This window comes from Papio anubis, chromosome 12 (assembly GCF_008728515.1).
Source record: "Papio anubis isolate 15944 chromosome 12, Panubis1.0, whole genome shotgun sequence".
Lineage (NCBI taxonomy): Eukaryota > Metazoa > Chordata > Mammalia > Primates > Cercopithecidae > Papio > Papio anubis.
Genome location: NC_044987.1, coordinates 18,952,056 through 19,528,771, shown reverse-complemented (window position 1 = coordinate 19,528,771; position 576,716 = coordinate 18,952,056). Strand labels below are relative to the sequence as shown.

Sequence of the window (576,716 nt, the reverse complement as noted above, 5' to 3'; positions counted from 1 at the left end):
GGAGTTTGAGGAGGGGTGAGGACAGGGGCTGCCAAGTGGGTCTCATGTGAAAGGCTACTGAACAAGGCAATCTGTGAATGCTACCAGAACAGGGAGGCAGAATCATCCTCTGGAGACCATGGGTTGGAACTGGAAGAGATGAAAGATGTGAGGCTTAAGGGGCAGGGCAGTGGATGGTGCATGGCAGGGCATCTTCCCTAGGGTTCCAGGCACTCTGTTGCTGTGCTCTTTCATACGTACATAAATGGCTATCTGAAGGGCCACCCTGAGATAAATACTCAGAAAGTTCTAAGTCTTAAAATGGTCATCCATTAACACAAACCAGTCTTACAAAAACCAACTTGTGTAGGAGAGTTATTGCTTTGCCTCCCAGCACACCCTCTGTTCTAGAAAGGGTACCTTTCTTTCTTCTGGTCAACTGCATGGCATGCCCCTCCTTCTACAACCCAGGGCTTTAATGGGGGTGGGCATGTTCTTCCATGAGCCCATGGAGTGGACACTAGGCCTATCTAAGTTGCTGGGCTAGCCCCTTGTCCACTGCAACTCATCAGGAGGTAGACACATGGTCTGAGCCAGGCCAATCAGAACTCTTCCTTGGAATTTTGCTTTTACACAAGAGCTGGGGTAAGACTTCTTTCCTCTGTGGTGGTAAATCTAGGACAATGGAAGCCTGGAAACTGCTGGTAGCAATGTCCTCAAGGATAAAGGTTTTTTTTTTATGATGGATGCCAAAACTAATTCAAGCTGGTTTCTCTCATCTACCTTAAAAGAAGAGCTGAGGAAGACACTGTACTTTCCTATATCTGTTCTCTGGAATAAGAGAGAATACATTTATTTGTTGTTCCCATGACACTCCTTTAGATACAGCTTGAGTATCCCGAATTTGAAAATCCAAAATTCTAATGCTCCAAAACCCAAAACTTCTTGAGCACTGATATGATGCTCAAAGGAAATGCTCACTGGACATTTCAGATTTCAGACTTTAGATTAGGAATGCTGAACCAGTAAGTTAATGCAAATATTTCAAAATTCAAAAAAAAAAAGTCAAAATCTGAAACACTTCTTGTCTCAAGCATTTTCAATAAGAAATATTCAACCTGTATTTTAAAATCGATATTATGTCTTTCCTAAGCTTCATCTACTCTTTTCCAGGAAAAACACTCAGTTCTTTCAACTATTCCTCATGGGCCATGGCTTCCAGGCCCCCAGTCACTTTACCAGGGTGTTCTCTAGTTGTCTGCGACTTTCCTTAAATATGTAGACCCAATATGCAAGTTACTCCCAACTTGGTCTTATTTATTAGTGCCTGGACATACTCTGGGCACAAATTCTTATATTTCTACAAGCCAAAATAAGGTCAATATTTTAGGCAGCTGCATTATTCTTGGGTAATTTGAGATGGTGATTATTCTAAATCTCCTGGTTCTGCATAAATTACTGCAAAGCCAGATATCCCCACCCCTATAGTTTATGATTAACTATTTGAATGAAAGACTTCACATTTTTTCATGTTCAGTTTCATCTCACTTTCTTAATCCCATGCCCCATCCTGTTATGATAATTTAAAATGATTCTTTCATCTGTATGTAATATTGGTTGGCAGTCTTAAACATGAAACAGTCAGGCTTTCTTCGTGGCCGGGACCATAAACAGAACTTTTGGGGACCTGTGGACATACTCGCTGTTTGACCATACGAGCCCTTAAAAGGTAAATCTCTCTGTCAGGTGGGCATGGGTGACTGGTGTCTTCTTACCATTCCAACTGATGAAAACCAGAGCTGCCTGATCTTGTATTTAATCCTATCCACTATCTATTAAAATTCACTAAAGCTTGCTAAGCTTCATTTCCTTGAAAGCCTATCAGGTTTCAGTTTCATCAAAGTCAAGTGTATTTAATTAACACAATCCAATTCATCCTGGAAGTGGTCAGGTTCTCCAAAAGGTATTCAATAGAGCTACTGGTGTTTTTATAGGAATTAAACATATGATACAATAGACAAAAATAAGCATGCTTTATACATGCCATTACCACTACCTCTTTTGCATACAATTGAATAAATTACCTTTTGTTATGAAACATTAATCTTCTTTGCTAAGCAGAGTAATTCCCATCTCAGATTTAGCCTGCTAAGGAGTGCCTTGGGAACTAAACTTTAGCAATCTTGTACTGGCAGAATGAAGAGAAGAAACCATCCTTTGGAGAGGAGAGCTCATTTTGTGATGTCAAATTTTGCCTTTCTGGCCTAATCGGAGGTATTTAAAGCCCTCATTAGGTTGCCTTCCCTGGTACTCTGGAGTACAAGAAAAGATCAAACATGTAGGCACAAGATTGCACATAGGAAGCCTAATAGTTACAGTCAAACTAACCCAGCAGGACACACCAGCAGAAATTTTTAAGGAATTGGTATGAATACCTCAGTCTTCATGCTTCAAGAGGCTTCTCTGTAATCAGTTACATAGTTACCCCCCAAAACACATGTTTGTGTCCTTATGGGAACCTACCTTATTACTTTACATGTCAAAAGATTGAGTGTTATGATACTTGGAAAATTAGGGTCTTTGCAGATGTAATTAAGTTAAGGATCTTATGATGAAAAGATCATCCTGGATTATCTAAGTGGGCCCTAATTCCAAGACAGATGTCCTTATAAGAGAAAGATGGAGGAATGACACACAGAAAAGAGGAGAAGGTGAGGGAAGATGAAGGTAGAGATTGAAGTGATGTGGCCACAAGCCAAGGAATGCCAGCAACCAGCAAAAACTGGAAGAGACAAGGAAGGATTCTCTCCTAATGCCTCCACAGGGAGTGCAGCCCTGTCAACACTTGATTGCCATCTTCTGGCCTCTGGAACTATGAGACAATACATTTCTCTGGTTTTAACTACCAAGTCTATAATAATTTGCTACCATAGTTGTGAGAAACAAATGCACTCTCTATAGGCAGCTAATATTTGGGGGAGTGTCAACAGGGAAAATGTGACAGTACCCCCAATATGTGTACCAAAAAGTGCAGATCTCACAATCAGCCTATATTTGTCCTTCCTCTTACCAGCTGGGTCATAAAGTTAGCCTGCCCCTACCCTTTTCCTGAGACTTCAGAGATTGCCCACTGTCATCCTATGACTTTAGTCTGCTTAAGCCTGTTTGCTATTGCTATTACTTTAACCTGATTTTATATGGATACACATCTTGGAAGGGTATGACAGTGAAGAGATTATTGACTGGGTTGTCTTAATTCAACAGGCTCCGGGAATGAAAAAAATTGGAGCAGTATCCAATAAGGGTTGGGCCAGCCAAGCCACCAGCTGCTCAGCACTGTAATCTTTAAGGTGCCTGAAAACATAAGATGAATAGATTGGAACTGCAGGGTCATTTAACTCAGATTTTTCACACTAAACTTCTAAGATAAACATCAAAATGTAAATTTGTTTCTTTCTCACCAGAGTAGACAGAATTATCAAGAAAAAAATAAAGCAAATGACTTATTTCCACCCATCTCTGTTGAGTTTCTTTTAGTGCACACAATTAAATATAGGCGAAGCCAGTCCTTCATTACCATTTCTTTCATCTCAGTGCTCACTTTTTAAATTTCAAAAATTCCTTCCTATTTTCTGAATCATTCCTTTCTTGTAGCACCCAATTCTTTATATTATCTTGAATTTCCCTGAGAGATACTAATGAAAGTTTTTAAGATTTGTGTGATTAGCCTGAGATGACCATGCTGTGAGAAGACCAAACCACAAAGAGAGAGAGAAAGGCTAAGGAGAAGCAGAACACCAGGCTGGGAGAAAGAAGCCACATTGGGCATCCATCCCAAATGAGCTTCATATGACTCCACCCCCATGCCATCTGACTATAGCTACATGAGAGACCCCAAGTGAGAACCAGGTAATCCCAGACAACCTACAGAGCCATGAGAGATAATGATAAATTATTATTTTAAGCCACTCAGTTTGGAAGTCATTTATTCGACAATAATAAATAGGTCACCTGGATATCCCAATTACTTTGATTCAATCTTTACACATTATATGAAAGTATCCAAATATCATATGTACCAAGAAAATATGTACAACTATTAGGTATCTCATAATCTAAGCTTCATCTACTCTTTTCCAGGAGAAATGCCCAGTTCTTTCAACTATTCCTCATGGACCATGGCTTCCAGGCCCCCGGTTACTTTAAAACTAAAGTTTAAAGTGTTTGAAGTTTAAAAACTAGCCTAAAAATAAATAAATAGATCACCAGAACACATGGTTTTTCCATTCATATTTAAAATGTGGCATTTGGGCTGGGTGCAGTGCCTCATACCTGTAATCCCAGCACTTTGGGAGACCAAGGCAGGTGGATTGCTTGAGCCCAGAACTTCGAGACCAGCCTGGGCAACATGGCAAAACCCCATCTCTATCAAAAATACAAAAGTTAGCCAGTCTCAAAATCCATTCTCAAAAAAAAAATTTAATTTTAATTTTAAAATATAAACTATAAAAATAAAAAAATATATAAAATATACAAAATGTGGTAATTGGAAGCATCTTGGCCAGGCATATTGAGATGGTAACCTTTATGCAAAGGAGACTGAACAGCGAGCCAGCCATTATCATTGCGACCTTAAATATTACAATGTGGAAGGTTTTCCTTCAGAGCATACACACCTACACAAGTCACCCTAGGTCTCTTTGATAGTTTTTTAGGGGGGGGGAAAAAAAAACTTATGATTTTTTTTTTCTTGGCCTGAGTTTAAGAAAATGCTGCAATCTTCTTCTCTTTGGGGTGGCTGAAGGCAAAGAAAGGATGGGGTAGAACGTGTCAAATACTCCATAGACTCACCTTAACTCTGTTTCCACTGTAATTCTTGCTATCTGATTCATCTTCCTCTGAAGACTGTCTGGGGCACTGAATGGGAGACATGTTCCCTTCCTAACTGTAGTCACTTGAATGGGTTTTCTCAACTCCAGCCTTTCCCCTCCAAGGCTTCTCAGTCATGACTTCTTAGGCTTTCCATCTTCCAGAAATTTATTGAGATCTTTCTCTGGCTAATGGAACTCTTCCAATTCTCTGTTTTATTCTTTTGTGTGTGTGTGTGTGTGTGTGTGTGTGTGTGTGTGTGTGTCTGGGTAGGGGTAATGCCTCATTTTATTTCTTTAAAATCATTTAAAATTTTGTTGTAAATTATTTTAAATTTAAATAAAGATGTGTTCACTCTACATTCTGGAATCTATGTTTTATCTACATTTAAAACACATTAATATGTCTCTTAAGTAGTTTTTCAGATTGAATAATTTTAAATAATTTTTTTAAAACTAGTAATCTAAAAATACCAAAAAAATATCATTTCTACTTTCAGTCTGGATATAAAATTTTGCAAGCACGTCACTCTCGGCCTAATCATCAGAACAGGCCAGATAAGCTATAAAATCATAGATTTTTTAAAACTCATTACAGAAGGAGAATACAAAAAAAAAAATGAAACAAATTCCAGAAAATCAGGATCCCTTTATGGGAGAGGAGATTTATTGCTACTCTTATTCCTAGTGAAATGGCAGAAAGAGGTAAAATCCCTGAAAATGTAGTAGAACTTCCAAGAAAATTCTGAAGAACTTGTGAAGGCTATATGTATACTGACATGGGAGATAAGAATCCAAAGGAGCTGCAGCCACAGAGTAAGTGTCCACCCACCCACCAATCCCATAAGTCTTCACACACTTTTGAGGAATTGCATCGTATGCCAAGAAGAAAGGGTAAGAGCTGAGAGAAATCTCCTATGCAACAAATGAGACCACTACCAAATGCAAGAGCATATGCCAGTTGAAATCAGGGGGAGGGATATAATAAAAGAACTGAGAGAAACACAACAGAAACACTCTAGGCTCTCAGGCTGAAGGCAAAGAGAAGAGTTGAAACAACTAGCACCTCAGGCATTCCAGACTGTAACCAAAGGGAGATTGGAGTGGAGAGGAAAAGCTGAATAAAGATCTTAAGGAACTCTACTCTAGGCTTTCAACTACCAAAGACTGGGCATGAGGCAGAAGATCTGAAAGAAACCTCTCTATTCCTACCAGTCATTCACAGAGGTTGGGAATGCAGCCCTAAGAGTACCCAAAGGTGGAGCACCAGAACTGAAAATAATATACCCAGGATCAGAAAGATGAGAACTGGACTCATGAGAAAAGAGAACTCCTGAGAGACCCAAAGGATAAGCAGTTGAACTATAAATCAAGGAGAGATATCCCACAGCTCAGAAAATGTATATCTGTTCTCCAAGCTCAAACACCATTGAAAGAAATGTCCTTATTCCATCCTTAAAATACTTGAAGTCACTGATTAATTGAATCAAACTAAAACCGTGACAAAGACCAGACTCAATTCAATTACAGATCGGTGACCTGACATAAGAAAGTGTATGGCCTTCTCTGAAAACAAATGTTGTTTACTTAAGTTCCTCCTTTTCTTGTATTAAAAAAATCCAGAAAATAATCAAAACTCACACACACAAAATAAAAAAGAATGAAAAGATACACATGGTCAAGAGAGAAAATAGTCAATAGAAACAGATACAGAGATGACCTAGAGGATAGAAAAGAACTTTAAAATAACTATAGTAAAAATGCTAACAAAACTGATGTAAAATATACATAAAATCAATGAAGTGAGTGAATGTGTCAGCAGAAACATAAAAACTATAAACCAGAACTAAGTAAAATGCTAGAAATAAAAATATAATATCAAATTTGAAGAAAATACTAGATGAGCTTAATAGCAGAAGGGACACAAACAAGGAAAGAATTAGTGAACTGGAAGACAAGTATAAAAGAAAGTATACAAACTGAAATACAAAGACAAGACAAAGTGGGATAAAAAACAAGAAGAGAACATTCAAGATGGGTGAAGCAATGTCAACAGTCTAATTAATACGTGTAAGTGGACTACCAAAAAGAGAGAAAAGAAAAATGAAGCAGAAATATTTGAAGAAATAATGTCTAAGAGCATATACCTGGGAAATTGACCTAGCACAATCAATAGACAAATGCTATTAATAGTATTAGAAAACTTACATTAAGCCTACAAAAAATCAAGGAATACTGTATTTCTAAGCCTTGTGAGGAGTCTACTAGAGGACAAGCTTCATCCAGTAAATAGATAACTGAAGAATCTTGGGCAAAAGGCTGATGGTAAACATTGTATGTATTTAAATGTAGAACTAAAGCTAAAATAATGGTGAACACAAGAGTGGACAAATAGTTTGTAAATATTACAAAGTAAAAATAAAACAACTAAAATGAATGGAGAAGGAAAAGAAAATGGGGAAAACAAAAATCTCATTGACTGACATATATAAAGTAAGTAGGAGGTAAAGGATATCCGTTAAGTCTTACAAACTCAATAGTAATAGCCTATGTAAGAACAGAGGGGACTACAGACGCTAATAATTATTAGTATAAAGATGAATACTGGAACAAAGCAAAACTTCCTACATATCAAAATAATTGCCAAAAAAGATCCAAAAATTCACTTGAAGAAAAACATTAAGTTAACAAGAAGAGAACAACATGTTTTTTTCTAATGGGCAACTAAATCAACAGGTAAATCATAAAACAGGATTACCAAATAATCAATAAACATATGAAGAAAAAGGCACTACCTGTATACAGTCAGCCCTCTGTATCCATGAGTTCTACATGGATTGATTCAATCAATTACAGATTGAAAATATTTTTAAAAATTATATTTGTACTAAACAGTTGCAGACATTTTTTGTGGTCATTATTCTCTAAACAAGAATATGACAACTATTTACATAGCATTTATATTGTATTAGGTATTATAAGTAATCTAGAGTTGATTTAAAGTGTATGGGAGGATGTACATATGTTTATGTTATATGCAAATACTATACCATTTTATATCAGGAACTTGAACACATATGGATTTTGGCATTGGAGGGAGATCTGAAACCAATTCCCCATGGGTTCCCAGGGACAGCTGTGTGTACTTTGGAGTGACTAAAAATTAAAAACTAACAATACAAACTGTTGGAGTAGATGAGGAGTAAACTAAAGTCATGTGCCGTGAGGGTAGGTATAGAAATTGGTACAACCACTTTGGAAAACCATGTAAGCAGTATTTACTAAACCTGAATATTTGCATACTCCATGATCTAGAAATTGTCTCCTAGCTATGTATGTATTATCCAACAGAAATGTATTCATATGTTCACATGTGAAAATGAATAAGCACATTCACAGCAGTCTATTATCTATAATAGACTAAAACTGAAAGGAACACAAACATCTATGGAACACTAAAGGAAAAACTGTTCTGTTACAACACTTCTAGCACCAAATGGGTGGGTTTTCCACACAAAGCAATTCTCCAGTTACTTGTGGACATCAACTGGGTGCCCTACAATTTAATTTAAATTGGCATTGTCCAAAGTTAGAGCAGACTCCACTCGTTAAGGGTTCAGTTCCACAAGACTGCTCCTCATTTCAGATGCCAATCACAAGTAGTAGGTTCCCAGATTACCTACACTTCTGTTCAACTTCTACAAATTGGGGGTCCTCACAACTCTTTCTCAGGTTTGATAATTTGCTATAATAGCTCCTAGAACTCAGGAAAACACTTTTTACCTTTATTTACCAGTTTATTATAAAGGATACAAATGAAGAGATATAGAGAGCAAGATCAAGAAGGATTCCAAGCACAGAAGCTTTTGCCTTAAGGAGTTAGGGTGAACCACTCTCCCAGGAGATAGATGCATTCAGCAACCTAGGAGGTCTCTGAACTCCATGGTTGAGGGAAGCTTCCTCATGTAGGCATGATTATTAGTTCAATATCTGGCCCCTCACCCCTCTCCAGATCTTTGGTGAGTGGAGCTGAGAGTTCCAACGTTTTGATTATGGCTTGGTCTTTCTGTTAACCAGCTTCCATCCTGAAGCTATCCAGGAGCCCAAGAGTCACCTCATTAAAACAAAAGATGCTCCTATAACTCAAGAAATTCCTGTCTATTTAGAAGCTGTATATCAGACATCCCAATTACCCCCATCATTCAGGAAATTACAAGGGCTTTAAAGGGTCTGTGTCAGGAACTGAAGGCAAATAACAAATACATATTTCTTATTATGTTACAAATACCTAAAGTACAGTATATTCATAAAGAAGAATACAATACAGACACAACACATAGCTAAGTGAAATCATCTCCTAGGCATAAATTTTGAGCAAAAAGGCCAGATACAAAAGAGTACATACTATAGCAGTCCATTTATATAAAATTTAAAAGTAGACAAACCTAATTTAGAGTAATAGAAGCAGAACTGGAAGAGGATATTGAATAAATGATGACATGTAGGATGCTTCTGAGTGCTAGTACTAATCTAGACCATGATCAGATGGTGGTTACCAGGGTTTGTCCATTTTCAAAATTCACTTACATAATATTTGTCTACTTTATGTATGTCTTACTTCAATTTCAAGATGTTTTTTAAACTAAGCCTGAAAATAAATGAATGAAATTTCCAAAAGTCCAGAAAAAGAACAACAAATTAAACAAAAAGAAGGCAGAAAGAATAAAAATCGTAAACCAGAAGTTATTAAGATAGAAAACAGAAAACAGTAGAAGTAATAAATAAATGAAAATTCTATTTGCTTGAAAAAAAATCAGTGTAATAGACAAGCCACTACCTAATCTAATCAATAAAAAGAAATAAAGCACAGGAAGATGGTAGGGTAGGAAGCATCAGGAATCTGTCTCCCCATCTAGACAACAATTGCACTGGCAGAATCTGTTTGTTTTAACTATTTTGTAACTGAGGTCGATTTAAGGTTTGTTTATAACTTCCAAGGAAGACTTAGAGGGTAAATTGTGGTTAATTTCAGTCAATTTTAGCTCTTAGCACAATAGCAGCTACCCATTCTCTGTTCCTAGCCCCATGGCAAAGAGCTAAGCACATGTTCCTGGAGCACTCTTCACACAGTCTGTGGGAGCCAGAGTCGGCAACAATGGCCCTGTTATCCAAATAGCAAGGATCTGTGTTCTGATCAATGACTGCTGCTTTAATCACAGAGGTGCAAAGAAGAAGAAGGCCATTGTTGCACTTCCTCCCACTGCTTCAGGCCTCTCCACCTCTGGCTAAAGTGACTTCCTAGGGGATTTAAAGGACTGGTGCCCCTACCTCTTCTTTCTCTCTCTTTCTTTCCCTTCCCCTTCCCCTTCCCCTTCCCCTCCCCTTCTCTTCCCTTTCTTTCATCTCACTCTGGTTCCCTACATTGGAGTGCAGTGGTGCAATCTCAGCTCACCACAGCCTTGGCCTCCCGGGCTCAGGTGATTCTTCCATCTTAGCCTCCCAAGTAGCTGGAATTACAGGTAGGCACCACCATGCCTGGCTAATTTTTTTTTTTTTTTCAGTAGAGACAGGGTTTCGATATGTTGTCCTGGCTGGTCTCAAACTCAAGCGATCTGCCTACCTCAGCCTCCCAGAGTGCTGGGATTACAGGTACAAGCCACTGCACCCAGACTACTTCTTCTTTTTTTTTTTTTTTTTTTTTTTTTTTTGAGAGCCAGGCATAAAAGATTATAACATAAAAGATAATAACATTTGAAAACAACTATATATACAGAAAAAGTTAGAAAGTGACTACATGTCCAGGGAAAGGTGCAGGCTCAGAACATACCTGAGAATACCTCAAGTTTATACTTCAAGCTGATTCTTGACAAAACAACAGATAACAAGTATCAAAAATATAAAAGAAACAATTTCTAAAACCAGCAAACCTTAGAGAAAGGCATGAATCTGATTTTCAGAGTTACCACATTATTATATTAAAATGCCCAGTTATCAACAAAAAATCACAAGGCAAACAAAAAAATAAAAATCTATGGCCCATTCAAAGGAAAAAATAAGTCAACAGAAACTGCCGCTGAAAAAGAACTGATGGCAAATCTACTAGACAAAGACTTTAAGACAACTATCTTAAAGATGCTCAAAGAACTAATGAATGATATGTAGAAAATCAAGAAAAGAGTGTATGGGGAAAGTGGAAATATTGTTTAAATCACAGAAAATCTAAAAAGAAACCAAACAGAAATTCTGGAGCTGAAAAATACAATAGACTAATAAAAAATTCTCTAGAAGTATTCAAAGACAGATTTGAGCAGGCAGAAGAAAGAATTGGTGAACTTTAAGATAGAACAATGGAAATCATTGTTTCTGAGAAAGAGAAGAAAAAAGATTAAAGATAATTAAACAGAGCCTGGGAGGACTTGTGGGACACCATCAATTAGATCAACATGTACATTGTGAAAGTCCCAGAAGAAGAAAAGAGAAAGAGGCAAAGTGAATAATTGAAGAAATTGTTGCTAAAAACTTCCTAAGTTTGATAAAACATGAATATAAACTTTCAAAAAGCTCAAAGAACCCCAAGTAAGATAACTTAAAACAACCTTCAATGGAAAAAAAAGACCCCACACTGAGACACATTATAATCAAGCTTTCAAAAAGCAAAGAGAGAATCTTGAAAGCAGGCAAAAGAGAAATGACTCACCACATATAAGAAATCCTCAATAAGATTATAAGCATATTTTTCATTACAAACTGGAAGCCAGAAGGTGATGGGCTGTTATATTCAAAGTGTTAAAAGAAAAAAAGCTGTCAATTAATATTGTTGGATCCAGCAAAACTGCTTCAAAAGTGAGAGAGAAACTGGTACATTCCCAGACAAACAAAACCCAAGGGAGTTAGTTACCAGTAGGTCTGTCCTGCAAGGAATACTCAAAGAAGTCCTTCATTATAAAATGAAAGGACACTGGATAGTAACTTGACATCACATAAAAAAATCAGAATCTCAGTAAAGATAAATACATGGGCATTTATAAAAGTATTATAATTATATAAATAGTTTGTAACTCTGCTTTTTGTTTTCTACATGATTTAAGAAACTAGTATATTACAAAAGTATTACTCTAAAAGCTAGTATTATTGTAACTTTGGTTTATAACTCCACACTTTGTTTTCTGCATAATTTAAGACACTAATGTATTTAAAAGAATTGTTAGTTAATGTTTTGCGGCATACAATGTGTAAAGATATAATTTTGTGACATCAGCCACCAAAAGGGGTAGGGAGGGAGCTGCAAAGTTTTTTGTATATTATTGAAGTTAACCTGTTACAAATTCAAATTAGAGTATTATAAGTTTAGAATATTAAGTATAATCACCATGGTAACCACAAAGAAAATAGCCATGGAATACATAAAAGGAAATTAGAAAGCAATTTAAATATTTCACTTCAAAAAATTAACTAAACACACAAAAAAGACAGTAATCTAAAAAATTCAGAACAAAAAATGCTGTAAGGTACTAAGAAAACAAATAGTAAAATGACAGAAGTAAGTCCCTCTTTATCAGTAATTACTTTAAATGTAAATGAATTAAACTCTCCATTCAAAAGACAAAGATTGACAGATGGATTAAAAAAAAAAAACAAAAACAAAAACAAAAAAACACCCTGATCCAAATATATGCTGTTTACAAGAGACTTACCTTAGATTCAGAGACACAGATTGAAAGTGAAAGGATGGACAAAGAAATTCTATGTACATAGTAACCAAAAGAGAGCAGCAATGGCTGTACTAATATTAGACAAAATGGACTTTAAATCAAAAGATTACAAGAGACAAAAAAAGACATTGTGTATTAATAAAACCTTAAATACAGCAAGAAGATATAACTATTATAAATATTTACATACTCAATAAAACGCCATAAAAATATAGGAAGTGAAAAGCAACAGAATTAAAGAGAGAAATAGACAGTTATGTAACAATAGTTGGAGACTTTAATATTCCATTCTCAATAACAGAAAAACCAGACAGAAGATAAGTATGGAAATAGAGGACTTAAGCACAATAAATCAACTAAATCTTATAGACATACAAAACAACAACACACATTCTTCTCAAGGGCACAAGGGACACTTCCAGGATAGACCACATATTATGCCACAAATTGTCTCTATAAATTTTAAAAGATAGATATACAAAATATTTTTTCTGATCACAAGATAAAGTTAGAAATCAAAAACAGATATAAAATTGAAAACCTCACAAATTTGTCCATTAAAGAGAGCACTCTCAACCAAGCAATGGAATAAAGAAGAAATCACAAGGTAAATTAGGAAATACACAGAGATTAATCAAAACAAAAGCAGTACATGTTAAAACTTATGGAAGACAGTGAAAGCAGTGCTAAGAGAATAATTGATGGCTATGAATGCTTACATTAAAAAGCAAAAAACTCAAAGGAAAAAAGTCCTTATATGAAAAAGACACATGCACACACGTTTATAGCAGCATAATTCACAATTGCAAAGATATGGAACCAACCTAAGTGTCCATTAAACAATGAGTGGATAAAGAAAATGTGGCATATATATACCATGGAATACTATTTAAGCCATAAAAAGGAATGAAATAAATGTCTTTTGCAGCAACTTGGATGGAGCTGGACATCATTATTCTAAGTGAAATAACTCAGGAAGGGAAACCAAATATTGCATGTTCTCACTTATAAGTGAGAGCTGAGCTATGAGGATGCAGGGGCATAAGAACTACACAATGAACTTTGAGGACTCAGGGGGAACATTGGGAGGAGAGTGAGAGATAAAAGACACATATTGGGTACCGTGTACACTGCTCGGGTGACAGGTGCACTAAAATCTCATAAATCTCCACTAATGAACAACAAAGCAAGAAAGATCCAAAATTAACAACCTAACTTTATAACTTAAGGAACTAGAAAAAGGAGTACAAACTAAACCCAAAGCTAGCAGAAGGAAGTAAATAATGAATATTAAAGCAGAGATAAATGATATAAATAATAGAAAAGTATATTAGTCTGTTCTCATGCTGCTAATAAAGACATACCCAAGACTGAGTGATTCACAAGGAAAAAGAAGTTTAATAGACTCACAGTTCCACATGGCTGGGGAGACCTCACAATCATGGCAGAAGGTGAAGGAGGAGCAAGGCATGTCTTAGATGGCAGCAGGGAAGAGAGTGTGTGCAGGGGAACTACTCATTATGAAACCATCAGATGTCATGAAACTTATTTATCATTATGAGAACAGCACGTGAAAAACCAGCCCCCATGATTCAATTACTTCACACCGGGTCCCTCCCCCTCAACATATGGGGATTATGGCAGCCATAACTCAAGATGAGATTTGGGTAGGGACACAGCTAAACCATATCAAAAAGCAATAGAGGAAATCAATAAAACCAAAAATATTTTTTAAAAAAACTCAACAAAATTGACAAGACTTAGCTAGATGGACTAATAAAAAAGAGATGACTTAAATTATTAAAATCAGGGATGAAAGTGACAATTTTTCTACTGATTCTATAGAAATAAAAAGGATTATAAGAGAGTACTATGAGAAATTGTATGACAACAAATTAAATAACTTAGACAAAATGAACAAATTCCTGGAAACACAAAACCTACCAAGACTAAATCATGAAGAAATAGAAAATCTGAGTGGACATATTAACTAGAAAGGGGATTTAATCAGTAATAAAAAAGCTCCCAATGACAAAAAGTCCTGGACCTGTGGCTTCACTGGTAAATTCCACCAAACATTTAAAGAAAAACTAATATCTATTTTTCTCAAACTTTTCTGAAAAATTGAATAGGAGAGAACACTTCCTGACTCATTCTATGAGGACAGCATTACCTTGATGCCAAAGTCAGACAATGACACTACGAGAAAATAAAATTACAGATCAATATTCCTTATTGACATTGATGCAAAAATCATCAAAAAAACATTGGCAAACATGACACCGAATAGTGAAAGACTGAAAACTTTTCCTCTAAGATTAGGAATAAGGCAAGGATGCTTGCTTTTACCACTTCTTTTCAACATAGTACTAGAAGTTCTAGCCAGAACAATTATGCCAAAAAAAAAAAAAAAAAAAAAAGAAAAGAAATAAAAAGCATCCAAACTGGAAAAGAATAAATGAACTTACTTCTTGCTCTTTTTGCAGAGGATATTATGTAGAAAGCCCTAAGGATTCAAAAAAATATATCTGTTAGAACTAATAAATGCACTCACAGCAAAGTAGCAAAATACAAAGTTACCACTAAAAACTCAGTTTAACAATCTGAAAAAATTTACAAAAACAATTACATTTACAATAGCATCAAAAATAATAAAATGCTTTGAAATTAATGAAGGACATGAAAGACATACAATGAAAACTACAAAATATTGCTGAAAAAAATTAAAGACATAAATAATTGGAAATATCTTGTGTTCATGAATTGGAAGGCTTATTGTTAAGATGTCAATACCACCCGAAGTAATCTACAGATTTGATGCAATCTCTATCAAAATCCCAAAAACAATTGTTGCAGAAACAGTAAAACTTGTTCTATGTAATTCATGCGGAATCTCAAGGGACCCTGAATAGCCACCGATATCTTGAAAAACAGCAAAGGCACATCTCACATGGCAGCAGACAAAAGAAGAGGGCTTGTGCAGGAAAATTCCCTCTTATAATAACCATCAGATCTCAGGAGACTACTCACTATCACAAGATCAGCATGGGAAAACCTGCCCCCATGATTCAATTACCTCCCACTGGGTCCCTCCCACAACATGTGGGAATTCCAGATGAGATTTGGATGGGGACACAGCCAAACCATATCATCATGCTATCTGATAAGGGATTAATATTCAGAATATGTACAGAACTCTTAAAACTCAACAGAAACGGAATCTGATTCAAAAATAGGCAAAGGACTGGAATAGAAATTTATCTAGTAAACACATGAAGTGATGCACATCATCATTAATCATTAGGGAAATACAAATCAAAACTACAAGCCATAACACCTCACACCCATTAGAATGGCTACTTAAAAACAAACAAAAAAAAACCCATAAAATAACAAGTATTGGTGATGATGTGGAGAAATTGGGACCCTTGTGCACTGTTAGTAGGAATGTAAAATGGTACAGTTATCGTAGAAAACAGCATGACAGTTTCTCAAAAAAATTAAAAATAGAATTATCTATATGACTCCTGGTAGTTTTACTTCTGAATATATATATGTATGTATATGTGTGTGTGTGTGTGTGTGTGTGTGTGTGTGTATACACCCAGAAGAATTGAAAGCAAGATCTCAAAGAGATATTTGTATACCCATATTCATAGCAGCATAATTCACAATAGCTAAAATATGGAAGCAAGTGCCCATTGACAGATGAAATAATCAGCAAAATGTAGCATATATACACAATGAAATATTATTCAGCCCTAAAAAGGAAGGAAATTCTGACATATGCTACAACATGAACGTATCTTGAGGATAAAATGCTAAGTGAAATAAGCCAGTCACGAAAAGACAAATACTGTATGATTCCACTTAAATGAGGTAGAGTGCTCAAAATCATAGAGACGGAAAATAGAATGGTGCTTGCCAGGTACTGAGGGGAAATGGGGCATCATTGTTTAATGGGTGTAGAGTTTCATTTTTACAAGATGAAGAGGTATGGAGACGGATGGTGGTGATGGTTGCACAACATTATGAATACATTTAATATGCTAAATTATACATTTAAAATGGTTAAGATGGTAAAATAAAAAAGTAAAGATAAATGTTACCAAAAAATAAAGCAAAGATGTAGAAATCAATAATAAATCTGTGTAAATAACTATTGAAACAGTGGAGATTAAAAATAACAGACTACTTAGCATAATATAAAAATAAACTAAAAATCTAAATAAAATGGATAAACTCACAGGATAATGCAATTTATCAAATTTGACCTCCGTAGAAATCAAAAGCTTCAAGAAACCAATTTCCATAGAAAAAAACCAGAAAGTCATAATAGAACTATTCCACAAAAGAAACATCAGGCTTGAATGATTTCACAGGTAAATTCTACTAAATGTCCAAAGATCAGAAAAATCTTAATACCACTTAAATTGTTTCGAGGCACAGAAAAAGAAAAAAATTCTAAAAAATTTAATGAAGCAAATATAACATTTCTACCAAAATTTGGTAAAAATAGCAGCTTCCCAAAATTGTAAACAAATGTCCTTTTCAAATATTGACGTAAAAACTACTGAATTAAATATTAGCAAACAGATTGAAAGATCATATTAAAAAGAGAATTATCATAACTAACTAGGATTTATTCCAGGCATGAAAGAATAGATCAATATTTAAAAATCTATTAATATAATTTACCATATTAATAGAGGCAACTAGGAAATGAATATAATTTTCTCCAAAGATCCTAAATATAAAATAAAATTCCAAACTTTAATAAATTTCCAAACACAATCCAGGTAAGGGTTGATGGATATTGCTGAATAAGATTTTCAAAATGCGTATCTCAGTCCTGAAGCTAGACTCTTACTCAGAGGGGAGACACTAGAGGCATTCCCTTAAAGTCCTAAACAAGGTAAGTTTTCCCACTATGTATTAAAGGTATTAACTAATGCAATCAGACAAAAGAAAAATTTTAGATATGAGAATTAGAAAAGAAATATTAACAAATCTATCTTTATTTATTTATTTATTTTATTATTATTATTTGAGACGGAGTCTCACTCTGTCACCCAGGCTGGAGTGCAATGGCGCGATCTCAGCTCCCTGCAACCTCTGCCTCCTGGGTTCTCGCCATTCTTCTGCCTTGGCCTCCCGAGTAGCTGGGACTACAGGTGCCCGCCACTACGCCCAGTTAATTTTTTTGTATTTTTAGTAGAGACGGGGTTTCACCGTGTTAGCCAGGATGGTCTTGATCTCCTGACCTCATGATCCACCCACCTCGGCCTTCCAAAGTGCTGGGATTACAGGTGTGAGCCACTGCACCAGGCCACAGATCTATCTTTATTAATGTGATAATATACCTAAAGGTATATGTCAAGGGATAATCAACACCAACAATAAAATACTTCAATAAGATACCAGAATATTGAATTAATACAAATCAATAGCTTTTATGCATGAATAACCAGTTTAATATAATGAGGAAGAATATTTCATTTACAAAACATTGAAAAAATCAGGAATTAGGCTTAACAAGAAATGTGCAAAACATGTTGGAAAAAAAATTTGAAAACAGTCATGAAACCACAAAAATAAAATTGAACATGGAAAGATCACATTTTCTTAGATAGTGTTGTAGACAGAATAATAGCTACCCCTCTGCAAAGATGCCCAGGTCCGAACTGCCAGAGCTTGTGAATATGCAACCTTGTGTGGCAAAATGGACTTTGCAGAAGTGATTGCATTAATGATATAGAGAAGCGGAGATTGTCCTGAATGACCTGAGTGGGTCCACTATAATCACAAGGATCCTTGTAGGAGAAAGTCGAGAAGGTCAAAGTCAGAGAAGGCACCATGAGAGCAGAGGTGAGAGAGATTTGAAAATGCTGTGCTCCTGCCTTTAAGGATGGAGGAAGGACCCACAAGCCAAGGAAGATGGAGAAAACAAGGAAACTGATTCTCCCCTAAGTCTCCAGAAGCAGTACAGCCCTCTGACTTCTTGATTTTATGAAACTGTTTTTGGACTTTTGACCTCCAGAATTGTAAGATAATAAACGTATGTGGTTTTAAGCCACATTGGTGATAATTTGTTACGGTAACAGGAAACTAATACAGATTTAATGACTCAACAGCATTAAAAATGTCAGTTCTCCAAAGTTAAAATACATTTAATGTGATTCCAAAAACAATATTTTTAAGTTTTATTTTCTAGATTTAGACAAGTTGCCTCTAAAATATATTTATGTAAAAATAGCTAGGAGAAATAAAAAACCCTAGAAAAAAGAGCAGTGAGGGCAGACTAGCTATACCAGAAATTAAAACATACCACAAAGCCACTGTAATTAAAATATTATGGAAATAGGTCATGAGTACAGAGACCAATGGAAATGAATAGAAGATCAAGAACTAAACCCAAGTACATTTAAAAGTTTAGCATATGAAAAAGATTGCATCTCAAATGACTGGAGTAAGAAAATTTTTAATAAATTATAATGAGAAAATAATATATTGCCAACTATGACTCAGAATCCAGATAAAAATAAACTACATATATACAAAAAATTTTGCAAAGTCAAAATGAAAAAGAAAAATCGAGAAACAAATTATAAACTAGTAAAGAAACAATTACAAAGTACATCACACTTACAGGACTGATCTGCCTAATATATAATATATTCTTGAATTCTGATGGAAAATACCAAAACCCTATTTTTTAAAAGGTGGAGGATGGAGCAAAAGGTATAAACAGAGTCCACAACAAAATACATGTAAATGCCCTTTAAACATTAAAAAATCCACAACTTCACTCACAATAAGATAAATTAAAAATAAAACTATATTGAGACACTAATTCTCACCATCAGATTGCCAAGAATTCAAAAGCTTAACAACATTCTGTTAGAACAACATTCTTACACATTGCTGGTAGAAATGCAAAATAGCACAGCCCAGTGGAGGAGGATTCAGCAGTATGGAACAAAATAGCATATATCTTACTTCTTGACTCTGTAATACCACTTCTAGGATTTTATCTTTAAGGTGCACCTCCAGAATTTATATAAACTTCCGGTTTCCAGTCCAATATGTAAAACACTTAGAAAAAAAGAAAAAAAACTGCTGAACAAACTGAAAACCAACACTTTTCTTAGGTCCACCAGAGAATTAAGGTTAGAGCAAGCCACTGCCCTGAACATTGGAGAAGAAAATGCAGAGAATCATAGCCTCCAGATAACAGAAACCGCCACTGGAGCCAGCAACTTGTAGGAAATTGATAAGAAAACAAAGGTAATTGACTAATTGTTGGAGGTAGTGTGTTCTAGCTTGAGAAAAAAATATCTTGGGAGGCATCCATAAGAGGTCCCACACTTTTATGAGTTTTCATCTTCAGAATCCCTGTTTCTCAGGGTGAAGTTTTGAAAAAAAAAAATCCTTTTTGATTCCTGAATGGGGAGAAGGAAAGTAATCATTTTGAAATACACCTACAGTTTTCTCTTTTTTTAAACAAAGGTCTGCCCTCAAGGACAAATATTTTACCACGGCTTAACTTACATGGGAGAAGGGAAGTACTCCGTTTCAGCCCCCTATAGACTTCCTGTCTCACCTCAAAAAAAGGAAAACAAGCTGAGAAGAACTTATGAAGGCCACAGCCCAGGGGCACAGGCTCACTAAAAGACTGAGACCTAATCTTAGTGGTATAGAACACTTTTCTCCCCTACTCCTCACCACCACATCAATGGAGCCCCTATATAATAATTGGAGAACACAATTGAAAGAACTGCAAGTCCTGAGACCTTATTGTAGAAGTCTCTAGGGAAACCCAAAGATAACAGGGCAGAGAAAAACAAGAACACCACAGGACATTTTAGCTTCTGACACCGGCAACAAACAATAAACATAGCCCAATTCCCATCCAGATAAACATAAAAGCTGAAGACCTCTGTACCTCAGTTCTTTTACCTGATATGTTCAGTTTTCAACAAAAAATTGTAGAGTATGCTAAAAGGCAAACAAACAAACAAACAAAAACCCACAATCTGAAGAGACAGAACACACATCCAAACAAGACTCAGGTGTGCCAGAGATTTTAGAATTACCAGACCAGAAATTTAAAATAGCTATTATTAATATACTAAGGGCTCTAAAGGAAAAAGTAGAAAACATGCAAGAACAAATAAGCAATGCAAGCAGAGACATGAAAAGTCTAAGAATGAATCAAAAAGATTTTAGGATGCTTTTTGCTAGCATCAAAAGGATGCTAGAAATAAAAAACACAATGACAGAAATAAGGAAAGCCTTTGATCAATAGACTGGACATGGCTGAGGACAGAATCAATGACCTTGAAGGTATGTCAACAGAAACTTCCCAAACTGGAAGACAAAAGGGAAAAAAAGTTGTTATTTTTAAAGTGGAACAAAATATCTAAGAACTGTGGGACAATTATAAAAATATGAAACATATGCATAGTGGGAATACCAGAAGGAGAAGGAAGAGAGAAAGGAACGGAAGATATACCTCTACAAATACAAAACAACATATGCATGAACTGAAGCATTATTTTTAATGGCAAAATTTTAGAAGCAATTTAAATGTATATCCATAAAAGACATAGATACATTATTATAGAACCAAACTGGAGTCCACTCACCCAGCACAACAAAGCCAAACACTGACAACGGGTTGGCAGCAAGAGGAAGTGAGGTATTTATTTGCAGGGCATCAAACAAGGAGGATCAGGCAGCTAATGCTTAAATTCTGACCTCTCCAGTATCTTGCAGGTGAGGATTTTTAGAGGCAGGGGTAAATTTCAGGAAAGTAGAAGTTATAGGCAAAATCATAAATCAATACATGGAGATTACATATTGGTTTTGGCCTAAAAGGAATTATCTTGAGGTATGTGGGGCTTACAGATCATATGTAGATTCAAAGATTTTCTGATTTGTAACTGGTTAAGGAAAATAAGCTTTGTTTAAAAATTTGGGGTCAGCAGAAAAGAATGTTAGCTCTTGCTTGTGGGTGTGACTTTCTCTAGGCCACTCAGAAAGAAATTTAGAACAAAGAAAAATTGTCAGAATACAGTGTCTAGTTCTCCCTCATCTGAGTTTTATGTGCTGGTGAATCTGTTTGGTGGCAATCTGGGTTTCTGAAAAACAACTCAGAGACATATGTTAAGGTGTTACCTTAAGTTTCTATAGGTAACCAAATATTCCATTGTTCTAGTTTCCTTGGCTATTGTTTTAGACTACTATTATCTTCTTGCTTATCACTCTGTTTCTTGGGACTAGGCAGGTGTATGGAACTTCCCTTGAAGGACCTCAAGTTTTCCCTTTATTTCCATGCTCCATCTCAAAATAAGCTATAATTTGTCCACTTACATTTTAACACTATATGGCAGTATCAGTGACTTTCTGATCAGAGAGACTCCAACTTAAATAGTGGCTGGGTAAAATAAGGCTGAGACCTACTAGGCTGCATTCCTAGAAGGTTAAGGCATTCTTAGTCACAGGATGAGACAGGAGGTTGACACAAGGTACAGGTCATAAAGACCTTGCTGATAAAACAGCATGCAGTAAAGAAGCTGGCCAAAACCCACCAAAATCAAGATGGTGACCGAAGTGACCGCTGGTCGTCCTCACTGCTCATTACGCACTAATTATAATTTCTAAGCATGCTAAAAGACACTCCCACCGGTGCTATGACAGTTTACAAATGCCATGGGAACATCAGGAAGTTACTTTACAGGGTCTCAAGAGTGGAGGAACCCTCAGTTCCAAAAATTGCCCACCCCTTTTGCAGAAAACTCATGAATAATTTACCCCTGGTTTAGCATATAATCAAGAAATAGCCAGAAAAATGGCCAACCAGCAGCTTATGCCGTTGTCCTGCCTGTGGAGTAGCCATTCTTTACCCCTTTACCTTCCTAATAAACTTACTTTCACTGTATGGATTCACCTTAAATTATTTCTTCCGCAAGATCCAAGAACTTTCTCTTGGGTCTGGATCAGGATCCCTTTCCGGTAACAACAGAAGCAAAGAATAAAGATCTCTAATAACTGATATGGAATGATTTCTAGGATATAGTGTTAAATTTAAAAGTTTAATTTTTAAGTGCAAAATTTTATATAGTACATATTGTTTTATATATTACATTGCACATGTTAAAATACTGTTTTTATGAAATAAGGGGCTTAATTTTAGAAAAACAAATCCAAGCAAGACAAACTAGAAACAAATACAATTATTTACAGTGGATATATGTGAATAGAGTGGAAGAGATGGGGATAGAAATGAGACTTCTCTAATTATATAACTTTCTTACGTGGTTCTCATTGTTGAGCCATGTAACTCTTTTACATAATCAAAAATAAAATCACACTGCTATAAAGAACTGCCCGAGGCTGGGTAATTTATTAAGGAAAGACGCTTAATTGACTCACAGTTCCGCATTGCTAGGGAGGCCTCAGGAAACTTACAATTATGCTGGAAGAGGAAGCAAATACGTCCTTCTTCATATGATTGCAGGAAGTAGAAGTGCCAGGCAAAGAAGGAAAAGCCCCATATAAACTATCAGATCTCTTGAGAACTTACTATCATGAGAACAGCAGCATGGGAGTAACCACCCCTATGATTCAATTACCTCCCACTGGTTCCCTCCCATGACTTGTGGGAACTACAGTTCAAGATGAGATTTGGGTGGGGACACAGCCAAAACATATCGCTAAGATTTTTTTTTAAATAGCAAAGAAATCTTAAACTTTTTCATATATTTGTTAGTAGAGGCAGTATTGGCATAATTCTGAAACTATTTGTTGAATATAGTAAATATTTAAACAAATAAATATAGTGATGTTTAAGGGCACAGGTTCTCACTGTGGAGTAAGGAGAATCTAATATGAAATGGTGAAAATGAGTGGTACTGGGTTTTGATTATAGATATCCATATAAACTCAGAATTTTATGTTTCCTAACTCTGTCCACTGTAAGCACAGCGTATTAAATTATATACTCAGAGAAGCTTCATTTCAATTGTTATTCCTCCACCTCACTCCCACTTACGTCCCATAGGTAACCATTCCCATTGTTTACTGATCTATTGTTACCAAGTTTCATTCTACAAAATAAGCAAACATACACATATATACATGAAACATTTATATTTCTCCTTTCTTACACAAAAACTGGCATGTACTAAAATTTAATGCCCAGTACTTGATTTCTAAACACCAGTCTTCAGTGAAACAAACTAGGATTCCTTAAAGAAAGGACTGATTCCAAATCAAAGGCAGAGAAATTACAAACTAAGCTTAGAACATTTTCTGTGCTAGACAACAAGGGAGGCACAAAGACTGAAGGGGATATATCCAGATGACACAGGAGCCAGCTTGAAAGAACTCTGATTAGAAAAATGTCAGACAATTTGAGCATCAAAATAACTAATGAAGGTAATGGACTATAATATTGAATTTTAAAATCCTTAAATTCATAGTGATACTGAAAGAGAAAAAAAAGTGTGGTGGTGGGAGGAGGAAGTTCTTTATTACAGGAGAAAGCTATCTAACAAGGGCAGAAAGGATGATAGAATTAGAATATAATCATTGCTTCCGGCAAGAATCATCAATGGAAGCTAAAACCATTGGGTTAATGATTGTTATACATTCACCTGTCTTCAAAGTAACACCTATCCCTCACCACCAGTTTACTTCCTAAGTATAAAGATAATGAGGTACCTTTAAAATAGATCTGGAAGACAACACCTTATCCAACTGATCCAATTTATCATCACCACAATGATGGAACAATCTGATATTATAGGCCTCCTGATGTGACACATGAGAAGTACGCAGCATCAACTATGTATAACCCTTGCTAAATATGTATATAGATAGATAGATAGATATTGACTGCGAATCTAATCATGAAGAAATAATTATACAAATGCAAATTATGAGATAGTCTACCAAGAAGCTAGCCTAGATTCCTCAAACAGTAATGTCATAATATACACAGAATTCACACACAGATGGGGCAATGTTCTCGATGAAAAGAGACTAAAGATGAATAATTACCAAACGTAGTGCTTGATCCATGACTGGATTTGGGATGGTGAGGCGGGTGGGGAGGGGACAAACGGCTTTTAAAGAAATGTTTGGATCAATTAGAAAAACTTGAAAATGGGCTATAAATTAAATAGCATTATTGAATTAATGTGAAATCTCTTGGGTGTAATAATGGTGAGGTTATGCAGGAAAATCTTATTCTTATAAGAATTATGATGACAATTTAGGGATGAAGTGTCATGATGTCTGCACCTTACTTTCAAATGATTGAGAAATAAAAAATATATGCACATATAGTGACAGACACAGACAGCAAAAGCAAGAGAAAGAAAAAGAGAGAAAGAGAGTGCAAATATGGCAGAATATTAACAACTGATAAACTTAACTCAAGTGTAGGGCATACTGATATTTATTTTATTATTGCAATTTTTCTATGAGGTTTGATTTTTCTCGAAATAAAAACTTGAAAAAAATACAAAAATTAGAAATAGTTTATAGGTTTGTAAATGAGTGAAGATGAAAAATATAAATATATGTTAACATGATTTGTAACTACAGCCATGTAAATTACTTCTATTATAAATGACTGAGTAGCTGATGCTACACTTAGGAACAATACCAAAACTGTAAAATCAGAAAAAAGGTTTAAAAATGTTGTTTTGAGCACTAAGAAAAAGTATATGATTTTAATAAACAAAACTCAATTTATTCACATCTCCACTAAATAAATATTGAAAAATTTAAAGGCTATCATTTAGAGTTTCCAGATCAAGATAAAGGATTTAACACACACATTTAGTTCTGCTGTCTCCCAGGTTACAGACTTATTTTATTCTAGTTTTTGGAATAAATCTGTGAGGATAAAGAGTACTGAAGAAAAACCTACAATAATATTTCAGTATTAAAATCAGATGTACAGGTTGATAGTACCTCACCCAACAGTTGGGAGAGTGCCGAATCTTAAACTGTGACGAGAAAAGCCAAGAAGCAATTCAATTTACACTGCAGATTCTTCAAAGGCTCAGGAATTGGCAACATAAGTGGGGGCTGAAAGAGGGGAACTTGCAGGGAAGTTTGTTAAAAAAGCAGAATCTCTTTTCCACTCTTCATAGCCATAAATCTGACTCTTCTCCATAAACTGGAAGTTTCTTCTCTGGAAAGCTTAAAACAAGCATGTTAAAGGTAAGAGTGCCATACTGAAAACAGAGAGATTAAATAAAAATTTACATCAGAGTATTGACAGCCAACCTCCAACTTACTTTCTTCACTGAACTTACAGTAAGCCGGCAGTAACATATTTACCCACCAGACAGGGAATTGGAAGAAAGCGCACTAATGTGACCAGCCCAAAGAAGTGTTAAATCAAGTTTAGCCTAAAGCTGCCTCCTTACATACTTAAAATTTGGCCTAAAAATAAAGGTTTCTCTGTATATTGTAAACTATATCTCAAATCGAGTTGAATACAGACTGTAGCCTCCTCTTGTGCCAATCATTGAGTTTTGGCCAATCAAATGTGGCCAACTGTTCAAACTGTGCTCAAATAAGGCGAATGCAGAACTATGACCAATTCAGCTGTTTCTGTACCTCATTTCTGTTGTCTGCATGTCCCTTTCCTTTTTCTGTCTATAAATCTTCTTCCGCCACACAACTGCACTGGAGTCTCTGAGCCTACTCTGGCTCAGGAGGCTGCCCGATTCATCAATCGTTCATTGCTCAATTAAACTCTTTTGAATTTATTTCAGACAATTTTTTCTTTTAACAGAAGAAACTTAAGGAAAGTGAAACAGGGGATTCCCTCAACCAGGATGACAGCCTAGACAGATCACACTAACAGAAAAGCCACAGTTGAGAAGTTTCACCACATAAGCTAAGTGTTCCAGACTTAAATGAGAGGAGATGAACAATGATTATGAGCCATTTGAGACAGGATGTAATGTGAAAGACATGGATTAAAAGAAGAGAGAAAGAAAAGTAACTGAGGAAACAGACACAACTCAAGAGAACAAACATTAATTTTAAATGATCATTAATATCCTCAGAGAAATGTGACTACATTATATTCATAAAACAAGAAGAGAATGCTATAAGAAAGGAGCATAGAGAAAATGTTAAAACTTAATAGGAGAAAACAGTAACAGAAATTAGAGCGAAAAGGCAAATAGGTAGAAAACAGAGGAGAAAAATATGAACAAACTAGAGAATCTGACATCAGATATTAGAGTTTCAAAAGGAAAAAGCAAAGACCATGAAGGGAAGGTAATCATTAAGATAAAAATAACAACATAAGAAAATTATACAGAACTGAAGGGATGAGTTTGCTACCAGTCTGCAAACCTCCTATTATTCCTTCAAATTAAAAATAAATAAATAAGCTTAACCCCACCTCACTTGTCATCACCATCTCATTTCTCTTTAGTTATTTATAGTTAAAACACGTTGAAAGAGTTAATTCAACTGGCTATAATTTCTCCCACTCATTTTCTCCTGGATGCACCCATCAGGGCTGTTGCTCCCACAACTCCACTGAAACTACTCTTCTCTAAGGACACCTATGACTTTCAGGTTGCTAACTCCAATGGCCAATTTTCTGTTCTCTACCACCTGCCTCCAGACATGCAACTCCTGAAATACTATCCAACTCATTCAATAACATCTTCCTCTTTCCAGTTGCCCAGGCAAAAACAAATTAATTAATTATAATCAATTATCTTTTCTCTCTTATACATTCCTACATCTATAACACCAAGAAAAAAAAAAAATGCTGGTCCCAACCTCAAAGAGAACCAAAATTTGGCTTAATGTTTCCTTGATCACTTTAAGTTAAAAAAAGCAGAATCTGTTCAATAGCATACAAGGTTGTACATAATTGGATGCCTCTTACCTCTCATACCTCATCCCTTCTACTGACCCCTTTGCTCACTCTGCTCCAGTGACATAGGTCTCCTGTCATCCCTGAACACATTGGACATCTGTCCTGCAGGTCTTTATGTATGTGCTTGGAACATGCTTTGTCCAGGAATCAGCATCACTTGCTTCCTTAGCTCCTTCAGGTCTTAACTCAAATGTTACCTTCTTGGTGTAGTATTCCTTGAGCACCTTATTTAAAACTGCAACCACCCCAACTCTCCCCCATTGGAATTTCCTACCCATCTTCCCCATTTTATTTTTCTCTGTAGCATTTATCACCATTTAACACGCTAACTGTTTACTTATTTTGTTTGTGGTCTTTCCCTTTGATAGGAGTGTAAGCTCCTTGAAGGCTGGTATTTTCCTGTTTTGTTCTTTGTTGCATCATCAGCATATAAAATAGTGTGTGGCACATAATGACACTCAATAAATATTTGTGGAATGAATGACTGAATAAATGAATGCTGAGTGCATAGCACAATGGATGAAAGTAGGTTCACACCAAGAATATAATCAGGAGGAAGGCAAAGAAAAGACCTTATACATTTCTGCAGAGAAAAAAAATAGGTCACTTACAAAGAGCCAAAAATGAGAATATCATTAATTTTTCAACATCCATAATACAAGGTAGATGCAATGGAACAATTTATTCAAAATTCTGAAAAAAATCCTTCCTAGAATCCTACACACAAAGTATTAATTAAATGTCAATTTTTTGCGAAAGACACTTATAAACATACCTTGAAGTTATTCTCTATGAAATGTTCTTTCCCAAAGTAACATTATAAGTAACTATTGCCCCTTCTTTAAGTCTTTTCTAACATGTCACTTTTTCACCAAGGCCTACCCTGACTTCCTCCAATTCTACATTAAAGCTCCTGATCCCAGTACCCCACGAATATCCAGGCATGAGGGCCTCTAACCTGGGCCCTAGGTTTTGTAGTACTTGACGTACAATGAATACACATTGTTAAAGAATATCTGGACACTTCTGTCAGTTGGAATCTGGCCCTCCAGGCTGGCCCAGCACTACCTATAACTATAAACCTCCATTCTCATGATTAACACCATTCAGGCACCAGGCAAATGCTTTTCTCCATCTCTTTCCAGATGTCCTGGAAATAAAAGGAAACTGTGTGTGGATGCCACAAAGGTGTGCAGATTGGGGCATGGCCAACTTCAAAGAGGAATACTATTTTGGAGTACAAGTAGGATTTGAGCAGCAAGAACACTTAAGTAAGAGACAATTTAACTCTTCAAATTCTTTCTCGCAGATAGCCTGAATACAATAGATTCTCACAGAAGAAAGTAACAATTTTTAGTGTTGTGATGGATCCATTTCCTTGCTTCTCTTTGAATTCCAGTTTGCATTTCCAAGGTACACACAAATTCAATAGATATTCACAGCAGTCACAAATGTCAGCTGAGGAATGTTTTGTAATGTGAAATGATCCATGTTGCTCTTAAATTTGTATAGCTGAAGGTCCAGGCATAACATGGGGCAAGAGTGATGCCAGTTAAATGGGTCCTCACCTGAACTCTTTCTCCAAGGTTCCACAGATGCTAGAGGTAAATCTGTCTGATCCCCTCGCCTTTCTCTACTTCTTCTTTCTCCTTGGCACTTACCACTTCCAAATATACTATGTAATTTATTTCTCCATTATGTTTGTTTTTATTATTGGACTTTCTCTGCTAGAATATAAGGTTCTCAAAGGCAGAGATCTTGGATTGTGCTCACTACTATAACTCAAGACCCTAGAATATGTACAGTTTTTCCTAGAATTCTTAATAAGTGTTGAATGAAATTTAATGAATGAGTGGCTTAATTCTATGTATGTTCTTTCAGGAGGCATCTGAAGTATGTACACTCCCAAAATAAGAGACAAATCAAATAATAGAAATACATGGGGTTCAAGAAACATGAAGTCCCACAGGATCACATGTGAGAGAGAAGCAATGGGCATGCGTAGGATGATGGGGAAAGAAAAACCCACGATGACAGCTGTGCCCCATGCCTGGAAGTCACCAGTGCACAAAGGAGAAGGTTGAAAGGCCCCAGAGATATTTCGTCAAGATGATGACACTGTCTTAGTCTCTGGGCTGCTATAACCAAGTCCCATAGACCGGATGGCATATAAGAACAGAAATTTATTTCTCACCGTTCTGAAGGCTGAAAGTCTGAAACCAGGGCACTAGCATGCCTGGGTTCTTCAGGGCCCTCTTCTGGATGGCAGATTGTTGACATCTCACTGTGTTCTCGTGTGGGGAAAAAAGGGTGAGAAAGCTCGCTGAGTTTCCCCTTTTTAATAATAGCACTAAATCCATGTTTGAGGGCTCCATCCTCATTCCACTCACTTTCCACAGGCCCCATCTCCCAACACCATCGCCTTGGAGGTTAGGATTTCAACATGAATTTGAGTGGAGTCGGGTAGACACACATACAATCCATAGCAGATACTGACTAAACAATTGTATGTTTAAACACAGAAAGGAAATCCATGCAACTGAGGAAGTATGTGAGGTTGAGTTATTGATGAGAGGGAAAAATAGACAAACATGGCAATTATTAATTCCAGGACACAACATGTTCTACAGAAGAGGGAGAGTGGATATAGTGTATCTCATGGTTGCTAACCATCACAGTAAAGTAAACACAAAACATCAATATAGGTGTTAGATGGGGAACCCTGGCCGAAGATAACCAAATCATCATTTTACACGTGGGGAATCAAGAGATTATGCCTGAAACAAAAAATTCAAGTAGCAATATGAGAAATGTGCTTAGCAACAGGGAGGTAAATGCCAGAAGAATCAGCCAAGAGACTTGAGTGTGGCTGTTTCAGGAGAGAGAGAAGTACAGTGGAGAAGAGCAGGGAGGACTTCAGTTTTTCATAATAAGCTTGGAGTTGCTGATTCTCTAAACTATGTGCATATAAAACACTGATAAAAAAAATAAGACTCTATAAACACAAACCTCGCACACACACAAAATGCATTTGCTTGTGTAGACATATGGATGTAAATGGATAGAGGGAGGTTTGAATGCTGCACCGAGGACAGTGGTTAACTCTGTTAACTGCAGGGCCTCTGGAGACCAGAGTGAGATGGCAGGTGAGGAGGAACTCGGCGACTCTCATGTTTGCTTTATTTACTCTTATATTGTTTTCATCTTAATGAAAATGCACTCATGGATGATTTGAGGCAAAAAGACACAATACGGAGAAGGGGAAATGACATTTTGAAGAAGTTAGCATTATCTGGGGCAGCTCCTTTTCTAACTGTGGATTGGAATGGGAGGCAGAGAAGGGAAAAGAAACAGGAAGGCTGCATGTAGATAGGAAAATGAGAGGAAAATGAGAGTCAGAGTCCTCCAGAGATGAAAGCCTGAAAGAGAAATTTCAACCCTGAACAAATACATGAAACTTCTGGGCTTTATAGAGGCATGTTATTTCTGAAGAAAGATTGATCCTCAGACTATGTCTTCGATAGAACCTAGACTCATTCCCTTACAATTGAATGCAACAGCTAAAGCCCACTGGCAAAGTGTGGCCTCCACATACCTTATACCCAGAATTTAGATTTGCATCCACCTATGGAATGAGATTTTTTAAAGCAAAGAAAGTGTCTTCCTAGGAATGGGCTGCATGATGCCAGTCTCCTGCCCTCTGGCCAGTCTCACAGATGGGCCACTCTGGCCAGCAGCCACCCAGCACTGCCCTGGAGCATTTACAGCCTACTCAGTCCTGGCAGGCACCCTCTGCCAGAGGCCCCTGGGAGTCATCATGTTGTAGGCCTTTACAGTAGAACATTGCTCTGCTGCAGGGGCAGCTGGCTGGTCCCAGGAGATCACCGGCAGATGTTACACCTCCCTCCCCACACTCACCAAGAGCAAGGGGAGGGAAGAGGCAAGGGAGTGTGTCTCCTATGGGATAGATGGTGGCCAAGCAGCAGGCCAACGGGTGACCAGAGAGGCAATGCCTTTAACAAAAAAATAAATAAATAAAAAATAAAAACAAAAAACCCACTTCTTGCACAGTGGTAGGTCAGAAAAGAATATACTTGTTTTTTCGCTTGGTGTGGGTTGTCTGAAGAAAGAAAGGCGCTGTGAAATCACAATACGTTGTTACCTATCTATGCATACATTAAGCCTTGCCTATTTCATTTATAGGCTCAATCAACACCAACTGAGACATAGTGTAATAATAGCTAACATTCACTGAATACTGAATTATATGTAATTGCCACACTTGTGCCCCACTCCATGCTAAGACTTCATATCTATTATCTCAGTTAATCAACACAAACTTATGTAGTAGGTACTATGATCATTTTAATTTTGTCAATGAGAAGATGGAACTTGGATTAAATAAGTAGCCCAAGATGACAACGAAATCTGAGCACTAGGATTGAACCATTTGTTACCAGCTCTTAAGCATCACGCTCTACTACCTCCCACAACATTAGAAGCAGATTTTGAGCTGGATGATCTATGACAATCAGGAAAAAGCTTAAATTTACTTTAGGCTGGGGTCTTTTCAAATGATTTTGGGGTTAGGACAATGAAGTTAAGGACAATGAAGGCTGTTGTAGGGGTAGAAAGGCAGCAGTTTGGTGATGACCCAGGCCCTCTGAACTTATATAAAAGGACTAATCCAGACTGTGCTCACTGGTGGAAAAGCAAATCCATTAGCTGCAGTGTGCCTCTCATTGGTTTAAAGCCCACACCAGCAAGAGCATGCAAGAAGCTTGTCTTCAGTCTCTGCTGCTGGGTGAGGTAGGGGCAGGCAGAAGCAATGTGTGGGAGAGATTGGAATGATGAGGACAGTGGGGTAGAACGGGGACTAGAGGGTCAGTCAGAGAAGGCTAACTCAACTGCCATAACCACTGAGGAGTTTTGAGCAGGGGAGATCATGATTAAAAAAATAATTATATAGCCACTGTAGGCAAAGTGGACTGGAACAAGGAAAGATGAGAATTAAGAAAGCAGTTCAAATGTCCAGGAAGACATTCTTCTAAACCCTAAAGGCCTCATGGCTATAAAAATCATGGAAATGATATTTCAAATGATCAAAACAACCTTGCAAACGAAAGAGACACTCAGCTTCCACCGCCTTCTAAGAGGTGCCCTCTGAACTGCCTCCCTGCTGGCCTCCTTCTCCATTCCTTCTGTCCTCCTACAGGAGAATTATCTGCTGACAGTGACCATGGTGGGGGCAAGAGGCCAAGCATGATTTCTTTTCCACAAGGACTGCTTTGCAATTGCCCAGTTCCAGCAATACATATTGCAGTGCTGTGTGAAGAGGAGTTTGCATTGAATCTGTTAGAAAGGGAACTCCAAAAACCTCTGTTGGAAATGACAGCTCTTGACAAGATGAAAGGAGGTGTCTTGCTCAGATCTTCACTTAAAACAATCTGGAGTTCCATTAGTATTCATTGAGGAGCCGCAGCACAGAACAAGTACAAGCTCCATGAATAAAATTAAAACTGCTATTGACTCTCAGCACAGTGGAGGGTGGGAGGGGAGCTGGCCAGACTTCCACAGCCTTGATTCTCAGTGGCCAGACATGATCCATCGAAAGCATTGTGTATACATTTTAAGCTGGTATCAACAACTGCCCCACCACTGTGCCTTTAAGCCTGTCCACACCCACTTTCCAATTTCCAGGGATGAAGTCAGACAGAGGCACCCCCTTCATTATTCCTAACAAGCATCCCAGATGGACACCATCCTGGTTCTGCCTTAATCTGGCTCCTGACCTTGGCTCCATGCCATGCTATAATTCTTACCTTGACCTTTGGGCTTTCTGTCTCACTAATTCTGATACTTATCTCTTCTTCAGGGTGTTTGATTTATAAATTTCCCCCATCTGAACTCTGAAATTGGGAGTTTGAATCTACTCCAGACCACAGAATACCCTGACCTGGTCTTCCCATTGATGTGCAAACCTCAGCTCTGATCCACTCTGCTTGGACTACCTTAAACTGAGGATTTATGCAAGTGGGGAGTAGGGGTAGAGCCACCTTGCAAAATTGCCTCTTGCAAAACCTACCAGGCTAGTTCTGATCGTAGTCCTCATTTCCCTGCCCCAGCCACAGGTATACAACATCCACCTAAGAGGGACAAGGAAGAAAGAGGAAAAGTCTCCTAGAAGGTGAAATGATCTCAGGAAAAAGAGTTGAAAAAATCCCACTTGCCTTTTCTTGGCTCCTTTTTGTCATTCCTCCAGGGTTAGTGTGACCTGGCTCTTTGGAGGTCTGATATGTCCTCAGCACTTATTTGCAAGGTCATGTTAGCCCCTAATTGTGCTTGCAGCTGCAGCTAAAGGCTCCAGAAGGTCCTCTGTTCCAGAAAGCATCTCCGTCTGTCACTGCTGTCCGTATGTTTTCCATTTTCTGGAACCGCCCGAGCAGCTGTCTTCAATGAGCCACATACAGGATTCCTGCTGCAGAGAATCAGAGCCAAGCAGGGCATCTCTGAGCGCAGTGTCCAGCACCACGACAGGGCCTATGTCCTGTGAGGGTCAGGGCATGGGAGAAAGTAAGCTGGCATCTTACCAGATGGCCCTCATCAAAGGCACCATATTTCCAGTCCCTCTTTATACAGTTTTTCAAGTTCATTTTATGACAAAGAACACAAATTACTCTCTCAGCAATGTTTGAGACTCCAGAAAATGCTATTTTAGGCCCACTTCCCCTGATAAACTCCTTCTCCTCCTACATCCACATCCTGGTTTTTGTCCCCATCCTCTGCTTCATGCCCACCCTGAGCTTAGCACTCCTTTCTCCCCTTCTTTGTCCGTTTAAGGTCCTGCTTTACGATACAGTCTTCTCTGACTTTGAACAAAATAACCGGTTAGACTTTGACAATGGCTGTGCCTTTTGGATGGATATATCTGTGACTTCTGGTCACCCTGAGGCTGAAGCCCTTTGCAATGGAATGATGGGAACCCTCTCACATTTAAGGCCTGGAAGTATTGGGACTGGGACTTAGGAGCTCTGGATAGCTACTGTCTGTACACAGTGAGTCTCACTGTGAATTTTTCCATTGTCTGTAGTTTAGGCATGAAAAGGAGGGAACTGGAGCTGGTTTCAAAGGAGAAACTAACTCTTTTCCTTATCATTGCTGGGTTACCTTCAGATGCCACTAAACTCCTGCAAAATGATTCGGATCTAATATGGTGCCTCCCTTACTTAGCTGCATTTAACAAGATCACTTCAATATCCCATCACCTTCCAGAAGATGCTACCAGAAGACCCAGCTAGAAAAGTTGGGTAACTATCACTTTGGTGATACAGGTGAAGACTTTGGTGATATCAAACCAGTCATAAGGGCCAGGAGGATGTCCATATCTACACTTAGAGAGGCTCTGGAGCTAGTTCAAATCTTTCCACTGCCACGAAGCTTTTCTGAACAACTCACAGTGAACGGATCTCTCTCTCTCTCCTCTGATGAGTGGCATAAGTACTTTCTTAACCTGTGTTTATCCCTACAATTCCAAATAACCATAGCAGGCCAGGTACCTCATGCCTGTAATCCCAGCACTTTGGGAGACTGATGCAGGTAGACTGCTTGAACCCAGGAGTTTGGGACCAGCCGGGACAACATGGCAAAACGCTGTTTGTACAAAAAATACAAAAATCAGCAGGGCATGGTGACATGTGCCTGTGGCCCCAGCTCTTGGGAGACTGAGGTTGGTGAATCGCTTGAGACGGGCAGGAGGAGGCTGCAGTGAGCTGAGATTTTGCCACTGCACTCCAACCTGGGTGACAGAGCCAGACCCTGTCTCAAAAATAAAATAAAATAACCGTAGCAAATACTTCTATGGTGCTTACTATGTGCCATGCATGGCAATAAGCACTTTATAGATACTATTAACCCATTTAATCCTACAACAACTCTTTGAAGTAGGGTCTATTAATATTATCCTTATTTTTTTAGATAAAGAAACTGGGCACAGAGAGGTAAAGTAACTTACCTTGAGAAACAGCACTAGTAAGTGGTGGTGCCTGAATTTGAAGCTGGAAGTCTGGCTCTAAAACTCAGGTCTCATAAGCCCCAGAATCAAATTATTTCTGTGACAACCTGCCTTAGTCCATTTTTCATGTGGCTGCTTCATTGTTGGTCATTTTTGGTCCCTGCACTTTATCTTTAAATTATGTCCTGTGATACTTAAAGGCCAATACCATGTTTAATACATCTTTGGATTTATCACAATATTAGCACAGTTATATATAGACTTGCATATATAATTGCTTAATAAGTGACTACTGACTAACATGGTGAACAAAAAAAAGAGATTAACCAATTTCAATCTTTTCTATAACTTATTTTGCCTCCTAAGAATCCCTCCAAGAATATACTTTACTCCCCCGGGAGAGGTTATTTTAAAAACTAAATAACTAAGCACTTAAGAAAAATTCATCCCTCCTGATGAACTGATGTTCATGCTGTTTGCCTTTTTATTTATGCTGCCAAGAAGCTCAAGGCTATGTTTTTTTTTCTGTAGAAGACTTGCTATACTTAGTTTAAATATTCTGGTACAATTATAGTCCCTCTTTATTATTCGACCCCCAATAAATAAATCCTTATATGAATAGCTTTAAGAATCTTTTATCTATGTATTTTATTGTAAGCGACCTCACTTTCTTTTTGGAGGTCTGATGGTAGACAAGAGTAGGTATGCCTCAGTGTCCTCATCTATAAAATGGAATAACAACAGTCCTTCCATAGCAAGATTAGTGTCAGGATTAAACAAACTGAAGCATGCAAAAAACCTTGAGAAAGAGCCTGATATACAATAAACATTCAAATGTTGAGGAAGACGAGGAGGAAGAGGAAGAATCAGAATATTCTTCTAGGTTTCTATAGAACATTTATGCGCATGTGTATTGAAAATAACTTATATTTCTAGGGCAGGACTCTTCCCTGAATTCCAGACTTGTATATCCAAATACCTACTTATTGCCTCCGTTTTTATATCTGATAGACCCCTCAAACATGTCAAAAACAAAGCTGTTTATGTTACTATCCTAAATCTTTCCCTCCTGTAATCTTTCCCATTTCAGGCAACTTCCAGTTAGTTACACCAAGAAACTTAAAATCATCTTTAATTCTTCGTTCTCTCATACCTCAAATCCAATCTATCGGGAAATTATTTGGCTCTACCTTTGAAACAGACCAAAAATCCAACCACCTCTGCCTTGTCCTCCTGTCACCCAGTTCAAAGACACCTGCATTATTGCAGTGGCTTCCTGGTGGGCCCTGCCTCTCCACCCTCAGCACTCTTCCAGTCCATTTTCAAAGCAGCACCCAGACTGGTCTTGTCCAAATATAACTCATCTTCGCATTTCACTTTCAAAAGCCAAAAATCTTTGCCATGACCTCCAAGGCCCTAACTGACTTGGCCCACAGGTTTCCTCAGGACCCTGAATCCTAACACCCACCCCACCCTGACTCCTTCCCTGACACCCACCCCACCACCCTTTCTGGGAAAAGTTAGGCATCTGTTCACCTAACAGTCTTTCTCGCATCCCCTCTCCCCAGAGTCCTCAAGGCTCTCCCTTGCCTTCTTCATGTCTCAAATGTCACCTTGTCTGCCAGCCTATCCAAAATTGCAGCCTCACACGCCCACCTGTACCCCATCAGCTCCCCTACTTTGATTATTTTCTGAATAGCACTTAGCGCCATCTAACATGCTCTATGGAGATGACACTCTTACAGATCAAGAGCATAGCCTCTAGAGCCAGATTCCCTAGGCTGGGTCCCAACTCCATGATCACTGTGTGATGCTGTGCAACTTCTCCTTTCTGTGCCTCGGTTTTCTCATGTTTAAAGCGGGGTTGTCGTGACAATTAAATGAGTTGGTATATGTGTATAACCTAGAACAATGCCTGGCATAAAGTAAGCACTCTATAAGTGTTAGCTACAGGTTATTTTGCTTATTATATTATCTCCCACTAGGATACAAATTTCCCTATGGAAGGAAGTGTGTGTGTTTTGTTCACTGGGTCTATTACCAGTACCAGGGAAGATGCCTGGCACTTCTTAGGTGCTCAATACATGTTTGTCAAATTCATAAACCTAGAGCCTGGGAGAAAGGTCAAATACAGAGTCAGCAGTCCTGTTCTTAGACATGCTGCTTGAAGCTTTAAAAGTGACCAAACAGGATATAGAGGAAGAAGCCAGACTGCAAAGAGAAATTGATTTCAGAATTTCTTCTCAGTATCAATAGTTATAAGACAAGTAGAGGAAGAATCAACAAATAAGGCCAAGAAATGCCCAGATGGCGAGCCTGGGGAAGAACCAAGATAGTGTTTTATTATAAAACTCCAGGGAAAGCCAGGCATGGTGACTTATGCCTGTAATCCCAGCACTTTGGGAGGTGGAGGTGGAAGGGTCACTGGAGCCCAGGAGTTTGAGACCAGCTTGGGTAACATAGTGAGATTCTGTCTCTGCAAAAAAATTTTTAAAAATTTAGTTGGGCATGGTGGCATGTGCCTGTAGTCCTAGCTACTCAAGAGGCTGATGCGGGAGGATTGCTTGAACCTGGAAGGTTGAGACTGCAGTAAGCTGTGGTCATACCACTGCACTCCAGCCTGGGTAACAGAGAAAGATCTTATCTCACAAAATAAAAAGAAAAGAAAAGAAAAAATCCAGGGAAAAGAAAACTTTAAGACACATGAGTGGGCAGTACCAAGAAATGGAGTGGGTTGAGGCTCTGGTAGGACCACTATATTGGGCAAATGAAAGAGCACTGGTCACTTTCAAAAGAGCAAATTTAGTAGCAAGGTAGGAAGTGAGCCAAGACCAATGGCCAATTAAGAAGTGGAAGCAGCAACTATTGATTTCTCTTGAAGTTAAGCATTAAAAACAAATGGAAACAAACAGAAAAAGAAAAGACAGGAATCAAAACATAACTCTTCTAATTTCACTCATAACAGAAGCCAAAGTCTTTACTATGACTCTTCAAACTAAATATTGTTATACTTACTATTTATATATAATAACATACTTATTGATTGCTACTTACGTATTGTGTTTTTATGTGTAGAAATTCCCCCATCACCAGCCCTGGTCTCTCATTTTATATTGTGAGATTTTTTTTTTTTTTTTTAGAACGAGTGCAATTTGGGTATCTGTATGCATAACTGGTTCCCAAAAAAGATTAGGGCACTACGTTAGTAAGCTCTCATTTCTTTTTCCCCCTCATAGAACTCAAATCCTCTTTGTGGACTGAACCCATTCAATGAATGTGTCCAGATGGAAAAAAATTTAAGTGATGCGTCCTAAATTAGAGTCTTGAGAGAGGCCTCCCCACCCAACCTCCACAGGAACGAAATGATTTTCTAAATTCTTTCAAGGCAACCAAAACAAGTAGGACTATAGCTATAGTTCACCTTTTTTTCATTTTCTGCCTGGTGCTGTTATAGTAGCAACAGGGTTAAGAAGCAAATGTCTCTTACCAACAAGCACTAAGCGGCCCTGCGAAGCAGAGGCCTCTTGGGCTACCTTTAATGGGCTCCAGACACATGGGGGAATACAGAAGCCAAACCCTGGAGGGCTCTGGCCCGCACAGAGGCCAGAGGAGTGTGCCAGCTCCCCAGAGTTGTGCTCCGGAGTTAAATCCATAACACTCACGGCCAGGTTGTAAATTTCAGGCCATAGTTCATTAACTCCAGAAATTCAAAACAATACCCCCTGCTCGCCCAGTCAATGCAGCTGAGAGTTTTCCCGGCATGTGATGATCCATCAACAATTGGATTCCAATATCTTTTGCTTCATTAATAGAGTCACACAAGCCCCTCCTATGGCGCTGGGTAAGATTTCTGCCTACACGTCTGCTTGGCAGAGCTGCATTTATGCTGGGCTGCGTTTTGAGCCGCAAACTACAGGCAGACCCAGGTGCCCCTGTTTCTGACCTCTCCCAGTCCAACATCTCCAGTTTGACCAAAGTTAGCATCAAAATGCCTTCCACATGCTTGTTTAACTTTAATGAGATGGCTCCAGTGCCGATGGAAGGCAGTGCATAGCTTAGAAAACCTTAGGCAGTTTTGAGAATCCATATTTTCCCTTAAAATTCATACCTGTAGCTTAGTTCACTTTTAATTCAACTGTTTTCTATAGTCTAAGACGCAAGTCTCTCCCGACTTACTGGGCCCCTCAGAAGTCACCTCCCCTCCACATGTGGACCAAGCATTTGTCACCCCCCATAAAAGGGCTAGGACAAATTAGCCCTATGCCAAAGGTTGATCACAGGAGCCACAGCCAAGACACAGTCCTGGACTTAGAGTTGTTAGGTTAGGCGGCTCCTGAGCAGCCCAAAGCATGATGAGCCAGAAGTATGGGCATAATCCACCTTCCAGGAAACAGTGGTGACTGCCAGAACTAAAAACCGAAATCTAGCACTAAGTCCAAGGACAAGGTTGGAGTTGGAAAGAAGGCAAAACCAAAGTCAGGAGCCAGAGTGTCCAAGGCAGAGAAGAGCGAGGGCAGCAGTGAAGGCAGTGGACTCTAGGATATTTGCTATAAACATTGCTCGGGGCACAGGTCAGTCCAGCTATGGGCACAGGGTGGAGGCAGGCAGAATCAGGAAGCTGCCACCTTCCCTCACTCTAAAACCTCCTTCTTCCACCACCTGAACGCAGTTGAAACAATAAAGGTCTGCAATACAAACAGGAGGGCACCACTGTCACCATTTTCAAAAGCTTTGTGAAATTCAAACGAGGCTTTTTTTCCTTAGCAACTCTCCCCACTGGGAATTCTTTTTTGTTGTTCTTGCAGCTCCCAAAGTCTCTTGCTTTCTAAGCCACTGAAACAACATATATCGTAGACTCCATAAACCTCCATTGCTCATAAGCAGTAGTAACATTGTCTGCCTCCTGTTAATAAATTGTTCCTCTCTTTGCACAGCAGAGAAAAGATGAAGATGAAATTGGGGGGAATTATTTCCCAAGTATTGTTTTGCTAACAATAGCAATCCCTGCTCCTGAGTACTCTATTTTGCTTAATATGTTCTTTCTGCAAAGTGGTAAAATGTGACAGAGTAATAACCCAAAAAGCAGCATGAAGGGCCTGATTCCCCAAAGTGTCCACTGAGAAAACATACAAGTGTTTCCATCAAGAAGAAATTGTGTGTATTGAGAGAAGGTAAGTGCACAAAATAAGGGTCTACATTAAGTGGGGTCCAGGCATCAAGGATTAAATGTTTGGATTCTTTGCTTCACAATAGAAGCATTTGCAGGAAGAATGGGTCTCCATTTCTTTCCTTAATGGGGATATCATGCACACTTGGCGAGTGCATGTCTTCTTCAGGATAAAAGAAAAATTGGCTGGTTTAAACATAAAAAAGCACCTGGCCAACAAAAACAGCAATAATGCTGAGCAAAATTAGAATAGATTTCAAAGACAGTGGGCCTTGGAGTGAGGTATTAGGGAGAACTTTCAGATATCATATGTATGAACTTCTGAGACACACGGCCGATGGGAATTTTGGAGATGGACTTAGAAAAGTGACCTTTCCAAGGTAGCTCAAATATGTGCTTGCATCAGACTGGAAAAATGCACTAAATCTTCAAATCTATGTACTCTGAAAAGTGCTTTCTTCTCTCAACTCCTTGTTGTTCCTCATTTTCTAGTTCCTGCTTCTCCTACACATACCTTTGTACCACATCGTGTCCTGGCATCACTTTAGCTAGGTGGGGGAAATGTTGGTAGAGGCGGGATTCAGAGAGGTGCAGCTGCACACTAAAGTGGTCAGAGGATGATCTGCCAGGGGACAAGGTCAGGAAACCAGTCTGAAGAGGCAAAAATCACAAGCAGAAAGACGGAAGTATGCTCACATTATAAGTGATGAAGGCTGCAGGTTTGAGGCAGACACAGAATGGAATGCAAAGGTTCAGATTGGGTCAGGAAGTCAGGGCTCAGAAAGAACCTCTGTGCCAGGCAGGGCTGCAACATATGGTCATGCTGTGTCCTCTACACAGGGGCCTTCATGCACTAATAGCCCCGATTCTTCACCTCTTCACCTGTGACTCTGCAGTTCTTCTCACCAAAGAGGCAAATCCTATTTCCCTGCTCACTGACTTTGTGTTTGGCCATGCGGTACGCTCCAGCCAGAGGGATGTTAGCCAACATAATGTCTACAGGCTCCCAAAGCACCTGGGCTTGCTCTCTGCACCTCAGCCATTGTCTTGAATAGAATAGGCACAGACTAGTCCCATAGGACTAGTCCACAGAAAGGAAATGAAAGACATATGGAACAGAGGTGAACTGCCCCAGCTGCATCTTGCTAAATCACCCAAACCCCAACTACCCCAGTCATGCCAGTGAGCCACGTGCAATCAGCAGAACTGCCAGATGAGCTCAGCCAACCCTCAGCTAGCCATCAGATCAGCAAGAAGAGAAGGTTTCGCTGGGCGCGGTGGCTCAGGCCTGGAATCCTAGCACTTTGGGAGGCTGAGGCAGGCGGATCACCTGAGGTCAGGAGTTCACCACCATGGTGAAACTCCGTCTGTATTAAAAATACAAAAATTAGCCAGGTGTGGTGGTGCACACCTGTAATTCCAGTTACTCAAGAGGCTGAGGTAGGAGAATCGCTTGAACCTGGGAGGCAGAGGTTGCAGTGAGCAGAGATTGTGTTCCTGCACTCCAGTCTGGGTGACAGAGTGAGGCTCTGTTTCAGGGAAAAAGAAAAAAGAATAGAAGGTTTCTGTTTTATGCCAGTGACTTTTGGGGCAGTCTGTTACACAACATTTTGTGGCAATAGCGAACTAATAATGGGTAACCGGCAAAGGAGAGTGAAGGGGTTGAAATCCAGCCTGCGTTGTGCTGTACCACCTGACCTGGAGTTGTGTCCCACTGAGTAAAGGATTCTATTTTCTAATTCCTACAAAGGCACCATGTGGGCTAGTGTAAACCCTTTAAAATCAGAGGTATCCATTCCCCTATCTCTCTCTCTCATCCATTTAGGAAGTCTAAATGTCTCTTCCTAGTTTACCTTGGCCTGCTCAATTGACCTGAAATCCATACTGCACCTTCCCAGCCCCATGTTTGTTCGTACTCTAGATTCTTTTATAGCCTCCTCCTTTGAAAGCTTTTTCTGTGTCAGTCTCCAGCCCTGACCAGCCCCACCCTTCACCTTCTATTCCTGTCTCTATGCTCAAGACCAGTGGCACAGTCAGATAAAGCATCATGTTGAATGAGTCCCCAATCAATCACACTCCCCAAGCTCACCAAGGCCATCACAGGGCTGAGCAAACTTTGCGCCTATCCTGGGTTGATTCCCTGCTGCATTGCTCAGGTTCCTTTACCAATAGGCATGGACCAATCACCTTCTATGGGCAAAACGGGGTGCAGATACCAGGCAGGTGAAATGCCTTCAAAGCTCCTCTTACCACCTGGGAAGAGAGGTAAGACAACTATGTGGAATACTGACCAGAAAGTGGTTAGTATCTATAGCAGTCAAGGTTCTCCAGAGAAACAGAACCAGGGATGGATGGATGGATGGATGGATGGATGGATGGAGAGAGATGGATGGATGGATGATGGATGGATGGATGGATGGAGAGATGGATGGATGGAGGATGGATGGATGGATGGATGGATGGAGATGGGAGGGATGGATGGATGGATGGATGGAGGGATGGATGGAGATGGATGGATGGATGGATGGATGGATGGATGGATGGATGGATGGATGGATGGATGGATGGAGAGATGGATGGATGGATGGATGGATGGATGGATGGATGGATGGATGGATTCTAACTTAATTTAATCTTAATCTTTAATTTAATCTTACACACTTTAATTCTAACTTTAATTTAACTTAATTTTATTACAATTCTAATCTTAATCACTAATTCTAATCTTTATGACCCTCCTAATCTTAATCTTACACTTAATTCACCTTTAATCTTTAATCTTACGACCCCATTATTACCTTAATCTTTAATTTAATTAATCTTTAATTTGATCTTAATTTATCTAATCTTAATACACTTCTAATCTTAATTTAATCTCTAATCTTATTACACTCCTTAATCTTGCACTTTTAATCTTAATTTAATCTTTCAATCTCTAATTCTAATCTCTATTTTAATCTTTAATCTTTAATTCTTAATTTTAATCTTTTTAGTTGGCTATCTTTAATTCTACTTTAATCTTAACTTACATAATTTTAATCTTTAATTTTAATCTTATTAATCTTTGACTCCTAGGGACCTTATTACTATTTACACTTTAATTTAATTTAATTAATATTAACTTTAATGACCGCATCTTTAATTCTATTTTAATCTTATCTTAATCTTTAATCTTATTACACTTTAATCTTTAATCTTTAATTTTACTTTATCTGATGGGACGGGGACGGCGGAGGATGGATGGATGGAGACGGAGAGCATTTGATGGATGATGGATGGGAGAGATGGATGGATGGATGACGGACACGGATGGATGGATGGGATGGAGAGATGGATGGATGGATGGATGGAGAGATGGATGGATGGAGGGATGGAGATGGATGGATGGATGGATGGATGGATGGAGGGATGGATGGATGGATGGAGATGATGGATGGATGGATGGAGAGATGGATGGATGGATGGATGGAGATGGATGGATGGATGGATGGATGGATGGATGGATGGATGGAATGGAAATGGAAGCCAAAGAAAGCCACATGGAAGGAGAGCCAGGAAAGGACCGGACTTCCGAAGGCTCGAGAAATCCAGGGTAGCCACCGGTGTGGGTCCTGAGTCCAGTTCCAATGACTGAGGGCAGGAGAAGATGAGTGTTCCAGGTAAAAGAAGAGATGCGGAATTCGCCATCTCCGCCTTTGTAATCTGTCAGTTCCCTCAATACATTGGATGGCGCCCAGCCACACTGGGGAGGGTGACTTTTCTTCATGCTACCAATTTAAATGTGAATCTCTTCTGGAGACACCCTCACAGACACACCCAAAAATCATGCTTTACCCGCTGCCTGGTCATGCCTTCACCCAGTCAAGTTGACACATGAAATTAACCATCACGGTGTCATCACTGAGCTACAGATAAAGTGCTGTCAGTGTTCAGGGGAGTTTACTTTTAGCTGAGGATCTCAGGGGAGGTTTCAAGGAAGAGGTGACTTTGAATTCACTCTTGGTGCAGGGAAAGAGAGAATGGGGAGGGAGAAGTTCTTCGGGCAGAAGCAGCAGCAGGAGAAAAGACAGGGAAGCCTCCCTGAAAGCTATGAAATCACCTTACAACCACGGGAACTATTTGGCATGGGTCCATATGCAATGTTGGCACGTGGGGATGGGGAATCTCCTTCCGAACACCTAATTTGTCAACACCCTGGGCTCAAAGGAGAAAAACAGAAGCCAGAGAAGCCCGAGTCTCTTGCAGCCGAGTGGCTGCTGCGACTCAGGCACGGCCTGTGTAAATAGCGCTGGATGGGGTTGCAGCTAATAGGGTTATTAATACCTGTCACATCCCAGGATGGCAGAATAATGTGGAGGTTTTCTACTACAGATTAAAACCAACCAACAGGGAATTTTCTGAGTCTAGCAGTCACAGCTTTCTCTTCAGACAACTTTTCCTCCAGCCATGCAGACGGGGGTAAGTAATTGTCCCAGGGAAAGGTTTGTCACCATGGTAAATGCAAAAGCAGGAACAAACCTGCCTCACTTAGCCTCAGGCAAGAACATGGGTATTTGAAATTCACAGATAATCCCCAAACCTCCCTTCCGCCTGCAGCTTTGACCTCTTTCCTTGCCCAGTCAGTCACCCCAAGATAAGCTACCTTTATTTGGGCTTTGTGCCTCCCGCTCCTGGGTGGGAGGAAGAAGAAGGCAGAAAGCTGAAGAGATGTGAAGAGAGAAGGGGGTGGGAGGGAGGGGTCTAGATGTTCTGTGGGTTGCTGGGCCCTGGGGCTGGAGCTCAGGCAGGGCAGCTCTGGAGCAGAAACATACAACCCAAGCTGATAACGCTCTGTCCTTTCTGGGCCCCCAGCCAGTGGCTGGAGTGTGAGCCGACCTCTTCCCTTTCACAGAATGTGTCCAGAACCCCTGAAGAAAGCAACAGGTCAAGGGGGTGAAGCCCTGCTGGAGAGGAGGCTCCTTCTCATGTGAGACACATCATCCCCACCTTACCTAGAAGAACGTCCATGGGAAAACACACAAGGTGAGGGCTCAAGCTCCCCTTCATTTTTGTGCCCTTAACCAAAAGGGTCAAAAAGTATCTCAGAAGAGACTGCACGTAGCTTTATGTTGCTTCCACTTCCAGCCCTATTCCACCTCTCTTCCCCAAAGGAAAATTCTGGTCGTTGGTGGAAGGTATAAGTGCCTACATGGGGCTTTAGCCAGTGCCAAGGAACACACACCACCTCTTCAAAGCCCTCTGTTGTGTATTTATTCTGCCAGGATTGAGCTGTCAAGGGCCCCAGGTGAGGCCTGGCATAAATCACAGACACCAAATAGGGCAAGAGAAATAGAGAATGAAATGTGGAGCTCACACTGCCCTCTTTGAATGGCACTCTGCACCACAGTTGCTCTGGCCCCAGCTCCCTGGAGGAACTAGGTTTGCTGAACAAGACCTGGCTCTATGATACCCTGATGTCTGTTTCCTTTGGAAATGGATGCTTGGTTCTACCTTTTTTGGAGGGTGTCCTTCTTTCCTGTTTGCATGTGCAACTACCCCTGGGAATCAAATCTTCACCCTCCTAGATCTCTACCATTATAGACTGAATTGGCCTCCAAAATTCATACATTGACGCCTTGACTATCAATGTGAATGTATTTGGAGATAGAATCTTTAAGGGGGTAAGTAAGGTTAAATGAAGTCATAAGGGTAGGCCTTTAATCCAACAGAACTGGTATCCTTATGAGAATAAGAGATACCAGGGATGTGTGCTTGCATGAACAGAGGAAAGGCCATGAGATGACACAATGAGAAAGCAGCACTATGGTCTGAATGTTTGTGTTCCTCCAAAATTCGTGTCAAAACCTAATCCCCGACATTGTGGGAAGTATAAAGAGGTGGAGTTTTGGGAGCTGATTAAGTCATGAGGGATCCACCATCGTAAATGGGATTAGTGCCCTTAAAAAGAGGCTTAGCAAGCTCCCTTGCTCCACTTCTGCCACGTGAGAATAATGAGAAGGTGCTATCTTTGAGGCAAAGGGTAAGCCCTCACCGGAGACCAAATATGCTGGTGCCTTGATCTTTGACTTCCCAGCCTCCAAAACTGTGAGCAATAATTTTTTATTGTTTATAAATTACCCAGCCTAAGGTATTTGCTATAACTGCCCAAATGGACTAAGACAGAAATTGGTACCAAGAGTGGGGTGTTGCTATAACAGACAACTAAAAATGTGGAAGCAGCTTTGGAACTGGATCATGGGTTGAGGTTGAAAGAGTTTTGAGGTACATTGCCATGAAAGAAACCTTAAGGGAAATTCTGGTGAAAGCTCAGAAAAAGAGGAGAGCTGAAGAGCTGGAGAACAAGCCTTAATCTCCTTAGAGATTACCTAAGTGGTAGTGCACAAAATATCCATAGAAACGTGGATGGTAAAAGCCATTCCAATGAGATCTCAGAGGGAAATGAGGAACATATTATTGGAAACAACTGAAGGATGGACAACCCTTGTTATAAAGTGGCAAAGAACTTGGCTGAATTGTGTTCATCTCCTAATGTTTTATGAGAGGTAGAATTTATGAATCAAGAAATTGGATATTTGGTGGAAAAAACACCTCTAAGCAAAGTATTGAGGATGCAGTATGGCTTCTCTTAAATGCTTATAGTAAAATGTGAGAAGAGATTAATGAATTAAAAATGACATTTATAATGAAAAGAGAAGCAGACCCTAAAGATTTGGAAACTTCTCATGTAAAGAATGAAACAGTGTGTTTGATAGAGAACACTAAGTGTGTGGCCAAGTGAATGTTTGATAAGGAGATTAGTACAGGTGGTTAGAAGCCAGGTGCTGTTTATCAAGACAATGGAAAAATGACCCTGGAGGCACTTCAGAGATTGGCAGGGCTACCTGTCCTGACAGTGGCTCAGAGTACCAAGGCCTGGGGGACAGAACGATATCAAAAGAAGTTCCTCGGGCACCTGAGGGAACTCTGTGGTTGCTGCCCTGACCTGCCTCGAGTCTCTGCCCCCTGCATATTGGCACAGCATTCCTCAGCTACCCAAGATGTGGCTCAAGCAAACCCTGCCCCACTGAAGGGCACAGGTGGTAAACCTTGGTGGCATCTGTGCAGTACCGTATTCATGGGTGTGCAGAGTACACAAGCTGTGGGGGCATGATTACTTCCATCTAGATTTCCAAGGATGTCCCAGAAAGCCTCAGGGCTCAGGCAGAAAACCATCACAGGGATGCAGTCTCCACAGAGAGCCTCCACTATGGCAATTACTAGTGCAGTCACGGGAGCAATGCTGCCCCTGAGACCCCAGAACAGTGGAGCCACCAGCAAACATCCCCAGCTTGGGAGAGATGCAGGCACATGACTTCAAACCAAGAATGCTTTGGCCTGGGCTGCACCAACCAAACACAACCATGGGAATAGGGCCACTCCAATCCTTGGGGGACAAACCCCTACCCCATGTGTCTGAAAGACAGGACATCAATCAAAGAAGATTGTTCTAGAGCCTTAAGATTAAATGTTGTTTGCCCTGTCAGGTTTTGGATATACCTGGGACCTGTTACCCCTTTCCTGATTTCTATTTCTTCCTTTTGAAATGGAAACATCCACCCTGTGCCTGTCCCACCACTGTATTTTGGAAGCACATTATTACCTGTTTAATTTTTCACGATCATAACTAGAAAGAAATTTACTCAGAATGAATCCTGCCTTGATTCTCATCCATATCTGATTTTGATGATATTTAGATGAAACTTTGGAGTTTGGACTTTTCAGTTGATGCTGGGACTAAGTTAAGATTTAACTAGCATTAAGACTTTTAGGACTATTGGGGTTGTATAAATGTATTTTTTCTATGAAATGAAAATTTTAGGGGGTCATGGGTGAAATGCTATGGACTGAATGTTTGTGTTCCTCCAAAATTCATATTGAAAATGAATCCCCATTGTGGTGGCATTAAGAAGAGGAGCCTTGGTCAGGCAAAATGGCTCACACCTGCAACCCCAACACTTTGGGAGGCCAATGGGGGATCACTTGAGGCCAGGAGTTTGAGACCAGCCTGGGCAACAAAGTGAGACCCCATCTCTACAAAAAAAAAAATGTAAAAAAATTAACTGGGCATGGTAGAGTACCTGAAGCCCCAGGCACCCTGAAAGGCTATGGCAGGAGGATCTCTTGAGCCCAGGAGTTCTAGGCTGCAGTGAGCTATGATTGCACCATTGCATGCCAGCCTGCAACAGAGCCTTTAGGAAGAGGTTAAGTTTTGAGGGCTCCACCATCATGAATGGAATCAGTGCCCTTGTAAAGAGGCTCAAGTGAGCTCCCTTGCCCCCTTCTGCAATGTGAGGACACGGCAATAAGATGTCATCTTTGAAGCAGAAAACTAGTCTTCACCAGATGCTAAACCTGCTGGTACCTTGACCTTCGATTCCTCAGACTCCAAAACTGTGAGCAATAAATTTCTATTGTTTACAAAGTACCTAGTATAAGGTATTTTGTTATAGTAGCCAAAACAGACTGAGACAGCAGCCATCTGTAAGCCAACAAGAGAGGCCCCACCAGAAACCAGCCTTGCCAGCATCTTGATCTTGAACTTCCAGCTTCCAGACTATGAGAAAATTAATTTCTGTTGTTTAAGCCACCCAGTCTGTAGTATTCTATTACGACAGCCAGAACAGATTAATACACCTGTCTTACTCTTCTTGTCCCTGGGTACCCTGGTGTCTTAGAGGAGAAGAGGATGAGTCATTCTGACTCTAGTGATCACCACAAATTAGTGTGGAAGGCAGAAATCCTGACCATTGGTTTGCAGGGCAGTGTTGCCTGGTGGTTAAGACATGAGCTGGGCTTGTGGGAAGATTGATTTTCCTCTCCATGCCCAAGGATCCTTCTCTGTTAAATGGGAAGATAATTATGCCATTGCTGTAGGACTGTAGTAAAGATAAAATTAAATAACCACACAGAGTCAACACTCAACACAATAATAATCTGTCGTGATTATTATTACTTTATTGGCCCTACGATGGATGTACAGTATGACCTTGGGCCTCGTTTCTCCATGTGTAAATAATGAAGATAGACACTTCCCATCTTCCCAGCATAGTGAGAGTTTGAAAAGAAGCAAAGATAAGAAAGAGACAAGGAAGAACAATGCCTCGGACACCCAGGTTTGCTTCTATTATTACTAAGATTACCATGATCATTTGTTTGGCTCTTGTGTATAGCTGAGTCCTGCCCTGAGAGTTCACCCTGTACTCTGGCCCTTGATCCTGCAGCAGGCTCTCAGGTATAATTGGGGAAGGTCAGATGGAGCCTGCTGCCTGCTTCTGCAGCCCTTAGCACTCACAGAAACCCAGGCTTACCTGCACCGCCCAGCCTTCAGCACCACAAATAGTAGTGGAGGGGAGGCCAAGAAAGTGAGTTGCTCTTATACTTTCCTACCCCCATCTCTGCCTGGCCCTGGTCCCCTAACAATGGAGAGGGAGCACTTTTATCTCTCTGATAATGTGAGATAAATAAGATGGGCCAGGGATGATGGAGAGGGTACCAGGCACCCACAGAGCACAGTCACCATCCAAATGCAAGCTGCTTTGTTGGAAACTGAGTGATAAGTCTACCCTCTGCCTCCCCCGACCCCTCACGTAGTACATGAGGCCCTTCCTCAGCAGGGCTTGCAGAGAAGATGCTGGCCAGCAGCTGGCAGCCCTGAGAACCCTCCTGGGAACTTAGCCACTTGTGGCCCAGCCCTAGTCTCCTTTCCTGAAATCCCTCTGCCCATCCCAGCAGCTGAGGCACTATGCCAGCCCCACACCCAGCAGGATAGGGCTTCTCAGACATTTCCAGATGATTCATCAGCTGGAGGAACAGCCCAGAAGATGAGGCCTTTTGGGGTCTCATGTGTCCCTGAACCAGGATTGAGATCTGGGCTGGCTTTGTCTCCAGCAGCCACTGACTTTCTCTCCTCATTCCTCCAGAATCTCTCATGCCCAGAGGAAAAAGAGCATGCTCGCATTCACTGAAGCCAGGCCTGCTCACCATCAAAGGCCTTTGCAAATCTCTCCTCCTCTTTCCCCTCCTCTTAAAAAAAAAAAATGGTGAGAGGACAATAAAGTCAACAGATGACATGAGTATTACTCCCAGGACTCTCACACGTGGAACCATTTAAAAAGCTGGTAAAGAAGCACACACAAGAAATGTTATTTCTGAATGGGGACAAAGCACTCAAGTAGCCCTGTCCCCCCACAGTCCTCTGCCCTCGTGGCTGTTTACGGTAAAACTTCATCACAAGATGCTATTAAGCTTGGCAGTTACTGTAAATGCTACTGTTGCTGTTGACTTCCACAGCCCTAGGACATTTTATCCAAGACAGAGTGGCTTCCACAGAGAGACCCAAACTGCCACTTGTTTCTCTTCAGAAAGTAGAAGGTGCCCTAGAGAGAGATGTGAGCCATTCTTAGGCTGGGGAATGTCGGCTCCCTCCCTTCATTTTGTGGGCTGTAAGGACAGTAATGAAGTCAGCGGGGCTGGTGGGAAAGATTCCAGGGCAGAAGGAAAAGCAGTTTGGCCATTATGAGAAAGGCCGGAGAGCCTTGTCCAACCACTTCCATCTGTCTTCCCAGCCACCTTGATGAAGGGAGAGAAATAGCCTATTCTGGAATCTATAAATGAAAACTGGACTCAGGGCCAGTTTGAATCATTTGGGGTAGGGAGGTTACAGGACCTGTGCTTGCCTGAATAATTGCAACAAGACACAAGGACACACCTGAATTTGTCAGCCACTCCACCACTTTCTCCTTCCCTTCCCTAAAGCAGCTACAACCTCTAGATATAAGCCACCGAGGGACTTGTTTAAAATTCTCTGTGATTAATTCATGGCATTTATCTTACTTTTATCTGAATTTGAGAGGGGAGAAAAGCTTTGGTGCCTTGCCCAACATCCCGAAGCAAAGCCTTTTTCATTGCCACATCTCTGGTGTCTGATGCCGTGCCCGACACACAGACGTGTTCACTGACCACTGGTTGCCTGGATGCTATCGTTGCAAGTGACAGTCAGTTGCAGAAAGTGCATTGGGTTTTTCACGAGGAAACCCCGGGGTCAGATCTCGGCTCCATCATTTGCCAGCTATGTAACTTGGAAGCATTTCATTTCTCTGAGACCCAATTTCCTCTTCTGTAATTTGGGGATAATAATACCTATATTATGAGGCCATTGGTCAGATTAAGTGAAATAAAGATGTTAAAGTGCTTATCTCAGGGTCTGACACATCAATAAATCTTGCTGAATTTGAGTCTAAGAGATCCAGATCCAGTTCTGACCTCACCCAGCCCCATAGAGAAAGGCCCATACCTCTGAACTGGGTGCAGTCAGCAACAGGGGTTTTCTGCTGTACTGCCAGGGTCAGCTGCCTCTTCCTCCCAGCATCTCTCAGCCACTGCATTGTATTTCCTTCCTCCCACTCCCCAGCTGATGTATGCTCAGGGAAAGCTTACGAATTTTAATTTCATCCTAAGTCAAACATCATTATGAAAGTAAACCTGCTGGAAAAAATCATATAATGCATCCCAAGGCCAAATGTAAATGGTTTTTAGATTTTCCATTATTTTAGGTTACCTGTGCCCAGGAGAGACTGGGAAGATAACCTACATTCATGCAGATAATCAAGAACTGATTATACTTCTGGATGGCCTGCTTGTTCTAGATTCTAAAGCAAAGATCTCCAACTTGACCTCAAAGAGAATCTACCGCTCATATCCCAAGGAGCTTAGGGTCACTCAAGTTAGGGATGGTAGGTGTCCAAACAGTCCAGATCCCTTCATGTGGTGAAAACTGTGGCTGCTACTGTTACTCTTGAGCAGTGGAGAGGTCTTGTATTCTGGGGGGTTCCAAGGAAATAATTTGCCTAACTCTTTAAATTTGCTTAATCCCATTTTGGAGACTCCACTCTGCTCCCATCTCGGAAGATCAATCCTAACTGTAAACAAGGTAATATTAACATACATACGTCTCAGTACTGAGTTAGTCTCTTCCTATCTTGTATCAGCTATTTGTACTGCAGATGTCAAATCACTGAGCTATTGTCCTATCTACTGCAGAGTTACTCCAGAAGCCAAGGTTTCCCCTTGATACAGCAACAGTGATGGTGTTGTCATTAACTGAGCCTGGATCCCAACAGCATTCCCCTGCATGTTGGTGCCCTGCTACCTCCAATTCTGCCCTGGGAAGCTTTGCACATTTAAATAAACATCCTGGACCTAACGCGTGGCTTTGCTCTTTGATAATGCTACTCAATAGATTAGAAGCTCAATAAGGGCAGAGATTTGCATCCAGTTCACTCACTGATACATGTCATGTGATTAGAACACTAGAATATTTCCTGTCACAAAGTAGGTGCTCAGTAAATATTTACTGACTAATGTCTTGCATTTTCCCCTAATCTCCTGGTTTTGTTCTACCTTTGAACACGGGTTCTTGTGCTCCCATCTCTGCAACACTCAGTGTCTGGCTATTTCCTGAAAGAGGGTGTATGGTAGAGTGGAAAGAACTTAATAGTCAGACAGATCTAGAGTCAAATCTCAACTATACCACTTCAAAAAAAAATTTAAGTTCCAGGGTACATATGCGGAACGTGCAGGTTTGTTACGTAGGTAAACGTGTGCCATGATGGTTTGCTGCACCTATCAACCCATCACCTAGTATTAAGCCCAGCATGCATTAGCTATTCTTCCTGATGCTCTCCCTCCTCCTGCCTCCCCAACAGGCCCCAGTGTGTGTTGTTCCCCTCCCTGTGTCCATGTGCTCTCATTGTTCAACTCCCACATATGAGTGAGAACATGTGGTGTTTGGTTTTCTATTCCTGCCTTAGGATACCACTTTTAAGTGATGTTTATCTGAGCAACTTGCTTAGTTTTTCTTCTTCTTCTTTTTTTAAATCAGTGCTTCCTTATCCCTATCTCTGAAATGGGTATAATAACACCTATCCCACAAAGTTGTTCAAAGGATTAAATTATGTACATAAAGTTCCTGGAAGAATTCCTCACACACAGATCAGGCTCAGCAAATCAAATATTATTTCCTTCTCCACTTTCCCACAAATAGGGATGCTGTCAAGCGTCAATGGAAAAGTTTAGTAATGCTCCTTATATATTTATGTTGTCTAATAAATGCTAGCTCCCTTTACTGTCTCTATGTTCATTTAGTCATGAAAAAAATATATATTGAGCCCCACGATGTGCTGGGGATACAAAGATGAACAGGCAAAGGCACTGCCCTCAAAGGCAGTCTGGACCAGGCACAGTGACTCAAGCCTCTAAACCCAGCACTTTGGGAGGCCGAGGCGGGTGGATCACAAGGTCAGGAGTTTGAGACCAGCCTGGCCAACATGATGAAACCCCATCTCTACTAAAAATACAAAAATCAGCTGGGTGTGGTGGCGTGCACCGGTAATCCCAGCTATTTGAGAGGCTGAGACAGGAGAATCACTTGAACCTAGGAGCTGGAGGTTGCAGTGAGCCGAGATAACACCACTGCACTCCAGCCTGGGCAACAGAGCAAGGGTCCATCTCAGGAAAAAAAAAAAAGAACTCATGGTCTGGGGTTGTGGGAAGACAATTCTGCAGAGAACTGAACACTAGAAAGTGGCAACAATAAAGAAACGCACAGGGTGCTGTGGGGGCACTGAGGAGGATACTCACCTTTACTGACCATCTGACCCCACTTGTGCATGAATTCTTGATCTCACTCAGCCAGCCAGTGCCCTGCCCTGACTATTGCAATGGTGCCAGTGTCAACAACAATTGGCTATTTTGAGGTTTCAGATTCACAGGTCATAGAACTATAAAATAAATATTAGATATGGAATTTTCCGAAACCCACTGATAGACCCTTCTAGTACATGGCTACCCCTTTCTTCCCACTGTCTTCCCCGGTCCTTCTGCTGGTGTTGCTGCCAACTGTTCTCTGTCCTCATCTACTCCTGGGATAGACAGGAGATTTAATTTCTTCTAAAAAGTCTCCAGTGGTATTCAGTGTGGAAAGGGAAAAGAAACTAATACTTGCTGTACTTTGTGCCAGAGCCCCTGCTGGGCATCTTACTCCTTCAATTCTCACAGCAGCTCTGCCGGATACATACGTATTGCACTACCCATTCTTCAGATATGGAAACTGAGAGTATACAATTCCTGTTTAAAGTTGGTTACGGAGTTACAAAGCAAGTCTGGTCTGAACAGAAGCAGTTCATTACAGTTGTACAGGTCCAGTGGCCAAAGGCACTCAACTGAGAGGTATATTAGGGGCTGAAATCCAATCTGTGCTCTGCTTACCAAGATGGGCACCTGGTAAGGGGCCACACCCCCCATTTCTAATTATACCAGGGCACAGTCTGTTTGTGGTGCCATCATCCATCAGGATGCATCTGCCATTCTCTTCTTCAGACAAGGGTGCCATATGGGCTAGCAGCAGCCTCAGTTAGGAACCAGATTCACCCAACTCCAGAGTCCAAGCACTTCCCACGAGGCCCTGCAGGCTCCCAACACTCCAGCATTTCACTTTACAGATGAGGAAACTGGGGATTCCACTCACTAAACATTACCATGTGCCAATTCTTTTTATAATAACACTTCAAGAGAGAATATTCTTCACACTTACCACATAAGAAGACAAAGACTGGAAAGGGCTAAATGGATTGCCCTAGTTTCAGAACAAGAATTTGAACTTAGATTTTTTTGGCCCTGAAGCATGAGCTCTTTCTATCATGCCGAGCTACCTCAAGAGGACAACTGCTGGCTCAGAGCCACAGAGATACCTGGCAGCATAGCTGGGACTAGAACCTGGTCTCTGTCCAAATTCAGTGAGCAACTGTCATTGGCTGTTTGGGGACAGTTCCAGTTATCTACTGGTATGCTTTAAAAAGCCATCGCCAAACATAGTGACTTAAAACAAAAACAATTAGTGATTTTGTTCAAATGCCTGCAATTCGGGCAGGGTTTGGTGACAACGGCTGCTGGTCTCTAATCCATGTGTCTTCAGCAGAGCTGGGGGATCCACTTCGAAGATGGCTGTCACCTAGGAGCTCAACAACTACCACCATCTAGGGACCTGGAGTCCTCTCTACGTGGACCTCTCCATTGAAGTGGCTTGGGTTTCCTCACAACATGGCAACCGGGTTCCAAGAACGAGTGTTCTAAAAAGACCTGCAAGGTTTCTTTTGACCTAGTCTTGGACATTCTAGGATGTCACTTCTGCTGCATTCTATTGGTTAAGAAAGTCACTAAGGCCAGCCAGGACTCAAGAGGAAGGGAATTAGACTCTACCTCTCACTAGGATGAATTGTAAATAATTTGCTGCAATCTTTAATTCACCATAGGGACCTTGGCTCTAGAGAAAGTTATCGACATTTTCCTAAAATAGACTTCATTTAACTGTTGTGGTATCCAACTGCCCTCCTGTACAGATCATTCAATGCCCAAGGGTACGGGTTGGGGTGACAGGTACACCTCCCCCTGACCAGTAGTGAATGTGATAGCTATAAGGAGCTGAGCTGATTCTGAGCCCGGAGCTGTAGGGCACATCACAGTCCTGGCTGCCCCTCACTAACCGAAAAAAATTACCGTAGCAAAATCAGTCAGCACAGCATCTGGTCTGCATGCACTTGCTGACTCCAGCCAGACCCTCGGCACCTCACTGTCACAGGTACTAAATTCCCCTGGACATGCATGCCAGAGAAAGCCAGGGTTGAAAAATACTAATAAATCCATCTGAACACTGTGCTCTCTTGGGGCTTATCAGTATTTCAGTTCTAGTCACAAAAATAACATACTGTAAAAGACTGATTAGTCATCGGATAATTGAGTTCTTAAATGTCAAAAACAATATCGTATGAATATTCAACAGATCATGCTACTGAAACTTACCTGTTCCATCAACAATGACTAACATTTTTCCCCCATTGTTCTTTCCCAGAAATTATGTTAATATGACTTTTCTGAGGTGATGAATGTGGTTCTCTTTAAAACATATTGTCTTACAGGTTAATGCATAATGAGCTGGTTACAGGAAAACTGCTTGGGAGTCGTGCTGGATTTCATCTCTCTACATTAGCTTCACCTCCCGGTTCAGATAGAGGGGGCATCGGAGTAGAATTCCTTCCAGCAACAGATAGACTTCAGAGCTCTACTCTTTGTGAATTCTATTTATTTCATTTATTTATTTGTTGCTGGAGACCCGGAGGGATGTATTGTTTTCATGCAGCTTAAGTTGAAGCAGAGACCAAGGTTCAGCTTTTCTTGGAGGCTGGTGTATAACTTAATTCCACTGGAAATTTGGGTTGGGTAGGCTAAATGGTATCTGTAGAAATATATCTATGTTTTTTTGAACTCACATGGTCACACACACACCTCTCTTATCAAGTGGGGATATGGGGTATGCAGTCGTGGTTAGAAGAAATTTGATGAGCCTGGAGTTCAGAAAGGAGGGATCTCCCCCAAGCAGATCCTGGTTTTTGTTAGTCTGGCCTCAGCAGATGCTGCAACAGCTGGAGCCAGGAGCAGCTGTGTGGGGTGGGAGCTGATGTTAGGGTCAGCTCACAAGCCCTGCAGTGTGTCAGGAGCCTTGCTTTTAGTGGAAGCATCAGGATATGCCAGGCACCCACTGCTCCTCCAGTCGGACACTGTCAACTACTGAGGGTGTTCTACCTCTTTCTGATCAGAAGCATGAGAACTTCTGACTGGCCGATCCCAGCCCCAGCCAAGCCCAATACGACTCAAACGTGCAGGGACAAAGATGCCTGTGACCCCTCACTGGTTCACTGATTCAAGGATTTACAGCATGTCCAGCATCCTGCATCTAACCCTGCTTCCTCCCCAGCCCTGTTCTAACCTTGTCACGCCATCATCTACCTAAGCATCCTTCAAGAACTTCATCCTGTTTCTGGCCTTTCACTGGCTGTTTCTTTGGCAGTAGATCCTTTATGTCTCTCCCAGCCTTGCTGGCAGTCACCCAAACTTGCACAGATGCAGAAAATATTTTTGTTTTACAATAGTTCCTGACTCCAACCATGTCTCCCCATCCCTGTCCAACTCCACATTTTCCCATGCTTCCATCCTGTAGATCCCAGGCCCCCTGAAGACAGCAACACAAACATCTGCTCCCAGAAAACAATCGAGAGCCCCTCCTTTCCCCTCCTGAGATTCCAGGAACTCAGAGCACCAAAAGAAGACACTAAAATATTTCCTGCATCCCAGAGTTTCCTTCTGCCTGCTGCCTGGTTTTGCAGGCCCAGGCCCCACTTTCTGCATGGCTGGGCTCACCCATCAATGGCTGATAATAAACAGGCAGGTGGACCACGATGGTAGAGTGCTGACCTGGGCAGAGCTCTCAGACCTGGCATGGGGAGGAGATGGAAAAGCAACTCCACAGAGACCGTTCCTGCCCTGGAGAGGCTTAACAGATCATTTTCAGGAAAAAAAAAAAGAAAAAGAAAAAAAAAGGCTACTGAGCAACCTAACAAGCAGACAGCGTCCTCCCATCCCAGGGAAGAGTTAGGGCTCAGCTGCAACCCACAGGGCTGAAACAGACTGGAAACAGGCTGGGCAGCCACACTTGCCTGCCAAGTGCCAGCAACAGAGGGGCTGAATCTTCTTAAGCATGTTTTTAATTACTGCAAGAATGTGTCATCCTAAACGGCAGCGTGGTTCTCAGTTACCCGCGTGCAGATTGATGCTCTCTGTATGAAGTGGTTAGCGCAGACATTTAAAAACAATTAGGATCATGGTGAGGCAGCTCAGAAAGAGCTCGTTATGTAGGGGGATGGGGAAAGTCAGGCCTTTATGCTCCCCAGATAACTAAGTTATTTGTACTTTTGATGAGGAGGAGGGAGATGATTGGTTTCTTTAATATTTCCCTTTTGATGTCAGACAGGAGCTGTGGACACACACATGCGCGCGCACACAGACAGCATTGCCAGATAACGTGACAGATGCAACTTTACTGCTTTTGGGAGGCACTGGCAATGAGTGGGGCTAGAGAAAGGCAGCTAACTCTTTGGCAAAGCCTCTGACGCCTGTCGTGCCCAGCAGGCTGAGGGGGACATGAAAGGGAGTCTGGTCCCAAAAACAATTGGGTAGGGGCATGGATGAGCCCAGGACACTGAAGGAGCCCTCCTGGGCAGAACCCACAGCAGGGGCCAGGAAACCTGCCTCCGGGAAGTGGCCCTAGAGTCTGGAAAAGGCCTGGAGGAAGGCCTCTTGGCAAACCAGGTGACACGGGCTGCGTCTCCCTGTCTCATGCAAACCAGGTGACACGGGCTGCGTCTCCCTGTCTCATGTCCTGGCTGGTGCCGGATGTGAGGCTGAGCCCGGAGCATCTCTGATGGATGCCAGGTAGAGGAAGGGAAGGGAGCAGGGAGTGGGGCTTCTGGCCAGTCTCCATAGGAAGCTCCTCTGTTCCTACGAGTATCATCACAGGAAGCCCCTGAAACCTCGTTGGATCTCTCCTCAGTTTCCAGGGGGCAGCACTTCAAATACCCTGCCTGCCATGGGTTGAATTATGTTTGCTAAAGACATGTTGAGGTCCTCATCCTCAGTACCTGAGAATATGAACTTAATTGGAAATAGGGTCTTTGCAGATGTAATCAAGTTAAAACAAGGTCTTTTGGGTAAGTCCCCTCATCCAGTATGCCGGTGTCCTTATGAGAAGCAGAGAATGCCGTGCACTGACAGAGACCCCAGGTGAGGACAGAGGCAGAGATGGGGGCCATGAAGCTGCCAGCCAAGAAGCGTCATGGCGAGGACTGCCAGCGACAGCCAGAAGCTGGAAGAGGCAGGGAAGGATCCACCCAGAGTCTCAGAAGGAGCATGGCCCTGCCGGCAACTTCATTCCTGACTTCTACCTCCAGAATGTGTGGAGGGAAAACATCCTGTTGTATTCAAGCCGCCCAGTTTGTAGCCCAGTTTGTAGAACTTTGTTAGAGCCATGAGAAACGAATAGACTGCCTACCACCAATCCTTACTGTCATCTGCCCATGGAGAGGCCTCTAAAGATAGGGTTTCTATGCATTCCTCTACTTTGTTCCTACACAGATTCACTTATGTGAGCATGTTTAGGGAGAGCATGCCAGGAGATGCAGTTGGAAAGGCCTGGGAAGCAGTGAGGAGCCTTAGGGACCAGGCTGTGGCTGGGTCTGACTGGGAAGTCACAAAAGCCACTGCCCCAGTCGGCTCCCCTCCCAGCCTTCTCATGCTTTCTCCCTCACGCGGTTCCCTGAGGCTTCATCATATCATGGGAAGAACATGGGCCTTGGGGTTGGTCCCATCTAAATTTAAAATCTGGTTTCATTAGTCTTACTAGCTGTGTAACCTTACTCAGCCTCTCGGAGACTTTTTTCTCACCTGCAGATTGGGGGCTGTTGGGAAAATTAAATATTACATAATATGCAGCAATTGTACTGGCAATTATACTAGGATGAGTAGTAATCACGTGATGTGAGTCTGCGGCACCAATGTTTTCTTCGCAGATGAGAACTTACTCATCTCTTACAAAGATCTTCTGAGTTACACCTTTCCTAGGGTCTGTGCATAGGCCAATGGCTGGCAAATTCTTTCTGATCATGGCTTGGTGACACCTCTTAGCCAATCTTCCCATTTGCTGGTAAAGTTTAAAATGGTGCCCCCAAATTTCAGGTGCTTTAGGAACATGAAAGAATTGTTCTCTAATAATGCCAAAAATATTATTGCAGTTAATGGGAAGAATGACACTATTTTAAATAAACATTAGTAAAAATGTGCATTTTCGACTCAGCTCTTGGTGTATAAATGAGTTGTGTACGGTGGTTCTAGATTTACTGCCAGGACTCCCTTAAAGCCCCAGGCCGGAGCAGAGAAGCCACAGAGAAGGCACTCAGCTAACCTATGGGTAGAGACTGGAGCAAGACAGCTCCTGCTCCATCCCCATGGATAGGTCCACACCTCAGATATCCCCAGTGGTCAGCCCAGCTATTTTCAGGCAACCAAGAAGTTGGGACTATTTTTGACCGCTGATGATTTCATAATTTGCAGAGATGCTGATATCTCCATATGTCGCCTCCGAGTGGAATTGTCTCACAACAAGCATGAGAGAATCGCACCTCGGCAAGGAGTTCAGTAAATTCATCTGTGAAACATATTTCAATTCCAAAGGCAATTTTCTAATTAGAAACGACGCACAAAGCCTTCGCAATCTGTGGGCAGTTCTCTCAGTGGAGCTGGGTCCTGGGCTAAACCAAGCCTGAATGTGAGTCACCAACTGCCTTGCTAGTCCAAGACATGGGCTCCCCAAAACCCCAGGACCTTGGTTTGGAGTGGAGTGGGGACTCAAGGTCAGTCAGGCACCAGGACCTCCCCCGCTACCAAGACCGTGTCCTTACAGACTGGCCTGGAAGCTACATGGACTTAGTAGGCAGGAGCGTGTCTTCACCCATCCAGCATTTATTTACTGACGATGTGCCAAGGGTATGACCAAGAAAGACATGATTCTTGCCATTCTGGGGCATACAGAGGCACAGGGGCCCAGCCAAGAGAGCTGGGCCCTATTTCTAAAGGGAATTTGCAGAATTTGACAGAACAGGCAAACAGGGTACAGAGGAAGGCACCTCATGATGTAGCTCACCTTAGTAGGAGCCTGCCAGTAAATCAAATCCCACCTGGCGTCCCAGCTTGGCACTGAGGTCATTGAAGGTGGTCATTGTGAGGAGGAAGAGCCGATACACGGAGAGGACACAAATGCGGAAGCAGCAGCCTCCCCATTTGTAAGCAGTGAGCTGGGAGCCTCAGTCTGTCTTTCTTGATAGACTTGACTTTCAATCTCAAGTTTACCCCTAACTCAATAGTCTTTACCATCTCCCCTTCCTGGTTCTCAGCTTCCCCCTCTCTGAACTAAGAAGAATCCTTCCCCAGGCTTTCCAATGATCCATCAAGATTGTAAAAGCCAGTGAGATTCTGAGTGGACATGTGTTCAAACTCTAAAGAAGAAATCCCAAGAAGCATCACCTGCAACCAATCAATCATTTAAAAAAAAAAAAAAATCTCCACAGAAAGCAGCACAGAGGTCCCCGGCGTTCCTGAGTTGCTTCCCTGGCTCTATTGAATAGGGGTTTGCACCTCCAGCACCTTCGGAGCACCCTTCCTCTCTCTCCTTTACATCTCATTTCATTCCGGTCTCCTGTCCCCCAGGCCACACTCTCACTCACTGATCCCAGAGCCCTGTGCCCCTCTCCAGCTCCGGTCGCCATCATCGGAAGCGTTGGGCATTTGTTTTTTCGCTGCACGGGGCTGCACACTGATGCATTTGTACCACAGGAAGCAGAAAACTAGTTTAACATCTCATTTATTTCATAGATGAGAAAGTAATTCCCTGCTGAATGATTGTCCCGAACCAACAATTCAGAGAGGAGGAATTTACAGTGCTGCCAAGGACCGGGGTGCATTACTGTAGCGCGGTTATATCACGGAGCTGGAACCTTTTTTTTCTCTCTCCTGTTAGCCTGAAGAGAAAAGCCATTAAATATGATTAAGGTTAAGAGATTGCTAAAATTACAAACAGCCGCCATTCAATTATTTTGCTCTATAAAATGCAACACAGATTGGAGTTATTTCTCTGAAATGTGTTTTTAGAAAATAACATAACACAACTAATGTGGTTTGATCTAGCAAATCAGGTTTCAGATACCACTTCTAATGCAAAGCTAAAAGGTTCATAATTTAACTTAAAAGTTTGTAACTTAAAGTTGTCAGGTGCTTTCTTTATAGAAAAGCTTTATAAAGAGAAAAAAATCAATACCATCCCAACTAATATTCTGAAGTCATCTACAGCCAGAGATTCAATCAATTTTATCACCCATTAAAGGGATAGACAGAAAAAAATTTTTTAATTTAAAAAATAAAAAGAACCAGCAATAACTTGGCCTAAAAGGTCCGTATTTTTTTCTTTTTGGGAAAGTAAATCTCTTGGATATTTTCTGTCAGTTTTCATAGGGCCAAAGGATGTAAATTTCACAGGAAAGGTGGCAAGAAAATGGGAAAGTAACTCCTCCAAGTCTATTCAATCCACATGGCTCCAGAGACCACTTCTGGCGCCAGAGAGAAGCCCATGTACTTACTCTTACAGCCCCTGGACTTACGGTTCACATCGCAGATGACTTAATCTCAGCTTAGAATGAATAAAAAGCTCAACTGCATTGAAATGAATTTTCTGTCCAGTTTGTATTGAAAGTTAAAATAATTGGAAATTCAGGAAAAACCTCTATGCAGATATATTAGTGGCTAGAGACTTCTGGTTATTATGGTTAATAAAACATCAGAATTATATTATACTCTGCTCACAGACTCTAGCCCAGGACTTGCTGTCCCTCTAGACAGAATATAAGCCATTTATGAGAGTAAACTTTGTACACAAGCTAAACACATAAAGCCATGTATTAGAATTGAGCAAAACATTGCAAGGCAAATAAAAGCTAGCTAAATACCAAATTCCCAAGGGCAGCCGAGGTGAGCTCCCCCTTTTCATGAACTATACACAGATTCTTCCTTTGGTCATTCCAGAAACTAAGAAACAGTAGCTTACCCCACTGGCGGCCGATAAGAAACCTGACAGGTTCTGCACTCTGGTCATATTTTCAAGCCTAGACTCACTCATTCCCCAAATCCCAATATTCTGGATACACACAGGCCTTTGCAACGTGGAACGGAGGCTAAGAGTGTCCAAAGTTTATGGAAGGGAAGGCCTCAGGGAGAAGGAAGGGAGCCATTCTGTACAGGCTCAAACCACCTATTGATTACTGTGATGATGTTACCTAAAGCAGAAATAGAAACACACGGTCAGACAAAGGATTTTATCCAACTTGTGAATGTATGTACATGAAAAGAAAACAGGACTAAATAGTTCACATTGGGAGCGTTCCTGAAAATCAGTAACAGCCACTGGGGACACAAAACCTGCTCTCTCTGTCTCCTCTCAGAACCCCCTACTAGCCCTTACCCACAAACCCTCCCTTCTCATCTTGCAAATGTCTTACATTCATTCAATAACATTAATCAAGCACCTATGGTCTATACGTTGTACTAGGAGTTTCGTTCCTACACTCAAGGAACTCTTTATGTAGTGGGGGAGAACTGCACATGTACAAATAGTTATAAATCAATAAGATGGATGATTAGGAGGCAAACAATGTGCTAGAGGAGCCCGGAGAAGAATACTCCCTTGGGCAATCAGGAGGGGCTTCACGGAGGAGGTGGCAATTCAACCTGGTCTCAAGAAAGGGGAGTTAGCCAGGTAGGGATGACAGGAGGAGGCAAGGGACGGCATTCCAGGCAGAGGATAGAGTGGATCTGTACTTTTAAGGGGCCTTACTTGTAAGTTCATTAAAATAGCACCTTGACTCAGTGTACCTGAGTCAAGGCACAAATATGTAAGTGCAAATAGCATGTCAAGGAATGAAATGTTGTTCAGCATGGCTAGAGTATAAGACTGAAGAGAGAGAACGTCAGATGATGAGTCCAGACAGACAGACTGAAGCCACGTTGTGAGGGTCCTTGTATGTCACATTAAAGACGATGGAGACCTGTTGAAAGTCTTTCCATGGGGCAGTGGCACAATCAGGTGTATGTCTGGGAAAGATAGCAATGTGCAGGGGGTTGAAGGTAGATGAGGATGAAGACAGGGAGAGCAGGTAGGAGGAGAAGAGGTGATAATCTCAGGGAAAACCAGAACAAGTTGAGCTAAAGCTATGGCTATAGACGATCAGGCAGTGATTGATTTAAGAGGTATTTAGACAGGCGAATCCGTAGCACTTCATGTTGATTGAATGTGAGCAATAAGGAAAGGGAGAATTCGAGAATGCATCTATGGCAGATATATCCAGCAGGCATTTGGAATTAAGGGTCTGGGACTCAGAAGGGACTGTGGGGCCTCACAGACACTGCGACCTCTGCCCAAGGTCACAAAGAGACAGTACTATCATATTTCCCGGAGGAAGACAATGATGGATCCTAGATTCATGGGTGTGAAGGGCCCTTTGCTGTGGGTCAAAAGCCCCTAACTCCAAGTGAAAACAGAGATTGCTATGAAACAAAAGAGAAAAAGGAGAGGGAAAACACCCACTAAGGGTGTCACCTGCCCTTTCTGAGCCTCAGTTTCATTTATAGGACACAGAGGAGGTACACTGAGTCAAGGTGCTATTTTAATGAACTTACAAGTAAGGCCCCTTAAAAGTACAGATCCAGACCAGATCCTGAGGCCAGAAGGAAGACCAGAATTAGGATGATACGGCTAGAGGTACCCAGATTCCTCACATCATAACAGGATGCTGTTTTGCCAGATGAATTAGAAGCCATCAGCTAGAAAAGGTACCAAATCAGAAATAGGTAGGAGAACGGGTCATCGGGTATTGAGTTCCCTGGCCCAAGGAGATATACTGGGCTCTCCTGTGCCTGTTTCTGGACTTATCCAGGAGTTCTGCCCACTTGTTGCCATCCTCAATTACCTAACCAGGACCATACACTGACTCCTCATTAATTTCTGCTGCGTTCTGCCAGCTCAGGGGCAGCTGGACCTGGGAAAGAGATCCCAGTTCCTGGGCCCTGCTTTACACCAGAGATGCTCAGACTTCCCAGCAGCATGCATCCTGCCTGGGCCCCTGAGAAGAGCTTGTCCCTATCTCCACTTCCTACTGAGCAAGGACCAGCTGATGGTGTGAGGCAGACATCATATGATCAGTCCCAAAAGTGTTGCAGGAGTAGGTGGCCTTTCAGGAGAAACATAGAAGAAAATAGCATCCTCCTGTGGAGTCTGCGAAGGAGATAAATCGAAGAGGTAGCTTGGCCAGAGGGTGCTATGGCAACTACAGCTGACCCCAGTGCTCTTTTGGGAGCACGAAATATGGAAATGGGGTAGGGTTGGGGAAGGGACAAACAAGGGAGTGGTGCAGCCATGGGTCCCTCTGAAATGTAGTCAGCCTTGAGAAATACTGCTATAAGAAAGCTTTTATTATGCCTGTATGGCTAACCAGGAGTGCCCATTCCTAAGCCAATGTGAGCCAAGGATCCAGTAACAGGGCCCACGTAGTGAGAGGAGGGTCTCAGGGTTCCCCAGGAAGGAAAGCGAGAAAGAAAAGATGCTCTCACATTGCCAAGGCTTCTGTTGTGTAATGTTGTGGCAGGCGAGGCTGGAGCTCCTTTATATACTTAATCATGTTCCATTTCCAGCTGACACAACTCAACAGTTTATGACACAGCACCACTTAATAAGACTCACTATCAACTTAGGAAGGGGGATGATGAAGCCGGGGGAGGGAGAGATGAGGGAAGAAGCTGAGCGGAGAGGATGAAAATGATAGGACTTGTTTTTAAAACAGAAAGTCTGTTGTCAGTTTAGATTATAGCCTAAGCAACCAGGGCAGGTCCTTAGAGGGTGGGAACATCCTAAATGAGCAGAATCTTCTGTACAGAGGCACTGAGCTGGAAGAAGCCAAAACCTCTCTTAAGTAAAGGGGGTAGCAGTGGTATAGGGTCAAGATGGCATTTATCTTGGCTTCTGAGAGCAAAAGAGCCCAGTGAAAGCAGGGGTTCCTTTCCACCATTCCTGACCTGGGCAGCTTCCAGAACTTAGCTCACCAACCCAACAGTAATTTCACTGAAGGCAAAGAGCACACTCTCTCTTTATTATTATAAATCTCTACACCACATGACAGTGGATGGCCTCACACTGGGCAACCAGTGACGACTTGTTGATCTGGCAGAAAACATATTTTCTACCCAAGAGATGATCTTATTTCCCTTGATGAGACAGAAGATAAATAGAAATTTAGAGCGTGAAAGAGCATTAGAAGTCAAACCATCAAATTTTCTCATTTTGCCCATTGGAAAACTGAGCACAAAGAGGTAAAGAAAATTGCAAACAGTGACACAACTCAATGACTCACCCAGACCCCAAACCCAGCTCTTCTGAGTCCTTGTTCCACTGCTTCTTCAATGACACTTTGCTGCCTCTGTGAACTGTGTGTCTGCAATGACGTCACAGGCATCTGTCCATCCATCCATCCATCCATCCATCCCTCCTTTCTACATATACAAGGCTAAGTGTGTGCATGCGGTAGCAAGGGGCAAGTCCATAAAAAGATGAATTAAATCACATTCTGTCCAGTTCCCTGCTTCCCTCACTCCTAAGAGGGAAAGGCACATACACATGAAAAATATCAGCCTAATATGCTGATAGAGTGTGTTCATAATGCAATTTAGCATAGAGTAGATCAGGTAGAATGGGTTAGAGGGATTTGAGAAGACTTCACCAAAATAAAAATGTCCAATGTGAGTTTTCTAATAAAGAATAGATGGTGGCCAATCATGGGAGAGAAGAAAGATGTTCGAGGCAGAGAGAGCCCAAAGATGCCCTTCCTCAAACTCTCTCACCCTTTAGTTTCAGGTACATCATTCCCTTGAGCTCTTCTGCTGACCCTCAGAGCACTCCTTGAAGTCTTTTTAAAGGGAAATATCATCATCAAATCTTGACTGTAAAGCATCCATTGGACTTGTCAATGAGAAGACCAATGGACACTGTCCCCGGCTCTAGAACTAGATCATGTCTATCTGTTACTGGGTTTTTAGCACCCCATCTCATGGTTTCTTAACACTTACCACCATTATCATCCAGCATTTATTTGTGTTCTTTGTATTAATATCTGTCTGTCCCACTAGATGGAAGTAAGCTCCTAAAGACAGGAACTGCTTAGTCGTGTCCTCAACACCTGGTGTGCATGTGGCACATAGTAGATGCTCAATGAGTATTGGCCAACTGAGGCATGCATGAACCATGAGAGAGAGGCTAATTTCATGAACTGGAGAGCAAATCGAATAAGGAAAAACAGGGACAACAAAATTTGATCATTTTTTAAAGAAAATGTATGGTGGAAGGAAAGGAATACAGTGAGAAAAGAGAATACAGAATATTGAAGGGGTTTAGGAGGGGAAAGATTTGTCTATAGATTACGGGATCAAAACAGTGCCAGGTCAAGATCAAAGCTACAAGGTGGCACCAGGTCGGGGTGATAATATTGGACCAGCTTTCCAGAGGAATAAAATCATGTACCCAGGTGAAGATCTTAGCCTACAACAAGAGAAGAACCTACTTTTTCCTAAACAAGGAGAAGAGGCTACTCCACATAAAAAATTAAGTCTCCACAACATCCCATACTGGTGTCTTATCTGCCCATCTGTCCTAACTGTTGTGGGTTTGTTTTTATTTTTCAATTTGAATTCATGAATGAGGGGTTATTTGTGTATTTTTTCAATTTTTCTCCCGGAGGAGAACAATAAAGAGTGTCCTCCTAGATGGCTTTGGTCCTCTATCCACTGTCTCATGGGACCCAGGCTACACCCTCCTCTTCCCTCCAGAAAACACCTGCCCTAAGGTTCTTGCTCCCTCTCTACTCTAGGATACTCTACCCTTGACCTCCCCACAATTCTCTTCATAGAACCACTGAAGTCTGACCCTCTCTGTGTCAGCTCATCTCTGATGTTTTTCCATGCTGCCCTTTAGACTAATCTCCTTGGACAGGGTGTTCCAGCACTAGATGTTTCAAATCTCCTCGGTATGAGTCTCTGATCTTAGTCACTTGAAAGCAAAGCTCAGGGCTCCCAGAGGCCAGAGGTTTCTGGGCACTGAAAGCATCTGTCTTGACGTCTCAGAATTGGGTGGTGTCCTTGACCTATCCTCCTCCACTTTCACTACCACAGACAGCTGCATGAATCTGGGGCTAGATCTGCATTGCTCGGCTTGGCGTCTCTAACAGAAAACCACTTCTCTGCTTGACCAGGGGTTGTTCTTCAGCCTACACATCCAGCACCTTTTCCTTACTCCTGACAAGAAGAGAAGATGGATTCTCTGCTCAAGAGACTGGTAACCATGCTATAAGGCAAGGAAAGAGGGGAGCTGGTGAAGACCCTTAGGTAAAGAAAGCACAGGATAGAGCATTAGTTCTTTCTGTCTGGCAGCTCCACCAGCAGAGTCTAACAGTCTCCTCTCTATTCTTGAAGACAGGACCACCACTGTGGCAAACCCCAGTGACCTCGTGCATACTGAAAGGGAAATTCACAGGTTCTTTTTCTTTGCTAAATTATTGGTTTGAGAGTGTGGTTGTCAGTGTTCATAGAGGGCTGCTGTGATCCTGGAAGTGGGCACGGAGTAAAGGAAGGAGCACAGCCTTCAGAGTCAGACAGTTCCAGATGCAAATTCATACTCTGTTAGTAGTTGTGTGACTTTGAGCGAGTTGCTTAATCTCTCAGCCCCCAGATTCCTCATATGCATCACGAAGGTAATTATGTCAACCTTGCAGAGTGGTTGGGAGGATTGGAGCTAGCCTAGGGGAAGCCCCCCACACAGTGCCTGGCACATGGCAGGTCTTCCACGCGGAGGAACTTGTAACTGTGACTGGGCGTGCGTGAGAGTCCAGAAGCACAGGCTTCAGGACCAACACGATTTGTCACTGCTCCCCCTCTCCCCCACTGCCTCCCACCTCTCTTCCCAATTTGGCTTCATGTTTAGGACGGATGATGCTTACAGACAGCCGGGGGGTCAGGAAGAGGACCAGTGGCCGAGGATGGCGGAGGAGGGAGGGCATAGCTCCCCAGCTCACTCTTCTCTCACTAGCAGGAGCAGTAGCAATCAGTGTCTCCTCTTCCCTAACCTGTTTCCATGGTTCCCACCCAGGCTGCTTCTAAAATCTGTCACACTTTTAGCATAATGTGCAGTGAGCGCTACGGCAAATAGCTTTGTGTCACCTGCAGGGTCCAGGCCGGGCCCTTCCTCCTGTTCCCTGGGGAGGCTTCTGGCCTAGGGGGTCAGGCTGGGCACCTGCAGCATGGATCTCCTTTGAGTGCTCCACTCTGTCCAAATTACCTGTGCTCGCCAGGTCCCTCTCGCAGGTGGACCCATTAATGGCATTGCATGTACAGCCTGTCAGCTCTCTAATTACACCCTTCAGTGGAAAGCTGCCTGGTAGATTTCCACACTTTCTTGTTGGGGACCTTGATCCATGCTGTTGTCAGAAAAGTTACGGTGCAGCCTGCCTGTCTGAGGGTAGCTGCCTGCCTCTGTTTTAGCTGGTGTTTTATTTGTTTGGGGGTTTTACAAAAAAATAGATAAACTGGCTTTTGAAGAGAAGACTGAAAAATGGCAAGTAGACCACTGAACTCGAAGTCAGAATGTAAAGCTCACTTTCATCATCTACTTGCTGAGGAATCAGAAGCATGTCTTTTAGCCTCTCTAGGTCTGCAGAATGGGATGATCCTAATCCCCACCCCTCCAGAGTTGTTGTGACAATCAGATGAGACGGTGTGTGAGAAAGTCTTTCTTCATTGCAAAGCGATAAATAAATGCTCATTATTCCTGCTGAAACGGGAATAGAGACGTGAATTTACTTGCTGAATGACTTAGGAAAATCACTTAACCTCTCTGAGTCTCTGTTTTCTTGTTAATCTATGAAGCAAGATTAACACCATATACCTTATCTCATAGGATTGCTGTGAGGCCAAACAAAGATAAAAGATATGAAATGACCTTGAAAAAATATGAAGAGCTGCATGCCTGTAAAGCACTGGGATCACTGAAAGGGGGCTTGCACTTAAGAACGGGAGAGCCACAGGCTCTGAGTGTCTCACCAGCCCCATCCTCTTAGACATGTACCATTGTGTTTGGGAGGTGATGCCAGAAGGCAGTAGAGATATGAGACTTAGAGACAGTCTGTGCAGCCCCCACTTGTATCACAAATCAAATTAGTTGAGCACTTGCCCTGTTCCAGACATTGTATCACATACTTCATGTATGTTAACTCACTTAATCCCACTCATTGCACAAGGCAGTACTATTAGCATTCTCACGCAACAGATGAGAAGCTGAAGCTTAGGGAGATTAAGCAACTGCCCGGAGTACCACATCTAATTAGTGGCAGAGCTGTGACTCCAAACTTAGGTCTATCTGATGTCAAAACCAAATGATAGATAGATAGATAGATAGATTAGATAGATAGATAGATAGATAGATAGATAGATAGATAGATAGATAGATGGATGATAGATAAAATGAAATGAATCTGCTAACATTTCTTGAGTGCCTATTATGAACAAGGAGTGTCCCATGCTTCATGTGTGTTAACCCATGCTATGGGTTCCACCTATTGTTATAGGTAGTTCATTGTCTTATTTTACAGATGAGAAAACTCAGGCACAGAGAGTTTAGGTAATTCTCCTAAGGCTTCACAGCTAGCAAAACCAGCATACCCTTGAATTTGGGGTCATCCCTAATATCTAAGAAGCTCAATCAGGGAGGAAAGAAGCAAAGATTCTGGCTGCTCAGATCCTTCTCCCCAGCGTGGAAACCACTCTCCGCTCAGGACCTAACATTAAACTCTGCTGTGCCCTCACCCTGCAAGGATAAGGGTTTGTGACTAACAAAGATCCATCATCTATGGAAAGAGTTTTGTTTTGCACTAACTACTACTACTACCAAGTTGAGTGATTATTTAGAGTTAACATCTTTACTTACCCATTACATCATTTTGTTTGAAAATGGCCAGCCAGACCCTTTGTTGAGAGGGCTACAGGTGAATATAGAATTAGCTTAGGTATTGGGAGACTGACAAGTGAATACCTTGTTCCAGTCTATGTCATGCGATCATTCCATAATAGTCCCACTATATGGAGAAGAAAGCTGGAGCTCAGAGAGATTAAGGACCTGGCCCAATGTCACGTGACTAGTAAGAAGCAAAGCTGAGATTTGAACTCATCCATGCCCTTTCCACTAAATCCTCAGGTGTACAACTGCAAGTATCTCTGAGAGCTCTTAGCACGCTCACCTCAGGAGTAAAGGTATGATGAACTGGGGACAAAACACCAGGGATATGGGCTAGTTCCAAATGCCAGGGGAGACTGAGAAATCTTTAGCAGAACATATTCCTTGCAGAGAAGCATTGCCACTCCCTCTAGGGCAGTGTCTGCCTCCTCTAACGTGTGTGTACGTGTGCTTCTGTACACACACCACACACAGCACACACAACTACTCCTCTGCAGCCCAGACAGAAAGAATCCACACCCACGTGACTCCAAGGGCCCAGCACCTGCTAGCTGCCTCTCCCAGATGTCACCATCAGAGCCATCGATCACCCGCTCAGCTCTCATCCTCCCTGACAGCAGGGCAACACTCTTCACTCACCTCCAGGAGGCCTGTCTCTCTCAATGGACTCTGCTGGACAGATACAAAAAGTGAAGTCCACAGCGAGCCCTTATCTTACTCAAGGATTTCCACTTTCTAAAGAAAACATGTTTTTAATGCAAAAAAGAGGACCACATGGAGCACTGCCCGGGAGAAAATGCACTGCTCCCTAGGCAGGTTGCTGCACCATCCTTCTATCACCAAGGATGTTGTTCAGCCACAGTATCTGGTGAGGCATGGGAACAAAGCTACGCATTTATGACCTAGAGAGCTGGGTTCAAGTTCCAATTCTGCTGGGAGCCCTCAAACAGTCACTTCTCTCTGGGTGCTTTACATTTCTGCAAAATCAACAGGTTGGACTAAATGTCCCTTTGGGCTATGAGTCTACACCCATGGTCTCCACCAGAGAAGGTCATTCCCCACTGCCCTGCATGGAGTGCAAAGGAGCAGTCAGAGCTGATTAGAACAGTCTAGTTCTTTCCTGAAAGCTGGGGCACTGAGATCCTCCCATACTGCAACTCACATCTGCCAGCTCAGGTAACAGTGTCAGGCACTTGCCACACTGACTCGTGATAAATCCAGCTCCCGGCAAAAGCGGCTGGCTCAGAAAGGGTGTTTCATAAGGGTTTGCTGGATGAGTGGATGAGTAAATGAGTAAATGACCAGGCATCTTTGACTTTCTGTTCCCTCCCTCCCCTATCTTTTGGTCTACTACAAGATGAACACCAAAGTCCATTTTAGACCCCACCTGGCCTGGCGGCCCCCACTTGGGTGGTGATTTGCCTACAGTGCTCTGGCCCAGGCTTTGTCCATGCTCTGGTGGATGAATGTCCTCTGTACAATGAGTAACCCTTTATCTGACATGTCATTATCTATAGAGAAAGCCAATTAAAACAGAGACTGTATTAATAAAAGTGTGTAGGTGTGTGTTTGACTACAGAGGTACAATGAATTACTTTAATTTGCAAAGAAAACTCATCTGGTCTGAAGAGCTTCTTTGGCTGCCAGAGAGATGGACACCTCCAGAAAATCAGCCCCTACTCTTCAGGGGAGCCCAGTGGCAGGGAAAAGGCTCAGTGGGGGAAATGCTTGATGTACTTCTTTAATTGACATACCAGTAGGTGGAACATCTGTACAGCTGCCTACATGATGCCCAAGCAGCCCCTGCAGCACCCATGGAAAGAGGAGACCCTGGCTGCTGTCACTAGGCATTTATTTCTTCAGGCAGGGAGCGAAGGGGAGGAAGTGAGCCTGGGAGAATCTTACCTGGGGATGGGAGGACGCCTGGGATTTTAATTCTGTGCACTGGGCTGAGTGTACCCAGCTGTGCTTTTGAGCTAGACAAGTCCAGTGTTTCTGAGGACTTAGCTAAAATGTCACTTCATCTGGAAATCTCCCCTGGCTGCCTAAGCCAGAGTGAGGAACTCAAAGCACCAATTCTATTTTTAGTTATTAGAAGTAGCTAGTGGTAAAACACAAGCCTGGAGTCAAAGGACATGGGTTCGAATCCCTGCCTTATGTAACTTTAGGCAAGTTACTCAGCAGCTTCACGCCTGACTGCTGTCTTCTGTAAACTGGGCTAACAGTCTTTCCCTCATACAGTTGTTACGAAGATCAAAGGAGATAATGCCTGTAAATCATCTAACAATAGTTTCTGACACACTCGTGCCTCTCATTGTCATCATCTGCATTCTCTGTTTGCTTATTAATATCCAGTTTTGAGAAGGCAGGAACCACACACTCTCTGTCATAGCTCCATAAACATTTGCTTAGCGACAAAAGGAAGGACTGGGCAATGTGGCGCCTCCGTGTCAGCCTCCAGACAGGCTCTGGCAGCCCACACCTTGCAGGAGGTAGGGCCTGCTTCCTTAGCACCAGGCCCCCTTCCTGCCTGCCTCCATGCAGAGCCAGCTCCTTCCTCCCGCACAGGTTATATCTGATGCACTAAAACAAAGTCAGGATGAGGAAGAGAAAAGAATAAACAGCTAAGCATAAATGGCTGGGATTTCTCAGCCTCCCCTGGAGGGTGGGGCTTCTGGGGAGGGCGGCATCAACACCTCCATGTGAGACCCAGGAGGTGCTGGTGACATTAAATGCCGATTACCCCTGGGGCATGTGGTTACTGCGCTGCGGTAACCTACCCCCTGAAGCGCCTGATTGCTTAAGCATCTCTTTGCAAAATGTTTATTTTATTTATTTTTTCCCCATGAATGTTTAATCAGGTACCTTGACGAGGCGCAGAGCAGCCCTCTCCAGAGAGCAGGCAGAGATGGCGTGATCAGCCCTATTTGTCACAGAGGGCAGCTTAGAGGGCGGCCACTGCGCATCCACACTCTGCCTCACCGTCCCCAGCCCGTGCCCCCAGGATCCCCCACCCCACTGTGCCAAGCCCAGGGTGTCCAGCTCCCCTGGCTGGCAGAAGGACTCTAGATGTGGTCACATTTACCCCATACACTCATTCTGGTAGCAACTGGGGGTCCTCACCCCACCACCGCTACCTCCATCTGCTGCCTGCAGAGCCAGGCCTCCCTTGCACAAAGGGGAAACAGAGGGCACCTCAGCCAGCCCCCAGCCAAACTCTCTGCTTGGACAACTCTGCTTTTCAGAGCCCAGACTGAAGCAGAGGAAAACTCAAGGCTAGCCCACTTGGGAATCCTGGATCAGCTTCTTCATCCTCCTTCTTCCCTGGCCTCCCTTTAATTTTCTTTCTTTCTTCAAAACCATCTGTACAAACTAAAGGACTCTGTCCTCTCCTCTCCTCCTCTCCTCACCCCACTTCTGGCAAATGCCTTCCCAGGTGACGGCCTCTACATCCGAGGGGTGGGCCATTGGGGGAGCCTAGAACTCCTCTCCACAGGGGAGCAGCCGTTCCCCGTTCCCTGAGCTCTGCGTCAGGCAGCCTGCTGCCTTCCACCGCCCTTCACTGAGCCCCAGCCTCCTGGGATTATGGGGAAAGCCATTACCTCAGGATTAAGCTTCAGTTTGATTCTCATCAAAGACTCTGGTCACCGAGTATTTGCTTAACACCAGACCTTTCAGGCCCCGTCAAATTTAACAAGGCCTGACAGATTTGGGATTAAACAGAGAAACCCAGACAAATCCATACTTTCATAGGAGCCCCCAGTGACTGCGGCAGAACAAGCCGGATTCTAGGGAAACAGCGACCCTCATGTTAGCTTCTGCGTAATGTGACCACCGCAGGGACTTTGCTTCCCAGGCTGACACCCCTCACCACTGCCTGGCTGCCCCAAGATAGAATTTGATGCTTTCACGCTCTTGAGTGAGGAAGTTCAGCTCAGACATGGTCAATGAAGCATTGATTCAGGATGCGGAAGCTGTCAGGGGAGAACAAGGGGTGGGGCAGTATAGGAAGAGCCCACCCCTCTGAGTTCCTGCTCATCTGCCCCCACCAGGCCTTGCGCTATGCTCAGAGCTTCTGTGATCTCCCTCAAGGCCTCCTTCTGGTTTTCCCACATCTTATCCCTCCAACTGTAGGTGCCCATCATCCCCAACCCAATTCCCAACTCTCAAACAGGCCAGGCATAGAGTAGCAGCAACAACAGCAAGTCCCGAACAGCAGACCCAGCACAGCCTTGCAAATCGATTTCAGAAATCACCGTGTTACCCGTGTAACTGAAGAGACAGCATAAGGCGGTGGCAAGCTTGGAGGCCGCAAAGCAGGTGTCAGCTCTCACTCACTGCCATGGACCTGACTTCGGGCCAGCTCTGAAACTCTCAGTTTCCTCATCTGTAATATGGGAGCTGATAGTAACTGCCTTCCTCAGAGAATTGTTAGACAAATGAGAGAAGCTATGTAAAATTTTCCAGTGCAGTGCTTGGGAAAGTTGGAGACATAGATGCTTTCTTACTTTCTTCTTACCTTATTTGTTTATGCAATTTGATTAATTTTAAAAATGATAATAAAATGTCTCTCCCTTCTGCTCCCCCATTTGGTATTTTATCAGAAGCAAGAGCAGTGCACTTTTCCCCTTCCAAGCTCCTAAAAAGTGCAGAGTTGGATGAAAATTATACACAATGAACACCAGAGAAGTAGCAATTGTTGCATTTCTTTGAGGTCTGTTGCCTGATTTCTCTCAGGCTCTCTGCCCAGTTCCTTTTGGCCCTGCCTGGCTGCTAATTTGCACAACTGTCTTTACGCTCCAAGAGCCTGGCTTGGGCTCAAACTTCATCTTGTAGAGCCGGAGAGTTGGGGGAAGGGGACGTTAGAGAGGCTTCACTTTAACTTTTATTATTGATACAAAGAAAAACAATGGCTTGTGTTTGCTGAAAATTAATTTTTTGGAAATTACTTTGTCATTTGTTTTACTCTTCTTAATTAAAATTTACTTGGTGAAGAGAACACCCCATAAATTAACTCAAATGCAACAGCAAATTAATTAGCATTTAGTTACTAGACATTACTCACAGACCGGACAAATTATTTCCAAGCTGTCATCTGCACTTGGCATCAGAGGATGGGGGCGGGGCTGGCAGGGCCCTGGGGGTTATTTTTGCTAGGGCTGTCCCGAGAGTCCCTGCCCGGATCCCTGTGTCGCCTGTACTTTCAGGCTCTCAGGCCATACTTCCAGACAACTCAGGCCACCCTATCATAGGTGCCAGCCAGCCCTTTGTAGTTTCACATGGAAGATACTCATTCCCTCCCTGGAAACAATCAGAAAAAAAGACGTCATCAGGACAGCAAGGCTGTGCTGAAGGGGATCTTGTCTGGAGGCCAGAAGATGGGCTCAGTGACCTCAGGAAGCCCCTTTTAGCCAAAGGCATCTTGGATTCTATGAAACACAGGCTTAGAGAAACCAATGCTGAGCCCTTTCCATTCTTATTCTTAAGTTATATGATGGACTCCTGTTGAACCCAAAGAAGAACTTCCCAAAGGAAAGAACTGGAATAGTGGAAGGGAGTTAATACAAGGAACAAGCTAGGTTGAACCATTTCTGTTGATGAATGATCCTTACGTCTTACAAAAAAGAGATAGGAGGCTTAGAGCGTGGTGGTGAAGGACCAAAGCAGGGTGCCTGGATTTGAATCCCAGCTTGTTTTGCTGCTGTGGGACCTTGAACAAGCTGCTTAACTTCTCTCAGCCTTAGTTTCTTTGGATACCAATAGTTCCTATCCTCTGGGTATGCTGTAAGGATTAAATAAGACAGGCATGTAAAGCCTTGAGAGCAGTGGCAAGGGCTCAGGGTGCCCCAGTGACAGGTGAGCATGTAGCCTCCAGAGTCAGATGCTTGGGCATAAAGCCCAGTCTGGCCACTTACCAGTAACTGAACTTCTCCATCCCTCAGTTTCCTCATCTGCATAGTGGAGACAAAGAGCTCCTGTTTTGAGTAAATGATTTAATATCTGTAAAGTGTTTTGAATAGTGGATTAGTGGCTGGGACATAATAAATGCTCATTTTTAAAGTAGTTAGTTTTTGTTGTTATTTTATCAACATCCATTTGGCATTGTGACAAAGTCAGGGTCATAGAACCATAAACTCAAAAGGGGGCCAGTTCTCTGCAGCCATCCAAGGGGGAGCCAACCTGCTGAGACAGGCTCTTCCTGGGAAGGACTTATCTTCACCATACACCAGGCCCTGCAAATGAACAAACAAGTCAGCCCAGCCACGACAGCCCGAGAGCAGCAATGCCACCGCTAACGCAGCCTGATTCCCTTCTAACTATGCAAAGCTGCAGCCCATAAATAGTCCCCCTTCCTGACAAACAGGAGGGCCGGCCTGAAATGGACGCTCACTGATAAACGATGATGTATGGCAGGCTTCTTCGGTAAAACAAGTTCATTCCAGCAGGCTGGGGCTTCTCAGGGAGGAAAGTGGACGTGGAAGTGACTTGAGTCTGTGATCAGTAGAAGGGTTATTATAAGGAGGCTAAGCCCAGTCTGACCCATCCTGTCCACTCCAGCCACCGAAAGAAGGGTCCTCCAGAGGTGGCCCAGCAGCTCTTCCTACAGCCAGGCACCACAGGATGGGAGCAGGTGAAGGGAGGGGCAGCAGAGGCCTCTCTCCCGATAGGCAGTCCCTTCTTCAGTGGCCAGAGGACTGCTAGTGGCAGAGGACAAAGCCCAGGTTGAAGAAGGAGCTTTTTTGGGCACTGTATTAAATGCAGGAATCTGAACCACAAGGGCTGATTCAAATGCCAGCCCCACCCACTTACCACCTGTGGAGCTCAAAGCAAGTTAGTTAACACCTCTGCGCCTCGGCTTTCTTGCCTGTAAAATAGGAATAATTGCAATGCCTGACTCACATAATTCCTGTGAGCATTATAAAAGTTAATACCTATAAAGTGCTTACATAACCCAACACCAGTAACAGAAGGAGCACTAGGTAAATATCTGCTATCATTATTAAAAGTCCGATTTCTCCCGTAAAATATGTGCCATTCATTCACTTAACGCATTTTTACGGAGCACTTATTATATGGAAAACAGTGTGTTCAGCGCTGGGAAGACGCAAACAAGTGAGAAACAGCCCTGGCACTCAGCAAGGGGTACCTATTACATAGTGAGATGCATCCAAGCATACTCATGTAAATGGTGTTGTCCTCATCAGATCTCTCATTCCTGTCATTTATTTCATTCAACAGATACTTGTGGAGCATCTACAATGTGCCAGGGACTGTAGGAGGCACTGGGGATGTAAATGTGTCCACAGAAATAGTCTACGGTCTAATGATAACGATGACAATTACACCATTTGTAAAAGGTACTACTGTTGCCCACTGATCTAGTTGGAATATATGTCCCTGTCAAATCTCATGTTGAATTGTAATCCCCAGTGTTGGAGATGCAGGCTGGTGGGAAGTATTTTGGTTCTGGGGTCAGATCCTTCATGGCTTGGTGCTGTCCTCACCACAATGGTGAGTTCTCACAAGGTCTGGTTGTTTATTATTTATTTATTTAGAGGCAGAGTTTTGCTCTCGTTGCCCAGGCTAGAATGCAACCTCTGCCTCCCAGGTTCAAGCAATTCTCCTGCCTCAGTCTCCCAAGTAGCTGGGATTACAGGTGTATACCACCAAGACCAGCCAATTTTTTTTTTTTTTTGTATTTTTAATAGAGATGGGGGTTTCACCATGTTGGTCAGGCTGGTCTTGAACTTCTGACCTCAAGTGATCCACCTGCCTCGGCCTCCCAAAGTGCTGGGGTTACAGGTATGAGCCACCACACCTGGCCTAGGTCTGGTTGTTTAAAAGTGTGTGGCAGCTCCCCTCACTCTCTCTTGCTTCTGCTCTTGCCATGTGATATGTCTGCTGCCACTCCACCTTCCACCACAGTAAAAGCTCCCTGAGGCCGCCCCAGAAGCCGAGCAGATGTTGGTGTCATTCTTGTAGATCCTGCAAAACCATAAGCCGATTAAGCCTCTTTCCTTCATAAATCACCCAGACTCAGGTATTCCTTTATAGCAATGCAAGAATGGCCTAACACACCTACTCAGTGTCCATTCACCTGTCTTTATGATAGAGCCTTCATATGAACCAATACCACCCATATGGTCTGTTACTAACCCTGCCCCATACTCATGAGTCTGATGGGTTCAAGGGTCCCTTGCTATTGATTTTTCCAGAAATAGGCCTATGAACCAATTCCTGTAGACTAAGACATGGGGAGAAGGCTGCTGGAGAGTCTGGGGAAAGCTTTCTCTCTCCCAAGAGAGAGCTACAGGGAGCTATCTCCCCCTTGTCAGAAGAGTGTTGTGTCTGAGTGATGCCCGAATCTGCAGAGCCATTTTATTCAACCAGGCTGAAGGTAAATCTGATAGCCAGGACGGCAGGACAGAGAGACTAAAAGAGCCTAGGCCCCTGGCGACGCCCCTGAGACCCTGAACTGACCGACCCTGAAGCCTGATCTGCCTTTGGATCTCCAGCCACAGGAGAGAATCAACTTCCCTCTTGTTAAGCCAGTTGGACCCCAGGTTTCTATTCTTTGTCGCTGAAGCATCCTGTGGAATTGTAGGCTAATAATAATATGTATTACTATTAATAGTGAACCTTAAAACATGCCTGACATTTCAAAATACACTTTCAAGTTTATTCTTTTATTTAATCTTCAAACCAATACAGTCAGAAAGGTGTTCTTTTCATCCTTATTTTACAGATGAAGAAGTGAAGGCTCCAGGGGTTTGGGTGACTTGCACAAGGTCGAAGCTGGTTGGGTCCATCCGAACGTGGGTGGGCTGAATCAGTTTCTGTTTCCTCGCTCCTATTCTGACAAGACTGCCATTGCTCCAGCATGTCTGGAACTTCTTCTCTGGAATGAACTGTAACCCATTTCAACAAATAATAAACATCTGCAGAAAGGGACCTCCTATTAACAGGAATCCAGGCAAGCTGGCTGGAACCCTAGGAGTTTTCTTTCCATAAGGCCCCAATAAATCTCATCAGAAATATGAAACTTTGGAACCATCAAGAAGGAAGGCAAAGAACCTTAATCTCTTGGACAGCGACCTCCATTGACTTGGGAATTCTCCCAGTGGAAAGATGGAGTCTGATCCATAGGCACTGGTAGATTGTTGAAAAAGTGGGACAACTGGCTGTTGCCCTTAGCCATGATATTTATATTACCTCCCAAGATAGTTCCAGAGGGACTTGGGGCTTAGTGCAGGAAGACAGACATAAAACAAGGAAGGAGGAGCCACATCAAAGACCTAATCACAGGCACATACTCAGAGAGAAACTGAGGACACAGTGGGGCCAGGGCTGGAGAGAGTCCTGGGGTGCTCATTGTCTGGAGCAGAACTGGATGAAACGTGGACCAGGGCAGAGGCCAGCACACGACTGTGTCAGGGAGGAATGTGTCAAAAGAGCAAAGACCAAGGACGAGCTCAGAGAACAGGCCAGAGCTAAGATGGGTCTGATGTTGGGGGATCTTAGAATAGTGTAGCAGGTTCCACAGGCACAGCGGAGCTCAGACAAGATGCTGGGTAGCAAGGTGGTCTAACCTAATGTCTCTTGGTTCACACTTGCTCCTTTGCTTTCTTCCCTGCTTCTTAAAGGAGGTGTGCACAGGTTCTAAAAGTTTTAAAGCAAGGGATATTATAGTTTACCCTTGAATCATTCATCTTTTGGGTGGTTGGGGGAGCTAGAAAGAAGAGAAACTCCACTGTTGGAATGGAGGACTGTCCAGGAAACAGAAGAGCAAACAGAAATGACATTCTCTCAGGGAGAGGTACTGGACCCCCAAAGTAAGATGGAGAAGGGCCATGGCATGATAGCAACTGCAAACACCAAGAGGCTGGGGAGCAGGGAGATTGACCCCATCACCTTTAAAACAAGCCTTAAATGGTCCCCGGAAAACACCACAGCTCAGTGGCAGTGGGAAGAGTAGGGATCAGAAAGGAAAGAAGGCTGCGAGGAAAGACCACTTTCTCTTAAGGCTGCTGGTGCCCTCCCCTCCATGCTGACGCCTGCCATGGAGCCTAATCCCCATTCTTGGAGCACAGATTTGGGATCTACAGAGTCCAAAGTCTTTTGGAGACAATAACGGTGAATAAAGTGGGCGACCAAGGTGGGTAATAGGATATTTTTATTGGTAACCATTTTTTCTTGGTAACTGTGGCCATTTTTTTTTCTTTTTCTGTTTTTTGTTTTTGTTTTTGTTTTTGTTTTGTTTTGGAGACAGGGTCTCACTCTGTTGCCCAGGCTGGAGTGCAGTGGTACAGCCTTGGCTCCCTGCCACCTCTACTTCATGGGTTCCAGCAATTCTCCTGCCTCAGCCTCCTGAGTAGCTGGGATTACAGGTGCCTGCCATCACTCCCAGCTAATTTCTGTATTTTTTGTAAAGACTGGATTTCACCATGTTGACAAGGCTGGCCTTGAACGCCTGACCTCAGGTGATCCGTTTGCCTCAGGCTCCTAGAGTGCTGGGATTACAGGCATGAGCCACCCTGGCTCATTTCCTGTAGTTGCCATTTTCTGATCAAAAAGCCTCTGAGACTCAGAAAGAATATGTGACTGCCCAAGATCACATGACAAGTGCACTCTTTACATAGGTTATCTCAGTAAATCTTTATAGCAGTTGGCATGGTGGAGTGGCGGGCACAATCCTTGAGGTCAAACGATGCTTCTGTCACTTTCTATGTCTTTCTATGTAATAAAGGTACAGATACCCAGCTCACAGCATTGCTCTGAGGGTGTCATAAGATGATGTGTGCAAAGGGCTTGGTCCCAAAGAGACCATACCAATGGCACAAAAGAAATCGTTCTGTTAATAGTAATGTATTGTACAACATAATGTATTTGTTAAGAGAGTAGATCCCATGTTAAGCGTTCCTACCACAATAGAATTTTTTAAAAATAAAGACCAAAACAAAACAACAATAACCAAAAGAAACAGCGGTTCTCCCTTTTTCTCTATCCCAGAGACTTTCCAGAGCAAGGGGTCACATTTTACTCCTTTTTTATAGCACGAAGTCTCTCAAATGCTTCCGAATTTCTATACGGCAAGCCTGGTCAAGTGTTTGACCTTCTGGAATGAATTCTGTGTGAGTAACGTTCCTGATGTCAAAGAAACAAGTCAACATTGTATTCTGGTCTTGACTAATGCTTTCTGTGGTCTGAGAGATATGGAAATTCTCTGTGACATGCTTGGGCTCTGAGCTTCCAGCTCACAGCAGAAATGGCTACGACAGTGAACATTGACTAGGCACCTATTATATGACAGGTACTAAACTATTATTTGCATCTAATCTTATGTAACCCTCGCAGCAGGCCTATGCAATAAGAATTGTAATCTTCATTTTCTAGAGGAGGAAACCGAGGCTCAGGATGTAACTTATCCAAGGTTATCTGGCTAGTAGTGAAAGAGACCAGAGTTAATTCCAGCTCCCTCCGGTGCTAATGTCTATGCTTCTCTTCAATACCACATGCCATCCGAAGTTACCATTTTATTTCAAAATGTATTCTTTCATCTCTCATCCTCCAAAAAAACATCAGACTAAATGCCCAGACTTCATTGTTTCTCTTTATCATTCAGAATGCACAGTGTAAGTTTAATTAAAAAATAAAAGGCACTTTCCTCCTGTTCAGATTTCATTCCAGAATGAATCTGTCCCTTTATCTAATTTTAACTCTTCAGTCATCTTTCTATCTGAATGTGTGAAATCTCTGACCTTTTCAATATCTCCACTGGGCCATTGGACAGCTGCTTCATGTATCACTGTGGACAGCTTGACTTTGGTCTCAAAAATGTGGGTGCCTTCCCACAGCCTTGCTTCTGGCATTCCTCCATCTGCATTTTCCACTTTTAACTTGCCAGGGGTCTCACCTGCAGATTTATGCAGCTCCATCTAAAATGTGACTTTAAATTTTTACTTGAAACATCAGCTACTCACTCTTAGCTTCACGCAGGACAATACACAATTCTGGGCACCACAGTTATTTCTCTAAAACAGAATGACCTGCTGTATGCCACATTTCAGTTACAACCAAGGATCCTTGGCTTCCACAAAGCACTTGAAAATTTCATCTCCACATTCTACATTCACGTCACATAGTGATATTCAGATCTCTTCATAGAATAGTAAGACTCCACTCTCTATCAAAATACAATGTAATAGTTACCCTTTGACCCAGTAATACCACTTCTAATAATCTACCTTAAAGAAATAATTGAAATACAGATAAAGATTTATGTGCTGCTCACTGCATATTATGTATAATAACCAAAAATTGGAAACCATCTCAATATCAACAATGAGAGGATGGTTAAATAAATTATAGGGCATAACTACAATGGAATATTATGAAGTCTTTAAAGATTATGTTTTCAAAGAATATTTAAAGACATGAAAAAATGTTCATGATATAGAGTTAGATTTTTTTAAAAAAGAAAACAACTTTCAAATATGTGAAGGGTTGATGAGTGGAGGAGTGAGTCAACTTATTCCAAGTGGGTTTGGGGGAAGAGACAGAAGGAGCACCTAGAAATAAGAGAAAGCTACCCTAGAAACATATTTAAGGAGAATATGAGAAGATGTTTCTAATGGTTACGGTTGCCCAAAATTGTAAAAGATTTCCTGGGTAGGTAATGATCTCCCTGATACATGGGGAATTCAAACCTAGGCTGGGCAGCCTCTAAATGGGGATATAGTAAAAGAGACTCAGGCTCCAATATAATATTGACCCCAAAAACCCTTACAACTCTGACATAATATTGTGCTAGTAGCTGTTGCATTCTAACCAATTATCTGAGTGTGGCCAGTGTTGGAGAAGTCTGAAAGGAGAGGCATGAAGAATAAAGGCGTGGCCAGGGCACGTAGAAAGTCTGACCAGCCATAAAATTACCTGAGTGACAGCAGATGGATCCCCCGAGGGGATGGCCTGGGCCATGTTTTATTGAAGGATGGCTGCCCCTCACTCAGCCCATGTAGGTCAGGCTCTGGCCTAATTTTCAAGGCTTCCAAATGAGATTTTTTTTTCCTCTTCCTAAGTGGCCTGGGTTTTTGGTTTTATTGTTTTGTTTTTGTTTTTGAAATGGAGTCATACTGTCGCCCAGGCTGAGTGCAGTAGCACAATCTCAGTTCACTGTAACCTCTGCCTCCCAGGTTCAAGAGATTCTCCTGCCTCAGCCTCCCGAGTAGCTGGGATTACAGGCACCCGCCACCACTCTCGGCTAATTTTTGTATTTTTAGTAGAAATGGGGTTTTATCATGCTGGCCAGGTTGGTCTCAAACTCCTGACCTCAAGTGATCCTCCCACCTCAGCCTTTCAATGTGGTGGGATTACAGGCATGAGCCACCACACCTGGCCCCTAAGTGGCCTGTTTTGCATGGGTGATCCTTACACCCACACATCTCTTCCTGTTCACTTGGAGCCCTGTTCACCTTTTCAGTACGTAGAGTTATGGTCTTTGGAGAGACATGAGACACAGAGTAAGAGGGACAGAGTGAGCTATGATGACTGCTGCCCCTCCTCAAGACTAGGGCACAGTGCTGTACCTCATCATTAGCCATAGATCAGGGCTATTCTACCTATGGGAACTTCAGAAAACATTAGGTTGAGAGGCAACTTCAGTTTAATGACAAGCCGCTTGGGAAAGGATGGTGAAGTTACTTTGGAAATGGCTAATGAGAAGAGATTTGTGTGAGACAAAGAAGAACCTAAAGAGTTGAGCTTTCAGAAGGTCTAAGGAGGAATACGTAGTGCTCAGATCTTGGCACTAATCTTTCTAAAGTCATTCTCCAATAAAAGGAAGCAGGTCTTTAGAGAAATGGCTGATTCTAGGGCTGGGGTAATGAATACACAAGATAAGCCTGGCCCATCTTATAGTGGCAGCAGGTAAGGAAGTGCTCCAAAAATAAAAGGATGGGCATGTCAAAGGGACACAGGAGCCAACTGAAAGTGCTTGCAATGGCCAAAGCTGGAACAATTTGAGCGACTGAATAAATACTGTAATATATTATTATAACCCGGAATATAAAAGTAAATATCTATGAATCCATATTAATATAAGTAAATGATTGGATAAATGAATAAATGGAAAAGAAGACATAAATCTCCTGGGCCAAAAAAAAAAAATTCCTAATAATTTATGTAACTATTTTATCCTCAATGAGGGGGGTAAATGTAACTCCTCACATCTTAAGTGTGTGCTGCAAATAGTGACTTCCTTCCAAAGAGTATAGTACGGGAAGGGAGAAGAGGAGTAACTGCACAGAAGAGAAGCCCAACAAACACTACTTCAGCCAGGCGTTCAAGGTCAACACCAACTACTGAGTCACGTTGATTGCATGTGCCCCTGATAAGACGCAGTGAAAATGGCCCTTTACCTCTGTGGTCTTCCTCTCCAAATCCCGTCACCCCAGTCTAACCACAAGACAAATCGTAAGATGAAAACATCAGACAAATCTTAACTGAGGTACATTCTATGAAATCCCTGAACAGTGCTCCTCAGCACTGCCATGGTCATCAAAACCAAGGAAAGTCTGAGAAACTGTCACAGTCATGAGGAGTCTAGGGAGACACCTGAACTCAATGTCATGGGGTGTCCTGAATGGGATTCTGGAACAGAGAAGAAACAAGGATAAAAATGAAGCAAATCTGAATAAAGTGTCAACTTTAATTAATAATAATGTGTGAATATTATGGTGTTAATTATGACAAATGTACCATACTGACATAAAATATTAACAATAGAGGAAATTGGGATGGAGCACGCGGGAACTCTCTGTACTATCTTCCAGTTTTTTCTGTAAATCTAAAACGATCTTATAATAAAAAGGTTTTTTGATTTTTTTTTTTTTTTTTTTTTTTTGAGACATAGTCTCACTCTCTCACTGAGGCTGGAGTGCAATGGCACGATCTCGGCTCATTGTAACCTCTGCCTCCTGGTTTCAAGCGATTCTCCTGACTCAGCCTCCTGAGTAGCTGGAATTGCAGGCACGCGCCACCACACCTGGCTAATTTTCTTTGTATTTTTAGTAGAGATGGGGTTTTACCATGTTGGCCAGGCTGGTCTCAAACTCCTGACCTCAAATGATCTGCCTACCTTGGCCTCCCAAAATGCTGGGGTTACAGGTGTGAGCCACTGCACCTGGCCTTCAAAGGTTTATTTAAAAAAAAAAAAAAAAGTCTAAGAAAGAAATCAGAGAGGCTTTGACCTGGGTTGACCTGTGTAAGCATTTTGTAGAAGCTGATTGAGGCTAAATGCTCTGAGAAAGAAACAAATTGGATGAATTTCCAACATTGGGAAACCAGGAGCAACAACCCAGTAGGCCAGGAGAATTGGGTCTCTTTGGGGAGAGCTAGTTTCATCTTGAACCTGAGGTTCTTGCCGGTTCCTGCCAGAAATGCTCCTGCCAACTTAAGCCTCCAAATCTGAAAGGGATTGTCTGCCTGGTTGAGAGTAAAGCAAGCTGGAGCCAAGGAGGCTTTGCGTTACACAAGGCAAAGCTAACCTCTGAAACCCTGCTGCATGCCCACCATTTGAAGGTCGTGCTATTTTCTATAGTCTCCAACTCCTGGACTCACTCACTTGGAATAAAGCTGTTCTTTCATTTTTAATAAATAGCTGAGCAAGTCGATGGCTTGTACCCCTTCCAACAGAGTAAATGCAGATACAGACCAAGAGCCGGGAGCAAGGTTGCAGGTCCGTGAAGCCTCATCTGGAGTGCAAACAGGCACATCTTCTTTTCACAACCTTAAATTTGTGTTTCTTGGAAACAGAGAAAGTGGAAGTTAAAGAGGATGGTTTGATGGTGTTGCTGGCTTCTGCCATCTGAGAAAGAGTCCCAGTGACAAACGCAAAGCTGGGAAGCCAAGCACATCCCTTTTTTGAGCAATCAGAAAATTGCACTTCAAAAGGGCAGAGCATTGCTTCTTGTGGCTCGGAACACGGTGTGCTTGGCCCCTGCCTCCTGGGTTCCTGTTGCTCAGGCGTCCCGTTCTGCTTCCCAGCTCTGTAATCTGCCAGGCCTTGGACTTAACTTCCACCCCAAACCTTACTCCTCCCATAGGCTTTTCTGGGGATGTCTGGCTCCTTCAGCCCAGAGGGCGTCCTCAAGCCATGCCCACTTATTTCCCCCACTTGCTCACAGCCCAAGGAAAAGTAGTAAAGGAAAAGTTTGGGGGGTCTTATGATTAAAAAATTGGCTGGGTGATGTTTTATGCATGCATCTGTTATGCTAAAATAACCATCCTTTCTAACCAGGCCCACCTGCTGTCTTTTTCAATTTTAAGTATTTCTAAGTAGCAATCAAATCAGTATAATTTGTTCTTTATCTCGGCAAAACCATTGTGAAAGAAAAATGTGACCATTATGTTACATCAGGGAAAAATACAAGCCCTTTATTTGCAGCCTTCTCTATATTCTATCAGATCGCACAGTTGTCATTATGCCAGTTGTATTTAATGTTGTTCAAATGAACAGAGCTTTCTTTAATCACTACAGCCTTCTTTCCCCTAAATGCTTTTTCCAAGGTTATGGTTTTCAGAGATAAATACATAAATACCAATGTTATGAATACGTTAAGGGTATCCAAGAGACAGCTTTCAGGATTTGTAGCAAGAACCTGCTGTCATTGGAGTTACACAATAGCTGGCTGATGTTTTGAGTATGAAGTTACTGGGTATTAGGAGAAGGCCTGATACCCCGCGAAGAGGCGTAAGGCTATTTTGAGACGATCACAATAGAGCACTCAGCAAATGCTGACTTTATACATTTGGTATCTGGATCCTCACTGCTAATAACCAAAGCCAGCAAGTCCAGAGCTGCGGCCACCTGCCACGTGGAGTCAGGTCTTGGCAGTCTGTCCTGCAGGTTTCCACACCACACCTGCAGGCAGGGTCCCTCACACCCACCTGCCACCAAAGGCAGGCAGGCATGAAGACTGAGGTCAGGCTTTTAGAGCTAAGAGAAATCATCTCCTGCAAAATACTGTATTTGCAAATTAGAAACCAGAGGTATAAAGAGGTTAAATGACTTGCCCAAATGCATATGTCCAGTTAGCAGCAGAGCTAGAACAAGAACCTGAGTCTGCTAAAAGTATATTTTTGCTTCACTGCCCATTTGAGTACTCGAGCTCTCTAGTAAACATTACATGGGGTGATTTCAACTTAAAAGAATCCTACATTTATTCATTCAGATGTTCATTTAAGAAATTTTTACTGTTTGCTAAGATGCTGAGAATAATAATTATTGTTATCAACAGCTAATATTTTTGAGTACCTGCCACCATCCTAAGCAATTAATGTAAATTAACTCATTTATCCCTCAGAGTAAGTCCAAGTTCTAGGCACTACTAAGATCCCCATTTTACAGATGAGACAACTAAGGCACAGAGAGGTTAAGTAATGTGCCTGAGGGCACACATTGAAGAAACTAAGATGCATACTCTGAAGTCTGAGTCCAGACTCAGCACTGTGAATCACTACACAGGAAAAAATGTGCCTGTATCACTATAAATTCTGAATAAATGTTTGTTGAATAAAGTATTGTATCTTGCCCCTGAGAAGCTTACAATACAGAGAGGAAACATTTATGTAAACAAATAACAGAAATGCAGGATATGATATAATGTATCAAAAGAGAAGCATAAACAAGCACTAAGGAGAATGCAGAGGAGGGAGTGAGGAATACCAGCCAAGAGCCTGGGAAGCAAGAGCATAGCACAGGGAAGGGTCCCTGGGCTCGGGCAGAAGAACCGGGACCGCTCTGGCTCAGTCTGTCATCAAGGTGTCTCCTAAAATGTCTCTGCCCCTTCTCATATCTAGTAGGAGAATTGTGGTTGTATTTTCTAACTTAAAGAGTATGTAAAGATTTAAAGGATAGCATAAAGGCAACAGTAGTCTACAAATCTCCTTATTGTAGAATTACTGGACTGCAACCTCCTTGAGGGCAGAGAAAATATCTTATTCATTTATTGTATAGTCTTGGCTCAGTGCAGTATCTGACATGTAACAAGCACTGTTGGATCATAGAAAGGAGTAGGGGGTGGAGGGAAGAGAGAAAAGACAGAAGGAAGAGATGGGGGAAGAACAAGTCAAGAGGCAAGAAAGGATGCTGGATCAGTCAGGGCTCTCTAAAGAAACAAAACCCATAGGATACATACGTGCATAAAAACACACACACATATACTAAGAGATTTATTTTAAGGAGTTGGTTCATGCAATTGTAGGGGCTGGCAAGTCCCAAATTTGCAGAGCAGACCAGAAGACTAGAAAGTTAGGCAAGAGTTAGTGCTGTGGTCTTGAAGCAAAATGTCATTTTGAGAAGGAAACCTTAGTTTTTGCTCTTAATACCTTCGACTGATTGGATGAGGCCCATCTATATGATCAAGTAGTTTCCTTGACTTAAAGCCTAATTGTAGATGTTAACCACAATTACAGAATACCTTCACAGTAACTTGTAGATTACTGTCTAAGTAACTGAGTACTATAGCCTAGCCAAGTTGACACATAAAACTAACCATCACAGATGCCATTCCAAGATGGCATGAGAATTCAAAGATGCTGAGAATAATGATCACTGTTAATTAATTACTGTTCAGTAATTATTAATTACTAAAATTGATAGAATAAGGCATGGAGGCAAGGAACAGATCCCAAAGTTAGAAAATTAAACTTGACTTTGGAATTTGGCCAGGGGTCTGGGTGGCAAGAGATCTGACAGACATCACAGTCAGCTGAAGGCAGTTGAGGAAACGCTGATATTACGGGGTTATCTGTTCTTCCATGTGGGGTGGAGTCAAGGAGTTTGTCAAAACTGCTGATTCAGGGACCCCACTCCAAATCTATTTAAAGAGAATATCTAAGGCGGGTCCAGCAATAGGCAGCTTCTAAACCTCCTGGGTGATTCTGATAAAACCAGTCAACACAGTTGTATAAATCAGAAACTGGGGAACCACAAGTGCTTTTCTGGAAGAAAAATGACTGAGGAATCTCAAAGGCATAGATTCAAATTCTAAACCTACAACTCATTAGCTGTGTGCCTTTGAGGAAGTTACCTTCCCATGTCTTGATTTTCCTATCTATAAAATGGGCCTCTTTGTAGTACATCTAGGACTGTTGTGTAAGTGAAATGATTTATGTAAGGACTTAAAATAGTCACCTTGGGGCAGTTAGTACCGGGTGCTCGGATAAAGAGTGTTAGGAGGCCAATCTGGCCTGACCCAGAACTGCAGCCTGCCAGCTTTTAGCACAGAGAGCATTGGTAATGGGAAGGGATTTGGAGCCCACTGTCACCTTCCTTTGCGCCACTGGTGGTTCAATGGTATAATGTACACCTGGGAAGTGCCAACCCTGCCTTGTGGCTCAGAGATGCTACAGAATTGAGACGTGGTTTCTGAGCTTCCTGAAGTCACTATTTCTAAGGCTGACGTTTGCATGCAATGGTTGTACTTTGCTGCTTCTGTTTTTGCTGTTTTTTTTATTGTACCAAATATGTCAATAATAAGCTTCCTCATCTACACTCCCAGCATGTTCTGATAACAGCTGTGGGAACTACTGGTTTTTCTATGGCCACCAAGGCCTTGGACAACTAAACCCAAAACTGAAATCTGGCTCCCCCACATCACTTTGGGATTCTAAACAGTCCTTTTTATGTGACCTCCAGGTATTCAATAGCTTTTTAGAAAGTGGCAAAGTGGAATGCAAAAGAATAGCCTTGAGAAACAGAAAGCTTAGCCTGGCCTTGCTGCTTCCCAGTTCTGATACAGGAAAGTTGCTCAGTCTCTCCGAGTCTCAGTTTTGCTGTACATAAAATAGAGATGATAATATCTGAGTTAACGGGTTGCAGGGATCACACGGAACAGCCTGGCACGTGGAGGTGCTGGGGTTGCTCCCTTCTGCTCTTCTTTCCTCAGGCTAGTCAGATCCCTGTCTCTGCCAAGCGCCCCACATCCTCCCTACTCTTTCTCTGGTCGACATCACTTAGATAGGAAAAAACTCATTATACTTAAAAAGTTATTCTCACTCAGCTGTGAATAATCCAATATATTTAAACATGATACATTTGCAACGTAAAAGAGATACGGCCAGCCGGGCGTGGTGGCTCATGCCTGTAATCCCAGTACTTTGGGAGGCTGAGGCGGGTGAATCACGAGGTCAGGAGTTTGAGACTATCCTGGCCAACATGGTGAAACCCTGTCTCTACTAAAAGTACAAACATTAGCTGGGCGTGGTGGCGGGTGCCTGTAGTCCCAGCTTCTTGGGAGGCTGAGACAGGAGAATGGCATGAATCCGGGAGGCAGAGCTTGCAGTGAGCTGAGATGGCACCACTGTACTCCAGCCTGGGCAACAGAGTGACCCTCTATCTCAAAAAAAAAAAAAGAAAAGAAAAGAAAAACAGAGAGAGAAATACAACCTTGAATACCCAATCTTCTTTACATACCCCAAACTCAGCCCAACTCCAGCTGAGTCACCTTAGACAAGTCACTTAACATCTCTGAACTTCACATTCTTGATGTATAAAATGGATGCTGTCCTGAGAGAAGCAAATGGGATAATAAGGCATGTGAAACAGCAACCCGACAACAAATGTTAGTCAAGCCAACTGACTCCTGGGCTGTGGGAATGTGTGCCTCAAAGGGGCCTTCTCCAAGCCCCAGCCTTTTCTGCTCCTCTGTCCCCAGCAAACTGGGCTGCAAGCTGGCACCACTCTTCTCAGAGGCTGGCCTGGCTGCAGGATCCCAGCATCGAGTCAGAGAGTGCTGCCACAGACAGACATCTCAAAGGCCCCTGTCCTGGTCTGTTTTCTGTTGCTGTAACTGAATACCTGAGACTGCGGAATTTATAAAGAAAAGATGTTCATTTGGCTCGCGATTCTGAAGGCTAGGAAGTATAAGAGCATAGTACCAACATCTGGTGAGGCCTTCATGCTATGCCATAACATGGTGGAGGGCGCCACGTGGCAAGAAAGCAAGGAGTATGTGTGTCCACACACATACAAGAAGGTCTCTCTTCCTCTTCTTATAAAGCCACCAGTCCTACCATGGGGGAGCCACCCTGGTGGCCTCATCCAATCCCAGTATTACCTCCCAGAAACTCCACCTCTAATCGACAGATGCATTTGGGGATTAAGTTTCCAATACATGAAATTTGGGGGGCACATTCACACTCTAATGATTCCCAAGCTAAAAAATCCTCAAATAATCAAAACCAATTATCACGAACTAGAATTTATTAGTTTAATAATTCAGCTTGCACACTCCTCGTCCCACACACTCTTACCACATGTGTATATACCTTTTGATTCTCAATTTTCTCAAGGCAGAGGAAAACAGTGAGCTGACAGGTGAGTACAGGTTTTATTCTGGAATCCATCTTCAAGGCCAGGGTATGCTCAGCTTCGAATCTTCTGCCCTTTCTATTAGCAGGACTGTGCGGTATTTGGAGAGGGGCGCTGAGTCATCGAAGAGACAGATAGCCTATTCTGTTTCCAGCCCTACTTGCTAAGGCAGGAAAATGGATTGTACTCTATGTTACGAAGATGTGTGACTGCCCAGGTGAAGACAAAGGGGGTTTTCTCAGTAACACTCAGTTAATCAGAGAATTCAATTCACCACTACAGCCGTTGCCACAAACGTTGTATAATTGAGTTGTTAGGCCAAGTGATTAAACATTGTCTGGGGGTGAAAGAGGGGAGAGTAGTGGGATTTATCTAATTAGATGATTCTCAGGGCTGGGGTGGAGTAGCAAAGTCTAATAATAGTTAAGAACAAGAGCCAGTCTTCCCTGAGTCCCTAACCATGGCCAGGTAGCATGCGAACACTTCGTGGATTATCACATTGACTTCTGGCAACACATCTAGTTGAGAACTCCCATTTTAAAGATAAGGAAACTGAGGCTCAGAAAGGTGATGTGATTTGTTAAAGTCCTGAAAATGGCAGAGTCATCTGACCCCAAATTCCCATATTTTATCCATAAAAATGGCAATATCAAAGCAAAATAGCAAATTAAATCCACCTTTACTGGATACCAGTGTTTTGTAAGAATGAAAGGTTAATTGCAACTCTTCTACAGTTTATCCTCAGATGCTGTTTCACTGTGAGAAAGCCAGTACCACTGCAGCTAAGAGTCCTTTGTCCTAGTCCCTGAGAGAATGACTTGGTACCTGGTAGAGATTAAGGGGAGAAGAGCTAAAGAAGTCCAACTCAGGAATGAGGAGGACAGGGAAGTGGGCAAGTTTCAGAAGAATGGAAGGGACCCTCCTTCCTCTCTTGTTCCCTAATCCCCTACCGCACTGCCTTATCCTGCTGCTCCTCCCCATATTATATCTCAGGCCACAGTTCTATGAAAACGCCATCAGAACCCCCTGGCAGTAGACGAGCAAGACGAAAGCAAGACACGCACACTCTTGCATTCTTGCCACGTGGCACCCTCCACCACGTTATGGAATAGCATGAAGGCCTCACCAGATGTTGGTACTATGCTCTTATACTTCCTAGCCTTCAGAATCGCGAGCCAAATGAATGTCTTTTCTTTATAAATTCTGCAGTCTCAGGTATTCAGTTATAGCAACAGAAAACAGCTCTGGAGAAAATATAAATCACTAATAAACATATATAATAATGCCCAACTTCATCACTGACGCTGGGAAATGGGAATAAAAATAAAAACAAGAAGCTTTGGAGAGTTTTAAATGGAAGAAGGTTATGATCAAAATGCTTTCTAAATAATATATCTTTGTTTGATTAGAAGTTTTAACACAGCGTATTTCTCCCAGTATGTCTCCAGATGTGAAATCATTCAGATTTCACATTTTAATACTTTAGAAATAATAGTATTCAGCACTTATTAGAATATAATAGTAATGTACTTTAAATTGTATCTATATTATATAAACATTATACTAGTAGGTAATAGTATAGGATAACATAAATTATAACAGTTAAATCCTATTATTTTACTATTATAAAAATAACAGTATTTTGTACCTACAACAATACCGGTACTTTTATACTTAAAAATAGTATAGCACCCATTATGCTGGAATTACCAAAACCAGTAATGCAATCATGAATTGTGTTCTTGTTCTGTGTTACCTCCCATGAGGCCAGCCAATCTTTTTACAGCTTTTCGTAAAGACCTTTCTCTGTACATTTAAATTTGCTCCTTGCCTCAATGGTAGGAAACAGGAATTATTTTTATACCCATTCTGCAGATAAAAAAAAAAAAAAGAAAAAGAAAAACAGAGTCTCAGTGTGACAAGGTCTGGAAGTGTCTGAGCCAGGACTCGAACCCAGGTGTGGGGACTCCAAATCCCAAGCGCTGAAGCTATTTCCTGTGGTGTCTTGTCCTGGTGCTCTCTTCCTACACATGCACTGAGCCTCGGTTGGAGATGTGTGTATACTAGCTCTTGCTATGCAACCTGCTCCTTTCCCTCAGCCGAAGAGCTCTTCCTCTCTCGGTGGAAAGGAAAAGCAAGAAAGCAGCCAGCAGCCAGGCCTCGCAGGCACTAGCCCAGGCTGGCTGGCGTTCCAGACCTGGAGGTTGCTTCCAGCCAAGGCAGAGGGAGAGCGCGGTTGCTGCCACGATGGAAAAGTTACAGTCGTTTTCCTGGGGAAGGGTAGGGTGATTAATAAAGTACCCAAGTCATCATTTTTCACTCTGGGAAACCTCATGACAAGAACCGGGGAGCAGGAGGAGCACACACGGAGAGGCAGCACATTCTCCCTTCTCTCCACGCCCTGCTTCCCAGCTGCACCTGCTTTGAGGGCTGCACCAGTGCAGAAACAAAGCAGCTCCGACGGAGACGACTTCAAGAAGGGCAGGCAGAGGCAGGAGCAGCTGCAGCACCCGCCCCTAGGGATTCGGCCCAGGGGACTCAGGGATGGGAAGACCTGGAGGTCATAGGAAGCCAGGGCCAGGGGACAGTGGGGTCACAGAAGCAGCGCTCAGCAGAGCTGAAGGGCAGGCCCTGTTTCATGGACATGTGACCACTGTGGTCACACGTGGTGAGGTCAGCTAACCTGTGGTCTTGACTTCCCACCTCCTGCCTCTCCCAGATGGGTTCTCAGCAGCCTGTTTCCCCAACCCTGCCCCATGACCACTGCCACCCTCCAACGGACTGGGGCATGGGGGCAGGGGTGGGAGGGTGGCCCCTGGTGAGGGTCTGTGCTTGTTGGTAAGGACTAGGACTAGGACTAGGTTCCCAGGAGAGCACACACTATATAGCAAACAAAAAAAAAAAAAAAAAAAGAAGAAGAAGAAGAGAAGAGTGAAAGAAAAGAAACACCATTTTTCCTCCTCCATTTGGACAAGAAGCCCCTCATTTTCATTTTGCACTTGTCCCTGGACATTATGCAGCCGACCCTGCTAAAAGAGGTGGATATAAAATGGGGAAACTGAGACTCAGAGACACCACATCATCCCCACCAGCTACTTGCCACAGAAGGGAACCTTGTGAAGGATACGTTATTTATTCTAGACACCCCCAACTCCTCTGGCCACACACCCCCTCCTTTTTCCCAGGCTTCTCTTTTCTTTTCTGTTTCTCCTCGTTTCCCCCCATCAAAGCCAGATCTCAGCTGATCCCACACTGCAAGAAAGATATAACAGGTAATTCACACAGAGATGTTGATTATAACTTCAGATTCTTACCCTCCCAGGGAAACTAGAGCATTTTAAAGTAAATGATGTCTTAACTCAAAGGAATGGTTTACTAGTAAAGGGATTTCAAGTACTTTTCAAAGTGAGTTTGGTTAAAGCTACTAATGATAATCAACAGACATGATTTATTGAATGGCTATATTTCCAGAAATAGGTAATAAACATTTTCTCTAATCTTTACATCAACTTTGAAAGGAAGATAATATTACCCCTATTTTACAGAGAAAAAAACTTAGGCTCAGAGAGGCCCCTTGCCTAAAGTGCTACAACCAGCATATTATAAAATGGGATTTGAACACACATTTTTCTGACCCCTGACAGTAATTTTGGGGCAGCATCATTAGCATCCTACTGCCCCTGTGCATAAGGATGGCACTGGATTTCAGGACACCACCAGGGCCTTGATTAAGAGAAATGACTCTTGTAGGCTTCCAAGCCCAGTGGTCTGTAGGCTGCAGCCCACATCCATTCAGCCTGCTTAGGAAGTGAGGGAAGTCTTGGCATTGGAAATCCAAGCTGGCATCATTCATCAAGGGTAATGGGACTGAAAGAAAGCAGCCCGGACTTCCACCCTGGTTCTAAACAAAGTTGAAATTCTCAGGTGACAGAGAATTCATTCATAAAATAAATTTTAAATTATTTTGAAGTCATACTTCACGAAAGCCATGGTGCTAGGCACCAGTGGTCCAGGATAAATGAGATAGACCTGGTCCCAGACCCCATGAAATTTACTGCTCTAAGAGGGCTGTGCCCTTCAAAGGCTTTTAACCACAAGCCAAATTAAGAAATACATTTTGCAAGTCATCCCAACACACAGGACTGATCTACACGCATATCATGAAACAAAACTTTCACAAAGCATTACTAGTCCTTACTACATATTAGGAGACCCATTACGGTCTGTTTCAGTTTTTTATAATACTGGTCATGAATAACTGAACTGATTTTTTAACACTAACTGATGAATCACCAGAAAACCTTGTATCAGGAGACAGAGTAAGTACTAACATGCTAGGAAGTACCAAGTTTATGGAAGCACATGGGATGAAGAATCCTTAACCCAGAAAGCTCAATCAGAGAGGGCTTCCTGGAGGAAATGACCTCTAAGCTGAGATGTGAGTCTGAGAGATAAGCAGGAGCCAGATCATGCAAAGATTTTTAAATCCAGCAGAGAAATTTGGACTTTATTCCATGAACAATGGAAAGGCACTCACTGACAGCTCTTTTTTTTTTGAGATGGAGTCTCGCTCTGTCACCCAGGCTGGAGGGCAGTGGCCGGATCTCAGCTCACTGCAAGCTCTGCCTCCCGGGTTCACGCCATTCTCCTGCCTCAGCCTCCCGAGTAGCTGGGACTACAGGCACCCGCCACCTCGCCCAGCTAGTTTTTTGTATTTTTTTTAGTAGAGACGGGGTTTCACCGTGTTAGCCAGGATGGTCTCGATCTCCTGACCTTGTGATCCGCCCGTCTCGGCCTCCCAAAGTGCTGGGATTACAGGCTTGAGCCACTGCGCCCAGCCACTGACAGCTCTTAAACTGGTATGGTAGTCATTAGAACCATTGACATATGTGCCAGTTGTCCTTTTAGGAACAGGGTAGCAATGCATTTCCCTCTTCCTTTTGATGTTAGATGCAGCCGTGTGACTTGTTTGGTCCAATGAAATGTGAGTCAAAATATCATGTGCTTCTTTCTGTGGAAGCTCTAAGTGCAGGTGGACACTGTGCCATATTTATTTCCTCCTGCCAGAGTGGCTGTGAAGATGGAACAACTGATAGGGCAGAAAGAGACATAGTTTATTGAAGTTAGTGGTGAGTGTTAAAAAAGAAAAAAGGCATAGAAGGGGGATATAAAAGCGAAGAGAGAGACTTCATTCTTCAGCGAAGAACTGAAGATGAAGGGAGGAGCTTGCCACGCAGGTATCTGGAGGAAGAACATACCAACCAGGGGGTGAAGCAGGCATGACGACTCCAGACAGGAACATGCCTATCATGTGTGAGAAAGAAGAGAGGGAGCACCTTGGCTAGAGTGAGTGGGTAGTATTTCCGGGACCCTGACTTCTCAGTATTTTTTCAAGGAGCACAACTTCTGGGATCGTTGACCGCAGAACACTCTTTGGGCAATAAGACCCCAGATTATGTCAGTTCGGAAAAGGGCTGATGAGTGGTTGACGGACTCTTAGGGGCATATTTCAGAGAGGCTCCCAGAAGCTCACTTGCCAGGATCAAGGCTCTTGGTGACTTCCGCAAAAGTGGGATTACCTCCTATGGCCGGAGAGGACTGTTTTCAAACCTCCTCCTTCAGCTCTCTTCTGAAAAGCAACTGGGTTTAAGCAAGGAAGTGGCACTGAGTTGTGGGATTTTAAATCTTTTCTGGCTAAAAATAAATCTATTGTGGAAAAATCCCAAAAGATGAAGCACATCCCTAACCTCAGGGGGTCGAGCACCCTCCCTCACGTGCATGGAGCTGGGCTTCCAGCTCTTATCATTAGCAGTAATCTGAGGTCAGGAGGGGTTGCCTGGCTGTTCTCAACTACATGGCTTGCTTGCTGATTTCGTGGGGCCCTTGAGAGAAAACACAAATTCTGCTTTAGAGCAGTGTCTGTGTTTATTTATCGGTAATAATCCCCTCCTTAAGATTCTTGAATGCACGGTTCTCCCTGTAGTCCTAACACCACCACCTCGCCCTGATCACTCACAATGTCAGTGATGCAGAGGAGCCAGGAAATCACAGTCTTGTTCGCCCTCCTCCCAGCCAGGACCAAAGAAAAACAAAGCTCTTCTCCAGTGTTTCTGGACCAAAAAAGGTCAGGAAGCTTCATCTCCCAGAGGCAGTCTGCGGTGACAATGGGGCACAGACCACCAGGGACCACAAGTCATTTCACCCCTGCTCCTGCTGTCCTCCAGCTAAGTGGACATTCCCCATCACACACACACACACCGTAGGACCTGCTACCCTGTGTCTGCTCTGCATCTGGCTCTGTAGGAAGGGGTGGCATTGTTATCTCTCTCTGCTTCAGAGTCACACACTGATCCCCAGGTGATCCACCCATCACAGCAGGGACTCGGAGCTGGAGTGTAGATGGATTAGAACAACCCCAATCCCAGACCTAGAGAATGAACTCAAGACACATGCACCACCAACCATGTTAGCCATTTTATCTTCATGTGTAACATCAATTGAGCAGCTGCTGGGTGCTGAAGACCAAATTATGAATAACACATAGTCTCTGCCCACTAGGACAGGTAAATACATATAGATATGCCACATATAGTCCAGTCATGTATCACTTAACAATGGGGATACGTTCTGAGAAATGTGTCGTTGGACAATTTCATTGTCCTGTGAACATCCTAGAGTATACTCACACAAATCTAGATGGCACAGCCTACTACACACCAAGCTGCATGGTGTAGCCTCTTGCTCCTAGGATACAAACCTGTACAGCATGTTACAGTACTCAACACTGTCGGCAGCTATAATATAATGGTATTTGTGTATCTAAACATAGACAAGGTACAGTAAAAATATGATATTACAATATTATAGGACCACTGTCATATATGCAGTCAGGTGTTCACCGAAACTTCATTATGTGTCACATGACTATATATGTGTATGTATGTGTACCTGTGTGTATATATGTGCATATGTGTATATATATCTATGAATGAATGACTGATATATACATACATGAATGAATGACTGATAAAGTATGGTTCATGCCATGTGATACATACATGAAAAGCGAGAGGAAGGAAGAGTGACAGGTAAGGGGATGTGCAATGGAGACAGGAAATCAGAAAGTACAAGGACAATAACATTTGATTAGGCCTTAAAGAATGAGTAGCAGAGGGCAGCTCAGATGGGGAGAGCAGCCTATGCAAAGGCGCTGAGATGTACCAATCCTTGGCCATGTCACTGGACAGTGTGCTCCACATTTCACATAGCCAATTTCAAAGTTCCTGGGAATCAGTTCATTAGCCTATGGGAATTAGCTCTAACTGCCTAAGTAAGGGTGGCTACTTATTCTGTTCCTGTTCCATAGGACCTCTGTCATCACCACTCAATCACATATACATCTGATGCCAACCATGTTCAGAGCCTGTGTCAAGCAGAGGGCCTACTAATAGATACAATAATAATAATAACATCAAAAAGGATTTCTTGAACACCTATTATATGTAGGTACCAACGGGGCTCTTTATGCTTAATCTCTAAGTTATTATCCCAATAAACCTATGGCATGATTGTTATTATTCCCATTTTACAGATGGAGGCACTGAAGCTCACAGGCATCATCTCTACTGCAAGGAACTCACAATGAGTTGCAGAAACAGGACACATGCTCAGAAAACTAAGCAGCAATCAACAGCAATGACTAACTTTCATTGAGCTCTTACTATGTGATAGACACGGTGTCAAGGGCTTTATATGCATTTTTTTTTCATGAAGCTTTGCAACACCCCTGTGAGGTCAGCACTATTATTACATCAGTTTTACAGAGAAGGAAACTAAAACATAGAGAGATGAAGTATCTGGCCCAAAATTACGCAGCTAGTCCAACTACAGAGCCCATAGTGTGTGCTGTGCTCCATGGGGTAGCAAGGGCAGGTGCTAAGGAACTTAGATGAGGGAGCACACACTGTTGGCCTCACCAGTGACAGTGGCTAAGCTGAGCCTCCTAAAAAGGGTAGGCTTTAGATAGGAGAAAGAAGGCGGGGCAGGCCAGGGTAGGGTGTAGACTGGCTGTCTTCACTCCAAACTGGCTGTCTCCAGGAGGCTGCTCAGAGAATATCATCCATTCCGTTGGAGAATTCACCCCATCCAGGGTTTAATTGTCAATTTTGCAGGCCAGAACACCTGCTCAGCTCACCCAGAAAAGAATCGTATTACAGAGGCTGTCGGATGTTAACATTTAGCGTATGTAAACGCGGCATGCCAGTTTGTTTCTTTTCAGCAGGGACTGTGTTGTTCCTGGACAGAGCAGTTCTGTTTATTTGACTAGTACATCTCTTCCCAACTCATAATCAAAACAATAAAAACAATAGCCAATATTTTATTGAGTTATGACTCTGTGGTACACGCATGAAGCATCATCTGAGCAATGGAAACCAAACAAACGAGTGTAATATGTGCTGGCATCACACTAAGATGAACTGATGTGTCCGTCTTCCCAACAAGGATGGTGTGGCCAGTGAGGCTGAACTACCTGAAATCCAACGGCCATGATGCCCACTTCCATCACCATAACAGGGCCGGCCATAACATCGCAGGTCTGTTGGCCCAAACAACCTCTACTTCGTATGGTCCCTGCCTCTGTGACTCTTTTCTTTCTGTGTTCTGGCTGAGCAGAGTCACTTCTGATTAACACATGCTTCCTGTAGGTGTGTTAATACATTCAATCGGGTTACTGTCAAGTTGTGCCGCCGAGGGAACCATTCTGTCTCCTGAAGGTGACTTTGCATATCTCTGCTCTGTACCGATCTTAAAGTTTAATTCTTAACAGACAATACTAGTTCCCTTATCTACAGATTCTTGGAAGATGCCTCACTGTAGTGTGCTATACAGGCAACATCAAGAAAAAGATACTAAGCGTGCTAGAAAGCAATGAGTCTTACTACAGCAGAAAAAATTGTGCAGGGAAACTAAAAATTGGAGTGGTGGGTTGGACCATGGAGCACTAAATGCCAGAATCATCACTATCAAAATCACCCTGAATCAACTACTGCATTAGATACTGACTGGGGCAAAGCACATACACAAAAACAGTAAATCTATCTATCTATCTAGACACACACACACACACACGGACACACACACACAGTTTCCCACCCTTCATGAGCTTTCATTCCAGAGAATTTCATTCCAGAGACATTACCACATTAGAGATAAGATCGTAAGTTCATTTTTTTAAATTCATGCATTCATTCAATCATTCTACACATATTTATTCAATGCTTTCTGTGGGTAAAGTACCATACTCAGAGAGCTGTCATCATTCTGACAGTGGTTCTATCTCTTCTCCAAGCCTTACCATCAGATGGGAAAGACTCAGAAGATGGAGGGAGAGGAAGTTCTTAGCCCCTACCCAGACCAAGCCTCCCATCTTCACTCCAAGAATGGTACTGAAGAGGAAGGAGTATGATAGACAAGACTGTACATTATTTCCCCTCAAAGCCAAAGCCCGGTTAGGATTGAGAAAAACTGATGAAGTTTGAATCTGATTCCAGGTTGCAAGTTTAAATTTGACTGTTTTTCAAGTAAATTAAATATTTCGCCTAAGTTCCAAAGGGCAGAGCATAGTTGAAAGCGGACATTGAAAGATAAGAAATTTAAACCAAGCCCATAGACATTGAGATGGTTTTTTTTAATTGACCCAAGTCTTCCCTACCCCACTCCCTCCACTGTGCTTTGATTCCCCACCGTTCCTCACCAGGACTCCTGCAAAGACCTCCTCACAGGCCCATCTTCAGCCACTCCCGCCATGATCCAATTCACCTTCCAGACAACAGTCAGTCTGATTTTTGAAAAACCTTCCGCTCATATTAACCCCCTGCTTAAAATCTTCTATTGCACTTCCATTGCTACCAATAAAGACAAATTTCAACAGTAGAGTTTCTGGTTAAAAGGACATATTTGGGAACCAGACTCACTGGGTTTAATCCTGGCTTTGCCATTTACTAGTTGTTGGCTGGTAAGGTGTTGGTACTATCTTTGAGCCTCAGTTTTCTCGGTAAAAGGGGTTTCTAGTGGAACCACTACCTCACCGGTGGCTGTGAGGATCAAGTGAATAGGTATGTGTGAAGCTCTCGGGATGGTGCCTGGCACGCAATGATCTCTGCCTGGTGCCCCAGTTGTTATTACTTTAGGGTGCTGGATAGCTAAAGCTTTGTTAACAAGGACTAGAGCAGGCTGCCAGGTAAGACTGGAGAGATGGGCTCACTCCTGATTCCTTATTTCCTGGCATAGAGTCCCACAGGTAGGAGTCTGGCACATAGGAAGTTTTCAATAATTATTTGTTGGATGGATGGATGGATGGATGAATGAGTGAGATAAAATTCTCCTCCTAAACAAAAGCTTTTGGCCTGAGGCCTTGAATACTGCTTGTATAGGACCATGATGCCATCTGTGCATCTCCCCTTCCTCAGCTCTAACAGCTGTGTGGAAGGGGTTGTGGTAACTTAGCAACAAGGGCTTCTATAGAGACGAAGCTGCAGACAATGAGAGCAGGCACCCGGGCCCACCCTACTCTTGAGTGCGGAGCATGTGTAAACGGGAACCTGTACCTCTGCCCTGGGCCCCTGCAGGCCTTGACGCTGCTGTTAGGAGCAGGCCTGGCACACATTTACTCAGGGATAAGTATGAGGAGTATCTTTAATAGGCAAGCGTGGTCTTTGTGGATGCATGGAAAAGCACAGCATGCTCAGGGAGGTCAGCGGCAGAGTGCCCTTTGGGATGTCCTGCCAGGCCAGAGAGGCCTTCGGTAGTCCCTGCTCAACAGTGAGAAAAAAGCTGAATGTAGGGGAATTATAGGGGCATCCTCAAAAAAACTGTATTCTAGCCATATGTGAGGTCCTAGGCTAGTGCCCAGAGGAGAGCTCAGTTTCTTCACAGAACACAGTGAGACAGACAAGATGAGCTCTGCTCCTGAGAGCTCCGGAGGAGAATGGGAGAGGCTTGTTAGGGCATGGAAGACAGGGACAAGCAAACAAAGACTTTGGACTGAAATACACATAAAAGGTGCCCACCCCCAGAGGGCATCGGTCTGGACTAGATGGGAGGAGGCACACATTGCTCCAGGCCTTGAGCTTTCCTTTGTGAAATGAGGAGATACACAAGGTGATTCCCAAGGTCCCTCCCAGAGCTATTGGCCATAAATCCATGCCAATTTCCATCTCACCCGAAAAAAGCGATTTGCTCATTTACATTCTGTAAAATCCCAAGTTCTTTTCTGCAGCTCCATTCTTCTCTGACCAACCCAATTTTACCTATAACTTGCTTGGAAGACACAGATATTGGTATATTCTGCCCCCGCTTATCCCAACCACCCGCCCCCCTAGACGGCAGGTTCCTAAACTGCTCACCAGAGTGTGAGATGGGTTAAAAATTGGTCTTCTGGAGCACAGGGTGAGGATGTGAGACTGTTAGAACTAGCAGGCATCAAGGTGTCTGGAATCCAAAGGACACTAAGCGGGCCCTTTGAACCAAGTACCTGAAGCAACCATACATGTAAGAGGTGTGGGGATCAGGCTCCAGGAAGGGAATCAAATGCTAAGGAGACTTTTGGTGGCGCCTTGGCCATTGTGATGGAGACAGGAGAAATGAGATGGGGGTCTGTTAAACGGCAGGGCGCAGCCCTAGTGTGACCCACCCAGCCCAGTTAGGCATTAGTGAAAGCAGAGATTCAGGGCTTGGTGCAGGGCCAAGAGCAGGCAAGGGCAAGCTGGGGTGGGGTGAGGGTGCAGTAGGAAAGTGCAATTCGGCGCTGCTGCCACAGCAGCAGGGCCAAGCGGGCCTGCCTGCTCCCTTCCCGGTGTTAAGAAGCCTGTGCTGGAGAAGAGACCTTCCCAGGGAAAGGCCTGCCAAAAGGTGGTCACCCGTAATGAGGCAATAAATGGGGTAATTACTGGGTAATTGCTGGACCTCCAAGTGTCTGGGAAGCCGCGGGTAAGAGAACTTGGCCAACATAAGGCGTCATGTCTCCCATGAGCTGGAAGCCCAGCTGAAAATTAGACAGTGTGGATGGACTAGGGAGAGGCTGCTTTGTGAACATGCACTTCATCTTTTCTTTCCTCCTTTTTTCTTTCCCCCTCCTTCTGGCACCAGTTCAAGGCTGTCGGAAAGTGCCCGAGGCCTGCATTTTGGCTGGGAAGCAGAGGCCACAGTGGTCTCCTGGTGTCTTTGAAGCTCAGAGCCAACCCTGCCACACCTTCATCTTCCCACTCCACCCTGCTCCACCCTGCTCCACCCCACAGAGCCTAGACCTGCACCTGAGAGCTGTGATGGAGGCAACAGTTTACAACAATCCTAAATCCAGGACCAGCACTGAGACAGGCCCCACACAGCCCAGTCAGTACAAGATGTTGATTCCATTGTGCTGCTGCTAGCTAGTGACCTGGGGTCCACATGCAATTTCTTTACAAAGGCCTTCTTCTCCATTCCCCTTTGAACTCCAGGGGTCTAACCCCTTGTAGCTTCCTTCTTCTAGTTAGAGAATATGGACTAGTTAAAAATATGGGAGTGCTTAAACATGCAAAATGAAATCGTTGAAGGGATCAAATAAAATGGGTTGTTTTGCTTTGACTAAGGGCAGGGTGGAGATTTGGGTGGAATATGAAAATGAACACAATATATTTTTTAGTATCTTTTATACGCTGTATGTCATTTTGTTAGTTTAGGAGCATTAAAAATGTATAACATAGAGCTTGTTCTGCTCATAAAATGATCCACTTTGGCATATTAAAATTTAAAGTATAGTTTATTCAGGCAGTAATTACACTTTTACTAATTGAATTTACTCTTAAATATTTCAAAGTTTTGTAATAAATTGAGCTACAAGATACTGAGCCTCAAGGTATTTGCATTTAATGGTGTTTGACAAATAGGTAAAACCTCTAGAAGAGAAGAAATCACCAGCGTTAGAGTAAAATGGAAAGAAGACTTTGTTTTTTGATGTATTCTAGTGCCAAGGACAAGAAGCACAATGTTACTCCATGTGATCATTTGCTATTTATAAGGCTCTTTACATACATTATTTCATTTTCACAATAAAAGTCTAAATATAAAGAAAGATGTGTGCACTTAAAGATAACGAAAATGAAACTCAGAGAAACTAAGTGACTTGCCCAAGGTCACACAGCAACTTGCCCAAGGACACGCAGAACTCAGGCATGTCTATGAATCCCAAACCCACTGTCAGAAGATTCCCTGACATGCGGTATGTATATATAATGGAATATAATTCAGCCCTAAAAAGGAAGGAAATTCTGACACAGGCTACAACATGGATGCACCTTGAAAACATGATGCTTAGTGAAATAAGCCCAACACCAAAGGACAAATACAGGATGTGTCTACTTATATGAGGTATCTAGAATAGGCAAATTCATAGCAGTGGTTGACAGAGGGTGGGGGAAGGAAGGATGAGGAGTTATTCATGGGTACAAAGTTTCAGTTTGGGATGATAAGAGGTCTGGAAATGGGTAGCACAGATGGTTGCACAGTATTGTGAATATAGTTCATGCCATTGAATTCTATACTTAACAATGATTACGTTGACAAATGTTTCAAAGATTATTTGGATGTAATTCTTGCCCCCAGGAATCTGTTTTATTTGCTGAGCTACTCCTTTCAGTACTTTCCACTTTTTCTAAATCTTTCATTTCTTTTTATTCACACACTTCTGAGAACCAAAACTCTGCCTTAGTTACTGTTAGATTCTCTTCTGTTCTGCACCAACCTGCACCAATTGGGTTCTTTCTGTAGACAGTTAAACGCGATGCTCTCATTCCCAGTTGGTATGTTACAATAAGAACGAGTTTCAGGCTGTATTCTTCCATGCATACAAATATTTATTGGCAAGCTGGCCCCAAACACATAGCCTATCTAGAACACTCAATGAAATTCTAGCCTTCTGACCTTTTTAGACTGTGTGATAGCACATTACATGAAGATGTAGCAATATTCTAGTGGTGGGTTTGGAGTCAGGCTTTAAAATTCTCTGATTAGTGGCTATAAATAGGACTGGTTTAAAATCTTAGGGCACCATTGCAAAGAGCATCTGTTGCCACTGGACTTGCTAAATTTATATACCTTTCCCATGCAAGGGCAGGGAGAGCTCTTGTATCTGCTACTTCTGGCCAATATACACATCTCAAACTACTTGTTTCACCCAAGAAAATTATTTCTAACATCCATTATGCTAATTAGCAAAGCTCCGGTATTGATAGGATATAAAAATAGCTGGAGGTCTTGCAGGAGTTGCCTAGGGAATGTATCTTCTGCTTCGAGTCTTACAAATGTTAACTAACCACCCCTGAAGTGTGTATTCCTGATTAGAATTCTTCACATGTTAACTAATCACTCCCTAGAATTTGGATCAAAAGAATATCTCACAGTTAGGGTTGCCAGATAAAATATATCTAATATTTGGGACATACTAAGAAATTATTTGGTATTTACCTGAAACTCACATTTAACTGTGTTCCGGGTTTTTTGTTTATTTGTTTTGGTTTTTTTTTGTTGTTTTTTTTTTGGTTTTTTTTTGCTAAATTTGGCAAGTCTGCTTATAGTCTGTACTGTACTGAGGTATTTTTAAATGAACTACAGACAATATAACCTATACTTTTTGGAGTAAAAAAATACTTTTTTTAAATGGAAATGTCTTTTAGTACAACTTCTTTTTCATCATGTATTTCTTTTTAAATTTTTATTTTAAGTTCAAGGGTACACGTGCAGGACGTGGAGGTTTGCTACATGTGTAAACGTGTGCCATGGGGGTTTGTTGTATAGACTAGACGAAAATAGTATTTTAAGTTACTGTTTTCCTGATTTGACTGTGACCATTTCCAAGCATGACTTTTCTCCTGCTGCAGATTTGGACAGTTCTGAGCAGGTGTAACAATAAGCTAGTTGTTTTAACATCCACAGGCATGAATAGATGCTCCTGCCACAATCCATAGTCCATCACTCCCAAAGTTTAGATGCCTACCCACTGACATCGAAATCAGAATTCAGCAAGTGAGCAGACCCACAAGCAGAACAAGAAGTTCCTGAATCTCGTGTGTGTGTGTGTGTGTGTGTGTGAGAGAGAGAGAGAGAGAGAGAGAGAGAGAGAGAGAGAGACAGAGAGAGAGAATGGTATTGACCCTGGATTCAGAAATGTACTTTACTCTTGTATGCAAGAATAATACTGCACTGCTTGTTCCTGGTGGACAGGAATTACAATGATCTGATATTCTAGGTAGTTTCACATTAAAGTCTTTTCCTTGCATAGAGGGATTTAGAATTCACTAGTGGAGGGTGGGAAGAGAGAGGAATAATAAAGACAGGATAATAGCACCTTATCTGAAGGATTTTCGTCATCATCCTAAAATAAATAAATTTTATTTTCCAGAATTTTTCTAATTTTAATTCTTAACATTGTTCAGAGAGGAAATTCTTAGGGCAAAACTAAAATAACATTGCCCTCCCTCCATTCCCATCCCTAAGTATCTGAGGAGGGGAAAAAACAGGAGGGAAACCTTTTCTTTTCTATTTAGTTGGGGATTAAAGAGATCATCTCAAATGTTCCAGAGAAGGTGAATAGTTAAAAAAAATTAAATAAGAAAATAAAAAGGCGGTGTCCGGGACCCACCCCTGTACCCTAGAGCCTCCCAGGAAAGGTCACCAAGCAGGTCAGATCCCCTGCAGCGGGCCCAGGGAGTCCAGGCTCCTGCTGCCTCACTCCCCAGGCTGCGGCTTAATAAAGCTTAATAAAAGGTGTGATTACCATGGCAACCTCAGAAACACTTTCAAATAGATGGCCAATTATTATTCACTCATTTACTGTTTATTGTAGCGATGCCAATCACAATGAACTCCAGGGGTGTATTAATGGAGATGTGATCTGGGTTTGGGGCCCTTGGGAAATGACATTGTAATGCTTCATTCATTAGCATAGTATGTTCAAGGTGGGTGGGCACACAGTTTCTCCCTTTGGTACCTTGCCACCCAGTACAGCCAGAGAGAAAAGTACACACACACACACACACACACACACACACACACACGGTGCCCCCAGTATACACCCAGGTCCCCAGACAGGCAGATGGACAGAAACCTTTGCTCAGCCCTGGCAGGCGCTTTAATATTTCTCACCCTTCCCAGTGGACCCTTTCCCCATTTCAAATTCGATAAACAAATACACCGCCTCCTTAAACCTGGGCTCAGCTCCCAAGGGAAGATGTTCCAAGCCTGTTTCCCCTTCCGGAAGGCCTTTGAGGTAGGTGGTTTAGAAGACTGGGAGGGAAGAATATAGTGAGTGAGTGTTTCTCCTTTTATTAAAACTCTCAACCCCACTCCCAGCCCTGCCCCTGCTGTTCCTCGAGACCTGGCAACCTAAACACACATTCTCTTCATCCCAGAGAGGAGAGGCGCGGGCGGGATGGCTTGTGGAGATGTTCCTGTGTGTTTTATTCCTAAATTAATTTTCTCTCCCTCTTCAAGAAGGTAGCAGGTCACTTCCCGAACTGTAAGTGATAGAAAGACAGCTTCTACCTTTGGCTTCTTGGATGGATTGTACCAGGCCTTCCCAGAGAAGCAGAGGAACGGGGACTTTCCAAAGTGAGATGGGGATGGGGGTTTGGGAAGTAGAGGGCTTCAGAGGGAGTGGCTCATGGCTCTGCCTGAGGAGCCTCAGCAGATTCTTTCCCATCTCCAAGTCTGATGCAAAAGCAACAAACCATCCACTGTCCGGGTTCACACAGGATGGGAAATGATTATGTCACTGGGGACCAGTGAGGACCCAGGATCAAAGGACTTCTCCAGTGCCGGCTCTGTGCACAACCTGGCCCAAGGGTCGGGTGCGGGTGGGAAAGCATCCTGACACCTTGGTGGGATGGAACCTCAACACCACATTTCATTTCATTTAATCAAGTAGCATGACATTTCTTGTGTACCAGCATGCATGGTAAAATCCAGACCAACTACTCAGACCAGCAGCTCTAGCTGCCAGGCAGACCCCACCCCAACGTGGCCTGTTCTTTTGAGGGCAGCTAATTCTTGCCCTGCCCAGCTCATTCTGGGGTCCTGAGGCTCCAGGTCTCTGCCCTGATTCCTGTAGCAAATCCCACTCACTGGTACCAGTCAGGCCCAAAGACAGTCGGGAGTGGGAAGACATGAGAGTGACTCACTGGTTTTTGCTTGTCTCTGCTGCTGCCCATGCTCAGGATGTGGGAGCAGTGTTAAAGAAGAGATTATCCTGACACTTGCTAAAATGGTAAGGAAGACTTTCTGCAGGACTATCACCATAGGCAGCAAGACTATTGAAATAGGGGAGAAAGATAGGGCTTGATTGTGAATACAGCAAGGACAGATGGGGATTGATAGCCAGCGAGCAGAATGTAGGGGGTCGGTGGACCAGGGAGAGGAGAATTCTTGCTAAGTCAACTTAATGGGAATTCTTGCTGAAGGGAGACCAGGGTGCTCAGATATCAAGGGTGGAAGGATTCCTCCTAAATTAGCTTTCTGGGAATTTTACTAATATTAGACTCTGCAGAGACAGACAAGGAAGACCAAGGCTGAAGACTAGTAGAGAAGAAGGCTCAGAGGAGCCAGACTGAAGTTTGGCCAATGAGAGAAGCTTCGTCAGTAGTCATTGGAAATAGGCTCTAGGGAAGGAAGAGCAGAACAAGAAATTGGTCTGGGAGGGGGTCGTCTTTGTTTTCTGGCAAAAATCTGACCGCACTCAATGGGCAGCCAGCTGGAAAAGAGTGTGCTTATCAAGCAGAGTTCAGCGAAGCCTGGGTAAGACTATCAGGGAACTGTTTTCCCGCACTGGGTTTAGGCTAGCTGCAGGGACCCTTGCAGCCAGCATGTTAAAAAGTCAAATCATTTGGATATCCAAGAGCTTTTTCTGCCCTAGGCCTTTTCTCAGTAGCTAAGTGCTGGCCAGGGAGGGATTCAAATCCTGCCTTTACTAGTTTGCTCTCTGTTGACCGTGGACACAGATGCAAGGTGCCTGTACACAACCCCTTGGGAGCTCAGTTTCTTCTCTGGGAAGGTGCGGATGATCGTGTTTCACCCCCTCATTCACTGTAACAATGTTTATAAAGCCCAGGAGAAATGCTCGATCAATGCAAGCTCCCCTGCCTCATTCAATCTGGGAGGACTAGTTGAGGCAAAGGCTCTTCTCCCCATCTCAGAGTCCCAGAGAGAGACCTACAGCTCTCCTAGAGGCACAAAGCCCTGCTCTGTGAATGATCTTCTTCCTCCTGACTTACATCCCACCTGTGAATGGTGCTTATTCCATCTGGTCAATTCCTGCCTTATAGGAATTCCTGGGAGCTTGGTCTACCTTCTCCAGCTTTTCCTTTTAATGGTGGTGAGATGCTAGAAGCGGTGGCACTAGGGCCTGAATGTTAGTGCCACCTTCAAATTCATATGCTGAATCCTAACCCCCAAGGTGGCAGTATTAGGAGGTGGAGACTTTGGGAGGTGATGAGGTTATGAGAGTGGAGCCCTCATGAATGGGATGAGTGATTTTCTAAACAGGACCCAGAGAGCTAGCTTGACTCCACCATGCAAGGACATAGCAAGAAGGTGCTCTCTATGGACGAGGAAGCAAGCCCTCACCAGACACCAAATCTGCCGGCAACTTTATCTTGGACTTCCCAGTCTCCAGAACTATAAGAAATAAACATCTGTTGTTTATAAACCGGCCAGTCTGTGGCATTTTGTCATAGCAGTTCAAACTGATGCAGACAGATGGGGAGTGGCAGGGCAGCAGGGACCTCAGGAAGCCAGAAACCTGTCTGTGATCCCAGAGTGAGGTGATGGTGGTGCCAAGAGCTTGGTATGACTCTTTACTCTCAGTACAAAGATCCTGAAGCCTTGAGACCCAAGAGAGGTTTTGAGGGGGGGGGGGGGGGCGGGGGGGGGCAGGGGTGGGCAGGGGTCCCACAAAGAATGGTTCTCAGAAAGCAAACCCGGGTGAGGAGTATGTAGGGGGTCGTCTCTGGCAGTTTGGTCTGACTTTCACCAATAGCCCTAACTTTAACTCAGCTCAACGAACACTTCTAGAACATTATTTTATGTGCCATACACTGACTGTACAAGACATTAGGAATACGAAGATAAATAAGAGTCATTCTCTGCCTCAAGAAATTTACAGACTAAGGAGAAATCAGGAATACAAACAAATAAATTCTAATACTCTCTAGGATAGGTGCTGGAATGGCTGTCTGAGGCTGCTGCTGTGGGACCACAGGATAGGACTGTGGGGTCGGCCTGGAGGGTCAGGGGAAGCTTCACAGAGGAGGTGAAAGTTCATTTCCGCATTCAGAGAATGGAGTAAAAACTGTGTGCAGGGCACAGAGGTGTGGAAACACATGGCCTGCTTGGAGAGGCAAGTGTTTGGAAGGCAATTGTCAGAAGATGAGCTGGAGAGATAAGAGAAGGAAGCCTGAGAAGGTCTTTGAAGGGCCACCTAGGCTGTTGGAACTTTAGAAAGGCCATTTTGATGGTGGCCTGGAGGATGGCTTAGGTGGGGAAGGGTGAGGAAGCCCCTGCAGTAGCCTTAGAAAGAGACAAAGCCAGCATGGAGAAGTACAGCTGAACCGTCTCAGCCAGCCTACCTGGGCTTCAGTTCCGGTTCCCACTCACTGTGTGATGCTGGGCAGGATCTTCAGTGTCACTGGTCCCCAGGATGCCATGTGTAAAATGAAGATACTAGGGAACACACCTTTGTGATTCTGGTGAGCACTAACAGAGATAATATTCTCAGCTGCCTGATATCAGGGGTCCTGGCTCACATTGCAGGCATTCAGTAAATAAAGGGTCACCCTAAGGCAAAATCGCAGGAGGGATGAGTTTAAAGTGAAGCACATAGAATAGCATCTAGCACATAGTGAGCACTCAAATCATATTTGTAGTCTAACAAATTGAATCTAGGAGAAGAGGAAAAAAAGAGTCTAAGATAATTCTGAAAGTTCTAGAATGATCTCTGGACGGTGCTCTGCCAGCCAGGGGGAGGTGCACTCTCAGGGACGGGTGGATGTAGCTGCCTTGGGATCTTACTCTTCTGGCTCCCATCTTCTACCGCTCATTCTCCCGAGGTCCTGCAGGTGGTTTCATCCCTGACACCACAACCAGACGACTTTCTCCCTGGGGAAGGTGCTGCGTCTAGCTGTATTTAATTTTCTATCCCACTTTTTTTTTTGTTTTGAGACGGAGTGTTGCCCTGTCACCTAGGCTGGAGTGCAGTGGCGCGATCTGGGCTCACTGCAAGCTCCGCCTCCTGGGTTCACGCCATTCTCCTGCCTCGGCCTCCCCAGTAGCTGGGACTACAGGTGCCCGCCACCACGCCCAGCTAATTTTTGTATTTTTAGTAGAGGCAGGGTTTCACTGTGTTAGTCAGGAAGGTTGGTCTCGATCTCCTGACCTCGTGATCCGCCAGGCTCGGCCTTCCAAAGTACTGGAATTACAGGCGTGAGCCACCGTGCCCAGCCTCTATCCCATTTTTTAAAGGAAAGAAAAATAGATATTCCTAAAGGTGCAATCCTACAGCTTACTGTGGGTGGGCAGCCATTCTGACATCTGGTGAAAAGGGATAGAAACAGGAATCAAGTTCAATAGCAGAAAGGGAGCAAATCCTTACTTATTGAGTACCTTCAATGTGCTGAGCTCACAGCATTATTTTATGTAATCCTAGCAATCAGCTTGTGGGTTTTGGAATTATCATCATCCACATTTCACTGAAGGGGAAAATGAGGCCCAGAAAAGTTAAGGAATTATTGTAAGGTCACACAGCTAGTGAGTAGGGAAAACAGGGTCCAACCATATCTACCAGGCTTCAAAATCCAGGCTTTTTTCCACTGCCCCCCGGCCTTTTTTTTTTTTTTTTTTTTTTTTTTTTTGAGATGGAGTCTTGCTCTGTCGCCCAGGCTGGAGTGCGGTGGCGCCATCTCAGCTCACTGCAACCTCGGCTTACTGCAACCTCGGCTCACTGCAACCTCTTCCTCCCAGGTTAACGCCATTTCCTGCTTCAGCCTCCCGAGTAGCTGGGACTATAGGCGACTGCCACCACACCCAGCTAATTTTTTGTATTTTTAGTAGAGACGGGGTCTCACCGTGTTAGCCAGGATGGTCTCGATCTCCTGACCTCGTGATCCACCCACCTCGGCCTCCCAGGGTGCTGGGATTACAGGCGTGAGCCACCACGCCCAGCCTCCACTGCCCCTTTCTAAAGACCCAGGGGCTGAGATAGTAAAAGGAAAGGATAGTAACGCAAACACTAAAAGAAAGTGTCAGCGTATGAAAGAATGAAGAGTGGGTAGGGTGAGGACACCTTCCTGGTGGGTCCCACCCTCCAGCCTTGAATGGAGCAGCAACTCAGGGCTAAAGCTGGTACACTCTTTCCTTGGATGGCAACCATAGGGCCAGGTCCTGCACTGGGCATCTGCCTGGGTCACTCACTGCCCTCTCCTCTTGGATCTCTCCCTCCACCCTCCTCCCTGCCCCAGAGCTTATAGGAAGCTGGCTCTCTTCACAGAGGCTCTCCTTGTTGCCAGCTCCTCACTTAGAGTCCTAGAGGGACTGAGAACAGCACACCAGGGACTAATCCCCAAAGACAGACTGGACTGTTTAACCCAGACTTCCTCATGCACAGATTTAAACACTGAATGAGCTCCTGGAACCTCAGAGGATCAATTAGGCCCAAAGAAATCCAGTTAAAGAGGCCCCTCTTCTGTGAGGCCCTCCCTGAATGCACCATCTGGAACAATGATTGTTTTTATTGAGGGTTAACTGTGTTCCAGACAGTATGCAGAGCACGTTACATACATTTCCTCATTGGTTATTCACAGCAATCAAGGTAGGTATTACTGATCCCATTTTAGAGATAGGGTAACCGAGGCTTAGATGGGTTAAATAATTTGCCCAAAAGCCCACAGCTAGGAAAGGAGGCAATGACAACATCTGAACCCAGGCCTGCCTAACTCCAAAGCATTCTTTATTCTTGTACATTATGATACTCTCCGTCTTACAAATATCTCCGTGTCCCCCACAGTGATGAGCCATATGGCAGGTATTCAACAATATCTGATGAGTGACCAGCTGATGAATAGGGCATGAAGATACTGGAGCAGCCCCACCCACAGGAAGGGTGATCGGGTCCCACTAAGGAGGACCTCCTGCGTGGACAGATCTGGGGGGTCCTGCCTGGCCCTGCCCTGCCTTGCCCTCATCTCATTCACTGCTCAGGATGCCAGGAGGAAGGGCAGGCCCTGGAAACAGAACCAGGTGATACCTTTGTTGTTTATCTCGATGGGCTCCCTCCAAGTGTCATCTGAAGCAAGTCACTTCCACTCTCCAAGCCTTACTTTGTTCATCTAAAAAATGAAAATGACAATTCTCTGCATAAGTCACAGGGCTTCCTGGGACTTAATGAAATAATGAATATGAAATGCTTTATAAACTGTAAAGCACCACACAAATATGAGGCTTTGTGCTTAATTATAGGTGAGTGTGCACATGCCCACACACCCACATCTCTAGGCACCCATGCATTCATTCACACTCACAGGCTCTTGCTCCAAAGACAAATTAGCATCACGATGCAGGCCCTTTGAAAGTCCCATGCTGGGACCTCGCTGCAACCTCCCTCCTCCCTTTGCCATTACCCACTTAGACTGAGTGGGTTTGGGAAGATTGAGGAGGGGCTGAAGAGTTTCAAGGAGAAGCAGGTGGGTCGGGAACACAGACTGCTAGACCCACACCTGCCCGCTTTCCCTGCTGTTTGCATTTGTTTGCATTTCCTTGACACACAGGCACCTGGGAACCAGAGCGGCAGTCCGCTCCCTCAGAGGGTGCTCCGTAGAGCAGGACTAACTCTGCACGGGAGGTTCCAACGCAGCAGCTTCCTTTGGGCGCCTACAGTTCATTCATTCATCCTCCCATTCAACAAAATTTATTGAGCACCTACTATATAGGCACAGAACTGCGCTTCGTGCTGAGAATCCAAAGACAAGGTAGTCAGTCCCTGTCTTTGAAGCTCACAAAGGCAAACAAAGGAGCCAAGGCAATGAAGTGTGGAACAGGCACATCCCCAAATGACAGGAGGCTCCATAGGTTATGGAGTAGATGGGCTAAGCACAGACAGATGATGTGAGACTGAAGAGGTCAAAGGCAGGGCCCCAATCCCAAAAGACCTTCATGCCACACCCACGAGTTTGGACTTTATCCTTTGAGCAAGACTTTATCCTTTGAAGGAGATTGGGGAAGGGAGTGGCAGGAGCTAAGTGGATTTCCTTTCCTTTTTCACATAATTGTTTCCCTCTCTATTACTATATTCCTCTCCAAAATAGATAGCAGTTATGTATATGTACTAAAGCCAGTGAAGTAATATAGTAAGTTTTATAAAGAAAACTTTCATAATTTCTCCCACCCTACTTCTAATTGCCCCAGTAGCCTCTATGCCAGTGGTTCTCAAAGTACGTTCCCTGGAAGAGCAGCATCAGCATCCTCCCGGAGCTTGTTAGAAAGGCAAGTTCTTGTCCTCACTCCAGATCTATTAAATAGGAAACCTGGGGTGTTCCCAGCAATCTGCTACTGTCCTTCAGGTGATTCTGACGCTTATGAAAGCTTGAGAACCGCTGTCCTAGAACACCCCAGGTGCCCAGTGATTCCTCAGGCAAATATGAACATGTAGACATATAGGCCATTTTTAAACTACTAGTTTCTTAGAAAATGGCATCATACCTTTTGTTAAGCAATCTGCTTATCTCATGTTGTGATACTCCTTCTAGTCAACAGACACAGAAATATTTTAAAATATATGTATAATTTCCCAGTGTACAGTTGTAATAACATTTATTTAAACATTTACTGTTGAATATCAAGGTTATTTACAATTATGTCGACATCTAAAATAATGCTACAATATCTCACATAACTCATGTAGTCTTACATACCGGTGCTTTTATTTCCATAGGATAAACCACCCCCCAAAAAAGTAGGACTGCTGAATCAAAGGTTATGGTGTTTTGAATTTTAATAGATTGCCATCTTACTATCCCCTAACATTGTAGGAATATACCGTCCCATCAGCAAAACAGAAGATGCCTGTTTCATCACATCCTCACCAACTCTTGATCTTGTAGCTCTTCATGTCTGCATTTTAGAAAGATCACTACAGCAATTCAGTGGAAAACAGATGTGATCCAATGGGGGAGAAGTACCATTGGAGGCCAAGAGACCAGTTAGAGGACTAGTGGTTTAGCCTAGGTGAGCGATGATGAAGGCCTGGATTAAGACAGTGGCCGAGGGGATGGAGAGGAGGGGTCAGATCAAGGGAAGCACTTTCACTAACTGATTCGTTTCATCTACCTGATAACGTGCTTTACCGACGAGGAACCAGGAGAGTTTGTTGTGGAGATCTTGTGACTTGCCTACATGTCCTAGGATTGCTGATCATTTACTAACCCATCTAAAACTCATTCTAAGGGAATCCACCCCACTCCAAGCCCCCTGGGTAGCACATGACTCTGCTTTTCCAGCCACAGATGATTGATGAGGGGCGGGCGTGAGACCTAAGAGTAACCGATCCATAGAGAGGCTAGTGACCTATGCTCTTGGAGGCCGAGGAGGAAGATCAGGTTCTTTCTGGGTTTTGAGAAAAACATTTAGAGGAAAATTGCCACTGGTGGTTGTATTAGTCTGTTCTCACATTGCTAATAAAGACATGCCCGAGACTGGGTAATTATAAAGGAAAGAGGTTTAATTGACTTACAGTTCCACATGGCTGGGGAGGCCTCACAATCGTGGCAGAAGGCGAGGAGGAGCAAGTCACATCTTACGTGGTGGCAGGCAAGAGTGAGCGTGGGCAAGGGAACTCCCTTTTATAAAACCATCAGATCTCATGAGACTTACTATCGTGAGAACAGTGTGGGGGAAATCCCCCATGATTCAATTATCTCCAGCTGGCCCCAACCTTGAAACGTGGGGATTATTACAATTCAAAGTGAGATTTGAGTCAGGACACAGCCAAACCATATCAGTGGTAGTGGATAGTAAAACAGAAAGTTTGTGCAAAGATACGGCAAGGATGATGTGGGCACAAATAAAGTGAAATTATTAGGTGAGTAGAAGTGATAAGTAAGCAATGTAAGCTGACAGAATGGAGAGAGGACAGAGCAGATGCACAGAAAAAAGTTCAAAATGCTGAGAGCGAAAACCCAGGCTGCCCAAGGGAGGCAGAGAAGCCGTTCCCAGGGGCTACTGTGAAACTTGGCCCACCTTCTCTTGTCTTCCACAAGGCTCGTGGAGCCACAGCCCTGCACACCAAGACTCCACGTCCTTGACAGCCCCTCCCCTCCCCTCACACACACGGGAACATCCTTTTAGGGGTCTTTGCTCCTTACAACCCACAGCTCTGGCAAGAACAATAGGGCCACAGGGTTCTTGAGTATTAGAGTTCAGATTCACCAAACCTAAAATTCTTTTGACTCAAGCTACCCAAAGAAAAAACAGTACCTTGGTATATCACTTACAAAGTGCTTTTTATCTACATCATTTATTTTAATATTTTCCCCATGAGGAAACAGAAAGTCAGAGAAATAACTTCCGCAGGAGAACACAGTTAATAAATGGAGGGGGAAAGACTTGAATCCTGGTCATCTGATTCCACACCCTACTGGCATCCCACTGCCCTGTGTGAGATGGCACCAGGGCCATAGACCTACTGCTCTCCTCCACGCCACTTCCCCCCTGTGTCCCCGTCATCCCACGTCTGTGGTTCCAAGACCCCCTGCTCTGTGCTTCAGCTGGGGAATGAGAGTTCCAGTTCACATAAGATTTTTCTTTTTTTTTTTTGAGATGGAGTCTTGCTCTGTCACCCAGGCTGGAGTGCAGTGGTGCAATCTCAGCTCACTGCAACTTCTGCCTCCCAGGTTCAAGCGATTCTCCTGCCTCAGCCTCCCGAGTAACTGAGATTACAGGCACACACCACCACTCCTGGTGAATTTTTTGTTTTTAGTAGAAATGGGTTTTCACCATGTTGGCCAGGCTGCTCTCAAACTCCTGACCTCAAGCGATCCACCCATCTCAGCCTCCCAAAGTGCTGGGATTATAAGTGTGAGCCAACACGCCTGGCTCCAGTTCACATGAAATCTTAACAGATCCAAATGTCCAACTCATGACCCATACCTGGAGCCTGAATGTGCTCTGAGGAGGTCAGAGAGACACCCCCACCACTCTAGGGGGTCCTCCCTAAGTGTGTGACTCAGGGACTAAAGTCTCCATACCTTTCTGTTAAGGCTTTTCCCAATTAGATCTCTGTAAAATCACATCTATTTTCATGTTGGAGTGAGTCATTAGCCTCCACTGAGACAGGAGCACGAATAGGTTTAAAAACTAAAAATAACTAACATTTATTGAAAGTTTATTACGCTTCGGGCATTGTGGTAAGTTCTTTACATAAATTCATTTAAAGCTCCCAATAACCCTCTGAGGTAAGTATTATTATCCTCACTTCTCAGATAAGGAAACTGAAGCTAAGAGAGGTTAATTAACTTGCTCAGAGATACAGGGCTCATATGCAGTGGAACCTGGATTGGAACCTGAGCAGTGCGGCTTCCCTAAGCCTGGCAGATTAGCGGGATCTTCTTACAGAGTGTGGGCGCTAAGGAAATGGATCGCCATAGAGGGAAGTCTGCCGGTGAACAGCGAGGGGTCGGGGACGCCCACAGTGTCTGGATCTCCTCAGGAGATAAGACGTGGGCCAGGGTGTTCGGGGTCCTGAGCATCTGGGGATAGGCCAAGGGCACTAGGTGACCAGCTTGGAGAGGTAGAGCAGAAAGAGGGATGAGATTCCACAAGGAGGAGAAGGAAAGGAAAAAATGGGTCCGATGAGGCAGAAACAACCCGTCTCCACACGCTATTAGCCGGGGGCCAATTGTCATCCCTCCCAGCTGTCAGTCACTCTAAGGCTGCATCAGGACCAGTCTAAGACACAAACAGGTACCACATCCCCAGCAAAGCCCAGGGGCAAAACAACGCACCTGGCCCCCACCAATTGCCACCCCAGCCCCTTCCCAGGGAAACGCAGCTGTAGAATTTCTGGTCTTCCTTCTCCGGGACTTTGCCAGCATGACACTTCCTCCTGGCTTGGGAATCAGGAAACCCTGGGTCTTGGTTGTAATCTACTACCTGTTTGGCCATATAGCCTGGTGGAAGTCAGTTCTCCTCTCTGGTCTTGAGATGCCCCTTCTGGGAAATGAATGCATTTAATGATGCTGTGATTTGGTTTCAAATGCCCTGAAAAGGGAGAAGATCCTTGGCTCTGGAGATAGGAGAACCTAGGTTCAAGTCCAACCTTGTCACTCACAAGCTGCATGACTTTGGGTGAGTTACAGACTAGCGTAGCACCTCACTTTCCTCTACTTTGCAATGGGATAAGCTGCTCTGCCTGTATCCTAGGCTTGCTTATAGTGATGAGAACGTGCTATGAAAACACTGTGAGATCGGTAAAGTTCTCTAGACACACAACTATGAGGACTAGATATCTGTGATTTCCTCCTTCCCCAGCCTCGCCTGAAGTTAGACCTGCCAGGATTTTATACCCCAGCTCCAAAGGAGGCAGAATCCAGAGGATGGGATGGAGCCAGTGTCACCCTGTCCCAGGCCAAGGTCCACTCAGAACTTCACCCAAGGGAGGTGTACTCCCAACACAAGAGGTGGCTCTCCTTTGCCACAATTCCCAGAGGACTCTATCCCCCTCTTCATCCCAATGTCACCTCTGAAAGTCAATTCTGGTCCGTGGGCTGTAGTCACCTCCAAGTTGAACTCAGGGCCATGTGGGTTTGTGACAGGAGGTGCCCAGCCCCATCTGTTCTGGAAAGCAGAAAGAGCTCACTGCACAACCATCTCGCAGTCCATTTTTCAAAGTTTGACGTAAATTTGCAGCTTTAGATTGGTTTTTGTTTCTCCGTACTTTGTTTTCTTTTTCGTGATGAATGGTTATTGTCAAGCTGGCTTAGAAGAAGCGATAGGCAGAAGGTGGGGGCTGGGGTGGAGATAGCACAGCGGTGGGTTTCACGGTTGGGTTATTGTTTACATTTCTTTTTTAGGGAAGAAAATGGAGTGGGAGGTACCCGAGGTCACAGCTGGGTCACAAGAGATGGATACCAGGGTCATGTTGTAGCTGTCTTTCCCGTTCGTCCAGGCCGGGAGACGCTGAGACCTCTGCCCCTTTCTGTCCCCACAAGTACATGCTGGTCTGGGAGACAGGCGGCATGTCACAGCTGCGGCGGCTGATGCTGTCAACTACAGATAAATACAACCAAAACAGACCCAGAAAATTATTTCCTCTTAATGGAAAAATTATCAGGCCCTGAGCAGCCTGATCTAAGGGCTTTTAGAAGTGCACAGAGAAATATACTCGGGCCTTCTCTCAGCATTCTCCTCCCCACTTCCCCTCTGGGGAGGGCTCTGCAGACACCGCCTCCTCCCAGACTTCTCTGCTGGGGCAGGGCATGCACCACTGGCTTGAAGACAACAGCCTCTCAAAGATCTTGGATTAGGATCATGAAGACTGGCTGCCTTAGAGTCTTCAGAGGTGTGAGTTTAAAAGGACATTGGAAATCTTCCTGTCCATCTCTCTCATGTCCCAGATAATTAAATTGAGGCCCAGAGAGAAGTGACTTGCCAAAGGCCACTTAGCAGCTGGACAAGAAATGAGATTTTTTTATTCCCAGTTCTCCCTTTTCATTATCTAAAACAGCCTGGCCAATCCTCCTAGAAGCTCTATGAAGCCTCTGACACCACTCAAACAAACATAGGCTTACAGGGGCCCATGGCATTGGCTTTTAGGCAGGTAGTTGTCTTACTAGAGATGGTACCTGTGGCACATTATATGATTTTCCACAGTTCTCCCTTCCTTCTTACCCTGCCATGGCTCCTAGTATGCAGAGGAAACACCTCCACCCTACTGACTTTGGGCTTGTCACCTGCTTTGATTAATGCACTGTTGGTGGATGCACCATGAGCAGAAGCTCCAATGTGTTTGTGTGGCTTGGCTGGATGGTGTGTGCTTCTGAAGTCTGCTATGAGGCTCCTGACCCCAGAATCAGCAGCACATGGAGCAGATTTGAACACAATTCTCAACCTAAATCAGAGCTTCCACCCCAGTCAACACACAGATTTATGAATGAGAAATGTAAATGCTTGTTGTTCTAAGCCCTAGTTTTGCATCAGTGTTGAAGCAGAAATATAAATAATACAATATTCCAACTCTTCCCCTTGAGGCAGGGTCTGTCTAGCTTTCTTCTTCTAAGTGATTAGGATCTCCTTGGGGTTACGGAAGAAGAGGAAAGAAAGATCAAGAGATATTGGTAGGACTAGAAGTGGACTTACCCTGGAGGAACCTTCACATGCCTTCACTATAGGGGCTGAATGTGGTCCAGGTCTACCTGCTTCTTTTTCTCCTAGGTGTCATCATGACAGGATGCCTATTATATTAGTCACGACAGGCTAACTTCTGTCTCAGACAATCCCAAAATCTTAGTGACTTGACACAGTACATGTTTTTCTCTCAGTCCTGCCACAATCCAATATGGTGGTGGGGCTGGAAAGAAAGGCTGTGCGCCACAGAGTCATTCAGAGCCTGCAGATCCATCTATCTAATGTAGAGCCTGCAGATCCATCTATCTAATGTCTTTGTCATCCTTTAGATCCTCCACTAGATCCACTCCATCCAGACAGGGATTGAGCAAAAAGAGATGACATGGAAGACCTCTTAGGGGATTTTTGGCATGCATCCCTTTCACCCATATTTGCCAAAACTCAGTTAAATGGCCCCATCTATCAGAAAGGGAAGAGTGAAGTGAATGTAGTCTGTGTGACAGGACTAAGAGGAGAAACCCTGGTATTGGTCAGCAACCAATCTTTGTCACATAGATAGTGTAATTCAATCTATGGCCACATGTAATTCTATCCCTGGTTTCTTTAACCACTTCCTCTTCTCTGCCCAGGGCAGCAGATTACACTATAAATATTCCCTGTGGCTTACTTCTCATTGGCTCATGGAATTCCTCTAGGTTTCTCCTTCAGTTGAAACTGCCTCTCTTCTAGTCTTCTCAGTGTCCACTGTCTGAAATCCAAATTCATCCTCTATGCCTAGACACTTCAAAGCAACTTGTTGTGCAGCCACAGCCTGCCTGACTCTGGTCTAGTTTCCCCCTGGGGAGACTTCTTATTGGATCCACCCAATCTCACCTTCTTCTCCAGGCACCATAGCTGCTCCTAATCTTGACTAGTCTTCTGAGATACCATACTCTGGCCATGCCAAGGGGAAAAACTTGCATTTAATCAGAAAATTGAAAGGTATTTTGAATTCTTGATCAGGGGAATGAAAGTAGGGTTTTAAGAAGTCATTTAGCTAGATGAACTAGAATGAACTGAAAGGGATTGAGACTGGAGAGTGGGAGAACAAGTCAGAGATCAATGTCATAATCCAGGAGACAGATGTTGAGGGCCTGAACTCAAACTAACGTTGTGCATTGGAGAGAAACGAGGCATTCAAGAGATGATTATGGAGGCAGAACCTATGGTTAGAGGTACATTTTGGCTTGAGGGATGGAGGGAGTTGGGAGGCAAGGACACATCCCAGGTTTCCAGCCCTGGGCTGGCTGTGTACTTCCAGCATCTCTAACGGCCTCAGCCCACCTGCTGGCCCCTCCCAACTCAGCTCCACCAAGTAGCAAGACTGCCCAGCCCTTCCAATCTACTTGGAAGGAATGTGGAGTTACATTTAATTAAAAGTATCTACACAGAAACGAGATTAATTAAGTCTCTTTTACCCAGGAGCCCTCTCTTTGTGTTCACTTAAATGAGGTTTTAAATGTTGTCTCAATGTTATATCTGGGCAAGATTTCTCCAGACAACACTTTATGTGGTTCCGAGGCTCCCGCTTAGCTGGCTGGAAATTATTTAGTGATGAGAACAATCCAAGGACAGTCTTCTTCCGCTCAGTCAGCAGAGCTCAGGCAGGTGGGGGACCTCAGGCCATGGCGAGTAGAATTCTGCAATGAAATGGAGGGAAGTTCTTTCAGACAAGAACTGCCTCCCAAGACCACCTCTCAGTGCAGAACAGGTGGTCTGGGATGGTCTCTTGAGTCACGTTTCTGGAGCACTTACCTGATCAAAGTTGTTCTGAATACAAACATGGCCTCCTGTAGTCAAGTGGTGGAGGCAGCACCACCTACAGGCAAGATTCCTCTTGCAGTCAGTGTTTTACTGGGACAGCGTAGTGCTGACGTTGGAAAAGAGGCTGAGAAAGTGGGAAGTGCCCCAATCACCCTCACCAACCCTTAGGCTCCTGACCTTCACCCTTCACCCATAGATATCGCCACTATCTATGTGGCAATTCCCTAGAATCTTTTCTTAAAACTAGTTTTCCAGAAAAGTTCATGCAGCTGGGCCATTTTCAGAAGATTCCAGTGTGGTGCATTACGGAGATTTACCATCATGTAAGCCAAGTGTCAGAACCCACCGCAATGCTAACTGGGAGGGGTGGAGACAGGGGAGGCCCAGCTGCCATCATTACCTTACCCCTCAAGAAGTCTTAGCTAATGACCACCCCAAGGCCAAAAGAAGCATGGCAGCTCCCAAGCCTTGAATTCATCCTTGAACTTTTACAGCCTAATTATGACAACAGTCTGTACATGCCCTTCCATTCCTGCCTGTGATGGTTAATTTTATGTATCTACTTCACTGGGCTAAGGAATGCTCAGATAGCTGGTAAAACACTATTTCTGCAGTGTCTATGAGGGTATTTTTGAAAGATATTAGCATTTGAATCAGCAGACTGAGTAAGAAGATTGCCCTCACCAATGTGAGTGGGTGTCATCCAATTGGTTGATGGTGTGAATTGAACACAAAGGCAGAGAAAGGGCTAATTTTCTCTTCTGCTTGAGCGTGGACAGCCACCCTCTCCTGCCCTTGAACAACAATGCTCCTGCTTCTTGAGCCTTTGGACACAGGGGAATCATACCACTGACTTTCCTGGTTCTCCAGCTTGCAGACAGCAGATCCTGGTACTTCTCGCCCTTCATAGTTTTGATTCCCTTAATAATTCTCCTCATAGATAGGGAGGTAGGTAGCTAGATAGAGTAACAGAGATATAGATAGATAGATAGATAGATAGATAGATAGATAGATAGATAGATAGATAGATAGACAGACAGACAGATAGATAGATGGTTAGATAGATAGATTATCTTATTGGTTCTGTTTCTCTGGAGAATCCTGACCAACAAACTGCCTCTGGGTTTATCATTAAAAAACAAAGGTGGCCAGGCACGGTGGCTGATACCTGTTATCCCAGCACTTTGGAAGGCTGAGGCAGGTGATCACTTGAGCCCAGGAGCTCGAGACCAGCCTGGGCAACAAGCAAAACCCCATCTCTACTAAAACTACAAAAACTTAGCCAGACATGATGGCGCATACCTGTAATCCCAGCTACTTGGGATGCTGAGGGAGGAGAATCACTTGAACCAGGGAGGCGGAGATTGCAGTAAGCTGAGATCACACCACTGCACTCCTACCTGGGTGACAGAATGAAACTCCATCTCAAACACACACACACACACAGGTGATCTTTTTTGGATAAGATGGTCCCTTTTGTAGTGACAAACATTACACTTCATCTGTATTGCCAAGATTTGAATCATTATTAGTTTCATTTGCTAGGCATTTATTGAGCACCAAGAAGCATAAGGCATTGTGTCAGATGCTAAAGTTATAAGGCCCCATGAGACAAAAGCCTCATTCTTGGCCTTAATACACTTAGGGTCTCCGGAAAAGAAGATGACAGCCAGGATGATGGAAGAACAGGATGGGCACTGGGAAAGACTTCTGCTCAGAAGAGATCTCCACACAATAAGAGTAGAGAGGAGGGGGCATAAGCTCAGCCCTGGGGGTGCAGGATCTTGGAGAACTTCCCAGAAAATTGTATGTCAAGCCTTAAAAGATGAGTGGAGATGATCTGGAGAAGGAGGTGCTCCACAAGGCGAAACCTATTCCACTTCGCCAGAGCAACTGGAGCAGCGTGGTGCAGTGCAAGGCTCCAGACGTGGAGCGTGGCCACCTGCCACTTACAGACCAGCCAGCGCTCTGAGCCCCAAGCTCCCTTAACTGCAAAGTGACGGGAATCATTCACAGGTCTTGTGAGTATCAAATGGCACAATTTCTGAGCCTAGCTCACACCAGGCTCTCCAGAAATATGAATTTCCTTCCTTTGCCTCCTGTTCTGTCTGGTAAAACATGTTGTTTAAGTCAGGTGTGTTCGCAATAGAAACCAACTCTGGCAGATCTAAGCAGAAAATGAATTTATTTAAAAGGTGGCTGGGAGCGGTGGCTCACGCCTGTAATCCCAGCACTTTGGGAGGCTGAGACAGGTAGATCACCTGAGGTTGGGAGTTTGAGACCAGCTTGACCAACATGGAAAAACCCCGTCTCTAATAATTAAAATAAAAAATTAGCCAGGCATGGTGGAGCATGCCTGTAATCCCAGCTACTCAGGAGGCTGAGGCAGGAGAATTGCTTGAACCTGGGAGGCAGAGGTTGCAGCGAGGCAAGATCGTGCCATTGCACTCCAGCCTGGGCAACAAGAGCGAAACTCTGTCTCAAAAAAAAAAAAAAAAAAAAAAAAAAAAAGGATCCGGTGGTCCCCATTTATGTGGAAGGTAATCAGCAAATCCAGACTTGGAAAACAGGTAGAAGTGAAGAGAGCCTATGAGGCCAGGAGTGCACACTACACCTGCCCCCTTCAGATGGTGCCACCAGCCCTGCCAGCACCAATCACAGGGATGAGGCTCCCCCAACTACCAGCATCAGAGAAAACTCCCCCTGGTCCCTGCTGCTTTGCCTCCTGAGTGGGTCAGCTTAGAGTGGAAGTTCAGACTGGCCCAGCCTGGGGCATATGCCAGCCATGCTTGGAAAACAGTAGCTGAAATTTCCTGTTCCTTTAGAGGAAAAGCATGCTCTGCCTCCCACCAAGACTCAAATGATGGGGAAATCCCCATACACACTGGAGCTCAGATGCTGCAGATCCCACCCTACAAAAATAACCCAGCAGATGTCCACCGCAGCCCTCCACCCCATGTCCTCTCCTCCAGAGCAGCCTTCCCTGTGCTGCCCACAGGACGGTCTGATGGCAGGTGCTCCTTCCTCTTCCTGAACCTTCTCCCCTGCATTCACAATGGGCCCCTCCCACCCTAGGGTGGCCAAAGCATGGACTCCATGAGGATGAGATTCTCCAGCCCAGAGATTCTACAGCCATGTTGGCGGTGCTGTCCTTGTTTCCTATTCCCCAGCACACTCTGGAGTCCAGGACCCCATTGATATGGTGAGCACGAGAGCTGCCAGTAACCAAAGATTAATTGGTGGCGGATTGGGAGCTTTCTCTTCCTTAACAATGGGCTTTTCTGCTTGTATTAATAAGATGCCAATTAGGATATTTACATTTTGGGTTCAACCTCAAGTTCTGCCCAGTTTCCCAGAGGTGGGCCAGAGGGTGAGGCCCTCCTAACTGGGCTGTCATCAGTATGGACATCACAGTGGCCTCCAGCTGTGTGAGCCCAAGCCCCTCCCTAGCTAGCTCTGGGAAGAAATTCAAATGAATCTGAGCCCCTCACCCCATTTTTTTAGTTAGGTTCCAATTCCTTGGAGTGGCTTCAGACAGCGTCTTATTACATATGCCAAATGTTGTTTCAAAAAATAAAAAGACACAGAGAGAAAATCTCTATTAGACACGAGAAATCAATTGTTTTAATTTATTTTCACTCTCCTCTGTATTTGCACCCCCTGCCCCATCCTTCTCGAGATCACATCTAATGTCATTCTCCCTTCTCCTCCAGTGGAAAATCCCAGCCCAGAAAGTCTGGACATCCTGGCACTCAGTCACTGGTCCTGCCTGAGCATGGCCACTTTCATTCTCAGGACAGGAGCTAAGTGCCTGAGTTATACAGTACTTTCACACTAATAGTATGCATAAAAGGCAGGGGCTCAGAGGTGCTTGGGGAATACATTATGTCTGCAGTTAGGTCCTCCCCCTGGGCCACCTGCAGAGAAGCCAGAGCACGCTGCAGTCTGTGCTAGAAGACGGACGAACTCAGGAATTATGGTGCACATCTTGCAGGCAGGCACTTCATCACACACTGCACTGTTCCACTTGCTGAGTCACAGCCAGCCTGTGAGCCTCTTGAGGGCATAGATCCAGCTTCTAATTCTCCCCTAAGTCCACCGCTTCAAACACCATAGTGAGGACTCAGTCAATACCAAATGGTTGGCTGAACCCAGCAACATCCCCGCCAACCTGATCCTCCTTAGAGGAAGAGGCCCTTCCCCAGGCTGGTAGCTTGGTGAGTTTTGGGGGTGGGGATCTGAGCTTGCTTCCCCGCAAACATGGGCTTACTTCCCAGCTCCTGCTCCACTACCTGTGTGAGCTTCTGTGGCTATGGTAACAAAGGACCACCAACTGGGTGACTTACAACAATAGAAATGTATTCTCCTACCACTCTGGAGGACTGAAGTTTGAAACCAATCTTAGGCTGTAATCCCAGGTATCAGCGGGGCCACATGCCCTCCCGAGGCTGTAGGGGAGAACTTGTGCCTTGCTCCCTGCAGCATCTGGGGGCTTCTGTGATTCGTTGGCTGGTGGCAGCTTCATTCTAATCTTCAAGGCCAGCATCTTCACATCTCTCTCTGCTCTGGACTGATTCTCCCCATCGTGAATGTGATGATGTCGAGTGCGTGCTACCTGTGATGACCTCCCTCTGCCTCTCTTTTCTAAGGACACTCTGAATGTGATGACGTTGAGGCTCTACCTGGATGATTCTCCCCATCTGAATGTGATGACGTTGAGGCTCTACCTGGATGATTCTCCCCATCTGAATGTGACGACGTTGAGGCGCTACCTGGATGATTCTCCCCATCTGAATGTGATGGCATTGAGGGTTCACCTAGATAATGTTCCTCATCTGAAGGTCCTTAACTCAATCACATCAGCAAAGTCCCTTTTCCCAAATAAGGTCACTTTCCCAGGCTGCAAAGGCTAGGACCTGATCCCTTTGAAAGGGTGCTACTGAGTGTGCTGCATTGTTCCTCATTGGCTCATCCGATCCTGAACTTCCAGAGAAGCCAGCCCTTCTGCATCTCAGTTATCCCTTCTGTGGTACAGGAATGATCTTCCCTATCTTCCCACTTCTTCGAGGAGTAGCGGTGGAGAGAGGTTTTATATATATACGTATATTGAAAGCATTTTCTGAGCTGTAAAGCCACACGCACATGCATGAAAATATTATTGCACTGGGAGAGTGGCAAGTTCAGCACTTGAGAAAACGATCAGATTTTAAAACATGTGAGGGAATAGGAAAGCAATGTTATTCAAAAACCTCATTTGCACCCCACGCCAAAGCCTCCCGCCCTCCCTGCCTCCACTCTCCCCTGTGGCTGGAGGGTTGTGACAAAGGCCTGTCTTGGGGGTGGCTTTGTGGCCTGAAAACAAATCATCCTTCACAGCTTGCTCCCAAGTCCAATAAGCCAGAAGGAATTGGTAGAGAGATTTAACGATATGTATTTCAAGAAAAAGATGAAAATGTGTCTACTTTTAGGAGATGCAGTAAAAATGCATCAGGCCCACAATAAACTTTTCAGTGAAGATGCATAGAGGGGAAACATATAATGCAGTCACGGCAATAATGTCTCATTTATAGGGAAATCTTCTCGGAGATCTATTAGAATGTGCACCCCCAGCCCATACCTTTAGCACAGCCTCTGCAAACTGTGGGGGCTCACTCCTCCAGATGCCTTCAGCCTCTGTGGGAAGCCTGTTGGCTCAAAGGCAGCCTGCCCTCTGGCCTCCCTTTGAAGTTCCCATAAAATACATAGGCTCAAACAGTTTGCAGACCAATTACACTAGGTGTGGGCAACTACAGCCCCAAAGACCAAATCCAGACCACCCCCTGTTCTTATAAGTTTTATTGGAACGCAGCCGTATTCATTCCATCTATGGCTCCTTGGTGATACAGGAGAGTTCAGTAGTTGTGACTGAGAACATACGACCTGCAAAGCCTAAGCTATTTACTATCAGGCCTTTTACAGAAAAAGTTTGCTGGCACCTGAGTTAGATCATTAGGTTACAGATTGTCTTTAGGCAAAACTGCTCATAAAATTCACAACAGAGTAATAGCTAACTTTGTTTAGCCTTACTGTGTGCCAGGCACTGTGTCATGCACCCGCTATGAATGCTAGTGGATGTAAGCCTCACAAACAGGCCTGCGAAGTACTGCAGATGAGAAAACTGAGGCTTGGGGAAGTCAAGAAGCTTTCTCAAGGTCTCAACAGCTAGAAACCGATAGCATTGGGATTCAACCCTGTGCGTGCCTGGCTGCAAAGCCTCACTCTGACCACTGCTCTGCTGCTCTAAGACCATCTTTCATGTTTCCAGGTGGGCAACTCCCAAATCCTCTTCCAGTTTTCAGCAGCTTCCAGTAGTTTGGAATATTATTTCCTCTACCCAATTCAGCACTTCCTACATCATAGCCCACATACCGTGTCCCCTCTGCTAAAATGTAGAGAAAGGGAATTCTTCCCTAGCCTGCTTTCTCATCCTTTCCCACCCTCTGCTCCCCACCCAGCTCCCGCCTCCCCATCAGCTGCTGCTTGCTGGCCCCGCTGATTTTGTTGCACATTTCTGCACGATCCTGTGTCCCAGCTGGCCCCCCTGCTGGCCCCACTCCTGGATGCATTTCTGATTCTGTTCTGAAGTCTCCAGTCTGCCCAGAGTGGGCACCAGTAGGGCTGATGGGAAGCGAGGCATTTGCATTCCACTTCCCCGGGCTGTTCAGATCTTACCTGCAATTCTTCTGACAAATCCTTATCAGCGATGCCCATGGTGGAGTCTGTGGTGACTTTGTTCATTCTTATTAGCTCTGCACAGATTAGCTCTTCACAGCGCTTGGCTGGTTCATACCGATTCCTGATAAATGTTTTGACTGATTTTCCTGACTTGGGAACGATGGGGGACTGGGGCTGGGGTGGAGGTGGGGGATGTGAGGAGAGGGGTGCTGGACAGGGGAAGGAGAGGGAAGCTTGGACGGGATTACATCTGCGCTATGAAATATTCATCACATGCCCGCAAGAGCAGGGTCAACACTGCTCCCCAGGAACAGCTTCTCCATCCAGGCAGCGCTTTGAAATGTACCAACCCAGGCAGACTGGAAACACTGCAGTGCAACCCCCTGCCCCGCCTCGACCTGAGAGGCTTCTGAGAGAAGGGGCAGAGGAAGTTAAAAGGAAGAAAGAACAAACCAGCTCACTTGGGCTTTGCTGTCTTCCTTGGTTCCTCCTTTCTTACCTGCTCTTCAAGAACAGCTTTTGATGGTGGAATGCTGATGTTCCAGGTAGACTGTTGCTTTTCTTTGTTGGGTTCCTCTTCTCCCTCTCCACTCCACAAAGCCTCCCGGGAGCTCCAGCCCACCCGTCCTCTTTTTTCCATCAGCGCCTCCAGCTCCCCAATTGTAGACAAGCCCTGAAAAGAGTGTTTTATCGCGGTTGCCTGTATTTCCCCAATTTGATTGGACTCTGCTAACAGACTTACATTCACCACTACACCCAAGTTCCTAGCACAGAACAGGGCACACGGCAAAGATGTTCAAAACAACTTTGCTGAATTAAATATGCTCTATTTCCTTGGCAGCATTGGCTAGTAGATGTCACTACGTAAGCTGTACCGATGCAGGCATCAGGAAACGAGTTCTACACTTTCTTCCTAAGCCTAATTGAAGCTCTCTGTTTTGTGTTTCATTTTTAACACAAGGCTCCAAGAGGCTACTTCCAATCAAATGGAATTGACTAGGAGGTTAAAACCTATTTGTCATCCTGGTTCTTTGGTGTCCCTCTGTAAAGTTCCTTGAAAGCAGGGACCACCTTTAAATTCTAAGAGCCTGGTACCGTGCCCAACAGAAAATCAGTGTTTGATACATATTTGGAGATAAAACAGATGACTATTTCCCTGCCTAAAATGCAAGTATGCATTCTAAACTATCCCTGGGTCTGCAAAGAAAAGCTCTTGCGCAGCTTTCCATAAGTATCTGGTCAAGGCCTACTGCCTGAAAATTCCTTCAGCTGTCTACCCCAAATCCTTCCTGCTGCCATGTAGGCGAACTGCTGGGCTTTTCACACATGGCAGACAAAAGCCGTGTGTTTTGAGAGGTGGAGATCTCCTTCTTCCCTGTTCCTTCCCCACCGCCCAGAAGTCTAAACTCCAGTGCCCAGCTGTCGCAATCTGGAAAAACCCAACTCGTGCCAACCATATGCCCTCTCACTCCAGTCCCCAGAAGATGACCCCTCCGGGCAACTAGAAGGCCTGGAAAGTCTTGGAGGCCATCTCTTGCTGCAGCCACAGTTCACTCATTAGCCTTTTGCCAGATTTATCTTCTCCCCAGTAGCCTGCGGGCTTTGATTTGTCCTCTTGTCACCAGGACTAATGTTGATGGCAGCACCCCCCGGGGGCATCCGACTCTCCAGCCTCCTACCAGAGGCCTCAAGGAAAATGGATGAGCAACTGACCTGCAAAATAAATACCAGGTTTCCCGGTTCTGATAAAGATTAAATATTGGAGGAGTCATTTCAAATGGATATAAAAAAGCAAATGGAAGAAGCCACTTAGACACCGCCAGAGTGGAATACAGGCAAACAAAGAGAGATGTCTTTGGAGAAGTTCGGTGGCAGGGAAGTTGGAGTCTCAGGATGCCATGTCTTCACAAATACCCCGGCTTCAGGAAAGGTTCCAGAACCACCATCCCTGCTTCCCTCCCACTTCCCCACCCAGATCGTGAAGAAGAGAAAGTGCTAAGCTCCAAAAGCCTCATGCCAGCCTGACGCTGAAGTCAGTTCTGCTTACGCTGGCCCATCCAACCGAGGGAGAAGCCCCATTACTCAACACCATCTGCCTTTAGTGCGGGGCAGCCAAGAGCCAGAATTATTGGCGGGGATGGGGTTCTGAGGCCCCTAAGGAGAGAGATGCTGGGGAAGCGCAAGGTCAGGCATTGCTGAGGCAGAACAGGGAGCGGGGAGAAGCCAGTGTCGGCAGATGGAGCCAGTGCTCCTTGGGCCTGGGGCAGAACTTGGTTCCTTTTCAGAAAGTTATGCGGATTGGTTACATATCCAAGAACCCCAATTAACCAGAATGCCATCTCCAGAATCAAAGGATGTCTGAGCTGGAAGGGAACAAATGGGGAGACAGAGTACATAGGAGGAGGAAATCTCAAATTGCCTCCTGACTGCTATGGACCTGGCACGTGCTAGTGTCTCCTTTAGTACCCATGACAGGCCTGGGAGATGGGTATTGTTACCTGCATGGAATGCCCAGGCTAATGGGATTAGTGGCCTCAAGGTGGGGCAGAGAGAGAAAAGAAAAACTACATTGACTGAGCTCTTACTACTGGCTAGGTGATGTGTAGACTATCTCTTTTTTTAATGTAAAATTTTTAAATTTTAATTTTAATTTCTCTTTAGAGACAGGGTCTCACTTTTCTGCCCAGGCTGGAGTGCAGTGGTACAATCATGGCTCACTGTAGCCTCAAACTCCTATGGTCAAGTGATCCTCCCACATGAGCCTCCCAGGTAGCTGGGACTACTGGTGCTCACCACCACACTCTGCTAATTCTTTTTTTTTTTTTTTCTTGTAGATACAGTGTCTTGTTTTGTTGCCCAGGTTGGTCTCGAACTCCTGGGCTCAAACCATCCTCCTGCCTCAGCCTCCACATGCTGGGACTACAGGCATGCTTTACCTGTAGCTGGCCAGACTCTATTTCCTCTACTCCTTACAACTCTGTGTTGTGGGTAGAGTGACCTCATTTTACAATTAGGCAACTGGGACTCAACTGAGGTTGATAGTATGCGGTTTCAAAGCAGCGGTCCCAACTGTGTCTGGTTCCAATTTCCATTCTCTAACACGGATGATTTGTAGACAGCCTTAGGAAATGGGGAGATATATTAAGTGTCACTGAGTTTTATGTGGAACTTCCAAGTTGGTTTGAGCCATATAAACTAGCTTTAAACGGGTTTGTATATGGAGGAAAATTGGGGGAGGAATCAAATCTCTTCGTCCTCTTCCTCCAGCAATGGCAACAGTACAGCCAGCCTCCAGGGCCCTGACTCTCCTGGCCCGAGTGGTCACCAGGTGGTAGGACTATAAGCCCAAAGTGTTTTGTAGGCGAGCTCTTCTCACCATGGTCTCCATGTCTTCTCTACTCCACCTAAAACTCGTCTGCCAGACATGCTGGTTGCACAACTCCAGGGACACTGTTCACATAGGACACAAGCTGCAGGGACCACCACGGCTGTCCAGACACAGCCCAGTCCCCTAATCTTTCCCCTTCAAGGGTGCCACTCTTTCCTTGGATGTATAAAAAGGGGTCAGGGGTTCCCAGTAACAAGGGCCCAGAAGGGCAACTTACAGTGCATTTCCACCTTTGGGGCCCAGGTGAGACTGTGATGGGCTGGCAGGCAGCAGTCTTGGGGCATGCACATCAACCAGTATTGGAGAGCACCACACTCTGTGCTGGCCACTGAGCACACAGAGACCAGCAGGAAAGTCCCTGCCCTCAAGAAGCCTCTCACTGTCTGGTGAGGGAGAAAGATGAAGAAAGATCATGGGCAGCATGGTCTGTAATGAAAATAACTTCATTATCTCTGCAAATCAAACCCCAGCACACTCTCCCACCCACTTTTCATTCCATTCTCCCAAAGAGTCGATGTTGTTTTTTCCATTTTGAGTCAAGGAAACAAGAGCCTAGCAAGGTTGTGGGACCTGCCTAAAGCTAACCAGAAGCTGGTGACAGAGCTGGATGAAATCTGGGGACAGTTCTTTCTGACCCTCTGTGGCTCCATCCACTGCACCGGCCATGCCTTTCTCTCTGGCAGACAGCAGGCCTGGTTCCTCCAGAGAGCCCAGAGCCCCCTCTCAGGCCCCTGCTGGCCTTGCTGGCTCCAACAAACCAGGTCACTGGTCTGGCAATCACAGCAGAGAGGTTCTGTTGAGTCAGGGAAGAATGAAGTGTCCAGACCAATTCCCATCTCCTGGCCTTCACTTCCCTTTATATTACTGTGCAACTGTTTCCTTGGGCACCAGGGCAATTTAGCAAGTGTATTTTGCATCAGTCCAGCAATTTCTGATATTAACTCTCCCCAGACTTTCTCTGGGCTGCCTCTCCTGCTCTTACATGACCTCTCTTGACTGCAAGAGGCAATGGCGACGCCACCTGGGGCCAACCCTGCTCTCCTGAGAGCCTGACCCACTTCAAGACGTCTCTTAGGGTGAAGCTGCATGGCTCTGATGGCTGGCCGGGACCCTTGATAATACAATTGCATTGCTTCAAAGCACTGTTACAGCAGATACAAGCAGGCCCATTTTACAAAGGCAGAAACTGAGTTGCGCAAACAGTACTTGATCTGCCACACTGAGATGCTGTCTACTGATTTCCACATCCGGTTATGTATTTTTTCCCTCTTTCCATTTTCCTGCAAAGGAAAAGCAACCTCCTCCTCCATTTTTCTCCATGCTTTGGCCCAAGGTGATATTCAAAACATTTAACATCTTCTAAGGCAAGGGCACCAACCAAGCAGAACAAATGCCTTAGGACCCAGCACGGTTCTGAAAAACCCCCTGATGTGCCACGTTAAATCCTTTAGTGTCTACCTTTCCAGATCTATGGGGTCTCAGCAGAGGGACCGGGCAGATGGAGTGGGGGAACTTATGGAGGTGAGTCCATATGTATTTCAATATTTGATCACCTCGCACAGTCCTACTGCTGCAATATCAGCTCTACTTGTGAATGCTAATACCACAGCATTCAATTTCAATCACTCTTTCCCTCTCCTTCCCTCCCTCATCTTCCCTCTCTCTCTCACTCTGTCCCGTTTTCTCTTTGGCCCTTTCTCTTTCTTTCCTTTTAATATAAAGACGAAAGTAAGAGGCGGGATCATTTTAATAATTTGTGATGAGGACACGCCAAGATTTTCCGACGAACAAAAGGGAAAGTGAGAAGAGGCTGGAAATTACCGCATGCCTATTAAAAATCAGCCAGGCTGAAGTAGTCCTGACTAGCAGGCAGGGCCTGCAGCTCCAGGGAAGTGGTACTTCAGGGAATTTGCAATTAAGAGAAGCTTGGATCCTTGCCACAGATTGCTTCCCTTGCCTTTTTTTATTTAAAAAAGAATCACAAAGCAGGAACGTAAATGGAAGATGACAATAATGTAAGGTGACAGATGCTAGTTTGGCAGGGAACATCGGGAAGACCAAGTCACTTACCTGTAGCATCCACGCTACTGCCACGTGCCCAGCACTCCGTCTCAGTCTGGAAGGCAGCAGCTTGGTGGCTGTCCAGGGACAGCTGTCTAAATTCCTGAGAACCAGGCTCAGCATCCAGGTCCCTCCAGCTCACCCTGGACAAACACGGGCATCTGCAGGCGGGAGCCCCAGCCCCAGCAGGCATGCCTGCTCCAGGAATCCTGCCCACCACAGCTGTCCAGCGGGGTGGGGAGGATGCCACCACCCACGCCAGCCTTTCCAGGGACTTGGCAGCCCAGTCTGTCAGGAGCCCCATAAATCTTTGGAGAAGGCTCATTTCTGTTTTCAGGAGCAATTGACACCAGGTCCTGGGAGAGACTGTTTAGCGCTAAGGGCTGGGACACTCGGCAGAAATAAATGGCCAGCTTTAGGAGCTGGCAGCTGCTCCGTGCGAGAGGCCAGGCTGAACTGGACATCAGCACCACTTGGGGTGCTCAATGAAGCACGGACTTCCAGGACTCACCTTCAGATATCCTGAAAGTCGGGGTGAGACCTGTGGATCTCGCACTCGTACATGCGTGTCCGGGCAGGCAGTTCTGGGAACCAGGAAGGAGGATTTGGAGGCTTTTTCTTCCTAATGGCCACCCCACTGCTGCCACCACTGCCTCAGTGCCTGCTTCTCTGGTGTGCCACCCTCAGTCATGAATACAAGGGGGGCACTAGGAAACCTTAATTAGCCTGGTGGCTCTCACCATGGCATGTGGTTATAACTGGTATTGTTGAGGAAGGGGTGTGTGTGTGGGGGGGTATGTGTGTGGGATGTGGGGTGTGTGCAGTATGGAGTGTGTGTGGGAAGGGTGTTGACATGGTTTGGCTCTGTATCCCCATCCAAATCTCATCTCTTTTCTTTTTTTTTTTTGAGATGGAATTTCACTCTTGTCACCCAGACTGGGGTTCAGTGGCACGATCTCTGCTCACTGCAAGCTCCGCCTCCCAGGTTCAAGGGATTCTCCTATCTCAGCCTCTGAGTAGGTGGTATTACAGGCGCCCGCCGCCACTTCTGGCTAATTTTTGTATTTTTAGTAGAGACAGGGTTTCACTATGTTGGCCAGGCTGGCCTCGAACTCCTGACCTCAGGTGATCCACCCTCCTCGGCCTCCCAAAGTGCTGGAATTACAGGTGTGAGCCACCACGCCTAGCCCCAAATCTCATCTCAGATTGTAATCCCCACATGTTGAGCAAGGGACCTGGTGGGAGGTGACCAGATTATGGGGGCAGTTTCCCCCATGCTGTTCTCATAATAGTGAGGGAGTTCTCACGAGACTATGGTTTGAAAGTATGGCACTTCCCCTTTGCTCGCTCACTCTCTCCTGTAGCAGTGTAAGACGTGCTTCACTTCCCCTTCGTCTTCCGCCATGATTGTAAGTTTCCTGAGGTCTCCCCAGCCTGTGGAACTGTGAATCAATTAAACCTCTTTTCTTCATGAATTACTCAGTCTCAGGTAGTATCTTTATAGCATTGTGCAAACAGACTACCACAGGTGTTAAGTGTGTTTATGTGCATAGTGTATGCATGTCTCTGTGGTGTGTATGTGAATGTCTATGTAGTGTGTGTGTGGTCAGTGTGGGGTGTGGAGTGTATGTGTGAAGTGTATGTATGTGCGTGGAGGGAGAAGTGTGTGTGGTGTGCTGTGTGGAGTACATATAGGTGTATATTATTGGAGTGTGTGTTGGAATTAATGCGTGAAGGGTGGAGAGTGTGTGTGGTGTGTGTGTGTGGTATGTGGGGTATGTGTGGGAGGGTGCAGTATGTGTGGGGAGGGTGGTGGGTGGAGTCTGTGTGTGTGAGATGTGGTGTTGGGGTAGTATGGAGTGGAAGAATTGGGAGCTCTGTGTGTGTGTGATATGTTGTGTGATGTGTGGAGCATGTGTGTGAGCATGTGTATGGAGTTTGGAGTGTGTGTGTGGTGTGTGTGTCTGTATGTGAGACAGAGAGAGATAGTGAGAGATGCGTGTGTGGGGTGTGGAGTATGCTATGGGAGAGTGAAGTGTGTGGGGGTGTGGAGTGTGTGTGGGGAGTGTGAGGTGTGTGGCGAGGGGTGTGCGTGGGGTGTGGGGTGTGGAGTGTGTGGGGGGAGGGGTGGAGTGTGTGGGGGTGTGGAGTGTGCATGTGGGAGGTTGAAGTGTGTGTGGGGGGTGTGGAGTGTTGTAAGGGAAGGGAGTGGAATTACGTAGGGCGTGGATTGTGTGGCAGAATGTGGGTAAAGGTGTTGGAGGGTGGTGTGTGTGTGGTGTGTGGAGTGCGTGTGTGGGGACAAGGTGTGTGTGTGTGTGGGAGTGGGTGTGGTGTGTGGGGAGTGTGAGGTGTGTGGGGAGTGTGAAGTGTGTGTGGGGTGTGGGGGTGTGGAGTGTGTGTGTGGGAGGGTGGGTGTGGGGGTGTGGAGTGCGCATGTGGGAGGTTGAAGTGTGTGTGTGGGGTGTGGAGTGTTTGTGGGGAGGGTGGGTATGTGTGTATGATAGATTATTATTAATAGAGTAAGTATTAGAGATCTAATAATAGGTGTGAGAATTAATGGAGTATTAGGTGTGGAGTGTGTGGGGTGTGAAATTGTGGGGCATGGTGTGTGTGGGGTGTGGAGTGTGTGTGGGGTGTAGAGTGTGGGGTGTGAAGTGTGTGTGAGGTGTGGAGTGTGTGGGAGGGTGGAGTGTGTGAGGGGGTGTGGAGTGTGTGTGGGGTGTGTGTGTGGTGTGTGGTGTGTATGTGAGGTGTGGGTGTGTGTGGGGTGTGGAGTGTGTGGGGGTGTGGAGTGTGTGTGAGAGGGTGGAATGTGTGTGAGAGGGTGGAGTGTGTGTGGTAGGGTGGAGTGTGTTTGGGGTGTGGAGTGTGTGTGGAAGATTAGGAATTAATAATGTAGGATTAATAAGAGTAATAGGAGGTTAGGAGTGTAGTAGAGGTCACGAGTGTGTGTGAGGTGTAGGTGTGTGCAAAGTGTGTGTATGGTAGGGTGGAGTGTGTGGCAAGGTGTAGGTGAGGTGTGGGTAATGTGAGTGAGGAGTAGAATAATGTGTAATAGGGTGTAAGGGTGATAGGAGGTGGTGTAGGAGGGTGGAATTAATGGGAGGAATTAAAATTAATGTGAGGTGCCGGGTAGTAATGGGAAGGATAAAGGTGGTAATAAAGTGGTGTCGATTAATGAAATTAATAAAGGATAAGTCGTAGAGGGGTGAAAGTGTGGGAAGAGGTGGAATGGGAAGGTAATGAGGTGGTAGAATTGTAATGAGGATACGAGGAGGTGGGAGTAATGGGAAGATTAAAAGAGGTGTCGAGGTGAAATAATGTGTCGGGAAGGTCGGTGTGAAATTGGTGTGGTGGAGGAATCGTTATGGGAAGATGGAGTGTGAAGTAGGGTGGAATTAATGTGGGAAGATGGAATTAATGGCAAAGGTAATGGAAGAATAGGTAATGAAGGGTAAAGTGATAAAGGTCTCAAAATTAATGTCGGAAGGATCGTCGTCATATAACAAAGGAAGTGCAGAGTATACCGCCGAGGAAGAATAGATGTACGGAAAGTGGAAGTGTAGAAATTAATAAAGGTAATGAAGATAGTATGAAGAGGTGGTAATAGCAAAGGTGTAAAGGTGTAGCAAAGTGGGAGTAATAATGTGGGAAGGAGTGGGAGTGAAAGGGAGTGCGGAGTGTGTGGAAGGATAAAGTATTGTGAAGGTGGAAGTACCTACAAGGTATGTGTAGGAAGAGATGTAAAGAGTCGATGTCATAAAGGAGATCTCGTGTCTCGGAAAGGATCGATTAATGTAGGAAGGATCGAAGTCTTCGGAAGGAGTCGATCAAAGAAATCGGTCTCGAAAAGACCGTTATCGTCACGGCGAGATGTGAATGAGAGTAATAATAGGAAGAATGCGAAGTGTAAAGGAATTAATAGAGTGTATGTAGAAGGAATAAAGAGATATAAAGGGAGTCTCGAGGAGTATGTGAAGTCGACTATGTAAAGAGATAAAGAGTATGCTCCGAAAAGGAAATTAAATTAATAAAGGAAATCAGTGTAAAGAAGATCGTTATCTCAGCGGCGTCGGCGAGTATGTAAAGGAAAATAAAGTATATGTCGGAAGAAATGCGAAAGTGTAAAGGTGAAGAGATCGAAAAGTCTCGAGTGCTCGGAAGATCAGTAATAAAGGTGTCGAGTATCGGAAAGAATATCCGAAATCAAAGTCATCGATGTCTCCGGAAAATTAAAGTGTAACAAAGAGAGTGTCTAAGAATTAATAATAGGAAGATGAAGTGTATGAGGAGTGTGGGGAATGTGGAAAGGTAGGTAATGTGTAGGAGGAGGTATGTGGGAAGATTAAGGTGTGTGGGAAGAGTGGGGTGTAGAGATAGGTGTGAAGTGGTGTGTGTGGGAGGGATGAGGTGGTAATGGGAGGTGGAATGAAGGGTGAAGTAGAGGTGGTGAAGCCGGGAGGATGGGTGTGGGAGGAGTGGGGGTGGTGGCAGGGTGGGTGGTGGGAGGTGGGTGATGGGGAGGATCTGGGGTGAATGTGGGAGGATCGTTTAATGTGGGAGATTAGGGTGGTGGAATTAATTAATAATAGAGATCGAGAAATTAGTAATGTGGTAAGGTAGAAATTAAAGAGTGTAGGAGTGTGTGTGGGATCGAGGTGTGGGAGAATTGGGAGTGTGAAGGTGTAGAGGTGTGGGGAAGGGGTCAGGTGTGTGGGAGGGGTCGGGGGTGGTGTGGAAGTAGGTCCGGGGTGTGTGAAGGAGTGTAGGTGTGTGGGAGGATAGGGGTGTGGGAGGTGGAGTGTGGCGAGGGTGGTAGGGTGTGGAGGATAGGTAATGGGAGGTGGAATTAATGTGAAGGTGCCGGGTGTAATGTGGAAGTGGATGGGAGGTGGAATGGAATTAATGTGGAAGGATCGAAGGTCCGGTCATAAAGTCTCGAAGTCTCGAAGAATCTAAATAAAGAAAGATAAATGTCTCGGAAAAATTAAATGTAAAAATCTGATGAAGATAAATGCTCAGAAAAATCAATCTCAAAAGTCTCCGTCTCGGAAAAAGATCATCTCTCCGAAAAATCCCGAGAAATAAAAATCTAGTCTCGGAATCATCTCGAAAAATCATCTCATAAAAATCTCCGGAAATCTCAAGATCATCTCGAAATCATCTCCAGAAAAATCCCATCTCTAAAAGAAATCTGAAATATAAGAAGATCATCTCAGAAAAATCATCCTAAAAAAGGAAGTGTCAAAATTAATATGTCGGAAAGAGATAAAATATCCGGGAAAGAGTAAATTAACAAAATCGAATTATGTCTCCGGAAAAGATAAATCTCCGGAAAAATGCAATCTCAAAAAGTCTCCGAAATATCTCCGGAAAGAATCATCTTATAAAGGAAAATCGAAATCTCATAAAAGTAAAATGTCGAAAAATAAATGTCTCCGGGAAAAATGCAATCGCAAAAGTAAAGTGCTCCGGAAAAAAGATCATCTCGAAAAATCAATCTCAAAAATCTCGAAATGTCTCGGGAAGAATCGAAAATCTCTCCGGAAAAATCGAAATCTCGAAATCGATCTCGAAAAATCCGAAGTCAAATGTCTCGGAAAATAAATCAAAAGTCTCGAAGTCTCCGAGAAAGAATCATCTCCGGAAAGAATAAATGTCGGAAAGAATAAATGCTCTCGGAAAATCAATCTCAAAATCGTCTCGGAAAAATCGAATATCTCCGGAAAAGATCATCTCCGAAAGTCAATCTCATAAAAAGTCTCACGTCTCCAGAAAGATCGTCTCGAAGATCATCTCGAAAAATCCCATCTCTCGAAAAAAATCGTCTCAGAAAAATCAAATCTCGAAAAATCATCTCCGAAAAAATCATCTCCCGGAAAAATCGTCTCTCGAAAAGAGGTAATAATATGAGAGAGATCGTGTAATATGAAAGGTAAAATTAATGTAAAAATTAAGTGTGTAGGAAGAATGGTAATAATGTAGGAAGGATAGTAATGTGTAGGAAGGTGGAAGTGTAGCCGAGAGGTGGGTTATGTAGGTAAATTAGAGTGTAGGAAGAGATAGTTTGTGTGGGAAGGTAGAGGAAGTCACGGTGTGTGTGGGAGATACTTTGTGGGAGAATTAAGAGTAGAGGATGAAGTGTGGTAATGTGAGGTGGAGTGTGAGGTGTGGGTGTGGGAAGGGTCGGTGTGGGAAGGATGGTGTAAGATGCAGTGAATGGAATAATGTGGAAGGATCGGCGAAGTGTCGGCTCCGGAAATGTCATCGCGAAAGATAAATGTCGAGAAAATCACAAAAATTATCTGAATAATATCGAAAAATCACGTCATCTCGAAAATCGAGAAATCATAAAAAATAAAATGCTCGAAAGATCGTTAATGAAAAATAAAAATGTAAAAATCTAAAAATGCTCGGAAAAGTCGTTATCTCCGAAAAAATAAATCTCCGGAAAAAATCCCGAAATGCTCAGGAAAAGTCATCTCCGAAAAATCGGCATCTCATCTCTCCAGAAATCTCTCAAAATCTCCGAAAAATCATCATAAAAAAGTATCCCGGAAATCTCAAAAGATCATCTCGAAAAATCCATGTAGAGGTGTGGGAGGTGTGTGTGGGAGGGATAGTGTGTGTGTGTGTGGGAGGGTGGAGTGTGTGTGGAAATGGATTGTGTGTGGGAGGGTGGGGTGTGTGTGGGAGGATAGTGTGTGTGGGAGGGTGGAGTGTGTGAGGGGAGTGCGGTGTGTGTGGGAGGATAGTTTGTGTGGGAGGGTGGAGTGTGTGTGGGAGGGTAGAGTGTGTGTGTGGGGGGTACAGAGTTTGTGTAGGAGGGGTGTGTGTGTGAGACAGAGATATGCTGTGTGTGGGGTGTAGACTGTGCAAAGTTGGGCAGGGGAAGGGTACTGACCACAGGGATGGAGCCGGGCACCGACCCAAGCTTGCCTCCCACCTCTATGGGGCAGCCTGGCCTCCCTGACATCCTTCATCACCACTTCGTCAGCCTCAGCGCGTCACCACCCAAGGCGGCTTCCCTGTAGAGGAGGCTTAGGTGTCTCTCTGGTCTTGGTGTGTAATATCTAATGGCCTCATATAGCTCTTTATGTTAATAACGTTTAGAAACATCATTCATCTTTACCGCAGCTTGCATGTCTTCATCTCCCAGATGAAGAAACAGGTTCGGAAAGGACAGACTTCCCCTGGGGCTCACAACTGGTCAAGATGAGGCAGGGCAGGGCCCCAGGCTTGATCCCAGACTCTAAATTCCATGTCTTTTCCAAAGTCCTGTGTAGCATTCGGTGAGCAGGGCTCAGGGTGCCAGCCATGTGCAGGCTGTGGGAGCCTGGGTTTATCTGGGTCAGGCTTGGCATTTATCCCTTAAGTAACCGGAGTAAGATCCTATGCCCTCTTCCAAGAAGACTAAGACTCATAGGACCCTTCAGCTCTTGCACTGCTTGGAGGGGAAGGGCTGTTTCTCAGGATCCGTAACCCTGAACAATGTCCTCAACTTGCTTATTTGAGACCTGAAACCATGGGGGCACACACACGTGGAAGTGGACATGCACACACACACAAGTGCACACAGGCCAGTCTTATGGGTCACAGACACCAGGCCCCTACCCTCACCGTGCAAGAGCCTCTGCAAAAGCAAAGACACTCCTCCCAAGCAGATGCTCAAAGAGACTCAGGTTGCTGGATTCTCCATGTCCCCAGAATGGGGCCGCTGTCCTGGACAGGTGTAGGAGACTGGTTAAAACATAGTGCAGCTGGCTCCACTGGGAATTCGGGGTCCTGGATTCTGGCTCACTTTTTTTTTTTTTTTTGAGATGGAGTCTCACTCTGTCACCAGGCCAGAGTGCAGTGGCGTCATCTCGGCTCACTGCAACCTCCGCCTCCCGGGTTCAAGCGATTCTCCTGCCTCAGCCTCCTGAGTAGCTGGGACTACAGGCACGTGCCACCACATCCGGCTAATTTTTTGTATTTTTAGTAGAGACGGGGTTTCACCATATTAGCCAGGATGATTGGTCTCGATCTCCCGGCCTTGTGATCCGCCCGCCTCAGCCTCACAAAGTGCTGGGATTATAGGCGTGAGCCACAGCGCCTGGCCTCTGGCCCACTTTTATAACTCGTGAGCGGAGTGACTTTAGTGTTGCTGTTTAACCTCTTTTTGCTTCTGTTTTCTCAACTGAAAAGTGTCATGGCCACACCAAGTGTCCTTTCAGGTGCAACACTGTGAGTCTGTGATTTCTCCATAGCCGGCTTCTTAAAAGTAGCAGTGACTGTTTCTTGAGCCTGTACTATGTGCTAAGTGCTTTTTGCAAATCATCTCATTTAATGTACATAAGAAGAAGCTTTTATTAACCCTGGTTAGTAAACAGAATACAGGTTCAGAGAGGTTAAGCAATTTGCTCAATGTCAAATGCCTATCAAGTGGCAGAGTGTGGACTCCAGAGCCCAGGACTCTCTCAGCCATCTTGTCATACTTTTTTTTAGAACCACTTAAGGAAAACATTTCTTTCTTTCTCTTTGAAACAATATTCCACTTCACAGAAATAAAATCATTTTGGGTAAGAAGCAGAAAGATTGTAACATAATGAAATTCAATGCTATCTTTCAACCAGGATTATTGTTGAAATACACAACCAGAATAGTGTCATAGGTGACATCTTGTTATACTTTTGTCCCACGGAGGCTTCTCCTGGAGTGTGTAGTGGGTGTCTTTTGCTTTTACTGACGAGCAGCCATTTAGCATTTTGGGGGTAAAAGAACTCCAATTTCTCTCTGGGGAGTCACTCTTCCCCCCGCTTTAGAAGTTGTGGGCCCCGTGAGGCGTGGGGGTGGTAGGGTGTGTCCTGTGACCCAGAACTGGCCAGTCCTTTTCCTAGTACAGTGATGGCTTCAGGGATGCTCCTGTGATCTAGACAGATCCAAGGAGATGCACAGACATTATTTTTAAAAAAACAAAAACAAAAACAAAACCGTATAGGCCTGTTGAGAACTATTTTCTCTCTCTTTTTTTTTTTTTTTTTTTTTGAGACGGAGTCTTGCTCTGTCGCCCAGGCTGGAGTGCAGTGGCCGGATCTCAGCTCACTGCAAGCTCCGCCTCCAGGGTTCACGCCATTCTCCTGCCTCAGCCCCCGGAGTAGCTGGGACTACACTCACCCGCCACCTCGCCCGGCTAATGTTTTTTGTATTTTTTAGTAGAGACGGGGTTTCACCGTGTTAGCCAGGATGGTCTCGATCTCCTGACCTCGTGATCCACCCGTCTCGGCCTCCCAAAGTGCTGGGATTACAGGCGTGAGCCACCGCGCCCGGTCCCTGAGAACTATTTTCTCTTTTGGTGACACTGGACTTAGCCCTGTGGGTGTGGGCTTACCGCTGAGTCAGCCATCTTGCTTCCACCTAAGCCCTGCCTGAGAAAGAAGCTGACTTAGAAGACAGCAGAGCTGGCAGATGAAAATGTCACATACCCTCCACCACCCCACCCACTGCACTCAGCCATTCCTGAAAATCAAGATCTACCCTCTGGAATTTTCAGTTATATATGCCAGTAAAATCCTCCATTGATTTCAGCCTATGTGGATCCTATGGTCTGTCACTCACAACCAGAAAAGTCCTACTCGATTTTTTTTTTTTTTTTTTTTTTTTTTTTTTTAGCAGAATGAAAAGAGTAAAAGTCAAATTATCTGACTTCAGCCACCCATCCTGGTGGGCGGGTTATCCACTTCCAAGGTGAGATCTCCATTCAGGAGCAGACCACACTCTCCTTAGCATTTCTGGAAATTCCTGCTCCTCTGAACTGAGTGGGCATGTGGATTTTATCCGAGAATAGAGGCTGCTTCTGGCGGCTGCTGGAACAACCTGGCTGCAGAGTACAGAGCCCTGAGTTGGCTGTGGAGAAGTAGCCCTTCTCCCTCCCTTTCTCCCACCCTGGGAAAAGCCAGTGCATCTGCAGTAGTGCCCCCTCTCCCCAAGCCACTGCTCTTTAAGGCCAAGGGCTATGGAACCCTCTGGAGGGAAATGTGAAATCAATCAGTACATTTATAAATGAATGCAAACTCATATATGCTACGGGTTGAATTGTAACCCTCCAAAAATCTGTATGTTGAAGTTCTACCCCTAGTACTTCATAATGTGGCTGTATTTGGAGATAGACTGTGTTTTAAAGAGATAAAATGAGGTCATTAGGGTGGGTCTCAATCCAATATGACTGACATCCTTATAAGAAGAGAACATTTGGGGCTGGGTGCGGTGGCTCACGCCTGTAATCCCAGCACTTTGGGAGACCGAGGCAGGAGGATCACGAGGTCAGGAGATTGAGACCATCCTGACTAACACGGTGAAAATACAACAAATTAGCCGGGCATGGTGGCAGGCACCTGTAGTCCCAGCTACTTAGGAGGCTGAGGCAGGAGAATGGTGTGAACCCGGGAGGAGGAGCTTGCAGTGAGCCGAGATCGCACCACTGCACTCCAGCCTGGGTGACAGAGTGAGACTCTGTCTAAAAAAAAAAAAAAAAAAGAAGGAAGAGGACATTTGGCAAACATATGCATACAGACAGAAAACGGTGTGAGGGCACATTGGGAAGGCGGCCATCTATAAGCCAAGGAGGCGGGGCATGGAAGAAATCAACCCCAGTCGCATCTTGGTCTTCAACTTACGCTCTCCAGGAGCATGAGAAAATACATTTCTGTTGTTTAAGCCACCCAGTCTGTGGTACTTTGTTATGACAGGCTTAACAAATAAATATAATATATGAAATAAATTGTACAAATAGCCATACAGGCTGGACATGCCTATGATTTCAGCACTCTGGGAGGCTGAGGCAGGAGGATTGATTGAGGCCAGGACTGATTGATCAGCCTGAGCAGCATGGCATGACCCTATCTCTACAAAAGTTAAAAATTTAGCCAGTCATGTCATTGCTTGCCTATAGTCCTAGCTACTCAGGAAACTGGTGTGGGAAGATGGCTTGAGCCCAGGAGTTTGAGGCTGCAGTGAGCCATGATTGTGCCACCACACTCCAGCCTAAGCAACTAAGCAAGGCCCTGCCTCTAAAAAAAAAAAAAAGCTTATATAAATATATACTTTTTTTTTTTTTTTTTTAAGATAGGGTCTGGCTCTGTCACCCAGGCTGGAGTGCAGTGGCATGATCACGGCTCACTGCAGCCTCTGCCTCCTGGGCTCACGCCATCCTCCCGCCTCAGCTTCCCAAGTAGCTGGGATTACAGGTGCACACCACCTCACCCACCTAATTTTTGTAGAGACGGAGTTTTGCCATGTTGCCCAGACTGGTCTTGAACTCCTGAACTCAACCAATCAACCCACCTTGGCCTCCCAAAGTGCTGGGATTACAGGTATGTGCCACTGAACCCAGCAAAATATGCTCTTTCAGTCTATCATATATGTATTTGTGTGAAAATGTGTGTGTGTGTGTGTAGATCTATACCTATCAGATTCATCTGTATTCCTACATCTCTATCTCTATCTCTATATTCTTGCCTGGAAACTTCCAATGCTTCTTCATTGTCACAGAACAGGATGTGATGCCTGGCGTCTGAGGCCCTACTTTCCTCTTCAGTTCCCGCCACTCCAGTCCAGTACCCTCTTCCCTCAGCGACTGGACTTCCTCAGCACTTGCTCCTTCCCATTTTCCAAAGGGTCCCCTTCTTGGCACAAGCTGTTCCCAGCCAGGGTGCCTTCTCCACCACCCCACCTAATGAACTTCTGCTTACCTTGCAAGGCTGCGGAAACTGCACCCTGTCTGTAAAGCTTTCATCATCTTCCCAAGAGAAGATGAGTCACTTCCTTCTCTGTTCTCTCTGGCATTTTGTACACACCTCTATTAAGACGTTTATTTCATTGTGTGGTAATTATTCGTGTATGGGTTTGTCCCCCAAGCAGCCTGCCGGCTCCTTAAGGAAGGAACTTGTTCCCCCTCATTTTTGCAGGGTCGGGCACAATGCCTGGCACACGGAGGCAGGATTTCAGGTCGGACGAAGAGGGTACAGAATCCAGGTGGGTGGGAGGGGCGCGGTGGGGGGTGCCCGGGCTCCTGAGGCAGCCCGCTTGGGGGTGAGGGGTGCGCTGGGGGACTCAGCCCTCGATTGCCCGCTCCGGCTGTTTTCTCCCACCTCCTCCACCGCAAGGGGAGCCCGGCTGATTGGACACACAAAATCCTCGAGTTAAACGTCGTTGGCGGGCAGAGAATTGCCGGAGCTCTCGAGAGCAAATTAGGCAACTAAAGCCAAGCGCGGTGGCTTTCGGAGATTAAATGCATTATAGATTTGCTAAACCAGAGGCAAGCCAAAGAAAAGGTAGACAGATCATTGCTACCCTTCAGGCAGCCGGGGCGGACGGGCTGGGGACGCGCAGCAGCCGTCGCGCAATCACGCCGGCTTGAATGCGAGACGCGCGGGCTTAATTTTTCATTTGCAATCAAGACCACAGCCCCCACCGCAGAGTCCCAGAAACACGGTCCTTCCTCGGGTTCCTTTCACAGGCCGCATTGCGGAGGAGAGGGAAAATTATCCAGAGATAATGGCGCTGATTATGGGACGGCAAGTGGCCGGGAAGCGCAGCGAGCGCCTGTAGATGAGGAGCCGGGGAGGCCTGGGCAGGAGCATAAGCGAGGCCAGCCCAGTCCCGCGCTCCTTCCCGCGCTCCGTCCCGCGGATTGCAGCCCCTGCTCTGGTGCCTCAGCCCTGAACACTTGGGAGATGGCCCAGTTCAGGAGGCACGTTTAGACTTCTTTATTTCAACCCCACCCTTCTTTTCATTCAAGAAAAAGAACAAAGAATTTCAGAATGTGGAGAATTCAGAGAAGGCTGTGGCCCAGAATGGTACAGGAGATAGGATTATGGGAGCCAGATTCAGACAATCTGAGGACCTGGGTCCTGGTCCCTGCCCCGGAGGCAGACTCTCTTTCTTGCGTCTGGGCCAGACAGGGCCCCTGGTCTCTAAGATCTGGACCTCAGAAGCAGGACCAAGTGAGCACGATCGTTCTCTCTGCTCCACAGCCTGGAGAGGAGAAGGTTAAAGTCCTCATGCTCCTGAAGAAATACCAGAAGGGGACCGGGTGACTCTCAGTCTCTTCTGAAAAGGAGACAAAAGAATATTAACTCGAGTTGCAGCTTGAGGGACTCAGATTCGACCTAAAAAAAGGAATTATCACAGAGGGGAGTTGTTAAAACATGAAATTGGATACAACAGGAGGTTTCAAAACCTCTTTTTCTCTAGAACTTTAAAGAATCACAGCAATGCCTGAGTCTGAGATGGACTATGCATGGGGCCTCCTCAGAGGGTGGACGGACCCCACCAGGCTCCCAGCTTCCCGACCTGATTGAATTCTCTCCACTGTTGATCCAGTCCCTTCTGTGGTCCTGGCTCGCGTCCCAGCGCTCTGGGCATGATGTTCCACTTAACCCCTGATTCAGACCTAGCAGGTGGGTGTTGTAGCCTGAAAACGATGACACAGACGAAGGTCACCAGGCGCTGCACAAGAGCATTGAGAACAAACCGGAGCCTGGCTGGTTTCAAAAGACACACTCTGTGCGAGCAACACGTCCTCTCTCCTTGGAAAGAGGCGGAAGGGGAGGTGAGGGAGTGTTGTCTCTGAGGGCATTTCTACGCAGCCTCACGGGGGTGACACCCAAGAGGCGAGAGGCGTGATTCACGTGCTTCCTTCGCAGAGGTGGCTGCAGAGCCCCAAGGTGGGGCTATGGACATGAAGAGGGGCCTCACAGGACTCCTAGCAGACAGGAAGCGCCCGGCCCTCAGGACTTCAGAAACTGCAGTGCTGACAGCAGCCACCTGTGATCAAATATTCCTTTTGCTCCTTTTTCGGGCTTGGAGAGTCACTGCCAGAAGGCCACGTGCTTCCTGACAGCATGGTGGCACAGGTTGTGAAGTCCTGGGATTGAGAGGCAGGGCTGCCACCTCTCAAAGGACAAAGGGGAGGTGGCCTCAGAGCCCCAGTCACAGCCCTGGGAGCTTGAATACCTCAATGGCTTCAAGGACCCAGACCCACACCCTGGCCACTCAGTCCCTGACACAACAGAAGCCCTTCTGGTCATGTGGCTTTCCGAGAAAGGAGCCCAGCTGCCTCTGCTTTTCCCAACCCACTGTCCCCATAGGAATAGGAGGCGGAGATGCTCCTAGGTGCTGAATGGGAACCCCAGGCTAAAGGCCTAGAGGCACGGCTGCAGGTAAGTAAGGAGAGGCGAGCCACTAGAACCAGGCACAGGGCGAGCAGCACCCACCCACTTGGGCACAGGGAGCCTTTTTTATCCTCAGTTTTCTCATCTGTAAATGGCAGCAATAACAATACCTATGTCAAAGGTATTTAGGAAGGTTAAAGGAGTCAGGGTCTCTAGAGTGTTTGGAACTGTGCTTGCAACGTAAAAAGCACTCTATACGTGCTAACTGTTATTATTACCCCACTATCACTACTAAGACTACCACTATGCAAAGATAAGGAAGAAGCAGTATAAACACAGGAGCAGGAGAAACAAAGAACAGGTCTTTTTTTTCTTGGTAATATAATCCCTTATCAGAATCCTGTCCCTGGGCTCCTTCTGGGCTGTTAGAACACAGCCTTACTCTAAGGCACAGGCTGCAGGGAGATGGGACTGAGCCCTCCATAGTCACCAACTGGGCCCAGCCCAGGTTTTAGCAGTGAAAGTCTCCGGTCCCAGGAGCCTCCTTATTCCTAGCAAACTGGGATGGTTGGTCATCCCACATCACCTCTGAGAAGACAGCACTGAGGGCCCACATTCAGTCACTTATGCAGTTGCTTAGTATGCACTGTACTGGGTTGAACACACTCCCTCCCTCCCTCTTTTCCTCCCTCCTTCTGTCTTCCCCTCCTTCTCTCCTTCCTTCTTTCTCTTATTTTGTTTATTTAGCTTAGGTTCTGCTCATCCCCTCTCCCCTTTCATTTGCTGACCAGCAGCACACACATCTACAAAAGCCGAAACCGTGGCCCACTGTTAAGGGATGGGGTTGCTTGGGGAGCCTGCCAAATTACCAGGCAGAGTCCAGTGTCTGGAAGGGGGCCCAGTCCAGCTCTATGGCTTATTGTCTTAGTCAGTTTGGGCTCCTTTAACAAACACCATGGACTGGCTGGCTTAAACAACAGACATTTATTTCTGACAGTTCTAGAGGCTGAGAAGTCCAAGATCAAGACAATGGCAGATTTTGTTGTTGGTGAGGGCCCTGGTTTAGAGACTGCTGCTTTCTTGCTGTACCCTCACAGGACCGAGAGAATGAGCTCCGTTCCCTTTATCCTCTTATAAGGGCACCACCTCATCATGGGTTCCCTATTCTCATGACCCCATCCAAGTTCAATTACCCACCAAAGTCTCCATCTCCAATGCCATCACACTGGGGATTACGACTTCGATGATGAATTGGGGTGGGGCGGCAAACATTTAGTCTGTAGCACTTATTAATACAAAGGCTTTTGAATATTTTCACCAAGTTCAAACTCTCTCTGGCTGGCCCTGGGGAACTAGCAACTGGATGCCCTTGGCTCCCTGAGGTGGCAGAGAGTAGAGAGTAGCTGCAGCTCCAAGCCTCCAGCCCTGTGTCCCATTCCTTCCAATGTGGGCTTAAATGGTTGTGAATTTTCTAGGCTTCCTGGCAAGCTGGACAGACTGTGCCTTACTGTCCGGGTGTCTGTGTGTGTTTATTTAAGAGAAAGTGTGGAGGCCAGAGAGCAAGCAAAGGGCCAGAGTGTGGGAGAGAGCAGGTTTGTGTGTGCACAGGCAGGTGGGCAGGTCTGATTGACAAGATCAGAACAGAGCTCCTGGATTCAATCAGTCTCCCTCACCCTGGCAAACAATTCTGAGGGGTAATTAAGTGAGAGTGGAAGGGGGACTGGGGAGGGAAGCCAAGAAGGGGATGCTTGGGGAGGGCTCCCAAGAGATGGTGCCCAGGGCTCTGGCCATAACCCTTCCCTGCTATTCCTGAGATCAGAGATTAGGACATGGAGGGGTGTCACAGGATCACATATGAGACCCACAAAGCCTCTGTGCCTCTATCCTGGGAAGCTCTGACCCAGGCCACAAGGTATGGCCAGTGAAGTTCAGGTGGGGTGCAGTCCTCTCCTGGCACACAGTATGTGCTTCTAACATGGCTGAGGTTCTGGCCCCTTATGCAGGGGCTTTGGCTATTTTTCCTGCCCCATCCATCCTGATGGGGACTTGGTGAGTCCTAGGGAATGGGCAGCACAGTTGAGCATCTCTCCCCTGCAGTCCTGCTCTGCACTGCAGATGGGAATCAGGAAGGAGTTCCGGAAGGACATTTCCAGGATTGCGAGTGCTGCCTTTTATTGACTGTATTCTCTGACCTCCTCCCGGAGTTCACAAGGTACAGGGGAGGAAGGGCTGCTGACCTCCATCCGCCAGAGACAGCACTCTGGGTAGCAGAGCCCTGAGCACTGGTTCTCTGCCATCTGCAACCCTCATTCTGGATGGGAGCTGAGCAGCAGCTGCCTTCTGGAAGCTTCAATTGTAGCCCGTGCCTCACAGAGGGAAGCCGTGGAAGAGTGGGGATGGCTCACCGCTGGGCACTCCCCTTCAGGACTGAGGCAGCAAAGCAGTTCCAGGGACGCCCCGGGTCCACTGCCTGGGAAATCAGCTGGGCCACGCTTGGTTTTGAAGAGGTGTGAGCCTGTCACAAGTATTCCAGATGCAAACACCCTACTCTTGTCCTATTTATTTGTTTTACTTTCCCAGTGAAAATGTAAGCTTCCTGAGTGCAAGAACTTCTTTAAAAACAAACAAACAAAAAACCCTCTGTCTCCCTAGCACTTAGAAAAGTGCTGGGCACAAAGCGGGTTTCAATAAAACCGTTCACCAAATGAAGGCATGAATAGGGAAGCATTATTGTTCTATTCCAGCCTCATTTTACAAATGATGAAACAGATAAAGATGGGTTCATGAACTCACCCCTAAGGATCCCTCCTAGCCTTAGGCTCTGGGGGAAGGTGTGCTTACCAACAACCCTTACTCCCTGGAGGTTCTGCTGCTAGTCTGACTCGCTTCCTGCCTAATGCAGGCATGGCTCATTTCCACCAGTGAAGTTCAGCTGAGACCCTTCTGGAAGCGAAGTGAACGTTTCCCGGTGAGGCTGCCGTCTTGGAGGGAGAGTCCTCACCCCTTACTGGAAAGTCGCTGGTAGTAACAAGAACTGCCTCCACTGTACATCTGTCTTTTTCTGCATGGAAGGGGAGGGCGCCTTTAGATTACTTTAGCTATAGATCTCACAATTACGTTCCCTCTCTCTAATTTGGATGTTAATGTATTAGCTGCAGCTTTGCCTTCTAGGCTAGAAATTGTTTTTCCCCCCGCCCTGAAATTATACATCCAGATAGAGTAAGGTTCATTAAAGTAAGATTAGGAGAGGATAATATGTGAGAGGTATGTAATCTTTTGCAAATGGTTAGTAAATTGGAACTACCCCAATTACAATCTTGTTCATCACACAGGGCTGAATTACTCTGCCTGGGACGGGAGTCTCAGCCACAGCTCTGCTCAGCTCACATTTCATAAATATTGTATACACATGATATTCTCAGCCATCTGCTTCACTGGTCGCTGGGCACGTTTTCTGACTTTCTGGTTGACTGCAGAGAGTGACAGGGCAGGGCGGCCATCCTGTGTGTTTACCTCAAAGCCCAGTGAGGCTGGCCTTCCCCTGGGGCTCTCCTGACACCATATGCCTCAGGCTCAATGACATGGACACACATCAGGCTCGATGGCATCCTCTTTGCCCCCACTAAGGCCTTGCTGCGGCCCCCAGAGTCTTCCCAAGCAGTGACCTGGGAGGTGTGCCTTGGGCTGTCCCTGAAGGGCCCATCTCTAGAAGGGACTTGGAGGCCGATAGAGGTGACTTAGAGAACATGCATCACTCCCTGGCTCAGGGTGGCTGGAAACTGGGCGGTGCCCTGGGCTGGCTGTGAGGTCCAGCCTCTGCCTCTCATGGGCAGATGGTCTGAGAGCATGGAGGGTGCGCCCTGCCTCTTACAGGTGTTCTGCTCAGCATCAGTGGCTGGGTCCATCTCTTCCTCCTACTCCTCGGGTCTGACTGGAGCAGCTCCCTCTGACCACTTTGTTTCCCTAAAATCTCATTTTCTTCCAAGAGACAATGAAAGATAGTGATTAACAGCAAGGACTTTGGACTCAGAGTGTCTGGGTTTAAGTCTCACCCTGCTATTTTTTTTTTTTTTTTTTTTGAGATGGAGTCTTGTTCTGTCGCCCAGGCTGGAGTGCAGTGGCCGGATCTTGGCTCACTGCAAGTTCTGCCTCCCGGGTTCACGCCATTCTCCTGCCTCAGCCTCCCGAGTAGCTGGGACTACAGGCGCTCGCCACCACGCCCGGCTAATTTTTTGTATTTTTAGTAGAGACGGAGTTTCACCGTGTTAGCCAGGATGGTCTCGATCTCCTGACCTCGTGATCCACCTGCCTCGGCCTCCCGAAGTGCTGGGATTACAGGCGTGAGCCCCACCCTGCTATTTACCAGTTGTGTGGTCCTGAGCAAATACCTTAGCTTGTGCTTGGGTTTTCCCATCTGTAAAATGGGTAATAATAGTATCTATCCCATAGGGGTGTGCTGAATTAATACTTACAACTGTACCTGTCATACTATAAATGCTCAGTAAAGGTTTGTCATTATTTCATTACAAAGGTATCTTGGCTTTCTTCCTGCTGATTGCAGCATCCCCGAAAGAGAGCATGCCAGAGAACGTGTGCTAGATGTGAGCTCTAAGCAGGAGGGAACCAGATGAAGAGAAAGGGCTGGATCATTTTAAGTGTTAACCGTGTGCTCAGCACCATGTTTAACGGAGGTTATTTTATCCCATTCTCACAGTTTTTTGAAGCGTATATATTATTATGCCCCCTGTACAGATCAGGAAGGTAAGGCTCAAAGCTTTTTGAAAAGCAGACTTGCTGCTGCTGCCTTGTTTGAAATTTCCAGTTTGCCATTTGTTTTAGGATAAAATCCCAAATCCTTAATCTGGCCCATAAAATCCTCCATAATCTGATTCTAGCCCACTTCTTGTTCACCCCTGCTCACTCTCGGCACTCCTATCTTATCGGCCTGTTCATCAACATCCTACACCTTTCCACTTCCAGGCCTTCACAGAGGCTCTTTCTTCTCCTTGAACCTGACTTCTCCTTCCCGTTTTACCTGAACAATTCGTATTCATCCCTCAGGTCTCAACTTAACACTTCTCCAGAGAAGTCTTCCTTGAACTGCCAACCTCCAACACCCCCATCCCCACCTCCTAGATAAGGCTTCACTCATATATGCTTTCACAGTAACCCATGCCTCCTTCATAGCACCTCTTACAACTGTAATGAAATGCTCAACTGTGTATGTTGTTTGTTTTACCAGAATGCAAGCCCCATCAGGACAGGGTCTGTGTTGGTCAGGAGAGACTGGGCTCTGTGGTGGAAACATAAATCCCAAATATCATGTTTCTCTCCCATGTAACGTGTCCCATGGGTTTGAGCAAAGGCCTCTGCTCCACTTTGTCACTCAGAGATCCAGGACAGGGGAGGCTTCAGCACCTTGTGGCTGCACCATATGGAACACTGGCATTTTTGGTGGCTGCAGCAAGGCAAGAGAAACATTGAAGAATCATGTATGCATAGGTAAAATGCAGGTACAGCACAGAAAAGAGGCACATACTCTGCCCAGCTGCAAGGGGGCTGAGACCTACAGAGGAGCAGGTGGATTTTTTGATCCGCCATAGGATTTTAACCAACGTGTTCTCTTGTGTGTTCTCCATGTCTGGCTTATTGCTTGGCACATAGTAGGAGTCCCAGAATATCAGTCGAATGAATGAACATACCATTGTAAGTCTACCAAGATCATGCAGCCAGCACATGGTGATGGAGGTGGGCTTTGGACCACGAGCCTCCTATTTGCAAAATCTTTGGCCTTTGCACTCTACCTTGTCACACCTGATTTATGGAATGCCTTTTTTTTTCTCCCCATGTAGAGAACAGAATATCATGCATTTAGCCACTTAATAGATTTGTTTTTCCTGATGAAGGTGATGAAAGTTGCATGTCCTCCAATCAGCCTTGCAATCAGCCATTCATCCACTCACCCAAGACAAGTGGCAATTCAAAAGCAGCTAACATTTCTTAAGTGCCTACTGTGTGCCAAGTGTGTGATTCCAGCTAAGGCACACAAAAGCTCAGTGAGGTGAGTGCTGTGTTTCCTGCTTTGCAAATGAAGACACTGACACTGGGAGTGAAGCCTGGACGCAGACGCAGGTCTGCTGGCTGAAGTCCAGAACTCTTCCCCCAGAGCAGTCAGTGGCTCTTAGAGTACAGCAGGCAGCAGAATCACCCAGAGGACCAGAGGAAAAGCAGATGGCTGGACCTTGCCCTAGTTTTCATTCAATAGAAGCGGGGGAAGGGGTGAGGGGGCCTGAGAATCTGCATTTTTACTGCAGTCTTAGGTGACACCAGGCGGCAGGTCCCGTGCCTATGTTTTGAGAATGGCTTCCCTGCAGCATGCTGCCTGGAGAGGGTGAGGAGCATTTCATCTGTTAACTTGGCTCTGGTGCGGGTCAGGAACATAACATCTCGGGTGGCTGGTATTTGGTCCTCCTCTGTGAGGCTGACTGCAATCGAAGTCTGTAAAATGAAGGGGTTGGACGGGATGAGCTCTGGGGTGCTCTGCAGATCTGGCAGGCTGTGTTCTGTGATTGGATGAGCTAAACCAAAGCTACAGATTCCATTTAAGTCTCTTCCTAGGTGGGAAGTGCTACAGACTAAAAATTGTATCACAATAAATACCCAGGGAGGTCAAGGAGTTATCGAGTAGCCACTGTGTGCTCAGCATATTGGAGGGCTGTGGGGAATCCAAGACAAGTGTAAGATGTGAACCTGCTACTCCAGGTACCAACAGCCTGGTTGTGGAGACAAAACACACACTTGAAACAATGAGAGAAAAACGTGTCAGTATATAACCAAGTGCTAATTGGCGTGAATCTGGTTAGGAGCTACCTATGGGGTTTAGGGAGTCCCAGGGGCAAGGTAAGACTCCTGGAACCTAAGAGTTTGAGAATCTATAACTAACATTTGCGTACAGCACAGTATTTTAACTGGCGTGAGCCCCACGGCAAGGCGTGAGGTGGACATTTTAAAGAGGAAGAAACAGACTCAGAGACTTGCCCAAAGTCAACTTTTATTAAGTAAAGAAACTGGGATTTGAACCCCAGTCTGCTGATAACAGAGCCTTTGCTCTGCAAAAGGTGTGGGAGGTGAAGTAAGGGAGAAGGGAGGGACAACCAAGACATGCCAGGTGCATCCCATCTAGGCCATGTGCAGAGCCTTGGGTGAGATGAGTCAGCAGAGAGGTTGGGTGAGCAAAGTGAATGTCAACTTGGTAGATCTGAAAAGCTGCCCTGGGATCCTTGAGGACAATGAAAATACTAACATTCATGGAATGGGTACAAGGAGTGTTTTATTAGGTTGGTTCAAAAGTAATTGTGGTTTTTGTCATTTAAAAAAAGTAAGGGCAAAAACCGAAACTACTTTTGCATCTAATACATCGCTAACACTTTCGTCTCGTCCAGGGATGTTTGTGGGGAGTGGCTAGGGCTCAGATACATCAGTGCACAGCAGCAGAGTTACTCCAGATCCTGGAGGCTCTGAGTCTCCACCACATCTCTCCAGGCACTGATAGTCCAGACATCTTTGTGTGAATTAGAAAAAAAAGATATCCCTTCCTCCAAGAAGTTGCAACTCCATGTCAGGACACAAAGCTTGGCTAGACAGTAGGCTGGATCCCTGTCCCCATCCATCCCTATGCACCCCTGTGATCCTACAGCCAGTCAGTTCCTAAGTCTGTACCGCTGTATCTTGTAGGCTTGTGTCCCTACCACCGTGTGTGCATGCACGTCCACACCACACACACACACACACACACACGAGTGTGCATAAACCACTACCCTCTCCTCGCCCCAGGGAATTGTTTACTTGTGGGGTAGGGGATGCCAGAAACCTCTACAACTTCAAGCCGTTTCATTTCCTACTTCCCAGCAGGCTTTTTAACAGAATTTCTTCTAAGAGGGTTTGCTGGCTGGGCTGGAAGCAGCTACAAGAATGAAATCCACAAGGTCAGGGAGAAGCAGAGCAGGTGATGCTATATCTATCTGACTCTCGGGATACAGTAACAAAGGAGATGGTGCAGGGAGGCACCAAGTCAAGGGCAGATGAGACTTGGGAGGCTCTCTCCTCCCCCATCAGACTGTTAACATGGAATACAAAGCTCAAGTCTTTATTACCAAAAAAAAAAAAAAAAAAAAAAAAAACCAAAAAAGTAGCAGCAGGAGAAGAGTTGGAAGAGTGGGAGCCAGTAAGAGGGGAGAGAAGAGAGAGCCACACGCTGAAATCAATACTGCCCAGGACAAGCATTATCCCATGTGGAACACCTCAAGCCTCTGCCTAGAAAATTTGATTGGATCTTCAGAAAAACCTATTAGTGTGTTGTCAGGACCTTCTGGTGATAACTGACCAGCTCTCACCAATCGATGCTCTTCACTTGTGAAGCTCCTGATTTTTTAACAGCATAATTGTTTTTTTAATAACGGGCTGGCTCACCCACTCCAGCAAGCAGGGAGTCAAAGTCAGACTCCCAACTTAAAATATAGAGAAACGCGATGCTCCAGCCACTTCTTCCTAATTGCACAATTACTTTATGAAGCACCAGGGATGGAAGGCTGCAGTGGGCGGCGGTGTGGGGGAAGGGTGCAGGTGCGGCTTTTTTTTCAAGTGAAGCGAGGTTGTTCAGAAAAGTCACAGAAGTAATTACACAAGTCAAAATTATTTACTAAATGAAAGCCATTCTTCACCAAGGAGCCTTTATTTATTTTTTATATATAAAAAAAAAGGGCAAAAATTGGATGATCCCAAGATGGTGAGGACATCATAAAGCAACAACAATGGAATTAGTCGTCAATGATTACAGCTTTTTAATTTTCAACTCAAGAGAGGGCAACCCATATTTTCCTTAGGGTTTTAAATGCACTATAACAACAGCAGTATTTTTGCTCTTTACCGTGCCTTGAATCTGAGATGTCAAAGTACTTTACAAACAAATAACTCGAAACACTCTGGGATTGGGGCTCTTTACAGATGGAGAGCAGGGCCCAGGGAGGAAGCGATTTGCCCGAGGTCACGGCTGAATCAGAGGCACAGCTGGAAACACTACTCATGAATACTGGCTCCTGGAGTCGGCGCTCATCACCATCAGCCTGCCACCTCCCACACACACCAAAACAAAACCCCAAAGCCGGAAAACAGCGGCGGGAAGATAAGTCACTTGCCCTCCCCAGCCCAGGGTGTCCACACGGACAATCTGCTGTACACATTGGAAGCTGGGTGTGCAGGTCAGATATCTCTACAGATTGCCGTTGCTGGTCCCAGGAGAATCAGTCACTAATGAAAGCTGAAAGTGCACTCTGCATATTTGGGCAGATCAGCTTTCCATCCTGAACTCCCACGTGTATATGTCAGATTCTGGCCTTCCAGGAGGCGTTGATGGTTCATGCGACAGTTTGCTCTGCCCACCTGGCAGGTCTAGTTCTTTTCTGGGGTGGCTCCCTCCAGAGCTTGCTCTATGTGCTCAGAGTTGGAGTGCAAGATTCGGAGAAGAGAGAGTGAGCCAGAGAGAGAGCGAGGAAAAGAAAAGAAGCAAGACAGAGGAGAGACTGTTTTGAAACCCGTGCAGGCCCTAGAACCTCTTTTTATGAAAGCTCCATTCCACACTATGTCACATACATTACAGTCCCATGTTGAATACAGTTTCTGATTATTTACCAGTTACGTTAGGTTGCAGTTTGCTCATGACAACGTTATGGTTTTGTAGATATTTAATTAAACATTTAATACATTTACAGTGTTCTTGCCTTCCATGGATTTTAGAGCTCATATATATATATATATATGTATATACATATATATATATTTCTTTCCAGTTCTGAAATATGTTCACAGGCTCTTGAAATGTTTCTAGGACATAGGCACTGTGCTTTCTGACCTTAATGGAGAAAACAGCTTAGAGAGATAGGAGAAAGGAGACGTGGGGAAAAAATGATGTTGACGATGACAGAGCAAGAAACAAAATTTTAAAAACCAAAACCCAAACAAAAATTCAATGAAGCATACAGAGGTAGTTCTAAAAACTTTAAAATTGCTGGTTAGAAAGAAAAAGGAGACCCAGGGCTTACCAAGATATTTCTAGGAAAGAGACAGACACTTGAAAGACCCATCCAACCACGGATGAAAAAAACCTCTCTCTTATTATTCAATAATTTATTGAGCACAGGGCCAGATACTGCACTTGGCTTCGGAGATACACAGCTGGATCAGATACAGTCTCTACTCTCAAGAAATTTACTGTTTTTATTGAGGGAGACAGAAAGGTAAACAAACAGTTCAGATATGTGATAAGGACACAAATTGAGGTAAGCATGAGGAATTGAAAAAGCACAGAGAAGCAACCCGAAGGATGCAGAGACATTCTTAAAAGGCGGAGGACATCCCCTGAATATTCAAAGGCACAGAGGTGGGATAGGGTAGGGGTCAGGGGCCATGGGCAGTGGGGGATCGCAGGGTGATGCTGAAAGGCCAAACTGAGTTGATGGCAGATTGTGAGGATTTGGATTTAGTCTGAAGTCAAAAGTTAACCAAGAGTGGTTTCCTGGCCAGGGAGGGACTGGTGATGGGGCTGGGGGAGGAGGAGGGGAAGCCAGTCCAGAGGCTGCCACATTCCTTTGTTTGAAGGTAAAGGGCCTGGACCAGGTAAGTGACATGGAAATGATGCATTCGGGTCAAGTTTGAGAAGCATTTAGGGGGCAATGGGCAGGAATTGGTAACCACTGGAGGCAAACAACCCAGGTTTCCAGTTTGGGAGACTGATCATGCTATTAATTGAGATGGAATATAAAGGAAGAAGTAGGTTTGGAGGAAGTTTTTCACTTCCCCAAGCCCCAGGATCCTAAAGTGGGTGCCATGCTAGGGCGGGGGGCGATGTCCTAAAGATTCCCTTGAAAAGTTGCTGGGAAAACCCAGCAAACATTTAAGGGGTGTAGGGACACAGAGTCCGGATAGGTTACAATTTTCCTTTCAGGTCCCTCTAACCAAGACAGAAACACAGCTCTAGAGGCCCAACACTAGAAATCTGTTCATTCCACCTCAGAAGAAAGGGGCTTGAAGTGAATAGAGACAGAGAGGGGACGTGATAGATACCGCTAAGGCCACGTGGAGTGCAGGGCGGAGGCTCTGCTGTGATTCATGGTTGAAGGGAGTTTATTGGAAGTTAGCTAATAAAAGCTCCCAGCTACACTCAAGCATCTGTGTTCTCCCTGGCTGGCAACACACCCTACATAATAGTTGGTGTGATGGCAGAGTCGAATGGAGACACAAATATCTATCCATCACACCAAATTCATTGGGTTAAACTCCCATCACCCAGAACTGACCTTTCCTTCCGGAGGAAGTAATGAGCTAGAAATAAGTGCTATCGGAAGCTGAGTCTAAGTAAATCTGCAATCACGGACATTTCAAACGGTAGCCTCCTTCGGTTTGGGCTTTTCAAACAGATGGATACTCTACCATGAAATTGCCAAGATTAAAAAGAGAACGCTAGTTGAACACACATGGCTGGGGAAATGGCCGGGGCCATCTACAGAGCAGGATTCCCGCATCGTGGCCAGAGACTTGCTCGGCATTCACGGGAGGTAAACAGCCCCGAAGAAAAGCAACTGCATTTCTTTCTTGGTCTTCCATGTTGGCAGAGGGAAGACAAACGAGGACACTCTGGTTTGGGGACGGCATGAATGAACCACACATGTCCATAAATAAACCCGGAGCCCTCCAAACACGCTGCTTGTTTGTTCACACAAAAGCCAGCCTGGCAGCCCTCTTGCCGAGCCATGTTCACAGTTGGATCCTTAATGCATTGTGAGTGTTCAATCAAACTTTTAGTGGCGAAACTCTGGGAGCAGAAAGCCAGCTAAGCCCAAATGGTCCCTTTGCTTTTCCATCTTTTGTGGCTGCCTGGCTGTGCTCTTACGGGTTTTGTTGTCAACAAACTCCTGGCTTGCCTTTGAGCACTCCAAATTATTGAAAATGACTACAGCTTAAGACTGGCAGGATGATTGTTAAAAACAGCCCTGGCATTAATCATAGCTTAAGAGCTTTTGGAAAATGATTCTAATTCAGAAGGGGTGGCTTACAAAGAGGCTTGTCGAAAGCGAAGCAGACATCAAATTCTGAAAGGCACAAAACCTCCTTGGTACCCACACCTGGCTTCTTCTGCAATCCAGCTGGCAGAACTGCATGGGGGGCACGGCTTACTCCACCAGCTAACCCCATCTGAGACCACCTCGGGTTTTCCCCATGAGTCCTGTATCACCCCTACCTCTGATATGGGGACCTTGAGATGGGAGAAACTTGAGGGAGCACCAGCAGTTACAGTCTTCCTGGCAGTCCTGGGACTAAGGAAGAGGTGGCCTTGTTTTCTGTCAACAGTTGGAATGCCTTAGACCAGTGCTAAAATAAGCTGTGTGCATAGAGGCAGCTGCGTAGGCAAACACATGGTCAGCATTTGCAAGGAGCCAGGCAGGGCAACGAGCTAATACTTCTGCCTTTTGCCTGCCTGGCACAACAAAGGAGAATGATTTTTGCCATCAGCATTCTCCCTATCGCGGAATCATTGCACAATTTAGTATGATTAATGGTTTCCATTTAGGAGAAGCTAAGAATGAAAACAGTGGGGGAGTGGTGGCACTCACTGGGGGTGTCTGCGGCTGATACTAGAGTGAAAGGGAGAGAGATCTGGCCGTTGCCTGCCAGCCCGTATCTTCCAACCTTTACTTCCAGGCACGACTGGGGAGACACGCTGGGGCAGAGACACATGGCTTTTGACATGCTTTTGCAGAAACAGTCTGAAAGCTGCAACCTTGTGAGGCACTGTTTGCTGTTTCATTCTTGCATCCTTCCCAATATTTGTGACTGGGAAGCCACTCCCTTTTACCTGCCAAAGGGAGTGCCAATCCCAGAGGTTCCTAACTAAGGGTTGGGTCTGAGAGTGATCAGGGCACACTGATGAGGCTAGAGGAACTAACTACACCACTTCTTGACATTCCTCATGGCCACGCGGGGATGCCACACAGGGAGGGAAGGACCTTGCCCTTGTGCTAGGACTGTAGGGGTGGCCTTCAACATAGCCGTCTGTCTCTGGAGCACCCAGCTGATGGTAGACCTAGTCTCAGCTCTCATCGGGTGGCTTTCCTGGGAGCTCTTCTTCTCCCCTCAGTAGCATCCTTTTATTTCCACTTCTGTAGGCATGGCTTCTTTTCAGGTCTTACGGCTGCTGCAGGTGGGTGGTGAGACAAAGGGCGCCATAGCCAGAGACTTGTGGGTGCTGATGGAAACCAACCAGGAAAACACAGAGAATTCAAAAGGGCCTGCATTTTTTTTTTTTTTTTTTTTTTTTAAGCAATAGCCTTTGTAACTGAAGCCAGATAGAGAGAAAATTGGTGATCTTGGCTGGGGCTAACGTGACTCAAGGCCCTTCTCGATGCATTGGTGTCTCTGCAAGGAAATCTATTATTTTCCATAAACTGTCTTAAGCATCTCCCGGGCTACATTTCTGGCTGTGTTAAGAATCAAGTCATCAAGAACAGCTGTGAATGTTATACACTTTCAGCAGCAGCAATGGGCTTTGGCAGGGAAGTAGGAGCAAAAAACCCAAGTAGGACATTTCAGTTGACAGTAATGGCATTTTCCCTTCCTTGTCCAAACGATAAAAGATTCATGTTCCTAATTGCAACACTATAGCTGCCCTCATCACTTTATTCTGGGAGAGGAGGTTAGAGAAAACAGGCCTAGAGAGAGGGAGAGAAAGAGAGAGAGAGAGAGATGGATAGTAATTTTGTCACTAGCTAACAGAGACTGATTAGCGCTGAAGATTCCCTTCCATAGCAATACTTTTTAATCAGGTCTGCTGTGTCTGGGCAAACAGCTTTTGTGGATTAGCTAGACTTGAGCTTGCCAGCATCCATTGCAAGTTTAAACGATGAAATACACAACTACAGAGAAAACAAACCAAAAAGAGTAATAAAGTCACACATTTCAATATTCAGCAACCATTAAGGGATTTAAATATTTGCTTGCTATTAAAGGCCTGCGTTAGGCTTTTCCAACACCAGCTCTGGAAGACTGAAATATCAATTACGGATCAATTTTCCCCCTAAGTAAACACTAATGCAGGATAAACAGTATTAGAAGATGCAATTGTAATATTGCTGACTTCAGGATGGACTTCCTGCTGGTAACAGCAAGTTTAAGTCTGGTGATTAATTAACCTGAGAAGATAGCACTTAAGGAAGATTTGAGGCGGTCACATCTGAAATACGACTGTGAACCTGTGTATGTCTGGAGGGCAGCTGAAGTCCCGGGCCCAGAGAACCGGTTGATTTGCCCCTCAGTAGTGGTTCTCACTTTCCCCAGATCAACACTTTGAAGGATTAGGAGGGAGTAAAATGGGAGGCGCAGGTAGGTGTGCATGCATGTGAGAGAAAAAGCAGTAGACAATGTCAGGTTCCTTGTTGGAATGAATTCTGCATTTCAACAGGCAAGGCTCGAGTTGTATTTCCCAGCACTGACCACCAGGGGCAGTAGACATTTTATGTTTATTTGGGAATGAAAAAATAAAAAAACCATAAAAAACAAAACAAAGTTTCCTGTGTACTGAAGAGCCTGGAAGCTGAGGATTGGAAGACTTGAAAACAGAGAAGATTCTTGCTTTCAAGTCTCAGTTCAGGGATGCTCATGTGTAATGATGTGAGAGTGCTGGGGAGGGGGGCACTGAATCCTGCAGTTCCTGTTAGAGGCATATTTCAACATTTTGAGATACACACAAATAAGGCGAGGACTATGGTCTGCATTTTTAAAATACGCCATATTGCATTCTGAAGGCCCCTCACAATATATGATAGCAATACTAAGGCTTTGCTTGGCCATTACCCAAAATGATATTCCCTGATACTGTTCCAGTGGGTCCTTGAGAGTGATGGGGCCAATAGGTCTAAACTCAGGACTGGCTGGCTTGGCTCTTCAAGGCCAACCTGAAAGCTACCTGTAATAAGGATGAACATGCAAACATCAAGGTTTGAAATACAGCATCGGTGGCCCATTCAGATTAAGTGTAATGTAAGGCTCACGCAGCCAAGTGCGGGACTATTCTCCCTTTAATCATCTGATACTTGCTGGGTGACTACCGCATGCCTGCCAGGGACTTTAATATGGTATTGACCCACAAGGTCATGGATGACGGCCAAGAGTCCCTTCTTTCTTCTCCTGTACAGGGGGCCAGGACATCCAAGTGGTTCAAAAACTATACATGTCTGGCTGTGAATACAGATTTCACCCTGAAGGAATTTGGCTGCCAGTTCTTCATGACAAAGGGCTGGGTATTTGGGATCCTGGCAAAATGGCATGTTAATCTTGGGCATGATTTTATAATAAAACAAAGATACCCTCACTTAAGCAGGGTCTGTCTACCTGTAGCAGGGTGGCTGCATGGTTTCTTTGAGGCTCTGGTTGACAGAATCAAAGGAGCATTTCTCCATGGAGTAAGTCCACAGCGGTACAAGAATTACATTTCAAGTAGACAGAGGACAGTGAAAGATTGCACCAATTAACACCCGCATATCACCTCAGGGTTCCAGTTGATGTATTTGGAGAATGCCAGGCCAAAACATTTGTGAAGACTCTCTGGAGGAAACGAGGGCCATTTTCACTCTCGTACACAGTCTTCTCAAATGAAGGAGCCGGTAACTTATCAAGATCCTTTGAGCGGGGACTGCTTCTAGCACCTTTTCATTTGCATACCCTGTGGAGCTCGAAAGGTAAATGTGCAGCAGTCATCACCACCTCCTGTTTGCCTCAGCTCAAGGAACTTCTGGGATCCTTTTCTGTAGGGTACAGCTAAACCTGGAGCCTCATGCTGCAGACAAGAGGGAGAGGGGTGGGGAGACTACACATACTGCATGCCACGTGGCTTGGAATAAGTCTGCTAATGAATGGTGAAGAGAAAAGAGTCATTAAACCTTCTAAGTCGTGGTTCGCAAGGGCACGATGTGTCTATATGCACAGGAGCCCGCAGAGCTCCCTGAGTAGTGACCACTTCTTCGAAGCCCTGCCTTTTTAGTCACCGTTTGCCTCTATCCTGTGACTGACATGTAATGAACGCATAGTGTGTGCCTGACACCTTTTTGGCTGAGCGCTGACTGCATATCTCACTGATCTCTCCCAACAACCTTCGAGGCTATGGTGATGTCCACCTTGCAGAGCAGGAGACCGAAGCCAGGTAGGCTGGGCTACTCACTGGAGGTTTCACTGCTACATGGTGGGACAGGGATCTGAATGCAGGCAGCCTCACTCTAGTGTGCACTTTTGATCCTTATTCTATTCTATCTCTCTGGGTCTTTTTATAGAGATGCAATGAATGAGTACTCCCCACTGCTCCTTGCCTTCCAGCAGAGGCTGGGAGAGGTCACTGAGGTCTCGACTCCTCTGCCTGGACTTTTTAGTACAGCCACAAGAGCCATCCCACCCCGCACACAGAACTGATTTCTTTCTTCTCCCCATACACATCAGCAGGCTGGCTGGGCTTCTTGCCCTCTGTACTTTTGACTCACATTCCTTCTCCACGAAACCATCCTTTAAGATCCAGCTGGGGTCCCAGCTCCTGCGTGAACCTGTCTGGGGACTCACCAGCCTTCACTGATTTCTCTTCTCCAGAAAATTCCCATAGCACTCTCTGGGCTTCTCTGTGTTCGGTGGGGCACCCATGGCTCAGGGGCACTTCATGTTTTCAGGTGATGTAGCTGATACTCCGCTTGGCCTCCAGAGACCGCCTTATACTTCTCTGCATCCCTCACCATGCTGGACATACAGCAGGTGCTCAATAACTGCATATCTGATTAACTGATTTTTTTTTTTTTTTAAGAGACCAGGCCAGGATGGAAGTGGCCCAAGGGGAGATGCACAGCCTTCAGCCTTTCTGGAGCTTACCTTTGCTTTTCCTATGGAACTTTCCCCATGACATGGCCAAGGGAGAAAAGGGGAACTCAACCACAGCTGGAGGGTGATGGGAAAAGGGCACTTTGGGCCTGGCCAGACATTATCTGCGCATTTATAAGATCAGCCACCATGAAGTGTAAGTCATTGCTCACTTCAGCCTGCAAGGCAAGGACGATGACAACAGAGCAAATCCTACTGTCTACCCAGGCCTGGAAGTCTCAGCAACCTAAACAGCAAGTGAGAACAATCTTCTGCAGGCAGCCAAGCCAGTCCTCCACAGCTCACGACTTCTTTTGTGAAAGGAGAGAGAACTTTAAATGAAGAAGGCAGAATGCATTGTTAAGACACAAACTCCCGAAGTAAGAGACAGGTGGAGCAGCCAACACAGGGAAGTTGGTGAGGGTGGGGGGCGGTGAGAGAGGGGATGAGTGCGGGAGACACATCCACGGGAGCAGCCTGTTCCGGCGGGCCCGCCACCACAGCTCGCACACCTGCACAAATCGCTGAGTCCACGTGAGAGCCCAGACTCAGCCACGGCACGGCACCCGGCTCACCTGTCCACTGAGTGGGGAAGAGAACAAGGACAGGAAGGATGAGCGGAGAAGGAAAGAGAGTGCGGCCCCCAGCAACCCAGCTGGCAGCATGTCCTGGCATCTACTGCCAGCGCTCCTGGCCCCGCACACGGTCCTAAGGAGGAAGCTGGGACCAGAGGCCCATCTCTTCTCTCACTCGGCGTCCATAAGAAGTCCATAAAGAGATTAAAGGATCACTTTGTAACATTAATTTTTTTATTAAGAAGACAGATATTTTATAGTACTTCTTTTTTTTCTTTTTTTTTTGTAAAAATGGTATACATGAACCAATACAAAATGCGAATGGGAACATATGGATATGGAGTTTCTTACACTGTAACATTGTCCATGTACACCTTAAAAACAGAACTGGCCTAAAGGGAAAAATAAGACGTCGGTGTGACTAAAGAACAAGCTTATTTGGCATCAATTATACATCCTTCATTATTTTATATTCCTTTAAAAAACACAAAAAACAAGTTTGTTCTTTCTTCACTCTAAAAAAAGTGATCAACCTGTACAAAGTAATACTCAACAATACATTTCAAACAGTGCACTGTATACTTAAGAAAAAATACATAAACCAATATACAACTAAAATCCATAATTTCCTGTTTTTGCTTTGTTTTATTATTATTTTTTTCCAATGTGTGGGGCCTACACTTTGCAATCTACCTGAGACGGAAAACACCAATCGAAACACAGGAACCTGAGACATGTCAACATTGTAAGCCATAAAGTTACATCAGGAACACTGCACTACTGTACACTTTTCAAAACAGAAAGATGGGAGGTCCCAAAAATGAGATGCCAATTCTGTGAGCAATGGTGTGATTTTTTTTGTTTTTGTTTTTGTTTTTTTTTCTAAAAAGAACAACTGAAAAAAGCCTTTCAACAACATGCTAAATGATTCTCACCCTTTGATATGATTATACTATGGTCGGAATGGGTGCTAAGGGCTCGGAATAGAGCTGCAGATGATAAAATTCTTTGAAAAAGGGATGTTCATTGTGGCTTTTTGTCTTGGTTAAGTACCTAGGGATAGGAGAGGGATAAATAAAATGCTGCTCGATAATGGATTTTCTTTTACATACCAGTCCGTTCCCAAAAGGCCCCCATATTGCAATGGTTCTATCAAAGGTTAAAATAAAGACAAGAAAAATAAACATGTTTTCAAATAACAAAGAGTTGACACTTTTTCCCCCTTAAATAAATCAGCATAAGTTTTCCACATAATGTAACAATAGTAAAAATGCACCTTGCAAAATCCAAAATTACTCACTGAAAATGTAATAGAATATATATTTATATATATATATAGATCTATCTGTTTTGATGCCATCTTTCCATAGGGACTGTTATCTGGAGTCTGGAGCCTTACCAAACATATGGTAAGAGTTTAGTTTCTGTCCTTCAGGACTACTTCTAGATTTCCTAGACGTTTCAGTGAAAATCCCCACACTTCTTTCTTTAAAACATGTAAATGGTAACATGACTCCTCTACCTTTTCCCGAGGCTCCCCATCTAAGATATGTTCAAGGTCACTGATTTTAGTAGCTATGCACTATGGCTGCCATCATGCGAGGATCGGTAATTTTTGGCAGATGGTTCTTAAGGCTGAGGAAAGAGGCCAAGGCTAGTGTATGAAAGGTAAAAAGATAAAAACACTCACATTTGAGTTTTGATTAAGTAACTGAAAATCCGTACATGCTGTTTTTCCACCTCTGCTCTGACCTATCGAGAACTGAGAGCGACAGCAGACCAGTGTGAGAACAATACCGGCCCTTCTTTTGTACCTCCTGCCTTTGTCAAGCCAAATCTGAAGGAATGAAAGTTTCACACAGATTCGAGTTGGAAATCCCAGCATGACAAATATCTGTAATATACAGTACATGCAGGCCACATCCTACTGCCTTCCTAACTAAGCACAAAGGAAAAAAAAAAAAAAAAAAAAAAAATCAACCCTGTCCCATTCAGTCATTCGCACAACACATGGACTTGCTTTTTCCTACAAATTAGTGAGAAGTAAGGCCGATTGGGAAAGGTGGATGGAATCATTTGGAACAGAAACAACCAGAGCAGAACTATATTTCCCCCCTCCCTACTTCCCCTCCTGTGGCAACTCAAATTTGTCCACTTATATAAAAGGAACAGACCTCACCTGTCAGGTCTGTTTAGGGCATGGAAAAAGGAGGAATCCTTTCCGCCCCAAACCTTTCTGGACAGCGTGGGATATCTATACTGAGCCGTCTACAGATACAGAATTAAAGACAGTGAAATTCAATCTCATTGTGACACACCTCACTTGCAGATAACCCTGTACAGTAATGTAGTTCCACAGCAAACAGAACATTTTCTGAATCACAGTCTAATTTTCTAGTCTTCACTGCTCTAAGTATTTGAAACATGGGCAGCAGCAAAGAGTTTTCATTGTTTGTTCACCCAAATCTTTACGACAACAGAGAAGAATGCATTATGGATACACTAAATTCTGAACTATGAAATCTAAGCTGTGCTGGTTCTCCTTTTATGAAACTGAATTTGGAACAGAAAGCAGTTACCACAAAAATAAACAAAAGAAAGTAAAAACAAGAACAGAAAAGGGAAGGAAAAGAGTCTAAGGAATCCCAGCAGGCAAATTCCAAAATGGGAGATTTTGGAAAAAATCCAAAATTGGGGGGAGAGGGAAGGAAATAAATGTGCACAAAGGGGGAAAAAAAAGGAAGGAACGTAACAAACAAACAAAAAACAAGGCACAGAATTTTCTGCAATCTACTGAAACTAAATCCAAGTATCCAAGTTTGACTTGGTAGGAAGAAATAAAAATTAAACAAACAAACAAACAAACAAACAAAAAAAGAGGTGTCAAACAGCAGAATGTACTTTCCAAAGAACATTTTTTTTTTACACAGCAAATCCCAAGCCTTCCCAGTCTCACACCTTTCCACCCATTCATGAAAAAACACACGAATTTCTCGCAAGTTCCAATATCACTGTCTCTTTATCATCTAAATAGGGCCAGTTGGACACCTCATTGAAACAAAAAGGCTGATCTAGATGAAGTACTCTTTCTTTTCTTCAGAGTTGTTCTGTCCTCCTTCTGCATTGATTATAGCTGTGTCTGCGTCTGCTGCGTCATCGGCTCCTTTGGCTTCATGAGTGAAGTATGTACCTGAAAGATGAAGGGGTAAAGCACCGTGACTGTCTGATGGCCTCTGTGTAAAGTGGTACAGAGATGGCAACTTGCTTTATGGCCATCATCAGCCGAAGTGGTGTGCAGGCAGCAGAGGGGAAAAAACAATTGGAAGAAGAGAGCGGGGTGGGTGAGACAAATGGGGATCCGGGGGTTCCAAAGGCACCACTCCAACTGAACCGCTGCGATATAATTCAGCAAATGAGACATTAGAGCAGTGATTATGACCAGAGGATGTCAGCAGAAGAAGACGTGAGTGGGAGCTAAAAATGCAGAAAGCTGGAGAGCTGCTGACTAATGTATAAACAGTAAACACCAATGACCAATGACCAGATACGTGCACGTACATGGTTAAAGACCAAAGCAAGGAAGAGCAATTAGCCAATAAATGAATTAGGGCCCTGATGATGCTTCTGTTGTCATCTCAACTCATTTATTTGAACCACAGTCCCCTGTCTATATGAATCGTGATTGCCTACCCATAGGTGAGAATGTGCTTGAACTTGCACAAGTATGTTCGATTTTTCTATGTCTTCCATTTCAGAGTGAGGTTCCAGATTGAGAAAGAATTTGACATTATAATGGCTGGGATCAAGGTTTCGGATCTGTCTTAATGAGCAAGGGAGTCTCTCTCATCATGTAACTCTAGCCTGGACCCGGATTCATGGATTTGCTAATTGGCACAGCCACTTTATAATGACAATAGACAGACGTTACAAAGTTGGGGACACTCTTATCACCAGATCCCAACAGTTTACATGGAGAACGACAAAGACTGCACCTCAGTATGCTATACAGGTAGAACTTAAACTGCCTGCCGTAATCAAATACTCTTCCTCCCGTTACATACTGTATTCCTGAAGAGTCTTCTATTTAAAAAGATTGAGACATTTGCTATATTTTCAGGTTTTCAAAGTGACAAATCTGAGAAAGCAAGTGGTCAAACGCTTCTCGGTATCCTTTTTTCTTGCTGTAGAGTGACACACATGTTCCCCTCCCCTGGTCCTTCACAGCTGCTGCTCAGACGCTGCCCTGCTCTCTGGCCTTACCTCCTGTCTCTATCAAGCTTACCACCGAGAGGCTGGGAGTTCTTGGCCACACAGACTGCCTCCTGAGTGCGGGCAGAGGGCGAAGTATGGACAGCTCTGATCATCCTAAACTGTTTTATGCTTGAGACAGGCACTCTGTATCCTAAAGGTGCTTATGTACCTTAGACCTCCACTGCTGTGCTCAAGGGACCTTCCCGCAAACCCAAGTTCAACAGTCAAGCAGTATGCAAGCACCTAGAAAACCCTGTAGGCTCATTGCACAGTGCTTGAGAAAAATAACTGAGAGAGACAGGGGCGGACAAAGAAAAGGAAGAATAAATTACCAAGAGGGGAGAAGAGGATCAGAGCAGCATGGGGCAGAGAGGAGGGGCATTGGAAAAGATGATTGCCCATCCAGACTGCACAGTTGATAAGTGTGATGATTAATGGCAATTTAAATCAATTGCACTGATAATTTTAAAAATACATATTTATGTGGCTTTTAAGGCAAAAAAATTGTCTTTAACCTGGGCACATCAAACTAAGGCAGAGCCATTGTGACCAGCTTACACAGAGTCTGGGGACAGGGGACAGGGGGAAATCCTCTGCCTCCCAGAAAACAGGTTGTGGATGTGGCTTTTCCATGTTTATCCTTTGGGGGTTCATGCCACATCTTGCACACCAGCCTCTATCATTTTTCATCTATCCCCAATTATGGATGGCAGAATAACAACTCTACAGAGCTTTATAGTTAGAGAAAATCCGAATCAAGGAGTGCTACTCATCAACTCCCAGAGTCCTAATCAGCGGCTGCTAAGATTTCTGTTTTTTTTTTTTCTCTTCCAGTTTCAGGAATCAGATAGGCCGTGTGGCCACATATATCAAATTATCTATCAAGGACAACCGCGTAAAGTCCCCAAAGGCAGAAGCTGTGGGGACACGCTGCTCCTGCCTGCTGAAGCCTTGCTTACCTTTATGTCTGGCAAAATAGCGCCCCAGAATGATGAGCAAGCACAGCATGGCGAACACCACCACCGCCACGACGCCACCGATCACGGCATGATCCACTGCCCTGATCGAGCCTTCTTCACCTGCTCGGGAATCTGTTGAAATCAGAAGAGGAATAGGGATGTAGAGTTTATTACAAGGCACCAGAAGCCCTGGCGACACTGTCTCCAGGGTCAGAGGGTCACCTTCTTTTTAATGGAGGAGTCAGAGAGAACAAGTGAGATGGATCAAGTTAAACTGAAGTTACACTGAGGGAACAGGCTGACCTGTCCAGTGCTGAATTGATCTGTTCTCCCCACAAGGCAATTTCATGATAAGCAGCATAGGAGGGTTAATGTATGTGGAACAAGCTTAGGGAGGCAGGGAAGGAAGAAATAGTCTATCCGGCCCTGAACTAGTCTTGGCGTCCACTCGATCTGTATCCAGTTGCAGAGCCTAATTAACGAGGCTGACCTGACTATTTGAGGGTGCTCTGAATGACACCTTTAGGCAACAGGAAGATAAAGCATCTTTCTATAGATGCCCAATGACTTTTATTCCCTGATAGATCAGGGATATGCATAGGAAAAGTAAGGTGCTCAAAAGCCACAGCTGCCTAGAGATAAAACAAGGATTATAAGACTAAAGACAAATGACAGGCTTGCTACATTTAGGATGTACGAGGGAGTAAGCCTCAATTTAAAACCTAAAAACCTATTTCAAAAGAGACAGCAAGGAATAATTGTCCATTGCCACCGACGGTTTTTATTTTATTTATTTAACACCTTGCAATGCAATTAATTTTCCTTTATAAGCATCACTCCCTCAGGATGTCTTCTTCCGACTGAGGAACGACATGTTTGGCTGGGGAACAACTCCAAAATGAACCCAGAATGAGCTATGGCGATGCAGAATGGATGTATGGTAGTGTAAACAATTTTAATTTAGGAATGTGGCTACATCACCCCTTGCTGAAATCCTAATGGCATCCGAGATTTATAATGCAGTAAAAAACAATTATTCTCCTGTTGATTAATACATTAACATTTTGGAGTGGAAGCTAAACCATTGTCTTTTTTTTTATTGAGTCAAGTACGACACCTCCATTAAAATGATTTACTAGCTGTACCTTACAATTTAAGCACAGCAGCAACAGAAACGGTAAAAATCTTTTAACTTTACATGATTTGTGAAGTCATATGTGAAGGATTTACCATTTGAATCTTTCAGTACAAGCAGCACATGGCCTATAAATCTGTCCCCCTTGCAGTTGCTGGACGCCTAAGAGAAATGCATTTCACCAGGAAGACTGAGAGTGCAAATTCAAGTCAATTTTTAAGAAAGATTTATCTCTGTCTCTCTCCAAAGAACAGAGCAAATCTCTGAAGCCTCCACCTCTAATAATATTTGAAGTTTATCGATCAAGTGTACAGATCCGTGACAGCTAAAGGTAATGGTGCTCTTTTGAGCCGAAACCTGATACAACGCTTTCGGCAGGAGGGCATGATTTACACTTTCTATCGATATTTCCAATTCTGCTCTGAGATTAAGTACTGAAGGATGTGGGGAAATAACTCGTGACTGAGGGTTCCATGAAAAGTGCTTTAATTAAAAGAGTTTAAATTTTAAAATGGAGTATTTAAAGTGTTTCATTAAGTTATCTTTGAAAGGACTACAGAAAAACCAAAACCCAAACCCAAACAGAAATGCCAAATCAGAGGCAGCAGCAGGTCGCCTAGGACAACAGGATGATGGGAGTTTAATTGGAGAAGGGAGCTGGGTTGGAGGCAGAGTGCACTGCAGCCAATTAGCCCGCTCCGAGCTGAGCGAGCCCCTCCAGCAACGTGTCTAATAAGCTCAACTTGAAACGTGGTGGAGAGGAATCTCCCTCCTCAGCCAAAAGTGTTGCCGACCGCAGATGCTACAGCCCCCATTGTCTTGAAAGTCATTTCAACAAGGCAGAACTCAGCCAAGGGAAGTTGGGTTTTTTTCGTTGTTGTTGTTTTTTTTTTTTCTTTTTTCTTTTTTTTCCTTTTTAGAAACGACAGAGCTCGTTGAAGGGGAGCATTCCCCGTAGGGTGCTGCTGGACACGGGGTGTCTGCTGGAGGAGGGCGCTTGACACACTGGAGATGTTCACTCCGACTGCACACATGCAAAAGAGTAACAGAAAAGCCAGCAAGTTGTGTTTTCCTTAGGGAGCTGTCAAAACAGGGAATTTTGTGAGAATGAGAATTAACTCATCTCCAATGGCCATGAGCCTCAGACCTATTAAAATTTATGTCTTTCGACGAACTCTGTATGTCTTAAAATTGAAGTGAGACTAGACATTGAGGACAGGGGAAAGTTAGGCACAAGAGGCAAGAGGTGAAGAGAGGTTCTAGGAAGACTGAGAACAGAGAGAAGCTTCGAGAAGCTGTCCAGGACAGTTCTAACCCATTTAGGGGAAGGCACTCTTGTCCACTCTTAATAAACCACCTCCTCTCCATGCCTAGACAAAGGGATATTCTGGAAGCCTGAGGGAGGAGGGGGGAGGGGAGAGACAGAGAGAGAGGCTCTGTGACAAAGAAAAACAAAAACCTCCCCCAAACAAAAAGATCTCACAAGGTATGTATCTGTGAGATTAATTTCTTGAGCCAAAACTCCTTACTTGACCTTTGCCCTCCATGAACTTTGAGCTAAATATGCTCAGTGTTGCTATTTTCCCCTGCACTTTGCCCAAATTAAACTAGAACCTTAGATCTTCTAGTTACCTTCCCCACCCTCAAGGACATGCATATTTTACAGATACTTATTTATAAGGGTAATCTCTCCAGCTATCTTCTGATACTCACTTTGATCAGAAAGTTTACTACCACCAGTTAATCACCAAGACGTTTCGCCTGCCTTCAATTACTGCAGATGGACACAGAAGGTAACTGATGTTTAATTTACAGGGAGCACTGCTGGTTACGAGCGCCTCACGCCTCTTCCCACCCCCACTCCCACCTCCTGGGTTTACGTGGGAGGTGTTAATAGAGTTGTGCCTGTTCACTGAGTGCCTCTGTCTTGGCCTTCCCTATGAAAAGCAGAGCTGTTTCTGGAGTCATCTCAGTCCGTTCTTTCATTTCCACGTGTGGGGAGGGTGGGTGAGTGTTCATAATGCTATGGATTGGCTCAAGGCAGCAGGGCCGGGGTGAGCTGCCTGCACCTGCGGGCTGTGCTGCACTCATGACATGAAGCAGCCCTGCAAGATGCCGCCCAGGAGGGCACTGGGCTACTGGAGTCGCACGAAAACCAGAAACGTAAGGAAATACTGAGCACTAACAGAAGCATGGCTCCGACAAAGTCTGTCAGCTGCTTGACCTTTCCTTCCATTCCCAAGGCAAGGACTCTGACCAATTCCATGATAAATGACTTCTTAGTGACAAAGCTATGGGTTTCCCCATAGAGCCACAGATCCTGGTCCTGTAGGGTGCAGACCCCGTCATTCAGGTCCCACGAAGTGCTGGCTTTCCTGGGGACATCCTCTTCAGATTCCCGGCTCATTTTCTGAATCGGGTGGGCAAGGAAACCAGAGGCAGATTCTACAGCTGCCCCCAGCTTGTCAATTGAAAAATAAATGTGGGAGTGGAAAGCACTTTTAAACACACCTGATGCTCAGGCATATGGATATCACTTCAGTTTAGAAAGTCACGTTTTCTTGTTCCCTAAGAGGCTACAAGTGTTCCTCTTACTAGTAACAGGTGTTTCTGGGCCTAAGTTCTGCCTCATCATCCTGAAAAGTAAAGCCATATTTTTGCTTGGTGAATGGTTACAGCATAAAGGTCATTCCAGCCTCAAAGAACCAAGCACGATTACATAACACAGTTCAACTGGAGTTAAGAATCTCATCCAAATCATTTCACATGTGACCTCAGGTGAATTAGGCCTAGTCGTTGAATGATTCTGACTCGCAGATGAACCCTGTGAACGTTATTGTGTATCACTCTGTCACCCTTCACTCCTCAGAGGTAGAAAGCTTGGTGTCCTTTAGGCAAAGAGACTGACCTTGGACTCTGTGCAGCCGGGGGCTTCAGGGTGGGCAGGCGGCAGTTCCAGAGAGGTGTTCCTGACAGCTCACGGTTGTGATACAACCCTCCCTGCCTGTCCTGTCCCATCCTGCAGTCACTTCCATGGCTCTAAGTGTGACAGATAGATCATGAGCTGTTTAGTATTCGTGAGTTAGCTTTTCTTCTGGCAAAAAGCTGGAACAACTTGGCTCCAGGTGAGAGTTTACAAGCTGCTTGCAGAATGTTAAGTTGGCCACTACTGCTTGGGTCACAGCTTCAACAACCCTGGGCTCGCTTTAGCATCTTAGAAATTGTGGGACAGAAAATTTTCAAAGAAACTCCCAAGAGTGATGCCCCAAACTGCTCAGATTTCTTTACCTTGGGCCAGTTGACCTGGCCCGATCCACTCCTCATGGGCAATATGAAGGGGGAAGTTCTAAAGGCAGTAGTTCCCTAGGGCCTGACAAGAAAGGTGACCGCTAGTGAAACTTCAGTCTCCTTCCCCTCCTAGGAGACTTTTCTTTCTCTACTTGCTTTCACTCCTCAACCTCCTTGCCAGAGTCGTCTTAAACGCAGCACTCTGGCAGCCATGCTGCCTGTATTAAACAGGGCTCTGCAAGAGATCCTGGTTTCTATGGCTACTTTACCACCTGGCATGAGAGGTGTAGCATAAACCGCCATGCAAATGCCATAATCATGGATCTGTGATAAGCCTAGAAGGCTCTGCTGCCAAAGCAGGGATCCATGGATAACTGGAGAGTGGCTAGTACATCCTAGACAAGCTCCTGGCAAATAGGGACTTTGGCAGAAGGACTCACTGAGCGGAACCTTCACTGCAACTGCTGCCTGCCCGCCCTGAAGCCCTCAGCTACACAGAGTCCAAGGTCAGTCTTTTTGCCAAAAGGACACCAAGCTTTCTGAGGAGGAGTGAAGGGTGACACAGTGATACACAATAAAGTATGCAGCATGAGGCATGACAGCCACACTGCACTGGGTCACCCTCACATCTCCAACATCCCTGGCTCAGACCGTAAGGCACATTTAGCAACATGCTGCTTAAACGCACACTTTAACTCTTTTCATAGGTCATAAACTACCTTATCTCTCATCTTTAACATTTAAGCCATGGGGAGGTTCTAATATTAGTTCTCCTACTTCTATTTAGGGACAGTTCAGATGCTCAGCGTTCTGTGCTTCCCCCATCCGTGGATGACTAGAGGAAAAGAATTGTTGCTGACGTTTTGCAACAGTTCTGTTACGAGGCTCAGTTTTAGTTTCTTTCCTGGGCGGGGATCTTGCTGGGCAAGTCAGTTTAATTAAAAACTCTCAGAACCGGTGTTTGTAATGGAAATGCTGCCTCCAGATTCCTAGGGTTGTAGGGATTAGTCTATCTCAGAGAGAGCTTACTGACTATGATGTCATTTGTTACTTCTTGCTAGGAAGAAAGAAAAAGCCTGGTAATGGATTTCCCAAATCTGAAGCAAAACCATAATCTGACCTAAAAAAAAAATTACACTCAAGAAAACCTGGCACTATCTGAAAAATGTAGCTACCCATTCTCATCATCTATTGTAGCTCCCGTCCATGGCAACAAAAATAAGTGTGCATTTTAAAAAGCACAACTTTATTACTGAAGGGGAACAAACTGAATGGCATGCGCTGACAAAATGCCACATTATTTGCTAATCCTAATATGTTATTCTTCTTTAAGATTTGCTTTTCTCAGCACCAATTCAATTATAGATGCTACAAATCCTTCTGACATTTAATTCCCTCTTGTCAGAGAGTAGTAAATGTATACAGTACATGCACAGCTTTCCCATTAAGATGTTAATATATATTGGAGCACACTAGCCTTTATGCAGCATAACCTTTCTTTTCTGTCTTCTTAGAAAGTGGACGAGAAGGAATAAACGTAAAGCAAGAAAATCATGAAGACGCCCATATAGCATCCCAGGCATCTAATACTACACGTCAGCTGCATTCAATTCTAGCAATGTAACTGCATCTATACTAATGTTTCGAAGAAGCTATGTTAAGCTACTTAAAGGAAAACTGCAGTGATCATCCTCATTGTGCCACCCAGAGCTCAGTATGTGTTCATTTAAATTAGAAGTACTGCACACAGACTTTGGCTGTACCTTGTCACTATTCAGTGATCAGGACTCAGGGCTCTCTTAGACTATCACTGGCTACCTTGCTTTCCAGAAACAGGCCTGAACAAGGATTGAGCTAGGAGCTCATCTCCTGCATGGCCCACTGGAAAGAGCACTGGACTTGCTGTCATTTCTGGGACAGAACTTGAGATTAGTTACTTTTCTCTGTGACTTCAGGCAGGTCAATGAGGCACTCTGAGCCACTGAGTACAATTACGTACCTCACAGGGTCACTTTGAGTGGCCACTGTTTTCCTGAAAATGGAAGTGCCTGTCTGGCTCAGGGCTTGGCATATCATAGGGACTCAATGTTTGCCAAATTCAAATCTCCTGTATTAGAGCCTAAGGAGGGCTTTTCCAGTTCTTATCACCGACCCAAGGCAAATAATTACCAGTTGGTTAGGGGTAAGCATGGTACTGCATACTCAGCATTACCCACACATGGTAAGATGCCCAATAAACACTTACTGAGTTGAAGTCACCAAGTTCTTTCTTTTCATTTATACAGAATTGACAAACTGTGTAACTAATGGCCTAGCTGTCCTTTATGAAGGTCAAGGCTGTGGGCCTGGCAGCTGAAGGCCGTCTGATTCAAGTTGCGATTCAGGTATACCATTTGAGTATCAGGATATTAAATACTATTGTCAGCTAAATATGAAAACAAGTGTTTTGGGTTTTTTTCTTGTTGATTTTTTTCCCTTCTCAAATTCCTTGATTTAGTTAATTTAACCGTGAGGGGAAATGACTTGATCCAACAGGATGCAAGATTTCTCCCAAGGCATTTAGCATCACCAGAGACACCAAAAGTCATGCTTGAGTCCACTCTGTTCATCTCATGATAGCACAGATTTAGAAATGTGATCGTCTTTTCCACTTTAAGCAACAGGAAGGCACTGAGGATGACACCAGAGTTTCCCTTAAAGGAATATACGCCTGATAAAGAGGACAATTATCAAGTATTTCCAAACATACATTTCCCACTAGAATCTCTCTCTCGAGAAAGATGCTTCAGTGGACCTCAGGCATTTGGGGGTGTGAGGAGGATGGATTAATGAATATGGTGAAGTCACCCCAAAGCAGTGTCCAACCTGTAGAACTAGAATTCGCACTTTGCACCGTGGCCTGCCAACTTTTTAACTTTGGAGGAAAAGTTCCCATTGGATGGTCTCCTCCCTTCCCATGGTGGAAACAGGAGCATGTTGGATTATGGGGAAGATCAGCAGCAGGATGCAGTTCAAACACATCGTGGGGAAGTCGCGGGTGAGCTGGCGTGGACTCAATGTGATTTCTTCAGTCTACTGCCTTGTATGAAACTGAATTTTAAAAGGGAATTGACATGGTCTAACCTTTTCCAGCCATCACTTTCCCATGGCACTTAGGGTCTCCCTAAGTGATCCCATAATTTAGGGGAATCAGTGGGACAATAGCACTGAGGTACCAGAGCAGAGTTTAGGTCTTCTTTAAGGAGAAAGAGCTTGATTTGATGCTGGGAAAAAAAATCTTCCCAGGTTAGTCAGCACATTGCTCTATGCCTGATGGGCTGTAGAGAGCCTGACTTTTCCCTCATTTCCCGGATGCGCACACTGAATTCAAAAGGGTCAAGAGGATTACCAAAGGCCCCAGCACACAGCAAGCTGTGGATTTCATAGGGGGAAGGGCGGCCCCTGCAAACCAAACTCCTCTATTTCCTCCAGAGCCAGGAAGACCCATGCTTCACTTCTCACCATCTCCTAAGCAAACCGTTTAACCGTTTGGGCCCCAGTTTCCTCATTTATAAATGGAGACTAAGAGCCCTTCCTTAACAGTCTCATGAGATTTTCATGAAAATCTTCTATAACTGCCTCATTCTCATCTATCTGGGTCTTCCTGTCCCAACGGTCTTCCCTGGCGAACTTTTCTAAACTGGCCTCCACCTTCTTCCAGCCCAGCCCTCACTTCCACTTTATCTGGTTTTATTGTTTCACAGCATTTGTCACTGTCCAAGATTAACTTGTGTTTTGAGTCTGTCTCCCTTAGTAGCGTGTCGCCGTAGGAGAGCAGGGGCCCTGGCTCCTGGAAGCCATGGCAGCTCCAGCTCCTGTTGGTCTTGTTCACTGCTGCATCCCTGGTGCCCAGCCCAGAGCCCAGCACAAGGAGCTCAAATAATTTTGTTGAATGAATAAAGATCAAACGAAGTAAAGTGTGCGAAAGAGCTTTCTAAGTTACAAAGTATCATACAGATACAAGCCATATCATGCCACACTTTAGATTTATGGGCCATAACTTAAATATATCTATCTAGCCCATCTGGTTTTTAGTATTTTATTATCATGACTGTTGTCATTACTCTACCAAGGGAATAAAATAGCCTGTTTGCCAAATCTGGGCCACTCTTTATGTGGGGGTTAGGAAAGAGTTTCCCCTAAATGGTACAGCTACTGACAGTTTCTCACATATATTTCAAGCAAGTTTAGCCAGGACTTAAGACACTCCTAGTAACTGGAAGGCCATATATCCCCTCCCCCAGGACTGATAATCTAAATCAAAAGACCTTTAAGTGCTCCATATTATCAAAATGTAGATTTTGTTGTTGTTGTTGTTTGTTTTTGAGATGGAGTCTCTTTCTGTTGCCCAGGCTGGAGTGCAGTGGCCTCATCTCGGCTTACTACAACCTCCGCCTCCTTGTTCAAGCAATTCTCCCGAGTCAACACCCCCACCCCCAAGTAGCTGGGACTACAGGTGCATGCCACCGTGCCTGGCTAATTTTTGTGTTTTTAGTAGAGCTGGGGTTTCGCCAGGTTGGCCAGGCTGAACTCCTGACCTCAAGTGATCCACCTGCCTCAGCCTCCCAAAGTGCTGGGATTACAGGTGTGAGTCACCATGCCCAGCTAAATGTAGGCTATATTTTGAAGTCATGTTTCTTGTATAATCCATTTAGGGGACTGCAGTTGGTTCAACTAGATTCCTACTAACACCTGATGAGGGTTAGCAAAGCCATTTAGAATTGCCCTCTGAGGCCCATGCTTTTTTTTTTTTGGATCGTGAGGGAGATGTTGCAGGAGTTTTCCAGATCACTTTCCTGTTTGTAGGGCAAGAGCTGAAAACATGTTTTGAGGAATCATGACAGCTCTGGAATTTCTTGTCAGTGCCTTTGCTTCCAAAGCAGAAGACTGATGCACTTCTTGAACTGTGCTGGAAGGCCATTTTCTGGCACACTGTATATTTACCACCTCACTCCGCTAAACAGTTCCCCAAGGCCCCTCCACTGCGGAAGGGAGAGAGGCAGTTGGAGACATTTTGAAAAAGTTTTAAAATAAAATAGAAGGATAAATATGCTTAAAGCTATTCTATTCCACATGGGTGGCAATCACCACCAGCTGTCACCAGGAAACAGCAGATGTAATTGATAAAACAATTCAAAACTCTTATGGATCCATCATCAATAAAGTTAACACCCAAAAAGTAAATGAAAGGGTTCAAAGTAGAACTGGATAAGCTCCCCAGGCCTGCCAATAATTAAATCACTGAACTACACGCGAGCATAATTTCTTTATGCAGATTAAAGAGGAGGATCAGCTGGGCAACTTGCTTTGCTGGGTGAGAATGGAGCACCATATGTTGCTTATGAAATTGTCATTAACGAAGGTAGCACTGGTGTGTGGGGGAGGTCGGGGCAAAGGGGACAAAAGGAAGAGAGACCATCATTATTTGGATGGAAATTGAGTACATAACATTTATCCATAATATAGAAAGGATGAAATTTCTACCCCGATGCAGCAGGGAATGGATGATGATATTATTCATTACCACAGTTTAGCATTAAATGTGCAACACCTACTCTAATTTATTGATGGACTGTTTAAGACGGGTGTTAACCTGTTTGTCTTGTATTATAATTGAATTCAGTCTCTAGGCTACAGAAATTTGAGAAGTTCATCCTTTCTCAATCAATATGCTCCCCTTCAGTGACCCATTTCAAGACAGCTTCATAAAAATAATGTATTTTGTTTTAATAAATTTAAACACTATGACAGCTGCTCAATTTTTATTGGTTGTTTTTTTTCCCTTCAGATGTCTCTTGGCTGCTGAGTGAAGCCAAGCTCACAATCAATAGTAATTGATTAATCAGCATCCCCTTTGAACAAAGGTGCTAATCAGTTTTTGATTAGTTCATCAAACCAGATGCAAAGGCAGCCCGGCCCAGCCTGATAGTTCATCAGTGTTCTACATGACTTACGGCTCCCGAGCAATATATGACTGCAGCGTTCCTGGAGGGAGTGGGGGAGGGGATAACATAATTATTAATTTAACCGAATTATTATGAACACAAACAGTTGTTGGTTTATTGCTCCTGACTTGGGTGATTGATAGAACTGCAGCAGGGACCCATCTGACATGGCGCAGTGCTGAGGCCTAGAGTATTCCTAATTGATGGTGCTGGTGGAAGGGGTGGATGGCTGATTCAGTCACATTTTCCTAAAGAGGAGAAAAATGACTTTTGCATATCTGAGTGATCCTTGTCTGGCTATTGTGCCAAAGAGGAATCAGGGCCAACACACCCTACAGCTTTCTTAGGATCTTTGAGATGATCCAATTGCCAGGGCTACTCTGTCTAAGAGAGTTGTTTTCTTTACAGTCAATCAGAACTGAGGCTGTCTATCACCAGAAATGCAAGCAGAAATTGCTTACTTCCAGCATCACATTTTAAGCAGTGAGAAGGACTTATCCACCCTTATTTTAAAGGAACACTAGGCAAATGTTTTTGCAGCTTCTCCAACTACACCACAAAGAAGTGGCAAAAGTGAAACACTCTCTTGATGGGCCAGCTGTCTATTTATTTATCTATACATTAGAATTTGGAAATTCATTCATTCACCCAATAAGTGTCAACTGGGTACTTAGTACATGACAGGCGTACAGCAGTGAACAAAACCAGCATGACCTCCTGGAGCTTCCAGTCTGTAGAAAAACAAATCCAACAGCTAAACTCAAACTACAGGCTGCATAACAGCAAAGTGAAGATATTCCTGAGGTTTGTCAGAAGCACGTCGTTGGCAATAAATCTATGGCACTTTGAAAAATTGAGTAGTACTATCTTATTCTCTCACTGGGGTCAGACTTATAGTTAAGGACTGCACCTCACCAGCCAACTATTAAAGGGAACTTCAGTAAAAGCGCCTTAGGAATCTTTCTTTCCAATAGGCTTGAGTAAGTGTCTACGGTCCTATGACTTAATTTCTCCACTGCAGTAACAAGAAGGGGCTTGCTTACTAACTTATTAAGTGACGGATGGAAAGGTTTAAGCTATAGCTGATTGGCAGTTAAGTCCTACAACATCATGGAGGCTCACATAATTGTTTAGCTCTGACCACTTTAAATCTCCTCCCTCCCTCCCTCCGTTGTAGGATATGCTTCTTATTCTGGATTAGTAACACCTAAATCCTGGAATCAAGCATGAAACCTACTTTTGCAAGAGCTCAGTGTGCTGTGAAAGATGTCTGAGGTGGATAATTAGTTTACATCGTGGTGTGTGACCAAACAATTGCTGCCCGCTCCCCCCTGCCCTTCCCCACCCCTGACTTTGAAGATAACTACAACATGGCTATTCTAGTCCCCTCCACAGAAGCAGGCAGTCAATGAGTTGCTTGTTTTTTTAAAAAAAAGATCTTGTCACATAATCCAACATCCTTAAATTGCTTTGTAATGCAACAAAATTTCTCCCCACACGTTATATATCTAGGACATAAACATTATTTGAAGCCACTGAACAGAGTGGCTTTAGTACAATCCCAAAGGTAACTTGTCCTCTCTTGCATTAATTGTTCCCATTCTGAAATATAAATATCGCTGCCACAGAGAAAACAGGTGGGTGGGTGACCAGGGAGGAAGACAGTATTGATAAAAATTTGTTTTTTTGTTAGTCTCAAAATCCACATTGATTGCTCAGCAAACCAAATGGCCATTTTGTAGAAGTGGATAGAGCACCCACAGGTTGGACACTGCAGTGCCTTACCTAATGACTAGCCCTTACCTGAGAGGTCCTCACTGTCCAGTTCTTCTGCGGAATTGGGCAACTGAGTAAGGCCTTACAAGTAAAAACAAATCGTTTTTCTTTTCATTCCTCGAGGGACATAAACAAAACACTTAAGAACTGAGGATGAATTTCTTTAAAAACATGAGCCAAATCTCTTGCTATCTATGTTTTTGATAGCGTGAATGTATTAATCCATAAGTACATTTCTTCAATTATGTAATTTTGTTATTAAAACAATCGAGGCAGAAAGATTCCTCAGTCTCCACTGTTCAAAGGACATGAAACATGAAGGTGAATGCTTAAAATCACTCATTCATAACAGCATGCAAAAAGAAAATGAAAATCAATAAAGCCTGATTGTTAGCTGTCGATGTTCTGATATCTCTTAAATACAAACGTATTTAGATGTTACATACTGATGTATGTACGTTTTATTTCGCATTTTACTGTAAATTGAAATCCGCTGCCAATACTGACAAACACAGTTCATTACCAATTTATGATGATCTTGGATCACATATTTCAAAATGGTACAGCATCTGCTAACTGCAGATTGCAGGTTATGCCTTCATCAGAAAATCTGATTTGCAAAATGATTTTTTTAAAAAAGAGAATTTCATAAATCAATGGTATTCCTGAAAAATAAAACCCTCAAAGCTGAAAAAGCAGTTAGGTCAGGAGGCAATCAAATGGGGGCTTGAAATGCCTGTATCCGAGTCAATTCCAATGATGGCCAGCTGAGATACTTCTCAGCTAGCTTTGATTTGAATTAAAAGGGGTGAAGAAGGAAGTAGATAAACAATGGGAGGCTCAGATAGGAGATGGTTTCCATTTCCTTTTGCTTTATTTGTGAGCTGATCCTTTAATGAAGTTTATTTAATAACACAGAATGTTAGGCATTCAAGACGGCTTTACTTGTTCTTTGCTGTTCTGCTCAAACTCCGGTGTGACTGACTGCCTAGGTCCTCTAAGTTGCACAGCAGTTTGCTCATACTTCTCTAGTCAAATCTGTCCCTTATTTAAAGATGTCTGTGGACCTAATAAACTGCAAGGTCTTTGGAGAAGCAGGTTGTGTTTATTTTTGCATCCTTCCCTTTTGCTACAGCCACCCCACAAAGTGTATTCTCAGTGAGTATTTGTTGAATTAATGATTCGGGAATAAGGCCCAATCAGAGCATAAAAGCAACCAAAACAAATGCTTTCGAAACAAGTAATGTCAAACTGATCAGTATTTTTAAAGGCTCAAATGAACCAAAACAGTCATGTGCAAATGATCACTGAAGCCTGCATTTTGTAAGTTGCTTTATAAAGAAGCCAAACAAACATTGATAGCCAGGTCGATTCTTAAAAGGAGGCTGTCACACCATCAGCCCTTGAGGAAGAAGAACTTCCATCATGACCCTTGGGTGCTAATACTCAATGGCAGGTGCTGAGTAAAAATGGGAATATTTTGAGCCCACAGGTATTCCCAGACTATAGATTTAGGCAACTAAAGGGAAAGCAGTGAGCAATGCAATCAATTATAGAGGCAACTGAGTAGGGATGCTATCCATTTGTTCTGAAATCTGATTGGTTGATAGTATCCCTATTTCTAATTGGCTTGTACATTGTATAAAGACCAATGAATACAATTATTTAAATAACTGTTATAAATGGGCAACATAAAGTACTTCTTTGTAGTTAATTATAAATTTGCAGTTCTCAGAAGGCTAATCTCTCACTTCTACCTGGCCCAACAAATATCAAAGTGTCCTACATACGTGCTTGGTGCCCACTGAACCCCATTAAACAATGATGTTTCAAGTAGGCAGCTTTACTGCTGAAGGCTTACTTCCTTGGGGAGGGCATTAGAAAGCTAATTAATAAAAACAAAAAGACAAATATGTTTATGAAATATCACTGATATGCAAAGGTTTCCATTAAAAGCAACAGACAGTTGATATACACCTCATTAAAGCAGAAACTGTCATTTTTAATGGCATAAACTTTAAAATAAATCAAGTTATCTGGAATCTACTGCTTGGATTATGTTCTAAAGCAGGAAGCCATTTAGCCTAGTGGCGTTAAATTTGTTTTTGTAGCAACATTATATTGTATGAATCTACAATACTCTGCCGTAGCTGGATAATTTCTGAATAAATATAATTAAGAAGAGTTTACTGAAGCACTGGGTGTACAAGTGGGGACACGTAAAATTTATCTCCTAAAACTGATTTGGCTTAGGTATTTTTCTTTCATGCTAAAAATTATACACTTCATTTTCTCAAAGAAAAAGACAAAGACGTATTTTATGAAGCAGAGAACATTCTTCAAAAGGAGACTCCACTCTTTAACAATAAGTAGGAAATTACTTCTTGTGTATTCTCTTGAAACTTTCATATCATCCATTAAAGCCCCTTTCTAGTCACTGTTAATTAAAATGTATTCAACATATGTCTTTAAACTTTGTTAAACAAGTGAAAGTTTACTTTTTGTCCATATGGGATTATTTTTGAGCAATTAATAAAGTCCTAAGGATGCACACATGGTAATTTAATATATGCATGATAGCCATCTCTTCTGCATTGACGTGTATTTCACTTTTTTATGGTGCTACAATGTGCTATAACATACCCTTAGCCCTCTCAGGTAATGCTTTTGCAGTTGTGATTCTTCCTTTTCAACAGTAATTGCTGGCTTCGAAAAGAGATGTGGCAATTTTAAACCAGGGTAAGGAAAACCTCAAAAAATTAGAAACAATAAGAAATTCTAGAGATACTTAAATCAATTCAAGGTCAAATACAATTTAAATGCTTATGGGCTCAGGTTTTCAGGGTATCATTTTTCTCCAGAAAATTTTAAAATCGAATGATCGAATAAAACCTCCAGAAAACGAAAACAGCCCACTGGCCCTAGTACCATTCCCATTATGAAAAACAAAGTAGGCGATGGTCTCTCTCTTACCTAAGCAGCATACATCTGATCACTTGGCCATATTATGGAAACTGTTACTTCCACCACCAGCCATGAGTTCAGACGCCCCCGGTAGTTTTAATCTAAAAACTCAGTCATCCTGTTCTTCCTGCTTTGTCAGCTTTTGTGGAGAGTTTTCCCTTCTTCTCATTAGCAGAAATTTGGTTCACGCCGTTAGACAGTAGCACATTGTTTCCAAACTGCATATCAAGGCTGAAACACAATCTTCAGGTCCTGCAGCCATTCATAAACCTCTTGAGCTTTGCTCTTGTGTAGAACATACAATGTCTGCAGAGTCCCGTGACTGAATGACAGCCTTTGAATGCCATTGTTATGTGCTCATACAGAGAGATGTACATAGAGGCACATACACAGATGGTGGACATAGCGGTTGTAGTAATGCGCACTGCTGGCTATGTTTCTTTAAAATGGGCTTAAGAACTTCCCCACAACTGAATATAAAGTATAATAGGAAAATTTTATGTGCTTTTAGAATTTGACCATGGTTTGCATTATTTATAAATGAGTCGGGAAAAGGAAGAGCTACGGGGGCAGTCTCCTAAGGGCAGGGCTCGTAGGGTCTGAGCATGTAGCTAGCATAGGCCAAACATTCTGAAACCAAAACTGAAAATGAAAAATTATTCTTCAGAGGGGTTTCCAGTTTGCGTCTTACCACAATTATATACTGAATTAAGAACGATTTAAAAACTCATTGGGGATATGAAAATTCATGAGATCATCAGCCTCTACTGTATTAAGAGGTGAAAAAGCAAGAGGACAGGTAGACTTGAAAATAATAAAATGGAGAGGGGAGAGAAGGGGCAGAGAGAGAGAGAGAGAGAGAGAGAGAGAGAGAGAGAGAGAGACACCTCAAACCCAGAGGAAGCCAGCTGACTGCAGTGCCGCAAAAGCACAAGCACTATTCCAGACCATGGGCATGCTGTCACCCGACCCCTCACGTGGGGGAGGAGGGTGGGGAAAGGGAGAGGGGACACACAGGGCAGAAGGAACAAGGCACAAGACACAAAAGCGCCCACATATGAACAAACAAAAACCATCACACGCACCCACACATCAATAACATAATGACTACACCATCCGTGCGTTAAATCACTCATGCATTTCTCAGACCATGTGGTATCAGGATTTGGCAGAGTGGTTTTCGCATTGCTCAACATGCACACATAACACAGGATTCTTCCTGTCCAGGCCTTAAGGATGAGCTCCAAAAACACAAATGCTCAAGATCCTTATTCAAAGAAGATCCCTTGTGTCAGCCTAGTCTAAAAATCCCATTCTTAACACTCACGTTTATCTTTACTATCAATTAAATCCTTAAAAGCACATTGTGGCTAATTGTCGTTTGGTTTTCTTTTTGGAGAAAATCCACTTGATTTTGAATCATGCCCATGCACTTCTAACCTTCCAATACATGCTTATTCCAGTCAGATATTGGTAAGAACAAATGGTCAACATACATCAACAATTGGTATAAACTTCATACATACTCTAGCAACACAAGCTTGAATAAAATATTTTAATGAGTCTTCAAAGGGAAAGCTTTAAAAATTATGTTTTCTTTTCCTTTTTATGATAAAAACACAGAAATATAGAAGGAAATCCAGTATGAAAACTTTAAAGACCAAATAAGATGGCCATAGCTGATTGACCTAATGTCTTGTCATTTAAGTTGCTAAGTTATCAAACCATTCAACATTTCTAGGCCCAGATCACCATAACAAACATCTCAAGATTATTCTCAAATGAATCTAAGTCAAATGGTTGCTGTAATGAAGAAGTTGTGTTTTCAGCTACAATTCACTAGAATAAAATCAGTTCTGTATCCTCATCTCTTTGGAAATCTCAGATGCTGCTCTGTAATTTCCACCATATTCTATTACCTTTTCTATCCTGACAACTGACCTGGAAGTTCTTCCCCCACATCAAGCAAAATTTTAGATACTATCTGGCTTTCATTACAGCTTCCTTGCTGTGGGTTAAAGAGTATGCTGTTTAAAATAGTGGCTGGAGCCCTTTGTCAAGATGCCACAAGGATTTTGGACAAGGTAAAGAATGTATTTATAAGTATACTATACAGGGATCAGCCTAGATTATCTATCACTTTTCTATCCCTCTGCCGTTAAGAAGTCAAATTCAAAGTATATATATAAAATACAATAAATCCCTTGGCTCTAGGTATATTCTTCATGCACTGCTAGTCAATAACATCTTACTGAGGTATCACTAACTTGAACATTGTCCCCAAACGAATAGGAAGGCAGTTGCTTCTCACAGTACACAAACATCTCTATTACCTGCCACAGAAATGCTATAATTATAGTCCCATTCCAAGTGTCTCTTCCTTACGCCACAAAAAGAGATCACCTTCCCTTTCTCTCTCTCCAGGGAAAGACCTCATTAAAACTAGTACTCTAAAATCAGGATCAGCCTGTAAGTTAACTTCTTATTTTTCAGATAAGGGGACAAATTTCCTACTTCGAATAGCCTATGCAACTCTGAGACCTACATCCACTAGAGTCACGTAAGAACATGAATTTTATTGAAGGGACCTAGAAAATAGAATTCTGGAGCTTCCGGAGACAAATGATCAATATTTCTTCAAGGATCTCATAGAATTTAGGAATCATATGGTTACATTACATCAGGGGTGTCCAGTCTTTTGGCTTCCCTGGACCACATTGAAGAAGAATTGTCTTGGGCCACACATTAAATACACTAACAATGATAGCTGATGAACTAAAAAAAAAAAAATCACGAAAAAATCTCATACTGTTTTAAGAAAGTTTATGAATTTGTGTTGGGCCGCATTCAAAGCCGTCCTGGGCTGCATGTGGCCCATGGGCTGTGGGTTGGACGAGCTTGCATTTTATCTTGTAGTTAATTATAGTAAGCTCAAAACTTAAAGTATCTTAAAAAGAATAGAATAAAATCTAACTACATTAAAATAACCCTTTGAGAATAATCGATAAAAGTCAGGAGGTGCTCAATTAATGATGAAACCTACAAATAACTGAGCTTAATGGAGTGCAATGCCTGCGATGTAGCAAGCACTATGGGGCATTACCTTAGAAAGTGGAAGTTTTATACCTAATTGATTTCTCATGACTGTCAGCGTACCTGGCCCCTTTAAGTTATTTTATGAACTTGTCCCTTTGTGCCAACGACCAGAAAGGGCAGAAAGAAATAGGAATGGGGTGAGGAGGGATATATTGCTCAGCACCTACGCTTGTTTTTCTTTCTCAGAATTCGTCATAGGAAAGTCAAAAGATGGGGTGACCTGCCAAGCATCAAGACCTGACCTTCAAGGACAGCTCCTACAGAGCTTAGAGATTTTCCAACTGGTGAGTTATCAAATGTAGGACTCTAAGTGAGTCAGTGTGTGCCAGGAAATGTTCTCTAAAGTTGAATTAACATGGCAGGGTTGGCTGATCACCTCTTGTCATTTAAATGATAGATTTCCACCCTGTACAACAACAGGCAAAGCGATTAAAGTAGGCCCTTTACCAAAGAATTCCCTTGGATTCAATTATTAAAATTCAGCCCAGTTTTAAACTAACATATCTTTTCTAAGCACAATCTTGTCAGGGTTAGATTTGAGCTAAGTAATAAAGTAATATACAGATGAAACATGATTCTCATTTTCTGATTGGAGAGAGATAGAAAAGTTAATGGACTTATTCCAATCCAGTAAGTCATTGGTGAGATGGGGAAAAAGAGATCATATTTCCTGATGCCCCTCCTGAGCTTTACTCACTCAGTTTTTATCATTCTGTGGTTAAAAACGTATTACTATTTTACCTGCAAGCCACACACACACCACTAACTTATTTAAAGTCCCATTTAATGCTGATAAAATCGACATATGGTATCATTCTTGGTTTGGAGGAGTTTTCTGCCAAATGTGAGAATAAAGTTATATGAAAGCATAGAGATTAGGAGTGAACCAGTGAGGGGTACTGGGGTTAATATGATTAGCGACATAATTAAAGTCACGACCTTTCTAAAGAAGAGCAATGACCTTCCTCATCATAAGCTCACGATTTTAAACAAGAATCTTCCTCCCTGGTCTACCCTTCCATCTCAACTTTACTAAGTGACACAAATGACTCCTCTTCAAGGTTTACTTGGGACTATGGCCTATATATAATATAAGCACAGCAACTGAGCCTTTAATTCAGATGTTACTGTTTTCCTGCAAATACTCGTTTGTTTGAAGCCCCATGTATTTCAAGGTTTGGTGGAGTTTTGTAAGTAAGGAGGACTCTGTGCAACTGAAACTCCTACAAATTCCAGCCACCCAGTGGGGAGAAGGTCTCATCTCAGATTGCATCCATTGGCTACTGAACTCACAACAGAAATGACAAGACTCAACATCTTTTCAAACCTTAAAAAATTATAGTATATTTATGAGGTCAGTCTACTTGAAACATGATTTCCCTTGAAGACTACATTTCTCTTTTTCCCAGGCTTGCCTTGCCTCTCAGCAGCGCTGAGAAAGTAGATAAACAGTAATGTGATACCAACCGTGAACTGCTGGTTCTGTCGTCGCCGTTGTGTCTACAGACGGGAACAGAGGATTGGAGGAAGGGAAGAAACAGGAGGAACGGCATGCAAAAAAAGGGAAAATGGAAAAAAATGGAACAGATAATATATGAGCAAGCTTTCAAAGAACATCGCGTGACAAGCAATAATAAATGAAAAGCAAAAAGCATTTGAAGTGAGTTGCACTGTTTTAAGACATGCCTTGAGCTCAAAGCTGCGAGCCAGTGAGGAAAACAGTAAATTCTTTGGTTCTGGGGGTCTTGCCAGGACACATATATTTGCTAGTCAATAGTCAGGTGGACATGCAAAGTGATGAGAAACACCAGTGCAAACTCAGTGGCTGGTAGATGGCTCTTAACGCATCAAGGCTCAGGACTGCGACAGAAAAGCTCAGTCGAAAGGCTGGTTAAACAATGGATTCATAACATTCAAACATTGCCTTTGTTTTAACCCAACCCACCCGGGCACTTGGGCTTCTTGACTGCCAGTTAGGCATCATTGAATCAATCACACGTTTAGGTTCCTCTTACTGCTTATGCTCAGATGCCTGTAGATGAATAGACAGGTTTAAGTTTTCCATCCAGTGTATTATTGCAGCACAGTTTAGCCGAAAAGTTCAATTAACCGGGAGGTCATGGCAATGAACATGTTCAAGGTTTTCACAGATTAATTTCTACACACACACACACACACACATACACACACACAACCATTCTTCACTCTAAAGCTCTTAATGTTAAAATCCAAGAGCAGAAGCCTTTCATGAAAACATCCAAGTTCACACAATCTGCCAAATGCCACTTCTAATCATATGACATTCCAAAAATTTAAGTATCCAGCCATCCTTTCACTCACAATTCAGAACCATGTTCACCGTTCTGAGGGGCTGGGAGTCCTGCTTTCATGGCTGGATTAGGAGAGAGTGCAGTTTTTTTTTCCCCCATTGCTAGATGAACTTGCTGTGGAAGGAAATGTGTTTTGTCTCTTTCTTCTTCTATTTCTGATGCTGTTCAAGTTTTCTCCTTCTTCTACCAGGCTTCTAAGCCAGGCTTGCTGTACTTGCTCCTGTTCACAAGAAATTCCTCCAAGGAGCTCAAGGAATTTTCTTTTTATTTTTGGCTACAGGGGAAGTGGAATAAATATCTAACAAAAGGCAGGGTGACATTCTTTTTCCAGAGTCATTTTCTCACTCTTCTAGTCAACCTCACCCAGGCACGTTCCTTCTACGATTCATCGCTGGCGAAAAGAAATGGTGATACTGAGACACAAGCTAGTCATCTCTTGGTGGCTGAAGTAGGATTCTGGGTTAAACTGCAAGCAAGTAGTTCACTGTCCTTTTGCAGAATGCAGCTACTTAGCTGGTAATTGCTTTCATGAGCTGTGGAGACTCCAAAAGACTTTCTGATTCAACACAGGCAATGTTTAAATGCACTGGAACTTCATATGAAACTTTTCTGGGGGGCGCAAATGAGCCTGGTGCTTCTGATTTATCAATATGACACATGAATTCACACCGGCGTTCCCCTTCAGTTGGCATGCCTTCCTCAGGATCCTATACCATCAAAAATTAGATCCCTTCTAAGGAGCCAGAATTAACCAGAAGTCTGAAAGGCCAATGCAGCTTAATATTACTGATAGCTTAGTTTCTGAAGAATAGATGAAGGAAAGAGAAACATACAATATACCGCGTAAGAACAAAATACTTACAAGTCAAGTCTGTGTGCATAAAATAGCAGTAAAAAACAATACAGAACACTGTACAGTTGAAACACACTCTGTCACAGATTCTCCCGACACACATGACACATTTCCTTAGTTGAAACATCCAAGTGCAGCATTAGGTACTTTAAATTTGAGGGGCAGAATCAAATGCCCATTTGTACAGAAACATGTATATGATGTTAATACATTTTATAGATAGGCATTGGCTCGTTTCCAAAATTACAAAAAAGTAATCAACACTCTGGCTCATTATTTTTGTAGTAGCTCTTCTAATATGCTTTCTTTTCTTTTTCTTTTTTTTTTTCAGATGGAGTTTCGCTCTTGTTGCCCAGGCTAGAGTGCAATGGCATGATCTCGGCTCACCGCAACCTCCGGCTCCTGCGTTCAAGTGATTCTCCTGCCTTAGCCTCCCAAGTAGCTGGGATTACAGGCATGCGCCACCACGCCTGGCTAATTTTGTATTTTTAGTAGAGACGGGATTTCTCCATGTTGGTCAGGCTGGTCTCAAACTACTGACCTCAGGTGATTCACCCGCCTTGGCCTCCCAAAGTGCTGGGATTATAGGTGTGAGCCACCGCGCCCGGCATATGCTTTATTTTCACCAGGTAAATAATTAAGTACAAATGAAAGAAGGGCGGGGGGTGGAGTAAAACCTAAGGGTTACAGTCATCAAAAATAATATCTGAGCATTAACCAATGACCCCAATTTACTGTCTTCCTGCATCACAACATCATGTCAGCTTTAAGACGAAATTAAACCAAGTAAAGCTAGGCGTCTGCTCCTAGGTGGGTACTAGAAAATAAATGAAGGAAAATCCACAGTGCATCTTGCTTCCCCGTTCTGGGGATGGGAAATCCATCAATTGCACCCAAAAAGGGAGGAAAGGGGGATGTTGAGAAGAAAAAACACATTCTGAAACAGTTAACAGCAAACACATGTTCAAGTCAAACACACGATTACTGCAGCTGGAAATGGCAAAACCATGATCAGCAATGGGGTAGGAGACTGCAGCAGAAACACAGGCTGGCTACAAAGTTCAGAGCAAGATTGACGGTGTGTCTGGGGAGTCACTGACTCCATTTCTCTAAGAGCATCTGGAATGCTACTTGAACAGAGGTTAGTTTCAAGTAAAGAATTAAGAAAATATTCTTTAGAAGTAACTTTGTGCTCCCTGCAGGAGACCGCTATGACAGAATCTAATTCTCCTTCATAATTGCATTATGACTTCATGCAGAAACCAGACACCCTGGCTCTGAAGTGAGTGCAACTCTGTGAGCAGGATTTATTAGGGTATCTTAATCAGAAAACCGGAGAAATGTGCAAACATGCCCTGTGAATCAACTTGTGCGGTTACCATATTGTTGGGTAACATTCTAAGTGTAGAGGCAAAATGCAAATAGTAAAATTTCAATATAAGGGATAAATGCTGCAATCAGCTTGAAAAATGAGAAAGTCTAATTGCCCTAACAAAGCCTTTTTAAAACCTCACCTTGCTGCTGCCTTAAAAAAAAAAAAAAAAAAAAACCTTTGAGCTAGCTTATGAGAAAAACAGGTCACAAAAAATTGAGCTGGACTTATGGTGGTGTTGGGTTATATAGACATTTAAAAGGCCTAGCTGAGCTACTGTCTCTTATTTTAATTTTAATTACAAAGAGAGCAAATTTATTGCATATTTATTTTATATGGCCAAGAAAAAACAATCCCATCTTCTTGAAAACCCAGTAAGTGTGTACGGTCTTAACAGTCACTCTCTGGCTATTTTATGAGTACAGTCAAACAAGGTATCCAAAGAAGGGCCCAGCACTCTTATTTGAAAGATGCACATTCTACTCAATATTGACTTCTCTTCTTAGTCTCCTCGTCCTACAGTTTATCACACCCCATCTTCAATAAACGAAACATCACATACATTTATTGTTGCAGTATATTTACTGTCTTCCTACATCACAACATCATGTCAGCTTTAAGACGAAATTAAAAATAAAAAAATAAAAAAAGCTCTGACAATGTGTGAAATTAGAGACACTAGCAATTTAACTAAGTAGCAAAAAAAAAAAAAAAAAAAAAAAAATTACTGCAGGAGAGGCAGCTGGGCAATATTTAGTTGAAACAGTCATGTGTAAGCTCCACTGTGGCACATTCTAATCCTTTCATATGGATTCTCTCCAACTTAGAATTGTTCATTGAGTGTGACAGACTGGGGGTTTAAAACTAATCCATAAATTGGTCCATGGTCTCAAACACAACGGGTGCCATAAATGAAAATGAAAATCCTAGAATAAAATTAAATTCACAACCTTAAATATTTTTTCCCCCAATTGATCTGTGGTGCTCCTGCTTTACAATGCACAGACTTGCAAGCCTGCATTTTGGGGTGTGTTTGAGTAAGGTGTACATTTAAAAAAAAATGCATGGTGTGATAACCCACAATCTACTCAAAACCAGAGCTTAATTGTAAAAAAATTAAATTCTCTCATTTTTGACTGTCATAAGCCTAAATGAAAGCATACTAAGCAGTTAGACATATTTTAATACACTTTCTCCCAGTTTCTTTTCTTAACTAAAGTCAATAAGAAGCCAATGGGTTTTCTTAATTGAATTCCCCTTCAGTTTGTGTTATGGAGGTGCTTTAAATCTAGACACTAGGATAGGCAAGGAATTCCCCTGACAATTTTATTTTCATGGCTGTGCTGTGCTGGCCAATATATATTAAATATATGGTTTTTTTTTTCCTCTTTCAAGTTATTTGAACTTGATCGAAAACAAAAATAACTGCCAGAAAATTAAACTCTGGAATTTATTTTCTCCTAGTTTCCTGGCTAATTCTTTCCATCTATGTTATGTTTTAATCAAACTCCCCTGTCTTAGGGATGGGAGAAGTGGATAGGAACGGAACGAAAACTAAAAGGCCCAAATAGGAGAGCCAGGATAAAGCTCTCTTCCTTGTTAAAGTCACCTCCCCTGTGAGTGAAGAGATTGTGTGCTACAGAACAGCAGGAACAGGGGACAATTTTTTTTTTTGGATAAGCAATTTCAAGTTTTGTTAAAAGCTTCTTCAGAATTGTTCACTCGTGCTGTTGTGCCCCTGAGATCTTTTCATTTGCAAACCAGATGTTCTGCAAAATAATAGGAATCTGTATAGTGGTTTCATTTAACAAGAAAAACAATTCCTATATCATGTTGTGTGTGAATGCTCAGTGGAAAGGGGTACAGATAAGAGGAAGGCACAGGGGAGGGAAGGAAAAGAAGAGGGTGTTGCCAGGAGGGTAGTGACGGAGAGAGGAGAGAGGCTGTCTATAAGTTGTAGCACATTTTTAAGTCTTGGCAAATTTTGTGTTAGGTACGGGAGGGTTGAGTCCTTCAGTCAAGTCTTTTATTTTTTACTACCAAGATAGCTCTAAACATCACTTTTTAATTCTGGGAAACCTGTATTCACAGTATTATTTGTTCGCACTGTTGATAGGTCTTTAGTATGAAAACATGTCACATTTTTATCTCCAGGATTATTTTTAAAATAAAGAGCATAAAATTATTGAAATTACGATAGAGGCATTAAAAACTTTTCCACTCGCATCATATTTCTCATTCATTTTTTAAAAAAATGTGGAGTCAGGTGGCCTCCATCACTGTAGTATTCAAGTCTTTTCTCATTCCCTCCTAAATCAATATGGTCAAAAGCTGGTTAGCTATGTTGTTATTTGTAACAGGTTTACAATCATCAGAAAAAAAAATGTAGACACTTAAGACAGTATGAAGAAAAATGAACACACACTTTTTGGAGTAAAAACTTGAAAAGGTGGCTTATTATATAAAACGTGGCTCATGAGTATTTACTAGTGCTCCCAAAATATTCTTGTCACTAGGCATACTGGCATATCAATAACACTTGATGAATATTCAATAAATGCTGAATGAAAAATAATCTTAATGAAGTAGATGTCAACTCTAGAAAAAAAGGCAATTTAGTAAACATTCTAGGATGAAGATGTATATTTCCTAGCAAGAGTGGCCTAATCTATGCCTGGAACATAAATACACGCAAAATAAACACACATTGAAGATAGATGCTTGAAGTAACATTGGACCTTCATGCATAACTTCCAAAATGCCATCTTTTCTTATCCACATTTTGTCCCTTCTTTGGTGGCACAGACCAAAGTCCACTGTGACACTCTCCTCAGTGTCTATGGCACCTGCCTGTGCCACCGAATCGCCCCAATTGCACAGTATCTCTTATTGGGTTCCAATGTGTGTAACCTGTTCTCGCAACCGTATTATAAGGGGTTTAGGGAGTATTTTGTCTCCATAAGCACTAGCATAGTGCTGTACATATTACGGGCACTCAATATTTGTTGAGTGCATAACTAAAAGCAGACCAGCTCTTGAACCATCAATGCAAATATCAATAGCAAAGAGTAGGAATCATTAGGCTAAGACCCTGGGGAATAGCCAGCTCTATTTGGAGGAAAGCTCTCTATTATCATTTAGATGGTCATGACGTAGATTCAGTCTTAAGGACAGATGTGCTTCTTTGCTCTGCACCTAAGGAACTAAAAACATGTGCTTTGGTGTCAAGTTTCCCAATTGGGCATATTCTATAAATATCACTGAAGGATAAAGGCTATACCCACCTTCTTTATTTATGTGATCTAATCCACATTACATATAACAAAAGCTTATGATTTCAGACTATAAAAGCCAAAAATAATAATGTGGGCCTGGGGGTAGGAATCATTTGCTACAAGGTATATTGGTTTTTGAGTACTTAGATACCAATAAGAAAAGCCTGGCTATTTTCTTTTCCTAGGAACACAAAATATTTAATTGGGTACATACTTTTAAAAAGAGGAAAACTCATTTAGAAATGACCTACTTCATTCTTATGAAAGGATTTTTTAATATGTTTCAGAATTTGGCCCTATAGCTATTCGTTTCTTATTCTAAGGTGGTTTTAATTTTTTAATTTATGACAGTCACACGTATAGTGTGACCTCCAAGTTGAACTCCTCCCGGCCCGGATTTTCTCTGTAAGTCGCTAAGAGTATTTAAAACTGAGTGTGGAGTCCTTTCTACGATATTCCTTATCAAGCATCTAACTCAAGATGCAACCAGGCAGAAACAAAACAACAGCCACGCTAACTAGGAAGGGAAACGCAACATGTTTTCCTGAGATGATTACAGGAAAAAGTTGATCCAACTGGAAGACAGGGGCTAACACTATTATAGAAATGGGTAAGTTTATGTACACCTAACACACAAGTCAACTAATTACAAAGAAAGTTAAAAACAAGACAGAACAAACACTTCCTACTCACCCACACTCCCCCCACCTCCCCCCGCCACCCCAGCACAGTAGTAAGTTTTTCTTCTCTTCTAGTTTTTGACAGGAATCTGTGTGAAGGACTCTTACCCAGGGTAATGGCTGGCTGTCTCCATCTTTTAACAAAGGATTCCAGGGGCAATTTAAATTATGCAATTTATGCGTCCATATGACAGCATATATCTTCATGAATGAAACCGCATGGACAATTTGACACAATAAAAAAAAAAAGGAACAGGAGCTTGCCAATAGCAATAGTTGAAACAGAAATATATGGTCAGAATATCAATATACAGGAAAGAAAAGAGACTCCAGGGAATCTCGTGGCAAATCATAGTGAGGCTCTGAATGGCTCCCAATCTAAAACTGTTTTATAGTTGGAAAAACATTTTAATGATACTATAATGGCTTCATGGTTTTAAAGCCACAACAAGTTGATATGGCAAGTTGACACTAAATACAGATGCTCCTTGACTTACGATGGGGCTATGTCCCAGTCAACCCACCCTAAGTTGAAAACATTGTAAGCTGGAAATCCGTCTGATACACCTAGCCTACCAAATGTCACAGCTTAGCAGAGCCTCCCTTAAACGTGCACAGGACACTTACATGAGCCTATAGTTGGGTAAAACCATTTAACACAAAGCCTACTTTATAAGGTGCTGAAGATTTCATGGAATTTACTGAATACTGTACTGAAAGTGAAAGGCTGTATGGGTGCGGTTTCTGTTGAATACGTATTGCTTTTGAACCGTCCTAAAGTCAAACAATTGTAGGATGAACCATCATAAATCAGGGGCTGTTTGTGTTCCTTTCAGTACTTTAGAGACTACAAAAATTTCTCCCTAGATAAGGCCACACTGAGATGGGTGCCTTCATGTGTAACTCTCCAGACCTGCTCCGTACAGGGTAAGCAGGAGGCAGAAAACGCCCTGTGCTCCCACCCATGAGGGGTGTGATTCTGGGTGGGCAAAGCAGAGTCAGATTGGGCTTATAATTCTTCTCTTTGAAGGGTCTCCACGACGAAGCTTTAACATGTTTCAAGGAAGTCAGGTGACTCAGAACAGAATGCCAGTCTGTCTTCCTAACAAGGGGAACAATTTGATTATCCTGGTTACGGAAGATAAAAGATAACACTGGAACATTTCCTTTCAGAGAAATCAGAAATCGATTATGACTTCTCAAGTTTAAAAGTATTTTTCTATTGCACGTGTACATTTTTCTTGTAATGAAACTCTGACCTAGGGAATGGGTTTCAGTTATTGCATTTGACTGGGAGAAAAGAAATAGATGACTGTGGACTTCTTCTTCTTCTTCTTCTTCTTTTTTTTTTTTTAAAGCTCAGGCTTTATGTTACTGTCACCGAATTTGGCTGTTGCAGCTTTGAAGGCTAATGGTGGCTGTAATGTACCAAACAGTGCAAGAGAGAAGAGGAGTGGACATTAATTTAGCTATCCATTTGTCAGGATTCAGTCTGGAAGATTTTTTAGGAACTAATCTAAATCTAGGGGATAGCCTGGACCTTTAAAATGGGACACAGAATCATTCAGCTGCATAACCTTTAATCTGTTTGAGAAAGGAGCAAATGTTAAATTCTACAAGTGTACTTTCTGGGCAAGATAAATAGATATAAGACTGCTTGTTAAGACACAGTGAGCCTAGAAGATCACATCCATTAAGGCAACGAATTCTACAATGTTGTGTTAGTAGCAATTTTAGTTTAACTACTCTTGGGTGTGCCAGTGAGATTCTGGGCATTCATTACCACAAATGTATTTTATGTGCAGGGAGGATTCAACTGCTAACATCAAGAGGCTAAAGTGCATCTATGAGATCATCTTACGTTACCTTGAGCCGAGAGGCCAGTAGCAGAGAGACAGAAGCAAAGACAAGTTTCTGTTAGAGGTAGCTTTGATGTGGACAGAAATAGAGCATTGTTTATTTTTAAAATTTCCTCTTAAATGGAGTCTCTGCAGTTGGAACTGTGATAACAGTGAGTTGTAGCTGTTTGAGGACATAAGATTAGCTTTAGTCTGGAGTGAAGGATTAAGAGCTGTGAACTGAAGCGACTCTGCTGAGTTGCTGAGATTGATTGTGAGGGGGAGGAGTTCAGCGAGTGTTAAGAAAGGTCTTAAAAAAAGGCATAAGCTAGTGAGAAGGCCAGCCACAAATGAAAAGTGTTGTTCCATATAAAAGAGAAATGTGGTGTTTATATACCGCATGAATAAGGTCTCGACTGCCTTAAAATGTAAAACCTGGATAGCTACCTAGCTGGCACCTTCTAGAATGAGTGGTAATAAATGCTGGCTCATACCTGGGCAAGTTCTGCAAAGATGAAATAGACTGCTGATATGTTTTTTTAAAGGGTTAACATATGTAGGGCAGTGGAGAATTAGGCAATACATTTTATACTAATATCTAAAGGGCCCTTCACAAGAGTACGAGTCTAATTTGGTTTATGAACTGGGTAAGAGGCAAGAAATCTGAAAAGGTAAAAATCTAGTTCTTAGTATGAAAAGCTAATAGCACGGTTACTCTGGAAATCAGAGTTAGGAAGAAGCATCTTTGATATGCTTATGAATGGTATAGAAAATGGAAGGAATCAATTCACTAGGCCAACAAACTGAGTTTACTTAAGTTTACAGAGGGAAGTAACAAAGAGCCAAAACAGAAACACACACAGACAAGAATCTAGGAAGCAGCCTGGTTGGAGCTGAGTTTAGAGTGAGACATGAAAACCAATTGATGGATTTTCAGAAGATTTCAAATTAAGTGCTGGCACTGATGGTTTTGTAACCAATGTTGAGAAGCATTGGCTTCCTTAAGGGTTCTCTTTGTTCCACTGTAATGGGTAGAAAAGTGAAGAAAACTGAGAGTAGACAATCTATTGCTATATTCTATCAACCGATGAGGCCTCCTCTTTCTTCGAACACTTTGAATTTTCATCATCTCTATCTTATTGACTCCCATGAAAACTGGAAATGTCTCCAGCATGTCAATGAAAAGGAGAGCAATGATATCTAGGGTGCTAAAAAGGAGCTGACCATGAAGGGTGGGGAGTCAAATACTCAGTGTTCATAAAGGAGTCCAGTCCTTGCAGTCTCACCAGTTAACAAAATGCAGTGGAAAAGTTACTCTTTCAAGAGATTTTTTTTTTTTCCTCACAGAATAATTAATTTCACATGTTTTTGTGGTAAGTCCCTGTAAACACAGGTTGGGAAGGCCTTATCTATGGAAATCCTTCATGTCAAGTGGACATAGTACGGCTGGAAACTTTCCTACTTAGGTAGGCAGAGGAAACCCCATGGCTCCCAGACGAGCCACATCAAGCAGTATGAGCGAGCCACCGGATGCCAGGAAGGGCTGGATGGCATGCCACCTCCCTCAGTGACAGAAACGAGAGACAGTAAAACTCATGCTGAATAAGAGTTTCAGACAGTCCAAAAAGATAAAGCCGCAGAGTTAGAACCACAGTGGCTGCCTCTTCCACTCCTCCAATATGTGACCGAGGGCAGGGAGCGGCACGCGAGTGCTCAGCATGGAAAAGACAGTGACTCCCTCTGATCTCTTGTGACTACCTAGGCAACACAAACAGGTAGTAACACTGTCAGCGGGTACTCTCTGGAGCAGGAAGGATGACTATGCATTTAGTAGCATGGCCCAAATAGGCACATTGAAGTTAGGTGTGTATATTTTCCCTTACATGGACTGAGATGAAACTAAGACAGAGACAAGATTGAAAGCCACAGTACTTACCATTTCATCAAACATGGCTAAGTAGAAGCTATAGGCGTGTTCTCTAGCAGCCAGCTGCCATTTTCCCTAGCATTTTGTTTTGAATAGTGATGCTTCAAAAAGAATTCTTTTATGCATAAGCTGCAAAATATCTGACGTACTGTTAAATGCTTGGATGTTTCTGAGGTCCTTAAGATTCAACTTAAGAACATAGTATCTAATGTCGCTGGAGTTCCAAAATAAAGGAACAATTAAATTTCAAGGATTTAAAGGGAACTTTTTGGCTTCTTTTTATACATACCAGAAAGACAATATACATTCAGGACATTTTCAATGGTAATGAAGGTACCATACCTGTGATGATGGTAAGGATGGTGGTGGTGGTGGTGGTGGTGGTGGTGGTTGTTGTGGGAGGAGGGATAGTTGTGGGGGGATCTGGATAGAAAAAAAAAGGAAAATCAAACCCACAATGCTGAACACAACAATGACCAGTAATGACAAAACAAAGGCATGAGGACATTGAGATGTTTGTTTGATGGCTTCCCCCTTTAAAACCAAAAGTTCTTTCCCTGCAAGATTTATGTCTTGTGATTATATCCCAAAGCCTTACTTGGAAGAGCTGAGAAAAGAAGAAAAGAGAATTTTCGTTAATGAAGTGAATTAGGGATGAGGAGATGTGAAGAGAGGGGAAGAAAAATCAAAACATACAACACCCCTCTTCCCTACCAGATTTCAAAGGTGAGGTTAAATCAACTCAGTACCAAGAGGGTACAATGGCTGCCATTTCGTTTCAGCTTTTACAGATGGGAGGAAGGAGGAGGAGGTGGTGCTGCTCTATTAGGGGGCTCATATCAGCCAAGGATGAGTGTGTCCCTACACACTTGCTCTCTGTGACTGTTAACTTCATTATTCTCCATCAATACATCCCAGCAGGAAGTAAAACTACTTCTACACTCATAATAAATACAAAGAAGAGAGAATGTCACCAGTAAATATCAAGTTCCAGGCATGTGAGATTTTACTGAGATTTTATTTTTTAAAAGTCAATAAATTTTACAACTTATAAATATTAATAAGTTGCCTTTGCTCATATTAAAAGCTTGACCTAAGTGGACTACAGTGATAAAACTGAAAGAACGTTTTCCATCTTGTAAACAAGAGAACTAAATATAAATGAGACTCGACCTTCAAAGCCAGGAACCTGATAGGGAACCCTCTGTCAGATATTTGATATACTGTATATTCTTCTATCGTCTCAAAAATTACTTGGAGACAAGGGAAGGGCAAATATGAAAGAGAAAAAAAATTCTAAGACCAGATGATCAAACTGAATGTGTTAAATTGTCAGCAAGACTTTGAACTAAGCAATCATTCTGCTATAATAGAGCATAAGATGATTTGAAAGCTTTTGATTTTAAATTTTATCTAAAGCACATCAACTTTTTCTCCCTGACACATCTGGTGTCCTTTTATCTTCAAGTGAGCTCTCAGATTGTCTAATTAATACATCAAAACTTTAATTATATACTGCACCTTTATTGGGCTTGGTGCAACTTCCCAAAAGTTTATAAAAATATTATTTTGGTGCTTGGTTGCAAAGTCTACTTAAAATGATTCCTACCATCGATCAACAATCTGAGGTTTTAATTTTCTTCACAAACTGCTTCTCTCACACAAACATACTCGGATGAAATTAACAGAGAAGAAGCTACTGTTCTGTTCGATGGGAGGCTCCATTCCTTTAAGTTGGGGATACAAGCAGTTTACATTTTTATTTTAAAGGAGCCTCACAGAAGTCCAAAAAAGCATGTCATTTAAAAATAATCTCATTCTCCTCCAAGAAGTAAAAATGATTAAGTCAGTAATTTTAAACTACCTGTTTAAAAGAAAGGCAGAATGAGAAATGCAGTGATTCAGGCCATATGTTCAGTCTTGCTCCTTCACACTTTTTACGGAGGCCACAGGTGGGGAAGCATTTTGTGAGCTGGAAACTCATTTGGATGCACCTACACACCTGCTGCAGGTGCCAGTGCAGATACAAATGAACCAAGTGCACTGACCCCTGAGCCCAGCACTAAAGACATCCCGCTCCCTCCACTACACAACTAAACTATATCCAGAGAGGTGCCTGCTGCCCTGCACGGGGTCAGTTAATGTGATTTTTCTGTTTTGCTTGAATTACTGTATCTACCACTGAAAAGGAACATTTGTGCCTGGGAGATTTTCCCTGATATACTATAATCCTATTTCTTTTTTTTTTTTTTTTTAGATGGAGTCTTGCTCTGTCACCCAGGCTGGAGTGCAGTGGCATGATCTCAGCTCACTGCACCCTCTGCTTCCTGGGTTCAAGCAATTCTTCTGCCTCAGTCTCCTGAGTAGCTGAGACTACAGGCGTGCACCACCACACCCAGCTAATTTTTGTATATTTTTTAATAGAGACGGGGTTTCACCATATTGGCCAGGCTGGTCTTGAACTCCTGACCTTGTGTTCCGCCCACCTCGGCCTCCCAAAGTGCTGGGATTACAGGCATGAGCCACCATGCCTGGCCTATAATCCTATTTCTGCACCTATTCTAAAGTATTGACATAAAGTGTGTGATGTCCACAATACAATAAGAGTAGATCTGAAGGTGATTTGAAAATATGATTATGAACCAAGGGGTAGACCAGACTAATGAAGGTCATCAGTCCCTCCCATTTTGTGCAAATCACACGCTTTCAATTATCTTTATCACGACTGGGGCAACTGTTGTCCTTCACATCTGGCTAAAGTGACCTGAAAGAATTAGATTCCCTTAACAGGTTTAATAACCTCAGTGCTTAGATCATTTCTAGCAATAAGAGCAATGTGAGGCCACTATTTAAGAAAGTACAGAATTGGAGTTAATGAGCTGTGTTTGACATGTAGAGGCTAAAAGAATAAAACCAACTGGGGCTCAGGCACTAACCAGCTAGATTATTCATGTGTAGAAGTTGCTTCCAGAGAGTTAAACTATATGGAGGCGTGCCAACTTTTAGTTCATAAAATACTTCCAAAATTACGGTAGTAATACAACAAATCAGCTTTGGAAAGAAAATCTACTCAACACCTTCCCAAAATGCTAGAGTATTTTGTTAATAGACTAGTAATACCTTAGGTGAATATTCTAACCTGTCATCTCAAGTATTGTTACTAGGACTGACTAGGGGAGGTAGGTAGTATATTACGGATCTAGAAAGTCCTGAGACAAGGATAGGTATACCATCTTGGATTAGGGAGACATGTATATGTAGCTGTGCCTGCCTTAAACAGGTGGATCCCTATATTTCTTGGCTTTCAAATAATGCACTGTGGCCGAGACAGTTAATTCTAAGAGGATCATCTCATATTGAAGGGGATTGTTCTATTGGAAAGCAGTGAGAATAAGAGAATATACAAAGAAACACAAACTTTGTTGTGGACTTTAGAGCCAAAGTATTTTGGTTCTAAAACACATTTAGAAACCTGGTGAAGTTGGGGAAAACTGTGGGACCTTTCTGAGCTTCAGTTTATCATCTGTAAAATGGGATCATGATAATGCCTGCCTCCTGGTGTTATCGTGGAGATTATAGGAGACCATGCATGTAAAATCGTTACCATAGGGCATGGAATAAAGTGAGCACTAAATAAATGCTAGCTATAAACTACTATCCAAAATTATTCAAATATATCTGTCCATCAAATCCACAAAATGTTTCTTCTCTTGAAATGTAGGGGCAGTAAGTACAATAAATCAAACTGTTTTTCCAGATAACTTAGTGTTCTGAATCAAGGAAGCACATGACAGACTAATGGAAATTTGTTACTGCTTTTTATAATCTGTAGATTGTAAAGAGCTGGACTGAAAGCCAGTAAACCCGGGCAACAGCAATGTCGGGGACTCCCATGAGGCGCAGGCCCTTGTGTGAAGAGAGCACATGCAGAAAAAGGGAGGAATGTTCTTTTCACCCCCACCGAGCAGTCTGTGGAAAGAGGTGGCTCTGCATATCGCCAGCTGAAAACGGGCCATGCTGTGCCCTCTCTCACCTACGTAGAAAAGCTGTTCACTTCACATGGATTTCCTTAACTACTGGGAGAATTAATGTTATTATGTGTGAACTACAGACAACATTGGTAGTGCATAAAGACAAAACATACTTCAGAAGTCTACAAATAAGGTGATTAGATGTGATCTTTTAATTTTGCATTATGCTAGGAAAAAAATCTCAGGTATAGGCTGAGGATTATATTTTAATATCCATGCAGATATGGTGTAAAGCATGCTTCTATTTGATTAAAAGGACTGCCACTCCTATTTCCTTCATAAGGAAAGTATCCTGATTTTAAGACACTATGGTGTGGATATTTCATAGGTATAATTTATGCGTATCTAAACATTTATTCACATATACTTATACTTGTAAATTGGATTATTTACACTGCTAACATGAAGAAAAAAATGCCCCCTTCACACAGACACATATTCAAATATTTATAACACATTGAAATGTCGATGCCTCTGGTTACTCATTCTTTGTCATGTCAGTTCATGGCTATTTCTTGGCATATGAGGTTTCAATAGAAGAGACTTAATTTGATATTATAAAACTAGAGAGGAGGTGCACACCTCAACTAAATAGAAAATATTCACCATTCGCAAAATCAACAGTAAGTTATAAACAGGAAGTAAGTTTAAGATGCCTGGAACGTAGTAGATGCTCAATAAATATCTGTTGACTAGAGAATAAAATTCATGAGGTTTTAATCATCCTGAAAATCGATATTAACAAAACAGACATATTTTTTTAAAAAGGCTTTTGTTCCGAAGCAGTAGCTACCGGTGGTTTATGTAGCTACAAAGGACCTTGTATTTGTTCTGAGTATTTACTGGCTTGCAACATCTTTTGAAATTTAATAGCCTCATGCTGAAAATAGAATAGTTCTGCTCATCAAAGCAGGAGAAAGGCTAGCCCAGGTATCATAGGAAAATACCACTGGGAATAAACTTTCTGAGCTGAAAAGCCACTAATTGGTAAGGTTGAATGTTTCAGTCATTACTTCTAACATAATCTCCATGGCATGTGCCCGAGGACACAGCTTTCCTTCTCAGCATGACCAAAGACTGTAATCTAGTAGAAACCCCCACGATTAGAGGGAGAGAAGAAAAGTCACTATTCCAGGTGGAGACACTAGGGTCCACCTCAGGCCAGGCTTCTTTAAGTTCTAGAAGGAAACCAACTGGTTTTTGATTTTCAACTTGACCAAAAGCTTTGGGAGTAAATCACAAGTAGCAGCTCCATGTGACTGACTCTAGTAGAAGAGCATTTTATCTTCTCACGTACCGTATACATACAGCATATAATCCGAGTGAGCTTTCCCCACTATGTTTGAAGCTTCACAGCGGTATGTACCATTATCTGTTTTGTTTAGGTTATTGATGAACAGGTTGGGCCCAGACAGTACGGCGTGTTGAGGCATTTCATCATCGACTCTCACCCAAGTTACCATCACAGGCCTGCAGGGAGAAGGGGAGGAAGACAAGTCACATTATCGTTTCCCATTAAGATGTCTGCATCAAACTTCTCACCCATGCATTAAATGAATCACATGCAGGGTGACACAATTAATGAGGACCTACTGGAGATATTTTAAGTTCACAGAATTTACAACTGTGAAGTCTCCAAAAATCTGTTTGGTATACAATTTTTTCTTTTAAACATGATCAGGTGTTGAAAAACTTTGAACAGACCACAAGCAGGAGTCTCATTATTTCCAATTCATCTTCGACAAATCAGCAAATAAGTGTGCGCTAGTTTTATGCCCTGCTGTGTGGTTTCACACCAATTCGGGCAGGACAGAGCTCACCCATTGTTAACATCCCATTAATTAGGAAAGAAATCAAGTTCTTGGCTAGTGATACACGCATTCATCTGATGGTTACTCACACACCAAGACTTGCCTAGAAGCCTCTTGTGATATTTAAATGGATTTTGAGTTTCACCAAAAGGAATGGACTTTTATATCTGAATAGTGCTTTACTTGGGCCGCTGTTTGAAAAACCACCTTTGATTCTGGAAAGACGTAATCATTTCCTCTTGTCCTTAACCTCTCCCCATAACCTGCCTCCCCCTACCCAGAATGCCACCCTGTCTTTGATGCCCTGGTCCACCATGTCTATCTGTTTCTTGGCAAACTGCCTTCTTTCCTGGCTCTCCAAGGCCTGCATATTGCAAGAACTTTTCCTGTGTGTGCACCTGCAGTGCCCCACGCTTGTGGGTAGGGCTCTCAGGCTAATCACCATGGAATGCATTCCACATGGATCCCTTAGGGCCCAGGGCATCTGCTCACCAGAGACAAGTTTGTTTTAGTGATTTAAAGTACCACACTTGTATCCGTTGGGAAAAAGCCAATTTCATAAGATTTGCCAAAGCTAAAAATGCATACACACCAAGTATCTTTGGAAAACTTCCATTCTTCAAGGCGTTTCCCTCAACCTCCTACGAAGTTGAGGCTACAGTTAGAATTGTGCCTGAAAACTTTCATTTTGAAGGAAGGACAACAGAGATCCAGCTCAGAAGTGACTTCCTTCCAGTTCCTACGGCTGCCTCTAGGAGCAGCGACACGACAAGAGAACCATGCTTAATGAAGAACGGATCCTCAAGTTAGCCCTGTCAAGTAGCATTCCAGTTTTCAAATGGGATGTGAAGTTCCAATTTTTCTTTAATTACACATGGGTTTGTCATCACAACCCAGTAAATTATTTAAAAATTAGTACTGCATATGTCCTCCTTGTAGGCAATGGCAAATGGGCCTGCCTGGCAATCAGACCTAATGTCCTGCTGCTTGACAGCTGAAACAATCAGTAGGGGTAAGTGCTGAGAATATTCACAACATTTAATGGCAAGTTAAATTACCATTTTTATTGTATGCAATTTCTTGAGAAAATAAATAGGTAATATGCTAGAAGGGATAGCAGTAGAGTAATGTGAGCTTGCTCACACAACCATATACTAGTTCCTATTTGAAAGGAACAAACAAATCCCTTCTCTGGCATAAATGTCCTGAAGGAAACATGTAATTTACTGTCCCCGTGGCACATTCAATTGAACGCAGTACCTTCTTCAGGGGAAAAATACAAAAATAAAGTATAGGTTAGCAAGCCATATACTGTAACTGTGGTTAATGTGGCCGAACACAGGTATTGCAAGTGGCAAGAGGCCTCTGAGAATTTTTTTTTTTTCTTCCTCCATTGGATTATTTTTGAAGAAAGCGGCTAATTAGGGAATAATTCAAACTGTTTACAAAAAGAAAGATCTGAATCTTTGGCAGTGCTCAAAAGAGAAAAAGATCACTCTGCTGAAGCTTGAAGCATTCAAAACCAAATAACTTGGGAACACCAGAGGGAAAGTGAAACAGAACCAAGACCACTTTCCACCTCCTAAAGGTCATTTAAAACGCCACATGGTTAGCACAGAGGGAAGGAAATTCCAGCACATGGAGCGGTCAGTACAAAGATAGGGAGGGTTGAAATGAGAAGAGAGAACCAACAGCAGCCAGAGCCCCCTTTGGCTTTCTGATCTCTTGTCATAGTTCACTCCTGAGTTAAAATAGGGAGGCTTCTTTCCAGAGATTTCTGGGGAAGCTTTGTTAAGATGCTCTGAATTCTTTATATGAAAACTGTGATGATGCTGGCTAGCAAAACTCTTTGAGGGGAAAAAAAAATCATACTACGGGGACAGCAGAGGGAGCTCAATGCTGTTTTTTGTTAGGTACCACTCAAGTTTGAGTGCCCTTAATCCCAACATTGACCTATTAGTTCATTTCATGAATCCTCAACTTGCTTTTTCCCCTAAGAAACAGAAACAGTCAAAAACAATCTTTACTAGAAACACAAAAGAAGTGTCCCCTGCCCACTAAGTAAACTGAATAATAGTTAAAGTGGTGCCACTGTGTGGCTTTTTTTGTTGTATTAGTGATGATACATGTAGTTCCTCTAATTCACTTTGGATCATTTCACAGGGCAACTCAAGTGGCTCCTTTATACTTTCAATAAAATAACAGTCTTAGTTGTTTCTTCTTTTTCTCTTATGAAGTGGCACATATATCCTCCTTAAGAAAAGTTCCTGAGCTTTTCTTTACTAATAAAAATACTTCTGGGAGTCACGTATGAATGACACTTTTCTTTGAGGGAAGAAGATGCAAAATTAAAGGTAGGGCAAATTCATTTGCCTACAGCTGGCCCTAAACATAGCAGCTTAATGTAAGTCTTAAAACCATCTTTGTAGCAGCTTAGACATTAACACAAAAGGTGGCAGATATATCATTAGATTGTGGGGACACCAAGAATTTATTAGGATTATTCTTGCATGTAAGAGAGAAAATAGTCCTGACAATCATGTTGATGATAATAAAATAGAATTAGCTGAGACTTCAATCTTAGCTGGCATTTAATTTTTCTCCCAGTTCTGACCATTAAGAACTATGGATATTTATTTCCCCTCTCACTGAATATTCTTTAGTTCCTGAAAAACCATCCATCCTTTGCAGCAGGAGACAGGTGACAGGCCAAGGACTGGTGAATGCATACGTCTGTGTTGTGGCATTTACTGCGCACGACCCTCTGCCAACCTTGTCCTTCAGAACTTACTGGGGCTTCCCGATGGCTTCACATGTTAACTCAAGCGCGTCCCCTTCCCGGGTTAGGCCTTGTAGAGGATAAGTCATCTGAATATGCACTTGAGGCTTATCTGTGTGACAACAACACAAAGTATAATGTTTAGCAAATGATATCATCAGGCAAAATCAGACTCACACACTGCCTCAAAACCCACAGTACCAGTCCGGCACTTACTCTCTCCCATCCGATGCCTTCAGGAACACCCTTCTAATTAGTTAGTAATCCTGGCATTTGCTCAAATTAAATTGACTAATAACTCTAAGGAGTGAGCCGCAAATAGATAAGAGATTCACGAGCCAACTGCGCCACATCAAACATTTCCTGTGAAATACAGTTTGTTACACTGAAGTTTATCTCCAAACTCACTCAAGCTAAAGGAAACTCATTTGCCTTCATGCTGAGGTGAAGCCATAGATATTTGTGGTGCTCAGAGTTGATACATTTTATCATATATCATATATTACTATGTGACAATATGTTGTGACACTGCATGTTAATAAGTTTGCCTCTTCTATGTTCTTGTTTTCAAACGGGAAAGGCAGAACTTCTGAATTCCACTCAAATGACTTTAAGGAAAAAGAACTGGGACATTTTGGGAGCCCTCCCAGGGAAACGTCTTTGACATCTCATTGCAAACATTAAAAAGAAAAAATACTGACATTTACTCAGGATCTGCTCTCCTAGGACCGTCACTGGTGGTAGAACAAGCCTAGTTTTAGGGATGGGAACTCTGGTACCCACAGACTGAAGCAGCTCATCCAAGATCATGGAGAGAGAGACAGCCCCAGAAGTCTATGTTGGGATAGATTTCTGATTCCCAAGTGCATTTCCAATGGTAATCCATAATCCAAGCCAGGTATAGCTTCCTAATGCAGCGAGGTACTTAGGAAGGAGATGTAAGTATTCCTATTTCCACCAGCTACTTAAAACTGTGTTTGTCAGTGTGGGGATATGGCTATGAGAGATGAATAAGGGGAGGTTCAGGGAATAGGGAGGCAAGCTACAGAAGTTGGAGTTAACATAGATACATATGCAAATACATTAACAAACAAAACCTGAATGGAATTAGGAGATTGTTTTTTTCTGTGCTGAACTAACAAGCTATTAATCCCTAAATCAGTTATCTCATTTAATTCTGTGACTCTGTAAATGCATATTTTTGGAAATGTACCCAAGAGTAATAAATGTGAGAGGGCGAGGCATCGGCTGGCCGAAAGGTCAAAACAATTACCATAGTTTTACTCTCTCAGACAATCATACCACCTAAACAACAGCCCCTTGGCCTTTTACAAGCTGTGGTTAGCTCATTAACATTCATCCTATGGAATAAGGGAGAAGATAGAAATATTACGGCAAGGCTCAACCAATCTCATCCCGTACACAGCTATATAAGCTGCACAAGGAAGTCCTCACTAGGGATGGCTGCTTTCTAGATGTATCCTTATGGTCTCTTTCCTATCACGAATCTTTCTCTCATGTCTCTAAAAATTACATGGCATTCAAAACCTTTTAAGAGAGCCCCCTTGTTCACCCACCAGTGTGCACTGCATACTGTGAATTGGTAGTGCTTTCTGAGAAGCTAAGTCTCTTGCCAGAGAACGTAAAAGTTAACAAGCCCAGAAGCTCCAGCTGACCCTTGCAAGTTACACAGTTCTATTCTTGGACACGTTGGCGAAGAAAATGTTTAAGAGCAAAATGGTGTGGAGGTTTCCAGATACTGATAACTGGGTCGGGAAGGTAGTCATTAAAGAAAAGCAGAAATGCTTGTAAAGAATAAACAGGATGACCTTGAACTAGCACTGGGTGGTTCACGAACTCCTGGGAACCCCCTTTTAGAGACAGAGGCCACATATTAGGCTAACTACAACTGCTGGGCATCAGGTGTGGGTTTATTGTTTGTGGTCGTGTAACACACATACACACACACACTAGTTGGTGAAGTTTAGTTTTTAAAAAAGATACCAAAAAAAACAAAATGAAAGAAGAAGGTTATGACACTGGACACACAGAAAACAAAAGACCTGCTACCTCATAGTTCATACCCAGGAACAGGAACACTTACTAGAGTTCCCAGTTAGGGGATCTCTAGCATTCTTACCCATGAAGCGTTCTGGGTGAGGCTAAATTTAAAGCCCCAAGTTTGGGCTGAAATGTAACATTTGCTTATAGGTTAATCTCTGATCTACAGAAAGGCTACATTTTTCATGCACTGCTGACTTTGGCCATTAATGAAGAAGCAGCAGAATGCTTGCTGGCCTGTGTGGAAGGATTTTGTTTTTCTTCTTTTTTCCTTCATGTAATTTACCAGCAAACAGAGAGGGCATATTTTTCAGCACAGTGCAGTAAGGATTTTACATCCTCAACTTCCATCAATAATAAAGACAGTGTTGAAAAACGTAACCCACCCTGCCTCTTCAGTCCCACTGAGTTTTAGTTAAATGCTTTTTTATGTTCCTAATGAGCTGTTTATCAGTTGTCAATTATTCACATAAATTAGGAAGAACAAGCTAAGGATTTGTTCTACCTGAAATTTATTTTAAAAACCACTTACTAAATCATAAAAAATACACCTTCAGTTTTGATAACTGATTTTCCCAATTTACTCTTTAAGTTCTGGAGAAACATCTACTATCTACTTCTGGCTACAGCTGCCACAGTTACTGTAATAGCTGGCTGAAAAGGTGAGCATTAGTCTTGCTTGCATTATACAGAAAAATGTTTCCCTCTGTTGACACATGCAGTATTTATAGGCATATTATCTGACCATGGGCAGATGAGCTTTCCTCTCGCCCAGTCTAGGAATCAAATATTACAGAAGGTCTATGTGCCAAGATCTATCCCTGGGTGATGGAAACTTAAAAACAAATTCTGTTCCCCTTCCTTTGTCCTGAAAGAGAAACTTAAGCATTCTTAACAGGTGGAATAGAAACCCTGGGATTCCACTGGCACCTCTAGAACTAAGGGACATTAAATTTTCCATTGAAGAGCCTAACTATGATATGAATATGTCAAAATACCTAACAATCCAGATGGCTGACTGAATAGCCCAGAGCTCATCATTTATATTTTAATTATGTTCATAAATCAAATGTTATAACCCACCAAATCTTTTCTGAAACAGAACCAGCCTCCAAGATTTATTTTTAAGTAATGAGGTAAAGCCTAGTACATTTTCTGGGGGATCATTTTATGCCTCGGTTGGTGTTGTAAGGCACAAGGCCAAAAGCCAGATGATACTTTCTACCCAAGTGCAATAACTGCCCAGAAATGTATCACTCAGAATGGCTTAATGTCATTAGAAAATGGAACTGCTATATAAAAATAAGAAAAATAGTTAGGTCTGTACACTTAAAGAACATTACAGTTAAAGACATGGCATCACCAACAGCCAATCAATTAGGTCAAGGGATCTCAGGTTTTCATAATACACTGTAAATTTTTTTAAACCCCGTAAAAGACATTTAGCAAGACTGCTACAGCAGACAAAATTTGTTCATTAGTCAAAGTTGCACAGAGGGTTAAATACCAGGAGGCTTTAGGTCACACTATAGTAGCAACCAATTAAAAAAATAATATTAGAAAGACATTCTGATTTGATGAGACTTTCTTTAAATGTACTTTGCTCTCTCTATAAAGGGAAAAAATATATAAAAGGAAACTCTTAAAGAGGTTGGAATGGCTTGCTGGCAGATTACAATTGATTTCATGCCAGTCTGACCTTGCACCACATTCTGTGATCTTTTCAGAAGATGAAACTCAAGATTCTGTAACCTGTATTTCAGTTTCCTATGTAAATGAAAAGGCACAGTCTCCTCTGTAGGTCCAAGCACTAATATATCAGGTCTTTGCATTCCTTTATTTAGAAAAAGGTACTTTGCAATTTCTTCATGACTGGGATGTCACCCTTCCCGGGTAGCAGAGAGGAGCAGAGCTGAGTCAATGGAAAAGGCATACTGATATCCTGGCAGGAGACAAGCCAGTGGGAGACCTATTGTCCCGGAGATCCCACAACCTTCCCTGTCTTCCTGAGAATTTCTAAATCAGGAAATGCAGGTGTCATATTTTCTTTGATGTGCTGAATGCCACCAGGTCCAGGGACTTGAGTGCAAATCTGTTTCTGCAACTGCATTTGGGACACAGGCTCTTCTTCATGTTTCTTACTTAGATTTCACCCAATATTCTGAAACACCAGGGAGTATGGGATTTGATGTTTGTGGATCAAGTGCTAATTGTTTCAAGTCCTACCAGGGAGAACTCAAGGGCAGCATGAGCACAGATGATATCAGAATGTCTGGGTAACGCGTCTGGGTCAGCCCCTGTGCATTCAAGTGAGGAAGAATTGACTGAAGAGTCTTTGTCAATCATGGAGGATTATTGGAGTTTGGAGTAGAACGACAATGCAAAGATTAACCTGAGATTTGGTGAACGTTAGAAGCTGTCTGAGCTCAAAGCAAGAATCAACCCCTACAATATGGCTGTCTAAATTGCTGGGAGAGGATAGCTTTGCAACTGAAGAAGGGCCATGTCTAGCAATGCCAGGTGACTGGGATTGGTGAATGAACGGAGTCACACAGGGCTCTCGGGGGAGGTAAAGAGAACATCTTGCAAAAGATTTGCTTTCTATTGTCATAATACATTCATGAATAATTTTCACTGCCATTTATTTTGTTTGTTTGCAAGGTGAAGAACCTCCTGCTGTTACATCTGTTGTTATGAATTGTAGTACTGAAACTGGGCTCTTGAAGAGGCCTGAACTATTGTGAGTGGGATGAGTCAAATCTGGTGGGACTGACGTAAGACCAATACCACAGTAGAATGCAATCTTCTCTTGCTGCAACTTTCAGGTAGGTTTGTGGGTATTAGAATTACTGTTTACCCAGAAGAATCAAATTTGATCTCACGGTGTTGTGGCAGAAAGCTTTGTTCCCAGTGCTTTTTAAATGGGGGTACATACTCACAGAATATTCTTCGGTGTCTTGGAAGCAATTTTCATCATTTGTAAGCAAACACTGGGCAAGAAAATCCCTATAGCAAGATTTTCTGTACAAGACTGTTCCCTCTGTAACAACAGCGGGTTTTTGTTTTGTTTTGTTTTGTTCTGTTTCTTGAAGTCTTGGTAACTAGAACAGTGCCAGGGACTGGCACACAGTAAGCATTTGAGACACAGTTACTGGATGAGTGAATGAAGGAATAAGTGAATGAGAAAGTGAAGAAATATTGGGGCATGGACTTCTCCTTCCACCTTTACTACTGATTAAAAAATAAATACAATCAGATCACAAGTTCCTCTTAGTCCTCATCACAAAATATACTTGCGTTTTTCTTTTGGAAGGTCAATCCAGCTCCCCAAATCGGAAGTTCAGCCCAGGTGCTCTGCTTTACATATTTCCACCTCACTACACATTTATTTAGCACTTCTGGTGTGTGTCTAAGTGGTATCTTACAGGAAATCAGAAAGGATGTTGTTTGACTATTCCTTTTAGACTTTTAGATGCCAGCTTCACAACTATTTAACCTTCCACAGAATCAAAATTTGACCTTGAGTTAAAAACCATTAAGTGAAGTATGTACATTAGAAGACCGGTTTCACTGTGTAAGTATTCGATGTCCACAGCCACGTAGACACATCTGTTACAAATACATTAAGGTCAGTGAGATGAGAGGAGGCGGTCCTTAGTAAAACAGGCCTCTTTCTGCAGGGTATGCATTCAGAAGGCAGGTTTAAAGGCAAAGGCTTTTCACTTAAGGGTCTTTCCAGTCTTGCTCAGGACATATTTGCCCAACACTCACTCTTTGTATTTTGAATACTGGTTACTTAGCCTCGTGACACTTTTGGTACTGCAGATTGTATCACTATCAATCTATAGTCCTTATAATATCAAGAATTTGGAACCAACACTACTCTGTGTTAACACAAAGAAATAATAGGTTAAAAAGTTAGCTTCAATTGGGGCTCTTCATTCCTTGATTATTTCTCATAAGGAATCATAAATACTAAAATAACTTCCCTGAAACTCAATTCATTGCTTTAAAAAATAAATAAATAAAAGGGAGAGTGGGAGGAAGAGCGTATTCTGTTAAAAAGAGAGACAGACAGACAGGCAGACAGAGAGAGAGAGAGAGAGAGAGAGAGAAAGAGAGAGAGAGAGAGACTGGAGATCAGAGAGAAACAGGCCAAATCGGAAAACAGCAGCTATTATGCTTTGAAGAATACAACCTGGAAACAGAATTGATGAGGGAGAGTATTTGATATCGAAGCTGCTCTTGGAAACTATGTGGTATCCTTCACTCCAAATAGGAAAGATTTTCTGATTTCCAGGTTTTCCTCTCTCCTTCACTGCAGGGCACTATCGATACCCAGAGAAACATTTATTTTGGCACAGATAAAGAACAGGTTTTGATCATCTCCTCAATGCCCAATTTTCCTCCAGTTGAGGGAATGAAAGAAAAAAAAAAATCTACCCTTCTCTGGACCTTGGATGAACAGGGCTATGGATTTATAAAATACCTAGCTACACTCAGTCAATAAAACTCATTTTGAAAATGATGCCCACGTATACGATTAACTGTCAGATGATAATCAGAGCAAGCATGGCATTCAAACACCCATTTCTAGAGTCTTTGTTTTCATTCTTCCTTTCAAAACTCACCTCTGAATTTTTTTTCTTTTTTTCAAATATGCACAAACACAAAACCTTCACAAAATGAGGATTTTTGCCAAACATTTTAAAGAGCAAGGCTATGATGGGTGAAAGCAAAAGCCACACAGCAGTAATTCAAGAGCTTCATATTCACCCCAGTCCAGAGGAAGGCTTTCCTCCCTTGCGCAAAGCAATCTGAATTCCATACTGAGGGTCACAGCTTTTCTTTGAATTCCCAGCTTATGTCGCTATGTGTTGCCACCTTGATGCTATTTAGACAGTTTTCTCTTAACGCTCAGACAGTGAACTGTTCCCGTTTATACAGGTTTTTATTTGACAAGAGTACATTCCCTCAGATCTGAAGCTCTACTAACCGTGCTACAATTGTATCACGCTCTGCTATAATCAACCATGTTGTAAATTTGGGCAACACCACCTGTACAGACATTCGCAAGAAAAAAATGCACAGAAAGATTTTAGGGTCATACAGCTCAGAACATTAAAAAGCAAAACTGTTCTCTGCATAACATCTAAGGGAAGAGAGCTTTGAGCTCTTCCAGCTCGGGAGCATAATTATTTTCTGTTTTAAACATTTAACTGTGTGCTACTGCGGTACCCTTGCTGAGTCTCAGAATGAAAGCTAGAAAACTAAGAGCCCTACTGTATGTTCTTCATTCCCAGCAACGTTCCTATGAGAAAACCTTATTAATGAGCTTGCAAACGAGCACCCAACAGGGAAATGTCACAAACAAGAGCGGCTAATGCCCCAGAAAATCAAATAACTGAACACTTGGCTGATTGTGGTGCCTTTCATATTTATAATAAAAAAGGGGGGGACTTTAATTCACTGATTCTGAAGGGGTCAACACCTTGCTGAACAAAACAACTCATTTATTTATGTTCAGAAATCTCCAGATGATAAATTACATTGATGTTAATCACTTCAATGCATACTACACAATTAATATCTGTACTCACCGAAAACTTAAGGATTATTAAAAGTATGACAGCATACACATCTGGCTGATTTTTCACATAATTGGGCACAACAGTTTCTCCTGGTATCACAAATAAGGGTCCTAACAAACAAACACTGCAAAATCCTGGTTCAATTAATTAGGACTTAAATCCACAAGACAAAAGCAATTCCAAGTTGTAGCTCCAGCCTTGTCTTCTACGCACTATGGTAGCACTCCATTTGAAGGAGAGAAGTGCAACACTTCCCCTCTTTTTATCCCTCCTCTCTTTTTTCCCTGTCATATTTAAAGTAAGATATTTAATGACATATAATGCAGGTTTTCATTATTTCATTTCCTTTTTAGCAGTATTTTTAAAAAATTACTTCATGTAGAATTCAAATCCATGATCTGTCATTTAACCCTATTCGTGTCCTGGTAAACATCCATTCCTCTTAGGTGGGGATAAAGAGAGGTTTCCATAAACCTTCATGGAGCAAAATTAGCCAGGCTTAAACAAGTGAGCATATTTAATACCAATGATATCAGATCAGATTTGCCCCCAAGGTAGCCTTATTTACTCGGAGTAGACTCTGAGGTCCATGAATGGGATCAGTATTTCCTAGTGATAACCTATTGTTTGTCACTGAGAACATAAGATATCTTTTTAGGTGGCAAAGGAAAGGACATCGAAAAAAAATTAGTTGTACATTTATTTTAAAGCTTATTAGACACTATACATAACAGATGAAATGTATAATTTAATACATATTTTTACATAGGCCCTGGTTAGGTTAAAGCAATAAAGTGACTTAAAGAAAAATTCTAAATCAGGTAAAAATACAGATGACACATGAACATGGCAAATTTGTGCAAGTGGTCCCCAAATAACTGAATTTAGGAAAACCCTGAGGGGCGAATGGACTCCTTTGATTGTAAGTAGAATATGGTGAATATGTGATTGTATTCATCTTTTCCAGGTCGATAGCTATCAAAGGATTTTTAAAAGGGCCAATGATCCCCAAAAGGTTAAGAACTGCTGACTTCAAGGGCATGAGTCAACATTAAAATACAGGTGCAATGTTACTCCTCACAGGCATCCAAAATACTTCAACCCCCGTGCAGACTGGCTACTGAATAAATCATTCTAGGAATCTCATGTATTCAAGTGTCTCTTCTTTCCTCATGGGCATCAAAATGTGGTGCTACCTGTCTGCAAAGAAAGGACGGCTGTGGGGGGCACTGGAGTTGAGCCATCAACAGCACTGGACAATGACTGATCAGCCTTCAGGGCCTAGTGACTGAGTGCTTCAGGCATTTGAGGAATGAAGCTTTTTGTTACTGCATAGCCGCTAGTGTTCAAGGAGAGTAAAGCTGGTAGGAAATGATGTAGAGAATTCCAATGGTGTTTGAAGAAGCTACAAAAGGAATTCCCGGCTGACTCTGTAAAGTTCTCAATAGTGCTCTAGGAGTGGAACGTAGTGAACTTTCTTGAGCACAGAGAACCTTACTTAAGATTATCAAATCAGATGCAAAGTTCCATTCAGGTTAATATAATGCTTTGTAATTCTTAGCTTTCCTTTATATAAAAATATTTTTTTCCTTATGTATATTCCAAAAAGTGGAATAAAGGCTAAAATATTTGTATGATTTTCTTGGATTAAAAAAACAGAGTCTCCCACAAAAAGGTGCCGTATTAGAGTTTAAAATGATCAGCTGGTGCATCCTTATTTTTGGACGGCATTAGAGTCACTTTCCCACAATTAAAGGCTAGCAGTACTTTGTTAGATTGAAGCCAAATGGATTCAGACGTGGACCCTCATTCCTTTTCTTAGAAGGACAAATCTCCAGAATCTACACATTATGGAAACCAAGGCTTATAAGGATCATCATCAAGTTTTCCAAGGAGTAAGAAGTGTAATGCTTGAAATATTTCGCATTTGGGAGTGAGGGTAATTTGGTAGGTGGGTGGGACTATATTCTATTTAAAAGATATTCTGGGAAAATACTGAAAGAGTTTAGGGGTGGAAACTGGGCGAATATCTACTCAGGACATACAAAGGAGCTAATGTATTATTAAAGCTAATGGGCCCCTACAAGGAGAGTTAATGGATATTAACTTTGCTTAAATGAATTACATATTAACAAAATCACAAGAGATCTACTATCTGCTAATTTAGATAGTATCTGATCATTTCTGTTTTCCCATTAGAGGGACATTATACCACAATAGTTTTGGTGATACGAAAATTATAAGCATGATGCCCATAATGAAGCTTTATAATGAAGCAGATGAAATGAATTAATGAGGAAATCCTGCATTATGTAATGTTCAATTGAGCCAAGTTCACGGAATTAAGAAAAGGTTGGAATGGGATGGCTTCTTAGAAGCAACATTTTATAACTTTTCCTGCCTTCCCATTTTGCTCAGATCATTTAGATAAATAATAGGGCTTGTATGGAGTTGAATGGTGGCCCCCAAAGATAAGTCCACATTCTAACCCTTGGAATCTGTGATTATAGCTGAATTTGGAAAAAAAGGTCTTTACAGATGAAATCAGCTTAAGGATCTCAAGATGAGGCCATTCTGGATTATCTGGGTGAGCCCTACATCCAACGACAAGTGTCCTCATAAAAACATACAGAGGAGAGACCCACAGAGGAGAGGAGAAGGTCATGTGAAAATGAAGGCAGAGAATGGAGTGGTGAAGCCACAAGTTAAGGAGCTCCTGGGGCTCCCAGAGCTAGAAAAGTCAATGAATGATCCATCCCTAGATTCTTTTGAGGGGAGGGAGTGTGGTCCCGCCAAAACCTTGATTTTGGACTTCTGGCCTCCAGAGCTGTAACGAAAGAAATTTCTGCTATTTTAAGCTACCAAGTTTGTGGCAATTTGTTATGGCAGCCCTAGGAAATTAATCCAATGATTCATAAAGGGTAAAGCTTTTCCTTCATCTGACATCCAATCACTGCCATCCCAACCAAACTCTGGTAACATTCACTATGCATACTCAAAGATCGCCTTGATATTTCAGGAGCCAAATACAAAGTGAGAAGCTGGCTACTTAGCCACAACCTTGGCATAAGAATGGCTTTGTGCAGAAAAAGCCTTTTTCCTCTTAAGTAGAAGGGTCCAGAGGAGAAGATGAGGAGACCATATTCAGTCTACAGGGCGTGGTAAGGAGAAAACCTCACTCACTACGATCTAGCTTTTATTGATAAAGCCATCGAGATTGTGGCAATGATCCCGAAGAGTAGACTTTTCAACTCAATGCTATAATTTAAGCTAAAATAGAGGAAGACATGCCATTTAAAACAAAATACTGACATAGAATGGGAATAAAATCCCTTCTATACAAACTTCAGTACTTATGATGGTATTAAAAAAGGGGGAAAATTGCCCTAGATTTTGCAGTTGGCATAGAAATGATGACAGTCTATATGCAAATAAATTAATTAAGTCATGTGTTAGAGCAGATTGAAATCATTTCAGTTTTACCTTTGGGTTCAATGTAGCATTTTCAAATCCTCATTGGCACTTTGTAATACGGCAGTACAGTATTTCAATAAAATAATCCTTTATTTGTCTGCCAAAAACAAGAATTCTATGTATATTATATAAAATGAATGCACTGAATAAATGGCTTCTGAAGAGTTTCTATGGAATCACAACTCTACGCCCTCAGAATAAGATACTGAGGTACTCACACTGTACTTCTAGATACCGCTGGGTCTGCAGGTTTCCAGTGACCGCAGGGTGCTCCACCTGGCAGATCACTGGGACCCCATCGTCCTCCTTGTGCACTTTCAGCATCAGCTGACTGGTCACAGTGTACATGTCTGACCACTCTTCCACCTCCGATTTGCCTGGGGAACAGAAAATGTACCAAGACACCAGAGTTGGGTGAATTTCCATCAGTTTGTTTTTATGTCCTCCCCTCTGTCCTCTAACCCCGACATTGCTATTTTAACAAATATGATGGCAGTTACTTGGGATGAGAGTAATCTGTGAATAGTTACCTGATAAAATGTTTATTTCCTTAATTTCCGACTTTTCAACCTGGCAGCATAGTATTTAAGATATATTTCAAGTCCGAATAGCATACACTATTTTTACTGAAATATATTATGTATGGTTCTTCTATCTTAAAACCTCCTGGAAATAGGCAGCTGAAAGTTGAGCCATTTTGACATCTGGCTGCTCAAGGTATTCAGGAAGATAAAAAGAAAAATGTTTTTCACCCCTACAACCATCTGAACTTGAAATATCGACTAGGCTGTCATGCCATTCAGAAATTCTAGGATATTATCCAAATCCCCTAAGTAATTCAATAAGCAGTAGAGTTACAAACAACCCCCTTTGCCTACTCCCATCATCAACAATTAAGAGAGAAAGTAACTAAATGGATTTACATAATTGAAATTGTAATTGAAATGTTTAAACTCTGAGACTTTTGGAAGACCACAAAAATGCAGTGGCAGTGGGCTAGAGCAAAGTAAGACACAGGGCTTGGGGCCAGATGGGAGACACGTCCAAGAACACCCAGAAAAGGAGGGAGGAGGCTTCCGGATGGAATGAATAGGCCAAGGCAGTCCCTTCCTGAACTCAGCGCTCCCAGGAACATGGCACACCATTAACTTTCTTTTAATGTTTTGTACTTATCGGTACACATTTAATGGCTGAATTCACTTAGACAGAAAAGCAGAGAGGAAATGAGAAACTCCTTCCTTCCAAAACCATACCTAGGAAATAGGAGATTAAAACAGAACAAGCTTCTTGAAATTTAAGCTGTTATATATAGATTTATCTGCTTCCAGATATAGATTTCTATATCCTCTTTCTAAAAGGGCTGATTCTTTTCTTTCTCACGCTCTTTATTTATTTAACAAGTACATATACAGCACTTACTTTGGCCCAAGTATTAGCTAAATACTTTACAACTATTCACTCATTTCATCTTCATAAAAATTCCATGAAGTATGTAATATGATTATTCCTATTTTAGAGGAAACTGAAGCATACCACTAGCATTTCTGTCAAACAATTAGAGGAATTCAGCTCCTAAGACCTTTGTGCAGAGTACTACCTGCAGGGTAACTTTGAAAAGGAAGGAATCTGAATGTAGAAATACATGCAGAATTTAAGATAACTGGCAAAAAATGGTCAAATAGGGTATAGGCTGTCTCCTTTATCTGATGTAACACCTGAGGTGGCAGGCATTTGTGGATCCAGGACCCAAACCCGGGATGGCCCAGTACAGAGGTAAAGATGATCAGAATGGGGCTAAAGGAGCTGCCTTGTACTGTCATCACAAAATCACAGACTGCACAAGAACAGGCTGGTGAACTGGGCAATTGAATCATAAATTTCACAAGAAAGGTGGCCCCTGTAAATTCACAATTAAGATGAAGTTGTTAGTTCACTTGGTGCAACCACTCTTGTAGGAAAGCATATAGTCAATACAGTTGATAGTTCAATAGATGTCAGAATGACTGGAATTTACCATAGGAAAGACTGTGTAACATTTTTTTAAATGAATACCCTAAAAATGTGGGGTTCTGATCCCCTCTAGGTCACTGCAAAAGACAGGGCAAAAGCAATTAGAGTTGAAGGTACAGACAGAGACAGCCTGAGCTCAGGAGACAGCCCTCATGAAAATTTTTCCTAGCCTAAACAGTTCTAGTTTACAGTTTTAGTTCTTTCTGGGCATCTGAGTAGAGTGACAGCTATCACCATGAACCCTTAAACAGCAGAATGAGGACATGGATTAGAACAATAAAATGCTTTTATGCTTTGGCCTCAGATGTATTTAGTAATTTATAAACCATATCTAAATGAATACTTTTGTTTCATGGGCATGTTTTGTATTTGTCCTTGATTTTCACAAAGGCATACCCCTGCTAGAATCAACTAACTACTTCAGTGTGGGGCAATCTGCAGCTTACCTTTTAGCTCCGTGTTCCCTTTGAACCACCTGATGGTCGTGGCTGGCTTGCTGGCCATAGCAGTGCAGTTGACTTCAATCTCCTCACCTTCCACTGCAGTGTCTTTCTGGATATCGATCATCAGATTACGTGGTGGGACTACAAATTAAACACATGTGTTTTATAAACACAGAATGCATTTTTGCATTGTTGCTATCAAAAAGGAGAAAAATAGCAGACATTCCTGATGAGAATTTAAATCATTACAAAAAGGGAAAAAGAAATACAAAGTAATCATCAAATAAAGTGGGTTATGCAAAATCAGTTAATTTAGAATTTTTATCCTAAATTTATGTTAAAAATAACCAATGTGGCCGGGCATGATGGCTCACACTTATAATCCCAGAACTTTGGGAGGCTGAGGCGGGCAGATAACCTGAGGTCAGGAGATTGAGAAGAGCCTGACCAACATGGAGAAACCCCGTCGCTATTAAAAATACAAAATTAGCCGGGTATGGCAGCACATGCCTGTAATTCCAACTACTTGGGAGGCTGAGGCAGGAGAATTGGTTGAACCCCGAAGGCGGAGGTTACAGTGAGCCGAGATTGTGCCGTTGCACTCCAGTCTGGGCAACAAAAGTGAAACTCTGTCTCAATAATAATAATAATAATAATAATAATAATAATAAATAACAACAACCACCAATGTCACACTCTTATCACTGAGCACATTATATCAGTATAGATATTAGTCACCAGTCATTCACAAATTAACCAGAAAGTAGATATAAAAGAGGAATACATACTATTGAAATGATCATCCTTACCAGGAACCCCCTGAAAGCAGTATTTCTCCTTGAACTCAACTCTTGAATTTCAATCTTCAAATGAAAGATTCCAAAGTCAACGGGGCAAAGATAAAAATCTTTGAGTCCTTAAAAGAATCACTCACCATAAAATGCACAGAAAAATTGTGCCTCAAACCAGTTCCATGTAATTAAAATGATTCATAGAGATCCAGAATGTAATCATAACCTCTGATGGATAATGTAGTAATAAAATCCTTTGGATATGAAGATGCAGTAATATAAGAAATGCCAACTAGTTTGCAGCAATTTTCCATATTCTGAATTCCAGTGCTCCAGATTTTGGAAACCAAAGACGAAAGAGACCCTTAAGTGCTTATAAGTAGATTTACATATCAGAATTAAAACCACCCTTCTGTAAGCATATTAAACATATATGTGATAAAATGGTCAAAATAACGGATTGGGGAGTTAAAATACTGACTATCAAATCAAGAGTATGTAGTGTGATAGTGATGGTGATACTGACAATGATGATGATGATGACAAAATATGTTATCTTTTATGAAACTGAATTGACAGTAAAACTTCATATGCAACCTTACCTCAGGACTGAGCCTGTTGAAATAAAAATCAGTAAGAATACTGAATTCAGTACAGTGAATCTAAGAATATGTGTCCTGACCACCATGAATAAGCAAAGACTGTTCCGAGACTTATGATTAATAAGTTTCTCAACTCAGAAGAGAAACAAGAAATTAAATATGTATAAACATGCCATCCTGATGATCAAGTTGAATAATAAATTTCTGATACCGCTTCAATAAATTATGGGATTAAACCATGTATTTGGGATTTCCAACTGTTCTAGTCCACAATGTGAAAATTCTGCCCACAGGAAGACTTTTACACTGAACTGGAGCAGTTGAAAATTCCTGTAGAGAATGACAGAAAAGTAAAAGTAAAATGATTTGTTGCACATACTTCCTTAGCAAGATAGTGTTTGGTGCTGTTGGTGGTGGCGGGTGTAATGAGTAGACCCAAAAGATCCCTCTTCTTTGTTTCCTGTGTACAAGGAAAACAACATATTTGCTCAAATGGATGTGCTGCTAATATGATACGGCCCAAATGAGTAGTTAAACATGGCAAAGAACTACCCTAGTTTACATTTTAAGAAAAAATAAACAAAAAGATAATTTAACATCTAATTTAGAGTTTCACATCTGCTAGCATTTTATGAAACACAGAAAGGCTGTAACAAAAGAAATGGAATGACTTCAACTAGCCTTATCTTTCACATAGTTTATCCATGCTAGATGATAGTCAGGTAGGTTATAGATTTTCATCACACATACCTAGACGGTAGATGGGGGATACATGGAGAGACTAGATGTTTAGGATTAATAAATATTACTGCATTCTGAGTGTAGTATTATAGGAATATTTTTTACATGCTATTGTTAGATCAAATGTCAGAGGAAAAGCCTAAAGAAAATAAGACCTTAAAGAGTGGTATAAGAAAAAATGAAAACAAAACAACTAAGGTATAACATATATAGGAGTGTCTTCTCAACAAATGGAGGAATGAAAGCTAAAAAAAAAATACCTTTCAAGGTCCAGGAGAAAATAAGAGTGATGAAAATAATTTTTCATGTTGAAATATGCAGTGGTTCCTAATGAGAACTGTAATGGAGCAATGTAACTGATGGGATAGGACCTTAGGAAGGTGTTTCTCTTAGTAAACGACAAAGAGGGCAAATGGCTAAAGCCACCAGCAACCCTGGAAATCCCTAGGGAATGGGGCAGATGAGATCCTGCTTTATCTGTGTGACTTTGGGAGAAACACTTTGATGGTCCCTCTGTGGAAACATGGGCATCTTCTTGATGCGACAGTCCAGCAGTTGTTAAAAGACTCCTCTATGCATCTCTGTTGAGTCTTAGTGGAATTTAGCCTCAAACATACTCAGATAGTTGTTTCCTGTGTTCCTGGATATCTTTCCTTTATTATCTCATTTTCATGCTAAGCCTGGAAACCCCTTGTCTCTGCTTACCCCAAGCTTCTCCTAACCTTCACTACCCGTTCATCTTCAGTGGTATCTCTTGGTGGAGAGTCTTTATTGCCTCCATTTGGTTCATAAAGATGAGGGTGGGTTCCTACCACATTATCAATCATGTCTGCTGGTCCAGAGTAAGGAAATGAAAAGGGGCAGGTACAGATAAGGTTGGAGGAAAATTCACCAATGTCCCCTCCAGATTTCATTTGGGGGTTGAGAGCCTGACAGGCAGCTAGGTCCACATCTGGATTATTCATTGTTTGGCATTATCCAAACAATCGCAACAGATACATTCTATTCTATAACACTTCAGAGTGAGTCCTGAACCAGTGCTCGTTCCTAGGATTATATGCCCAAAGAGCTGACATCATCTTCAACTTTATGGCTAAGGTAAAAATGTGGAAAACTTCAAAAGCATTAGAAAATGTGCCCAGTGTTGCAATGGCTCACGCCTTGTAATCCCAGCACTTTGGGAGGCAGAGGTGGGCGGATCACCTGAGGTCAGGAGTTTGAGACCAACTGGCCAAAATGGTGAAACCCTGTCTCTACCAAAAATACAAAAATTAGCCAGGTGAGGTGGCAGGCGCTTGTAGTTCCAGTTACTTAGGAGGCTGAAGGAGGAGAATCACTTGAACCCAGGAGGCGGAGGTTGCAGTGAGTCGAGATCATGCCACTGCACTCCAGCCTCAGTGACAGAGGTAGACTCCGTCTCAAAAAAAAAAAAAAAAAAAATTTGCCCAGTGTAGAAAAATAAAGGGCTTATTTATTGTTGAGATCACCATCCTGTGATATCACTGAATGATTTTTTTTCCAAGCCCATAAATAGTTTTCTCAAGATTGTGACCAGTATTTCTGATCTTTGCTAAGGTTAGAAGAAGAAATAGGCATTTATACTGGGAGTTGTTTGGTTTATAAAATAAAATCTGATAATGCGAATCATAATAGTTTATTGATATGTTACAAAGTTGACTTTGCTCAGTTTTTTTTTTTTTTTTTTTTTTTTTTAAAGAGCAGGAAAGCTTTCAAAAATATAAATGAGGTGATTTAAATCTGTTTCTCTGAAAAAAAGGGTTGGACAAGAAAATCTTAAAACTTATTTTGGTCTACTAATTCTACCCTGTTTTTCCTTTAGCTTCATAATGTCTACTCTAATACAAAAGGTTAGTAAAGTATAAAAATCCATTTATAAGAAAAATGAATTAAAACTGCTGCTAACCAGAGAATATACTTACGCATGGTCCACTAAACAAGCACATTTAGTAAAAACTGCCTGCAGCCATTAATGAAAATAACCAAAGATATTTCTAAGGAGGTGCATATAGATGAAAACCTGAATGAAAATCACAGAGGGAAATACTAGAAAACAGTAATGAAATGTCAAGGTTCTTCTTAGCTACCCCAAATCTATGAGAGTGCTAATTATAAACATTACGCCTACAACATTTAACAAAAATCAGCAATATCAAGATGAGTCACATTAATTACAACAAAAGAGGAGTCTTAAAGCTGATCAGTATGTGAAATCTCACTCTAAGACCCTTTAAAATAATTAGGTTCTCCTGTTCCTGGAATCTTAAGAACGAACACTAATCTTAGAAGGACAGGACTGTGATAATATTAGCTACTATTATCAGTAACTATATTAATCTTAAAGAAGTGTATTCTCTGTCTCATTCATCTGCTCTCATGAATAGGACTATAAAGAGCGTCCTACAGTATGTTTGGAGAAAGAAACAAAATTGTCACAAGTGGAAGGAGTGAATGAATATCCTTAAAGGCACCAAATGCATGCAAAATATCATAGGAGAGTCTTCAGATTTTACATGGATAAGATCATAAGCATAATAGTAACTATAGAATAGCATAGACAACATTAACAAATACCCATCTCCATATCTTATAATTATGCTGAAGTTTTTACTGAATGCATCAAATAACTAATAGACACACGCACTAAAATGAGAATCTTCAACCTATCAAGAAGTTTGACAGCTGTGTAAGTACACGCGGAGTCCTTTTCAGAGAACTGCAGATAGCAACGAAGATGCTAATGTCATTCTTCATTCATTATAATATCTGAAAACTCTAAACCTTACGAGAAAGGTTTGAATATAAGAGTATCAGTGGAAATTGTCAGATTTTGGGAAATGAAAGACTCAAACACTGATGACAACAATTTTACTCTGTCAAGGAATCCTGGAGTAAATTAAATGGGAAGAATATTAAGTGAATGAATAATATCTGCAGAAAGAACATCTACTACTTTTTAGAGTGCTACTTTCGAGTATATTTAAGTTAATGCTTCTATAAAATACAAGTAGGAACCTATTACTTCTAGAATAATCAGACCTCCTAAAGGATTACAGGCATAATGCCTCTCAAAATTCTAGTGCTGGCACACTGGCTCCCAAGCACGTGGTGTATTCAGAGCCAAACTGATCCATGCAGTGGTTTGGAGAATAAATGTATCGGGCACCAGAAAATGACAGGCAGTAGTAACTGCTTGCCAATGGCTAGATATGCTCCTGAAAACAGAAGATGTGCGCCTTTTGGGGGAAAAAAAAAAATCTTAAAACAAAAGCATTCGGTATTTAACTGAAAACAACCTAGACTGGCAGACACCAATGTTGTAATTATAAAACAGAATTGTAAGGTTTATTCCAAATTCTAAGATTCTTGGTTCTTACTGAGTGCTTTGTAACCTGGGCAAGATGTCTAACGTCTGTTATTATCATTTTACTTCTGTGAAAAACAACATATAAATACGTAAAGGTATATGTAGTAAAATACTCTGAAAATTCAAAATGCCATAAATAGATTTTATTTTATGACTGTCACATTTGTGGAGATACCATAAACGATGATGAGTCAAAGGATGGATGAGTGGATGGTCAATTTGAAGTCTGTGTTGCTAATGACTTACTCCAACAAGCAAAGAGCGTTTTCAAATACTCTGATACAAGCAGACAGACAGAACACTTCAAATGTATGCTTGCGAATTTGGTACATCTGCAAAATACCAAAATAGTCATCGCAGCAAAACCTCCCATGCTTACTATTTCTACAGGTCTAATCTGGATTAAGACCACAATAGTGACAAATACAAATACCCGAAAGCCATCTATCATTAAACACAGACCAGATTAGAAATTGTATGGACAGGTTTTAAACACAACTTTCTAAAATCAATACTCCTCTTGTCAAAAACATATATGTGAGCATTAGGGTTATGTTTTAGCTTAATGAATAAAAAAATTTTCCCTTCTACAGCTGTGTTGAAGTAAAGTAATGAGGCAGCAGCTCAATATGTACATCCATAAATACATATATGTGCACACATACCAAGCAAAAATGTCCTTCATATTTATCTTTCCTCTTTAATCTTCATATCATTACACTGAAAAGCTGCAGTCTGCCGCCTCAAATAGACTTTGATTCATCATCTTCCCGAAGGTGTAAATCAGAGATCTTGCCTCATGCTATAGTGTATGTCCTTGAAAATTCAGTTTCAAGACTCCAAATCAGCTGGTGTTATGCAGTAGAGTAAGCTTGTCTAAAGGTGACTAATTCAGACCACCTTCAACATAGAAATATCTGCTGACTATATTAAAATATAAACATGGAAACCTGGCTACTGGGATTTTGCTGAAACTCACAATCTGGTGATCATAAATGAAGACACTCAGCTCACTGGAGGTGCACCTCGCAGCCTGTCAACAGTTATTTGCTTATTATCAGTAAAAGCGCTCTTAACTCTTTTATGTCCAATGACGGCAATTTGTGGCAAAGTATATGTTCATGGGGTATGATTTTTTTACAGCATAATCTAGAGTATAAGCAATAAACAAGGCCATAAGTCAAGCCAATGAAAAGGAGATCAACAATATTAAAATGAGGATGTAACTCAGAAGGAAAAATCATTACGTGGATTTCATAACTGAGTTCTGCCATGGGGTATAGATTTGGTAGCCCATCTCCCCTTCCCCTGCACAGAAGGAAGAAAAAAATCCCGGTAGTTAGAAGCAATAACATTTCATGTGGTGAGTGATTCATTTGAGGGCTCTAAATTCTCTTGATCTTTGCTTCTGAAACTTGAGGGTTGAAACCCAAGAGCAGGTGGAATCTATAAAGACTGCTGATTGCCATTCCTTAGAGCATTTGGTAAAATAGGCTATTTTTAAAATTCAGCAAGATGGGCGGCGATTCTTCCTGAAACAAGTTTGAACAGGAGAATTCACCATTAACCTTTTCCTTGCTGCTGTAAGCTGTCTGGTAGTAAGGGCCATCCCCGTTCCATTTCCCTGAGTAAGCCCCACATGCATTTCTTACCCAGGACTGTGATGGTGGTGTAACTTTCCTGTGGGGGGTCGGTGTAGAGCTGGCAAAAGTATCTTCCTTCATCAGAAATTGAGACGTTTGTCAATGACACTTTGAGTTCACTGCTAGAAAAATTCAGCAACTGAAACCTGCTGTCCTTCAACGCTGTGAAACAAAACACACAGTTAGTGATTGTGAGAAGGTGGACGGACAGTCTGTTTTCCTTAATTATGTATTAAATCTTCTTGTATCAGGTACTTCTTGACTATTTCGGGTGTCTGCAGTAACTTCATGTAGACAAATAACCCTGTCCAAAGGAAACTTATGCATATGAGTGCATGTGTGAGTGTACATATACAATCCAAATCCAGCTGATTTGGATTCTTGAATAGAATCACTGCCCATCTTGCTGAATTTTAAAAATAAAAAAATACATATATGCACACACATCCAGATATGCACCCTTCTACCTTGGCACAATTCCAAATGCTGTCAGTTTTCAGCATTTATTCATACACGTTTTCAAGTTTTCTACCAGAGACAGACAAAAAGAAAACAAAAGGAAAAAGCAGGTCATGAGTCCTCTGAAGCAGGGAGTGCCAGGCCCCCCCAGCCTTTGGGCACTGGAAGTTCAGGGACTAGGACCTACAGCCTTTTAAAATGCCTCAAAAAGTATAAGTAAGACTTTCAAAAAACAAGGATTTCAAATTATGAAACAGAACTAAAAAGGCCTTCATATTAATTACAAAAGCAAAAGGAAAATTACTTTAAAAACTTATAATCTAATAGCAAAATAAACCTAATTAACTTGGATTACCTTAACATATTTGATGTGATTTGAGGTGGAGCTGCCAAAAGTGGATGACCTCGAGCCTACGGAGGCCTTAAACTGGTCCTGCGGTTTCCTAAGTACATTTGGCTTCACAGTATGAAACTGATTAGGCATTAAGCAGGAAATCAAAATCACTGCAAAACTGATATATGTGGGCCTCTTATTTATTTCAAATGTTCTCTTTCAAAATCCTTTTTTAATTTTGGCAAAGACTAACTTAGTATATGACGAATTCACTTTAAGAAAAGAAGCTGGCTTATTTCCTTTTATCTTCCCTCAACCCTTTAAATGTTCCTTAGGTTTATCAACGTTTTCCATAGGTCATGAATGACCCTGAGGTATTGGGGAGGAAGGGGACAAGCAGCTGGGAAGGGACATGCTTCGCTTTGGTTAGGCACCGACGCTCTCCAATAACAATTTTTTTCAAAAGATTTGATTCTTGCTCTTACTAAGCCCTGACACTCATATGAACCATTTGTATTCTACACAAGTTTGTTGCAATTTTGGTTTTTGTGATATTACATTTGGAAAGATTTCAGCATATGGACACTTCCATATGCCAAAGGCTATGATGAGACAAGACTTGGTTTTATGCTTATAGGCATGTATTGCCTTGGAAATTTCAATCTTCAAACCAAAGGGATTACCTTTCAGAATGCTGTATTTTCCTTGCCTTACCCTGTTTGAGTTGTTTGTGTCAGCTAAGTATTTGGGACTCAATTGCAATTCACCTTGAATTACTACAATCAATTTCTATTGCAAAGTAAGACTGCCTTACTTTTAAAAGGGGCCATTCAAGGTTTCTATTAAGTAGAAAGATTATGATTGCCTGTCTCTTCTTCCCTCTAAAGAATTGACTAAACTTTAAGCATCTAACATTAAATTTTAAAAAGGTGGCCTTAGCAATCTCTTTATCAAGACTCCATGTAGGAAAAAAAGTTGCCGTCTACAACTATAGGGATGGAAACTTACGCCTGAAGTCCCTGAAATAAATGGTCTGCCTGTTGGGATTCAGTAGCTGAATCACAGAGTCGTCACTCTTATTGACTTGGCAGCTGATGGTCGCAACCTCTCCCTCGATCACTGTCACGTCTTTCGTAAACAGATTCTGTCCATCACCTTAAAAAAAGGGAAGAAAAGGTCAGAGGAAAATTTCCATCAATTAAAATGTGATCCATGGGATCTACTAAAGTGGGAACTAGGCATATTAGAAAATGAACACAAGTAGCAATATCTAGCATGGCTCTAATACCTTTCTTTGTAGTCTACAAGACGAGTCTATTAATCCAAGACAGACCTAGGGACAAAATACTAAGCCCGGAATCACCATACTCTCAAAAGCTGTGATACAAAACGTTTCAGCCTCTAGAACTTTGTATAGTTGAGTAATATACTGAGGAGGTATTGGAAAGGTCAGAGTACCGACTTTTGTGAATGTTGAAGCTCTCGCAAATGGAGTAGGGAAGATAGATACAGCCAAATTTAGCTTACCCGCCCTTGAGCTAAGCTATTTGGTCAGCCTCACAGAAACTCAAGGAGCCACTTAATAGAAGTAGGTAGGAGGGTTCAATAAATAATCTCGTCTTGTTAGTTGATGTTGACAGTCCCAATGTATAGGCAGTTCATCGTGCGTGAGTGAGGCCTAACTGACTCTTTGGGATCTCAATAAAATCCTGGGAAGGCTTAGGGTTCGGAGTTTGTTACTCTGTTCTCTGAAACTCATACCTTCATGACTCACCCAAAGCCCCAGGCATCTCTGAACGGAAACCCCTATCTGCAGCTCACCCCCCACCCCCTGCCAGCCATTTAGAAAATCTCCCTCAGAACATGTCAAAAAGTCCAGGCTTTCAGATTCACTGATATATAAGGCTTATCTCCAGATCTGCCCTAGTTTGTTGCTTCTGAGATTAGTGACAGCAGCCGGGCCACCTCATAAATGTCCTAAATGATCCACAGCACAGGTAGGAGGAGAAGTGAGTTCAATTCAGAACCAAAGGATGAAGTAATTGTCCAGTGTTCCATGTCGCACCTGGCATAGTAGGGGATACAGAAGTATATGTGTCCTAGCCTTTAAGAAGCTGCAATGTGGGTGAAAACCGATACCTTATCCCTACTTACAGAACAAAAAGTGTGGCATAGGCATTAGATGTAAAGATCAGCTGGGAAGGGGAGAGAGACTGCTTTTTAGCTGTGTGATCTCTGGAAAATTAATTAAAGTCCCTGAGCCAGTTTCTCATCTGAAAAATGGGGATAGTAATTAAAAGCTATCCCACAGGGCTGACAGGAGGATGAAAACGGATAATAAATATAAAGTATTTAGCACTGTGTCTAGTTTCTCATAAAACTGAATAAATGGCAGCTGCTGCTATCATCATCATCATCATCATCATTTCTCTAGACATCAAATACAAAGATTTATTAAGCCATTACGTATTGGGAGTGGTGTGGATCCAAGAATAAAGGCTCCTGCTCTCAAGGACCTCCCTATGTAGCTGTTTTAAACCAACTCAGGGCAGATTATTTGCTCCTTTAAAAAAATGTTACCACATAACGAAACAAAGGTCAAAGATAAATACTCATCTAAAGAAAATGTGAGACAGTATAAATAGAGATGCAATTAGAATCAATGGAGGGTTTCCACCTGCTATCATATTTCTGTTGAAGGATCCTTTTTTTTCTTTGCTAGGACACACTGGGAAAGTGTGAGAGGGGTGGCTAAGATGGCTCTAAGCCAAATCCACCTAGAAATAGACCAGCCCCTGGCAGAGGATTAGAAAAGAGGAAACTAAAAGGATAAGGAAAAAAAATTATTAGAACCACAGATAAACAAAAATTTCTGGTGCTTGAGGAGCAGACCAAAATGAAACCCCACCTCGAGCTCTATGATCCAGGGAATTAACCCGGTGTGAGAACGCAGGCCCACAGGGCTTGTGGTGAGTGAGAGGGTCAATTCCCCATAGCTTGATCCAGCAGTGGAAGCTTAGCACGCAGAACAGTGTTACAGAATAACAACAAAGAGAAAAGGTGATCAGAAAAAAAATGAACGGATGTGTTTTTTTTCCTTGGTGGATTACTGTGACAAACACAGAATTCAGAACCCAGCTGGAGAGAGAAAGTTTATTTCCAGATTGGAGAAAAGAACAAGGAGAAGAAAATTTCTACCAATCAAGCAAGCTTTTCAAGGTGGTTTGGCTGGCCCTGACAAAAGCGTGTACAGAAAAGCCACCACTCTCACAGCCTCAGGTAACACGCAATCTACTAAAATTAAGAAAAAATTTAATTGTGTGATTCAAGTGCTGTATCTGTCTTAAGGCATAGGACTTGCTTTGAGCAGAGTAGAATACCAAACGGGGTCTTACTGGGTTATGGGAGGGATTTCTTCTATCAAAGGAAGTATATTAGCAACACAAATAATCTTCAGTTTACAAAAGGTACACGTGGAACAGCCTGGTGACAGACATTAATCCCTTCAATATAAACCAAGGCCTTACAAATCCTGACTACTATCTTGCAGCCACTGGGACTTAAAGCAAGTTGCAATTCAATTATGCTTTAATAGAATAGTTCCTGTGGAAATAACTGTATGCTTTAATTTTAGCTCTTTATTGAAATCCTAAGGCTAGTAAATTCTGAGAGTAGCATACTACATTCACATTAAGGCTACAAAACATGTATAAAGGGGATGGGAAAAGAGGCGTGTTGTCCACGATTTTGTCTTTTAAGCAATGACAACAATAAATCAGAGTGAGGTTTTGTTTGTTTTCTAGGAAAATCTAAACATTCTTAATTATCACTTATAATTAAGTACTCTAAGGCCAAACCATTTTAACGTGTCACTACTGAGTGAATCATTCAGGTAAAATTTTTCCATCTGCAAACGTTTGCCCTTGCTGTGCTCCGGCACATCCTGCGCTCTGCAAATCTACGGTGGTATCATCATCATGACTGTATTATTTTCTAAAATCGCTGAGGCTAACCTAAAATCCAGTGTCTCAGGAAATGCCAGTTTCTAGCTATGTTAACACGGTTATAATACTAATGCCAAAAAATTATAAGTGATCATGAAATATTTTGCTGAAAGAGATCAAAGGGCCTGGGCTGATGGTGGTGGCCCAAGGATGTCATTCTGTAAAAATCACCAATAAATTATATGGGTCAGCTGGACGGCAGTTATGTTAAACAGAGCTCCACGCTTTAAGGTGCCATAAGATGGCTGCAAAGGAATAATAATGACCTATTTATTTGAGGCAAAGGAAGTGAATGACAGTGATGAAAATACGGTATGTATGTCAGTACTCTTAACTGCCTGAAGCCTTTATGTAAAAATAATTTCTGCTCACATCCTCAAATATTTCTTCCAAACAGAAGGGTGCACTGTGACTTGATAAATTTCCCCTTGAAATAGATATCATGACAATTAGGTTGCTACAAAACACAATCTGATGTGTAGCAGAAGGGTACAAATAGGCAACTTTGGTGCCCTTCTTCAAGAATCCATTTTTAAAACCTTTCTGATTTTCTACAACTCAATTAGCAGATATAATGTCAAGGCAGAAACAGCACATGTTCTGGGCAAAAGAAAACAAATAGGTACAATATAGTGTAGCCATTAAATAAGGCTGTTAACAGGAAGGTAATTTATTTTAAGGGTGGAACAATATCTGGCATGTATAGACATTTTTGACTGCTAATCAGTGTATATGGGTGAGATTTAGAAGACAAAATCAAACTGGATTTTTATTTGTATCAGCAACTATATTCCCTATAACTCCCTGATTTGCCAGACAATTCCTAAAAACAAAACTATGGCACTGGAAAGTCCCATTCGCTTACAAGCAAGCCTCCTGTAGTAAACTAGAAGTTGTTAGGGCATTCATCACAATGAAGAGAAAGCTTATCATCTAAAGAAAAATAAAATGTATTTTTATGATTAGTAATGACCATGACAGCAGAGTTGTTGGGGTGGGGGTGCAGCGGGCACATAAATCCCCTACTAATTCAATCTTCAATTAACGTAATTTACAGATTCCTTTCTAAAACCTCGTTTTGTTATAAACTCCATTTCAGTGACATTACATAAAACACTTGCCTGGATTGGAATCTATTCAGTCAGCAATATGGCCACTGTAGGGAGGTGACAGGGTAAATCTTAAACGAGACATGGGGAAGGGAACAAATATTTATCCAGGGCTGGGCACTGTGCAGGATGCTTTACATACTTTTCTCTCTCAAACTCCTGGAGTTTTCAGTATCCCTGCTTTAGAGATGAAAAACCTGAGACAGAGAGATTTAAATAAGCTGCCTGATGTCGTTCAGCTAAATGGCCAAGCTGGTTCTTGAACCGGGTTCTATCAGATTCTCCAGCCCATACAGCTTGCACTTTTTACCAGCCAGCATCAGGCTTTGATGCCAAGGTTCACACTGGCTCTGCCTTGGAAAGTGTACTTGTTTTTAAAGAGGGCTGTTTGCCTATGAGCAACTTCTGATTTTTTTATTTCCATATTTTATCCAGAACACAATTACACACTTTAAGATGAGAGAGAAACTGTTCTGAATGTAAAACACCTTGTTTACTACTGCTTCCTTCTTTCAGTGCTCGGCACTCTGCCCCTAGAGAAAGCCTTTATTACCAGTGCATGGCGGCCTTTTGCCAGCACCACGAGCTCTCGCCCCCGCTGCCTGGCTGTTCATAAATAAAGCACTTCATTTACACCAGGGGAGTCTCTCTAGTCAAGACTATAACAAAAGGGCAAGTCATATTTAAAACAGAATTGAGTTTATACTATGGCAACTACGTAAACTGTTACTGACATAGAGAAGGAGCACCAGCAACTCTTCAAAGGGAAGACAGTTTGCCCAGAGAAAGAGCAAATAAAGTCCCTTGACCTACTCCTTTAGTAGCAAAATCATATTAGGAAAACTAATCATATTAGGAAAACCTTCTGCTCTATGGAAGACTGAACCTAACATTAAATCAGCACAGTCATGTCGTCTAAATAGGAGTCAAACCAAAACTATAGATTGTTCAAAAAAAAAAAAAAATCCTGCTGATGATCAATGTAGTAAGTTATTACTTTAAAAACTCCACTATAGTTCTTGAAATTTTACACAAATGAAAGGCTCGGGTTATTAATAAATTCCTACCCTCCTAGGTTTGAAATTTTCAAAGAAGCACGTTTTGGAAATCTTATTTTCTGTAGAAGTGTGAGCCTTCGCTGACTTGAAGCTTCAAATGCCTTGTCAATTATGCTCATTTCTGTTGGCTACTATTTTTACAACCCTGTTCAGGATGTGCCCAGCTTGGAAGCAGAACCTCTCTAATCCCTACCCGAAAAAAAAACCATCACTAGTAGAGGCACTTGAAATTTCTGCTAACGTTTCTGAGAGCTAGTACAGAGTTGAGTACGTTTCAGGAAAAGAATGAAAAAAATTAAGATTCTGCTGAAACCCACAGGGAAAAATCTTTCTAACTACATATGTTCCCCCAAGTCAACGTAAACACAGTGTTCACCACAAATCATTAACAAAGCCATTAAGATTTGATTTCTATCTAAGCAATTATTGTCAGCATATTTTGTACATTTCCTTTAAAAGACTCAATCCTATCTTTCAATTCATTAAACTGTTCCCTGCATTTACAGAGTTTTATATCAAATCAGAAACCTATTTGAATTAATAAGAATTACAGTAAAAGTAATTTGAAAATAAATTATTCGAAGTTCAAGCCATGAAAGCGTTTGATGAAAGAATTTAGTTCTATTTAAATATTACAGTAACATTTTTAGGCATCCAATGTGCAGACAAGAGACAGTGAGAACCAGTGTCCGAAGAAAGGGGCTCGTCAACTGTAGATTTAAGGTAAAGGGTGTGACCTCTTCAAGACAAATGCCATTCTTTATTTCTGAGACAGGCAAATTTCAACCGGCATGAATACTTTAGTATTTATCTAAAATCAAAAGCAATCAATCTGTCTGCTGTTTACAAAGCCCCTCTTAACCTTTTTGATCCTCTCCATGTTTTGTTACACCAAACAGTTAAGTCAAATATGTTGATTGTCTGCTCCAAGGACTGTCTACTTAATGGTGAAAATAATTATGAATGCCAACTATACAGTCCACAGGCTTAGAGAAAAAATAAACTAAACCAACTCAACAAATAATGGAGTGAACAAGAACATGTGACATTGACCCAAACACTTCATCTGTACCACCTTGTTTTTTATAGAACCCTATGGAATCCGGAATCAATAGAACTGAGTAGAAAGAAACTTGGAGATCAACTCTCTCACTTTAGGTCCAGGGAGGAGATAGGCCTGAAATCATATGGCAAGCATGAGGCCCAGCCACGAGGAGACGCCAGACCTCCTGACCAAGTCAACAAGATATTTCTATTCTTGATTCATTCTGGATAACACCTTCGATTTATTGCTAATTACAAAAGCAATATATATTCAAAGGCTTCTGTTGTTGTTGTTGTTGTTGTTTTGAAAGCTTTATTTTATGTAGAATTTAGAACACTGTATCCTATGGCATGGAGATGGTCAGGATCTCAAAAGAATCTTCTGCTATATAATTACTGTTGTGTCACTTGAGCTTATGAAAGGAAAAAATATTTTATTTAATTTAATCTCCTTTTGTAATCAGTAAAAGGTGAGGCAAATTTTTGAATGGCAAGTTAAAGAGTAATCCTCCTCTGTGCTGGTTTTTTCTTCAATTAAAATTGTTGATTTCCCCTGAATACAAAACAAAAAATATCGTCTGACACAACATTAAGCTATTCATGAATATTCTGTATACACATTCTTGTTTAGTTGACTAATGGCAAATTAACGTTCTCTATTTTCGCTTAAACACATACTATAGGTATGTTTGATTAGCATTGAATTTCAAAAGCTGATTACTATGCATGCTTTGATTATGTAATTACATAATAGAGTATAATGGCTCCTTTGGAGTCATTATGATCTATATGGCAAATATGTTTCAGTTTTGCTATAGTTTAAATACACGTTGAAATGACAGCTCATAACAAGGTTCCACTTTTCAGTCTTATCGGGCATTTTCCCATTCATCCTAACATCTCCTTGACACCAATTAAGGTCTATTGTGTCAAGCTGCACACACTTTTGAGAAATTCCTTTTGTTTTCTTGGCATTCAAAAGAGGACATTAATTTTAAAAGCAGTATTAAGCAAAAGGCCTGGTTTTAAAAAAAGGCTGAAATTCCATCCTTCATCCATCCTTTGAAAGGTCTGCAGGGAATCACATCTAGTTCATTAATCATTTTTCAGACAACCACAAGGGGGTTAAAGACGGAATTTCACCTTTAAGTCCAAAATGCACATGAAGGGAGAATGGTCAAGAATACTGATGCTTAGGGTGGTGGCTCACCACAATGCATTCCGCTCAGGGTCTAACTCAACATCAACCACACCAAATAACACAAAGACCCATTTTCTCAACCCTCATGTCTCCTAGTGTCCCTTATATTCTGAAGTTCCTTTGGGGAGAGGCAGCTCTGAAACAGTACAGCAAGATTTCTCCTTCAGAGTCCCCAGACTGGGTTTTCCACAGCTGTAAGGCCAACAAAACTTATCTAGTGAATAGATTTTCAACAATTCTACCCTCAACTTAACACACTGGAAAGTAGCCAGGATTTTAAAAAGTTACTGGAAAGAATTACATAAAGTAGGAAAAAAGTTACTGGAAAGAATTATGTAAAGTTTCTTTTGTCCCCATGAAATTCTTTAATGTCAGCTGCAAGAAGAGTTCTTTTTGCTTTTCTCTCCCAAGAGAATGATCTCTTATACCATGCCGAACCAAAGGCGACCAGAGTCTTGATTTTAAAGACTAATATGCATCAAACCATTTCTACCTTTGTGTGTATTGGTTTTTGACATTAAGGCTGAAGAACGGAGGTCAAGCACAGTCCAACTTGTATTTACATACAGGATGGGTATCTCTTGTGAAAGAAAACATTGATTAGATGGGTGAAAACTCTTTTCAAGGAAGGCTGTGACAAAAGAAAGTAGTTATAGCATCCCTGCCTGTACTATTTCAATTTCAACCATCACATTAGCTGCCTTTCCTTTAAAAGACTGAGCTCAATACGACTTTTTAATCAGGGCCCACACCACTAAAAGGGCCAAGCAATTATGACGCTTAAGGTCTGAGCTGTCTGATCCCATAAAAGGAGAGGTGCAATTCCCTCTAGAGAATGTTTATGTGGAGTGACACCCATCCGCTAAACTTGAAGATCTGAATTAGCTTTTCCATTAAAATTTACTTATCAAAGAAGCTAGCGGCAATAAAAGAAACAGGAATATAAAAATAAACCATAAAAGATAATAATAATCATTGAATCCTTTTGCTTTTCACACTGGAAGGTGAAAACCAGAGACTTTTTTTTTTCTTTTTCTGTCACTCCTTTTCATAGCTGGATAGGTTGCATGGCCTTTTCGTTCATAAGCAAGATAGCATCTTTTTTGGAGGGAAGATAGGCTAACCCTGAAGAAAAATTCTCTCCAGTGGACAGGTTTTATGAGAATTAAAAGAGAGAGAGAGACAAACAGAGCCCCCAAAGTAGAAGAGCCACTGTTCCATTTGTTTGTGAGTTGGCATTGAAATCACCTTGTGGAAGAGTCATTTTAAGCCTGCTAAATCTGCTTAGAGGCTCTTGGGAGAAGGGGGGGCTCTTAAAAAAATATTAATTAAAAAATAACTGCAGCCATCCAACAAACGTGGACTTTGGAGAAGAACAATCTGAAGGCAGAGGCTTCTTATAAAACTAATTGTGTTGGCAAAGCAAGCAGTTTCTTCTCAATGGATTTGATTCTGTGATGCTCGTTTATGGCAAAAAAAAAGAAAAAAAGAAGAATAGTTTTAGATTGAGCTGCTTTAGTAGCAATTCAAAGCTGGGTGGTATTCCAGCATTTCAAAACATACGAAGTTTCTTTTAGACAAAATGGAGTTGTGCTGAAGGTCAATTGTTGATCTTCTGTATCAACCACTTTGCTAATGAACTTATGATATTACACTTGAGGAAATATTAAATGACTGCTTTCTAGAGTGAAAACCAGTCATACAAAATTCCACTGTCGACAAGCATGGACTATTGAGAAGGAAACTCACGTTCTTTTAAAGGGGATGAACTGTGTAAATAGCAGCTGATAGCTGATGAAGCACAAACCCTCACTTCATCTGGTGTGTTGGTCACAGGCCCCAAAGTTATCTGAAGTCTGGGATAATAGGAAGCGACTGATTTAATTCAATATAGAACTATCTACATTTCCCAAACCACAGGCTATTCACAGCTAAAACAAAAGGTTTACTGGATTACAACTCAAAACACATATTTGAAAACCACAAAGGAAGATACAAATATTAGGTTCTACTGTTCCTATAAAATCTAAGGGAACTTAGATTTCTCTTTTACCCCAGAAGAGATCTTAGTAGCCAAAACTACTTATTATATATACTTATTATATATACTGCGGCAGCCTCTGGTGAGCTTTTATTCTGTAAGAAAATATAACATTGGCTTTCCCTAACCAAATTAACGAAAAATTTAGGATTTCAAAGCTATGGGGATGGGTGACCCTACTGTGGTCTCTTCTACGTTAATGGATCCTTCTCAATTCCCCTGAGTCATAAGTATATCAGAGATATAGGCCGTTCACAATACTTGACATTACTAGTTACACTTTTTTTTTTTTTTTTTGAGACAGAGTCTCACTCTGTCACCCAGGCCGGGGTGCAGTGGCAGAATCCCAGCTCACTGCAAGCTCTGCCTCCGGGGTTCACGCCATTCTCCTGCCTCAGCCTCCCGAGTAGCTGGGACTACAGGCGCCCACCACCACGCCTGGCCCATTTTTTGTATTTTTAGTAAAGATGGGGTTTCACCGTGTTAGCCAGGATGGTCTCGATCTCCTGACCTCGTGATCCGCCTGCCTCGGCCTCCCAAAGTGCTGGGATTACAAGCATGAGCCACTGTGCCCAGCCTTACTAGTTTATTCTCTACAAAATTATTTAAATTACATTTATTTACAACCCCATCCTCAAGTCTCAATAGAGATAACGTGTATTTCCCTTAGTTTATATACCCTAATTTTAAATACCCAATTTAATATGATTTTCTCTTTGATAAGAGGTACTGTGATTAAACTTGGGTCACTTTTCATTTCAGCTCACTAAAAGCTGGGTTTTTCCCCCTTTACATTTGCCTCCAGGGTGTTAAAAAGATTAACAACTAGTGTAAAATTTTTAAAATCGTAAGACTGTAACAGGTAACAATAATTATTACATAAAGAGAAGAAAAGGAAAGCGGCTGCTATTCTCCATATGTATAGAGGCAAGAAAAACAAATTATTTATTTCCACAGCACTTATTATTAATTTTTCTAATATTAAGAAAACTCTCACTGCTATCTGGAGGAGGGTATTCTTTTAATCATCTGCATGATAACAATAGCTAATATATTTTTAAAATGTTTCTATGCAAGGTGCTATGCTTCTTTTTTTCCTTTCTTCATATTATCTCATTTAAACCTCACAACAATCTTATATGGTTCAATATCCCATTATCATCCCCATTACACAGACAAGGAAACTAAGAGTTACATATGCTGAATGGAACCAATATTTGAACCTAGGTCTGTTTAATTCTAGATTGAGTGCTATTAACAGTTACACTATATTAATGAGGTAGCTGAAAGGACATTAAGCTTTATGATGCTAAAAGAAGGAAGGTGAACTAATGAAATGAATCTATAGTATCTCATTTTTATAACTCAGGAACAAAACTAAAGTAACATTCTCAGCATATAAAGGAATCTGAAGCCAAACAGCCAATCTATCAGCAACCAGCACGTTCCAATATGTGATACTGATAAAATAAGGTCTATAACAGGGTCTTTAGTATTTAGAGAGGAGATGTCTGTTCTGCCAAATGACCCAAACTCGAAAGGCAGCTCAACTCCAACTTAACGGCATTTACAGTACCTGCTTCAAGGGCATTCATTAGTATTGACAGTCTATGTGGCTGAAATTTGGCTGTAATAGCAGTCTCTCTCTACATCTCCTCATTCATTTCTCCTGCCAACAAGAGTCATTGAAAACCTTCCAAATTTGAAGCTTAGAGCCGACAGGACAGGCAAGTAAGGATATCAGTTGGAACACATCAGATATGGACTCAGAGTGAATGTCAGTTTCAACTGACATTACTACAGAAACAGAAAATGGGGAAGTGGGAGGGGAGAGGTATTTTATATTCTTATTCTAGAGTGTATTCTGTGAGTGGTGTAATATGGTTTGTTCAAGAAACAGCTGTAAATCCATGATAATCATCATGCTGAATAACGCTGCAACATTCAACTTACCCACATCTCCTACCAGGAAGCCAAGTAGCTTTGGACTATTATATGAAATGACAATTTCTTAGCTGGAAAACTGGGCTCTATGACTAAGGCCCTTATTGCTGAGTTATTCACTCTATCATCTGTCAATCATAAAGCAAGTGCTAGTGGTTTTTTGTTTGTTTGATTATTAGTTTTTAAAACTGGTTGTCTTCAGTTGCTGGTACCATTTCAACCTGGGAAGACGTATACTAGAGGTAGAAAGCTCTTTTAAGCCAGAGTTTGATGAAGGAATTGCATATGGAGAGAAGTCAGTGGACCAAAGAGATTCCAGATTCTACTCTTATGCCTGCTGACTCCCCAGTGCAAAGCCTATGTCAGACAATTATCACAGTAACTATACAAACTGGTGCCATTATAACAATAACTTGATTAGTATCATCCAAGTGTGGGTTGCTGATTAATCATCACTGAAATTAGAGATAAGTGAGAATACATTACTTGTGACTTATTTTTCACTAATAGGGGGCAGCTAAGAAGAAATGAGACTATCACACTTGGAAAACAGGAATTTTTGTTGTAGTTCTGAGCTTCCTGGTGGTGAACACAGGAAAAACTCTCAAATTCTGAATGTTTCTGTATTTTAAAATGGATGTTATCTCTCCAAAAGGATTATTATGAGAATTGAGTGAAGCAATGCCTATGAAAGTATTTAAGCTCCAAAAATGCTAAATAGAGAACTATGACCTTCTCTTCCATATTCTTCATCAGCATCATCACCATCTATGCACTCTCTATTTTATTAGGACCTTCTTATGATCTTCCATAATCTGCTGAAAACTTTTTTTATTTCAGAGGTTTAGCTATAATTGTTTTAATTCTAAGGCTAACTAAAAAGCAGAGAGTAAATTAAAATATCTTTGTCAAACTTAAAAATCACAAGCATGAAACATATAAGGTAAATAGCAGATGAGGGCAGAGGACCAGACATTTGGAATTGCAATCTACAGCATTAAAAACACGACTTATCATCTGGGTTTCCTCCCTTTCTGTATAAGCCCATAAGTAGTTCAGAGAGCAATCACCATATTCAAAGGGTGTGAAGGGTGCCTAGTGTTAGGCTGGTAATGCAATACACCCTTCTCCCTGAAAAACCTAAAAAAAAAATCAGTATTTCAGATACCAAACATCTTGAGGGAATATGGTGTTCCACAAAAGTCAGCTTTCCATACAACTAAACCTCTCTCTAAGACTAATGAAATAAATGACAAATTGCACGAAAGCTTGCTGTCTTCCCATTTTCTCTGTTCTATGCTTCTATACAGGGAGGACGTCATGAGTTACTGAAATATGTGGGAATACTTGGCCTTCCTCTAAACCAGGGGCGTCCAATCTTTTGGCTTCCCTGGGCCACACTGGAAAAAGAACTCTCTTGGGTCACACATAAAATACACTAACACTAATGACCTCTGATAAGGTTAAACACACACACACACACACACATATCTCATAACGTTTTAAAAAACTTTACTAATTTGTGTTAGGCCACATTCAAAGCTGTCTTGGGCTGTATACGGCCTGTGGGCTGTGGGTTGGACAAGCTGGCTCTAAACAGTCTTAGCCTGTTAGGCTTGCATGTGTCCACTGCTGTTTTCCTCAAATGCTGGCTGTCACATCTCACAGGTAATTCCTGCCTTTAGGACTAAGTGCACGAGCTTTGAGAAAGCTATCGGGTGTTGAGACCTTTCCTGCTTCCTAATGAGTTCCTGGGTGTGTCTAAGATGTTCAGGGTCTCTGGAAACCTAACCTTCACTAAAGTGGTGTGCTCCTATGGCATCACGGGACATAATTTTCCCCTTTCATTTGACACTGAACAAAGAAAAGTTGCACAAAATTTAATTAAATAATAATATTTGGTTCAGTTTGATAACTATACAATGACACTAATAGATATTCTTAGGTAAAAATATACCCTTGAATGTAGGAAGCAAATCAATATGTAACTGATACTAACAGTAGTTACTGACATAATTTCTTAATTTATTGCTTGATCAAACCCACCTATTACTAATCTACTCATCAAAGCAGGAAAACTGACCATGGAGGAACTCCTACTTGTCCTGCAGGATTGAGCTCAAAGCCATCAGCTTTCTCCATGAAGACAGCTCTGATGCCAAGTCAAGGTTTCTTGATGTCTAACACACAAATCATATGTGTCTCAGTCTCAGTGCTCATTACATGGATAGTTCTGTGATTATTTGTTTATAGGGTTATTTCGTTCATTTGATTTTGATCTGGGTTCAATCCTAGCTCTGCCAGTTATTAGGCAGAGCTTGGGAAACGTAAACTCAAAGTTAAACTCTCTTAACAGATTTCTCACACATAAAATGGGTATGAAATACCTCCCTTGCTAGGTTATCTTGAGAAGCAAATGGGATAATCCACATATTTGCACAGCTTGTCTTGACACAAAAGCTGTGTGCCAAAAAATATATATTATTATTTTAATTATTTTTAGTTCCTTGAGAGCAGTCACACTATCTTAATCATCTTTGTATCTCAAAAGCATAATACAGTATTGGCTAAGAGGGCAAATGTTAATAAATGTTTGTTGAATAAAGTTACTAAATGATAGGCTGTTTTAAGACTTCACAGGTGCTAGGAGCTCCCACTTGTTGAAGTAACTTGTCCAAATAACATCAAGACATATTAAGTGGCATCCATATTCCACACTAAATATAATTTTGAATTAATATTTTCAAAGGGCTTTTGCTTTCAAAATTATTTCCAATTGTATATTTTATTTTGAAGCCAATACTTGTCAACGTCTCGGGGATTTTCACAAGGCTCTTGGAAAGAAACAGGCCTTTGTAGTGGACCTAGAGTGCTAATAGAGAAAACAGCCCTACTTTAAGAAGCTCCCAATGCTGCAAGGGAGACAAACACACACACACAGAGAGACAACGAACACATACTTGTAAGTCACAAGTTACTAATACGCTATGGATACCATAGAAAAGGATGACCAGCTCAGTTGGGATGAGGGTGCAGCTTCCAGAGAAGGGGAAGGAGGAGGAGAAATCTGAAAGGAGGATCGTGGCATATTTGGAACAATGTGAAGAATACAGTGTGCTCTGAATAGAGACAAGAAGGAACATTTTCTGGAAAGGTCATTAGGTCCAGATATTGAATGACATTGTATGCCAGGCTAGGGAATTTGCACTTTATCTTGTAATTAATAGGGAGCCATTAAGTGATTTTAATCCAGGGAATGATTATACCTGTATTTTGAAAGATAACTTCTATGGAGAGAGGGATGGGAGGCTGAGGAGGAAAAGGGCTGGGGTCAGGAGGATCAGTGAAGAGACTGCCACAGAGTGCTCAGGAGCTGATAAGATTCAGGGAAAAGAGTATAGAGAGGAGGAAGCAGAACTCAGGAGAAGGAAAAAGAGAGTGAGCAGGAGTGGAGAATACTTCAGAGGTCAGGTGCACGGGCTTTGGCATCAGTGTTCCCCTTTTAAAGGAAGAAATGAGCGTTACTTGCCTCTATAAATGTTACTTAATGTCTAGCAGCCTTCTAAGGAAAGACCAGCAAAGAGCTAATTTCAGAAGTTAGAAGGCAAAGGACACATACATTTTCCAGTCTGACTCAAGAGGGTTTTCAGTAGCACCCAATTGTACCAAAAATATAATTAGGACACCTGCCCACCGGTCGGTCCCCTCAGAGCTTTGCTATGCAGTGTTGTTGACCAGCAATTTTGACAATCCCTGGGAGATTACTAAAAATGCAGAATCTCAAACTCACACCAGACCTACTAAGTCAGAAAGTGCATTTTAACAAGAGACTCAGATAATTCCTATGCATATTAATTTGAGGAGCGCTGGCCTGGAGTATATTAATTCTAATCACTCTTTTATATCACAGTCATAAACACAAGACTAACAGCTTAACCAAGGGAGATCCTAAAAAGAGAAATATTCCTAGATAACTTGTTTTGAGGAAACTGGTGAATCTCGGTGTGTCATGGGATTAAGAAGATCACGAATCCTAGCCACCGAATGAGGCCAGTTTCCAGGAATAAACATGTTTAAAAACAAATTTTTAAAACTTCAAGGTTGCATGAAGATAAGTTGGTGTGGCTCATGGATAAAGTCAGTAGGAAACTGAATGTATCATTCTTCCTTAAGTTGCAAACAACAAGCAATACACAGATGAAAAATAACAACAACCAATGCACAAATGAAAAATCCTCTCCCAAAGCAGCTAGCTGACTGTGACCAATGCATAGATTATTTTGCACTTAGTTGCAAAAATGACTACTTCTAGCCAGCGCTTTCACACTTAGTGGGGTCTGTCGGTTCACAAGCTGTAGCACCCTAGTTAAATTTTTGCTTATTTGGTTTTATTGTTACTGTGTGTTTTGTGTTTGTGAGTGTTAGGCCAGTGAAGACAAAAACAGCAAATAGGGAAAGAAAGCAAGTGTTCCAAAATGAAAACTGAATCTTTTCAGCTACAGAGGTTTGTTATAAAAGTGATGAAATTCAGCTATATGATTTGAAGGCAGGAAAAAAATAAAAGCTATCCTACCCATTACAACAGGCCTTTTCACTCTGGCTAGCAGATAGAATTTGCTGCAAAAATATAGGTAACCGCATAAACAGAAGTTTAAGAGAAAGAGCAAAAGTCTTAAGCTTGAGGCAGAAAGAATCAGGCTTGGAATGAGCCTCATAGAATGTTCAGGGGAAGAAAAAGTAAACACCAGTTTCATTTCACACAGCCTCTTAATGAAGAGCCATGGATCAGCCTGGACTGCTGGCCCTGTTCTCCGTCACTGGAGTCAGTGTGCCTCGTGCCATCCAGACATAGGCTAACAGCATCGTTAGCAGCGGCTCACAGGAGGAAGTAACACTTACCTTGAAACCAGAGAATTCACCTCAGAGTGAAAGACTCAGTGTGGGGGAGGTTCTTTCCTATCACTCCGAAAATTTATATACCTAGGACTTCAGTTTGTTTCCGTTTTCTAGTAAACTTTTTTCCTGGTTGGAGGTGGGCAGGGAGAGAGAGGGAGCAGCAAAATGGCCACTGCCATGTTCTAGTTCCTATTCTTTGTGTTAACATATGGCAATTGCAATAGGTTCACACTTACTCCTTCCTCTAAAAAACTGGTTCTTACATGAAAGCTGTTGGCTGTTCTTACCACTGGTATGTCCAGATGCCTTCACTGCAATGGGAGCAGATCTCTGAACAGGTTTCTGCTGGGTTACTGAAGTGCAGTTTCAGAGACAACAACGTTCTGAATTTTGGTCTCTTAAAAAAGTCGTTAGGTTTATGGGCAGTCATGCTTGTCACATTTAGAGTGTGAATTATGTACTTCATGGAAAGCCAGTTAAGCCCTCACAGTTGTGCACAGCCATAATTTCTGCAGAACAAGCACCAACAATTGAGGAACTTTATTACGACTACTTTTCATGTATAAGATGCCAAAATCAACCCTTCCAACGTTACATGGTAGTTTTTCTTCTTAAAAAAGTTTTTTTTTTTTTTTTTAAATAAAGAAAAAAATAACCTAATGGGCTACTTGCTGTTCTATTCGCTTTTTAGATTTGCCAATTTTTGAGTGACTGCCAGCACCAGGGACTCTTTGTAGCACCTTATACTTGGGATATAATAAAAACATGAAATGATTAAAAATACTGTGAGTGGAACTGCAGAAGGAACTATATATTCTGGGCCCCAAGGAAGGCCGTTTCTTTGCAGAATCAGACAGACTCCATTTATGTTATTAAATTGTAGCACTATTCACTGTCCAGGCTGGAAGCTTCCTGACATGTCAAAAGCACTAAATATGTCCAAAGCACACATTAGAACCTTAACCTTTAGAATGCTGGTATTCTCTAGCATTGTAACCAGAGGAGCATAGGAGTTGTGTATCCAGTTCTATGATATCTTTTAAATATCAGAAATGTTTACCTGTCAAAAAATGTTTATTTTTGTCACTAATTCACCAGTGAATGAAAAAAGTATGAAGAATGGAGGGCTTGTACACAGAGGAAAGTATTAGTATAAATGACAGGACCAAGTAATATTAATAGTAATAAAAGCAGTAGTTAAATGCTGCTTCTTTGAACCTTAGTTCTATGCCAGGCCACCCTTTTAAGGGTGTTTGTTGGTTGGTTGGCACACATCTGCGTTCTCAAACGTTGTCACATGCATCGGCATCACCTGGAGGGCCTGTCTGCTGGGCCCTTCCCAGGGTTTCAAATTCAGCAGGTGTGAGGTGGAGCCCAGGGGTCTGCATGCCTAGTAAAGCTCACAGGTGATGCTGACGCTGCTGATCAGGGTCTAAGCTTTGAGAATTGGCATACCTAATCTAACTGAATCCTCTACCATCCATCAAAGTATTTGCCCATTTTATAGATGAGGAAACTGAGGCTTACACAGCAGGGCTCTTCCACTGACTAACTGGATAAACTTGGGCAGGTTACTGAACTTCTCAGGCCTTTGAGGGTGATCATTTCCATGAAGACTTTTCTCAAGGCCAGATTGTGTCCTTTCCATGTAAACGACTCCCTGACTTTATCCGAATGTTAATCCATGTCCCTTTTTTTCTACTGCCCATTACTAGTACCGTATCAGCTCAGATTTATGATCTGCCAGCTGTGTTGTGATTAGATGTCATCCCTGTCTTTCTATTACTCCGATATTGATAGATAAAATTCTGTGGTGATGCATCGCCTGCCCTTTCAAAGGTTACTGCTAGCAGATGCTAGGAATCAATACGGTTCTTATCTGTCACAAACCACAAGAAAAGCATGGTAAACAAGGCTCAATGAAAGGCCTGTGAACAGGTCAAAGAGGGAACTCCTAGATGCACTCTGCCACCAGCTCTGTTTCCCGACCTACTCCAGAACCCAGCTTTGTTGGATCTCAACTGTCTAAGATTTGGGCCCTATAGCTTAGAGCCAGGCCGAGAGTCCAAAACCATCTTTGGTGAATCTTGTCGTGGACACTGGCAGCCAAAACCAACAAGCTAAAGCTCTACTTTTATTATAACGTGTTACCAAGATCAATAAGATAACTGAGTTCTTTGGAGGTAAGTACTAAAGAAAGCTAAGGTTTCCTTTTCTCCCTCTGTCTCTCAAATCTAAGGAGACATAGTAGTTCACCTATACTTTTCCTTTCCTCCATCCATCTTTCAAATAGGAAGAGTCTTACTTTAGAGGAAAATGAAGATAAGAAGCACAATCATTTTTATTTTTTAGATGATTGTAGCTCAAAGCATAAAGAAAAACAAATGGTAGTCACAGGTGCCCTAGAAAGCTTTTAATTTTTTTTAAAGAACATGAAAAAAAAAAAAAAGAAATATGTTGACTTTCCAACTTTTTCTTTTTTTTTTTTATATGGAGTCTTGATCTGTCACCATCGCTGGAGTACAGTGGCGTGATCTCGGCTCACTGCAACCTCTGTCCCCGAGGCTCAAAGCGATTCTCCTACCTCAGCCTCCCAAGTAGCTGGGACTATATGAGCGTGCCACCACGCCCAGCTAATTTTTGTAGTTTTAGTGGAGACAGAGTTTCACAATGTTGGCCAGGCTGGTCTCAAACTCCTGGCCTCAAGAGATCTGCCCACCTCAGCCTCCCAAAGTGCTGGAATTACAGGCGTGAGCCACCACACCCAGTCTTAACTTTTTTTTTTCTCCTTTTTTTGAGACAGAGTCTTGCTCGACTGCCCAGGCTGGAGTGCAGTGGTGCCATCTTGGCTCACTGCAACCTCTGCCTCCCGGGCTTAAGCAATCCGAACTCCTGAGCTCAAGTGATCCACCTGCCTCGGCCTTCTGAAGTGCTGGGATTACAGGCGTTAGCCACCATGTCCAGCCAACTTTTTATTTTTTTAAAGGAAAGAGTTGCTTTATCTATAGATCAAAGCAGAGCTAGGGACTCTACCTATCTGTTAGGAGTCTACTTCCTTAAGGTTCAGTATAGCCCAAGAGGAGCTAAAGAAGGAGTATTCCTCCAAACACTGTCCAAGCAGACATCCTGCCACCTAAAGATCTCATCCTAAACTCTTCAGCATCGTTTCCTTCCTCTGTCACTCCTGGCTGTATGCCCTTCCCGCCTCATTTCACTTTAGTTCTAGCCTCTCCTTTGCTCAGTCCTGTCTCCATCTCTGAGATGATGGCTCTTAACTCTGTTTGTGTTTTTTGTTTTTTTGACAGCATCTCACTGTGTCACCTCAGTTGAAGTGCAGAGCTGCTATCATAGCTCACTGGAGCCTTAAACTCTCTGGGCTCAAGCAATCCTCCTGCCTCAGCCTCCTGAGTAGCTGGGACTACAGGCACATGCCACTATGCCTAATTTTTTTTTCTTTTAATTTGAGACAGGGTCTCTCTATGTTGCCCAGGCTGGTCTCAAACTCCTGGGCTCCAGAGATCCTCCCAGCTTGGCTTCCCGAAGTGTTGGGATTACAGGCGTGAGCCACCATGCCTGGCCACCCTTCTGTTTTAATGTACTTAGATTGACCTCTCTGGATTAGTCTCAGGACAGTCTCTAATGATCCACTGTGCAGAGAATAAGACAGGTAGAGCTCAACACTCTAAAAATGGTTCCCTTCCCTGGTTTGTATCAGGTAATATGTTGCATCATACATATTGGTTGTAGGCTGGATGTAACAGAAAGAACTCTCAATGGTTGTATCATACTGTATCAGGTAATATGTGGCCAGTGAGCCTCTATCTTTGTGCCTGATGGCCTGAATGGCCGAGGCCTGGTCAGTTTTCAGAATAATGAGGGGGTATAGTTGCTGACAAGACATTAGGTCAAACGGCTACATGAGAATGACCAACATTGATTGATGAGGGGCTGTGCTTGTTGACTGAATCATAATAGATTTTTAGAAAAAGATTTCCAAGTGCTTTTTTATTTTATTTTATTTTATTTATTTTTTTGAGATGGGGTCTTGCTCTGTTGCCCAGGCTGGAGTACAGTGGCACGATCTCAGCTCACTGCAACCTCTGCCTCCCGGGTTCACGCCATTCTCCTGCCTCAGCCTCCCGAGTAGCTGGGACTACAGGTGCCCGCCACCAACCCCAGCTAATTTTTTGTGTTCTTTTAGTAGAGACAGGGTTTCATTGTGTTAGCCAGGATGGTCTTGATCTTCTGATCTTGTGATCTGCCTGCCTCGGCCTCCCAAAGTGCTGGGATTACAGGCCTGAGCCACCATGCCTGGCCTACCTCCAAGTGCTTTTAATGAGACCATTGGTAGGTACCTTCTTGGGAATTTGCAATGCGGTCTACCCACTTGCTACATAGGCCAAGTGCTTCTCAATGCCTGAGACTTACAAGCTGTAAGAGAGAAACCATGAGGTAGGCTAAATTTCATGAAGGTACACCTATTGATGGGCACAGTATTTCTTCCTATATAAAACCATCAAAAAGTTATTTAAAAACATATTCAGAAACGGTACACAAAAATACTAATATGAAATTATTATTTAGCTACACAGGAGGACTCAGACTAGATTTCCTGAGCTCTGATTCTCATTTCAATTAGAACATCTGTTACTGAACCCATACATTAAGAGTCCCAGGACCTCTGTACCACTACTTTTTAGAATTAATGCCTCTCTCAAAAAGTAGCACAAGACAATTTCATTCTAATTATAAAAATTATATACTCATGGTAGAAAAAGTAAAACAAAGCAGTATAAACAAAATCCCACAATCCCATAACTCTGAGATACGTATTATTAATATTTTAGTGTATTCCTTTTTCATTTTCATATGTTGAGGGGGTGTATGTGTGTGATGTGCACATCTACATAAATTCTATAATTTTAATCACTGTCTTATGTGTCCGTCATATAGGAATACGATTTCAGTGTCTCCTTTTTGTTATATATTTACATTGTTTCTAAGTTTCTTTTTCTGAAAATGTTCCACTGAAAATACTGTTGTAAAAATATTTCTTCTGGTTACAGCCTATTTAGAAAACATCTTTTTAACATCCACAATTTCATGCACTCCAATAAGTATTTTTATTTTTTTGAGATGGAGTCTCGCTCTGTCACCCAGGCTGGAGTTCAGTGGTGCGATCTCAGCTCACTGCAACCTCCGCTTCCCAGGTTCAAGCAATTCTCCTGCCTCAGCCTCTTGAGTAGCTGGGATTACAGACACATGCCACCACGCCTGGCTAATTTTTTGTAGTTTTAGTAGAGATGGGGTTTCACCATGTTAGCCAGGATGGTCTCAATCTCCTGACCTTGTGATCTGCCCACCTCGGCCTCCCAAATTGCTGGGATTACAGGCGTGAGCCACCGAAGATATTTGCAGCATGTATACATTTTGTGTCACACTTTTTTTCTTTTTCTTTTCTTTTTTTTCTTTCTTTCTTTTTTTTTTTTTTTTTTTTTTTTTTTTTTTTGCTGCTAAGGAAAACTCAAAGTAACAAATGATTCTAACCCAAAGGGATTTGAGACCCCTTTACTCCTTATAAAAACTCTGTGTTACCAACTAGGATTTGATGGATATATATAAACAACTTACGCTATTCTTACTTTTAAAGCACTCACTTTTAAGGCATTTAGAATCTACAAGGATGAAATCAACTTCAAAATTTAAGTCACAAGTATGTTCGTCCCATAGAAAACACTGAACACACTTTAAATGAAAGACTAAACAATAGGCTTACTCATATTACAAAGGCTGATCAGGGAGCCTTTTGTGGTCTCCCACAACTAGGTTAAGTGCCTCTCCTGTGTGCTTCCATAAGCACCTCACTTGTCCTGCTTCAGCACTTGTTCAAACGTCTACATGCCACCCCAGGCTGTGATACAGTAAAAGCAAGTGATGAACCAATATCTCCTCTGAACCAGGCATTGCGTACCAAGCTCTGCAAAGCCATAGTGGCTGCTATTTTCTTTGTTGGTACTGTGTCTGGCAACAAATACTTCTTGAGTGAACAAATGAATGAGTGCATGAACAAATGAATCAATAAACGAATGAGTTGATAAATGAGGATTCATTTTAGGGTTTCTTCACCTAAGCTTTTCTATGCCCTTGAGGGTCTTTTTTTTTTTTTTTCTTTAAACATTTTATTTTGAAATACTTAAAGACTTACAGAAAAGTTGCAAAAATAATGCAGAAAGTTATCATAAAGCCTTCTTCATCCACCTTCTCCTAATGTTAACATCTTATTTAGCTGTGGTACCGTTATGAAAACTAAGAGGTGAACGTTGGTACAATACTGCATGATTCTGACAGTTTGAAGAGTACTGGTCAACTATTTTGTAGACTGTCCCTCAATCTGGGTTTGTTTCATGCTTTCACATGATTAGATTGAGGTTATGAATTTGGGGAAGAATACCACAGAGGTGACATGCCCCTTCCTTGCATCGTATCATGAAGTACATGACATCAAAGTCTTACTATTGGTGACATTAACCTTGATCCACCGGTTAAGGTGATGTATGCCAGGTTTTTCCACTGAAAAGTTAAGACTTTTACCTTTCCAGAGTCAGTTCATTGGAATTGGAGTCACTGACATCCAGCCCATCCTCACAAGGAGGGGAATTTAGCCCCATCTCCTAAGAGGGAGCAGTATTAAAGAATTTGTAGATATATGTGTATGTTAAAACCACCAGAGGAATTAATAAATATTTGGGGGAAAATACTTGGAGGCTGTGAAACTATCATGTTTCTCCTTAAACTTTCACTTGTTAATTTTAGCATCCACTAGTGGATCTTGTCTGTAGAAATTACTTCAGTGTTCAAGTGGTAATATTTTTATTTCTTTCACTCCTTAAATTGCAATTCTTCTGTAAGGAAGACATTTTTCTTTCCTCCCATTTCTTTATTCAGTAATTTAATTATATCAGTATGGGCTCATGTATATTTATTTTGTTCTCTGGTTTATAATCCAATACTATCATTATTAATATTTTTGTTCAAATTATTTCACCTTTGACCATCGTGAGTTCTTCCTGTTATATCCAGCATAACAGAATTAAGGAGAACTTAAAACTAAGTTATCAGGAACCACTGTAAACAGAAACAGCAAACAATGAAAAGGGAAGAACAGAAAATGAGTTAATTGAACATTCTATGAACAGATTTTTAGGAAAAGATAGAGGAATAGTAGTACGTTGTTTCAAAATAAGAACAACGATAGCAAAAGAGCTGAGAATCTGCTATAGTACTATGTCTATATATATCTTTTCTGATTCCATTGTGACAGTTTACATTCACAGAAGGCAGCTGGGTGGTGAGGTCCCTGTAATAAGAGGAGGAAGATGAGATCGAGAGTCAAATTCTAACAGACTCAGATGCTCCCTGCAGACTGCTGCCTCCACCCCGTATGTTTAAATACTACTCAATTAGGATCAACATTCATTTTTTATTAATGCTCTTCTGAGACAATGACTCTTTTATCTGCATTTTATCTTCCAGCTACATTAAGACCAAGGACACTCTCACAGAAGATCTAAAGGAGGAGACCCTGATGAATTGAGAGTTTAAAATACAAATGGAACTTCCTTTGTCAGTCTTGATTTGTTTTATTAACATCTGAAGGTTGATTTATAACAGATTACCAAGCAGGAGAGAACTGTTTGTCCAATCACTTTACTTAACACCCACAATTAGAAAAAACAAACATTCAAAAATGTTTCCTTTCTATGGGCTAATGGATGGCACATTCAGTTCTAAAACAGTCACTTCCATCTCTGTCATCTATTGTAGCAACCAAGGACAGGCGTACCCTATCTCAAGACCACAGAAAAACATTCTCTGCAAAATGAAGGTTTCAGAGACCTAGTTTTTCCATGAACACAACAAAAGCTCCTGTACAAGGTTTGTGGTAATGATGAGAGTTCTGACGGTGGAATCAGATGGAGCTCAAATCCTGTTTCAACTTGTATAAGCTTTGTGACCTTGAGTAAGTTATTTAACCTAAGCCTCCATTTTGTCATCTATAAAAATGGAAATATTAAGAACCATTGTGACTGATGCGAGGATGAAATGAGACAATGAATGTGCTGTCTGACATTATAAGGATTCAATAAACAGCAGCTGTTATATGACAGTCATGATGATTTCTCTTACTATCCTTCTTTCCACACCTACACATGAGAACCAGTTGGAATGGGGTGGGAATGGGGAAGGAGAGTCTATTGCCTGACCCCATTTACTAAACAAGGGTACCATGAAGGTAAGTGAACGCCACCACAGTATTTCTCCATCTCTTTGGAGGGACACACACACACGCAAACCATTATATTAGGAATGAAAAGTCCGTTGGCATTAAGAAAAATGTAAGGCATTCATTAGACTGTGTTTGCTCTCGAAATACTGTTTACGAGACTGCCTCCCACCTACCACATGCCCCTCCCCTTCTTGAATATACATACTTACATCAGGAAATAGTTTTCTGTTTGCCTATTTTTTAACAAAAGGAATCATAACATCTTCCTATTTTAGGAATTCAATACCAATACTGAAATTTCCTCTTTTCTCATGAGGAAAGGAAAGAAGTGACTTTAACCTCTAAGACAGAAGGAACCTGGGTGTTTTGTTCATGGTGCTTTCTCCAGTGCCTAGACCAGTATCTGGCCCTAGTCTTCCTGGGCCTCTGGTTTCTGGTCTATAAGACACAGGCTATGCCACATCTGGGAACTCTGGTCAGTGCATTCTTGCTGTTGTATTTCCTTTATGTTCTGGCTTTTCGTTCCTCAGCCATTTAGCCCTGCCTCTGTCCACACAGAAAATGCTTTTGGTATGTATTCCTTGTATTTTTACATGCTCCAGTGCTCATCTCTCATAAAATCATGGAAAAGTTTCCCGGTCTCCACCACTGAATACACCTACCTGTGTTGTAAACACAAACACTACTCCTACAATACAGGTTGTCTAATCTGTATTTGGGACCGGTAGTTCACTGGGTTAATCCAAAAGAATGACTTATGGTGGGAAATCATAAGAAAAGATACATATATGCCATAAACATTTTGATTTGAAATGTATGGCTGTACATTCATTTAATCTTTTGGTGTAAAGTCCAGGTCTTTCCTCACCACCCCTCCCCTCTCAGGTCTTTTCTTTGAGGTGGTTTGTAAACCAATGAAATTGATTATTGGTAACCATATAACTCACTTAAGAGGACAGCAGTCCCCAAATGGTCATTCCTGGACCACAGCCTCACATCATGAGGAAGCTTGTTAGAAATGCAAATTCTTGGATGTCCTTTTATAGATTGAATGCATCAGTAACTATAGAAGTGGGGTCCAACAATGTCTTAATAAGCCTTCCAGATGATTCGGAGGCCTCCTGAAGTTTAAGAACCATCGTGGTAAGAGATGAGTTATACAGGTGTGCAAAGGCAGCCTTACCCGCCAGCACTCAGTGTGCTGTGGGCATCAGCCAGCAGGATTTCCAGAGGGGCTGGACTGCACCAGTTATTCCAGAGAGCTGCTAATTGTGCTTAAAACAAAGGTAATATTGCTCAGCCATGTCTTAGTATTAGGTGACTTTGAACAGATGTTGCTCATAGCAGTGAAATGTAACATTTTGAAGCACAAACCAACATTTACAATGCTCAATTTTTCTAGAATTCTATGACTTTTTCAGCTACAATCTCTGTGCAGGACTCCTGTGCTACTGCCTGGGGCCTCCTGGAGTGCCATGTCTGCATTATGTCAGTGAGAACCCCGTGGGAGTGGTGGGCTCACAGGCCATCAGCCACGCGGGACTGAGCCACAGAGGAGGTTCAGTACTTCTCCGTGAAGCAATCCAAGATGTACCCTGAGTGTTATCTTACACATTTACTAACTTAATGCTTGCTCTGTGCCAGCCAACAAATAGCAGTCTTTCTTCTACTACTTAATTTATAGCCACATGAGTATAAGCATTTCCTGGGTTCTTTTATCATTCATAACTCTGTTCTGTCAGTAATATCTGTCATTCTGTGAAGCCCAGTAAGTTCTTTCAAACCCAAGGTATCTATATTTCTAAATGCAATCTGAGATGAATTTTGATAAACATGCATTCTGTATCTTAATAAAAAAGGGATTTTCCCCCTTAACTACCTGCATATATAAATGTTTAAAAAGTTTCTGAAACCTGCCTTTGCATTAGGTGAAAATTCAATGTCAATATTAAAAATACACAAAACTAGGAAATTGTTTTAACCGTGATGTGATAAATAATAAATCAGAATACAAGTTACTCTGCGATTATGGGTTTTCTCCATTCTTTAAGCTTCTTGCCTGTTCCACATCAGTAGATCGACAGCCCTTTAACAATTATGCACAGCAGCAATCCTGTTAGGGCTTCATAAAACACTGTCACTGTCTTTGTCCCTGCCACGCAAAGATGCTAGAGTAAAAGCTATCACGTACCAAGTTGCCATGCACTGAGGTGATGTGCCCAAACATGAAAGTTCAAAGCAAAATTCCAATGGGTTGAATGTAAGTTTGAGTGCCTGAGGGCAAATGTAGGAGGTACCACCCAAATATCACTTTGTTTGTAGGCGATGCTCCACAATTATAGCTCAGACTAACTTTCAGTTTGTTTGGCTGGCGAGCACACCATGCCCTCTTTTGGATGCTAATGTATTTCAGGTGCTGAGCCTTTTCCAAAAGCCAAGAGCTTCATTTTTAGCAGCCGTATTCTCAGACGAGGCCAGCCAGTGTGCTATCTCCTTGAGGGATATTTACTTACATATTCAGTTCAAATTTACAGTGCCTGGCTTGCGAATGAAATGCCACTTAGGAAGAGAATGCCATACCATTGTGGGAGATAAATCAAACAACCACTTCTTATTTTAGCACACGCTGGAAATCACACATTTCTAAAGCAGTATGTAGGTTATCTGCACAACAGAAACACGGTTCACCCCTTTGAGTACATTTCCCTGGCTACTACACAAACTAACCTAAAATTGCTTTCTTCGGCAAAAGTCTCTTTACTGAAGAAACCAATTAACCCCTTCAGTTCCTTTCAAAAATACGACGAATATAAGGCAACATGGCTGGGTGGACAGCTTAACCTCTGAGAAGGACACTTGCAAAAGAACTAAGATTCAGGAACAGCCCCCTTGGGGGTCAGAATGATATTCATGACACGGTCACTGGGCTGAATTCAAACCTCAACAGAATGAAAGTGAGTAAATAGGGTTCATCTTGTTAGCAAAAGGATTATTTACTTCTGAGAATATATCGTTAGCAAATCCGAAGCTCAGAGAAGCGGTGGTTTCACACAGCTGCTCGCTTCTGCTGATGATGGCACTGAATCATCTCCAGTAAGTCTTTACGAAGAATTGTTTTCCCAGTAGTGTTGACGGGTTTGCATTGAATCATTCACACCACTGGCCTTGCAGCCAACAGCCCACATATTTGTGATGCAGCTGGCTTGGGGTAAGAGAGTGCCCAGGATTATTAGCTATAGATAACTGCTAACAATTCAGAGATATTCTGTATCCTTAGAAGAACATTCTTGATTTTTTTACACTTGAGCTTCTCCGGTTTGGCCACTGTACTAAAATATTTGCAGACTTTGGGATATGCATTTCAGCCTGCGAGGTGGAAAAGTTGCTGGACAATGCTAGAGGCTTGTTTTCAGGCCATCCTTTTCAGGCAAGGAAAAAACCAATCCTCACCACCACAACCAAGTCTCTATCTACACTCTTCAGACTTCTCCTCACTAATTTGTACTAGGAAAAGGGCCACAAAAGTTCTCAGGCTCTGTGCTCAATAAAAAAAAAGCCACAGGTCCTTGAAGGGGGGAAAGGACCCCAGCCCCAGCTCAGCGCTCTGGAAGTGCTATTGAGGGTAACCAGAGCAGGGCCCAGCACTGCCTCCATTTATTGTCTGCAGATTTTCTTCTTTGCTTTCTTGATGAAACTGTCAATCTTCATAATGGTGTTAGCAATCACAGGGATGTGCTGCGAAGCGGCTTTAAAGGCATCTGATAAAGAGAAAACCTGTGCTCTCCCGTTCTGAGCCCCTCTTTAGAGTCAGTTACCAGTGATAAGGTTGGGCATTCTGACTTGTACAGAGTACAAGGAATTTGACTTGGCAAGTCAAACTGCAACCACCTCAACAGAATGAGTGGGGCCTGCAGAGCTGCCGTCTTTTCAGTTTGACACACAGGCGGAACTTGACATCACCATATTGCGCCCTTCTGGTTGGCTACGTGGCCAAGCAGGAAGTAAACATGCTTGGGTGTCAGATAGGGACCAATGGGCTTTTTGGATCCCACAGTTCAAAGTATTTCTCTCCTCAGCCATAGCTTCTAGACTGGACTCCCAGGAATAATGGTTTCTATACATGAGTGTGGCCTGGTACAACTTCAGCGCTCCGCTCCAATCTAAGTGTATTATCCACATGCTGGCATTCAAGCAAATCCAAACTAACCCAGTGGCCCACACTCTGCTCTTGTGAAAACACGCATGGCAGAATAGAGGCCCCAAGGGGTCATCGGAGTTCCCCGACTCTCTAAATTCCCCCAAACCAACATCAGAGACAAGCTACCGACCTGAGAGGGTCTGCTGTTTCTTCCCAGGGCAATTCCACACCAGCAGCTTACCCAAGCCAAGCGGGCAAATTATCAAACTGCAGCACGCTTCGATGCCCTCTTTGTAGGCCCTCCATTTCTGTTATTCAGGACTCCTAAATTGCAAACCATTCAAGGACAAAGTGAGGTTTATGCTCCCAATTAGTTATTCTTGAAAACTAGGAGCTGTACTACACATTAAAAAAGGAAAACTGCTCAGTACATACTCTGTGGGGGCCTCCAAACGGCAGGTGATTCCATACACCATATGTGATTCAACATTGAAAGGCACTAAGGGGAGTAGAGGACAGGGCTGGAGCTTCAACTCTGACTCCCAACCACAGAAGCCAGGACATTCAGATCAGGATTGCAAAGTTATATGAGATTTCATATACCATAATACCCATCAAGTCATGTGACGTAAAGCATCTGTCACTAGCGTGATATGCTTTCCCTCTGCAAACTGAAAGAACCTTTAGCCATGCCCATTTGTATACATTTGAATTGGAGCACCAAGAAGGAAAGCTACGTCCCTCTGGATTTGATGAGGCTTTTAAGGAACAACTTCTCTACTCCAGTGTCTTAGGAAGAAAGTTGACTGCACCAAAATAGATCATTTGTCAAGCGGTTATTTACTGTATTTTTCCTGCTGGAAATTATGCCTTCTGCAAGGAAGGTTTAGGCAACGAAGAGGATTTGTGTAAAAGTGTGCAGTCGTCAACTCCCACTATTTCCTTCTCTTCAAATACATCCCAAAAGGGACATGCATTTAAGTAGCACAGCAGGCCAGTATGACCAAAATGACAGTGCTCTTTCCAATTTATACTTCTAAAAGAGAATACGCAGACACACAATAACAAAAGCCTTTAGTCTAGATTTCATATCAGACACTTTGATGAATAGTAGCCTAAAGGGCAACATATTTATAAGTTTTAAGTCTCTCCTGCAACACAAACTGTCCTGATTTATCCCTATGATAAAGGCAGTTCTGAGAGCTACTTTACCATATTTATTATTTTACAGAGGGGGAAAAATGTTGATTCAGCCCTCAATCTGCTACTGTTGGAGTTATAAATGTTGGTAAGAGACCATTGCCGATGTCTATAAATATTAATCTATTCCCCATAAGTTCTGGGCACCCCCTCCCCTCTTCTTCCAGAACATTTCCTTCTTATTCTTGCTGCAACTACAGGATTTGCTTTATTGGTGAAAACCTTAAAAGGAAGGAAAGGGTGGCTTCTTTGAAGCCCATTACTGACTGGATAGCTGATGGCCCAGCAAAGCTCCAATTCAATGTTTATTAAAAAGAAAGCTTTACAGACAAATGTTGATACCTCTTCTGTTAAATGATAAACAGGCATTTTTATCTCCCTGTACATATTCCCAACTCTCACCCCTACTCCCAATACAAACCTTGGTATGGAATACTATCTAAGATTATTAAGTTCCTTTATTTAAAATATCCTGCTTACTTTGGCCCTTGAATTCAAGAGAACATTCCCACTTTCTCTAAAATCCAGTCCACTTGGTTTACAACATGGTTAATAAATCACTTTTGGGATATACCTCAAGTCATTGCTTATTTCAGCTAACTGTGAACCCCTGGGAGTTTATTCATTAGCAGTATGAAACACATCTGAACACAACCACCAGATTGTGTTTGTGTACAGTGTCAAAGTGAACTGTTCATTAGCATTTGTAAGAAGCAATCAAGTCACCAAAGGGTATTAAGCCAACCTGGATGAGGGACAGAGGCTTAGGGACTGATGTGTTAATTCACTCTCCTGGATTAAACACCTGAGATAGGTCCTTAGTACAGCTTCATCTTTATCAGGCTAAGTATCAGGTTAGAAATGGATGCCCTCTCAGGAAGTGAAGGGTCAAGATCATTCTTACAGCTATTGCCAAATACTTAAATTGAAGCTCTGTATATAGGATTTTGATCGGTACAGTCAACTAGTACTCTACATTGCTATATAATATTTGTGCCCATTATAGATGAACACAGGTTATAATCTTTTCTATTCCAAGAAGCATTTATTGGAGGTAGAAATTCTCAAGAGACTTTATAATACAAAGAGACTAAGGATTTTCAGGGCAGTTTTCAGAAGTTTCACAGGTACCACTCTTGGCTACATTTGAAAAATGCTTGGTATAAACACTACATGTGCTTGTTGGATTGGCTGCCAAAGATCCACTGAGATGTGGTATTCCATGTGGATATGCATCTTTAATTAGTCTCAATAGATTTTGTATGTATTCAACATTAATCTATACCACCTGTCTCAGACTAAAAGCATGAAAATGGTTCTTCCTAATCACTCTTACACAGAAAATTACTCTGTTCCTTCTTCCAATATATTCTACAACCTCTCTGGAAGGTCTTAAATGTTAGTTTAACATTACTTTTTTCTGGTTCATTATAGATTTTTTTTTTTTTTTTTAGGAACTTGCAAAGACTATTGCTCTACAATTTTGTTAAAGGCAAAAGAAAGCAGTTCACAGATGCATTATTAAAAGCCTGACCTCAGACACAAGCAAAAGTCTTACTTCTGCATTTTAATTGTGGTCAGTGCATTTCTTGTTTCTATTACGCCTCCTAGCCAAAGGATTATACTCAGCCGCAACATTTCTCCAAACTGTGCATTCAAGTTCAGAAATCAGTGAACACCCTACTCTTTATTTATGAGCTTACTAAGATGAACAGACTTTTTTTTTGCCAATTATCAAATAGTAATGAGTTCCATATTTATTCAGGTATATATAAAAACTGTTTTCATATTTTAAAAGAAAAAATTTTAATCAGTTAGACCTAACTAGTATACAGCTAGATTATTATGAGTTTAACCTCAAACAAACAAAAACAAACTTTTAACTCTCCACCATTCCATAAGGCTTAGAGTCTCAATAGGATCTAACATCAGCAATTTGAAGAGGACAAACTTCATGTTATTCACAAATAATTCAGTATTTTTCAGAAGTATGGAGACTCAAAATAAGATTACTTCTATAACCAAACACTTGAGAAGAGACGTATTTCGATCTAGTTTTATTTCCTGTAAAAAGAGAGCAAGGATGTGAAGTTTTTCACTGTGGAAAGGCAGACAGAGAGAACAACTTTAACTTCAGATCATTGGTAGGCTGATCAGAGGCCGTCAATGTCAGGGCAGGTAGGGTCAATACCAGGTCAGAAAGATAAACCTACTGCTACAGCAGCCTTGTTTCTGAGAAAGCTACTTAGTTGTCTACGCGTGAACACAGTAGATATCCTAACAAGATACTAAAAGCTATATTTCTGACATGAAGACTAAAGAACAAAACTGTTTTGATCTATTAGGTGACCTACTGTATGATGATAAACATTCCAAAATGTCTAAATGGCTAAAAATAAAACCTTGCTTGACCACAACCAAGAGGCCTAAGACATCATCGCTGTCTGGATAAAGTATGTCTATACTACAGTGGTGGTTTATTATTCTCCCATCATATTAAATTCAGAAACATCTCTTAAATGTTCCTCATTAACTGAACACATTATTCAATTCTGTGCTACCTTTCAAAATAGCTCTTTTAACTAGAAATGAGAAACAAGAAGTCATACTGGATATCAGTTCAATAATTAAATGAGTTCACCAATGTTTCAAAGACAGAGGGAAATAAATGAAACCCACTGATCTTTGTTACTAGAAGCATCATGATTTTTATCACATATTTAACCAAAGAACTAGGTACCTTAAATGTCAGTTACAAAAATAAATTGTATTTGGTTCTTAATTAAGTCTTTATCTTTGTGTTAAAAAAAAAAAAAAAAATTAGGCCTGGGGGTTTAGATTGTCATATTATACAAAAGTAAATGGTAAATGCCTTTCTGCATGCAAAGCCATTAGATATAATTATGCAATGGGTAAAGTGTATATCACACTATAAATGTCATTTGGTTTTACAGTTATAAACTCATCAACATTTATCAAAACATCGCCTGGAGAAAGAATGAGATGGCTATAGCTCATGACAAATTCAATGCCATCTTTGAAGATACATGACAAAGGGGTGTCCCAGTAAACACACACTGACATTACATACTAGAGTGTTGGTCTTCATACCCATTAAATAGAAGTTCTGTTCTCTCCAGAAAAGTCCCCCAACCACAGTACATTTTGGTGGGTTTCAAGATCTATTTTCCTCCCTGAAAATCACACTTCATACCCCATGCTTTTCAATATTGACATAAGGTGTGCATAATTCCAGCCAACATCTGCAGGTAAAGAAGCATGTGAATTCATCTAGATAAGCTTTAGGGTTTGATTTCAATTGCTTATTCAACCATAAATCTTAGTGCTTCTTAGTTAGTAATCTCTTAATGGAGTTCTGTTCAAATGGAAACGCAGAGACTATTCCTGCTAGGTTCTTTTTAGACAACAGGGGTTTGTTTCCTATTTCTTGCTCTGAATCACGGAATGGCACAGGTGCTTAAGCACGAGCACCAGGCTCTGCTAGCACACTGTGTTAACAGTTCTCCTTTCTGAGTGCCATTTCACTATCCCCATCAATCTGGTAGTTATCACCCAGGGAGATTTGTCCCTTGAAAAACAAAATGGCTGGGCTTTAAAAAAGTCTACTTTTCCCCTTGTCCGCATTTCAGTTTCATACAACTTGTTAATACAAAATCTTGACAATGGTCCAGGGTAATAATGCCATTGGCAATGTTTCTGTCAGAGCCACTCCTGGCCTTTGCAGCACAGTGCCTAAAAACTGGGGGAGACAAGACAACAGCAATAACAAAAACCGGGAGAATGTGCAGTAAAGAGTAGAACCACAGGATGAGATTTTGATTTTACAGAGTCCTCATAGGATTAATAACTTCATTACATCTTTCTTTACAGGCCAGATGCTTCAGACATCTATAAATACTGGTATTTCTTGGGTGGGGTGACATCAGAAGTTCAGATCTTGTGTCTTCCCCCAGATCGGTCCTGCTTTCACCATAAGCGCTCTCCTTTTGGCCCGGTCTTGACTCTTGCTCTGGGTCCTCTATGAAGTCCCTTCCCACGAATTTGTCTCAAGGCCCCTTGCTGCCATGGTATTTTCAGCTGAGGTAACTGAGGTCTGCAATCAAGATTACATTTCACCACTCTAAATGGTCATGCCATTTTCTTAAGCAGCACGAGAGAAAGAATGAGCGAGGAAAACCTTGGGGAAACCCACTCCTTGCAATTTCACAAAAATCCTTCCCCACATTATGCCACTGCCCAGAATCAGGCCCAATAACATCACGGCACGGCCCCTCCCCGTGGGAGCCACACACAGTCATTTCTATATGCCTACCTCCTCTCGCTTACGTCCTCCCACCCATGTCCTCCTCTCGCCCACGTCTTTCTCACCCCTTGGCTGCCCAATCAATTCCAACTCATTTTTCAGATCTCAGCGCAGGTGCTATTTCCTTCAGGAGGCCTTACCTCACTCCAACCTCCCTAGACAGGCTGGGGACTCACAACATCCTGCCCTTCCCCATCTTAGGACACATAAGCTTGTAACATGCTTTACAACGTGACCTTAGGAGACAGATGCTTTAGTGTTTCCCATCTATGAAATAGAGAGAACAATTTCTGTCAATTCCATTTGTATGGTGTATAAGATTGAAGATAAAAGGTGTACACAGTTCTTTGATACACAGGGACATATGAATTCAAGGTATAACTGTTGGCTCTTTAATTCTACTCTTGTATTTTGCAAGTAATTTATTAAAGAACAAGTGAAGCATAACTAAAAATAAAGGTGTTTTTGAGAGATTTTAGAGGGGTTGGAGGGGAGGGAGTAGAAAAGTATCTTAGTTAAAGGTTCATTTTAACTACTCTAAGAGGACCCAGTGAGCTTTAATAAGGAGACAAATAAGAATGCATTAGGGGATAATGGTGCACTTGCTACTTAAGGTTCCACGTTTCCTGTTTTCCACTAACAGAGACATATTCTTTTTCTTTAAATTCAAGCTGATCCCATTAGCTGCAATTTTCAATTTACTGGTCTTTTCAAATAGCCACAGAACATCCAGAAAACACAAAAATGTGTCTATTCCATGACTAAGGTTAACAGAAGTTTAGTTATTACCATTACTTGTATTTAATTTCAAGCTTGCCAACTCATAGCTTCAGAAAGAGAAAAGGAGAAAACAGGTTATTTAAAATTGATGTGTTTTATCATTACCCATCATTAAAAAATGATGCTGTTGTACCATTTCAGAAGTAGCAGGCAGTGAATATTTAATGCTTATACTAGTATTTATTAATTTCACATCTCTACAATTCTTCATAGAATGACTATTTTAAATGACTGTGATTTATATTTTTCACAGATACTCTGGCATTTAATTTCCACTTGCAATGCATTTGTATTTGTGCTTAAAAAGCTACCCAGTAACACCTATAAATTGAGGAACTGCTTAAAACAATAGGCACCATCAGGATGAGGAGGGGGAAAGTCACATGTGTGGGCATTTGTTAAAGAGACAGCATATGGGAGAAGGAAAAGAGGCTGCAGCATGCCACTCACAAATCTCTTTGTAGAATACATTAGATCAATGAAACAGAGCCAAGTCAACAGACAAAGCGGCGTGGAGACAGATAGAAAAATATACACAAGAATACATGCATAGATCCTCACAGTGAAAACTAAAATATTGTATGTAAAACCATACATATTCATGGTGACTTGGGGAGCATCGACGTTATTTTTGTGTTCTCATTACATCATAAACCTCTGGAGGGCAAGAATTGTCTTATACAATTAAGTTTCCTTATTTTTCATGTACCTAAAAACTAACTTACAAGTATTTTTATTGACAAATATCTTTCTTTGACAATTAGCTGTTGACTGGAATGCTGCCAAAAGCCCGGTGGGTACAAATAAGCTGTTTCTACCCTAGATGCTCCAATCATCTCTACACGAAGCCAGCATTCTGGTTCTCAGCACCCGAAAACCCTTATTTTCCTGCCCTCATACTGTCATCTGTCCCGTTTCTTCCCTGCACCAAGCATCCCACTAGCTCTGCAGAAGCGGAAAAAGAAAAGTCGATCTGTGCCGAACACTAATAAAGACCACATTTTCTCAACAAGATTGCATCCACTAAATTGCGAGCCCGAGGGCAAAATACAGAATGGGGGAGGCTTGTGAGCAACGAAACATCTCACAGTTGGGTAGCCAAAAGCCAGCTTGAATAGACAGGAACATATTGCTGACCAGCAACACAATGCCCCACCACAAAGTAAGCCATAGCAACATCTTTTGCTACTGCAAGTTTCTGTTTTGTTTTGTTTTGCCTATTAGTATTATTATGCAGCATGGACACCCTGAAAGCTCACATCAACCACCAAGCTCTAATGTTGTTACAGAGACTTGATGAAAGCCATGGCCTGACAAAATACACGGGGCTCACAGCTCCCTGAAATGCATGCTAAAGAGTAAGGTATGCTTTCTTCTTTAATAACAACAGAATGTGCAGAACACTATCGTTAATAACAACAACAATAATCTACAGTCCACTGAAATTATGGTGACTACTCCACTAAACGTCAAAATTAAAGCAGATCTTAACTAGTAGAAATGCTAGTTATAAATCCCTTCACTGAATTCAGAGATTAAAACAATACGATTACTAGGGTCGAGTAATTGTGAAAGATGAGAGGAAAGAAGCTCTTCTATTCTTCATAAAGTTCCTGCTCCAAATAGGTTTTGTATACCACCCTCATGCTTGGTTCACATGAAGAAGGCTTCTGTTAATGGAAGAGAGACTGCCTTTTGTAATATTTTTATTTTTTTCTCTCATACTCATCATAAAATGACACTGACCAGGCAATTACTATAGACTAAATGCTGAAACTACCAAAAAGAATAAACTGCATTCCCCTTCCTCAAGGACCTTAGGATCTAGCTGTACAGACAGAATAGACCAAAAGAATATGAAGCCATTTGTGCTAACTACTGAGCAAGTGGTCTAGGCACAAATCTCTGCAGAACTCCTTTCTCTACTGCTTGCCAATGTACTTAATACAAGATTCATCCTCATCCTCAGTTTCTTCCATTCCTGGTATCATACTTCCAATGACCATGCCCCTCTCTACCTATCCTGTAATTCCCACCTCTCCCCAATCACATTTTCATCCCCTGTAGAGATGCCCATCTCTACAATCAATTCCCTCACCACTATATCCTGTGGATTGCCATGAAACCTTGCCTGATTATGTTGCACAGAAGTGATCATTTCTGCCTCTTTAAATTCCAAGTGCACTGTAACAAATGGAAAGGATAATAATACCTGCCCAGTGAACTAAGATGAGAAAAAAATTATGTAAACACTTAGAACAGTAACTAGCACATAGTAAATGTTCAATAAATGTTAGCTATCATTAGTATTGGTCACAGTTTCTTAGAATTGTATGTGGTGGATATAAGCAAGTAAAAGAAATAGAACTTAACGTCTAGCAACTCAGGATTTAGTAGGATACATAAGAAAGGTCTTCATATAACTAGGATAAGGAGCAGGGCATAATAAAGATCATACGAATATTTCAGAAAGGACTGGTAGGACTTAAGAGAGAGGAAGAAGGACCTTATTTTGTCATTACTGTGGAGGGTTCTGAATGCCAGAGCCAGAAATAGAGACTTTATCCTACACATGTTGAAAAGTGACTGAAGGTAGTTGGAGGTTGATGAGTATAGAGAGAACAGGGTAGAGAGGTATCACGTTCCACACTGTATTCCAGGCAGAACAATTCTAGAGGTTTGTAAGAAGGACTGAATGTTGTGTGTGTGATAGGGTGGGAAGCAGGGACCACGAAAGTTAAAAGACTAGCGAAGAGGTTATTGGAGCATTGCCAGGCAAGTCAATGCTGGCCTGAACCAGGGAGGGAGGAGCAGCAGTCACCACAGGAAAGATCAGATCCTAGAATTACAAGGAAGAAGTTTATACAGTGTGGTTGATCACAAAATGGTGGTGAGAGAGGATGGAGGGAATAAAGGAAAATGCCAAGATTGAGACTGGAGGGTGAGGACTTATTGATGAGGATGGGAAGCCTGGAGGATGTGGGCAGGGAAAAGCAGATAATGCATTCAACCAGCCGGATGGTGTGTAGAACTACATTTTCTAAGTGAGCTCAAGGGTGAAGCTGCAGATTTCGGAGTCACCCAAATCAAGATGACAGTTGAGTCAGACCTTCAGAGACCACTGGTAAGACGATCCTGTCCCTACGAATGTCATCCTCTCCAATCCCACATTCCACTAGCCCTTTGTGGACAGACCTTTTAACAACCCACAAGTCAGAAAACTAGACTCACTAGCACTTAATTTCTAATTGTAATATATTAGGTAGACGTTTCAAGGTTGCAAACATGGATTTGGGGGTATAGTCAATGCCTGCCAATGGGTTGTCAAGTGAAATCAGATACTTAACATTTTTACCCACCTCCTCCCCAACCAAATATTTCACAAAGACCACCTAAGAGCAAAGTTTCAGGCTAAGAAAGGGGGAGTATCCTGTACTCAGTCCTGATTTTCTCCTGAATATCCAAGATCTACTTTATGCTATAATTGCTTTTCTTTTCTAAATGAAAAACAGTTAAAACCTCAGGGATTTGTACAATAGATTCTGTATTAGATAATGCAAAGAGAATTTTGCTCTTTCATTTTACAAGTTATAGGTGAAAACTGAACTCTTCCCTTAAATAAGGGCCTGGGAAACTGTTACAACTCTTCAGATTGTATTGTGCTATGAAATATCTTTAACTACATAATTCCTCTATGTAACGATATTCAAAACAAAATTCCTCTACGTAATGATATCCAAAACAAAAGCCTTTTGTCAAGGATGGGATGGGGACCAACTTATAAAAAATACATGTAACTTTTCACACATACCCAAATATATTAAGCACAGATCTTGCCATGGGCACCAAATTCAGTTTAATTAGAACAATATTCCTTCTTACATGTGAAATATTTAGCTCCTACCCAGCTCATCACACTGCAATGTTCCCCTGTCCCCAAATGAAATTACGGCAAGCCAGTAACCTAGGATGAGTGCGTGACTCGCATACTGCACGGTTGTAGAAAGCTAAGCCCCTTCTCATAAAAGGACAGCAGACATGGCCGCACTGCATGCTAACATCAAGCCACTGGATTTAATCCAGTTAAATACACGCCTCAATTAGTAAGACATTTGCTATCCAGTTAAGGATGTGAATCTTGAGTTGATAACCTCTACAGACTATCTTATTTCTGTGTTTCAAAAGTTATAAAGCAAGAGAAACAAAACAGGCAGTGTGGTGTGTACAGGAAACTCATGGATAGTGGCAATATCTTTAACAAATATACTATCGTTTCTTTGACTCTATTGGACAATAGAGACTCATCAGTCACAGCGGGTCATCCCGTTCTCCCAGAACTTGGTTTAGGTAGTAGATGTAAACATGGCCACAAAATGGAATGCCTTTTTCACTCAAATGGAATCTGAGCAGTTTTCTTTCTAGAGGGGTTATAAAAATAAGCTTTTTATTGTTTGCATCTCCAAATTGCTTTATTTGGCACAGTGATGAAAAATGCTGGAATTTGTATACAATGTAGCCACCAGATAAGAAAGCAGGAAACAAAAAGAACAGGGGATTAATTATTAGTCCTACCGAATGAACTTTACCCTGATAAGGCAATCCAGTCCCTGTAGGCACAGAAGAAGAAAAAATTACAGCACTCCGAATGCACAGACAGTTATTCACATTGTATACAAATCAAAGCAGGCCTCCTGCAACAGCTACGACTCAGGTCTTCACAGATCCATGGTGATTCTCCATCATCAGAATTAAATAAGGCTGTCTGTTCCGAGGGGGCAGCAACATTGCTGACCAGGCTGGCAGACAGGAGGATGTCAAGAAGGTACATTTTCTATCAAGATGTGGCTTTATCAACGAGTTTACTTATTTACCTAGGAATTTGGTCTTTCAGTGATTAATGATGAGGAATTCTACCATGACAAGTGACCTATCCTTAATGCGTTCTGCTCAAAAACGGGCAGCTAGAAACTGCACATCTCCCTAGACAGTTTGTCAATTTCAGCTTCTCAATGGAATAGAAATAAGAGCTCACTAATGACAACTGCGAGGGCCATGGCCCCTCTGGCCTTGACCTAATGTTAGCTATAAATGGATTGAACTCCCAGTAGATTGGGAAAATCCACCCAACTGCAAGACAGACTCTGTTTCTTTCATTATGGAAAAGGGCTATAGAAAGAACCACACTGTATCATTTTGCCTGAGCATTCCTAAAGCTGTGGGTCCTATGGATGATGCCTGGCCACAGTTGTGTCAAGCTGTTCTGAACAGACCTAACAAACTTATCCAGAGCGTAGGAGGCAGGTTCTTTTGTAGCACAGGGAATGCCCAGGAACTCCCAATAAAAATAATAAATAATGGGAGTATTAATTCAGCCAAAAGAGCTTAATTTTAGGGAATCGTCCCCCTCAAGATTTAAGCTTAAAGAGAACACTAAGATAAATGCTATTTTTACATCTTGCAGAAAAATAGATTTTTAAAAGGGGGGCAAAGCCACTTTCAAAACAATTCTCGATTTTTTAACCATTTTTCTATTATAAATTATGCATGAATTTATTTCAAAGTTGTTGAGCTTTTAAAAATTGTGTGATCCAGACTAAGATTCTGAATGGCCACCGCCAGTTTCATCTGCCAAATAATGAAACTTGTTCTTCAAGGAAATCATTTAGTTCTGTGAGAGTTTAAAATGAGTCTGCTAAAAAGAGATGGATCTTCAGATCCAGGGCAAATATGCAGTACAAGGTACACTTTAAGTGGAAATACATGAGCTGTCTATAACTACAGCAGTTTTCAATGAAAAAAAGCTTAGTTCCTAATACAAAAAAAAGAATTTACTTTTCAGCTAAACAACTGATGTGCAAAAGGTAAGTTAAAAATCATAATACTATATTTAATAGCTAACTGAAAGAAAAAAGAACATGTTACTGACATTTAATCATGGGGTTACATAAATAACTGGTTCATTTTTTGTTAGATGTCCTTCTGTTTACAACACAATTTAAACTAGCTTTAGAAGGTAAAACATGTATCAAAGATACACAAGCCGTCCATCTTAGAGTTTTATTGAAAATGTTTGTCTAGATTTAATAAGATCCTTCCAGTTCCTTGCTTTATTTTTTTTTTTTTTGGTAGACTCTTAATAAAAAGAAGAATTACTTAATATGTCATACTGATTACCATGAACCAAGTACTATGGTGAGGTCTTATATGGATTATCTTTTGCTATTGTCACCGTAATCCTATGGGATAGGTTCAGTGAGAAACCTTATTTTGCAGATGAAGAAACTGAGCGGTTATGTAACATACTTAAGGAAGCACAGCCAAACTGGTACCCAAGCCAGGATTCAAACCCAGGTGTACCTACCCTATGGCTGGAGCCTTTAACTTCCAGGATATTATCTTGTACTTTTGAAAATATGATGTGATGACCTAGATACATGACTGCGAGTAAATGTAAAGGTCAGACCTCATTATTTAAATGTGAACACAATATAAGAGGCATCTTAAGTTGTGACGACACTATAGTTAGCAACTTGGGTTCACAATCACCAGTGCATTCTCATCATAACACTATGAAAACAGAGCCCAGAATGCCCACAGCTTTGTTCCCTCATTCATTTCTAGGAAAGTGTTGGCAATTTGCTCTCTGGGGAGCTGTGACGGGAGGACCAATGGTTCTCCTAGGGTGTTGTTAGAGGAGACAGATGACCAAGGCAACTCTCCGTGGAGGCTGCATTTTGGGCTTCTAGTCAACACATCTTCATACACCAATCTTCTCAAATGGTCAAAGTAGCTGAGACAAGAAGGACTATGAATTAGGGAACAGTCAGAATCTTGGCAATTATTTACAGGGGATGGAAGAGGTTATAAATGGGGACACGTTTATATTAAAATGGAAAGGAAAACTAAGTGGGGTTAAGAAAAAATCCAGGGTTTATAGTAAAATAGAGTGTTCTACAGAGCGTAGAAATTACTGGCCTTTAACGTACACCAAGGCAAATGGCCCCATGAATCCATCTGTAGCCTCTCTGTGGGCTGAATTATGCTCCACACGATATACTAAAGACAGCCATGAACAGCTTTTATAGCTCTGATGAATGGCTTTTTAGTTTAGGTTGCATTATGAGAACAAAACAAGTGGTTGTGAATCATAACATTTTATGGGTCTGCTGCTTCATATAGTTTTCTAAAATTAAGCCTCTAAATTATATTCCGCCCTCATTAGGAAAACAGTCCCAGAAAGAGGAAAGCATTTTAGAGGCTATGCAAAAAGAGGTGATGGTAGATCTGTGCCTGGAGAGCCTGAAGTATAATGAAATTGACGGGAGCTGAGGAAGAAAGGATAGTTTGGTAGAAGGAAGACACGTTGCTGCCCAAGAACCCAGGGTCAGAAGACGATGACTACCATCTGCTGGAGTTCACCGCCCATAAGCAAACAAGGTTCAGAGGCCAGCCATTTGCAAATTATAGAAGGTATCGGAAGGAATACGATGAGGGGAAATCATCCCTGTGTAAAGCCACAGAGGTGGAGGGAAGGGAAGAGGGTCTAAGCAAATCAGTGAGTGTGTACTGAGTATTTACCATCCATTGAGTGCTATGTAAGACCCTATAGGGTTTAAAAAGGCAGCATAAAAATAAAATGAAGTCTATTATCCTCAAGGTAGTTACCATCCAGCCAGGGAGATAACAGACAGAAAGAAGACAATGCGAGGCAGCATAAAATTAAGCGCCAACTTCCCTGGAAGCTACTAAAGCCAGGCCAGATATTTAGGGCAAAGTGGGATCGGTGCAGAAGACTAGGTAAGGTCTGGGCAAGGCTCCCACAGTGCCCTGTGCCCCACCTGTCGTCGTGTCTACCACACTGCTGTAAAGGCCTGGCCTTGCTTACAAATCCCCACTTCACTGTGAGGTCTCTGAGCGCAGAGGCTTGCCCACCTTCTTCAGTGTGGTATCTCCAGTGCTTTACACTCAGCAAATGTCTCTTGAATAGGACTGAATGCAATGGACAAGTGAAGAAAAGCTTAAGGGATCGGGTCTTAGACTAGCTCCCGAAAAAATGATAGAATTATTGAGGCTGAAAGTGGCGTTCCAGGCAGGGGGGCCTGTAAGAACCAGGGTGAAGACCTACAAGCTCAACTGTGTGTGTGTGTGTGTGTGTGTGTGGTGAGGAGGAAGAGAAAGTGAAGCAGACGTGGGCAGATAGAGAAGCACTTGTAGTTTGAAGACTTTCTGCTCCTAGAAATGGGTCAATTATTTTGTGGCCTAGAGATGATCCAGTATTACATTATTACTAATAGAAATAGATGTGAATTATTTTACTACTACTACTGTCAATGTTGTCTGTTGCCAGCAGAAATAATTCCCACACACAGCACAAGGGAAGGGGACAATAGGCTGGCCAGTCCTTTACTAGAATAATGCTCCCAGCTTCCATTTCTTTTCAATAGATTTTCATGTCAGTTTCGCTGCTCTAGTTTACCAATTATTTAAAGGTTATAGTCAGACAAGGTTTGTCTAAAAAAATAACAGAAAGGAAAAACATAGAGGAAGTAGTTTTCAAAAAGGAATAAAGCACATTCATGAAAGTTTAGATACTGTGACCAAACACAATTCGGAATGTCTAGTTTCTCTTTTTCTATTTTTTCTTCACTACTACAACCACTCCAGCATCCAATAAACATGGCCACTCTGATTAATTTTTTTTAAAAAGAAAGAAAATAAAAATTTTCTACTGCTTTAAAGTTACAATTTAGGCTGTGCATTAACGTTAAAGGTTATGTACTATTTCATGCCCTAATATTTTTGATTTATTTTTAAAGGAGTTTAGCTCAATAACTAATGTTCTCCTATTTTCAATACGTCTAAGTGGTCAATGCAGGATTTTCTAAGTTCGTTCTTATTAAATGAACTGACCAAAGTCTTTACTTCCTAGCTAAATGGACTCTATCCAAGAATGCCATGGAAGACAAAGAAATACAGCTGGTTCAGTGGCTCAATCCAATGAAGCATTCACCCTCAGCCTCTGACAGCTCAATCTCAATGCTTCCTGACAGTATGAAGGATTGCTAATTTCTTATGCTCTCACTGGTGGTTCTTAAATGCTCACCAATGAACCAAATGTTGATCAGTCAATGCCAAGGAATCAGAAACCAAATTGCCAACCCCCTGATTTATACAGTCGAAGGACTCAGAAGAGTATGACTTCACTTTCAGGCTTAAAATCAGATCAAACATTTAGAACTTACTAAAATGTTTTGATAGACAAATTTACACTGAAAACAACTGTGAACACAATTTATAATCTAAAGGAGAAAAACTAATATTATAGCTCATAATATGTAACATTCATTGTGTACCTATTCTGTGTTACAAATTGTTCTAAGTACTTTAGATACATTAGCTCATTTACCCTCAATAAAATCCCAATGAAGTAGTCGTCTTATCCCCATTTTAAGTGAGGAAGCTGAGGCACAGAGAGTCGACTAACTTGTTCAAGGTCACCTGGCTAGTAAGGAGAGAAGTCTGGAACCACTGATAGAGTTTTACAAGTGTGGTGTCTATGATACACGTTGGTATAAGGAAAGAAGAAAAGACCTGGGCTAGAAATATAAAGAAAAATTTAACACTCACTGAGTGACTGCTATGTGTTTTCATATATTTCATTTAATCTGAAAACAAATACAAACAGAGTATTCAGTAGCCTAAGTTTGATAGATGAGGTAGAAGAGAAATTAATGTGTCTAAGAGCACACAGGCAGCTGGGGTTACACCTGGAGCTTCTGAGCTCTCGGTGAACCCCTCCCTCTGAGCCACTGTAGCTCTCTTATCACGTGGGTCCTGTTGGGCAGAGCTTGAATCTTAGCATGAATCCTCAGTGCCCAGCCAAGAGCCTGAAACCTTGGCACTCAATATCAGCTTTTACAGAGTGATGTTACTTTACTTTTCTGAGCCTCAATATTTTCCATCCATAAAATTATCACAGACACGGTTGTTTTGAGGGGAAAAGGAACTAATTTAGCAGAAAGCACCATCATATACTCTAAGGCCACGGACACCTGTCAATCGTAAGCGCATAAGTAACAAGAAACATAATCAGCTCTTAGTTCTTCAGTTCTTCTAAAGAAGGTGGTAGTTTAGATATGTGTAAATAAAATTAAATTTTAAAAATGTTTTTATATAATCTTTTTAAATTAGCAAACAAAATTGCTACTCGTTATATGCACACTGAAGTTTACTTTGCAACTACAGCAAATTTGTAGGGCCCATTATCATAAATATTCAACAAGGGCTAATATAATGCTACATTATAATCATCTTTTCTCTCCCAGATCAACACTCACACACCCACACCCACACTCACACTCCAGAACAAATACACAAAGAGAACCAAAGGAAATTTCATTTTCTTTAGGCCAGGAAACACCTATTAGCCATTCTGTTAAAGCCCAGGGCATTCAGCTTATATACAAAACTGATTACTATACGCATTTTAAAAGGAGTTTAAATGCAGTGACCTGACAGTGGACACAATAATGAAACAAAAATTCTCATTACCATGCTCTAAGTAATAATATTTTTTAAAATGTAGGCCGGGCGCAGTGGCTCACGCTGTAATCCCAGCAATTTGGGAGGCCAAGGTGGCCAGATCACGAGGTCAAGAGATCGAGACCATCCTGACCAATATGGTGAAACCCTGTCTCTACTAAAAGTACAAAAATTAGCTGGGCGTGGTGGCACGTGCCTGTAATCCCAGCTACTCGGGAGGCTGAGGCAGGAGAATCGCTTGAACCCAGGCGGCAAAGGTTGCAGTGAGCCGAGATTGCGCCACTGCCCTCCAGCTTGGTGACAGAATGAGACTCCGTCTCAAAAAAAAAAAAAAAAAGAAAAAAGAAAAAGTAAGCCTCAGTAATATTTTAATTTACAATAAGTGCCTGCTTCAAACCCAGTCCATGGCTGCTTAGGATTTCTAGTTGAAACAGAACCCAACTGGGGTAAAACATACATTCTGGTAGTTCAATTTGTTATGTTCTGGATAGTGCCTGTCTTTGCAGAACTACCTCTCCCCCCAATTAAGGAACAATTTTGCCAATCAGTTTTCCTGGCAACTCAGCCTCACAAAAGAGAGAGGGAAAGGAAGAAGCAGGGCTGTCGGGGAGGTTGCCGCACCTCCTGTCACATCACTACTGAGTAAAGAGGCTCCAAAAGAACAGAAGGAAAGTGCATTCCAAGAACAACAGAACCTTTCAGCAAAAGTACATTCGCCTAATTGAAAAGCTACTCGAAGCTGTTATTTTTATACCCCAAAATGCTGAATCATTCTTCAAACAATTTCACAAAATCAATAAAAGAGAAGTAGTTTCTCCCGACCCCTTCTCCCAACTATTGCCTGTTTGAAACACTGCCTTTCCTTTTCTTTCCTGTTTAGATTTAGGGCCAAGCATCCAAGGAAAAGCAGGAACACACTGCATTCTCTCAATTAAGAATGACATGCTATGCAAGAAAAGGAGCTTGTATATATTGCACTGAAGTTTTTCTTCTGAAGTTTATACATTGATATTCTACAGCACTGAAAACAAGGTTTTGGGGATGGACCTCTAACACCTGCCTCCATGGGGATGATTTCATTACTAGTTGCTGTTATTCTATTGAAAGGTATGATGGACGTAAGGAAGAAAGGGATGGCGGGTGAGGGAAGGGAGCCAGAGGGAGGGAGGCAGGAAAAAAGGCAAGCCCAGATTACCTGGTTTAAAATCAGAAAAACAAGATGGTCCTTTGAGAGCTCCACGCTCCTGGCCTCACAGGCACACTATGCTGCTTCTCCAGCGCACTCTAGTCATCTGCCAGGAGCAGCATTCAAACACAGTGAATTGTATTTGAACACTACCACACTAGAGACAACCAGGCATCTGACAAACAGCACCAGAGCATCAGTTTTGCTTAACAGTTCTTTGGTGTGGTGAAGATGAGAGTAGCCTCTGAGATTAAGTTACTAAGAATTATTGCATTACGAATTGCCACAAAACACCAAGTCTCAATTATCTTTACAAAAGGAATAGTGAAACAGATCATCAGAATGGTTAACCTAACCATTTCTTTTGGGATCCATAACATAAATCAAGATAGAAAGGATGTGCTCAGTATCTATTTACTGAGAACTACTACATGCCAGGGACTCTTCTAGGTGTTGGGCACATGACGGTATACAAGTCCAAGTCCCTGTCTTCAGGGAGCATATATCCTAAAGATGGGAGTCAGGCCATACATAGACAATAACATCATTATGTCAGGTGATGATCAGTGCTTTGAAAACTTCAGGAGACTGGGGGCCATGTGTGGGGAGGCTGATATTTCATACAGGGTGGTCAGCAAGGCCTTGTCATGAAATGACATTCTGTGTGATGAAATGACATTCCAGCAGAATCTGGAGGATGTGAAGGAGACAGCCAAGTGAGTATCTGTGAGGAAGTGTGTTTCATTCTAGGCAAATGGAGCAATAAAACAAGGGCCCTACAGGGAGAATGGGCTTGGTGTGTTCCAGAAACAGCAAGGAAGCCAGCATGACCAGGAGTAAGCGATGATGCTGGGGAGAGAATGGGTCATCTAGAATTCTAGTAGGACCTCACACTTCACTCCAAATAAAATACTTTTCTTCCCGAAGACCAGGAGAAAAATTACATTTTACAGCAAATATTTCAAAGGAACGACAAGGTTTTGTTACTTGCAGAATTTTATGACTGCTGATTTTATGCAATCAACGATCACCTTCGGGATTTAAAAAAAAATACCATCACATTTAGGATTAAGAAAAAAAAAATCACCAACCCCTATTTCTATATAACTTGGCTTTCAAATTAGTTTATGCTAAAGAGGGCTACATCAAGACAAGCAAACTAAAACTACACTTCCCACACAACTTGTGGTCCTTCTCTGATGTACCTCCTCCTATTTCTCTCCCTCGTCCTCACTTCACAGGGCAGTCAGGTACCATGTCTTCCAAGTTCCCACAGTCTCTCATGCATTCCTATATCATGGCACTTATGCTACCCTGTCACTGACCCTTGTCTCCTTCCACTACAGATAAAAATATTTTATTTACTTCACTGCAATTGCCTCTCAACACCTAAGAAAACTTTCTGGAAAAAAATGAATGAAAAAGTGAATTGGTACTCAGCTTTTCCACCTTGACCTTCCTCTTTAACCTTCCCATCTTGACCTTCTCCACACTGGAGGCAGATGACTCAGGTGGCTCAGAGGGAGCCTCAATTTCAGCTGCCCTCCTCCCTCCATGTCCTGTTCCTGTAAACCTCACACTACCCCCAGGTTGGGATAAGGAACATGTTGATTTTGCTTAGCTGAATGTTCTCAGGAAGAACCGAAGAAGCCAAAAAAGCTTAAACATTTCTGGAGATGAAAAATAAGAGTTATTGCTGGGCTCAGTGGCTCATGCCTGTAACCCCAGCACTTTGAGAGGCCGAAGTGGGCAGATCACTTAAGGTCAGGAGTTTGAAACCAGCCTGGCCAACATGGTGAAAACCTGTCTCTACTAAAATACAAAAATTAGCCGGGCGTGGTGGCGTGCGCCTGTAATCCCAGCTACTTGGGAGACTGAGGCAGGAGAATCACCTCCACCCGCAGGGTGGAGTTGCACGGGTGGAGGTTGCATTGAGCAGAGATTGCACCACTGCACTGCAGCCTGGGCGACAGAGTGAGACTCCGTCTCAAAAAATAAATAAATAAAAATAAATAAATAAAGTTATTTATTTACAGACTTTCCTCTGTAATAATTGTTTACCTTTAAGAGTGGCAGATGATCTACAGTGACACTGTTTAGTATACCTTTCTGTGATAATGAAAATGTTCCGTGTCTGCACTGTTCAATATGGTAGTCACTGAACATATGTGAGCACTTGAAGTGTGGCTACAGCGACTAAGGAACTGATTTTTTTTCTTTTTTTTTTTTTTAGACGGAGTCTCGCTCTGTCGCCCAGGCTGGAGTGCAGTGGCACGATCTCGGTTCACTGCAAGCTCCGCCTCCCGGGTTCACGCCATTCTCCTGCCTCAGCCTCCGGAGTAGCTGGGACTACAGGCGCCCGCCACCATGCCCGGCTAATTTTTTGTATTTTCAGTAGAGATGGGGTTTCACCACATTAGCCAGGATGGTCTCGATCTCCTGACCTCGTGATCCGCCCGCCTCGGCCTCCCAAAGTGCTGGGATTTACAGGCATGAGCCACTGCGCCCGGCCCTGAATTTTTAATTGTATTGAATTTTGCTTAACTTAAATTCAACAGTCATATGGGCTGCTTTCTGTGACACACAGTGTGGGTCTATTGCCTCCTACAAAGGTATCCTCTCTTTCAGATAGGTCAAAATTGATTTGAATGTAGGTTCCACAAGCGCCAGGGCCAGTCATGCTCAGAGCCTGGAACAGTGCCTGGGAGGACTTCAGTGAATGTGGAACTACACATGCACATGAAACGGATGGAGGAAGGGCGGAAAGGTGAGAGCAGCGTTTGCAGAGGCCTGGTGGTTCTGCCTGCAGATAAGCTGGCATTTTCTATACATAGGGGCTCTGCAGTGTTGAGACACTTCTGATGGGAATGTTTATCTACGTGGTCTGTACAACACGCTGCTGGGTTAGTTTTTTTAAGCAGAATATTTTTAAATTAGAGAGGAATTTCTGGTATGTGAAAGCTGGCACTACAGAGCGGATCACTCTTGCCATAGACAGTGGCAGGAAGTCTGATAGGATGAAGTCAGTCAGCTCACTCCTCTGCTTTCCCTAAACGTTTAAAAAGTCAGGCATACTGTGCGGGAGAAAGGCATTTTTTTAACCTCATTTGTGATTTTTGAATAGGAAATTAAAACCTGTACACAGGAAAAGAACGAAGGCCTGATGTATTTGATCAGGGGTGCTTTATGAAGAATTTCTTATCAGGTAGGAATATCAAATGAGAAACAGAAACAGCACAGAAGCCCCAATAAAACACCAGCATTTGACAAAATAAAACACACACTGATGGGCTTGAGCTGTTGATGGCTGAGGAGATAAGGAAAATAAAAGGGGGAAATTAGAACAAATAAGATGGATGATGTAATTACGAACAGAAAACAAGTGGAGAGGAAGAGAAATCTGAGCTTGTTGGCTGTGGAAAGGAAGCTGTTTCAACCTGTTTAAATCCAAAGTAAGGCACGTTTAGAGTTCACGAGTGTTATAAAAAACTCCATATTTAAATAGCTAAACATCAAATTGGGCCCACAGTGGGCTAAGGGCTTGCGCTGCCTGGCATCCCGTCTTCAGCATACCAAAACATCTCCAAATAGAATAGCGCAGATCACCTTCAGCTGTCTGACATTAACTCTGTACTGCTCCCCACTCCTTGTTCCCATCTGATTGCCTTCAAGATAGCGTAGTGCCCAACATGAAAGGATTACTATAGCAACACAGGAAGCTCTTTTATCGGCTCGGAGGAGGCTCTGTGGAGTGGCGCAGGAAATCCAGAGGCGAGAGCAACGAGGAGTGCCCACTGTCAAGCCTTCCTAGAGATTCTTAACTGGAGGATGTGTGTTCCAGAAAATGATTAATGCTTTGAGGGGGAAAAAAAATGTTCTAATTGAACATACAGTAATTCTGAATTTTCTCTTTGTGTGACAGATAAGATATAATCATTGAATTTCTTTCTCCAGAGGCTTTGTAGAAAAAAATCCCTTTGTGGAAGCAATATCTTCAGTGTCTGAAAGATAGTCTTTTTATATGAAACAAATTCTGCATTGGGTTACTAAAAGCATCCACCTGCTTATCAATCTAAAAGCTGCATCTTTAAAGGTCACAAGTGAAGGAAAATCAGATAGACTCATTCTAATTCCTAGCAAACGGGAGCTCATTTCTCACCGATCCACCCCGCAGCGCTCAGTAGCATGACCTTTCACTTACAAAGGGAACAGCAGATTCTGTCTCTCATGTGCTAGCCTTCCTTCCTCTTCAGGAATTAAATGCAGTTTTGATATTATCATTACACACTTCCATAATATTCCACCGCCCAGGCCTATAAATTAGCATTGCTTAGCCAAAATGCCCAGCCAAATCTCTCTCACCCTCACTTGGGCCTGCAAGGGAGTATTAATACATACTATGAAAACAGGGTTTAGTATACGGTACTCTACACAGTCAGAGAAATCTTATAAAAGCTGGGACCTGCAGCAGTGAGTGACTAAAAAAAAAATTAAAAATGAATATTTAATTGCCTGTTGCTCTTTTAAATTTGGACTGACAAATTCAGCTGGGAAAATAATTCTGAGAGACTGCAGAGCAGCCTTTCTTTGGCATTTCTGAGAATATAGGTGTCTGCATGACATTAGGAAGTAATTGGTATATTGGGAACCTATGGAAAACACAACTGGGAGAATTTTTCACACCTAAGAGTAATGAAGACTAGGGGCTTGTCTTCTGTTTCTTACCACCCACTGAAACAACAGCTGGAGGGGTCATCCACCTGGTGTGATGGCAAAAACACTTACTTCTGCACAGTTGCTGACAACCTTGTTCAAGTCTAAAGTCAAGGGATTCCAAATACATACAAGTACACCAAGATGGGAGTATTAAATGGATCAGAGGCAGTCATGTTTACATTAAAACTGAAAGTACCTGTAAGACTGTATCATTTCATTGTCAGAAGAAATTATTTTTTGTAGCTTCATGCAGTAATTTCAGGCAATGTGAATTTAATTCATACCAAGTATAGTAAGCTCATTAATAATATGCAAGGAGAAGCGATTTCAATGGAAAACAAAAAGCAATCAATTTCGTATCTACATACCTCAACTTCCCTAACATGAAAGAGCAGAAGCACAGCACATCCTTATCTGAGGCCAATTTAAATTCCATGTGGAAGCCAGAACAAATCGGGTGCTCAGAACATTTTAAATTAGTAATAATTAATAATTCAGAGATGACAGTTTCTCCTGAAATAATAATAATCTACACTTGTATAGCATGTTATGGTATACCAAGTCATTATCGCAGTCAATCCTCCAAGGAAGGGCAGACATTAGCATGCCCATTTTGTAGATGAGAAAAATGAAACTAGGGGCAGTAGCTCAAATAACAGGCAGATCTGTCAGTGGGGCACCCAGAACTCAAATCCTATAAAAATCCTATCAAACCTTGACATCCAGCGTCTTTTCCACTATCCTGAAGCAGGATTAACATTTGTTAGAAATATTGTTTTCTTTTTGAACATGTTGAATCAATATTGATATTCTAATTTAGGAGACAAGGACGCCCCTTGCTATTTGCATACTGTAATAGCCTTCAGGATAATTACTGGATAGATCTTTTGAAAAAAGATGCCACATGTTTACACTACTTCACTGCTTTTAGAAAAGTAGATATATGACGTGTACCAAATGCTGCAGCACAATTAGCCATCATTTAAACTACTGTGAAGAAATGACATTAAAAGGGGAAGAGGCAGAAAACCAAAGTTTCCAATGACTTTTTTATAGCTAAAAGATCTAGTATAACTACTCCACCCTCAAGAGACCCCAAAAACTCTTTTAAAGATCTCTGAGGTTTCTATCCCTTATTCCACAGCACATGAACCAAAAACCCAACTTGTAATTAAAGTTTCTATCCTACAGTCTCATCTAACCCAAAATCATAAATTTGAAGCAAACATACAAAATGTTATACTGTAAATGCCCTGGAGCCAGTATTATTGAAGGAGACAACCACTAGTTTTCGTCTCATTATTGCTTAATAATATTTATTATTATTGGCTATGATTAGCTGTGTTATTATACTGCCTAAGCCAAGGATTTAGCAGACTTCTGTTAGTAATCAACATCTGTAATTTAAGTCCCAAATTCAAGTACAGGAACAGAATAAGAAGCAAACTTTTTATTTCTCAGTCATAAGGCCAGTTATTCTATGTAAATAATCTTCAGACTCTATGATTTAGAATCTGAAGGTACTCTAAGGTCTGAACTCATAGGGTTCAGACGGTATGATTTAGAGAGGTTAAATAAGGAAGTTAAAACAACATATCTTAAGTTATTTCACAAGCAAGAATAAGATATTGAGATTCATGATGGCTTCCTGATACCCACCACTGTTCAGTATGGAGTATCAGGTGGGGAGAAGTATCTCAGCAATACAGGTAATAAACAGGATAATGCTCAGATGGCTACTGGCCAGGAAACATGATCAGGATGAGTCTGCCTCTCCAGATGTAGCCTCTGGTGACCCCTACTACACCCCACTAGACTCTTCACAAGGAACCTGGGCTGCCTTCTCAAGTCATGTATTTGCCAGAGGAGGCCTCTGCTAGCACCATTGAGAAACACAGCCTGTTCTCCAGTGGTGGTGTTTATATACCTACTGCCTCCACTTCCTCACCAAACCCTCCTTCCTTCCGCTCCTACCATTTTAATGCAACTAAACTACTGAAACTACTCTCCTGAAACCACTTCTTCTTAAACATTACTCAATAGCCCATTCTCATCTACTTCCACCTCTTCTAATATTTAATACTGTGCTGACCCACTCCCACCTCAGCACTCTCCCTTCAACTGGGGGAAGGGCCTTCCTCCTTTCTCTGGCTTTTTTCATTTTTTTTTGTACCACACCCACCTCCAATTCCTCCTTTTCTTCCTGCCCACTTATGTGGCTATTCTTCTGAGGGTTCTTATAAGGTAATGAAATAGAGAGGGAAGCCTCAGGTGATTATAAAATTTTCCAAAAAAAATCTCAAAAAGCCTAAATAAAAATTGTACTTGTGATAAGCCTCCCCACTCGTACATAGAATTATGTCAGCTCAGCTGGGTGCAGTGGCTCACGCCTGTAATCCCAGTACTTTGGGAGGCGGAGGTGGGTGGATCATCTGACATCAGGAGTTCAAGACCAGCCTGGCTAACATGGTGAAACCCCGTCTCTACTAAAAAAATACAAAAATTAGCTGGGCATGGTGGCACGCACCTGCAATCCCAGCTACTCAGGAGGCTGAGGCAGGAGAATCGCTTGAACCTGGGAGGCGGAGGTTGCAGTGAGCCAAGATCACGCCACTGCACTCCAGCCTGGGCAACAAGAGTGAAACTCCGTCTCAACAACAACAACAACAACAAAAAGTATTATATCAGCTCAATATTACAGCAATGCTTATTAGTTAATCTAGTTTGCTTGGAGACGTTTTATCAGATGCTATCAGTTCAACTATGCATTGTTTCTACACTCTGACGCATTTCATCCACTCCCAACTCCATATTGACAACAGAGTCCTGGGCACTTTCACTAGTATCAATGAGCATTCAACAAGTCCATGGCAAAATCCATCACATCAGTACATCCACCTACCCTGCCTACTGGCCCCTCTCTAAGTTACTTTCACTCCCTCCTTTGTGATCAATTGCCCTGCCTTTGTACATTCTACATCCTTGAGGTTGGTCTTCATCTCTGTCTCCCAATGCTTCTGCCCTGGTTAAAGTACTCAATACTCCTTGTTGGACTATTAGGATCTCTCAGGATCCACTCTCTGCCTCTGCAATCCATACTGCATGCTTTGATCAATATAATACACACACACACACACACACACACACACACACACATATATATATATAAATCCTGCTATTTCCCTTCTTAAAGGCTTCAATTACTTCTACTTCCTGCTTTCTACTGAAGAAAATCCAAAGTTCCTAACATAATATTCAAATCTCTGAAGGATCTACTATCACCTGCTTTTTCAGCATGACTTCTCGTGGAATTACTCTCTCCATGTTTTTGATCAAACTAGCCTACAACATACTGTTGTCTCACCATGACTTGGGGTTTCCTGTTTCCACGCTTTATCTAATGCTGGTCCTTCTATTCAGAATACCTTCAACTATTAATACTATATTCTTAAAATGCTACAAATCTTCCTCATTTGTCAATGCTCAACTTAAGGGCTCCTCCTTTCATAAAGGCATTTTCTTTCTTTTCTTATATATTTTTAAGAGACAGGATCTCACTCTGTCACTCCGGCTGGAGTGCAGTGGTGCAACCATAGTTCATTATAACCTGCAACTCCTGGGTACAAGTGATCCTCCTGCCTCAGCCTCCTAAGTAGCTGGGACTACAGGTGAGTGCAACCATGCCCAGCTAATATTTTTTTTAACTTAGTAAGACAGGGTCTCACTACATTGCCCAGGCTGGTCTTAAACTCCTGGAATCAAGCAATCCTCCCATCTCAGACCCCCAAAATGCTGGGATTACAGGCATGAGCAACTGTGCCTGGCCCACAAAGCCATTTTCTATCAGCCCCACTGGAAGTGAGTTTTCCCTCCACTGGAGTACTGCTATGCTTTAAGTTTGTCTCCACCAAAACTCATGTGGAAATCTGATCCCCAGTGTGGTGGGCTTGGGAGGTGAGGCCTAGTAGGAGGTGTCCAGGCTATGGGGGCCGTCCCTCATGAACGTCGTGGTGCTGGTTCTCGCGGCAGTGAGTTCTCACTCTGGTGAGGCTGGATTAGCTCTTGCGGAAATGGATTATTTCCCCAGAGAGTGGGTTGTTATAAAGCCAGGACACTCTTCAGGTTTCCTCCTCTTTGCATGTGTCTGCGTCCCCTTTGATCTTCTCCACCATGTTACGACAGAGCATGAAAGCCCTCACCAGAAGTCAGGGACATGCCCTTAAACTTCCTAGCCTGCAGAACCATGAACTACATAAATCCCTTTTCTTTATAAATTATCTCACTTCGGGTACTCTGTTGTAGCAAGACAAAACAGACTGAGACAAGCACTACACCACTTTTTGAGTATTTTCTTATAGAAATCAATGTATAATGTTTTTCTTACAATTAATCTACATGAATCTCATCTTTAGAGTGTGGACACTATCTCCCTTTCGAATCACACACAGTCCTATACATAATGGGTTTGTCTTAATAAGTATTTGACAAGTGAATACCTAAATAAATCAGTGAATTAAATTCCTGACTTTCTACTGCCAATGTTTTAAAACAAATCAGTGTTTAGCAGATTGCAGCATCTGTGTAGAACAAGCTCCTTTTGTATCCAGTAAATACAATGCTTCAAGTACTCCTATAGTACATTCCCCACCTTGCTATACAGTATTTGGCTTTGAAGAATAAATTAGCACAAGGGTTTCACTGGATATGCAATAGAAAATCAACTTCTCATAAAATGGTTCAGTTCAAGTTTATTAGAAAGCTCTCAGTTTTACTGTTTTGCTTTGTGGGAAATTTTGTGTTAACTATGATCAGAAATGGTGGAAAGCAGAGCTGCATTGACAGACCGTCTAGGATCAGAGAGACCTGGATGATGCAATTAAAAGGTGGACAGACAGGTAGACAGATGTTCAGCTGCATGATCAGGAACAAGATTGTATAAAAAAAGGCTTCTTTGATCATTAGAGATACTGCTATAATGAAGCCCTGGATACCTACTCGGTGTTTCTGCCGGCTCTCATCTCCAGCAGGTGTCTTATAGAGAAAATAAGGCAAACACAAACAGATCCACTGCCAGCTAGTCAAAGCTGCTTGGCATTTTTTCCTGTTGATTAAGCCACAAATAAAATCATACATGTTGTGCTTCTGACACAGGCAGAGTATGCAATTCCTGAATCGTTACAGAATACATCTTGCTGAAACATTTCAGCATCCATTACTCTACTGAGATCAAGAAACTAATATATGTTCAATAGATTATCCTATGTGATCCAATGCATCCCTAAGGGCCAAAAACATGACACAAACTGTAAGCACCAAAATGGATTTGAAAGCCAAACACACTACGGGATGGTGAATTTGAGAAATGCAGGTAAATTGTGCATGAGTAGACAGAACACTGGGGTTTAAGAATAACTAACTCTTGGTTATGTAGATGAATGGAGAGCTGCACTAATGTGGAACAGCCAAAACGGCAGAGCTAGATGTCATTCATATTTGCCTCTGGACTGCACTGCATGGTCCCTTAGAAGTAACATTGGCCTCTCATTTCATTTCTGCATAGTGTAAAATTAGAGTGGATTCCCTCATCACACAGAGGCAGAATATGCAGTTTGTGAATTGTTACAGATTCACCACCAACTGACAGGGATGTAGGTGGTAATTAGGGATTCTCACGGGAATAATTGTTGCTGTGAATAATCCACAAAGCAGAGACTTAGACACAAGTCTCAGCAATGCTACTGACACCCTTCTGTGTTGGGCATGCCAATTCATCTCCTTGTCTTGGCTTCCTCATCTGAAACACAGAAACAATTGTAACACTTGTTATTTGTCTGGTAGGGATTTTAGGAACGTAAATAAGATGCTCTAAGAAGCTATGTGACTCACAGTAGCATCATTTCTTACTGAATCTCTTGACTGATTCTGGCTTTAAGGATAGAATGAGGAGAAGAAGAAAGGGAAGGAGGCAGGAAGAGAAAGGCGATGAGACCCAGTCACTAGATCCTGTCTTCATGGCTTGGGGCAGAGGTGAACGCCTCAGTAAATCACACTTTCAAAGACAGATGGTCCTCTTTAACAACAACTTCTCCTCCTGGTCACCACTCCATCTTGTAAGAGACTTTAGCTCCGTATGTTCATGAATCATTGATCCTGTTACAGTTGTAATGACACAAATCTGAAAGATATGATTACATTTCACCAGCGTGGTGAGTTTTTGAGAAAGAGTTGGAAAGATACAACATTTTAAGTTACAGGTCGGAAAATCAGCGAAGACACCATTGTTTTCCGATTTCCTTCTCTACAGTTTACAGTTACAAAGCTCACGCTCCACACATTTTAATTAGCCACTCACTGTCACGTGGTATTTACTAACTATAGAAGGATGAGGAGAATGGCTGGCTGCCCTCCTCAGTTACAGTGGTTCTCTCTGCACTAGCTTTCCGCGAGCAGCCCTTTGCTCCAGCACTTGAAATTTCAATATTATAGCCCAATCTGTGATGTTACCTGAACACTGTCAGGTCAGACTCTCTCGGAATACTAATATCAAGAAGATCACCATGACATCTGCCTACTGTAGGTAACAATGACCAACCATAAAGGTAATCTTAAATTGGGTTCTCTTTCAGGATATCACTAACTCAAATTGCTTTTGTCATAGTTCTTTTCAAAAAAATATTTTCAATTTAGAACTGGAAGGAAACATGAAAGAGCGGGCCTGACTGCGCGTGAAGTTCACTGCTATTGCAGTACTAAATGGGCGCAGACTGGGAAGACAAATGAAATAAGACAAATGCACACTCTCCCTTATGCTCAAGTACAGTATTTAATACAGCTGAACATGGCATTTATTTTTATCTTTGACAGGACCACAAATGGCCACTGACTTTATCTGCAGATGGGATATTCTCAAAAATATTTTTTCCTGCCCCACAGGGAGAACAATTTGTTTTCAGTTTATCAGCAGTGAGAATTGGTGAACACAGTGTATGTACTTTTTCTCCTCTTCAACCATCATTCAAGATTAAACATCAGTAACTCAATAAATTCTAGAATAGCTGAAAATGCATGAGAATGGTAAGATCAGGCACCAATATGCATCCTGATGGAAAGATGTTTAAAAGGTATGTCCTCTAAATTAGGAGATACTTATATAGTATATAGAATCTCAAAGTTGCACGGCTTTATTATTTTGAAATCCGTTCTTATATTCCTGCAGAGTTCTGCAGTTTGACCTATTTGTCTTAAGGTTGGACTCCATTATACATTCTTAAGAAGCAGAAGCAAGACGGAGATGGCCTTGAAAATCACCATCAACATTGTAATCAGTCTCTTTGATAGAGGTGATACAGAGCACTGACACTTTAGCCGCCATTTTCTCTTAAAATGGTATTCTCATTCATTTGAAGACAGAAGCAGAGGCCCCTGCCTTGAATTTGCAATGTTTAAAAATGGGAGAAATACACTCTTTGATTCAGTGTTCAGACATTAACAAAGTGCATTCAAGGAATCTAAATCAGAAAAAACGGAAAGAAAACTTAGTTTGTAGTAATCTTTCCATAAAAGCCTCCAAAATTCCTTTCTGATTGAAAACTGTGATTTCAGATTATCTACTCTAAATGTATTATAAAAAGCAAATGCAACAGACTTTTTTTAGTTGATCCAGCCTAAATTAGGCTACAAAAAGGGAAGTAAAACATTAAAACAAACACAAACATAGCTATGTACAACTCTCAGTACTATTAGCTACTCAGTGATGATGTGAATAACATTCCTAGAGACCTCCTGAAGACGAGAATTTTCAAGGGGCTCCTGCATCTAAATTATGGCAATGATTCCCACCCTCTTCATCATGAATGGTAACCACAAATATAAGATAGAAGCTCTTTTCTTGGCTTTTAGGCTTTCAATACAGCCTCACTTTAAAAATGGACCCCATCATCTGTCTTTAGACAGGAGCGTGTTTTATCACAGGAGTGAAGGTCTAAGATGCTGCCTTGAGAAAGATAAAATTAAGGCATCAAAGAATCCAAAATACAATTTTATGTTGATATCGGGCTCCCTTTCTTTCTTTTATACCAATATACAGTGAATATTACTTCTTAAGCATATATATCACAGAAAACCCATACTATCCAAATTCTGTCCTGAAGAACTCTTGAAACAAAATTTGCTGGAGTAATATTTCTCAACCTATACAAAGGGAATGCTTGTATCCCTTTTTTACAATGTACCTTAACAGCCTGCGTCTAGCATCATTATAATTAAGAAGCAAAACTATGAGAAGGAAAGACAAGAAGAAAGCGAGCACATGGAGGGCTGCTTCCTCATAGCTTCACCATGATCATCACTGATTATGATCATCCAGAAGAGGTGAATACACTGTTTAAAACTGTGAGATATACATGTAGGCTCTGGTCATGAAACTACATTTATCCTAGTAAAGCTCAATTTAAGGTTGGGCTCCAAACTGCAAAAGTTCTGAGGAGAAGGGAGTTTCTCTAACCATCTAGGAAGCACTAGCCTTTCCTTGAGCAAAGCATTTTGCCTCCGCCCCCAGCTCAAATAGAACTTTAGCACCTCCTTTATTGCTCATAGTTTCTTTTGCACTTCAAGGGATTTATACTGAGTGATGGCAGGAGAATCACTAGTCTAAAGCAAAATTCTGTATTGATATTTAGGATGATTTGAGCATCAGCACATTAGAGTGAAGGCGTGGATGAAAGATTGTGGTTATTATTCCTAAAGCTGACTCACCCTCACAGAGGAGCCCACAGCTACTGAAAAGGGTTTTATTTTTTTTTTCAAAAGAGGGATAGGATAGTGTGAGTTGGCCATGGCAAATGAAAAAGCCCAGCTTCACTTTCTATGTGTATGACACAGCCCGGGAGGGAAACAGGCATGACAGTAATGAGACTTTGGTGTTGGGAAGTTTAGTTTAAAAAGCAGAGCACTAATGGTTTCCAGTTGAGATGTTCAATTCAGTCCTCTTACTAGTCTTACTTGAAGTCAAAACAAAACAAAACAGACAAACAAAAAATAACCCTAGTCTTTCAGAGTCTTTTGAGAGTGCATCACATAAAAATATCTTGTGATCATCTACAAGGTGCAACATCACATTTATATCATATAAAACTAACATGTAGACCTTTGTACTGATCATATAGCCCCCAAGCCATGTTCTGTTAGCAGTAATGTGAAATAATGCATAAAAGCTGGAATTCTAGGCTTAGACAGAACTTAGTTCCAAGTTCCAATCCAGGCTTCCCTGTTCATTTAGTGTGTGACTTTGGCTTAGTTATTCAATTTCTCTGAGTCTCACCTTCCTCAGCAAAAATTAAAAATAAAACAGTAAAAAAGAGATAACAGTACACACCCCATAACATTATAAGAATTAAACAGCAGTCACTCAAAATGCTTATCACAGAGCATGAGGAAGATTTTTGTTGTGACAAAATTGTTCTATGTCTTGAGAACATATACATTTGTTAAAACTTTAGAACTATACACACACAAAATAAAATGTTACTCTATAATTTTTAAAATGAAGTGAAATATATATGTATGTATAAAAATTATATCAGGTAAAACATTCAGTAAACACACACACACACATTACCACAGTGCCTACTACATAATTTAAAAATGTCCATTACTACACACAGACACATAGAGGGGAACCACACAGACTGGGGCCTATCGGAGGGGGAAGGGTAGAAGGAAGGAGAGGATCAGGAAAAATGACTAATGAGTATTAGGCTTAATACCGGGGTGATGAAATAGTTTGTACAACAAACCCCCATGACACAAGTCTTCCTGTGTAACAAACCTGCACATGTATTCCTGAACCTAAAGTTCAGAAAAAAAAGAAATGTTTTTTCTCATAATTATGTGAAATAGAATTTCTCAGATTCCCATGTTTGTAACCCCAAACCTATAAGAAACCTACAAATAGCAAGTGCATCTTTTAAACTGATATATCAAAGACACCTGATGGGAGTTTTCCAGATGTTTCCTATAAAAATACAGCGGGAAAGGTATTATAGAGTCATATCAGGCAATTCAAACAATTATATTTTCTAGATTTTGTGAAGTTTATGGTATATGTTAGCTTTCTAAAGTTTGTACTTTGTTGTTATTTATTTTCTCATTCTAAATAAATATTCATGTTCTTACCTAAAAAAAAGAAAAAAAGAAAATGTTCATTATTGATATAGTTTTTGCTATTGGGGCTATTGCTATTAGCAAACCTGATAGAACATACGTAGCCAGGGTGACAAAAATAAAGGAGGCAACTAGTTGGCCCAGGAAAAGTTCTCAATGAAGGGAGATGGAGCGATAGACAAACGGTGATGCACTGGGTCACCATTGATGACCCAACAGTAGCAGCATTGGATGATAGCCAGGAGCAAGGCTGTGTGTGAGTGGGGAAATGCTGCCATCTCTGTGCTGCTTCCAGGTTAGGAGGAAGCCACATTACCGGTTGCAATTACAAGATGCCAGAAGAAGAAAGGAAAGTAAAAGAGCGGCTATTTCTGCCACTAGACATGAAAACAAACCAACTAAGAAAAGTGCTTTGATGAGCAGAGTGTATGCTGCTGGGTGTGTGGGCTGGATTCTACCTCATCCCCCAAAAGGGGAGCAACAAATAATCCCCCAGGTTCAGATGGGTGTGGTACAAAAAAGCCGGCCAGGTATGCATGCTATTCTTAATAGCCTTAAATCCTGTTCTCCTTTCTAGTGTAAACATTCAGCATATGAAGCTGGAAAGGGGAATACTTTTAAGGAGGCAAAGTATAAGGGAAACAATTCAATACCAGATTCCAGTATGCATGTAATCACTGAGATTTTCTATGCCTGCATTTTAAAAAATGATGTTTTTTGCCCAAGAGCCAGTAAGCCATTGGCTGCCACAGACCATATCATGTGTTGACGTTCCCCGGTGGGCAAGCAGACAACAGGAAAGCACTTATCTGGTTGCCAAAATGCATTCCTTCTCCATATGCAAGTCTATTTTTCTTCCTGCAATAAACGACATTTGTTTGATCCTGTATCTGATAGTTTTATAGTGTTTGTTCACATACTCACTAATTTGCAAGACTGGGTAATTTGCAATGGGTCTCATAGGTCATTAGTGCAAACTAACAGCATTCTGTAAAAGCTAAAGCAAGAAAAACTGGCACTTTGTCATAGTGTACAGGTAAAGGTCACATCTCAATTTAGGAACTTGACACCCCAAATCTATTCTTTCCTCAGAGAAAAAGCAGATTTTACTCCCCCTCCCCACAACCCTGTGTCCTACTAGGAGATGGGAAGAATTAGTGAAATAGGTTCTAACCTATCTCTTTAATCTCCAGGTTGTGATATATTTTGAGAATATACAACTGTATTAATATCCTGGCGCTTGTCCACCCTAAACAGTTTGCCATTTATATTTAAACCTGAAAAGAAGGCACAAAGGCCTCCTTCCTATACAATCCCCTAGGCCTTCTTTTTGGCATGGAAAGCACACACATTTTTGCAAAATTACTCAATGTATATAACTGCATTCTACAGTTTTCATTAAGAATTCAAGAGATGAAAACTGTCAGCTTCCATAGGAAGGTGACCAAATCTACAGGGATATTATGTACAAATAGTCTGGTTAGAATAATAAATGCTGCATGTGCTTTATAATGTTAGACATGTGCAACATGGATTCATTTGTGATCTGAGTCTCAGATTTTAAAAAATGGATCTTCGCCTGCCTTGAGATAAACTTAAGTAAATAATGTTTGCCATCAACTCTAAATGAAGAATGACAGTTAAATTTTATAATCATCTTCACAGCTTCAGGACTTACTTTATATTTTCTCAGGCTCATGACCCAAAGGTTGCCATAGCAACTAGGAAATCCTACCTTATCAAGCGCTTACATTTACATTCCTTGCAGCAGCTCCCCGTTATGAATTAAATCCATCATGGTCTTCTATTCTCAAAATAAAAAGTTCTTAGGATTATCTTGCAGAAACAAGGATCAAATGCTTTGATAGAAAAACACTATGCAAAAGTTAATTCAATGGTAGGTTTTCTTTAGGAAGAGATAGAACTATGGCATAATAAACAGCTTATGTCCAAACTTCCTGACTTCAAAGAAAACTTAAATAGAGATATTGTGCTAAAAATGACACATTTACTACCTATGTATTTCATCTTAGAATTATCAAAGAAATTATCTGATTGGATATCATACCTCAAACAGGTATACAAAGAATTAAAATGGTGTAAGATAAAACTCTGCTACATACTCATATAAATATTAATAAAATGACAACAAATATGTTAAATTCACAGCTCAAATTAAGAAAGGAAACAAATGACAAGCTTCACTTTTATCAAGTGCCTATTGTCAGACAGTTTTTGTCCTTGATTTGGGAGTAAATTACCAGGTAATATGAGGTCACTGCCTTTGTGCTTCTGGCTGTATGGAATCATTATGTAAACAACGGCAAAAACCTATCAACTGTCCGTCTCTGACAGAAATGAAGGGTAAATTATGACGACTCCTCTTAGTCAGAACTACAGTTGAAGACTGCACAGACTGTCTAAACCATGCAAGAAATAGACACCTAGACAGGAGACACAGAAGCTCAGATGGTGAAATGAGAACTCACTCAACTAAGTGAGGAAACCACCTTCTGAGAGAGACACCAAAAACCAAATCACCCGGAGCCCTCAAGTCAAAGCTTGACAAGTACTTAATGGAGATGATGTCGAGATAGAAAAAAATTAGATTCTAGCCTCACCTGCCATGTAACACCCAGAAGGTCACAAGATTCTCTGGACTCCCGCCTATGGGCGCCTTCCAGCTCAGACAAGTCTCTGATTATATACACAGGCCTCAACCCAGTTCACATTACCAGAAAGAACTTTCCTCTCTCACTGGTTTTAATATGTATCTATCCAATTCTGTCTTTGAAATTCCTCTGCTTTTCTGTGTTTTCAGTCCTCTGCTTCCTCTAGTCAGTTTTTGCTTTTTTGTCCTTTTGGTCTCTACTGCTTATTCTCTGCACCTTGATTCTCAATCTTTTCTCTCCCCTCTTGCTTGGAGAATCACAGCACAATGAGGTAAGGGATACATAGAGCACTGGCTGGCCACAATGAAAGAGGGATTCTTTAAAGTTCTATTAAAATCGAGTTTATTCTACCAGCACTAGCTCCCTCCTCCCCCTTTGTGTTTTCTGTAGCTAACAGGGAACCAGCATCTTGACTTTAGATTTTTTTTTTAGGATGGGCAACAGCCCAATTCTAAGGCATTCAAAAACACGAAGCGCCAAAATACTTTATTAGTGACTCATGTTAGAGCTAGAAACAGACCAGCCATTCATTCATTTCAGGATATTTAGTTCTGATCAAATTCTGCTACAGTGTAAAAAGAATATGCAATGTAAACTTTCAGGCAGTATAATACATAATTTTGATTATATAGAATTCCTACACATTTTTCTATGTATCAAACTAATTTCAGCAATAAACATTACCTAACTTCAAAATTTTAATTAAGGGATATTTGCAGAGGACATATAACACACACACACACACACACACACACACACATACCGTCATGTGCCATGTAACAATGTTTTGGTCAATGATGGACTGCATACAGGATAGTGGTCTCATAAGATTATAATCCTGTATTTTTATTGTACCTTTACTATGTTTAGGTATGTTTAGATACACAAACACTTACTTACCATTGTGTTACAATTGTTTACAGTATTCAGTGCAGGGACATGTGTATAGGTTTGTAGCCTAGGAACAACAGGCCATACCATAGAGCCTAGGTGTGCAGTAGACTACACCATCTATGTTTATGTAAGTAGACTCAGTGATGTTCACACAATGATAAAATTGCCTAACAACACATTTCTTAGACTGTATCCCCGTTGTTAAGCAATGCATGACTGTACATCACCTACTAAGATTAATGGTCATCTACTCACTTTTAGCAGCTCTATATTAAAGACATAGATATAACAGAATTCTTCTCAAAATTTTTTTTCTTTTTTTTTTGAGACAGAGTCTTGCTCTGTTGCCCAGGTTGGAGGGCAGTGGCACGATCTCGGCTCACCACAACCTCTGCCTCCCGGGTTCAACCGATTCTCTTGTCTCAGCCTCCCGAGTAGCTGGGGTTACAGGCATGTGCCACCATGCCCGGCTAATTTTGTATTTTTAGTAGAGATGGGGTTTCATACCCCTGCCAGGTAAGTATCTAAAAATTTTCATAGTCATTGGTACAGAACAGAATCTGGGATAACATTTATTTAGTACTGAACACGGTATAAGAGAAAGGCCTTGTTTTCTGTCTTAGATTTCCGGGTCATTGACAAGTAGGATTATCTAGGACTACTCTTAAATTAGTAAGCAAGATGAAGTGTCACCGGATTATCTCCCCTGACTAACTTAGAAGTTAACCAAAGCTTTAATACAAGGGAAATTTCTGGAAAGCGCTTTGATAAGCATGACTTCACTATCTAGTAATGAAATTCACAGACATGTCAATGTCCAAACATATAGACATGCAACAGTTTTAATTTGGGTAATGCACTTTCTATTCATTACTGGGCCTCAGTAAAAACCTAGTGTCCAACTTACGGATGCATTGCTTAATTACCCATGCTTCACTTTTCAAAATGAGAAGGATTTAAGTTTTCCATCAATATTCCATGCAGGGTAGCATGGAGTGAGTGAGTGATGTAGTCAGAATGTCAAAGAGAGAGCTGGCATCATGCAATAGCATTCAAATAGTTACAGTATTTCAGGCCAATCAAATGTACATGATATTTATAACATATATTTAAATGCTTTCATTTCTATTTATCTCAATTTCCATATTAGAGGCCAAGCTTAATTTTCCACATTGCAGAGATACTTGTTATAGATATGCCTCTAACCCCTTTAAAAGTATTTGTTAGCCATTCTTGGTAAAATACTGTAAGCAGAAGTCAGCATTTATGATTACAAGAGGCTAAATAATGTTTAGCAATTTTCCTTTGCAAAAAGTAACTTGAAAAATTTTAATGTCCCAGGTATCCAGATCTTGCAAATCAGAAAACATGTTCCTCAAAGGGCCCTATCCTCTCTCAGCAAGAACACCAAAAATGCAGTTACCCTGTTTCCAATGAGACAAGAAGACAAAAAATATAAATACAAAATTTAAAAATCAGAAGAACATTTTTAAATGAATTTTCAACTAGTTAAGCCAGAAAAAATATATATACACACACACACACACTGAGCCCAATTACTAAAATAGGCTAATGCCAAGGTTGACAGTGATCTTTATGGTTAGCTTCAGCTCTTTAGGATTAACTAGGTCCTAAGTATTCAGGTTCTTCTTGTCCTACTGTTGCACATCAGTCTTTGAGTCTATGTAAGGTGAGACTTTAAAACTTTGAAGAAAAACCACTGGAATTTATAGATTTAAAATTTTAAGAGAGAATTACTCTTCACAATAGTTGCCTTGAAGGGTCATATGCTTATTCGAACAATACTGTCATTGGTCCTGCATATTTTGAGCTACTCCTTATATCCTTCGCTTCTATGACAATTGATGTGTCATACCTACACCCTAGTGTTTTACAGCTACAACTGGGCTTTCTTTTTTTAAATCCACAACTTCAGTGTCCACCTTAACAGCATGATTCCGAATAACTCTGGGCTGATTCCAAATAAATTATACTAAAAAATAAAGATCTGCTACCTCTGAGACTATTCAAATAATATCCAAATAAAATTCACAAGGAGAAGTAGAAAAAAGACATTGCTCAACAGCCTCAATAAAATAAGTCTACATGAACTTCTAAAACGATTCCTGTAAGAGACACAAACTATATATATATATATATGAGAAGGTTTTTGTCCTTAATTGGTGAAAGTTTCCAATATCACAACAGAGTATTTCAGTATTCTGGAGCAAAACACTCCACTGTCAATTAAAGAAACCCAATTCTGCTTTCTAGAAATAATTTTTTGAAAAACTCATGATTGAAGCTCAGACATAAGAAGGGTTAAGTCAAAGACAGTGGTAGATGCTTCATATATACAGAAATTGTAACCACCGTTAATTCTATATCTGTCTTTTTATTCAATAAATATACTAGAAAATATTTAAATGAAGACAATGCAAGATAATTTCCATGTTATGCAAAGCTGATCTATGGTACGTCTGCAAAACAGTAGTGTTAGTGTTTTTTTCCACAAAGTAACCTATTCTATTTTTCACATTTTAGTTTTCTCGTAGAAAGGTGTAGATATCTATGATACCAAAAACTTTTCCGTAAAGTGTGGGTGCTATTCCTGTTACTGTGTAACACAGCAATCTTTTACTTTTTCCTTCCTTCCTTCCTTCCTTCCCTCCCTCCCTTTTTCCTTTCCTTTTCTTTCCTTCTTTCCCTCCCTCCCTCCTTCCTCCCTTCCTTTCTTCCCTTTCTTCCTTTCCTTTCCTTCTTTTCCTTCCTTCCTTTTGTCTCTCCCTTTCCTTCCTTGATTTATTCATTTATTCAATCAACAAATATTTATTGAAGCACTATGCTAGATATGAATGATGATTTACCTCTCTTAATTTTAAATTATCTATATAGACGATGAGTATTCAGTTAAACTGTGTGTCACACAAAGGTAGAGATTTGCTTCTACAAACTGGCAAGAAACATTTAAGCAAGATGTAAACGGTATTCACAATTTAGAATTAAATCAGAAATGCTCTGCTGAAACCAATAATTTTGGGTTTCAATTTTCTTTTATATTCTTTATTCTTATACAAGCTATAAATCATATCACTACCCATTCATTCTACCAAGATATGAGAACATTTAAATGAAAAGTTCTGTTTATTCTTTCTCCAAACCAGTGACTAAATTTAAATAAAATGTTCTTAGGGTTAAAGGAACATGCCATTTCTTTTAAAGTTGTCAACACTCCAAAAAAGTTTAGAAAAGGAAAACCAAAAGAAAGATTGTCAATGTATAATTTTAAACATATAAGATTAGCTTTAACCCATAGGCTTTTTAATATACAACCCAAGAATTCTGTCAAAGTAAAAATGAAAAGAATAGGTGAATTGGGGAAAAAAAGCATCATGAAATATTACTGCTTTTAAAATAGTTCATTTTCTTTGAGCTAGGCATTTATGCCAATTCAATCATTCAAAGAAGTTTAATAACGGATTTCAATCAGTCCTTCGTTTTTCTTTTTTGTCAGTTAGGAAACACGAATCTGTTTTCATGTTATGTAGAACTGAAATGGGAAGTCCAGAAATGCCAAGCTTTTCTTGAAGCTAAGCAGTGAGCCTTGCAGCTAGGACAATCAGACACATGGACTAAAGGACCAGCTGGCGAGATATGATTTCTGGTTCTATCCTCTGGCAGTGTGACTTGAGGCAAGTCACTCAATCTCTGTGAACCTCCACATCCTCACCTATAAATGGGGATAACAACAATATCTATCACAAATAACTGTTGCTGTGAGAATTACTGAGCACTTTCTATGTGCATAGCATGGTGCTAAATTCTACTGATACTTGAGAGTAATCCCTAGCCTCATGCTTATAAACCCAGTCCTGGAGGGAAAGCAGAGGCTGACACAGCTGGGTTTGCTGTTGTTGGGTATTTGGGATGGGGTAGTTAATGTAGAATGGCGTGCTAAAAATTAAAAATACAAACTTTGGCAAATGTACTATTCAAGACATCTTAAGCTTCTCTACTACCTAAATGTTTATTTTTATTCCTTCGATGGGAAAAAAATAAAAGTAGGAAAGAATCATATATGCACAATGGGGAAAGGCAAGTAAAGGAAACATATTCATAAGTAAAAGGTTATGCCCATGAAACTTCATAAGTAGGCAGAAATAACAGAGAAAAAGGAAATTTCCAATTTATCTGGAATCATCATGACAGTTTTTAATTAAATTATAATTGACGAAAATACTCCAGAAGTTTATAGAGTACCTGCCTTCTTAAACAGAGTGAAAATAAAAAAGAATTTTACCTTTATTGCTGATTCAGGTCAACACTTGCATCCTGCTAAGTGTTATCAATGAATTCTTCATGCTACTTGAGCCTACTTGTATCTAGCAGCACCTCCCCAACTCTGTACCTCTCAAAACTCAAATTTTCTAGTTCCCATGTATGTATGGGGGGGTGGAGAAAAGATAAGTAACAGATAAGATTTTGTACAAGTTCTACAGGATTGCAAAATTAAGACAGATTTGCTGTTGGTGAAACCCTGGGGCTTTTCTTTGAGTAGTGTGCATAGGCCTTAATGCAAAGACTGTGTGACACCTATGGCAGCTTGAGGCCTTTCTGGTTTACTCCTAAGCCACAGCTATGTTCCAGATAGCTGAGGTTATCTGATACATGGCCTCCAGATAAGTGAGGTGGCACTGCACCTCATCACTAGATCTTAGAAAGAATAGAAAATAAATACCTGCTTCAATAAAAGGTTAGCAGAGAAATGCTTAAATACATTTCAGTGTCTGACCCAGAAATATACACTTAAAAATGAAGGAAAAAGAAGAGTAGTATTTGTGGGCAACATTAAAGTCTGTGGCATCTTATCATATCACTGTGTTCTGTGCAAGCTTTCAGAACCATCTGATACCAAGAGATTCTATTTGTTGTTACAGGCATTACATGCTGGATAAACAAACAAGTACCACTTTACATAGTTCAGCTACTTCATGATATGACATCCCTACAAAGAGAAAGATGATCTTATTATCTCCTGTTTTCCATGACTGTAGAGAGCTATCCTAACTTTCCCTGAGTTCTAGTCATGGTAATGAAAGACACTATTTGATGATTGCTGTCGAAATGAACTATTTAACAGTAAAATCAAGTATAAAAAAAAAATCAAGTATAAAAAATAGGTAATAAAAATTTAAAAGATTTAATAATCATGGAAGACGTCTCAGGAAATGAAAAAAACTACAACAATTCTCATGATTGTCATGACTAACATTTGTTGGGAGCTTACTATGGTGTGAGGCACTGGGCTAAGCCCGCCACAAAATATAATCATCCCTCAGTGTATTCTGGGGATCAGTTCCAGGACCTCTGCATATACCAAAACCCACGCATATTCAAGTACTGCCATTGGTCCTGCAGAATGTGAGGATAGGGAAATCTGCCCTTAGTGTAGACCGTGGGTTTCACATCCCGTAAATACTATTTTTGCCATTCATGTTTGATTGAAAAAAATCCACGTATAAGTGGACCCTTGCAGTTCAAACACATGTTGTTCAAGGGTCAAATATATCTCATTCAGGCCTCCCAGCAGTCCCAAAAAGCTAAGTCCCGTTATTCCCCCAGTTTGACAGATGGGAAAACAGGCTGAGCTTGCAGGAAGTCAGACACACCTCAGTGAGGAAAACTCTCTTTTTCATGTTATCATTTGTATCGTTTTAGACCAATATACATGGTGTTTATGTTTTCTTGATTTTTTAAGAAAACTAAGATTAATCAGATGAGCAGTGATGGGCAACAAAAAGATTCCCTATATCCAGAAATCACAAATACCAACCTGTTTGAACAAATTTTAAAGGAATGTCATCAGATTAGTTTTCACCTATCAGCACAAGCATAAGATTTTCCTACTTAATGTATTTAATGTTTCTTCATTTTTTAAATTTGTTCATCAGCTAGTGACTAGAAGTTCCATGCGAACATGAATACAACACATTCCCTTCCTGCAAGAAGCTCACAGTCTGGTACAGAAGACAGAAATGTAAACAGAGTATTACAGAACAATGTGACAGTGTAGTGACACCCATAGGAGCTGCTATAATGTGAGCTGGGAAAGGTGGCAACTGGTTAACTATCAGAAAAAGAATGAATAGTTTCTTGCTCCAATGCCGCTTTATTTAAATTTCAGGGACTCTATTTTTGGATAACTCAATTTAACATGCCCTAGACATTAAGCACATTCACAAGACAGTGAAAACAGATTAATATCACCACTAGAGAGGTGTGTTTTCTCTCCATCACCTCTAGCAAGCAGTTCTACACTGAAGCATCTCATGTTTTGATTACTGGAGGGTAGGATGCTAAATAAATACACTGCGGGAATGTACTAATCCATTAGTAGTAGCCTCAATATAGCTGAAGTCACAGGACTTACAGTAAATCATACTCAGGAAAAACATCTACTTCTACTTCATGCCATATCAATACTAGAGCAACAAGATAGATCAAGGAAGAGTATATTTAAAATAAAATTATATTCTACATAAAATAAACAGCTTAGAACACACTTCATTTATTTCTTGTCCCCACCATACCAAAAATAAAATTCCAGGTGATGTGCATTGGCACAAAACCAAAATTAAGTGTCTAGTTGTGCTAACACCTAAAACATCAGATGACTAATAATCTAAATCCTGCCTTAAAAATAGAATCTATTGCATAGCAAGAACTCTGACAACTCTTTGTTTGTGGGAAAGTAGCAGAAGAGACTAAAGCCAGTCTAACCACAGGTTAAAATGTCTCAAAGATGTTGATGTATTTCACCCGAAAGCAGCCAAGAGATGGTTGGGAGTATAATTTCTCTAAACAATGTGAGCAGAAAAATCAGACAATGTTTCTGAAATCTAATCAAAGCAGAGGAAAGTATGCTGTAGATGATTTTTTAGATCCTTGGAGGAAAAAAAAACTAGAAAAGCAGAAAGCAATAATACTGGTTACGATTTCTCATGTCACCTCAAGAACTGCTTCTAAACAAAGATCCTGAAGGGAAACCTAATTTTACATTAGGCAATGACCATCTGCATATACTATATAATAATATTTGCAGACAATAGTGATTATGCTCTTCTGGGTTTTCCTATACAATGAATGAGCAGCATACCAATAATACATATAATATATTCCCAAATGAAGAAGAAATCACAAATCTACAAACATGTCCCTATTCTACCATGTGTCCCAGACATAAAAAAGTGGAAGGAAATGAAACAACCATTCAAATGTTAATTTATCACTTCAAAGGGTAAAAATATGTCTGTGCAAACTACTGAGCCCTTGACATTAACCAGAAGAAGGTAAGCTGTGTGCTCTGCCAGTTAGTACAATTTATAAATAGCTTGGACCCAAAGAAACCTAAAGGGGGAATAATTATCATAGATAGTACTAGCTATTATTTAAAGTCTAAGATCAACTAGCTTTACAATATAAAGCTGCTGGACAGCTAACTGACTGGGAAAAACCTAAAGTCCAAGAGACTGCTAACAGTCCACTAAATCCATTTTCCCCTTCTTCCATGCTGCCTGGCACAAGGCTGGCCTGCTCCTCTGCATTTCCTGGCCTTCCCTGCAGCATGGTCAGCCAGGCAACTAAGTTCTTTTCCATGTGAGTGGAAGTGATGTGTGCCATTTCCAGTCTAGTGCCTGAGGTTGCTCCTCCTGTACTTTCTTCTTTCTCCTTCTGGGAAGCTGAAACAGTATGACCAGAGTGACTCCAGAAGTGACATGCAAAAGGTGGCAGAGCCGCCATTAACCTAGGTACTGAACAATTAGGTGGAGTCAACCCATCCACAGACCTGGACCACCCACCCTAGACTAGTAAGTGAGGGAAAGAAAATTTCCAAACATTCAAGCTATTGCAAATGTGAAGCTCTCTGTCCTCACTAACACAATCCCAGAGAACTGCTTATAGAGATGCAAGATATTGATAACAATATTATGGATAATGTTCTCAACTGACTAGTCATGAGTGACCATGCATCTTCAAGGTCAACAAGTGAGTCCACTGGGGAACTAGTCCCCCAGGATACACCTGTACAAACACCACCACTATGCTCGGTTGGCTGTAGACTTATTAGCAGAGGGAAAGGCCAGAGTAGTAGCCCTTCTCAGGATTCTCCACTCAAAACTCATGGGTAAATACTGTGCAAGGGCACATGCGGGGACACTAGGGGAGAGAAGAACAGTCAGGAGCCACTAAACAATTAAGTTAATGAGCTCAGGTCCCTATTATGCATCAACACAGTCGCTTTTTCTTCTCATCCCCAGTAAATTATTTCTTCTATGAGTATAAAAAGTTCACACACACAAAATAATTGCTCCTGCCCTTCAACTTCAAAGGACATGCTTCACTATAAGTAATACAACTGAGCCTTACTAATTTCTGAGAAACATAAGCAGAGTAGATGAGTGAGCCCTCAGAATCAAGAGTCTATGACTAAGACTATGTAGTATGACTATGTCGAAAGTGCTCATTCCCCATTTGTATATGAAAGATTTATTTTAGGTGCCTTTCCAAGGTACCATGCTGGATGTCATGGATACAGTAGTAAACAGAGTGCCCATAATTTCTGTGCTCAGACACTCTTAAAACTGGAATTCTCTGAGCCAGCTTGTATGATAGACATAGCACCAGTGGAAGGCAAATGGTAACAAAAACACCCACCAAGTGTTCGTTCACAAACCCTGCCAGCAGAAATAAAAACTGCAAAGATGATTTTGTTTCACAGGCAAAGTGACCATACAAAAACAAATAACTTCTCAAGCTAAGTCAATTTTGACCATGACATATTGTCATCTAGAACAAATGGTCACTTTCAGCAGAAGCTTGTTTCATAAATTAGGGGAGAAAGTTCATGAAATGTTAAAAATTCCAACCAAGCAACTGGGATGTAAATTGTGATCGGATTTGGAGTTGACACGTTAAACAGTTTCATCTAGGTACAGCTCTCAGCAGTGCTAGGCATATGCAAGAGAAACAGATGCCTTGAATCATTTCAAAGCACATTCCTGTCAGAAATGTCCTTTGTGACACTAAAATCAATTTCCTACGCCTTTCCTAACTGTTCTACCAAAAGAAAAAGGGGGGAGGAAGAGAAAAAAAAAAGGACTCTTTTAATGGAAACGTCTTCCCACTGAGGCAAAATTAAACCCAAACCTATTAAACAGCACAAATTTATGTTCAATTTTTATAATTAGTGTTTCTTTGATAGAAAAGATGGCAAAAGGACAGGATGGGACACGACACATTTTCATGTGGAGAACTATAACGGTTTTGACTTGTCCTGAAGAAATTAGAGAAATCTGACAAGAGTTGTTAATGTATAAAAATGAGATGCCAGCTCCTGTCCAAACTAGCCCAGAAAGCTACATGAGAACAGACGCTGTTTTACTTGGGAATCTCAACTACTTACACAAACTCAGAAACTTTTTTTCCCCTCTCATTGCAGATTGTTAAATTCACATGGCCACCTCTCCCGAAAACCTGCAGTGAATCTTTATACTTTTTGACGGGTGCCTGTATCGCTGCCTTGGAAATTCAATTAAACACGCATCGCATATGTTTAGCCAAAAACAAACAAACAAACAAAATAGGAAAAAAAATCAAAACACCACCAAACAAAACAAAAATGGTAACACAAACTGAGTATCTAAATACGACAGCGTGTCATAACTCTCCTGAAAAAGAAGAAAAGTTTCTCAGTCCCAGTACCTGAAGCAACACCAATTAAAAACACAATTGTTTCTTTCTTTCCCATTTAGTTATCTTGACCTACCACAAAGCCCTTACTTTTGCTAAAGAGAGAATAAATCATAATACAGTGCAATTTTCATTCAACTGGGAGGGTGTTTTCTAGCATGCTTCTCTCCTCTTGCTTCCAAACGTTGGTTTAATGTGGAGCATTCCAGCTCCTCCTGTACCCAGGCATCCTGCGAAGAGTCCCCAAAGTCATATCCCACCAAAACCCAAATAATTTGGCCAGCCATGAACATGCCTGAGAATAATGCCCATTTTCCAAAGGATTTTGTCATTTACTGGACTAAGATAAACAGATTTTTTAAAATGCTCAGTATGTAAAGTTTTTCAAGTTATTTGGCTTTGGGGGACTCACCCCTACTATTTAGGGTCAGCAAGTTACCTTGTATCCTATCATGTCTGATCACAATCAAGTCAGCTTGAAACATCTCCACAGTGAGTTAGCTATGGCTAATGAGAAAAGAAGTTCATCTTGGGAGAGTGAATGACTCAGTTGCAAAGGAAGCATTTAAACATCTGAACAAGGCTCTGTTCACCTCAGCTGGTTGATAGTATTCATTCTTTCCACAACGGCCAAAGAAGAGAAAAGGAAGAGGCAGAGGTTCGGGCTACAGTGTATGATAGTTTCGAGGTGGAATTCTGATCCTTCCATTTGGCACGTCCTCTTGTTAAAGTCAAGAGGAGACACGGGCACAAAAGTAACAGCAAATGCAGAGAATCGTATCCGGACACAAGCAGCAATAAATTCATCCTTAAAATATATAGTGTTACCGTGAATAGTCATTTTGAGCTAAAACCCGGAAAACTGTTACGTTCCTTTAGTGAGGATATCTGGTCACCTCTGAGGCAATGATACAAACTCCAACAATCTCTCCTTAAGGCCCTGAGGAAAAGATTCAGCATATCAGACAGCAAGAGAAGCCATACTTAAGGAAGTGATCTACTAACATCTTTTACAAGGAATGAAACTGACTATATAGCAAGATAAACAGAGAAAATGCAACGTGCTATACTGACTTCCTAGTCAGCAAAAGTTAATGAATTGCAGATCACGAGCAACTCAATGTAAAACCACAGTGTGTGCATGTTATGAAATTACTCCACAAAAGATTGCTTAAGCAAATTTACAATGAAAAACAACATCAAAACACCAAGGAAGTGGAATGAATATAAATACGAAGCATACTTAAACACCTAGGACGTTTATTTTAAGAAGGGGGAGGAAAAACAGGCTCCTTAACCTTCAATGACTTTTGCAAACTATAAAGGAAGATCAGAGAAGCATTTAGGTCTTCTTCATAACAATACATATTTTACATAAGCAAGTAAGCCCAGATACAGAAAACTGATCTTCAATTGCCCCTGCAGCCTTGCAGACAGCATGCAAAAATCCATCCGTGGACCGTCTTCAAAGGGTCAAACTGAATGCACAACACCTGGAGATGAACACGAAAAATTTAAATAGGGCCTGTGGGTCTCTAAAGAGCAGTTTTTAACTGGCCTATAAGCTAATAAGAGTGGTTATAAACTGTGAACAACCAATGCCCCACACAAAAGAACATTTATCACACTAACACGCCTGTAAAGTGGAGAGGTTCATCCACATGCTCTCTGCAGTTTCTATTAGAATGTTAATTGTTCATACTGAAGAAAAGGAGACATAAGGAATGGCTTCTACCATCATGTGTTAAGTTTATTTTTGTTCCTCTGACCAGTTCCCAAGGGGCAGGAGGCTAATGACTGTTCTTCATCATCAACTGCAAAGGATATTTACATCCATCCTGTAACCATGACAGCTGTGTCACTAATTCCCTAACTACCTCCACCACATGAACCAATCATCTGGCATGAAGCGGCAAGATGGAGTGCCCTGCAGTCATTATTCACCAAGCACTTTCATTAACAAACTGCCCTTAATTACAGTGGTAATTGCAAAATTATTTCATAGCAGCAATTATTTTTCTCAGCCAATCCAGGCTATTTAAGTAGGACATTGCCTATGAAAATGGCATAAGGCCAAGTAATCTATGACCAAGGATATGTTTTAATTGTACTACCAACTTATTTCCAAAATATTGCATCAGAGGGCTTTGAAATTACATTATACATCCCATTACACATTACACACACACACACACACACAATAAAAGTAAAGCTAAACTTCCCTACTTATTTTTTAAATTTGAAAGCAAAATGCATATATAACATTCACATTAAGTACCTAAACTAATGCAAAGTAAAAACAATGAGTCTCTAGATCTAAACCTATACTTTCAGAACTGCTGAACAAACTAACCCATCCATTAGAAATGCATCAACTCCCTTCCATCCATTCCTTTCACTTAAAAGCCCTTTGTTCTTTCACATTTGTACATTTAGATACTCAGCTATGATAAGAAATACTGGAATACCTGTCCGTCTGTTGTCCTCATAAATAAAATCACAAAGGAGTTTCCAGAAATCACATTCTAATGTTCAAAATTATAGGCTGAAACACATCTATGCTTAGTTTCCTCAAGTTTCAACTTGAAAATTCGTAAAAATTTACCCTGAAGATGAAACTAGAATCATAATGTCCTATTTGGGGAATAGTGAATTTTCAGTGAAGTTAAGAGTACAAGAAATGTGTGATCTGGAGACTAGGGAGATGTGGTGAAATCAAGATTAAGCTTTTAATACTGCAATCAGACTATATGAAGACATGAATACTATTCTAAGGAGTTTGGATGTGATCTTGTAGATAGTGAAGACGTGTAGAAGGCAAGGAAAGATGACGGCTTGAATTCAGATACTGGAATGGAAATGGAGGGACAGATTTGAGAAATCCATGAAGAATTTTGCAGGCAGAATTACACTTGATGACTTTTAGGTACAGACAGCAATAAAGACATATTTAAAGACTGCTCTGAGATTTCCAGCCTGTTGGAATAGGTAGGTGGTGAGCTAGGTAATGCAGTAAGAATCTGTAATACACATAAGCATTTTAAGTATCTATAGGACATTAACCTAGAGATATTAAGGAAGTAGCAAGAATAATAATTAACATTTATTGCTTACTTATATGCCAGACACCGTGCTTAATGCATTAGATGCATTAACTCACTTGCTACTCAAAACAATAGGATCTTGAATTAGATCCTGTTTTTACAACCATTTTTTATAGACAAGAATGCTGAGGCTCAATGAGATGAAAGGATCCAAGGTCACTAGGGCAGAGAATGCTAGTTGCCTCGCAAACATCCATTCTTCTCTCTGTCCTTGGTAACAAAACCCCTCTTTTTAAGCTGTGCCTGGCAAAGATAACATTTCCTACCTCCCTCACATCTAGGTCATGAGCTTTAAGTGGAAGTGTTGCGTGGGTTGGAAAAGAAACTGGTTCTGCCAAAAGAAGCTCTTCTTTGTCTTTCCTGATGCCTAACAGGCAGCAGCACTGGCAAAAACTCCATCTTAGACCATGAGATGACCATCAGGAAAAAAGTCACCAACTGAGGATGGTGAAGCAGAAAAAAAGAAGGCTGAATTCTTCAAGATTTTTGCGGAAGCACCATACCTGCCCTGGATTGCCTATCTCTCTACTTCTTTCTACTTTAAATAATGTTTTAAAAAAACATTATTTAAATCACTATTTTGGTGATTTTGCAGGTAGAATTATATTCCCATTTACTCATTATATAGGTACCCTGCCAATTCTTTGGGAGCCAAAAAGTACTCCTAAAATAAACAGTCACACAGCTAATAAGTAGCATAGTCAGAAACGGAAGGCAATTCTTTGATTCTAAATTCTATGATCTCAACAAAAAGGGCCAGACTGCTCAAGGGAGCAATTGAGGTTACAGGTGCAGATTGTCAATTATTGGTTTATGTACATCCTGACCGATTTTGTTACTTCCTCTAATACAAAAATAATGCAAAATATGCATCATCATTCGAAAAGGAAGGTATTACCATTAGATAAACCATGTAGATGATGAAGAATCAACATCTTACCAATTTTAGAGAACTAAAATAAATAATCCTAACAACCCTAAAATTATCAAGCATAATTTTATCTTCCTGCTGGGGCCTTATTTGGGAATCCTGTAGTGTATTTTTATTAAACAGAGCTACTAAAAAATTGGCAAGTTACCTATATACTCAGTAAATAGGAAACAATCTAGTTCCATCTTTTCCAAATTTTATTTATTTATTCATTCATTCATTCATGTATTTTTTAGAGACAGTATCTTGCTCTGTCACCCAGGCTGGAATGCAGTAGTGCGATCATAGCTTATTGCAGCCGAAAATCCTGGCCTCAGGCGATCCTCTCACCTCAGGCTCCCGAGTAGCTGGGACTGCCAGTACATGCCACCATGACTGACTAATTTCTTTAAAATTATTTTTTGTAGAGACAAGGTCTCTCTATGTTGCCCAGGCTGGTCTGGAGCTCCTGGGCTCAAGCAATCCTCCCATCTTGGCATCCCAAAGTGCTGGGATTACAGATGTGAGCTACCATGATGAGTGCTTTTCTAAATTTTAATTAGATGAAAATCTAGTTCTGTAAAGAAATGAAATACCAATGATTTTGCAGTAAAGCATGTTTCCATATACATATAATATGTAATTTCTTGTGCCAGAATCTTGAATAATGTATAGGATAAAATCAGTTATTATTTTGACTTTCCTGTGCAGGTAGGTGTTATGGTATTTCCCTATACTATATTATAAACTAGTATTAACTAAAAGGTTAATAATATTTTATTCCTACAAGAAGAATTGCAAAATTAGTGTTTAGACCTTCAGTTTTATCTTCAATGCTTGAGTATCCTGAAGTTGGTGGGAATCCAGAAAAAAAAAAATGTTTCCTTTAATTAAATATAAGTCAGGTCTCCAAGCAGAAGAATGATGTAGTCACGTGTTTTGTGATGAAAATTCCCCTAAAAATCGAAGGAAAGAAATTCTGTATGTAATACAGAGGAAAAATCAATATAAAATGTGGGCTTTTCCAAAGAGAATTTATATTCTCTTGTTAAAATATTAGTTTTGAATTTCATTATTTTACTAGAATTTCAAATCTAGTCTTCCTTTGTAGCAAAGACACGAGACAAATGATTATTCTATCTAAAGCAACCATTGCTATATTTTTTAAAATCCACATAGTTCATACTTTTAACAACATTACAGCCAGTAAGTGAATGTATTTCATTTTGATGACTTCATATATTGCATTAATGAGAAAAATTGAGGCATATTATCTTAGGATCTAAAATATTGTGCAATTGTAAGTTTTATGCCAGCCTTCAAGTAATTCAGTTTTTTCAAAGATAGTGAAGGGAAAAGACTCTGACCGAGGCAGTCTCTCCCTTGACAATGAAAGCAATTCTACTTACCAATTTGGTTTGCTTCCTAAAGAGTTGCAAGATTGGTAAGAAGTACTGGATTAATTCTATATTCTCTCTGCTTAGGTATGTTTTCAACATTCTATGGAGTAAATATGCTAGCGGTAAGAACACAGTTCTTGGGAAAAAATGCATTTTGTAGGACACTCTAGGCTCTCTGTAGTGACTAAAAGCAAACATAATAAAACAACCTGACATCAATTCAGTATTTCTCCATTTACCGAAACTTCTCTGAGCACTTTAACACATGCAAATCATATTCCAATGCATTTTTAATGTTTGACCCAGATTACACAAAAGAAAACTAGGGTAATAAAAATCTCCATATACTTTATTTGCAAATACTGAAAAGTAAAGATAGGTGGTAAACCGCTACAACCATTATGTCATGAATTCCTCTCCTTAATATCCTAGTTCCAGTAGCTGCTAACTACTAAAACTCCTGTGGTGTTCAGGTCCTTTTGTAAACTGTCCTCCAAGATTTTCTGACTACATTATTACAATGTGTTTGTCTTCCTCGTAATTTTACAACAGTGGCGTGATACTCCAGGCAAAGCATTCCATAGGGTTAGAGTGCTGCTTGAGGGAACCAGTGGAATGCAATCATCACCCACAAATGCACCATCTGCTGTGTCTTACTGCTTAATTAAACTAAAACTGGTAGGTTCTTAATTCTCACAGCTCATAAAAATAAAGGTCACAACAGAGCACTGGCATCATGCATCATCCACATAACATACAGTCGCTAAAGTACATTTTGCCAACCTATCACTCAAAAGAAAAAAGAATACACCATCTAGCTGGCGTCAAAGCATAGAATGATTCTATCAGACTGACATCAGATCAATGACAGGACAGCTGAACTGTCAGCCTAAGTGAACAGGAGGACAGAAGTTTTAATTCGTGGCCATTGTTCTTTACCTCTCTCTGGTAGCACTTGCCAAAAAAAATCCTTCCACACACTATAACAAGACCACTCGTGAATGTTTATTGAATCATCCACTCATTCATTCTTCAACCACTTATCAAAGGCTTACATATGCAATGCATTGTGTTTAGTATTTTGGAAGACACAAAAATGAATCCGATGCAGGCTGTTAAGTATATACAGCTGCCAATGACTTCATAAGATACAGTCTTATGTCAAATATATATAACACTTTTATTGGTTTTAATTCATATATCACAGAACTCACCTGTTTATAGTGTACAGTTCAATGGCTTTGAATATATTCATAGAGTTGTGCAACTATTACCACTATCTAATTTCAGAACATTGTCTTCATCCCAAAAAGAAACTTTATATCCACTGATAGTCACTTCTGGCTCATCTCTTATCCCAACCCATGGCAACCACTAATCTACTTTTTGTGTCTACAGCTTTTGACTTTTCTGGAGATTTCACATAAATGAAATCATATAATATGTGGCCTTTGGGGTTCTTCCACTTAGCATAATGTTTTCAAGGCTTATCCATGTCATAGAATGTATCTGTACTTCATTCTGTTTAATGGTTGTGTAATACTCCGTTGTTTGGCTATACCACATATTGTTTGTTCATCATAAATGGATATTGGATATTGTTTCCATTTTTTGGTTATTATGAATCACGCTGCTTAATAATATAATGCATTATGTTATAAATAATAATATAATATTCATGTACATGTTTTGCACAGGCACATGTTTTAATTCTCCTGGGTATATAACTAGGAGTGTAATTGTTGTGTCATATTGGTAACTCTATGTTTGACACTTTGAAGAACTGTCAAGCTGTTTCCAAACTGGCTGTACCATATTACATTACCCCTAGCAATATATAAGAGCTCCAGTTACTCCATATCCTTGCCAACACTTATTATTGTCTTCTTGTGCAATTCTAGCTGTCCTAGTGGGTCTGAAGTGGTACCTCACTGTGGTTTTGATTTGCATTTCTCCAGTGACTAATGGCATTGAACATCTTTGCATGCTTATTGGTGACGTGTATATCTTCTTTGGACAAATGTACTACATATTTTGAGCAACTTTTAATCAACTATTTGTTAGAAATATATAAAATATTGTATCTATAATCTTCCAGCACTATGTAACATTTCACAACAAGCCATTAATGTATTTTCTTACCCTAAGTTACTTTTGATGTTTAAATAAAAACTCTAAGATAATACCTAAAACCAGTCTTGAAATTCCACAGCATAAACATGGAAGCATGGGGCGGGGAAATAGGTGGGTGAAATTTCACTTGATTAGATAGCTTTTTCTAGCCAACAGCCCATTTCCCAAATCTACTAACAGTCAACTAGTAAGAATTTCATGCAGAAGAGGCTGAGGTACAGAACATTCAAGATGATGAAATGGCAATAAGAATAAAGCAACAGATTCAGTTTCAGGTCATGGAAATTCATGAAATGTTACAAAGGTAAAGCAACTTATTTGGACTTAGTAGTAGACAGATGTTGAACTGAGAAAGATAAGTAAGAATTAGTTCCTAGGACAGTGGATTATAGTATCACTTGCCCAAAGGAAGAGGGAGGAGGAAAAGGAGAACAAAACAAAACATAAATATTCTGAAGGAGGATTCATTATGTGGCAGCGGTTTCTGTTGCTCTTTTAAGAGAAGAGATATGAAAAAGGAAAAAAAAAGTGGGATTAATCTAATTTGTGCCACAATGAACCTGGTCTAGGATATGTAAGTTGCTGTTGCAGGAGAGAGAAGCAGATAGCCATACAAAGAACCCAGAAGGAGTTCAGGAGACGGCGTGGGTTAAAGATGCTGTGGGAAAAGAAAGAGCCACAGTCATTCATATATCAAGGAGAAAAACCCTGCATTCTTCTTAACTCCTTTCAAGCCAACTCACTCTTGTTTCACACAATGGGGAATGACTTAACTCAGTGATATAGTTATGAGATGCTAATGAATGAAAAGAACTGATCCTAATTATCTCTTCAACATCCTTAATGCACCCATAAAAGTAATCACATGTCTTCCTTTAGACTTCTCTGAACTGCATCATGCATCTTGAACTTTCTCTGCTATGTAGGTTTTTAACTACCTAACATTTTTCTCCAAATAAGGCAAAAGAAAACAAATAAACAACATCAACAATAAAAATGATGATTTTGGTGCCACGCTCTCTCCAACAAACAAAAGAAGGCAAAATTGTGAATAAGTCAGCACTAGTACTTTTACATGCTATACTACCGAGCTCCAATCGATAAGTCTGTTCTCTCTTGTTGGTGTGTTCGTGGAAAAGGTACATGACAGCAGAAACAGACAGAGACCTTAAAAAACAATTAAGGGTGAGGAATCTCCTGCCAAACAGCTAGTGCAGATGGAATCTTTTCTTCCATAGAGCTTAGCCTCATTCCATAGCCAAGAAAAAAGCTTGATAAATACTATATGATGAACAAGTGATAAAATATAAAAACTGCGATGAGGAATGACCAATGGAAGAAACCAGGTGTCACTCAGAGACTGACTGGGTTATTGTGCTTCCTGTTTCCTGTAGGTGGCGACAAACTCCTTGAAGAGGAAACAGAAAGCAAAGTTAAAAGGCTGGTGTGTGTCTAGATTGAAGCGCTAAAGAATTTGCTTGTGTGAGTTGGCAATTTCTCCTCCAAGGCAGCTCTTCTTCACTGGTATTGGCAAGCTCTAGATTTCAGAAGTGATTCACCTGCGCCACGTTATTTATGAGCTGCTTTTCCCCCTTTAAGCACCCAGCTTCACATTAACAGTACGACCAGCTTCACTGCAGAGCTCAACCGTGCCTATCACGTAAATGGAAGTTCGTTAGAGCATCTATTAAAAGGATTTTCAAAGGCAAAATAGCATTTTAAAGCCATTAGCATCCCTTAAGTTAAGTTCTATAGAAAAAAATGTTAACCCACTGCTATTTAAAACCATCAACCAGAAATGGCCATAGGTCACCAACAATCCCTTGGATTCTCTCCCCAGAGGGTTCTCACACCTCTATATGCTCCCCATCTTTCAGGCCTTGTAGTGAGAGAGCATCAACGTGACCTCTAGGAGCACGTCCCAGACGTGCACCTCCTGGAGGCAGCCAGGGCTTGGACATCAGTCATCAATAAGGGTCCTTGCTGAAAAGAAGTGGTGGGGGGCAGCGGGGAAGCAAGGGCCTTGGTCAAACTGGAATAAAAGCAGGATGAAGGGTGTGTCTTGGAGGGCATACACAAGCAAGCAAGAATTAGATCTTATGTCCTAAATTTTCACTATTATTCTCAAGATCCAATTTTTATAACAAATATTTTCTGCCAACCTCCTAAAATTTTTACACAGCAGCAGCCAGGACTGACTTCTACTCGGCACAATTACATAAGACCAAGCAGTGTGTTGCTCTCATTTTTGAAGCTTTGTTTTAAGCTCCCTCATTAATCTTTCAGTCTTTTCCCATCTCTGCCTGACTATAACTGCCCTGAATTTATCCAAGCCTGCAGAATGCCAGACTCACTGGAGTCGAAATCACCAAGAGCTGAATACACATTCTACTCATGGGACTCTACACTTCCATCAGAAAGAACCAATCACAGCTTAGGAGAGGTAAACCTCTTTTTAATTGTATTCTATGATACTAACAGGTATTCATTACACATGGACCTTAAAACAAGATTTGCTCTTGGCTGCTCATAATTGTATTTCTACAGCAGTTTAAACCGTTGGCACCTGCAATTGCTAGCAGGCCTAGGCTAAGAATTTCTATTATCCCAGTTTCAAGGGTTACATTTAAAATAAAACTCAGAGGGGCAAAACATTACATACACACATATTTACACAAATTAAATACTATGCACAAGTCAATACCTTCTGCACACAAAACTACATTAAACTCAATTAGCCCTAAGCAAAACTACAGGAAGCAGGTTTTCTGTGAACCAACAGAGCTGTTCTGTATAATAAAGAATATAAAAGCAGCTAGATTATAGAGTTCTGCCGAACTGTCAATAAATGCTTTTAAAGAAATCATTATCAACACTGATTTCTAAATTAATTAACTTAAAATTAACACAAAACAATCCAACCCAAGGTATTTATACACAAATAACCTCTGGTTTCTGGGTTCTAATAAAGAAGAACTTTTGAAGCATGTACGTACATGTGTGTATCATTCAGGGCTTTTCCAGAAGGATATTCCTAACTGTAAGTCACAAAGCAGCCACCAGACTAAAGTACAATATCCTTCTTGTTATGGTTTCCTACTTATGACCAAAATTAAATTATACAAATATTTCACTAAATATCTTCTCAAACCTTATAAATATTAATATGAACTCAATCTCCTATGTGCCCAGCATTTAAAAATCCATTTAAAAATCTTGGAAACTAATTTAAGATTTCCATCTAGAATACAAAATAGCGAGTCCTCTTCCTAGCTCTGTTTTGCTCAGCACCCATATCTGCACATTTAGTACTGAATGTCAGTTGGTAGCACTTAAAGATGATGAATATTAAAAGCATGCTTTTGCCTGCTCACATATTAGAGCTTGGCAACCATTGAATTTGTCATAAGCTGCATTTTCAGTGAACAAACGACTGCCTTTAAAACACCAAAGCATTCGGTAAATTCCCAAATTGTGAAAAGGGTACACGGAGGGTGAAATTTTACTATTAAATATGTTATCTGAGAGGACTGCATAAAATTAAAATCTTTTTTAAAACTTACTACCTTAGGGTACCACTGGGCTATGCTTTCTAAGGTACTTACTTGAAGATTGTATCTGGATAATAAATAATAATAATGCCAGCTACTATTAATCAAATATGCATTATGTGTCAGGCTCTGAGCTAAGCATTTTACATATAAAGACATACATACTATTTTTATATACATGCTATCTTATCTACTTGCCATCTTTACATGCATACTACCTAGTTTGCATATGTGCAGGCTATCTTTACATATCGTATCAGATTCTCTACTCCATGAGATAAGTAGTGTTGTTATTTTCAGAGGGGTTAGGTGACTTATTTGAGGTAATAAGCAAAGGAAAGGCAGATCGGGAATATTTCAACCCAAGCCTCTCTCTCCAATCCCCTATACACTACCACGCAGCCAACACTCCAGCGGATCAAACCTCCTGCAAGGCTGGCACTTGCTGGATGCTGCTCACTCTATTGGGTCCAGGAGACTAATACCTGTTTATTTTAAATCTGCATTAAGAATGCCTTTTCATATACAAATCTTTTTTCTGCAAGGATTCATTCATCCAGAAGACTGAACAAAAGTACACTTTTGATTGGAATACATAAGAGATTATGTTTTTAACTTAATTAAAATGGCTTGTTAGGATCACCTATTCAGCATTTGGAAAACCAGCTCGGTTATTCTGTCAAACCTCTGCACAACACACCTACTGAGACCCAACTTCATTATTAGAAGGCAGGAGAGTATAGTGATGCAGGCTGAACTCCAGAACAAGAGTTCAAAATACGGCACTATCTCCTACCAGACTCATGTGACCAAGCCTCAATGTCCTCATCTGTAAAGTGAAGATTGTATTAGTACCTACGTCACAGATTACTGCAAGATTAAATTAAATTATGCATACAGAGTACCAGATACATTGTAAGTACTCAATAAATGTTAGCACTTGTCTGTCTTTGGGGTGTCAGATTCTATCAAAACAACTTTACTCCTTTCTTTGGAATGCTATATGGTTCTTTAATTTGTCTGTCTATTAAGAACTGTCTTACACTCAGTAAGTATTTTTTTCTACTTAATTTTATGCCATCAGCTCCACAGATTTACAAAGCATTCTAAATTATCCTTCTGTTTCTCTGGGTTTTGAGAGATTCAAATTCTTTTTCCAAATTATATACTAAAATCTTCTTTCTGAGTTGATTTTCCTAGCTGCTTAATCACTTCTGTTGACCTCTGATTTTTTTTTTTTTTTAAAAAGATTGGCCAAGTCTCTCTGATATGAAGACATTCAGAACAACAATCCGAATTAACCTTTTGAGAACCTAAAAATTAGGACTTATTTAAGTCTCTTCTGATTTCTGCCTTCCCCAGCATTTACTACCATGTTCATTACTGCATGCTAATCTCAACATTTCTTCCATGGCTTACATCATGACAGATGTTTGTCCAGATTTCACAGTAAATTTAATGGGTGAGAAACAGTTCAATTATTTATAAAGTTATTGTTTGTAGATGAAATTACATTTTCCCAAGTATACAGCTAGTTAAGTTATGTATGTCTTCATTCCTTCAACAGTATTTCTTTAGTGCCTACCATGCACCATGACAGGTGAATTACATACTTTTGCAAAAGGATAAGGCAATATCTTATGTGCTAAATTCTCATCTACCTATATCACACAGTTGTTTGAAAGGAATGTTATAATTTTTATGAGTCAAATTAATGATATACTATCTAAATATAAATATATATATACACACACACTATATATATATATATTTAAAACCCTATCTCTTTTGGGGGGACAAAAGAACTTTTAGTGGGCTAAAAAAGTCCCTATGAAAGTTATCAGTATATCTTTTGGGACGTGCTAAGGAGATGTAAATGAGAGACAAAGAAAGAAAGTAGAACGATTCCGTTTCTCTGTAGCCCAATGAGATTATGGTGTTTTATTTGATTCTGTTTCTGTATTAACTTTTATAGGCATCCTGTTTTTTACTTCTATTAGTTATTTTTATAACTTTAATAAACTTTCAATAAATTTTAATGAACTATTAAATTTAAATAAATAAATTTTAATAAACTTTCAACTGCTATTTAACTACTCTCAACATAATCCCAAAAGATCACTTTAGTCTCTTTTAAATGAAGGACAAATAATTTAGCACTTTTATACTTCCTTACTCTACCTGCAAGTTTTCTAGTTAAAAAAAAATCTGAATATTTTTCAGTGTTGATTTATAATGAGAAAGTGTACCTGGAATGTGGTATGGTATATCAGTACCCAAGATCAGGTCTTTTAGAACTGAAAAATGTCCCTCCAACAGTTATCACAGTGGATTTTGTTGTGTCTTCCACAGTAATCCCCATCAGTTCTAGGTTGGATCTGTGTCTTTCCGGGCTTCTTTGTTGCAGTCTGGGCAATTTTTTGAAGTCTATCCTCGATCAGTATGAAACAAAAGAGTTCCCTGAACCCCTGCACAAGACATGAAACAGGAGTGTGGCTCGTCTGTTGGGCTGCTGCATGCTCGAACACCTTACGGGAGGGCGAGCACACAGATGGGCAGGTGCAGGAGCCGGGCAAAGCACTTTTGGGAGCTGGTCCCCCAGTAGCATCTAGGGCTGGGTGCCTGTGACTCCCAAAGCCCCAGTGGGTGTGCTACAGTGTTCTTTTAGCTCTGCTGTCCACAGACGGTTTAAGTGTTAACCAGCTCAGTGCCCTCTTGGTACCTGAGATTTTGTCCTGTGTCCAGGAAGAATCAGGTCACACAGACAAACTGAAGGATGGTAAATGCGGAGGATTTTATTGCTGGATGGAGATGGCTCTCAGCAGAATGGATGGGGAGCTGGAAAGGAGATGGAGCGGGAACATGACCATGCCATGGCCCATCTCCTCTCCAGCCATCCCTAGCTGAACTCTTCTCAGTGTTGAGATGTTCCTTCTCTTCTCTCCTTCTCTGCCGTGTCCTTCTGTTGCTCTTCTGCTCCTCTGCTCTTCTACTTGTGGAGCCTAGGGTCTGGGGTTTATATGGGTACAGGATAGAGGGGTGCAGCCAAAAGAGAACATTTGGGTGTGAAAACAGGAATGCCTGTTCCCATTTAGGGCCATGGGTTTCTGGGCTTGAGAGTGGGGCCTTTGCCAGGGAACCACCCTCTTTTACCCAGTATTTCCCTGCCTCCTGTCCATATAAACTGGATGAATTTTCTAAGTACAGTCAGCTTTTTATTACAATGAAGATTTATTTTATCTACTATAATTTTCATTTCATTTTATTCTTTTTAAAATTCTCATTTACTAGATGTAAACTCTTCAGGTATCTTACTGAGTTTACAAAGCAGAGCTTTTACAACTGTTTCATAAAGCAAAATTGTTTCAGAAAGATATTGCTATAGATCTCTATAACTTATTTGCTTTGGAGCTGTAGAATTTTGTTTTAATTACTCATCTATAATATGTGATTTCATTTCTTTTTTACATCCTTGGGCTTGGTTTGACCTTGGCCTTTAGTGCTTACCATGCTTGAGGACTGCTTTTAAGTCCTTCCCAATGATTGAGTTACATTAATGAGTTTGACACGTGTGTTCAGTACCCAACACGTGCTAAGTACTATTCTGGGTGTTGTGGATTCAATGAGAAGGAAGCTACTCCCACCCCCATCTTTTCCTTCCCCACCCTCATGGAGCTCAGTCTAATGGAGGAGATAAGAAAATCCCACACTAGTGACTGAACGTAGAGGTCTTTGCAGATGCCTTTGTGTTCAAAGTGGAGCCAAAGGATGGTTGGAAGCAGGTGTAAATCCTGGTTCTTGACTTTCAAGCACCTAACGTCACAGACCAGCCTAGAACCTGAGTGGGAACCAGGAGTCAGTTCAATGAGGACCACCTCCACCCCATCCAGAAGCTGCGTAAGTCAAAGAAGGAGCATGTTAGCAGCTGTTACAGAATCAACTAACACTCAGCAGCACTGGACATGAACAAAAGGGAAACAAGCCATATGTGTGGAGCAGGATCCCATGACTAGTGGCTAAAATAGGGAAGTGAGGAGGAGGCATCAGGTTGCAGGTTGGGGGTCCTGGTGAAGAAGCGGCAACTCCATCTGATTTCAACTACAGGAAAGAATGTAAAATTCCTTCCAGAAACTAGAATGGGCTCAATGCCTGACACTCATTGTAGTTACTTCTGGGGATTTGGGGTTTTTTTAAACACAATTTCCTGGGTATTTTAAAGGAAATAAGGAAGACATTGTTCATAGCACTTCCACTCACTGCTATATTCTTGGAAGTCAGTGGTTCAATCTCAAATGAAACTTCTCACTAACATTATGTTCAGTTATTTATGCTCTCCAAACAATGAGGGTTTTTAGGCAAAGATTTCCTAGTCTTTCCAACTAAACAAAAGAGCCTCCCACACACAGAGACGCACATTTCCATTCTGAAAGCCCTGCAGGCAGATCTGTGAAGCTTGCCATCATAAGACTCATTTAATTTTAAATTAAATTAAGGGCCCAAAAGGTAAGCACATTGTTCAGGTTATTCCAACTAATGTCCTAAACTTACAATTTCAATGATTCTCCATCCAATTGATGACTCCTACTATAATAAAGAATTCATGAACCATGGAAACAACTGACAAAAATAAAATAAATAAATATCACTCATGGCTTAGAAGAAAAAGCATTCACACAGTTCAGTTCCTAACTCAAACAGAGTAAATATGTGCAGAAAAATTTTATCAAGATTTTACCAAGTCTATACCAGTAAGGAAAAAAAAATGGGTACAAAGACTGATTTTCTAATAGAAATAAAAGTATGAAGGACCCAAATTTCTGACCACTATCAGGTGACACACATACAAATATTCACATAGGCAGAGCTAGTTGAGATGTAACTGAAATGAAATATGGACCTTTTTTTTTTTTTTTTTTTTGAGTTCAACACAGCCCTAAGGTTCCCCTCCCCTGGATGGTGAAAGATTTGATAGATTTCTTTATTCTACATACATTTATTGATCCAATTGTCCCAGTTTTTATGAAATTTACTAACAATGCCCAGGTGCCTGAACATAAGGGGGAGTGGGGGGGAAACAGGAAAAGAACCTGAGTTGGAAATTCTCAAAGAATACTGTGTGAGGAAGTCTGCAGGGTAAGCACAATCATTACTGAACCATCTGATTAGTTGTGGGCTGAGTACGGAAGCAGGGATTTGAAGAGAGTTGCCAGCCTCTTCCCTTCCCTATCTTCCCACACTGGAAAACAAGGACAGAACAAGAAATGGAACAGGAGAAGAGAAGACAGGTTGAGGAGAAACATGGATGGGGCAGGTAGAAGTTAGAAGGCTATTTCAAAGCGAAGACTAATAGAGTTTGAAATATTCAAAGTGGAGCAGATCTATTAGGTGTGGCATGTGTGTGCACAGCCAAAGTGAAAGGATGATGAAGGTCATTTTAGTTGAGGGATTTAAAGAACTACGAGATCTGGGTATTAATAAAGCCATCAAAAGGAATGCTCTACTTACTGAGGATTCTGCATCGAATCACTGAGGAAAAAGTTAGCTGATCTTGAAGCAGCCATGGTCCCAAAAGTGTTATTAGGGAGGTGAGGTGCGGTAGGGGTGGTGAAAGGTATGTAAAGTTGGAATGGTATGGTACTTACATATACTTGATAATGTGTCAATTTCCACACCTAAGAATGGAGAAGATCATACTGGTTATAGGGGAGTACCCTTAACCCATCCTTTGCTTGATGCCTCCACTGAGTAGAAGGTGGATTAGAGTGGTATGACTGATTTATGTAAATTTCATAAATTTAAAGTCCTTGAGAAATAAAAATGGAAATAATCTGATAGTAAACGAACAAGGTTAAAAAATATATTTAATCCCTACTTGCCAACCCAGGAATAGAGAGAATGGAGTGAAAAAAGTGATGTTCCTTGGCCACTCCTGGATCTCTCGGAACTTCCCTAAGACCATAACTCCAGCCAAACACCTAGTTGACATTTTCTCCCCAGAAACTCTTCACTTCTCACTCTATACACCCTGCGTGAGGTCCTCCTCACCTCACCAGTCCCAGACTAGAACTTCCAATTGCTTACTAGTCTTTTCTCCCTGAGGTTCCATCAGTTCTTCAAAATCAAAGCTGTTTAGCAAATTCCTCCCCTCTTTTCCAATCTGACTGCAACAAACTTAGGGCCAACCATCTTTTCTTACATGATTTTCCCAATGATGTCCTAACTAGCCTCCTACTCCCTCTAAACATCCTCTACGCTACCACCAGAGCAATCTCTCTAAAGGACAATCTGATCAGATCACTTCCTCACTTAAAACCCTCAAAGGCTCCTAGTGCTTACAGGATGAAGCACAAAACCACTTAAGCTCTGAGTCATGCTCTTCTGTTGAGAGAGAGAGAGAGAAAGAGAGAGAATGCCCAACATGCCTCCCTCAAAATCATTGGGAGGATCAAATAAAAATGTATGGAGAAGCACTTTCAAAACTGTAAAGCTTATCTTTATGAGGTCACATCCCTTTGGAGAGTCTGATAAAAGCTGTGGTGTTTTCTCAAAAAACACATACATCCACCTACATGTAAAATTTGGCATCCAATTTCAAAGCATCCATGATTCCTCAAAGACAATCTTGACCAACAACCTTACTTAGGTATTTTATTATCTTCACACTGGTACATAGAATTGGAGTCGGTATCATCTTGATAGCATGTCCAGCCTTACAAACACGCAAGCAGCTCTCCTGTGGGCAGTCACATTATTCATGAAGATGTCTAAAATATTCATCAGCAGGGTCACTGGGTACATAGTGAATATAGGCAGAAAATTCGTACAGTAGTTAGCATATAGGCTCACAGTCATTTCATCAGAGTGCGGCTGTCCCTACACACAACTGTTAGAAAAGAACAATTATTCTGAAAACAATCAGCTGAATTGAGTCAAAAAACTGACCAGTGGGCCTTCATTCTAACTGAATGAAAATGAAGTGAGGTTCCTTCCTTTTCACACAGCTCATCGATGCAAAAACACAAGCTATGCCATAGCATAAATGTTCATTATGCATGAGCCTGTTTCTTGCAGCTGCATCTCTCATGACTTGGCTAAGGCTGTATTTGTCTATATGTCCTTCCACATGTTTGTGCATATTGACACTGTGTATTTTAGTGCTCAAGAAAGCAGAAGGCAAGGAACGATGTTTACTCTGCATGTTTGTACAGGACACATCACACAGAACTACAGTGATGTAGTATTTAAGGGCAGCAAATTCAAACTCTTTACCGGAGTGTGGACTTAAACTCTACATCATAAAGAATTGATCACATTTCCCTTTAGAAAGAATATTATCAGCCAAGTTTGTGGTAGCAACCAATGACTAAACCTTAAGTCAATCATTAGTGATGTTACACTAATCCCCCCCTTATCTGCAGTGTCACTTTCTACAGTTTCAGTCACCCTAGGCCAATGGGGGTCTGAAAATTGGTGAGTACAGTACAATAAGATATTTGGAGAGAGAAGCCACATTCACCTTTTATTACAGCATATTGATATAACTGTTTTATTGTTGTTGTTAATCTCTTATTGTGCCTAATTTATAAGTTAAGCTTTATCGTAGGTATATATGTATAGGGAAAATAGTCTGTATAGGGTTCCATACTATCCTCAGAATCAGACATCCACTGGGGATCTTGGAATACATTCCCTGAGGATAAAGGGGGACTACTGTATGCCACCAGAATATCACCACAAACATTTATCAGTGTTTTGAACAGTAAATACACATTCGAGCAGTATATAACATCACATACAAAGGGGCTCTGTGTAATAGGAAATATACATACTGAACATAAAAACTAAACGTGTTCTTAACAGAAGACTGGCCCCAAACCAATGTCAGCCCTTTAAAAATACCCATTTAATTAACTGTTTTTTGCTTGCTTTCTGAAAATTAATATTTTTGGCACATAATATTTTAAGACATAGCCCTTGGAAATCTGAACTTACATCTTTCTCTTGATAAATTTCCAACAAGTAGTCATTAGAAATCGCTCCAAGTCCTTAAAGCTGAGCTTTTCAAAAATACCTGCATTTCCCTATTTTGTCACGAGATGGCAATCTCATGCATTGGTAAACCATAAAAATTCATAGGAAAATTTAATTGTACCACATCAGAGGTGTGGTTCTCAAAGTTCATAATGTCAGAACCACTTTAAACTCTTAAAAATAAAACTGATAATATTTTTTAAAGAATCTTATGAATTCACTTAATAAATCCATCACATGTTAACATAACATATTTTTGTGAAAATAACTACATTTTCCACAGCAAAAAATTTTGAAAAGAATTTTGCAAATCTAAAGTTTGGCTAAATAGACAACAACTGGCTTCTCACATTTGCTGCTTCATTCATGTTGTGATCCATTGTTTGTGTTGAAGTATATGGGAAATAAAATAGCCTCATGTAGATATATTGTTGTAAAAGGAAAAGTATTTTAATAGTCTTTTCAGATAATTATGGTTATTCTCCTTTGATACTAGACCAAAACTCAACAAGTGGTGGTTTCTTAATGGTTAAATTGGATTGTGGAATCTGAAACCATATCAAGGAACTTCTCACACTCTGTTACACTAAAACTCATTAGCCAATCCTGCACTTTGAATGGATCTTTTAGACACTCATGTTTTTTTAAAATCATGCAATGGACATTTGGAAAATATGAGTTCACTGAGTTATGCAGTGCTTTTCCAAATGCTGACACATTTCATTATTCAGTTTCAAAAAAGTCACATTCATTAGTATCACCACCAATATCATAAGAGTCGTCAATGGTTCATTAGGAATTTGTCAAGTTCACAGAGGAAGATGCAAGTTTTTAAAAAATTCATATTTTCACTTGAAATCTTTAATTTTATCACTGTGCGTTGTTTCTCTTAAAATGACAGGCTCATTGCTTTCCAGAAAATGTCTGCCAAATACCCAAGTCTAAATAACTATAGTTTAACTCAATCTCCCCAGCCCTCTTCCTTGAGACAAGTAATTGTATGTAGCAAAAATGCTTTATTTGTAATTCCCCTTCACACAGACTATTTTTAAAAACATGTAACTCAAGGTCAAGCTTTCATAAAATTAGTAATTTTTACTGCTTCATCAGGGATATTCTTTTTTACTGTATGTGGAGGTGAAGGATACGATGACTTCTAGGACAGTTGAGTGCCACTAACTCAATTCAAGCTAAGGCTCCCACAGCTTTCCCCACCATTGCTTCTGCACCATCAGAGCAAGTGTCAACACACCCAAAAAAGGCAATTACATCTTAGTATTATGAGAATAGTTTTGATCTCATCGATCCCCCAAAAGGACCTTGGGAGCCTCCAAGGATCCATGGACTGCACTTTGAGAACCAGGCTTCAGAGGTTATAAAAGACTTTCAATTTATGTCAGCATTTAAAAATAAAACTGAGTGTCACATTTGCAGAAAAAGAACAAGTGGGAACTCCCGATACAGTAAAACCTCTATTACTAAAACACATGGTTAATGAGTACCCTTATTTAATTTTCTGATTAACTCTTCAATTGTACCTACTCTTGGTTTCTACCCTTTCTGAAAAAAAATTTAATTAATCAGAACCAAAACAAGAAGTCAGGAAACACTAGATTTAAGTTCTTTCCTGATGTGTTTGTTCACAATTTAATCCTTTTAAAAGGATTACTAGTTTTCACAGCCAGAATTAGAAGCACTGTCATTTCACAGTAGTAAGGTTAAAAATAAGTATGAATGTGTTTCCAACTTTTTCTTAAAGAAGTGGAACATTAGTTAACATTTTACATGGCATCTCAATATGAAAAAAAATTAAATTGAACTTATTCTGTCTCATTGAAACATACTCTGTTGCTGTTAATATTAGTGACCATTAAGTAAGTACTCACTATATGTTTTAATTTGTAAGATCTTCACATAAATTACCCATTTCATTCAATCCTTACACATTTCAAAGGCGCCATCTTCAAATTAATCGTATCACCACTTTACAGATGAGGAAATTGCAGTACAGAGAATTAATTAATGTTTCCACTAATACAACTAGTAAGCAGCTAAACTGAGTTTAAAACCAAGTCTGTCTAAGTTTGGCTGAGTCCAAAGATGAAATTCTTAATTTCCGGCTCTTTCAGGGTTTTTCAGGGCCAGCAGCTCTGATATGCTTCTGCAACTAGGTCCTTGATGTTCTCCAGTTCGTTAGCTTCTGACTGAGATTTAGCTGGTATTATCAGTGCTTAATACATGTATTAATTTGATAGGTTGTAGACATTAGTTGTTGCAGTTAACAGAATTTTTTTTCTTTCCACGTGATTGTCTATCTTCCAAACTTACCAACTTGCTCTCCTATTAGTTCTCAACAGCACCTCTCTTTTCCAGTGAAACCAGCTTGCTCATGGTTTCTCTGAAGGCACCACAGATATTCTTCCTCCACCATTCGGCCTGCACTGTTCCTTTCTGTGTATTGAGATCCTGCCTTCTATATTTCTATTTCTGCCCCAAAACTTGGGGCAGGCATTCTGTTTCCTTACTCTAACCTCCCTTGGCTCTTTACTAGTGTTTTTTCTTAATGCTGTTTAACGTTTGATACACATTTGTTATGTCTTTCCAACTAAGTTATATATATTTTTTCCTTTTTGCCCTCTTTGTATTCCCCATGACTTCTATCACAATACTATAAATAAACTAGAGGGCCACAGACGTGGTTGAATTAACACACCATGGATAGTGATAATAATGCTGTTGTGATAATGGTTTATTAAAAATCCATTTCTCAGGAAACAAAAATGTTATGAGAGGGTCATACTGATGCGTCTAGTAATAAATAAACCTTAGGGATGACCAGAGAAAAACAATGACCATTACTGAACTGAAGTTGAATTTTGAGTCCTGCTTTTAAGTGATTGGTTGGAAATAACCTAAGCGCAAAGCTGGTAGCATATTGGTTGGCCCTAAGTGGGTATCTTGGGTTGTAAAATACTGGTCAGGAAGACTGGCTCTTCTCAGATGAAGCGAGTAGATGAATTGAGAGATAGTTCACACTTCTACAAATGTTAGCAGGAGGAAAAGGAGAAAGAGGAGGAGGAGGAGAACATCATTATCACTGTCATAACAGCTAACACGTATATAGTGTTACTATATGCTAGAAACGATTCTAAGTACTTCACATATGTTACCTCATTTAATATTCACAAAAACCCTAAGAGGTAGAAACCATTGTTAAATGTCTTTTATAGGCGAGAAAATTAAGTCGCAAAAAATTCAAATAATTTGCCTAAGGTTACTTACACAGCTAGTAAGTAATAGAGCCGGGATGCAATAAACTCATTTAAACTGTTTAAATATTTGCCTAATACTAAATTACCTAGTGTTCATGTCTCAAATTCTAGAGAAACTACCATTTGGAGAAAGATTTAAAGAACTAATATCGAAGGTACACACCAGTGCACTCTATTTAACCTTGAATTTACTGTCTTTAAAATAGATTATAAATCCTTGAACCCAACATGTTTTCAAGCATCATGATCACTTAAGCCTTTGGAAGGCCGCCACTGACCAACAGCAGATACTCACACATAGGAGCCACACTGTGTCTCCGCCTGCATAACTGGTTATAGCATCCCTGCTCTGGTGTGTGCTATGGCTCAACTCTCCTTCAGGATTGGGCAATGACATCTCACACTGCTTTGTCTCCAAATATTCAGATTTCTTAATCCTTCCTGGCATAAAAGTGATAAGAAGAGGGGAGGAGATTGCAAGTGCTATATGATTTGTAAGCTCCTGTACTTTCTATTTTAAAGAGGTCTATTCCACCTTCTTATAAATCTCCATCTAAACATGTTGCAATTTAAAAAAAAAATCAAACAAATGTAATCATATCTTCGTGGAGCTTTTCTCATACCTGCTTCATAGAGGCCACCCCTGCCTTTTGCCTCTTCACTAATTTTACTTAATGCAGAGTTTACTTTTCATTTTTAACATGTATCCAATTATTTCATAATGTATAGTCATACAAGCAGCTATCTAATATCAAAGTATAGAAAATGAAGAAAAGAACATTAGATCCAAAGCTTAATTACAAACTGGGCAACTTTCAGCAAGTCTCTTCAGAATCACCAATTAAGAGAACGAATTCCCTTTTAATTTATAGCACAGAATAAGTACATCAAAGCTTTGACCAGAGAGCTCGGACACAAACCCTCTTCAATTCACTACCTCTCATGCCCAACTGAGATTTACAGTATTTTAGTTTAAAAGAGGTAGAAAAAAAAAAATTTGATCCCTCCAGGTATTCTAAGTTATTCTGTGTTTCCAATAAGATCACTGAGGTACCTCAGATCAGATTTCAAGTCAGTCTGCTCATCAGGTCTACTCTACCATGCCAGACCAGGCATCCAAGTTATAAGGATGAGATTCCAAACTATCCAGCTGCCATAAAGCTAGTGTTCCCGTATGTATCCTGAACGCTGGCTGACTACATGGTTCATCTGGAGTCCACTCCAATCATGTGTTCCCTCAATGCCTGAAAAATTTGTTTGAGCATAATGACTACCTAAGATTCATATCTGTACATGCCCAAAATGTTTATTAAATAGAAATAAAGATAAAATAATATGTAGGTTTATGGCTGTATTTTTGCTTTTATGGCATTTGGGTCACTTCTATGATTATCTCTGTTCCATCTTTGATCACAAATGCAAGCTCTATTGTTCCTCTGAGGAAATACAAAATCTTTCATGACAATCTCCTTTAGGATGTGTCTTTCTAGGAACACTCTGAAAAATAACTAGAACTGGCTATGCTAAGAGTTTTTAATAATGAAGCTGACTCAGTTACTGAAACGTATTAAGTGTTTTGGGGTGGGGTTGTGGAAAGAAAAAAAAAAGGTCATAATATACATCAAATAATGGGATATATTTAAAATCAAATTTCCCCTGGTCTGAGAATGGAGTCACACAATATAATATGTTTTCTTTCCTTTTTTTTTTTTTTGTCTTGCTCTGTCGTCTAGGCTGGAGCGTAGTGGCATGATTTCGGCTCACTGCAAGCTCCGCCTCCCAGGTTCAAGATATTCTGGTGCCTCAACCTCCCCAGTAACTGGGATTACAAGTATGTGCCACCATGCCCAGCTGATTTTTGTACTTTTAGTAGAGACGGCGATTTCTCAGTGTTGGCTAGGCTGGTCTCAAACTCCTGACCTCAAGTGATCCCAGCCTCCCAAAGTGCTAGGATTACAGGCATGAGCCACTGTGACCAGCCAGAACATAAAAAACTTTAAATACACGCAAATGGAAGACAATGTTGTTATAAGGTCTTTACAATGTAATAGATTTCAAAAAGAATGAGTTCCCAGGCCTACTTAAGAACTGATGACATATCGCATTGTAAAAAATTAAATTCATACTAGCGCAAATAGAAAATGTTCGAAGTTACCAACTCTCAGACTGATGGTAAAATCTGCATATTCTGAACTACTTTGTAAGACCTGCATCCTCCTAGGTCATTATCAGTTTATTCACTTAACAAGTATTTCTTGAGTGTATTTCTGTTGCTGGCACTAAGTATATTTCAGGGAGTAGGATAAGCTTATATTCTGATCAATTTAGGTGGCCTCCTCCTGAGCTACAATGAAGCAAAAATAAATAAAAGTTAGTAAACCATCAGTAATGACAACTAACTACCTTTAATTAATAAGATTTGAAAGCTTTAAGTAGGATATTTATTCCACCTGCAGAAAGTTTAAAGTTAAGTAGAATATAAAATAAACCACAAGATAACCTCTATATAAACACTGTTCTCCATCAGGGAATGTGAGAACTGGAAAATTCTTTGTTTTGCAATTTTCAGTTTCAGTAAGATAACAAAGTTTACAAAGAAGCACTGTGTTTTTGCTCAGGAGATAAAACATTAATCTAACTGTTGACCTAGAAATAACATATAAAATTATAAATTTGTCACATGAAAGCTTTAGGGAAACAAGCAAACTAAGCAGCTCACAGCATTGGTTAATGGTGGATTTGGGAAGACTATGTATTTACCGGTGTGTGACAGAGAATAATATAAAGATTCTTTTTTTTCTCTGTTTTTGAACAGAAAATAAATAGCAGAACTTCCCCTTTACCTTCTGGAGTTCAAGACTAACACATGCTGAAATAACTGTCAACTCTTATATATGTAACTTAAGTCCCATAGCAATGCAAAATTACCAATACAAACTTAGTGAATTGGGTTGGTCACACATTACTATACAAACTGGATCAGAATACAATTTACTTCTCGCTTGTCAACATAAATGCTTTAACATCTAATCTAATGTCTTAGGCTAAAATTCTATAAATTCATAAAAAATGCATACTCAAAATATAAGATCTCTAGTTATGCCCATCTACAAAGCAAAAATAAATTATGCCAGCCATTTGTCATAACTGTCACTGAAAAATAAGTAACAATTGGAAAGGCTTTAACTTACCATAAAAATTGCGACTACATTAAAACACGTATACTTGTAAAGCCTTGCCATCGGATCATACCAACAGATTAACTTTTCTTCAGAGAAATCAGATTAAAGTAATCATGGAGAACCCAGCAACTGAATTCCAATTTGACCAACTCAAGAGTTGTATGTGTACTCTGGCCTGAATCTGTCTTAAGAAATACAGGATGTACTATCATGTTTCTGAGAGAAACTGGGAAATCCAAACATTGCCTGTGTCCTGAAGGAGATGGAAGGAAGATAAAGAGATTCTAGATGGAGGAACACAGTGAGCGGAGAAAAGAAGATAAGCTCCTTACCAGTCTCTAAGTCTCCAAAGCCAAGGGCTAGTATATGCACTTAAACCCTAAGGCTCCAGTGACAGAAATGGCCATATGACAAACCTTGCTATGCCAAGAATATGCTTACCTATCTTCATCTATCAAAACACTATGCATCATAGATATCTAATTTTTTCCTCTCTTGCATGAAGTCTTTCCTGATTTCTCTCTGCCGAAATTTCTCTCTTCAATTGATGTGTTTCCATAGTACTTTGTCCCTTTTCAAAGATACATCTCACGTTGCATATTTTACCACAGTTAGTTTCATTTCTTTACTCTCACACTAGATTACAAAGTCAATATAGACAAAGAAATGTTCAACCTTATTTAACCTACTATGCCTACATTGGTGAATTGTACCTACTATGTGTTCAACAAAAGCGTGTCTTTTTCAATATACAAAACTTTTTAAAGATTAAAGACCTTGTAGAAAGTCAAGAGGAAGACAGCAATTTCACTTCTAAGAACTTACCCTAAGGAAACATTCATGAAGACATATAAGGGGTTATGTGCATGGATGTTCATTATCATATTATTCTTAATTATAAAGATTATGATGGTAATAATGAAAATGATTATCTTGTATTGTGTCCTTATTTTAAGTCAAGCATTGAGAATGTACTTTATCTGCATTATCTCACTGAGTTCTCAGAGCAGCCCTATAAGGTAGATACTATTATCTAAGCTTAGAAAAATTACGGTAATTGTTCAAGGTCAAACAACTAGTAAAAGATGGAGTTAGAATTTGAGTCCAAAAGGTCAACTCTCAAGGCTATGATCTTACATACATAGAGCTTGCCATGTGCCAAAGACTGTTCTAAGTACTTTACATATCCACCCTCATTTAACCTTCACAGTAACCCAATGGGGTAAGCACCATTATCATCCCCATCTTACAAATAAGAGAACTGGAACACAAAGGTAAGAAACTTATCAAAGATCTCATAGGTAAAAAATGGAAGAGCTCAGATTTAAACCTAGACAGTCTGGTTAACTTACAGTCTTTTCCCATTTATAAAAGCAAATGACTAGCACTGACCTACATATTCAGAGACTGGTTTAAATATATTTATGAATATATAAATGAAGCAGCACAATAAAAGGGCAAAAAGCGGGGGACTATCAACATCTGCATTTCTCAAAATTATTCTGTCAGATTATGCACATCATTTATTCTTTATTTCTATAAATAATGTTCAAATCTGTATCATATAGATTCTTAAAAAAAAAAAATAGCATCGAATACAGAAAAAGCACTTAGAAGGAAAATTGCAAGACCTGAGTCTCAGGCCCAACCACGCTACCTATTACCTCTGTGATGTTGGGCAAAATTTTAACCCTTCTGAGTTCTTTTTCTTCTCTAACAGAAGGAGCTACGATTGAGTTTCTTCTTAGTGTCAATACTCTATATAATCTCAAAATATAGCAGAGGAGAGACCTGTTGCTCAAGTCAATACTAAAATTTGGTAATTAATAAACAAGGTAATATTTAAGAGTTTAAATAGAGTATCGTGGAGTTTTGTTAAAACTTAAAAGTTGTAGATAGAGAACCCCAAACACTCACCTACTTCCAAATGCTTACTATGCTCACTTCACTTCTTGGTCTCCTTACAATGTGACTCAAGCTGTAAAAATGTTCACAATCGGTTCAGCATTGATATGAACACATGAATTCAAGTTGACCTCTACTAATTTACCCCCAGCCCTCTCTGGTTTCCCACCCTCAATCCAAATTGCAAGAGTAAAATCAACTATCTGTTCTATACAAATCATCTTCGATCCAAATCTCTGGTACTAATCTCAGTCCCGAACTTCCATATCATATCTTTTTTGCTGGATATTTCTCCTTTAATTGTCATTTCTCTAAGTCCGGTCCACCAGGCTTAAATATCAGTAGTCTTTTACACCTTTCATAATTTACTGATTCTCCACATTCAGTTTGTTACGATTCCTAATACTTCTCCCATTACAATGTGGATTCTACCTACCAGAAACAACACCTGCACAGAAAAGCTGTCCCCATTCTCCATTGTTTCAACCATGGCAGACATCACTAACTGTTCATAGAACTCCTCCCCTACCTCACCCTCCACTGAGGCCAGACAAAACTTTACAAAATCCTTCCTATCGTAGTGTACTCCAGGGAGCCACCACTGCCACTGACTGGAGTGAGGGTGTGAGATGAGACCCATCCCTCATCCCTGATCTATATATTTTTGCCATGACTACTCCTGACACTCTAATACAAACCATTTCTCATAGCCTGACTAGATTACTACAACAACCCTCTCTAATACAAGTCTCTGATACCCAGACTCTTTGATACACGTCTCCACTCAGTCCATCCTTCACATTGTCTCTTTCCAGCTCAGTCATCCTCAGTGTTTCCCCATTACGTATCTACAGATAAAATAAAAATATATTCCCCTTTGTCAGGTTTCAAGGTACTCTACAATTTGGCTTCAATCTTCCTTTCCAGGCCCATCTCTCACAATTCTCCAACATCACATAGGTTTACATGCATTCTTCAGTGTTAAAACTCACACATCAAACAAAATCTTCGGCAGAATCCCAATAAATTAAACTAACAAAAAGCACCATCTGGGCTGCAACAGGCCTAGGCTGTCCAGGGGCAGCAAACAATTCGGTCCTCTTTGTCCCACAGCAGGGGCTGAGGCTCTTCTGCACAGCCACAAAGGACTGCCACCACGCTGACCAAAGAACATGAGGAGAAGCTAAATTAGACTCTTAACCAGCACTGGTTTATAAGCACTTCTGAGACTACAAAATAAACCAAGGGCAGAACTAATCAAAAGAGCCCAAACACTTAAAACCAGAGTACAGCAATACACACAGACGTACCCCTCCTCATACATAAATTTAACATGATTTTCCTCTGCTCTGAAAATGTCAGTGCTCAGCAAGGGACAGGACAAGGTTAAGAGAATCTGACAGAAAGAATTGGATGGGGTTGAAAGCTGAAGTCCTGTAAGTTTATCTACACAAGCAGCACAAGTTCTCCTGGCATATTCCCAACTCAGCCCATTGCCCTCCAGCTGCATAATAGCAATAATTTTTTTAAACACCCTCATTCTGTCCTACCACATCTCACAATGTGTAAAACTCAGCTGGAGAGTGTGTAGGATTTTGTCAAGCTGTCTTTAATCTTTAGCTTTACCTACTCCCAACAACTGAGCTGGCAAGTACTTAAGTTGCTGATGTTTACATCCTGCTTATTTTATTACTCGTTTTCCGAGAAGCACTTTGGGTTGATAGAGGCCAGTGGCTAGGGGGACATTTGTCACAGCCTCACTGTGCTGCTCCACACCCTTCCAAGGACCCTCTTGCTTTACCTCCCAGATGCTCAAGCATTTCTTCACTCAAATTATGTTTGTGTTTCAACTTGATTTTATTAACTCTAAATTTAAAAGGAAAATGTACATGCATCCAAGCAATTATCTGAAAAAATAATAAAGTGAAGTCTTCATTAGGCTTCCAGGATGTCTTTTCTTTGTATCCTCACTATGCCTACCAATTCAGCACATTATCTGTTGATCATCTCTACTGAAACCAGACAACCTCTGATGGGCTCTTCTGCTCATGTGAATCCTATTACTTTAAGAAGCTACTTTTTCCAGAGACTTTCAGTTTACAAGCTGGACAGGGAGCAAAGTGGGTGCAGCCACCTCTCCAATATCCACATGTGTTTCAGCATTATCCCTGACAGCTTTTTAATCCCAAATTGACTTACCTTGCCACCCACTGCATGGGTTGGCTTGTATTCAAAAGATACGTGCTTAAGGACTGCAAGTGAACGTCAAAGTTAGAATAAGCAGAACAGAATTGGATTAACCTACGAGGTAAAATTTCATAAAACATTACAAAATCAACTCTAAATAACTTCAGGAAGCCATTGTGGGTTTTTGGTTTTTGTTGGTTTGTTTCTACAGAGATGGGGTCTTGCTATGTTGCCCGGGCTGATCTTGAATTCCTGGCCTTAAGCTATCCTCCCCACCTCAGCCTCTCAAAGTGCTGGGAATACAGGCTTGAGCCACCACACCCTGCCTGCTTATTGTTTTGTTTTTTCTTATTTTTTTCTGTTGTTGAAAGACATTTCATGAAACTTCTTTTCTGTTGGGGTGAATAATGGACAGCTAACGAGCACTTTTTGGATATCAACTTTTCCCAGGCTTCTTTAAAATGAAAGAAAGCTGTCAGAGAGAGGCCCGGATCAAGCCAAAGGGTCACCGGCTAACCTCTGGAGTCCCCCAGAATCCATCACACCTTATGTGGGCTTCCCACAATTCAGTTCCTAAGTTTTTGTTTCGTTTGTTGTTAAATTGTTCTAGTTTAGAGGAGTGACCATTACTAGCAACAAGTGTTCGCAAACTGCCTGAATGACCTTCTTCTACCCAGATCAGACTATGTATAGCCCTACTTACCAAAGAATAATAACACCAAACATTGTCAGAAGAAAAAAAAAAAAAACCTATTGATTCATCATAAAGGTGAAAGAGACAGAACGAAATTTAGAGTACCTAAACAAAATAAGCATATAAGCACATACTCTCAATGAGACACCAAGAAACTAAGATGCGGGTACAAGCGAATAAAACAATCTTAATTGTCAATTCAACTCCCCAGGACAGACTGCTATAAAGAATCTAAACTTCTTTTGCATCCTCAGGTCAAAGGTCATGGATGAACCACAGGGACAAGCAGGCTTCCTGAGCCAAGGACAATCCGTTTACTCATGATGTTGTGGGGTACTAGCCCCCCCAGCTGCTTCTTGGCATACGTCTGACTCCCCTCCTTCACCATTATACTCACCCATTCAATAACTTAAGAAACTGACAGAAAGCTGACAGCAGGTGTGTGCAATATGTTGTTTTCATCTCCCCACTTGGAGTTATTAGCACCTCCCATCACTCAATTTGGCAGGTCCATTTTAATATTAGCATCACATACAAGCTGCATCCTTGAGAAAGGAGGCCATTTCAGACTTTTCTGGTGAACTATTACTTAGATAATAGAACATTTATTTTATGTCATTATAAAATTAAACTTTACCTCTGGGTCTTTAAAGGCTAATAGTTCAACTTCCCTTTTTGACATGCAAGAAGATAAGATTCTCCTGACATGAAAATATAAAAGGGCATTTGTAACCACTGTGACAATTCTGCTAGGCTGCTTAGTACAATGGAATATTTTTTCAACTATATAAAAACATGTACATTAACATACTTTTGAAAACTACACCATGTTACTCATGTAAGGAAAAGTTTAATGCCCTCACTACACTGTCATGCTACAATAGTTTTACATCCCAGTTATTTCATCCAAAGTAGGATTCAGAATCATTCACAATGTCAATCATATATTATGGCACCGCTTTAGCCAATAGTATCCTCCATTACACAATTACAATCTGTTTGAAGAGAAAGAAAAACATTTGACGAAGTGGTGCATGAAAAATAAAGTGAATATATGATATAATGCTCTGCTCCCTTTTACACAATTTTATATATTTTGAGGAAGTGCAGGAAGGCATTCAAAAGAACAGATTATTCATTTTTGGAAGTTAATTACCTATTATTAAGTTCTAAGTACCATGGGAAATCAGTGTGAGCACTTGGGTAGTGCTTGCCTACTGAAAAGAGACACCACACCAAGATTTCTTTGTTAAAGGTAAGGTAGGTTCTTACTAAAGCCACACGCAGGGGTTACTTCTAGATAAACTTTAACTATCAGAACAGAGTTGACACGAGTGAAAAGATTACTATAAGAAGTTTTCTAAGTTTGCTAATAAAGATGGTAAATTACTAGGCTGAAATCTGTCATTTGTTAATCAAATTTAATAGTAATTTCTTCCTGCAGACACATGCAGAAGACAAATTATCAATTTCTGTAAATCATAATTAGTTCAGAGGCAGATTCCAATTCTCCTAAAGATTAGCTCCGTGTAGTTTAAATTAAAGGCACTCAGTTACCATACGAATTGTAGAGAACCTTACCCTTCACTGAGGTACTTGAAATCTTGGCTTATGACCACTTGAAGGCTTGTGGTAATAATTCAAAATGCTTTTACTTTGTTATATTCACCGGTGCCAATTTTCACTAAGTGCACAGGCAAGAGACTGTGTAGAGGAGTATCAAATGCAGCTCTCGTCTGCTATGTTTTCCCCCATGTAGATGGTTCTGCTGCCACTGAGACGCAAGGCCCTTTCCAATCTTTAATTTTCTTTGAGAGTGGATAAGTGCCGTGAGCAAAACCGCTCACCACTGCTCTTGAGGTGCTTATTTAAAAAGAAATAAAACATGATTAATTTCAAGTGCTTTACAATTAAAAATATATGACAGGAGGGTCATCTGGGCAATTTAACTACATCAGGAAGGGTCATGGGCCTCTGAAGTTTGAGAAACCCTGAGCTAGACTCAGTGCATGTATTTATTGTCACTGGTAGCATATTAGATTACTAAAAGGGACATGCTAATGTGACATTTTACTATTACAAAGGAAACTCAGCACTAAAATTAGAGCATAAATCAGGCAGATATGCTTCCAGACATGCAATCAACTCTGTCTTCCACTTATCTTCCTTTACGCATCAAGGGGTTATACTCGATTTCATTTTGTATTTATTTGTTAACTATATGTGTCGCTCCTTTCTAAGTTCAATGTGAGTAACAAAAATCTAGCTGCATCCCAGTAAAACAGATTTAACTTTAATGCAGATAAAGCAAGGTGGTTAGGATGTCAGAAAAATATACTTTAAAAATCAATACTAAAATACAAACCTATTAGTTTTGAATATTTAGCCAGATTACATTTCATATGCAAGATTCTCTTCAATAAAGCTTTCTTCTTTATTACAGGAAAGTATTTCTATGCATAAAATAGTAAGATTTGTCTTTGAAAAGACAACCCAACCAATTCTGTTCCCAAAACAATGGCTAGTTTGGGGGTGTAAACAGCAGACAACATAAAGTAAATCACTGTCATGAAATAATAATTAGCATTGTAAAAATAACCTCCACTGCCTCAGCTGACTAATGCACAATGCCTGTTCAAGCCCATATTTCAAATCTGAAAGCCACCCAATGAAATTAGCACTTTCATTCTGAAGTCAGATTCTGCTGGTATTTTTGCCTGGAAGGAAAGGGAAGCCATTTCATACTCTCTCGCTAATCCAAAATAGCGAAAACTTGTCAGCTTTGTTGCTTAAAGGGAAAGCTGTTCAAGGGCTTGACAGACGAGAAGATCCCAGTTCAAATCAGCAGCATTCTCCTTCCTCTCCTCCCTACTTCATTGTTCTAGGTCCCTCCATCAGAGGGATTAATGACTCATATTTTCTTCAGGGTACACATGTCTATGGAACTGTGGGGGAGGTAGTTCATAATAAAAAAGACCAAAGTCATGGGCTTTACACCACATGGACCAATCAGTCTTCATTTGTTTCATAGCCTTACTATCTTTTTTTTTTTGAGATGGAGTGTCGCTCTTGTGGTCCAGGCTAGAATGCAGTGACACGATCTTGGCTTACTGGGCTTACTGCAACCTCCGCCTCCTGGGTTCAAGTGATTCTCCTACTTCAGCCACCCGAGTAGCTGGGATTACAGGCATGTGCCACCACAACCGGCTAATTTTGTATTTTTAGTAGAAATGGGGTTCTCCATGTTGGTCAGGCTGGTCTCAAACTCCAAATCTCAGGTGATGCACCCGCCTCGGCCTCCCAAAGTTCTGGGATTAGAGGCGTGAGCCACCACGCCCGGCCAGCCTTACCATCTTTAACACTAAAGATGTATAGCCTAGCCATGCCATGGCAAATGCATGCTATTGGTCAAAAGGGTGATTGAGGAAGTACGTGAAAAAGGTTCAGTGGATACTCATTAAAGGGAAGGAGGGAAGAAGGTAGGGAAGGGGAGAGGCGGAAAGCCAGGGATAGAGGAGGTGCCCTGTAGAAATCCTAAAAGTGCTTTGCCTCACTATCTATCTGAGAGCCTATGACCATTCTTTTTTTTTTCCTTTTTTAAAAATAAAAACCACAACATATTCAGGTCATATATATTTAAACATCAAATAGGAATACATAATAATTAAGAAAATGGCGAGCCGGGCACGGTGGCTCAAGCCTGTAATCCCAGCACTTTGGGAGGCCGAGACGGGTGGATCACTAGGTCAGGAGATCGAGACCATCCTGGCTAATACGGTGAAACCCCGTCTCTACTAAAAAATACAAAAAACTAGCCGGGCGAGGTGGCGGGCGCCTGTAGTCCCAGCTACTCGGGAGGCTGAGGCAGGAGAATGGCGTAAACCTGGGAGGCGCAGCTTGCAGTGAGCTGAGATCCGGCCACTGCACTCCAGCCTGGGTGACAGAGCAAGACTCCGTCTCAAAAAAAAAAAAAAAAAGAAAAGAAAAGAAAAGAAAATGGCTAGTTGGCTAATTTATTCTGAGTTTGTCCTATACTAACTAAAAAAAAATTAAATCTATATAAAACGAAACAATGCTTATGAATTAAACACTATATTTCATGCCTTAAAAGAACTTAGCGCATTAGCAATTAGCATTTTCTTTGTTTTGAATTCATTGAATTTATATCATCCTTCAACACTGTTTAGCTAAAGCAAACAAAAACAAGAAAATCACATTATTCTTTCTAAGCCATATAAAAGTGATCTGGAAAGTCACGTTTAAAATCGCTATCATGGATTAGCTTAAGGCAATTATTTCACTTGCTGCATTCTTTTACGAGAAGTTAAAAAAAAAAAAAAATCAAGCTTCTTGCCTAACAAGAAAAATGAAATCCCATTAGTTGTGTCTCTAGTGTATATTAACATTCCTTTTGTTTAGAAAGGTTAATATCCCCCAAATAAAGGAGCATACAGTGCCTGTTAAAATAATTACATCATGACATTTTAGAAAGGTTGGCAGATAGACGTGGTTGCAAGCAAGGAAACAAACAAAAGTAAAAGCGAGTAGTTTTTAAATTATCCGTGACTTCAAAGAATGGAAAAGACTGGAAATTCCGCCATGTTTGCAATTTCCTGCCAGCTTGTCTGGTCTCTGGTATTTGGCTTTTCTCCCTCTTCTTCAATATCTTTCTGTCATAGAAACTTAGGAAGATGTACCTTCATGCTCTAAATCAGATGATCTCCTATCTAAAAAGGAAACGACAAATCTGACAACAAAAGAATTTCACAACAGATAGGCAGTTGATAGCATGAGGCACTAACATTAAATCCAAGTCTTTCCATGGCCACTTGGAGTCCCAGAGTACAGAATTTGGTGTCACGATGAAAGAATAATTATTGTATTCTAGCAAGCTGATCTAAGGGCCCAACATTAGTAAGACTGAAACCAGCGAGCAATGAAGTCTTCAGATTCTCCCCTATAAGACCTAGAGAAAACACTTCAAACTGTATGCAAACAAAATACGGAACTCTGGCCCTAATGCTTGAGGCAGAGAGAAGCAATTCTCCAGATATGTAAAATAAATTATTAATCTTTCAAACCTCTGGACACACAGCAAACATTTTCTTAATCAAAAATAGGCACAGTAGTAATATAAAACCTAACCAGCATGTTCTTTCTCATTCTCTAGGGCACAGGAGTCCCTCTGCAGCTCTGGGATTGGATGGCCTGTTCCTGCACTGCTCCCAAGAAAGTAGTGAATGAAGTAGGCAAGACAAAGATGAGGAGAAAGAAAGACAATGGTTTTCCTCAGCACCACTTAAACCATAGGAAGCTTCCTCAGTTAATGACAGCTCAACCTCTGAACAGCAGGTCAGAGAAGCTAATTGAACAAGTACTTTAGGAGTTTATTAATATTCCCAAAAGTCATAGACTGCTTTACATCAGCAATTCCCAATAATGCCAATAACAAATTGGGCAGATGTAGTGATGAAAACACCACTGCCTTAAGAGTCTAAAAAAAGAATGCAATAAAATCAAATTAAAAGCCCCCAAGTTACCATAACAAAATCTCTGAAATTGTATAAATCAACTAAAGGGAATTCAGTGCAACATCTCACCTGACAGTTTCATAACAAAATTGTGACGGAAAGCCTGTCCCAGTTCTATACAAAAGTGGAGTACTGATCCCTTTGGCAGAGGGCTTGTCAGCATGGAATGATGATTCTAAGTCCCCATCTGATGTAAATACAGCGCCCTGCATTTAAGAAGTAATCCTCACACACTTGTGCAAGAATGAATGAATGAACCAATACACGGCTTACATGGAATAGTCTTCTAAAACAATCTCTAACACATCTAAACTGACATTTTCATGTAACTGTCACAGGCTATGCAGAGTGTTGGATAAAACAGAGGAAATATTTTCTTTTCCCAGAAGCCAGCTAAGAGCTCATCTCCAGGAAAAAAAATTACAGGTTGAGCAAAGTAAATTCCTTTCTCTTCCATATTCGAAGAATGTGTGTTTCTTAGTTTAAAAAAAAAAAACAACAACAGAGAAGACTTAGGAAGAAGAGGAGGAGGAGGAGGAGGAAGAGAAGACAGAAAAAACATAGCATTGCACAGTGGTGGGCACTGTTTCTAGTATTTTTGTGTATTTCACACTAATTAGCTTAATCCTCACCACTGCCATATGAAAAAGATATTATTATTATCCCCATCTTGCAGTTGAGGTAAGATAGAGATAAGTTTCAGTCAGCTACTGCTGGCACAGCCAGATTTCAAGGCCAGGCAGTACAGCTTCATAGTATTCCACAGTGTATATGTACCACATTTTCTTCATCCAATCTGCCACTGATGGGCATTTAGGCTGATTCCATGTCTTTGCTATTGCGAATAGCGCTGCAGTGAACATATGCATGCATGCAAACTTGATTTCTCTTGAGGTAACTTTTGAATTATTTCCTTATCTTTGTGTTCTGGATTGAAAATGCTGAAGGCTTTTCAAGTTTGATAATTTCTATTTATGTCATTCTAGCAAAATAAGCTTCTACAAAATGTAGAGGAGTGTTTTTGTTCAAGAAAAAGGGAAACGGGTACAGACAAGATTTCTTGTAACTGGCATGAGTGGACATATTAGAGATGTTTAGGGAAATCTTCTCTGTAATGTATTGGTGATGAATGACCCACGTTACTGTGTTTATAACAGCACTGTCCAACATAACTTCCTGTGAGGGGAATACTTTACATCTGCACTATCCAAAACACACACCACCAGCCACAGGCAGCGATTGAGAATTGCAATGTAGCAAGTGCAACTGCGGAAGTAAAGTTTTAATTTTACTTAATTAAATCTAAATAGCCGCATGTTGCTATTTAAACTTAAGTTTAATTAATTCTATAACATTTTGTTAAAGCTTTCTTTTGGTTCAGTTAATGGAATGCAAGACCTGTTATATATGCTACTCTTTGAAATAAACTCTTAGCAAGCTCCTTCTCTCATGTCAACTTCAATCTTTAGTGCAGTTGGCCAGAAACTAGTAAGATTCCAAGACTGAGATGGAATAGGCAGAGAAGTTGAAGGTATAACTTGAGTTCGTACCTCAATCCATAATCCAATCCAGCTTTTATCAGAGCTCTGACCTGGAGTTCAGGGAGTGGTATTCAGATTCTCATTCTGCTCCTCCTTGCTTCGGGAAAGAAGGGTGGTGAGTGGGTAGACGTGATTGGCAGGATGGGATTTGAGCCTTCCTGAGTCCCTGGATATCATCTCATCCCAATTCCTAACAACTAAGAACTACAAGTATTCAATTTGTAAGGATTGTTACGTATGTGAAAGGAATGGCACAAGATAAGGCTAAAAAAACTAGGTTATGGCCAGACAGACTGTCAACCAAAGCAGTGACGGGCTGTTTTTGTTTGTTTAAAATCATACACAGGACAGAAAAAACCTAGTGTCTAGCATACAGTACAAAATTAATAAATATTTAATCTGGCAGCAATATCTCTGCTGATCTGAAAGCAGAAGAGACTAAAAAATAGAGAAAACAGTTAACAAGAATCTAACGTGGTGAAAGAGTTTCAAAAATTACTGACGAAGGTGAACTGATTAAAAGATATGGGAATCTATCATTTACTAAGGACCTACTATGTGACAATCATGCTAGTCATTATTTTAATTAGTTCTCATGATTCTATAAATTAAGCATGATCATTCATGCTTTCAAATTGAGTAACTAAGGCACAAAGAATATGTAATGTTCCGAAGGTCACAGAGTTGATAAGAGACCAAGTGAATATGCAAGCCTAGATCTGTCTGCAGTAGAGGATGCAGCAAGTTCTTTCCACACACATAACCCTGATATTCTTACGACCTGGAAATAAACTGGACAAGGCAGGGCAAGGAAGAAGGATCAAGAAATAGTAGGAAGTTGCTGAGCCTTGATGATGGACCCTTCTAATAGGGCAGCCAACAACTGCTTAAAGCCCTGATGGGAGCATTGGAGACACAAACTTCAATAGGACACAGTCCTTTCCTTGAAGGGATTTACAGGTGGCCCAATAATTACAATATAAAGTGACCTAAGCCCTAAAGAGCAATAGGGAGGCCATGGGAAAAAGCAAGTTTATGTATATCACATGTATCTCTGAAAACTATAGGACTATAGTAACTAGAAGTTTTCAAATAACACTGAAATTCAAGATAACCACCTTCAGAGTGATTCCAGATAACTGTCTCTGGAGTGTTTCTCCATATCATTAAAAAAGGACTCTCAACAAATTAGTAATCATTAACTTAATTATAAGATATTATGCATTCATTTCGTTCATCACCAATACATTATAGAGAGAATTTCCCTAAACATCTCTAATGTGCCCACTCATGCCAGTTAAAAGAAATCCTGTCTGTAATCATCTCCCTTCTTCTAGAACAAAAACACTCCTCTACATCTTGTAGAAGCTTAATTTGCTAGAATGAGATTAATAGAAATTATCACTCTAAAAGCCTTTAGCATTTTCAATCCAGAACACAAAGATAAGGAAACCATTCAAAAGTCATCTCAAGAGAAATCAAGTTCACATGCACGCATATGTTCACTGCAGCATTATTCACAATAATAGCAAAGACATGGAATCAATCGAAATACGCATTAATGGCAGATTGGATAAAGAAAATGTGGTATATATACATTGTAAAATACTATGCAACTATAAAAAAGAATGGATCATATCCTTGGCAGGAACAAGAATGGAGCTGGAGGTCATTATCCTTAGCAAACTAACACGGGAACAGAAAAAACAAATACTAATTGTTCTCACTTATGAGTGGGAGCAAAGTGATGAGAACACATGGATGCAATGCAAAGAAGAAAACAACAGACACTGGGGCCTACTTGAGGGTAGAGGCTGGGAGGAGGCCGAGGATCAGAAAAAATAACTATTGGGTACTAGGCTTAGTACCTGGGTGATGCAATAATATTTACAACAAATCGCTGTGGCATAAGTTTAACTGTATTACAAACCTGCATATGTACCTCTGACCCTAAAAAAAAAAAGGTATTAAAAAAAGACAGCCAGATCAAGCTATAGGCAAACTACCCACAAATCAAAAACTAAACAGATTTAGCTCAAGGTTAAATCACTAACACACACACACACACACACACACACACACACACACAGGCACGAATTCAGAAAGCAAGCTGATTTTACTGAATAGTTCTCTTATACTTTATGCATTTTATTACTCTTTTCCTGAGGTAGGTTTTGGTTTTTTTGGGTTTTTTTTTTGAGACGGAGTCTTGCCCTGTAGCCCAACTAGAGTACAAGTGGCATAATCTTGGCTCACTGCAACCTTCGCCTCCCAGGTTCAAGTGATTCTCCTGCCTCAGCTTCCTGAGTAGCTGGGATTACAGGCACACACCAACATGCCCAGCTAATTTTTGTATTTTTAATAGAGACGGGGTTTCACCATATTGGCCAGGCTGGTCTCGAACTTCTGACCTTGTGATGTGCCCACCTCGGCCTCCTAAAGTGCCGGGATTACAGGCGTGAGCCACCGTGCCCGGCTGAGGTACATTATTTATAATATAACTCACATAGGATAAGAAGTTACTAACACATTTTATGAAATTAATATTCTATATTTATTTTCTAAGTATTTCCCATACATTTTATACAAATCTAATGAGGACAGTAAGGTCAAATAAGTTGATCTAAATAACCTGCGATTTTGGAAGAACCGACAAGCAAATATAAAAGTATTAACAATTTTGATACATCTAGTATCTCCAAAAGTAAAACTATAGGAGGAAAGGGCAAGTACCCTGCAGTAAAGCAGATGTCACTTATGAACATTTTTCATTGGCCCTCCAGCACCTGACACAGACCATGGCACGTAGAGTGGCCTTGATAAATATTTTTTGAATGAATTAATAAACAAATAGGGGCATGCCAGTGAATGATGGGTCTAATGAAATCAGTGGTACATTCCATATCTTCCATATCCCTATAAGGGATTTTTTTTTAATGTGGCTATACAACATTCCAAGTATTTTTTTTTAAAGTAGCCCTTTCAACAGGGAAAACAGCAGTCCATGTAAATCCCAGTGTGACCTCTACCTAATAGTATATGAGAAATAACCGTTCGGGAACTACTGCTTTTAAGCTAAACTAAAAAACTTTCATCAGTGTTTGTGTTTAATGTACTCCTATAAAATATACACAGACACGAGATAAACTGATGTTATAATGGCTTTTTTAAGAACACAAAAACACCAATTGCCTGAAAAATATATATATTATTTTCAGAAATGTAACCATTCTTTGTATTCTACAATTCTTATAAGATAGCATTATAACCAAAAGGGAAGAATAAAGTGTATTCCAGCTGTGTTATAACATTACAATGCAAACATTTTTGTAATCCCTTTTTGGAATTTTAATACTGGCCTACAAAAATCAACTGTCTCTTAGAGGAATCTAACAAATAATACAACTGTGAAGAAAATTTAAATATATGCTCTCTTCATCCCCCTCCTGGAACAAAATCTCCAATGTGAGGATGGAGAAGCAATGTCCTTCGGGCCTTTCAGGAACCCCAGCTACACGTGCTGGCAGAAGCCCAGGCTCCCCCAAAGGCATTCCCTCCTGCTGTACCCCAGCCTGCTTCCCATTCAGGTTTCTGCCGGTATAAACAGAGCCACGTGTAGTAAGACAACGTTGCTCTATTAATACCAGGAAAGTAAACAAAAGGAAAAAGATTTTCCCAGACTTTCAGCACTGGGTTCATTCATTCAGTTTTAAATGTTTACTGAAGTTCCCATTGTGATGAAAGTGTGGGGCTAGGAAGTGAGTCTTATATCCTTGCAAATTTCCCCGTCACAGCTTTAAAAATCTACACAGGCCATAAGGAGATGCCAAAAGGGTCCAAAGTGGAGAGGTTACCACCACAGACTTAAAATCACTCAGCCTTGTCCACTTATTAGCCAGTGGTCTAGGGCATGTTACTTAACTGTTCTAAGCTCTGTTTCCTTTTCTGTAAAACGGGGATAACAAAATTGCCTTTCTCAAAAATATTGTTTGTGACGATTCATAACATAATGTATTTTTAGCACAGCACCCAGCATATGGCAAGTGCTCAGCCAATAATAGCTGTCTGTGCTTTAGCTAAATAACATATCTATTTACTTACTCAACTTATTTAATGACTACTTAATAGGAACGTCTCACAGGTTAGACACTGAGAACATAGATAAAAACAGAAAAAGCCTGTCTTTTGGGAGCTTACAGTCTAGTACAACAGACAGACACTAGATAATTAGTTGATTATAATGTGGTAATTGCCATAAAATTACATTTTTTTCTAATAGCTTGATTAAGGTTTAATAAATGTATAATAAAGTCCACATATATGAAGTGTACAGTTTAATAAGTTCTGGCACAGCTGTACACAGCTGCAAAACATCACCACAATCAAGAGAAGAAACATATTCATCACTTCTAAAAATTCCCGGTACCCATCTGTCATCCTTCCTTCCTATACCAGCACCATCCACCACCTCTCAAGCAGTCATTGATCCTCCTTCTCAAAGAATCATAAAGTATTTATTAGCCTATTTTCACACTGCTGATAAAGACATACTGGAGACTGGGTAAATTATAAAGAAAAAGAGGTTTAATGGACTCACACTTCCACATAGCTGAGGAGGCCTTACAATCATGGCAGGTGAAAGGCACATCTTACATGGCAGCAGACAAGAGAGAATAACAGAACTTGTGCAGGGAAACTCCCCTTTATAAAATCATCAGATCTTGTGAGACTTATTCACTATCATGAGAATAGCACAGCAAAGACCTGCCCCCATGATTCAATTACCTCCCACCAGGTCCCTCCCATGACATGTGGGGATTATGGGAGCTACAATTCAAGATGAGATTTGGGTGTGGACACAGCTGAACCATATCAACTATTATACTCTTTTTATCCAGCTTATTTCACACAGCATAATTATTTTGAGATTAATGTATGTCACATCAGTAATTTTAAAACATATTGCATAATAAGATCACCTAATCTAGTCTACTGTAAGTAGACCTGTACCTTTTCCTTCAAATATCATCGCTTCACCTAAATTCATCCCTGTGAACTCTAAGGAGTATAAGTAAATCTAAAGTTAGCCACTTTTCTAAGAGTTTCCTTTGCAAATGCAACATGCTAAATACTATTTCCCTTATCATTCACTGCTTCGCCCACTGAGTATTTCATACCAACTACTATATATTTCCATTGTCAGAACATAAAGATAAATGTTTTGTTCTTCCCATATCAAGCAACCAAAACCAAGATGAGGAGTGAGTTTTGAATCAACCCTCAAAGGAGACTCTCAGGATAGATTTGTATACATACATGCATTACCATCTTGTTAATATACTACAATATGAAGGCACATCTGTGTGGCTTCTCATAAGATGGTAGAAATTTTTGAGAAACTGTTCCACTGAGGTTCTAGGATCTAAAACGTTGTTATGAAGACTGACAATTTTCCAGCTCAGTGGCCAAGTATACCGCTCAAAGGCATGAGCTTCTGATGGGGAATCCATGTAGGGGGAAAGGAGAACTATTCCCTTTAGCAGATTATTAAGTAATTTGGGGATATAAAAATTAAATTAAAAATTCTCTTTCATTTGAATATGAAATTTCTTGTAATTCTCACTAGTACAATGTATCAAGATGAGATGATATTGCTAGAGAACCAAGTATAATGGTTGGCATATAGTAGATACCCCAATAAAGCATAGCCATGTCAGTAACAACCTTGATAAAAGACCAGTCCAAGGCAAAGAAATGACACAGTCATATTAGAAACGTCCTTAGAGAAATGGGTCCCACCATGATTACAGTGACTCCTACATTCTCAATTGGTCATTCAACAAAATTGAACATGTCTTATATTCAGCACCAAGCTAGTGTGCCAACAAATATTTACTGAGTGTCTACTATATGCCTGGCACCAAAGAAGGCTTTTTTTAAGGATGAATAAGATAAAATCCTCCTGACTCAATCTTTGTTGACTGTTTTAAATTTATTTAGTTTAAATGTAAGAGAACGGCACATGAAAACACTCACATATTTGCTCTGTACTGTTCCAAATACAGTTTCTCTCCTAGTAGGGCTAAGTTTGAGAGCTATGAAAATAATAAGGCATGTGCTAAATCATGACATTACATAAGCTTCACCCAGTGTTCCTCAGTTATCCTCACAACTGCCTTGATATTTCAGTTTCTAGGTATCTTCATTCAATCATATGTTGAGAGCCTTGAATAAAAACCACAGCAATGGTTATATCCATTCATTGTCCACCTACTATGTGCTGGGGCCCTGCCAGGTTAAATTCTGCAGCCAACTGGCTAAGAGCATTAATCATGTAGTGGAGACGATAAAGAAGCCTTTCTTTGGAAATAAAGTAATACACCTGCTACTTTGACATTTGTATAAGTCACATACCCAAAAGCTGGCGCTGACACCGTATTTGTTATGGAAGACACTTAAGAGCAGTGAGGTACAGTACGTACAACTACAATACAACTGAGCCACCTAAAAACAACTTGCACTTCTGCTGACTTTGTTGGCTGCATCCTAACCAAAAATGCACAGTGAAATTAAATTATACTGCCGGTAAGAGTTTTATGTTCCTCGGCATAGATGAAATGGAGCATTTGCCAAAACCTGCTAACGCTGCTTACGTGATTATTAATGAAAACAGGGCCTGTACATGAACAGCATCAAATGGGTTACTCGAGACAGTGATGGAGAAAACTATATACACACATGTTCCAATGAAATCCTAGAATTAAATGCTGACACCCAAAAGGCATGCAGGTTAAGCGACTGCGGCAGATGAAAATATATCAAAGCCAGATACATTTCCTGTTGAAAATTCCTTACATTCCATGACTAAATCCTAACGGCCACAAGCAGCATTGCAATCTCCAATTGTGCTGATGCACAGAAAGGAAACTGTACTCGTGCGGTCGTGCTGTCAGCAGAACCCCTAGACAGAACACAGTTGCAGTCTTAAGGCAAAATAAAAGTGTCTGGAAGGCAATTCACAGGTTTTCACACAAGGAGTGACAACTGTGACCTTCAGCCCCTTCTAAAGGTTCTTCTGCCTTAAAATCTTACTAGGTTCTTGTAGCCTACTCATAAAATACAGCAAGAATTTTATTTTATGTTTTTTAAGATTTTCATTGAATACTACAATGAAACTGTCTTGATACACTCGTGGTCCTCATGGCAATCACTATTTACTGACTAGAAAGATACTCAGGGTATTCAAACTGTGTTTTAAACTATCATTTACATTTTGACTAAGAACCCCCAAAACATCCTATAATGTCTATATGTAACTAATAATGGCCTATTTCTTCATCTCAAATTCTGCAAGAGCGGGGTAGAGAAAGAGGTTGCTAAAGAAATGGAAAACAAAAACTACCCTGAAGCAAAACAACCACTCAGACAACAAACAACATTGAATCACCATCAATATCTAGTGCTTGTCTTCGAAATCTCATTAGCAAATCATCCTTTATAAACTAGAGCTACTGACAGGATTCAGGACGTGCAGAGCTGGGTACCTGGCAATTCTCTTGCCAGAAAGAAGTCAGTAGGATTATAATGAAGTATTATCGGAGTTGCAGTTAATCTATAGTCCATAAAGGAAATCAGAATGTATAACTCAGATTCTAGCTATGACTATCCAGCTCTCACTTGAAACATTTTAAGAGTCCCACAGTAGATCCAGCACTGTGACTGCTGGATAAAATTGAGTGACCTGTATTTTGTTGAAGTTGACCCTGAATGGTGTATACAAGCCAGTATTTATGACTGCTTACGATTCTTCACCATATTTTGCATGTGACTGAGAAGAAAGCACTTCTAAGAGCCAAATTTATTTCAAGGAAAATTCATACTACGTCTTCAGATTGCGCATATGTCTGGGCATATGCACACCCCCAATACACCCGTGCATGCCAAAAACACTGCCCCAAATCACACACCCAAACCGTATCGGTTTTTTTTTTTTTTTTTTTTGGAGACAGGGTCTTACTCTGTACCCCAGGCTGGAGTGCAGCGGCACAATCATGCCTCACCGCAGCCCCGACCTCCTGGGCACAAGTGATTCTCCCAACTCACCTGCCCGAGTAGCTGGGACACAGGTGTGCACCACCACACCCGGGTATTGTTTTTTATTTTTGGTAGAGATGGAGTCTCTTTCTGTTGCCCAGGCTGATCTCAAACTCCTGGGCTCAAGTGATCCTCCCGCCTTGGCCTCTCAAAGTGCTGGGATTACAGGTGAGAGCCATAGCACCCAGGCCGTAAACCTTATTTTTCCATATTCTGAATAATTTTAAACTCTGTTGATTGAGTTTGGGTATAGGTAGTTTGTTTCATTTAAATACTGGAGTCATATTATTCAAAAACAAGTCCTAACAGTGGCTTGTGATAAACTTTTCACCGAGGTTAATGATGCCTACATCTACGGAATATTGATGAGGCAGAATTGCCTAAGAAGCACTTAGCATAAAATAAAATAAAATAAAACCAAATACCAAAACACAGTCAATTTCCTTTTTCCTATCTTATACCACTGAGAGTTAACTAGATTAGCCATTGGAATGTTGATTCTCAAAAAAATGTCCCTTGGTATCAGAAAACTGACAGTTTGTATTTTACTTTTTAAACCCGGCAAGGCATCCTGTTTTCTGTCTTATCTTCAAGAGAAAAGGCAGCTAAGGACAATTTCCACAGGCCTCAAGAGCATTGCGACCTAGTCAACAAAACTAGTTTTAATTAACAGATAAGTCTGCAGTTCAAGGTAAGAAATTTACTTAAAACTGTTTTAGGGAAAAGCCTGGAGAATAATAGTATAAACAGATTATTAGAGAGGTTTTTTTTAGTATCTCTATTATACAGTCTTCCATATCGAGGCAGATCTTGGCAGAGACAGATGGCCTAAGCCTCTATTTAACAATGAATGATTAAAAGCAAAGGAAAAAAGGCAAGATACTATTTAATCCTTCTTCACAAACAAACATCAATAAAGCAATGAGGTTATTGAGTATTTTTATGCTTATAACCCCAAAGGAAGTACTCCTCACTAACTAAATGTGTACCGGTAACATCATTACTTTTACAAATCCAATGTAGATATTAATTCTATTAGAAGTCTACCTAGAAAATGTGTTCAGTTGTTTCTTCATTCAATAGTCAAGCACCTACTAGGTGCTAGGTGACAGGAATACAGAGCAAAGCTGTTGTCATCTGCTAAGGAATCTGAACTTCATGTTTATCTCATTCACCAATTTCAAGTCCCTACCAACAGAAAAATCACAGATTCGCCCAACCCAGATCAATCTTCCATTAAGAATCAATCTTATAAGCCAAGCGGCTCAGGCTCTTTAGCCTCTTGTCACTATACTCAAAGTTCCTTTGGCCCCACTGAGTGAACCTGGCACCAGTTCCATGATCAGCAGGACGTGGCATAGCTAGTGCCAAAATACCGCAAGCATTCAAGCACCAGTGACCTTAAATCGAGGTCATTATTACCATCTCCTACCGTTTTTTTGACAGTTGGCTGCTGTTCTCTGAATGTCAGAATCCTCTAAATTCTACTGCATCATTCAACGTGTGGAACAAGGTTCATTAGGGGTGCTCCAGGTAACGTCTTTTCAATATTAAAGAAAATAGTTCCCTCTCTTCTTGTAAGAAATGGGTTAAGGGTTCAGAAACTCTGGACAGTGATAGATTTGTTTGTTTGCCCAACTCCATTTTAGGCTAATTTTCCATTTTAAGCAGCAATCTGGATGACTAAGTTAAGAATAATAGGAAGAATAAGATGAACGCATACAAAAGCACAATTGAGAAGGCTTAAGATAAACAGAAATTTGTTTCCTTAGATTCAAGGTCCACTGATCATTGCATCAGTTCAACTAGGAAGGCTGAAGAATGTCTTCATTCACTAATGGGAAAGGGTAAGATTCTTGGACTATTTTAGTGCTTTATTGGGGCCTGAATCAAATGACCTTGGGATCGTATGTTCTTATAATTTTAAATACAGTCATACACCACATAACAACTTTCAGTCAACAATGTACAGCTTATACAACAGTGATCCCGTAAGATTATAATGCCATATTTTTACTGGACATTTTCTGTTTAGATATGTTTAGATCACAAATACTACTGTGTTACAATTGCTTACTGTATTCATTACAGTTACATGCTGTACAGGTCTGTAGCCTAAGAGCAATGAGCTGTAGCATACAGCCTAGGTGTGTCATAGGCTATACCATTCAGGTTTGTGTAAATCCACTCTATGATTTTTGCTTATGATGAAATTGCCTAACAACGCATTTCTCAGAACATATCCCCATCGTTAAGCAACACGTGACTGTGTATCTGTGATCTTTCTCAGTGAAATTTCAGGCATGTTCATTCTTATTCTGTCTGGCAATGAGTGTGTCTCAGTTTCAAAACCTACAGTTCTTGAATTATTTGCTTCTATAAATCTCCTTTCTAAGGCCAAGTTCTTTCAAATGTGTTCCTAACAGTTACATTTATGCCCATCTTTAAGTCTCCTTTATACTTGAAACCCTCCCAATTAACATTCTCTCCTATCCTTTTTCCACTTTTTTGTTTTTCCTTTTTAAGTAATCACTTGCTTAAATCAACTCCTTCCCTGTATTCGCAATGGAAACACCTGGACTTGGTCTTGTAGACGCACACGTCTATCATGGCCATAAAGATCACCATTTAAAAAGTCTTCATGCATTTTCTATAGTAGGGGAAACTATAAAGCACTAGAAAGAAAAAAAAAAAAACCCTTTTGTTTAACTTGTTTAGCAGGGACCATACCCACTCTGGTCATAGTATAGCTGTGACATAGCATATTGGTATCTATGATACTTCTTGAACCCTGTCACTGTCAGTCAGTACTAACACTTAAGTTGTTGACAGCTTCACCTCTCCAATTTTATTTCACATTTGGCACATTATCACTCTCTTGAAAAATTTTAAACAGCTTCACAAAGCAATCAATTAATATACCACATACATAATAAATGTAAAAGTAGTAAAATGAACAATTCAGAGCTTATTAATGTTGGCATGTACCTCATTTAAAAACAGTTGCATTAGCATTTACTTAGCTATATCTGGCTTTTCATTTGATAAAGAGAACATAATATTAAAAATTATATTCTTTATCCATTTTTACCTATAGCTATTTGTAGATGTTTACAGAAAAACGTGACAGGCTTAATGAAGCAATGATGATATCCATTCCCTCTGTAGAACATGCCCTGATGTGAAGGGCACTCTGCAGAGTCATCCTGGTGGACTTCTCTAGTGTACCCCCATGCATGGCTAGTCCCACCAGCTGAGTCACACATTCACCACAGGTGGACTGGGTTTGGTCCCAAGCCTCTTTACTCCAACTGTGTTAATCAAATAGGATGTGAACAGATTATTCCATATAAATCCATGAAATACGAGTGTAAACAGAAAGTGATTCACTGTTTCTATAAAAATTAAGCAGAATGTTTGAATGGACTTCATCAAGATGAGTCATTAAAAAATACTAAAGCTGATGTAGGTTAGATAACTGAGAAGTTGTGGGGAAATTTAGTAAAAATCTAGGAGGATTCCGTATTTAGATTGTTTCCCAATATCTTTAAATTACCATGCCAATTTAGAGAGACAGAGATTGAAAATCATAGAGATTAGCATTGTGGGTATTGTTTATACAAGGAAGATGTGAGGGAATTTCAACTAGGCCTTGACTTGATATCAAATGTTGGCAAATAAAAAAAGAAAAATACCTGTATATAGATTTAATACTAACACGAAAAGTAGAAGGTGTGTATTTATAATTTGTTATGACTTTTTTTGATTAATCAACTACTAGCATCAATAAACCAGACAAGAAAACTTCTACAATAACTTTTTAATCACCTCATATATTAGCTAAGGTGTTCTGAGTGCGGCAAAAAATAAAAAAAAAAAAATTCTTTGTTTAAACCCCAAATATATAAATATTTTCAGAAAATCAAACAAACAAAAAAGTTGAATGGCCCACATTGCTAATCTTGCTTAAACTAAGAATCAATTTTTAGGATAAGAGCATTTAGAAATTCAGGATCATTAACATCGGAAGATTTTACCCAAATGTCGCACACAGTCACAATTAACACTGGGGCAGTTGTCTACTGATTGGGCATTTGTGGGAGCACAGAATAGGTTTTATATATGAAGGCCACTGCCATAAACTGCCAAGATTAATCTGCCCACTGTGTGGTAATATTTTCATTCAGATTAATGGCTCCTTTTTGCCAGGACACATTTATTTCTGTCACTCGGGTCACATGTTATCATCCAGCCTTCCACCGATAGCACTGGCATTTACTATACTCTGCTCTGACCATGTAATGCATGCACATTTGGAATCATCAGAAGCAAACATCACATTTCTCCGCAGCACAAAAACAGGTGAACAAAAAGACTTGCTAAGCAAATTGCCTGTCTCAGTGCCTCCTTGATAGGAAAAGTCAGGAACCTACTTAAATATTTATTTTTAATTCCTCTGGCTAAGATTCTGACATGCAAAAATACAAAATGCATAGCTTTTTAGTGTCAAGTGATATCCAAAGCAACAGGCAGTGCATTTTACACATAGGTCATCTGTACAGGATTTTGTAAGGTTGTAAAGAGGGTTAGTCTTCTAGTACCTGGGAGTTCATATCCCCTCGGAGATCCTGAAAAGTCTCTTTGTATATGCAGAGAGTTGCTAATATTTTCCTTTCTTCTACTCATCACACAATTTGCAAAGAAATATGTCATTTTGTTTCCAAATCTGTGTGATGTAAAAAATGGCACTAGAGAAAGAAAGGAAGAGAAATAGCATCCCAAGGATACATTTGTGTTCAAATTTCTTAGAACATGTATTTCCTCCAAATAGGTCAAGGCAATTTACAAAAACAAAACCAAAAACTTGAGTAATACAGAGGAAATTTGATGTATATGACTTGAGTTACTCAAAGTCAGAGTAAGTCAACACCAAAAAAGAACAAAAAAGGCCTAAATTACCTTTACCCCTAAAGTAATCTTTCTACATTATTTCACTAGGAATTAATGTGAAATAGTCTGAAAAGTGCTGAGCACATTTAAACAATTTTATGTGTGGTCAATTCTTCCTTTGAGTATCCTAACATCTTGTCAGTTGGAATTTAAAATATTTCAGACTTTGGGATAGGCCATGCAATGTTACCCAGACATGCTGAACAAAACAAAAGTCTTAATAGCTTTTGTAAAGCCGGGCGCAGTGGCCATGCGCCAGCGGTTCTGCTACTCCGGAGGCTGAGGCAGGAGGACAGCATGAGCCCAGGAGTTCGAGGCTGCCGTGAGCTGTGACTGCGCCTGTGAATAGCCACCACACTTCAGCCTGGGCCACATAGCAAGGCCCCATCTCTAAAAATAATCATCATATATGTAAGAATTTCCAAGACTTCTATTTTGTATGATATCCTAAATGTTGTTAGGCATTAAAAAACAAACAAGGCGTGCTGGTTAGACAACCCATTTTCTCTGAGAAAGGTACCCAATGCCCACATGGAATTAGTCTTTGTACAAAGAAGTTTCTTTCCATTTAATCAAGAGTTCTCTTTAACATGTGCTTTTTAAGTGTTCATTTACATTTTCTTTTTATTCTAATTATTAAAATAATGCATATTCATTATAGAAAATGAAACAGACAATAATAAAGGAGTAACGAGAACACAAATCCCACTGCCCAGTCAACCACTGTTAGCATTTTGTTGCATTTCTTCCACGTTTTTCTTTTCTGTATACTTTTAGCATACTTACATGCATATAAATTTTATATATTTTAACATGATTTTAAGAAATTATTCAGTAGTCTTCTGATTTCACTTTCTGTAGTTTAATAAATTTTAATCAATTCTCTGGAAATGCTTAGAATTTCTTAGGAAAAAAAAACAGTAAGGTTATCTCCAGAAGTAGATACTTTATATATCCAAATTCAAGTTTAAGTGAATCCTGAATATAAGATGATCTCTCATTTTCCATATGAGATGATTTCCTCAAAAAATAAGGTTTTGTGTTTTTTTTAACAACTTATTTACATTAACTTTTAAGACTGAGATTGAAATGGTTAAATGTCTAGGTATAGTATTTCCTTCATTTAGTCGTATGCACATTCAAAATCACATGGCATATTATAGAGCATATTTAATTTAGAAAAGCTCCTTGTTTTCTTTCCTCTCACATTTCATTAAGAACTCCCCAGGCACAAAAATGTCTTTATTATCACCAGATTCTTTTTTTTTTTTTTTTTTACTTTCCTGAGCAAATCGTCTTCCCTTCCAGATTGTTTGAGGTATAGCACTTTTTAAAATTCATGTATGGCACAGTTACCACAAGTACCAATTTGCTAAATAGCAGGACAGTTTGTCATAGATCCTGCAGGGGTATAATTGTGATCTCCATAGCAATGACACTTGTGCTGTTGCTTTATCTGTTCTTAAAAAGGGTTGTTTACAATAATGCGCAACACTTGTAGTTGTGAGGTCATGCCCAGATTACTAAATTTGTGTTAAATTTCTTTCTTTTTAAATCTGATTTTACCACTAACTTCTTCAAGCACCATAAGCAAACATTCATGAAAGCCATTTTGATGTTCAAAATAAAGTACTGTAATTGAAAGATTAGTCAGTAATATGAGAGCCTTTGTAAGAACCTGAATATATATAATGACTTCTTTTTTGAATGATAATGTTCTGTGAAGAAAATCCTAATATTAGGGGCACATATAGTAACAAGAACACCTGAATAGCCCATAATAATTTTCCCTCTAGCGTATTTTTTTTCCTATCCATCCCTTGGTTAACATGACTCTAAGACTAAAAGCACTACTACAACAACTATATATGTGGGTAAACAAATCTGAATAATAACTTCTAGTACAGTACTGTCCAACAGAAGTTTCTGCAATGTCAGGAATGTTCTATATCTATGCTGTCCAATATGATAGCCACTAGCCACATATGGCTATTGAGCACTTGTAATGTGTCTTGTACTACTAAGGAACTGAATTTTTAATTAACTTTAAATTGAAATAGCCAAGGTGGCTAGTGGCTATCCTACTAAATTGTAGTGTGGTTCTAGAGGGGAAGAGGTCCTCTTAGTCCTTATAGTTCCCCAGTGCCTAGCAGAGTGAAAAAAATCTTTAAAAAAAAAAAAAAAAAAAATAGGTAAGCATAGGTAAGCAATAACACTTTGTTAGATGAATCCTAAAAAGGGAAGTCTCTTTCCCTTAATAAAGACATCAGGGAATCACTGTAAGCAGCAGATTGTTCTAGATACAGGAAAACTAAAAGCAGCAGATTGTCCTAGGTACAGGAAAACTAAAATGCCCCTAATAGCCCAATCTCACTGCAAAGATGCCACCAAAAGAAAGTTAATTTCCACAGCACCTTCTTTGCATTTATTTCCAAGGGCACCTTCATATATTTCTTATGGCACCTTCTTTGAAACCTTTGGGCAAATGTGAGAAACATTAAGAAAGCTGTAATTTTATTTTTAAACTCTCCTAGGATTATATGGGAGTGGTTAATCGGTTGTTCAGAGCGAGTAATATGAACTGGGCATGTAAGATTTTATAATCCTATTTGCCTTAAGAAGCCTGGCAGAGAGTATTGTTTAACTTAACAAAACATAGTCACAGTTTTATTTTTCAATTAAATTTTAAAGCCGGGAAGAAAACTATCTCTCAGATGTTTAGAGAAAGAATAGCTAACAAGTTATAAAGTAAATTAAAATATAAAAGTATAATCCCACATAAAATTCTGAACAAATGTAAAGGCATATTGGCATCCTGGAATCTCTGTAACAAAATACGTAGCATTAACAACGTCACCTAACATTAACAACAGAAATAAAATTCAACCACCTCACTCATATGAAATTTCTTGATTCATTAATATCTTTACAGGTTTCACCTGTCCACAGCTTTGGTTAGGCAGAAAAAACAGCACCGTGTCTGATCAGGCCTCTGACTCTAATATTAACGGAAGGGAGAGGCAAAAGCAAAAATTGAGCTCCAATACATAATTCTGAAATGCTGCCACAGAAAAAAAGACTTAGCACTTTTTCCTTTCATTTCCATTTTCTTTGCAACAAATCTGTCCTTTAAGACTAAGATGTTAAGATATGACTTATCCTTGCTGAAGCCATCTCCTTATAAATGCAGATCTCCCAACAGGCTTCATAGCCCTGATCTCTTCCTTCAAGTTGCTCCTGATTCAAGCTGATAATTTTGCTCTCTTTAATCCAGTGAAACTAAATAAGTTCTTGACACTTCAAAAAGAATTACGGGAAGAAAAATTCTCTCTCCAGACAAGTACAGGTAAGGTTCTAATCTATTGATGGGTAAAGTGTTCCTTATATTACCATGGAGCTGCCTAGAGGGGTAAGAAAGAGATCAGAGCAGAGGTATGGCTCTGGTCCTTAACCACAAACAGCACAAGTTATAAGGAGAAAGCTTCAGGTTCACAGAACACTACAACTTGTGGCTGCTGATATACACCAAATGTTTGTATCCGCCCAAAATTCACGTTGAAGTCCTAAGCCCTGACGAGGGGGTATTTGGAGTCAGGCCCTTTGCAGGAAACTGGGGTTAGATGAGGTCATAAGGGTGAGGCCCTCATGATGGCATTAGTGCCCTTAAAAAAAGAGCCATCAGAGAGTTTGCTGTGTCTTCCCCTTTCACATGTGCATGTCCAAAGAAGAGGTCGCGCAAACACACAGAGAGATGCTGGCTGTCTATAAGCCAAGAGAAGAGTCTCAGAATCAAACCAATCTTTCCAATGCCTTCATCTTGGATGTTCCAGCCTCCAGACTTTGAGAAATACAGTTCCATTGTTTAAGCCACCCACACTATGGTATTTTGATATGGCAGCCCAAGCAGACTAATACAGCTGCACTATCTGGACAGAGGAATACAACCTGGGTTTTATAGCTATCCACCCTGATCCCTATATATCGACCTCTGAAGGAAGTCACAGGCACCCACACCCACAGTGAATACTTAATGTCACTACAACTCAGCTATTAAAGAATTCAGCATTAACTACCGACAATTTAACCTACATTTAAAACTAATGAAGACTTCTATTTCTCACCAAAATGAAGTTAACAGGGACAAGATTTACTGTCCTGCCTGAACAATAACAATTATAAAAAAGGAGAGAAGAGTGTAAAATAAAAGAAGCAATACTTCATCGCCAGTAGACTCATATTGCAAGCAATGTTAAAGAAAGTTATTAGGCAGAAGGAAAATAATAGAAATATAGGTTGACAGGGAGGAATAAAGTGCACCCAAAAAATGCACTTTATATATAGAAAATATATAAGACTTTTCTGTTATTATTTAAAAGATATTTTAAATTATTTTTAATTTTTAAAAGATAAATTGAATAAACAATAATAATGTATTGTGGGGTTTATAGCATATGCATAAAAGTAAAATGTTTGACAAAAGTAGCAGAAAGGCTGAGAGAGGAAAATAGAAGTACACAGTCATAAGGCTCTTAGACTACATATAAAGTGGTATAACATCATTTGCATAGACTTTGATAAGTTATAGATACATACAATAAGCTCTAAAATAACCATTAAAACAAAGAATTACAGCTGATAAACCAACAGAGGAGATAAACTGGAATAATAAACAATAATCAACACAAAACAAGAAAGAAAAATAAGGAAAGGAGAACAAAGAGCAGATGATACAAATAAAAAAGAAATAGTAAGATAATTTAAAAATTAATCACAGCAGTAAGAACATTAAAAGTAAATGATCTAAATACCCAATTAAAAGGCAGAGATTGTCAGATTGGATTTATTTTTTATTTGTTTTTTTTGAGACGGAGTCTCCCTGTCGCCCAGGCTGGAGTGCAGTGGTACGATCTGGGCTCACTGTAAGCTCCGCCTCTTGGGTTCAAGTCATTCTCCTTCCTTAGCCTCCCGAGTAACTGGGACTACAGGTGCCCACCACCACGCCCGGCCAATGGATTTTTTTAAGACCCAACTACATACTTACAATAAGAAAATCACTTTAAACATAAAGACTAACAGGTTAAAAGTAAAATAATGAGAAAAGATACACTGCATCAACACTAAAACCTAGTGTAAATGCTTCACTTAAGCATATATCTTGTACCTTTTTCATCTGACAGCATCATACCTAAAACCTTGGCAATAAGTTCATGTGATAATGGTTAAGAAGAGTATGAAAAATGCTCATTTGAAGTTTACTTTTACATCTTTCACAAAATCAGCAGTGAAGGTATAATTCATCGCTACAAATATCCCCTAGTAGGATCATATAATATATTCTTCAGAGAATTCAATGCCAAAAAAAGTCTGCATTCCATGCAAATTCATGTGCTTTCTTTAATCAGATAAGTATTCTATGAGCCAAAGTTTTCCCTTTATGTCTTGGCTAACAAACAGAAAGCTCAAAGCCAGACTAAATTAACAGAATTCTCACTTCCTTCTTCTAATCATTTTTGACCTTTCCTAAAATTATTTTTCTTACATTGTACTTTTGGAAGCAACTTTGAATTCTTTCTTTTTAAGAGTGTGCTTTATGACAGAAAAAATACCAGGAATCAGATTGAGTAGTCGCTCCTCCACTTATGAGATGTGTGACCTAAATCATAGAGGTCAAATAATTGACCTAAAGTTCCATTTTACACCATAAATTGAGAGTATCTTAGCCTCCCCCTCAAAAACATTGATAAAAATGTAAAAGTTTGCAAATTTAACATAAAACAAAGCTAATATTAAATGAATGTAAAAGATTATCAAAATTAATGTGGTTAAATTTTTAACCAAAGTCTGCTCTTACGATATAGTCATTTCCAAGCTAATTAACTTTTTTCACCTATTATCAATACAAATCAATTAAAAGTTAAATGTTCTGATATAGAGCTATAGTCTATTCTAACAGAGAGAAGCGATAAAATGACCAGCTAGAGTCACATTTTAGAACTCTGATTGCAGAAACAAGAACAAGGAAAACACTGGAACTCTCGGGTGAGCATGGATGAAAGAAGGCATAACCTAAACCAGGCCTGGATCTGCAGATGTATTAAAGATGGGCCCCAAAGGCTTGTGAATTCAGGTATGCACTTGTTACTCCTTTGATTGTCAATTAACATTTCTGCATAAGAGGAAAGAAAAGGAACAAGGGTACAAGGACATCAATTGCTCTGATATTTTATCAAATGCAGAGTTGCCCTTAAGCAAATCTACTCCAGTACCAGGCATTCTGCTCAAAGCAATGAGGCGGGGTTCTCTCTCTGGCCTCAGGCAGAGCCTTAGTTGCGAGGTTCACCTGTATTTTAGCATTCCAAGTGGTCAAAGATAACTGCAGCCTGGCTTTCACAGAAGTGAAATAACTAGTCTTTTCTATCAGATGCACAGAGCAATGAGTTAAACAAGAAAAGAATTCAGATTGTACACAGGTGGCTCATCAAGAATATCGTCAATCTTGGCCAGGCGCAGTGGCTCATGCCTGTAATCCCAGCACTTTGGGAGGCTGAGGCAGGTGGATTACTTGAGGTCAGGAGCTCTAGACCAGCCTGGCCAACATGGCGAAACACCATCTCTTCTAAAAATAAAAAAATTAGCGAGGTGTGGTTGTGCACCCCTGTAGTCTCAGCTACTCAGGAGACTGAGGCATGAGAATTGCGTGAACCTGGGAGGCAGAGGTTGCAGTGACTGAGATCATGCCACTGCACTCCAGCCTGGGTGACACAGGAAGACTCTGTCTCAAAAAAAAAAAAGAAAAAAGAAAGAAGGAAGGAAGGAAAGAAAGGAAGGAAGGAAGGAAGGAAGGAAGGAAGGAAGGAAGGAAGGAAGGAAGGAAGGAAGGAAGGAAGGAAAAAAGAATGGACAATGAACAAAGAAAACAGGGATTCTAAGAAGAAAATGGGAGGTTCCATTTAAGTATCTATAACATAAAATAGTTGATAAAAAATAGATCAGTGGTTCTCATCCTTTGGTGAGTATCAGAATCACCTGTGGAACTTGTTAAAAATGCAGATGCCAAGCTTTACCTCCCAGAAACTACATTACTGTGTGTATGATGTATCCCAATTTCAGAATCTCCAGTGTTGGTGTCAGGATTTTTCACAAGCATGAATGAAAACGCAAATGCATGATTTTAAGTGAAAGCTATGTAGTCTTGAATTTGAATTGGAAGAGTAAAAATGGAGTCCTTATACATTTTATCTTTAAGACAACAACAATACGTTTCCTAGTTCTGTATGCTAAAAAGATCTCAAAATGTGACCTACCCAGTAGGAATAAGCATACCCCAGGGACCAGAGTACAGTTTCTAAATAACACTTCCCACTAAAAGAAATGAGCTTCTAGGAGAAATAGCTGATTCCAGGTCTGAGGCAAGAACAAAACAAAATAAAAAACTTTCTAAGATCAGCCTCGAATATCTTATCACAATCAGAAAAGGATATTAGCAAAGGTTCTGGGGTCAAAATTAAAAGAGTCTTCCACTGGCCAAAAGCAGGATAATTTGAATATCAATAAGAATAATAATTGAATGGATTGAAGCATAAGTATGTTTAATCCTATACATTCAAAATCATACTAAAGCAAAAGAAAACTTTCATAATTATCTTTGAAGGGTGCTGAGATCCAACTAATTATTGTGAAAATCAGTAAATAAAGATAAAGAATCAGTCATTTGTCTTGCCATTCTATATATACTGCACCTTAAGTTAAATGATAAGGGGAAGTTTCTCCCTATGAAGGAATGGCAGAATAAGATCCTCACCATTTTGCGGCCCTCACTGAAAGAATAAATCTACACAATGATCTTCAAATGGTTACTGACACCACATGCATACAACAAGGTACAGACATTATGTACCTACCTATGAAGTATTCTTGCCCTTTATACTCTCCCATCCCCCCAAAAAAGAAAAGTAAGCTTGAATCTGATAGACTTATTTGACTAACAAGAAATCAAAAAATTTTTAAAAAGCATGTTAAACAACATCAGGAAGACATAGTAAGCAAAATCAGACTGTGGGCAATTATGGGACAAGCAGTCCAGTTTCTGAAACTTCAAGGGAGAAAAAAGGGTGAAGAAGCTATAGGTTAAAAAAAACTTGGCATGCTAATCAAGTAGTTATAACTCATGGACTTTATTTGACTCTTGACTCAACAAATAAAAATTTTTTTTCAAAGTAATAATAATATAAGGCAATTACAGAATTTTAATACTGACTGGATATTGTTGGTATGAAAGTATTTAGGTAAGAAAATATTGTGGTTATCTTTTTTAAAAAGAATCCCCGTCTTTTAGAGATATATACCAAAATCTTTATGGAAAGATAATACAATGTCTATAATTTCCTTTAAAATGATGCATGGTAGGGACAGTAGGTGAGATTGCAGGTGAAATAACATTGGTCATGAGTTAATAATTGTTGAAGTTGAGTGATAAGAACATGATATTCAATACACTATGCCCTCTGCTTTTGTATGTTTGACATTTTCAACAATAAGAAGTTTTTAAAATGTCAAAAGCAAAAGCAAACAAAAAATGCAAAACTATGGCATTAAAGTTCAAATCTTGGTTATCACTGGGGAGGAAGGAAGAGTAGTAATTTTGAGAGGCCATGAGGAAGACTTCCGGGGTACTGCTGGCAAAGTTCTTGACCTCAGTAATGGTTACTCGGGTGTTCATTTTGAGACAATTTACTGAGCTGTACATTTACACTATGTGTACCTCCCTGGTGTTATACTTCAACTAAAAAATAGTTAAGAGTAGACTACTATTCATCAATATGAACAAAAAGATGTATTTGATAGGATGAGAGTATTTAATACTTTTTAATGTATAATACTTACATAGTGTTTAAGAAATGTATGGACATTAACCAAACGGAATAAAACAATGTGTTGTTAAAGTTGTAGTCTCTAATTATATTGGAACCAATCCTCAAACACAGACCCATGACAGAATCAAGATATATTACACGTAGGGAGTATGTTAATAATAATAATAATAGCAAATACTTATGAAGTACCTATCATATGCCACTTGAGTTAAAAGGTGGTTATAATTTCTCTTAACAAGTCTCTTGAATAAGCTATAAATACTCAACTTTGGCTTACAATATTAAATTCATATTTGCTGGTATGCTGTCCAGCATATATTTATTGGTATATTGAATAGCACAAACATGAAATAACAATTCTTTCTATTTAATTATTAAAGGTGGTTGTTATAATTATTAAATAATAAATAAATTGTAACTTTGCTATACTTTATCTTTCCAGATAGCAAACTTATAATTTATTTTGAAAAAACAAAAACAAAAGTGAGTTGAGAAGCCATGTTGCTTGGTGGTTACTAATAATATCTCTGGTGTCAGTCAGGATTTGAATCCTGGTTCATCTACAAGCTATGAGACAGTAAACAAGTACTTAATCTTTTTGTGCTTCAGGTTTCAAATTTGTAAATGGGGAAACAGTGCTATAAGCTCTGGCTACCAAGAGGATTAAATGAGATGGAACTCTTAGCTTAATACCTGGCAAACAATATCTGCACATTAATGTTAATTACTATATATTTATTATTTTTATAATATAAAAGGATAGTCACCTGCAATATCTCCCTTGGTAGCATTTCAAGATATTCCTCTAAAAGAAATATGATGAGAAAATTTTTAAAAATTAGAGGATGTTTCTATATAGTTTCTACAACAAATGAAAATTTCAAATACAGGGAGAAAACAAATAAAAATAGAGAGAGGTACGGCATAGCACAGAGGGCTAAGATTTTAGAAAGCCAAGATACAAAAAAAGCTAAAATCAAAACATAATTGCTAAATGGTTTCAAGTTGAAAAAATAAAACTACTTCTAAAGACTTGAAAGTTGATATATCAAAGCAGGTTTAGAAGAAATTATTCAATAGTCATAAACCACTGATTGACAGAATCATGTCAGGTGGTACAAAAACCCATGGGAAACCTACCTGAACCAGAGATCCAAGAAAAGTACATTAAGCTCTTCTCTGAAGCAGGTACCACTTACCTGAGTACAAAGAAATAGTGCCAGACACCGGGGATTCTGTCGAGTAATTCCACAGGACACTGGTGGCCTTGGTCTCTCTCTGAGTCTCCATAGCTTCTCAGAGCCCACAGGACTTTTAAGGTACTTAAATATGTGGTATATTTTGACAACAGCATGTTTTATAAGTCATTTGTCATCAGCAAACTTTAGACAAGGTTAATGAAAGTTCTGTCACTTTAATGTCTAGCCGGCTTTAAATTACAAATGTCATGCGCCATGACTAAAGAAAGGGCACCGCAATAATACCATAAACCATCATCTCCAGGGACATACAGGTAATTGCATAGCTCATTAAAAAACTGTTTTAATTATTAATTGACCGTGTCAGAGTTGTCCTTTGAAGTCAATTTTAATTTTTTTTTCCTTGCAAGCATTATGATTTCAAGCTGACCTACAGAACTTTGTGTATTACCTAAAACATTGGCAAGGGTGGTTGAGAAGAAAGCTCTCCAATACTTGAAATTATTCTCAAGTCACTTGCAAATAATTTGCTTACTGGGAGGAAGGAAACAGCGGAACACTTCTGAGAGGTCTGGTGTGTTCCAACCACCTCAGACAGAGAAACCACAGGGCCAAAAATAAATGAATAAATAAAAATGCCCAGGAGTGAGAGCAAGTACGCGTCTTTTTGTTAAATTTTCTTTCATGATGACGCAAAACAAAGACTAAAAATGTTTGCAAGAAACCACAAGGTGATCTGATCAGAGCTTAGCTAAAATTACAAATCTGACAATGAATAAAATTCCCTACTTAATAAATAATTCTAGAAATAAGCTGATAATAATCGCCACAGCTCAGTAGCCATTGAAAATGGGCAACAGTAATAACTCACACACCTCGATCTATCTTTAAGTTCCATTATTCAAGAAAGAAACTAGTATTCCCACTTTATTTTTTTCTGAATAAATCTAGAAAATACTTTATAGATAAGAATATGTCCACTCTTGCAAAAGATGCCAGTAGCAAGCTTCAGTGTGAAACAGACAAGTATCCATAGTGTCAGAAGACAGAGTTGCCACTGATTTATTAGCAAATTGAACCTTTGCTTTAAGAGAAAAGAATTTCTCAAAATCTGTATCTGATAAATTAACCCAGTCCTTCATGAACACCATTTCAAAAAGACACTGCCAACCTTAAGTCTGAATGATTCATTGTACTGTAAATATTTGAGGTGATTATGTCTGGCAGCAAGTGTCTCAAACAAGAACTCTCTTGCAACACAACCTAAAAATCAACGGACAATGTATGAGACAGTTAGGGTGCGGTAATGAAGCTGACCTCAGACTATTTCCATCAATACGAACACTGACAGCAAGTTTGTTCACCAAGTTTTCAGGGCCAACAACTTACAATTCAAACCTGGGATCAATTTATGGACTCTGCTGTTGTTAATGACCACGCAGGGAGAGTAATACCAGAAAACTGACAGCATCCTCAGGATGAACAGATCATCTCCCAGAATGTGAAAATGAGATAAGTCAATTCCACCGCCTTGTCTGCACCTTGAGAATTAAACAGCAACTACCAACTGATATCAGAAATTACTCTCATTGGAGGTTGAACACCTGATTCTCCTTTGCCACATCAAGCAGAGACTGACAGATAAAAGAATGACAGGAAAATTCATTCCGTCCACATTTCCTGCACTATGGAAAACCGCACGGATACAGAGCAAACCATCAAAGAAGTGTAAGTAAATAAGTACATAAATAAATAAATAAGAAAACTAAAATACAGTAAGAAAGGAAACTTACTTTCAGAATAAGGGTCAGCAAACTAAGGCCTGTGATCAAAATCCAGTTCACCATGTGCTTTTGTAGAGACTGGAAGCTAGGAATAGTATTTGCCAATGGTTGAAAAAATTCTTAAGAATATATCACAACACCCGAAAAATACATAAAATTCAAATTTTAGTGTCCATAAATAAAGTTTTATTGGAACACAGCCATGCTCATTCGTTTACATATTGTCTACAGCAGCTTTCACACTACAACAGCAGAACTGAGTAGTTGTGAAAGAGACCGTATGGCCCACAAAACCTAACATATTTACTACCTTGCCCTTTACAGAAAAAGTTTGCCAATCTCTGCTATAGTAGAATGAGACCTAAATTCCTAACCTTTGATGTCACGTTAAGTGAGCTAGCCCCGTCTTCACCCCTTCAAGCAATCCTGATATTTAATAATTTAAAGAGTTTCCCATAATAGGAGATTTCACAATAAATGATAAATGTCTATAGCTAGAGGATGTAGCATGAGTGCTTACAAACTGATTATAAAGTTTTGTCTCTGGTATACACATATAAGTGCAATGCAATGTATAATATTCTAATTAAATTGAAGAATGGCTGCACCAGCCATGTTTCTATTAGCCAGGTCTTATTTAATTTAGCAGCAGTAATGAACGCTGAATCAGGTTAGGGCTGTTAAGATTATCTGGCTTTGCCAATCTACTAAAGTTAGGATAATAAAACTGAAGATATGTAATAGTGAAGACATTTAAAAAGAAAACTCATTTATCTTCAATTAAAATATCCACAATACTGACAATAAACTTATTACTCTTCCCCATAGAAAGGTTGGGTTGAGGAAAACAGCACATTAAAAAGAAATCCAGTCCAGCATGGGGACAATGGAGTTACATTTTAGAAGACCAAATATAGTCTGATTTTCTTGTGATACCAATATTTTACACATTTGTGTAAAAAAGCAACGGGGAAAATAAAGAAGCTCAAAATATTCACTAGCTGACAAAGCACTGCACTAGATTTTTCAACTTCAATAAAGCTAAGCCCCTTACACTGAACAGCCAAGGGGTGGTGACCGTGTTTCTTGATATGAGCAAAACCCTGTGTTATGAAGACATGTGAAATTGTTTACTTGTTTGAGTCATTGGGAGGAACTACGTGGTCATGCTGCTGGTTAACTTCGTTTTTTGATAGTAAAAATGAAATTATGACTTATTTCATTCTGCGGATTTTATGAGTTTATTGACATAAACACAGAAAAACAAAACCTCCCTACAGAAACGGTATCAATCATCTAGGTATGTTATAAAATACAGTATCTTTAATAATATTTGTTTTAGCCACCAATTAATTTTATGAGGTAATAGTAAAACTGCAGCCTCTTCCTCCCCCTTCAGTATAGACTATATAATAAAAATCAACAGATATAGGTCAGATCAATGGAGTGAAATAAACTATTTGAAGTCAGTTCTGAAAACGTATTAGTTCCGGTCCTCAAAAGACATTGTATTCCTAGGGTTTACAGCCCCTTCGCATTTAAAACCAGAGCGTCCAGATGCTACACTCAGAAAGGAAGAAATACAGTTCCTCTATTTCCTTATTCCATAATTTCAAAGATTGAAAGTGAATTTGGAATATGAGTCAAACAGGAAACCAAGAAAAATATAATCGGGGGAAAGAAAAGAAGTATAAAATGGTCAGTTGGCAGCCAAAGAGAAGTTACACAAAACTGCACTTACACTAGCTCTGATTTTGAACTCAAGCAATTCTCGGCCCTCACATGCCAGTCCTGATTATTCTCTTAAAAGTGCTACTGTGTGCTATCTTCAAAATATTAAACCATCCATCAGTGTAAGTGATCCCATTAAACAATCTCTGGGTACGCTATCCAGCTGAATGAAAATGAAACCCTAATGATTATCTGAGATGGAAACCAAGTGACTTAAGGGGAAATAGAAAATGTTTTCTGAATTTATCAAAAGGCAAACAATATTTTTACAACTTTTTCTATTCTCTACCACCAAAATAAATAAATTGATTAAGCAAACATTAGGCCCCCTTTCAGCTTTTAAATACTAGGATATTAGTATTAAAACACTATGGCTGTCGATGCCCTCTTTCATTTTTTAGTAATAGTTAAAGAGGAGACAGTGAGAACACCATAATTAGAGGTAATCAAGCAACAGTTAGATGATCATATGTGTATGCTGCAAATGAAACTCAGGCACTCATTTTGGATGAGAATCAAATCATCTCCAGGTTTTATCTCTGATGATTTAGGCCACATAAAGTGAAAAACAACTGCAGAGAGAGAAGCTACCTCTAACTTAAATAAGAAGCTTAATATTTGTCTAAACTCTTAATTAGCGATACTTTTTAAAAATCCAAAACAAACATATTCCTCTCAGTAGTGCGAAGAGGCTCCCTTTCATACAAACCTTAAAAAGAAGGTGGTAACAGGCCAGGCAAGGTGGCTCACGCCTGAATCTCACTTTGGGATTCCGAGGCGGGTGGATCACAAGGTCAGGAGTTTGAGACCAACTTGGCCAAGATGGTGAAACCCCATCTCTACTAAAAATACAAAAAAAATAGCTGGGCATGGTGGCGGCCACCTGTAATCCCAGCTTGGGAGGCTGAGGCAGGGGAATCCCTTGAACCTTGGGGGTGGAGGTTGCAGTGAGCTGAGATCGTGCCACTGCACTCTAGCCTGGGCGACAGAGTGAGACTCCATCTCAAAAAAAAAAAAGAAAGCGGTAACGACAACTTTCAAGACCATGCAAAATGCAATTCCAGAAGAAAATGACAAACTGTAAATACCATTCAGTGTCAACTCTGTTCTAACCACAGAGGAGTAACAACAGGAAAGTAGACAGTAATGCATAATGTTAACCCACTAATTACTGGGAGTCCACAACATATAGCAAAAACAGTACAAGCTTTGAAATCAGATAAACCTAGATTCATAGCTCAGCTCTAATTTTTACTAAACTATTTGACCTTTGGAAAGTCACTTAGCCTTTCTGAGCCTCGCTTTCCTTGTGTATAAAATGGAGACATCTTCTCATTTCGTTGTTATAGGGATTAAAAGAGAAACCACAGGTACACTATTGAAAGCAATATTTGACACACTAAATACATTAATCTTATTCCCTCCCCTCCACAATTAAACAAATAGTGACTAAATGTGAGAATGTGCAAGGCTACGCTAGGGCACCGTTCCTCAAGTGTGATGCATGAGATGACTTTAAGTGGTACACAAATAAAAATTTATAAGTTCTAATAATAGGATTTTTTTTTCTTTTTTCTTTTCTTTCTTTTTTTTTTTTGAGACAGAAGTCTCGCTCTGTCAGCTATGTTTGAGTGCAGTAGCCCGATCAAGTGATCCACTCGCCTCAGCCTCCCAAAGTGCTGGGATTACAGGCGTGAGCTCGCGTGTGGCAATAATTAGGATTTTAATGTAAATATTAATATGTATTAAAAGAAGATACAACCCAACAGACCTGTAATTTCATGGCTAATACTGATTTGGATGAGGTTGGGTAAAAAGGTAAACCAATTTAAAGAGAAATATTATGTAAATAATAATACTGTTAATATAAAGATACAGGGGGAAGTCATACAAGAAAAAACAATACATTCTAGGAATATAAAATGCACGAGAGGTTTTCTGTCCTCAAAAAGCTTACAGCTTAAGGGCTGTGCAGATCAAGAATGAGCAAACAAATGAAATACCCCAAGTAAGAGTTCAGAAACATATATGTTATATTCAAGAAGAACAGTGCTAAAAGTCCCGCTCTTCTTGGCTTTTTTAACATGTATCACATATAAAAGCTCTTTAAAAATAAATGAGTTTACCAATTGTCATGCTGAGTTGTACCATAAGCTGATTTGCAAGTCCTTGTATAGTGGCATGTTAGGGATTTGTATGTTAAATCTTCTCTTTGAATTATCCAGGAAATCATTATTTTCTCACCTTTATTTCCTTTATAGGAAACTAAGAAAACAAAGGTTTCTGCTGGTTTAATAGCCAAATCACTCAAGACACTTGAAGCAAAACAAGGAACAATCTACTTAAAACTGTAAGATCCAGGAATGCTAAATAGTTTTAGACTTCAGCAAGTATCATCCTTAGAGATGGTACATGTGACAAGAATAAGCTTAATTTGCATTTGAAAATAGAGTAAAACAAACCAAGTCTCCCTTTAAAGGGAAATGGTAGCAAAATAGAGAAGAAAAAGAAAAGGACTTGACATGTATAAAACAAAAGTCTTATTATCATCTCCTAATTCACGCAATGTATTAACTTTTGCTTCTTTAATCTATTTTAAAGTTGTCTTCCTGCATGATTCCTCTATAACATTTTAACAGTAAACTTGCATCGTGTCAAAATTTATCTGTACCTAGTATTAGTTTAGATAAATAAACATGCAGATAGCTACAGGCAACTGAAGCTATGTTGAAAGGGATCCAATGCTATCCATGCCCAGGGAGCATACAGCTCTATTTCAGAAATGTACAAAAGGAGAATATTCAATGCGAAAGGAAATATATAAAACAGAATAAGTGAAAAGGTAACCAGCAGTTACATTCTCTGAAGTACAGTAAGATATGCTTCTATAGTTTGGACCATACAAGGTGAGAGCATGTTAATGACTAATTAGGCTCCTGTATTAGCTAATAGACAAGAAGAATAAAGCTTCAAGACCATATCACGAAAATCACTCTGTCATACTGACATTCATTCCAAGTGTCGCTACAGCATCGATTTTCTTAGAAGCTTTATGATTCAGCTGCCTTTGAACCACAGAGTGATGCCTACCTGCATCAGCGGCTAAGTACAGCTGTAGAACAGACAGACGTGGCCAACTTTAAAAATTACCTTTTTCCCCCATGACTTGCTTAGAAAATATGCACAGTGCAAAAAGTTTATAAAAATTGGGTTGGAATTTTAGAGTCTCTAACGGAGTTTCTTAGGAATTTTTGAAATATAGATTTTATTAAAATCCCCTGTTTTCTTTAAAAAGCAATATTAACCCAAACAGCTGATCCTTATTCTGGTTCTTTTGCATCTGAATTTTTAAGTTAATCACCCTTAATTACCTTTCATAGCAAGAGCCAATAGCAAAGGACTGAAAGAAACAGGTTGGAAGCTCAGTAGATCCCAAGGTTTCCCTAAGAGCTCCTGGAAAAAAAAAAAATTGCAACTAATCTTCATCTGTGTAGAGAAACACAAATCCCAGGGTCACTGCCACTAAATCGGCAGACCAATGTGATGAGCACTGCCGTCAATATGGCTATTCTACCTTGACTTTTGAATGTCAAAAATAATATGGACAGAATTGACTAAGCAGTCTCCGAGGTACTGCCTTTAAAATTTTTAACTTTACGGCCATTAAATATTGAACAGATAATTGGATTTATCCCCTTCAGTGCTTTATGGATGTACAAAGTACCTACCTTCTCCTGTTTTATTCAAATTAATGGTGCTCTTTTAAAGTGTCTGCCCTGAGTGCACACTATAGCCGACTCATTAAAAGGATGCTTCATCCTCTGCTTACCAACTCTTTTCTCCATTTGCTGTGAGAGGGCAAAAACCACACTCAAACCCACATTGACAGTCAAGGGCAAATTCATTGAGAGTCACCCTTAAACCTAGACTTTTCCCTCCCAAAACTCAAGTAAACAGTGTGATTTGGCAGTCGATTGGCTGTTATCACAGAAAACCACAACACAGAATCCATTTATTCTGTTTTTAATTAAAACATTTACAAATGCTTCTTTGCAACTGGGTAGCTTACTGCTACATTTTAAAATCGAGTCTGAAGAACATAGGGATGCCAGTACCTCTCTAGAGGATTAGCCAAAGGAAACCCTGGATTGTGTATTGGACAGGGAAAAAATATATACTCATGGAAAGGCTGTGCAATTCACACTGTGATAAGGAATTTCTATCAAGTATGACTAACACCTAAAAACGTACAGTCTGAAAATAACTCTGGTGGAGGTGTTAGTGGAAAGGGGTTAATGGAAATAATGTTTTCATTTTAAACAATATAAATCCACAACTGGCATTCCATTGGCCCGTGACCTCCCCTTACCCAATCCTTGTTCAAGTCATTTGCTAGTGTAATTGAAACCTTCTTTGAGAGTCTTTAGATTCCATTTCATGTTTTGGGGACAATGCAGCTAAAAGACATTTACCATCCATCTTTCTTAACGTTCCTAATCTAAATAGAAGACTCAAATCTAAGACTGTGCTTTTGATGGATCACTCGCCTCCCTATACAGTAGAGCTTAAAGAGATCCTATTATTGCTTTCAGAACCCTTACAGAAAACATACATTCATACTCATTTTAGTTTTTACCACCTAGCCACCTAGCTGAACATCATATATTTATTTTTAAAATGTGCTTTCAAAACAAAACAAAACAAAAACAGATTTTCAATTAAAAATTTCAAAAGAACAAGTTAGAAACAACTGACCCATTAAATGCAGATGGGAAAAAAGGCTTAACAACATAACATGTTAACAATTACAAAATTGTGGAAATAGGATTTGCTGCTCCTGAGTAAAATGCTAAAGATATTCCAAAGCTTTTCCTATGTGTGAGTACTTCTAATACAGGTCTCCATCTGTTCACTTCTCTCAGAGTTGAAACAGGCAATAAAACAATGCCTCCAGCCAGCCAGCCAGCAAATGCCTTTACTGTGACTCTACTAAGGGACATGCATCTGAGAATCATCTCAATTATTCTATTATATATTTGAAAATATGATTTTTACTTTATGTTTGCCTTGGAATGTATACAAAGTCTATCTAATAAGAAGTGGACCAATTCGTAATTGTTTATAGCAAGAAAATGTAAAGGATTAAAGAAAACAAAAAAAGAGCCCACCTCAGGTACATATTAAACTGGAGCTAACTTAATCAAGATTTTGCAATCTGCCAGAAAATCCCTCCCAAATATAAGTAGATAAAGCCTTAATTTCACCACTCAAATTGACTGCCCAGACCAGCTAATTGACTGCACAAAGGCAGTCTCCCTTCATCTCCATTTCTAAGTTCCTTGACTTAACAAAAGTCACAACTGACCAGTATCAAAAATACAAGCAAAGCTTGCTGACAGCTCCCTAGACCCTACCTTCCTAGTATCTTTGGTGTTCAAGCTACTTTATTTCTTCCCTGCACTGGGATTTCCTATATAAGAACAGGATAAAACTGAACAATTCAGATATTAAGATTACATGAGTTACCTCTAACAAAATTACCTGCTGGAATGAAAGGAGCAATTTTGAAGTTTGTTGCCAGCCTTAATTCTACAAATCAAGATCTGTCCTGGAACACCATTTCACCTTAACCTGTCTGGCAGTTCATTAAGTCATTCAGGATTAACTGTTGTGAGTCCACCATTCCACAAACTCCAGTTGTAATTTTGAAAAAGAAAAGGACATGAGACTATTGCATGGGCAAATATTAAAAAAGAAAGCCTATATATCTGACCACAACCCTAAGTGGGAGGAACACTTATATCCTATGCAGAGCTGGTATATATGTCAGTCTTTGTATTAAATGTATTTTTAAATCTTATTGTTTAAAAAAAAAGACACGTCTTAGTCTATTTTCTGTTGTTTATAACAGAATACCAGAAACGGGGTAGTTTATAAAGAAAAGAAATTAATTTCTTATAGTTATGGAGGCTGAAAAGTACAGGGTCAAGGAGCCACATCTGGTGAGAGCCTTCTTGTTTGAAGGAACTCTCTGCAGAGTCTCAGGCTGGCACAGGGCATCACATGGTGAAGGGGCTGAGTCTGCTAGCTCAGATCTCTCTTCCGCTTCTCATAAAGCCACCAGTCCGGCCGGGCGAGGTGGCTCACGCCTGTAATCCCAGCACTTCAGGAGGCTGAAGGGGGTGGATCACGAGGTCAGGAAATCGAGACCATCCTGGCTAACGCGGTGAAACCCCGTCTCTACTAAAAATACAAAAAAATTATCCGGGCGTGGTGGCGGGCGCCTGTAGTCCCCGCTACTTGGGAGGCTGAGGCAGGAAAATGGCGTGAACCCGGGAGGCGGAGCTTGCAGTAAGCCGAGATCGCGCCACTGCACTCCAGCCTGGGCGACAGAGCAAAAACTGTCTCAAAAATAAATAAATAAATAAATAAATAAATAAATAAATAAAGCCACCAGTTCTACACTTCTATAACCCATTAATCTATAACTCGTTAATCCATTAACCCATGAATAGATTAATCCATTCATGGGGGCAGTCACCTCTTAAAGGCTTTACCTCTCAATACTGCCATACTGGGAACTAAATTTCAACATGAGTTTTGGAGGAGACAAACATCCAACCAAAGCAACATGTAATCAAGAGTTTAACCCTTGAAAAATGTACATACTTGATATATCCACCATTCAAAGATGTTTTCAAAGTTAAACTAGAAGAGGGGGAACTAATTAAATTTATCACCAGGAAGCTAGCATCAAAGAGGTAAAATTTAAAAACAGCAACAACCACCAGGTAGCAACAGTGTATGGAAGCAGGGAACATAACCTATAGCACAAAGACAAAGGGGCTAAGCAAGCCTTCGTCATGAAGTGCCTGTCACTTGCCTTATCTGTGAACCAACCATTTCGTATTTTCTACTATACAAAAAGCTAAGGCTGGTCACAAGAACCAAGGGTTGCTTTTGTTCCCTTTGAATGTCTAATAAGTATGCTTGATTAAAAAATAAAATAATTTAAAAGAATAAAGGTGATCATTTTAAACTCGAAGAGATGAACGCCATTTGCTATAAATAAATGACCAACTTCTAGCAGTAATACATGTCTCAGTATACCTTTATACAGAGTTTTGAATTTGGAAAGCACATTAGTGTTCCACATATTCAAAAAATAAAATTAATAAACAAAGATGGGAAAGATAAAAACCTAAAATTGAAAGCAAAATGAAGCAAAGGGAAATGGATGTACTTCAAATTAAAAACATAACCACTATGATGAGAGGTGAGAAAAAGAATAATATAAGTTATGATCTCAAAATTTTACTATCTGCCCTATTCTAAGAAAGTGTGGAGGGAAAACATGTCCTGAACTTCGTTAGTAGGTCTTTTTCTGTACTAGTATGGGTGACATAATTTGAATCTATTTTTAGATGTATTAGAGGACTGAGTAAATGAACAAATGTGTTTGGAGGCAGGGTTTTCACTGTGGAAGAATAATACCTTATAGAATGGAGATAAGCATTCTCTGTGAAAATGGTTTGAATTCGGAAGTCTTACTGTGAACTCAGAATTCCTAAAATATGTGCTTGTGTATGCATACATGCATGTGTGTGTATATTATTTTTCCTGTCTCCTAAAAAAGGCCTAGAATCAAATCCACCCTGTTAGTAAGTAGCATACCTAGTACCCCAATATTGGTTTCTAATACCTTTCTCCTCTAAAAACAAACAAACAAAAACAAAAAACAAAAACAGAAGTCATCAGAGAAATGGTTGATTACAGGGCTAGGGCAGAGAAAGGACAAGATAAGGCTAGCACATCTCACACCAGAAAAAGTTAGTGCTGAGAAAATGATAGGAGTATATTAGAAGAACACAAGATACAATCTAAAGGGGTCCCCACCAATTAAATCTAGGATAATTTGAGCACTGAAATAATTAAGGAAAGTAATGAACTATATATACCATTAAAAAGGGGAGTCTATAAGTCAATACGACTGATAGGCAGATAGATAGATAGATAGATAGATAGATAGATAGATAGATAGATAGATAGATAATGAAAAGATGGATGGATGGATAGAAAAATTATTTATAGGAGAATGCTAACTACTGACTGGTAAAAGTTGATGAAGTGTTATAGTTGGAAAATCACCATAGAAAAGACTGGTTCAAGCAAGGATCATCAATAGAGGTTAAATCTAAGGGGCGAGTTTTGAAGAGGAACAAGATATTTGCATGCTCTTAAAGTGCCTTCCCACGGATTGCTTATTAGTTGTAAGGGTTAATATAGTAACTATACAGTAGAAAAACAGGCAATGCCCTGATCAAATAACCAAAATTACTATCACCAACAAAGGGTAGAAGGACATTGGGTATTACATTGGATATCTCTGGATGTAATAGTGTAATCTCCAGAATAACACTGAAGGACATGTTACTTCAATATTATTCTGGTTGAGAATACACAGCCTTAATCTCCTCATGACAAAACATCAGACAAACTCAAATAAAAACTTTTTTACTTAAAAAATAAAAGAGGTGGGGGACTTCTGTATATTTTTTAATGTCAATGTCACAAAAGACAAAGCCTAAAGAACTGTTCCCCATTAAAGGAGATTGAAGAGACATAATAGCTAGATTCAAGATGTAATCCTGGACTGGATCTTGCACTGTAGGGAGGAAAACTGCTATAAAGGATATCATTAGATCAATTGACCAAACTGAAATATGGAGAATGCTGACAGAAGATTAGATAAAAGTATTACGTCAATGTTAAATTTCCTGAAGCTAATAATTATACCATAGTTACATAAGAAAATCTTATTCTTTGGAAATATATTCTGATGTATTTTGAGGCAAAGGGACATGGTGTATGCAACTTACCCTAGAATGGTGCAGAAAAAAATGCACAGAGAAAGATGGACGGGAAAAAGAAAAAGAAGGAAGGAGTGAAAAAGACGGAGTGTTCACAGACACAAATGATAAAGCAATTGGAATAAAATGTCAATAAGAGATGAATCCATGTAAAATGAATACGGTGTACTTTGTACTATTTTTGCAACTTTTCAGTAAGTTTGAAACGATTTCCAAATAAAAAATGTAAACAACAACAAACAAAACAATGTCTTCACTCACACAGCCTTGTGAATTTAAAATAACATACACGGTGTTCTTAATCTCATAACTTTATTTCTGGAAATATCACCTCAATGTGGAAAAAGTCATATGTGCAAAGATATTTGTCAATGCATTGTTTATAAAAACAAACAACTTGAAAATACCACATGTAGTTTTCAAAAACTGAGAATGGTTAATTAAATTATGCTATGCAAATTCCAAAGAACACTATGCAGTATTTAAATGTTTACAAAAGTTTATAACAACGGGAAACACATGACATGATATTAAGTGCAAACAACAGGACTAAAGATGATACCTATAGCACGATCACAACTAAGTAAAACAGGCAGATAAAAGGAAAAACCTTAGACAAAAATGCCTAGAAAGAAATCCAAGAAACTGTCAACATTAGTCATCTGTTCCTAGGAGATGGTTCATGGATGATTTTTTTCCTTTCTACTAATAATTAATTAGATATATAGGCTAATAATTATATAATACAAGAGAAGCTTTCTTCTTTAAATAATTTAATAAAAGTTAATAGGAATAAGTTACATTTACGTAAGTTCTTCGGGAACACCTGTTATGTAAGTAAATGATACTGTGGATGTGTGACTATCAAAATGGAATCTGAGTTACTTGCAGTCTCAAAGATGGGAAATGAAACAGAGAAGTCATACTAGGAGACAGTCATACTAGGAAGAGATAATCATACTAGGGATGACTAGTATGACAAGCAGTACTTTAGTTGTGCATCCACACATTCAGGAGCCAGTGATGCCTCTTTTCTCCTTATGCTGAGCCATCAGAGGATTGTGGGATTACTGTCTACCCTCTCATCCCATCTCCCCCCATCTCACAGGAGAAAAAAGGAAAAGCAGTGGTGCTTACAAAGATGGAGCATGTGACAGCGGCTTCACTGATTTCGAGCTATTAATTTTTTAGCTAAACAGTCACATTTCTTACCACTCCTGCTCAGAGTATACGTACGTTCAAGATGAAATTCTCCAATATTCTACAAGTAGAACTGGACAAGCCCAATTATATTGGGAAATGGTGATATTCACTGAGAGAGAGGGAGAGGGGGAAAGGGTTGGGGGACAGGGAGGAGAGGGAGGAAGGGAGGTGAGAGAGAGGAGAGAGGAAGTGTAGAGAAATAAAGGAAGGAGAGAAGTAGGGGACAGAGGGAGAGAAAAAGGAGAAAAGCGGGGCAGAGACTGAGGCAGAGAAAGGGTAAGAAAAAACACCTGTGCTTTGAAAAACTAGGTGACAATGATCAGATGTAAATGTTTAGTTAACTGAAACGCTGAAAGGAAAATTGAAACAGCACCGCCATTCATTTTCTAATAGGTTGCCGGAGTCACCAGCAAAAGGTTAGGCTACTCTTTAAAAAAAAAAAAAAAAAAAAAAAGGTTGGGGGAGCAGTTGGGAGTATTACGAGAATAGTGTATGACAAAACAAAAGAGGAAGTTTCTACATTAAACAATTATTACAGCTCAGTTGCTGTTTAAGACCATCACATTTGTGAGCATTTAATTATATTTATTTCTTAATGTACCCTGGTTTGAGTAATCTTGAACTATGAATCTCATAAACTCAGCCAATGAAATAATTAAAATTCTTTTGCCAAGTTGATGTGTATGAAAAAGTCAAACACTTCATTTAAAATTTATGTGAGGCACATTCATAAGAATACACTAATTTCTCATTCAGATTTCAAATTGAATCCATTTAATGACTGCCGATAGCAAAGCAATAGGAATGCATAAAAGAATAGTCATACAATCGACAATTACCCAAAGTTCCTCTCATGTTTTATGAATCAACAATTGTCTCCTAACTTGTCAAAGAAATCAGTGTGAATTAGCGTCTAGAATCTTATAACCTGTCTGCATTAAACTATAAAAAAAAGAGTACAATTAGACATACAATTTAAAGAATTCATCAATTTAAATGAACAAAAATAAAGAACTTCTCTGTGATCCCATGCTCCTTTTCAAGACAACACACTCTCAGGGCTGTCTGGTTTACCACTATTTCTTCTTCACATTCATGTTCTTTATCAGCAAAACGATTACAATGGTCTTTCAGACTTGAGTGATGAATGACAAAACAACACAGTTCCATTCTAAAATATGAATGGCTTTGGAGCACAGCTCCAAAAATGAACTGCAATGGTTATGCCAGAGAATAAATAACACCCAGCAACAGAATCAAATTCTAAAATTAAGCAAGAAAAAGATGTAGAAATAAAAGAAGGAGGAAAAGGCAAAAGAGAAGAGGAGGAGGATGGGGGAGGCAGAGAGGGATCCAGAAATTTCAACACCTGCATCATGAAAATGGTTTCTTCCTTTTTCCCCTGAAACAAAACATAACACTAGCACTTACTGCAAGACAGATTAAATTATTTCTCACCAGGCGGTGAAGAAATCTCACTCCGCCCTCAAATTCACATTGACAAAACTTCTCTTACAGCTATGCACATTCTGACATACAGCAGCCACAAACTCAGTGCTCTGGTGTTGCAGCAGGTGAAGTTTGATTAAAGGCAGAGTTCCTGCCCATACATGTGAACAGGAAGATCAACTTACAAACCCCTTCAACAGTGTATAGCAGGGCTCTGGACCAAGGTGATTCATTTTAGCTATCCTAAAAAGGAGATCACCCACAGAGCACAGAATTAAACCGTGTTATTAAAAAACAAAATAGCAGGCCCACACTAACAATATCACCACAAAGAACAAATATTTCTATACAAGAAAAACAACAAGTCAATTTTGTTCATATGTCATATTCTCATTATGGCCAGTCCCAACCATTCTATTTAAGATTGTAACCCTTTCCCTAGTACTCCTACTCCTTCTTATCCTGCTTATTTTTTTCCACAGTTGCTGTCATTCTTAAAATACTACACAATTTGTTCATTTATTGTGTTAATTGTTTATTTCTTACTCCCCACTCCAATATATGTTCCATACAGGGGGAGGTATTTGTCTATTTACTCCAGTACCTGGCACATAATAGATACTCAATAAGTGTCTGTTAAATAAATGAGTCATTCATTAAGTTCAATGATTTCTTAAAGCTTTTCTTATTCAAGCAGAAAAGGCAAAAATTAGGCAGAGAATTTTCAAAGAGTTATAATAGGACATATAAGGGTTTATTATCTCTACTCTAAAAAGCCTATTTACATTGATTAAATACCACACAGACACACATATACATACACATTAAACACTGATTCAGAAATGGGCTAAAGAACCTAAAATGCTACTGAAAAGAAAAGCAAATTGTTAATAAAATTTTGGAGGAAAACAACCTCATTGACAGCAAATAAACACAAATTAAAACAAAATTATATTTTTCTTCTGCATAATGTATCAAATACTTTAAAAACTTAACATTCACATTCCCAAACACAAATGACCCTGCAGTAAGATGGTCATCTCCAGCCAGGAGGAATGAAATCAAAACAACCATTATCTGACCCAGGAATTTCAATTGTGAAACCTGCAAAGAAACACTATAAAATATAGGCAAAGACCAAATACAAAGATGTTCATAAAAGCAGTATTTACAGTAGAAAAATCTAGAGGATTAAAAGTGGTGAAACAAGCCAGGCACAGTAATCCTGTAATCCCATCTGCTCAGGAGGCTGAGGCTCCTGGGCCCAGGGAGGATCTCTTGGGCCAGGAGCTCAGGGCTATAGTATGCTATGCTTGCACCTGTGAATAGCCACTACAAACCAGCCTGGGCAACACAGTGAGACCCCATCTCTTCCAAAAAAAAAAGGAGAAATAGCCCATTCAATTATGATACATCCACAAAATTATTATATAGTCTTTAAAATGTATGCTTGAAGAATATTTATAAAGACAAAAGACTGCAAATAATAGTAAATAAATAAAAACAAGAAGAGTCTAATCTGAAGTAGGCATGGTAATATGCATGGAAAGTGAAAAATAGTAATATCAAGAATCTTTTTCTCTGGTAGGATTATAGCTGAATTTTGTCCTCTAAACTATACTTTTATGGATTCTCTTTTTCCATCAACATAAAGATTCTACCTTTAGAATTAGAAAAAAATTTTAAATGAAACAGATTTCATAGAAGACTGAAGGAAAGAAAGATTTAATAGAAAAGTTGGGATAAAATATACTTTTAAGGGTTGTCATTAAGCAAATAGAAGAATAAAGTCTTAGGAAATAAAGTATTAGAAAAAACGACCAAATGTTAACAGTATCTGACAAAAAAACACATAGAGGTTGCATTTTAAAAAAATAGAATGCATTCTTATTCCCCTATTAAAAAAAAAAATCCACAGCTCTGAATAACCTTATAAGGTCCACTCATTCCAAAATTATCTCATTAAAATTTGTATCTTAAAATTCAATCTGAAATTTGAAAGGGGATCTTTTCAGTTTTAGTTCCTAATCCACATAGCTATGAAAGAGGAACAAACCTGAAAAAAAAATGAGAAAATACAAAGCATTATGGCATTAGCACTGTTCTTAACATGAATATAAACTAAATTTATTGATAATAAATGAACTTTTCAATAAATCAGCCAAATACAGAGTCACCGACCACAGTAATAAATCATCTGCTAGGAAAAGGCTGAATTTATTGAAGAAAAAAAAAGAAAAAGAAAAAGAAAAATCTTTCTGGATGGTCAGAAGAAAAAACTACCCAAGCTCTTAGGGAAGCCCTTTTTCATAATACGTACAGGTAGAGTAATCATTTTGACTATCTAAAACAAATTCAAACATTTAAAACAAAGACAATGGTTGTGCTTACAGATCTAGATCTACAGACTTAACATCTGCACATGCTCTTTGGAAGTCTACAAAAGCAGTGTCAACAGAAACATTAACATCCTTTGCAGTCATCTGACAGCACTGCTTCATAAAATTACATCAGATCTCTATCTAAAGCAAGTATTAGGGCTATCCATACACGCAGAAAAAGAGAATGTGAAGGGAAAGTAAGAAAATTCAAGCAAACCTATTACTTTTCTTTTAAGCTCAAATATATTTCTTAAGGCTAAACATCAGAAGCAAGATGCTTGGATATCAACACTTTCCTTTATGACTTTAGCTTTCTATCTAGCTCCAGAGGGAAAATCATGTTTACAAGAACCACGAGACATGTGAAAAGCAATAACCAAGATAAATGAAAAAAAAAAAAAAAATGCCGGATTAGGTTTTAGTCAGAACTTTATTGCAAAGGTACTTTGTTTTATGAGATGAAGAAATCTACTTCTCGTCTTCTCTAGCATTACATATTGAAAAACAAAAACATGATTAAACCATTCTTTTAATGTCACCTCATCATTTATAAAGAGCTTAAGGAAAACAATTTGCATGCAGACTGAGCACACTACAGAGATGGTGCATAGTGTGCAACCCAACGTCAAAAACTAAAGTTCAATTTCCAGTGCTAATCAAGTTTCTAAAACGGGAGCCCTGTTGATTTCCCTATGAGCCACATGATTTTTGTTTTATAGTCTTGATGCAAAATTTCCTAAAATTTTGAAGCCAATTTTTTTAAAAAGTAGAAAATAAAAAACAAAACACTAGAGATAATTAATGTTCATCCATTATTCATTCCAAAAGAAAGGGAAAAATTCATGGTCAGAGATTGATTACTTGTATAGTATGTTCTTGTAACAGAGGAAATGAGACTTTGCATAAAGTAGGAAGGGACGCAACAGATTTATAAAAATTAAGTACATGTGTGATATTTAGACTTGCCTTTGATCAATTTTCAGCTATTCATATATAGCAAGCAGAAAGCAAACTTGTCTGTATATCAGAATCACTTAAAGATATTTTTAACCACATCCCCAAACAATTAGATCACAATCTTTGGGGGTGATAGCAGGCATTCAGGATTTCTTGATGCTCTCCAAGTTTGGGAATCATTGACATAAAGTACAGAAAACAAACAAATTCTTCTGCCTTCTTTGAGATTTATCATCAGGATTATCCCAGAGAATTGAAGGGGGAAAAAAGATAAAGAAAAGGAAAAGGAAAAAGTTGGGAAAAATACTAAACCAGTGCATTAATCTACATCTGCTTTTTAAAGCAGATCATTTACACACATACTCACTGCTGTTTCTGAAGCTGGCTTAACAAAATGCTGAAAAAAAAATCATGATAGAGGTACATGGCATATTATGCTGACGTGAGTTTCTACGGCACAGCCCCAGTCCTTTAAGAAGGATGCTGATTTGGGTGAGAGAGCAGAAGAGAGATTATTCTCATAAACACAAAAAAAGGTACGCAGATTCCAAGGTGACTACCACAGCTTTCTAGTGACAAATCGCCACCAATCAGAGATGCTTGAAATGTGAACTTGCTTAACCTTGCCTACTTTAATGGTTTATTTTAATAAGGGGAAGGATATTAAAACTCTCTATTAAGTTCAAACACGGAGAAGAGGACAAGAAAAAAATCCCAAACCCTGTAATTCCAACTTTTTTTAAAAAGACTCACTGTAGCTAATTTTCTAATTTTACATATTATTTAAACATAGCCCAAAAGATTTTATTTGTTACATAGCATTTTATTCTCCTTCTATCCCATATTTCTTTTTTAAAGAAATCATTTAAGGTACATGCATTTCATTTGTACTATTGGTTCATGACATTCAAAGACTTCATCATGCACACAGGATCACCTGTGTACTTAGCTTAACTCTGTGGAAATCTCTCATCCCTAGGAAAGAACCTAGATTATTTTTATGCCATCCAAATGGGGGACTGTCCCAGATACCAGATGACGAAGGGGCCCCTGAGGGACCATAATGCTAACGTGCTATGAGCACTATACAATTTGACTTCAAAGATGCCTCTCTGTTTGGCAGGGCCTCCACATATGTCCTGTGAATAATAAAGATGTGGTTGTCACTGGCGGTGGAAGCAAAGGGTGCATGTCCTTGTGAATGTGACCACATTAGATTTAAGATAGAAGAAAGTCCTTTACAAGAAAAACAGAAAAAATGGTGTATCAATTTATGTGCTACAGACATGGTTTGCTTCATTACTGTAGCATAGGATTAAAAACATAAATCTTGACCACTCTTCAGAGAGCTAGGGTTGAGCTACATAACATTTTTTCCTTAGTGGTGGCTTTTGGCATTTTGGTCATTTCAACAATATTCGTTGGCCAACCTTCAACAAGTCACCACTTAACTAACTTTATTTATTTATTTTTTTTTTAGGAGCACATAAAGATGAAGGGAATACTTCTTTTCCAAAACAGATATGCAGGAGATTAACTTTAGAGTTGTTCTATATCATCCTAAATTTTCCACTGCTTCTGTCCTGCAGTGAAGTCACAATACATCTGTGACAGAATAACTCCCATGGCAACAGGCTGACATCATAAACACCAGATTAAGACTTGGCTGCAAAGCCAAAGGAGATGATGGGCTGGGAAGGAAGAGGCTATAATTCAAACAAATCTCTTCCATAATAGCTATGGGAATACTAAACATTACTGGCCAAGTAAATTGCTTTCTGTATAAGTGTTCTCTTTTTTTGAAGTTTGCCCCAGTGTGAAAGTCTCTCTGTAAGTCAGAACCTTAGCATTATTTTAATGTACTGTTCTGTATTTAATAATCTTATGCTTCAGACATTAGTCTGTTACCATGGGAATGACAGCAGCACAAATACAGGATTATGGCTATCAAGCAGGAGAAAAGAAATTATGAATAAGCCTCGTTATGTTCAATAATTAGCAGCTACATGGAAAAAAACAAAACCATGAATTTAGGTTGATGCATTTATCTCAGTGTTTGAATACAACTCTGAGTGTGTTATTGCTTTAAAATGAGATTCTAACAAACTGCCAAAAACTTCATGACTAGCAGTTGTTACTCAGTGCTATAATTTAAAAATTCATCCTGTCCATCTCTTTTTTCTCCTATTTATATTCTTTCCCTGCAGAAGATTGGTAACTAATGGGTAATACACAACATTCCAAGATAGATTCTGGTATCTTGAGCCAACATATCAGGAGAACGGCACAGAAAAACTGAACATTACCAGCCCCTCTACCTTAGCTAACTGTAAAATGAACAACTTCCAAGGAGCTGCTGCTACTCTCCCACAAAATGAAAAGTCAATGTATCAAGATGTAGAATAGTACAGCTAAGCACAAGGCTCCTCCCCAATCAAACAGAAGCAGAATGAAGATCATTATCAATAAAAGCACTGGCCTAGAGTTCTATCAATAAATTGATATGTAACCCAAGGCAGGTCTTCTTTCTTTGAGTTTCAGTTTCATCAACTTTGAAGTGAGAATAATAGAGCATAAAAGTCAAACTTGAACCAACACATGATCTGTATAGCTCATTTTTTAAATTCTCAAGTGACAATAAGAGACATTGTACTCTATCACGTTTACGTTAATGACTAAGGAAGTGTGCCATACAGTTAGAACTCTTAACAAGGCATGCACCCCTTTGCTAATTGTAGAACAGATGAACAACATGGTAGATAAAAATTTTGAGACTACCAAAGAGGGTTAGAACAATACCTCCTAAACCCAAAGACTACATCCAAATATTGAAGAAAGTACTACAGCAATGCCACAGCATCAAGTCTTCCCTGAATATTTGGGGAAATGGGCACATTGCTACACTTTTGGCATCCTGTGGAATCACTCACCCTCTCTACAAGAGTATCATTACTCATTATCCCATCCAAATCAGATGTCAAGAATGAAATCTTAATCTACTCATAAATCAGTAAACACTCAACTAAGATCAACAGCTCCTCGGTACTTTCAAATTTCCTTAATCCCCTCTTCCATGAGGTTTCTGCATTCAATGGCAATGGTACAACACATCACTGGGGGAAAGTAATTTTAGAACGTGCCATCCAAATTAACTGGTCGTGAATAGGCTCTGATTAAAATATAAAGGGCTTTTAAAATAATTTAAAATGATTCACTGGAACTAATGTGGAGATATTTTAATCTCTGAATGTGCAATGAACTGTAGTCTCCCTTGGCCCCAGCATCTCCTTAGAGAGGAACATTTCTAGTCAGGCCTTATGCCACTGGATAAGAGGTATTTGAGCCATATGAACTAAAATGCCCATGCCTGAATTTCCCCCTGACTTTTCTCACTTGTGTCTCTCCAACTTAGGCATGGTTCTCTTCCACTTTCCAAACCAAATTGTATATACTTTTCCTTCTCAGTGAATATTGCTCATCTGTTTACTAGGCCAGATAGCTAGCTAATTCTAAACACAACAATGTGACAATTATTTAAAGAATCACATGAGATCAAACAATCTCAGCTTACATTCTTTAGTCATTTGTATAAATTCCATTTTAGATTAAACAAAAGAAGATTTTCCCAACTTAATATTCTAACATATTTATTTACAGGGATTCCACTAAGGCCACTTGTGAAACAATATCTAAGCCACATTTAACTAGGCTCTTTTAATGTGACTGTGACATTCAAGAAGATGGCTCAGGCTTTGAAAAGTGCCTACTTAGACCCACTACAGATTCCTTTACAAAATCCTTTGGTGCCTGGTCTCCAAGATTTCCTGAATCTCAGCCAAAGACCCTTCAGATAACAGGAGAGGAGAGTTACTCTCTATTTTTCTACATTCTAGACGTTGTTGTTTCTTTCTGAGCCATGGGATAGAGCTGGAAAGAAGAAATGAGCAACAAAATCTATATATTGGAGCACTGTGATAAGGATAGATATTCCCTGATTTACTCTTCCCAACAATCTGATATGTAGTTATTATTATACCTACTGAGTAAATGAGGAAGGAGAAGAAGAAAAAGATATCCAACTGAGTTATCACACAGTAATGAAAAAGTGAAAATCAAACCTAATACAACTCTAAAACCCAAGTTCTTTCTGTTGTATTCTTATTAAAATCCAGTCTTCCTGAAAGTTGGAAGCTAGTCCTTTCATTCTTCTGTGTAATCTCAGAGACTACACATACAAAGAGTTCTTAACAAAACATGCATATCAAGTAAAAAAGGCAAAGTGTTTACAAGAAATTATCTAGTTTCTTTTGTCAAGCCAATCCCCTGGCCCAGACCAGACCAGACCAGAGCACACGCGAGAAGTATGACTTACTACTACAGCATCAGAGAAGAGGAAGGAAACCCTCAAAATCCATCCATTTTGAAGCTGATGTATCCGAGCATAAGATTGTCACTTACCTAAAAGAAATACGAGAGAAAACACCATTATTGTAAACGTAGACATTTACCTCTTAGAAACTTTACCTACTAATATATTAAAATATACTTTAATTTTATAGTCAGTGTATCCTGAGCACAATAGTATAAAAAGAGCTGTTTTTTCATCTTTCAATTTTTCAAAGCCATCCTCATTATCTTTTTACAGAGTATTTAATTCCAGTCTTTTTCTCACCTTTACCTGGAACAGTCTAACTTTTTGTGATGATAAAACATCTTTAAAAGATTGATGTATCTTCTTTCCAGAAAAATCACATATAGAAACCTCTTTTATATAGCGTTAGCCAGTTCACAGTCCACCTGCGGTCTACCCACTGACCTATATGATGAACATCATATGAGAGCAGGCTGTAGGATATCCCTGAATCTTACACATACTTCATAATTTGCTTCAGAAGCGCACAAAAACTTTAAATTTCCAGAAACATGTGATGTATGTACAAAATTCTGCACCCAGCCTATATAAAATGCTCATTCTTTTTCAGAATACATGTCCTATCAACAAAGAATTGGTCAATACTAGGTGGCAAAGAAAGTCTCTAGAAATAGCAAAGAAATGCCAGCTACTTAGATGCCAACTAGGTCTGTTGGCTATAAAAACTTAAATAAATTAAAAACAAACCAACCAAATAATTACCAAGAAAACATAAAAAAGAAAAACAGTGTATGTGTGTGTCTGTGTTCTACATTGGGATAGGGAAGAGGCAGGCACTACCAGATATTTTTAAATATTATAAAGCTTCTACAAGTGGAAGAGTGTGGTTTTGCTGCATGAAGAAACAGAACAATAGAACAAAAAGCTCAGAAAGTGAAAAAAAGTACACATAGAAAATTGTATATGATGAGAGATCACACCTCCGATCAATGTGGGAAAAGATGGCCTTTTTAATAAATAATGTTTGGACAAGTGGACAGCCAATGGAAAAAATTAAATTGCATTCATACTTCACATATCAGAATACTCTCAAAATCAGACCTACATATATATATGGTGGCGATATATATATATCTTATATATATATCATATATATCTTACATATATGTCGTATATATCTTTTTTTTTTGAGATGGAGTCTCACTCTGTCGCCTAGGCTGGAGTGCAGTGGCGCAATCTTGGCTCACTGCAAGCTCCGCCTCTGGGGTTCACGCCATTCTCCTGCCTCAGCCTCCCGAGTAGCTAGGACTACAGGTGCCGACGCCACCAGCCTAGCTAATTTTTTGTATTTTCAATAGAGACAGAGTCTCACCGTGTTAGCCAGGATGGTCTCGATCTCCTGACCTCGTGATCCATCTGCCTTGGCCTCCCAAAGTGCTGGGATTACAGGTGTGAGCCACCGTGCCCAGCCTATCATATATATCTGATATGTATCATATATATCTTTTATATATATATATGCTTATTTGCTGGTGATATATATAAGCATACAGAAAGATGCTCCACATCATATTTCATCAGGGAAATGCAAATTAAACAACAATGACGTATCACTATACACCTATTAGAATGGCCAAAATCCAGAAAACCGACAACACCAAATGCTGGGGAGGGTGTGGAGCAGCAGGAACGCTCAGTTATTACTGGCAGGAAGGCAAAATGGTACAGCCACTTTTGACAACAGTTTGGCAGTTTCTTACAAAAATAAACATACTCTTACCATACAATTCAGCAATCATGCTCCTTGGTATTTACCCAAGAGTTGAAAACTTATGTCCACACAAAAACCTGCACGCAGATGTTTATAACAGCTTTATTCATAATTGCCAAAACTTGTAGGCAATAAAAACGTCCTCCACTAGGTGAATCAATAAACAAACTGTGGTATATACAGACAATGGAATGGTATTCAGTGCTAAAAAGAAATGAGCTATCAAGCCATGAAAAGATATAGAGGAACCTTAAATTCATATTAATAAATGAAGAAGCCAAACTGAAAAAGCAACCATGTTGTATGATTCTAGCTATATAACATCCTGGAAAATACAAAACTATGGAGACAGTAAAAAGATTAGGGGTGGGCCAGGTGCGGTGGTTCACACCTGTAATCCCAGCACTTTGGGAGGCCGAGGCGGGTGGATCATGAGGTCAGAAGTTTGAGACCAGCCTGGCCAACATGGTGAAACCCCATCTCTACTAAAAACACAAAAATTTAGCCAGGCATGGGGGCGCATGGCTGTAGTCCCAGCTACTCAAGAGGCTGAGGCAGAAGAATCGCTTGAACCCGGGAGGCAGAGGTTACAGTGAGCCAAGATTGTGCCACTGTAGCCTGGGTGACAGAGCAAGACTCCATCTCCAAAAAAAAAAGATCAGGGTTGCCAGAGATATAAGGGAGGAAGGAATGAACTGGCAGAAGGCAGAGGATGTTTAGGGCAGTGAAAATACTGTATAAGGATGAACATGTGTCATTATACATTTGTTGAAACCCGCAGAATGGACAACACCAAGTGTGAACCCTAACGTAAACCATGGACATTGGGTGGTGACGGTGTGTCAGTGTAGGTTCATCAACTGTAACGAACATACCACGCTGGTAGGGGATGTTGATAACAGGAAAGGCTACGCATGTGTGGGGACAAGGAAATCTCTGTACCTTCTTTTTAATTTTGCTGTGAATTTAAAACTGCTACGAAAAAATTAAGTCTTTTTTAAAAAAAGCCCAACACCCCCACAAAAAAATCCCACGTAACTTTTGAAAGAAAACTTGCATGAAGTCTCTTATAATGATAGAGAAAAGGCAAATCTTGAAATAATAAAAAATAACTTTGTGTACATAAAAATGTATTAAAAAAAAAAAACCTTGTGCATAGCAAAACAAAACAAAACAAAATGCTATCAGCCAAAAGACAAACGATATACTTCGAAAAACAATGTTTGCAACCTATCACAGACAAGGGAATTATAATGCCTCACATAAGAAGCTCCTAAGGCCAGGTGTGGTGGCTCACACCTGTAATACCAGCACTTTGGGAGGCCGAGGTGGGCAGATCATGAGGTCTGGAGTTCGAGACCAGCCTAGCCAATATGGTGAAACCCCGTCTCTACTGCAAATACAAAACTTAGCTGGGCGTAGTGGTGCGTGCCTGTAGTTGCAGCTACTCAGGAGGCTGAGGCAGAAGAATAGCTTGAACCCGGGAGGCAGAGGTTGCAGTGAGCTGAGATCATGCCACTGCCCTCCAGCCTGGGCGATAGAGTGAGACTATCACACAAAAGAAAAAAAAAAAAGCTTCTAAGAAATCTAAAAGAAAAATACTAGCATTCCCATAGAAAAATAGGCAAAGGACATAAACACGGAGTATACAGAAGAATAAGCAAAAATGGCCCAAAACATATGAACCAATGCTCAACTTTATTCATAATAAGAGACATACATTTTTTTTTCACTGATCAGACTGGCAAAACTCCAAATTTGACTATATACTCCGTTTATGAGGCTGAGGGGAAATAGTACCTTTGTATGCTGCTGGTGAGAAGGCGAAAGGGTATAAAACCCTAAAGGTAGGGAGTCAGCAGGTGCTAGCAGAGATGTGGAAGTAGATTTATAAATCAGTACAGAGGTAAACATATAACTCACTAGAGAAACGATGGACTCTTCAATAAATGGTACTGATAGAACTCCAACTAACAAATGGGGAAAGGATGATGGAAATAGAAAATCATTTAGCAAACACCACAGGAAAGAGTGCATGCTAAAAATTACAAAGGGAAAAGCAGTAACTTCACTGTGGAGAAACGTGGCAGACACCACCTTAGCCAAATGATCGAAGTTAACGTTGCCAATAACAGGATAAATGGGCATTATAGACTTCCTCATATGTTACACTGAGGACACAAATTGCATTCTTGCAAACAAATGCATACCAAATTCAACCATGAAGAAAATATCATAAAAATCCAAAATGCGGGACATTCTTCAAAATATCTGGCCAGTACTCTTCAAAACTATCAAGGTCAGAAAAGACAAAGGTGGACTGAAAAAAACAGTCACAGATTGATTAAAGAAACATCACAAGTCAATGCAATGTGTAATCCTGAATCGAATCCTGGAGCAGTAAAAGGTTGTTAGTGAGAACAACCAGGAAAATCTGAATGAAGTCTGGAGATTAGATAATAGTATTGAACCACTGCCAACTTTCTGATCTTGATGGTTCTACAGTGGTTATGTAAGATGTTAACATTTGGAGAATCTAGATGAAACATCTATAGGAATTTTTGGCATTGTTTTTGCAATTTTTTTTTTTTTTTGGTAAGTCTGAAAATAGTTTTTTATTTATTTATTTTTGTTTGTTTGTTTTTGAGATGAAGTCTCCCTCTGTCATACAAGCTGGAGTTCAGTGGCACTATTTCAGCTCACTGTAACCTCCGCCTCCTGGGTTCAAGCAATTCTCCTGCCTCAGCCTCCCAAGTAGCTAGGACTACAGGTGTGCACCACCACACCTGGCTAATTTTTGTATTTAGTAGAGACAGGGTTTCACCATGTTGGCCAGGCTGGTCTTGAACTCCTGACCTCAAGTGATCTGCCCTCCACAGCCTCCCATAGTGCTAGGATTACAGACATGAGACATCGTGCCTGGCCTGAAATTAGTTTTTTAAAGTTCAAATTGGTTTTAAAATTCCAAAAACAAAAGTCAGTTTTTAGGGGGAAAAAAAAAAATGTATTTTTGTGTGTGTGTTTTTCAAAGCAGCACGGAAACAACCAGATACCCTCATAGAAAAAAATAAAATTAGGCTGGGCACGGTTGCTCACGCCTGTAATCCCAACACCCTGGGAGGCTGAGGCGGGCAGATCACTTGAGATCAGGGGTTCGAGACCAGCCTGGCCAACATGGTGAAACCCCGTCTCTATGAAAAATACAAAAATTAGCTGGGCGTGGTGGTGCACACTTGTACTCCCAGATACTTGGGAGGCTGAGGCAGGAGAATTGCTTGAACCCGGGAGGTGGAGGTTGCAGTGAGCCGTGATCATGCCACTGCATTCCCACCTGGGCAACAGAGCAAGACTCTGTCTCAGAAAAAAAAAAAAAAAAATTAGGCCCTTGTTGCATATCATACACAAAAATTCCAGATAGGTGAACAAAAGTAAAATGCAAAACTCTGAAACTTTTAGAAGAAAAAAAGAGAAAGGGAGAGAAAGTACCTTGTTATGACCTCAGAAGTAGGAAAGGCTTTTTAAATAAGCAAAAAACAAAACCATAAAGGAAAAGACTGAGTTTGTCTGCATTAAAATTAATTTAAAAGTTTTATAAAACAAAAATAAAAATAAAAAACAAGCCACATACTTAAATGCATATAACCGACAAGGATTAATATTCAGAACACAAAGAATTTCCACATTTCCACATTATCAAGAAGAAAGGCCAGACACTGTGGTGCACGCCTGCGGTCTCAGTTGTTTGGGAGGCTGAGGTAGGGGGATCACTTGAGCCCAGGAGGTCAAGACTGCAGTGAGACACTCTAGCCTGGGCAACAGAACAAGACCCTGATCAGAAAGAAAAAAAAAAAAAAAAAAAAGACAAAACAAAATAATCCAATAGAAAAACAGGCAAAGGACTGAGCATTAGGAAACTGACAAAGAGAAAACCCAACAGGCCAATAAATGTGAAATGATACTCCACCTTACAAGTCAGTGAAACGCAGATTTTTGCTGTTGTTGTTAAAGAGTCAGTGTCTCACTATGTTGCCCAGGTTGGTCTCGAACTCCTAGGCTCAAGCAATCCTCTCACCTCAGTCTCTCAAGTAGCTTGGACTATAGGCATGCAATCCTGGCTAATTTATTTTCATTTGGTTAAAGATGGGGTCTTGCTATGTTGCCCAGGTGGGTCTCAAACTCCTGGCCTCAAGCCATCCTCCTTCCTCGGCTTCCTAAGTAGCTGGGATTACAGGTGCAAGCCAGTGTGTCCAGCAGAAATGCAGATTAAAACAAGAAGATATGTTTTCACTACCATCAAATCAATGAAAATCTTATTTTCTGGCAATACCAGTATTGGAACTGAAGAAGATACGAAGCTATGGGAGTTCTCTCACAGCACCTATGCTACCAGTCATGAGCACAAACACGTGGGAGAGGGACAGCTTTATCCAAGAAAGCCAAAGATGTCCAAAGCAACTCCACTTCCAGGTGTTACCCTAGAGAAATTCCTACTCACATTCAAAAGTAGAAGGCACACAGAAAGGCATGCATAAGAATGGTCATCCTTTCACTGGAGGTAACAGTCTACTGGAAACAAGCAAGAGTCCATCAATAGGAGAATAAATAAATAAACAGTGGTATTCACAAAACATAAAATATATATAGCAGCGAAAATAAGTGTACCAGAGCCACATGCATCAAGATGAATCTCACAAATGAGTATGAAGGTAAAAAGCAAATTTCAGAATACAACAACATAACAGTATTTATATCATTATGTTTAATATTTTATCTAAAACATGCAAAAATACTACACCCTATACATAGACAAACATGTTTGTAGGAAGATGATCGAAATGGACATGGGATTGATAAACAGTAAATTCAGGATTTTAGTTTAATCCTAGGAGGAAGGATAAGGAATGAGGTGAGGGATGGGGCAGACACAAGAGAGGACGCCCAAACATGGCACAGTGTTAAGATGTGACAAAGCTAGGTGTGGTTCTATAAACTTTTCTATATATGTGAAATATACAACTTTAAAAAGCATCTGCGTCATAAAATATAGGCCTTTACTTTTAAATGACTCTTCAATTAGATTTTGCTTAATTTTGACTGGTTTTTTCAGTTTTCTCATGGGGATATTTCTTTTCTCCTTGATTTTATATTGGTATAAAAATGTAAATGGTATCTTTAGACCCCATATGCTAAAATTAGGGCTGCCTTTTTGTTTCCTTAAAAATATCCAAATACTTCCTCCCTCATTATTCATATATTCACTTGCTTCCTTAAGGATTTCTTTTTTTTTTTTTTTTTTTTTTTTTGAGACGGAGTCTCGCTCTGGCGCCCAGGCTGGAGTGCAGTGGCCGGATCTCAGCTCACTGCAAGCTCCGCCTCCCGGGTTCCCGCCATTCTCCTGCCTCAGCCTCCCGAGTAGCTGGGACTACAGGCGCCCGCCACCTCGCCCGGCTAGTTTTTTGTATTTTTTTTTTTTTTTTAGTAGAGACGGGGTTTCACCGTGTTAGCCAGGATGGTCTCGATCTCCTGACCTCGTGATCCGCCCGTCTCGGCCTCCCAAAGTGCTGGGATTACAGGCTTGAGCCACCGCGCCCGGCCAAGGATTTCTATTCAGAAAAATTTTAACCAAATCCCTCTGGAGTATGTTTGACCCCAGAATATATAAAAGATGTTAAGATGTTTTAATGCTAGACCCCGGAATACATAAAAGATGTTAAGATGTTTTAAAGAGGTTTGATTTTTAAAACAAAACAATTTTTAAAAATCCAGATCATTTAAGATGCCTTTACTGAAGATTAACAAAATCCTATTTTCCATAATATAAAGAATAAATACATGTGAAATATACACCTGTAAAAAGCATCTGCATTATAAAATACTTATAATTATTATATATTTATATATTATAATTATATAATTATATATTATATACATCATTATAATAAATAATAAAATATTTATAAAGAATAAAGATTAGGTTATACATTACTAAGCAATTTGTATGTTAAGAAGTGATATGGCCGGGCACTGTGGCTCACGCCTGTAATCCCAGCACTTTGGGAGGCCGAGGCGGGTGTATCTCCTGAGGTCAGGAGTTCAAGACCAGCCTAGCCAACATGGTGAAACCCCGTCCCAACTAAAAATACAAAAAAATTAGCTGGGCGTGGTGGCAGGCGCCTGTAATCCCAGCTACTTCGGGAGGCTGAGGCAGGACAATCACTTGAACCTGGAAGGCGGAGGTTGCAGTGAGCCGAGATCGTGCCATTGCACTCCAGGCTGGGCAACAAGAGTGAAACTCTGTCAAAAAAAAAAAAAAAAAGAAGTGATATATAGTGATAAAATGCCCCCACAGTTGAAGCATGGTAAAATGTAATCATCTAGTGTCGGGTATATGTACAAGAGAGGCACTTTCCCATATCACACTAAAGTATGAAGTGCGATTGCTGCTGAATTTCACCAGGAGAGACCGTAATGATTCACTACCTGAAAGATCAACATACTCTAGCCTTAGATGTGCTAGAGGTTTGAGTGAAGGCTAAAAAAGAACCCATTCACCTCTTCGCTGAACTTTTCCAAGACTGCAGGTGCTATTGGTTGATAATGTTAACAATGAAGCCAGGGACCTGAATCCATTTCTCTCAAATATTAATTTCACAAGGCAAAATATGTAGTTCTATGGTTCCCTAACCTTGGCTTATGGTCTTTCAAGCTGAACCACTGGATGAGTTCAATGCAAATCTACCATGACCATAAGGAAAAAGCACCAAAGCACAGGTATGACATGTGGGTCAGCAGCATCTTGGTATAGAAAGGCTGGAGCACTTGTTTTCATTAAGTGCTGCTGAAATGCCTAGATATGCACCCAACAATCTGATATTCCACATTAGGAAGGTTTCAAAAATCCAACCAAGAGGACCACTTTTATTTCAAATTTAACTTTGAAAGGGTGAGCTATCATGTAAAGGCAGAGTTGGCCAGGAACAGTGGCTTATGCCTGTAATCCCAACACTTTGGGACCCAGAGGCACGAAGATTGCCTGGGCAACATAGTGAGACCCTGTCTCTAGAGATAATTTAAAAATTAGTTCGGCAGGGTGGTGTGTGCCCTTTGGTCCCAGCAACTTGGGAAGCCAAGGCAGGAGGGTCACCTGAGCCTGGGGGTTTCGAGGCTGCAGTGAGCCATACCATCACACTCCAGCCTGGGTGACAGAAGGAAAGCAAGACTCTGTCTTAAAAAAAAAAAAAAAAAAAAAGAGGCAGAGCTGAGTTTAGTTTTTGTGTATTGAAGAAAGGTAAGCAATTTTAAATGCCAAAAAAGCTCCTTAATTATCAAATTCCTAAAAAGTGTTCTTGTTCTAAAAGGGCTGAGTGTTGCGGGGTGGTAGCAATTTGCCTGTAGGCTCAGAAACTAAATGACAAGTTTCAGCCCTAAGCAAATTTTCAGTCAAATGGAGCCCTTTTAAAAAAAACTCTAAAGGAGGTAGTAAATGTTGGTATTGGCAACAGCTAAAACAAAAGCCCCACTGTTTCTTATTTTTACATGTGAACACTGGAAATGAGAATGGAATGATGGCCCCCTTAAAAAATAGTAACACTCCAAGGTATTAACTTTCCTCTGCCTAAAGGAAATGTGTCAATTTCATTTCTTCAAACAACAATTTTTTCCCCCAAGCACAACAGCTCATTTCTTTATACTACAGCTAGTTGACTGTCCCTGATCAGTTTAAATCCCTGCACAGTTCGAGATCTGGGACTGAAACCAAAAGGAATAAATCAATGAAGGCCTGGATTTCTATCCCACTATGCAGGCCAGCACTCTTCAAAGATGAGGAGCAGCCAAAAGCTGTGGGGAGGTTCCCAACTGTGTTGGTTACTGACCTAAAATCATATGACATAGGAAGGATATGCCCCCATCCCAATCCTGAGAAATCTCCTTTAGTCCTGCTTTTACTACGCCATATTACATCACAAAGGTTCTACATAGCCCCTCCTCCTAGCACTTATTCATAATCAACTCTAGTCCAAGAAAATTAGTTAAGACATCCATTTCTTATGTGAAAGGGCTCCTAAATAGTCCAAATCTTGAGCTAAAAGAAGCCAATGTTATTTCATCACACAGAAGCCAGGGGCGGGCGGGGAGATGTTGGCCAGAAAATACTTATTCCAACAGAAAAGTTACATTTTTGATAGTGTTCCAAAAAGAGAATATTGGCAGGAACCTCAAGATTTTGTGCTTTCTGCTGCTACTGGAATGAAATAGATTTTCGTTTTAATCCGGTAATATGAAATAAACCAAAGGCATACAGATTGGCAAATACCAACTCTAGTTGCACAGTGTCACACATCATCAGCCCAAGGAGGTCAAAAAGGGAGCCCAGGCAGCTATAACGTATATGAAGAGATGAACAATGAACATTTTTAAAATCCTGATCTAGTGAGAAGGCATAAAGGAATCCACCTGTGCAGAAGACTTCAAAAGCCAGATAAGAAAGAAGGAAGAAAGAGGCTTAAATGGAAAACTCATCAACAAGTCAAGAATATAATAAAGCAAAACTCCAATTTCTACAAGAACACTGGTGTTTCAGGTACTCAAAGAAGACATCACAACACCTCTCTACATAACATACAGACAATGTAAAATCCATGCAGCGCAGAGTCACTTTAGCAACTGCCAGGTAGCGCTAATCCTCAAAGGAGATTTCTTAAGAAATGCCGTTCTTCACTTTATCCCTTTTTTTGTTTTTCGGTTTTTTGTTTTGTCTTTCTTTTCTTTCATTGTTAAATATTAGCATACCGAAGAAAGGAATCTTGAGAAACAATCTTCATTCATTCACTCAAGGGGCTGAATCTAGTCCTCTTGAATCCAAGTGGCTCACCAAGATAAAAGACATAGGAATTGTGGGTTTTTAATGAAGCAATAACCCAACTAAGTAACTGGAGAAAAGTATAGGAAAGGTGCTGAAATCTGACCTGGTGGTTAAAATAATCCACAGAGAATGCATGCAGTTTTAAGGAATTTGGGTTCCTTGGGTTCCTCAACACTCAAGACGATCTTCCTCAGGAAATGCGTCCAAAAGCTTACAGAAAAGAAAAAAAAAAAAAATCCACTGCCTGCTCCCAGATATATAACATTAGGGCAGGGATAAATTTCAAGCTGGCAAAAGTCCAAACCCAACAGTTGCAGCTGGAGTAGCTGCCTTGTTTACAAAGCAATTCAGGAAGCTTTTAGAGGGCAGAGTGCACCAGACAGAAAGGGGTCTGTACGCAAAACATGGATGGATCCCAACGCATTCAGAACAGACAACACATCTGTTCCCAGGTCCCCCTTGGAAACATGCCGCATACGAATCCAAGTCAACCTTTACTGCTCATGTTTTTTCAGGAAAACATACCTACTTAAGCACTCAAATCAAAATTATACACTGGTAGCTATTGGGCCCTCGGGCCATCCCCAGCATCCTAAGCAAAACACTGAATACAACATGCTGCACAACGTTTTAAGCAGACTCAAATCAACTATGACCTGAACCTCTCTGCCCATTAACGATGCTAAGCCTAAGTGTGTCTTCCATTACCCTTTTAAGACTCTTACAAATTGTGCTTCTTAGCTTCTCTCTGATAACGTCTATGTCTCAGACAATTATTTGGGTAAAGGACACATCTGAAAATTAACCTGGGTTATCCTCATTATTCCCTCACATCGAGATTTCAATAACCTAACTTACTTCTATTCCCCTTTAGTCCTTTACAGTGTTGTACCCTTGCCATTTTCATTTTCTTGCCATAGTTTAATTTAGAATTCCTTTCTAAGGAAAAGAAACAAAGTCTAGAGGCAGAATGGGAGGGTAGGGGGAAGAGCAACAGAATAAATGCCAAAAAGGAAGCAGGGGGTGCATTATGTCTGTTTACAGAGCTTTAAAAAATGTGAAATGATGAGATGGACAAGGATATGACATACAGATGATCACAAAAAAAAAAGCAGAAAGGTGCTCTTCAATGTTTAAAAAAAGGGAAATTTAGCTAAGAAGGAAACCAGACACATAAGAGACAGAAGAGAGAAAGGTTATTTAACAGATGAGTTTTAACATGGAGCTTAACACATGTAATAAACAAACAAACAAATAAGTAAAATCTGTGCATTCCAGAGTGTGGCTGGCAGAGAGCACAGTGTTGCTTGCACACACGGAACCATGACATCACACCAAACTTTTCTTCTATGGGTTCTCTGGGTGGAGTATTTGATACGGTCACAGTAAAAAACAATCATAATCCAGTTGCTGTCATGACCATAAAAAGGATTCTCCTGAACTTAAATGAAAAAGCATATATACCCTGGCGACAAAACACTGCAGATTTACAGTGTGAGAAAATGTTCAGCATAAAATCCTAACTGTGTCTTTGTGCATGCAGCACCTATACAGTAAATCAGCATAGAACCCAGCTCTGCCATGACTCTATGTCATTACACATATTAATTACATGTTTAATCACATATATTAATAACACCCAGTTTATAATTGCAATGTATTCATGTAAACCTAATCAAGGAAAACTAGAGGATTTGCATAAAACTTGTAATGAAAAATATAACGACTACACTAACAAGATAGGGAGATGAATGCATATCTGTGACAAACTGTTTGTGTCAAGAAGAACAGAAAGTGATTCTCTTTCCTGAACATTATTTCAGGCCCATTTAACACAATCTGTACCACTCAATGAATGTGCAGTACCCTACACACATCAAATCAGATTTGGATAATGTTCCTGACTTCAGATAAAATTTCATTACTATATTTAGTTATGGAATGATAGGAAAGGCTTAAATTTTTAAACTTAATAAAAACTGGAAATATGTTAAGAATTAGGAGAGCCTTACTACAATCTGCCATGTGAAATCTAAACAGCAAAAGAAGCCCTACCCAGTAGGGACCCCATAGAGTCTCTGACTGAATTTCACCCTTGAAATAAACAACTAAGAAAAAAGTACAATTCTTAGTGGCCAAAGAAAGTGGAAATTCTCTTTTTATTTATTTATTTATTTATTTATTTTTATTTATTTTTGAGATGGAGTTTCGCTCTTGTTGCCCAGGCTGGAGTGCAATGGCACGATCTCGCCTCACTGCAACCTCTGCCTCCCAGGTTCAAGCAATTCTCCTGCCTCAGCCTACCAAGTAGCTGGGATTACGGGCGCCCGCCACCACACCCAGCTAATTTTCATGTTTTCAGTAGAGACGGGGTTTCCCCATGTTGGCCAGGCTGGTCTCGAACTCCTGACCTCAGGTGATCCGCTCATCTAGGCCTCCCAAAGTGATGGAATTACAGGTGTGAGCCACCGCGCCCAGCTGGAAATTCTATTTTAAAACAGTTTCACAAGAGAAAGTTATCAATGATTTGGGGTCTCTAATTTCAAGTACCCTCACTGGTGAGCTGGAACTCCCTAAGTCAATGGTTTTATTTCTCCAAATAGGACCGGAGTTTGATAAAAACAAATACAAAGTAAATTAAAACACAGGAAAGGCTTTGAATTCAAATAACTTAGGACTGAAATTCTCTTCATTCTAATTGCCTGGTTTTTATGAAGCACCTCTTGACAAGACTAAAAACAGAAATTTTTACAAAACCACTAATAACAGACTTCAAGATTTTTTTTTACACATAAAGCTTGAAAATATGCTAGTTCACTTTTAGCAATATATGCTTTTTATTCTCAAAACTAAATTAAGTTGATGTGAGAAAGCATAGAAACAGCTTTATAATGTGAACTTAAGCAATTAAAAAATGAATCCTGAATCTGCTTTTACAAACAGCTTTATGAAGCAAACTTAAGCTTTTTAAAAAATTATTTTGAATCTGCTTTTCTTTGAGAACAGAATTTCACTCTGTTGCCCAGGTTGGAGTGCAGTGGCACAATCATGGCTCACTGCAGCCTCTACCTCCCTGGTCTCAGGTGATCCTCCCACCTCAACCTCCCAAGTAGGCTGGGACTAGAGGCAAGCACCACCGTGCCCGGCTAATTTTTAAAAATTTTTTAGAGATAGGATCTTGCTATGTTGCACAGGCTAGCCTTGAACTCTTGGGCTCAAGTGAAACTCTCAACCTCCCGAAGTGTTGGAATTACAGGCGTGAGCCACTGTGCCCAGCCCCTGAAACTGCTTTTTTAAAGTGATTCAAAATTACCTGTCTATATGAAAGAAAACAATGCAATCTTCCAACCAATTCTAAAATAAAGAACTTAGTATAAGACAAATTTTAGCAGTAAGACTGTACTTCTCTCTTGCCCTGAGAGATAATAACCCACAGGAGGGCTGCTCCACTTATGTGCCGACTACCTCACTGGAGTTACAAATGCAATGTGGTTGTCAATCCAGTGAGGTCTCTAATCATTTACCATTAATCTATCCTAAGCCAATTTAAAACCACAGGTGTTTTACAAGCATCAAGGGTCCTTCCCCCACTAAAGATAGCTAATAAACAACCGTGCACTATAATGGAAGAATGCAATATTTTCCACAAGAAATGATATCATTTATCTTTTCCAAAATTTTATTCACACCTCAATTACTGTTCATCTGTCACCATCACTCCTAAAACCTGAAGCAAGTAATCAACTGAAAGATAAATTCTCACTGCAATTTCACTGTATTTACACTTGAGAAAAGACATTTAAAATACCATTTCATTCAGCCATTAAATTAGTCACTTTCAGATTTCTTTGTAAAAACCTAAAGAAATATCTGGTTTATTTACCCACAGGAGTGGGGCTTGGAATAAAGAGACATAGGAGGGAAGAGAAGGTGTGCATAAGGAGCATTTAACACACTTAAATGGTTAGAAGACCTAAACATATTTGCTCAAAAACATGAGTTTTTTTATATATCATTCAACAGCAAACTTAGGTTTTTTCCTTCAACAAATATTTCTGAGATTATTACTTTGTTGCCAACAACAACAAAAGACCTAACATTCTCATGCCAACTTAAAGCAGTTTTCTTCAGATCGCCTTCTTCTGCAAAAACCCTATAATATTCATAATAATCTTAAACAAAAATCAAATCACAATAACTCTGAACATTTACTGAGTGCTTACTATGTGTCTGGCACTGTTCTAGACACTTTGTACATTCAAATCTTGAAACAACTCTATGAGAAAGATATAATAACTGTCTCCATTATCAACACAAGAAAATTCTGGCATGGAGAGATTACAAAATTTGAACATGATCACACAGTTAGTAAAGGGTGAAGACAGAACAGAATCCCAGGGAGTGTGGTTGCAGTTCAGTTCTTTTTTTTTTTTTTTTCCTGAGACAGAGTCTTGCTCTGTCGCCCAGGCTGGAGTGCAGTGGTGCGATCACGGCTCACTGCAATCTCTGCTTCCCGGGTTTAGGCGATTCTCCTGCCTTAGCCTGTGGAGTAGCTGGGATTATGGGTGCATGCCACCATGCCCAGCTAATTTTTGTATTTTTAGTAGAGATGGGGTTTCACCATGTTGGCCAGGCTGCTCTCAAACTCCTGACCTCGTGATCCGCCCACCTTGGCCTCCCAAAATGCTGGGATTACAGGCGTGAGCCACCACACCCGGCTCCGGTTCAGTTCTTAACCATTATGCTAAAATTAATCTCAAGCTGATTTCCACCATCAGTCTCATGATATCACACTCATAGTGAATTCCTTATGCAAATACTGCTTAAATAAGTATATACACATACACACAAAGCATATAATTGTTAATCTGTTAAGTAATGCAAATGCTGCCTTAAAATGAAGCCCTCTTCTAGAACCATTTGCTTATTTTTTGTTACGTCAATTATATTTAGCCCAATGGACTTTTATTTTCATGAAAGTAGATAATTGGGGAGTAGAAAAAAAACACCCAACACTTCAACTATGTAAAGAACATGATTATGATATTTTTATTAGTTTGGGGAGTCCTAGTTATCTTAATATTCATCATTCAAGCACCCATAGTTAGTCAGAAGGCCAAAGTCATCATAATATATAAGTAACACAGAAACCACTTATAAAATTAATCCCCACCCAAATTAACACAACAGTCTATCTCTGTCCACGGAATCATATTCTTTGTAGGTCTCTGGAAGATTCTATACCACATATACAAAGAAAACAGACTGCAATATAAAAGTGTAACTCTCAAAAAAATAAAAATAATAAATAATAAATTTGTAAATCTCATCAAAGGAACAGAATTTGGTAAAATCAATGAAAGTCACAATAAGACAGCTTGAATAACAAGCAAAATCATGAGCCAATGAGTTTCTAGTAAAGTTAGACCAAAGAACCACTAGAAGGGAAAAGTCACAAGAATGAATTCAGGCTAAACACTTACATAAAGATAAGGACACTGTGGCATTTTGTCCTCCAATTTTGTCGGAAAAATTGCCCTGGAAAACAATCACTTCATTCTTTGCTCATTCTAAGAATTAGCATAGATGCAATTATAGTTTAAATGTTGTTAAATATAAAATGGTATTCCTCATTATTAGTTTCACTTCCACAATAAAGTTCAATCAAATCTCTTTCTCTGTATTTACTGTGAAATTCTGGTGCCTGATTTAAGTAGATTCACTTAGGTGACCTTTTCTAGGCATCAATTATCCCCTAATAAGGAGGATCTCCTGTACACTAGCAGCATTTTAAAAGGATCTACAACTTTAGACTTGGATGAGGAAGAACTAGCATATCTTCTAGCAGAATGGTCTAATGAGGGAAGAGTTTTGAGCTTGAAAAATTGGTTTCAAATCCCAGTTAAATCATGGAGTGGTTGCAGTGACTTGGAAAATCTCTTAACCTCTGACAGTTTTCATACCTGGAACGTGAACTATTTCCTACCTCATACTACTATTATGAGATAATACACATGAGAGCAAATGAGGTAACACATACAAGAGCAATTTCTCATCTATAAATGGCTACTCAAATGTTGGCTATTCTTTTGTTTGTTTGTTTTTGTTTTTGTTTTTGTTTTTTTGAGACGGAGTCTCGCTCTGTCGCCCAGGCTGGAGTGCAGTGGCCGGATCTCAGCTCACTGCAAGCTCCGCCTCCTGGGTTCACGCCATTCTCCTGCCTCAGCCTCCCAAATAGCTGGGACTACAGGCGCCCGCCACCTCACCCGGCTAGTTTTTTGTATTTTTCAGTAGAGACGGGGTTTCACCGTGTTAGTCAGGATGGTCTTGATCTTGTGACCTCGTGATCCGCCCGTCTTGGCCTCCCAAAGTGCTGGGATTACAGAAATGTTGGCTATTCTTAAATTCATCATCCTTTCTCTATAAATTGATAGTTAATTTCACCAAGTGGTCATCACTCATATGTTATATACTGATTATTTGTTGCACCTGTTAGATCCTATGGCAGGTAGCCAAAACCTAAAAAAAAAAAAAAAAGTTTTAAAGAGTCTGCTTGAGTTACAAGTTTACAAAAGAGAAGACATATGCAAAGCAAATGAGGAATATGACAGAAGAGTTATAAAGACAAGGAATGATTAAAATTTTTAAAAAGGCTTTGATTCTGGCCGAGCCCAATGGCTCACATCTGTAATCCCAACACTTTGGGAGGCCAAGGCACGTGGATCACCTGAGGTCAAGAGTTCGAGACCAGCCTGGCCAACATGGCAAAACCTTGTCTCTACTAAAAATACAACATTTAGCCAGGCTTGGTGATGTGTACCTGTAGTTCCAGCTACTCAAGTGGCTGAGGCAGGAGAATAGCTTGAACCTGGGAGGCAGAGTTGAGATTGCTCCGCTGCACTCCAGCTCAGGCAACAGAGTGAGACTCTGTCTCCAAAAAAAAAAAAAAATTTAAAGTTTGATTCTAACTGGGATAATCAGAGTAGCCTTCCTGGAAGAAGCTGCATGAAAAAAAAGACCAAGGTGATCTTAGGGTGGAAAGACCTCATATCTGCCTCACTATAGTTGGTGCATCCTACTCCTTTTGTGTGAACACAAAAGGAGCCCCGAAAACAAACAATGGTGAGAAAACACCACGAGGCTTGTGAAAACTTCAATTCATTATTATCTACAGTACCAGCTGCCATGTCTGGCATGCAGTTTAAATACTGTAGTGGCATAGCTCTTCTGCTGATAATGCCAAGTCAAACCATTAATATACAACTCCACAGAAGACACTGACAGAAAATTTTAGCTCCAGGTCATGCATTTATGAAGAGATAATCAAAGACACACTTTTGTGAAAAGCAGGAATCATATTCAAAGCTGTGCATCTTTGGCCAATTGTCCGCCGCTTTCTTATATTAAATCTCCAGAGTGAAAAAAAATATGAAACAATATATTTCTATTTTTGCCCATCAGAATCACTAAACCCTGATATGAAGCGAACTGTTCAGATTGTAAACATGGAATGAATAAATCTGCTGGGTAACAGTAAACTCAAGTAGCACAAATCACATCTAGTATTCTTGTAGACTCTCCTTATCAGTATTTAAGCAGTACAGACAGTTAGAACCAACAACCACAGATAAAGCACACTACACCATTTAAATTCATCTGGCATCCTGGTATCCTAGTATTCTGTCCTACACAAACCTAGATGGCTTATTTTCAGACTCAGCATACAGTCACAGCACTAACTTGTTGAGTTTACCATCAAAGACTGTAGCCACAAACCCCCTTTATGCTGATTAGTTGTAAGGATTACACACACACACACACACACACACAGATAGATTTGTACTCACAGTATAAAAACTCAGGCATGCAACAAGATGTGGCCGGCTAGTGAAAAAGGAAAATTAGAAAATGCTCTAAATAATATTTTGACTTTTTCAAACTATTGATATAATTATTGTTTAGACTGAATCGAATCAGCCACAGGGCACTGAATTTAATTAACAGTAGAGATTAAACAGAGGGAAAAGTTTCTAAAACAATACAGTAAAAGCATTTTCAGTAAGTTGAGGGACTTTTGAGATGAATATTTATTAAATGTAAACAGAGATTTTACAATGATTCAACATGGAAGTGTAGGTGTGTTTAAGAAACACAGGAGAGGAGGAGGCATTTAGGAAGAAATGTGGTCCAACAGATACCTTTCTTTAACCGTCCAAGGGAAAATAGATTTCAACTCACTTGAAAACTGTCTGGCTTGGGACTACACATTTTCCCACAGTAGCTCATTAAATTGTGATATCACCTTGACAGTCAATTCCTGCAAAGTTAAATGCAAATCAAAACATTTTTAATTGAATCATGCATTACATGACTAAGGGAGCTCACCGTTTATGGGAAACTTGGGGTGAATCTTTACAAACTAATTCATGACTATGCTAAAGTAACTAACTACAGTAGTCCCCCTTATCCTCAGGGGATAACTTCCAAGACCCCCATTGGATGCCTGAAACCCCGGATATACCAAACCCTATATATTCTATGTCTTTTCCTATACATCATACGTAAGATAAAGCTTAACTTACAAATGAGGCACAATAATAGACTGACAACAATAACTAATAATAAAATAGAATAAGTAAAATGAAGGTGACTTGAGCACAAGCACTACAATACCTCACAGTCAACTTGATAACCAAGACGGCTAGTAAGAAACCACCAGGCAGGTGGCATACACGGTGTGGAGATGCTGGACAAGAGGATGATTCACAACCCAGCAGGACAGAGTGGGATGGCTTGAGATTTCATTATGCTTCTGAGAACAGAGAGCCATTTAAAATTTATAAATTGTTTATTTCTGGAATTTTCTATTTAATCTTTTTGGACCATGTTTACCACAGATAACTGAAACCAACAAAAGTGAAACCATGGGTAAGGGGCACTAGTGCGGATCATGCCTGATAGATTTAATTCAGATTTTAACATACAAGTCGTCCTAAAGCAAAGGGCACCGGTAGTGGGTAGTGAAGATGCTGTATTTATCCTTATGATATTATAGTGTGGATCTGATTACCTCACATTATGGTTTGGGTCTGACTGTATAACATCTAATTCAGATGCAGATAAGAAGCAATGTTAATGAATAACAAAATAATTCAACTTGACATGAAGAAAAATGTTGTTCTCCTTCCTCTTTTACCTTTCGCACATTAAAAGAAGTCTTTCTTCAACAAAGTATGATCTTACAAACACACTAAGAGAGAGAACATTTGCCTTACCCATCCTGGAATGCAAAAGTCACTTGTGGCTCAGTGGTTATGCTCTGTATATTTTGATAATCCAAAAAAGAAAATGAAACTTCTTTAATAGTATAGCCCGAGGGTATAAGGGGAGTGGAATACGCAAGTGGTTAAGATTATTACACTTAACAAGAACGGACAGTCTACTAGTCTATTGCTTCATGTAATCTATTTAGAGTCAAGATGGCTATATTTAGAAAAATCCTATAGTACATGAGAACTGAGAGATAAATATCAAACTACTACCCTTACAGGCTTCCAAAAAAATTCTATTAGCCTCAGGAAAGCATAAGCCATTGGGGGTTTGCTTCAGCTAAGCTCTACAGCAGAATCTGAACCAGAAATACTATTTCATATTATACACTTAAAAAAAAATTCCTGCTGCAAATTGCATTCAGTATAACACTTTAAAAGTTTCCATATTTGAGATCATAGTTTATACATATTAATGTCAAAGAGCCTATAGCCCAAACCCCAATGTTTGTCACTACCTGAAAAGTTAAATTAAATATACCACATTACAGGACCCACCAAATTCTATCTCCATTACACCCAAGCCAAGAGTGAGGCCTTGACAATCGAATTGAAGAGATGAGGGTTTAATTTAAACAGAATGACTGCAATACAACAATTCAAAGGTGAGACTTTACAAGATCGAGTACTTAAAGCACCTCAAGACAAATATTTACATAAACTATATAACATCATAGTCTACTAAAGATAAAAGATTCAGGAGCCCATTGAATCATAACTTAGAATACAAATATTACAGAAGAAAGGAAAAGGAGTCTGAACTGTTAGTTGGGTCCCATAAATGAATGCACACTGAAGGTTTTTTTGAAGACAGGTGATGATCAAGAAGGGGTGAAAATGTAAATGTATTCACAAAAACTAAAATGGGTCTCTAATTTTGCTATGGTCTGCTACAGAAGCATATGCTACTTCCCAGAAAGACCACTCAAAAGTTTTTATACTTAGAATTTCCTTCCTCTTTCAACCCATCTTTATGCTGTTCACAATTACACAAATTTCGCTTTTCTCTGGTTCCTAATAACTTCTTTTATTATTATTATTATTATTATTATTATTATTATTATACTTTAAGTTCTAGGGTACATGTGCATAATGACCTAATAACTTCTAACCATTTGCTTCTGATAGACAGCCCCTCTGTTTGGGTCACCTCTCCACATTCCCTTCTCACAACAGTGTTCAATCCATCATACTCTGAAGTACACAAGTAACTTTCGAAAACATTTCTTCCTTTTCCCCTATTTTTCAATCCCAGCAGAAGATGTTTTTAAAAATCCAAAAAGTTTGTTGGCGACTCCTTTTGATGCCCCTCCCCTGCCTTTAAGAAACACACCATAAATACATACTCCTTTTGAATCTTTAAGTTCAAACTACATTTAACAATTATTACAATTACAATCATCAGAGATTTCCAGTTTGCAAAAGTGTCCCAGTTAGTGAAAGCCATGTTTTCAGGTTCATAAAGCCAGTACCCCATCTGGTCTTTTAAAGTAGGAAATTAACTGAATCCTCTAGAGAATTAAGAAATCTTTGACCATGAACCTGAAAATGAGCCCCTGAGACTTAATAATCTGATTAGTTAAACTGGGTGAACACAATGACAGAACGGACCTTAAATGGGAAAATCCAGAGTTGGGAACAGATGCTGAAATCAGGAAGTGGCTGATATCCAAACCCAGAGTCAGTGGCCTTTCTACAGAGATTAATCAAGGGGACACATTTTTGTCCTTAGCTACTTTCATCTTGACTGTGCCCAAGCTCTGAATGATATTTATCTGCATAATGAGTTGATTTGTTGATCAATAAATTCAGGTCGAGCCTTCTCATGACCTGGTCCAGAACCTCATGCTCTCCTCCACTGTTAACTTGAGACACATGTGAGATTATTTCTCAACCAGGTGTGTATATCAAAATTACCTGGGGTGCTTTTTAAAATATGCACATGCCCAGGGTCCTACAACTACTGAATTAGACTCTCCAGGCAAAAGCCCCTAAAAGCAGGCATATTTCTTAAGTTCCTTTTCTCCTTAAGCTCTGAAACATACCACTGGTGAAGAACCAATGACTTAGAATTTAGAAAAATGTGTATAGTGTTACAAGGAAAGACGTGGCCACACAGGAGATCACCACACAAGCAAGGGGACAGGTTATAGCAGAAAACTTGGAACTGACTTGCTCCTGATGACTGTGAACTTCCTCCTGCTCCTCAGCTGGTGAAAAGCTGTCAGCCAAGCTCTGGCCCCATGGGCAAAGGACACATCCAATAGCCCTGGCACTCTTCTGCAGTATTCAACAGGTTGCTCCAAGGGGTATGGACTTTGAAAGTTGCCATTATACTACTGAAGCTGGCATCCCGGGGTGTCACAGGTGTATTGATAATTGACTCAGTCTGTTTTGTTTACAATTTTCTGCCCAACAAATTGCATGTTTCTGCAGATGCCTAACAAATTCAGGACATTTAATTCCTCAGCTGCCACCATCCTGCTGTTTCCACCCTCCTCATCCATTGGTTACGACGGTGTCCAAAGACACATTCACCAGCATTAGAAAAGGTCATTAAAAAGCTCTTACAACCATCTGTACCCAGATGGACAGGTCTCCAGCCAAAACGGGAGAGGTTCCTGCTCAAAGAGGCCCAGAGGACCTGACTACATGCAGTGCCGCAGTTGGTTTTTTAATTATTGTTTGTGGGTCCTGAATTATTTACATTTGAGCTGTAAATCTTAATGACCCATGCCGTGTTCTTCTTGGCTTACTGATGATGAACAAAGCCAAGGCTGTTTCGTTCACCTGATTCAATGTTGCTGTAGGATGGGGGCCAAAGAAAAATGCATCTTCCTAAATCGTCTTACACTGGTTCTTGGAACAAATCATTCTTGCTTGGATCCTTGGCTAGGTCATTTGCCATACACTTATCAGTTAATTCCCTACTGCTTTCATACTCTGTCATCCAGTGGAGCATTTTCTATGCAAATGACTCACTTGTGCAGGGTTTTTTTTTTTAATGCCTTTTTCCTTGACCTTTGCATTGCATACAGAAAAAATTTAACTTAATGTTAAACAAATTGCAATGATTTTCTACAGTGGGTCTATAACATGTTGCAAATTATTCAATTTGGTGGCACCAGCTTCCAGAGCAAAGGGTTTGAAGACCAGAATGAGCCCTGGCAAAGTTTGGCAGGATCTTTGCAACTAAAACCAAAAGCACAGAAACAGGGTGTCAAACAGCCTTGCTAAAACAATCTTGCCTGGAGAAATCAAAGCAATCCAGTGTTTCAGCTAACCTTAACCAAATGAATGAGGGAGGAAGTGATTCTTTTGCTTACAACTACTTGACAAGTGGGAGATCTCGCTCCTAAGTACTGACCTTCAAAGCGCTAGGAAAAATGAATTCTGAATTCTCGACCTGTCGCATCTCAACCGAGCAGCTCAGCCACACCTTTTCACATTAGCTGCAGTGCTTCACTACACTATTTCTGCCTGCCCTTCAGAACTCAAAGCAGACGCGCTCACCAGCGGTGCCAAACTGTTAGACTCATCAAGTTTATGAACACTGCATACAAAATGCAAACATTTCCTTCCATTTGGGCAAACATTGGCACAGGAAACTTTCTTTCCAATGTTAACAGCAGGGAGCTTAAATAAAAGTTCAGTTTCTAGAAGGGTGGGGGAGAGAAAAAGCTAATTCTAAAAATATGTCATCAGCAGCCATGCCATTGCCAGAGAAAATTGTACATGTTTCTCTCAAGCACAGTTCACTCAAATGAACTTGACAGCTTTGGAGATCACTTAAAAGAAGGGAAATTTGTTGCATGAGGCCTGCCAGATATAAAAGGGATCACGTCTCAACAGATAAGACTTGATAGATTCCCGTCTTAAATATTTCGGTACAATGATTACATAAACTCCAAATCAGGGCTTTGTCACAGATCCACACACAGGCTTATGCCCTAAGGGTATGCTTCCAGCCCATTCATGGGACTTGCCCTTGAATCTGGCAATTAACTTTAAAATCTTGCTACTGTTATTAGGTCCCCAGAAAATAAATTAAAGGACATCTGAGCAAACAAGTAAAATTACGCGGCCGAACTTAAAATCAGCAGCTTTCTTCTTGTCCGCAGGTGTGTCCAGGCAAGATACACGATTTTAACTGGGTTACAAATTACAGGTGTCAGTGCCTTCTCTCACATCCACCAAATGCTGGAAAACGCCGCTCTCAGACAGACTATTTCCTAAAAGGGGACTATTCAGGATAGTTTTCCATTTAAACATAATACTCAAGTTGCTGAAAAAATACTGTAAAAATCAGGTGTGAATATGTTCGTTTGACCCGAAGCTGCAGCTCTCAAACATCTGATTAAAAGGAAAAACAGGCAGGCATTATAACTCCCCAGAAAGCCACAAAACTAAAAGGCTCCATCTTCAAGAAGATGATCTCCAATTACAACACTACGCTGGTTTGAAGAAATGCCTGATGCAGCGGTGAGCTGTAACATACCAATCAGAAAGCTTTCCCATCCCAACAGGGACAACATGGCCACTAAACTATCAAGTCACTTGGAGAAGCTGAACACATCTATTTGTTTTCTCATCCTCTTAGCCATAACCTACATTTCTGGATCCTGGTCTAAATTAAATAGACCCTTTTACAAGTGCAACTGTTTGGAACAGCACAGATAGTTCGCTGTGCCCTTTGAAAAGGTAAGAGAAAAACTATAAGCTGATCTTTAACATTAAATACTTAATGTGTTTTTAACACATCAGTCCTTTAGATTTAATTCTAGACTTAATGCACCTGTGAGGAAGCTGACTGCTATGATTTTATTGAAACTGTACATTTTTCTGACACTCGGAAACAGAAGATTTTCAAGATTCTGTTTGCCAGAAAACCCCAAGCAAAGTTCAGTTTAACTGTTTTTAAAATATATACCTGGAAAACACTTTCTCCTACAACAAAAAATGAAAAGAAAGTTACTAAATACAGTAAAATATAAACCTAGAAAATGCTACGGTCTGTTTTTTTAAATGTTTGTACATTTTTAATAGAACAAAGACAAAAGTCTAGGCCTTAGTGCCAACTGGATAAAATTTAAATGAGTTTTGATTTACGTACCCATCAACCTTCAACGTTCAGGTGAACACCTAAGGAGGACAATTGTAATGTTAGTTTGATGCCGGAAATCCTACATTTCCATTAAGTGACAAAATCACAGAACATGCCTACATGATGTGACCATATTTACAAACCACAGTAATTTTATTGGAGTTTCCCCCCTCCAGAAAGATAATCCTCAACTGTGTGCTTTTAACATTCATCTCTATGGATTGTACTTGCACCTAGATAAACTTAAAACACCCATTACTTAACAAGGAGAAATGGAAAAGAACGATTTAGACCTAACAAAATCCAGAACTAACTTTCTCCTTACTATGCATGGTGACAGAGAAGGCTGCAAAGAAGAGGGCACATAATTTACATTAATACATTATGAGCATTTCCAGGAGGGGCAACAATTTTAAAAATACACTGTAATATATCCCCCCTTTTTTTAAATTTGAAAAAGAATATGCTTGCTTTATCCTTGCGTCATAGTTCTTATTTTATCAAGAGTCTAATGGTAACCTCACTTCGAACCTTATTAGCTAATATTGATTTAAGTAGACAGGAACTCTTGAAGTTTTTACTCATCTGAAATGCAGAACACATACATGTTTTACCAAAAGGTTTACTATGCATATTAATCTTTTATGCATTTTATTTCTCCAAGCGTGAAAAGAAACAAGTTGAAGTAATAGAGGTTGCCAGGTGTTGGTGGCACCCATTCCACTGTAATGACAGCCATGACTTAAGGTTTTGTCTCGCTCTACTCTTCCTATGAATTGCAAATCTTCAGGTTGCCACAGCAACTCTATATACTGACAGGTAAGCTTCAGGAAGCATCCTGGTCATCGTTTCCATCTTGTTCGCTCTGCCTCATAGCACTTCAAACTCCCTGTTGAATGGGAGCACCAGGGGATGGTTCCCCTTAGAGTTATTCTAGTGTACTGTCCAGTTGCAGCAATTAATCATTCCTGCTTCTTGAGCTGACATATCGAGGTGGGGAAACGACATCCTAAATGAGCAGAGCTGATTACCTGGGAAAGCAATTCTTCAAGATAGCACAGCTAACTAATAGCTCCATCTGCTACACATAAACACATTCCAAAGCCCCAGAAGTAATGTCAGAATACAGCTCACAGAGTTGGGTCCTGTATGCCAGATTTCTGTGTGTCATCACAGGTCTCTGACAAGCACAGAGAGTACTTAAACTTTTCTTCATCTCTAGGATAATGGGTGCTATATCATGTTAGGAACACAGGCCACCCAGAGAGAATATTTTGGTAGAATTCTCAGTTTGACCTTGTTTTTAATGTAGTGAAATTAGACTTCCATATGAAGCTACATACTCTATACATAAAAAAAGTAGTAAGACAAACCTGTAGGAAAACACACTTTTCTTTGTTTTGTTTTTTGGGTTTTTTTGAGATGGAGTCTCACACTGTCTCCCAGGCTGGAGTGCAGTGGCAGGATCTCTGTTCACTGCAACCTCTGCCTCCCAGGTTCAACGATTTTCCAGCCTCAGCCTCCCAAGTGTCTGGGATTACAGACGTGCACCACCATGCCTGGCTAGTTTTTGTATTTTTAGTAGAGAGGGAGTTTTAACATATTGGCTGGGCTGGTTTTGAACTCCTGACCTCAAATGATCCGCCCGCCTCGGCCTCCCAAAGTGCTGGGATTTCAGGCGTGAGCCACCACGCCCAGCCAGAAAACACGCTGTTCTAACATACAAACAACAACAACAAAACCCATGATCCAGTAAGGATAAGAAGACTTTCTATTCCCATCAAAATAAATATCAGTATATAGTATAAAAGATGTGCAGCTAGTTTTAACGTGACTACACAAAAAGAGAACCTTTAAAGATCATGACAGGCCGGGCGCGGTGGCTCAAGCCTGTAATCCCAGCACTTTGGGAGGCCGAGGCGGGTGGATCACGAGGTCAGGAGATCGAGACCATCCTGGCTAACATGGTGAAACCCCGTCTCTACTAAAAATACAAAAAACTAGCCGGGCGTGGTGGCGGGCGCCTGTAGTCCCAGCTACTCGGAGGCTGAGGCGGGAGAATGGCGTGAACCCGGGAGGTGGAGCTTGCAATGAGCCGAGATCGCGCCACTGCACTCCAGCCTGGGCGACAGAGCGAGACTCCGTCTCAAAAAAAAAAAAAAAAAAAAGATCATGACAATGCACCCTGGTTCAGCAAATTAAACAAACTTAAGAAGACAGTGGTTAGAATTCAATAAGCTCAGCAGATAAAGACAATTTGGCTACAAGAAACAGGGCCGTACTAAGCTATTATTATAGATGAAACTATAAATGGCTCCCTGAATGTTTTTAAAAATCTAAATAACTGGCTGCTTCTTAAGTCACCACTACAGATTCCGTCTGCTCTTTTATTAATAAGTCTTTGATAATATAAATCAAACTCTAACATCTCAATGTTGGGTGCTTAAGGACGCTGCAAGTTTCTATTTTCCTAACCAAAGTATTGGCATTTTACAGTAGCAGCATTTAACACTGCTTCTGTATCAAATGAGAACAGGCTCCAGTTCTTTCCACATTAGCTGTGATTTTAATAACATGCCAAGCCAAACAGGCTAGCGTAATAAGTTTCATTGCACCCACTTCAACAACAGATAAGCACCTCATTTTCATACAGTTTCCACTTGTTGCTAGGTAACCGCACCGTAACGAGACATCTCTAGGTATTATGCAGAATGCATCCTCTTCACCCAAATTTAATGTGCTTTGGGCATTAAATACTGTTATTTTAACCATACCTATCACTCAACCAGTTTAAGCTTTGCGTTAGATTGCAACATAGGTTTGTGGGACTGTTGTTTCTGAGGGGATTTTGATGTGCCGAGTTTCTAAAAGATAAGCCACAGTAATATGTACCTCTCTTCCAAACCCACTGCATTATCCAATGAATTAGTAGCTTGACACTTCATAGAAAGACAAAGTAAACCCTCTCAAAAGATGTCCACACTATGCCCTCTTAACAGTAGACAATGTCAATTAAAAACTTCCTTACTGCTTTATGTGACCATGAAGGGAACTTTGTAAGCAGGGGTCTGTGTGGAGTTGGCCTTCACCTGCGGGCTTCAAACAGAAACCCTTTAACTAGGCGCATCTAGGCCAAAGCGGGAACCCCATCTGTCAGCCAAACAAACCAGCTTTCTGCTGGAGGAAGGGAAAGCTCTGCGGGAACAGATGCAGCCCAACCTAAGACACTGAAGGACTCAGGCGACAAGAAGGCAGGAGGGCTACCTGCAGGAAAGGCAGCAGACACTGACATTTTAAAAAGAAAATAAATCTTAGCAGCAGCACTAGGCATCTCCCAAACATGAATTTTCTTTTGAGTTTCAGGAATATTTTATCCTACATGATTAGTGGATGCTACAAAAATGTTATATCACCTCTTGCCAGTGGGTTAAAATGATCTCTCTCACAGATGATATAAAATTGAAGAAACTAATTACAATTAGTAGTAGTAACAAGACACAGGACCAGACTCTGACCCCCAGTCCCTTACTTCCATGTCACCCAAAGTAGGGCTGCCCCATCTCTTCAGAGGGTAGGGGAAGTAGGGTACACACTGTAGCTTGACCACTGGCCTTAACTAAGTCTTAGCCTGCAAAGAAAGCCTTTCCCCTTTTATTTTTACCCCTGTGCTCTGAGAAGAAAGAGTTCAAAGGATTTTGCCTCCAGATCCTCTTGTAGGTGTACTTAGCGCAGAAGCACCTGTGGCTGGAGACACGCCCTTTACTCTCTTTCAGTTAGGACAAGGTCACTGCATCCTCTGCTGCACCAGTTGAGTTTCATCCATAATACTCTCTTCTTCACCCACCCTCCCCTGCTTCCCCGCTTTACCCTCTCTGGGCCCCTCCACAACTTGGATGGTTTAGCTCATTTTCGTTCTTTTTAAAATTTGGATAATTCCCGTTAAAATGACAGGACTGGGTCTCTGCCATTCATAGGGATGAGCTAAGATGAAGCAGGAAGAGGCATGTGATGGGTAAGACAAGAGCCAGGGACAGGTTGCTGTGTTTCCTGGCATGCATATTAACAAATTTCACTTAATCTGTTCTAAAACTCCATGAAAGGTGCAGATAGGAATGCCACAGGAATACAGGAGGATATAATGAAACAATTTTTAGTTTTGTTCCGTAGGAGAACATTACTTGGCTCAACTCTGTTCACTTAAAAAAAGCAAAAACCTAGTTCTCGAAAGAAAGTTTAAAATGACCAGCAGCCAAGCATAGCAGATATAAATTAAAATTTAAAAAGTGCACCCTCTATGGCCCAGCAATGCCATTTCTGAGTGTATATCCTAAAGAAACTCTCACACATGTGCACATGGAGACATGCAAAAGAATCTTCACTGAAGAACAGTTTACATGAGGAAAAATCTTCAAACAACCCATATGTCTATCAATTAGGGAATCGCTAAATAAACAGAGGTATATGTGTGCTGAGGGAAAAACAAGGCAGCATTTAAATGGAACAAGCAAAATCAGCATGTAGCAACATGGCCAGGCTTTTAGGACACTGCTGGCTGAAGACAGCAGCTGCAGAATGATGAGGACTGAATGATACTACCTACGCTGTCCCACAGGGTTTCTATGGATTTTACGTTTATGCCTCTATCTAGAAGGAGAGATGATAGATACATAGTTAGATGATAGATGACAGATAAGATGATAGATGTGGGGGTGAATATAGAAGAAAACAGAAGTTAGCTAACATGGATAAGGGGTCATCAATGGAGACTTTAGCATTATCTGAAACATTTTGTAAAGGGGAATATATTCATGTATTAATTGATAGAAATTAAAGAAAAAGAAAATATATTAATAATGAAGTACAATGTAATTAAAGGGCCAGGCGCAGTGTCTCACGCCTGTAATCCCAGCACTTTGGGAGGCCTGGGCGTGTGGATCACGACGTCAGGAGATCAAGACCATCCTGGCTAACACAGTGAAACCCTACCTCTGCTAAAAATACAAACAGTTAGCCGGGCATAGTGGCATGTGCCTGCCGTCGCAGCTACGCGGAAGACTGAGCCAGGAGAATTCTTGAGCCCGGGAGGCGGAGCTTGCAGTGAATCAAGATGGCGCCACTGCACTCCAGCCTGGGCGACAGAGCGAGACTCCGTCTCAAAACAAAAAGAAAACAAAAACAAAAACAAAAAGAATGTAATTAAAGGGGATGTCCAGGACTAAAGAAAATAGTCTGAGTCTTCCAAATTTTAGCAAAGGGCTATTAGATGAACCTGTTCTACCCCCTCCGAAAGAGTTAATTTTGAAAAGCAAAGACAAATGTACAAATATTTATGGGAAAAAAAAAATCACTAGATTGTAATCTAAGTTTAAAATATCTAGACATTTCCAGGTTCCTATCTAGTCATTTATGGGTTCCTTTAGAAAAAAGTCAACTTTACCAATGTAACTACCCTACTACCATGTGGCAATACATCCACTAAATGGAAAAATAATAAAATAATAATTCTTATAATGCCTTCAGGATAATTGGCCATGGGAGGAAATATATAAATGGGACTCATTTATATAAAAGAGAATTCATTAAGAAAGGCAAGAGTCCTTGCATCTGGTGAATTTTTTTTAAGAGTTTGGAATGATGCCTAGAAGTCATCAGATTTGTTGCTCATGAACCCCCATCTGTCATAGCTTGCATCTAAACTATATATAGCTCTTATTCCCCAAATCAATATATTGTGTGTTCATGTAATCTAGCATCCAGTCTAGAAGCCTTGCAATTGTCTATAAGCTCCTCAATTCTTATTTTCACTATTCCTTGCCTTGTTATAATTCTTAATATACCACTGACAGAATGTAGAGATGTCATTTTAAAGGTTTCACTCACTAAAGCTTAGCTATAGAGAAAAAAAAACTAGCAGTGTGTGTATGTGTGTGTACGTGTGTGCGCATATAAGCAGACTAGGAAATCCAGAAAGGATAAAATTATAAAACATCGTACTACGTTGCAATAAAAAGGTTACTGCCTCAAAGGATTTCACAGGAAAATATTTTGGACAAGATAGTTTCAGTAACATCTCATCTATGAGGCCCAGTACCTGGCCAGCCCAATTCTCCAGGGTCAGAGAAGCTACAAAGGAGTGTCTAAGTCATTCAAATGTCATGGTTCTACGTAAGTGCTACTGAAGTCATGGGAAAGGATGACGAGCTGTCACCACTTACTCTCTTAACATACTTTTCACACACATCTAATAATCTTGGTTACCTGGACTTCCAAACTACAATAAAATCAAAACAAATTTTTAAAAAGGGAAAAACCAGAGAGCAAAGACACAGAAAAAAAATGATTTATTAAAAATTGCTGAGAAATAAAAAAAAAAATAGCATTCTCTCTGAATGTAGAATGAACAAAACAACCAACCCATATAAGAGTCTATATGCAACATATATTGTTATTCTAAAAGATCTTGGCTGGGCGCGGTGGCTCACGCCTATAATCCCAGCACTTTGGGAGGCTGAGGCGGGTGGATCACCTGGGTCAGGAGTTCGAGACCAGTCTGACTAACACGTTGAAACCCCATCTCTACTAGAGAAATACAAAAAATTAGCTGGGCATGGTGGCGGGCACCTGTAATCCCAGCTACTCAGGAGGATAAGGCAGGAGAATTGCTTGAGCCTGGGAAGCGGAGGTTGAGTTGAGATTGTGCCATTGAGCTCCAGCCTGGGCACAAGAGCAGGAAAAAAAAAAAAAAAAAAACCCAAGTCATTTATTTAAGTAACACTGAAATCAAACATTGTTTTCCAAAGGCAGAGAATTGTGTATTATATTTTAGAATAATTTTCTTCAAACAGCATGCACTAAGTTTGTTGAGCTCTACGGAGTTAACAATGCCATGAGGTTACAAAAAATAATAAAAAATTAGAAGTAGATAATGTGATTTTAGGTGGTCCTGGTAATACTAGTGTCCAAAGCAGGGATGTCCATGAGAAAACTCAGTGTGGTTTGTTGCCTCCTTGCTTCCCCCACAGAGCAGTGTCTGCCATGCAGTCCTCTTGAAAGGATGAATGTTATAAATGAGATGAGGGTGTAAGGCGGGAAGAAATTTATGTATCAGCAAACTGGAAAAAGAAATGAACCCAGGATTTCTCCACACTCTACGATCCTATAGTTCAAATTAAATGTCAAAAAAAATTCACACCTAATAGGGTAACCTTTGGAAAAATAACTTACAAGGAACCCCACAAATGAAACATTATGAAAAGAAGGCAACGTCAAGTAAATTTAGAAAGAGGAGAAGATACAAAAAAGTAATGTCTTTAAATGCATGACTTATTCATAAGGCTCTATAGCTTCCACATCTTCTCTCTTCACTTTGTCATTCTCCTCCAGCCATTTCCCTCCAGCTAAAGGTGGAGGAACTATCCTATAGAGATAGCTAATGTTGGGTGTTTAGAGATCCTGACAATCTATTTACTTAAGATTTACCTCAAAACTTCATTTGTAACTTTGAAAGGTTTTCTTCCTCTAACGTGTTTCAAAAATAAATTCCATCAACATTAAATCACATCTTCTTGAATTATAAACCTATCAAGCTTGGAGAATTAGCCTTAAGCTGCCAACATCAAAGCGAGAGAGTCCTGCCTTAGTGAGAACCACCTACCTGATTTATAGCTCTGTCCGCTGCACTCAGAGTCATGCTAAGTAAAAAACAAAGGGGTTATCAAATTTCAGTAATTAATATGAGTAAACATGAGTTGAGCTAACAAAAGCAATTACTTGGAGTTTTAGTACTATTATCTCAACATTTCATGTTTTGCTGTTTTCAATGGAAAGCAGAGATTAAAAATGAATGCCGCAGGACCAGAGATTTGGTCATTTCATTCAAAAGTTACCATCCACCTGTATAGCACGGTTGACAGCTAATTTAATACTCTCCTCCAGATAAAATAAATTACTCTGACTTCAGTTTATAAAGAATAAAAGACTCCCTAGTATTTTAACTCATTTTCGATATGAGAAAAATCATTTAAATTTTCTGAATTAAAATCGACAGAGAAGGTAGGAGGCAGCAAATGTTTGTTTCCAATGTTATCTTTACATTTTTTCTGATGTTGCTGGAAATATTTTAGCTTGATATTATCTTCTGGCTTGGACCTGCTTCTTTTTGCACTTCTTATTAGAGTTGCAACTGAGTACTTTCACCACCTTAATCACATTAAAAGGAGAAAAAAGGGTAAGAACTACAATGTCCTTCCTAAATGGCACAAAAAAGTACCAGAAAAATTGGAAAACAGACTGACAACTACTGTAAAATATATACAAAGTTTAATTTTGAAGACGCAAAATAAGGATTATTTCGTGTTATTTCATGTCGGTATAAAATGTCATTATATGGTCTCATAACTATATTGTCCTTATCTTCTTAACAGCCCATACCCAGTCCATCACCAAGCTTGTAGATGTAACCTCCTAAATAAGACTTTTCAATTCCACCTACCTCTCCATGCCTACACCCAAACCCACCACCACCCTAATATAAGCCACTGCCACTTCTTGTCCAGACAGTAGTTCTTTCTACCTGTCTGCAGCCACTGAAGCCCCTCTACAAGGTAACCACAGTGATTTTTTTCCAGAAAACATCTAGGGTCATGTTACCCTTCATGAACTGCTTCAGACCCTCAAAGGCTTCTTATAACTCTTAGAATAAGGACCCCAGTCCTTCACACAGCCTGCAGGGCTTTAAGTAGTCTGAACCTTCCTACCTCCTCTCTCTTCTCTGCCCCAGCTCTTTGACTCCAGCCAATGGCTTTCTTTCAATTCCTTTAAGGCACCCTGTTCCTTCTGGAAAGCTCTTCCTATCCTTTTTAACCTGGTCACACCAGCCCTTCAGATCTCAGCTCAATCTTCACTTCCTCCACGAAGCACTCCCTGGCCTACCTGATCAGATCAAATGCTCTTGGTGCATGATTTCATTGTACCATGGGCTTCTCCTCCATGATACTTGGATCATTTATAATTGTACATTTGTGTGATTGCTTGGTTAATAAATATTATACCAAATATCTATATATCTATATCTATATATATTTTTTTGAGATCAAGTCTTGCTCTGTCACCACACAGGAGTGCAGTGGCGTGATCTTGGCTCACTGCAACTTCTGCCCCTCCTGGGTTTAAGTGATTCTCCTGCCTCAGCCTCCCTAGTAGCTGGGACTACAGGTGCGTGCCACCACACCTGGCTAATTTTTGTATTTTTAGTACAGATGGGGTTTCACCATGCTGGCCAGGATGGTCTCGATCTCCTGACCTCGTGATCCACTTGCCTAGGCCTCCCAAAGTGCTGGGATTACAGGTGTGAGCCACTGCATCCAGCCCTAAATATATTTAATAACTGATCCTTGATTGTAAGGAGCATGAGGGCCAAGTCTTCTTTTGCTCACCATTGTCCCTTTCTCCCCATCCCTCAAGTCTTTCCCTCCCCAATGCCCAGCATCTAGCACATACTAAATAAATAAAAATCTCTTAATGAACGTATGCATTATGATTATCCATGTGGGATCAACATTCCTCAGTGTACTATGAGGTCAGGGATTCTCCCTTTCTCCCACTTGGCATCTCAGCATCTAGCCTACAGCCTGGCTGTAGACTGCTGATCAATAAGTGTTTAATGAGCACCTAAGAATAATAAACAGAGTTTTAAAAAATATAAAAGTAGTAGCTCTGCCCACCACTTGGAATGATTAAGAATTTCAATATTTGTATTGCTCAGGAGAATCAATTACCCAAACTTCCTGCACGGTTGTTATATGAAAAGGGATTTGTTGAAATGGTGGTTCTGATAGCCTACGGGTATTACACATCCACCTACTTAAAACTGCTCCCTTTAGACAAATGCAACATGCCCAGCTCACGCATGACAAACGAAAATCTGTCCACACAAATTTGTATTTAAACAAGAGTCTATCTGCTTAGAAAGAAAAAGAAATTAACTTTTATGTACTTCTGAGAGTTTAGTTTCCTCTCTTGGATTCACAGAGCACAGTCACTCAAATGATCAAGGCCTATCTTCCTAGTCACAACCAGGTGAACAAAAAGAATGTTCATATTTAAATAGCATTCCAAATCATGGTTACCAACACCCAACTTGTCAAGTTCAAGATCCCTTTAATGGATCTGTAGGTCACACCGGCTTACAATACAGCCACATAGCTGTTTGCAGTTTTGGTGATGGGGGAAGACACAGACCACCCCCCCCAGCCCCGCCTGCCCAAACATCACACACACTATGAGACTTCCTCTGTTGATTGCTGTACAGTGACTTTTCTTCTTCTTCTTCTTCTACAAGGCCATGCAGATAATATTTCAACAATAACCACACATTTCTCCCTGTGGTATAGACACATACAAAATGCATTAGGAAAAATGCCAATAACTGAAATGCTTTTCTCAGTAGCTCTATTCAAGTGAGTGTCTCACAGGTGCCACAGAAGTGCACAGCTTTCTGAATTTGGTTCCAAAGGGAGCTCAAAGTCAATAAGCCTCCTCAGCTATCATCCAGCATGACTAAATCACTCCAAGGGCAAACCTTTTTGAGTTATGTGACCATTTCTTTCACAGAGTTTTACCGAAAACGGCATGCCATAAACCAATTTAATTCAAGGTAACCCAAGCTGCTGGATGAAAGGGAGCCCAAGAAATGAACAGAAGGAAGCAAACACACATGTTTCAAGTCACACAGGATCCTCAATCACATACAGAAATGAGCACAAACAGACCAAGAAGGTTCCCAGGACCTATAAGGTATCACTCCAAATACAATCCCCACTTCCCATTATTAGAATAAACTTGCCATTATGTTGGGATTTCTGCCTTTTAAAGTGGAAGAGCTGAGGAAATTCTTTGGGAAAGAGAATTACACTGTGCAAACACGTCGGTTGGTTCAATGATGTTCAGAGGACATTTTAGGATGCCTTTTATGTTGTTCTCTTGTGAGCCTTGGACAGGAGGACAAGGGAATTCTCCACTCAGAAAATACTCAATTATTTTAATAGGATTACATTTTAGATTGACAATGCTTCAAATAGCCCCCTGAATTTATTAGCCTGCCAGCACTTCAAATAAGTAATTTTAATGTTCAGATCTTTTAAGTTTAAGTAAATGATTGGCAATAAGTCAAAAAAAATTTCCTCTAGTCTTCTGAAACATGACACTCTGGCCATCAAGTGGATGTTCATGAGCTCCGTAGTAAGGACTTTCACACTGGCTTCCCCACGTCTATGACTTGCCACGTTTTTAACTGTGTGAGTTTCTCTGATCTTTTATTTTTTTTTTTTAGCACTCCTCTTTGGTTCACAAAAGCATATTCTGGCTTGATAAGACATAGGTTGATTACAAGATCCAACTGAAACTCTAACGAAGGTATCATAGTATTTTGTCCCTAATGCTTTAATACTACTTCACCCCACCCCTCCCTCTTGCTACAAAACAGTAACACATATATAGGACCTACCATATACAAGGCACCAAGTTAAGTACTGTTAATCAACCAAGTGACTTACATTGCCCTACGCTGACTACACACCTTGCAGCGTCAGAGAGCCTGGGTTGGAATGTAGGCTCTGCCATTTACTATGCTATCTTCAACAAGTTTCTTAACCCACCAGGAATGGTTTCTTCATTTATAAAACAGAGATGAGAACAGTTCTCCCTTCATAGAAATCTTGTGAGGACTAAGGGAGATAAACTGGGTACAGTCCCTACCCCAGCGTCCGGGTGTGGCAGGCATTCAGCGAGGCCTTGGTCACCATCGGCCCTTCCTGTTGCTGGTTTTCACCTCTCCGCCTTGCCACTCTTCAGGCCACTGAGAATTCCGAACCCAGCCCCAAACAAAATGGAATGAACTACACTCTCTGTAGGAGTTTTTCTGGAGAGTTGAATTCTGACAATTGTATCAGTTCTCTAAGTTTTTTTTGTTTGTTTTGTTTTTTCTTTTTTTTAAGACGGAGTCTCACTCTGTCATCCAGGCTAGAGTGCAATGGCGCAACCTTGGCTCAACACAACCTCCACTTCCTGGGTTCAAGCGATTCTCCTGCCTCAGCCTCCAGAGTAGCTGGGATTACAGGCATGTACCACCACGCTCAGCTAATTTTAGTATTTTTAGTAAAGACAGGGTTTCTCCATGTTGGCCAGGCTGGTCTTGAAGTCCTGACCTCAGGTGATCCGCCCACCTTGGCCTCCCAAAGTGCTGGGATTACAGGCGTGAGCCACTGTGCCTGGCCCTTTTAGGATTATTATAAATGTTTCACTTTCTCACACAGTTACTACCAAATTTAATTTAATTATGATATGGTAAAGCTTCCAATTAAGCAACAATATGGCTTAGAAAGCATAAACAGTAAAGGGTTTGGAACTGGGGTTGGCAACTATGGCCTACAGGTCAAAGCCAGCCCAAAAGCTAGGAATAGTTTTCACATTTTTTTAATGCTTGATCAAAATCAAAAGAATAATATTCCATGACACATAAAAATTATATTAAATTCAAATTTTCAGTGTCCATAATAAAAGTTGTATTGGGGCTGGGCGTGGTGGCTCACGCCTGTAATCCCAGCACTTTGGGAGGCCAAGGCAGGCAAATCACTTGAGGTCAGGAGTTCCAGACCAGCCTGACCAACATGGTGAAATGCCCTCTCTACTAAAAATACAAAAATTAGCTGGGCGTGATGGCCGGTGCCTATAGTCCCAGCTTCTTGGGAGGCTGAGGCAGAAGAAGCATTTGAACCTGGGAGGCGGAGGTTGCAGTGAGCCGAGATGGCACCACTGCACTCTAGCCTGGGCCACAGGGTGAGTGAGACTCCATCTCAAAAATAAATAAAATAAAATAAAATAAAATAAGTTGTACTGGAACAGAGCCAAGCTTTTATATATTTCCTGTGGCTGTTTTTGCATTACAACAACAGACTTGAGTGATTTTGCTGGAGATTATATGGTCTATAAGACCTAATATATTTACTATCTGGCCCTTTGAAGAAAAAGTTTGGCAGTATCTGGCCTAGATCAATGTTTTTTGGCTTGGAAAAAGCTTAGCACATGATGGTAAATATCTAAGAAAACTACAAAATCTCTGCAAAACTATACATGGTATTACCTGAGTATCTCTACAAAGACACTCTGCAAGAGGGCTTAGACTAACCTATACCATGGTGACAGGGGCTTTAATGGACAAAGATAACTACTGTTCTACATCTTACTGACCCACTCCACCCTATTAAAATAAATTAGAATATATAAATACACACATACATACATATTCCCCACATAAAGTAATGCTCACTTTATGTGCAACATAGGATGTAAAGAAGCAAAACGATCCCAAGTTCTCCATTTTTTTCTAATTCTGGTATCCTTTATAGATTTTTATTTAAGTAAATATTTTTAGAGATTTTTCCAAAAGTGTTCCTGAAAATACAATTCACCTTCTTGAGTTTCTTTGCTGCTTTGCTCTCAGATAATAATTGCAACTCTCATATTCAACTCCCCCTCCCCATTTACTGGATTTTGTTTTGTGGGGACCCACCTGGCATTCTCTTCCTGATTCTGCTCTATGTTCCAAGTTCCCTTGTCATGAACTATGATTCTTTTGTACAAAAATACAGCTAAGGTAATAACAATTACAACAAAATATGTGGTTAACCCTGTCCACTTAATTCTCAGTGGACATGTTAGCTTTTCTCTCCCATGATTTGGCAATTTATGCACTTAGCTATCAGGAGACTCAACTAAGAGAATGAGGACAGACACATGCAAATTCATCCTCTGTTGTAGCTCAATAGTATGGTATGGGAGCTGTGCCTTCTATGTGTATAAGTTTCTGAAAGGGTGGGGCTTTGACATACTAATCCGCAATCCTCTTCCACTTGTAACACAGAGCCTGGAATGCAGCAATAGTGTATTTAATTTTTGTTGAAAAAAGGCATCTTTCAGTGGTCAGTAAATAAATGAAAGCTGCTACAGAAGGTACTTAATCTGATTTGAACTCTGTTCATTTTACTGATGAAGCTGACAAGAGTAAAGTGAACAAAGTTCTGTGAAAAGCACTGGCAATGTAGATAGAAAAGAACAACAGAATCCAAGGAATTCTTTTTGTAAGTGAGTAAAACATCTGTTAGAGAAATCTGAGCAGCATCAAGAATTATATAGACTAATATACACAAAATCCAGCAGAGTAATAAGTTCTAAGAGAACTTACATGCTTGGATGAAATGTTTCTTCTCACTTAGAGGTATTTCTACTACAAAAGATAGGGTAATGGTAAGAAACGCAAGACCTGCCCCAGAGGTGGAATAAAAAACTCTATCACATTACTGAATACATAATTCTGAGCTTGTTTAATCCTTTCTTGTCTGAAAAGGAAAGGCTTTTTCTTTTCCTGTTTTAGGGAGAAAGCGGGGAAGAAAGCTGGGCCCAGATAGACAAGACATGAGTCCAATTCTCTCTGGACTTAAGAAACTAACACCATTTAAAATTACATTTCCAAACCACATCAGCCAAAAACTGCCAGTTGTTTCCCTCTGATTAATTTGGGATATTTCTACAAAAACAAGTCAGCACAGGAAGACATTTTCTCACTATGGCATGCTATCCTAATTCATCCAAAAGACGTTAGGTAACCAGCAGTTTCACAGAAGCAGAAGAAAACAGAAAGATACCAAAGCGACGGGGAAATCAACATCCCTTAAATTATCTTTCATCACAAAACATTTAATTCCCAGATCTTCACCAGACCAAAATTAAAATTCCAAAGTTGGACTACAGAGGAGCTAAAAAAAAGAACATGCTTCTTGCTGGTTTGCTTTTCTTCACGACCATTTTCCTACCACAGATTTTATTTATTACCATGCAAATGATACCTGTAACGGAAAGTTATGGTGTAGACTTTACACCCAGCTCATTATCAAGGCAGAGGAAAGGGGAGAATTTGAGGAAGTGTTTCTATTCTCAACCAAAAGAGGTACATATGTAATAGAGAAAGAACTACAAAACCAGAGAATCTCAGCTAACAATACGTAGCTTTAAGCTCCACATGAAAGAAAACAGAACTGCAGGAGCATCGTGAAATGCCTGCTCGCTGAGTGAATGTATTTTAGCATACTAGTTGTCACAGCAAGTCAGTGGGATTTGAGAGCACATTTCTGTTTTGACATCTGGCCCATAACAAAATTACTATTGATCTGTTCTGAGCTTCCAGCAAAACAGTATAACCTAGTCTCAGAACAAAGAGTTAGCCACTAAATAACAGGCAATAATCATCCTATATTTGTGCCTTTAGTTCAAAATCACCTCTTTGCTGGTGTTCTGCTTGGTCCATTTTGGGATAAGCGTCCTATTCCTGAATAGGGTTTCCAGATCTTTTTTCATTTTTAATGAATCTTACCAGCCCAGGATTAATTCTGCCTTTCAGTAGCCTGGTGGCAGCAGCAGTATAATGCTGACATCTACCTTGTGCACACACTTCGGTTTGCTGCTGATTCTGGAAACTGACAGGACAAGCATTATTTTCCAACAGATGTTCTACAGGCAGTGGAAGGCAACGATGAAACAAATCAGACAGTCAGAGCTGTTCACGGAGCTTTGGGAAATGTAAAAAAAAAAAAAATTAAAGAAAGAAAAACCATTGGCCTTGTGTCTAACTTATTTTCATAGCTCCAGAAAAATTTATAGGCAAGTGCCACACACAAATGACACAGCTTTCATTAAAATGATCATTTAGAATTTTGAGTAGGCTACATGTTCTAATGATACTAATAAACTATTAGAAAACTTTTACATAATATGGTTTGATCAAAAAAAAAACAAGAACAAAAACAAAAAAACAAGCTCCATTTATAGAACGGTTTAGTTGGATGTTGACTATATGTTGTCCTGACTGGTAAGTATCCACTGGTAAATCATGAATGTACATCATTTCAGGCCTTGGCCATATGCATCCCCAAATATATCACTGCCTCCTTTTCAGAACAAAGTTGTATTAACTGAGAAGCTATCTAATGGTTTCTTTTGCCTGCATCAGTCGAAAAAAAAAAAAAAAGACAAACAATATAGATCAAGTGCATCTGTGCGCTAGACTGCATTGATTTGTTGCATGTGTGGTTAAATCCTGTCAAGCAATCTTAAAGGTGAAGCATTATCATCCGAGAACCCACTCTGGGAGGGGTGCACTGGGTCTTCTACCTGCCACACACAGCAGCTACGAAACTTCACCCAAAGCAAAAAGACTTTTCAAACATGCGATCTGAGCCCCCAGACCTACTTCCAGCAAAGGGCTTTTAGTAAAACGATGTCGTAAGTAAAGGCTAACCAGGTATCCATTACCACCAAAGAGAAAACTGGCCCAAAATGTAAAAGGATAAGTGGAGGCAAAGACAATATCATGGACATACAGAAGAAATTCTTGTTCCTAAAGGTTTTATGTCATGGCATTTCAAGAAAAGCCTAGATAGGTGTCCATCTCAGATGGTTTGGGTATAGTCTTGACTGCAGGGAGGAGGTATACTAGCTATCCCACCCTGTTTGAGCAACTGTTTTATTACTTCAAACATCTTTGCCTCCTAGTTCCTCTACCCTGCCCTTGTTGGCCCATGAGTCACCAATTTGCATAGATGAATACACTGAAGCATTGCAAGTATTTTCTCGTGGCCTCAAAGGATGTGTTCTGTTGACAGATTGCAGCTGAAAAGGACCAATTACTTAACTAATGTTTTGCAGAGATGTCCACATGCTGACCACAGCAATATTAAAGGCATAAATTATTATGCAAAGTCATGAATGTACATCCATTTCAGAGTTATCTACGGGAAATTGTCAGGTCGACTTTAGTGACAAAGTACAGCCAAGTGGTGCTTTGAGAGAGAGAATCCATAACACTCCAGTAGCACAGAAGGTCTTTTAATAATATCTGCACTGAGAACATGAACAATTGCTCATTTTTCCTGGTTTATTTTTTCCCATCAAAACATTGGAGTAGGGCTCAGAATTTCTAAAGTAAATCAGACTTTTAATAAATTCTGTTATGCCTTTATTATATGCTAATAAATTTCTTTTTAAAATCTGTTCCCTGAATTAACAGCTCCATAAATTCAGCTCTACAAGTGGCAGAAACCAGAAAGCACAGCAAACATTTATCCAGGATTTGCCAGGGCAGGCTTGATTTCAAATATTCTACCCGCCTATACTCATAAATTACTTAAATGTCGCAGAAATTCATATATTTTAATGTCCAAACTATATCTTCAAAATTTCCATCCACACATGGTCTTGGCAAAAAATTAGTTGGCATAATCACCTCTTTTTTTTTGGCATTATCTTTTGTGCTCTAATTTAGGCTCAGAATACATAATCACTGTATGGATATGCTAAACAGCAAACATTTCATCTCCTGACAGAGGCTTTCCCTATCCTTGCTTACCACACATGATAAACTGTAATTGTTTCATTGCCTGTATTCCCACTCGATGCTAAGCTCTTGAACAGGGATCCTGTCTGTCTTGTGAACCATTATTTCCCAATATCCAGCATTGTGCATAGCACATGATAGGTGGTCAATAAATACTTCCTGAAATATTGAATGAGGAAATGAATCAAATTCAAAGGAAGAAATTGTAACCTGGAGTTTACCAGATAGATCTCAAAGTCATTAAACAAATGCAGTAAGATGCTTTACTACTTCAGAGATAGGAACTGTTCCTCCTCATATGTAAGCATTCATGTATTAACTACACACAGACAGCTAAGGGGAGTTTGGAGGAACATCGCTGAATCCACAGAGGGAGGCATTAGATTCAACAGGACCCACAGGCCACCATTTGAATAATCACCCGACCCATCCTTGTTCTTGACATTTTCCTCCTGAGTATCTGAGAAAACTGTGGATACTCAGTCGCCCTTTGGCTTTCAATCATTTTTATTTTTATTTTCTTAAGATAGGGTCTCACTCTGTTGCCCACGCTAGCATGCAGTGGCATGAACATGAGTCATTGCAGCCTCAACCTCCTGGGCTCAAACGATCCTCCCGCCTTGGCCTCCAGAGTAGCTGGGACCACAGGTACACATCACCACACACCTAATTTTTTTTAATTTTGTGTGGAGACAGGGCCTCATTATGTCACCCAGGCTGGTCTCAAACTCCTGGGTTCAGGCAATCCTACCACCTCTTCTTCAAGTACAGAAACCTATGTCAAGTTTAGTTCAAGATTTTATGAATCACTGATTTTAGCAATATGGACATGGTATCTTTTTTCTTCTGGAAAAAAAAAAAAAAAGTAAAACTAACGACAAGGGCCAAATGAGTGAAGTCCTGCCTGCTCGTGCTTGTGCCTGTAGGCTTAGAAATCATATACATGCTGGCTGAGGGCTTCTCCCATTCCATGAAAAGGGCGGGGTGTGTTGTATCTCACAGAAATGATGGGAAACACCAATGAAAATGAGGACTTAATAGCCTTGAAGGTTTAACCATTCAAATACAAAATGTGTAAAGCTTGTAGATATTGAATATAAGACAAACACAGATTTCAAAAGCAAAAAACCAGAATGCTGTTTCACCTCTACCCAAGACATTTAATAATGATAATTGTAGGAATTGCAGTTCCTATGTCGAACTGCAAAAACACTGAAGAAAAGATTAAGCTCACTGCTTGGAAACAGTAGGTGATTTTCTATCATGGTATAAAGATACGTTGAGGGATTTTTGTGTGAGAAATTACTATGCTATTAAATTTGTGAACATGATCAAACTTTACAGAAAATGAGCAAGGTACAGACTCTTATTCAGGCCAATCACTTGGATGTTACAGGCTAATATTCAGATAGAAATGTGGACTCTGAAATCAATGAGAAGTTGTTCTGGGACACCTCTAGCCCCTTCCATTATTTTACAATTCCCCAAACCCTGCATCAGGCAACTCTGACATCCCTGAGAGTTTCAATTGATCTTAAGTTCAAAGGTCAATGTGTAATCAGGTATCCTAACAGCTATACCTATAGGAAAAACAAACAAACAAAAACAAAAACAAAAACCCACAATAGTTCTATTTTAAGCTGATGAGAACAATACACATTCAATAATGTATATTATTGAGGACTGGGCTTTGTACTAGGCACCCAAAATTCTATGATGCATTACGATCTGATCCCTACCTTCACATAATTCAGTCTAGCATGGAGCCAAGTGAACACCAAGGAAATGTAATATGGTATACAAAAAAGTACAGGAAGATAAAAGGCACGTGCTAAGTGGTGGGAGAGCGGGCCAGGTTGAGTCAAGGACATGCACAGTCAAGGATGTCACACTAGATGGATGGTGACAAACAAGGATTAGACCCTGGGAAGGAAGGCAAGGGACCAATGAGTGAACATTTATTTATAAATACAATCATAATATATGAAATATATCATATATATTTAATAAATACAATCATAATATATGAAAAAGCATTCTAATATTACAGCTACCCAAAATGAAAGGGCTCACTCTAAAGCTTTGGGATGTTGTACCATACTGAGTCCAATCCCTAAGGTCCCTTCTAACTGCAATTCTATGACTAACCAATCCCAAATCCCAACACTCCACCCCCAACAAAATGGCACAAGAGAAGTTCTCATTTGCATCACAAGCGAATAGACAGAAAATCATCATCTCTCCATCAGTGCAGGCACATTAGCCAAATCCGAGAGCTCTTCTCCCACTGGAAGACCTAATGTAGCCTTAAAAATAGATACCTACCACAAGGAATGATTTATGATAGATCAGCAATTACGTGTGTTTATTTCATTGAGTTTACTCTTCCTATCACTCCTGGGAAAGAAACTAAGAAAACCATTTGCCAACTGCTAGGGTTTTTTGCTGTTTGCCAAGCTAGACTATATGTTAATATTCCCAATAAAGAGCTTGCCTAAGAGTAACTCTTGATATTATAACAACTCTTACAAAAGCCTATTTGCTTCTTCTGAAACAGGAGTCTACGGTCATTAATAAGGATAAGCGCAGCTGTTTAGTCCACCACCCCTGAGGACAAGATACATGATTTAACACCTTTTATTTAACAAGGTTCTCAGCCAAAAGAATCCTTTCATCAGCATGTTTATAAGCTTACTTGCATATTCCAATGGTAACAGTACCAGATGACAGTTTTATAAGTAGATACAAGAGGGTATCATTTCTCCTCTAAGCATATGCCAAGGCATACATCTGAAGAAAATGTTGCCTTATTGTTTATAATGTACTTCAGTACCTCTTTTATTGAAAATTAAGTTTATTCTGAAGCTAAAGTCGAGTAGATACAAATATTCTCGGGCTGGGAGCCAAAGGCTCCTGTGAATTACTAATTAGGTGAATGAAGGGAAAAGGATTTGAACACCAAGGGGAAAAAAAAAATCTGTACGTAGATCTACACAGCTAATAGACCTCATCCATTAACCAGCTTCTCCAAAACCAAAACAACCAATCTTCTGACCATCATCCTCACCACCACTCTCTATATTAATTATGCATCAAAAATAAATCAGTGACAAGTTTTGACAATAAAAGTAATGGCAGATTGTACAATCTGAGCAGAAAGACCCAAAGCTGTGTAGCTTGGGGAGAAAAAAGGGCTTGGAACCCAGAAGTCAATGGTTCCAATCACAGCATTGCCTCTCTCTGGAGTTCTTAATATCATTAGTAACCTTTGATCTCAATTTTTCCCACCTGAAAAATTCAAAGGCTACCCACTGCATGTAAAATTTTTATATATGAAATAAATAAAACCACACACATAATTGTAAAGGGTTTTAGTGTCCTCAGAAGAGACTAGATTTCAATATTGTTAAATAATTTTTAATTACAAATAGTCCCAAAAGGAAATTAAAAAGCATTGAATCGGTCATTCAAAGAACATTTTTTGCATACCCAGTATGTGCCAAGCAGTCTGCTAAGTTTGTGGATGCAAAGATAACTCAGCCAATTAGAAGGGTATCCACAGAACGAAGATTTCAAATTACTGGGGAACATGAAGATGAAATCCGGCAAATTACTACATGACCTATTAGAATAATGGACAAACTGCTATGGGAGCACACCTTTCAGGGATACTCAACTTTTTAAGTATCACTTTAAAGCAGGAGACAAAAGGTGGTTGGTTGGGTCTTTTTGTGTGTCCTATATTTCTAATAAATTACATTTTAAAATCCAAATGAACATAGTCTGTAATCAACATTAAGACCACTAATATAACTTCAGTTGGAATTAAAGAAATATGGCTCCATGCAATTCTAGTAATCAAAAAAAAAAATTAAAGAAGAAAATGAGGATAGCTTCCAGACAAAACCAAAGTAAATCCCAACCAACACTCAGTGATAAAAAGAAAAAAAGCAATTCATTTGGAAAAATGCATTCCAGAAGAAATCAGTAAAGAGTTAATAAAGCCTTCTGCAAACTTAAGAGAAAAATATCTCTATAAAAACGTACATGTAATAAGGCTACAGATCATTGGTTAGCTGCCAGAAAAATGATGGAATATGGTATAGTTTACTTATTTCTTTTTAATGGCTCCAACATTCCACCTGAAAAATTGGTCCTGGAGCTGTATAATTGGGGATAAAAATTAAATGACAGTTTCCATTTGTCATGATGAAAGCCGATCACTTGTGCTTTTTCATTTATCCACACTGACTAAAGTGGTTCCTAACGTCTACCAAGCCAATCTTTTTCCTAACAGTGAAAATAATGTTGTTACTAAACTAAAGGGAGAAATGGAATAATCTGTTGGCATCTGAACATACACTTCATTCAGGTTCCATAGTTCTCTGGTCTCTATGTCCACAACGACTGGAGACAGGGGCTAGAGGACAACTTCTGGGAACTCATTAATGTAATCTGAGACTAGGCCATTGGTCCCATTTTCTTATTTACAAATATTGTGAAATTAAATCGCTAATTTTTCACATTATTAGTAGAAAATCAATTCACCTCTCTTCCTCATGTTTAAAAGTCAGCTTAAATAGCAAAGAAAGTCAGTAAGCAGATTAGGAACACTAGAGGGAGAAAACAACCATAGCTTCTACGTAAGGAAGATGGGAAGTACAAAGCTAGTTTGTTGTTGCTGTGACATATTTGCAGGGGGCAGGCATGTGGAGGAGTGAGGAGAGGCTATGTCTGAGGCACAGTAGGGGACTAATGACTATAACATACTGACAAACACAGTTTTAATCTCAAAACATAAAAAATATGTGTTTGGCTTTTGCTCATCCTGATTTCAGAACTTATTTGGAAGGCGGAAAGCAATCCTCAAAATGTATTTAAATAACTAAAAATAGATTTATGTCAACCTGTCTTGAAGTATATGCCTTCCCTTTCATTCTAGACTCAGGCTGATTTGGGTGTGACTGGGTTTTCATCAGTAACCTCTATCTGGTAAAGTGTCTCAAAACTAGAGTTGAACTAAGCAATATAACATAGCAGTGATAAGTAGTGGGCTTGGGGACAGACCACTACTTCCCCACTTACAGTTCAGGACAGTGAGCCAGTTACTTAACTGGCTGGTGCCTCAGTTTCTTATCTAGACAATGGAGATAATGAGAATGCTATGAATATTAAAGAAATTAGTAAGTATAAATTGCCTGGAATAATGACTGGCACATAGTAAATCCATAATAATGTTATACCATCACTATTATGCCACGCAATCATGGTTTAAAAAAAAAAAAATCAAAGAACTGTGTAGTCCGAAAATTACTAGCAAGAAATTTAAGGGGCCAGTCTCAGTGTCTCAGGTTGTAATCCCAGTACTTTGGGAGGCTGAGGCAGATGGATTCTCTGAGGCCAGGAGTTTGAGACCAGCCAGCCTGGTCAACATGGCAAAACCCTGTCTCTACAAAAAATTTAAAAATTAGCTGGGCATGGTAATGTGCACCTGTAGTCCCAGCTACTCGGGAGGCTGAGGTAGAAGAATCACCTGAGCCCAGGAAGGCGGAGGCTGCAGCGAGCCGAGATTGCGCCACTGCACTCCAGCCTGGGTGACGAAGTGAGACCCCATCAAAAAAGAAAAAAATGAGAGAGAGAGAGAGATGTAATACAATTATAACAATGTACTGCTTTAAGACAGAAGAACATGTGCAATCCAAGCTTATCAAATAGATAAACTCCAGGGTGATTATTTACATAAAAAGTATTTACTTTATAAAGATTCAACTTGGAAAGGACTTTCCTTCAGTTCAAAAGGGTGATATTACTAACTGCCTGTTAGATATCTAGTATTACCAGTAATTTAAGGATGACTAAGACAGAGTCCCTGCCTTCAAGGAGCTTATAATTTCATGGGGAATAATAGTATCTATCATTTATAAAACACCTACTATGTGCCAGCAAGTGTACAAAGTGCTTTACATATATCATTTCCCTTCCTCCTCAGCAGAATACCATGGGCCAGGCATTGTTGTTCTCATTTCACAAAGGAAAAGGCTAAGACACAGAAAAATGAATTATTCACCTAAAGCCTCATAACTACTAAGTTGTGAGGTGCTAAGATTCCAACCCTTTTAGGTCTGAGTCCACAGTCACATTCTCACTAGCACATCACACTGCCTTCCATTTATTTGTAATCCATCAACTACTTGCCAGGAACAGGATCAGCAACTGAAGGCTCACGTGTTTGGAACTGCTGCCAAAAGATGTTACACTAGAAATAGCCACTGAGTGTTTTTAAGATGAGAGGAGCTTTGGAAAGGCCATTCCCCTTTATAGATTAAAGAATGGATAAGAGAACTAAGTCCCAGAGAGGTTAAGTAACTCACCCAAAGTCAAGTGATAAAGGAGTTCTAAAAAATTATAGTGTACATCAGTATGAAAATGATACTTCTTTTATAAAAATTTGAGGTATGAATCTATTCCACAAAAATGAGATAAACCTATGTAGCCTAATAGGGCCACTGCTGTTCCAAAAGAGCAAGGCTGTACCCTCAGCCTCAACTAGGAGACAACCAAAGGTTGCAGGCCTGGAGGGGTATCCCTGGGGAGAGAAGCTGGGTTGAGAAAAAGTAACATCTCAGATAAAAAGCCAAGAGCCATCATCTTCTGCCCCTACCCTCCAGGGAACCCAAGTTGAGACCACTGGGAGATGCCAAATGAGCAAACAGGTATGAATCCTGAACTGTAACTGATAAGAACACAGCTAAGATACAGGTAGAAAAAAAGAGGTTTCAGGGACTCCACTAAAGTAGGTACAAACTATTCCTTTAAGTTTCAGAATCTGATCTACGGTACAAACATAACAGGTACTCACCTGCATAACTCCCCTCATCTGTAGGACCAGCTGGAAGTGAACTAAATAATGAATAAATAGTGATCTCTAGTATAATACCTAGACAAGAACATATGGCACAACTGCCAGTTTCTAGACTTGTTAGTATCTGTATTCCAAAAAGGCTGATGGAAAGACATGGGCCTTAAAAAATAGCAAATCTAATTTTGAAATGTGAACCTGCCATTTATTAACTATATGACCCTGAACAAGTCACTTAATCTCTCTAAGCTTAAAGAAATCTTTTCACCTGTAAAATGGGATATATAATCCCATTTCACTCCTTCTAATCTCTTTAGGATTAAAAAAGCAGCAGCATAGACTTCTGTGCGCATCATCAGTTTATTGCCTCTCAGCTTCAAAATCACCTTTTTTGTCTGCTCTGTGAAAATGGATCTGGGCCCTTTAAATGTTTTTCCTTTACCCTCCGACACAAGGTTAATCTTTATCAGTAGATGGCGCTGGAGGTATCTCTAGCATCCGTCTCCAGGTACACACAGATTCCCCAGTGCCTGGATCCTGCAGAGCAGAGCATCCAGGAGGAAACGGTGGCTGGTAGCTTTGCTGGCACCCTCCTCAGACAATTTTGTATCAGAGTGCCTCCAACGAGACACCTTCTCACGAATGGTTTTCCCCAGCATATTAGAAGGTGGAACTCCAGCAAGTTCCACAGCACCACAGCAACTTCTCCGCCACAGTGAGACATAGCTGTGTCCTCTCCAGCACAACCTGGATCTCAGCTTGGAAAAGGTGTTCTTTCTTGGGTGCTCTTTCTTAGCGCTGGGTAATGGTTGCTCATTAGATCTGCTATTCCTATATTCTTTACAATTCTCTTTATTTCTTACCAGCAAGTCCCTCGTTATTCGAATACCTTGTTACAGTTAACAGGTCACCGTAAGCTTTCCCTACTCAAATTACTGTGTGGTTCCTCTCTCTTGATTGGACACAGATTAATCCAGTTTTCTAGACCAGTGCCTGGCATATAGTATTCCATAAACAGCACATATCATAAGAATAACTATAAATGATTGAGTACCTCTCATCCCTATTCTTAAAAAGCAGTTGTTTCCCTTTCTCATTCTATTTTGGTTAGAATATGGACCTATTTTGACTATAAAAATTCCTATATGGTATAAGTAGAATGTGAATAAGTTAGGGAAAAGGGTGAATAAGTTAGTCCCAATAGTTTCTAAAATAAATCTGATTAGAAAAAAAATGAGGGCTGCCTCAGAATTAACTGTCTCCTTATTCAACACGCAGCTTGGAAAATGCTTTCTGCAACTTGCTTCTCTGACCTAAAGACAATGCCACAATGTGTGAAAATGCCTGCTTTTTCTTGCCAGGGATATTCCCAAAATGATCTAAAGAATCAAATTGATTAATATAAAAAACTTTTAAAAAATTAAGTTGTAATCATTTTATTTTCTCATTTTTTCAACTCATAAACTGCAACATTTTGAAAAATTATAGAAAACATAGAACATTTCCCAGCCAAGAATAACCCATGAATGTGTGTTGGGGGGTAAGATGGGGTGGGGTGGGGTGCAGCACCACTCCCAGGGAAAGAAAGAAAAAGAATGGGGTTACTAGCAATTTACTAGCAATATCACAAAGTCAACGTGTATTTCCTCCTCTTGCAAATGAACCAGCTTAATTCTTGGGTAAAGGAGTATAAAAATACATTATTCAAGGTGTCATGTATTATTGGCACATATTGTGAAATAAAATGACTATAAAAATATAGAAGATCTCAAATGTATTAAGTTTCTGTCTTCAGATTCTTTATTTCAGTCCTCGGGATTATTCTTCCCATGAAAGGAAAGCTATCACCTTAGACACAATCCCATGTCATCTGTATTTTTACTTCTGTCTAAAAGTCTCGCCTAATTACCAATTTAACAAGGAAGAGAGACCAAGAGGAAAAAAATATCTCATCATCTTTTATGCAGGCACCTTGTCCAATTTCAAGAGCTAACCCCCATCTTAAAACACCCCAAAATAGATATTGCAAGCCACCAGCGGGACCCCAATATAAAGCAAGGCTCCTCATTAAAAGTTGGAATGGAATCTGCCAGGTATGCCTGCAGGGATACTCAACAATAGCAGTTTATATCCCATGCCTTTTTCAACCTAGATTAAATTACTGACAAAATGGACAGACTACCCAAAACTGTGAGCAATACACTTTGCCAATGAAAATAATGATTGTGCTTGGTATAGCACACATGCTCTCTGCTCAGCTTGTCAGCATTTTCAGCTAAGGGGCTCAATGGTCTTACCAGACAACCCTTTCTCTGCCAAAACCAATAAGTTACCTTCATTTCTTAAGCCCCCTCAGGGCTTTGAATTACTATCCATTTTGCACTTAAGGTCAGTCCTGTAAAACTGTGTTTTCCCCCTAGAAGAGTCATAATCAGAAGCAGCTCCAGCCTAACACCAGCCTACTTAAAACTCGGATGGAGAAAATTCAAGAATATGTAAGCTTCTTGTAATTTTCCCCTGTCAGTTTTTCACATTTGCATTCTTAAAAGTTGCATCTACTGCTTAAGAAGGCAAGGTGCACTTCCCGGCAACGCCATCACTAAATGCTCTTGGTGTTTTAGATGAAAACATGTATTTCCCTAAGCCAATGTCTAACAGAGCAATATTTCAAAACAGCTGAACTTTATAGTTCCAAACATTCTAGAGAGTTCAACAATCTCATTATGTATTATAGTGACATACACACACATGCACACACATCCCTTAAGTATGCATTTTGCTAGACTTTATTTTTCATTTTATGCAAGGGAAAACACAATTATGCCATATCTCTTTATAGGAAATAAAACCTTTCCAAGAAAAACAAACCTGGTCATTTATTTTTTTCATCCATTCATTCCATTCATTCACTCATGGAATAACTCCCCACTCTAAAAAGCTGCTAAAAATGCTGAAGGGAAAAAAAGCTGCTTTCACACCACCCTATGTCTTTCCATACAACGTGAGAATCAGGCATAGTGATTCTGTTTGACCCAGCAAGTTCAACTACCAACAATAAGGTCCTTTGCCTTAAGGAGGGGTGTGACAGATGCTAGTTTCAAGAAATAACTTTCAGCCTTCAGTGGAAGATACTGACAAGAGCACCAATCTTATAAAATACTGGTCTGCACAGGCCCATCTTTCTGTTTCCTTCACTTGCATCCAAGCCTGAGTTTCCAGCCACAGTCACTCCTACTTATCTTTCTACTTCCAGGCCTCCCACAATTTTTAGCTTCATTCATAGCCTTTATTCCTAGTTCTAAACTATGGTTCTATCCTAGTAATATGGTAGGAGGAAACCTGCTAAATGCATCCTTGATGCTGATGTGATCTTTCCAGTTATTGAATGTTTCATTGAATTTTACACTAGACAACTTCAAATGCAGAAAGCAGCCAATTCATTTTGTTAACTGTTGTTCAGTATAGATAGCCAGCTCCATAACTATACACTTTGATTTGGTACATGAGAAAACGTATTTTTCATTACATCCCTTATCCTCCTAATGACATTTCCAAACAGGATTTTAAGAACTGTGAAGCAGAAATAAAATTATGCTCAAGTTCCAAATTGATCTCATGGAATGGAAAATGGCTATCATTGCCAGTGAGTATTAACGGGATTCAAAGCTTGCAAGTTTCTAGTTCAGAAACATTTCTCAAATAAAGATCATCTTTCAAATGCTCCTTACGTTACCAATCACAACAGAAATTCTATAAAAGAACATAAGGGACTATGGTGAGATCCTTCCCCCACAACCCAATTCCTTTATCCTGTACCCAGAGCTCACCATCAGCTTTGGTGTACCTCCTTCCTTTTTAATCATCAATCAAGGCTAACATTTCAGTTATCTGAATTTACACAAAAACCTAAAGGAGCCATGAAATTGCTTCTGTAAAGCTCATTCTGTGGTGACTTTTAAATAGCTTTAAGAATAATTTGGAAATAAAAATACTGCTGTAGCAAGTTTTATGTCTTCTACACACATATGCCAGAGCAATTTCTTTCTCCCAGAGATAGAAGGGAAGAAAATGTCTAAACTTCATAATAAGCAGCCAATTATAGCCGACTGTCATCTTGGTTGTATTAATTATCTGCCTTGCCTAAGTTATCAAGACCTGAAAGAAGCCTAACAGCCACTTATTTTATATTACGGTTGTTCCAGTATGGAAAGGGCTGTAATTTTTTTGAGGGCCTTTGTTGTTCCAGTATGGAAAGGGCTGTAATTTTTTTGAGGGCCTTTCTGCATTGACACAGGTATGTAAGAATTCAGCACAATCCCAGGGTTTTACCCGTGTAGCCATTTGAAGATACCTGTTACAGCCACAAGGCTAATTTCCCCCTCTTAATTATCCTGCATTTGCTGAGGGCTCACAAAGTAGGAGGTCCCAGGCAAAAAAAGGATATAGGTGGCGATTTGCACACAAGTCCTAAACTTCAGGAAGTTGTATGAAACAAAAACATTATGGCATTATTAAAGTAGCAGCAGCAACTATTATTATTTACTCAAATATCCCCTACAAGTCACTTAATAGGTATACTGTAGTCATTGGCTTCAGTTTAAGACATGAGCAATCCCCACAAAGAGATTCTTCTTGAAGTAGAGATACCATGACCATGGAAATGTGGGAAACACTTTTCCTTGCTAATTTAGGCACAAGAGGAGATTCCTAACCAGCCTGGACTTCTTTCCTAACTACAGGGAAACAATCAGAGGAGTCAATGTGTATAAAACACTGGTGGCATCAGGATTACACTCTGGAAACCATCAAAAGCCAGTCCCCTAAAGAGTCCTGGAAAGAGTCAGGAGAGCATCTGGGGCTGGAGGGAAAAAAACTTTTTGGAAATTTCCTCAAGGCAAGAATGGAGGACCCAAAGCTGGCTGTAACTTCTGGAAGAGAAACCAAGGGAGATCCATTCAAGGAATGAATATGGATTAACTTACAAGATATATCCTCCTAGGTCTAGAAGGTACTCCATTTGCTTGTTAACTATCTTGACCACATTAATTTCTTTTTTAAAATGTCTAAGGTTTGGCGGCGGGGGTGGGAATCATCCACAAAGACAAGCTCACTTAAATAAGAAATAAAGCGAAAATCACTGGTTTTGACGCCCACTTGTTCAGATGACCCAAGATTTCCTCTGATTATGTGAACCAGACTTTTGTTCCAGTCTCCTAGCCCAGAACCTATGAAATCCATTTGAATTACAGCTCACCAACTGCACTTTAACCCGGAAACTAGAGGTGAAAGTCAAGTGCTTTATCTACTCAGACAAGCAGCTTCTCCCCAGATCAGAAGCGTTTTAATGAAATGAGACTTAAGTGAATTGTTGACATAGGCATTAAATGTTGTCATTTAATATCAACAGTATGTTTGATTTGTACACAGTTATGAAATGTCATTCGGACCAGAGAGTTATATTGAGGTTTACCACATTATAGGGATGGATTTCCAGAGGGAAGTGAGCTGATCTGTCTCAAAATAAAATGTGTTTACATTAACACTTGGGGGAAACAGGCAGCCCTGCAAACAGAGATGGAGAGATAAAAATAAGACCAGCACAAAACTCAACTTGGAAGAATAATAGAATAAAATATAATCTCTAGGCTCTGTGCATATGCAATATTTTACTATACTTTTTTTCCACCTTTTAAAAGATAAAGTACAAAGTTTACATTGGTGAGAAATATCACTTCTGGGTAAAATCTATTATACTTTGGTCTCCAAAATAATTTTTAAGGAGAAAGGGTGGGAGTGATTGACATGAGGATGGAAGAAATGATTCAGGAGGTATCATTACTTTCTCGAAAGAAAAGCCAAACCTACAAGCATGTAATGCTTTGCAGTATAAATTTATATAGTTAATTAGATAAATGTTATTTAATTAACCAGGTAGATAAAATTATATTACTAGTTAGTCTAGGTTTGATGGAAACATTCTGGCCTTACAGAAAAGGAAGCACTCAACCAGGTACAGTGGCTCGTTCCTATAATCCCAGCACTTTGGGAGACTGAGGTGGGCAGACTGCTTGAGCCCAGGAGTATGAGACCAACCTAGGCAACATGATACAACTCCATCTCTACAAAAAATACAAAAATTAGTCGGGTGTGATGGTACATGCCTATAGTCTCAGCTACTTGGGAGATGGACTGCATGAGCCAGGGAGCTTAAGGCTGCAGTGAGCCAAGATCAAGCCAAGATCAAGGCTGCAGTCCAGCCTGAGTCACAAGAGTGAGACCCTATCCCCCCCCCCCCCCCCGCAAAAAAAAAAAAAAAAGAAAAGAAACAGCAGCACTTACCACGGGCCTATGTGCCTTGAACTGTTTTCTCCAGAGGTGGTTATGAGTTAGGCCAAATAACATACTTCTTGCTGTTGTTTTTGTTTTTGAGACAGAGTCTTGCTCTGTTACCCAGGCTGGAGTGCAATGGCACGATCTCAGCTCACTGAAACCTGTGCCCCCCAGGATCAAGCAATTCTCTTGCCTCGGCCTCCAGAGTAGCTGGAACTACAGGCGTGCCCCAACACACCCGGCTAATTTTTGTATTTTTAGTAGACACGGGGTTTTGCCATGTTGGCCAGGCTGGGCTCAAACTCCTGAGCTCAAGTGATCTGCCCACCTCGCCCTCCCAAAACTTACTTTCTTATCACAAATCCAAGTCAAAGAGGTAAAGCCTCATCAAGTATTTCCTGCCACGCTACAGCCTAAATGATGAAATTTAAACACTGTAATTCCTTAGTGTCAAGATTAACTGACTCAGCTAAACAAGCACTGGCACTTTTGGGAATGGATTAACTTATAAAATATGTCCTCCTAGGTCTAGAAGTTTCCCCAGTTGCTTTTATTTTTTTATGCCTTATCACTTGACATGAGAATAGAGATGAAAGAGAAGTTCATTCATTGGTCATTTCTTCTAAAATGTTCTAAAACCAAAAAAAAAGGCCTTGCCTCTCCATGGATATGGAAGCAAAATTAACGAAGTCTCTCTTTTGGAGAGTCTAAGTCTAAGCAATTAAAGTTGACTCAAAGGAAAACTTGAAGGAAGCTCTTGCAGCACAAAAAAAAAAAATGTTGCGATGAGCTTTTGTTTACAACAGATCTTAATTTCTTTATCTTTCACTTGAGGAAGCTGTAAGGTCTTTGGCACTTGGCTAAAAATAGCAGAAGTAAAACAGGTGACAAAGATGAATAGCTCCCAGAGACACAATTCAAAGCAGAGGAATTTAAGAAAAACTTCAGCAGTGCCTGCAAAAGATACTTTCCTGCCAGGTACATCAAAATGGAAGTAAATTCCTCCTCTTGGGACAGAATCACAATTTGCCAGACAGACATTTCTCTTTCAACATTTCATGTTTACTGTTGGGCTCAATGTTTGAAAATATGTTCATACTCTAAAAAGCTGGTTTTGCTATAGGGTCAAAAGAATTTCATTGCAATCTCATAAAATGTGAAGACCCTACATCATATCACTTTCCAAATTCCTTGAAAGCTACTGGCAAAATGACAAACCAAAAAGTACACTAAGTTTCAGTCCTAGATGGACTTAACACACATACCTGCTGTCTCTGACTAAAGGCCAGGATTCTCCCATCCATGGGCAAGGTCCCATCTTCTCTTGGTGCAGCCAATAAGGCTTTGGTCTTTCCAGGAGTTCATTTTAGGTCAGGCACACAAGATACGGTCAAAGATCAATCCTTCAGTCAATTTCACCCGAAAAGATGTGCCTCGTACGGGAGCTTATATTGTGTATCTGTCTATCCGTCTTAAGGGACAAGTGTGGCACCCTATCTTCTGGTATTTTTGAAAGAAATCATTTCCCTTTCTCTCCCAGTTTCCTTGCCAGCCTGTAAAATAAGAAGTTTCACCATCTTGGAAGTGCTGGACAGGAAATTTCTAAGCCTTCCTTCAATCCATAATGATAAAGTGAATAACTTCTCTAATAGGTGAGACTGGAAAAAGCCTCAAAGGAGTGGCAGTGAACCCTTTCTGGACTCTTTTTTAGATAGATTCTTTTTTCAGATTCTTGTTATTAATATGGCAAGTTCTTGTTGGATCTCATCAGCTACTAGCTTCAAGTTTCCTTCATTTCCAACCAATTGCAAAATCAAAACAGAAACTTAAAAGGCCACATATAAGATGCTTTAAAAATCACGTGCAACTCCCATTGAAAAGTTCATGTATTTCTTTCGACGTCTTCAGTGAGTTTTGGGAAAAAAGAAAAAAAAAGTGGAGGGTTGGGGGCAAGAGTATCTCTAAGAAAAGAGGTACTTCAAAGGCAAAAATAAAAATAAAAAATACATAGAGAGAGGGAAATATTAGTCTCTGGTGGAAAATGCCCATATACATCTCTAAATAGTAATGTACTAAGAACTCAAAATGTAGATGAAGCCCCTGGAATGTTCAATGACAATTACAACCATGGAAAAGATTCCAGTAGAGTCAAATTTCTTAAGAAATTATCTGAATATGCCAGGAAAGTCACACATGTTCTGTGGCCAGAGTAGCCAACACTCACATCTGATGAGCTTCGCCCCTAACTAAACAACTTTAAAATAACTTCCCTACCAAAAAAGCAAAAAGAGACAGTCCCTTCAAAAGCTCCTCCTCCTAAGAGGAAAGACCCTGTTAATTTGCTATGTGCCCAACATGGTGAAGTACGTCACAGATGGCTGGTTCATTAGCATTTCTATCCACAACTTTGTATTCAAAGATCAAGTTGACAGCAACGTATTGCACGCTCTGCATTCTTAATTGGAAATGCCAATAACTGGCAGGATCCAAAAGCAACTCCAGGGTTCAAGTAAGTTCCCTCTGAGAAGTGGAGCCATTCATGCTGAACATCCTACAACTGGCATAGGGGCAAAAAAAATGGAAGTTGATGTCCTGAGGTGATTACTTTCTCGCCTGAGCACTTACTTTTTAAAATTAATGATGGCAAAAGAACCATAATCTTAACAGTTCCAGCAAGGATCCAATATGTTTGAATCAAGTATGGTAACACAAATACGGGCCCTTAAAGATACTACATCCAAAGATGCATTATTGCCATCAAAGGAGATAAACAGTAAGAACTGGGTAGATGAGGCAATTAATTGCATACTTAAGCAAATATGAATCTATATAAAAGTATGTGATTTATCCATTCTGTAAGACATTTTAAAAGACACTGATCCAAAAAAAAAAACTGCATATAAAGTAAAATTAGGAGGTAACATTTAGATTCTACATACTTGACCGGGTCAGGGAGGAGAGTAACTACACTTTAATTTTTTTTTAATTACAGTCACGAGTGACATATATACAGAGGCTAAAGTACAACCTCAATTTGATTTTATATAATTTTATCTTAGGTCAGATGAGTTTGAGTAAAAATGTTTAAGTAAAAAGAACATTATAAAAGTCTCATTAAATTATCATTAAAGGCTTAGCACTTGTGTATATAGATAAGACATAGGACTAGTTGAATGTTACAGTAGAAAGAGCACTGGATAGGAAATGCAAAAACCTGGACTTTAATCCTGGCTCTTCCACTAGCTGTGTGATTTTGGGTAAATCACTAAAATCCCTTATAAAATAGAGACAGTAATCCCTGTCTGCCACATAGGGTTTTTGCAAGGATCAAGTGAAATAATATATGTCATGTGTATTATAAACCTCAAAAACACCATATCAATGTAATATTTCCAATTATATTAATGTTAAGATTAGGGACACTGGAACATTAACAGGTTCCTAAATAACCAAGGACTTTCTTGATTTCAAACCTACCACTGATCATGCTGTTCCTTCTGCTTAAAATGCTTTGCCACTGCCAGACTATCAGCTCAGTAAGGACAGGAACCTCTGTCTTATCCACCTGTACATTCCTGATTGTTAACAAAGTATGTAGTGCAGCCTTCATAGTTACCACACACTGAGTACCTAGTAATTGCCAGGTACTATATATTAAAGGCTTCTACATACATTTCCTTTATCTCCACAACCTTAAGAGGTGGCTTACAGAAGAGAAAACTGATCTTTAGAAAGGGTAAATAACTGTGCAAAGGTGACAGAGCCACATAAGTGGCAGAGTCAGAATCCAAATCCAGTCTTTCAAATTCCAAAACTGTATTCTTTCCACTCTGCTATTTTCCCCTGCACATTACAGGTGGTCGATAAGTCGAATCTGGTAAAAGTGTGCATTTTAACCATAATGTACATAAAAAGACATTATTGAAAGTAAGTATTCGGATACAATCTAAAATTTCAAACTTGACTTTTAAAATCCATGGACTTAGCCAGGGTAAGAACTCCAAAAGATGTCCCTGGATTTGCAGATATATCAAAACACAAATGAGAAATTCATTCTTAGCCAGGACAAAACGGGACTGAAAATTCTGAGTGAGGGGTAGAAGAGAAAATCCAGAACCTTTTGTCTTGCCAGAAAATCCTTAAATAATTCAGTTCCCATTTATTTAAATAATTAAGCAATTGCAACTTTATTTAAAGAGCACTTACATGAATCCAAATGTCTAGGCTGCCAAGAAAAGTGGAACAGACTTTAAAACCTCCCCCCACACCTCCTTTCTGAGCAGACAACCAGCCTAAGGAGTTTCAGCCTGATAGGTAATTGTTTTGTAAAATTAAAAGTCAAAGAAAATTGGAGTTTAGAATGGGAAAATGTCATCTCAACCGTAACACTAATAAAAACAGCTAATGAATAAGTGCATTCTGACAAGAATGTATAAAAACTGCAAAGCCCAGTGTGGACAGTATGGAATACAGAAGGAATCCATGTGAGTAAACATCAAATGAGGGATTATCCTTATTTGTGAAGAATCCATTCCAGCAGGAAATTGAACTAGAGACCTTTTGCATCCAAGAGCAGCAGAACTACCTGTGGCGTTTACAGAAAATATTTATGGGTGTACTCTTCTTTTTCCCCTGTGGGTCTCAGCTGTGGAAGCAATAAGCTGATGTTTGGGGGATACTAACGTCTCTCCCTCTTTCTCTCTCTCTCTCCAATTACACTGAGCTCTGATTAATTTTCAAAAGTATAAACGCTTATATGTAGTGAGGAACAACGTTAACTATAATTATAAAGGCTTTAAAACAATGAGCTATGCTTTACCAATATGTTCTACAGCAAACAGCAGAAGTGAAAAGCAACTGAGATCATCATATCCCAGCTTTGTTAGGTGTGTGATCTTCAAACAAGAAAATGTTGTAATCTATCCAAGGCTCAGTTTCCTCATCAGTAAAATGAAGATAATGGTAAACACTAGAATAGTGGTGAGAATTATATAAGAAGATAAATGTAAAATGTTTACTTAGCAGGGTGCTTGGCAGGCAGTAGGTATTCCTAAATGTTAGCTGTAATTATTATTATTATTATATTTCACCCTGCCCCTATTCCACGCATGCATTTTATCTTTCAAGCTAGACAAAAGTCCCTGGAATCCACTGGAAAGTCCTATATAAGGGGAGGGTGTTTTCCGCCATCCACATTTAGCATTGATCTCATTTCTAGGGGTTCAGGAATACCACTTCTGCAGCTTGTAATCTAATGCATGTACCAATAACATCCCACTAGACATAATTTCCATTAACAGGTCCTCTGAAATCAGATAAAAGACTAGCCCAGATATCAAACTCAACTGATATTTCCATTTACATATTTCTAAGTTAAGGTATACATCCTCGCAAAGATCTAATTGATTTTTTAAATTAATCAAAGCCCTTCAAAGCTAGAACAGGGAAGATACCCCTTTTCACTTCATCTTTGCGTATGACGCATAGCAAGGCTCCACAATTCAGTTAATCACTCATCATGTAAACAAAGAAACCTCTCGAGAGCCAAAGAGCAACATGTGCATGGATTCATGATGCATAAAGGTTTTTAAAACAGGAACAATGCAATCTATTCACCAGAGAAGAGTACACCGTGCCAATTAAATATGTTGGGTTCCATAATTATAACTGCAATAATGAATGGAAAGGAGTGTTATTGCTGCACAATGCGCTTCTGTATTCCGGTCAGTGATCTGTCTCTGGTCTGATTCCTTTAGATTCTTCCTCTGATTAGATCTTACTGCAGATTACTCTCTACTATCAATGTATTACGTGTGTTCTCCCCACCCAACAAAAGGCCTAACTTTCACAAATAACTAAGGCAAAAATATTCTATTCCCTTGATAGAGTTTTATACTTTTTAAACATTGAATTTATAGCTACAATGTCACAATTACATTTTCCAAAGAGAAACGAAAAAGCTATGAATAAATTTTCATTCAGACCTGCTTTTCTCTCAAGAAAAGAAATGTAGAGATCTTCACCCATTCCCTTTGCTTCCCAGAGAGAAAGAAAAGAGAGAGAGAGGAAAGAGAAAAAAACAGAGCAAGTACACTCTGAGCACGGATAAGGAGGCTCTTACTTCCCTCCTGGCAGTCCAGCCTAATGGTGGCATGGACCAGTTGATTCTTTCTACCACTAGTGAACCTGAAGAGACTAAATTGGAAGGATTGAAGTTAATTCAAAATGGTTTAGCCACTACTTGCAACCATCTCAGAAATCTGAAGAATTTCATTCTGGACCATATGTGCATATGGTTTTCTCTTATCCTCACACACTTATGCTTCAGTGGATTCAATAAATTTTTAAAATAAATTACCTCCTAGTACTTCATCATAACACTCAGACTTTCTGGCCTTTCCATACTCAGGCCAAACTATTTCTGTGTGTTTATATATAATTTGTTTAACCTTCTATTAAACCCTCTACTGATTTCCCACAAACAGGATTTAAATTTTGGAATTGAAAATGTACTTAGGTACTTTGGAACCTGCAAAACAGATCTGAACACCTAGCACCCTTTTTCTCCAGTTGGCAGGTAGACTCACAAAAAAGATTCTGCTTCTAGAGAAAGCCTCCCCACCTTCCAAACCCCACCTCCTGAGGTTTAGGCTTTCGTAAGCTTCTCAATCTTACTTCTGGGCAGTGCCGCACAGCTAGTCTACACAAGGGTTGAAGGACACTGCACACCCATCCTTTTATTTCAGTCTGCTCTCTAACGCAAACCTTTTCCCTTTGGTCATGGGTATTGGTTCATACAATGTGAACAGCTCTTAAAATCAGTCCCAAAGGCCAGGCTTTTCAGGTGCTAGAAGTATGTCACACAATACAGTATTTACAAATAGCCCAAAACAATACAACTCAACTACACACAGCTTTACTAGCTTGACAAAATCCTCTCCCACAAGTAACCAAGGGCTATAGAAATAATTGGGCCAAAAACCATGCATTAACCTTTCGCTTCTGGATTTACATAATTTTCTCTGGAGATGTCTAAATGCACTGTCACCAGAATTGTTTTAAGTGGCAATAAATAATGGAACTAGAAATGATAATAACAGCCCTAATAATAACAAAATTATTTATTGAGTAATTCACACGGTCAAGCATCATACTTTCTTTCTCTAATGTACCTCTTATTCTCCCTTTTCTCAGCTCTGGTGACAGTACTGCCATGATTCTGGCCTGGGTCACTGGAGGTAAAAGTAACTTTATACTGCCTATGCCCTAGAAAAAAAAAAAGCAAGCACTTATATCAACTGCACACTGGCTCAATGTTTCCCATTTTTCTTTTCCTGAAATCCATATACAGCCACAGCCTTGTTCCTTTCAAGTACAGATTAATTTATCTCAGGTTCTGGGCCTATGAACCCATGCTAATTTGCATGGCTAAGTAGAAAGGCTCCAAAAACAATTAGCAAAAGATCTTTAGTAGGAAGAGATCTTCTAAGCCTGCTAACCAACCTGAAGTAAAATTTCAGTGTAGATGTTCATTCATTCAATACAGATTTACTGGGTTCCTAACATGTACATGGTACTGTGCGATGGAAACAGAAACACACACACATATATGTATATATAATAAGTATATATAATAAAGCTCCCACTCTGTCAATATTTGTGGTTTAGTAGGGTGATTTAAAACTCTAAACATAATCAGATACTATAAATCTCACAAAGAATAATAATGTAGTTGAGATAAAGCAAAGGTGGTCAGGGAAGGCGTCACCTTCATATAGGAAGGTAAAGGGTGAATAATACCTCAAAGAATGGATATGGGAGAAGATAAATGCTGAATAAAATTCTTAAAGGTGAGAAACTGCAAACTGTGGAGAATCGCAAGTTAGGAAAACAGGTGAGCAGCTGACGAGGAATGGTTTAGACCACAGCCAGGTGAGCAGCTGACGAGGAATGGTTTAGACCACAGCCATGAGGGAATAAGAAACTGACCCTGAGCAAAGCAAAAGGAAGTCAGGATGTAGGCAATGTTTTATTACCAAGGTCAGGAGGGCTGGCAACTACTAGCACATGAAGCATGAAAAGAAGATGAAGATGTCTGCAGAGATTTAGGTTCGGGGGCTGCCTAGGTGAACGGTGGTAAGCTATGAAAGGAAAAAGAAATGAACATGGATGAACCTGTTGAGGGACTTGCTTTTCGGTGATGGCTACGGGGGCAGCCTTTCTAATTTGGGGTTTTGTCTTCGGGGTGTATTTGTATATTTGCTTGGGAGGTACGATAGTGAATAGCTGGAGGTAAGCTCTGTTTTATTGATTGATTGATTGATTGATTTTATTTTATTTTTTGAGACGGAGTCTTGCTCTGTCGCCCGGGCTGGAGTGCAGTGGCCTGATCTCAGCTCAGTGCAAGCTCCGCCTCCCGGGTTTATGTCATTCTCCTGCCTCAGCCTCCCGAGTAGCTGGGACTACAGGCGCCGCCACCTCGCCCGGCTAGTTTTTGGTTTTGTATTTTTTAGTAGAGACGGGATTTCACCGTGTTAGCCAGGATGGTCTCGCTCTCCTGACCTTGTGATCCGCCCGTCTCGGCCTCTCAAAGTGCTAGGATTACAGGCTTGAACCACCGCGCCCGGCCGGTAAGCTCTGTCTTAAACAAGAGAAGTTTGGGGACTCCCAGGAGTAGCGGGAACAGCAGGTAGTTGACAATGCAGTTCAGGAATTTTAAAAAAGAAAAGAAAAAAGTGAGGCTGTAGGGAAAAGCAACACTTGAAGTTGTGAGGGGGAATAAGATCTAGAACACCAAGGAGAACCCATGGAAAAAGGGAAGCGAATAACCGAGGACAAAACACTGGGAAACATTTAGCCGGTAGAGGAAGAAAACAGAGCTAGCCCAAGTGCTGCCAAATAACGCTAACCAAAAAGGTACAGGCAGTGCTGCAGAACAAATGGAGGAATTTTTAAATGGAAACAGAAGTTAATGGTGCCAAATACTGTGGGGCGGGCAAAGAAGATAATGCTTAACTAAGGGCCACTGATGCTTGGTGACCTTCGAAAGTTTCATTTCAGTACAGCGGAGGCAGCAGCAATTAAATTGTGATCCATTTCAGAAAGCTGACTGCTTCCGCCGGACAAATGAACGGCTGAAAAGCAGTCCAGGAAGAGGCGAGAGTTAAACCGGAAAGGAACCGCCTTGCATATCACCTGCGCTACATCCAGGGCTAAGTGTGAGCACTCTGGGTTATCGGTGAGTTCTACCACTCACAGAGTGAGGCTCCTTTTGCTGAACCACCCAGTTTGGCTTGCAGGCCGCAGTGACCTGTGCTCAGTAAGGTGTACCAACATCATCAGCGGCCTCTGCTGACAAGTGCCTCATCTCATCTCACACAGAATTAAAACAGATAACACGAGAGCAGAGCCCCATGAACCTATTAAATATTCTACAAGTAATTTATTTTTGGTGTGGAGGAGGAGGAGGGAGGAAAGTAAGGGACATTAGAAAACAATCATTATATTGAAAAGTATCTGAATATCAACGAGGTAAGGGTTATAATCACAACAAAACTTAATTGTTCTGTCCAGGCAGAAGCTGGGAGCCTATTTCCCTGACTTTCAAGGCAAGAAGGTTTCAGGGAGGCCCTTCCAGTTTGTGTGGCAGTCTATGTTGCTAGCACCTAGACCATCCTCTTTTAAAGGGTTCACACATAAGAAAGGCAGTGGGGTAAAGAATAGAAAGGGGAGAAGGAAGGAAAGGGGATGAAGCAGGATGAAGGGGGATGAAGCATGATGAAGAGGGATGAAGCAGTAGGTGTCCACTAGGGAAGGGGATGGTGACTGGGAAGAAAGGGGAGAAATAAATTGAGCTAGAGCTCATGTGCACCTGTAAAATAGGCACTTGGAGATAGCTGGCAGGAGGAGCTTTATTTCAGCATGGTCTCTTTACCCCTTTAAGAATCTAGTTTTAACACAGACTCTCCCCAAAAAAAAATGCATGCAAAATATTGCATGTTATTTCTGGGGACTCATCAACCTCCTGAAGGCTATTAATTGATCCCCGTGGACCCCACTCTGGGAGTCCTCTGCTTTAACTCGCCAAACTTATTTTTTCAGCACCTAGACACCTCTGACAGTCCTTGAAACAATTCTATCCCCACCTCAGTTTACTAATGTCTTTCCTCCAGAAAAAAGAACAGCTCAGACTAGCTCCCAATGTCAACATTTGTTAAAACATACAATATTTTTATATCCTGATTTAAATAATTGTTTAGATGCCATTAACCTTCTCTGGTTTAAAGAAAAAATCAATTCAAGCAAAAACTGATGTCACTGTGAGAATTACTTTTCACCTACACACAGCAGCCAACAAAACCTCAAAAGAGAATGAGATATATATGTACATTCCTGTTTCAGAATTGTATTACAGGAAACAATACAAATTTGCCTTCCTTTCCTTTGTAAAAATCCAGGTATCTGACATTTCACTGCCATTGGGTACTCCTATGAAAGGTTATGTTTTCATAATGGAAAAATTCTCACTGACCCAGTGGGGTTTCTACTTCCTTACTCATCAATTAAAATCATCTGCAAATTTCAGCTTGCTTTAGTGAAGTATAGCTAAGTGTTTTAACGCTCCCAACATGCAAAGGAGATAAGACCAGTAAAATGTCACATCCATTTTGTCATCTTTCAATCTACACCTGAAGCCTGAAAACAAAAAGTTTTTTCTGATAGGGTGAGGGGTGGGGGGCAGGCAGCCAAATTTTCTGTAGAAATAGATACTCAGCTTTCTAGCTCCCAGGTGCAAATTAATTTTTCTCCCAATTTTGGCCCAATCGCCACTTGCAAGAAATGCTATATTATCCCATAGGCCTCTAAGTCCCTGAGATGAAACATCTTCAATTCAGACTTTCCAGTCTTGTCTGCTCAAGTCTGCTGACAGAGACTGGAGGCAATCTGCATCTATTCCCTTTTCCTTTACATTGAATCAATTAGCAATGTTAAATATTCAACACATTAGTTTTATTTCACTGAACAAAACAATCCACAAGCAGCCTAGGTAGTGGCAATGCAAGACGGGAAATGGATCAGATGTGGAGAAAACTGAAGGAAAGGAAAAGTATGTTATAGGTGAATGTGTATTTTAAAAAATATAAAAATGTATTCACAATTCACTGAAGATGGATTGCTTGTTTCTTTCCTTCTGCTGACAGGTCCTGAATCTTTATGGAGAACATTAAATTAAAGCGCATAATAGGTTTATGTAGCGTACTGCGCATTGGAGACATGAGTCATGTCCCTCAAGCATTTTTCTCATTTTCTAAGCCTGACTTAAGCCCCATTTCCCCATTGATGAGGGAAGGCCACACTAACCCACAATCCACATCTGCAGTCTGGTGTGCCATTTTTTATATTTGTCAACAGACGCTGTGTCCCGCACTCAAAGCCCTCATAGATTATTATATTTCTGGTACGGTTTACAGAAACCACAGTAAAGCTAATAGGGTCATTCAAGTGGAACTTTTTTTGTTTTTCACTCTTCCCTCTTCAAAACACACTGTGGCATTAAGGGGGAATAGAAACAGAAAAAGAAAACAATTCACAGTTGTCTTGCAGAACCCTGACTGAAGAGATGAGTAGGACAATTTCTACTCAGCCACATAGGCCAAATTTATATGTAATACAGCTAGAAGCTTTCAACCAACAATACTAGGTCACTTAAAAGATGTTGTTCAGGCATTCTAGAACATTCTATGCCAGTATCAGCATCCTTTATCGATCTCCTAATCTGGTACCATGTTTTCAAGAAATTTCCAGGAGGCACTCCTATCTACTGGGCATCAAGTTTACAGCATTGTTGGGCTGACCCAGAGGAATGTTATTTAAAATACACACAAACTGTACAACCACTTATCTGGGCATCTAGGCAAATCTGATGCTAATGAGGAAGCTGAAAAGAACAGGTTGCTTGCCATGTAGCTAGATTTCATTAGCATTAGACAGACTCCTGCATCATATTATTTTTACTGTGAAATAATTAGAGCCGTTGATCTCTGCCTGTGAGTGCTACTACCTCAGCATACTACATCCAGGCTTGAAGAAAAAGACATTTTGATAATAGTCAAAGAGAAAAACAAGATTACTGCAGCAAGCTTACCCAATAACTTACTGCATGAATTTGGGCTAGTCTCATTATATCCTAGATTCAAAAAGTTCCACATGATGAACTTACTGGTTCTAGATAGCTGAGTTCTGAGTGACATGAGAGGTGTTTAGTAAACTTACAATCAGTAGAAATAAGATGTCTAGTTAATGTCTTGGCATATGACACCCACGGCCTTTCCCCAGGTATTAAAAGAAGGAAATAAATGTATTTAGGTTTACAATAGCTAACACTAATAGAGCCCTTACCAAGTAACTTCTACTACGATAAGCATATAGATATAAAGATATTCCCATGACCTCATGAGATAGATATTATTATCCCCATTTTACAGACAAGAAGACAAAGGCTCAGGCAGGTTAGGTTACTTGCATAAAGTCACACAGTCGATATCAGAAAAAGACAGATTTTAATCCTGAAAAGACTTACTTCAGAATCTGCTTCCCTTAGATTTTTTTTTCCCAAGCATTCAATTTTGATGAAACAGCCTCTATAACTTTTTACAGGCATGAAAAGTAGAACCAGTGTTGTAAGTTTTAACCTGGGAATTTGTAATGCCTTTGCCTAAGTTTTTCTTAATGTTTTGATGAGCACCATTGGCTTTAATTCTGTAATAGACTTCTGCTAAAATGGATAACAAGTAATTTACAGACTTCTAGTTCAGAGTGAGCAACAAACATGACTTCCATGTATTCAACCCATAATGGATTATAAGACTCCAGCAATGTGACTTTGATTTTCAGAGAATGTTCATTTAGCCATACCGGTAATTAGTAATTTGTGTTATTTATTTTCTGGTAAAGACACGATGAGCCAAAAAAGCTAAAAAAAAAATTTCCACCATTTCCCCCACCCTGTGGCACCCCAAAATCAAAACTGCAATGACTTTAGCACCCTAAGTCTGCAACAGTTCCTGTCCACTAGAGTGAGTGAAGGCAGAACTAGTTTGACATTTCCTGCTGACTGTGATTAGAGCATCTTTTAATGAAGCTCACTTCAAATCATTTTAAATCCATTTGCTCATGTCAACATCAATGTACTCAGCATTATCTACCAATTAGTAAACCGGAAAATATTCTTTAGATAATCTGAAATCTCAGTAAAATATTCAGCATGCCATTCATTTACTATAAACTGCCCTGTAAAAACAAATTAGCAAAACCAGCTGTCACAGGACAACATAAACATCCATTAATACAACCCAACTACTTCAGTTGCTGGCTAAGGTTTTTCAGGAAAGAGAAAATGTGGTGGAAATATAAATCAACAAGAATTTCAAATGTTTAGCATGTGTCTTCAGAATAATCTGTTGCACCAATATTAAGGTGTGCATTTACCTTCCCCGTGTGAGATCAAATTTGGAGAGGAAGAAAAGGGTTAAATGAAACACTCTTCACAAGTCTTTCAATTAGGATCTCGAGTTTTTGTGCTGCAGTAAGTCTAGAAGGCCAAAAGAGTTCTAACATTTGTCATGCTTCATAAAGATCAGAAATATCAAAGAGCATGAAAGCTGACCAAATATGAATATGATTATGATTATGCAAAGGAAAATCAATTCAATCGTAGGACTCAGATTTTGCACAACCCACTTATATACACTGCAGAAAGCACCACCCAAACTTACAGGAAACCTGTGAGTACATCACTTACCAGCCAACATTGACTCGTCCTTTCCACAAATCAGCCTGACAAAATTCTATAATTTAAACATGGCAATATTTCAATAGCCGCCTTCCACTTAGGACCCTTTCAGTATTTTTCATTTTAATGCATTGGTTATAAATAAACTGCAGCAGCACCTGTTAAGAGGGATTAAAAAATGCTTTTATATTATGAGAGACCGGGTGAGAGCTTGTTCTCTGATGAAGACACTCATGATATGCACAAGACGTCTGTAGTGGAGGAGCAGTATTCTTCAACAATGATTTCAATTTAAGAATCTAAATTAGGCTTCAGTCACTGATGACTACTTCGACCTTCTAAACGATAGGGAACACTTCAGAGTGGGTATCTAACACAAAAACTGCCAATCACGAACTGGAATGAGCTCGAATACGCAAACCCAACTGATTGAAGATAGAAAGGCTTGAAGGTGCAAGGCTGCTCTTTCCTTACAAGAGCTATGATCCCAAAATGATGGGCGAAAGTACCAGAACCAGTACACAAGGTGCCCACAAAGTTTCACAAAATATTTCCTAAATACTCATGGGGCCACCCATCTATGAAGCTGTTCAATTTCCAGGACATTTCCATTCTGAGATGCACTAGGCATATTAAGACATAAAGAAATAAATACACTTGAAAACAGGTGGCTTGTCCCTGAGCCCCTCCTCAAAGGCTGTGTTGAGCATGGAAAAGAGAGAAGCCATAACAGGGACCACTTAGGGTAAGACCATTGTAATTTTAAAATTGTCTCAAAGGAGAAAAGAAATCTATAATACTCTCATCCGATTCTGAGTGAATGAGCTTACAGGGTCTTCTCCTTCCTCTTCAGCAAGCCAAGGCAAACACCTAAGGACTTTAAACAAAAGAAAAAAAAAAAAAATCCAAGGAACTTTAAAAAATTTTTCAAATCACAAACCCAGTCACAGTCACATCCATACATCCTCTGGAGAGAAGTCATACAGTTGTCGAAAGTTTACATTTCTCTTCTTAACATTAATTATTAAGAAAAGCATTTCATCTTGATTTAGCTGCCAATAAATTAAAAGTGAATATATTCTATTAAGTACTTAATTTCATAACCAGGTGCTACACTCAGCTTACGGTTTACATATAGAAAACGATATAATAAAACAAATACATTCTGTATCTGGTAACTATAAGAAAGATAAGTAAACTGTAATAATAATTTACAATTTTGCACATTTTAATTTCCTACTTCCAGTATTTACCAAAATATTATTTAACAGTAAAATAGATACATGTTCATTGGGGAAAAAAATCAAGTCACAGAAAATTACAAAGAAGAAAAACTGTAAGCATAACAATCTCGGTCTTATATTCCCAGCACCACATGACATGAGATGAGACAGGTACACTGGAAAGAAAAAAGCTTGAAGATAGTAGATTTGAAGCCTTTTCCAAAATAATGAAGGCTCTCCTAGAACAGGTGAGTTGTGAAATCAAGAAGAACAGACATAACTTCATGAATAGGATATTTGTTAAAATCCTAAAAGACTTCAATTTTAAAGAAAGGAATTAACAATCGTTATCATGAAAATGGCCAAGGTACCTTATATCTTACAAGGGTGTGTCTGTGTGAGTGGTGTGCATGTGTTTTTTTCAGAAAGGCAAAAGGGTCTGTGGATAATGGAGGGGGGACAGCAGCTTATTGTAGTTATGTGGGTTTTGAGTTTTTAGAAACAGCAATCACACAAGTGTGCTCCAAATTTTCATGTATCCCAAGGTTAGTAAATGAACATAAGTCTACAGGAAAACCCAGACCAGGGCATGATAGCTGTACTAGTCTGTTCTCATGCTGCTAATAAAGACATACCTGAGACTACGTAATTTAGAAAGAAAAAGAGGTAAAATGGACTCACAGCTCCACATGGCTGGGGAGGCCTCACAATCATGGCAGAAGGCAAAGGAGGAGCAAAGTTACATCCTACATGGCAGCAGCCAAGAGGGCATGTGCAGGCAAACTCCCCTTTATAAAGCCATCAGATGTCATGAGACTTATTCACTATTAAAAGAACAGTACAGAAAAAAACCCACCCCCATGATTAAATTACCTCCCACCGGGTCCCTCCCACAACCCGTGGGAATTATGGGAGCTACAGTTCAAGATGAGATTTAGGTGCGGACACAGCCACACCACATCAATACCTAAGATGCAAAATATACATTCTGCACTACTGAACTCTTATAGAAGCTCTGATTTCTACTTCTCTAATTATAAGTATGGCTAAGTATATTCACCTTTCGTATAAGGCACTTCAGCCACTCCTCTATAAAAAATAATAATAGCTGACATTTACGTACTTACCTAGCACCTTCTATGTCCCAGCCATTGTTCTAACAGTTTTACATATATTAACTCATTTTAACACAACAACTCTATGAGGTGGATGCCATTGTCCTCCCCCATTTAATAAATGGAAAGACTGAGGCTCAAAGGCGTTGAACAACCTGACTGAGATCACATAGAAAGGAAGTGGCAGAGTCAAGGTGTGAAATCAGGTGGTCTGTCTCTTCTTCCACATAAATAAGCTGTGGGAGGCGGTGCTTTAGGATAACATGAAACTGTAAGTTGTCTGCAGGCATGAAACCACTTCAAACTACTCTGCTACTTGGTTCTTTATTTGGTTTTTATTCTTTTCCTAATAATGAGGAAGTGAAACTTTCACATAACCACACTATCCTCAACTTCTGGGTTCTTTTTTTTTTTTTTTTTGAGACAGAGTCTCTGTTGCCCAAGCTGGAGTGCACTGGCGCAATCTTGGCTCACTGCAACCTCCACCTCCCAGGTTCAAGAGATTCTCCTGCCTCAGCCTCCCGAGAAGCTGGGATTACAGGCACCTGCCACCACGCTCGGCTAATTTTTGTAATTTTAGTACAGACAGGGTTTCGCCATGTTGGCCAGGCTGGTCTTGAACTCCTGACCTCAGGTCATCTGCCCACCTTGGCCTCCCAAAGTGCTGGGATTACAGGTGTGCACCACTGCGCCCAGCCCTGGGGCTTTTATTTTATCTTCTGCTCCCATGACCTTGGTCATTAAGCAGAGCAGCAGTTTTCTAATCAGCAAAATAAAAATAATAGTAATGCCTACTTTACATGACACTGTGAGATATGATACAATGCATGTTAAAGTACTCTGTAAACTATAAAATGCCAGACAAATGTTAGCTGCTAATATAATGATTAAACTTTTCATAATGTCATCTTCTCTCCTTCTCCATGTTAGACCACTGGACAGTTCCATTAATTAGATGTGTTAGGAAAAGAATAAAAACTAAATAAAGAACCAAGTAGCAGAGTAGTTTGAAACTGTCTTCAATAATACTGATTAAACTAGCCATTGACAATGAAACAACATTCTTGGGAGGGCATTGTGTCAAAAAGCCCATTTAACCAGCCTAATTTATTCTACTGGAAAAAAAACCCCACAAAAACCTTTCAGATACTATTAGAAAGTAAGCTATCATCCATTAAAACTAAAGTTGAATGGAAAATTTTTAAGAAATGCAATAGATTTGTCAAAAAGTCAAGTAATATTTCTTACCATTCATTAACGATTATAAAGCACTAAAACTTGAAGCCCTGTACAAATTAGGACATCTGCATAGACCAGAACCATGAAATGCCATATATATATCATTCAATACATTTACTAAGGGCCTACTATGCAGCAAATAGAACTGCTTCTGTGGAATGATTTTTTTCTTTAAGTGTGCTGTCCTCCTGGAATTAATAAAAGGTACCATTTATAGAGCACCTAATGTAGGACAGGGATTGTATAAGGACATTACCTACCAAATCTCACTTAATCCTTGCAATATAACAATCATATGAAGTAGATAGTATTATCCCAATTTTTTATCAGGAAACTAAGGTCAAACAATGGGAATCAATCACTGAAAGAAGTGAAGGACCCTGAAGTCAAAACTGGTGCCCCTCTCTGCAGTACGTGCTCCCTTTGCTCGTGTCAGCAGGGGTGCCCCAGACTTTTTAACCAGGACACCTTCTAACATCAGAGGAGAGGGAATTAATGAATATCCTGAGTGGCCTAAGACATAGCCAAAAGTTGCCCGAGCACAAACATCTTCATCCTTGGGTATTCATGTACGTTTTTCTTTCTACTCAGAAACATACTTACTGTGTTGACAGTTAATTTTTTTTTTTTTCTCCGACCTATTAGTGAAATTGACAGACCAAAAATTTGTACCAAATATACCCTGTACCAGTTTGGGGGAACAAATGTCTGCCGAAAGGACAGAACATGCATACAGCAGTCAACCAAAGTCCTTACAGAGAAACACGATCAACAAGGAGAAATGAGCAGAATATAAACCAAGCACCTATGGCTCAAACAGTGAACTGAGACTGCCTCGAGGAAGCGAATTTTGGGACTGACTTTTTTTTTTTTTTAATACTTTAAGTTCTAGGGTACATGTGCACAACCTGCAGGTTTGTTACATATGTATATATGTGCCATGCTGGTGTGCTGCACCCATTAACTCATCATTTACATTAGGTATATCCCCTAAAGCTATCCCCCCGCCCAACAATAGGACGCAGTGTGTGATGCTCCCCTTCCTTTGTCCAAGTGATCTCATTGTTCAATTCCCACCTATGAGTGAGAATATGTGGTATTTGGTTTTCTGTTCTTGTGACAGTTTGCTGAGAATGATGGTTTCCAGCTTCATCCATGTCCCTACAAAGGACAAGAACTCATCCTTTTTTACAGCTGCATAGTATTCCATGGTGTATATGTGCCACATTTTCTTAATCCAGTCTGTCACTGATGGACATGTGGGTTGATTCCAAGTCTTTGCTATTGTGAATAGTGCCGCAATAAACATATGTGTGCATGTGTCTTTATAGCAGCATGACTTATAATCCTTTGGGTATATCCCCAGTAATGGGATGGCTGGGTCAAATGGTATTTCTAGTTCTAGATCCTTGAGGAATCGCCACACTGTTTTCCACAATGGTTGAACTAGTTTACAGTCCCACCAACACTGTAAAAGTGTTACTATTTCTCCACATCATCTCCAGGACCTGTTATTTCCTGACTTTTTAATGATTGCCATTCTAACTGGTGTGAGATGGTATCTCATTATGGTTTTGATTTGCATTTCTCTGATGGCGAGTGATGATGAGCATTTTTTCATGTGTCTGTTGGCTGCATAAATGTCTTCTTTTGAGAAGTGTCTGTTCATATTCTTTGCCCACTTTTTGATGGGAGGACTGACACTTTAAATGAGGAATTAGAAGTGGCTAAGGGGATGCAGGTATTCAAAATGAAAAAGTTCACAGAGGCTGAGAAATGGAAATGGGCTAAAGAGAGGTAAGGTTACTCAGCCTTTGGCACTGAGTATGTGAATCTGGGTTTACACAGTACACTGGTTCTCAAACATTAGCTGGTGTCAGAATGACCCCAAGGGCTTGTTACACACAGATTTCTAGGCTCCAACCCCAGAGTTTCTGACTCAGCAGGTCTGGGGTGGGGCATTCTAACATGTTCCCAGATTCTGTTGATGCTGCTGGCCTGGGCACAATGCAGGCTGAGATCGGAGGAGGGAGGGAGCTTATTGACTGGAGTGGACTGGAGCATTTCAAACATGAGACGGCAGCGAGCTATGCTTTAGCTTTCAATCTGCAGAGATAGTGGGGGAGAAGGAAGACACCATGGATGGAATGAGTAGCAAGACCAGTGGTCATAAAACAAGAAAGAATGGCTTGGGTATGTAAAGAGTTCATGTACAGAAACTAGCAGGCATCAAAAAGGTGATCATAAATCAAGGGAGGAGGAAGAGGGCAAGGGGCCATGGCAGGCACTGCAAGGGGTAAGAGGAGCTAGGTCCAAACCAACCAGGCACAATCAGCAGAAATTGACTACAGATTTGGCCACACCAGGGCCCCAGAAAGAGAGGGTCAAAAATGATTCTGAGGTTCCAAAGAGCAAGTCTATCTTAAAGAAAACAAACGGGAAACTGAGAATGGTTGCTTATTTGTGAGGATGAGGAGAAATGGAACTCAGTTTTATGTATAAGTTTCCAATATCAAAAGGTCATCCTAGTAGTTGTATCCTATAGCTAAGTAGATATCAGAGCCCAGGGAGGGAAATTAAGTTTAACAGTGGATCACAACACAGACATGGGTTTGGAGTCATTTGCCTTTCGAAGAAACTTGAATCTGTGACAGTAAATGGGTTCTAAGAAGGAAAAGCATGTATTAGAACAGAGTACCCAGGCTGAAGTCATTAAAGATTTCCCTCAAAAAACATATATATGTATATACGGGTGTATGTGTGTGTGTGTGTGAGTGCACATGCGCATGCACATGCATGCCTAGTTATTAACAAATCAACGTACAGGCTTAATTTGTAATAATCAGAAATTAACTAAATATGACATTTTTCAAAATTCTCCAGTTTGCCAATACTGAAATGTTAATGTATTATTCACCGCCACATTAGTGTCACTCTGTAACCTCTTACCAAGTTCCTTGCATGAGCCCTCTGGATGCAAATCACTCTTAATCCATCTGTGTCTCACATTCACAAACCCTAACATCCTTTCCTTGCTGTACAAGGAACATATATTTATGTTGCTCTATTTAAAATAAAGAAAAATGACATACAACTACCTTGGATTTAGAAAAGAATATTATACCTTGTTAAAGATATTGAAAATTAATTATGTCTGGTAATTAATGGCCTAGAAAGCAGGAAAAAAACCTTAGATTTCTTATTTCAGATAACTTTCTGTGATCTACTTGTCATATGTACTCTTCCAAAAACACACTGTTCAGTTTCTTAAAACCAAACATTTCAACCAGAAGCAAAATAACTACGGTAAGAACAGGTGCTAACAGAGCTTCTAGACCAAGTTTCATAGTCAGAAAACTCGCCCTAGTTTAAGTATTAATTCAATCATTTGCTAGCTGAATCATCTTAGGCAAGATACTTAATTTGACTAAGACTCCTTTTCCTCATCAGTAATCTGAGGTTTAAAAAGTAAGTAGGCCGGGCATGATGGCTCACGTGTATAATCCCAACACTTTGGGAGGCCAAGGCAGAAGGACTGCTTGAGGGCAGGAGTTTGAGACCAGCCTGGGAAACATAGCAAGGCCTCATATCTCCAAAATTTTAAAAAATTCACCAGGTGTGGTGGCACACACATGTAGTCCCAGCTACTCGGGAGGCAAAGGCAGGAGAATCACTTGGGCCCGGGAGTTCGAGGTTGCAGTGAGTCATTATGCCGCCACTGCACTCCAGCCTGGATGACACAGTGAGATCCCATCTCAAAAAGAAAAGTAACTATCTCAACTGGCAAAAAGATAGACAAGCTTTAATCAGAAAGAACCCAAATACAGAACTACACAAGTAAGGTCAATTGATTTCTGACACAGATGCAAAGTCAGTTAAAAGGAGTAAGAACAGGCCGGGCACAGTGGCTCATGCCTGTAATCCCAGCACTTTGGGAGGCCAAGACGGGCGGATCACGAGGTCAGGAGATCAAGACCATCTCGGCTAACACAGTGAAACCCCGTCTCTACTAAAAATATAAAAAAATTAGCCGGGCATGGTGGCAGGCGCCTGTAGTCCCAGCTACTCGGGAGGCTGAGGCAGGAGAATGGCGTGAACCCAGGAGGCGGAGCTTGCAGTGAGCTGAGATCAAGCCACTGCACTCCAGCCTGGGTGACAGAGCGAGACTCCGTCTCAAAAAAAAAAAAAAAAAAAGGAGTAACAATAGTCTTTTCAACAAATGCTTCTGAAACAAATGAACATATATAGGCAGAAAAGATAAATTTCAATCTATACCTAATACTTTATACAAAAAGTAACTCAAGATAAATCACAGACCAAAATGCAAAATCTCAAACTATAAAACTTTTAGGAAAAAAAAAAACAAGACAAAATCTTCACGACTTCGAGTTAGGCAATAAGTTCTTAGTTACCTCATCAAAAACACAATCCATAAAATATAAAATTAATAAAAATTTTTATTATAAATAAAAATAAATAAAGACTTTATAAAAATTAAGAACCAGCAAAAGACACTATTAAGAGACAGAAAAAAAAAACCCCACAGTCTATGAGAATACATATGCAAATCATATATCTCACAAATGGCATATACCCAGTACTCTCAATACCTGACAATATGAAAACGGCCCAGTTTTTTAAAAATTGGCAAAATAAGGATGGACGGGCACGGTGGCTCACGCCTGTAATCCCAGCACTTTGGGAGGCCGAGGCGGGCGGATCATGAGGTCAGGAGATCAAGACCATCCTGGCTAACATGGTGAAACCCTGTCTCTACTAAAATTAAAAAAATTAGCCGGGTGTGGTGGCGGGCACCTGTAGTCCTAGCTAATTGGGAGGCTGAAGTAGGAGAATGGTGTGAAGCGTGAACCCGGGAGGCAGAGCTTGCAGTGAGCCAAAATCGCACCACTGCACTCCAGCCTGGGTGACAGGGCGAGACTCCAGATCAAAAAAAAAAAAAAAAATAGGCAAAATATCTGAATAGACACTTCACCAAAGATATTCATATAGCAAATAAGCATGTGAAAACATGCTCAACAACAGCAGTCATTACGGAACTACAACTTAAAACCATAATGAAATATCTCTACATACTTACTAGAATGACTACAACTAAACACACACACACACATATACTGACAATATATAAGTGTTGACAAGGATGCAGAGAAACTGGAATTCCTATATATTGTGGTGGAAAAGTAAAATGGTACAGTCACTCTAAAAAATAGTTTGGCAGTTCCTTAAACATGTATAGTTGTCCCTCAGTATCCCTAGGAGACTGGTTCCAGGACCCCTTCACACACCCAAATCCTCAGATGCTCGAGTCGCTTATATAAAATGGTGTACTATTTGCATAGAACTTGCCCATACTCTCCTGTATACTTTAAATCATCTCTAGATTACTTATAATACCTAACAGAATGTAAATGCTATATAGTTGTTATACTACATTTTTATTTGTATCATTTTTATTGTTGTATATTTTAATTTTATTTTTTATTTTTTTCCTCTCTACCTTAGGCTAAGAATTTTTTTTTTTTCCACATATTTTCTATCTGAAGCTGGTTGAATACATAGATGCAGAACCTTTGGATACGGAGAGCCAACTATACTTATCAAATGACCTGGCAATCTACTCCTAGGCATTTAGCCAATAGAAATGAAAACTTAATGGCCCACAAAAAACCTGCACCCAGATATATAGCCACATTACTCATATTGCCAAAAACTGTCAACAGCCTAAATGTCCTTCAGTGAATGAAGGGACAGACTATAGTACATCCATACACCAATGGAATACTACTTGGCAATAAAAAGAAATGAACAACTGATAGATAGGTATATATAGTAACATTGATGAATTTCAGATGCAATATATTAAGTAAAAGAAGCTACATTCAAAAATTGCATCCAGTATGATTCCATGTATATGACATTCTGGAAAAAGCAAAACTATAGGAATGGCAAACAGATCAGTAGGGCTGCCAAAGGTTAGCGGTTGGAGGGAGGTTTGACTAGAGAGAGATAGCATGAGGGGATTTGGGGGGGTGAGGAAACTGTATATTGACTGTGGTAATCATACCACTGTAAAATAGATACACAATTCTATGCATGTGTCAAAATTCACAGAACTCTACCCAAAAAAAGTAAATTTCAGTTTATGTAAATTTAAAAATAAATCCTTAAAAGTGTAAATTAAAATTACTGCTAGCAAAAAGGTTCACTCTTACAAAATAGTAGTGGGAACTCAATGAAATGATGAATATAACTTGCTCATAGTAAGCACTTAGCAACGTTTTTAATTATTATAGTATTACCAAAGTCTCAGTATTTAATATGCAATTCACATTCAAATTAAATCAATACATTCATCAAGAATCAATTATGTCCTGGCACAGAGTTGGCTTCTACAATATATACAAGACATATATAGTATCTGTACTCTCAAGAGTCTCAAGAATATAACTTATGTTCTGATTTTGTAATATAAAAACAAAGGCTAAAATTCAGTTATGAAATTATCTTGGTCAAAGTCAATACTAAATTATCTAAACTAAAAGATGACCAAGACCAGATAATCCACGATCATTTCCATGTGGTTTGTAAGTATACTAGAATGACTGGTGATTTGTTTGTTTGTTTTTCTTCCTCTGAGGCAGGTTTATCTTAACTTAGAGGCGGAGGCCCTGTGTTACTTAGTCCAGTGTTACAATGGGTTTGCATGCTCTCTGCATGCATCAGGAGACGGCAGCAGGAGGGGGCCAGGAGCATGCTGGGTGGTAGGAGAATATGATCCTAGAATTAAACATTCTGTAGGGCATAATTTACACCGAGAAAATGCAGACCTTATTAGCATCACCGGATACACAAACAGACTACTCAACATTTACACAATGATAAGAGAATCAGGGTGATAAAGACTCCCTAGTTAAAAACTCTCCTGGAAGAACGATAACTTAGAAATCAACAACCGTATATATCTCATAATGAGATACTTAACTTTGTCATCCTACTATGCCGGCAAACAAGCCATGGGGCACACATAATAACTGAAAGTTAACAGCATGCTGACGTCCACTGAAAGAGACAGATGACACTTAAGAAATACATAACATCCAAGCCCTTTGGTAATTTTATTTATTACAATCTGCCACCTTCATATCAATGATTTTCAAATGGCAAATCTTAAAATAAATGTAATGGGCCCCATCCAGCATTTCTTTAAAAAAAAAAAAATAGACTAGAAATGAAGAGTATAGAACAGAGTCGGGCAGGATAGGGCAGGATAGCATAGGGTCGACAGGATAGGATGGTGCACAGATTAAGGTGGACAGGATATACTGGATAGGTTTGGACTGACAGGAAAGGGAAAGGAAAGGAAATATAAGAGCACAATGAAGAAAAAAATCAAGGTACACAGAATGCAGTAAAGGATAAATACATCATATAAATTTATTGTGCATACAGTTGCATGGGTCATGGTAAAAAATAAAATAAAATAAACACTGCCTTAAATCTTATCCAAGGTATAATAACATCTTATCCAAAACTTCTTTAAAGGCTATTTCCATTCTCTTCCCAAGGACAAGAATCCAATGGTTATTTCCAAGAAAAGGAATTGCCTATCCAGCTTCATGTAACCAAAGCAGACAGGAAGAAAATTAAAAATGTAAGGCTGTTTTCTAAACTTGCATTAAGTCAACAGATCCATAAAATATATTCACAATGTCAACACTGTGACCTAAAGTCTACCTGACTTTGTAGCTTTCTCCTAACAGACATCATCACCGTATTGAAACAGTAAACTTCACAGCAAGGGTCTGGAATAGTGATTTCTGCTCCACTCTGTGCTAACAAACTAAGCTTATACATTGAAAATGGCAATAAACGGCTGGACCATGTGCATTTTCTTCCTAATCCTATTTGCATTGATGACTCCTCTGCAAAAAGACAAACTGGCTGTACTAGAGAACTGTCTTCTCCAGATTGCTGCTGCAGCTGGGGTCCAGGCAGAGCCTGGGACCAAACACACACAAACACAAGAACATTTTACGTTCAGTACAATGGAGGCAGAATCTAGAAAATTGCATCCAGATGAAATCCTGCAGAATACAGATTCCATTCTATTCTTGGCCTTGGGAAAAGGGTGGAAACATGCTTTTAAAGAGGTTTTGGATAAGAGGTTCAATTCTACTCAAAATTAATTGCATAGGAATTAAGTCAAAAAGATAGTAAGTTAATACATTCCTGATCATTAACCAGAAAGTATCCTTTGTTCAAATTCTACATTAAAATATTCCAGTTTTAAGAAATTTCATGTATCCCAATAATTATTCAAATACTCTTAAACTATAAATTATACATAAATTTCCTAAATCCTCTGGCATTGTATATGGAGCTCATATAATTTTAAAATAAAACAAATGTAGTAATTGGGCCAGCAATAATGCTTTAAACAAAAGGCAAAGTCCATCAAAGCATACTCAAGAGCAACTAAAATGTAAATAAAACAGGTTACCTTGCAAAGTGATAATCTAAAGTAAAGGATATATTCAGAAAATAACTGAAATGTGAGAAAAAAAAAAACAGGTGGCAAATATCTAGAAAAGAATTAAAAATCTGTCAGTATGTTTCAAAAGACATAAATATAAATACCTCTTTAAACTCCTGTGTATCTAGACAAAAACAAACAGTAACAAAAACAAAGAGTAACAAAAACAAAGATTACTGCAAAGCCTAATATATTTACATACCACACCCAGTTCAACTGATCTTTCTAGACCCTTTAAATATAGCTTTGTAACTTCTCTCTTTCTCTAATTACCAAGGTAACCCAAAGTGATTACAGAAATTTTAAACAATATGCAAATTCAACTTAGAAAGTAAAAGTCCTTCATAATCTCACTCTCCAGAGACAGCATTGTTAAGAGCTTTCTGTTGATTCTTCACATTTTAAACAAATATGCCAATTAGATAGTATGCATTATAGATTAATTATATATAAAATACTTACATAATATTCTGCAGTATGCTTTTTCTCACCTACTGATACACCCTGGAAGTCTTCTCTTGTCAGTAGACATAGATCTACATCACTCTTTTTAATGGCTACCAAGTATTCCATTGTATGGACAGATCATAATTTACTTAACCAGTCCCTTGCTGATGGACATTTGGATTGCTTCCAATTTTTTGCTATTAAAATCAATGCAGCAGTTACATCTTTCTATGTATGTATTTGTGCACTTGAAAAACTATTTCTGTAGACTGAAGTGATTTTGTGTGGGGGTCAAATAAAATAAACGTATAAAAAATTATTCACTTAGCTTTAATTCACACTACCATAAATCATCTAGAAGGTGGCAATTGCTCTAATTGCTTAATTATTTTGATTTTTATCTTTAATACTTTTTCGAGAATAATTTATTCTACTCAAAATTAACAGAACAGGAATTAAGTCAAAATATAATACGTTAACACATTCCTGATCACTGATCAGAAAGTATCCTATGTTCAAATTCTACATTAAAATATTCGTTTTAAGAAATTTCATGTATGCCCAAAATGATTCAAATACTCTTAAATCCCACTTTAGACTTGGAAATTCATCTTAAACTTAAATAGATTCACTGTAATCACAGTTTCCTATTTGTCTTCCAAAAAAAGAAAAACACACAAGGATCCCCATCACACATAGAGCTTCAGAACCCAACCCAAAAAAACCTACAAAATTGTCGCTCCTAAATGAGTACATAAGAAATTCAAATACAAAAAGTCATGACATTCAGAGTCTGATTTCCAGTAAATCACCCTGGACACATTTCATGGCAAACAAAATACTTGCTGAGAAATATAGTTACCAGGGCAACTATAACTGACCTTTTATGTTTTATTTATCGATTGTGTTGCTGAACTATTCTCATTCTTGGAAACAAAGGAGAAAAATGTATTATAAACAGTGATAATTAATTAAGGTTCCCCTGCTCCAAACTAAATCACTCCTACCAAATCTGTGTTTATCCAACAGACATTCTATTATCTGCTTCTTAGTCCTTGTCTAGGCTAAGGACATGGATGGAAGATCCCAAAGAAGCATTCAAAAGTTACCAATATTAACCTTGCTACTCTAGATGGAGAGAATATTAATATAATCAATTCTCAACAGACAACAGGACAGATATGGAAATTCTTTGCTGTGGCATCATCACAACTCCTGCCACCTAATAAATCCTCTTGAAATACGGAATGAAAGAATTTTAAAATGTGTGAATAAATCTACTTATCTTTAAAATCATAAAGGATTTTTAGCATCCTAGAATACTGTTATACTTGCTTGAACTAGGCAAAGAAGAAAAACAAAACAAAACAAAAAACTGGAAGAGAAAGACAATGATCTAGAGTTCGCAGTGTACAAAATGGGAAATGAAGAGCATTTATAATGGGTGGGATTTACTAATAATCCTTATCAAGGAAGTAGCAAGGGAACAACAAAGAAAACCCTGAGCTGCAAGTCAGGCCTGGGCTTAGCCCTGGCCTTGGATCCACTTGAGTAAGTCATTCACTTTTTTGAGCTGGTCTCCTCATTTACAAGATGAGGGAGTTCTGTGTGATCTCTGAAGTCCCCTTCAGCTCTAAATTTCCGTGATACAGTGACCTGCCTTCCCTCTGAAAGGGAAGGAAGATATCAAGGACATCTCAGAAGGGTCTCTGGGAAGAGTGACATTTAGTCTGCTGCTCAGACAAGGACAATCAACACCCAAGCGGCCTTGGGTCACTACAATGTGACGTTTCCAGCCTCAGCTGGGTGCTCCCTAGAATTTCTGAGCTCCCCAGGAGGGAGAATATTTCAAACCTTCCCAGTCTCTCACCCTGCACAGCTCCATCTCACCATCAACAGGTTTAGCATGGGATCCTACTTTCCCAAGAAGGTTCTCCCTCCCTCTGGTCCTCAGCCTTGCGGGGTGCAATCTTATCTACACCCACCCTCCTTCTTAAAGCCTTGCCCATTATCTCCACCTCAGAAGAAAACGATGGTCTCTTCGCCCCACTCCTCTCAGCAAATGCCTCCTCCTGAGCCTCATCATGGCCCTTGATGGTCAGTGATCAACCCTCACTTCCCTATTTTTCACCTCCCTCTGTAATATCTCTTATTTTATGATATATATAAACCATCTCACACCTCCCGAATTCAAAAAAATACATACTTTAAAATTTATCTAAGTTCTACATCTCCTGATTTCCAGTCCCCTTCTCCCTCACCTTACTTTCACCAGTCAAGCCTCTTAAAACACGTGTCTACAGTCGTGCTTCCTATTCTGCACTTCCATTTGCTCCACACACTGCCATCTGGTTTCCACACTCACTGCCGCACTGAAATTGTAAGGCAGAGGTCCCCTATGAATACCTAAGTGCTATAGCCATGATGGCCTCCCTTATCGTATTTGACCTCCCTGTAGCATTTGACACTGGCTCACTCACCTTCTTAGATGCCAAAACAAAAGGCTTTCCTGGCTTTCCTCAAAGTCTCGGACAGCCCCTTCTTCACTCCTCTCACTAGCTGATCTTCTTCTGCATACCAGAACCTGACCATTAACCAGATTCCTCCTCTTCCCACTCTCTCGATCAGTTATGAAATTCTACTTTCCTAAACATATCCTGAAACCAACTTCCACCCAAGCTGCATAGCAAGTACCTGGGTTCTGGCCCTCAAAATTTCAGCTGGCCTTCCACAGCTGCTCCCTAACTGCTCTCCTAGCTGAGGTCTCTAATCCTCCAGATTCATTCTGTACCCTTCCCGCTCCCCTCATTGACATTCTCCATGGAATAAAGCCCAGACTTCTCATTATTACCAAGTTGGTCCTGTATGATTTGACAATTGTGTACCCTCTCCAGCTTCACATTTTGGTGCTGCTTCAAAGGCTATTCCCCTCAGTCATAGCAAACTATCTGCAGTTCCCAGAACCCCCCATGCTTTTGTCTTTCCGCCCATTCTCTCGCTACCTGGAAAAACTCCTCTAATACCCTCTATCTGGCTATCTCTTACCTAGCTTTCAAGACTCAACTCAAGAGACCCCCAGAGGTCTTTCCTGACCCTAAGTCTCCATATTGAGTTAGACATTCCTCTTCTATGCTTCCACAGCACTCTCAAACTATATTTATTATGCTTCTTGGCACATAGTATTGTTATTTTTACTGTGTCCTGAAAAAAAAAACCTAAAATATAAGTTCCTTGAGGGAAGAGAGCCTATATAATTCATCTTTGTAAACCTAGTGCTTACCAGTGTCTAGCACATAGTAGGTGATACACACATACACACAAACACACACACACACAGACACACACACTTACCCATGCACACAGACATGAATGCATTTTCTCAAAAGGATGAGGACAAAATTTAGTCACATTAATTTTAACTCTTAAACAGTATTTCCTGAAGCTTCTCTATATTCACTGTAGCCCAAAGCCTTCTTGAGTTGAGTCACAAGACGATTTCATTTGTCATTGGAAGTAGAGGTGGAAGACCTTATAACCGTGTTTCTCTTATAAGATGGTTAATTCCGCTTGGAAAATATTTGCTGTGCACTAGACATCATGGAGTCCCCTAAAGAGTTAGCGCCTTTAAGGAGCTGACAATCTCACAGAATCTGGAAGATATATGTCAAGAAAAAGGTTGTAGTGAAGTTGTGGCATATATGCATTTCTGTGCGTTAATATTTTTTAAAATATAATAAAACAAATAGGACTACACATGAAAATTTTGTTTTCAAAGAAAATACTCATTCCTTGTATTAAGATTTAGAAGTTAATTCAAACGTCCTTCTGCCACCTCTCAGTTTTGTTAGTTATTAGGCTTCAAATCACTGTCATTGGGCAAGTAGTGAACACAGAATAATTATTTCATACTTTTCCCTCTCCTTCTCTGTCATCTTTAAATCCACAATATCTCAATCCAACTGATGTCAGTAAATCCAGTCTGTCCCAACTTTTCTCTAAAACTCTTAAAACTATTTGAATGAGGTGTTGAGCAGCTGTCAGTTATGGATTTGAAAATAAAAAAGAGCCTGAAAATTGTACGTTCAGTATAAAAAGATTAGGTGAAGCAATTCAGAATGTATAAGAACTTTAAATCAAGTTAAAAGCAGTTACTATGGCCAGACCTCATGAAGCTCTGCTTAAGAGTCGCATTAACCTGGCAGTCAAAACTATTTAAAATGAATAATTTTTTTTTCACATTTCACTCACTTTCAGCATCACACACACACAAAAATAACAATGTGAATTGGCACATGGCAGTAGAGTCACGTAACAGTAACCTTCAAGATTTAGCTTCCTAAGGACAAAGCTAGAACTATTAATCTATGCACTATCTAAGGCCAAAAGGGGTAATTCTTCAAATGAGGAAACGACTTTTAAGATATTCCAAAGGCTTTTAGACATGAAAAGCAAGAGGAGAGTCAAGAAAAATCCACAAGCCCACAATAGCTCAGTCCAATGTTCAATAAAAACCTACTAAATTTGGAGTGAATATCAACATAACTCAACCCTCTTCCAACCTCCTCTCACTAGTTAAAAATACCGATGAGCATGAGAATTTGGCTTTTTAAATGCTTTTTAGTCTAGAGCTATGCTGCCCTATATGGTAGCTGATAACCACACATGGCTACTTACCTATAAATTAATTTAATTAAACAAGGTTAAAAATTCAGCCCCTTAGTCACACTAGCCACATTTCAGATACTAAATAGTCACATGTGACAAGTAGTTACTATACTGACCAGCACAGATATGAACTATTTCCATCATCACAAAAGTTCTATTAGACAGCACTGGAGGCATAGCCAGAAAAAGGATGCCAGACTAGCCAGCCCAGGTTCCAGAGCTCTACTGATCAACTGAGCACTTTTTGGTCATCCTACCCATAGGAGATCAGTCATCTCCTAAAGGTAATATGCAAAATGTCCACAAGGATGTGTCCTTTACATAAAAGAGTTAAGAAAATGCAGATACAACTCAGCATGTTTCCACATTAGGCCTGAGCTACACTGTCTCTACTCAACTGTAAATCAAAAGGCTCCCACATATCAATTTCATTCATGACCCCCTACTAACTAATATGTGCTAAGGAACCATGCACAGTCTTTCTGGATGTCCTAGAGCATGCTGAAAACCAGGGGGCAAACATTAATCTACCTAAAGAATAGAAGTTGCCATTAAGCTGACCTAGATTCGTCCTGCCATCCAGAAAGTGCTCCCTGTGCTACACTAGGATTTGTTTTTGTTCTCTGGTGGTACTTGTTAAAAGCAGCACATGTCCAGAAAAACAGCTTCCATCTATCCTCCCTCCATGCTTAAGCCTGACAAAGCTGCCACTGGTCACGTGAAATACAAGGATAGTTGTGAGGTTTATTAATTTTCTCTGTATTCAACAACTTCGAGTATCTTAATTAAACATTTTAAGTAATATGGACAGGCTGAGCTGGTTCTCTCTGGTTCCCTATACCATGGTAAAGACACAATTTGGCATACTGGTATGCTACAGTGAGAAATGGACTCCAGTATAAAAACTTGGGCCAGGTGCGGTGGCTCATGCCTGTCATCCCAGCACTTTGGGAGGCCGAGGCGGGCAGATCACGAGGTCAGGAGATCGAGACCATCCTGGCTAACACGGTGAAACCCTGTCTCTACTAAAAATACAAAAAATTAGCCGGGCGTGGTGGTGGGCGCTTGTAGTCCCAGGTACTCAGGAGGCTGAGGCAGGAGAATGGCGTGGAACCTGGAGGCAGAGCTTGCAGTGAGCCAAGATTGCACCACTGCACTCCAGCCTCGGCAACAGAGTGAGACTCCGTCTCAAAAAAAAAAAAAAAACCAAACACCTGGAATCTGGTTCTGGTGTTGCCATATCCTAGCTTTGTGACTGGCTAAATCACTTTAAGTCAAATCCATTTGCTTGAATAACCTCCTCCTCAGAGTTCATTCACTTTCAAGACAATACTCTCACCTTCAATGACTCTTCTGCACCTTGGTTAACAAGCTTTCACCCCACACCAATCCTGCCCATCTTCCACTGGTACTGACTCCCTCCTTCTTCCACAACTTTAACTTCCAGTCCTCCGACTAGTCCTTTTTGGGCATTCATCACAGGCTCTTTATCTCGTTACCAACACACCTTCCTTAAGACTCGACCTCTCTGTAGCACCCCTTAAGGATCTCTCATGCACTTTTGCCTGTCTTCAGCGCCTAATACAATGATTGGCACACTGGGTCCTTCAATAAATGTGCATGAAACAAGTAACGGAATAAAAGCATAATGTAAAACTTTTGCTATCATCTTGATATGGTTTGGCTGTGTCGCCACCCAAATTTCATCTTTAACTGTAGCTACCATAATTCCCATGTGTTGTGGGAGGGACCTAGTGGGAGACAATTGAATCATGGGGGCAGTTTCCCCAATACTGTTTGCATGTCAGTGAATAAGTCTCACAAAATCTGGTGGTTTACAAGGGGAAACCCCTTTCACTTGACTCTCATTCTGTCTCTTCTCTGCTGCAATGTAAGATGTGCCTTTTGTCTTCTGCCATGATTGTGAGGCCTCCCCAGCCACATGGAATGGTGAGTCCATTAAACCTCTTTTTCTTTATATAAACTACCCAGTCTCAGGTATGTCTTTACCAGCAGTGTGAGAACGACTAAGACACATCTCTTTTCAGATGACTTTCAAATCTGTATCTGTAGCGCTACTCTCAACCTTTCTACTAAACTGTTATTTCAAACTGCTTTCTAAACATTTCTACCTGAATATTCCAGTGATACCTCAAGTTTAACATATCCAAATCCAAGTTCATTGCATTCCCTTACTAAACCCACACATAACATTTACATTTTTGTTCATTAGAGTAGCCATTCTCTTAGTCACTGAAGTCCAAAATCAAAGCACATCTTCATTTCTATTATTTGTTTTCCCTCAATCCCCATTCTCCAGTCAGCTATCAATGGAGGCTCCATTCTACCTCCTATTCTTCCTTCACTGCCCTAATTCAACTTTTTGTTGTCTTACTTGAACTATTATACCCCTAACCAATCTTTCCATTTCTAATGGAAGATCCTCTCAATTTCTAATCATTGTAGGACTCATTAACCTCTCAATTTCTTATCATTGCAGGATTCATATTCCTAAAGAACCAACCTGATGTTACTTCACTGTTCAAAAAATTTAAGACTCCCCAATGACCTCTTGAATTTATTTATTTATTTGTTTATGTATTTATTTTTTGAGACAGGGTCTCACTCTGTTGCCTAGGCTAGAGTGCAGTGGTGCAATCACAGCTCACTATAGCCCCCACCTCCCAGGTTCAAGCAGTCCTCCCACCTCAGCCTCCCAAGTAACTAGGACTATAGTTGTACACCACCAGGCATTTTTTTAAATTTCTTGTAGAGACGGCGTCTCACTATGTTGCCCAGGCTGGTCTCAAGCTCCTGGGCTCAAGCAATCCTCCCACCTAGGCCTCCCAAAGTGCTGGGATTATAGTCATGAGTCATAGTACCTGGCCTTGAATTTAATTTAAACCTGACATTCAAAGTTCTTCCACAATCTGGCCCCAAGCTATCCGTTGCTTATCTTATCTCTCACTAGCCATTTTAGTTTTCCTACCTGAAGCATTTATTCACATGGTTCTCCTCAACATGGAATGCCCTTCCTTCTCACCTCTTTCTCAATAGCAATCATTCCCATATTTTCAAGACTTTGTTTAAATGGAAAGCCTTCTAGGCATCCCAACTCCAGGCTAGCTCCCTCTTTTATATCCCTCTAATGGAAAGACAGAGGTGCCCGTGATCGGAAATCTCAGCTCCTGAACCAGTTCTCTGCTGTGGCCACAACCACACCTTCCAGAACCCCAACGAGAATACGAACAGAGGAAAGGTCAGGCAAATAGCTATTCTTTGATACTGCCTATGACTTTGGCCTTAGGCCTGATGTGCTTTCCCAGTAAACCAGGCTTCATTCACTTCAGCCTTGTTGTTTGGAACTTGAAAGACTCATTCTGTTAAGGCCAGTGGTTTTTAAACCTTTTTTAAAAAAAGTAAAACACTTTTTTCAAAGAGAATCTTATGGGGGAGATCCACTATATAAACATGGAGTTTCTCTTGTTGAAATGGTAGAGTGCTTTGGGAACTAGCGCCAGATAAATGTTATCAAATGAATTTAACTTCGATCAGTTATTCCATTATAAGTACATTAGATATTCATATTTTTAAAAAATTTATCCTTTTCTTGCTCCTTTAGTTCATGAAAAGTTCAGGTCAAAATCTTGAAGGTGATGACCTCATTTTAAAAAATCCCAAAACCTTGAAAAATATTCCATTAAAACGTAACTCTATGCACTCACCTTGTGAAACAAGGATAAAGAGATGTAATCACAGGTAAATTAATATGAAAATGGGAGATCATTTTTAGTTTTAAAAAGGTGAAAAAAATTCTGCTACTACCTTAGTCTGAAATTCTAACTTTCTAGATCTGATTCATGCTGTTGCATGAATGGAATATAATGTTTGAGGAATAATAGTTCAAAAGGAAAAGAAAACTGAACAGTGGTTATTTAAAGAATCATCAACTTGTTTTCATGCAAATGACCAGAATAATGAAATAAGCAATCCTGCCGACAGGACCTACATGTAATTGTTTTTAAATAGGATGCTTGAAGCATTAGCCACCTAATTCTAGAAGAAATTGATTCATCTTTTCTTCTTCTTAGATAATACCAATCATACACTATACATTAAGACACTAACAAAAATGTGTATTTCAAAGATATAATTTTTCTTGAATATTGCCATCAAATCATTATTTACTTGACATTAGGTCATGCTGAAAAATATATATCTGCTGAGAGATACGGTGGAAAGAAAGGTTAATGCCTCTAACTTAAAAGGTCTTTTAAAAGGCAATCCCTGAAAAAAAAAAAAAAAATCTACCAAGAAAGAGAATATGGCACTTGGTAGAAATCAAGGAAGACATAGCATTCCTCTCAAAACTTCAACTAATTGCAAGAATCCATTCACAATGCCTAAGAAATGCAAGCTGTGTAATCTAAGACAATGTAGAGCTATACAGCTACAAGGGAAGCATCGATAAAATACTACAGTTCTCCATAATTCAAAGCCTTTAAAGTACCAAACACAGACTAGGCTGGATGCAAGCCTTAGGCAGGGAAAAGGGAAGTCTAAATGGATGGATGTGACTAGGAAGGGAACACTTACGAACTAAGCCATACAACAACAAGTTAGGAGAGGCCCTCCTCCCCTTCCCAATACTGTCAGGAAGTTAGAGTTATTGAGTAGGCATCACTTATGACAGTGAGAAAAAGGGCTTGCCACCCCCTCCTCTCAAAAACTCCTTCACAAGGTCACAGATATATCAGTGTTACAAATGCATTTAAAAAATATTACAGCAATAAACTCTGGTTAGAGTGGTTCCACCTCTATATTCACAGGAAAGAACAAACTTCAAACTTCTCCTAAATTAAAAGGTAATGTTAGCAAACACATACTCTCTCTGCCTACACATGAAATCTCTCCCCTCTTCCACACAAGACCAAAAGGGAACCTACTTTCTGTTTAAAGCTAGATCAGTTGTAGGCAATTAACTTTATAAGCTTAACTTTGCCAGTCCTATTTCACACTGACTGTACAGTCACACAAATAGTGGAAGCATCACCACCAAACAGACTGCCTTACCCGTGTCATTTTTTTAAACACAGCAACAAGCCATTTCTCAGGTTTGATCTGATGACTGTGATCTATTTTTTGATCCTGTAGCCACTGACTCCACATACATCTTTATTACTATAAAAGGAAAACTGTTACCCTGAGGTTTAAATTTCCCTATGTTCACCATGCCTCTTCTAAGGATATATATATCTCAGTTTTAAGACAAGCCTCTCATGAAAGCTGAGGTGAAGAGGAACAGATGACCTCAGAGGTAAGTTTCTTCGTTTGTTGCTTCAACTCTAAAGTGACAATATAGCCTCAGCAATGACTCAAAGTCCAGGTATCCCAGGACTGTGAAGTGATTAAATAAATGGAAAGAGATTCTTTTATCTGGACTGCTAGACAAAATCTCTCTAATGATTGCCCAACAACCAAGTATGAACAAACACACTAGAAGTCATTCCTTCAAGATACAAAAGGGTCAGGCACGTTGATAGCTCTTCATTCATTATGGGAGAATAAACAACTTCAACTAAGAATTATAGCCCTAAAAAAGCTGATAATAAGACCACCACTAAATTAAATTCATAGACACTAAGGCCTTGGTGTATTCTGTATCCCAACAACCAGTATTTATAACAAATGAAAAGGATAGGATATATACATATTAGAAATCAAATTGTGTGAAAAATGTTAAATGTCGTGAAATGGTTGGAGAAGTTGTAATAGAAGTTGAAAGGAAAACATATTCAAGCTGGGAAATTATGTAAGACCTAAAAACACTGGACTTCTGTCTTTACATATGCATGGGATTTAAATATGCCTACATGGAAGGTATGAGGATAGGACATTTCTTTCCATGGAAACAAGTTGGACAAAATGTGTAGCAGGCACATAGAAGAGACTCAGGCCATTCAGAGAAGTTTGTTTGATAGGAAGGAAGAAGATAAGTTAGGAGTAGCCCTTAGGGAAGTACAGAAGAAGGGTTCAAAGAAAGGATACCTAACCAGCCTGACTAATCACGAAAGTTTCCTTGCAGAATGCAGTGCTTGAGGTGAATCTTGAGAGATACGTAGGAACTAGCCGTATAGATTAAGGTGCTTCAGGTAGGGGAGGTAGCATACAAAAAGCAGAGAGGCATAGGAGAGCGTGGTGCATCTAGGACACATTTACTCTGGTAGTCCTAAAGCAAGAACAATGGTGTGGAAAGCCGGCAAGAAATGAGCTTGAGAGGAAGATAGAGGCCAAGCATGAAGGACACTGCAGGACACTCTGAAAGAGGGTAAGCCTCACCTTTAAGGTGCCAAGAAAAACATTTAAAGTTGTGAGCAAGAAAGTGACATCTACGGTGTATTTTAGGAAGATTCCTCTGGAAGCAGTATTAAGGATGCATTACAAGGAATGAGGCTAGCAGTAAATGAAACAATTAAGAGGCTGTTACACCATTGTAAGTCTACTTCCCTCATCTGTAAAATGAAGACAGGCAGGACCTAGAGCTAATACAGGGGGAAATGACAGTAAAGGAGGGTATTCTCTATGAGGACTCCTAGGTTTATTTAACTCATTGGATGGATGGTGGTACCCTTCATCAGGATAGGAAACATGGAATAGAGGGAGATGTGGGAAGAACAGATTTTTGTTTTGTTTTGTTTTGTTTTTGAGACAGTCTTGCTCTGCCGCCCAGGCTGGAGTGCAGTGGTACAATCTCAGCTCACTGCAACCTCCACCTCCCAAGTTGAAGCAATTTGCCTGCCTCAGCAGGCAGTAGCTGGGACTACAGGCACCCACCACCACGGCTGGCTAATTTTTTTATTTTTCAGTAGAGGCAGGGTTTTACCATATTGGCCAGGCTGGTCCCAAACTCCTGACCTTGTGACCCGCCTGCCTCAGCCTCCCAAAGCGCTGGGATTACAGGCGAGAGCCTACATGCCCGGCCAGAACAGATGTGAAGTTCAGTTTTAGACATCTTGAATTTTAGGAAAATACAGTTCAGTGTTTAAAACTATGAGTTCTGAACATAGATATAGTTCAGATCCTGGTTCTGATACTTACCATTTGTGTTTCTTGGACAAGGGACTTATTACTGTCCTCTCCTCTTCCTCTTCTGTAAAATGGGGCAACAGTAGTAACTATAGGGTGACAGTGAGGATTAAATGAGATCATGAATACAGACACTAAATATAATTGCTGTTTTGTCATTCATATTATTTGAGAAAACTGGAACATCTGGACTGAGATGTCCAAGAGCCACTTTTAGAACACAGTCTGAAGTTTAAATGCAAAAGACATCTTGGCTGTGCACTTAAAAGTACATTATACTGCAATTTAAAAAGAAAAGTGGGAAGAATTGGGGTTTGAGACATTTATTTGCCAACTTATTGGATGACGAGAGAAGGGTTAAAAAAAGATAGCTGATCAGAAGCAAGGCAAGTCATGGTTATTAAATTTCAGAGACACACATTATATTGTAAGAAAAGGGCAGTCCTTATTTTCTTGCAAGTAACTTGATGAATTAAAAGAAAAAAATGAATTCTTTCCACTATCCAAGTAAAACTATGAACTTGGAAGGAAGAAATGGGAGAAAAGTGAAAATAGTAACTTGGAACCAACCCAAACTTGGAATAAAACTTGGAACCAACCCAAATGTCCATCAATGGTAGACTAGATTAAGAAAATGTGGCACATATATACCATGGAATACTATGCAGCCATTAAAAAAGATGAGATCATGTCCTTTGCAGGGACATGGATGAAGCTGGAAACCATCATTTGGAGCAAACTATCACAAAGACAGAAAACCAAACATCGCATGTTCTCACTCATAGGTGGGAATTGAACAATCAGAACACTTGGACACGGGGCGGGGAATGTCACACACCTGTTGTGGGGTGGGGGACGACAGGGGGAGGGATAGCATTAGGAGAAATACCTAATATAAATGACAAGTTAATGGGTACAGCAAACCAACATGGCACACGTATACCTATGTAACAAACCTGCACGTTGTGCACATGTACCCTAGAACTTAAAGTAAATAAAAATAAATAAATAAAAACAAAAGGCTTCTAAAGTAAAATACAGCCAAATGAGGAGGAAGGTCATTATAATACGAGAACCTAGGATTTGTCAAATAAGAAAACATACTATAGGCAGATATTAACACAGGCTGTGTGAAAGTTTAAAAGAATAGAACACTACTCATTATATTTTCAAAAGGAAAAATTGAAAGAATATACAAGAAATGTATGAAATTGGCAACTATAGGAAGTTGGGTGGGAACGGGACAAAAAACATAGGGAATGAAATGAGAACAGATAGTTTTGATTTTGAGCCACGTTAATGATTTATATGTTTAAATTATAAATCAACAATGATAGGGAAGAAATTAAAACAGAATATAAACAGAAATAAACGATCCTAACTATATATCTATTGATACACACACACACACACACACACACACACAACTAATCTGTAAATTTGTGAACATGGTACTCATCTACCCTCAGTGGGATCTATTTTAAAGACAGAAAGAATGGCAAAAAAAATCCTGCGCTTGCTTGCAGTGAGCCGAGATCGTGCCACTGCACTCCAGCCTGGGCAACAGAGCGAGACTCCGTCTCAAAAAAAAATTCTGCGCTTTACTTGGTAGATTTGCTGTCTACAATGGTCTTGGTGGAGTAATTCCAAAACTATCTTGTACTAAAAAGACGTTGCTGTCACTGGGAAACAGAGTTTTCACCATGGGAGAAAGAAAACACAAATAAGGAATGGGAGATGGAGAGAAAGTACCCTGGGATGTTAGACTGGAATTGAATGTATTAGCATGACATTGTGATTTAAATGAATAAATATTTTTAAAATACACTCACACAGTTGCCCCTTGAACACAGGGCCCATACCCCATGCAGCTGAAAATTCACATATAACTATTTTTGAGACAAAGGATATTTTATACGCGCGCGCGCGCACACACATACACACGCTTGTTTGCTCACCGAAAAGTTTAGAAACAATGACAAGTCAGTAGCAATGAGCACAATTCTTAGATATCCGCTATCTAAATATCATTCTTTGACTAAAAGGAATCAGGACTCCTTGGAGAAATAACTGATTCCAGGTCTGGGGGCAGGGAAAATACAATATAAACACGGATATCTTCTTGTGACATGAAATACAAAAAAGCTTAAAAATTAATGAGAATATATTAAAAGGATACAGGAGCCACTCTGAAGGGGTTCCCACTGGCCAAATCACACCACACTGAACCCATTGTAATTTTCTAAAAAAATAAATAAATAAATAAAAACAGAGAGAGAGAAGAGTAGGGAAGGCAAGCTCTTCTTTATTCAGAAATGCCTCTACCCAAGTAGAGGAATTAGAGAATTAGAAAATCACAGTTTTGTAACCACTGACATATTTGATTCAGACAAGGTTTATCAATGCTCCTCAATCCATTAAGTAAAGCGCCATTAGAGAACAAGATCTTCAGGCTTGAAACTAAAGAAGACAGAGGGCTCTTCACAATGAAGTTTGTTCACAAGATATGTATGCACAACGTTACTTATTAATTATAAAAGGACAAATATGGAGAACTCTATAAATTCACCTACATTCAGTAACTAAATGTATATCTTGAACCAAGGGATCAAACTAGTAATAGGGCAACCTGATATTATGTCCCTCTTGAGGCAATGTTACAAGAAAGTTGGCAGTATCAGCTATACAGGGTTCTTGCAAAAGATGTTTAATCTGAACTGAACCATGAGGAAAGGATCAAACAATTTGTAGAACTGCAGAACATTCTACAAAACAGCAGGTGGATTCATCAAAATGTCAATGCCATAAAAGACACCCCTTAAAAACTCCTTAAAGAAAAAACAGGTGGCAAGCAGGGTAATGGTTCTAGATTAAAAGAGACTAGAGACCATATGCAGTGTGTGATCTCTGATAGATTCTGCAGCAGAGAGAACAAAGTAATTGGGGAAATTTGAACATGGACTAGATAATTTTAATGTAATAATGGTATTGCGTGTGCCCAGGAAAATGTCTTTATTCTTAGGAGCTACATGCTGAAGTATTCATCATGATGCAATGTGCTTTCATGTGGCTTAGGGAAGAAAAAAGATGAGTATGGGTGTATACATTATGTAGAAGAGAGAGAGAGAGAGAAAGCAAATGGGGAAAATGTTAACAGTTGATGGATTTAGGTAAAGTAAATACAAGTATTCATTGTACTCTTCTTTCAAGTTGCCTGTGGTTTTGAAATTTTTTGAAATAAAGGTTGAGGGAAAAATAGACTAGAACCTTCTGAAAGACAAAGATGAACCTAACACAGTGCCTGATATAAAAGCAGATACTCAATTTTAAAGTCATTTTTAAATGTTCATTTTTCTACCAAATGTCTTACGGGTTAGCTACAGAAACACCATTTCTTTATTAAACATAGTATATAAAATATAGAAAACTGCATAAAACAATAATGTCCTTTCTGTGTTAGAAGACCCAGCAATTAGAGATTATAATCATTGTCAGTTTCTCCAAGATTACAAGATAATTCCATTCACTTATCAAAAAAACATTCAACTCCAGGTGGGATCTTGCTGTCACAGTACTCTTCAGTTTCACCTTAGAGATGACTGAGTACATCCTGAATTAATCCTTTTTACACAGTATTTTTTTCAGTATTCCCTAACATGTGTAAGATTTACAAAAGTTATTATTATTAGCTGTAGCCAGAGATATAACACCCACCTCTAGGTATTGCTGTTTTAATAAAAGTGATTGATAAACAGAGACAGGTAAATAGGTAGAAAACACTTCCTACTTAAGAGTGTTCATATATATTACTTTATTTTATTTTTGCCATCTTGTAAAGTAAGCAGTTTGATTAAAGTACTTGGTTTTACTATCCTGTAACCTTAACTGGGTATTACCCTTGCAAACCTGGCCCAGAGATGGAGAGATTTGCTTCAGGAAAGGGAAATAAACAGCAACTAGCAATTATGTGATTACTAACAAAACTAAAGAAGACAGAGGGCTCTTCACAATGAAGTTTGCTCACAAGATATGTATGCACAAGGAAAAGTGAAATTCAGTGTTATTTAAGCTAATCTCTACTTGAACCTTTTAAAAGATAAAACCATTTGAGCAGTAATTTAGTACTAAATTAACTTGGTTTTTTTCTCCCTATCTTTGAAGTTTTCATTGTTTAAATAATGGTTTCTGCAAGAAAAATGAAGCAATGCTCCTTTTTTATTCGAAAGAAGAAATCAATGGGATGCCTTGTAACATCCAGGAGGCTGGATTTATACAAGCATATTCAGCAAAGAACCAAATAAATAAATACCACAGTTTGACATACAACCTATTCCCCAAAACTGTCCCAAAATACTTCAAGATAATCAACTTTTTAAATCACTGTATTATCATGCCGCCTAGCCTTTTTCTACTAGCAAGAACTGAACTCTGAAGGGAAGGGTGCCAGGCCAGGAAAAAAGGAAGGGAAGAACTCTGGCAGAAATTGTTCCCAGATAAAGGCTTTGAAAAGATCCTTACGATAACAAATTTAGCAGGTAGACTGAGAAAGAAAGGTTTCATTTTTTTGTTTCTTGAGCCAGTGATAATCCACCCTCTATGTTATCTACCAAAATTCAACCAAATTCCTAGACTTGCCCCAACGCTGGCCTGGCAGTGACTGATGACGGTAACTTCTTTGTTTAGTTAGGCAGCTCTGCTCCCAAAGACAAACGTGTTGAAAACGCTAGCTAGTAAAGGCCTGGGTTTTAAAGCACTTCCCTTCCATTTCTTTGGGTAGATTTTTTAGGATTTATTTTATTGTATTGTATTTATTTATTTCTTTCCGGTAACTAGGTAACTACACACACCAGACACAAGCACCAAATACTCCTCTAAGGTGGTGGTATCTCTTGGATCATCTTCAGAGGAGCCAATCTCATTCACCCAAGTCAGCAGTTCCACATGAGGCCCTCTGACTGTGACCCTTAAAAAGTCTTCCTACTTCTAAAGGACTTCACTTTTTGTCTGTAAGTCTTACTTTGACAGCTTGTAATTTGTTTAGTCAATTACCCCATTTTGATGCCGTAGTAAATCCCCATATTCAAATACAAACTACCAAATGAAGACAATGCATTTTCAACAATCTAAAGTTTTAAATTTTCATGAAAAGCATGGCCATACTATCAACACATTTTGGCTTAGCCTCAAGAAACAGAATCATGTATAGACCTGTGAAGTCAAAAAAGAAACATGTGGGTTGAGGTACATTTTAGGTAAGTATGTGTTAGTTAAAATGAAAGATGTAAAAGGAAAGTGTTTATTCTCAATGTAGACAAAGAGAAATCAGCCATCCTACACCTACAAACCAAGATAGACAGTTAAGGGAAAAAAGATAAAGAGAGTATTTTATGCAAAGGTAACCAGCTGAATGCTGATAGGCAGAACCACTGTCTTCCTCAGTTTCACTGGAGAATCATCAGTCTTCCAGTCCCATCAGGATTAAGCTGAAAAGTAATAAGAAATGAGGGCAATTAGAGAGGGAGTGGGAGAGCAATTGAGGAAGAACAACCTAAAGACAAAACAGTGTGCAGTCTGAATCTGATGCAAGAAGTAAGAATGTGAGATTAGGTTTCTGAACGGGAAATGTTAGATCCTGTCCTGAAAAGAATTAGAACTGCAGTAGCTAGCAGAGGACTAGGGTAGGAGGAACTGACTAGGAGTCTCCTGTTAGCAAAACACAGTTTGGAGAGGGCACTGATGTTTCCAGAGAATGTCACTTAGAAACAATCAGCCCCATTTTATTTCAGTGCAAGCAGGAAAGCTAAGGAGGGGAAAAAAGACTCCAAATTTAGGGGCCTTGGAGACCAGGATGCCGATGGTGTCATTTGTAATAATGGAGACTTTGAGAAAAGTTGATACCTACTGCAAAAAGATAAAAGGTTCAAATTTTTTAAACGTTAACTTTTAGGTTAATCCCAGCCAAGTGGAGATATGGCACAGACAATGGGAGTCAGGGAACTGGAGAACCCTTTGTTTTCAGGCAGATTCTTTCCACCTCCTCTAGGGACAGCATAACTCAATTCCAACTAGACACAGCAGTCCAGTGCTGGACAGCCGACGAGGAATCAGAGCACCTACCTTTCCAAGGAAGTCTGCCAAGAGCCAGATACTTATTCTAGGCATTTTTAAAAGTCTATGTCACTGGAATATCAACTTCAAACACTGAGTAGCATTTAAATATATATCACAGCTCTTTCATTTCAAGCCTATTTAACATTTCTCAAATACCTAGATCAAAATGTTGGGTCAAATGTCTATATTCCAGTAAAACATCTACTAAAAGAAAAAATTTCTCCCACCTTATCTCCCTTAAGATAATCACCTCAGTCAAGACACCTGTCAGTCATAACAGGTTTTTCTCAGTGCTGGGCTTTTCTCAACCTTAACACCAAGTTTCTTTTGAGTAATAACAAAGGCCACATGTCATCTGAGCTGTGCATGTGTATAAATACCTACATCACCCTTTTTTCTAACCCTAGATCAAGGCCAACTGCACCAAAGCTTTTGAGAATCAGCACTGGAAGGAAGTTCAAAGAGAAACTGCCCATTAACCACAACAGCAGCTGCTGGCTAGAGCCTGCAATTTAAATCTCTGAAAAAGAAACTGTGGCTTCTGAAATTTAAACAAGGAGGTGCCACTTGTAATTACAAACATTCCAGTGGGTTCCTTCCTTCATTGATGGTTTCCAAGCTAAGGCTTTTTATTCGATTTTGGTGGCACTCCCCAAACCGTGAATGTAGGCATTCCTTTGTGCTTTTCTTGTGCCCTGGTCAACTCAGAGGGGGCGGTGCAGGGGGCAGGTTTTCACCTGGCCAGGGCCATTCGGACCCCTCAAAATCATCTCATGCATAATTCCCTGTTTGTCTGGAAACAAAAAAACCAAATGTTAAATGCTTCAGATTTATAGTCCACATTTAATCAGATTTTTGAGAGTCTCAAAAAAAAAAAAAAAAAAAAACCTCACATTTCATGAACCTTGGAAAATGGAACAATTTTCAGAAAAACCAAAGACTTTAAGAAATTAACACTGAAGCATTCCAACATTTCTAGCTGAAATTTAAAATTCACATTTTAAATCAATGGAGCAAATATTTAGAAGGAAAGGTAGTAACGTTTTCTCTCCCCACCATCCTTCACCACCATCCCACAAAAATAAGGCCCACATACTTACAGCTTGATGTATGAGTTTCCCACACCAAAGAAGGCATTTTGTGATCACTTCAGTTACAGAATAGCAGGCTGAAATTAGCACTTAGCCAGTTCGCAATAGGAAGAGACATTTTTATTTTAAGCAATATATCCACAAAATGCAAAGGTATTTATACCATGGAGGCCTTTAAAGATAAATATACAAATGGGGTATCTCACAGTCATCAAACTAACATGAGCCTTTCCTACAGAAGTCCTCACATGGAGGGTATTCATTATGGGAACAAATGGAAATGGCCAATCTCGCCAAGGGTGCTTTCCAGCGCATACCACAGTTGAAGGACTAACTACAATTACTGCATATTTACACAACTGTATTTGCACAACAATAAAACTCATCTTATCCGATCCAAACAAAATCTTGCTCAAAATAAACCAAACCATATGAGAAGGTCTCCTCAGTGGAAGCAATAATCGTGCTGTAGCTTCTCTGGTCTCTGCCTTTGCTTTCACCAACTGCAACAAACCTTCATTCTCTCTTCCTCAGTAAGGTAAAGCAAAAATTTGGTGCATCCAGGTGAGAATACTATGCGTATGGTCAGATAATAATACTGGGATGAGGAATGGAAAAAGAGGGGCTGTATCTTAGAAATCATTCTAAAAGTAATTATGGAAGAAATGACGGGATATTCAGGATTTATTTAAAGTAATCTGAGGAAAGGAGGATGCACAGGGGGAACAGAGTGACCGGGGTGGATAATTATTGAAACTGGGTGATTTGCATGATGGTTAAATATGGTATTCTTTCCACTTTGTTTATATTTTAAATTTTCCATAATAAAATGGGAAAAAAGAAAAATCTGATCAATGTAAAAAAAAAAAAAAGTCATCCTTCAAAAATAAAACATTTTTGTTCTTTAAAAAACAACAAAAAAAATTCTCAGCTTTTTCTTGGCTTCATGAAAAGAGGCAAGTGCCTGGTAAGAAAATCAAGCTATGTTCTTGTTCTTGACTTTAAAACATTTCCCTTTTTCCTTAGTTATACAGAACCAGTTCTACTGCTAATATTAATCCTTGAAAAGACAAATAAAAAACTGTAAAAATCTAATCTGAGCCTTCCGAAGCCTGGTTTTTGTGTATCAGACTTATTCCAATGACACAAATCCAGATTTCTCCCCTGCGAAGGTGCTTTGGATGACATTTCTGTTGCGGCTGCCAAATAAATTCCAGAGGTTTCGGGATCATTTGTCAACACCAAAGACAACATTACCAAGAACTGGTCCTTTCTTCCCAGAGGTCACTCCTCTGATCCATGGGTTTATTACCTAGAGCAACAATTAATCTTGCTGCCTTCAAAATACAAAATATTTTTAGCCAAGATAGTGTCTATTCATGATCCGTATCTCTGACCAGGCATCCTTGCCAGGAGGCGGAACAGAAGGTCCACTGCCTGGACATCAAGGGACCTGTCCCCATCCAGGATCCGTCGCTAACCTAGCCTCAGTTCAACTGCAGAGTAATGTTCTTCCCTCCCTGGCCTTCGGCTACTTTACTTCAAAATGGGATTTCACCAGATGATTTCTAGTATCTTTCCCCTCCCCAAAATTCCATGATTATAAGAATCTCTAATTCCTCAAAAGGTAATATTTCTAAAAACAGCTTTAGTCCCAAAATGTTACATTTTCTATGAAATAATTTTTAATGTTAACATGAATATTGTATATGGGCAAGTTTTTATATACTGTACACATATATGTATACATAAGTATGTATATGTATGTATTTGTATCAGTGCTTATACATACACACACACACACACAGATACCATTAGGTGCTTATATGGGACTAATTGCTTCCAACTCAAAGCAGCAAATTTTCAATTCTGCAACAGATGTCGCTGTGTGATTTCTCCTTTCTGTGCTGGATTTTCAGTTAAAAATGCCCAGCATAATGGTCAGAACTATTCTTCCCAAGAAAAATATACAGCATTTGAATCCTTTGAATTCATTTTGAATTTTCTTCATCTGCTGGTAAATTTCCATTCAAATTATAGTATTGATTAGGTTGGCCCAATTTAAGAGATTCCCCACATTAAAATGCACCTTTTGCTAAAAACATACACACACACGCACACACACACAATCATTTTTAAAATGTAAATTCTAAGTGACCAATTAGGCATTAAAACGTCACGTACAGAAACCCCAAGAGAATGAGACAGTTTATATTCATAGCAATCTTATCAATTTTTAAAGCCTAAAAAATCATTTAGCAATATAGGCCAAGGGATAATAAAAATTCACTTATGTATGAGACTAAAATGTACCAGATGTGCGAAAAAGTCACTAAAAACTCCAAAAGCACCATCAGTAAGAATACAATTTTTGGATGTTGGTTTTCACAGCATTTCTTTCCAAATAAATAGTAAGGCTAATGTTATAATTGTAAGACATCTTACCAATCTGACATTCACTATCAACCACTTCTTGACACATGTCATAGAAAAGTGACATCTCTTTCCCTTCAACCAATATATCCTCCAACGACATCAACCTCAACAGGTAGCTGGCATTGTCTTCTGTTGAAATTTAGAGCTGGGAGAAAGGATTTCACAATCTCTCTTTGAGACCCAGGAACCCGTTACCTTCTGGGATTTTAGAGAGTGTGGAGAGAGATGAGCAGGCAGTGAGCCGGGGACCAACTCCGATAAGAATATGAAGTCAGGAAGTGAGAGAGGAAACGAAAGTGTCCTGCCTGTTGGCGTCTTCCCTGTCCCACTCCCCTTTACCAGGAGGGCCATTGGGGAAAACTGGATAAAGCATGTACAACATCCATATGAATAAAGCTCTTTGTTCCAGAGAACTGCCTGCTCTTTTATTCCCCCCTTTTTCGTATTTGTTCATTTCAAAAGATTGCTCAATGGGTCTCTTGTTCCTCCAAAACGTCCCAGGCAAATAATGCAAGCTTGTCTCGTCACACAAGTCACTAAATGAAGCCTTGTGCGTCTCCAGTGACACACTGTAAATATAAAGTGGCATTAATGAGGGATATTTTATCAAATCTATCACAGACAAGTGCAAGTCCCTCCTGCGGCTATTCAATTTGATGCAGGGAAAGGCAACAATAACAGGGCGGCACTTTTGTAAAGTCTCTATCCCCGGTTTGCAAGCCTCAACAGGCCATAGCAAGCAAAACTCAGCCCCCCTCCTTCCCATCACCACCATAAAACCCCCACCCACCAGCCATCTTCTGTAATCCTGAAAATGATAAGAGGCGGGTGATCAGCTACTGGTTCACTCGGGAACAAAAACAACATCATGCATACACCTTAACGTAACAGGCGTGATTAACACTGTGGAGTGAGCTTAAGCAAACCCATTTTTGCTGCATTTCATTAACATCCATTTCATCCAAACATCACAGGAGAAATGAGAGGAGATTTTCTGCGGGGGATGGATGGCTTGTTACAGGAGAAAACAGAACCAGGACCCAGGCACCATGGTCCTAATTCGCTTTCCCAGCAAGGATGTAAATCAAACAAGCCTAATGAAGTTAGATGCACCAACAGGTTTCTTTAACCCTGGGAGTGGGAACTGGAGGCCTCTGAGAAAGCTTAAACTAACAGAACTGAGGAGGAAAAGTCCCTTAGTGCCCACCTGAAATTTACCCCTGGGGTATGGGACCCCGCAATGAGCCAAGACCTCCTCTCGAACTCACCACGAAATATATATGCATTAAGAGAAAAAAAATTAAGAAAGTCATCTCATCCCCTCACTACAAATCAAACCCAATTACTTTCTAATTTGAACACAATCTGATAACCAGCATACAAACAGGGATGTACACAAGAGCAAGAAGCTGCTTCCATGGTAACTGGCAACAGAATTTTCATGTAGCTTTGACATGCACGGTTGAGTTCCAGACCGCTCCTAAGTCAGCATATATCCCTCGCAGGGAAGGCAACTTCTCACCGCGAGATAGTTACAAATATAGTACCGTTGCTACTATCCGATGCCTTCAATGAGCAGTCTTGACAGGGGAGGCATAATCTAATCCTACTCCGTTGCCAAGCGTCATTGCACGACTCCCATTTTTAGTCAAAAGGCAATATCCCCGACCACAGTTTTCCCCCCCCCCCCCCCTTTTTTTTTTTTTTTTTGTGCAGCCAATACAAGTCTATTGTTGCCTCTATTATGCGCCAGTTACCGAGCCTTTACTCACGCTCACGTTTAACTGACACTGGCGCTTTTTACAATGCAGCAGCACGAGGGATCTCTTTCAGGAACATTTTATTGAACCCATCCAGTCAGAGGCATCACCTGAAATGAAGTTGTAACCACACTGGCATCGGCTGAACCCAATTATCTCGTAACTCATAAATTAAGAATTCACAGAGGAAAAATACATAAACAACACCCGGAGACAGTGGCATGGAAGAAAAAATCGTCAGCGCTGGAATTGACGCTGCTGCCAGACGCCCCCCAATAGGTTCCCCAAGCCGAGCTCCTTTCCAAGCCTATTTGGGGGCAAGCAGCCAACCTGGCGTCCCCCAAATCTCAAGCTAGCACCCCCACACATCCCCCGTCTCCTACAGCGTGTCTCCTGCGGTGTTTACATAACTGTGTGTCCTCTAGCGTGTAAACAAAAGGCACAGCCCAAGCGGACAGGCGCCCCCGAAGCTGCACGGTGGCCCCAACGCTGTGCCCGTCCGGGCCTGGGGCTCCGCAGGTGGGGGCTGAGCTCTCGGCGTCCTCCGCCACTTGTTGCTCCCGGGTCCTGCAGCTCTGGAGCTGCAAGGAGGGGCTTTGCAGGCTCAGAGCCCTGCTGCATCCCCTCCTGCATCGCCGCTCGCCCCCGCGGCCCCGTACCACTCGGTCCTGGCGCCCGCCTGGAGCCTGCAGCAGGGGCTAGGGGACGCCGCGCGGCTGCCGAGCGCGGCGAGGTGGCGGGAAGGGAGGCTGGGTGCAGCACGGCCGGCCTCTCCGCTGGGGAAGAGCTCCGGCTCCCTTTTGTTAGCAAAAGCAAACACTGCCCTCTTCTTTCCCGACCGCGCCAACGCGCCCGGCACACGGGCAGCCACACATCGGGCTACAGCCGAGTGCTCGGCGTCTTCAGGGAAGGCACCGGGCGTGCAGAGCCGCCCCTGGGCAAATTCCCAAGAATGCTCTTCACGCAGGGGGCGCGCGGAGGCCCGCAGGGTGCCCGCCTGGCCGCAGAGGCCGCGACGCCCCCTCCGCCACCCTCGGGCCGCGGAAAGAACGGGCAGCCGGGAAATCCCGTGTCCCCACTCGTGGCAGAGGACGCTGTGGGGCGGGCGGGCTGCGGGCTCCCGGTGCCTTCCCGCAGAGGCGGCGACAGCGGCCGCCCCCCCGCGGGGCCGGGCCGGGGAACTTTCCCCGCCTGGAGCCAGGCCAAAAAGACCCGCAGCGGAGCCGAGGGGGCGGAGGGCTTCGATCTGCCGGAGGGAAACACGAGAGGCGTGCAATTTGGGGACAGGGGAGAAAGGCAGAGCGCGTGGGGGGAAGGGGCAAGGGAGATCAGAGAAGTCTGGGGATGTCCTGGGGACCGGGGAGAAATCACGCCGCCGGCTGCTGGGAGTCAGCCACCGGGAGGCTTCGGGGATGGAGAACTAGGGGGGGCCCTCTGGAGAGGTGGGGGCGAATGGGCAGCCCTGGGAGGTGGGAGGACCTGCAAGTTACGGGGACAACGGCGAGTTTAGGAGGGTCCGGAAGGGTTGAGGTTGTCTGCGATTCATCCCCTTCCCCCATGCTTTACAGCCCCCGGGCCCCCCATTCTCACTCCACGCTGCACCCCGCGCAAAGCCGGGTAGAGAAGGTGTGGGTGCAGCCATCCCTGGGGACTCTCATTCACACTCAGCCGGGCAGGGTAGAAGGGGCTCACAGATTCCCCTCAGCCCCTTCCCTCTCAGCCCTGAGTTTCCTCTCTACACTCCCTCCGCTTCGGATTTAGGAAGTGGGGGGAGGTTGTCATGGAAACGTTTCCCCCCTCTGTGGCTACGGCTACTGGGGTGCCTTGGGAGATTCAGGGGCCAACCGGCCGGTGCCCACACCTACCTGTGGGGATCAGTGCCGCGGCGGAGAAGAGCAACAGCAGAAGCCGGAGCCGGAGCCCGGGAGGCGCCGCCGCCGCCGCCACCGCCGCTGCCGCCGCACACTGGGATCCGCTCGGCAGCACTGCACTCGCCATGTCGGGCACCTGCCTCAGACTGGCGGCGTTGGCTGCCTCCGGAGCCCGAGCGGACAGCTAATGATATGCTAATGACATGCGCTGGAGGCGGAGTCCGGGTATACCAATCACAGCACCGCGAGCCCAACCCGGCTCTCGGAGGGCCTCGCCCCCTCCCCCACCCCGCCCCCTGGCGCTGGCGTTCGGCGGCGCGCCCGCGCCACCTAGGGGCGGGGCCAAGGGGAGGGGCGTATGCAAATATGTTTATGTTAAAATTCGGTTTTGCTTTCCCCGGATCGAGGAAAAAGTGTTCTCCCGGGCGCCTGGCGTGCGAGGACTCGGGCTCCAGGGGGCGGGTCTAGCTTCTTGTACACCTTTATTAGGAGTGTTTATAGCAATCGCTGTATCAGACCGACGACTGGAGAATCTCCCTTAGAGGGTCCTCTGTCCCGCACACCGAGTGCATCTGGCCTGCGAACCAGACGTTGCAAATTTCCGTCACTCACCTTGCACCGAAGGAATAGATCTTTGGGAACGGGGGCTGTGCGGGAGTGGAGAGTAAGAATGCAGGTCCCCGGATTGACAAAACAATCTGGGAGAAGTGCATGCGTGCTTTGCACGTCCGGCGGAGCGGGAGAGCCCGCTCAACAGCCTAGCGGTAGACTCGGGGATAGTTGGAGAAGGCAGCCGTAGAGTCGGGTTCTGAGATTTTCCAGTCGGTCTCTTTGCGGCAGAATCTCGGGAAAGGTAGATCGAGGGGGGTATGCTCAGGTTCCCCCGCTTGTAGAGGGTCTCCTCCCTGGTTTTAATATATAGGAGTGTGTTGAATATATGTATGAACTATTTGTAATTTTAGATATTTAAGATTACACAACAACGGAAAAAATTATTCAGTCAAGGCTTCAGGTGAAGAGCGGGGGTCGTGGGAGTTGGGGACAGGGAGTGTGGTGAAGGCAGGGTCTGCCGTGTTCCTCCTTAGGGGCTCAAACCCTCTCACTCCTCCTCTGCGCCCTCAGCCCTTCCTAGAAAGGAAGCCGGGGACCAACAGGTGCTCAGAGCTTCTCGTGTCTCTGGGAAAGCCTCTCCTGCTACGGCGACTTGCATCTCCGAACTCACTCTCCCTCCCTGAAATTCTCTTTGCTTTCTTTTCAACCAGGCAGCCGGCTCTCTTGTTTGTCTGCTTTTCAATTACTTATTTTCTTCCCCTCTAGAAGATCGTGTGCGCTCTGACCCTCTGTTGCTCAAGCATCAAATTGAAGGACGAGCCATATTAAGTGTAAAGGTTTATAATAATTTAAGTATTCATAGAATGCAGAACAATAAGATGTAGGAAATACAATTTGCATAATAAATATCAATATCACAACAGCTAAAACAAACCATGACAAATTATCTGTGGCTAAATGACCAAGAGATTACTGAATGTAAATTGCTAAGTCTGAGCTGTAGTCTAGAAGAGCTGTGCCAAATGACTTCCCTAGCCTTCTGTCCTCATCTTGCTAAAAAATAAATAAATAATACATATCAAAAAGGAAGTCATGATCTGCCAACCCACCAAATGAGTTACACTTAAAAACAGCCTCCTATTATCCATTATGCATAAACTAATTTCGAGACTGCCCGGTCTTCACAGCCCTGGATATTCTGCTCTGTAATTACAGGCCCTGATGCATGAACTGCAGGCAGTCCTTCAGAAGTGGGGAAAGCTCCAACAGGAGAATAGAACTACAGGAGACAGGAAACCATCACCACGTGGGTGCCAGGATAATGCCCAGTCTGCAAAGTTCTACCTGATCTTATTACCTCTGGCAGTGAGGTACCTGGGTCAGACCAAATAGAGAGCAAAATTTCACCAAAATAGGGATAAAAAATTTAAGGCTGGCCGGGTGCGCTGGCTCATGCCTGTAATCCTAGCACTTTGGGAGGCTGAGGCAGATGGATCACCTGAGGTCAGGCATTCGAGACCAACCTGGCCAACATGGTGAAACCCTGTCTCTAATAAAAATCCAAAAATTAGCCAGGCATGATGGCATGCACCTGAAATGCCAGCTACTCAGCAGGCTGAGGCAGGAGGATGACTTGAACCCAGGAGGCGGAAGTTGCAGTGAGCTGAGATCATGTCATTGCACTCCAGCCTGGGCGACAAGAGTGAAACTACGTCTCCAAAAAAATAAGTAAGACCATATGTATGCTGAAAGTGATATGTAAACTATAAAGGCAGGTCCTATATGGCAAGAATGCTAACACAGAGCCTGGCACATAGTTATATTATTATTTGCCATTACTATTATTACTACTGTTGCATTCATTGAATTCTTCTTAAGTATTCTACATGCAAAATCTCATTTAATCCTTGGAACAATCCCCAAGGTGCATACTATTATTATCTTTCATTTTATATTTTTTAAACATGATTAGAAAGATTAAGTAACTGCCCTAAGATTACAGTCTCTAACTTGCAGAAAGAGCCTATGCAATTAACCACTGTGCCTTTCTAAATATCTGTTAAGTGAATGAATAAATTTCACATTACAATGCATGAATAATAAGCAAAGGATAGCTACATTTTTAACATAAGGTGAAAATATGCCAGCAACCCAGAAACTTAAAAAAAAAAAAATAACAGAATTGCAATATACTCCTAAGGAAAAGCATTCCTCATGAAGCTGAATCTCCAGGAGAATCTAGCCAGGCCCCAGTCCTCCCACACTCAGAACACAGTATGGGGACATTGGAAGATGTGGGGTGTTTTCATCTCCCTTCATTCTCTTGGCACATCAAATGAACACCTACTCAAATTTCCAGTTGGCAAAGAACAACATGGGACATTTCTGTAGGAAATGCTAATGTCGTATGATTTACCTCACTAGAGGAATGCAAATAGCTTTAGAAATTTCCACCAAAATGCCACCTGTGCTATAAGGTTAAGGAATTTGCACATACCATTCCCCAGGTAGAGAAACTGAGTCCTGGGGCACCTTTAGCACTGGGTGTACATGGCAAGAAGCATAGCAGAGAATTTGGGATTAAGCTGTTTCTAGTCTATCCACTAGCCACACGCCTCTCCCACCCCCAGCTCCTTCACACTGAAGATCTCGCCAAGCAATTTAACATATGGAACATGTGAAGAACGCATCAAATTCCCGCAGCCGCTAAGTACAAGTTATGACTACTCTGGCTTTCTCATAGTAAAGCTCGTCATTTTCTGCTTCATGGACTAGAACTCCTCGCCAACTAGAAGTTCCAAAATTTTCCCCTTTGCTACATGGATTTAACCAATTTTTAAAAACCAGATGGTGTTTTTGCCATTTATAACTGATAATCAATTGTTTTGTGAATTTAATTTTTCAAGAAAGAACTGAAATACTTATCAAAATTACAATCTGGGTGCTACTTGTGTTTGAATATAATTGCCAGAAGCACCAAGAGCCCAGGTTTTTCTTTTCTTTTTTTTTTTTTCCTTTTGTCGTTGTGAGAAACTTTAAAGAGCAAGAGCGAGAGAGAGAGAGAGCTTATATTGTTTGCTTTCACTAAAACGGTTAAGAAACATGGATAAACATATATGAAAAATAATCATTGAAAGATGATTCATGTTTTGAGGAATACATCAGAGACAATCAATGAGAACTAGCAGCATCTCGATTTGTGAAAGACTAATTATTTGAGTACCTATGTATAAAAAGCAACAAAGACAAATTATTAGGGAAAAGAAAACAGTATTTGGAGTCAGCATTTGCCTGGCGGGTAGATTATTTAAGTACCTATAGAAAAGTGATTTAATCTCTGTTATGGACTAAATGTTTGTGTCTCCCCAAATGTTGAAGCTTAACCCCCTGCCATGTGATGGTATTTAGGGATGGGATCTTTGGGAGGTAATTAGATTTAGATGAGATTATGAAGGTGAGCCTCCATAATGGGATCAATGTCCTTATAAGAAGAGCAAGAGATACCAGAGTTCTGTCTTGCCTTGAGCATGCACCAGGGAAAGGCCAGGTGATAACACAGCGAGAAGGCAGCCCTGTGCCAGCCAGGAAGGGGTCCCTCATCAGAACCCAATGATGCCTTCCAGCCCCTAGAACAGCACAAAAATAAATTTCTGTTTTTCAAGCCACCCAGTCTACAGTATTTTCTTATATCCTCCTGAGCAGACTGAAGCAATCACTAAGCCTCAGCTGCCATTTTAAAAAGGTGCATTAAAAGTATCATAAATGTCAGCTTTTGATAGAAAAGTATTCCATACATTAAAGTAAGTTAGCAATATATTAGAATATTGGACTAGATAGACTATTGGTCTTATTTAGTAGACAGCTCTTATATACTTCAATTAAGACTAAGAAGCTCATCTTTAGGAGTATCAGTCTATGAATCTTTGTGAAATATGAAACCAGCTAAATACATATTTCTAAATGTGTAAACAGTTTACCCAAAGGTTTATTCTTCTAGGATCAGGGAGTTGACTGTACACTCTCGAATATCACAAGTCAAATACCAATTTGAAGGAAAGTACTGAAGCAGGTTGCAGAAAACTACATATGAACTGGATCAAGGAGCAACTCCAATTCCCATGGAAGGGAACTTTCCATAGGGACTCAAGTCATAGTGTTTTCCAATCAAGTATCTAGGAATATATCCAGATATATGTGGCTGATCCAAATATGTATTCAGTAAAAGAAAAAAACATTATGGTGTACTTTCACTGAGCAGTCACTGTTAAATTTTGGGACTACAAAGGCAAATGAAAAACTGTAGGTACTGCCAAGGAACTCTTCCCTAGCTACCTAGGGAAGGCAACGTGTACCACAACTATTATATGTAATAAATGTTTCCACAATATGTGCACACAGCTCTATGTGAACACGAAAAGGAGGCACCTACTCAGGAGATAAGTATGAATATGTGTGTCTCGCAGAAAATTTTCACACAGGAGAAGTTCTGGAGCCAAGTCTTAGAATTTAAGTAAGAGTCCACAGGGTAGAGAGGGATACTATTGGGGCAGGGGGGAGGTGTGATGAGAGGGAAGTCATTTACAAGGCCCAAAAGCTTGGGAGAGCATCATGTATATTTGGGAAATTACAAATAGAATGGCTGGATGGCAGATTGTCAGAGGATGAGTGGCATGAAAGGAAGCTGGAAAAAATATACAGGGACTAGAGAATGTCTTGATTAACATGCTAAAAAGTTTCAATAGTTATAGGTAATTAGAACCCATTGGTTTGGATGCAGTAGCTCACACCTGTAATCCCAGCACTTCGGGAGGCTGAGGCCAATGGATCACTTGAGGTCAGGAGTTCGAGACCAGCCTGGCCAATATAGTGAAACCTGTCTCTACTGAAAATACAAAAATTAGCCGAGCATGGTGACACGTGCCTGTAATCCCACCTATTGGGGAAGCTGAGGCACGAGAATTGAGACTTGCTTGAACCTGAGAAGCAGAGGTTGCAGTGAGCCAAGATCATACCACGACACTCCAGCCTAGCAGCCTGGGCAACAGAGTGAGACTGTCTCAAAAAAAAAAAAATTGTACTTGCAGCATTGGAGTAGATGTTGGTGTCATTCATCCAAGACAGGTATGGGCACATTGAAAAGGCTGGTTTGATTGTCTATTGTCTGTTTGGGGGATGGGTGCTGGAAAAAAGAAAATTTTAACTTGGGGCATGGAGGCTTTGAGATGCCTTTGAAATATTCATCCAGACAACTTAGTTGGGAGTTAAGAGCATGTAGGTAGAAATTGAAGTTATGGACTTGAAGGAGGGGAGGAGAGTTTCACTCAGATAGGATATATTGAAGAACTTTAAACAAAATAAGCTAGGGGTACCACTATGATGAACACCAACTATTTAAGGAGTGGACGGAGCTTGAGAAGGAGGGACGTGGGGATAGGAAAAGAATGAAAAGAGCAAGGAAGCCAAAGAGGGAAGAGGCAAAGATTGACTATGCCAACTGCTCACAGAGAAGTCTAATGAATATATTTCACAAACATGATCAAAGGTTCGCATTAGAGATAAGATCTTCTTATGCTAAGGTCTAGTATGTGATCACCTCACAGCCTATATAAACAGTTTGATTGAAGTTTGACAAAACAAGGAGAGGGATATGTGCTAATTTTGCTTATCTTGCCAGTACGGCAGGAAGATGTGTTTGCCAGTGCTTTTCTAATATGGAAGAAATAGCTTTAGAGTTTTTCAATTTGACATTCAATTTCATTGACACTGACAGACAGCCTTGGGTGGGATAGAGGGATTGTGGCAACTGAGGTAACTCAACTAATTATCACATATAGACCTTAGTTTTTATTTCCAAACTAAAATATGATTGGTCATGATACTGTAAAAGTTTTCTTCCATACTTTAAAAGTAATATTTTCCTGATATGATATCATAATTGTCAGATGAGGCTTTGTGATAATTCCATAGCAGTACTGCACAACTTCCCAGGCAGCAGGATTTCAGCAAGATCCATTAAAAAACAGATATTGATATCTATAGATTTTCATAAAGCTGCAAATATAAAATAGCCATATTATGAATATGAGATTGTATCACTCATGCTGCTAAAAGATGACAATGGTAATATAACTTTTGTAATATGGGTTGTAAACAGGACAAGTTCTGAATAGAAATTGTCTTGATAATTTATCTTGCAGTCCCAAACAGGAAAACTTTTTAGGAGGATGTTCTCAAAATCCCATCGTTGGGGCCTTATGATGGCCCTGTCCAACTTTTCATGTTTGTTCCTCTGGTTTCAAATGAAACTTAAATTTCTCAACTGCATTTTGAACTGGAGATTCTACTTTTGTTTTTTCCTTCTTTCTGGTTGTCCCTGCCTGACTAGTGGCCAACTTATTGGTATTTTTGCCCCAAAGTGTCTATAGTTATTCATTCTTCAAACTCTGTCAATATAAATCAAACTATTGTCTGACTTTGTAATGAACAATAAACTCTACATTTCCAAAGGACTGCATGTAGTTTAGCAATGCAACTCACATTAAAATCAATGCCTCGCTAAATCCCATGTAACTCTTTGAAAATGTAGGGGTTTGTCAAAAGGGTTCCAGAAGAGGAATAATCATCTTACTCTTTTGCAAATTTAAGTATTGCAAGTTTTGTCTTTTTCTTTTTTAAAAGTTACTTCGGCTCTCCAAGGATGCCTCTCTATCAGCTAGCAGGAACCCCATGTGGTGCTTTGAATATCTTCTTTTACCTGTCCCCAGACTGTGAAGAACTGAAGTTCAGTTTGTTTAAAGATCATGTTTTGAAGAAAAGCAAGGCTTAATTTCGGTCTTTCATGTTCACTGACAGCATTGTCACTTGCTAAGCTATTTCCCTAAGACTTTGGTTACAGTACTATATCTTTCTATATATTTTATTTATGTGGCTTGGTCTGTAATGAATAACACATTTATGCAAAAATCTCAATATATCTACAAGATGCCAATAAACAGAATAGGCATACTCTCCTATAGTGCAGTTAATAAAATACAGTAAATAGCATATAGTTTCAGAGGTGATTAGTACAGTTCGTGACTCCAATTACAAAAGAAAAAGCTCTTATGATTTCTAATAATTGTTATTTATCTTTCCTCTGAAGTGTTCCTCTTGTATGTGTCAGCTATGGCCTAGAAATAGCATTATCAGTGGGGAAGGTATATAGTGGCTGCTCACCACACTAGGATGAGAAAGAGAAATTGAGGATCAGGACCCAGTGCTAACTACTCTTCTTGGAGAGCTACTCCATGGGACTTTGGATTGATCTTATTCTGCTCTGCCATCCAGTCATGTCCTCCCACCAGAGTCAATTACCTGGCTTCCCAGTTCATACATCTAACCTGAACAGTATATTTTGCTTGCTAATGTGAAGGAAAGAAAATCTCATGAAGTCAATTCAAACTTAGAAAGGGTTAGCAATTCCAAGTTGGTAAGGTGCCTGGCATATTAGTCTTCTAAAGATGCATTTTGTAAAGCGAGATCATCTTAGCACCAGGTGCCACCAACTCACTTCATGCTGGTTTAATACCTGCTTGATCATGAAACAAGCCCAAGGGAGGGTCCCAGGTCATTTGTCCACTGTTCTGTCTCAAAACAGTGCCAATGGATCAATGCTCTGCTCCTACAGGATCTCCCAAGGAGGCTAAGATTTGATAGCCACAGAACCCAGGAACATTGTGCTTACTTGATATTTAAGTGACTCTGCCCCTCTTCTCAAACTTACAAGGCATCCATCATACTTATATTCAGGGTAACAATGTTATGCTGGTAAATTACATGTGTTCAGCATCTACTGCAAATAGAATTTCTGATTTACAATTTACAAAATTATCTCTTCACCCTCTGGGTTTGCATTGTGGCTCATCCCGGGGGTTTTATTCAATATGTGTTTTGTTATGAAGATGAAAAAGAAAAATGAAAAGCCCCCCTCTTTTCTTTTCCCCCTCCTCCATCGAATGCACTAATAAAGCAAAGTCTTTTGATTTAGACGAAATCCTATTGAGGGCCTAAAGGGGTGTCATCACAGTAACATCACTTCTTCACTATCTGATTCTTTTCCCAATTGGCAATGCTTTACAGAGAGCCACATTCTTTCAAAACCAATGATAAAGGGGTATTTGGAATAAACAGAAGAGCCCCTAGTCAATGAATACCTCAGATTGCTATGGATTGTGACTTTTAAAGCCAGTTCCAAGGAACTCAGCCTTTTTATCTTCAAATGTTCAAAATTAATTTGCCGAGCCATACAGATGGGTTTTCTCCCTTCACTAAAATTGTCTTTAAAATCACTGAAGTTTAGACTGTGCTTTCCATACAGAAGCAGAGGGGCGGTTATTTCTAATGTTTTCTTCTTCATTTTTTATGATATCATTGATTTATTTATTTTAAATAATTGAGAAAAAGAGATGTTTTTGCAGAGGGCAAGAGGGCTGAAGCTAATGTACAACCGTCTAGTACACAACACCAGTTCAACTCAATTATCTGGGGTCTGGGGAGACGCCAACCTGCCCGTTTCTGCTTCTCAGAGGCAGGTTAAAAATCACCCAAATGGAACTGGTTTGCTGAATCAGGTTACAATGGCCAATTCCATATTCTCATCATTTTCAAAAGATTGCTGTTCAACTCTGAAAGGCATTGCAAATAGACACACAAAAAAGAAAAAAAGAATTACAATTTCTCCCTGGAAAGACACAACTTTAAGGTAGCTTAGCACTGAGACCCTAGCCTTTCCTGCAGAGTTCGAAAACTCCGAATCCCTGAAAGGACACTCAGAGACACCTAGAAGTCACAGTAGAAAGACTATGACCATAGCCCCCTACTCACTAATAAACGGTGTTTTTATTTCAGGAATTTTATTGGATGTCTTTTTAGGTGTCTAGACCACTATAAAATCCATCATTTATAAACATTTTGCATTTCAGTTAAACCCTCTACTCTTGAAGGAATTATCATTTTTCTGAAGGTTGGTAGCTCATTATCTTCACAATTAAGCTTATTTATTATTAACGGAAAAGAAACAAAAAGGAGAACAGGAATAAATTAATATTTTTAGAAACTGTGTGCCATGAAATGTGTTAGCTTGCCTTAAATGCACAATGTTTGTTGTTTTTTTTTTTAAGAAGCTCTCCCTTTTCTTCCCTCATTGATAGGCATATCATATAAAAGGCCCTTTCTGGCAGAAAAATTTGAAATAGGCTTATTCCAATCCTAAAAATGGTTAAAGGGACATTATTTGAATTTTTGCTGAAGGGATCCAGATCGTCAAACTACTTCACTGGATAAAAGGAATAATAGAGATAGGATCTGTATTCAAACTCTATATTACTATTTTTTCTTCATTAGTTTGAAATGCATTTTGACAAAGGTATACAAATTTTAAATCAGAGCCGAGAAGTATGGAATAAGAGAGAGAAGCATCAATATCTCCCTCAAGGTTTAAGATATTCTTTTCCCAATATCTCTCTTCGTGAAGATCAAATGTTCAATGGACGTGACTTCATCTTTCTTCACAATTGCCTTCCTGGGTATTTTAAAATTAATCAGTCAAGCAAATATCTATTGACCAATATACTATGTTAGGCACCAAGAAAGACACAAAGATGTAAAGACATGGTCTCTTATCTCAAAGAATTTGTAATCAAGTTAAAGAGGCAAGATCTGTGAAAAGTTAACTTAGAGCTCAAGGCTGTATATGAGAAGCTTCTAATAGGTACAGGAAAAAGCTATGCAAATACATTACAATCCCCTTAAAACAATTCCTCATGGTACAGATTTAATTACATCAAGAATCAGCTTATGTACCTTATACTAACAAAATAAAAAGATCTTATATGACATAATTGACAATAAATACAAATAAATCTCAAAAAACAAGACTACCCGTATATATCCAAATAATACACCTACTTCTATTGCTGCCTTGTTATTCTGAGTTGTCAACCTGGGGGAAAAAAAAAAAATGATGCTAAATTTGCATGTAATTTCACTTCATATAGAAAGGTACCTTCTTGTTTCCTGCCTTTTTCTCACTTCTTTCCTGCCATTGAAAACTCAAAGGTCACGCACAGTGGCAGGCTGAATAATGCTCTTTTTCCCCCACCAAAAAAAATCAGTTTCTAATTCCTGGCCCCTGTGAATGTCACCTTGTATGGAAAAGGAGTTTTTGCAGATGTGATTAAGGTAAGGATCTTGCAATGGGCTATCCATGTGGGCTCTATGTGCCAACACAATTATCTTTATGAGAAGGAGGCAGAGGAAGACTTCATATACACACAGACACAGAAGAGATGGTGAAGATGGAGCGAAGATTTAAAGATGCTGGCCTTGAAGATTGGAATGACATGGCCACAGACCAAGAAATATCAGCAGCCACAAGAGGCTAGAAGAGGCAAAGAGCAAATTCTCCCATAGAGCCTCTGGAGACTGGGCAGTTCTGCTGACACCTTGATTTTGGCCCAGTGGTGCTGATTTCAGATTTTTGGTCTCCAGAACTGCAAAAGAATAAACTTCTCTTGTTGTAAGCCACCAACTTTGTGGTGTTTGATATAGCAGCCTTAAGAAAGCAAATATAGACACTAATGTTTACTGAGTGTTCACTATGAACTATTCTATATGAAACATCTCATTTAAGTCTTGTGACAACTATTATTAGGATGAGGAAATTGCAGCTCAAAAAGGTGAAAGCAACTTGCAAAGCTCTATCTCACCTCAAACAAAGCCCATGCCCTTTACATAGTGCTGTATTTTCTCAACACCTTTTTCCTTGATTGTCTGTTATTCTCATGTCAGGTTAAGATAACCCAGGCTGATATGAAGTATAACCAGCTTCAACATGTATGTGTATGGATTTCTTTCTTTTTTGCGTGCTCCACAGGTTCCATTCTAATCCAACAGATACTCTCAGAACCTTAGTTTGAAACAAAGCAAAACACCATTGCCCTCTTGCTGTGGAACCTGGCAGTCATTTGTCCCTAAGGGTCACCCTTTGGAACATGCCCTAATAGCTTCACCCCTACTTGCCTGGGGAAGTCATATCTCAGCCCTAGATTGAAAATTTCTTCCTGTCTATTGCTGCAGACACACAAATCTGATCACAGTGTGTGCTGCTAGTTAACATTTTGGCAATGGAGGCTTTCTCATGAAGAAGAGGGATAGGGAGAGGTAGGGAGGGAGAAAGTTAATCTTGTCTGTCTTTCCTCTTCCTCTCTTTGATGGCTGCCCTGGCCTTTGAAGTTGGGTAAATACACAGCATGGTGGGAGGGGATGCCAGCTGCCCAGACGCCACTGGCAGAAGACCGAGGAGCTGTTGCCTTCCCTCCCCAGCCTGGGAGGTGTGCCCTATTGCAGCATTTTTTCCCTGGGGTATTCCACATTGAGAGCTGCCAAGTAATGAATCCCACCCGGTATCCTGGTGGTGAGGCCTTAAGCAGGATCAGCTCTGGACAAGGGTTTTATGACTCTTAGCATTGTCTTCTCACCCTGTATTCCCCTCTCTAGGTCATTATCTGTGATGAAAAAAAAAAAAAAAAATCTGGGAAAGGCCATCTGTCTCCTTTTTGTTTCTTTACACCCTCTTATCTGTGTCACTTCCTTTCCAAATTCTTTTGCAATTTCAGGGGCTGACCTCTCTACCTCTTCTTTTTTCTTTTACATTAAAATGTTAACATTCTATGTGACTTGGTCAAGCCACAAGCATTCATTAAGCACCTACAGTGTACAATGCACTAGAGTTTGTGCTGTAATAAGGCTTAGCTTGGTGCCAAAGAAGTGAGCCACAGCAGCTGCATGGAAAGGGCAACAAGCAAGTAGCAAAGTGCTGTGAGTAGAATCCAGCTCAGCCTTTCCTTCAGAAAAAAGAAAAATCTTTCAGAGGATAACTGTCTACTGAAGCAGACATGCATAGATGCGGTCAAAAGAATCCCAAAGGCTGCAAAAAAGATCCCAGGAGATCTTACTGACCAAATGATTGGAAACAGCCCAAGCTGGAGATCAGAAAGTGGAGACAAAACAAAATTTGAAAGAGGTAGCTTTGAAAAGGAGAAAGAAATGGAGACTCTAGCAAGGCAACTAGTTATGACTCTATGAAAGATTGAGGAAGGGGCCATGCTTAGCAAACCACAAGATTAGGAGGAAACAATTACTGAAAAGAGGTCTTCTCACAAAGAAGGCAAGCATCAGCCATGAACAAGCTCAAGTGAAAACTTCTGAGGCTGTTTTTGGATTCTATTAGGTACTGCCTTCCTCTCCTTGGGGACTCACCTGAGAACTCATCTTTATTTATTTATTTATTTATTTATTTATTTATTTATTTATTTATTTATTTTAAAGAGACAGGGTCTAGTTCTATTGCCCAGACCGGAGTAAAGAGGCACGATCACAGCTCACTGCAGCCTCGACCTCCTGGCTGCAAACTATTCTCCTGCCCCAGCCTCCTGTGTAGCTGGGACTATAGGTGTATGACACCATGTCCAGCTTATTTTAAAAATGTTTTGTAGAGATAGGGTGTAGCTATGTTGCCCAGGGTGGTCTTGAACTCAAGCCATCTTCCTACCTCAGCCTCCCAAAGCTCTAGGATTATAGGCACAAGCCATTCTACCCAGTCTGAAAACTCATTTTTTTGAAGAAGCTTTCCTAGTTTAAGGAAGCAGTATCAATATGGCTACTATGTATATTGATAATAATTAAAAGTTATTGAACAATTACCATGTACATGATAGGGTTTATGCTAAGTGCTGTATCAAAATAATACTCTCTGTACTAGGGTTATACTATTTTTACCCACATTCCCCAGATAAGGAAACTGGAGGTTGGGAATATTAAGTAGTTTACCCAAGGTAACCATTAGGAAGTGGTGGATCCAACCAGAAACCAACTAGGAACATGGACTGATTCTGAAGTCCATGTTATATGCCAAAGATATGGTAAGTAATATGGCTATGTGCCCACATGCGTGCACACACACGCACATCTTCTAGCATCGTGTCTATGGTAGGGTTCTCTGTAATACCTCTTCGGTTTTCTTCAAATCCCCATGCCATGACATGTCTTCAACCAATGTCTTTCTGCTATTCTTTCTAGAAATGCTGGTCAATTGTCCTGGGATGCATTAATGCTTACCATGCTCTCCATAATATAAAAGTATCAACTCATCTATAATTCCCAGTTTTCTGGACCATTTCTTTGAACACCCCTTGATTTTCTGGGAAGGCTTTGTTTTAATACTCATCCTCTGTTGCCCTGGGGTAAAGCTGGCATATCACATGCACGATTTTTTTAGTCATTGAGAGTCAAAACCAGTTGCCAGAATACAAAATGAAATAACAAGAAGAGAAGCTATAGGTTTCTTTATATGACAATGAAGAGCTCAATGGCTGAGTGCACTGCAGTCTGGTGCCTTTATAGTTCCTGGCTGAGAATGGACTGTCTGCCATGTTAGCTCAACAGTGCTCAGTGGCTTTCAAACGTGAACATACATCGGAATCATCCAGAGGGCTTGTTAAAGCCCAGATGACTGGAGCTCCTAGATAGCCAGACATGTGGAGGTTCCTGGAGGGTGGTGCACCAAGGGAGGACATGGAAGCTCGGCACCCCTTCCCTCCACTACCCCCACAAAATACCGGAATACTGAGTCTCACTCCCTGAGTTCTTGATTCAGTAATGTGGGGTGGGGCCCCAGAATCTGCATTTCTGATCTACCAAGTCCCCAAGTGATGCCAAGACTGGCTGCTGACCTCGGTGACACATTTTAAAATCCACTGGTGTCAAGAAATGGATTTAGAACTAAATAATGTTAGAACTAATCTGGGTTGCATGGGACAGTGCTAAATGGGGGCCTATCTATATATCTATATATCCATATATCTATATATATCTCATATATCTACATTTATATATACATATGTGCATATATCACAATATATGTGAATATGAATGTATAACTGTTCAAAGCAATGCTTAGCCAGATCATTTCTCTTTATCCAGATAATTCCCTCCATGGAGTAGCAGTCATTATGACATTGTGTATCTGAGACAGCAGACTCTGGGGTCAGATAGGCCTTAGTTAACGTAACCAATCTTCCAATTACTAGTTGTGCTACTTTGGACAACTCACTTTAAGCTCTCTAAGATTCATTTCTTCATTTCTAAAATTGAAAAATAAGAGTGCATATTTCATGGTGGTGGCGTGACGATTAATGGCGATAACGCAGGAAAAGCACCTCACATGTTGACATTTGATAAATATCCCACGAACACAGGTGCAATTGTTCTAGTTCTACAGATGAGGCACCAAAAGAATAAGGGACTTGCACAAGGACCCCCACCAGCTGGGGGCAAAGCTGAGCTTCCTGATCTAGAGCCTCTTCATTTGCAGGCCTGGACTCCCTCTTGAATAATTCCAGTGCATTGCAGATTCTATAGACAGCTTTGGGGATGGTGGTACCTCGGTTAATGAAGCCTCTGGGAATGAAGCTCTTTTATTCCACATTTTAAAAGCAAACAAAAAACCCTTCATAAATCATTTGAAGAAAAGCTGCATGTATTCACAGCTGCCCATGACAAAAATACCTCTGAGCACAGCCTCTGTTTGTCCCCTCCCAGGTGAATGTAAATAGGGCTCATCGCAGGCAAACCTGTAAAGGCGAAGACGATTCCTTTATTCCACCTCAGTGGCAAATGTCAGGTGTTCTCTTTCCTCCTTTTCCTTTTCAAAATAAGAAAGTGCCTGCTATCAGTCATTTGCTCTTATTGGTAGATTGACTTTAGCATGAATGAGCTTCAGTGTACAATCACATCTGTATTTTAAGTCTTTCATATTTAATTATGGGAACCAAAACTTTTTCTTCATTAGCATAAATTTCAGGCATTAGCTGCCAGACAGAGAGAAATGAGGGAAGTTAAGAGAATCCTGGGATATCTTCTGTTTCCCCGAGATATTAGACGAATGAGCTGGGAACTGTCAAATTCTTTCTTCCAGACAAGTGGCTTAGTGGGGTGTCGGATAGGATGAGGTGGGTGTGGGAGGCTCCCAGAATCTCCATGAACAGCCTCTCAATTTCCCCAGCTAAAAATATAGGTAAAATCAATGTGCTTTCCTTGCAAACAGAATTTGAGGACAGTCCTCAAACTCCACCCAGCCAGATTGCCATGACTGCAGCCCCTCTATAGAAATTTTGAAACAATCAGGGTTCCAGACTTTCTCTCTGCCCCCTCCCCTCCCTTTCTTACCTGACTCGAGGCTGGGCTCCTTCTTCCAATCTAGCGTATGAACTTGGACAAATTACTTGGCCTTTCTGTGTCTTGGGTGCCTGGATTTTGAGATAGAAATAACATGTTCCTCACTGGAAACAGTGAAAATGATAAGCGATATTATAAATAAGGCTCTTAGGACAGATCCTGTACTTCATGGACACTTAATAAATGCTTATTTATTCATTTCATTTGTCAGTCTGTCATTTGGTCAGTCGTTCAGGTAAACATTTTTGTATATATAATATGAGTCAGGGACTCCACTGGCCACTGGAGATGCCACTTGGGCAAGGCATTGTTCTCGTCATTTAACATACCATCTAATGCAGTGGTTCCCAACCGTGGATGTGCAGCACCACACCTGGTGGGATGAGTTTCCCTGGATCCCACCCCAGAGCTGACTCAGCGCCTCTGGGAAGGAAACTGTTTCCTTAAAAGCCCCACTGATGCTTTTGAGGCATAACCAACATTGAGAACCACTCTGGGGGTTAAGTCACTTCTCTTCTCTTCTCTTCTCTTCTCTTCTCTTCTCTTCTCTTCTCTTCTCTTCTCTTCTCTTCTCTTCTCTTCTCTTCTCTTCTCTTCTCTTCTGCCAGTGCTCCCACAACATTAATCTGGCTCTTCCCCTTCCTTCTGTTTTTCCCAGGGAGACAAGACAGTTTAAGTTTCCTGATGCCTTCTTTAGTTATTTTAGTTACCATTTTATATTTTGACTACTATTTAATACTGTTTTAGTCATAACCCTTTTTGCCTAGAATCTTGGCACACACCTTCTACTGCCCATGTATTTCTATGTCTGGTAATGATTTTTTTTTTTTTTAAGACCAAATCTCCCCCTGTTGCCAGGCTGGAGTACAAGGGTATGATCTTGGCTCACTGCAAGCTCTGCCTTCCAGGTTCAAGCTATTCATGTGTTTCAGCCTCCTGAGTAGCTGGGATTATAGACGGGTGCCACCACACCCAGCTAAATTTTTTGTATGTTTAGTAGAGACAGGGTTTCACTGTGTTGGCCAGGCTGGTCTCAAACTCCTGACCTCAAGTGATCCATCCACCTCGGGCTCCCAAAGTGCTGGGATTACAGGCGTGAGCCACCGTGCCCAGCCCTGGTAATGATGTTTATCACATAGAAGTGATGGGATGTGTCGTTTTTGTTAATAGAGATTATCCCTGTAGACTTACCTGGGGTTACTGTCTCTAGAGCAATCATATTCATTCTTTGTCCTTTGCTCTCCATCTTCAGGCTCCTCCTTCAGCTCATATTAAAGTAACAAATTGTGGTAGTTTGAAGCTCAAGTTTCCCATTCATATCAAGATAGTTACTGGTTGGCAAAAAGACATCTTTGGGTGCCAGAGGCCTTATGATTACTAAGTTCATACCAAGTGCTGTAATTATTATGATGATTTATCACTCAAAAGCCCCTCAATAGTACAACCAAGTCCTTCAAAGATCTATCCAATTTAGCTTTGAATCAATACCAAATGTTATCCAAAAGTCAAGTTCTGTTGTAAGACACTAGACCCATGACTAATCAATAGACAGATAGACAGATATGCAGGATATAGGCTGGTCAGTTATAATTCTAAGCTGCCAGTTAAAAAAGAAAAAGAACAGAAAATAAAGGAAGAGAAAGGTTAAAAATCCCTAGATTGGATGGAATGAGCTGAAGTGTTTTCAAATGGATTTGAGAAACTGAACTGTTCCCAGGCGGAAAGATAAAATGTGAAGCTGCAGTCAGTCTGGCTTTCTGGCTCGCCTAACCTTTTTACTGCTGGATAATGAGGAATCAGCTATAATTTAGACACAGTATTCTTTTCGCAGATTATATTGAAGTTGGGGGGAGAAAGGGGAAGGGAGAGAGCCTCACTTTATAGTCTTGCATCATCGCTCTCCAGCAGACGAGACTAGAATGCCCTCCCCAAGAGGCACATCAGGGGAGCATTGCCCTCTGTGTGTTGTTGTGACGAATTTCAAGTCAAGAGGGTGCTTGAATTGGATTTATTACAATTGGAAGAAAAGAAATTGTAATCTTTATGAGCCAACGACATGAAGCCTTATAATAAGAGAATGAAGGATCATTTCAAATTTAAAGCAAATTAGATTACTGGGGTCAAATCCTTCAGCACAGACATCGTGCCTTCAGAGCATTGCTCAGCTATTTGACATCTTTCTTCTACCCCAGGTTTTGCATTAACATTTAAGTATTTTTTTTTTTTTTTGTAAAAAATACATTTAATACTTTTGTGGAGGGAAAGTGTCCTAAAACTCCAAATGACGAATGGATGGAACAAGAGGCACCTACCAAAAGAATTCACTGATCTGTATGCTAAGCCAAGATTCACCTTTATTTACTCTAGACCTGCAAGGAACCTCACCAGGTTATCTGGCAAAGTATTAAGGCTCTACGGAGTAGCATATACAAATCACACAGGAAAGGGTATCTCACTTCCATATTTTTTGTAGGAGATTTTCTAGCTCTTTCAGTTGCTCGTTCTGGTATTCGATCTCTGAACAAGACCAATAAGCTCTGCCTATGTCTTACCCAACTCTTCTCTTACAATTTAGACTTTGTCGCTAGTCTGTCCTTTTTATTTGCTGCTACTCTTTCAAAATCACCCATCACTAACATTTTTCTAAACTGGGATATTGCCTATAATTAAGTTTCATTCCCAACCAAAGATCTTTTCCTCATCATTTAGGCCTGCTTTAAGGAAACATATGAGGCTGGGCATGGTGGCTCATGTCTGTAATCCCAGCACTTTGGGAGGCCAAAGAGGGTGGATAGCTTGAGTACATAAGTTTGAAACCAGCCTGGGCAACATGGTGAAACCCTGTCTCTACAAAAAGTACAAAAATTAGCTGGGCATGGTGGTGCGCACCTGTAGTCCCAGCTACTCAGGAGGCTGAGGTGGGAAGATGGCTAGAGCCCATGAAGTGGAGTTTGCAGTGAACCAAGATCATGCCACTGTATTCCAGCCTGGGAAACAGAGCTAGACTGTAAGAAAGAAAGAAAGAAAGACAGAGAGAGAGAGAGAGAAGAAAGAAGGGAGAAAGAAAAGAAAGACAGAGAAAGAAAAAAGAAAGAAAACATGAATTGACATATATAAGCATTATAATACCTATATGATAATTGACATCTATAAGTATTATAATAATTACAATACATATCCATCTATCTGTGGATCTGTTTTTTTTCTTCTGTTCCTCCCCTAACCAGGAGCCAGTATTGCTCCTTTCCTTCAACCCCATGTCTAGCTCTGCATCCCCACCCCCGTATTTTAGTTCATGATCCTGAGCTCCTTGGGGTCTATCCACTTCTTTCTACTTTCCATTTCTTATCTCTCTCAAGGAATTGGTAAAGTAACAAGAAAAAGATTCTAGTTCGAATCCAGTTTTGGACTGTCACTCATTGAAGGTTAAAACAAGGAATGTGAACCCTATTCTGGAATTTAGGTTTGGGAGTCCAAAGATTAAGTAAATAGATGACATTTTCCATTCTTTCAAAGTTTCAACATTAGAACAATGAGTGGCTGGAACTTTAACGCTTTTTCTCTTCTATCTCTGTCAAGTCTGTGAGTATAAATGATATTTGTCTTCTATCCAATGATCTCAACAAACCTTGTTAACATATTTCAATAATTACCCCCATTGCAGAGGCAGAGAGTGAGAGAGAATAATTAGGAATTGGGCCAAGTTGTTCTCGGCAGTGGTGGCCAGAATTAGAGTCAAGGCTTTTTATCCCCTAGACTATTTACTGTTCAGCCAATTCATCCCAAAGAGACCTCCTTTGCCCCTTTCACCAGCATCTCCCTTGCAACACAAATGGGCCAAGAAGACTCACAGCTCTGGAATAGTAATTTCTCTGCTCTGAAGAAAGTTCTCTCTGGAGATCCTTTGTGCTAAGTGGAGGTTTAGATGATCCAAACATTTAAGTGCATATTGATTGCAGTCAGATACTGTACCCTGACCTGCATCACAAGTTCTGGACTGTATTTCTCTGGAATATCAGCTTTTTATGTAATAACCTTCCACCACCTCCCCATGGAACGGAGTGCAGGCCAAAATCAAAGGCCTGGGTAGGGGTCAAAGTTTTACCTATTAAGCGGTGCAGGAGCATGACCTTGAGAACCAAGTTTTGCATTAACTTAATATTGCTACAGATTCTTTAAAGAATCTAAATAATTGGGCCACCATTCTGCCTAACTCACTCTTGTGTTGTCATTCTTTTGTTGTTGTCGTTGTTTTAAATCAAGACTAAGATTAAAAACAAAACAAAAGACACCAGAAGTGCAGCTCTCTCTGTTTATCCAAGTTGTGAGGTTATGATTTGCTCACATCCAACCCTCATTGTGAGGAGGATCGGGATGTTTAAGGAACCCCAAACTCTAGAGACATAAGAAAGAAAGGAACTTTAGAGATGCAGAGGAGTGAAAGAGTGTGTTCAGGTATCACAGAATCATAAATCTTTGAGCTGCAAGAGACATTAAAAATCATCTGGTTCAGCTGCCTGTATTCAGACATAGAAAAGCATTAGAGTTTCTCTTTATCTGGGGGAAACTGAGATTCAGATGAGATAACTGGTTAAGTGATTTGGCCAAGGTCACACAGTTAGCAAGTGTCAGAATTGGGACTCAGCCCTGGTGCCCTGCTTCCAAGCACAGCGCTGGCAAAGGAGAGCCCAACTCATCCACAGAAGGGCTGTAAATGTTCCTTCATCAGAAACAAACTAACTTCAGGCCAGATGGCTAGAGTTATAAAATTAATATTAATTTTTTTTCCAAAAAGCTCTCTTAAAATGGAGAATGGATCAGTGTAATCAAAAACTGTCCAAGAAACATGAGATGCACATAGGATATGATGCTGTCAAGGACAGGCTGGCAAGAGGAGCTCCAGAAGCTTCATGGACTTCAAACCAAATTATTATCGTGATTTCCATCAGCAGATCAGATTCTGCAAACAATAACATTTGCAAGGTAATCTCCATTCCAAGTCATTGCCATTTCCCAAGGGCCAATTGGTGGGAAAGAGTATTACCATGCCAGGGAAGAGGTATCTGCTTCTGAATATCTTTCTTGCTTTCAGTTAGTTTTTGGTTTAACATAAGCATATAACACATTCTTGAACCTACCTGCATACACACAGACACACACGTTATGAACATGTAAACATGTAGGGCGCTCAAAAGGACGTAAGACCGTTCTGTAGGATCTTAATCATCATGTGTGTAAGTTTCAGACTTGCTCTACCAATAGTAAAGAGCAAAACAGTGCTGGGCAGCGGTGTTCCCATATCAAAGAACAAAGTTGAAACTCCCATACAATTATGTTTGATCACAGTAGAAGGTGAAATCATTAGATATTAGCGAGGTGCAGTGGAATAAAAATGATGTGTTAGCGGGGGTTCATTACACTGTATTTTCAGAGCCAAGAAGATCAATGCGTTCATGCATCATGAATTAGGCTCCGGCTTTAGCCTTCCCTGCTCTCCGGAAACCCAACATGATCTATCACCAGCCATACATCACCGTTTCAGGATTGCACATTAACAAGAAAGCTGCAGTTTCCGCCTGTCAAGCTGACCAGCTGCCTCTTTCTCTGCAGAAGGGGAAATATTTCTGGTTCAGGATTTTACTTTTAAAATAAAAAGCGGCATCAGAGGTCACTATCAGCTGGACAGCCACATGGTGTAATCTTTGTGTTGTCCCCGTGCTCCAACTGATGGGCCTATCCTTCCTGGTCTCTGACCATCCTGGATCCAGGCCTGCAGGACTCACTGCTATAGCTTAGATGTTAGATAAGGACATGGCCCACGTGACACACCTCAGGTCTCCTCCATGGAGCACACCTTCTCCCCACCTCCCCACCCCAGAATTTGCCTAACATCATTGAGTATATTTAGATGTCTCAGAGGGAGGTCCATATGTTAAATGTCCCCCTTTTCTATACCCACTACCCCTCTATCTCCTGGTCCAGACTCCCTCCCACCTTTTTCCTTTATAGAGGCTGTTTTACTACCCAGCAGTTTGCCACTAACACTTTCCCTTCATTTATTCGCAGTCCACCTCACTTCCCCCCTGCCTGACCCTACACCTGCTAGTGCGGCCCCTCTTCCCTGCTGGTGCTCAGATACCCGCAGACAGTTCTGATCGCTGCTTTTAATCGGCGTTTAGCCAGTCTGTCCATATTTAGTTCTTTTAATCTTTCCTCATCATTCAATCCCTCCAGCCTCTTCATCATCTTTTTTTTTTTTTTTTTTTTTTTTTTTGGTGTGTTACTCTTTCCTGAGTTTTATCCAATTTGTCTATATCATCCTTCTGGCTGTGACATGCCCACCAGCTCTGAACTCCAAAACCACAGAACGAATGGCTATTAAGGCTTCGCTCCACCTTTGTCTTCTCCTCTACCACTTACTCGGGCCTCTTCTTCACTTACAGAATAAGCAAGAGAAGTTTGTAGGTAAATTTTGGCTGAGCAAGGCCTGCCCCTTTGCTGTCCAGCTCATGGCTGAAACACAAGTAAGAGCAATAGAAAGAGTGATATTAGAACAAAAGAAACTAAAGTCAAGTACACAGAAGAACTTCCCAACAATTTTTCCTTGGGGAACAGAAGAGACCTTGACCTCGTGTGCCTGGACTCCGGGAGAAGAAGGCTGTCTGAGGAGTTCCCTCTGCTCACCCAGTTTTAGCCAACAGGGCTTGCAGGGAGCATCATGGTTGATGAGTTGGTGGCTGTGATTGCCTCTGGGAAACCAGCCTCCCTCAGTTAACATATGGTATAGGATGAAACAGCACCTGGAAAGGGGTTTCTAGTTCCATCTGTGAATATGAGTAAGAACTGGCTGGAGGCACTGGAAGGCCTCAGTTTGGTGGATTGCAGCTTTATAAGGAAGTTTGAACTCAGAAGCAGAAATTATGGACCATGGGCATTGTTTATAGGAAGACATTTACAGAAGGGGGTATATCGTTGAGATGGGCAGACAGTAAGATCCCAGGTCCAGGTGACTTGTAATCCAGAACCACTGAAGGAAGCTCTTTAGGAAGCGAATTTGGTTAAAGCTGGTTAGAAGAGGAGAGATTTTTTTTTATTTAAATGAGTAAAAGAAAGAGCCTTATCTTAGTGATAGACTTTCTGTTTGTTAGGAGTTTCGAATTCATTCTTTTACTTCATTCATACCACTTCTCAGATGTTACCTCCTTAGAAAGAACTTTCTTAAAAACACCATCTAAAATGATACCCTACTTGGCTTTCTGTCCACTTCCCTGCATGTATATATATGTTTTATTTGTTTAACACTTGATTATTAAATACTCCTACCAGAATGTAAGCCGCCTGAGAGCAGGGGATTTTCACAAAGCAGCAATAGCAGTGCCACACACTGGCCCTGTGTTTGAGTGTGAGCTAACTAATGGCTATCTTGCTTTGTTTTTTGTGTGTTTTGTGTTTTTGTTTTTTTCTCCAGAAATATGCAGTATGCAGATCCCAGTACAGATTCACAGGATCTGGTTCACCCATAAATTGGCAAGGTTTAAGTCAGCCCGGCTCTCCTGGGATTCTTAATCAAAGTTTTGCTGAGCCCAGGGTAGGGAGGATGAGTTAGGAAAACCTACCCCCTCCATATTGTTTCCTTTTTAACAGCTTGAAGTGAGAGAAAAAGAGTCAATTGTAGAAAGAAGGAAGTGGAAGGCTCAAGGCCCCCTTGCCTCCCACAGGCAGCCATCAAACCTGTTTATCCTGTTTCACTTTGAAAGCCCTGTTCTAGAGAGAGCTCTGTCATTGGCTCTTTCCCCTGTGGAACCACAGCTGCTGTGTTTTCAAATACCACCCTGGTTTTCTGAATGGCTTAAAGCTCATTAAGAGATAGAGAAAGAGTTCCTGATTCTCTCTAAAGGACGACTTCCCTACTCCGTGCCTAACTCTGAAGGCTAGTGGGCTCCCCACTGTCACTCCGCTAATGCCGGTAATCTGCTCATAAATTCCAAAAACCTAAATCCAGGAGCCCTGAAACTTGTGTTCATATTATAAAAATACACTTTATATATTTTAGAGTTGCTTTATCTCTAGCTACACAATTATACTTTTTTGTTTTCTTTTTCATTTTCCACCAATGGCAGGACAGTTCTCCAGGTGGCCTCAGACTGACCCAGTTCTTCTCCTTTCTTCCTTGCAGTTCTCAAGAACATCCTGAGATAAGGAGGGAATGACAGGAGCAGCCTGGGCCCTGTTCCAGTTCCCCCTTAGAAACAGGATGTCCTTCAGTGCTTTAGCCCAGCATGTCATGCGGCCCCTGGGAATAAAACCCAGGGTGGGCTGCTTTCCGAAATATCTTAGCTGCCGTGCAAGTGGGGCACGTGCTGATGAGCCTCCATCCATCCACAGCAGCTTTCCTGAGCCTGGAGGGACCAGCTGGCAATGAATCGTAGGCTTTTGTTGTTCCTTGCTGCCTGTCTGGAAGTCATAAATCCACTTCATATAACTCGCTGCATATGAGTGTTTTCTGTCTCACTGGACTCAGACAAGTTGGTAACCAGCGCACAGTGAGCCTGCTTTACATCAACCACTGGACACTCCGTGAGAACCTGAAACTTTACTGACTAGCTCACTGCATCTTAGACTCTATGGCTGGTGCGTAGTAGGTGGTCAATAACTACTTGCTGAGTGAATGAACAAATACATTTCTACATCATCTGGTCCCCTTCTCTTAGATCAGCTACTCCTAACCCTGGATATGCATTAGAGTCATCTGGGGCACTTTAAAAATTCTCCCCTACCTGGACCCCACTCCAGACCATTAAAGTCAGAATCTCTGGGGTTGTGGTATAGGAATCAGTATTTTCAAAAAGGTTTCCTGGTGATTCTAATGTGCAGCCAGGTTAGCATGCTCCCCAGGTGATTACAAAGTACAGAACTTTCACTCCGGTATCTGTGTGTTTTATACATTATCTCCTGGGCTAGGAAGGACCATGTTTGTGTTTCAGAAATAGCACTCACTATAATTGTTATATCTTGAGATTCTGTGGCCATGCTTAATTACTCAGGTGGCAAGGGGGTAAGGGCCTCCTATCTGGAACTTAACATAGATAGGGAAGCCAACATATTTGCAAGTATGGCTGGATAATGGTCTTTTCAGTTGTAGTGCCGATATGAAGTTGGTAACAGGGGATCCATGGGAAAGTTGCGAAGTTACCTGCCGGAAGGGAGAATAATATGGTAAAAGTAAATTGGAATGAGGGTGTTTACAAGTTCAGACAGATGAGCAGTGGATATCAGTGTGGTCTCTCTACAGACTATCAGGGCCCCAGGCAGTGGGATGGAGTTTAGGTTGGAACCATTGACCTTGGGTGGTTAGAAAGGGACTTATTAGTACAAAAGCAGAGACTTCCAGGACAACAGACATTGGTCAGGCTGGTGAAATAGGAACTCAGGGAGGAGATTAAAACAGAGACCTCTCTACCTGAACCAGGCACTACCAGGGAGCCTGGACTCAGAAATAAAGTTGGAGCTATCTAGTTCTGTGGTCAGCATTAGGACAGTAAACCTAGATAATAACCTACAGGCATACTCAATGCTAAAACTATCAGATGCTTGAAAGGAGATTTAAGCTACTTAAACAATTCCTGCCATGTCTATTCTGTTCATCAGTGCCTAGCAGAGTACCTGGCAAGGAAACGTTCTCAATAAATGAGAAAGAAAGAAGCTGGAACAGACTTGTGCCTGTGAGTGAGGATTGTTAGTAGACTTGTTTTTTGGTGTTTTTTAATAGCTTTATTGATATATGATTCACATACCATACAATTTATTAATTTAAAGTGTACAATTCAATGATTTTGGTACATTACATTATTATTAAGTTTTTAAATTATAGTGCAATGTAGATAACATAAAATTTGCCATTGTAACCAATTTTATATGTATTCTTTGTGACATTCACTATATTCACAATGTTATACAGCCATGGCCATTATCCATTTCCAAAACTTTTTAATCACCTCAAACAGAAACTCTAGCAAGCAACAACTCCCTTACTCTCTTTCCCCCAAGCTCCTGGTAACCTCTAATCTACTGTCTATCTCTATAAACTTGCATATTCTAGATAACTTATATACATGGAATCATGCCATATTTGTTCTTTTGTGTCTAGCTTGTTTCACTTAGCGAACCTAGTTTTGAGGTGCTGGAAGTGTAGTGGAATGACGGGGAAGGGGAAAAATGGACCAGTGCATGTTTTTATATTGGTGGTAGTAATGATCTGGTTGCTGCTTCTGCTCATAAGAAACACAGGTCCTGTGATTTTTGCTTTGGTTTACCAATGCTCTGAGGGATAGCATCAGCCCCTATCACCACCCCCTACTCCCTACCCCAATCACTTTAGGTACAGTTGGATTTTTTTCTTCAGAGTTGCTTTTCAAGCTGGTAATAGAGCAAGTATTAAGAAGCTGTTGTAGCCTCATGATTAGTATACATCTTCATAATAATTAGTTGAAGGGATGCTTTGAAATCCTGAGATACAGCACAGAAATCATTCTCCTTCTGAAGGCAAGGCTGGGACTTCCTCTGCATTCGCAGCCCAGAGAGAGGGTTGTTTTCAGCTTGGACAATCAGCTCATCCCAGGTTGCTCCTGCTTGAGGGGAGGAGGAATAGCAAGAACACTTCCCATTGACTGTCTCCCTCCAACCTCCTCTCTGCTATTTTCTCCCATCCCCTCAGCTCTCTCTGTCTCTTAGGACAGCAGCCAAGCTCTCACACTGCGGCTGGGAGCACAGCTGAGAGGCTCTGGTGTTCACATTGGGTCCTTTGATGAGGAAGTAATCTCGTAGCAGATACAGAGACCTTGCCAGGGAGGACAGACCATCATGAATGATTATTGCAGCAGGTCAGGGTCCTTCATGGTAGAAAGGTGCACCCACTCCATCAGTCCAAGTGGATGAGGACATACTCAGGTGATAGATACAGCCTGGTGGCCCAGGCTCGTTCTTTCTGGAGTCTCTGGACAAAGAGAACCAAGGGCTTGTGATAAAGAAGAGGATGCAGGGGGAGAGGAGAAAGAGAGTCTGAGAGATGGGGCTGGCTGGGGAAAGAAAGGAGAGCAAGATGAGGGAAGCAAGGGTGGTGGAGAGGTGGCTTTGCCTGAATCTAGATACCACCCACTAATCCCACTGCACGATTCACATTTATTAATCAGGCACAACTGGAATTCCATGAGGGTTACTTTCTGGGGAAGAACCTTGATAGTCTGGAGACGGTCTCTAATAAATGATAAAATATATGCACACACTTGCAGAATAAATCCTTGGTGGGTTTTCATTCATTTAGAGGACTGCGGATTTGATCTCACCGCTCTGGGACAAAATCAACTAGACTGTGATTTATAGCCAGGGTCTATTGGTTCAGGTATCCGTCTTGAATGATATCTGATGGAATTAACTGTAGACACACCCCAAGCAGGCTATTATATTTAATGTGGTTCTAGCTCCAGTTTCTTTCTCACTAAGAATTTAAAAATTTTAGCCAAGCAGTTCCTGTTTCTGTTTGAATTTTTTCTCGTCTTCTTGGTTCTGTATCTTTCACTATATCCCCTGCTGCTTTAGCCAGACCACCTACTTTTGAATGCTTCTTTTTATACCAGTTGTAAAAAGAAATTCTCAGTCTCTTTGGCAGCAGTTTCTTAAAGTTTTCCCTCTAAGTACAGAATCTCCATTAACTGTATTTCTGTAGCTGTAGCTACTGATGTTTATAATAGCTACTATACACGTCCATGTAATACTGAACCATTTGTGTATTCATTCTATGAATTTTCCATGAAATTACCTATAACTCTAACAACATTATCTTTTTATAAACCATAGCTTTACTCTGTCTTTCTGCTTCATGTGTTCTTTGAGCCATTGTGAGGCATTGCCAGGGATTTTTTAGTCTCTGACTTATTTTTTTTGTAAGAAGAGAATAACTCCTCATCTTAGTAATAACTGGAGAAGTTTTCTTCACCATATAAAACTCATTGACTATGTATTATTTCTTGTGTTACTTCATTTCTAGGTGCTTTTTACTAAACAACTTCATGCTCATATCCATGTGAAGGTATGAGCTTTTATGTGTAGTGAGAACACAGAATTAAGTGATTGAGTCAGTTGCATATTTCAGTGAGAGGTTTTATTTTTAATTCCATAAACTGAGCATCAAAACAAGCAATATAAAATGTTCCAAAAGAGGTCTTGAGACTCTCTCCATGGGTGGACCTGTGTTCTTCCAGTAGGAGACCTTCATTCAGAGAGAGGCATTTTCTGTGCTGTCTTGCTTCTCCTCATTGGACCTGAGACTTCGCTCGGCGTAGGTTAAGTTTTTTTTCTGGGCCTTTTGGAATGAGTTTGCTGAAGGTGGGGCTAAGGAAGCTGCATGCAGTTGTCCCATGAACTACACAGTTTTTAACTGTGTGGGCCCATTACACGTGGATTTTTTTTTTTTCAATACAAAGAGTATTCCTGAGATGTGAAACCTGTGTGTATGGAAAGCTGGGTTTTCCTACAGGTAGTTCTGCAGAGCTGACTGGTGGACTTGAGCATGTGTGGCCTTGAGTATACCCAGGGGTCCTGGAATCAATCTCCCACGTATATCGAGGGACGGCTATAACTGTTAGAATAAACAGGGCTATCTGCTACAGCAGATAAACCCTTACAACTCAGTCAGTGGCTCAGCAACAGAAGTCGATTAGTCACTCACATTATATTTTAGTGAAGCTGGTCCTAGTCTTGTGGCTTTCCATGTGGCCATTCAGGGACAAAAGCCTTGTCCATCTTGTGGTCTACCCCTCTCCAGACCCTCAGACTCTTCTTCATTCATCTGGAAGAGGAGAAAGGAGATCTGGGATTATACGAGAGAATTTTTTTTTTTTCAGAGACGAAGTCTTGCTCTGTCACCTGGGCTGGAGTGTGGTGGCACAATTCCAGCTCACTGCAATCTCTGCCTCCTGGGTTCAAGCAATTCTCTTGCCTCGGCCTCCCGAGTAGCTGGGATTACAAGCACATAACACCACGTCCTGACTTCCCACCTCGGCCTCCCAAAGTTCTGGGATTACAGGCATGGGCCACCGCACCCAGCCAGGAGAGATTTCATGGGCCAGACCTATAAGAGGAGTACATCTCTTTTGCCCCCATTTCATTGTTCGGAACTCAGTCACCTGGTGACACTTACTCTCAGGGACGCTGGGAGATGGCATCTACCTGTCTGCCTAGGAGAAAAATATGGCTCTGTCGAGTATATCACACTCTCTGCTGCAGGCTGGGACCACTTTCTGGCTTCACTGCTTCCCTCTGGTTGCCCCATATGTTTGGGCTCCTTCTCTCCCTATCCCTCCAACACAAGGAGAGGAGAGCAGCCAACATGTCCTTTAGGCCGGTTAAATCATACCATGATCCTCATGCAAGGGGCAACATCTGTGTGCTGAGAATCCATTATGTGTCAGACACTGTGCCAGGGAATGTGGACAGTGGGACACAGTGTCCCGAGGAGGATTTAGGAACACCTCGGTGAAACAGAAAGATCCCCCCTTCTGTGGGAAGAATCCATGGGGTTGGGGTTGGGTGTAGTGGCTCACGCCTGTAATCCCAGCACCTTGGGAGGACCATGACAGGTGCATCACCTTAGGTCAGGAATTCAAGACCAGCCTGGCCAACATGGTGAAAACCTGTCTCTATAAAAATACAAAAATTAGCCAGTTGTGGTGGTGGGCACCTGTAATCCCAGCTACTTGGGAGACTGAAGCAGGAGAATCACTTGAATCTGGGAGGTGGAGATTGCAGTGAGCCAAGATCACACCACTGCACTCCAGCACTCCAGCCCTGGCAACAGAACAAGAGTTGCTCACACGCGCGCACGTGCGTGCGCGCGCAGACACACACACACACACACACACACACACACACACACACACGGAATCAATGGGGAAATAGAGATTATTCCAGAACATACTCCCCTTCTTAAAACCCTTCAATTACTGCTTCCCACCTTCCCTCATTCCCATCCCAACATTGACAAAGTGAGAAATCTAAATTTCTTGAGCTGATTTAGGAGGTTCTTCGTGATCAAGGCTCCACTCACCGCTCACTTCTCACCACTCTCTCTTTCACACCCCAACCAGGCTGAAGTCCCTGTAGTTTCCTAAATGCTCCATGCTTTCTTTTAGCTCTGGGTTGTGGGCCACATTATTACTTCCCCCGCTTTCGAATTCTCTCCCCTCCCTCTTTGCTTATTTAGCTCTCAACCCGGATGTCATTTCTTCTAGGAAGCCTTCCTTGCCCTCGCTTCACTCTGTCAGGTTGAGATAAGTGCTCCTGCTTTGTGTGTCCACGGAACTATTAAAGTTCTTATCTTAGTGTTTGCCCTTTTAGTTTCTGTACTCTCCAAACACTGAGTCTCCCTTGTTCATGATAATATCTTTAGCACCCGATACAGTGCTGGACCACAGTAGGTACTCAGCCAACAAGTGAAGCTCTGCCAGAGCTGTGCTCCCCCATAACAGCTTCCAGTACTACTACCTACTGTCTTTCCAACCCATTTGTAATTTACACCCACAAGAGAAATCAATGAATTTCCATCACTAACCCTGATTTTCTGTTTTGTTCTTGTTACTTTTTGCTTTTCTTGGAACATTTCACTTAAAGTGGTGACTTCCCCTGCCAGAGCTGCGTGACGTAATGAATTGTTCCTGGGTTCCTCACCCAGGATCCCGAATGCCAGCACATCCTGCATGTCGCCTGGACGTGGATATCCATGAATTGCCAGTCCTTCCCAGTTGGTCAAGGTCTCTCTCCTCAGCTGCTTCAGATTCTCACAAACACACATGGACAGTCCCAACTCAAACTTGCCAGGGAGGACGCAGTCTGAAGACATGTGGACGTGGGAGCCTAACCTTGGTTTGGGCTTTACTCCCCTCAGTTAAAGAGTCAGTAGATGGGTTTGTTGTAGAGACCAGCACTCCTGGACCTGTGAGGGTGATTGGGGTCCAGGCATCTCCCAGGCAACGTGGAGCAAGATTTTCTTTCATGAGTCCTGAGAAGTAGCCTGCATGATAACTGCAGAACCATGAGTCACTTCATTGATTCCTTCATGCATGTATGCATTCATTTACTCAACCAATACTTATTGGGTTCCAACTATTACAAACATTGAGGATACAGAGGTGAACAAGATAGAAAAAGCCCTTGCTCTTTTTCTTATGAGGAAGAGAGAAACTAAGCAAATACACAGAGTAAGAAAAGAGACCACATATAAAGTGATTTCATACAGCAGGACATGCTTTCCCAGTCTTCTTGGAGGGGCCATATTCTTATTGCAAATGGAGGACTGAAGCCCCTCTTCTTCATTTGAATTAAGGTTCTCCTCTCAGTTGATAAGATACCCATGCCCCCTCAAGACACTCAGAGTGCTCTGCAAATCTGCATCCACACACCTCTCCCCCACTCCTCGCAAAAAGCAGCTGCTCTCCAAGGCCATGTCAGCCCATTCTTCATCCTTCCTGAACCTATGAGCAAGAAGTCAGGCTATCAAAAACAGCTGGAGCAGAACTGGGCATCATTTGTGTTCCATCTGTCAGGCTTTACCTGGTTCCCAGGCTTTGCGCCTCTCTTCTCCCTGAGCTGAATCTACTTGGCTGCCAGATCTGCAGGCTCAGCTCTGCCCCAGGCTCTAGGATCAATTCTGACTTCAGGCAGGAAGAATTTAAGCTGCTGCAGTCCAACTGTGTTGATTTGGTCTTGTCACCCTGGCGGCTTGCTTCTTGTCCCTAATCTTGTGCCTCATTCTGACAAGTGAATCGTCTGACATATGCCTTTGTCCCTAAGTCCTTCCTTGGTTATTTTCCTTCTACTCAGACCCTCAGAATCTGAGGACATTCATTCCTCAGACAAGTGTCCTGCCCTGGCCTCCGGTCTCCTCGGGGATTATATCTTGTCCTTTTAGCTTGCTTCCTATAAACAGACATCCCCAAAGGTGTCTTCCTGCCTGCTGGGACTTCTGTGTGTTGCCTGTATTTGACTTATTTCTTATGTGCATCTCTGCCCGTCTACCTAGCTGGTGACCCCTAATATTTCCTGCTGAAGCCCCAGAGCTAATATCTGGTCCCAACTCTCATGTGGCCCCTGGATTGATGGCTCTGCTCTCCCCTTGGGGCTTGCCACACCTGAGTAGATGTCTAATTCCTGATCTCAGAACCCCTGCTGTCTTTCCTGGCTAATGCAATTAATCAGACCACACCCAGCTGTGTTGTAAGATAGGACTCTGCCTTCAACTTGGGACACACCATCCTTCTTCCATCTTTTAAGTTCCCCCAGAGGTCTCAACTGAATAATCAAGAAAACCCAGGGTATCAGATAATCAGATGACCAGGTAATGGAGATAGAAGCTAATGGAGTTCCCTTAGCTATAGTTGCAGGCGGGGGGTTGGGGGGAGCCTGCGGAGTGGGGGAGGGAGAACGAAGCCAAAAAAAAAGAAACAAACAAAAACAAAAAACAACAAACAACAAACAAACAATAACAAAAAAAACAAACCAGACAGAAGATCAGGGCAGCTGTAAGTGAGACATGGCAACCTTGCTAAGTAGGGATCTCAGGTCCCTGTGGTCTGAGGACAGATGTCCCGTAAACCCGTGTACAGCCTCATTTATATTGGGTGGTTCATTCTGCCATAGGAAGGTTATCTTGTTTGTGCTGGAAACCAGGGAGCTCAAGTGGGAGTCCTCCTCTCTAAAGCTTGCCCCATGCCCAGGAAAGGAGCCCCACACCTCACCTCAAGGGGACGCTGTTGAAATCCCACATTTGCAAGCCTTGTCTTCACAGTCTTACCTTGCTGCTTCTGTACCTGGTCTGTACCTGACCCTTGGCTTTGCCCGTCTGGTTTTCTGTTTGCTCCAGCCAAACCTCTATCCTTGGTTCCTTAGTTTCTGCTTCTCCTGCTTCCAGTTACCTTTTTCTTCTTTTTAACACTTATGGCATTCATTCATTTATTCATTCAAGTTCCCTGCTCCTAAGGAACTTGTAGTCTAGAGAGAAAGCAATTGCACAAACAGTTATTGGTTATAGTTATGAAAAATGTTACACAGGAAAGCCTGAAGATGCTACGGAAAGGTGCCCAACTTCCTCTGGTGGATCTGGGAATGCTTTCTGAAGGAAGGGAATTTTAAGCTGTCCTTTAGAAGCAAGAAGAAGGGACTCTGTGGGGCTGGGATGAGGAGGCAGGGGGGACATGAAAAGCCCTTCAGTGTCAAAGGAACAGCACGGACAAGGGCCCTGAGGCAGGCAGGGCTTATCTGTGTCTCTCCTCCTGGCTCAGCATGACCCACCCTGTCTACACAGGAACCAACGGCTGTCTTCCTTGGCCTGAGAACTTTCCCTTTTGTACTGTCGTGGAAGCCATGTGCACACATCCTGGAATTCCCAGGATCCTGCCCAGTCTTGGCTTTTGATCTGAGCATTGAAGCGACAGTTCTAGGGAGTGTATCCAGGGAATTTGCTATCTTTATTCTCTACACTGGGCCTGCTTGAATGGGGAGTGAGCATTTGTGGCCTTGGAGAATTCATCCCAGGCCGTGGTGTTCCTTATGCTCCCCAACCCTGACTCTTTGAGCCCAGCCTTCTCTGAGTGGGCTTCCGAGGTAAGCATCTGCATCTAGCGCAGTGCCTGGCTCACAGTAAGCCCTCCACAAATGCTAGCTGATTTGATTAGATTTGATCTGGGTCAATGTAAATAGGTGCAGGAGGAGAAACAGAAGAGAGAAATCAAAGGATGATGACTGTAAGGGGAGCCGTGATGTAATTTTAACCTGAAAATTGTCTGTAAATAGTCTGCACAGTTTATTCAAACCTCAGTCTTTCATAATCTAATTATATGCAAATGCCCCTGTGGTCTTCCTTACCATCTTGAATACCCGGATAGAGCATTTTGGAGAACCAGAGCGTAGCTCCTTGAGGTAAGAAAACAAAAAAGACAAGGAATTCAGGATCTTTGAGTTGAAAGACAACAGCAGTCGTTTAATATGAAGTGGAGGCTGGGTGCAGTGACTCACACCTATAAATCCCAGCATTTTGAGAGGCCAACACAGGAGGATCCCTTGAGTCCAGGAGTTCGAGACTAGCCTGGGCAACATAACAAGACCCTGTCTCTACAAAGATAAAAATTAGCCAGACATGGTGGCACTCACCTGTGGTCCCAGCTACTTGGAAGGCTGAGGCAGGAGGATCACTTGAGCCTGGGAGGTCGAGGCTGCAGTGAGCCATGATGGTGCCACTGCACTCAACCTGGGCAACAGTGTGGAACCTGTCTCCAGTGGAGACATCTGTCTTCAAACCTCCTTACACATCTGGACAGGTTACAAGCATTGCCTTACTCCAGTTTTGGAAATTGCCAGCTAGTAGAAATGCCTAATGTTGGGGCAAAGTTGTCCTCTCTCTCTTTCTCTTTTTACTGCAAAAAGTTTTGTTTCCATTTGGTCCAAGGCTTGAGAAGAAGCTCCAAGGTGGTTAAAAAGCTGCCTAGAGGCTGGAGAGAGAGGCTCAGGCAGAAGCCCTGACACTTTGAGGGGGATCCTTCAGAAGTTGTTGGGCTCAGTAGGCTACTAGTCATGCTTGAGGGTGAGCCTTTGGAAGAGGAATTTGCCCAGCCTGGCCTGGGGGCCAGCCAGGCTATCAAAGTTGGTCAGGTGGTTGTCCACCTTCTTGATGAGTTTCACTTCCTCATTGAGGAAGTCGCTCTCCAGGAAGTCAAGATATGGAGGTCTGTGTGGGTAAACCCAGGGCATGAAGATCTAAAAGAGCCTTGTTCAGCTTATTCTCCAAGGCCATGGCGGCTCCCATGGCATCCAGGGTTTTACCCTACTCATCTTAAGGTGACTTATGGATGTCCTGGAATAGAGCACTGCTGCCACACTCGTTTTGTATCTTCAAGAGATGCTCAGAGCCCTGCACTTCTCCTTGGCCAATTCATAGAAGGGGCCCACAGCTTCCAGAGCCACATCATCATGATGGAAACAGAAGCCTAGCGAGAGTGGGTGGAGGAGGCTCACCAATGCAAATTGACCAGGAGGTTGGTGGCTGCCTCCATGTCAGTGGAATAATTCTGATGAATCTTGGAGCTCCTCATTGGTTGGCAAGAAGGAGCTAACCACAACAACTGTGTGGGCTGATCCCAGAAGCCGGAGATAGCCGAGAAGATGATCCTGGAGTTTGCAAGTGAAGAGGAGATTGGAGGATGCTCGGAGGCTAGAAGAGAGGGAGTCCCTGGGTCTGTTCTGTCCAAACACTGTTGAAGAAAAAACATATCCATGGGACTGCTGAACACCCTGCCAGCCATTTCTCTTATTGGTGTGAGTTCTGTTTTTTGAAACCCTTTCAAGTAACTCTGATTCCTTTTCTATATGATTTCCATTTGAATGTTGGAAGATGGCCATTGAGCCTCCCCAAGATGGAGAACCGCCCATGTTTCCTACCACGCTGTGGAGCCCTGTCCTGCTGGCTCAGCTCTGCACAGTCTCTGGGACCATGGGAAGGAACATTGAGGGCCCTGAATTGCAGGCACCCCTGGTCAATACTTCCAACCCTATCACTGGGCCACATCTGGTCATGAGGACCAAGTCATGTAGTCTAGCCCCTATGACTGTATTTATTCTCTAACTCCCAGATTTCCATTTTGTCTTCCTGCTTGGGATCCATTACCTTGGACTGGGGCCCTGTCTTACCTCACAAGGCCTCCCTAGGAGTAGAGCCAAACCTCTGTCCCTGCAGGTGAGTCCCCAGCAGTTGATGCCAAGTTCTTCTGCCTGCCTTCTCCTTGGCCCCTTGCCTGCTGCCAGATTCCACTGGTCCTTTCTGGTCCTGTCTTTGACATGAACTTCCTGCATTGCCTTGGATTCCTTGTTTTCTAGCCAGCAAATGGAATGCGTTTTAATGCATTGGTGGATTTAAAATCTAGCCCCATCTAAGAATCGCCAGGGGGCAACTTTACAGAGTGCCAGTGTCCAGAGCTGGAACTGGGATGAGAAGTGAAAGGCACCTAGCATGCAAAATGTAAAGTGCATCTCTCTCTGGTGCCAACCCTGCACTGGGAGGGCCCCGAGAGTGACTGTCTCCTTACATTAGCTCCCCTAGGAACCAGGCTCGCTTTGCCCTGGTCCCAGTCCTGCCATTACCAGGGCAATAGCACCAGAGATTATGATCTATGTGGCCAGGAAGAAGTCCCGATAATGGTATTTTGAAAAACTAGGCAGAGGTTAATGTGTGGAGACAGGGTAGGGAATCGCTGGAATAGGTGGTCTCTCAGGGGTCTGTCACCCAGCAGGGTGCTCCAAGACCCTGGGACTCCTAACTGTATTCTTTTACCCATGCTTGGTCTTGGGACTTTGCTAGTAGCTTGTGATGTCCTCTTGTTTCCTGGAGAGTATGTCTCATTTCCAAACTCCAGCCAGGCTCAGTCAAGCCCATCTCGCCCCCAAGAACCCCAGGCTAACCAGGCCTTTGTTCTGACCAACGTCTTCTCCATTTCCAAGTAAAGCCTCTCTTAGATAATCAGCGTTCCAAACCCTCCATTCTGTTGGCTCTCCTTTGGATATGTTCCAGCTGCCTGTGCACCTTCTACATGATGGGATGTGGAGACTTTACAATACTGAAGTATTCTGGTACATTCATATTCATTCATTCAACAAGCATGTGCTGAGGACCTGTCCCGTGCCCTGCACTGTGCTATTTGCTGAAGAGCACAAAGATAGAGTGATATATTCATGCCTAGGGTAGCTTATGGTACATCAGCATTTCCCCAAATGTGCTCTGTCAATGAATGTTACACAAAAGCAAAGCAAAGCAAAACAAAACAACAAAAAACATTTCCTGGTAAAATGATTTAGGCAGACCTGAGTTCAAATAACCAGGTTTCTTTATTGCAGGACTTCTCAGAATATTTAGTTTGCTAATATATACTGTGTATCTCCATAAGAGAAGCTCGCTATAATACAATTCCCAAATATATTTGACCATCCACTTAACATGAAATATTCCAAAAGGCACTTTGGATAATGCTGTCATAGAATGATAAATCTGGAATCAACCACAATTCCAGATATGAGAGCTCTAGTAATGTGATCCAAGGTTGCATTAGCTCTTTAAGCAGCCACATCACTCTGTTGACTTCTCAGGAGCTGTAGGCTGTCTAAAATGATTGGGTCTTTTTTCACACAACAATCCTTAAGTAGGTCTTTCTCTTTCACTACTTGGGCTATTGACTTTTTGGAAGTGGAATATAAGGCCTATCAAGTTTAACTTTATTGGTTCTGAGCCAATAAAGTTAAAGGAGTTACAGGGGTTGAGATCTTTTTTATCTGAATCCTGCCCACCAGCGTATCAGCTAGGTTTCCCTGCTATGTGTTGCCTACAATGTAAGTGGGCAGGCCTTCTTTATCTTCATCCAAGCCTCCGAAGAACATGGTGAATGTGACAGATCTCTGTATTGCAACATTAGAAGTCTTCCTTGTAATTGGCATTGATCCTTTCACCTACACTGCAGTCATGAGCTGTGCAGCAATGTTTTGGTCGACCATGGACCCCATGTGTGACAGTGGTCCCATGAGACTATAATCTCATATATTTATTGTACCTTTTCTATGTTTAGGTATATTTACGTATACAAATACTTATCAATGTGTTACAATTGCCCACAGTATTCAGTACAGTAACATGCCGTACGGGTTTGTAGCTTAGGAGAAATAGGCTAAACCCTATAACCTAGGTATGTAGTAGGCTATATCACCCAGGTTTGTGTAAGTTGACTCTGTGATGTTCGCATAATCACATAATCACCTAATAACCCATTTCTCAGGACGTATCCCCACTGTTATCGATGCATGACAGAACTGGTGTGCAGTCATTCAACAAATTCACCTAGCTGAGCCATAACCCTTAACTGGACTCATGGCCCTCCATCTGGGTCAAAGGATAACATGACCGTTTTTGGGAAATCCCTCATGGAAATCCACATTCCCTTAGTCTACCGGTCTGGTAATACTTCCAAAAAGAAGAAAATTAGGCTAATTTGTCATGAGTAAGTCAAAGGTTATTTTATTTTTGTGATTATGCTATGATTTTGTGAGTAACCTATGCTCATTAATAGAAAATGTGGAAAATATAGGCATTTTTAATATGAATTATTATGAAGAAAATTAAAACTGCCCAGTATCAAACCACCTAGAGATAGTCACAGTTAACTTTTGCTACGTCTCCTTCTTTGTTTTCTTGAGACAGCGTGTCACTCTGTCACCCAGGCTGGAGTGCAGTGGCACCATCTCAGCTCACTGCAACCTCCTACTTACTGAGTGTCTTCCATGCGTCAGGTATAGTTCTAGGTGCAAAAGTAAACAAAAAACACTCCTCCCTCAAATTCCTGCTCTTACGGAGTTTGTATTCTAGTCAAGGCTTATAAATAAATAAATAAATAAATAAATAAATAAATAAATAAACAAACAAACACAGACTCCCAGGATTCAAAACTATCCTGCTGTTTTTTGCTCCCAACTTGACCTTATAGTAGAACTATTCCTGTAATGACTTTGTGTTAATGAACCCAGGCCAGCTTCTGATGATTCCTGTTTTCTTTACTAAATGTCTGCAACCATCTCTTTAATGCAGCAATCTTTGATCTTTCTCTTTTTTTTGGCAGGGTCTCATTCTGTCACCCAGGCTGGAGTACAATGGTGTGATCTCGGCTATCTGCAGCCTCAACCTCCCAGGTTCAAGGGTCTTCCCACTTCAGCCTTCTAAGTAGCTGGGACTACAGATACGTACCACCACGCCTGGCTAACTTGTTTTGGTATTTTTGTAAAGATGAGGTTTCTCCATGCGCCTAGGCTGGTCTTGAACTCCTGAGCTCTTGAGTTGGAGAGGAGATCCCGTCTCGGCCTCCTAAAGTACTGAGATCACAGGTGTGCGTCACTGTACCTGGCTGTTTTCTATTTTAAGAGATAAGGTCTTGCTATGTTGCCCAGGCTGGACTCAAACTCTCGGGCTCAAGTGATATTCCTGGCCTCATCTTCCCAAATAGCTGGGACTATAGGTGTGCACCACTGCACCCACCTAATAGTGCAATCTAGAATTTTGTGGAGGGTTGATATGATACTTACCAAGTTATAGTCTCCAGAATGCAGCTTTTACCTCTCTTCAAAAATGGGGACAGATGTGCACATCTCCAGTGACTGGATACCTCGTCTTTTTCACTATTTCTCCAAGATTACAGATTGTAGTTCCACAGTTTTACCTTTCTGGGATGCAATTTGTCTAGGCTTTAAGACTCGAGCTCATTTACAGGTATTCTTTTATTATCTCTCCACCCATCATGAGCTTGTCTATTCCTGAGTTTGTTCTATTCTTCCAAGATTGAAGATTAGTCTTCTTGGTAGACAAGGTAGAAGTAAAACGAGTTGCAAAGTTCTGTTCTCTCTCCACTATTGATTAGCATGATGTCACCTGCCCCAGGTAGTGATCTCTTCTCTTCTTCTTGCACTCATCTTGAAGGAGGAAAGGCTATGGTAGAATCTGGAGAAAAACCCTTTTATTTTTCATTAGTCTATTAGCTCTCATAAAAAAAAAATTCCTGACAGTATTTTTGTAGGACTGAGTTATTGTGCTGCTCTTTTGTATTTGCCTACTCTCTCATTTTACAAATAAGAAAACTGAGTATTATGTTCAGTAAAGGGCATTGCATAAATCGGACCCTAAACTAGAATTATAGTATTTATTTGAGTCAACCTTGCGGTATCTGAGAGATTAAAAAAACCTTGCAAGAAATAGATCACTATGGGAGAAAAAGGACCTCAGGAGAAATTTAATTGAGAACCCCTCTCATGGGGAGAGGACAATGGATTTCACTGAATGAGTCCCAGACTGTAGCAAGTTTTCCCTGGTTGCAGACATCTCACAGGGACCATTGCGGTCTGTTCTGCTTGGGGGAATGGCAGCAGCCCACTCCCTTTGCCTTCAGCGTAGGGCTCCAACATAGGAAGCCAAACAGCTGGCTCTTCTCCATAGGCAGCCACCCCAGCCCCATCTCTTCATTAACCGAAACCCTTCCTCGGGGGAGCAGCGACAGCTCCCTGTGAATTGGCTATGGGCAGTCATGCTGAGGCTTCTAAGCAGCTCCTTGTTAACCTTGAAAGATGACTATTTTAGTTTTCTGGAGTCTCTGTCACCACCTGCAGACAGAAGCAGATGATTTAAGAGGTGAGCAGGTAGGAATTATGTGACCTTCAAACGCAGATATCCCCAGAATCAGTGGACACAGTCAAATCACTACATGACTGTCTTTGTGTCCTGGCTCTGTCCCCAGTCCATTGTGTTAGATAAGAGGTTTTGTGTTACCCTCTGAAGGGCTGGGATTACTAGGCAAGCTCAGAAGGCAACTACAACACTATTTCTCTGTAAACAGCCTTTGCAAATGCTATGTTAGTAACACACCTAGGTGGATGCCATTTTGGCATTGAAAGTGCCATCTTTTAGGGCAAAGGCAGTGTGGGTAGGCACATAAAACATAAAATCCAGTTAATTTAGTCTATTTCAATGTATAAATAAATAAAGCTATTCCACTAGTGCATTTTCTAAACCCAAACAAGGAAACATAAAATTCTCTGTAGTAAGTAATAAAATGCAAACTTTGTTTCATTTTATAGCCAGAAGAGTCAGAAGAAGGCCAAGAAAAAGGAGAAAAAATGAGGAAAAAAAGAAAAGAAAAGAAAGGAGGTTAGAGATGAGAGCGGGAGAGGAAGAGAAGGAAAGGACAGGCACCATCTCTAAGGGTGCTGCCTCCTTGACCTTCTGTCTCTGAGATCATACCTACCCATCTGCTTGTTAATACTTGAGTGGATTCTTGACTCTAAACTCTACAGGGAGAGCAAGAAGATGGATTAGTTCAAGACTTACCTGACTTCCTGGAATGAACAATATGGTTTATTTATAGTTAACTGCTGCATCTAGGAGACCTGTAGAACTCTGGTTGGGTCCTGTCCCCTTAGCCAGTTTGGTCTGATATTCTCTGAACCCTCTTGCTGTCCTGCTGGATCAGCGCTGACCACAAGTCTCCTTCTGCAGCTCCTGCCAGTGTAATTTGGACCCGTCACTTCCTTGCAGTAGAGCTGATAGGCCAACTGCAGAACTGTAGTCTGCCTCCAACTGTTCACTCTAGAGTATACAGATGTCTCCCTGTTTCTTCTACTTTAGCTATTTCGGCTATTTGCTATCACACATATTCATGCAAATGCGGGAATTTCACGAGGTACAATTCCCTTCCAATGTAAACCTGTTCTATGAATGCCTTCTGCAATAAAATCACTCTACAGAATGTCTGTGGATGTCTGTGAATGTCTTTCCCAGCTGTTGCAGAAGGGGTTTTATCGTCTTCCATGGGTTTAGACAGGAAAAGAGTAACTTTTGGGTGAAGAGCTGCCTGGAAGACTTCCCCCTTCCATTAGCAGCTCTTTCCTGTATGGTTGCATCCTGAGTCCAACCAGCAAATGGCCCTCAGCCACAGCAGCTGTGGCTAAAGTTAGTTTTATTCTAATTAACTATTTCCTTCTTATTTATACAGAGCCTGTGCTTTTCTACTTTCCCTTGATTCCTGACCTTGTTTGCCACCATCCATCGTTGGTCCTACCCAGCCTGTCATGCCTTCCATCCAAACAGCATCCATTCTCAATGCCAGTCCAAGCCTCAAGATCTTGGCTTCCTTTGTACTTAGTGCACTGGCCAAGTTTCCATCACCTCTAATTTTCATCTAGGTCCCTTTAGTACTCTGAGGCCTAGATCATCCCAGTACTTCCAGATTCTAGGATTTTAACCAACACCCACCTGGACCATGTTAATCAAATCAGTTTGTTCTAACAATTTTTTTTCACTGCCTTCCTAGTACCTATGACTAATAGCAGGCCCAGTGTCCTCATTAACCATAAATGCTTGGGGGTTAGGTTAACACCACAGATGAAACCATTCTCTTTCTTTCTCTCCCACTTCCCACCAAAATCAACTGCTGAACATTTACCAACATCATTAATAACTGTGTCTCCTTTGAGCTGTTCAGGATAAAGCCTTCTCTACACAGTAGAGAATGCATGCATGCAATCATATTTATTGATTTTAATCTCCATGGCATGCAGGTGAGGGGAGAGGTGTATTTCCAAAAATTTAGAGGTGTTCCAGAGGAAATAAAATCATTAGGATGCTATGAAGTTTGGCTAGATAATCTGATCCCCTTGCCCATTATAAAAACAGTCTTAGACCAATACTTCTCAAACTTTAATGTGCAGAAAAATTACCTGGAGGTCTCATTAACATGCAGTTTCTGATTCAGTAGGTCTATGGGAGAGTCTCAGAACAAGCCTCCATGTACTGCCAATACCACTGGTCCCACCAGTCTATAGACAAGCCATGAATATTAAAGAGCTATTGCTCCTCCCCTACTGGACTCTAGACTTGTTCACATCCCAGGTTCCTCTTACCTACCTGAGATTTACCATTTGTGACATGAGAATATTGAACTGCCTGATCTCTTATCCCCGCACAACGCTAAAATGCAAGGTTCTATATAAAGTACTACAGCCTTCTCACCTCACATGTCACCTCTTCTCTAAAATCTTCCCCAGTTCTCCAATGGAAGTTCCCATGCTGAGTTCCATACTTCAATTCAATTCCATTTAGAACAGTTTAACTCAATACAGAAGCCTTCACTGAAAATTTTTTATGTACCAGGTGTTTTCTTTCTTTGAAACTGAGTTGATGAGGATGCTATTAACCAAAGTGGAAAGTTGAGTTATATAGATGGAAGAGGAGACTGGGGGAGAAAGTAGCCAAGTTCATATTTGCCAAAATAGGTGTCGTATTCCTGTAATTTATACAAGTGGAGAGGTAATGTGGCACGGTAGCCTCTAGAGGCAGACCATGCATGTTTAGAACTTACCCCTACTGTTCATAAGCTGTGTGATCTTGTGTTAAGTAACCCCTCTATGCCCCCATTTCCTGATTTTAAGATGAGGATAATAATGGCATCCACCTCACGGAGTTGTTACGTTGTTAAGAGTAAATGACAGCTGGACACAGTGGCTCACGTTTGTAATCCCAGCACTTCGGGGGGCCAAGGCGGGTGGGTCACAAGGTCAGAAGATTGAGACCATCCTGGCTAACATGGTGAAACCCCATCTCTACTAAAAATACAAAAAATTAGCCGGGTGTTGGGGTGGGCACCTGTAGTCCCAGCTACTCGGGAGGCTGAGGCAGTAGAATGGCGAGAAACCAGAAGGTGGAGCTTGCAGTGAGCAGAGATTGTGCCACTGCATTCCAGACTGGGCAACAGAGCAAGACTCCATCTCAAAAAAAATTAAAAAGAAAAGAAAAGAAAAAAGAATAAATGAGGGTTAATATTTGTAAAGCACCTAGATTATTATTGGTACATGGCATACCAAAGAAGTGTTTTTCCAACAAATATATGTTCTGGAGATGCCATTTAGAAAAAGTCTAGGTAGGAGGTAGGGGTTTGGGAGCTGTCTGTATTTAGGAGCAAAAGATATTTTGCAGAGAGAATGTAAGCTGCAAATTGAGTAGCAAAGAAGGAAAAAATGGATTCTTTAGCGGATACCAATATTTAAAGGGCAAGCAGAGGAAGAAGATGCAATGAAGGAGACTCAGGAGTGGTCTCAGAAGTAAAGATGACTCAGGAGAAAGTGAAACCAGAAGCTCAGTAACTAGAGAATTTCAAGAAAGAGGTAGCAGTCAACAATGGCCAGCACAAGTAAGATCAGGGATAAAACAAAGCTGTGTGTTCAGATGGCTAAGAAGGCAAGTGTTAGACCGCATATAATTTTTATTTATGTCTGTTTTCACCCCTAAGCCATGAGTCCTCAATGTAAGGGGTCAAGTTTGTTATTCAGCCTTGTATATCCAGAGGCTAACACATGCCTACAGCATAGCAGGACGTTCTCAGTGTGGTCAAAACATTATTTTTGTTATGAGACTCTCTAATGACTCCTGTTCCTTCGAGGTCCACTTCACCCTGCTTGTCTATTGAATAATGAGACAGTAAACAAAATTGAGAGAATCTCATTTCCTCTCCTGTCCTTTTTTCTTGGGGGGGGCCCAAGTAGAAGACGAGGCCAGTATTTCTTGGTACTGGGCATCTTTTAAACATGAGACTGGATGATTGCAGAAGTTGTGATTAGGTTATATGAGGGCTGGGATTGGGGGCAGCTGTCAGGTAAAAATCTCAGGGGAGATCATCTTCTTGGGGTTCCCAGCAACTTTCTTTCAGCCTAATGTGAACTAGCGAGGTCCCACAGCTTGTGCGCCGGGCTGGGCCACCAGGTGGGTCTGTTTCCAAGGCTCTATGGTAATAACCATCTTCACTCTGAGGAGACAAAATGCCCATATGTTGTTGGTGCCGTGGGAGAAATTCCTCTGTTGGGTAGTAGTTGGGCTAGACCCTTCCCCAGATTCTAGGAGCCTGGGTGACCACTTAAGGCAATGGTGACGGCAGAGCCCAAGCTTCTGGTGGTGGAGTTCAGGTGAGGGCAGAGTGGAAAGTCCTGGGCACATAGTTCTATGCTTGTTTAGGCATCTGCAGGCTTGTGGGATAAATTGAGAATGGCAGGAAGAGGAGATGGTGAGCCAGAGGAAGGAGGGGGAGTGTGTGGGTTACAGGACTGCAGAGCCCCCTGCTGAGAAATTGTAATTCTGACCCTGTGGACCAGGTAAGAGGGAGGAAGTAAGTGGGGGTGGTGGGCTGGGAAGGTGGATGGGGCGGGGGTGGTTGGGGGGGGGGGGGGGGGGGGGGGGGGGGGGGGGGTGGGGGGGGGGGGGGGGGGGGTGTTTAGGGGGTGGAGGGTGGGCGATGGGAAACTCTGACTCATTCTAGTGTTGACAAATAGGCTGGATTCCTTTCACTCGGCTGGACTTTGCCCTTTCAGGATGTACAGCCAGCGTCAGCACACTGCTAATGGGGCTTTGAGAGTCTCCTTTTGATGAGCACGTCCCAGAAAGCAGGTATTAGCCATTTCTGCTGGGGAGGCAATGAAGGCATTTGCAGCTGAAATCGGCTTTCCTGACTGCCCTAATAAAGCAGAGACTTTCAAAGCCCCATTAGCAGTGTGCTGACTGCAGCTTTACATCTGGACTAGCCCAGTTTAGGAGGGGAGCGCTGGGCACTCATATCCTGAACCCCAAGGAACAAACTATCTCTGACCAAAGCCAGCTTCTTTTTCATTAGTAGACTGTGGATGCTATAGGAGAGAAACCCTGTCTCCCTATCGCTGGGACATAGCTTGGTGCCTGGCACAAAATAGACTCCCAATAAACGTTTATGGAATTGATAAATGAGTTTGGAGGGGGGTCAACTACTAAAAGGACCTGGAGCACCTCATTATGGACAGCTCCAGGCCCTTGGTGAGTGCTTAATACACATTTATGAGATGGATGACCGACGGGTAGGACAAAAAGTGAGTTGGGAAGTGAAGGGAAAGGATGATGTGACAGAAAAGGAAAAGTAGCTCCTCCTTCGGTCCCCCACCTGTACAAGTATGAGACTTCACAGCCTTCCATATCTCCCCAAAGAGAAGCCAGAAGAACTTTTTCTTGTTAGGCCCCAGAGGTGAGGAAAGGCATGGAGGAAGGAGGACCCCGATTGCCAGGCTCTTTTGCAAGTTCTATATGCTGAAAAATCAACATAGATGGGAATGATTTTCACTTTCTAGGTGATGTAATTGTGCCTCTCATAAGTAGGTGTCTTTTTCAGGTCCACAAAGATATGAGTGATAGAGCCAGGGTTCCAGTCCAAGTCTGTCTGCCTTCCAGGCTCGCAGTCTTTCTTCCCAGCCACCTCCCGTTTTCCCTCTGACCACAGAGGAGTATCATTCTGAATATCCACTGCCTCTAGACAGTCTTTTCCACCTGTTCTACAGGCGTGCACATGCCCTTCGTCAGAAAGCAGTCTAGAAGTGGTTCATCTCCACTTTCCATCATCTTCTTTCTCTTTCACCACACAAAGCACGTTTCTGGAGGAGGGGTATTAGTTGCCAATTTCCATCAGAACAGATAATGTTTCTCCAGGTGGATGGGCCTTCCCCACCTCTCCTCCTATCTTTCTGAATACTTTTTGGTCTGGTTTCAGACCAGATCTTGCGAGAAGCTCTGTAAAGGAAAATACACAACAAATAATAAGTGGAATGAAATGGATAAATGCATAAAGAGCTAGCTGGCCAGAGTGACCTGCCCTCATGAGTTTATCTCACTTACCTGTCTTACTGATACTCTTCCTGGTCTCAGGGAGACCCTCTAAGTCACTGGTGTGTGACTGGGGCTCTTTGCCCAGCCGTTCTGCCATTTGAAAATTTCCAGTCAAGATTTAGTCACTGCACATTTTTGAGAGTCCTCTAATCAGAGAAATTAACTCTCATCAGACACAGGAATTAATCTTTGTTAGTGTTGTTGTCAGTCTAACTTTGCCTTCCTCAGTGCCAGACGTGGAGAGAGGGACGCCCTCACAGGAAGCTGCCACCACCACTGGCAGAGACCTCAGGGATGCAGGCAGGGCTTCACTGAAAGAATAGGGGGTGGCCTCTGCTTCTCCCTGAGTTGAAGGGTGTGTGGAATCCCCGAGGAACTCTCTGGTGTTCAGCCCTGGGCTGTGCTATATTCAGGGCTCTAAAAACGCTGGCTGACTTGACTGTGTGAATACAGTTATGGCAGGGAGGGAGGGGAGGTGCTTTGGGAAGGATACCACAGCAAAGTGGCAACCAGCTAAGAATCAGTGACAGCACACGATGAGGGGCAGCAGGGAGAGGATTCTTTACTGGTTCACCAGTTTGTTAAAAATACAGACCTGTTTTATTTATTTCATTTTATTTTTTGACAGGTCTTGCTTTGTTGCCAACGCTGGGGTACAGTGGCACAATTTTAGCTCATGGCAACCTTTGCCTCCTGGGCTCAAGTTATCCTCCAGGTAAGGAGGCTACCTTAGCTCCTGGCTAATTCTTGTATTTTTTGTAGAGATGAGGTTTTCCCATGTTCCCTGGGCTGTTATCAAACTCCTAGACTCAAGTGATCTGCACGCCTTGGCCTCCCAAAGTGCTGAGGTTACAGGCGTGAGCCACCACGCCTGGCCCAGACCTCTCTTTTGAAGTCATCTTTCAATGGGTGTGGGTGTGGGGTGTGTGGCAGTGAGGGTGAGGACAGACCCTCAGGTGCATTTGTGGAAGTTTGGGGCCAACTTCAAGATTCAGAGAATCATAGCCATTTTGGTTGTAGAGAAACTGTAATGCTCGGAGAATCAGATTGCTGCAGAGTAAATAAACGTGATGTTAACACCATCATCCATAATATATATTTCATATCCTCTCATTTGCTCATGAAAAATATATTATGTAGACTTGTCTATTATCATCATATTCATTCACCCACAGCACTTGATTTTGTTAGTGTCAAGCTATCTCTATATTCAAGTCAGTAGTCCTCAGCTATTGTCATCAGCATTCTAGAACATCTTTTCATTTTAAGTTACATTTTCTTATATACATGTTTCTTTGGCAGGATTAGAAAATTTGGGGGCCTTTGTTTCTGAGTGAGGAGTAGAAAGGAAAGCACTGGGAATCAGGAGAGATGACTCCCGTCTTGTCTTCTCATGGCGTACTCTGTGACCTTGGGAAATTCACATCCTCTCTCTGGTCAGTTTCTCCATCTGTAAAATGTGAGTATTAGACAAGACAATCTCTAAGGTCTATTCTAATCTTTACTTTGTCTGTGAGTTGTTACTGAGAAAGTAGAGCAGGAAAATGGGCTTAGATATCTATGGCCAAGAAGGAGATCACAGTTTCTGGATAATTTGGGACACAGTGGCCAGCATATAAGTTGCTCCATGGCCACACTTCAGAGCTGCAGGAGGATCCCACCTGGATAGGGCTCTGTTTCATACTCTCCATTTCTTGGATGATTGCTTTCTTTGCTACTGGGATTAAAAAAAAAAAGGAAAAACCTCCAAGACAAGTCACTTTCTCATTGGCCTGTGACATGCTACATGAACCATCTATATTATGGATGCAACCATGGATGCCGCCAACGTTGATTCATACCTTGGCGACCTCATGGATCACTGACAGCCATGCCACCTGGCAGGCTGCCTGGAATTCACCGGGGCCCGTCAGAAGCCCCAGCTGCACCTCCATTTTGCAGGCAACCACAGGCCTGGCTTTCTACCCTTGGGTTTCAAACCTACTATTATCAGTCTAACGAACAATCACATCCTCAAATCAAAAGTCAGGAATTCTAAGGGGAGCAATGCTGCTCACGGAACTGAGTGGTGACTTGCAGAAGTACAATGAGATAACAAAGTCTCTTTCAGACATCTTTTCATAATCCAAAGCCCTAGGTAGCCGATAAACAATGCACCGCCAGCCAGGCTGAGTTCTTGCTATCTTGTTGACTGAAGCATTCATTGTGAGGCTTCCTGGGCATCCTATTATAGGGGAAAGGAGGACTCTGACCATTTCTGCATAGTGTAGATTAATCTGAGGGCTGCATGACACCTTTACTTCACGGTCTTTGTCTCATCAGGTGTCACAAGGGAGGGAGAGTTGCTCTTTCTGGTTTTGGACACTTGCTTTTTGATCTTTTTGCTGCCTTTGATTTTTCCTTTTGGGTCGAGGGAAGGTGGGTTGTCCTGGATAGAGCCTTGTGCCTGGCTTAGCATATCGTGTGCTGGAGGAGCGTAACACTGAACATTCACCAGTGGGTCCGGGGCCAAGGTTAACAGATCTCCTTTCCTGACCTTTATACTCAAATGATCTCATCGGACCGAACTAGGCACACAGCTACAAAATACGCCCCCAAACACAACCACCTCCACCACCACTGCAGTTCTAAAACTCCTCCCACAAATCAAGTTGCAAGAGATTGAGGAAGGATTAAGGGGAGAGGTGACTGAGTAATAAAGGTCAATGTCATCTTCTGAGAACACTAGCACTTAGAGAATATTTGGCACCTGACAAAGTGACCATTTCCCAGACTTGCAAATTGATCCCTATGTAGGGCCTGAGTCTTAAAAGAGATAATACCACATGCTTCAAATATAATAGAAAATGGGACTAAAATAAATGTAAATAAGCTTTCCCTTTTTGTATTTTTTCTATGGTTTTATGAGAGTCAGCAAGCAATGCTACAGAAGAAAAAGCAGTAGTTTTGAAATCAGACTGGAATTTTAGTTCCCATCATTTCTATGTTCCTGTTTACAAATCTCTGGAGTGGGGCTGAGTCAGGTGGCTCGTGCCTGTAGTCTCAGTTACTTGGGAAGCTGAGGTGGGAGGATCACTTGAGTCCAAGAGTTTGAGTCCAGCCTTAGCAATATAGTGAAACCTTTTCTTCCCAACCACCTCCACCTCTGAAAAAAAAAAAAAAAAATTATAAAGTGGGGAACAACAGTACTTTCTTCATTATTGTTGTGAGGTTCAGGGTGTATGTAAAGGGCATGGCACATAATAGGTGCTCAGCAAATAGAAGTGTTACTTATTCAGGAGCTGTGTGTATATATATATTTAAGATGGAGTCTTACTCTGTCACCCAGGCTGGAGTGCAGTGGTACGGTCTTAGCTCACCGCAACCTCTGCCTGCCGGGTTCAAGGAATTCTCCTGCCTCAGCCTCTCGAGTACTTGAGATTACAGGCACCCGCCCCCAAGCCCAGCTAATTTTTGTATTTTTGATAGAGACAGAGTTTCACCATGTTGGCTAGGTTGGTCTCGAACTCTTGACCTCAAGTGAGCCCCCCGCCTCGGCCTCCGAAAGTGCTGGGATTACAGGCATGAGCCACCGCGCCTGGCCTTGAATTGCTTTTGTTGCCCAACTTTCTGTCCAGATTTGCCAAGAATCAACTACCTAGGTGTAGTAAGAAATTGAGTCTCTGAATGGCAAAAGGGGCTAATTTTGCTACCTGGGGGTTGGGAGTCTTTATGATTTGTTGTGGAGATGGGCAACTGCCTCACAGCCAGGAGGGAATGAACCCTTTTTGTATATTCCTAGGTAGGAAGGAACAGCAGTAGTTTGCGCCCTGCATCTGGCTTAAAGAGGAATGCTGACCAACCTTTAACAAACTCTCTTAGGACCCGATATGTTTAAGAATTCAGAATTTTTCAGATTTTAAAAAAGTAATATGGGCTGGGCATGGTGGCTCATGCCTGTAATCCCAGTACTTTGGAAGGCTGAGGTGTGAGTAACACTTGAGGGCAGGAGTTTGAGAACAGCCTGGACAATACAACGAAATCCCGTCTCTACTAAAAATAGGAAAATTAGCCGAAGGTAGTGGCAAACACCTGTAATCCCAGCTACTTGAGGGGCTGAGGCAGGAGAATCGCTTGAACCCGGGAGGCGGAGGTTGCAGTGAGCCGAGATCACACCACTGCGCTCCAGCCTGGGTGACAGAGTGAGACTCTCAAAAAATAAAAAAAGGTAATATGGCGCAGTTAGTGTATATTATGTAACAACTACAGCAGAGTTTGGGGCAATAACTTCTGAGCAAAAACTATTCAGATTTCTGTAACAAATATTTATCTTAAGTGGGATAAATGAAGCCTACAAAAAAATTCAGGTCAGGTCAGGTTTTGCTGTGAAACGAGTTATGAAAAATCTTTTAGTATTCAGAGGTTTTTGGATTCCAAAATTGTGTTTTGTTGGTTTATGGTAATAATAGAGATGATGATAAATAATAATAGCTGTTGCATTTAATAAATGTTTTCATTGTGTTGGGGTCTCTAAGTGCTTGGCATCTATTTTCTTACTTGTTCTGTAACAGTCTTGTGAGGTTGGTAGTATTGTTTTCCTTTTAGTGATGAAGAAAATGAAGCTCAGAGATATTAAGAAACTTTCCTCAGAGGACACAGCCATTAAATGGCAAACCTAGGATTTGAACCTATATCCATCTGATTGCAAAGCCTATGCTGGTAAAAATCAATCACTGTTTTTCCCCGCATAGTAGAGGTTGCCTTACCTTGGAATCAGAGACTTTGTCTTGTGGATGATAGAACATTTGCTAGGCTATTTTTGCCCCATGATTTGAGCTGGGCTGGAGGTGTCCTAAACTGATGGGTAGTTGTGCCGTATAAAGGGATAAGAGGTCAGTGGGAGTGGATGATGGATGGCATAAACCTGGTCATTGCACTATGGGCATGCTGGCTATATTGATGCAAGCCTGACCCAGACAGACTTTGACCTTGGTTTGATCTCCCACCACTCAAGAAAAGCTTCCTTCAGCTTCAAATGGCCTTACTTGGCCTCAGCTGTACAGAAAGGGTAAGTGAGCTGCCCAGGCTCAGACCAGGCCTCATCTCTCTGCGTGTGACCTCTATTGTTTGGGTAGAGTACTACAGAAAAAAAAAAAAAAATCCTAATAAGCCTTAATATGGGAGGAAATGGCCATCCTAAAAATAACGCCGGGCCCTGTGGAGTAATGACATCATTAGGCAACTCCAGCCTAGAGGGATTCTAAGCACTTTTGAGTAGACATTTTATTTTAGCACAAGATGTATCAAGTAGATCTATTATGCTTGTCAGCCCAAGCCAGGGTTGCAAGGCAAGAATTAAGTGAAAGGCTCATGTGAAGAGCCATGACACTTCCTTTAATCACATTTTACATAATTGGAATAGTTGCTGTTTCCAAATCTTTGGCTGGGCAGTCTTCATGACCACAACAAAACAGATCTGGGAAGAGAAGAAATTCTATCATCTGGAGAGGACCTGACATTTTAACTTAATTCTAAGTCTTGGGGAGGAGAAGAAGCCTGGGGAACTGGATTAACCAAGAGCTGCTGACAAAGACGGAAGTAGATGTCATGGAGAATTCCTCGGCTCTGGGATTATCCTCTTCTTTTTGGCTGACAAGTGAGCAGAAGGTTTTCTTCTTCCCATGGTTTTTTTCCCTAACAGGTTCCTAGGATCATGCGTGAAATAACAAGCCTTTATCATCTTCTGTTTAACTTTCTCTACTTGGCCATGAGCTCAGGGAGGCCAGGATTGGATTTATCCATTCCTTCCTCCCCAGCACTCATCATAGTGCCTGACGCGTATTGCGATGCTCAATAAAAATGTGTTGAATTACTTTGGGAGGTCATGGCAGGAGGACCGCTTGAGCCCAAAAGTTCAAGACCAGCCTGAAAACACAGTGAGACCCCCATCTCAATTAAAACACTATATAGATCTAGACTTAGATTGTATACATATATATGAATTTAGATAAAATGCCCATGAATTTAGTTTTGTAAATGGTGAGGGACTATTTTCACTTGCAAGAGGTTATTGTTAATGTAGCCTAACCCCAAGAATAGAAGGGGAAGCCAGTCCTTCTCCATCAGAACAGTGAAATGTGCATTGGACTAGGGGCAAAGAGACCTGCATGCCATGACTTTAGTCAAGTGGTTCTAACAACTCAGGGTCCTCTTCATGTAAAGTAATGATAAAAACTCCTGGTATCTCCTAGCTTCACAGAGGGACCAGCAGAATACCTGACATTAAACCTGACTATAGCATGGAGACAAATCAGCCTGCTATTAAAACTCAGGCCTGAAGGTTCTTTCCCTTTTCCATTGCACTGGTCCTGGACCTCTCATGGGTTCATCTCCCTGAGGAAGCGGGGAAAGTGAGGGGTGACCACTCTTCATGTGGTCTGGCCACATGCCTGGCCATGCACTTGTTTTTCCCCAGAACAAAATGTCTGTTTCAGCTCCCTGGTTCCCTCCCTCCCTTCTCTGCCCTCCTTTCCCACTTGCAGTCCTCACTCAGCCTTCCCCTCTCTTTGCTCTGGCCCCCTGGGGCCTGTCATAATTAGAAAAGGAGGAAAGGGGGGAGCCATCCTAGCCCACCAGGGTTTTAGAGGGAGTTGGGACTGCGTGCTGGGGACCCAGAGCTGCAAAGGTTTCAACGTCTTTCTTCCCTTTTAACCTGTGACTTTAGCAGTCCCTGTACTAAAGTCTGGGAGGGTCCAAGGCCATGAACACATGGCTTTGCATGTAAATATGTATATAGCAAAATGTGAGTATGCACACATGTGTGTAAAGATGTGTATGGATGTGGGTATGGATTATGTGTTGTGCTTCTGAAGGGAGAGCAATGCAGAAAAGGATTCTTTTTAATCCAGAAACTTGAATCCATGTCATCTTTGGGGTACAAATTCTCTGGGAAATCCTTTTGTACCTACCTCTCTTTCTTTCCTCACCTCATTGCCCCCAAGCTCTCCATTCTACCTTAACAAAAGGAAAGCAATGGTTGGAGTAGATGGGGGAGGACTCCCAATCCTTTCTCCCTCCCTCCAAACCAGGTGTTGGCTTGAGATGGCAACATAATCGCTCGCAGGGGGTGGATGCTGGCTTCCCACCTTCTGCGGAGCCACAGTCTCGCGCCTGTGCTGGCATTTTCCTGAGCAATGCTGAGGGGATCATTAATCTGTCTCCTTGCTATTTTTCTGTCCAGCCCAAGGGACGACTCTGGCCTATAAATCAGCTCGGTATGAAGTGGGAAAATCAAGAAAGGGATACAGTTAGAAGGAAAATAGCCATTCAGAAGCATACAGATCTGAGGTGTGAGATCCAGAAAGTGAGGGAAGAAGGAAGAACGCTCTTTTGAGGAAATAACATGGAGAAAAAATTATACTAACATGGCAGGGCCAGATCTGGGACAAAGGAGATCTTGAATCTGGTCTTCAAGATGTTATTCTAAGCTTCTTGCTTTAGCTAATCTCTCTGGGCTACAACTAGGCCATCTGTTAAGGTGGGATCCCACCACACTCACTCAGCTTTGTGCATTCCTGGAAACTAGAGCATGTGCAAAGAAACAAAACAAATTCGTACATGCAAATTATTAAAACCCTACATATTTTCTCATGCAAATTAATTAATACGACATACTCATGGTGAAGATTTCGAAGCAGCCCTGTAGGAACTGGGAGGCAGTGCAGTCAGCGGGAAGGACATGTACCTGGAATCAGTTCTCATAAGGATTCTCTCCAAGTCTCTGTCCAGTCCGTTAACTGTTGGCCAGCACCTCAGTTTCCTCATTCTTTAAAGTAAGTCTGAACACCAAACTTCTGCACTGATGGAAGTTGTCACCACAGTGATATGAAGCACTCTTATTCCTCTCAGTGAAGCTTCCACATCTTGGCAATCATTCACAGGCACCTCAGCTTGAAGGGAGAAAGGGCTGCCTCAGTGTGGGCCATCACTGTGGGTCCCAGCTGTAGCCCGTTGCTTTCCAGACCACATGGGCTTGACCAGTCCCTTCTGGGACAAAGTCTGCTCTAGGGGCATTGATATTTGCAGAGGCAGTTTGGTGGCTTAAAGAAGAGGTCCCCAACCCCCAGTCTGTGGCCTATTGGGAAAAAGGTTGTACAGCCGGACGTGAGCAGCTGGTGAAGCTTCATCTCTACTTATGGCCACTCCCCATTGCTTGCATTACCGCCTGAGCTCCACCTCCTGTCAGATTAGCCATGGCATTAGATTCTCACAGGACAATGAACCCTATTGTGAACTGTGCATGTGAGGGATCGAGGCTGCATACTCCTTATGAGAATCTAATGCCTGATGATCTGTCACTGTCTTCCATCACCCTCAGATGAGACCATCTAGTTACGGGAAAACAAGCTCAGGGCTCCCACTGATTCTACATTATGGTGAGTTGTATAACTATTTCATTACATATTACAATGTAATCATAATATAAATTAAGTGCAAAATAAATGGAATGTGCTTGAATCATCCCCAAACCCTCCCCTGCACCTCCAGTCTGTGGAAAAATTGTCTTCCATGAAAATGGTCCCTGGTGCCAAAAAGGTTGGTGACCACTGGCTTAAAGAGCCCAGACTCTAGAAACAGATGGGCTTGGTAAGTTTAAAGCCACTGGTGAACTATGTTGCCTCTGGGAAGATCCTGAGCCTGTCCTGAGGCCCTATAACCACATCTGTGTAATGGAACCACACACCTGTCTTTCCTTGTGAGCATTAGAGATAGTGTATGGAGAGCACACAGGACAATTCCTGAAGAACAGAGACATTCAGCGAAGGACAACACTTACTATTATTGGACCACTGGAGTTGAAGACTGGAAAAGGTGATGAATGGGATTGAATATACGCCTCAGGCAGACATCTCACAGAGCAGGTAAAGTGTGTGTGCTTACTTTTTTTTTCTTTTGAGACAGGGTTTCACTCTCTCACCCAGGCTGGAGTGCAGTGGCATGATCTTGGCTCACCACAACCTCTGCCTCCCAGGCTCAAGCAATTCTCCTGCCTCAGCCTCCTAAGTAGCTGGGATTACAGGTGCACGCCACTGCCACCCGGTTAATTTTTGTATTTTTAGTAGAGACGGGGTTTTACCATGTTGGCCAGACTGGTCTCGAACTCCTGACCTCAAATGATCCACCCGCCTCAGCCTCTTAAAGTGCTAGGTTTACAGGTGTGAGCCACCGCACCTGGCCTGTGTGTGCTAACTTTGTAAGTGTGTGCACATATGTGTACATGTGCATGGACCTGGCTGATGTGTTAAGTGTGTGTGAAATAAGTACATATGTGTGTAAGAATGTGTGATAATATGTGCACATGTGAGTGTGTACATGTGTGCATATACATGTAGTTGTGAATGAGTGTGTGCGTTTATGTGTTGGGGTACCCACACTGACTAGTGCTCCAAATAGACGCTGGCTTTATTCATGCTTCTCTCTCCACCTGAAATGTTCTTCTCTCCTTCCCTATCCTGTAAACTCCTTTTAATTTATCAAGAGTCAACTCATATCATCTCTCAAGCCATCCTTGGGCTCTTTGGGAAGAGTTGATCATTCTCCTTTGTGTTTTCCTCTGCCTTTAATTAGAGTAAGCTGCAGATGGAGGCATTAACTGGATGAGCTCTAGACTCAGATGTTATAGGTTTAAATCTTGGCTCTTCAACTTGTAGCTGAGTGATCCCAGATGAGTTATCTGACCTTTGGAAGCCTTAATTTTCTTATCTATAATATGGTGTAGTGCTCATAGGGTTGATAGGTTTAAATAATACAATGCCTGTAGAGCATTTCACATGGCACCTGGTTTGTAATAAGTGCTCAGACTATATCAATTATCATCATTACTCTTACTAGTGTATTTGCCACATAGTATTAAAATATTAGAGAGTGGCTGGGCGCGGTGGCTCACACCTATAATCCCAGCACTTTGGGAAGACAAGTTGGGTGGATCACCTAAGGTCAGGAGTTCAAGACCAGCCTGGCCAACATAACAAAACCCCATCTCTACTAAAAAATACAAAAATTAGCCAGGTGTGGTGGTGGGTGCCTGTAATGCCAGTTGCTCTGGAAGCTGAGGCAGGAGATTTGCTTGAGCCTGGGAGGCACAGGTCACAATGAGCGAGATCATGCCACTGCACTCCAGACTGGGTGACAGAGCAAGACTGCATCTCTCTCTCTCTCTCTCTGTGTGTGTGGGTGTGTATACACACTCTCCAGACTCTCTTTTATGCTACCATCAGACGGAAAACTTGAAGGCTAGAGAACAGCCTCATTCCCATACAAAAGACATCCTCAAGCAACACATAAAGATCCACACTGTATCTATATTTGGCAGGCATTTGGCTTAGGTTTATGACATCACCAAGGCTATTTTTTCCTGCAGTTGTATTCAATGGCCTCAATTGAAACACTAGAAAGCCTCTTCTGGCCCATCAATGAGTCCAAGGTCAAAACTTCTGGTAGGACAACACCCTACTGTTGCTGCTCCATAGAAAGCATCCTCAGCCACCCTGGTCTACTCATTCCCCAGACATGCAACACCACATGCAAAACCAGGTCCAGAAAGAGAAAAGGCCAGCTTGCCACACAAAACTGACCCCCAGAAGCCACAGGACAAAATACATACAAATAAATCATTGTATAGGACACAGGCTATCAGCCTCTTCAACTTGTTATCCTGCCTTTGTTTTCTCCCATCCCTCCTTTTCCCGAAGGGAAGCCGAACTGGAGGCTCAGGCACATCCTAGTTTCTAAGGCAGTCTTGAATGAGGCAGGGACTTCAGTGCAACCGTCTGGTGAGGATGAGAACTAAGTTATGTTCTCTGAGACTCAGGATTTGATGTGCTTGGATGAGCACTGGGTACCCAAGAAACCTCCTAGTCGGGCATTTCCTGTGCTTCTACTATTATTCAATCCATAGGCCAAGACTTCTGCTTTGATGCACCACTCTGTAATTTTCTCCCACTCTATAATTTTCTGGGCTCTCTGTCTGGTATTACTAAACCCCTTGCAGCTGGGACCGCTGCTCTGAAACTCATCAATGATGGGGTCTCTGGGAGGCCGTCTGCTTCTTATTTGTCTTTCTTCCTAGGATTGGTTGCATCTCTACATCCCTTTGCCCATTGCAAGGGGCTTCCTGTATATAGATGGAGCATGGATGCTGTATCCCCTTCCATTTGGCCTCACCTAATCTCATCTTTTGAACTTCTCAGACGTGTGTTTGGCTTTGCCCAATTTGGTATAGGCAACAAGCATATACATACTAGACTCACTGGGCCTGCCCCAAGGTCCTAGCCAGTAAGATTTGGCTAATTGCTCCCAGAGCACTGAGGACTACATGAAGCAGTGTAAAAGCTGTATGGCTGTCTTCACTGTTCCTTGTGAGGATAGGTTAAAGTGCCATTCCTAAGCAGGAGGTTTGGCTGGGCATGCATTCATGCTGGGAAGGGAAGAGGTGTGAAAGGTGGTAGTGAAGAGCAATGTAGACTATAGGGAGGCCTGGTGTATTGGTCAGGGTTCTCCAGAGAAGCAGAACCCATAGGATATATAGAGAGATATAAGAGGAGATTTATTATGGGAATTGTCTGACACAATTATGGAAGCAAGAAGTCCCACAACCTGTCATCTCTGAGCTGGAGAACCAGAAAAACTGGTGGTGTCATTCAGTCTGAGTCTGAAGGCCTGTGAACCAGCAGCTCCTGTATTTGAGGGCAGGAGAATACACATGAGTGTGTATTCATGCACGTGGGTGTGAAAGAGAGTTGAAGAGAAATTCAGTTTGAGGTGTGTTCAAAGTGAGGTGCTTACAAAGTATATACCCATAGAGTTTCCAGGAGGAGATTAGATCTACAGTGATAGAACTCAAGGGAGAAACCTGAGTTACAGACATAGACTTGGGAATCATCAAAGCACCTAAGGTCATTGAATCCATGAGTCTGCCTAGGAAGACAGTGCAGAATGAGAAGGGGGAGCTGAGTCTTGAGCCTGGAAGATTCCCAATATTTATGCTATAGACAGTGGAAAATGAGCTGCCATGGAGTCTGAGAAGGAGTACAAAGAGAACCTGAGAAATGTAGCCTTTCCAAAGCCAAGGGAGGAAAGAATTTCAAGAAAGAGAAATGATGAGTAGGACAAAGGTTGAAAAGTGTCCATGGGCTTTAGACACAGACATCACTGGTGACTTAGGAAAGAGATGTTTCAGTTTGGGGCAAAAGTCAAACTGGTGTGGGCTTTGGAGTAAGAAGGTGAGGACATTTTTAAAAAGCTGACTGGGAAGGGAAGAGGTGTGGAAGGTGGTAGCTGAAAAGCAACGTAGCCTACAGGGAGGCCTGGTGTATTAGTCAGGAATCTACAGAGAAGCAGAACCAATAGATATATAGAGAGATATAAGAGGAGATTTATTACGGGAATGGGCTGACACAATTATGAAAGCAGGAAGTCCCACAACCTGCCGTCTGTGAACTGGAGAACCAGGAAAATTGGAGGTGTAATTCAGTCTGGGTCTGAAGGTCTGCAAACCAGGAGCTCCTCTATTTGGGGACAGGAGAAGATGGCTGTCCCAACTCAAGAAGAGAGAGAGAATTGACCCTTTCTCTGCCTTTTTTTGTTGTTGTTCTATTTGGGCCCTCAACAGATTAAATGGTGCCTGCTCACCATTTAATGTTTAATGTTGGTGAGGACAGATCTTTACTCAGTCTAATGATTCAAATGCTAACCTCCTTTGGAAACACCCTCACCCAGAGTAATGTTTTACCGGCTATCTGGGCATCCCTTAATCCAGTCGAATTGGTACAAAATTAACCATCACCGTCTACTTGATTGTTTTCTTTTTAATGGAAGAGACTTTAGTGTATGTGATTCTTCAAGGAAAGTAGACAGGGAGAGTTAAGTATCGAGGTTAGAGAGGGGATTCATGATAAAGAGAAATTCCTTTTTTTCTTTTTGGAGATAGGGATCTCACTATGTTGCTCAGCCTGGAGTGCGGTGGTGCAATCAGCTCTCTGCAGCCTCGAACTCCTAGGTTCAAGTCATCCTCCTGTCTCAGCCTCCCAAGTAGCTCTGACCACAGACATGTGACACCATACTAATCTAATTTTTTTTTTTTTAATTTCTAGAGATGGGGGTCTCTCCATGTTACCCAGGCTGGTCTCAAACTCCCGGACTCAAGCAATCCTTCTGCCTCAGTCTCCCAAGAAGCTGGTATTATGGGCACATGCCATTATGCCTGGCTAATGAAGAGAAATGGGATGCTGAGCACAGGTGGAAACGTGAACTTTCGGCAGGAGAGGGACCCCTTTTCACCTTTAGAACAGATCTAGCAACCACCTATTAGACAGAGAGAATGACCAGAAGGATGTCAGGTGGCAGATCAGTGGCCTACACTCTTAATGTTTGGCAGAGGTAATCCACACAGACAAATTAGAGTTGCCTGAACTTGAAATATCTAAAATAATAAAACTCTCAAAGCGGCATTTCAGGGACTCTGACACACATCCACAGTGACCCATGATGGTACAGGAGGGGTTGCCAGTGACCCTGAAATGATACTGCATGGTGCCTGCCTAGTGCTAATGGGAGATGGAACTCTTGCCTGGAGAACAGGCCCACTGGGGAGGTGCTGCCCACCCAGGGGTGCTGGGCAGGGGTCTTCCCTTTGGGGACTGATTGCAAGGTTCCTCTGACAGGGCCTTTCCTTGCCCACTACCATTTTTCTTCATTATTTCTGCTATGTCACCCGTCATGTTGTCAGTTTCCTCTCAGAACGGCGATAAATGGCGCCTCTCATGTGCTGTCCTTAGGGGACACCTGTTATTTATTTCCATGATGGGCAAGATGCCATGGCTAATTAAGAAAAATTGTGGGCTGTCCACCGCCAATCCATAGTGGCTTGTCAGCTCAGTCCTACAGTCCTTCACCCCACATTGGAGCCATTTTCCCCACTGAGAGCTTTTGGGGATCAGGAGATGAGAAACAATGGGCCCCCCTCCCTTCCTTCATCCCTGAAGAGTTCCACACCCCACTTCCTGCTTAAGTACAGAGGAGTCGTGGGCTTATGCTGGAGGCCTCTTCCAAGCCTCAGGCCCCTGAGGGCAGGGGGAAGTCAATCAGGGCCTTCCCTTCTGTTCACCCTAAGAACCCTGGAGACACAGCCAGCAGAGGAGTGTTCCCTCCCTCGTGTCCTAGCAGGGAATGAAAGGCAGGTTTCTGACCAGAGCCACACGGACACAATGACCTAGAAAAATGAAATGACACCTTGCTCCTGCCTGGGCTAGCTGACTCAGTCTAGTCTCAGCTTCTCTAAACAATAGATGTTGCTGGCTGCACCTTCTGGAGTCCCCAGATTTCCAGGCCCTGTAAAAGGTGGAAGAAAGTTGGCGTGTAGGGATCGGGGAGACCCTACTCAGGAGAGGCAGCTCCCTGCCTCTGGTGGCAAATGGTAGGGAAGTGACTCAAGATGAAATGGGGCAGGGCATGGTGGCTCACATCTGTAATCTCAGCACTTTGGGAGACCGAGGCAGGTGGATCACTTAAGGCCAGGGTTCGAGACCAGCCTGGCCAACATGGTGAAACCCCATCTCTACTAAAAATAGAAAAAAGTAGCCAGGTGTGGTGGCAGGCACTTATAATTTCAGCTACTCAGGAGGCTGAGGTGAGAGGATCGCTTGAATCCAGGAGGTGGAGGTTGCAGTGAGCCGAGATTGCACCACGGCCCTCAAACCTGGGCAACAGAGTAAGGCTCAAAAGAAAAAAAAAAAAATGAAATGGGAAGGATGCTGTGGGGTTTGGTGGAGATTAGAATGGGGCACAGAGGGATGTGGATGAGTCTTTCTCTCAAGCCTTTTTTTTTTTTTTTTTTGAGTTGCAGTTTCACTCTGTGGCTCAGGCTGGAGTGCAGTGGTACCATTACGGCTTGTTGTAGCCTCGACTTTCCAGGGTCAAGCAATCTTTCCACCTCAGCCTCCCAAGTAGCTGGGACTACAGACGCACACTACCATTCCTGGCTAATTTTTAAAGTTTTTGCAGAGATGGGGGTCTCACTATGTTCCCCAGGCTGGTCTTGAACTTTTGGTCTCAAGCAATCCTCCTGCCCTGGACTCCCAAAGTGCTGGGATTATAGGAGTGAGCCATGTGCCTGGACTGAAGGGTTTCGTACCTAAGGGGGTGTCGTACTTCTGGGAGGATATGAGTGGAGGCTTGCCCAGGACAAGAGAATTGCCTGGATATTTCCTGTGCTCTTGAGACCCTGGATATTTTGAAATTCTTTGCAGGAATTTTCTTATAAACTTCAGATGCCCAGGTGGTATTCTTTGTAGTCCTGACAAAAGAGGCAAAAGGCAAGGGGGAAAGGAGGGAGGAAGGTGTGACTGGCCTTGGGAAAGCTTTGACTGAAGGTTGGGTCAGCGATGTGTGCCCCAAATGAAGGCTGGGGAAACCTGAGCCCGGTGCCTGGAACTGCGATATCACTCATCATGACTTCTGCTTCTGTCTGGCGTGCACGACTTCCAGCCCTCCCTGCTGGTCAGGCTATCAGAGCACTGCCCGAGAAGAAATTACATTGTACTCGGAGACGCGATAACTTCAGAGCAGGCTGTTTTCTTCACACTGGGACACAGTGCAGCTTCCCCCTTCTGTCTCCTCTTTGATTTCACATTGTACCTGTTTTAACACACAGTCCAGGACAAAAGTCCACTGTGTGTGACTCCCTCCTCCAGCTCACCCTCTGGTGCTGCTCCCTGCCCCCATCGGCGGAGATAGGCACACCCTGCAGTGATGCGATCTGGGGTTGGCATCCTAAGGACTCGACTGCTTCAGGAATTGCAAATGTTCCGATTAAAACCAGCAGGGTTAATCTGAGCACAAGTTGCTGTAATGCTGAAGGAAATAACAGTTTGCTGGGTTTCTCTGACTCCCCAGGTCCAGGAAAGAAAACATTTACAGAGAGGAAAGGAACAAAGAAGAGAAAGGAAAGGAAGTCTACACACATGGCTGTGTGGTTTTGGCCCTAATTTCACCCAGATGAGGCCAGTGGTGATTGCGTACTGTTTTCTGCACAACCATACCTGCACCTAGTCTTATAACTGCACTGTTTTGTGGACAGACACAACTTCTAGACATCACTGGGAAACCACAGGAGGAACCTTGTGTTCTAGATCCATCTGGGAGATGAGGGTTACCCCCAGCCATGTCAAACCAGCCCGGGTTCTGTTGTCTCGCGTGGAGGGTCCTACGGGCCAGGGGAGGATGCTCAGGGAAAGACAGATGGGAAAGAAGCCCTTTATCATCCCTGGATGTCTAGACCTTTTGAAATGTTCGGTCACTATATTTTGTCATTTTTTAAGGCAACGCTGTCTCTGAGTATTGCCCAGTTCTTGAAAGGTCGGCTGTAAGGGTGAGCAGGATTTGCAGAAAACAAAGGGAAGAAAGTATACTAAAGAAAACAATACAGAGTCTCAACATGCCTTGAAAACTCTAGGAATCTGAAACGCATCTGGCAGACTTGAGACTGTGACTCTCATCATGAAGAATTTATGGCAGAGCAAATGCAGAGTGCAGTGGGATGGGGAAGGGGGACATAGTAGAGTCCCTTTCAGCTCCCATCCAGTCCAGAGTGAGCAACCGTGGCTCACCCAGGCTGTAGAGTGAGCCCCATGGGATGACTGCAGTTCTGCTTGGCTCTGCCATGGTCTGAGCCCTTGGGATCCCAGCTGCCTGTTCCAGCCACTCAACTCATAGGCAGCTCTGACAATAGCTTTTCCCACAGGATCAACCCCCATCAGAGATGACTTCTCAGTCTCTATGAGGACTTGTGTGTGTTAAAGAGCACGCAGTCTGTAATCTAGGTATAAATGCAGCATCTACTTTGGCAGAGTTTTTCTGAATCTCCATAAATCCGGATACATTTTCTCCAGGATTGGGATTCTCCATCCAGGTCTCTCATTACTTCTGTCTTGAAATCTGTATTCTTCTTTTCTCAATTCAGTCCATTTCAGAGAGCAGATGATATTTAAACTGGGCCTTAACACGTGTCTAAGAGTTCACCAGGCAGATGGTATTTGCCATTGCATTCACTCAGAAGCATTCGTGCCTGTTTCTGAATGCCAAGCACGGTGCAAGCATTGGGTTTACAAAGACGAGGTCACTGACTTCAAGGAAGATACAATTTAATGCAGGAGACAGACGTAGAAATAATTAACTATGATAGAAAGCTGAATGGAATAAGGGCTAAATAGCAGCATTTGAAATGACTTCTGCCTTGAGATTCAATCTGCTACTGTCTGAGTCTAGGCTGAGCCCCTGGCTATCTGAGAAGTATGTCTATTGTCCTCTACCTCTTCTGAACTAACTCAATATAAGTCAACCTTTTATTCCTTCCTCTGAATGTCTGCTCTATTCCTCCTGCGAAGAATGCCTTGATGTAGACTTCTTTCAACCAAATGACAATAATGATCAATTTCTGAATGCCCAGTGATTCACAAATATCTTTGGGCCTTGGAGAAGTCATTGTATTGATAAGTGGGAGAACCTGGATTTACACCCCAGTGTGTGGAATCTTAAGTGCTCTTACTACTACATCATCATGTTACCGTATAAGTTGAATTTGGGGTTGAATTGAACTACTCAGCACCACTTTGGAATGAGATGGGGTATACATATATTTTTTTAAATCTCATTTAATCCTTGCAGCAATCTTATGAGTTCAAGATGATATATACTTTCTTGGAAGTATAGAGACTTATCTTGTTTAAAATTAAGAGTGATAGTAATACTGGACAATTCCATAGTGTTTTAAATTTTCCAAAGAGCTTGCACACACATTATATCATCTCATCCACTTAACCACTTACATATACAGTCAGATGGCACCAACATTAGTTACCTCAAATACATCATCTATTCAAATAACTCATTCATGGCAGGCATTCTTCTAAGTGCTTTACGTATATTAATTCATGAGACCCTACAAGAAGTCATGGTTGGCCAGGCGTGGCAGCTCATGCCTGTAATCCCAGCACTTTGGGAGGCCAAGGCAGGTGGATTGCCTGAGCTCAGGAGTTCAAGATCAGCCTGGGCGACACAGTGAAACCCTGTCTCTACTAAAATACAAAAAATTAGCAGGGCATGGCAGCATGTACCTGTAATCTCAGCTACTTGGGAAGTAGAGACAGGAGAATCGCTTGAACCTGAGAGGCAGAGGTTGCAGTGAACTGAGATTGCCCCTCTGCTCTCCAGCCTGGGTAACACAGTGAAACTCCATCTCAAATTTTTAAAAAAGAAGTCATTCTTATGATTAAAAATTTTTTAAAAAAGAAGTCATTCTTATGATTACCATTTTAAAGATGAGGAAACTGAAACACAGAAGGGGTAAGTAACTTGCCCTGGACTGCAGAATCAGTAAATGCAAAACTGGAATTTGAACCCAGGCAGTCTGTCTCTTAAGTGCTGTGCTATACTAAGAAGGATTTCTTCTGCTATTTTTTGAGCCAGGTTTCCTAGCTATAGGGAGTCAACTTTTTATCCCAGTTCCCAGCTAGCTGAAAAATCCAAAACTTGTATGTTTGACTTATTTCTTGGGCGTTTCTAGGGGCAAGATGTGCTGTAAGTCTTGAGCAGTGACCAGGTAGCTCTAGGAAAAAATGTATATATTAGGCATGAAGTTGTATAAGAGCATGACATTTTGCGGGGAGCAGCACTCAGCAGGCTTGGCTGTGGGTGCATAGGCTAGAATAATGTAGATGAATGTGGAAGGTAACATGGTACCAGATTGTGCAGGGTCTCATATACCATGCTAAGAAATGATCACATTATGCTGCAAGTGATGGCGATCCATGGAAGAACTTTAAGGAGAAGATTATAACTAACAGATTTTTTCTTTAGAAAAATTATGCTGGGTGCAGTGGCTCACACCTATAATCCCAGCATTTTGGGAGGCTGAAGCAGGTGGATAGCTTAAGCCCGGGAGTTTGAGACCAGCCTGGGCAACATGGAGAAACCCTATTTCAAAAAATCTAGCCAGATGTGGTGGCACTTGCTGGTAGTCCCAGCTACTTGGGAGGCTGAGGCAGGAGAATCACCTGAGCCCTGGAGGGGAGGCTGCAGTGAGCTGGGATTGTACCACTGTACTCCAGCCCGGGCAACAGAGGAAGACTCTGTCTCAAAAAAAAAAAACACATGTTCTTGTATCAGTATGGAGGATGAAATAGATGGGGAGGAGGCCAGATACCACAAAGAGCCTTTTGCAATGGTTCAAACAAGAGTCAATGAGATTAGACAAGCTGTGAAGGGGTGACTACCACCAAGCTAAGGCACTAGCATGGAGAATAGAGAAGATGGGATAGGCTTGAGGGCTATTTGAGAGAAAGAGGCAAGACTTTGTAAATGGGTTAAAGAGAAGGAGAGGGAGGTTATGTGATTATTTCTCACGTTTTTGTCTTGACTAACTTGGGAGATGGTGATACTATTAACTAAGGGAATATGAGCGTAATAGGTTTTTATGGGGGAGATGATCAGTTTGGTTTTGAAAACTTGATCTTGAAGTGCTCTGGGGAATCTAGTTATAGGTACTTAGAAATAGTAGGTGTTTCTTACAAATCAATAAATAAAAGGACATCTTTATAGAATAAAATGGACAAAGAAAACAAAACCACAATTTTCAAAGGGAGAAATACAAGGAACAATAAATAAAAAATTAACAAATAAAAATTGAAATTCTTTTGAAATAATGATAAAATAATGGGCAAAATGAAAAACAATGCTATTATCTATTCTTGGTAAGGGTTTGGGAAAACTGATATTCTCGTCCATTGTTGGTAAAGAACATACATTGGTACAATCATTTTCTTGAGGATAATTTGACCAAATGCATGAACAATTTTTTATTTTTATTTTTATCTTTTTATAAAGACAGGGTCTCGCTATGTTGTCTAGCCTGGTCTTGAACTCCTGGGCTCAAGTGATCCTCCTGGTTTGGCCCATCCCAAAGTTCTGGGATTACAGACATGAGCCACCATGCCTGGCCTTGTTTATGAGCCACTTTAAAAAGGTTTGTATGTTTGAACACAGCAATTTAGCCACAAGAAAGGCATCACCATATTGTTTATGATAATGTAAAATATTGGACGAGGCTAATGTACAAAAATTAGAAGAAAAGTTTAAAAGAATTTTGATAGCCATATCATGAAATACTATGCAGTTATTAAAATGATGGTGTAGGAATATACTTAGTCATCTGGGAAGACTACAACAAAAAATAATCACCAAGCAATGTGTAATTATGTCAGTATTTGGTCAATATGTATGACCAATATTTTAGCAAAAAAAAAGATAGATTTTTATACCAAATATTTAGTATATTGCGTAAAAATGTTTATAAAGTTAGATATACATCAAATTATTAGTAGTGATTATTTCTGGAAGTTGGAATTTCAGGTTTTTGCCTTTTAGATTTTCTTTGTTTACTTGCATTTCCCAATTTTCTATAGAAATCATGTATTATGGGCCAGGCACAGTGCTCACGCTTGTAATTCCAGCACTTTGGGAGGCTGAGGCAGGCGGATCACCTGAGGTCAGGAGCTCAAGACCAGCCTGGCCAATATGGTGAAACCCCGTCTCTACTAAAAATACAAAAACTAGCCAGGAGTGGTGGCGGGCACCTGTAATCCCAGCTACTTGGGAGTCTGAGGCAGGAGAATTGCTTAAACCCAGGAGGCAGAGGCTGCAGTGAACTGAGATCGTGCCACCGCACTTCAGCCTGGGCAACAGAGCAAGACTCTGTCTCAAAAACAATAACAACAAAAACAACAACAACAACAATCATTTATTACTTGTGGAATCTTAAACAGTAACTTAAAAGTCTAAAGTATTCAGTAATAAAGATTACTTTTACAGAAGGAATGAACCTGAAGCTTAGCAGGTGATGAGTACTAAAAGTGAAGAATTGGGAGTCACTGTCTTATAGATGAGAGCAGATGAAACAACCCAGGGACAGCAGGCAGAGAGTGAAAGCAAAACCTAAGCTGAACGCTGTGGCTCAAGCCTGTAATCCCAGCACTTTGGGAGACTGAGGTGGGTGGATCCCTTGAGACCAGGAGTTTGAGACCAGCCTGGCCAACATAGTGAGACCCTGTATCTACAAAAAATAAACAAAAAAACTTAGCCACACATGGTGGTGCGCAGTTGTAGTCCCAGCTACTGGGGAGGTTGAGGTAAGAAGATCGCTTGAGCCCAAGAGGTCGAGGCTGCAGTGAGGCTGACCAGAATCCTGACCAGACCCAGCCCAGGACAGAGGAGACCCTGAAAAAAAAAAAAAGAAAGAAAGTGAGGAAGAAAGGAAGGAAGGAAGGAAGGAAGGAAGGAAGGAAGGAAGGAAGGAAGGAAGGAAAGAAGAAAGAAAGAGAAAGGAAAGAAAAGAAAGAGAAAGGAAAGAAAGAAAGAAAGAAAGAAAGAAAGAAAGAAAGAAAGAAAGAAAGAAAGAAAGAAAGAAAGAAAGAAAGAAAGAAAGAAGGAAAGAAGGAAAGAAAGAAGGAAAGAAGGAAAAAGAAAAAGAAAAGAGGGAACATGGCAGCCAAAACCATCATTCCCAGCAAACTTCGCTAAGCAACAGAAAACCAAACACCAGATAAGTTCTCACCATGATGGAATTCGAAACAATGAGATCACTTGGACATGGGAAGGGAACATCACACACCAGGGGCCTGCCACGGGAGTGGGGGAGGGGAGGGATGGTACGAGAGTTATACCTGATGTAAATGACGAAGTTGACGAGCTGACGAAGTTGATGGGTGCAGTACTAACATGGCACACATGTATACATATGTAACAAACCCAAGCAGTACATGTACCCTAGAACTTAAAGTATAATTTAAAAAAAAAAGAAAGAAAGAAAAGAGAAAAAAGGGAGCCCTGGAGATTAACAAGATTTATGGAGTTAGTGAAGGGAAATTCATTAAGATTTCCTGAGAAAGAATAGTAGGAGGAATGGTGGTTGATCAAAAGCAAGTCATGCTCTGTGATAAAGATCAAAGAAGGAGGTTTCTTAAAGAATGAAGTGATCACTGTGGTGGGCAACAAAGAGGTCCAGTAGGTTGAAGGCTGAAGGGTAGTTGTCAGGAAAAAAAAAAAAAAAAAAAGAGCAGGTCGGAGAGCTCTCGGATGACTCTGGTCTGGGCTGGGTGTTGCTGCACAGTGAAACATTGGAGATGGCAAGTGGAGTTTACTCTTTGAGGGATCTTTGTGGATAGGAAGGCAAGAGGACTTGGCTTTTCTGGGGGAAGCAGAGTTGAATAATGGGATGTTTTTAACAGAAGAGACTTGGATATGTAATTAGGTTGAGTAGAAGGAGCCATTATTAGTGAAGAAATTGAAGAGATGAGGGAAAGTGGGGATGAATAATGGACAACATTGGAGAGATGTGGGAGAGGAAGACATAAGCGTACACGTGGGTGGATTGGCCTGGAACTGAGAGAGCGGTTAGTTCTGGAAGAGGGAGGACCCGCCCTTTCTGCAAGGTAAGAGGGAAGGCATCCTGAATGCTGAGCTGAGCTGCCCACATCCACACATCAGGACTGTAGGCTGTGTTGTCCCAGGTGCTGGGTATTCCTCTCTTCTTTGAGAATGGCCTCAGTTGAAGAGTCGCCTTAAGCAAGGCCACAGCTCTTCCTGGGGCATCCCACATCTTGCTCTCAGAAGGGTCTTCTGCCTGGTTAAAAGCTATGCTGAGACTATCTTGAAATTCTCAGTGATTTTATCTTTGAATTTGTGTTTCATTAATCTGATGGGACAATGGAGCACACGTGTGAACAGAGGGAAAACGGCCCAGGTGCATGCCCCTCATTTCTTGCTGCCTCCTTTGGATACAGCATTCAGGATCACTGTGCAGCTTCCATCACATGCTTAATTTGTACTCACTTTGAGTCTCGCTGAGCTCTCATGCATTGTGGCTTCACAGAATTCTGTGCTCATGCTTCATATCAACAGGTCTATAACCGAGTAAGCAAGATACTTGCAACCCACCAGGCCATACTTTCCATTCATCCAGAACTTGCTTTGAACTCAGAAAGAAGGCAGTGGCATTCTAAGAAGCACAAACGACCAAGAAGTCCTATCATATCCCTTTCTATGTGCATTACTTTCCTGTATTAGCCAACCACTTATGCTGAAAATGATGACATATGAGGAAAGCGAAAAACAGAGCAACACGTATTTCTTTTCCCTTTCAGTCTTTGCTTATTCACCAGTGAGCCAAAGGTAAAAAGTATTGATAGAATGTGTGCATACCAAGAAGTGAAACAAAACCAGTTTTGAGCAGCATTTCCACTGTTCTGGTAAGAACAAGATACAAATATGTGCCCAAGGTATGAAATTCCACTGAAGTCATTCTGTATGTTTGTGTGTGTGTGTGTGTGTGTGTTCTTACATTTGCATCTAAAACTGGCATTGCACAACATAAAGATGAACAGTAAAATTTATGCTAATGGTTTAAAATTTTAACTTTACTTACCTCTCATGTTTTATAAGTAATAAAGTACTTTCAAAGCAAAAAGCTAATAGCAAAGATGTGGAATCAACCCAAACACCCGTCAATGATAGACTGGATAAAGAATATTTGTTACATATATACCCTGGAATACTATGCAGCCATAAAAAGAAATGAGATTATATCGTTTTCAGGGACATGGGTGGAGCTGGAAGCCATTATCCTCAGCAAACTAATGAAGGAACAGAAAACTAAACATGGCATGTTCTTACTTATAAGTGGGAGCTGAATGATGAGAACACATGGACATATGGGGGGAACAACACACTCTGGGGCCTATGAGGGGAATGGGGGAGGGGGAGCATCAGGAGGAACAGCTAATGGATGCTGGGTTTAATACCTAGGTGATGAGTTGATCTGTGCAGGAAACCACCACAGCACACCTATGTAACAAACCTGCACATCCTGCACATGTACCCTGGAACTTAAAAGTCAGGAAAAAAATAAAATAAAAATAAATAAACAAATACATAAGAAAGAAAAAAGCTTTGGCCAGGTATGGTGGCTCACACCTGTAATCCTTGCACTTCGGGAGGCCGAGGCAGGAGGATTGCTTGAGTCAGAAGTTTGATATCAGCCTGGCATCACAATGAGACCCCATCTCTACAAAAATTCTTTAAAAATTTAAAAAAGAGAAAAAAGAAAGTAAAAGGCTTTATAGGCAAGTATTTTAAAGGGTACTTTTCCCTCCCTGCTTTTTGAACAAGGGGTCCTGAATTTTCACTTCACACTGGGTCCACAGATTATGCAGCTGGCCCTGGCTGGGAGCCTTGGGCAAATTACTCAACCTTAGTTTATTTAGCTGCAAACGGATGAAAAAGATGAAGACAGTTAATATATATAAAGGGCTTTCCATATGGCCCAGCAAAAGTCATGCTATGTGTTTGCCACTGTTATCAGAGAAGTAACTATGTGGCTGAATCTGGAGGTCAAGGAAGGACCAGAGGGCTGGTGGAGAGAAGATGGGAAGAGTTTGAAAGACTAGAAGTCTGGAAAGGGAGATGCATGGTTCTAAAGGAGCCACACGTAGAAAGATAAGAAGTTGACTTTAGGGACTGGGCTTTTTAAACTTAAGGGTTTGCTAATGAAACAGTTCTAGGTGATGACAAGATCCAGGGTGTTGCCATGGAAGTGGGTCACTTAAATTAAACGAAGGTGAAATTTGTTGGTCGCAAAGGAAATCAAGAAACTGCGAGTTCAAGTTATTAGATGAGTCACCTGCTTGGAGACTGAAGCCATTTGGGATGATGACAGAGATTTGGTTGGGAAGAAGACTTAAGTGCTAGCGGTGGAAGGTCTGTAGGAATCTGCGAGAGTGACTGAGGTCAGCAAATGGCTTCAGTGGGACTGCGAAGAGTGTGGCAAGAGGAAGAGCAGTTGGATGTTGGAGCTCAAAAGAGGAAGAGCAATTGAATGGAGTTGTTTGTTTCAACATGAGGTTTTGCTCCAAAAGGCTGAAAACAGTAGCAGCCAAAATTTAATATAGAAAATACCAAAAGCATATCCTTGATCCTAAAGGCAAGTAGAATGAAGCCCAGGACTAATAGGAAAACACTAGGCCCTAATTGGGAGGTATTAGGATCACAGACACAAATGTGAGCCAAAGATCAAAGAACAGCAAACCAGAGGAAGCACCGGAACACAGAGAGTCAGGGAATAAGTGGGGAGAAGTCCAATCATTGGATGAGGCCATCAGACTATAAGGGATCCAGTTAAATGTCTGGTCGTCCTGCTGGCTACAGACATTGTACACAGCCTCTGGGAGCCTGGAGTAGCTGTGGAAAGTCCATTTTACCTCTGCCCCGCAGAGGGCATCCCTTGCTGCCAAGTTCTCTGAAGGGCAGCAGCCCACCTCCCATCAATGAAATGGTGAGCATGTGATAAAATATGTCCAGAACATTTTTTTATTACAGCTGGTCTGAGTGCTTGCTTCAGCAGCATATCCACTAAAACTGGAATAATACAAAAAAGATTAGCCAAAAAAAGAAGTATAACTGGTCTGACACCCCTAAGGTTGCCAATGTCTGCATGTTTCCAGAATATTCTCCCATTAAAACAAAAACAAAACAAACAAACAAACAAAAAACCAGCAACAACAAAATTTGGGCTTCTCGGGTCTCAGAAGGTGGAGGTAAGGTGTCCTCTGTCTGGTCCTCAGTCTATGATGCTCTTGGCTGTGCTCCTCATCCAGGTCCACACAGGTGAACTGATACCATGGAGAGTCCCAAGGCCATGGCCTGGGTGCTCAGTCCTCACAGACACCCACGGAGCCCTCCAGAGCCACCTGATCCTCCCTCCTCAGAGGATCTGCATTCCCTGGGGCTCAGGTATCTGCCTTGATGGCAACCGCAGGCCTCTTCCTTCTCCTTTCTCTTCCTGAGGATCTGGCTATCCTCTCCAGGATCAGAGGCAGGCCCTCCTCCTCAGCCAGCCATTTTCATTTCAAACCCCACACTACACACCCACCAGGTTTCTCCCCTATATGTCAAATCGCATTTAATCGCTTGATCATTCTCGAGTTTTAGCAAAAATAATGGCATCTGGCAACTTCTCCTTTGTGCTATGAAGCAGAGGTAAATGTTATTAACCGAATAAAAAAACTTAGACCTCAAGGACACAAAAGCCTGGAAGAGAGATAGAAGGAGGGGTGGGGAGGAGGAAAGGAAATACCTTTCATGCCTTTGTGTTGAGCCTACTGCAGAGAAAAACAAGACACAGGTAATTTCTGAGTCAGTTATTCTGCTCCATTAAAGTCTCAATAAATTGCCTTGCTATAATGCAAATTCTCTGGAATGTGAGCATGGTCTTTGGTGGATTCAGGATTTACCCCTGGAGGGGAGCATAATGAAGACATGGAACTAGTTAGGTGTCCCAGAGGCCTGTCATGGTGGCTGGGGGAAGGTGTCTGAGCCTGAGACAGGAGCTGACTGGGTCTTGGGCATCTGATCCCCCAGAGGAGCCAAGTTCTCACTGTGCCCAGTGACCTTCCTGCAGTTCCCCAGAAAATGACATTAAGCCTAATCACATGTGTTCAGGCATACAAATGGATATCAGAAAGCATTTGCCTGAGGTTGGGGGTGAAAAAGAGAATGTATTTCTGAGCCAAATACAATAAGCAAAGTGCGCAAACCTTCTCAGGATTACTTATTAGCCAAGGGAAAAGGGAGTTGGGGAGAGTGATTGGGGAAGGAGACGAGGCTGGGAGTCCTGCAGCCACAGAATCTGAGCAGATCCTGGTCTTTGCTCTCATTTCAGGTAACAAGATGGAAAAGTTAAGAGCCCTTTTATTTATTTATTTTTTTAATGAAGAAAACAGCCCTCTTGGGTCTCTCACTCCCAGTTAACACTCACCACACTACCTGAGCTCTTAACTCAGGGCCAGGGTCACGGAGAAACTCTGAAAATAATAGCAATGGCCGCATTTTGCTCAGAAACCACATCTTTTTTCTTTGTGCTTTCCCTGTTTTCACCTCATTCATTTCCAGAAGTGGTAGCAGGTCCATGCTTTTTGTTCTCTCTCTCTCTCTCTCTCTCTCTGTCTCTGTGTGTGTGTGTGTGTGTGTGTGTGTGTGTGTGTGTGTGTGTGTGTCTTACAACCCTGGCAAGGGGAGTAAGTAAGAAAATCAATATTTGTTTCAAATGTGAAATTTACAGGAAGGGCCTGGGGGAGGAGAGAGAAGTTGAGGCAGATGACTGGAATGCTCAGGAAAGAGGGGCCTTCTTGGAGGATGGCCAGCCATTCCCTGAGAGGAGCCCACCCCTGAGGGAGGGGCTGGCTGTCCTCTGGCTGCTCAGGTAACAGACCGAGGCCTTACACGGGGAATGGCTTCATGGAGGGCCAGGCTGAGACTGTGGCGCAGGGGACGACAGGCAGGAGGGGAAGCTAGGAGTGGGTTGGTAGGTGGACTGGGTGGGCCTAAAGGATTTCTTTTGGGGAAATGGTGGGGACAGCTGTCCTAAATCCACTGCCCTGGAAATATCGCTTTTGAAGAGATTGTCAACATTGCTTGACAGATGCGCTACCAGTCTTTAGCCAGAGAATTCTCTGGAACCATAAAAGATACCCTGGGGACTGTCCAGTCTGTGGGCTGCAGTGTTGACAGCTGCCACCCCCATGACATCATAGACAACATCGATGGCGGCTCAGAGGAGCGCCCAGCTAGTTAAAAAGCACAAAGGAAAATATTTCAATAAAGGATCATTTGACAACTAGTAGAATAAATAAATAAATAAATAAACAAACAAATAAACCCACTCCCCAAGGAATAAAGTCACACTAGTGCCACGACATCCAAAGCTGAATCTTACAGACCATGGAGATTCTTAACTTCAGTTAGGAGGCAGGGCTTTGCTTCAGGGAGGTTCCTATACTTTGCCACAGGACCTCCTGTAGTGACTCAGCTACAGAGATGGCTACAGTCCTTGAGGGAGAGGCAGAGAAAGCTGGCAAGAGTTATGTAAGATGATGAAACCCTGGCCATGTGGACGAAGATTCAGGGCCATTCTCTAGCCCCAGACTCTAGCAGGGAACCAAAGCAGGAGCCTACTGTGCTGTCTGGGCCATCATGAGTGCGGCCATCTGAACCTTGGTGAGCACCTAGGTCACCGAAGGCCACTAGATGCTGAATTGAAGATAGCAAAATTCAGACCATGCCTCCTCGTACAGATGGAGCTGTCACATGCCCATGCTGGGGTCAGATTCTACTCAAAGTCTAGGAGAGTATCAGCCTGCAGACGAAAGGTCCTTGGGGCCTACAACGGAATGGGACTGAAAGCTGGCAGGGGCTGATAGACCCAGGGAGAAAGAAGGACGGGGAAATCAACAGGCAGTGGCTCTTTCCATGAGGAAATGGCAGGAGCCCAAGCTGCCTCTGCAAATGGAGAGGAGTATGGAGCAGAGCCACAGCAATGCAGAGCTCTGCTGCCAGCTGACGGTGGGATCCTCCAGAAATAACCCAACCTCCGTGCACCCTAGTTTCTTTATCTTGGGGAAATCATATTTTATAGATAGAAATCTCATCTACAATGTAGGTTTATAAGAACTACTCTAAAAATTTCTTTAAATCAACTGGAACCCATTCTACATTCCTATTCTTCTAAGCAAGTGGATAAGTATTTAGTCTTAGTCATTGAGGAGACTCCCTGCCCTAGGGCTGTGCAAAGGTCCCGGGATCTTATGCAGTGCGGAGACATCTGAAAGTCTTTTATTCATCCAGTGACTACTTTTTGACATCTGCTTGAACCAAACACTGTTCCCGGCACAGAATGTATGAGCAAAAGAGACAGTGTCTGTTCTGAAGTTTACGTTCTGTAGGGGATGGTGAGAAAGGGGAGGTGTGTGTCCATGGGGTATGTGTCGGTTGAGGGTAAGGCAAAAGATGTGTAAACAGATGAATCAGCCAATAAATATAATGATTTCAGGGAGAGGCAAATGTGGTTTTGCAGAGTCCAATATATAATATACCTGTTCCCAGCCTGTGTTCTGAACCGTTGGAGAGACAGATATATGAGTCAGACAGTGGAGACCCAAGCACCATGGCTAATCATAGCTAGGTTGGAGGATGTGGCTCCAGTCCACAGTTGGAGTGCAGCGACCATGGGCTTCACGGCGCTGTACCCTGGAATTAGGCAGATTTGCACATCCAGTTTTAGGCAGTGATGGTTGACCACAGGCCTCCATCTGCAAGGGCAGAGCCTCTACCCCAAAGCCTACTTCCCCATAGCCGGTCAGCACTCATGTTCTCTGCCTGAAGTTTGTCCCAGCAAGAAAGGGGGGGCCCATGTAGTCTCAGGAACTTCTCCAAATTTGCCAACCAGATAAGACACACCTGCTCTGCGGAGGAATAGGTAATGGCTGGGGAGACCAGTAGTGTTATTCTGTCTGATGGAAAGTCCTTCCCATAGAAGGGAACCTTGGAACCTTGTACCCTCCTAATGCTATGGGGTAAACAGTGTAGAATGATAGGCTGGAGAGTGAGGGGTGGGGGAACACGGTGATTACTTTAGCCTGAATGGTTAGGAAAGGCACTCTGAGGAGGTGACATTTGATTAGAGACCCAGCTGATGGGAATGAGCCACTATGTGAATATTTGGAAAGGAGCTCTCAAGACGTGGGGGTGGGGGCGGGGGAAGTACAGGGAGTGGGTGGACGCTCTAAAGAGGGAGGGAGTTTGGTGTGTTCAAGGAGCAGAAAGCACAAGCCAGTGCTGCTGGAGTGAGTAACAAAACAGGCAACGATGGAGGCTAAAGTCAGTAAGATAGCAGAGGCTGGCACTCTGCTTTGTCCTAGTCTAATGGCAAATCGCAGCTTCTGGAGTTTTCTAAGTGCAAACCAATTCAGCACCGGGCAAGAGTCATCCTTCCAGAGAGCTCACCTCTCTTGATTCCTAGACTCATGTTTTTTCTGTTATCATGTGCGGTCTCTTCCCAGAAACAGAAGGATTTGTTATCCCTGCCCTATCTTCCTCAAACAGTTGTGCTGAAGATGAAAAGGTAGAGCCTGTGACAAAGCTCTGAAGAATCACAAGGGCAGTTAACCAATTCCTAACTGAGCTGTAACCCTCCACTCTTGCCCTGCGGCTACAGGTTGTGGCCAGAGGCTCAACTTGGGGTTGGGCAGCCTAGGAAATTGAAAAAGGAGTAGGATATCCAGAGATGACAGAATCCAACCTCCTCACTTTTAGAGGAGTTCAGATCAGCAAGGAGAGGCATCCTGGTCGGGTAGCAGAAGAAGTGGGGTACACCCCAGGACTTTGGGTCCCTAGTCTAGAGTTCTTTCCATTGCCCTTTGTGAAGATAATGCCCTTGTTTTTCTAACATAGGTTCCTTTCTTAAGTGCCAAGAATGAATGAATAAACAAGCATTGGGGAGCCTCTATTATGTTTAAAGACTTTCTCTTTGTCCTGGTTCCACATTCAGTACCTCACTTATTTTTTTCTCTCTCCCCTCTGTCTCCCTCTTCCCCTCCCTTTCTCCCTCTTTTAATCTACTGTGATCTTGAGCCTCCCTGATACTGTTTTCCCTTCTATATCCAGGCCAATCATAATTGCCCTCCCTATGGTACAGGGTGATCGTGAGATTTCAATGAGATAACAAATGCAAAACACTTTGTAAACTGTAAGGTTTTACTAAGCTGTAAGGAGAAATGTTTTTATCATTA

General features: G+C 41.0%; 1 protein-coding gene and 5 long non-coding RNA genes across 12 annotated transcripts; 2 read left to right on the top strand and 4 right to left on the bottom strand.

Moving 5' to 3' along the window:
- The first annotated feature begins 148,040 nt into the window (after nucleotides 1–148,040).
- On the top strand, nucleotides 148,041–160,312 carry LOC116269681. Its single transcript, XR_004177343.1, has 2 exons — nucleotides 148,041–150,201; nucleotides 156,060–160,312. It is a non-coding gene; the product is annotated as an uncharacterized LOC116269681 (long non-coding RNA).
- Nucleotides 160,313–167,944: 7,632 nt separating this feature from the next.
- On the bottom strand, nucleotides 167,945–500,143 carry CADM1 (cell adhesion molecule 1). 7 transcript variants are annotated; one of them, XM_009187346.4, is made up of 12 exons: nucleotides 499,887–500,143; nucleotides 234,561–234,707; nucleotides 232,769–232,921; nucleotides 225,601–225,738; nucleotides 223,363–223,521; nucleotides 212,031–212,130; nucleotides 208,726–208,898; nucleotides 203,740–203,820; nucleotides 192,590–192,622; nucleotides 185,090–185,143; nucleotides 172,880–173,011; nucleotides 167,945–170,859 (listed from the first exon to the last, which is right to left on the bottom strand). In XM_009187346.4, the coding sequence occupies exons 1-12, from the start codon at nucleotides 500,017–500,019 to the stop codon at nucleotides 170,741–170,743; spliced, it is 1,422 nt and encodes a 473-aa protein (XP_009185610.2). In that variant the 5' UTR covers nucleotides 500,020–500,143; the 3' UTR covers nucleotides 167,945–170,740. The 7 variants fall into 7 exon arrangements, with proteins under 7 accessions (XP_009185610.2, XP_021782270.1, XP_021782271.1 ...); XM_021926578.2 differs by lacking the exon at nucleotides 185,090–185,143; XM_021926579.2 differs by lacking the exon at nucleotides 203,740–203,820.
- On the bottom strand, nucleotides 174,898–181,714 carry LOC110741287. Its single transcript, XR_002517226.2, has 2 exons — nucleotides 175,728–181,714; nucleotides 174,898–175,095 (listed from the first exon to the last, which is right to left on the bottom strand). It is a non-coding gene; the product is annotated as an uncharacterized LOC110741287 (long non-coding RNA).
- LOC103877923 lies at nucleotides 290,756–299,609 on the bottom strand. Its single transcript, XR_001895169.2, has 2 exons — nucleotides 296,196–299,609; nucleotides 290,756–292,197 (listed from the first exon to the last, which is right to left on the bottom strand). It is a non-coding gene; the product is annotated as an uncharacterized LOC103877923 (long non-coding RNA).
- On the bottom strand, nucleotides 384,080–487,242 carry LOC108582052. The gene is made up of 2 exons (XR_001895170.3): nucleotides 486,636–487,242; nucleotides 384,080–392,889 (listed from the first exon to the last, which is right to left on the bottom strand). It is a non-coding gene; the product is annotated as an uncharacterized LOC108582052 (long non-coding RNA).
- LOC103877922 lies at nucleotides 390,172–391,026 on the top strand. The gene is made up of 2 exons (XR_637846.3): nucleotides 390,172–390,261; nucleotides 390,639–391,026. It is a non-coding gene; the product is annotated as an uncharacterized LOC103877922 (long non-coding RNA).
- Nucleotides 500,144–576,716: the final 76,573 nt, after the last annotated feature.

Coding starts and splice junctions, on each gene's coding strand:
- CADM1 (XM_009187346.4), bottom strand. CDS start 500,019: ATGGCGAGTGCAGTGCTGCCGAGCGGATCCCAGTGTGCGGCGGCAGCG. Junction 223,522..225,600: donor AGGGAACACGGAGCTAAAAG/GTAAGCTGCAGA, acceptor TCTGTTCCCCAG/GCAAATCGGAGGTGGAAGAG. Junction 170,860..172,879: donor CTATTTTGCCAGACATAAAG/GTAAGCAAGGCT, acceptor TTCATCTTTCAG/GTACATACTTCACTCATGAA.